At 42.0% G+C, this 576,716-nt stretch overlaps 2 protein-coding genes and 1 pseudogene across 3 annotated transcripts in view; all 3 read left to right on the plus strand.

Annotated features, from left to right (window-relative positions):
• The window catches only part of USP26 (ubiquitin specific peptidase 26), a 2,676-nt gene extending 841 nt beyond the window's left edge, over positions 1-1,835 (plus strand). The window contains exon 1 of the mRNA XM_055437663.2: positions 1-1,835. This exon is cut by the window's left edge and continues 841 nt beyond it. Within this exon, the coding sequence (XP_055293638.2) occupies positions 1-1,835 (1,835 nt within the window).
• Positions 1,836-16,332: 14,497 nt separating this feature from the next.
• LOC148773452 (U2 spliceosomal RNA) lies at positions 16,333-16,430 on the plus strand (annotated as a pseudogene).
• A 68,375-nt stretch (positions 16,431-84,805) lies between these two features.
• On the plus strand, positions 84,806-436,716 carry HS6ST2 (heparan sulfate 6-O-sulfotransferase 2). 2 transcript variants are annotated; one of them, XM_055438291.2, is made up of 4 exons: positions 84,806-85,425; positions 86,252-86,770; positions 345,264-345,296; positions 433,615-436,716. In XM_055438291.2, exons 1-4 carry the CDS (start codon positions 84,998-85,000, stop codon positions 434,498-434,500), a joined length of 1,866 nt encoding a protein of 621 aa, XP_055294266.1. In that variant the 5' UTR covers positions 84,806-84,997; the 3' UTR covers positions 434,501-436,716. The 2 variants fall into 2 exon arrangements, with proteins under 2 accessions (XP_055294266.1, XP_055294267.1); XM_055438292.2 differs by lacking the exon at positions 345,264-345,296.
• The last annotated feature ends 140,000 nt before the right edge of the window (positions 436,717-576,716 follow it).

Below are 576,716 nucleotides of genomic sequence, written 5' to 3' on the forward strand. Positions count from 1 at the left end.
TCCCCAATTTGGGAAACACCTGTTACATGAATGCAGTTCTACAGTCTTTATTTTTTATTCCATCATTTGCTGATGATTTACTCAATCGAAGTTTCCCATGGTGTAAAATTACCCCTGATGCACTTAGCATGTGCTTGGCACAGATGTTTGTCTTGAAAGATATTTATAACATAAATATCAAGAAGAGGTTACTTGTGAATATTAAACAAACCATTTCAGCAGTTGCAGGGATATTCTCTGACAACACGCAGAATGATGCCCATGAGTTTTTAGGTCATTATTTAAATCAGATGAAAGAAAACATGGAAAAATTAAACACAGCTGGGAAGACTAAAATTGAATCTGAGAAAGAAAATTTACCTCAACCGGTTTTAGTTGACAGTGCAGCCAGCCAAGCACTCTTGTGTCCTGTCGTCAGTAATTTCGAGTTTGAGTTGCTATGTTCTATTACTTGTAAAGCCTGTGGGCACGTTGTTCTTAAGACAGAAGTGAGTAATTACCTCTCCATCAATCTTCCCCAAGGACAGCAAGCACTTCCCTTTTCTGTTCAATCTAGTTTTGATTTTTTCTTTGGATCAGAAAATCTTGAGTATATATGTGAGCAGTGTCAACACAGGAAATCTCTTATAAAGTATACATTCAGTAGGCTACCTAGGGTCCTTATTGTTCATCTGAAGCGCTATAGCTTTACTGAGTTTCGGTCCTTAAAGAAGGATGACCAAGAAGTCATTATTTCCAAAAATTTAAAGATATCTTCCCATTGCAATGAAAATACCAGACCACCATTTCCTTTAAACAAGAAAGCACATCTTATGAATCTCAAAGTTTTAAAAATGTTTCGAAACATAAATTCTGAAGCTATCAGTAAGTTGACACCGTCAGCAAAGATGACCTCGGAATTCATGAATTCTTTGCCTTCACACATTATACCAGATGAAGAGTCCGAACCAGAAAAAGATCTTGTTCATCATGAAGGTTCAAAAGAAGAGAAAGAAAAAGACCCCGGAAAATACTCTATACTAAAGATACTAGAGTCCGCATCGGCAAACTCAGAAGATGCAGTAATCATTGCAAGAGAGCTGTTAACAGTGGCCTTAGTGATGAATATGGAAGATGGCTCATTTTCTCTGAGAGAGATAACCATCAGCAACCCAGATATATGTCAGAAAGTAACTGAAAATCCAAAACTAAATGAGGACGAGAGAATCGATATGTTTGTAGATTTTGAGGCTCTGGCTGAGACCACTGAAGATGAAAAAGCCAAAATTTCAGAAGAATTTTCCCCAGTGGCTGAACAGACCCCAGATAAAGAAAGGATGAAAATCTATGAACAAGCCCTTTGGCTGGCACTGCTTCAAAGCTTTCCAAAGCCAACGACTCAAAAGAAAAAGTGCACAGAGAAACTCAAAATACCGAAGGAATCAGGCATCCAGGGAACCGAGGTGAATTCCCCAGGTGCATCGCGTCACAATAAAAAGTCTGGAAAAAAGGGCTCTTTAGGTACAGAGAAGACAGAAGCTGCATCCAAGAAACCAAAAGGAGAAGCTGAGATGGAAGATCATCAGGCCTACCGGCTCATTGGTGTCCTCAGCCATCTGGGGAAGAGCCTAAATTCAGGCCATTATATCACCGATGCCTACGACTTTGCAAAGCAAGAGTGGTTCACTTACAATGATTTGCATGTGTCAAATATCGAAGAGGCCACAATGCAAAAAGCTAGACTTTCCTCTGGGTATGTCTTCTTTTACATGCATAATGAGATCTTTGAAGAGCTGTTGGAAAGGGAGAGTTCCCCACCTCAAAGCACAGAGGCAGGGAAGATCTCTCAAGAGTAGGAAGGAAAACAGACTTAAATTGAACAAATTTGCTTGACTGCCTCTTTGGCTATCACTTTTTTCATGGAAGGAAAATTTTGAACTCTAGCCAAGCACAAAGCAACAACTAGCATCCAGGACCAAAGTTCAAGCAGAAACACTTACTTGAAAATAAATCTTTGTTCTAATCCTGATATAGACACCTTAACCCAAGTTCTGGCTGATAAACATTCATCTCCCCTACTAGACTAGAACTTTGCTTTCCATATTCTACTAATGCAGTGAATTTTGAGTGTGGTTCTCAAACCAATAGTGTAAGGAACATGGAAGGACTTGTGAGAAATGCAGTTTGTTGAGTCCACCATGGACTCACTAATCCCGAAACTGAGGAGAGAGGCAGCAGTTTGATGGCGAGCTTCCAGAAAGTTGGAGAATCACTTCCATAGTGTGCAGAGTATCTTGGTGTATTTTCCTGTTGTATATTTGAATTGTTTATATTTTGTAAAAGAGTTTGATCACATTTTTTCTTTTATTCATTCATACCTTTCCTTTGTAAGTGTATTAATGTTAACATCAAAAGGCACAAAATTACTCTTCTGCCAATCAGATTCAGCAGTTTGATGGGAAAAAGCAGTCTCTGAAGTTCTGGCAAAACAAATGAAAAATCTAGTTGCTGAAGTCCTGGCAATAAAAGAATAGTTGCTAGGGTCCTGGCAATAAATACTAAATGAAGCCTGTAGTTTATCCATCCTCTTGGGAGTACATAGATGAGACTGAACACCATATCAAGTCTACAGATTGTTTGCTTAACTTCTCCTTAATCCCAAAAGGGCTGTATACCATCAAGCTTAAACCCTGAGAATGGAGAAGTTGATCTGCCCTCAATAAATTCAACACGTTTTCCTGTTGGTCTGCTGGCAAAGTGTTCTTCATTATCTAAGACCACCATGCCATTTTCTTCAGAGGGACACTTGCACTGCCTAAAAGGAATATTGATGACCAGAACTTTACCTGAAGTCTTGACCAAGCTTCACTCAATAAGACTAATTCCAGATTTCTTTTACTTACTTAAACCTTATAGTATGGTGGCCTTATTCCTTCAATGTGTAAACCATACATGCTTTAAAGTGTACTTGTAGGATTTCAAAGTCTTGTAACTCATTTGATACAGTGTCAAAAAACCTGTGCCTGGATATGATCTGCTTCTGGGTAAAAGCCTCATGGATCCTGAGGTGGTCATATTCTGTTGAAGTGCCATGTAATTCAGGGATTTAGTAATTCTGATATTAAGTTCGTGCCATCTCTGTAACTTAGCTTTTTGCTGTCTTTGAGGCAGTGAATGTGTAATGCCTTGTACCTTTGCTATTAACAAATGATTTGTACTAAGAGACTTTCTTACATCATATAAAAGGATTGAAATTTTCATTCCCATCTTTTCCAGCATGGGGTCCCCCTTGTGGATGGGATATGGTTCTAGTATGGCTATATTAATCCAAGACTGTGTTGATGCTGTTCATTCTGGAGGTCCTTAAAAGAGATGAATTCATTGGTGAGAGAAAGTTTAAAACTGCCCTCTGAGAGAAAAACCAGATTCTAAAGTTTGGGAAAATAAGTTTGTTCAGAACACAATGTGTCTAAAAAGAGGTCTGAACGGAAGCTAAAGATTGCTGAGGTTGGCAGGGGATGTTTCCTAGGTTGAATTAATTATCTCTGTGTAAGGTGCTGAAGACACAATAATGAGATTTGTTCAACTTGTGTAGCACCTTAGCAGCTGGAGCATTTGAAAGATGAGTTTGGAATTAGATTTAGAGGGAGAGAGTGACGCTCTGTTTTCCCAATTTCAGATTTTTTTGCTTTAAATCTGAACCTATTTTCGTTGGCATCAAAGTAAGAGTTTTGGAAAGAGTGAGGGAAAGTCATTTTCTTTTGAAAGGAGAATGAAAATGCTAGTAGTTTTAAGAGATTAAAATTTTTTGGTGTGGAGTATAGAGTATTGTACATTCTGCATATGCTGCTCTTCAGCTTGTTGCACTTCCAAATGCAGGGCAAATGAAAAGGTGAAGAAGGTTCTGGTATCCATGAGAGGAAGGTTCTGTCCTCTGGGACAGATAGTTTGGGTGGAATTCATTGCTGTTCTGTGAGAAGAAATTCTTGGTGCACAATGAGTGGCTGTATACTCTCTACCTGTTACATGTTATTTCAAATAAAAATTAAAAATTCTTAAGTAGCTCAGTGACCACTTATTATGGATTTTAATTGGTTCTCTATTTTACAGATCAGGTTTCTGGGTAATCTGTGGATATAAAAGCTTTCTTTGACACTCTGTATTCGCTTTCTACTGCTTCTTTAAAAATTTAACCGCAAGGCTTCCCTGGTAGTGCAGTGGTAAGGAATCTGCCTGTCAATGCAAGGGACATGAGTTTGATCCCTGGTCCGGGAAGATCCCACATGCTGTGGAGCAACTAAGCCTGTGTACCATAATTATTGAGCCTGTGTTCTAGAACGCGTGTTCCATAACAACAGAAGAGTAGCTCCTGCTCCCCACAACTAGAGAAAAGTGTGGCAACAAAGACCCAGCACAGCTAAAAATAAATTAAAAATTTTTTTAATTACTACAAAATTGAATGGCTTAAAGCAACACAAATTTATTATCTTAGAATTCTGGCAGTCAGGAGTCCAAGAGAGGCATCACTGGGCTAAAATCAAGGTGTTGGCAGGTCTACAGTCCTTCCAGATCCTCTAAGGGGACAGTTTTTCTTCTTTCTCAGCTTCTGGAGGCTACCCACATTTCTTAGCTCATGGCTTCATTCCTCCACCTTCACAGCCCACAATGCTGCACTGAGTCCTCTCACACTCCCATCTCTGGTTCGCCTGCATTCCTTTACCACTTTTAAGAACCATGGTGAGACTAAGCCAGGATAATTCAAGATCATCTCCCTATCTGAAGGTCAGCTGATTAGCACCCTTAATTACCATTTGTCTCCTAACAGTATTGTCACAGGTTCCAAGCACTAGGATGTGGACATCTTTGGGGGACCCTTACTCTTGCCAGCACACAATAGTAGAAGGTAATGGAAAACAACAACAGAGTAGAATGATTCAGGACACAGACTCCTGGGAGATAGTTTTAGTACCACCACCAGGTCAAGAAGCGAAAGCATCTGAGGTTTTAACCAAGGATGAAGTAAAATTGTAATCAGTAATTAAGCAAAAATCTTGAGACCAGTTACAGAAACAAGGTCTATAGTAGCTTTGCATATTTTCTCTATTATATGAGTGTGTCTGTTTGTATATACTCAACCATTTTCTTTTTCTCTGTCCTGCTTCCTATTTCTAATTTTATATACAAGTTATTGGAAGTTAATTTTACAACTTAGTTTTTAAAGGTAACAACAGAATATTCAATGACTGCCTGACTGAATTGGAGGGATAATTAACAGATCCCATGATGGATGCAATGACTTGGGACTGAGTCATCTAATTGGGGGCAATGGTGTACACATAAAAGGATGGATATATCTATTAGGTAGAAACATGGGATCATTCTGCTGCTGTAAAAAGTTCAAATGTACGTAGGGGTACATAGGGAAGCTGAGTAACCAAAGACATGGGCGGTGCCGGTTAACAACGCACTGCCTCAGCCCAATTCACCCTTCAGTACCTGATCTGTGACAGCGGGCAGAACTCCTTTAGGCATTTCTCCTTTACAGGAAACACAGGCTGAGCTTTCTCAGGAGAGGGTGCATGAGGTACACAGCAAGTGAAAGGGGTTCTCTTGCCATTTCCAATTGTTGATGGGGGTTAGCACTGTGAGCTGTGATGTGAGAGAATCTAGGAGGTTCACAAACCCAGCCATGGAACCAGAATGTAAAGTCCCTGAGACTTCCTAGTTCTGGCCTGGCCTACCCTGGAGATGACTAGCTGCTGTCCCCACCTGGATACCATGTGCCCTGACTCCCTTTGATCACGTGCTTTTCCCAGGTTTGGATTCCACAGGCCTGATGCCCAGTCTCCCGACACAAAGCCACACACTACTGGCCTCCTGCTTCTCCAGCAGCCTCTATCCCTCTACAGGACTGAGTTGCTGGCCATTGGCGTTAGCCCTCCTTGTGAGTGACTAACACTTCCACTTTAGTTTCACATGTACTGCAAAGTGGTGCACATATGTATATATATATATACATATATATATATATATATGTAGACAGTCATACTTTTTAGGTCCTTTTCTCATATGGGTTATCACAATATTGAGCATAGTACCCTGTGCTATACAGTAGGTCCCTGTTGGTTTATCTATCTTCTAGGTAGTAGCGTGTGTATGTTCATCCCAAGTTCCTGATTTATCCCTCCCCTCCCCCTACCACATTTCCCCTTTGGTACCCATAAGTTTGTTAAATTGCTTTTGCAGCATAAAACTTACTGCATAAAATGAGCAGGTTTCCAAGAATGGAATCTGATAGCTACTCCTATTTCCCTGTTCTAATTCTACGTCTAGAGGTCACCAACCCCTGAAGCTTCTGGAAGGCATCTCTGGCATGGTAGCACTCATAACATTCACAACCAAGATTCTCAGTGGAAAGGCATACTTCCTTGCCTCTTCCTTGCAATTTTCCTTGCACATCACAAAATTTCCTGTCATAGAAATGGAAGATAGATGAACAGATGGGTTGATAGATAAGTAGATGAATAGATAGATGAAATGGCCACTGATTTTGTGTTAGATTTCAGGAACAGTGGAATGTCATAAAGTACGACTATAGACCAGAGTTCTGTAGACCATAGTCTGTGGGCTAAACATGGATTGCTATCTATTTTTGTAAATAAAACATTATTGGGATACAAGTCCTGATGATTCACATATTTCTAACTAGAGCAGCCCAGTGCAGTAGTTGTGAAAAGGACTGTAAAGCCTAAAATATTCACTATCTTGCCCTTAAAAAAATGCCTTCCTTTAGGCTTCCACTCTGATGCTGCTTGAAATCCCCCATTAGGAAGGCATCATTTGGGGATGTTCCTATTGCTATTGGAACAAGGCAAGATACAATACTCCACTGTTCATGGGGCCAGATGCCTTTCTCTCCCAAATTTTAGCCTAGGGCAGAAATGAACACAGGCGTAGCAGAGGGGAGAGAGGAAGCTGGGGTATGGAGAGGTGCTGCAGGACAGAGGGTGTGGATGTGAACACAATTTATTCACAGAGGATAAAGATAGAGAATAGGGACCACGACATGACGGACTTGCATGGATCCCATTCCTTGCAATATCTGTCAGGGACAAGCCCAAACATAGAAATATGGCACTACACTGAGACTTTGAACAAATATCAAAAGGATACAGAAAAGGTTCCAATTGAAGTGAATTCGGTTAGCCTCAACGAGGATTAACTGAATATTTCTATACTAGCCAGCAAAAGGTGGATAATCTACCTCAGAAGAAAGGACTTGATTTATTTCTGTCATTGAGGCTACCAACCTTGAAATAGTAGCATCAGCCTTCTCCCTCAACCACCACATATTCAACCAATCCTGTCTCTTCCTCTTCATTCATTCCCAGTGATATCAATCTAGACCAGACTGTAATCAACCAACTCAGTCAACTCATAATCCTTTGAATCTGGGATGTATATATGAACAGGTAACTGATAAAACCCACAGCACAAAAAAAGAACAACTAGACTTTGAGAGGGAAAGAATTTCAGAGAAACTGGATTCCTGTTGTCTGGGCTGATTAGAGAAAATTTAAAGATACACATGGCAGTTGAGCTGAGCCTTGAAAGTTGCACAAAATTCAATTATGTGGAGAAAGGGGCATCTCAAGTGAAGAAATGGGAGTAGCAACGGCATAACATATGGATTGTCTCATTCGTATATGACAACACACAGTGGCCCTAAAAAAGAATCTAAAACTCTGCTCCCTAAGGATGAGGCGGGTCATGAAGAACAGCGACCAAAGCCTTACCCAAGCTATGTGATCACTAAACAGCTGGATAAGCTGATTAATGGTCTCTTGTATCCAGAGAGACTTTTCCTTATGCCAAAGATAACACAATAATGGGGAGGAGGGAAGTAAGTGACTCCCATACACACACCTTGCAAAATGGCATTCGACTGAAACAAAACATAAAGAATTCAAGGTGGCCATATTGAGACTGCATCAAAAGATTTTACAGGGACTTCCCTGGTGGTCCAGTGATTAATACTCCATTTCTTATAACATGCCAAAGAACCTCCCCACATCATACAATGGTCTCACAAAGTATATACACTTCCAGTTTTAAGCGCAATGAGTTCTGGGATCTAACATACAGCATGGTGATTATAGCTAATAATACCAATAGAATTGTGTTAGCATAATACTGTATCAACTTGAAATGTGCTGAGAGCAGATCTTAAATGTTCTCACTGTAAAAAAGAAACGGTAGGGGCTTCCTCGGTGGTTTGGGGTTAAGAATCCACCTTGCAATGCAGGAGACACTGGTTAGATCCCTGGTCTGGGAAGATCCCACATGCCTTCGAGTAACAAAGCTCGGGAGCCGAAACTACTCAGCCCATTCACTGAAAATACTGAAGCCCACGTGCCTAGAGCCTGTGCTCTGCAACAAGAGAAGTAACTGCAGTGAGAAGCCCATGCACCACAATGAAGAGTAGCCCCTGGTTCACCGAAACTAGAGAAAGCCCACATGTACCAATGAAGACCCACCACAGCCAAATAAATCTAAAAAAAGAGAGAATTGGTAATTATGTGACAGGATAGAGGAGTTGGCTAAAGCTGTGGTGTCATCATTTTGCAATATATAGGAGTACCAAATCAAAATGTTGTAAACTTTATAAACTTATTCAATGTTTAATGTCAATTATATTTCAATAAAGCTGGAAAAAAAAAAGAAATCCCCCAACTTTTTTGTGTTCCAGGAAATGGCTTATTGTAAAGAATGTCTATTCCCATGGGATGTAGGTAAGACCTAGGCTGGCCGCCTTCTTTACCTATGACAAGGCCAGACTCAGACCCTCCCAATTCCCGTTCTCTGTCTCATCAATTGAACTGAACTATTGGTTCAGTTTCCATGGGCTTCCCAGGTGGCACTAGTGGTAAAGATCCTGCCTGCAAATGCAAATGTAACAGATGTGGGTTCGATCCCTCAGTCAGGAAGATGTCCTAGAGGAGGCCATGGCAACCCACTCCGCTATTCATGCCTGGAGAATCCCTGGCAGGCTACAGTCCTTAGGGTCACACAAAGTCGTACACCACTGAAGCAACTTAGCACGCACACACACGCATATGCACATTTATTTCCATTAGCCAATCTGGACATAATATTGGCTAGTTTGGCTTGACCAGACATTAGTCAAGCTTCTGTCCTCCACACAGATCCCTGAACTTCGACTTGGTTTCAGCCTCAGAATGCGGAACGGCCCCTACTTAACAAGCCCTCCTGAGAATCGGCTGACCAGCAAGAAAATATTCCTTGATTAACTGCCTGATTATGCCACAGGCTCATCCCATTCCCCCACATCGGTTCTTTCTAGCCAGAGTTTCTTGTTTCTATAAAAGAAAACACTTTCTGCCTGCCCTTTGAGGCACTTGCATATCTCCTATTCCTATTGCAGTAGCCTCCTCCTTACCTCCGTCTCTTCTGACCTCAGTCAGGTGTTTTACTTTTTTTTTATTTGACACAGTCTTCCTTTCCTCCATGATGTAGCAGCAAACTGATTTCTCCTTGGTAATCAAGATCAACCACCCCAGTTAGTAGACAAACCCCTCTTTACACCAGTTTGTTCAGTGACACAAGATCAAAATGGTCAGTTGGCACTTCCCACCTCCGGTTCCCTGAAGCCATTTGTGTGGCTCCAGGAGGAAGCATGCTTTCCTTGGGAACTAATATCTCCAAGACAGAAGAGCTCAAAATTCCTAGCATGGAAAACAAAAATGCGGGAAGTGTGGTATTGGGTGTAATAGTAACAGGCAATAGTAACATTGCCTCTCCCACTCCTTAATTCCTGGATTTATGTGTTCTGGGTATGGCGGACACATGACGATCTGTGATTTCAAACATAAACTGCATCCTGGAAGGCTGAATCCCGTCCTAGCAAGGTGTTTTCTCCCAGTTGACACTGTGAGTCTTCAGTAAGCCATTTCACCTCTCAATCATGCCAGGTTCTTGTAGGGTAATGGAGGGTGTCATAAGGCCAGTTATTTCCATGGATACAAGATCATGGCTGCACTTCCTTGCTGGGAGACGAGTTCCCTGATGAGATGCAAGGTTGGATTGCCATATGTCAGATAAGGCTTTCTGTGAATCCAGGGATGGTGGTGCTGGCAGAGATGACAAACCCATTTCCAGAATATATGTCTACTTCAGTGTGGACAAATGTTTATTCCCTCTATGGGAAAAGAAGGGTTTTCCAGGTGGCTCTGTGGTAAAGAATCTACCTGCCAATGCAGGAGACGCTCATTCAATCCCTGCTGCTGCTGCTGCTAAGTCACTTAAGTCATGTCCGACTCTGTGCGACCCCATAGACGGCAGCCCACCAGGCTCCCCGTCCCTGGGATTCTTCAGGCAAGAACAATGGAGTGGGTTGCCATTTCCTTCTCCAATGCATGAAAGTGAAAAGTGAAAGTGAAGTCGCTCAGTCGTGTCCGACTCTTAGCGACCCCATGGACTGCAGCCTACCAGGCTTCTCTGTCCATGGGATTTTCCAGGCAAGAGTACTGGAGTGGGGTGCCATTGCCTTCTTCCATTCAGTCCCTGGGTTGGAAAAATCCCCTGGAGGAGGAAATGGCAACCCACTCCAGTATTCTTGCCTGGAGAATCCCATGGACAGAGGAGCCTGGCGGGCTATAGTCCATGGGGTCACAAAGAGTCGGACATGACTTAGCAATTCAAACAACAGTGGGAGCAGAGGTCCAGGGTAATCCATATGCCCACAGGCGGGTGGCTGGTCCCGCCAAGGAATGGTGCCATACCCCAGGCTCAGCATGGATCTTTGTCATCAGCAGGTTACACACTCAGCAGTAGCTGTAGCCGGGCAGCCTTCCTGAGGGCAAGTCTGTGTTGTCCTGCCCACGCACAGCCTCCATCACTGCCACCATGGCATCTTTCTGTCCACCTGCTATCTTCACATCCCGTGCCCATTCAGAGTCACCGATCCACATGCCTCTCCCTTAGACATCCTCGCGTCTACACCGCTGTACCCACGGTACACCACACTCCTGACAGCTGCCGGAAGCAGCCGCGAACTAACTCCTTTTCTCTTGCAATATCCCTCCGACGCCCTCTACTGGCAAAGCCCATCATCGTGCTCATTGAAAACTAGGGATGTTAAGTGAATTCTGTCCACTATCGCATAGAGGTATGGACCTGGGAATTTGGAGCTAAGATACAATACGTTGCTAACTGGCATAGATTCTTCACTCCAGTGCCATCAGGCCTCTGATTTACTTGGATTAGAATCCTATGTGACTGTTGAGGTAGTAAATTCCTGAGCCTCAGTTTTCTAACCCTTGGAACATAGCTCAATGTTCAGGGCTTAATACTTTATGTTTTCAGCAACATATTTCCCAAATACTGGAAAGTAAGTATATCCCTTTGGAATCTTGCCTAAAATCCTTGATCCTTCCTTTTTGTACCCCACAAAACCCTTGCTTCACTTAAAATTTTCAAAACAAGTTATACATTCATTCTACAGTTCAGATACCCCCAGAAAGGCAGTTGTGGTAACTCATCTGCAAACTTGTGGCTTTAAGTGTCTACTGAAGCAAGGAAGACTTTGGGAGGCTTTATACTAACACACCAGTCCACTTTGCTTCCAGTTGTTCTGGTGCAGAGAACGTTGACTGATTTGTATTATGAAAGACTAGTTGGTGGTGATGGAAGTCCCAGAAGCTGGCCTGATGCAGCAATTATTTTCTATACCTATTACAGTGTCTCGGGCATTGTGGGACTCAGCAGTGTCCTCTAGTACAGAGTGTACATTCTTGCGCATGATGAGTGTCCTTTTATCAGGGTCTAACCAGAGGGCTGAGGGTGGCAACAAACTGTCCACAGAATTGTCCCCAATTCACACAAGTCTCTGTCTGATTTTGAGCGAGATTGTTTTCCACTTTGCTACATCAAACACGCAAACCATCAGCCTCTCTGGATGCAACAGCTTGGTTCATGGGTACTGTTACATTAAACCATTTTGCTTTGGATAAATTCCTTTCATCTTTCATAACCTACCTTTATGTCAGCTTTCACCTTGTTCCATCTCCGAATCCTCTGCATTTATTAATATTAGCAACCTTCATTCAGTATTGCCCCCAAGACTGCCTTTCCCCATCGCTCCACATTCTACTCACCTCTTACTCTTGCTTCTCTCTCCCTCTCATAACCTGTCTTTAAAGCCCGTGAAAACTTTCCTTTTCTCAGTAGGCCGGTCTCCCCAACATTTGATAGTAATTGCACTATCAAGGTGAATCTTTATTTACTGAAGCTATACTTCCATCTCATTGGTGGCATTTGGGGTCTTGTGATGAAGAGACAAGAACTGGATTCTGAAATCAGTCCTGACTCTGGTAGGTATAAGGCATATTTCATTTATTCATATTTGGATTTTGTTCTAATGGCTGTAATTTTTTTCCCATCTGGGATCACATTCACAATTCTGAGGGAGAAGTTGGAGTTCAGCAAAGAGAAGCACAAGTAGGAAATGAAAGTTTTGCTGAGCAGAAACTATCCTTTAGCAATAGTTATATCCATTATTGAAATGATTATCTCCTCTATAGGATTTTCGGTTTCCTCTTCTAGAAGCTTCTGATTTTCTTTTTACCCTTTTCATTTTACAAGCAATTATCTATAAGTGCAACTGAAGTGCCAACGATCTGAACTGTTACTAAAATTGAAAACTACGTGGTCTGAGGAATAAATGTTAAAATTGATAATACCTTTTATACACAGTCTCTGTGGGTTTTGTTCTTGTGTTAGAGGCACGATTTCCGTAAAGAAGAAAAACAAGCTACTGTGTTTGTATTCGTTATAAACCACCATACTAAGCATTCTCTTCATAAATTGGAATCCAATGGTCACTAAAAGAAACCTTCCCTGTGTCTGCAATTCTGCCCCACACTGGCTTGGGTTCTAGTCAGAAGTGTCATCACAAATGTTTACTTCCATAAGAGGTGAACTGTGAAGCTGCCTTATCTTGAATACATTATTTTATGACTGTACCTGTTGGAGAAGTTTGAACTGTGGTGCTGGAGAAGACTCTTGAGAGTCCCTTGGACTGCAAGGAGATCCAACCAGTCCATCCTAAAGGAAATCAGTCCTGAATATTCATTGGAAGGACACATGCTGAAGCTGAAGCGCCAATACTTTGTCCACCTGATGCAAAGAACTGACTCATTTGAAAAGACCCTGATGCTGGGAAAGACTGAAGGAGGAGAAGAAGACCGAGGATGAGGTGGTTGGATGGCATCACCGACTCGATGGACATGAGTTTGAGCAAGCTCCAGGAGTTGGTGATGGACAGGGAAGCCTGGTGTGCTGCAGTCCAGGGGATTGCAAAGAGTCAGACACAACTGAGAGACTGAAATGAACCGTGCCTCAGTTTCCTGATCGGTAAAAAGTACAAAAATTAATTTCTTTATCTATGAATGATTGTGGGGATGAAAAGAAATATCTTGTGTGAAAATACCATGCATAGGCTTAAGGGTTAAATAAGTAGTAAACACAGAGGTCCCTGCAGTTTCAGTTCAGTTCAGTTCAGTTCAGTCGTTCAGTCGTGTCCGACTCTGCTACCCCATGAATCACAGCATGCCAGGCCTCCCTGTCCATCTCCAACTCCCGGAGTACACTCAAACTCATGTCCACAGAGTCGGTGATGCCATCCAGCCATCTCATTCTATGTCGTCCCCTTCTCCTCCTGCCCCCAATCCCTCCCAGCATCAGAGTCTTTTCCAGTGAGTCAACTCTTCACATGAGGTGGCCAAAGTATTGGAGTTTCAGCTTTAGCATCAAGCCTTCCAATGAACACCCAGGATTGATCTCCTCTAGAATGGACTGGTTGGATCTCCTTGCAGTCCAAGGGACTCTCAAGAGTCTTCTCCAGCACCACAGTTCAAAAGCATCAATTTTTTGGCGCTCAGCTTTCGTTATAGTCCAACTCTCACATCCATACATGACCACGGGAAAAACCATAGCCTTGACTAGACAGACCTTGGTTGGCAAAGTAATGTCTCTGCTTTTTAATATACTATCTAGGTTGGTCATAAATTTCCTTCCAAGGAGTAAGCGTCTTTTAATTTCATGGCTGCAATCAGCATCTGCAGTGATTTTGGAGCCCAAAGAAATAAAGTCTGACACTGTTTCCACTGTTTCCCCATCTATTTCCCATGAAGTGATGGGACCAGATGCCATGATCTTTGTTTTCTGAATGTTGAGCTTCAAGCCAACCTTTTCACTCTCCTCTTTCACTTTCATCAAGAGGCCCTTGAGTTCCTCTTCACTTTCTGCCATAAGGGTAGTGTCATCTGCATATCTGAGGTGATTGATATTTCTCCCGGCAATCTTGATTCCAGCTTGTGCTTCTTCCATCCCAGCATTCCTCATGATGTACTCTGCATAGAAGTTAAATAAGCAGGGTGACAATATACAGCCTTGATGTACTCCTTTTCCTATTTGGAACCAGTCTGTTGTTTCATGTCCAGTTCTAACTGTTGCTTCCTGACCTGCATACAGGTTTCTCAAGAGGCAGGTCAGGTGGTCTGGGATTCCCATCTCTTTGAGAATGTTCCACAGTTTATTGTGATCCACACAGTCAAAGGCTTTGGCATAGTCAATGAAGCAGAAATCGATGTTTTTCTGGAACTCTCTTGCTTTCTCCATGATCCAGCGGATGTTGGCAATTTGATCTCTGGTGCCTCTGCCTTTTCTAAAACCTGCTTGAACATCTTGAAGTTCACAGTTCACATATTGCCGAAGCCTGACTTGGAGAATTTTGAGCATGACTTTACTAGCGTGTGAGATGAGTGCAGTTGTGCGGTAGTTTGAGCATTCTTTGGCATTGACTTTCTTTGGGATTGTAATGAAGACTGACTGTTTCCAGTCCTGTGGCCACTGCTGAGTTTTCCATATTTGCTGGCATATTGAGTTCAGCACTTTCACAGCATCATCTTTCAGGATTTGAAATAGCTCAACTGGAATTCCATCACCTCCACTAGCTTTGTTCCACCTCATTAGAACTGACTCAAATGCATTCTTTCTTATAGCTGAGTAATATTCCATTGTGTATATGTACCACAGCTTTCTTATCCATTCATCTGCTGTTGGACATCTAGGTTGCTTCCATGACCTGGCTATCGTAAACAGTGCTGCAATGAACATTGGAGTACACGTGTCTCTTTCAATTCTGGTTTCCTTGGTGTGTATGCCCAGCAGTGGGACTGCTGGGTCATATGGCAGTTTTATTTCCTGTTTTTTAAGGAATTGCCACACTGTTCTCCATATTGGTTTTACTAGTGTTCATTCCCAGCAACAGTGTAAGAGGGTTCCCTTTTCTCCAAAACCTCACCTCTGTAGAATTTATTATTTGTAGACTTTTTGAGAGCAGTCATTTTGAATGGCGTGAGATGGTACCTCATTGTGATTTTGATTTGCATTTCTCTGATTATGAGGGATGTTGAGCATCTTTTCATATGTTTGTTAGCCATCTGTATGTCTTTTTTTGAGAAATGTCTGTTTAGTTCTTTGGCCCATTTTTTGATTGAGTCATTTATTTTTCTGGTATCGAGCTGCATGAGATGCTTGTATATTGTTGAGATTAATTCTTTGCTAGTTGTTTTTTTTTTTGCTGTTATTTTCTCCCATTCTGAGGGCCACCTTTTCACCTTGCTTATAGTTTCCTTTGCTGTGCAGAAGCTTTTAATTTTAATTAAGTCCCACTTGTTTATTTTTGTTGTTATTTCCATTACTCTGAGAGGTGGGTCATAGAGGATCTTGCTATGATTTATGTCAGAGAGTGTTCTGCCTATGTTTTCCTCTAGGAGCTTTATAGTTTTGGGTCTTACATTTAGATCTTTAATCCATTTTGAGTTTATTTTTGTGGATGGTGTTAAAAAGTGTTCTAGTTTCATTCTTCTACAGGTGGTTGACCAGTTTTCCCAGCACCACTTATTAAAGAGATTGTCTTTTCTCCATTGTATATTTTTGCCTCCTTTGTCAAAGATAAGGCATCCATAGGTGCATGGATCCATCTCTAGCCTTTCTATTTTCTTCCATTGAGCTATATTTATGTCTTTGTGCCAGTACCATACTGTCTTGATGACTGTAGCTTTGTAGTATGGTCTGAAGTCAGACAGGTTGATTTCTCCAGTTCCATTCTTCTTTCTCAAGATTGCTTTGGCTGTTCGAGGTTTTTTTGTGTTTCCATACAAATTGTGAAATTATTTGTTCTAGTTCTGTAAAAAATACCGTTGGTAGCTTGATAGGGATTGCATTGAATCTATAGATTGCTTAGGGTAGTATACTCGTTTTCACTATATTGCTTCTTGGCCTTTTGGATAAGATCAAGTGTAGTATCTCTCTTCAGGTTGACTTCTGTTTGACCCAGCAGGAAAAAACTTCTTCTCTGAGCCCCTGTCTCTGGTGGGTATCCTCTGAATGATAGCCTGAGGCAAGGATCTGGTGTCTCCTGATGGATTGGTAGGGTATGGGAGGGAAGGCAGGAAGTCACAGGGTTGGGATCTCAGGGCAGGTCCACCAAGGAGGGTGGCTCAATTACCTCCCATGGGGCACTCCTAAGAGTTGGCCTTTCCTTGGCAGAGAGGTTGGCAGGGCGTGGTGAGGGACATAAAATCCATGCATTTTTGGATCTCTGGGTGTGCATTCACAGAGGTGGATGGAAGGGGAACATAAAATGGGTGGGACAAGGCTACTGTCTGCTGAAGCTGTCTCTGCAGGTGCCACAGAAAATGTTTTATCCATCTCTGTACCTGGTGTGGCTCATAGTAGGAATTCAATATACATTTGTTGGATGGAAGAAATTGCTATTCTATTTTCCGCAGACAACACAGCAAGTGGAGTCGATTCTGCTCCTGTAAAGGGGTGGTGTTAAGATTTTCCTCCTTACTGCTTTCGGAGACTATCAGACACACTGCTTCCCACCATTGATTTCTATTCAACTGAGATTTGTGCAAAGCCAAAGAAGGAGGAGCTACTTTTATTATTTGTTTGCAGCACATTCCAGTGAATGCTTTTGATATTCAAAATCCACTGTCCTTTTGCCTCATTTATTTATAAAAGAGAAGTCAGGAGATATTCTTTGCCCTTTAAGTAATGGACATGGGAAGTCAACAAAAATACATTTAAAAACACATGCATTCACTTTTCATTTGTCTGAGTTCAAAATTAGATGTTTCTCCTCCATTATCTCATAAAAGTGTGTGATTTATGAAAGAAACTGAAGTGAGTGTCATTAAAACTGATTACCGTAAGTGAATAGTGATGTATTTGTGGGTATGCAATGTGATTATGACGTTGGTGAGAGTAATCTAATGATCAGTGGGATAATGTGATTTTGTGGTGTTGATAAAAGACTAAAAACAGAAGCCCTTGGTGAAATCGCACCTCTGATCTGAAACAAGCCCCAAATGATGACCAAAAGGACATTTGTTTTGACTCCACCCATGGATCTAGTGCCCAGGAAGACAGTGCCCTCAGACTGCCCCAGCTGCTGACAGTCCAGTCTCCTGCAGATCTTGGAAACTGGGAGAGAGAAGGGAGCACACAGCAGGAAGGGGAAAGAATTTTCTTTGAGAGTGGCCCTCTGCACAGGTGCTCCCAGCCCCACCAGGAGTCACCACCTGCTCCTTCTTAGGTGCCTGGCATTCTCCATCCCTCTGCAACCCCTTTGTTCTGGGTCTCACCGCATCAGTGATCCTCCTCCTCCTCCTTGTGCATCATCACTTTCTCACTCAGCCGTGGATCCTCCACCTCTCAGCATTTCTCAGCTTTGAAAATGATACCGTCCTTCCTCCCTCCTTACATCCCCCACCAAACGGGTAGGACATGCACCCTGACCTTATTCCCTCTCCTGCCTTGCTGGCCCCTGCCTCCTAATTCCTCCGAATATGGAGCTGATCCTCCTATTGTACTGGCCTGAACTGATATGACACAAATTATTAAATGCCACTGCTTCTTGTTTCTCCATCATATCTAAGCTCTCAGAGCATTTGATGACTTCTTGAAATTCTCTCTGCATATACATCCCCAATATTTCCCTCTCCTGGCCTTTGCTTACTCTCTAACAACCCCCTTCTCCACCTCCTACTGCCTATGTGTGGGCTGACTGAAGAATTTGGCCTTCCCCTTGTCTTCCTTAGAGATGCCTTTTTTCCCACACGACTTAGATGACCACCGCTCTGCAGCTACCTCTGAAATCTAGGACTCCAACCAATCAAGTTGCTCCTGGCTTCCATTCCCATCGGCACACATATATAATTCCCTCTTTGCTCTTTGTCCTCTGCCTCTGTGGCATGGTTCACTGCAGTGCTAAGAGTTTTTCCATGACATCCAAAGTGAGAAGAGCCAGATAAAACCAAGCTCAACATTTAACTCTGCCACACACTTCCTGTCTGACCTGGATAAGTTTCCTATACAGTCTGAACTCCCATTTACAGAACCAAAAATAATAACTCATTGTTGCCTTGCATGGTTGTTGTGAAAATTAAAAGCATTCATGGTCATCAGTTCAGTTCAGTTCAGTCGCTCAGTCGTGTCCGACTCTCCGTGACCCCATGAATCACAGCACGCCAGGCCTCCCTGTCCATCACCAACTCCCGGAGTTCACTCAAACTCATGTCCACAGAGTCAGTGATGCCATCCAGCCATCTCATTCTCGGTCGTCCCCTTCTCCTCCCGCCCCCAACCTTTCCCAGCATCAGAGTCTTTTCCAGTGAGTCAACTCATCACATGAGGTAGCCAAAGTATTTCAGTTTCAGCTTTAGCATCAGTCCTTCCAATGAACACCCAGGATCGATCTCCCTTAGAATGGACTGGTTGGATCTCCTTGCGGTACAAGGGACTCTTGGCCCATAATAATTATATCTTATGTTTTAGCTGTTATTATTAATGTACCCAGTAAATGTTTTATTCCCTGGCTTTGTTCCCTGGTGGCTCAGTGTTAAAGAAACCACCTGCCAATGCAGGGGACGCGGGTTCGACACATAGGTCAGGAACATCCCCTGGAGGAGGAAATGGCAACCCACTCCAGTATTCTTGCCTGGAGAATCCCATGGACAGAGGAGCCTGGTGGGCTATAGTCCATGGAGTCACAAAGAGTTGGACATGACTGAGCAACTAATTAACAACAATATCAACAAAATATTTATCGAATGAAGGGAATGCTTCAGGTACTGTTGCAGGAAGGTGAGATGGGGACAGGAGGTCTGAAGACTTCTCACATCCTACAATATCGAGCACAGGAACCTCCTCCACAGGGACCAATGCAGCACAATGAAGATGACCAACCTTCACAAAATATTACTTTTTTTCTTTAATGTTTGTTACTACAGAAAGCATCCAGTTTAATCCCATTACTGTATATAAACTACTGTATACAACCCCATTTTTAAGTTATTCCAGTTTTTGTTGACTACTTAAATAGAAAACAATTACTTCAGTGAAAACTGCACAGACAGAATGTGCTCTTAGAGAAGGAAATCATTATTTGATTCTCCTGAAATTAAAGCACACTTTTCTCCCCAACTCAGTCAGGTTACCTGCTGGGAGATAACAGGCTTTTTCTCCTAAGTAACTTTCTCACACAAATCAAGCAGTCAGCTTCGAAAAGGATTTTCCACCAGTGGGAGTGGGAATCAGTACTCTGATTAGCAATTTGTCTTTGCTTCATTGACTGCTCTGGTTTGTTGTCACCTAAGCTCATTTTTTAAACAAATCTTTTCTTTTGTGATAGTTTTATATTTACAGAGAAGTTGCAGAGTTCCTGTACACCCGTCATTCAGTTCTGCCTAATGTTAGCATCTTACATAACAATGGTACATTTGTCAAAGCTAAGAAATTAATGTTGATGAATTAGTATTCATTAAACTACAGACTTTATTCAGATCTCCCTAGTTTTTCCACTAGTGTCTCTTTTTTATTTTAGGATCCAATTCAGGATACCATATTGCATTCAGTCACTATGTCATTTTAATAAATATTCCACTGATATTGCATAAAGTCAGATAATTACTCTCAAAAGGTTCTGTGCCCCAGAACAGTATAAAAAACCTGGGAGAGTCAGTGTAGAGTGGAGAAAACTGATGAAACTGGAATTTAGGCCCATCATCCAAATAAGCAAAATTAGTTAGAAAAAAATTTTCTCAGAAAGTGCCAAAGTGAAAGGTTAAACATTTGGTTTCTTCCTTCTCCTCCCAGCCCAGAACTTTCTCTAGTTTTGCCTCCCCTGGGAGGTTGAGCTCTTGTTGTGTTTCAGGGAGGAAGCCAATTCTGACTCCATGTTGGAACTGTTTCTTTGACTTGCTTTTCATTGCTTTTGTTATTATAATCATACAGAATGGTTTGCCTCAGGGAATCATGCCCCTCTGCTTGACTGGTAAACTAAAGTTCCTTTGTTCAGAACCCTACCCACCTGTGGATGGCAGGAAGGAAGAAATTAACACATCCCCTGCCCGAGGCTTGCCACTCTAGGAGATATTTGCAAGATTAATAGCCTTTTTTCTTTGTTTCCTTACCTCCCCCCAGCTCTGATCTATACAAGAACCTGGCATCCAGACCCCAATAAAATGGTTATTCTGAGGCACTAGCTTGCCATCTTCTCAGTCTCCTGGCTCCCCAATTAAAGTCTCTTCCTTGCCTCAACATCTTGTCTCTTGGATTCATTGGTCTATCATGTGGCGAGCAGAGCGAACTTGGACTCGGTAACAGTTGCACCTCCCCGTTTCAGTTTTGACTGTTAAGCAGTTACCTGATTCACCTTCAAATTGGGAGAAACAAAGAATCATGTTCACCTTTTTATGAAACTCATCTGTGTGACCTTGAGCAAGTCCATTTAGCCTTTCTTGGCCTCAGTCCCCCAGCTGCACAAACTGAGGTTTGTCAGTGGTTGACAAGGGCTGCTCTGTGGATCTGTCATATCAGAATCAGCTGGAAAGTTTGTTGCAATGCTGATTTGCAGATCCTGCCCAACTTATGAATATCTGGGCAGTTGGACCTGAGGCTCTGTATTTTCACATATACACACACACACAGTTACCACAGGTGATGTGGGTGCACAGCAGGCTCTGGGGCACATGGGGTTAAATAAGCTGCATGCTTGCATGGGTTTGTTAGGTAGTTAGAGCAGGAAAAAGGAGTCCAAAATGGTGGTGGCTAAAATACAAAGAAAGGGAAAAGCCTGTGAAAACAGAATAAAAGAAAATCCACGGACTGGAGTGAGAATTTCAGGTAAAACAAACATGCCCCCTTCTTGGCCAGCCCAATTTGCATAGGGTAGGCTCAAGGAAGGGAGGAGACAAACATATAAGAAGAGGAAACCAAGATGGATTGAGGCCTCTCCTTGGGGGTTGGCCTGCTCTCATGCCTCAAGGGTGTACTATGCTTTGCTTGCCAAATAAAACTGAACTATAACAGAGCTGTAACACTGGTCCACCATTTCAAATCTTTGCTGCAGCAAGACAGAACTGAGGAAATTATACACTCCCCCAACATATCTCGTGCCATGACTCGGATTTAACCTGGCTGAAACAACCTCAGCTCAGCCCCAGCAAGGCAGAAACCAAGCACAGCAGAAGCCCAACTTGGCGAAAGCTCATGTGGTGGAAGCTGAACACAAAGGAAAGCCAGCGCAGTGGAAGTGACAAGAAGCCCAGCATGCTGGAAATTGGGACAGCAAAAACAAACTCGGCAGAAAGCTCAAATGGCTCAATTTCAGATTCCAGAAGATCTCCAGTTAAGGTAGGAGGTCCTTACCCTTATGGCTGGAAGGACATATGGCTAACAAAATCTTAATTCCTTTACAGTCTCTCATTTCTTATTTCCATGAACCCCCTGTGAACAGGCAGTGGCATGCAATTGAGTGACTCTAGCAGGGGCTACTCCCCAGTGTGTCCCGAAGGCTCCACTATCTGCTGTGCTCTAGTAGCTGTTGCCCAAGTGCATGATGGTTCTTCTGTCCTTAACCTCCTTTGTGCCAAGGATCAGGCCAATGAAAATGGTGGGTGCAGGTCAGGCATTTAGCAGTTTTTCTGAAAAGTTATGAAAGGGGTTCCTCAGCACGTTTTTCCCACTGCTTTTTCCTCCCGTCCTTCAGCTCCTCTCTCCACTGTTTGATTGGGCAGATCATCATCTTTCCATTTCTGAAAATTGTGTTTGACACCATTTACCTAAGATTGGGACTCGAACCCACGTGGCAGGGACTTTGTGCTATGCTTAGTCACTCAGTCGTGTCCAACCAGGACTTGAGCCTGGCCAAAGCCCATGGTGCCTGGTTTCAGGACCTAATGAAGCTCAGGTTCTTGATGTCTCATTGCAAAAAGAACTTAGTGAGACACAGTGATAGGTAAGAGGTAGATTTTTTTGGATTTAGAGAGAAGTACAGTCCACAGTGTGTGTGCCATTGCAGAGGGTGTATATTGTGGCCATGAAATGCGTGGTTAGTTTTTGCAAGCTGGGTGAATTCATATGTTAATGAGTGGGAGGATCATTCCAACAACTGGGGAACCACCCACTTCTTGGTCTTTTGATAGTGCCTTGGAAATGTCATGGCACCTCTGGGTGTGTCATTTAGCTTGCAGAGTGAGGATCAAGGCTTAGTTGAATTTGACTTGTCTGCCATCTTGGACCCACTTGATTTTAATGGGTTTATGTTATGACCTTGGGCTATGTCATTTTTTCAAAAGTCGTGCCCTGCTCCCTTCCCTCCTGTTTCATGCTCTTTTCCTGGGCCCTATCTGGGCCCACAACATTGCCTCTACAATCTTCTGGTGGGATAACCAGAAAATAGCTGACCCTTAGGAGGAAAATTCAATCCCTTTAGAGATTCAGGACTTCATCTTCCATGTCTCCCACAACGTGTATAACGACAGCATCTCTCAGTGAACCCGGTAGAGCAGGTGACAGGCACACAATGCCTGCTAGAAGTCCATCTGTTGGTGCCATCCCTTCAAGGGCAATTGGGCTTCCAGGAACAACGTTTGCCACTTTGGGAGTTAGCCCTGAAGGCCGTTTGGACCCAAACCCTTACCACCCTTCTCCTAAAGTTACAAACATTTCCCCAGATCAAATCTCCATTCCACTTTTATGGAACATCTGGTCTTCTGCCTCTTATCAATTTGTTCTTAAGCCACTTACTAATTTCTACAACTAGGACCCTGCCCCCTTGTAGGCAACATCACTCCACCCAGCTTATTAATAAAATACTCTTAAAGTCCCTAATAGTACCAGATAACTCACTCCTTTGTCATTACTTCTATTATTCTATGACAATGAAATGTTTATCATGGGAAACACCCTAAACTGCTCTTATGGAGGACTAAGGGAAGAAATCAGTGAGTTACATTCCTTCAGAGCAATAAGAGGATAATGCCTATGGTTATTTTGCCAGGTTTCCAGTCTCAGGGCATAGGCTTGAATTGCTTTACATCATGGTATCTATTCCCATCTCAGTGGACAAACTGGCAATGAGTTAAGATTACAACCCCTTAATCCTACCCAGCGCTAGTCACACTGGAGACCTTGGGGATGCCCAACTCCAGCCTGGGGTCCCAGGAGGTTGACCTGCCTAGACCTGCCTAAGGATTTGGTCCCTGGGAGGTTGTCATGCCTCAGCTTGCTCAGGGATCCACTCGGCCTGGGTCCCAGGAGGTCGACCTGCCTCGGCCTGCCTAGGGATCTGGTCTCTGGGAGGTTGTCATGCCTCAATATGCTCAGGGATCTGCCAGTCCAAGGGTCCCAGGAGGTCGACACACCTTGACCTGCCAAGGGACCCAATTCTTGGGAGGTCGACATGCCTTTGCCTGCCCAGGTATTCGATCTCCAGGAGGTTGTCATGCCTCAACCTGCCTGGGGATCTGCACCCTGACCCAGGGACACCCAGCTCTCAGGTTGCAACAATACTGGGTAGAATAAGCTTCAGAAAGACTCACACCTAAGGAAGTCCACCCATGGAAATAGAAGGAAGCCTATGACTTGTGGGACTGTGCCCAGTCTCAGCAATAACTCAAGAGCCCAATGAGAACCCTGTTGCCTTTATGGAAAATCTGAGGCCCTCCAAAAGTTTACCAATCTGGACTTAGACTCTTATGAGGGACATGTGATTTTAAAGACAAATTCCTGTCCCAGTGTGCTTCAAAGATCAGGATAAAGTTACAACAGCTACAGCAACAAGACCCTGCTGCCTCTTTAGATGAAATGGTCCAGATAGCCACCAATACCTTTTATAACAGAGAATGGAAGAGGGAGGCCAAGACTCAGGAAAGGGAGAGAAGGAAAGAGACAAGGCATGCCCAGATGCTGGCTGCCCTTCAGGGAAGCCCTATGGAAAACCCCGAGTCTTGATGGACAAGGGACAAGGCAAATGCCTAATCTATACACAGGCAGGACATTAGGCCAAAGAGTGTCCAAACTGTGGCAAGTCTCCTAAAATGACTTGCTACAAATGCCATCAGTTGGGACATTGGGCTGCCCTTTGCCCTGGGGACCCAACAGCCTCAGGGTCAAGTGCCAAGACTTCCCTCAGGATGGTTCAACAGGACTGAAGCAGCCCCCTCCAGCCAACCCACCTGTCTTAGATAACCATCATGGGACTGAAGCCAAGGGTGAAACTGGATGTGGTAGGTAGGTCCCAGAATTTCTTGGTTGATATAGGGGCTACCTACTCTGTCCTGACCCTGGAGTCTTCTCCTTTCAAACTTGTACCATTTTGAGTGCTCCAGGAAAAACAATTATGAAAAGATTCACCCAAGCACTTCTTTGTTGCTGGGATGGACAAATATTTTTCCACCAGTTTCTGATGGTCCCTGAGTGTCCTACTCCCTTTTTGAGATGAGATCTTTCCTTGCCTTCAAAATCTTGCAACTATTGCAGTCCTGATAGAAGATGCTTTAAAACTCTCTCTTGGGGACAAACTATTTTTACCAGTCACGAAGTTAAACAACTCCTGAATGGGAGAGGCCATTTATGGATGTCTGATCAAAGAATCCTCAGATAGTAAGTAGTGCAGATGGAAAATCCAGGCCTGACTATATCTTTTTGTGAGGTTCTTAACCCAGCTACCCTCCTGCCTACCCCTGAGGGTTCTCTCCCTTTTCACTCCTACCTAGAAACTTTGGACCAAAGGACAAAGCCCTGAGAGGGATTGTCAGAAGATCCTCTGACCAATTTTGAGGAAATCTGGTATACTGGTGGAAGCAGCTTTGTCTTGGATGGGAAAAGGAGAGCCAGATATGCAGTAGTCTCCAGTTTTGAGACCATAGAGGCTAAACCTTTGCTACCAGGTACTTCAGCCCAACTGACTGAGCTCGTAGCCCTAACTTGAATTTTAGAGCTGGGAAAATAAGAGAGAGTAGCCATTTACACTGACTCCAAGTATGCTTTTCTGGTGCTACATGCACATGCTGCTATTTGGAAAGGAAGAGGCTACTTGACCACCCGAGGGTCCTCAATCAAATATGATGATCAAATCTTTAGGCTCTTGGAGGCAGTCCATCTGCCCACTGAGGTTTCAGTTTCACCTTATAAAGGACACCAAAAAGGGAGCACAGAAGTGGCACGAGGGAACCAAGCAACTGATCAGGCAGCTAAGAAAGCAGCGTTACAGAACAATGACCCAATAGGGGTTGCCACCTTAGTTCCACAGACTAATTTGCCAGAAACTCCTTCATATACTGAAGGTGAGACTCTTAAATCTTAGAGTGAGGGCTTTCAAGAAGATCGTATGGGGTGGTTCCAAAAGGAGGAACTCCTTTTTCTGCCTGGGAATCTCCAATGGAAGTTGGTTAACTCCTTATATGCCATCACTCATTTAGGGGAGAAGGCCCTCCAAAGATTACTAGAAAGGTCCTTGAGAGGAATGGGCCTCCAAACAACTATAAGGCAAGTGGTCTCCTCTTGTCCCACTTGCCAATTAAACAACCCCCAAGGAGCTCAAAGACCCCAGCTGGCCCAACTCATCCAATGGTGTGGGACCTACCGAGGAGAGGACTGGCAGATGGACTTCACCCAGATGTTTCTCAAGGGTATAAATACCTACTAGTCATGATAGAAGGCAATGGCAAGCCACTCCAGTACTCTTGCCTAGAAAATCCCATGGATGGAGGAGCCTGGTAGGCTGCGGTCCGTGGGGTCGCTAAGGGTCGGACACGACTGAGCGACTTCACTTTCACTTTTCACTTTCACACATTGGAGAAGGAAATGGCAACCCACTCCAGTGTTCTTGCCTGGGGAATCCCAGGGACGGGGGAGCCTGGTGGGCTTCCGTCTATGGGGTCACACAGAGTCGGACACGACTGAAGTGACTTAGCAGCAGCAGCAGTCATGATAGATACATTAACAGGATGGATTGAAGGCTTTCCCACCTGAGAAGGCTGAGGAGGTAGTAAAAAACTGCTCCATGAAATCATTCTGAGATTTGGTCTGCCAAGGTCATTACAAAGTGACGATGGGACATCATTTACTTCTAAGGTCACCCAAGGGGTCTCTAAAGCATTGGGCATTACTTATTATCTCCATTGTACCTGGAGGCCTCAGTCCAGGAAAAGTAGAAAGAGCCAACCAATTCTTAAAATCAGCAATAAAAAAGATAACCCAGGAGAACTCCCTGGGATGGAAGGAGGCTTTACCAATAGCTCTCTTCTGCACCTGTATTGCCCCTAAGGAACAGGTTGGTCTTAGTCATTATGAGATGCTATATGGGAGACCTTTCATTTATGTCAATGACTTCTTCCTAGATCCAGAGGCTCAGACCCTCTGGTCTTATACCATGACCATTGGGCAATTCCAAAATGATATATGCTTGTGGGGTGTTAACCAGGACCCAAAAGATTCTAAAGAGCCACCACTATATGCTCCAGTGTCTCAAGTCCTAATTAAAGTCTGGAAATATGGGTCCCCAAAGGCTCAACTCCAGCCCACATGGAAGGGCCCCTACCCTGTAATACTTTCTACCACCCCAGCAGTCAAGGTACGAGGACATGACTCCTGGATTCACTACTACAAGTCAAGCCATGGAAGAAAACAGAAGAGGACACTCAATACACCTGTGAGCCCATGGGAGATCTCAGATACGTATTCAGGACTACAAATGAGTGCCATTCTAATGAACACTCCTGAAATTAAGTTTCTGGAGATAAGATTTCTCAGGATAGCTCTAAAGAGCCAACACAGCTTGGCAGGGGTTGTACTCCAAATAGACAGGAGATAGATCCCCTGATCCCTGAACAAGGAGGGACTTGAGCCATCTTGAATGAGACATGTTGTTTCTGGGTAAACACCTCCAACCAAGTTAAAGAAAGCCTCACAGTCCTCAAGGAAAATATTCAGATCCTGCAGGATTTCAAAGAATGAGCTGGAGAGTTCTTGCGGTGGCTACAATCTATCTTGGAGGATCCTTCTCCTGCAGAGGGGGAATTGGAGTTGGCTAATATCCCTACTGATCCCTGTTATCACCATATTGATGCTGCTTATGATCGTTCCATATATTATCAATTGTCTAACCCATTTTGTCTCTTCCCAGGTCAACAAGTTACAACATGTAGTACCAGTTCAACAATGATATACAAAACTACACCTGACCCTGGAAAATATCACTCACCCTTAGATGGACACTGCCATAAAGACTCTGAGGCTTGAGACTAGCAGGAGTGGTAGGCCCAATGCCCCTCGCCATCCCAGCTCAGCAGGAAGTAGCCAAAGAGACCTCGATATCACTACTGCCAAAGAATTGGGCCTCCCATTTCTTGAGGAGGGAATGTTAGGTAGTTAGAATAGGATAAAGAAGTCCAAAATGGCAGTGGCTAAAATACAAAGAAAGGAAAAAGCCCACGAAAATTTAACAAAAGAAAATCTGAGGACCAGAGTGAGAACCTCAGGTGAAACAAACAGCCCTCCTGGCTAGCCCAATTTACATAGGGCAGGATCAGGGTGAGGAGACAAACAGATAAGAGGAGGAAGCCAAGACCCTTGAGGCCTCTCTTTTTGGGTCGGCCTGCCTTTGCACCTTGAAGGTGTAGTATCCTTTGCTTGCCAAATAAAACTGAGCTGTAACAAAGCTGTCATACTGGTCCACCATTTCAAATCTTTGCTGTGGTGAGACAAAACTGAGGAAATGACACACTCCCCCGACATATCCAGAGGCAAAAGGACTTTAGGAAGTGACCTTTAACAGGTCAAGGAAAGGGATCAGCCTCCTTGTGGGAGCAGGTCTGGTGCTTCCTGGGACTCACAAAGCTATCTTGTTAAGAGACAGCTCCCCACTGCCAAAGCTCTGATTGCATTCCACCTAGGCATTTGGTGGGTAATGCATATTTAACCTACAGAGTCAGAGTTCTGATTTTCTGTACATTCAATTCAAATCGATTTGGGGGAAATTACCTAAAGACACAGAATACCTGTACAAAAAAGATCTTCATGACCCCAAAAATCATGATGGTGTGATCACTCACCTAGAGCCAGACATCCTGGAATGTGAAGCCAAGTGGGCCTTAGGAAGCATCACTACAAACAAAGCTAGTGGAGGTGATGGAATTCCAGTTGAGCTATTTCAAATCCTAAAAGATGATACTGTGAAAGTGCTGCACTCAATATGCCAACAAATTTAGAAAACTCAGCAGCGGCCACACGACTGGAAAAGGTCAGTATTCATTCCAATCCCAAAGAAAGGCAATGCCAAAGAATGCTCAAACTACTGCACAATTGAAACTCATCTCACACGCTAGTAAAGTAATGCTTAAAATTCTCCAAGCCAGGCTTCAACAATACATGAACCGTGAACTTCCAGATGTTCAAGCTGGTTTTAGAAAAGGCAGAGAAATCAGAGATCAAATTGCCAACATCCGCTGGATCATGGAGAAAGCAAGAGAGTTCCAGAAAAACATCTATTTCTGCTTCATTGACTATGCCAAAGCCTTTGACTGTGTGGATCACAACAAACTGTGGAAAATTCTGAGAGATGTGAATACCAGACCACCTGACCTGCCTCTTGAGAAACCTGTATGCAGGTCAGGAAGCAACAGTTAGAACTGAACATGGAACAACAGACTGGTTCCAAATTGGGAAAGGAGTACGTCAAGGCTGTATATTGTCACCCTGCTTATTTAACTTACGTGCAGAGTACATCATGAGGAACGCTGGGCTGGAAGAAGCACAAGCTGGAATCAAAATTTCCAGGAGAAATAGCAATAACCTCAGATATGCAGATGACACCAAACTTATGGCAGAAAGTGAAGAAGAACTAAATAGCCTCTTGATAAAAGTGAAAGAGGATAGCGAAAAAGTTGGCTTAAAGCTCAACGTTCAGAAAACGAAGATCATGGCATCTGGTCCCATCATTTCATGGGAAATAGATGGGGAAACAGTGGAAACAGTGACAGACTTTGTTTTTTGGGGGCTCCAAAATCACTGTGGATGCTGATTGCAGCCATGAAATTTAAAGACGCTTACTCCTTGGAAGGAAAGTTATGACGAACCTAGACAGCATGTTAAAAAGCAGAGACATTACGTTGCCAACCAAGGTCCGTCTAGTCAAGGCTTTGGTTTTTCCCGTGGTCATGTATGGATGTGAGAGCTGGAAGGTGAAGAAAGCTGATCGCCAAAGAATTGATGCTTTTGAACTGTGGTGATGGAGAAGACTCTTGAGAGTCCCTTGGACTGCAAGGAGATCCAACCAGTCCATTCTAAAGGAGATCGATCCTGGGCATTCATTGGAAGGACTGATGCTAAAGCTGAAACTCCAATACTTTGGCCACCTCATGCGACGAGTTGACTCACTGGAAAAGACTCTGATGCTGCGAGGGATTGGGGGCATGAGAAGGGGACAACAGAGGATGAGATGGCTGGATTGCATCACAGACTCAACGGACATGAGTTTGAGTGAACTCCGGGAGTTGTTCATGGACAGGGAGGTCTAGCGTACTGCAGTCCACTGGGTCAGAAAGAGTTGGACAAGACTGAGCAACTGAACTGAACAGAACTGAACCTAAAGACAGGGGCTTCCCTGGTAGCTCAGTCAGTAAATAACCTGCCTGCTAATGCAGGAGATGCAAGAGATGCAGGTTCGATCCCTTAGTCGGGAAGATCCCTTAGTCGGGAAGAGAATGGCAACCCACTCCAGTATTCCTGCCTGGAGAATCCCATGGACAGAGGAGCATGGCAGGTTACAGTCCATGGGCCCTCAGAAAATCAGACATGACTAAGAAAATCAGACATCACACACACACACACACACACACACACACACACACACACAGAGAGAGAGAGAGAGAGAGAGAGAGAGAGAGAGAGAGCTAAAGACAAGATAGAGAAAAGTTTTACAAAGACATTGGAATTTTAGTAAATGACAACTTGTTGCTAAGTTGTGTCTGACTCTTTTGTGGCCCAATAGTCTGTAGCCTGCCAGGGTCCTCTGTCCATGGGGCTTCACAAGCAAGAATACTGGAGCGGGTTGTATTTCCTTCTATAGAGTTTCTTCCAGACCTAGAGATCAAACCCATTTCTCCTATTTGGAAGACAGATTCTTTACCACTGAGCTAACTGGCACTAAATGACAACTTAGTTATATTGGAAGCTTCTGTGTTGATTAGTTCTCATTCCTTACTTGGGAGTGCAGAAAAAAGAAAGTGAACTCATTTTACATGATACTGTAATTTAATCTATTTGTTTCACCTGTACTCTGCCTTTTAACAAATCCTTTTATATGTATTCTGATAGCCAAACATGATAAGGATATATTAGTAAGTGGATTTTGTCTGTGATTGCTGCAAATTTTTCCATTTTAGTTCATAGAACCTGAGAGCTTAAAAAGCTCAGTGATCATATAATCAGAACAGATTATAGATCAAATAATTTTATCAAATGGGGGAACTGAAAAATTCAGAATGCAGACAAAGAGCAATGACACATTCATTTTGACTGAACTGATAATTAGTCAATTCACATCACAACCTTTTGAGGCCCCATTATTTCTATATTCTGCAGATGAAGAAACTGAGGCTCCAATGTGCAAGGTTTGCTGGTAAGTGAAAGAGGAATTCAACCCAGGTCTGGCGCCTTAATACCCTGGTCTGGAGATGTTCATGGAAGCCTTATTTGTAATAAGAATGGATCAAAAATAGTAAACTGTGCAGTAATTAAAATGGACAGACATTTTATCTTGCAGATGAGAGAATAAATTGATACAACATTCATGAAAGCAATTGACAATATGAATAGAGTGCTTCTGTAAAGTTTATACTCTTTGAACAGCAATTCATTGACTAGGATCTTATCCTAAGGTATTAATCAGAAATTTTGAAATGGCTATTTGAAGAAATACTTATTGAGATAGTATCTAAAAATTAGTTTTGAGGGTGGCGGGAAGATGGCGGAGGAATAGGACAGGGCGGCCACGTTCTCCCCCACAAAATCAACAAAAGAACATTTGAACGCTGAGTAAATCCCACAAAAAAACTTCTGAATACCGGCAGAGGACATCAGGCACTCAGAAAAGCAGCCCATAGTCAACGAAAGGAGGTAGGAAATAGATAAAAAGATAAAAAGAGGGACAAAAGAGGGAGGGACAGAGCTCCGTCCTGGGAAGGGAGGCTTAAAAAAAAAAAGAGAAGTTTCCAAACACCTGGAAACACTGGTGAGTGGAACCTCAGAGGGCCGCATAACTGGGAGACAAAAGACATAAATAATTAAAACTCACAGACTAAGTGCCCAGAGGAAACTCTCAGCTGAGAAGCGGCGCAGATGCCCACGCCCCTCACTAGCAGGCGGGGGCTGGGCAGGGAGGCGCCGGCAGTGGCGCTCAGAGGGAGAACCGGCGGCTGCGCTTAGAGGGAGAACCGGTGGCAGCGCTTAGAGGGAGAACCGGGCTTGAATGCCCCAGGGCAAACTGAGGGCTCGAACTTAAGATACCAGAGCAGAGGGTGCAGCGGAAGGGTGAGAGGGCTGGAAAAAGCCTGCGAAAAGCCCCAAGTCAGCCCCGCCCATAGAACCGGGTGCTGAGCCGAGCGAGCCGGCAGCGGGTGGCCCAGCCCCCAGCCCCCCGAGATGCGGGCGGGGAGGGCAGCCAGCGCCGGGTCGGGGGCAGCCACGGCCCCAGAGAGGCTTCCCATGCCAAGCTGCAGGCAGGCTTCCTTGCTGGCCAGGACTTCTTGGGTTCGGGCCGGTCGATATCCGCCTGAGGAAGCGCGCCGGTTGTACTCCCAGAAAACCGAGCGGCAGGAACCGGGAAGGAGATAAGTCGCAGCGACTGCGCTCGCCAAACGCCTGGTCACCTGAGCTGCTAGGACCGGGGAAGGCACAAAACGCAAGCCCAGCCAAGTCTGCGCCTTTGTCGAGTACCCGAGGACCTGAACCTGAGCTGCTCAGACCTGGGAAGTGCATGCAACCCAGCGCCAGCCGCGGAAAGCTCCCAGCAGAGCAAACTAAAGCCTAAGCAGCATAAACAGGGAAAGCACACACGCCTCGAGCGGGAGCATTCCCAGTGTAGCCGAGACACCGTGAGCACTCCCCACAGACGCCAGGGATATTTGTTAGCTGTTCCTCCCTCCCCATAGCACGACTGAATAGGTGAGCTGGGGGCGGGGGGGAGTGTCCACCACTGCACCCTGGAGTCAGGACAGGAATTAGACATTGAGGAGACCAGAAAACAGAAGAGCTTTTTCAACAGAAGGAACTGCCTTGGAAGTAACAGAGGGAGAAGCCTTGAGCCTCCTGCAAGAATAAGACTGAAAACCAGAGGCAGAGGCTTAAGGCCAAATCCTGAGAACACCAGAGATCTCCTGTTCCAGAGAACATTAATTGATAGGTACTCATCAAATGCCTCCATACATACACTGAAACCAGGCACCACCCAAGGGTCAACAAGTTTCAGTGAAAGACATACTACGCAAGGTATCCAGCAACACAGGAGAATAGCACTGAGCTTCAATATACAGGCTGCCCAAACCCACTGACATCTCAAACTCATTACTGGACACTTCATTGCACTCCAGAGAGAAGAAATCCAGCTCCACCCACCAGAACATCGACTCAAGCTTCCCTAACCAGGGAACCTTGACAGGTCACCCATTCAACCCCACACACAACGAGGTAACTACATAATAAAGAGAACTCCACAAACTGTCAGAAGACGGAAAGGCCACCCCGAACGCAGCAATATAAGCAAGATGAAGAGGCAGAGAAATACCCAACAAGTAAAGGAACAGGATAAATGCCCACCAACACAAACAAAAGAGGAAGATATAGGGAACCTACCCGATAAAGAATTTCGAATTTTAATTGTGAAAATGATTCAAAATCTGGAAAGCAAAATGGAGTTACATATAAATAAATTGGAGAAAAGGATTGAGAAGGTGGAAGAAAGGTTCAATAAGGAATTAGAGGAAATAAAAAAGGGTCAATATATAATGAATAATACAATAGATGAGATCAGAAACACTCTCGAGGGCACAAACAGTAGAATAACGGAAGCAGAAGACAGGATAAGCGAGCTAAAAGATAGAATTGTAGAAACAAATGAAACAGAGATGGAAAAAGAAAAAAGAATAAAAAAAATGAGGACAATATTAGAGACATATGGGACAATATTAAATGCCCCAACATTCGAATCATAGGAGTCCCAGAAGAAGAAGACAAAAAGAAAGACCATGAGAGAATACTTGAGGAGATAATAGTTGAAAATTTCCCTAAAATGGGGAAGGAAATAATCACCCAAGTCCAAGAAACACAGAGAGTCCCTAACAGGATAAACCCATGGCGAAATACCACAAGGCACATATTAATCAAATTAACAAAGATCAAACACAAAGAAAAAATATTAAAAGCAGCAAGGGAAAAACAACAAATAACACACAAGGGGATCCCCAAAAGGATAACAGCTGATCTTTCAGCAGAAACTCTACAGGCCAGGAGGGAATGGCAAGACATACTTAAAGTGATGAAAGAAAATAACCTACAGCCCAGATTACTGTACCCAGCAAGGATCTCATTCAAATATGAAGGAGAAATCAAAAGCTTTACAGACAAGCAAAAGCTGAGAGAATTCAGCATCACCAAACCAGCTCTCCAACAAATACTAAAGGATCTTCTCTAGACTGGAAACACAGAAAGGGTATATAAACTCGAACCCAAAACAATAAAGAAAATGGCAACGGGATCATAGTTATCAATAATCACCTTAAACATAAATGGGTTGAATGCCCCAACCAAAAGACAAAGGCTGGCTGAATGAATACAAAAACAAGACCCCCATATATGTTGTCTACAAGAGACCCACCTCAAATCAAGGGACACATACAGACTGAAAGTGAAGGGCTGGAAAAAGATATTCCATGCAAATAGAGACCAAAAGAAAGCAGGAGTAGCAATACTCATATCAGATAAAATAGACTTTAAAACAAAGGCTGTGAAAAGAGACAAAGAAGGAAACTACATAATGATCAAAGGATCAATCCAAGAAGAAGATATAACAATTATAAATATTTATGCACCCAACATAGGAGCACCGCAATATGTAAGACAATTACTAACAAGTATGAAAGGGGAAATTAACAATAACACAATAATAGTGGGAGACTTTAATACCCCACTTACATCTATGGATAGATCAACTAAACAGAAAATTAACAAGGAAACACAAACTTTAAATGATACAATAGACCAGTTAGACCTAATAGATATCTATAGGACATTTCACCCCAAAACAGTGAATTTCACCTTTTTCTCAAGCGCACACGGAACCTTTTCCAGGATAGATCACATCCTGGGCCATAAATCTAGCCTTGGTAAATTCAAAAAAATTGAAATCATTCCAAGCATCTTTTCTGACCACAATGCAGTAAGATTAGATCTCAATTACAGGAGAAAACCTATTAAAAATGCCAACATACGGAGGCTGAACAACACGCTGCTGAATAATGAACAAATCATAGAAGAAATCAAAAGAAAAATCAAAATATGCATAGAAATGAATGAAAATGAAAACACAACAACCCAAAACCTCTGGGACACTGTAAAAGCAGTGCTAAGGGGGAAGTTCATAGCAATACAGGCACACCTCAAGAAACAAGAAAAGAAATCGTAAAAATTAGGGCAGAGATAAATGCAAAAGAAACAAAAGAGACCATAGCAAAAATCAACAAAGCCAAAAGCTGGTTCTTTGAGAAGGTAAATAAAATTGACAAACCACTAGCCAGACTCATCAAGAAAGAAAGGGAGAAGAACCAAATCAATAAAATTAGAAATGAAAATGGAGAGATCACAACTGACAACACAGAAATACAAAGGATTATTAGAGAATACTATCAGCAATTATACGGCAATAAAATGAATAACCTGGAAGAAATGGACAAATTCTTAGAAAAGTACACCTTGCCAAAACTGAACCAGGAAGAAATAGAAAATCTGAACAGACCCATCACAAGCACGGAAATAGAGGAAGTAATCGGAAATCTTCCAGCAAACAAAAGCCCAGGTCCAGACGGCTTCACAGCTGAATTCTACCAAAAATTTAGTGAAGAGCTAACACCTATGCTACTCAAACTCTTCCAGAAAACTGCTGAGGAAGGAAAACTTCCAAACTCATTCTATGAGGCCACTATCACCCTAATCCCAAAACCTGGTAAAGATCCCACAAAAAAAGAAAACTACAGGCCAATATCACTGATGAACATAGATGCAAAAATCCTTAACAAAATTCTAGCAATCAGAATCCAACAACACATTAAGAAGATCATACATCATGACCAAGTGGGCTTTATCCCAGGGATGAAAGGATTCTTCAATATCCTCAAATCAATCAACGTAATACACCACATTAACAAACTGAAAAATAAAAATCATATGATTATCTCAATAGATGCAGAGAAAGCCTTTGACAAAATAAAACATACATTTATGATAAAAACTCTCCAGAAAGTGGGAATAAAAGGGACATATCTCAACATAATAAAAGCTATATATGACAGACCCACAGCAAACATTATCCTCAATGGTGAAAAACTGAAAGCATTTCCCCTAAAGTCAGGAACAAGACAAGGGTGCCCACTCTCACCACTACTATTCAACATAGTTCTGGAAGTTTTGGCTACAGCAATCAGAGCAGGAAAAGACATAAAAGGAATACAAATTGGAAAGGAAGAAGTAAAACTTTCACTGTTCGCTGATGACATGATCCTCTACACAGAAAACCCTAAAGACTCTACCGGAAAACTACTAGAGCTAATCAATGAATACAGTAAAGTTGCAGGATATAAAATCAACACACAGAAATCCCTTGCATTCCTATACACTAATAATGAGAAAATAGAGAAATTAAGGAAACTATTCCATTCACTGTTGCAACGAAAAGAATTAAATACTTAGGAATATATCTACCTAAGGAAACAAAAGACTTGTACATAGAAAACTATAAAACACTAGTGAAAATAATCAAAGAGGACACTAATAGATGGAGAAATATACCGTGTTTGTGGATTGGAATAATAAATATTGTGAAAATGAGTATACTACCCAAAGTAATTTATACATTCAATGCAATCCCTATCAAGCTACCAACGATATTTTTCACAGAACTAGAACAAATAATCTCACAATTTGTATGGAAATAGAGAAAACCTCGAATAGCCAAAGCAATCTTGAAGAAGAAGAATGGAACTGGAGGAATTAACTTGCCAGACTTCATGCTCTACTACAAAGCCACAGTCATCAAGACAGTATGGTAGTGGCATAAAGACAGAAATATAGATCAATGGAACAAAATAGAAAGCCCAGAGATAAACCCACGCACCTATGGACACCTTATCTTCAACAAAGGAGGCAAGAATATAAAATGGACAAAAGACAGTCTCTTTAACAAGTGGTGCTGGGAAAACTGGTCAGCCACTTGTAAAAGAATGAAACTAGAACACTTCCTAACACCATACACCAAAATAAACTCAAAATGGATTAGAGAGCTAAATGTAAGACCAGAAACTATAAAACTCCTAGAGGAGAACGTAGGCAAAACACTCTCCGACATAAATCACAGCAGGATCCTCCAAGACCCACCTCCCAGAATATTGGAAATAAAAGCAAAAATAAACAAATGGGACCTAATTAAAATCAAAAGCTTCTGCACAGCAAAGGAAACTCTAAGCAAGGTGAAAAGACAGCCTTCAGAATGGGAGAAAATAATAGCAAATGAAGCAACTGATAAAGGATTAATCTCCAAAATATACAAGTAGCTCCTGCAGCTCAATTCCAGAAAAATAAGTGACCCAATCAAAAAATGGGCCAAAGAAATAAACAGACATTTCTCCAAAGAAGACATAAAGATGGCTAACAAACACATGAAAAAATGCTCAACATCCCTCATAATCAGAGAAATGCAAATCAAAACCACAATGTGATACCATTTCACACCAGTCAGAATGGCTGCTATCCAAAAGTCTACATGCAATAAATGCTGGAGAGGGTGTGGAGAGAAGGGAACCCTCTTACACTGTTGGTGGGAATGCAAACTAGTATAGCCACTATGGAGAACAGTGTGCAGATTCCTCAAAAAACTGGAAATAGAACTGCCATATGATCCAGCAATCGCACTCCTGGGCGTACACACCGAGGAAACCAGAATTGAAAGAGACACATGTACTCCAATGTTCATTGCAGCACTGTTTATAATAGCTAGGACATGGAAGCAACCTAGATGTCCATCTGCAGATGAATGGATAAGAAAGCTTTGGTACATATACACAATGGAGTATTTTTCAGCCATCAAAAAGAATGCATTTGAATCAGTTTTAATGAGGTAGATGAAATTGGAGCCAATTATACAGAGTGAAGTAAGCCAGAAAGAAAAACATCAATACAGTATACTAATGCATATATATGGAGTTTAGAAGATGGTAACCTGAACCCTGTATACGAGACTGCAAAAGAGACATAGGTATATAGAACAGTCTTTGGGACTCTGTGGGAGAGGGTGAAGGTGGGATGATTGGGGAGAACGGCATTGTAGCATGTATATTATCATAAGTGACCAGTCCAGGTTCGACGCATGATACAGGATGCTTGGGGCTGGTGCACGGGGATGACCTGGAGGGAGGATATAGGGAAGAGGGAGGTGGGAGGGGGGTTCAAGAAAGGAAACACATTTACACCCGGGGCAGATTCATGTCAATGTATGGCAAAACCAACCAATATATTAATGTAAGGTAATTTGCCTCCAATAAAATAAATTTTAAAAAAATAAAATAAAAATTATTTTTAACTGGAAAGACACGAAAGATTCACAATTAGATAATGAATTTAATAAATCAACAGTTCTTTATGTGCTATACTGTCACACAAGCATTTTAAATGGCATTTTAATGACATATGAAACTGTTTATAATATTTTAAGTAAAAAAAGCATGATCAAATTATTATTTTTTTTTGCATGATCAAATTATTGCATGCACATTGTGATCCCAGTTTTTTTGAAAGAAAAGTATGTGGATATATTTTAAAAAAGCAAGACTGAAAGGAAATAAATCCAAATATTTAATTGTCTTAAAAATGAAAAAGCATTAAAATGTTTCTCTCTGCATGGTGAAATTAGAGCTCATTCCTTATTATCTTCTTTGTGCCTTTCTGACTTTTGAATTCTCTTTAGTGAGGAACAAACCACTTTTATAAGCAGAAAGAATACAATGCTATTATTTAAGAAAAAATTCAGATTACAAAAATAAATACCATAGAGAACACTATGATGCATTGAGTACAAATATAGAAAACTGTGTACACAGTAGAGTGTATGAAAATATACACATAAATAATTATAACTGCAAGTAAAGGACTGTACGAAAATACTGTGTGCATGTGTTAGTCACTCAGTCATGTCCAACTATTTTGCAACTGCATGGACTTTAGCCCACCAGTCTCTTCAGTCCATGGAATTCTCTAGGCAAGAATACTGGAGTGGGTTGCCTTTCCCTTCTCCATTGGATTTTAGTGACCCAGGGATGGAACCCAGGTCTCCTGCATTGCAGGCAGATTCTTTACAGTCTGAGCCACCTGGGAAGTCCATAAGAACATACTACAAAATACTAAAAGTTTAGGGGTTTAGATGGCAAAAATAAAGTGAATTTCTTCTATCCCTTTTTATTTTCTACAGTCTCATTAATTAACAAGGTTTTTAAAATAATATTTTAAAACTCTTCCACTCCACCCTCAAAGTCCCATGACTATGTAGATGTGCTGTAGGTAAGAGCACATGAGCTATATAAACACATGCTGTCAAATCTCTACTCTGAAATTATGAGCCGTGTGTGTCCCTAGGCCATTAGTTTAACTTCTCTGTGAAATAACATAGCACATAGCTCTTCAGATTACCAGGAGTGTGAAAGAAGGTGATGGATACTAACTGTTTATCATAGAGTCTATCAGAGTGACTAAAAGGGTTTACGGCCATTGGAGAAGGTAACGTGATGAGTTTCTGAATTTACTAGTGTGTCTTCAGTTTCATTGTTGGTCTCGCTTCACCAGGCCTCAGAAAGGTGGGGGTAAAGTTGATAGGTCTTCTAGACCCTGTGTGTAGCATGAGGAAAATACTCAACAGTGTGGATGAGAGGAGCCTGAAGGAAATGTGTTTTTCCCCATCCTGCTGATGATCTGATCCACACTGGAGGTCTCTGTAGTTGGTAGCTCTCCTGCCAGTGAATTCTCACTTTGGCTCAATCTCCAGTGATTATACTTGAACTCCAAGATGTGTTTGTTTATAATTAATGTCTGCCCCTCTTCTGTGTAAACATGCCTTTAAGGAATACTGAGGGCTATGCAGGCAGGTTGTGAAGGCACCCACGTAGACACACAACAGGGATGCACTCCAGTATCTTCCTGTCAGTCCTCCCTGCTCCTGTAGATCTATCATTAAATTCAGTCCTTCAGGTCAATTTCACAGTTTCCTAAACTGGAGTATTTATTATTACACTCAATCACATGTCAATATCATTAATTTGGTAGGGACTTCCTCTAATCTTCCCTTGTGGTTCAGCTGGTAAAGAATCTGCCTGCAATGTGGGAGACCTGGGTTTGATCCCTGGGTCAGGAAGATCCCCTGGAGAAGGCAACCCACTCCAGTACTCTTGCCTGGAGAATTCCACGGACAGAGGAGCGGGACAGGCTGTAGTCCATGGAATCACAAAGAGTCAGACACGACTGTGTGACTAACTTTCAGTTTCTTTCACTTTCCTCTAATCGAATACCTTGGAAGAAGGTCTGGGGTAAAGTAAATTTTGAAGACAAAAGATAATTTCTAAATTAGTGACACTTGGCCCTGGGGGCTCAGATGGTAAAGAATCTGCCTATGATGTAGGAGACCTGGGTTCGATCCCTGGGTTATGAAGATCCACTGGAGGAGGGCATGGCAACCAACTCCAGTATTCTTGCCTGGACAATTTCCCGTGAACAAAGGAACCTGGCGGACTGCAGTCCAGGGGTCGCAAAGAGTCGGACATGACTGAGGACTGAGCAAGTGAGAAGACTGAGTGTAGCCTAAGTATAGAGTCAAAGGTAGGGAGGTGAGGCACTCAAAGAGACTGCCCAGCTCAGTGGTGGTGCAGAGCAACGGACCTTGGGATTCATTACCTTCATTTGTAAATTGGTCCAGAGGACCAGGCCTTCTCTACCTTCTGAAACCTTCATCTCATTTTTAAAATCAGCAGAAATTAGTGGTTCAGGGCCTGGGGCCTGGGTAAGACACATAGATTCCCAGTCAGAATTCACATCTTACCTGTAAATATTACTTGAGATGATGATATCTTCTACCAAGAGGGCATGTAATGAATACTACATGAGATGCTACAAAGAGTGACACAGAACTTGGCACCAAAATAAAATAAAATAAAGCCTTCAATAAATGAGAACAATTATTACTCTACTCCTTGAGATCACTCATATTCCTAAAGACTTCCCCAGTTTCAAATTTCCTTGCTTTCATGGAAACAAAGACACAAACTTCTCCTTGATCTGTGGCAGTTAACCGTGTATAGAAATACAATAGCGGCAATTCCCTCCTTGATGTGCCCCACGCTTTCTCAGGCCAGGGTTACCTTAACTCACAAAACTGTCAGAGTGAGGCCAAGGGCAGACACCAAATGCTTGGGTAGCTTCCTCCCACCTCCGCTGACACTTCCTCATCACTGGCGTCCACTGGATATGGGCAGTGCAAGTTGTATCTGAATGGGACAAAATTCATTACCGGACTCTCACTATATATAAGCTCTGCAAGCTCAAGAAGGTGTTCTGAAATGGAGTCAGGTTAATAGCAATACCCCAAATGTCACCAGCCATTTGCTCACCTAACCCTTCGGTCCCTTAGAAAATTCCCCCTCAGAACAACATTTCAGAGACTTTCTGGGGAGAGGGGCACACATTATGGGGATGCTATGCTAATGGATGGCCCACTGCTTAACATAGATTGGGTAATAAATAATAAGGAGATAAGTCCCAGCTGCTCTGAAAGACCAGGGGATGCTCTGCTTGGGGCCTCTAGACTAAATAGCTGGAATGGAGTTGCTGACACCTGCAACTCCAAATCATCAGGAAATCCTAGGAAGTGACCCATGCCCACCCACCCAGCAGGCACAGCTGCAGCCAAGACAGACTGGCACAGTCTTGCTCTCCTCTCCTGTGGAGAAAGAGTTTCCTGACCACAGTGATAAAGCTATTTGATGAACGTTGAAACCATGGCAAGCTGTACAGACAAAGATGTACAATTTTAGTTAACAGGAAATTTTATACAAGCAGTATAAAGAATATTAAATTTTATGAACAAACAACACCAAAAACAACTTCTTACTAACTTACCTCTTTGGATTCTGTACCCTTACTATGACTTTATAAGACCAGGTAGTGTGGTGTAATGATAAACACCCCAGACTCTAGGGACCAGAGTTTGACTGCAGGCTTGACCAGGGGTTAACTTTGCACCCTTGCTTCCAGTCCATGCTCTCCTGACTCCTGGGCTGGTGATCTACAGGGCTCTGGGAGTCTGCCATTCCTCTAGCAGGGGTAGAAGATGTCCCTTCCACCCCCACAATGCCCAAATATTTATTTGTGGCCTTCAAGAAGTGGCCAAAGGGACCACTTCTCATAGGAAGGTATTAGATTACCTACTAACATTTTTACCTTCATAAAGGAGATAACTTCAATCCTGACCTGGAAAGTCCACACCTTGCCACCAAATCTCTCAATCCATTAGGTTCTGTAACTCAGAGCTCTGCCTTGAAACATTGTATAATGTACTCGGCAGACCACAAGCTTTTTTTTTTTATCACGTTTATAGTCATTGTGAATAATAAAAATCTACAGGTGGGAGCTTACAACAACAACATATCACAGGGAAAACATAAGCATTTTATAAACTACAAAAAAAAAAAGCAGAAAACCGCTTCACAGGCACAGAAACAAGGAGAGCTCAGGAGAAATCAACAATAAGTCTTCAAAATAGTGTTCTCTGTAATAAAAGAGCATTAATGAGATTTAGCAGGCTATCATTCAGTCTTGTGGACTAGTCCCAAATTCCAAATTTGACAGCACATATGTTGAGATTGGTTCAACGAGGGAAAGCTGACAAATAATCAAACAAAGTAGCTATGTCCAGGGACTTAGTGACACAGAAAACGAAGGTCGCAGGAAGTTATCACAAAAAAGGTCCCACTGGGGAGACCAATCAGCCTGAGACACTGCCTTGCACTATGTGGGCTACAAATACAGTATATACATACTCTGATATCTCCCCATACTTAAGATTCCAAGATTGTTTGCATAAGCACAAGTGTTAAGCAATGAAAACAACCCCATGCTCAAACCAAGTCCAAAGTCTGGGACCTCAAGTCGTGGGACTTCTTTGGGTTGAAGCCGTCAGGGTGAAGTTCATGACTTCTGCAGAGCTGCTGTGATTCTTTGAGATTCAGAAATCTACAGACTAAAGGTTAACCTTAAATACCACCAAGGCAAAATACAACATACAAATTAAAGAATCAAGGTCAAACAATTATACAGAAGCTGTAGATGGCACTTCCCATTTCCTTCCTGTAGTAGAAATGTTCTTCCCCTTGAGTTCTGTAATCTACAAACATCTGGGATAACCTCTCATCTGGAATCATGCGAGATTTCATTTTTACCTCTAACTCCAGGTTCCCAAAGCCATCTATTCTGGGTCCTAGGGGAGAAAAGCATAATCTGGTTCCTGGCTGAAAGCCTCCTTCCCGGTTATATTCCCAGATGTATTCTATATCCTTGAAGCTTGGCACCCTGACTATACAACCTATAGTCCCCAAGATGATACTAGAACAGAGTCTACAGTGGGCCTTTCTATCATCCTGTAAGGCTGCTGTGTTTGACTGATGGGAGAGACTGAGAAAAATCAGTGAATCCTATGGGCTTCAGTTCAGTTCAGTTCAGTTCAGTTCAGTTCAGTCACTCAGTCGTGTTCGACTCTTTGCGACCCCATGAACCACAGCACACCAGGCCTCCCTGTCCATCACCAACTCCCAGCGTTCACTCAGACTCATGTCCATCGAGTCGGTGATGCCATCCAGCCATCTCATTCTCTGTCGTCCCTGTCTCCTCCTAACCCCAATCCCTCCCAGCATCAGACTCTTTTTCCAGTGAGTCAACTCGCTGCATGAGGTGGCCAAAGTATTGGAGTTTCAGCTTTAGCATAAGTCCTTCCAATGAACACCCAGGATTGATCTCCTTTAGAATGGACTGGTTGGATCTCCTTGCAGTCCAAGGGACTCTCAAGAGTCTTGTCCAACACCACAGTTTAAAAGCATCAATTCTTTGGCGATCAGCTTTCTTCACAGTCCAACTCTCATATCCATACATGACCACGGGAAAAACCATAGCCTTGACTAGACGGACCTTGGTTGGCAAAGTAATGTCTCTGCTTTTTAATATGCTATCTAGGTTGGTCATAACTTTCCTTCCAAGGAGTAAGCGTCTTTTAATTTCCTGGCTGCAATCAGCATCTGCAGTGATTTTGGAGCCCAAAAAAATAAAGTCTGACACTGTTTCCACTGTTTCCCCATCTATTTCCCATGAAATGATGGGACCAGGATGCCATGATCTTCGTTTTCTGAATGTTGAGCTTCAAGCCAACCTTTTCACTCTCCTCTTTCACTTTCATCAAGAGGCCCTTGAGTTCCTCTTCACTTTCTGCCATAAGGGTAGTGTCATCTGCATATCTGAGGTTACTGATATTTCTCCCGGCAATCTTGATTCCAGCTTGTGCTTCTTCCAGCCCAGCGTTCCTCATGATGTACTCTGCATAGAAATTAAATAAGCAGGGTGACAATATACAACCTTGACGTACTCCTTTTCCTATTTGGAACCAGTCTGTTGTTCCATGTACAGTTTAACTGTTGCTTCCTGACCTGCATACAGGTTTCTCAAGAGGCAGGTCAGGTGGTCTGGTATTCCCATCTCTTTCAGAATTTTCCACAGTTTATTGTGATCGACACAGTCAAAGGCTTTGGCATAGTCAATGAAGCAGAAATAGATGTTTTTCTGGAACTCTCTTGCTTTCTCCATGATCCAGCGGATGTTGGCAATTTGATCTCTGGTGCCTCTGTTTCAAGCCACTTCTATTCTTTAGTCAAGTTGATTGAAGCACTGTAAGTTTCATCAACTTTTGAAGTTGAATAAGAAGCAGCAAGTTGACAAGAAATGAACACGAATATGAAGAAAGAAACAATAGAAGCTCAGAAATACAACCCAAATCCAAACTATTACATGGCCTGCCTGGTAGCAGTCAGTAATTCCTATACTCTGATATTGGAGTTAGCACAGTGGGTTGAGAGGACAAACCCAAATCCAAAGGTTTCAAAGGTGATTATTCTAATTGCCATTACAGGTCACATGCATGTGTATAGGTCACATAAAAGAAAAGCAATTAGATTACCTCCACATCAATCATGCTACAGTTGACTAACAGCTTCAGTGATGTTTAAATTAGTTCATAAGCCAATAAAATGCACAAATACAACAAATCCTTCTAGTGATCTCACCCATGAGTTTAACCCAAAGTCATCTCATCAGTCAACTCAGGTCTCAAGGTAAAATTGAAGTAGTTCATGAGTTCATAAGAGTGCATGGAAATAAACAAATAACAAATCAGAATCATGGGGGATTTCACTTATAATTTCTTTTTAACTACTGACACGAGCAAAACTCAATGTCCAAAAAACTAAGATCATGGCATCTGGTCCCATCACTTCATGGCAAATAGATGGGGAAACAATGGAAACAGTGACAGACTTTATTTTCTTGGGCTCCAAACTCACTGCAGCCATGAAATTAAAAGATGTTTTCTCCTTGGAAAAAAAGGTATGACAAAGCTAGAGAGCATATTAAAAAGCAGAGATATTATTTTACTGACAAAGGTCCACATAGTCAAAGCTATGGTTTTTCAAGTAGTCATGTACGGATCTGAGAGTTGGACCATAAAGAAAGGTGAGTGCCGAAGAACTGATGTTTTTGAACTGTGATGTTGGAGAAGACTCTTGAGAGTCCCTTGGACAGCAAGATCAAACCAGTCAATCCTAAAGGAAATCAGTCCTGAATATTCATTGGAAGGACTGATGCTGAAGGTGAAGCTCCAATACTGTGGCCACTTGATGCGAAGAGCCGACTCACTGGAAAAGACCCTGATGCTGGGAAAGATTGAGGGCAGGAGGATAAGGGGATGACAGAGGATGAGATGGTTGGATGGCATCACTGACTTGATGGACGTGTTTGAGCAAGCTCCAGGTGTTGGTGATGGACAGGGAAGCTTGGTGTGCTGCAGTCCATGGGGTCACAAAGAGTCGGACATGACTGAATGACTGAACTGACTGACGAGCACCTTGGCTCAGGAATGTAGAGATATCCGGGTTTTCCCCACTGGCACCCCACCTGCACAGGTGGTCCTACAGGGAAGAAAATTGCCTCCTCTAAGAAGAGTCATCAAAGTAGAAAACCAACACAAAGCACCATAACAGTCACACTGCCCACTTTAGATGCAGGACCTGTTCCTGCATTTAAGAGGCAGAAGAGCTCCCATGGCTGCTACTTGACCTTCTTACCATGGTAGTGTTTGTTCATGGATCAGAAAGTCAGGGTAAATTTTAATGCTTCATATGCAGCCACTTTTTTGTTTCAGACTGTATCAATGAACAATAGAGTACAGCATGTATGAAAAAGATTTGGAGGAACTTCAAACTCCCTCCAGGTAAGTGATTCTAAATGTGCTTTGGGTCTTGTATTTCATGACAGCCAGATATTTGTGAAAAGAACTTGAGCCCATAAAACTCTACAAATATAAACAACAGCATATAGTGTATAAAACTCCAGAATAAAAGCCCAAGGTCTAGAGATTTCTATATCCTTCAATACCATACATTTTAGGAACTATGTGTAATGTCCTCATCCTTGCCAAAAAAAGGAGAGAAAGAAAACAAAAAAAAAAGTGATTATTTTTTAAACTCTTTCAATACGGTTGTATGCATGTTGTCCAAATTCTTTGCATGGATTAAATATTGTATACCAACTTCCCAAATTTTGCATTCCATGTTTCTGCAAACTCTCACCACAGAGAAGAAGAAAATCTTCCTAGTTGCTGATAAAAAGTAAAGCCCTCGGTCTGAATCAAAGTGACCAATGTAAATTTTTTCACATATAAATTGAGATCATCAAAAACACATATGCACAATTTAAGAAATGTGGGCTTCCCTGGTGGCGCCTGCCAGTGGAGGAGATGTGGGTTCAATCCCTGAGCCAGGAAGATCTCCTGGAGGAGGGCATGGCAGCCCACTAAACTATTCTAGCCTGGAGAACCCCATGGACAGAGGTGTCTGATGGGCTATGGTCCGTAGGGTCACACAGAGTTGGACATGACTGAAGTGACTTAGCACACACACACATATTTGAACAGTTTATGCCTTGCATTTCATATTCCCTCCCACAAAATGATTCTTAGACTAGATCATAAAAACTTCAGCTGAGGACTTCCCTGGTGGCCCAGGGTTAAAACTCTGCCCTTCCAATGCAAGGGATGTGGGTTTGATCCCTGGTCAGGGAACTAAGATCCCACATACCATGTGGTGCAGCCAAAAAAAGAAAGACAACTTCAGTCAAGTTAAAAAGAAAGAAATAAAGAAAATAAACTATTGTATAGCTCCTGTTCAATATTTAAATTTTTTTTAAATTTGGAGTTTTTTTGATACTTTTAAATATTAAGGATCTTCAATATAGCCAAATTGATGTCCAAATATACTAATATGATTTCAGTTTGGTTCGGTTCAGTTCAGTCACTCAGTCGTGTCCGACTCTCCGCGACCCCATGAATCACAGCACGCCAGGCCTCCCTGTCCATCACCAACTCCCGGAGTTCACTCAAACTCATGTCCACAGAGTCATGTTATCCCAAAATGAAGAAAGCTGAAAGTAAAAGTCTCCCAGAAATGACTACAGTTGTTATGTTGCTGTATTCTTTCCATATTATTCTCTATACATTTACTGGCTTTTTATGAAAATGGAATCGGACTATGCTAGCTGTTCTACAACTTCCTGTCTTCATTTGATATTTCGTAAACATTTTTCAGGAACTTTAGATGCAGATTTGTCCCAATCTTAACTGCAAAGTACTTTTCCATTTTCTGGCCATACTGAAAGTTATTTAGGCATACCTATTAAAGGGTGGCTGAAGGCAGCTAGAGGCTGAGAAGTGCCAATGTCTACTCTTCATAATGCAACAAGTTTGCCATTTCAGAAGCTAAGTCATTCTGCTGTTGAAGGCAATCAAAGTATTTTTGAAATATCTTCCAAATATCCAGTCTTTGAAAATATCTTCAGTCTCTCTCCAGGCCCTGGCCACCACCTTCTCTTTCCTGCCTTTCAGATATTTTTGCAACCTTAATTATTTTGTTCCTATCATCTACTCCTCCACTCCCCTTTTCCCCATAAATTTCAATTATTCTCTTACTCTAAAGTGCTTTTACTGTACATGCCAAACACTCTGGATTGAATGGGACATGGCCAATTTATTCTAAAAGAGCATCAGAATTTTTTTAAAAAATTCTCCCCTTCTAAACTGTTAGGAGGGAGGATGTTTCTTCTTAACCTTAGTGCTTCTATATACATCATCCTGGTTCCCCCCATCTCTCCAGGAAGAGAGGTTGGAAAACACTTAAATGTACTGATGGTTGCAAAAATGCCACCAAGTGCACACTTTCAACACAGTTAGACCCAGTATTCCATTTGCCTTATCTATTCAAAGCAATTTGACTTTTTTTTTTTTTTTTTTTGGCTGCTTGGCATGTGAGATCCTAGTTCTCTGACCAGGGATAGAACTTGTACCCCCTGCAGTGGGAGCCTGGCTTTTTAACCACTGGACCACCAGGGAAGTTCTGACAGATATTTCACAATAGATGCCTGAGCCAGCCAAGTGCCTCTAACACATGCTGCTCCACCCACAGATCAAACTGATTCCTGTTGCAATGATTTGGCTATCAGTTCCAGATTTTAATTACCTGAATTCTGTACTTTGGACGGGTCCCTTCATGTTTCTATCATGGATGCAATATCTATCTACCTGGCTTCAGATTTGGATTTGTGGTTGAGGCAGTGCCAATGGGCTTATTCTCCTCTCTACACATTAAACAGATGGGTTTCAGTGCCTCATCTCAGGTACCAACACTAAAGCCCTCAAACCTCAACCTAGAGCAGTGTGGACTGGAAGACTGGCTTTCTTTCAAGGACAACTGGTATGCCATTTACTGTGTATAAAAACTATTCTAGTCCCATCTGATAATCCATTCAGTCTCTGCTTTGAAGAGTCGACTATTGAATGAAATCAAACTGTAAAGTGTATTACAGCTCTAATCATAATACAGATAAGAATGCATTTAGGATTTTCTCTATTGTCTTAGATATGTCTATGCAATCCTTGTCTCAGTCATTAATAATGGTCAAAGACATTATTAAGCTCCTCTCTTGACTGGACTTTTCTAGTTTTATCAATTATCTCTGAGAAAGGTAGTGACTATTCTTCATACTCCTAGAGAGGAAAGGTCCACAGGTGGTTTCGTTTTCAGTGAACACACGCCCTTTTCTTTTCTTCACTTGCTTCAATCAAGTGGTGCTGCCAATGAAATAATGTTTGTGAACAGCTTGCAAAGCCATGAACAGCCAATTCCTGGTAACCTAGGTGGCCACCTAATCAGCTTTCAACTGGAAAGTTGGAGTAAGACTTTAAAATGGACCTGGGTAAAGCTCCAGTGAAGATCTTTTTTGTACAGTTCTTCTGTGTATTCTTGCCACCTCTTCTTAATATCTTCTGCTTCTGTTAGGTCCATACCATTTCTGTCCTTTATCAAGCCCATCTTTGCATCAAATGTTCCCTTGATATCTTTAATTTTCTTAAAAAGATCTCTTGTTTTTCCTATTCTGTTGTTTTCCTCTTTTTCTTTGCATTGATCACCGAGGAAGGCTTTCTTATCTCTCCTTGCTATTCTTTGGAATTCTGCATTCAGATGCTTATATCTTTCTTTTTCTCCTTTGCTTTTCGCTTCTCTTCTTTTCACAGCTATTTGTAAGGCCTCCTCAGACAGCCATTTGGCTTTTTTGCATTTCTTTTCCATGGGGATGGTCTTGGTCCCTGTCTCCTGTACAATGTCACGAACCTCCATCCAGAGTTCATCAGGCACTCTATCTATCAGATCTTGTCCCTTAAATCTATTTCTTACTTCCACTATATAATCATAAGGGATTTGATTTAGGTCATATTTGAATGGCCTAGTGGTTTTCCATACTTTCTTCAATTTAAGTCTGAATTTGGCAATAAGGAGTTCATGATCTGAGCCACAGTCAGCTCCTGGTCTTGTTTTTGCTAACTGTATAGAGCTTCTCCATCTTTGGCTGCAAAGAATATAATCAACCTGATTTCGGTGTTGACCATCTGGTGATGTCCATGTGTAGAGTCTTCTCTTGTGTTGTTGGAAGAGGGTGTTTGCTATGACCAGTATGTTCTCTTGGCAGAACTCTGTTAGCCTTTGCCCTGCTTCATTCTGTGCTCCGAGGCCAAATTTTCCTATTACTCCAGGTGTTTCTTGACTTCCTACTTTTGCATTCCAGTCCCCTATGATGAAAAGGACATCTTTTTTGGGTGTTAGTTCCAAAAGGTCTTGTAGGACTTCATAGAACTGTTCAACTTCGGCTTCTTCAGCATTACTGGTTGGGGCATAGACTTGGATTACTGTAATATTGAATGGTTTGCCTTGGAAATGAACAGAGATCATTCTGTTGTTTTTGAGATTGCATCCAAGTACTGCATTTCGGACTCTTTTGTTGACCATGATGGCTACTCCATTTCTTCTAAGGGATTCCTGCCCACAGTAGTAGATATAATGGTCATCGGAGTTAAATTCACCCATTCCAGTCCATTTTAGTTCACTGATTCCTAGAATGTTGACGTTGACTCTTGTCATCTCCTGTTTGACCACTTCCAATTTGCCTTGATTCATGGACCTAACATGATGAAGATAATCACGATGGTGTGATCACTCAACTGGAGCCAGACATCTTGGAATGTGAAGTCAAGTGGGCCTTAGAGAGCATCACTACGAACAAAGCTAGTGGAGGTGATGGAATTCCAATTGAGCTATTTGAAATCCTGAAAGATGATGCTGTGAAAGTGCTGCACTCAATATGCCAGCAAATTTGGAAAACTCAGCAGTGGCCACAGGACTGGAAAAGGTCAGTCTTCATTCCAATCCCAAAGAAAGGCAATGCCAAAGAATGCTCAAACTACAGCACAATTGCACTCATCTCACACGCTAGTAAAGTCATGCTCAAAATTCTCCAAGCCAGGCTTCAGCAATATGTGAACTGTGAAATTCCAGATGTTCAAGCTGGTTTTAGAAAAGGCAGAGGCACCAGAGATCAAATTGCCAACATCCGCTGGATCATGGAGAAAGCAAGAGAGTTCCAGAAAAACATCGATTTCTGCTTCATTGACTATGCCAAAGCCTTTGACTGTGTGGATCACAATAAACTGTGGAACATTCTGAAAGAGATGGGAATCCTAGACCACCTGACCTGCCTCTTGAGAAACCTGTATCCGGGTCAGGAAGCAACAGTTAGAACTGGTCATGGAACAACAGACTGGTTCCAAATAGGAAAAGGAGTACGTCAATGTTGTATATTGTCACCCTGCTTATTTAACTTATATGCAGAGTACATCATGAGGAACGCTGGGCTGGAAGAAGCACAAGCTGGAATCAAGATTGCTGGGAGAAATATCAATAACCTCAGATATGCAGATGACACCACCCTTATGGGAGAAAGTGAAGAGGAAATAAAAAACCTCTTGACAAAAGTGAAAGAGAAGAGTGAAAAGTTTGGCTTGAAGCTCAACATTCAGAAAACGAAGATCATGGCATCTGGTCTCATCACTTCATGGGAAATAGATGGGGAAACAGTGGAAACAGTGTCAGACTTTATTTTTTGGGGCTTCAAAATCACTGTGGATGCTGATTGCAGCCAGGTAATTAAAAGACGCTTACTCCTTGGAAGGAAAGTTATGACCAACCTAGATAGCATATTAAAAAGCAGAGACATTACTTTGCCAACCAAGGTCTGTCTAGTCAAGGCTATGGTTTTTCCCGTGGTCGTGTATGGATGTGAGAGTTGGACTGTGAAGAAAGATGAGCGCCGAAGAATTGATGCTTTTGAACTGTGGTGCTGGAGAAGACTCTTGAGAGAGTCCCTTGGACTGCAAGGAGATCCAACCAGTCCATTCTAAAGGAGATCAATCCTGGGTGTTCATTGGAAGAACTGATGCTAAAGCTGAAACTCCTATACTTTGACCACCTCATGCGACGAGTTGACTCACTGGAAAAGAGTCTGATGCTAGGAGAGATTTGGGGTTGGAGCAGACGGGGATGACAGAGAATGAGATGGCTGGATGGCATCACGGACTCGATGGACATGAGTTTGAGTGAACTCCGGGAGTTGGTGATGGACAGGGAGGCCTGGCGTGCTGTGATTCATGGGGTCGCAAAGAGTTGGACACGACTGAGCAACTAAACTGAACTGAAAGCTCCAGTAGCCAGGTTATTAGAAGAGAAATAGGGGAGAGCTGCGAAACATGGAGAAGATCTCAATATATCTGTTGTTTGCGTCAAGGTTGTATATTGTCACCTTGCTTATTTAACTTATATGCAGAGTACATCATGAGGAACGCTGGGCTGGAAGAAGCACAAGCTGGAATCAAGATTGCTGGGAGAAATATCAATAACCTCAGATATGCAGATGACACTACCCTTATGGCAGAAAGTGAAGAGGAACTCAAAAGCCTCTTGATGAAATTGAAAGAGGAGAGTGAAAAGGTTGGCTTGAAGCTCAACATTCAGAAAACAAAGATCATGGCATCTGGTCCCATCACTTCATGGGAAATAGATGGGGAAACAGTGGAAACAGTGTCAGACTTTGTTTTTTTGGGCTCCAAAATCACTGCAGATGCTGATTGCAGCCATGAAATTAAAAGACGCTTGCTCCTTGGAAGGAAAGTTATGACCAACCTTGATAGTATATTAAAAAGCAGAGACATTACTTTGCCGACCAAGGTCCGTCTAGTCAAGGCAATGGTTTTTCCCGTGGTCATGTATGGATGTGAGAGTTGGACTGTGAAGAAGGCTGATCGCCGAAGAATCGATGCTTTTGAACTGTGGTGTTGGAGAAGACTCTTGAGAGTCCCTTATACTGCAAGGAGATCCAACCAGTCCATTCTAAAGGAGATCAATCCTGGATGTTCATTGGAGGGACTGATGCTAAAGCTGAAACTTCAATACTTTGGCCACCTCATGAGACGAGTTGACTCACTGGAAAAGACTCTGATGCTGGGAAAGGTTGGGGGCGGGAGGAGAAGGGGACGACGGAGAATGAGATGGCTGGATGGCATCACCGACTCTGTGGACATAAGTTTGAGTGAACTCCGGGAGTTGGTGATGGACAGGGAGGCCTGGCGTGCTGTGATTCATGGGGTCGCGGAGAGTCGGACACGACTGAGCGACTGAACTGAACTGAACTGAAGGCACTTGGATCTAAGTTTGGCATGTACATGTCTTGAGCAAATGTCAGATACACAAAGGTGAATGATTTTCTGGGAGAGAAATGGGGGAAAAAAAAAAGGAAGAAATAGGTTCCAGTGCCATTCTCTGAGATAAGATCCTTTTCCTGCATTTTGCCAATAAACCATGTTTGTCACTAGCTGGTATGTTAACATCTATTTCCTCTTAGAATAGAGCTGAAAATATTGTAAAAAACATTAGCGTCAATCTAGCTCATCACCCTTACTTGACACAGGAAGAAACAAGTCCAGAGGGTTCAGGTGACTTGGCAAAGGAACCACTTGTGGGCTCGTCAGTATCAGAACTGGATCTGAGTACAGTTCAGTCTCTTGACATCTAATTCAGTGCACTTTCTCTTAAAATTCACCTCTCAAAAAATCATATGGCTCATGATCTCTAGTATCATTAGAAAGTGAAAGTGACTCAGTCATGTCTGATTGTTTGCGACCCCATGGACTATACTGTCCATGGAATTCTCCAGGCCAGAATACTGGAGTGGGTAGCTGTTCCCTTCTCCAGGGGATCTTCCCAACCCAGGGATCAAACCCAGGCCTTCCACATTGCAGATGGATTCTTTACCAGCTGAGCTACCAGAGAATCCCTGTATTATTAGAAAAACATTTCAATTCAAAGATTTTTTTCTTTTGAGACTCTACTGGCAGCAAATCTTGTACCTCTTGAAACTAACTAGTCTAACTTAAATTTAACTGAGGCCAAATCACCAGAGAATTCATCTCTGCATATGCATATTATATTTACAATGGAAATAGATTTCCGTCTTCCTTGTTTTAGTTTCATGTTTCAGTTTGGCTATACTTATCGATAAGCACCAGGTAGCAGGAAGCGCTGGACTGATGGCATAAGCCATGCACTACAAGTAGTCTGGAGCCATGGCAACCTAAGTCTTGTGGAGATGGCATGTAATGGTACCAAGCAAAAAGAGGCTCTGAATAAAACTCTATTTCCCATTCATGATCACCTTGGCAGCCACAGCAGACAGAAGCCGTCCTTTCTTACTTAGGTCACCAAATCACTTCAAGGCTGTTTTGTTCTAGAAACTTCTCTGGAAGAGAATGTGATGAAGTATCAGCATAAGTAGCTCAACACAAAGAAAAACGGAGCTACTCCAAAACATAACCATCACAAGCATGCATGTGGGCAGTCTCTATGTGTAAAGGAATTCAAGATTCATTTAATAATCCAAATCACAGAAGCCATGATAGACCTTAACTGAAGTGTGAGCCACATGGCATCAGGTGAACTTATCTGAGTGCAGAAGCCCCAGGTACACAATGTTTGTGGAAACAGAAATTCTCTGTTGAACAGCAGTAAGAATATAATCACTGGCCCTCGCTGCCCTCATTCTTAACTTTCATACCTGTGGTCCCAGGGACCTCTGTACACACAGGAAAATGGAATTATTTCCCACTCTCTGGGGGAGCTACATCCCCCCTTCCCAAGGGCCGTGTAGGCTGGCCATTTTGAATACTGGGTGTTTGTATGTCAGCAAGTACCTGTATTCATTTCAGCTTCCTGAAGCATTTATGAACATAGGTTAGTCATATTTCAGCCACAATATGGGAGATAAGACAGCCAGGAGATCTCATAGGTAGGTTGCAAGGAATAAATAATGAAAAAGCACTTTGCAAAATATGAAGTATGATCCTAATGCTCAATAGCATAAGATACTTTACTTGACCATTAGCCTACTTCATCACCAGCTGCCTGAAAGGAAGGCGAATGCCAGGCTTCATCAGCACAGCCTCCAGTTATGGATTGGATCATAGAGAACAAAGTAACTTAGAGGGGAGCTGTTTCATCTCAAATGAAACCAGGTCATTAAATTTTTCCAGAAGACGCCCAGTTCTTGGGATCTTATGACCCCCATTAACTGTTCAAAAATAAACTTTGTAATAAGGTAAAAGCTGATTTAATCTGTTCATTTCATCTGGAAAAACACCACTAACAATGTATTGATTTTTTTCTTCATAAAGAAGGCAACTTATTACCAGATACTCGAGCCTAAGATGGTCTAATAAAGTGGCAGAACACAGAGGTAGAATTGTAAATAAGGGCCCCATACCAGCACTTAATTTTCTAATGCTGGAGCCCAGGAACTAACACCATTTTGAAACACTGATATGTAATAGATGATTGAGACTAAACTATGTAGATGAGGCTGACACCATAGAAAAACTGAATAAACAAAAATGACACAGGTCTGGAATTTCTGAAAAACAACCAAACCTTGCAAAGCTGATGATACAATGTGAATAAGATAAGCATTCTCTCCTTAACTAACTTATAACCAAGATGAGATGACAAATATATATGATGTAAAGAAGGACAAAGCTTTCTATAAAATATTAGAGGAAGGACTTTTCACCATTCTTCTTTCTGTATCTCCACTTAACTACCCCTACAAAGAAGGACAATATCTCTGTTTTAGGCAGCTACTCACTGAAAATTGCATCTTCAATAGAAGTCATTCATAAAGGTTTCTGTTCCTTCTTTTATAAAGCAAGCTCCTGTACATATTCACCCATGTTCAAGTAAAATATTATGACGTCTGGACGTTTCTTCAAAATAATCCCATGGTGGTAGGAAGGGAGAAGGGGCAGAGATCAAACTTGATTGACCATCAGTTGATAATTATGGGTCGATGATGGGAACACAAAGTTTCTGTGCACTACTTTTCAACTTTTCAAATGTTCAATGTTTGAACATTTACATAATAAGTTTATAAATCACCATCTATCTTGGAGAGCAAGCTCAAACACTGGTCATCATTAACAGTAAGTATTTTCTCATAGTAACTTTCCTCTAAATGGCTGACTGAGGAGGCCTTACAAATAGCTGTGAAAAGAAGAGAAGCGAAAAGCAAAGGAGAAAAGGAAAGATATAAGCATCTGAATGCAGAGTTCCAAAGAATAGCAAGGAGAGATAAGAAAGCCTTCCTCAGCGATCAATGCAAAGAAATAGAGGAAAACAACAGAATAGGAAAGACAAGAGATCTCTTCAAGAAAATTAGAGCTAACAAGGGAAGATTTCATGCAAAGATGGGCTCAATAAAGGACAGAAATGGTATGGACCTAACAGAAGCAGAAGATATTAAGAAGAGGTGGCAAGAACACACAGAACTGTACAAAAAAGATCTTCACGACCAAGATAATCATGATGGTGTGATCACTCACCTAGAGCCAGACATCATGGAATGTGAAGTCAAGTGGGCCTTAGAAAGCATCACTACGAACAAAGCTAGTGGAGGTGATGGAATTCCAGTTGAGCTATTTCAAATCCTGAAAGATGATGCTGTGAAAGTGCTGCACTCAATATGCCAGCAAAATGGGAAAACTCAGCAGTGGCCACAGGACTGGAAAAGGTCAGTCTTCATTCCAATCCCAAAGAAAGGCAATGCCAAAGAATGCTGAAACTACCGCACAATTGCACTCATCTCGCACGCTAGTAAAGTCATGCTTAAAATTCTCCAAGTCAGGCTTCAGCAATACATGAACCGTGAACCTCCAGATGTTCAAGCTGGTTTTAGAAAAGGCAGAGGCACCAGATACCAAATTGCCAACATCCGCTGGATCATCGATAAAGCAAGAGAGTTCCAGAAAAACATCGATTTCTGCTTCATTGACTATGCCAAAGCCTTTGACTGTGTGGATCACAATAAACTGTGGAAAATTCTTCAGTTCAGTTCAATTCAGTCGCTCAGTCATGTCCGACTCTCCGCGACCCCACGAATCACAGCACGCCAGGCCTTCCTGTCTATCACCAACTCCCGGAGTACACTCAAACTCATGTCCACAGAGTCGGTGATGCCATCCAGCCATCTCATTCTCCGTCGTCCCCTTCTCCTCCCGCCCCCAACCTTTCCCAGCATCAGAGTCTTTTCCAGTGAGTCAACTCGCCGCATGAGGTGGCCAAAGTATTGCAGTTTCAGCTTTAGCATCAGTCCCTCCAATGAACACCCAGGATTGATCTCCTTTAGAATGGACTGGTTGGATCTCCTTGCAGTATAAGGGACTCTCAAGAGTCTTCTCCAACACCACAGGAAAATTCTTAAAGAGATGGAAATACCAGGCCATCTGACTTGCCTCTTGAGAAACCTGTATGCTGGTCAGGAAGTAACAGTTAGAACTGGACATGGAACAACAGACTGGTTCCAAATAGGAAAAGGAGTATGTCAAGGCTGTATATTGTCACCCTGCTTATTTAACTTATATGCAGAGTACATCATGAGGAACGCTGGGCTGGAAGACGCAAAAGCTGGAATCAAGATTGCTGGGAGAAATATCAATAACCTCAGATATGCAGATGACACTACCCTTATGGCAGAAAGTGAAGAGGAACTAAAAAACCTCTTGATGAAAGTGAAAGAGGAGAGCGAAAAGTTGGCTTGAAGCTCAACATTCAGAAAACAAAGATCATGGCATCTGGTCCCATCACTTCATGGGAAATAGATGGGGAAACAGTGGAAACAGTGTCAGATTTTATTTTTTGGGGCTCCAAAATCACTGCGGATGCTGATTGCAACCATGAAATTAAAAGACGCTTACTCCTTGGAAGGAAAGTTATGACGAAGCTAGATAGCATATTAAAAAGCAGAGACATTACTTTGCCAACAAAGATCCGTCTGGTCAAGGCTATGGTTTTTCCCGTGGTCATGTATGGATGTGAGAGTTGGACTGTGAAGAAAGCTGATCACCGAAGAACTGATGCTTTTGAACTGTGGTGTTGGATAAGACTCTTGAGAGTCCCTTGGATTGCAAGGAGATCCAACCAGTCCATTCTAAAGGAGGTCAGTCCTGGGTGTTCATTGGAAGGACTGATGCTAAAGCTGAAACTCCAATACTTTGGCCACCTCATGCGAAGAGTTGACTCACTGGAAAAGACTCTGATGCTGGGAAGGATTGGGGGCAGGAGGAGACGGGGACGACCGAGAATGAGATGGCTGGATGGCATCACCGACTCGATGGACACGAATTTGAGTGAACTCCGGGAGTTGGTGATGGACAGGGAGGCCTGGTGTGCTGCGGTTCATGGGGTCTCAAAGAGTCGGACACGACTGAGCGACTGAACTGAACTGAACTGAATGAGGTGGATGAAACTGGAGCCTGTTATACAGAATGAAGTAAGTCAGAAAGAAAAACACCAACACAGTATATTAACGCACATATATGGAATTTAGAAAAATGGTAACGATGACCCTATACGTGAGACAGCAGGAGAGGCACAGATGTAAGGAGCAGACTTTTGGACTCTGTGGGAGAAGGTGAGGGTGGGATGATTTGAGAAATTAGCATTGAAATATATATATTACCTTATGTGAAATAGATGCATTTCACAATCCAAGTTCGATGCATGAAACAGGGCACTCAAAGCTGGTGCATTGGGACAACCCAGAGGGATGAGATGGGGAGGGAGGTGGGAGAGGGGTTCGGGACAGGGTTCTAGTACTTATGGCTGATTCATGTCAATGTATGGCAAAACCACCACAATATAGTAAAGTAATTAGCCTCCAATTAAAATAAGTAAATAAATAAAAAAGAAATCACCCTGAAGAAAGCATATTTAAATAAAAAAGAAATTAACCTGAGGAAACCATGTTTAAAGAGAAGTGGGTGCATCCAGTATCTGGAATGATGGTGCTTAAACAAACCAACCAACCAAAAAAATAAAAATAAAAAGAAAACAACACCCTGCATTTTCTCCTCTTGATCAGGTGGCATGTTCTAGTTGAAGAAGCAGACATAATATATAAGTTCATTCACTAAATCCTGCTAGGTGCCAGGATGAAAGCAATTAAGAGGCGAAATGGGAGCAGTGAGGAGGAAGTATTCTCTGTGGCGTGTGCGTAGATGTGTGTGTGTATGTGTGTAGTGGTGCGATTGGTCAGAGAGTCTCAGAGACATTGTGCAGTGCTGTTGTTTGAGCTAATCTGTATTGATGAATTGGGATCCCAGGGAGAGAAGAGGAAGAAGGACATCCTGGAACCTGTTCTCGCTCCCTCCTATTGCAGTCGGGGCATCAATAAAACCTTGCCTGAATTTGTCTGGCCTCTAGTCAATTTCTATTGATTAAGGAGTCCAAGAACCCTGGTCGGTAACTTACATATCCACTCACTTCCACCTATAGAAATGTTGAACCCTTTTGTTTTCAGACTTCCAATGCCAACCACTGTGGGAAAACGGAGTACTGAGGTATGATGAAATTTTCCTCTGGTCTCATCACAGGTAGGCAGACTAGAATTTTCTGTTAAGATTACCCCAAATCTAAACCCTCTACATTGTTGACCACTTTATCAAAATTGCCTTTGGATAATTAAGAGAAAAGTTCGCCCTCATTACAAAAATCTTTTAAAAGCTTATGCCTTTCAATCTCAAATCTTGCCCATGAAACCCTTCCTGAGTGAATACAAACCTTTCGACTAAGACCTGTTTGTTGCCCCATCCACTTCAGCCTTTATTTGAGGTGCCTCATTATGTCTTCCTCCACAGCATTATGCCTTGGCTGAATCAGAATTATAGCAAAATAAATTAATTATTATGGAGTTGATATAATGGGCCTAGAAGAAGGAGGCTGGAACGAAGCCTTTTGAAGGACTATTATTCCCTATTGTAACAGGTTTTATTGCTATTAAGAATTAGCACACAATGGTTTCTACAACTGGATGAATTACATAAATGCTAATGTCAACATCAGACATCATTTAGAAGAGATATAGAGAAGCATTTTCTGTTTGTAAATGTCAAAACCATTTCTCACCCATCAGGTAATAATTTTTCAATTTTCTTTTCACAAATATGGTACATTGTCAGTGCTACTGAAGTCATAATTAATTTCACAGCTATGAAACCATGGGAAGCCAAAGGACCTTCATTATAAGATAGAACTTGAAAATCTGAATAAGATACCATTTCCCTCAAGAACCACAAGATCAATACACGACTGCAGCAGACGGAGCTGAATCTTGCATTTACTACATAATCTTGGCTTTGGAAGAGTGCCAGATGGCAGTGAAGTAGGTCTTAAGTGACCATCAAGGGCTCAAATGGGTTGCTTAGTAAAAAAAAAACAAAAACATGGGCTTTCAATTAAATGTCAAAGACAATTACATGGGAACCATCAAAGAACTTCAGAAGTAAGACAGAAAGATTACATTTCACTAACCTAACATTTGGGGGCAGGAGGAGAAGGGGACGACAGAGAATGAGATGGCTGGATGGCATCACCGACTCGACGGATGTGAGTTTGAGTGAACTCCGGGAGTTGGTGATGGACAGGGAGGCCTGGCGTGCTGTGATTCATGGGGTCGCAAAGAGTCAGACATGACTGAGCAACTGAACTGAACTGAACTGAACTGAACCTAACACTCCCATTACCAAACTTCCCATCTTTTGGCATTTTGGCAGAAACTTAGTTGCTCCAGGAAAACAAGACCTTCTACATTCACGGAAAGGCACAATCAAAGGGTTTTGGAGTAAATGTCAGTTTCCAAATAATATGTGGGTGATTTAAGGTCATGGAAGTGTGAAATGGCAAGACTCTTCTTTTGATCTCTCAGCCAACACCTAGAACTTTTAAAATTCTTGAACCTGGCCATCATTCTTATGGTAAAAATAAAATATACCAACAACTATGTCCCTTTACTGCAGAACTGATGAATCTTTTCTAGTGTTTTCACTGGCTCTGTTTTTACCCTTTCCCCCAGTCCCACCAATTATCAATTATTGGTGAAATGCCTCGAAGTTATGACAAACTCAGGCTTCAGTCTTCAGCCATCAGGCTGGGGTCTCCTGGTAGTTTGGAGGACCCAGCTGTTAGCTCTCTGAATTCATTCTAGAAGTATTGGACTACAGCCAACATAACTTGTATTTATAGCTAGACCAGCTAAGGAGATTTTATGTGCAGCCCAGAGTTGGTCCACCACCTTCAGAGAAACTAAGAAGTGGGTTCCTACCATGACCAGTCCAGGACAAACTTAAGAAGAAAGGCAAGACTGTGTTTCGTATTCCTTTGTCCATCCTTTAGGGACTCCCATCTTTTCTGTATCCTAGGCCTAGTTACCTGCTGCTGAAGCTGTTGCTAAGTTGCTTCAGTCATGTCCGACTCTGTGTGACCCCACAGATGGCAGCCCACCAGGCTCCCCCGTCCCTGGGATTCTCCAGGCAAGAACACTGGAGTGGGCTGCCATTTCCTTCTCCAATGCAGGAAAGTGAAAAGTGAAAGTGAAGTAGCTCAGTCATGTCCGACTCTTAACCACCCCATGGACTGCAGCCTACCAGGCTCCTCCATCCATGGGATTTTCCAGGCAAGAGTACTGGAGTGGGGTGCCATTGCCTTCTCCATAGTTACCTGAGGAAGCATCTTAGATGATTAAGCCATAGTTCCCAAACTTCCTCAAGGGAATGCTAGATCAATGAGATATTAATAGGCATTTGTGAACAACACACTCACTGACAAGAATGTTTGGGAAATTATAATGTGCTATATCCCTCCATGGGAGATGTGTACAATGCCAATTAGCACTAAACACTTGAAAAAGCCTTGCCATTACAAGTGTCTATTTATTTTATTTAACTCAGCTTTTCCTGCCTTTATTTGACCATGGAACACTTCCTTTCATGTCATAGCAGATAATGTATTGTGAACCTACAATTCCCTAGAGTTCAGCTATAGATTAAGAGGAACCTCCCAAAGGTCATGCAAGCATTTTGGTATCACTTGGAAATTTTGTGGGAGTAAGGCCTTTCAAGCAGATTTATGATTTCATGTAACTCATTTGTGCAGAATTGTAACTTTCTTTATGTCTCTGTAACTGTGGAACATTCTGAAAGACATGGGAATACCAGACCACCTGACCTGCCTCTTGAGAAACCTGTATGCAGGTCAGGAAGCAACAGTTAGAACTGGTCATGGAACAATAGACTGGTTCCAAATAGGAAAAGGAGTACGTCAAGGTTGTATATTGTCACCCTGCTTATTTAACTTATATGCAGAGTATATCATGAGGAGCGCTGGGCTGGAAGAAGCACAAGCTGGAATCAAGATTGCCGGGAGAAATATCAATAACCGCAGATGACACTACCCTTATGGCAGAAAGTGAAGAGGAACTCAAAAGCCTCTTGATGAAAGTGAAAGAGGAGAGTGAAAAGGTTGGCTTGAAGCTCAACATTCAGAAAACGAAGATCATGGCATCTGGTCCCATCACTTCATGTGAAACAGATGGGGAAACAGTGGAAACAGTGTCAGACTTTATTTTTTTGGGCTCCAAAATCACTGCAGATGCTGATTGCAGCCAGGAAATTAAAAGACGCTTACTCCTTGGAAGGAAAGTTATGACCAACCTAGATAGCATATTAAAAAGCAGAGACATTACTTTGCCAACCAAGGTCCATCTAGTCGAGGCTATGGTTTTTCCCGTGGTCATGTATGGATGTGAGAGTTTGACTGTGAAGAAAGCTGATCGCCGAAGAATTGATGCTTTTGAACTGTGGTGCTGGAGAAGACTCTTGAGAGTCCTTTGGGCTGCAAGGAGATCCAACCAGTCCATTCTAGAGGAGATAAATCCTGGGTGTTCATTGGAAGGACTTATGCTAAAGCTGAAACTCCTATACTTTGGCCACCTCATGCGACGAGTTGACTCACTGGAAAAGAGTCTGATGCTGGGAGGGTTTGGGGGCGGGAGGAGACGGGGACGACAGAGAATGAGGTGGCTGGATGGCATCACCGAGTCGATGGCCATGAGTTTGAGTGAACTCCGGGAGTTGGTGATGGACAGGGAGGCCTGGCGTGCTGTGATTCATGGGGTTGCAAGGATTCGGACACGACTGTGCGACTGAACTGAACTGAACAGAGGTCAACCTGCTTGTTAGTCGTCATTTCCACTGAGGAGCAAATTACTAAACCTTGCCCCCTTAAGATGACTCAGCATCTTCTGGTTGAAAACTTCATCTCTTGTGGGTAATTAATGACTCATTTGCTTTTGCATTTCAACTCAGTCCATTAAAAGTTCAATACCAGGGCTTTCCTCCACTCTGAAGAATTTTCTCCTGCATCCCTCATCATCATCTCTTCCCTGCTTCTCTTCCATTTCTCTTGCTCGTCTTCCACCTCCTCTTGAGGACTCTGCTGTTTTGCCAGAAGAAACCTCTTTCTACAGATAAATTCTTTACCTGTATTGAATATTGTATGAGCAGAGTATGTCACTGTGAGCCCACCATACCCTTCAGAAGCAAGTGGAGAAATCATGTTAATTAAAATTTCTTTTCCTCCTGGAAAAAGAAAAACAGAACTAAAATAGCAAAGAGTGGTTGGCTGGACACTCTCATTAATCCAGGTAGCTGAAAGAAGTAAATAAACATCTTTTCCAAATGTGCTTTAATATGGGAAATGGAGCAAAACTCAGCACATTGAATATTTTCATGGCTATCAGCCATAATGCCATACCATTGCAGGGGGGTTGAGAAAAACATCATTTTTAATTATTTTTCATTTTCTCATAGGAGGCTTTGATCCAATTTATTTATAAAGCTGGTGAAAAGCTCCATACGTCTAAGATGACTGCAGATTGAACTGTGGAAGGTAGCTGTGATTTTGCTATAAAGACACGTTAAATTAACCCACAGGAATCTGTTATTTATATGATGCTCTGACTTCATTATACTCTAAAATGCCTGTTCTTTGTGATCACATCTATTTTATGTTCCATGTGGTTGTTCACAAAGTTAACAAATGTGACTTTTTAAAAAAAAAAAAAACTAAGGGAACTGATTTTTTTTTTTTTACAGGCCAACTATCCCAGCAGGCATGGAACCTATGTCTCACCCCTACCTTTCTCATAATCAGGGGAGCGAGCCAAACCTCCATCCTCAAGTAGGGAGGAAGCAGCCGGCGCAGTTGGATGCTCTTTTTTTTTTTTTCTAAAACATATTCCTTCTTTCAACAGATATATTTTATCAAGTAAAATCTAAGAGAACATAATAAAAAGGAATTATTAATAAACAACTTCTATCTACAAAATTCCACAGGCTGTATGCATTTCTGGAGCAGGAATGGTTTTGCCTCGGCAAAGCTGTGCAGTTATGGGAGGATGTCCAGTGTTTGAAGCAGCACATGAACTGTGGGTGTCAAGAAAGTGAGCAGCACAGGGCCTCCCATTCCCCCCTCCCTGGGTGGGTGTCTCACCTGCTTAACCACATATTGGACAAGGATCCCAGAGACTGGGACCTTCACTATCCATCAGAAAAACAAAGTCTCAAAACCGACCTCTGAACAAGGTTCCTCCCTAGAAGAGTGTAGAAATGTTCTTCTAGAAACTCTGAAGCCTGAGCTGGGTCTGGTCAGCAGCATGGTTAATGACCCAGACTTCGGGCTCAGAGTGTGCTAGATGGATGCCCATCCCAGCTCTAGGACTGGCTGCCTGTGTGAACCTGGGTGAGTGATCTCACCTCACTTTATTTCACTGTAAAGTGAAGATGAGAAGAGTTCATTGATTTGAGGCCATATTTAGGTAAGAAATACAAAGTCTTTGGCACTTAGGAATATTTCAACGTGTTAGCTAGTGGATGGAGGTAGAGAGTAGCAAAGAAACCCTCAAATCTTATATATGAATCCTTAATAAACTCGAGTCCAAGGCTGCTTTGGGATTGTTTAGAACTAATAGAAATGCTAGTACCTCTGAAGACAGGCCTGGACCCCTTCCTGACTGAGTGGGCAGCCCAGACTTACACATCCGAGAGGATAAAGAACCCAAGTGACCAAGTAGCCTTGCTTTTACTGTCTCTGCTGCTGCTGCTGCGTCACTTCAGTCATGTCCGACTCTGTGTGACCCCATAGACAGAAGCCCACCAGGGTCCCCCGTCCCTGGGATTCTCCAGGCAAGAACACTGGAGTGGGTTGCCATTTCCTTCTCCAATGTGTGAAAGTGAAAAGTGAAAGTGAAGTCGCTCAGTCGTGTCCGACCCTTAGCGACCCCACGGACTGCAGTCTACCAGGCTCCTCCATACATAGGATTTTCCAGGCAAGAGTACTGGAGTGGCTCGCCATTGCCTTCTCCGTTTACTGTCTCAGAGCATCTATATTCATTTTGGACCTGCAGTTCATGCATGGGTTTGTTCAGGAAGCTTAACACTTCTTGAGTTTGATTATAAAATCCATGTTGACTTTTCTCAAGCAAAGGCCTTTACAGTTCATCATGTTTCTCAACCCACAAAGGGTTAAGAAGGGCTGCTCTAATCTCTTGAAGAATCTTTTGCTTCCTCCCTAGAGACTTTCTTTTGGGCTTCCCTGATAGCTCAGTTGGTATAGAATGCGCCTGCAATGCAGGAGACCCTGGTTTGATTCCTGGGTTGGGAAGATCTGCCGCGAAGGGATACACTACCCACTCCAGTATTCTTGGGCTTCCCTTATGACTCAGCTGGTAAAGAAATCCGCCTGCAATGTGGGACACCTGGGTTCCATCCCTGGGTTGGGAATGGCCCCTGGAGAAGGGAAAGGCTACCCACTCCAGTATTCTGGCCTGGAGAATTCCACGGACCATGGGGTCGCAGTGTCGGACAAGACTGAACAACTTTCACTTTCACTCCAGAGACTTTCTTTGGAGATTCAGATACCTTCATTATTCTCTAGTTCCAACCATAATGGTGTCTGTTGAAGCCTAGATCTCTTCCCCCTCCTTCCCCGTACTGTTTGTTCTCTTGACATCAACCTCACTCCCATTTCCAACCTGCCTCTTCACAAATCTCTCTCTAAGGCAGCATTTTATCCAACGCTTACTCTGCTCCTGGGGCTCTGACCAACTGCTCTCTGCTGCCCCCTCTTGTTCAAACTTAATAGGATTCCTTTCCGGCGGATCATGACGGGCAATCTCCACTGGGAAAATAGCTGGCCCTTTTGCGGTTCAAGAAGGCCTTGTGGAAGCAACCTAGATGTCCACTGCAGATGAATGGATAAGAAAGTTTTGGTATATATACACACTGGAGTATTTTTCAGCCATCAAAAAGAATGCATTTGAATCAGTTTTAATGAGGTGGATGAAATTGGAGCCTATTATACAGAGTGAAGTAAGCCAGAAAGAAAAACATCATTACAGTATACTAACACATATATATGGAATTTAGAAAGATGGTAACCTTAACCCTGTATACGAGACTGCAAAAGAGACATAGGCATATAGAACAGTCTTTGGGACTCTGTGGGAGAGGGTGAAGGTGGGATGATTGGGGAGAATGACATTGTAGCATGTATATTATCATATGTGAAATGAATCACCAGTCCAGGTTCGATGCATGATACAGGATGCTTGGGGCTGGTGCACGGGGATGACCTGGAGGGAGGATATGGGGAAGAGGGAGGTGGGAGGGGGGTTCAAGAAAGGGAACACATGTACACCCGGGGAGGATTCGTGTCAATGTATGGCAAAACTAACCAATATATTAATGTAAGGTAATTTGCCTCCAATAAAATAAATTAAAAAAAAAAAGAAGGCCTTGTGGTGTTGACTTACCCCTGTGGGCATGTAATTGCATGGCCTTATTTCCAGAACTCCAGAAAAGTCTTTTGAAATAGAGGATATTCTCTCACAGCTTCATGCCTAAGATTTTGTATTCAGAACAATCCATTTTAACTGGAGATTCTGATCCGCATGGAAATATACGTGGAACAAGGAGAGTTCTCACTCACCCACACTGTAGTTTAATGAAGGGCCTGAGGGTGGGTTTGGGGAGGATATTGAGCCCACAAATAGGGAAGTAGATGGATCCTCAGGGTTGTAGGGATGGGGAGTAGGAGGAGGCAACTGAAGAGAAACTTCTGCTCTTCTACTTATTCACAGGGTCCATTTAGGCCTTGTTATCCTCATAAGCATGTTGTCATCATGAGTGCTTCCTGCTTTGTCCCTTCAATTTATTTCTGGCAATGAAGGGTAGGGGGAGATCAAGGGGTATCTGATGAACATGCAGCACTAGCTGCTTGGCTGAGAATGTGGGAAAGGAGGGGGGATGAATTCATGCCCAGTGAGCACTTGCTATCTACCAGTTACCAAGAATGTCCACATCATATCAGCATTGGTTGTTGGAGAGGGACAGAAATAAGCCACTGAACAGAGCCATGGTATCTGTCAGAAGAAGCGAGTCAGAACCAGCCAGAAGTCAAAAAGCAAGCTCACTCAGCCATTCTGTCCTCTTCACTGGTGTCTCCCTTTTGACAGATGAAGAAGCTGAGAATCAGGGTAAATGACTCCCCCAAGATCACACAGCTAGTTTATGGTAGAGCTGAGTTTGGGTTCTCTTTTGTCTGAGAGAAGTCACACACCCTTCTTGTGCCAGCACGGCAGATGTCTGACTTCACTTGGGTACATCTATGAGGTGGGTGTCAGGTGTTAAGCTAACTATACATATATTTCCAGAAGAACTCAAATAAGAAATTTGGGACATACACAATGGGATAATGATTCTTCTTTAGAAGCTGCCAATATAGGGGAAAAAAAGGAAAAGAAAAAATCAGAAAAGAAAAAGAAAGAAACCAAGGTAGCTGAAAGACATATTTTCTGGAGAACTCAAAAGATAATGATATTCTAGCTCGAAATTTATCTTAATGAGGAAGACTCAATCAATGGAAACAGACAGATGGGATAATTTAAAGTTCAACTTTCCTCCTTCTGTTTCTTTGTATAAAAGAGAACCAACTTTTTGATCATTTTTTGCTCAGCTGTAATATTCTGCTGCATAAAGAAGATTGAACACCAAATACCACATTAATATGTTATTGGCATCTTTTTTCATATCTTACATGTTGATTGTAAAACCATCCAGAGAGACTGATAGCTGTAATATATTAGTTTCTCAACCTCAAATTAATTTCATAACATCACAGTAGAGCCAAATATCCTCTGCTCCAAGAAGTAGCTCAAAGTAGGTAATATTCTTTGCTCTTTTAAAACCCTAGTTACGGTTATTTTCTTAACTGGGTGACGTATCTAGACTTTACTTCCTTATGATCCATTACCTGCTTCAGTAATTAGTACCTCCTTTGAAGTGCCCAATCTTTCAGCAGATGGACTGGACTGAGTGCCTCTGCCAGTGCCCCCAGGGTGAGCTGCACAAAGCATAGTGTGACCAGGGGAACTGTGTGTGAGCTGTGAAATCCATGTCTCCAAATGGCCATTTCACATTCAGAGTTCCAGCTTGAGTCACTGGGCCTGTGTAGACACAACCTAAGCCAGTGAACACATGAAGGAACAACTTAAGATGATGTTCAATGACTACAAGAGCATGAATCCTTCTGTCCCCCTGCCCAAGCTCTTCTATCTGAGGAGAGAAGGTGAGAGTACTCTGTTGCTTCTTCTCCATCACTTGGGGGAAGGGGTTGTGAACAAAGGGACCCAGCACCTTTTTCTCTCATCTTTGAGTCTCAGGATCCCTTTGACTGCCATAATCAAAGGATCAAAAATGGATTCCATTCTTTCATTTCTTTCCTCTAGGGCTGTACTGTCCAATATGATAGCCACTACTCACCTGTGGTCATTTAAATTACTTAAGATTAAAGTGAATAAAAATGCCTTATTATTAAGTTTGATTACAAATTAATTCCTCAGTCACAGTAGCCACATTTCAAGGGTTCGGAAGCCACAGCTATGATTTGGGGGAGGGCAGATTAATAATATCTCCATCGTTGCAGAAAGTTCTTTTTGACAGCTCTGCTCTGCTGTGGACCCTCACTGATTCCAATCTTGAAGGAAAAGCAACATACTGATCAGTTGCAGTGAGAAGCGAAGATATTTCAGGATAGAATTCACAGGGACAAATATTTATTGTTTTGGTATGGTAGAATGCTCTAGGAAGAGAGGATCTGGTTTTCTTTAGCAGTCTCAATTTTATAAGCATAATCAGAAAAAATTTAGGATATTCTAAAAAATTTCTCAACAACTGTGTAAAGTAAAATTAAAAAATGAGGTAGAAGTACAAAGTAGATTCAATGGCTACAAATGCATAGTTAAATCGTTTCCCACATTTCAATGTGGAAAATACTTTCTTAAAGCAGTGACCTAATTGATTTAGAAAATATGATGACTATTACTGTAAAATAACCTATAATTATGGATAATAATAACCTCAAGTTCATATCTTGAGTTAATACTTATATGTTCATTTAACCAATATTTTTAAGCACCTGCTATGTGTCAGGGTATTTTCTAGGCCTCTGGGATCTAACAACAACCTAACAGAGATTTCACCCCCATGCAGAAGCTCATATCCTAGTGAGTACAAATAGAAAGCAAACAATAAACATCCTAAATTAGTAAATAGATGGAATATTTGGGAGTGATAAATTCCATGAAAAAACAAAAACCAAAACAGAGCACAGTAAGGGACATGCACAGTCCCTGGTGGTGATGTTAGTGGTTCAGACAGGCGGGGGGTTAGGCTTGTGCTCTTGGATCCTTAGGGTAAAATCCTTATTTTATAGGCATACAAAATAAAGCTCAGATTGGTCACAATTCACCTACTCACATAGGCTTCTATCATAACATTTGTCAGTAAGGATGTGGCAAGATGCTCTTGTACAATATCCAGGGTGTTGCCTTATTGGAGGGCAATATGGCAGCATCTATCACCCGCCTCTGTCCATGGAATTCTCCAGGCAAGAATAATGGAGTGGGTATCCATTCCCTTCTCCAGGGGATCTTCCGGACCCCGGGATCGAACCTGGGTCTCCTACATTGCAGGTGAATTCTATACTGTCTGAGCCACCAGGGAAGCTCTATCACCTTGGTCATAGCAATTCCACTTTCAGATTACTGTGTCAGTTAGGATAGGCTGGATTATTTTGTGGTTACAAAAAATCCAAAACTTTACTGTCTTATAGCAGAAAATGTTTAGTTCTGTATGTACACATGTTCACCAAAAGATCCGATCCTCACAATATGGATGAACCTTACAAACATAATGTTGAGTGAAAGCAGCCTGACATCAAAGAGGACATAGTGCACATGGTGGGCAGCATGTCCTCTAAGATGCCCGGAGCCCAGTGGGCACACATATGTCTCTAGTTACTCAAATACTCATCTAGGTACTACTGTAAAGAAATTTTGCAGATTTACAGTGACCCTTAAGATAGGGAGATTGTCCAGGTGAGGCCCGACCTGGTCAAATGAGTTCTTCCAAAGCAGAGGATGTTTTTTAACTGCTGGCAGAAGAGGAAGTCAGACTTAAAGGACACGGGGGACTGACATGAAAGAAGTTCTCTGTTGCTGGCTTAAAGCTGGAAGAAGCCTTGTGACAAGGAATGTGAGTGGCTTCTAGTTGCTGAGAATGACCCCCAATCAAGAACCATCAGGAAAATGAGGACTTCAGTCCTGCGACCACAAGAAAATCAATTCTACCAACAGTTGGTAAACTTGGAAGACGAACCCAGCAGCAGAGGAGACCCAAGTCCTGGTGGACACTTTGATTTCATCCCTGGGAGGCCCTGAGCAGAGAACCCAGCCACACTGTGCCTGGATGTTTGACCTAGAGAAGCTGTGAGATGATAGTTTTGTGTTGTTTTAAGCTGTGGAATTTGTGGTCATTTGTGACAGCAGCAACACAAAACTAATACACTGTATGCTTCAATTTATATAAAGTACAAAAAGCAGGCAAAACTCATATACACTGATATAAGTCATAATAGTTGCCATTTTGGGGAGTTTATTGACTAGAAAAGGGCACAAAAGAGGATTCTGGGGCAATGATAATGTTTTTCAGTATGAATGCTGATTATATGTGTGTTCAGTTTGTGAAAATTCAAGCTATGCACTTAGCCTATGTTCCCTTTTCTTTTTGCATATCATACTTCAATATTGAAACATGCATACAAAACACACATTTTGGTTTTTTACAAAAAATTCACATAAAACAGCACTATGTATTCGTTATATGTTTATTCTTATATCACTTGCATACCAAAAAGTCCCTTAACCTACAAAACAAACTGAAACCAGCGATTTCCCTGAGGGAAGGCGGTGGGATTGTATGCGAGTCAAGAGAATTGTTTTTTCTACAATATTTGAACTTTCATAGAGTTTGCAGTCATGAATGACTTGGATCATTAAAAACACAAAGGTGAAAGAAAGAGTATGGGCTTCCAAGGTGGCCCAGTGGTAAAGAATCTGCCTGCAAAGGCAGGAGACAAGAGTTTGATCCTTGGGTGGGGAAGGTCCCCGTAGAAGGGAATGGCAACCCACTCCAGTATTTTTGCCTGGGAAATCCCATGGACAGAGGAGCCTAGCAGGCTACAGTCTATAGTGTTGCAAAGAGTCAGACACGACGCAGTTGGGCTTCCCTGATAGCTCAGTTGGTAAAGAATGTGCCTGCAATGCAGGAGACCCCAGTTCAATTCCTGGTTTGGGAACATCCACTGAAGAGATAGGCTATGCACTCCAGGATTCTTGGGCTTCCCTGGTGGCTCAGCTGGTAAAGAATCTGTCTGCAATGTGGTACACCTGGGTTCAATCCCTGGGTTGGGAAGAGCCCCTGGAGCAGGGAAAGGCTACCCACTCCAGTACTCTGACCTGGAGAATTCCATGGACCGTATAGTCCATGGGGTCGCAGAGTTGGACACAACTGAGTGACTTTCACTTTCACTAGTGACTAAACAACAACAACAAAAGAAAGAGTAAAGCATATGTAGTGATCCAGTGTCTTATCTGAGGAGAGTACTTCTTGTCCATAGTGGAGGCAGACATTCGCGCATGACTGGATGACACTAAGACACACCTAGTCATCTCTCTGGCCTCTTCCATAACAGTAGCTGCCATTTGTTGGGTATTTATTCTCTGCCAGGTCCTGTAAAAGGTGCTTTATATACATTTTTTCTCTCTTTTCTCATGCATACTTTACAAGATAGCTGATTAGAATTATCCCCACTGTATTGACGGGAAAAGTGAGACCCTCCTTGCCTGAGGCCACACAGCTAGTAAGGAGCCAGATGGAGATCCAAATCCTGGTCTGAATCCAGAAAGTGTATTCCTTCCACTGTAGTTGCCAGCTCCTCCAATGGCCTATTGATTCTTCAGCTGGGATACATCACTGTATTATGACTCATTTATTCATTTAAAACTCTGATTCCTTAATGCCTCAGTGGAGGTAACACCTCAGATGTTCCCCAAATTATGTTTTTCCTCCTTATGTGTTGAAATGCACCTCCAGGCATGGGTGGGATGTCTGGGAGAGTGGGGCTGATATAGAAGGAAAGAAGCAGTGTCCTAGACAGGATCGACTTGAACTGGATTTTGAACTCTCAAAACTCCCAAGGGTGGCTGGATGCCTAGGGTGACTCAGTCTCCTCCTGGGGGGCTCGGCTTAGTCTAGCTTCAAGCCACAGACTTTATGATGTGGATTTGATCCCCCCGTATAGACTTATATTAATAATCTTGGTGCAAGTGCTATAGACATGGAAAGTGAAATCCTATCCCTGTCCAGGAGATTCCAATCCTCAAGGCATAAGGGCCAAGCCATCCACTGAATTGCAAAAGACTTACAATGAAGGCAGCTGACTCGAGCCTGGACTTGACTCGGAATTCACTGAATGCCATGCGGAGAGGGAGCCTGCTCTGCAGAGGCGCTCAGGTTACGGAGATAAAAGAGCAGCCTGCAGCACTGACCAGAGAGCCTTTGCAGCAGACTTTTGAGAAGGAAGGGCAGGAAAAGGACCTGCCCAAACCACTTTGCCTTTGGGAGACTTTTTACATTCTTTGACATGAAGAGTGGTCTGTAAATACTCCAAGAGTGACTTCCTTATCATTTCAGATCCGTTTCAGGGGTCTTACAAGGAGGTACAGTTCAGCCTGAATCTCTGACTCTACATTTTTTTTAATCTAAGTATTAGGCTACAGACTCTATTGTATACTAGAGCTCAAAGAAGGTTCAGATAATAAAGAAATGCCTTTAGAGTGAATAGCTTATATTATACTCATTCTCCTTCAGTTGATGAAATCTGGCTATATCAGCTACACAGGTTTTGATGAAATTAGTGTTGAATAAAAGCTTTCCCAGTTGATATCCAACATAAAATGTCTATTTAGTATGTCATGGTGGAGCATCTAATGCAGATGATAAATCACATCTAGCCATACTTCCAGATGCATTCCACAGAGAAAACAGCCTCTCCTGCATTCTGGGTTTGCATCATCCTGGCAAACTGTTGTTGTCGTTGTCTTTGTTGTTAGCGTGCTACTGCCACAGCATCTTGCATCTCAGCTGGCAGAAGATTTGTCCTTGATTAGAGAGCCAGGAACTGTTCATCGAGCAATTCCTTATATGGCTGTCTTCCAGAAGACTCTGGAATACCAAAAGTCAGTTTCTGCTTTGACTTGCTAACAAACTGCTGGCAAGATCTGGAACTTTAGAAACGTTTAGGGTGAAACGTTTAGAGTGTGTTTTATTTCACTCCAACTGTGTCTTGTCCTGCTCACTCTTCTCCCTGAAAAAGGCACACTACAGTTTGTTTCAACATCTACAGCCCCATTAGGACAAATAGTTTATTTTTTAGACCAAGGCAAAAAGCTGCTTTTTGCAAGAGGGAGAAGGACAGACACAGCTCGAGTGAAATAAAACATACCCGCTTGTTGACTTGGTCTAAAAAATCAACTATTTGTCCTAAAGGGGCTGTAGATGTTGATACAAACTGTAGTGTGCTTGTGCAACCACATACTGCTCACAGTGTCACACTCGTGGTGCCACAGATGGAGGGTGGCATTCGTAATTGGGCAGAGCTAGGATAACTCCAGTGTTCTTGCCTGGAGAATCCCAAGGATGGGGGAGCCTGGTGGGCTTCCGTCTATGGGATCACACAGAGTCGGACATGACTGAAGTGACTTAGCAGCAGCAGCAGCAGGACAGTTTAAAATGTTTTTAATTCTATTGAAGCATAGTTGATTTACAATGTTGTGCTAGTTTTTGGTGTACACTAAAGTGATTCAGTTACTGATCTGCCTATCTATAATAGTTTGCATTTGTTAATCCCAAACTCCCAATCCATCCTTCCCCCATTCCCATCCCCACCTTGGCAACCACAAGTCTGTTCTCTATGTCTGTGCATCTCTGTTTCATAGATATGTTCATTCGTGTCATATTTCAGATCCCATATAAGTGATATCATATGGTATTTGTCTGTCCCCACCTGGCTTACCTCACAGTGTATGACAATCTCTAGGTCCACCCATGTTGCTACAGATGGCATTATTTCATTCTTTATTTTATGACTGAGTGGCATTCCACTGTATACATGTACCACATCTTCTGGAGCTAGGACACTTTTTGTACAAGCTCATTGACAAGGAAGGGACTGGGTCACTGGGCACACACACAGGCTGTATTTCCTTACATCAATGGTAAGCTCTCTGAGAATGTAGACTGGTGTCTGTTGAATATATTGGGGTACCAGGTAGGATATAGTGCAAAGAAAACATTTTAAAATCATATATTGTCAAGGAAGGGGACAACTGACATCTCTTGAGCGTCTACTCTATGGCCTTGTGATTATCTTGTGTTGGCTTGTGTGCTTGGGGGTATCAAGGGAGTGGTCAGCTGTGATAACTCCACATCAGCTGTGTGCCCTTGACCAAGGTCCTTTGGCCCTACAAAATACCATTTCCCCACAGATAAAGTGAGGGCAAGAACAGCTGCCTTGTTATTTTGAAGGTCGAGTCAGTGTCCATGAAAATATTTGGTAAACCAAGAAGCCTTAGACCAAATATTATTGTTATTGGGCTCTGAGGAGAAGTTTTAAAAATGAAGAAGCCAAGGTCCCAGCCTTCCAGAAGGTTATAGCATAGCGGAGTGGACAAAGTTGCTTAAGACACTTCTAAAAAAAAATTACCGTATCAGATAGTGTGGGTGATGTCCCAAGGTTGTGTGTGCATTGAGTTAGCCAGTTTGCAGTGTCTGCATCTATGCTTCCCTCTTACTGTTAACAAAGTTCAGGCACCGAGCCCCTAACCTCGATTTCCTTCAGTGTCCTCAGAGCATGTGCCCCCCACACACACACCATGATCTCTCTCTGTCTAAGATGAGGACCATCTAAGTTTCTTGATATTCCATTTGTGGACAGGATGACTCACTCTCCAGCTCATGCCCAGACGTCTTGGAGCTGGATAAGCATCACTGGGACACTGGACTCACTGTGGAGATTAACAGATTTGGGTTCAAGTCTCAGCTTCACTGGGTTTCCCAGGTGGTGCTAGTGGTGAAGAACCTGCCTGCCAATGCAGGAGATGTAAGAGACACAGGTTCGATACCTGGGTCGTGAAGATCCCATGGAGGAGGGCATGGCAACCCCACTCCAGTATTCTTGCCTAGAGAATCCCATGGATGGAGGAGCCTGGCGGGATACAATCTATGGGGTCGCAAAGAGTCGGACATTACTGAGCACAACAACACAGCACAGTTCCACTACTTCCAAGCTGGGTGGCTCTAATCCTGAACCCCATTTTATTCATCTATAAAATAAGTACAACAAAAGTAACCACCTCACTGGGCTGCCAAACATGTTTGTTTGTTTGTTTAACCTATTTGGCCATGCCAGGACTTAGTTGCAGCATGCACAATCTTTTAGTTGTGGCACATGAACTCTCAGTTGCAGCATGTGGAATCTAGCTCCCTGACCTGAGATGGAACCCGGAGCCCCCTGGACTGCACAGTCTTAGCCACTGGGCCATAAGGGAAGTCCCTTGCTGAGCATGTTAATCGAGAGAGGGCAATGGCCAGCCATCCCTGACCATGGTGCAGAGCACTGGAGCTTGGCTTCCATCACAATTCTAACCCTTTATTCACTCGTGTCAACTCTTCTGACTGGGGACTGGAATACTGTCTTCTGTGTCAGCTAAATATTTCACAAGATGGTACCAACTAAGGCAGCTTTTCAGTGTGGATGAATGTTCACCGTGTCTTTCACTAAGTTCATTTCCCTCTGCTGCTCTAAGCTTGTAGCTTTCTGCATTCTCATGCCTCTTAGTGAAATCTGGATTTTGAAAATACGTACATAAAAAAGTAAGTCCTTTTCTAGGTTTTGCTCTCAAGCCCAGTTAAGTCTAATCTGGCTCCGATTAAAAATTAATTTTCACTTAGGCGGTGACATGTATGATTTCTCTAAACTAATTTTTCTCTTTTCCTGGGTTGTTCTTATAAAACCTCCCTCTTCAAGCCCATTTGGGTGACAAAGAAGAGATCCTTTTCCTGGGAGCCACTTTGCCCTCAGAAGCTAGCTTCCTCTAAATCCTCCAGATTGCTCTGAGATATAATTTTCAGTTTTTGTATCTTATTATTCAAAACTAGAACTCCCACAGAGACCAGCCAGGAGACCAGCAGTAGGCGTGCTCCTCTCTTGCAAAGATCCCACAGTAAGCAAACAAGTGGGAGGCTGTGGGCCAGGCAGGGCCATTCTTGCTTTTATTATTATCATTATTAGAACCTACCTAGGGCTTTTGTGTTAGTGGGAGGTCAGTTCTCAACACTTTTCCCCAATCCTTCAGTTTTGACTTTACTTTCCAAGTCAGCAGAAGCCTGGAAGGTTTATTTTCAAGTTTCTCTTACCCACGTGATCTAAGAAAGTTGCCTCCTCTAAGTCCTCCTTTGGCTTTTCTGACTCAGCCACAAGCTTGAGGTCATTTTCGGTAGAGCATTTTTGCCTGCACAAAGGCTACAGAGAGTGCGGTCCTTCCTCAGCTCTGCTTGGTAGCTGGCATAACTTAGATCACAGCAAGTTCCTGCTGGGACCGGTCTTTGGAATATCTGATATAGCCCCTCCATTTACCAAGGTCAGGAACTAAATCCCAGAGAGGTCAAGAGACTAGCCCAGGGTCACACAGTGAGCTGGAGGCAGAACTAAGACTCAAACATTGTTTTCTTCGTCTCCAGCTTGGCGCTCTTTCTACTCAGCCACCGGGAAAGGGTATTGCTGGCCCAGCTCTGGCTCACACCGGATGAACACAAAACTGACCGTGTTTTTCATGACCACTGTGGTTTGCCTATCTGATCAAGTCGAAACTGCTCTGGCCAAATTGACCATTAACTTTTGAAGTTAACAGAGTTGAAAATTACTGTCAATAATTTAGAGTGGGGCTGGCCCTGTAAGTTCTTCACATACTTAAAACCCTCCAGCTCAGCTTCCCAAGCATCTCCTCCACTGCCATTATGCCTGTTTCATGGTGTCCCCTGGTGGGGATCATTTTTCTTCCTCTTTTGTAGATGTCTCCTGCCAGGGTTCACGTGGACATGTCTCATTCCTCAGTGTAATTAAATGGATCATTTTATCCTTTTGTCACCCAGGGGACACCAGGTCCAGAAAGCACTGGAGAGATGTGAAGGGAGGGTGAGACAAGAAGGCAGGCAAAGAAAATAGGGTGGTGGCAGAGCCAGCCCCGCCCCGATCATTAAATATGTGTATGTTACTGTTGTGGGAAATATAAACCAAGAGTTCAAACCAAAGATATTCAGAGTTGAAAGCGAAGAGAAATGGACATTTACACAAGGTGTACTCTTTCCAGGAACTCAGCTGAGTACCTCCCACAGACTGTTTTAGTGAACTCATATTACAACCGAGTGAGGTTGTTATAGCCCCATTTTCATGGATGAGAAAACTGAGGCTCTGAGACAGCTCAGAGAGCCCTGATGAAACCCCAGGGCAAGCTGCTCTCCAAACCTGTGCCCTCTCCTTTTTCAAAATAAACTCATTTGAGATTGGCTTCCTCTTTATTCTACCCCAAGCCAGTAATGCTGAAGAAGCCAAAGTTGAATGGTTCTATGAAGACCTACAAGACCTTTTAGAACTAACACCCAAAAAAGATTTCCTTTTCATTATAGGGGACTGGAATGCAAAAGTAGGAAGTCAAGAAACACCGGGAGTAATAGGAAAATTTGGCCTCGGAGCACAGAATGAAGCAGGGCAAAGGCTAACAGAGTTCTGCCAAGAGAACGCACTGGTCATAGCAAATACCCTCTTCCAACAACACAAGAGAAGACTCTACACATGGACATCACCAGATGGTCAACACCGAAATCAGATTGATTATATTCTTTGCAGCCAAAGATGGAGAAGCTCTATACACTTAGCAAAAACAAGACCAGGAGCTGACTGTGGCTCAGATCATGAAATCCTTATTGCCAAATTCAGACTTAAATTGAAGAAAGTAGGGAAAACCACTAGACCATTCAGATACGACCTAAATCAAATCCCTTATGATTATACAGTGGAAGTGAGAAATAGATTTAAGGGTCTAGTTCTGATAGATAGAGTGCCTGATGAACTCTGGACGGAGGTTCGTGACATTGTACAGGAGACAGGGACCAAGACCATCCCCATGGAAAAGAAATGCAAAAAAGCAAAATGGCTGTCTGAGGAGGCCTTACAAATAGCTGTGAAAAGAAGAGAAGCGAAAAGCAAAGGAGAAAACAAAAGATATAAGCATCTGCATGCAGAGTTCCAAAGAATAGCAAGGAGAGATAAGAGAGCCTTCCTCGGTGATCAGTGCAAAGAAATAGAGGAAAACAACAGAATAGGAAAAACAAGACATTTTTTCAAGAAAATTAGAGATATCAAGGGAACATTTCATGCAAAGATGGGCTCGATAAAGGACAGAAATGGTATGGACCTAACAGAAGCAGAAGATATTAAGAAGAGGTGGCAAGAATAAACAGAAGAACTGTACAAAAAAGATCTTCACAACGAAGATAATCACGATGGCGTGATCACTCGCCTGGAGCCAGAGATCTTGGAATGTGAAGTCAAGTGGGCCTTAGAGAACATCACTATGAACAAAGCTAGTGGAGGGGATGGAATTCCAATTGAGCTATTTCAAATCCTGAAAGATGATGCTGTGAAAGTGCTGCACTCAATATGCCAACAAATTTGGAAAACTCAGCAGTGGCCACAGGCCTGGAAAAGGTCAGTCTTCATTCCAATCACAAAGAAAGGCAATGCCAAAAAATGCTCAAACTACCGCACAATTGCACTCATCTCACAGGCTAGTAAAGTCATGCTCAAAATTCTCCAAGCCAGGCTTCAGCAATATGTGAACCGTGAACTTCCAGATGTTCAAGCAGGTTTTAGAAAAGGCAGAGGCACCAGAGATCAAATTGCCAACATCTGCTGGATCATGGAGAAAGCAAGGGAGTTCCAGAAAAACATCTATTTCTGCTTCATTGACTATGCCAAAGCCTTTGACTGTGTGGATCACAATAAGCTGTGGAACATTCTCAAAGAGATGGGAATCCCAGACCACCTGACCTGCCTCTTGAGAAACCTGTATGCAGGTCAGGTAGCAACCGTCAGAACTGTACATGAAACAACAGACTGGTTCCAAATAGGAAAAAGAGTGCGTCAAGGTTGTATATTGTCACTCTGCTTATTTAACTTATATGCAGAGTACATCATGAGGAACGCTGGGCTGGAGGAAGCACAAGCTGGAATCAAGATTGCCAGGAGAAATAGCAATAACCTCAGATATGCAGATGACACCACCCTTATGGGAGAAAGTGAAGAGGAACTCAAAAGCCTCTTGATGAAAGTGAAAGAGGAGAGTGAAAAGGTTGGCTTGAAGTTCAACATTCAGAAAACGAAGATCATGGCATCTGGTCCCATCACTTCATGGGAAATAGATGGGGAAACAGTGGAAACAGTGTCAGACTTTATTTTTTGGGGCTCCAAAATCACTGCAGATGCTGATTGCAGCCAGGAACTTAAAAGACGCTTACTCCTTGGAAGGAAAGTTATGACCAACCTAGATAGCATATTAAAAAGCAGAGACATTACTTTGCCAACCAAGGTCCGTCTAGTCAAGGCTATGGTTTTTCCCATGGTCATGTATGGATGTGAGAGTTGGACTGTGAAGAAAGCTGATTGCCGAAGAATTGATGCTTTTGAACTGTGGTGCTGGAGAAGACTCTTGAGAGTACCTTGGACTGCAAGGAGATCCAACCAGTCCATTCTAAAGAAGATCAATCCTGGGTGTTCATTGGAAGGACTGATGCTAAAGCTGAAACTCCAATACTTTGGCCACCTCATGCGACAAGTTCACTCACTGGAAAAGGGTCTGATCCTAGGAAGGATTGGGGGTGGGAGGAGAAGGGGACGACAGAGAATGAGATGGCTGGATGGCATCACCGACTCGATGGACATGAGTTTGAGTGAACTCTGGGAGTTGATGATGGACAGGGAGGCCTGGCGTGCTGTGATTCTTGGGGTCACAAAGAGTTGGACATGACTGAGCGACTGAAATGAACTGAACTGAACTGAACTGAAGCCAGCTTTTGGAAGGTACCTGGTCATGCTATTTTATGAGTGGAGACTGAGGCCCAAAGAAGCAACACGATTGTATCAGGTGTGGAGTCTGACCTGCTGCCCCTGGTGGTTGCCAGGCCTTGGCTCACCATGGCTTTCAAAATCCTGCCTGAACAGACTCCTCCAAAGGCTGTCGGTGAGAAATGGGGGTGTCACTGTTGGGGAAATCGTGGGCAGCTCTCATCAGGAGAAGGGCAGCCAGGGCTCTGATGTTCAGAGTTGACCATGAACCCTGGTCCAGGGCTTCTTTCTCTTGCCTTTGCAGCACACGTTCATTCCACATACACATTACCCCTACCTCCTCCTCCTCTTTTAATTCCTTTAACCCCATGTGTTTTCTTAAAGGCTAAACAAATAAATTCATTGCTTCATGGGAGAAAAATAGACAACCATTGAGAGTGCTGTCTATAACACACCGAACCTGTTTAGAATATTAAAGTAAAATTTCGGAGCAGTGCTTTCATGAGGCAATGTTGTTCATTCAGTTTGGAGAGATGCAGAAAAACAGCAACGAAGTGACAATAGTTTGCATGTCTTCAATCTTGGTGACAAAAATCACCTATAATTGAGAGTATGAGCTTTTTTTTTTTTAATTAGCGACAGCTGGAAAGACAGCTTTGAGGCAATGCTCAGGGGAAGGGGAAAGCATATTTTCTTAGTGTTTTATATTCTATAAAGAATGCCAGCACTTTTAAAAATAAATTTATGTACTTCAGTTATTTGCCAGCACTTTATTTGACATTAAGTTTCCACTGTTTCTGTTTCAGTTTGAACAGGGGACCCTGCTGTTACCCCTGTCACATAGACTCAGGACAAGCCCAGCTGCTGATGGCCTAATGGGTCCCTGCCATGTGACTGTTACAGAAAGCAGGGAGGACTGGGCTCTGCCCTGCGACGAGGCACTGAGGGTTTGGCAGCACTCTGGCCCTTGAAGACAAGAAAAGCAAGTGACTTACCATATCAGAGCAGGACAATGCCCTCAGGGCACAGCACCGACTGTGACTTCTAACGATAGGGCAACTGAGCCCAAGAGTAAACAGATGTCTTCCTCATGGTCATACAGGGTCCTGTTCTCGACTACCCAAGTCTCTGGACTCCCAGGCCACGGCTCTCTGAACCACCTCCTGCTCTCCTCTCAGACACCAGCAGCCAAATGCGTATTTGGGAGCACACTGCTTAGTATGCAAGCCAGCCTGACCTTTATGCTTCCAGAATCGGCAACCTTTTGTGGAAACCATGGGAGGACAAGGTTCTGGATAAATAATGAAACGAATGGCACACTGTGGAGACAACCAGAAGCCCTGCTCAGACTGCAGAGTCCTCCTCATGTTCCAAGTCCTGAATCCCAAATATATACACAGACGACCACTCAGGCTGCCCTGATGAAGAAGATGCAAAACCATAGACCTATCCCTCACCCCAATCTCCAAAAGAGGGCCTGATTTCAGAGTATGAGCATGCGTGCTAAATTGCTTCAGTTGTGTCTGACTCTTTGCAACCCCATGGACTGTAGCCCACCAGGCTCCTCTGTCCATGGGATTCTCCAGGCAAGAATACTGGAGTGGGTTGCCATTCCTGACCCAGGGATAGAACCTGCAACTCTTATGTCTCCTGCATTGCAGGTAGATTCTTTACCACTAGCACCATCTGGGAAGCCCTTCTAGAGTATCAGGATCTTTGTTACTCAATTCCTGAGGGGAACCAGTTCCTGGAAGATGGGCCCAGCCTAGCATTGCAAGAGGTCTTGGAACATCCTACGAAGGCCCAGGCATGGCCTCAGGAGAACGTGGCTCTCAGGACACACATGGGAAGAATTCCCTCTTGTTAGCAGGGCGCCTCTTCACCCGAGGAACAGTCCTCTGAGACTTGTTCCCTACTCCCCCACAGACAGTTTCTTCCCTCTTTCAGGAACCCAGATATATGAAATCCACCATGAGAGAGTAATTTCTTTATTTTTCTTACAGGATAAGGGTAGAGGAATGTCATAGAAATGCAAATACCCTCCAGTGAACTGCTGTATATAGTCACACTAGAATACACTCAGGTTGCTCAGTGGTAAAGAATCTGCCTGCCAATGCAGGACACTCAGGAGACGTCAGTTTGACCCCTGGTCTGGAAGATCCCCTGCAGGAGGAAATGGCAACCCCCTCCAGTATTCTTGCCTGGAGAATTCCATGGACGGAGGAGCCTGGCGGGCTACAGTCCGTGGGGTTGCAGAGTCAGACACGACTAAGTGAATGAGCGCACACATCCGATCTCAGAAGCTGGACTTCACAGCCTCATCCTGTTCTTTGTGCAGAGTAAAACTACCAACTGACTGCCCCTTCCCCTGAGAATCAGATTGACTGTGTGCATGTGTCCCTCTTTATGACCTAAATGAGTAAATCCTGACTGTTTCCTATACTGGTTAACCAGTCCCCCACCCCCATCCAAGGAACCTTCCCATGTTCCAGTCCCACTGATCTATCTTAGAGCAGGAACTCCAGAGTTCTTAAGAGTCACTGGGGGCATGAATGTGTGACCCACTGTGTTCTAGAAGTGTTTCTCTGGGGACCCATTGAATGTATTGGTGGGTAGGAGGTGGTCCTCATATGGCACCATGAAGAGAGCCACCTACTGAAGAGACCAAAGGAGTCGAATGGGTAGCCTGGGAGCAGGTAGGGACAACTGGCAGGTTGACCTCCTCAGCGATCCTCATGGCTCCCCTAGTTCTCCCCTCACCTGCCCTTGCAGATGCGTCCCACAAGCCTGGGGGCATCTGGGGAGCTCTCTGGGAGGCCAAGAGGTCTGCCTTGAAAGTTGCTGCATCTGACTCCTTAGTCTGACTCCTTCATCCATCAGCTGATCCCCCCCATCCCTCCCCGGGATTCCCAGGTAGGTGAAATGCCTGAAATGCAGGATTCTCAAGAATCCCTCATGCTTGCCACCAGACAAAGGGACTCTCACTGTCCCTAGTAGCTTGGGGGCCACATGGAAGTCCAACCAGGATTGGGGATGTCTGGGGAGGAGGTAAGGGCAAGGGGGACAGCTGTGAAATTGCCTGAGAAGGGCCTCTGCCTTCACTAGACCATGACTCAGCTGGCACATCTGAGCTTAGAGCAGGGGATAAACATTGCCTCATATTTGGAATTGCCCAAACCCATCCCTGGGAAGCCCTGGTGGCTTAGCAGTAAAGAATCCACCTGCAATGGAGGAGATGTAAGATATCGGGGTTCAATCTCTGGGTCGGGAAGATCCCCTGGAGGAGGAAATGGCAACCTACTCCAGTATTCTTGCCTGGAGAAATCCCATGGACAGAAGAGTCTGGTGGGCTACAGCCCATGGGGTCGCAAAGAGTCGGATGTAGAGACTAAACATCAACATCAAAGGCCATCCTCACAGTGACCCAGATGGTCAGAAAGGAATTAGTCCTATTTTACAGCAGAGGAAACTGAGGCTCATGAGGGGCAAGTCATAATCCCAAGGCTGCCCAGCAAGCAAATGACAGAATCTCAGGTCTGGAGAGGAGTGCCCACTGCTTTACTGCACAGAGAGAATAGATGAGGGATGAACAGAGCTCAGCAAGGGATCAAATGTTCTAAGGGAGATCCTGGGAGTGCCTGTCTCTGGAGGGACTTACTGCCACCCCCAGGACTCAGCTCACGGGCCCCACCTCCCCAACAACACTATTCTGAGACACCACTGCAAGCTCGAGCTCCTTCTGCAGAGGTGGGACTGGACACCAGTGGACACTCATTCACAGAAATACCAGTTCCCAATACCTGATCAGTCAGATGGGAATAGTCAGAGTCCTGAGTCCTGGGACCTTGTTCCAAAAGGACATTCCTTCTTTCCTTGCCAATCCTCACAGTGCTGGTCCTGCAGCCGAATAGAACCTTTCTGGACACTTGGCTTGAGGGCGCTCTGAACCTGTTTATTAAAAGAGGTGGTGTTAGGAAATGGATGGCTTCCTGGGTTCAAACCCTCAGGCTCTGCTGTGTGACCTTGGGCACATTCCTTTCCCTCTCTGGGCCTGCTTCCTCATTTGTCACACCACCTTGGATTAGATGCCCCCCTCCCCATGTAGTATTTAATCATGTGCCTTTCTTTTAACGAATCTTATGAGTGAAGCCTTCCTGTAGGCACGGGGCTTGATGCTGGGGATTGAGAAAGAATAAAGAAGTAAGGACCAGTACCTGCTCTAAAAAAAGCTCAAATTCTCTTTCTGAAACGTTTTTTTATTTTTGGTCATGCTTTTTCCTTCATGCTGACTTACCTTTTCAGAAAATGCCCCCGCTTCCGTTGGAGAATGGAAATTGGCAAGGAGAGAGGGAAAAGGTCCAATTTGCGCCTTTGCTATTTTAGGGGAGGCTGAAATTACGAGCCAAAGTGTAGTGATGTGCTCACTAGAGTGACCTCCGTCCCCCCAAACAGGAGAAAACCCAGGTCTTTTGCTTAAGTGGTTTGAGCTCTTAGGCGTGAGGCATTATTACATAAATTCAAGCTCGCTCCTGATCCTTAGTACCCTGAGCTGCCTGAAGGGGGGAATGGCACTGCCTGCGTGTGCAGCCCGGGCGCTCGGGCCGCCGTTGCAACCGGAGCGAGGAGCGCCCGCCCGCACCACCTGTCCCCGCCGGCATTCCAGAGTAGAGGCCGAATTGGCAGCAAGCCGGCCCGGATCAGTCGCCGCCTCAGTCCGCGCGGGCCCTCCTAGGGGTGTGTCTCGCGGATTCAACTCGCAGCCGCTCCTGGACGAGCCCCTAAAGGCTGCTTCTTCTCTGGTGGGAGCCGCGCGCGCCCCTCTCTTCGCGCTACTGCTCCGAGGCCGCCGCAGGCGGATGCACGACCTCAGGAGACGCTGGGACCTGGGCTCCCTCTGCCGGGCCCTGCTCACCCGGGGCCTGGCCGCCCTGGGCCACTCTCTGAAGCACGTGCTCGGCGCGATATTCTCCAAGATTTTCGGTCCCCTAGCCAGGTACGTTTTAGGCGAAAGCGGGACTCGCGCTTCCGGGCCAGGGCGCGCGGGAGCGGTGCGGGAAGGGAAAGGCACCGCGAGAAGAGCAAAGGGCGCAAAGTTGCGGCTGGCCCGCGGCGGCCGGGCTCGGGGCTCTGGAGGGGAGCGGCGTGCGTTTGGCTGCGCTGCGGCTCCTTCCCCGCGCTTCCGCGGGCACCCTTAGCGCAGCGTCTCAGCTAGCAAGTCGGGTTGCTCGCGGACCCTCTTCCCCCAGGGGAACTCCGAACGCCGGGCTCTGAGCTCCCTCGAGGCGGCCCCCAAGGTGGGCAGCCTAGTGCGGGCAAGAGCAGGGCTTCGGGGGCGCACGGTGAAGGAGCCCGAGATTGGGCGGCGGCGTGCGCGCCAAGGGGACTGGGGGCAGAAGCCCCGGGGAGAGTCCGTTGGGCGAAGCGGGATGGGGATGGGAACCACCGAGAGTGGAAAGAGATGCGCCGAGGCTCGGCCCCGTGGTATGAGTTGGGGAGTGGGGCAACCGGGGCAGGCGGGGTCCCACGGGTACGAAACCCCGCGAAGCCGCTCCACAGAGCTCTTGCGCGGGGAGAGGGCAGGCGGCCAGCGGTAAAGAGTCGCGGGGGGGAGGAGGGGTGTGCGGCAGAAGCCACAGCGCTGAGCCTGCCGGGAAGGAAGGAAGCGGGGAAGGGCGCCGCCGCCGCCGCGGTGGAGTACTCGGTGCCGAAGGGAGGGGGAAAGGGGAGCAACCGCGGCGCCAGGGGAGGGGGCGGTGCGGGCGCGCGGCGAGCGCGGGCTGATCTGCGGGATTGACGTAAGGAGCTTGGGTTTCCCCCAGCGTCGGGAACATGGATGAGAAATCCAACAAGCTGCTGCTGGCTTTGGTGATGCTCTTCCTATTTGCGGTGATCGTCCTCCAATACGTGTGCCCCGGCACAGAATGCCAGCTCCTCCGTCTGCAGGCGTTCAGCTCCCCGCTGCCGGACCCGTACCGCTCGGAGGATGAGAGCTCTGCCAGGTTCGTGCCCCGTTACAATTTCAGCCGCGGCGACCTTCTGCGCAAGGTAGACTTCGACATCAAGGGCGATGACCTGATCGTGTTCCTGCACATCCAAAAGACCGGAGGCACCACGTTCGGCCGCCACCTGGTGCGCAACATCCAGCTGGAGCAGCCGTGTGAGTGCCGCGTGGGTCAGAAGAAATGTACTTGCCACCGGCCGGGTAAGCGGGAGACCTGGCTCTTCTCCAGGTTCTCCACGGGCTGGAGCTGCGGACTGCACGCCGACTGGACCGAGCTCACCAGCTGCGTGCCCGCCGTGGTGGACGGCAAGCGCGACGCCAGGCTGAGACCGTCCAGGTGAGTGCGCGCCCACGCCCGAGCGGGGCCCCCGGAGCCGAGCCGGGGAGCTGACCCGGCCCGGCGGTCGGGCAGAGGATCGGAAGGCGCGGCTGATCGGTGCGGGTGACCCAGGGAGCACCTCGGCGTCCCTGCAGTGGCGCCCGGACTGGGCTGGGCAGGCGCCTGGCGCCCTGGCGCGTGGGAGCACTGCGCTGTGGCGGCCGCAGGAAGCTTGTCCATTCCTATCCGGGACGGCTCCTGTGTCTGCACACGGGTTGGCCTGGTTGGTTGGCGGCTCGGAGTGCGAGGGGGGAAGCGGCCGGGAGGCCCGCGACGAGCACCCCTCGCCCCCGGCAGCCGCCGGGACAGGGTACAGAATGTAGATTCCGCACTGGAGCGCCGGAAAGAGCCGCGCTATTCGTGTAGCGTGCCTGAGCCCCTCCAGCCTCTCTCTTTTCTCTGCGCCCAGGTTCCCAAGCCGCCTTTCTCTTCTTTGACGATCCCGCATTCTTCCCCCTCCTCCCCGGCCTTTCCCCTCGCTTCGTCTATTCGCCTCTGTTTCTCCTGCTTGGGATCTTGTTAGCTCCTGGCCGCTTGCTCTTTCCTTCTCCCTCCGTTTTCCTTTCTCATTTTGCTTCCCGTCCTTTCCTTAACCTTTTCTTTTCTGTGGCCTTTTTTTTTCTTACCCTTTTCCTTCCATACTTTTGTCGCCTTGCTCCTCCTTTCTTTCCGCTGGCTCTACTCTCTTTGGACGAATGAATGTCCCTCTGCGGTTGTTTGCGGACACCCAGAGAGAGCTCGTGGTACCCAGCTTGCGCCCCTGGCTACTGGCTAAACGCGGGGCATCCTCCGCTTTGCGAGTGCAAGGGGCACCTCTCGGGCCGAAGGGCGGGTTGGGACGCCGCTGCGGATCCCGTGTGGGGCTCAGTCTTGAGAAACCTCTCTTGATTTACAAATTCCTGAGCCCTAGAGCAGGGCGCTGCCAGTCCACTTGCTAGGAACCTAGGGCTGATGCTGAAAGAGCTGTTTTATGAAAAGCCAGTCACTTTTGAAGCGAGGGCATTTTCCTCCAGCCAGCTGCAATGCCTGGTTGCTGGAGGTCAGGGAGTGCCATAAAGCGGGGAGTAGAAAGGACTCTTTGGGGTGCAATTGCCCTAGTCAGGGCTCCCGTTCTGCTGCTCTCTATAAAACAGAGAGGGCTGCTGCAGGGGATGTTGGGAATGGATAAGGTGAGTTTAGTTGACATGGCCATGCTCTCTGTCTCTCCACCGAGCTGACCACAGGAGGTTGCTGCTGCTACAGAGGCTGCTTCTCTGGACAGATTCCCCATTCCCTTCTCAGGGTGAGGGCTGGTCTGCTCCAGACACTGTCACCTTTTGTGGGTACCTCTCGGAATGCAACAGCCAATGTGGGTTTTTCTGTCCAGCCCCAGACTAATGGAGCCCTCCAACTTTCTGGTCATCATTGAGATTTAGAGGAAACCTCACCCCCTACTCACTTTCCCATCCCTCAGTTTACAGTGTCCTTCCTGAATGCTGGAATTCTGGGAGAATCTGTTGAACTTTCATTTCCCTTCGAGCACTAACTTCCCCTGTTCCCAACCTCCTAAGAGAACCTTGACCCCAGGAAGTTTGCCACCTCAATCCATTGTGAGAATTGTGTAAGCCGTTGTCACCACAAGACTTTAGGGTTTAAGATGTTCACAAACAGTTTGGCAATATTGAAAATAATTCCTTTTGCTAATGGAGCCTGTAGGTGTAGTGAGAGGTGCTGATATAAAAAAACCTCTTGAGGGCAAAAATCGAATTCCACAGCCATGGCTGTGGCAGAGGAGGAAAAATGAAGTCTTGGCTGCTATGGACTCCCCGGCCCTCTGGAGTTCCACAAAGCACATGTGCCTTTTAAAATCCCTTTGGACAGGTAGTGTGTAAACACACATTATCATCATTGTGATCTTGTGTATTTGATGGCCACTGTCCTCTGGCAGATTCTTTCAGAAAATTTCCATAGGATAATGAGGACCCCTCAAGGGGAGGGCTTAGCCTCTTGGACAGTCCCCAGTGGAAGCAAAATTATTTGACACGAAATACGATTTCCTTGGTCATCAAAAGGGTGATACCACAGTGCCATCTAGTCTAATAGAGGAAGAATCACTTTCTAAATAGTCGGAGTTACTTGGATCTTCTGATATTCACCAAAATGAGGTAAAATTTGCTAGAGAAACACGTGGCTACCCGAAGGGCACTTTATTTCCTTAATTCCTACCCACCTCCAGAAATCGTCATCTTAAAGAGTAGTCATAGCTGGAGGGTTCCAGAATTTCCCAGGATGCTGACTGCTTACAGAACTAGTTCTGTGAATTCTGATAATCTGTGTGAGAGAAGGTGTGCACGAGTGTGTGACAGTGAGAGTGTGTGTGTATGTTGAAAATTTAGAGACAGAAGCATCTGTGCTGGCGGTGATGCGTGAGGCCAAGGAGCTGGTCTCAGGAGATAGAAAGTCAGCTGCGGGGAGTTCCTGTGTGGAGCAGCCTTCCATGCCAGCTGCTGGTGGGCTGTGTGGTCCACTGAGCTGAGTGGAACAGCAGCTCCGTCTGTTTGGCCTGGGAGATCTGACGCCTGGGCCTCAGTTCCAGGCCCGCCGTAAACCAGCTGCATGACCTTGGACCCGAGCCTGTCCCAGCCTTGTCTGTGTGGAGGGTGCATGCTGGTTCCTGATGAGCTTTGCTATCCCTTATCTCTGTTATGTCTCTGTAAAGTTGCGCTGTCGGTAGCAAGAAGGCAGAGTGGGCAGAAGTCTCCCTATTTATCAGATGAGACAGAAGCCCAAAGGGGTTGAAGGACTTTCTCAAGGTCATTGGACTCTTTAGTGACACAGCAGGGATCTTGCTCCAGCTTGGACTGATTCCACAGCCATGACTCTGTCGACTGCAACTCCATGAGCAAGGTTTTCTTTTTTTTTTTTTTTTGCGAAAGCACAGTGAGGTATTTCATGTGAGTCATTACCACAAAGTGAACACTCCATGGATGCTCACTGGTGTTATTATCACCTACATCATCTCCGTTTCCAGTCGTTTTTACACATGTGTTTGAATGAGTGATTGGACCAGGGTTGCCATTGGGAGAGAAATAGAATTCTACCTCCCTGAAGCTTTATGCTCACCGGGAGGTCTGGTGGCTGGGTGGCAAAGGGGTGTCTCATTGCCAAGGCAGGAATCACTGCAAAGCTGAGCAGGGTGGGAGTACACTGGGAGCCTGGTGAGTAAGTCTCAGGAGGAGCCGTCAGCGGCAGCAAGTCTCACTACAGCCGTCCATGCTGGGGTGAGAGGCCATCGAGACTGCAAGCCAAGACCTGAATTGTGCTCCCACTGCTACATTCTAGAAGTGCTCGGGTGATATATAATTGCTAAGTGCAAACGGCTGCCATCACGCTGCCTGGAGAGGACAAAGAGAGAGTGCTTGGCTGGCAAAACGTACCAGTTTATTAAGACTCATATTTGTTTTTTAAAAAAAAAACCTAGAAATTGCATTTCATGCCTCTGTGTGCGAATATGTTGTTTAGGGGCCAGAGCGAAATCCTGCTCATGGAGAATTCCCAAGACTGTTTTTGATAATGTATCAAAACATAGTTGCTGATCAGTTCTTCTCACTCCCAGATTCGGCAGGCTTTTTCTCAGGCCAAATTCCCTCTGTTTGTAGCCAACTCTGGTGCATCCCTGAGTCTGTGGGAGGACCTCAGAATTGGACATTGAGAAACTGCACCAGGCTCATTCTTCCCCCGAACAATGTGCTGGCTGGCACACTAGGGTGGCAGCTGGCGGCGGGAGAAGATGGTGCATCTTAGACATTTAGCATCACCTAGAATTCACTAGGTTATCACTTACAGGAAAGGACTATATGGCATTTCTATGGAGCATAGTTTTCTCTCTATTTTGTCTTCTTTGTGGTCACTCCTTTTTAATACTTGTAGTAACGGCTTCCTTTTCTTTTCCTTTTATTTAAAGGTGGCTTTATTTATTTTTGGCTGCGTGGCTTGTGAGATCCTAGTTCCCCAGCCAGGGATCGAACCTGGGCCTCATCAGTGTAAGCACCAAGTCCTAACCACCGGAGTGCCAGGGAATTCCCAAGGTGGCTCTGTTTTGACACAGCCATGTCTTGGTAAGAAGTCCATAGTGCGTGAGCCTGCTCATGGCTCGGGTGCCCATGCTGCACTCCTTCCCTCATGCAGTGAAGCAGGACGACGATACTGGCATGTGGTACAGGGCGAGGCAGCGAGTGAATGGATCAGTTTAGGCAGTGGTGCAGTCCTTCTGGTCCCTCAAGCTGTAGGCCACTGGGTTCTCACAGGCGTAGCTTCAATTAGCCGAGGATGCTAAGAGCTGTTATTGCCTCCTGCCCTGCACACATGTATTTCCCAGGAGAGGGGGAGAAATTCACCATGATAAATTAACATCTTTGCCCGGATGGCAAATACATTGCTGGCATCCCAGCCAAGCTCAAAGTTCTCAAGGTGGTATAAAAAGCTATTTGGAATTAGATTTTCTTAATAGTAATTTTAGATTAGTGCTGTTACGTGGCAATAAGAATGTTAGAGCTTGTCTTTTCTAGATATCTGTCATCAACTTAAGTATTATGAAATGACATTAAAGAATAGTCACCTCTTCTATCTGTCATTTGTGAAACGAAATTTTGCGAAGCTGCCCATTATATTCCAGAAGAGATGTGTCATCTTTGCTCTCACAGAACTTACAGTAGAACAGAATAATTTGGTGTTTTAGATATTTAATAAAGAAGATGGATTTTGTTTGAAAATGATTTGAATATTATAATATCTTTAAAATGTCATACCTTTATTGGAATACATTTTAAAAATAGAGAAAAGTTCATCTGTTTATGTAACAGTTTAGGTCTAATCAGCAAACTTTGTGGAGTAAGTATTATGACCTCTGCCTAGTGCTGGCAGTTGGAGGAGGTTAGAGCCCAGATAAATCCCCAAAAGCCGAGGTCACCATCTTCAGCCTCAAGTTCATGATGGTAAAAGTGCAGAACTACGTAGTATAGACAGGTGGGGAGTGGGGAGGAATCAGTGATTTGGCAAGTCCATCCCTCTCTGTAAAATGGGAGACTTAAACAGGTTGCTTTCTAAGGCCCTTTTCTTTCTAAAGGATGAGGAGCAGGCCAGAAAAAGGAGAGGTCTGTTCGGAAAGGCTTCTGGAAATAGGTGGCTTGTTCTTGGGAAGAAACTGGCTTCTCAGAAAACGCGGGCTTCATCCCTGGGTGGGGAAGATCCCCTGGAGGAGGAAATGGCAGCCCACTCCAGTATTTTTGCCTGGGAAATCCCACGGACAGGGGAGCCTTGTGGGCTACGGTTCATGGGGCCCAAAGAGTCAGACATAACTTAGGGACTAAACAGTGAACAAACAACAAAATTTAGAAGAAAGGAGGCATTGTCGGTGGATGTGGCATCCTCATGGCATCTCAAGGTCAAGTCCCCAAGAAGGTTCATGCCTGGGGGAGAGTTAGGGAGCCTGCTTGTAGAGGTCCTGGAATGGCAACCAGAAGATTGAACTCCAGAGGTATGAGAAACTCTTGCCTGGCAGGAATGTAAGAAGCACAAAAGTCAATGAAGGCTGTAGTCAAGTTCAAGGTAGAGCTCTGATTTCCAGTCTGGAGTCAAGATGGTACCACTGACAAAACAGAGAGGCTGAGAAGGGGATCTAATGAGTGCTGGGAGGGTACTGAGAATTGTGACCAGTCTAACTTGCCTAGGTTTCTACTGGCCAACGCTTGCAAAGAAGTGAGAACTGGAGTTCTGAACAGGTTAGGGCTTAGTTGTATACATAGGAGTCTGTGAACCCAGTTAATCTGAATTCACAGTTGGCAGTATTATTTAAATGATCGCTGCAGTTTTCACGTGGGAATCTTAGTCAAGGAAAAGACTGTTTGAATAGAGGAAAAGATCGACAGTTATGATTACATAAAAATGAGAAATGTTTATCTGTCCAAAAATAACCAGAATGAAAAGGAATGTGTCAAACTAATGAAAATATGCACAACAAATAAAACAGACAAAAGGCTGACATCTTTCCTGGAAAAAGAACTCCAACGAATTGAGCAGAAAAACAAAGGCTATGACCAGAAAATTTGCAACATGGAACAAAGCTAGTTTACAGAAAGGGAAAAGATTAGTTTTTAGTTTCTAAACTAAAGAAAAAAGTTTAGTTTCACTAGTACTAAAGAAATGCAGATTTCAATTGTACATAGGAAAAGCTTTTTGCTTCTCTAATTAATTAATTTCTCAGATTGGAAAAAAACAACTTGGTAGACATCACCACCACCGCCAAACAAAAAAGGATAGTAGTCAGTGTTGACAAAGGTGTGGTAAACACCATCATTCATATACATTGTTGATGCAAATGTAAATTGAAATGATTCTTTTGGAAATAGATAAACAGAGAACATTGATAGTATTTCTTTGACCCACGATTTCTTTTCTGGGATTTTACTGAAAAACAGTCCTGTACGTGTCTTTCTATCACTCACTCATTTATTTATTCATTTATTTACAAATACTTATTGAATATCTCATCAATATGCTATGTGCTGGAGGCACTGTGAGGAACCAAGTGGACATGGCTCCTGGCTTCATAGAGTGGGAAAGGTAGACATGAAACAAATAATTCATTATTGAAAATTGTGAGAGGTGGTATGAGGAAAAAGCAGAGGGTGACGTGACAATGGTATCCTAGGAGGCTACCATTATTTGTAAGTTATTTGGAGTTATTTGTAAGTGTAACAAATTGGAAAAATCTGATCAACGTATAGCAAATGGTGCAAGAAATCTCAGTACATCCACTTGAGGGATTATTTCAAAACCATTTAAACGTCCTCTTTAGAGTATGGAAAATTGGTAGTGATTTAATGCTAAGAGGAAAAGAGATAGACAGTTATGGGCCCAGTTTGACAACAATTATGTGAGAGAGAGAGCAAAGGGGCGGGGGTGGAAGGAGAGAGGCAAATCATCTTTCCATCCCTCTCAAATCTAAGCATAAAAGGCAAAGGATGGAAGAAAAATACCAAAATATCAATAGCTCAATTAGTGACTTATTTTCTTTCTCTGTTTCTTTGAAGGATTTTAATTTTCTTTACGAGTATGCATTGCTTTCATAATAAAAATAAGTATTAACAGTTTTTAAAATGATGCTTTATTATGGCTTTGATAAATTACACACATCTGCTTTTTGGTTTCTAAAGACTATTGGCTGGTTATTTCATTAGCCTCTTGATATTCTGGGAGTCCTTAATGAGGAAAGCAGCCTTAGCTAAATAAACTCTGAGACTGAAAGGCAGAGGTGATAAGTCAGACATCGATTGTTGATTTTTCTGATGATTGGCTGTTATCACATTCCAAAGAATCCATGGAACTCTTACACTAGTACAGTACAGAGATATTTGAGTGGATTGCCATTGCTTGTTCTCTGTTTAAAAATTAAATGAAACAGGAAATTAATAATGGCACACAGAAATAAAAGGTTTACTCTCTTCAGCCAGAGCCACCCAAGATAGCCTGGACTTTGAATACTCATGAGCCTCTTTTCAAGTGAGCTGATACGAGAGCTAATGGTCTGATTAGAAGAGTGAAGTCTTGGGGGTGGAGAAGGACTGTAGGTTCTAAACGTCCACGACTGAGGGCTTAGATTAGTTAGCGCATGTGCTGCCCTCATCCCGGAGAGAAGTGGAGTCCAGTCTGCTGCAGCAGCCTCCCACTAGAGCAGTTTCACTTCATAAGAGCATTGCCCCCGGTTAACTGTAAATTAAGTTGACTAGACCAACGGTCGCCAACTTCTTTGGCACTAGGGACCAGTTTCATGAAAGACAATTTTCTCATGGACTGGGGATGGTGTGGGGTTGATTCAGGTGCATTACATTCATTGTGCACTTTATGTCTATTATTATTAGCTCCTCCTCAGATCATCAGGCATTTGATCCCAGAGGTTGGGGACCCCTGTACTAGAAAACTGCATTCCTCCACTGCTCTGGGTATCAGAGGGGCCACTAAATACAGTGAGATTCAGAATCTTATTGTTGAAATTCCACAAAGACTACATTCTAGGGACAAGCTATTCTGACAGTGTAAATAACGTGCTTTGCAGTTGGGAAGCTAATATCAACATTCTGTGCCAAATAAGATGAGATATTTAGTCACTGAGATTAGGGAAAAAAAAGTATAGATAGGACTATTCAGTCTTCCATTAAAGTGTAATGAAGAATCCAATTAATGGTATACGTCTTCTAATACAATGTCATTGTAAGCTTAGAGAAATATTTGTCTAAACTTTTGGTAAAATATTTATTGGCAGAAAAGCTTTCCTAGCTTTGCTAGGTATTGGACTTCGCAGATTATTCAGTTGGTCTTATTGCATCCCATTTGTTATTTCTGCCATTTTGCCTCTAAGAACAGTGTTGAAGACTTTGACACATTTCAGAGCATTACACTAAATAAATCTGTCTTGCACATTCCACTGTGCTTTTTCTGGAATATTATAAATATTCAAATGTAGGCACACATGCAAATTCAAAATAAAATTCAATAATGCAAATTTGGCATAAATTCCATATTTATAACTTAGCAATAGTTTTGAACTTGTTATCCCATGATATAAATGTATCAGATATGAGCTCATGGGAATTACCAATATATTTTTCTGATTAAACTGTGGGTTCTTTTTTAGTCACAATTTAAGCTTCAATTCTGGTATATAAGAGAATAATTTGCACTTCATTTACTCTGAATTGTCAAGAATCATGTTCTTTCTCCATGTAAATGTCTGCAAAGAGGGCTTCTTACTTAGTTTGATTTGTTTTTGAATTTTGCCAGTGGAGATGCCCTAGTGAGCCTAAGAGAATTGGTCTGTTTCTGTGAAGAGTATAGTTCTAATGAATCTCTTACATGCACATTTCTGAAGGAATACAGAGCAACTGAAAGTGTGCAATGCATTGGTTTACGTCAAATGGATTAGGCTTGTGTGCACTGTTCCTTACATTAATCGACCATAACTGTATAGTATCAGCTCAGAGTCACTCATGGAGATCATTGGACTTTTGCTAACTTCATACAAGAGTGAATGCAAGCAGAGTGTTTAGAAATTGACTAGAGTTACCAGATTACAGCTAGGATAAAAGGAGGTACTTTTTTAAAAGTCCTTTTGATCTTGGCAGCCAACTCCTCAGTTACTACAATAAATACAAGTTGACTAAACTCACCAATTAAAAGGCATAGATTATTTCAACTGATTAAAGTACAAAATCTAGCTATATTCTGTGTATGAGAGACAAAGCTAAAACATTAGGACGCTGATAGGATTGGAATAGATATTCTATGCAAATACTAACCAGAGGGAAGCCGATGTAGCTAAATTAACTAAGGCAAAACCTTTTGGGGGGATAAACAGGATCACTGGATAATGATAAAATGTTCAGTTGTTCAGATAATAATTCTAGACCTAACACTTAATACCATACTTTTGAAATATGTAAAGTGAAAATGGATAGAGCTATTAGGAGAAATTGTAAAATCTACGAACCTCTTTCAGAAACTGCAAAATGAAATGAACAAAAAATGAGTAAGGATACAGAAGATTTGAGCAGCATGCTTAACAAACTCAATATAGGAGACCAGCATCCAATTAGAAAAATACACTTTCTTCTCAAACACGTACAGAACATTTTTGAAAACAGACCACATACTAACCCATAAAGTTGGCCTGGAAAAGTTCCAGTAGGTAAATAACTTACAGCCCATTCTGACTATGCAGTACTTAGGAAGGAACAAGAGATCAGGCCATATCTGAGTGCATGGGAAGGAGTATTAATAGTGTGATGTATTTGGAAGTGGGCTTCCCTTGTGGCTCAGCTGATGAAGAATCCGCCTGCAATGTGGGAGACCTGGGTTCGATCTCTGAGTTGGGAAGATCCCCTGGAAAAGAAAGGCTACCCACTCCAGTATTTCGGCCTGGAGAATTCCGTGGACTGTATAGCCCATGGAGTCACAAAGAGTCGGACACGATTGAGCAACTTTCACTTATTGTCAGTCTTTCACTGACCACATCAAGCTTCTTAATTCACATGCAAGAGTAAAGAACTCCATGTTAGCATCTATATAATGTATATCAAAGATTCAGCACCTAGCATATGATATGTGCTTAAGAATTATGGCTGTGATTATTACTCATGGGCTTCCCTGGTAGCTCAACTGGTAAAGAATCTGCCTGCAACGTAGGAAACTGCTTCAAAAATTCTTGGGTCGGGAAGATCCACTGGAGAAGGGAGAGGCTACCCACTCCAGTATTCCGGCCTGGAGAATTCCATGGACTGTATATATATATATATATATAGTCTATGAAGTCGCAGAGTCAGACACGACTGAGCGACTTTCACTTTCACTTATTACTCATGTTTTGTTATCTTTACCCATGTAGGGAACCCATGTGGAGTCCTCTTCAGAGGGCTATACAAATATTTGCATTTGACAGATTATGTAACAGTGATGGAAGAACTTGTCCTTTATGAAAAAAATCTCCTTTATGTATAAAATATTCAGACACGTTTCTCCAAAGTTCTTTTGGGTGAACATTCACAAGGCCCTTTCACACAAACATGCAGATAGCCAACACGCTCATAAATATACGCCAAATCTAATTTTAGAAAAATAATATCTAATCTATACATTTGCACACACATACACAGTATTTGTAGCATCTGCATTAGACATATTATCTGTACTACGATTTGCAAATTTTGGGTCAAATCTTGTCTCCACCTGTTTTTGTAAGTAAAGTTTTATTGGAATACAATCGAAGAAAAAGTGGGAAACTTCAAGACTCAGGCAAAGAGAAGTGCTGTAAGCTGATGGTTTGACCCAGGTAGCTAGGCCTGGCTTTCTGTGAAGATGTATTAGTGTTTTGGGCTACCTACTGAGCCAAGCCCTATGCCAAAGATATAACATATTTTTCTCATTTAATCCTCAAAACAACCCTCTGACATAGGTGTGTAAAAAACGCATTTGAAGACAGGAAAACAGATAATTGGATGAGATGTATAACCCGCCTAAATTTACATCCTAGTCAGTATTGGAGTTGGCATTTAAAACCAGCTGAGACACATAGCCTGTCTGATATGTTTTAATGTTCATTAAATTCTCAGACAAACCTCAATAAGCCCTTGCCATCCTTTTTTATTTATTATTTTTATTGATGTATAGTTGATTTACAATATGTTAGTTTCTGGTGTACAACAAAGTGATTCAGTTATATATATATATGTTAAATACATGTGTAATATATAATATATATACATGTATAATATATAACATATATATATTATTTTTCAGATTCTTTTCCATTATAGTTTATTGTAAGACATTGAATATAGTTCCCTGTGTTGTATAGTAGGTCCTTGCTGTTTATCTATTTTATATGTAGTAGTGTGTATCTGTTCATATCTAAACTCCTAATTCACCCCTCACCCATTTCCCCTTTGGCAACCATAAATTTGTTTTCTCTGTCTACAAGTCTGTTTCTTTCTTGTAAATAAGTTCATTTGTATTATTTTTTAAGGTTCCACATATAAGTGCTATCATATGATTTTATTCTTAGACTTACTTCACTTAGTATTATAACCTCTAGGTCCATCCATGTTGCTGCAAATGGCATTATTTCATTATTTTTATGGCTGAGTAGTATTACACTATATATATAGCACATCTTTATCCATTCATCTGCTGATAGACATTTAGGTTGCTTCCTTGTCTTGGCTATTGTGAATAGTGATGCTATGAACATAGGGGTGCATGTGTCTTTTCAAATTAGAATTTTCTCTGGATATATGCCCAGGAATGGGGTTGCAGAATTGTATGATAACTCTTTTAGTTTTTTAAAGAGCCTCCCTACTGTTCTCCATAGGGCTTCCCTGGTGGCTCAGCAGTAAAGAATCTGCTTGCAGTGCAGGAGGTGCAGGAGACACGGGTTCGATCCCTGGGTCAGGAACATCCCCTGGAAGAGGGCATGGCAACCCACTCCAGTATTCTTGCTGGAAAAATCTCATGACAGAGGAGCCGGGTGGGCTACAGTCCATCAGGTCCCAAATAGTTGGACATGACTGAGCACGCACTTTTCTCCATAGTAAAAGCCTGTACCCTCTTTTTGGCTATGTGTCTATACAAAATAAGTGGAATGGAAACCTGAGGTGACTATCTGCAAATAACAGGTTCCAACATGTTTCGGCACCTTTAACAATGTTTAATAAAAATCACTCTCTAAAGGTAAATTTTGCAGCTCTTCTTTTCCCCTCTTAAATAAGGATTTAGATATCCAAGATATTGTAAATGCTTTCAACAATGATTTACACAAAAGAATTATGGTTTTTTTTTTGTGGGGGGGTGGGGAGAAAGGATTTAGGTTGGAGGAAAGATTTTTTTTCCAGATAAGGAAAATGAAGACCTTAACGTATTTTAAATTACACTCCATGTGGACTTAAATTATGGTGCATCCACTTCATGAGATTTGTAAGAGGCCAAGGCATTTTACTTCTTGAATGTTGGCAGTTGCCTGATTAGCTATGTCAGTTGCACTGCTCTGTCCATGGCCTGTTTCTATGAATGACCATTGTTTCTTTCTTTCTTTCTTTCTTTTTTTTGCTCATTTTGGTCTGAGTAGACACAGCCCTTAGAGGGTAGTGTGAATGAGTTCAGCCAGGGCAGTTCATACAGTCTTGGATCATGAGGAGCCAGTGAAATAAAGCTTTTTCTCAGCTTCAAGTGAGGGATCCCAGAGAAAATGAATCTTGAAACCAGCGCTTATCCCAGGGACTCATCATGTAGATAATAACAGTGTGTTTTATTACTGAAATAACCAAGTGAGGGTAGCACTTCCCATAGGAGTGACCATTCTCTCTTCTTTGGAGGAGGCAGCTTTAGAAAAGAGTCATTTGAGAGAATATGCAAATAAGCATGGGCCTGCCAGGCTGGCAGACAGTTCAAGCAGCAAAGAAATTAGGTTGAAGGCTTGGAAGGATGGTAAAAAGATGCCCAGTACAACCGGAGGAGAGTTTGACCTTGGGATGATGGCCAACTCTGCAAAAGCCTCATGGCTGAGACTTTGCTATGTAGAAGATTAACTGGCACAACATCTTGAAGGTTGAAAAACCGTTTGAGCCTATTTGCCATGTACACTAGAGGCAAACGTATTTTTCTGTGATTGGTTTTGCTGAAAGTGGTAAAGTGAGTGTAATACACCAACTAAAACTCATTAAAAAGTGAAAAAAGTGAAAGTGTTAGTTGCTCAGTCGTGTCCAACTCTTTGTGCCCCTATGGATTGTAGCCCACCAGGGTCCTCTGTCCATGAGATTCTCCAGGCAAGAAAGAATAACTGAAGTGGGTACTTCTACAGGGGATGTTCCTTACCCAGGGGTCGAACTCCCGTCTGCTGTGTCTCCTGCATTGCAGGTGGATGCTTTACCATCTGAGCCGCCAGGGAAGCCCAAAATTAATGAAAGCCGTGCTGAAATGAAGCTTATTGGGGTGAATAATGCATAGTAGGCTATTTATGAAAAATTTCTTCAATGGACATGAGTCTGAGCAAACTCCAGGAGATAGTGGAGGATGGGAAGAGTCTGGCGTGCTGTGGTCCATGGGGTCTCAGAGTCGGACATGACTTAGCGACTGAACAACTTCTTAAATAAAAAGTTTAATGGACATGTAGAAATCATTTTATGCATAAACTCACTGTAAGATTAATGAAAGATAATTAGACAAATAGAATACAGAGTTGAAGATGGGTATTAAAAAATACTTTGCATTTCTGGACAAAAAGGTCTGTGCGTATGTCTGTCCCCTTTTAGTTGAGGATCTATGCTTTGCATCTCTACTCTCAATTTGTTCTTTGTGACTTGGAAGCAAAGTGAAAGAAAAAAATGGTTTCACTTTAGCATTAGTATAGCATTTTTCAGTCTGGCAGCTTTTGTATTTATTGCCATATGGATGTACATTAAATCTGCATCTCCCTCTCATTTATATGTTTATGAAGTTATAAAGATATACACATGCGCACACAAAATAATTAAGCAAGTGATATGTGTTTGACAATGTTTGGTGACTTAATGCCAATTAGAGAGGTGTTTTTTTTTTTTTAAAAAAAGCATCTTGCTTTTCTAATCCAATTGCTTGTATGCTTTTTTGGTTTATGCATTTAAGGACAAAATCCATTAAAAATACCACAATTTTCATACATGCAGCTTTCAGTGGGACTTCTATTTATTCCAGATGGCCTTGAAAATTATTATTGAGAGGTTTAGAGACATAGATGTCACAAGATCCATCAGAATGAGACTAAAATCACACTTTTTGGTTTCCAGCTGTTTTTCCTGTTCAGGAATGGGGTATATTTTTGACTTGGGGGAAGCTGAAGGTATGTGACTTGGCTAGACCATTGAATGCAGCCAAATTGGCTCAGCTTATTTCTCAGGGAGGGAGTCCTGTATTGCAGGCACCTTGCCTAACTCTGTTGTAGGGAAGCAGCTCATCATATTCCAGAGTTCAGCTGAATGCTCTGTTAAAGGCTGCATACAGGATTTGTGTGCATGGAAGTGAGCAGTTACACTGACAATCTCTCTCCTTTGAAAAAATATGGTTGGATTGGAATGAACAAGATTGTAATGCTCTTCATTGAATGTCATATTTGTTTTTCTTTTAAACCATAGTGATTAAACAATTATTCATTGTAGAAAGGTTCTGGTTCCAGTATCAGAGAACTGGGTGTGGGGTCTCGGTTGTGACCTTTGGCTGGGAACATCTCTAGAGAATGTCACAGAAGTCAGATTTACATTGACACAGCAAAGAAGCCAGGGACCACAAACATCCTGCTTTTCTGGTTTGCTGAGGTCTGACTCCAGGATGCAGCATTTTCTGGTTAACAGAGAGGAGCTCTTGTATGCAAGGAGTCTGCTAAGATGGAGATATCCAAGTTCCAGAAAGCCTGAAGTCTGCACAGCTATATCGTTTGGTTTTCGATTACATACTTTGGTGGTCTCTGAATTTCTTAGCTTAGTGCAAGAAAGTTGAAGGAAGAAAACTGTTCTCCTAGAACTTTGAGCAGGTAGAAATAGTGAAGAAATAGTAGGAGTTTTGATTGAAATGTCAGAAGCTAAAGTTGGGTCTGAGAAATAGAAATACCTCTGGGAAATGAATTGCTGTAATTAAATGACAGATTGCCTCTTAGTGACTCTGACCTTGCCCTCCTAGAAAGAGCTTTGGGGACAGTGTATCCACATCTGCTTCAGGGCCCTAGAGGAAGGCAATGGTCTTGTGCAAACTGGCAGCTTTAATGGTGAGCACCTTAGGTGTCTGGGCTTAGGTGTTTTTCAGTTTGTAATTCTGGGACACCATGGTTCTGCTGGATTAGGAGTGAGAGCTAGTTTGGGGTACCTCTTATGATTCACATAATTCATCAAGATTCATCCAAGCTGTTGCTTGTAGCAATAGTTAATTCTTTCTTTTTTTTTTTTAATTGCTACAGTAATCCATGGTAAGTATGTACCACCGTTTGTTTCACCGTTCCGCTGCTGAAGGACATCTGGGCTGATTCTAGTTTTGGGCTCTTATGAATAAAGCTGCTATGAGCATTCATGTATAGGCTTTTGTGGGATGCTAAGTGTTCATTTCTCTAGGATAAATGCTCAGGAATGCAATTGCTGGGACGTTTGGTAAGTGCATATTTAGTTTTGTAAGAAACTGTTGAATAGTTTTCCAGAATTACTGTATGTCATTTCACATTCCTACCAGCAATGTATGAGTGATCCAGTTTCTCCTCATCCTTTCCAGCATGTAGTGTTGTTGTTATTTTTACATTTTAGCCATTCTGATAGATTTGTAGTCATATCTCATTGTGATTTTAATATCCCTTTGCCTGATGGCTAATAATGTTCAACATCTTTTCACATGCTTATTAGCCATCTGTGGGTTCTCTGTGGTAGAATGTCATTTGCCTGCTTTCTGATGGGATTCTTTGTTTTTTTAACTGTTGAGCTTTGGGAGTTACATATTCTTTAATATTACTCTCTGTTAGATATGTTGCTTGCAGTATTTCCTCTTGGCTCATTGCCTGTCTTTTCAACTTTTTCCCATGGTATTTTGACAGAGCAAAATTTCTAATTTTGATGAGGTCGAATCTGTCAGTTTTTCCTCTCATGGATCATGATTTACTGTCAAGAATTAATTGTCTAATATGAAAAGATGCTCCACAATGCTAATTATTCAGTTCAGTCACTCAGTCGTGTCCGACTCTTTGCGACCTCATGAACTAAAGCACAGCGGGCCTCCCTGTCCATCACCAACTCCTGGAGCTTGCTCAAAGTCATGTCCATCGAGCTGGTGATGCCATCCATCCATCTCATCCTCTGTTATCCCCTTCTCCTCCTGTCGTTAATCTTGCCCAGCATCAGGGTCTTTTCAAATGAGTCAGTTCTTTGCATCAGGTGGCCAAAGTATTGGAGCTTCAGCATCAGTCCTTCCAATGAATATTCAGAACTGGTTTCCCTTAGGATTGACTGGTTTGATCTCCTTGCAGTCCAAGTGGCTCTCAAGCATCTTCTCTAACAGTACAGTTCAAAAGCATCAATTCTTCAGCACTCAGCTTTCTTTATGGTAATGTTCTCTCATAATGGAGAACATTATGGAGGTTCCTTAAAAAACTGAAAATAGAGTTGTCATTTGATCCAGCAATCCCTGAGCATAAATCTGGGGAGAACTCTTAATTTGAAAAGATACATGCACCCTTATATTCATAGCAGCATTATTTACACTTGCCAAGACATGGAAGTAGCCTAAATATCCATCCACAGAGGAATAATCCACAAAGGAAAAAGATGTGGTACATATATACAATGGAATATAACTCAGAGATCAAAAGAATGAAATAATGCCATTTGCAGCAACATGGATGGACCTAGAGATTGTCATAGTAAGTGAAATAAGCCAGAAAGAGAAAGACAAATATCATACGATATAACTTATATGTGGAATAAAAAATATACAAATGATTTTATTTACAGAAGAGAAACAGACTCACAGGCATAGAAAACAAACATGGTTACTAAAGGGGAAAATGGGTAAGGGAGGGATAAATTAGGAGTTTGGGATTAGCTAGTCAAGGCTATGATTTTTCCCGTGGTCATGTATGGATGTGAGAGTTGGACTGTGAAGAAAGCTGATTGCCGAAGAATTGATGCTTTTGAACTGTGGTGTTGGAGAAGACTCTTGAGAGTCCCTTGTACTGCAAGGAGATCCAACCAGTCCATTCTAAAGGAGATCAATCCTGGGTGTTCATTGGAAGGACTGATGCTAAAGCTGAAACTGCAATACTTTGGCCACCTCATGCGACGAGTTGACTCACTGGAAAAGACTCTGATGCTGGGAAAGGTTGGGGGCGGGAGAAGAAGGGGACAACAGAGAATGAGATGGCTGGATGGCATCACCGACTCTGTGGACATGAGTTTGAGTGAACTCTGGGAGTTGGTGATGGACAGGGAGGCCTGGCGTGCTGTGATTCATGGGTTCGAGGAGAGTCGGACATGACTGAGCAACTGAACTGAACTGAATACAAACTATTATATATATTAATAAAATAGATAAACAACGAGGTCCTGCTGTAGAGCACTGCTGCTGCTAAGTTGCTTCAGTCGTGTCCAACTCTGTGCGACCCCACAGATGGCAGCCCACCAGGCTCCCCCGTCCCTGGGATTCTCCATGCAAGAACACTGGAGTGGGTTGCCCTTTCCTGGTCCAGTGCATGTAAGTGAAAAGTGAAAGTGAAGTCGCTCAGTCGTGTCCGACTCCTAGCGACCCCATGGACTGTAGCCCACCAGGCTCCTCCATCCATGGGATTTTCCAGGCAAGAGTACTGGAGCGGGGTGCCATTTCCTTCTCCACTGTATAGCAGAGGGAACTGTATTCAGTATCTTGTAATAAAGCATCAGTTCAGTTCAGTTCAGTTCAGTCGCTCCGTCGTGTCCGACTCTCCGCGACCCCATGAATCACAGCACGCCAGGCCTCCCTGTCCGTCACCAACTCCCGGAGTACACTCAAACTCATGTCCACAGAGTCGGTGATGCCATCCAACCATCTCATTCTCCGTCGTCCCCTTCTCCTCCCGCCCCCAACCTTTCCCAGCATCAGAGTCTTTTCCAGTGAGTCAACTCATCGCATGAAGTGGCCAAAGTATTGCAGTTTCAGCTTTAGCATCAGTCCTTCCAATGAACATCCAGGATTGATCTCCTTTAGAATGGACTGGTTGGATCTCCTTGCAGTATAAGGGACTCTCAAGAGTCTTCTCCAACACCACAGTTCAAAAGCATCGATTCTTCGGCGATCAGCCTTCTTCACAGTCCAACTCTCACATCCATACATGACCACGGGAAAAACCATTGCCTTGACTAGACGGACCTTGGTTGGCAAAGGAATGTCTCTGCTTTTTAATATACTATCAAGGTTGGTCATAACTTTCCTTCCAAGGAGCAAGCGTCTTTTAATTTCATGGCTGCAATCAGCATCTGCAGTGATTTTGGAGCCCAAAAAAACAAAGTCTGACACTGTTTCCACTGTTTCCCCATCTATTTCCCATGAAGTGATGGGACCAGATGCCATGATCTTTGTTTTCTGAATGTTGAGCTTCAAGCCAACCTTTTCACTCTCCTCTTTCAATTTCATCAAGAGGCTTTTGAGTTCCTCTTCACTTTCTGCCATAAGGGTAGTGTCATCTGCATATCTGAGGTGATTGATATTTCTCCCAGCAATCTTGATTCCAGCTTGTGCTTCTTCCAGCCCAGCGTTCCTCATGATGTACTCTGCATATAAGTTAAATAAGCAAGGTGACAATATACAACCTTGACGTACACCTTTTCCTATTTGGAACCAGTCTGTTGTTCCATGTCCAGTTCTAACTGTTGCTTCCTGACCTGCATACAGGTTTCGCAAGAGGCAGGTCAGGTGGTCTGGGATTCCCATCTCTTTCAGAATGTTCCATAGTTTATTGTGATCGACACAGTCAAAGGCTTTGGCATAGTCAATGAAGCAGAAATAGATGTTTTTCTGAAACTCTCTTGCTTTCTCCATGATCCAGCGGATGTTGGCAATTTGATCTCTGGTTCCTCTGCCTTTTCTAAAACCTGCTTGAACATCTGGGAGTTCACAGTTTACATACTGCTGAAGCCTGGCTTGGAGAATTTTGAGCATGACCTTACCAGCGTGTGAGATGAGTGCAATTGTGTGGTAGTTTGAGCATTCTTTGGCATTGCCTTTCTTTGGGATTGGAATGAAGACTGACCTCTTCCAGTCCTGTGGCCACTGCTGAGTTTTCCAAATCTGCTGGCATATTGAGTGCAGCACTTTCACAGCATCATCTTTCAAGACTTGAAATAGCTCAACTGGAATTCCATCACCTCCACTAGCTTTGTTAGTAGTGATGCTTTCTAAGGCCCACTTGACTTCACATTCCAGGATGTCTGGCTCTAGGTCAGGGATCACGTTATCGTGACTATCTTGGTCGTGAAGATCTTTTTTGTACAGTTCTTCTGTGTATTCCTGCCACCTCTTCTTAATATCTTCTGCTTCTGTTAGGTCCATACCATTTCTGTCCTTTATCGAGCCCATCTTTGCATGAAATGTTCCCTTGGAATCTCTAATTTTCTTGAAGAGGTCTCTTGTTTTTCCTATTCTGTTGTTTTCCTCTATTTCTTTGCATTGATCACTGAGGAAGTCTTTCTTATCTCTCCTTGCTATTCTTTGGAACTCTGCATTCAGATGCTTATATCTTTCCTTTTCTCCTTTGCTTTTTGCCTCTCTTCTTTTCACAGCTATTTGTAAGGCCTCCTCAGACAGCCATTTCGCTCTTTTGCATTTCTTTTCCATGGGGATGGTCTTGGTCCCTGTCTCCTGTACAATGTCACGAACCTCCGTCCAGAGTTCATCAGGCACTCTATCAATCAGATCTAGTCCCTTAAATCTATTTCTCACTTCCACTGTATAATCATAAGGGATTTGATTGAGGTCATATCTGAATGGTCTAGTGGTTTTCCCTACTTTCTTCAATTTAAGTCTGAACTTCGCAATAAAGCATAACAGAAAAAAATGTGAAAAGCACTTATGTGTGTGTGTGTATATATATATATATTTATTTATTTAACTGAATAACTTTGCTGTACACCAGAAGTTAGCACAATAGTATAAATCAATTGCACTTTAATTTTAAAAAGGAATTAATTGAGTAGACCTTGTTGTTGTTCAGTTGCTAAGTTGTGTCTGACTCTTTGTGACCCCATGAACTGCAGCACAGCTGGCTTCCCTCTCCTTCAGTATCTCCCTGAGTTTGCTCAAACTCATGTCCATTGACTCAGTGATGCCATCCAACCATCTCATCTACTGTCCCCGCCTTTCCTCTTGCCCTCAATCTTTCCCAGCATCAGTATGAAAAGGTAAAAAGATATGACACTGAGTAGCCCTAGATCTTGGAATTTTTCTTCTATGTTTTTTCTAAAAGTTTTACAGTTTTAACTTTTATTAAGTCTGTGATACATTTTGGGCTTCCTCAGCGGCTCAGTGGGTAAAGAATCTGTCTGCAATGCAGGAGCACAGGAGACGCAGATTCAATCCCTGAGTCACAAAGATCCCCCGTAGGAGGAAGATGATAACTCACTCCAGTATTCTTGCCTGGGAAATCCCATGGACAGAAGAGCCTGATGGGCTACAGTTCACAGGGTCGCATAGTGTTGAACATGACTGAGTGCAACACAGGGTTGCCCAACTGAATGTGAATTCAGATCCTTTGCCATTTTTAATTATTATTTTCTTTTTAGTTTTAAGTGTTCTGTGTACATTCTAGATACGAGTCCTTTATTGTACCTATGCTTTGCAAATACTTTTCTCCCATTCAATGGGTTTCCTCTTCACTTTCTTCATGATGTTCGTTGAAGCATTGAAGTTTTACATTTTCATGAAATCCAGCTTAACTAATGTTTTCTTTTGTCTCTCATAAATGTTTTGTGTAACCTAAGATCACAAAGAATCACTCCTCTATCTTCCTCTAAGAGTTTTATGCTTTTATATCTTACATTAAGATTATGATTTATTTTGAGTTATTTTTTGTGTATATTGTAAGAAAGGGGTCCAACTTCATTCTTTTTCACGTGGCTGTTGGTTGTCCCAGAATCATTTGTTAAAAGACTTTTTCCTTTATTTATGCTTGTTTCTGGATCCTTAATTCTATTTTATTAATCTAGATAGCTATCTTTATGAAACACCACATGGTCTTTGACTGCTGTTGCTTTGTAGTTAGTTTTGAAATCAGAAAGTGTGAATCTTCAGTTTTTTTCCTTCTTTCCCTAGAATGTTTTGGCTTTTCTGGGTACCTAGACTTTCAGTGTGAATTTCAAAAGTAGCTTATCAATATCTCCAAAGAAACCAGCTAAGATTTTGTTAGGGATAATGTTGAATCTGTAGATTAGTTTGGGAGAATATTACCATCTGAACAATATTAAGTTTTTAAATCCATGAACTTGGGCTGTCTTTCCATTCATTTGGATTTTCTTTAATTTCTTTCAATAATGTTTTGTCAGTTTTTGCATTATAAGTTTTATACTACTTTAAAAAATTTATTCATAATGTTTTACTCTTTTTGATATTGTAAATATAATTGTTTTTTAATTTTATTTTTGGATTGTCCTTTGTTACTTATAGAAAGACTGTTGAATTTTTAAATATTGATCTTTTATACTGTGTTCTTACTGAACTCATTTTTTAAAAAATTGTTACAAATTTTTAGTGGATTCCTTAAGATTTTCTGTATACAAGATTATATCATCTGTAAATAAGTGCTTTTACTTCTTCCTATCCAATGTGGATGTATTTTATTTATTTATGCCTAAATTCCCTGGGAAGAATCTCCAGTACTATGCAACTGAAGCAACTAGAATGGACTTCCTTGTTTCCAACCTTGTGGGGGAAAGCATTCAGCCTTTCATCATTAAACATGTTATGTCTGTGATTTTTCCTAGATGCCTTTTATCAGATTGAAGATGTTCACTCTCATTCCCAGCTTGATTAAGTGTTTATTATTATCTTTGTATCAATGAATGGGTGATAGATTTTGTCAAGTGATTTTTCTCTCTCTATTGTGATAATCATGTATTTTCCCCTTTTATTTTTTGGTATGGTGTTTTATATTAACTAACTCTTGGATGTTAAGCCAACTTTACATTCTGGGGACAAATCCCATTTTGTCATGGTGTACAGTCCTTTTTATATATTTCTGGATTGGATTTTCTAGTGTTTCCTTGAGAATTTTTGCATCTCTACTTCTTAAGGATATTATCGGTTTATAGTTTTCTTTTCTTATGATGTCTTTGTTTGGTTTTAGTATCAGGGTAATACTTACCTCTAACCATCTCATCCTTTGCCTCCCCCTTCTCCTTTTGCCTTCAGTCTTTCCCAGCATCAGAGCCTTTTCCAATGAGTTGGCTCTTGGATAAGATGGTTAGATAGCATCAACTGTCTCAATGAATATGAGTTTGAGCAAACTCTGGGAGATAGTGGAGGACAAGGAAGCCTGGTGTGCTGCAGTTCATGGGGTCACAGAGTCAGATATGGCTTAGTGACTGAACAACAACAGCAGCAATACCTCATAGGATGTTAAATGTTCTTATCTCTTCTGTTCTTTGAGTTTGTGAAACTTGGTATTAATATTTTGGTAGAATTCACTAGAGAAACCCTTTTGGCCTGGGATTTTCTTTGTGGTAAGTTGTTAAATTATTTATTCAATGAGTTTACTTTTTTGTGTAGTTGGATTTAGATATTCTTTTTCTTTTTGAGTAATTTTAACAGTTTGTGTCTTTCTAGGAATTTGTCAGTTTTGTCTAAATTATTCAGTTTGTTGATGTACTGTTGTTCATGGTATTCCATTATAATCTATTTTATTTTTAAAAGATGGTATTACTGTCCATTCATTCTTTTTTTAAAAAAATAATTTATTTTTTATTGAAGGATAATTGCTTTACAAAATTTTGCTGTTTTCCCTCAAACCTCTACATGAATCAGCCATAGGTATACATATTTCCCCTCCCTTTTGAAACTCCCTCCCATCTCCCTTCCTACCCCACACATCTAGGTTGATACACAGCCCCTGTTTGAATTTCCTGAGCCATACAGCAAATTCTTGTTGGCTAACTATTTTACATATGGTAATGTAAGTTTCCATGTTGCTCTTTCCATACATCTCACCTTTTCCTCCCCTCTCCCCATGTCCATAAGTCTGTTCTCTATGTCTGTTTCTCCACTGCTGCCCTGTAAATGAATTCTTCACTACCATTTTTCTAGATTCTGTGTATATGATTTAGAATATGATATTTATCTTTCTCTTTCTGACTTACTTCACTCTGTATAATAGGTTCTAGGTTCATCCACCACATTAGAACCAACTCAAATGCGTTCCTTTTTATGGCTGTGTAATATTCCATTGTGTAGATGTACCACAACATTTTAATCCATTCTTGTGTCATTGGACATCTCGGTTGCTTCCATGTTCTAACTGTTGTAAATAGTGCTGCAGTGAACAATGGGATACATGTGTCTCTTTCAATTTTGGTTTCCTCAGGGTATATGCCTAGGAGTGGGATTGCTGGGTCATATGGTGCTTTTATTCCTAGGTTTTTAAGGAATCTCCATACTGTCTTCCATAATGGCTGTATCAATTTTCATTCTGACCAACAGTGCAGGAGCTTTCCCTTTTCTCCACACCCTCTCCAGCATTTATTGTTTGCAGACTTTCATATTGGCCATTATGACTGGTACGAAGTGATATCTCATTGTGGTTTTGATTTGTATTTCTCTAATAATGAGTGATATGAAGATGACACCACCCTTATGGCAGAAAGTGAAGAGGAACTCAAAAGCCTCTTGATGAAAGTGAAAGAGGAGAGTGAAATGTTTGGCTTGAAGCTCAACATTCATAAAACGAAGATCATGGCATCTGGTCCCATCACTTCATGGGAAATAGATGGGGAAACAGTGGAAACAGTGTCAGACTTTGTTTTTTTGGGCTCCAAAATCACTGCAGATGCTGATTGCAGCCAGGAAATTAAAAGACGCTTACTCCTTGGAAGGAAAGTTATGACCAACCTAGATAGCATGTTAAAAAGCAGAAACATTACTTTGCCAACCAAGGTCCGCCTAGTCAAGGCTATGGTTTTTCCCGTGGTCATGTATGGATGTGAGAGTTGGTCTGTGAAGAAAGCTGATCGCTGAAGAATTGATGCTTTTGAACTGTGGTGCTGGAGAAGACTCTTGAGAGTCCCTTGGACTTCAAGGAGATCCAACCAGTCCATTCTAAAGGAGATCAATCCTGGGTGTTCATTGGAAGGACTGATGCTAAAGCTGAAACTGCAATACTTTGGCCACCTCATGTGACGAGTTGACTCACTGGAAAAGACTCTGATGCTGGGAGGGATTGTGGGCAGGAGGAGAAGGGGACGACAGAGAATGAGATGGCTGGATGGCATCACCGACTCGATGGACATGAATTTGAGTGAACTCCGGGAGTTGGTGAGGGACAAGGAGGCCTGTGCTGTGATTCATGGGGTCGCAGAGTCGGACATGACTGAGCGATTGAATTGAACTGAACTGAATAATGAGTGATGTTGAGCATCTTTTCAGGTGTTTGTTAGCCGTCTATATGTCTTCTTTGGAGAAATGTCAGTTTAGGTCTTTTTCCCATTATTGATTGGGTTGTTTTTCTGATATTGAGTTGTATCAGCTGCTTGCATATTTTGGAAATTAATCCTTTGTCAGTTGTTTCATTTGCTATTATTTTCTCCCATTCTGAGGCTTGTCTTTTCACCTTGCTTATAGTTTCCTTTGCTGTGCAAAAGATTCTAAGTTTAAACAGGTCCCACTTGCTTTACTTTGACTTTTGTTTCCATTACTCTAGGAAGTGGGTCATAGATGATCTTGCTTTGATTTATGTCATCAAGTGTTCTGCCTATGTTTTCTTCTAAGAGTTTTATAGTTTCTGGTCTTACATTTATGTCTTTAATCCATTTTGAGTTTATCTTTATGTATGGTGTTAGGAAGTGTTCTAATTTCATTCTTTTACATGTAGCTGTCCAGTTTATCCAGCACCATTTATTGAAGAGGCTGTCTTTGTCCCATTGTATATTCTTGCCTCCTTTGTCAAAAATAAGGTGCCTATAGGTGCATGGGTTTATTTCTGGGCTTTCTATCTTGTTCCTTTGGTCTGTATTTCTGGGTTTTTTTTTGTGCCAGTACCATTCTGTCTTGATGATTGTACGTTTGTAGTATTATCTGAAGTCAGGAAGGTTGATTCCTCCAGTTCCATTGTTCTTTCTCAAGACTGCTTTGGCTATCCGGGGTCTTTTGTGTTTCCATATGAATTGTGGAAATTTTTGTTCTAGTTCTGTGAAAAATGCCATTGGTGATTTGATAGGTATTGCACTGTGTCTGTAGATTACGTAGGATAGTCATTTTCACAATATTGATTCTTCCAACCCAGGAACATGGAATATCTCTCCATCTGTTTATGTCAATTTTTGTTTCTTTCATTAGTGGCTTATAATTTTCTGTGTACAGTTCTTTCATCTCCTTAAGTAAGTTTATTCCTGGATATTTAATTCTTTTCATTGCAGTGGTGAATGGGATTGATTCCTTAAATGCTGTCTCTGGTTTTTCATTGTTAGTATATAGAAATGCAAGTGATTTCTGTGTATTGATTTTGTATCCTGCAACTTTGCTAAATTCACTGATTAGCTCCAGTGATTTTCTGATAGTATCTTTAGGGTGTTCTATGTACAGTATCATGTCATCTGCAAACAGTGAGAACTTTACTTCTTTTCCGACCAGGATTCCTTTTATTTCTGTTTCTTCTCTGATTGCTGTAACTAGGACTTCCAGAACTATTTTGAATAATAGTAGTGAAAGTGGACACCCTTGTCTTGTTCCTGATCTTAGTGGGGATGCTTTCCGTTTTTCACCATTGAGAATAATGTTTGCTATAGGCTTATCATGTATGGCCTTTACTATGTTGAGGTAGGTTCCTTCTATGCCCATTTTTTGAAGAGTTTTAATCATAAATAGGTGCTGAATTTTGTCAAAGGCTTTTTCTGCATCAATTGAGATTATCATATGGTTTTAATCTTTCAATTTGTTAATATGATATATCACATTGATTGATTTCCATATGTTGAAGAATCCTTGCATCCCTGGATTAAACCCACCTTGATCATGGTGTATGAGCTTTTTGATGTGTTGCTGAATTCTGTTTGCTAAAATTTTGTTGAGGATTTTTGCATCTATGTTCATCAGTGATATTGGCCTGTAGTTTTCTTTTTTTGTGTGTTGTCTTTGTCTGGTTTTGGTGTCAGGGTGATGGTGGCCTCATAGAATGAGTTTGGAATTGTTCCTTCTTCTGCAATTTTTTGAAAGAGTTTTAGAAGGATATGCTTTAGCTCTTTAAATGTTTGATAGAATTCTCCTGTGAAGCCATCTGGTCCTGGGCTTTGTTTTTTGGGAGATTTTTGATCACAAGCTTCAACTTCAGTGGTTGTAATTGAGTTGTTCATAATTTCTTTCTTCCTCGTTCAGTCTTGGAAGATTGAACTTTTCTAAGAATCTGTCCAGTTCTTCCAGGTTATCTATTTTATTGCCATATAATTCATAGTAGTCTCTTATAATCCTTTGAATTTCTGCATTGTCTGTTATAACCTCTCCTTTTTGATTTCTAATTTTGTTGATTTGATTCTTCTCTCTCTTTTTTTTCTTTGATGAGTCTGGCTAAGGGTTTGTCAATTTTGTTTATGTTCTCAAAGAAGCAACTTTTAGTTTTATTAAACTTTACTATTGTTTCTTTCATTTCTTTTTCATTTATTTCTGCCCAGATCTTTATGATTTCTTTCCTTCTAATAATTTTGGGGTTTTTTTCTTCTTTTTCAAGCTGTTTTAAGTGTAAAGTTAGGTTGTTTTCTTGTTTCTTGAGGTAGGATTGTATTGCTGTAAACTTCCCTCTTAGAACTGCTTTAGCTGCATCCCATAGGTTTTTGAGTTGTCGTGTTTTCATTGTCATTTGTTTATAGAAAATTTTTGATTTCCCTTTTGATTTCTTCAGTAACCTGTTGGTTATTTAGAAACGTGTTGTTTAATCTCCATGTGTTTGTGTTTCTTGCAGTTTTTTTCTTGTAATTGATATCTAGTCTCATAGCGTTGTTGGAGAAGATGCTTGATACAATTTCAATTTTTTTAAGTTTACTGAGGTTTGATTTGTGACCCAAAATGTGGTCTATCCTGGAGAATGTTCCATGTGCACTTGAAAAGAAAGTGTATGCTTCTGAATTTGGATGAAATGTCCTGAAGATATCAATGAGATCCATCTCATCTACTGTATCATTTAAGACTTATGTTTCCTTATTAATTTTCTGTTTTCATGATCTGTCCATTGGTGTGAGTGGGGTGTTAAAATCTCCTACTATTATTTTATTACTGTCAATTTCTCCTTTTGTGTCTGTTAGTGTTTGTCTCATGTATTGAGGTGCTTCTGTGTTGGGTGCGTAGATATTTACAATTGTTATGTCTTCCTCTTGGATTAATCCTTTGATCATTATGTAGTGTCCTTCCTTATCTTTTGGAATCTTCTTTATTTTAAGGTCTATTTTGTCTGATATGAGGATTGCTACCCGAGCTTTCTTTTGCTTCCCATTTGCAGGGAATACATTTTTCCCTCCTCTCACTTTCAGTCTATATGTGTCTTTAGGTCTGAAGTGGGTTTCTTGTAGACAGCATATGTATGGGTCTTGTTTTTGTATCCATTCACCCAGTCTGTGTCTTTTGGTTGGAGCATTTAATCCATTTACATTTAAAGTAATTATTGATATATATGTTCCTATGGCCATTTTCTAATTGTTTGGGGTTGATTTTGTAGATCTTTTTCTTCTCATGTATTTCTTGACTATAAAGTCCCTTTAACATTTGTTGTAAAACTGGTTTGGTGGTACTGAATTCTCTTAACTTTTGCTTGTCTGAAAAGCTTTTTATTTCTCCATCAATTTTGAATGAGATCCTTGCTGGGTACAGTAATCTTGGTTGTAGATTTTTCCCTTTCAGTACTTTAAATATATCCTGCCATTCCCTTCTGGCCTGCAGAGTTTCTGCTGAAAGATTAGCTGTTAAGCATATGGGGTTTTGCTTGTATGTTACTTGTTGCTTTTCCCTTGCTGCTTTTAATATTCTTTTGTTTATTTGTGTTTAGTCTTTGTTAGTGTTTCATTTATTTGTGTTAGTCTTTGTTAGTTGAAATAGTATGTGTCTTGGTGTTTTTCTCCTTGAGTTTATCCAGTATGGAAATCTTTGTGCCTCTTGGACTTGATTGGCTATTTCCTTTTCCATGTTGGGGAAATTTTCGCCTATAATCTCTTCAAAAATTTTCTCATACCTTTTCTTTTTCTGGAACCCCTATAATTTTAATGTTGGTGTGTTTAATATGGTCCCAGAGGTCTCTGAGACTGTCCTCAGTTCTTTTTGTTCTTTTTACTTTATTCTGCTCTTCAGAAGTTATTTCCACCATTTGATCTTCCAGTTCACTGATTTGTTCTTCTGCTTCGGATATTCTGCTATTGATTCCTTGTAGAGTAATTTCAGTAATTGTCTTGTTTGCCTTTGTATGCTTATTATTTAATTCTTCTAGGTCTTACTTAGTTGATTCTTGCATTTTCTTCATTTTGTTTTCAAGGTTTTTGTTCATCTTTACTATCATTATTGTGAATTCTTTTTCAGGTAACTTTCCTCTTTCCTCTTCATTTATTTGGGCTTCTGTGTTCCTAGTGTGTTCCTTCATTTGTGCAGTATTTCTCTGCCTTTTCATTTTTTTTTTTTAAAGTTATTGTGTTTGAGGTGTCCTTTTCCCAGGCTTCAAGGAAGGTTGAATTTTTTCATTGAAAAAGGTTGAATTCTTCCTTCTGTTTGGTTTCTGCCCTCCTAAGGTTGGTCCAGTGGTTTGTGTGAGCTTCGTATCAGGTGAGATTTCTGCTGAAGTTTTGTTTGTTTTTCCTTTGATGGGCAAGGCTGAGTGAGGTGGTACTCCTGTTTGCTGATGATTGGGTTTGTATTTTTGTTTTATTTGTTGTTTGGATGAGGCGTCCTGCACTGGTGGTTGGGTGATGCCAGATCTTGTATTAAAGTGGCTTCCTTTGTGTGAGTTCTCACTATTTGATACTCCCTAAGGTTAGTTCTCTGGTAGCCTAGGGTCTTGGAATCAGTGCTCCCACTCCAAAGGCTCAGGGTTTGATCTCAAGTTTTGTGTGGTTCTTTATATATTCTTTTCCACTGGTCAGGTCCTCCTGTCTGCTCTCAGCTGGTGTTCCACATGCATTTTTGTTTCTGAAGGTGTATTCCTGATGTATCCGTGGAGAGAGATGTACTCCACGTCCACCTACTCCTCCACCATCTTGTTCTCCTTCCCAGTTATCCCTTCATTCTTTTTTTTTTTATTTTAGTAATTGAGTCTTCTATTTTGTTTGTCAGTTTAGGTTAGTGTTTGTCATTTTTGTTTAATCTTTATAGAGAACCAACTTTGGTTTCACTGATTTTTGTTTTTTCTTAACTCTCAATTCCCACTGTAGTCTGTAATATTTCTTTTCTCCTGCTTGCTTGAGGTTTAATGTGTTCTTTATTTTTAAGTGTTTTGTAGTAGACAGGTTACTGAATTGAGATCTTTCTCTTTTTTAAAAATATAAGCATTTGCAGCTCTATAATTTCCTCTAAGCATTGTTTAATTTCCACATATTTTTGGATTTCCAAATTTTCTTCTTTACATTGTTTATAATTTTATTCCATTGTAGTCAGAGAACATATGTTGTATGATTCATTCCTTTTAAATATATTGAGAAGTATTCCATATCCTAATATGTGGTCTGTCCTGGAGAATGTTCTATGTGGATTTGAGAAGATTATATTCTGCTGCTGATGGTGAAGTGTTCTGTAGATAACTGCTAAGTTTTGATGATTTATTGTAGTGTTTAAGTCTTCTATTTCTTCCTGATCCTTTTCTGGTTGTTCTATCTATTATTGAAATGGGATACTGATGTCTCCAACAATTATTATTGAGTTTTGTATTTCTCCCTTTAAGTCTGGCAGTTTCTGCTTTATGTGTTTTTGGGCTCTGTTGTTAGCTGCATTTCCATTTGTGATTAGTATATTTTCCTAATGCATTATGCCCTTTGTCATTATGAAAGGTCCCTTTTTATCTCTAGTAACATTTATTAAAGTCTGTTTTCTCTGATATTGGCATAGTCAACCCATACTTCTTATGGTTTTTATTTCCATGATATATCTTTTCTCCTTTTTTACTCAGATTATTTCTATCTTTAAATGTAACATGTATTTCCTGTGGATAACTATATTTGGACCTTGTTTTTTCTAAAAAAAAAATCCATCTGACAGTCTGTGTCTTTTTGATTGGAATATTTCACCAGTTCATATTATTAATAGCTTGATTCAAGTCTGTAGCATGACTTATTTTGACTTAGTTGAAATCTTTCCCATTAACTAATTCATTCAGTATGTACTGAGTACTTTTCTATATAGCAGGCACTGTGTCAGGTCCTGGAATTACAGAGCTGGCAGTACCATAGCCACTCACTTTAGAGAGTACTCAGACTAGTGAGGGGAGATAAATATTAATAAACAAATAGAGTGATCAGTGCTATAATAAAGGGGAACACGGGTTTCTGTGATGATAGAAGGGTATCTCAAATCATGAAAGACTCTGCTGAGGGAGGTGACCCTTGAGCTGTCTCCAAGGATCTCCAGACAAGTGACAGGGTAGAACCTCAGGAAACAGCATGAGTAAAGGCACAGCTCCATGAGGGAGTAGGGCTTGTACTTAGGGGCTGGGGTGAGATCTGTGATCTCAGAACCAGATAGAAGCCAGGCCATATAGAGTCTTGCAGGGTATGAGCCTATTTGGACTTGATCCTGAGAGCAAAGAGAAAGCATTGGGACATTTTAAGCAGGGGAGTAACATGCTTTGATTTTAACTAATTCACTTTGGCTGCTGTGTAGAGAAAGGACTGGGAAGAAGTAAGAACACTCAACAGGGAGGCCAGGTGGAAGGCTGTGGAATTGTGCTGGGAAGAGGGCTTGGTAGCTTGGCTTGAAAGAGTGGCTGTGGGTGTGTAGTGAAGTCAGTCAAAGTTGCTCAGTCGTGTCTGACTCTTTTCGACCCGATTATAGTCCATGGAATTCTCCAGGCCAGAATACTGGAGTGGGTAGCCTTTCTCCTCTCCAGGGAATCTTCCCAACCCAGGGATCAAACCCAGGTCTCCCACGTTGCAGGCAGATTCTTTACCAACTGAACTATCATGGGCGTGTAGAGGTGAGAAGATTCAGGAGATATTTAGGAGGAAGACTAAATGAATGTGGTGACTGAAGGCTATGGATAGTGGGGATGAGAGCTGGGGCGAGGAATTTCCTTCAAGGTTTCTGGCTTGGACAGACTGGAGGAGGAGCTGTGATGGGCAGGGGGATGGGGGATGAGGCCAGTATAATACACATGGAATTTGAGGAGAATATGAAGTTTCAGTGTTGGATGCCCAGAGGCAGTAGATTTGTGGCTTGAGAGCTCAGGGCTGCAGATACAGGCTCAGAGTCACAAGGTGCTTATCTCATTAGCTCATTTAAAGTTATTTCTAAATATGTAAAAAGGTAAATTTTATTTGCAATATATAGACAAATTGTTCTTATTAGTTGCTGAGGGTAAAATCAGGGAAACTGATTTTACCTAAATGATAGTAGAAAGAATGAGACAAGACTGTTTGGAACGGATTGACAAGAGGAAACCATGCAGAATGGTGTGAAGGCCTTGCTGGCCTCCGTCTAGCAGCAGGACTGTGAGTGAGGGAGAGCCAGGGCACCTATCATCCTTGCCATTTGGATGCCCATTGTTTCCCATGGCATGTACATTCATTGGGGAACAAATGCAAATTTTTGCCATGAAGTACGTGCACTGAAGAATAAATACCTGTCTTTATTTTTTCTTCTCTTTCTCTACGACTCTGCAAAAGCTTTGATTTCTCTAGATCACATTTGTACAAGGAGAAGTAAGAGTGAAAGTTTTAGGGTAAGATAAATAACATTATGGGCATTGTCTGTAAGTGGTCAGATTATTAATGGAGACTTTTATTCTCAGGAATCTAGAGTCAGCTATTCCATCTTTTTGAAAAAGGGGCTTTATTGAGGTATAATTGATATATAAGAATCTGCACACATTTAATGGATACAATTTGATGATGAGTTTGCACATAAGATTAAGGTTCTCATTTCTGTGACATCATTGCCACAGTCAAGTTAACAGTTAAATTCATCAACTCCGAAACTTTCCTTGGGTCCCCCTTCTTATGTGTGTGGTATGGTAAGGACATTTACCATGAGCTCAGCTATGTCATCTTTACCCTAGGATTTGGAGTCATACAGACTTGAGCTAGGTGATGGCTGTTTCACTTACCACTTGTGAGACTTTGGGCAAATCACTAAATCTAGTTCTGATCTTTGATTCCCTCATTTGTAAAATTTGTAAAAACTTCATGGGATTGTTCTGAGGCACAAATGCTATAAGGTAAGTGAAGGGCTTTATAAAGTATAAATTGCTATTTTGGTATTATTTATCATTTAGCTTTCTGATTTCATTGTAAAATGTCAAAATGTTATCAGAAAGATGGAGTGTTGTTAATATCACAATGTATTGCTTTATTTAAAAGCTACTCATTTAGTCCATTTTTTTCTAGTAACAAAGAATATCAATAAGTGGTTATCAGTTATCTATGTCTATGGTCCAAATCTCAGATTAACCAAGGATTGATTATATCTAGTTTTTCCTCCATTCTCGGAGGAACATATATGAGGGTATCTATTTATCACTCATTTGCCATTTCAAGTATTCTTATATAAAAACCTAAAATGGCCTTAGAGAGCGTCACTACAAACAAAGCTAGTGGAGGTGATGGAATTCCAATTGAGCTATTTCAAATCCTGAAAGATGATGCTGTGAAAGTGCTGCACTCAATATGCCAGCAAATTTGGAAAACTCAGCAGTGGCCACAGGACTGGAAAAGGTCAGTCTTCATTCCAATCCCAAAGAAAGGCAATGCCAAAGAATGCTCAAACTACCGCACAATTGCACTCATCTCACACGCTAGTAAAGTCATGCTCAAAATTCTCCAAGCCAGGCTTCAGCAATATGTGAACTGTGAACTTCCAGATGTTCAAGCAGGTTTTAGAAAAGGCAGAGGAACCAGAGATCAAATTGCCAACATCCGCTGGATCATGGAGAAAGCAAGAGAGTTCCAGGAAAACATCTCTTTCTGCTTCATTGACTATGCCAAAGCCTTTGACTGTGTGGATCACAATAAACTGTGGAACATTCTGAAAGAGATGGGAATACCAGACCACCTGACCTGCCTCTTGAGAAACCTGTATGCAGGTCAGGAAGCAACAGTTAGAACTGGACATGGAACAACAGACTGGTTCCAAATAGGAAAAGGAGTACATCAAGGTTGTATATTGTCACCTTGCTTATTTAACTTATATGCAGAGTACATCATGAGGAACGCTGGGCTGGAGGAAGCACAAGCTGTAATCAAGATTTCCGGGAGAAATATCAATAATCTCAGATATGCAGATGACACCACCCTTATGGCAGAAAGTGAAGAGGAACTCAAAGGCCTCTTGATGAAAGTGAAAGAGGAGAGTGAAAAGTTTGTCTTGAAGCTCAACATTCAGAAAACGAAGATCATGGCATCTGAAATAGATGGGGAAACAGTGGAAACAGTGTCAGACTTTATTTTTTGGGGCTCCAAAATCACTGCAGATGCTGATTGCAGCCAGGAAATTAAAAGACACTTACTCCTTGGAAGGAAAGTTATGACCAACCTAGATAGCATATTAAAAAGCAGAAACATTACTTTGCCAACCAAGGTCTGTCTAGTCAAGGCTATGGTTTTTCCCGTGGTCATGTATGGATGTGAGAGTTGGACTGTGAAGAAAGCTGATCGCCGAAGAATTGATGCTCTTGAACTGTGGTGCTGGAGAAGACTCTTGAGAGTCCCCTGGACTGCAAGGAGATCCAACCAGTCCATTCTAAAGGAGATCAATCCTGGGTGTTCATTGGAAGGACTGATGCTAAAGCTGAAACTCCAATACTTTGGCCACCTCATGCGACGAGTTGACTCACTGGAAAAGAGTCTGATGCTGGGAGGGATTGGGGGTGGGAGGAGACGGGGACGACAGAGAATGAGATGGCTGGATGGCATCACCGACTCGATGGACATGAGTTTGAGTGAACTCCGGGAGTTGGTGATGGACAGGGAGGCCTGGCGTGCTGTGATTCATGGGGTCGCAAAGAGTTGGACACGACTGAGCGACTGAACTGAACTGAACTGAAAATGTTTCAACTTCCATGACTTCGTAGCTATCATTACTCTTCCTTTTAGCTTGAAATGCTTTCAGTTCAGTTGCTCAGTTGTGTCCGACTCTTTGCGACCCCATGAATCACAGCAGGCCAGGCCTCCCTGTCCATCACCAACTCCCCCAAACATTTAGATTATCTGGTTTTTGCATATATTAGATGAAGCTTGGAATCATTAGTGTTTTCAGTGTGCTTTATGAATATTCCTGGTTTCCAGCCTGAGCTGGAGATATTAAGAAGAGATGAAATTCAGCTCAAGTGCATATCCAAAGGATTTTGAGATATTTTAGTTTACCTTTGATGATGTGGGACAGGTGAAGAACAAGACTTTACCAAATGATAATTTTTTTAAAAATTGGGGAATAGTTACTGTAAGGAGTCATGTCATCTTTGCAAGATATTCAATCCATTGTTGGATTCTAGAGGGGAAAATAACATTTTTTCAGAAATCTGGGCACTGCAGAAATTTTATGGAGCTCTGTAGACATTTTCTGATGCCTTGATATCTGTTTTTTTATTGTACATCTGAGTAATCTATTTACAAATGCTGTTACGTACGGGGAGGGGCTGTGGTAGATGGTCCTATCCCTTGGAGTGTGGATTCCCAGGTTCCATTCCCAGCTCAGCACAGTAACTCTGGACAAAGCCCCTAAAGTGTTCTCTGCTTCTGTCTCCTTAATGGCAAAGTAGAAATAAATACTTACTATCACTGAACTCATGAAGATGCTAAATTGATAATCTGATCATGCCTTAAAACCACTTTGAGTTCTACTGAGAAATATTTTGTTCTCAAAATCAGTTGAGTCTCTGGTTTTCTAAGTTTAAATATATTGTCAAGAAATGAATCCCTGCGGGAGCAAAACACATAAACCATAGTGACATTAGCAAACAGAGATGGAAAAGATGGCATTGAAGAAAGCGAAGAGGACTTTCTAGTCAGGAGGGAACCATTGAAGTGCTGCTCAGGTTTAGATAAGGACCATGGCCTGGTTGCTTGATGGCTTTTGCTTTCTTGTTAGTGATGAATTTGAAGGGATGAGATAAACGGAAGCAACCACTGGTTGAGCCAAAGTGATACGCTCGCTATCTGCCTAGTAAGTTTCTGAAAAAGTATTTAATTGTTCACATGCTATTGCTGCTTTAATGTCTCTTTGACTTTATGCCTTTCAAAGATGTGACCTGTAAGGCAGCAGATAGAAATGATAGCTCATCAGCATCTAACGAGCTAATGATGTACCCTGTCATATATTCTCCTAATTCCTCCTTCCAACTACACAATTTGAAAGAAAGAAGCCCTGGGGTCCTGACTAAGTCATCGGTATGTCTGCTTGAAGGATGATGTGGGCTTCTCATTGGCTGAGCAGTTTGAAGAAAGGCCTTCTGCATTCAGCCTGAGCCTGTTCAAGCAGGACCCTGGCTGGCTCTTGACTCTAGTATGAAAGTAGGAAGATGAACTTGTAGCATGTGAATATATCAGACATGGCATTTGCCACACCACTGCCTTGAAAAAAAATTTTTTTGTAATACCAGATGTGAGCTCTCTAAGGTCAGGGACTGTCTTTCTTGTCTGTCTTCCGGAGCCTTTGTCTATAGCAGTCAATTAATGTTTGTTGAATAAATAGAATAACTTTCAAACACCGTAACTCTAACCTGTCAAACCCAGTTTTGTCTTTCAGTGGTTGGCCAGCTTTCATATGAACCTGAGTGCTCTCTGAACAGCATTTCCCAACTTAATTCTGTGGACATGAATCAACTAAAATGGTTAAAAATGCAGATTCTGAATCAGTAGGTCTGAGGTGGAGCCTGAGATTCTGCATTTTTAGCAAGCCTCCCAGGTGATGCAGATGCTGTTGGTCTGTATACTGTACTTCAAGTATCAAATGTCTAGACCCGGTCTCTGCCTCATCTGCAAAACTTAATCTATCATCAAGCCTTGTTGAGATTATCTCTTCTGTCCCAATTCTGACCATTAATCTCTGTTTCTGTTGCCACCAATTTATCTGAAGCCTTCATATTATTTTGCAGGGATTCATGTCATAGCTTTCATCTAATCTCCCTGGCTTTTTCCCCTCCACAGCATTCTCCACACTGCAGCCAAGGTGATATTTCTCAAATACGTTTCTGATCATGCTTACCTTTGTGACCTGTGCAGGGTAAAACAGCAACCCCTCTATTGCTACACTGTATTAGGTGGGAGCAGGGGCAGGAGCAAAAAATGTGAGGTTTGAGGAGCCAAGGGCTTATAGTGATGGTGGACCAGTATAAGGGGCCAATTCATGTGTACAGGACTGCCTTCAGGTACTCTTCCATCCATCCATTTAGCCATCCATCCCGTTATGCTGTCTGTATGCTTAGTCGCTCAGTCATGTCCAAGTCCTTGCCACCCCATGGACTGTAGCCCATCCATTTATCCAGCCAATCAGTTATGCAGCCAACCAGTTGACCATCCATCCATCTATCCATCTGTCTACCCGTCTGTCCATCCATTCATCCATCCATCTGTCCATTCAGTCAGTTAGGCAGCTGGGCAGGAACCCAACATGTTAGGACCATTGGCTTTTGGACCAGAATAGTCAAATAAGTGTTTGCATGTCATTTATGGTAAAACCACAGTAACTTGATACCCATTGTTTCAGATTCTTTAGCAGATGAAAGTTTTTTTGAGATGAAAGGCACCTCAAAGTTTTCCAGTCCAAATATCTGTTATTCTGGGCCCATCAATCCAAAATCCCTTGCTCCCATTCTTTTTTCACTTGAATTACTGAGAATTTTAGTGTACACTGAATAGCAATTTGTTACAAATCCCATACTGTAAAGATTATTTGCCATTTCCTTTCCAATTTCTTTTGCTGTGCTTTGATCCAGCGTTTGGTAGATGGTAAGTGTGTGCAGATTCTCAGTGAGGTGTGGGCTTTGTTGACACTGAACCCATCTCAGCCGTGGGATGTCACAGTGCCAGGGTGGCTGTGGCTACAGTAGAATGTCACATTTCCAGGATTAGGGCTTTTTGTTTTGGCCTTAACAAAGGAGCCCACCTGTGTTTGCTGATTTTAGAAGATGGGGAGAGGAGGAAGGAATCCTCTTATTTTTTTTTTTCGGTGGGTGGATGGGCAGGAGGAATCTATCACAGGAATTATTAGGTCATGGTTGCTTTTCAAGTCTTCAGCCAGCACCCTCTCCGTCCCCACTCTGGCTCCCATCTCAGGAGAGAATGCTGAGCTCTGTTGACATTGGGTAGCCTTTGTTTTTTAACCACTTTAATTTAGCAACTCATCACAGGGGTTGTTCTTTTTTCATCTTTCCTGGGTTTTTTGGTACACTGACTAATGCTTACAACTTGCCTATTCAAGAGAGAGAAATGCAGGGAAGATCAATCAAATGCGATCTTAAAGGGTAAATCAGTTTTTCAAATGTGTTCAGGCAGCTTCTGTTCACTTCAGTGAGAAGAAGTGCTTCCAAGGACAGAAATTTACCCAGTGAAGTGCCTCCCAAATGCAGCAGAGCAATCATGCTTCAGATGCCTATTTTGCAGCCTGAGCGTCCGGTTCTGCTTAGATTTCAAATGACCATTTAAAACTCCAGCGTGAGGGGGGAAATGAAGTGCATTTGACTTGAAGGAATTTGCTAATGGAAGATCAAAGTTTTAAAAAGTGTACCTTCGCATGCATTATTGGAGGGTTGTGAGGGGAGAGTGGCAAAGGGAAACCTTAAGAATACCTTTTTTCAATCATTTCACATTTTCTTTAGTTTTTCAAGAAGACTCAGGAAATATATAAAATCTACACTGTATTTCAGGAAGAAAAAAAGGAGAACTTGTTGCTTGGGCTTTAGAACTCAGTGCTGCAGTCCCATGTGTTCACAGAGGTCCCAAGGGAAAATTTTTATCATCAAAATTGACTGATTCAGAACAGAGTGTTTGTGACTACCTGGTAGCAAATTTGAAAACCACATCTCATCTTTTATCCTTTAAATGGCATCAAAGTATGGTTGTGCCTACAGAATAAAATGAACATTCTGGCCACTTGCATTAAGACATCAGCCTGTTTTTACATAGTGACCTTTGATGATAGGTCCTTGCAGAGATATAATCTGCTAGCTGTTAACTATGGGGCTTGATCTGAAGATTTCCCTCCTCCACACCCATTACACACACTCTTGAAGAAGAGTCCCTGCCACTGCCAAACCTGGAAAAGCAAGCTATTCCCATGAGCCCTTACACACTAAGTTACTTCAGTCATGTCCAACTCTTTGTGACCCTATGGACCATAGCCTACCAGGCTCCTGTGTCCTTGGAATTCTCCAGGCAAGAGTACTGGAGTGGGTTGCCATTCCCATCTCCAGGGGATCTTCCTGACCCAGGGATCAAACCCGTGTCTACTTGCATCTCTTGCATCAACAGGCAGGTTCTTTATCACTAGCGCCACCTGAGAAGCCCATATAAGCCCTTAAAGAAAACATAATTAGGCAGATGACTTTTTGAAACACCAACCGACTTAGCCCACCAGCCAGTAGGAATAATTCCTTCATCATATGCTTTTCTAGACAGGTCTTGTTCCCCTCAGTTAGCAGGGAAATTCAGGACTGACTCCCTAAAGAAGCAGCATGGGTTTACGGTCAGCCCAAAGGTGTGATCAGAAGAGTTAACAAGGCTTTCTTGCCTTCCGCAGGTCATTTGTTCTGAGCTGTGGTCATCATTTGCTTCCAGCACAGGAGTGTTAAGCTGAGGGGGACTGTTTGGCTGGCTGCCAACAGGAGGTAGGGCTTTATTTTGTTTTTTCAGAGTAAACAGAGCAGTGCAGGGCTTCACTGAAGACCACCCAGTAAAGGAGGCCATGCCTCACCTGAGCACATTCCCAGGAAGCAGCAGATGTGCTTCTGTGGAAATTTACTTCTGAAGGCTTTCTTGAGGGGAAGAGGTGAGAGAAATGCCTCCTGTCTTGAAAATGTTGGCTGTCCGTGTGTTTTTTGTGTCGGGTCACACCCACAGTTTCATGGGACAGAAGATTTCTGCTCCTATGAAGCTGGAAAATTGACCTAATGCAGCCTGTTTCTTCTGCCACGATCCAGAGAGAAGGTCATGCAGTTAGTTATCAGGGGCTTGGGACTAGCACTTGGGCTTCTCCACTACCTATCAGGTGCTATTCACCGTACTATAATGTTTCTTCTCTATGGTTGTATTTCATCTCCAGTGATTTTCCTCTGCCCTTACTTGCTTTGAACACTCTTGTTGTAAACTCTTATTAGAAGTTAGCAGCAAGAGTGACATTCTATGTTATAATAGCTATTTGCCTTTTAACCATAGCGTGTGGGTATGGCCAGGGGGATATCATTCATTGTCTTTATCATCATTGTCATTATTATTAATACTGTCATCTTCATTCCATCGGAGAAGGCAATGGCAACCCACTCCAGTACTCTTGCCTGGAAAATCCCATGGGTGGAGGAGCCTGGTAGGCTGCAGTCCATGGGGTCGCTAAGAGTCGGGCATGACAGCGATTTCACTTTCACCTTTCACTTTCATGCATTGGAGAGGGAAATGGCAACCCACTCCAGTATTCTTGCTTGGAGAATCCCAGGGACAGAGGATCATAGTGGGCTGCCGTCTATGGGGTTGCACCAAGTCTGACATGACTGACATGACTTAGCAGCAGCAGCAGCTTCATTCCATGGGCTTCCCTTGTGGCTCAGCTGGTAAAGAATCCACCTGTAATGCAGGAGACCTGGGTTCAGTCCCTGGGTTGGGAAGATCCCCTGGAGAAGGGAAAGGCTACCCACTCCAGTATTCTGGCCTGGAGAATTCCATGGACTATATAGTCCATGGAGTCGCAAAGAGTCAGACATGACTGAGCGACTTTTACTTCATTCCATGGATGAGGAAACTGGGGCTCAGGAAGGATAAGCAGATGGCTCAGGTTCATACAGGTGGTGACAGAGCTGAGATGACCGTCCCTGACTTCTGACTTCCTCAATGCCATATTATTACACATCAGCGTGTGCGCGTGCTCAGTCATGTCCCACTCTTTTCATGACCCCATAGACTGTAGCTTGCCAGGCTCCTCTGTCCGTGGGATTCTCCCAGCAAAAATACTGGAAGGGGTTGCCACTTCTTCCTCCAGGGGATCTTCCTGACCCAGGCATCCAACCTGCATCTCCTGCAGCTCCTGCATTGGCAGTGGATTCTTTACTACTGAGCCCCATGGGAAGCCCTGTTACACATCAAAGCAAAATGTGAATCTAAAGGTAAATCTTGAGAAAAACGACATATACTAGATGCTTGCAGGAACATCATTTCACTGCTGGATGCCATTCGCTATATGAGGGAGACTGAGTATCCTAGAAACCCCAAGTCCCTGGATGATTTTACCTACAAGTGTTTGCTGTAGCCCAAGCCTTTTGGATGGCATTGTACTGAGCCTTGGTTATAGTAACAGAGGTAGTTAAGGTTCAACAATGGGCTGATGGCCAATAGCAATGCTTTCTGCATGACCAGTGAGAGGACCCAACCAAGGAGGAGCTGAGACTGGCCCCAAAGGGTAAGTCTGACAAAGGTCCAGTAGCTAATGTGGGGATTAGCTGTTGCTCCGGGTAATGTGTGTCCGGTTCAGGCTGGTTACAGGGGAGCCTCAAAGACTCATTTTACTTGTCCCCTCCGTGGTCTGCTGCAATTTTCTCCTTTTTCAGCACATCTCTCCTTTTAAAAATTTAATGAGAAATTGTCATTTTTGGAAAGCTGATGATTTTTACCCTGGCATAGAATTGTTTCTAAATGTTAATACTTAAAAAAAATGTAATGGAAAAGAAGAAAAGCCCTGCCACTTGTGTGGTCCCTTTCATGAGTCCGTGCCAACTCTGTGTCTAGGGGTGTGAGCTCAACTTAGCAGGCCTTTTGGATGTCCACTGAGGTTCAGAAGACAAAGATTTGGTGACACCAAGAAATTGAATCTTCTTGGCATTAACTCTGAGCCCTTCAGGTCAGGGCTAGCGTTGTTGGTTAGTTGGCTGCCTGGAAAATGGTCCTGCCATTCCTTTGAGTTTCCCTTTGTGGATGAATAGAAAGTTTCCATCTACAAAGCTTTATGATGTTAATTTCACATAGTTCATGTGGAAAAAAAGCGAAACACGCAATTATATGTAAACCACCCTGCAAGCAAACATTAACCACCATCAATAACATTTGGCAGTTTGGCTGAAATTTTGCAGACTGTGGTTTTCCTCAGTTTTGACCATGGAGCCTTCAGATCCAGACATGAGTTAACGTGAGTTGGTGCTTGTCAGACGAGGGCCCTTATTCACCTTGCTTGGGTGGTTGATGAGAGTAGTAATGTGTCAGTGGATTCCACAACTCCCTGGTCAATTTCAGCATCTATGTGTGGGTTGTTAAGCTGACGATATCACACAGAAAGTACACTCTCAGGGATGTAATTGTTAGCAACATGATGGCACCTTATAATGTTTCCTCCCTGTGGGAGAGCAGAATAAGGTAAACTTAAGAGTCTGTTTTTATTATTATTCTTTAATTTTGTAATTAAAAATTTTAAATTGGAATATAATTGCTTTACAATGTTGTGTTTGTTTCTGCCATACAAAAACGTGAATCAACCATAACTATGTATCTATCCCCGAACTCTAGAGCCTCCCTCCCGCTCCCCCATCCCACCCCTCTAGGTCCTCAGAGAGCACCAAGCTGAGTTCCCAGTGCTACACGGCAAGTTGCCAGTAGCTAGCTATTCTACACATGATAGTGTATATATCGATGCTACTTTCTCCATTTGTCCCACCCTGTCCTTACCCCCATGTCCGAAAGTCTGTTCTCTGCATCTCTATTTCTATTCCTTCCCTGAAAATAGATTTATCAGTACCATATTTCGAGATTCCAAATATATGCATTAATATGTGATATTTGTTTTTCTCTTTCTGCCTTACTTTGTTGCAGGAAAGGGGACCCCTTCAAGGGCTCTTGTCTAACACTCGGAAATGAATTGTCCGAGGAGACACATCTGCTGACAAAGCAAGAGATTTTATTGGGAAAGGGCACCCAGGTGGAGAGCAGTAGGGTAAGGGAACCCAGGAGAACAGCTCTGTCACATGGCTTGCAGTCTCGGGTTTTATGGTGATAGGATTAGTTTCTGGGTTGTCTTTAGCCAATCATTCTGACTCAGAGTCCTTCCTGGTGGTGCACGCCTTGTTCAGCAAAGATAGATGCCAGAGAGAAGGATTCTGGGAGGTGGTTGGACAGGTGGTATCTTCTTTTGACCTTTCCCGAACTCTTCTGGTTGGTGGAGGCTTATTAGTTCCTTGTTCCTTACCAGGACCTCCTGTCATAAAACAACTCATGCAAATGATTACTATGGTGCCTGGCCAGGGTGGATGTTTTCAATCAGTGTGCTTCCCCTAACAACTTTGTATAATAGGCTCTAGGTTCATCCACCTTAGTTCAATTGCCTCAAGTCCATTCCTTTTTATGACTGAGTAATATTCCATTGTATATGTATGCACCACAACTTCTTTATCCACTTAGATGTCAGTGGACATCTAAGTTGCTTCCATGTCCTGACTATTGTAAATAGTGTTGCAGTGAACACTGAGGTACATGTGTCTTTTCAATTATGGTTTTCTCAGGGTACATGCAAGGTAGTGGGGTACCGGGATTGTTGGGTCATATGGAGTTTTATTTTTGGTGTTGATTTTATTATTGAAGCAAAATGTTCACATTCTAAGGTGAGATGTTTAGTCAACGAGTTTTATTTCGTTTAACTGAGATAATCCCACAATGACTTAATAAGTCTTCATGGATGGGTAAAAGGATAGTATTTCAGAGCAGGCAGTAAGAAGCCTGAGAGAGGGGGAGAGGCAGCAGATAGTGAAAGGTTGCCACTAGGAGCCGTGAATGACCTGGGATTCTTGGCTTTCAAAGGAGAAGAATTTGATCTGGGGCCAGTGATGAGGCTTGATTGCTCAGAGTTTTTTGTAATAAAGTTTTATTAAACTATAAAAGAGATAGAGAAAGTTTCTGACATAGATATCAGAAGGGGACAGAAAGAGTGTCCCTTTGCTAGTTTGTTGCAAGAAGTTATATACCTATTCAGTTCAGTTTAGTTGCTGAGTCATGTCCAACTCTTTGCAACCCCATGGACTGCAGCATGCCAGGCTTCCCTGTCCATCACCAACTCCTGGAGCTTGGTCAAACTCTTGTCCATCAAGTTGGTGATGCCATCCAACCATCTCATCCTCTGTCGTTCCCTTCTCCTCCCACCTTCAATCTTTCCCAGCATCAGGGTCTTTTCCAATGAGTCAGTTCTTTGCATCAGGTGGCAAAAGTGTTGAAGTTTTAGCTTCAACATCAATATTTCCAGTGAACACCCAGGACTGATCTCCTTTAGGATGGACCGGTTTGATTGCCTTGCAGTCCAAGGGACTCTCAAGAGTCTTCTCCAGCCCCACAGTTCAAAAGCATCAATTCTTCTGCGCTCAGCTTTCTTTATCGTGCAACTCTCACATCCATACATGACTACTGGAAAAACCATAGCTTTGACTAGATGAACCTTTGTTGGCAAAGTAATATCTCTGTTTTTTAATATGCTATATAGGTTTAATATATGTATTAGCAGACTGCTAATTAGAGAAAGGAAATGTCTCAAAACTCAGAGAGTGGCACTAGGCCCCTCACCCACAACATTCATTTTGAGATAGCAGTGGCACAAGGTGAGTCATTTCGGGCCATAAAACAATTGACATGAATCTTGAAGAAAGGCAGATTTCCAAGCAAATACATAGTTTCATTAACATAGCTTAAGATAACATTTCCATCGGTAAAACATAATGGTTTGTTGAGTGATTATTGGTTCTGAGTCTTAGGCAGAACTGACTTGAAGAAAGACAGATTCTAAGGTAAATGCATAGTTCATTAACGTAGCTTAAGAAAACCACTTCCATAAAAAAAACGCATTGGTTAGCTCATGGTTTGAGAAAAGTTCAGGTGGAACCAGGTGTGGCAACACAGAATTTTAAAAGAAACCTCGTTTTAATGATTTGGGAGAATGGCGTTGAAACATGTATATTATCATATATGAAACGAATTGCCAGTCCAGGTTTGATGCATGAGACAGGATGCTTGGGGCTGGTGCACTGGGATGACCCAGAGGGATGGGATGGGGAGGGAGTTGGGAGGGGAGTTCAAGATGGGGAACACATGTACACCCGGGGCAGATTCATGTCGATGTATGGCAAAACCAATACAATAATGTAAAGTTATTAGCCTCCAATTAAAATAAATAAATAAAATAAAAATAAATAATAGAAACCTCCTTTTAATTTTGTATAGAGAAGGGAAAAAACCGTCTGACATTTGTAGTTTGTTACCTCCTGCTGCTTAAGAGAGGAAAAATAAGGACTGACACTTGCAGTCTATTTCTTCTGCTTGGGGACCCCTAGCCTTCCTGCCTGTTAACCTCTCAACAGTATACAATCATATTTGACTTGGTGGAGCAGACTTTTTATGGGTAATATTTTTCTCAATCCCAAGTCAAGGAATGCTAGGTCATTTCAATTGTTATATCCTCATACAGGACGTCGCATTGGGTTAGGGCTCATAAATTGACTAAGTGTGGAGGACTGAGTTTTGGAGGATTCCACCTAAGGGTCGTAGGGTCTGGTGATTCACCAAGATGGGCGGGACACAGAAGCAAGAGGAGAAGCCATGGGTTGAGAGTTTCCATAATGGGTCAGTGGAAGGAACAAAGTTCAACATTTGGATTTGACAAGAAGGTTCCCAGAGAATTTTGCAGGTTAAGAGGGTTAAATTCTGAGCCACAAACCACAGATGATCCTGACTTCTTTGTTGGTTGTAAACACCTTTCCAACCCCATACAGAGTGGAGTGCAGTGGCCTGCATAGATTAAGCTATGTATTATATATTGAGTTGACTTGAATGGCATCTGGGAGAGGGAGGGGATGGCTCATGTGCCTCTAGAAATCCTAACATGGGCCTAACATCTGGGCAACTGGGAATCTGGGATGGGTGTGTGAACATGTAGGCTGTCTAGATGTAGAACAGCTGACTCCCAGAGTGGGAAGGTCCTGTAGATCTCACTGGGACCAATCCCTTCAAGGAACAGATGAGGGAACAGAGACCCCAAAAGGGGAAATGACTGACCAAGGTAATCTACCAGGTTAGTTGCACAGTCGGCACTAAAAGGGAAGCCCTCTAATTTTCAATCTAGAACTTGTTTCCCCTTTCCAGTTCATCGTGACTTTACAATGGAGATCACCCTGATGAGGGTCAGGAGACTCAAAGAATTAAAGTGTCTTGCCCATGGTGATACTAGTGACTGGCAGAAGCCAGAGTCTGTCTGATTGTAGTCTGTGGGCATCACTCGAGGAGCATGTGATAGAAGGGGTCAGAATTCCTTCAGAGAGATGGTTAGCAAAGGCTGCTCTAAGGAGGTTGCATGTGAGCCAAAAGCATAGAGAATATAGGGAGGAACTAGCCAGGGAAAAGCTGGAGGAAGTCTAGGCTGAAGGAATGGCAGTTGCAAAGACTCTGGTTGATTCGCTCTAAGAACCATGAATGAGATCTTGGATGAAGCCCTTTATGGGGGTTATTCTTTGAGACTCAGTGCTGCTGCTAGTTGCTTCAGTCGTGTCCGACTCCGTGCGGCCCCATAGACGGCAGCCCACAGGCTCCCCCGTCCCCGGGATTCTCCAGGCAAGAACACTGGAGTGGGTTGCCATTTCCTTCTCCAATGCATGCATGCATGCTAAGTTGCCTCAGTCGTGTCTGACTCTGTGCGACGCTATGGCCAACAGCCCACCAGGCTCCTCCAGCCACAGGATTCTCCAGGCAAAAATACTGGATCGGGCTGCCATTTCCTTCTCCATTGAGACCCACTAGGCAAGTCTTTGCTGGTATATATAACTCAAGAATTGGCCTCAGAAGTTCAATATCACAAAATGTCCTTTAAAACTTGTCTGTTATCTGCTGAGTTTCTGGTAAGAGCAGGATGAATCAATGGAGTATAATAGGGGGCCAGGAGCAGTAGTTAAGAATGGCCTATTAAATGCCTGTAGGACCAGGTTATTGGTAAAATACTGACAAATGTTTCACCTCTAAGACTCTCAGTATACGTCATGGCGACTTAGCAGCAGCAGCAGCAGGATTCCTAGAAGTATTTTTTCCACTGTTCATCAGAGGCTCATATTTACAGAGGCAAATTGATCAAAACAAGGCATTCCTGGCTGCTAGAAACATGAAACCATCCCTGTGTGGGCTGGGCCCTGGAATGAAGCAATATAAGACCAGGATGTTACTTCCTGCTCTGGAACTGACTTGCCTTTGAATTTGCAAGTTTTAATTTTCTGTTTTCTGTGTGATACACAGAAAGTGTCCAATCTTTTCTTTTTCTTTTTTTAAACACAATTGTGTAACTTCATTGATGTGATTCATGAAAGTATTAACAAAATCCAAATTCTCCATAGTGTGGATTATCAGAGTGTTCTTTGGTAGTAATTTAAGGGAAAGTGTGTTCTTTGAAAGACTGTGTATAAGTTGCCTTGCACTTTGCCTAGGGATGAAAGATAATGGAACCCAAATCTTGGCTCCTTATTCCCCCCTCCTTTCTTTTTCTCCCATGGTGATAATGCTTTTCAAGGCAACATTCTTTGATATTCAGTGTCTGCCACATACAACTGGTGAACGAGAATTAGTTCTGAGATGATTTGCCCCAGCTCCAAAACAGAAAATATTTTACTAAAATAGGATCCTTAGGGACTTACCTGGTGGTCCTGTGGTTAAGACTTCCCTTTTAGTGCAGGGGGTTCGGGTTTGATCCCTGCACAGGGAGCTATGATCCCACATACCAGGTGGTCAAAAAAACCAAAACATAAAACAGAAGCAATATCGTAACAAATTCAATAAAGACTTTAAACATGGTCCACATCATAAAGATTTTAAAAATTAAAAAACAAAAAATAAATAAAATAGAATCCTTAGATTTGTTTGGATCTGCTGTTTATTCCTAACTGAAATTCCAAGAACTCTTAGTGACAGTCAAGATTCATAGCAACCAGTTTTCCCAAGAGTTAGGGAAAAGAATAAAATTCTTATATTATAAGGCTTAGGTCCAAAGTTGAAGGCTTTCTGGGTCCTGGGATGGCAAATAGTAGAGTGACTGTGAATATATTAGGAACTCCGGTTCAGATCATCATCATCTAGCCCCTGAAGAGTGGAGCTGAGGTGGGATGGGTGGGTGTTTCTCATGTCCTCATCTACTAACACCTCTGTAGCTATTTAAGTGGTGGTGAAATTATGTTGCGTGAAATACAACTGCACAGAGGATCTCACTACAGGCCAGCGGTGGTCACAAGAAATCATTGCTGCTGCTGTCATGCTCCATATACCAAGACTAAACCACAAAATGAAGTCATGTCCATTTTTGCCTTTAAAAGGTGGTTGGAGCGAAACCAGAATATGAACTATCGCCAAGTGAAATATAATGCCACAGGGGAAAAAAGAGAAAATACTGTAAACATAAAATGATGACAAAACTGACCATCTGGGTTACATATTAAACCACAGCTCTCCATTTGTTATGGTTTGAGGAATGACTTCACAATGTGTGCCCCCTCCCCTTCCTCAGCCTCAGGAAAGGGGTTTTGTTTTCATAAATGTGAGCGAAAATTTTGCCTTAACTTCAGAAGTTTTTTTTTTTTTTTCCCTAAGTTCAAATCAGTAGTTTTTAGTAAAAGACCCCATGTTTACTTACCCTTTACATTTAGCCCTACTGTATGGTCTTGCATTGCTAATTTCATCTTTAGCTGTGGGAAATACACCACTGTGTAGCCACTGGGCCATGAGAGAAATCAAATCAATGCCGAGTTGACAGCTGAAAAACCTCTCTGCCTGGGTTCAGGAAACAAAAGCCTGTTCAACTCACTTTGGAAAATCCCCAGGCATCAAAGTCCTGGCATTTTCCTATTTTGAGACCACTGAGTAGTAGCCCTGTTTTGATAATCATTTAAAAGTGTTTTACTTAATTAGAGCAGGTTTGCTCAGGCAGAAAATCATATTTATATGTTAACCTGGCTTTAATACCTCATAGCTATCCATTGTCTCTAATCAGAAAAGACAGGCTGGTGATTGGCTTCATTCTGGTTGGGGTCCAGCACGCTGCAGGCTTTGGAAGTACCTCATCCCAAACCAGGAGTTCCAGTGGAGTTCTTCTGTGGGCATGGCTTTGAAACGTTTCCACTCTTTCTAATTTAGGAAAGCAATAACACAAACAACCCATGGACAACTCAGCTCCTTTGATGAGAGGTACTCACAAGCCCTCTCCTAGTTTTTTTTTTTTCCTTCTCTCTTTTCTTTTTAACTTTCTGGGATATGTAATTTACATACCGGGCTTCCCACGTGGGGCAGTGGTAAAGAATATGCCTGCCAATGCAGGAGGCACAGGAAACATGGGTTCAATCCCTGGATCGAGAAGATCCCCTGGAGAAGGAAATGGCAACCCACTCTAGTATTCTTGCCTGGAGAATCCCATGAACAGAGGAGCCTGGTGGGCTATAGTCCACGGTGTCGCAAAGAGTCAGACACAACTGAGCTTACATGCAATGAAAAAGAAGAAATTCACATACCATAAAATTCACCCATTTAAAGGGTGCAATTCAATAGTTTTACCTTCACAAAGTTGTACATCCAAAAACACAGTAAATTTTAGAATGTTTTTATTACCCTCCAAACAAACCCCATACTTCTTAGCCTTCACCCCCAGTCTTCCCTTTTCTTACAGCCCTGACATCCACTAATCAACCTACTTTCTGTCTCTGTAGGTTTTATATGAATGTGATAATAAAATATGTGGGTTTTTTGTGACTAGTTTATTGGTTCATCTATGTTGTAGCATCAATCACTACTTCATTTCATTTTATTGCTGAATAATATTCCATTTTATGGATGTACCACATATTATTTATCCATTCATCAGTTGATGGACATTTGGATTGTTTCTGCTTTTTGACTTTTGTGAATAGTGCTAACACGAACATTTGTGTGCAACTATTTTTTGTGGGCCTATGCCTTCATTTCTTTTGAATATATACCTTGGAGTGGATTTGATGGGTCATATGATAACTCTGTGTTTATTCCTTTGTGGGAAGTCTAGGCCATTTTTCCAAGTGGCTGCACCATTTTGTATTCCCACCAGCAGTGTATGGGGACTCCAATTTCTTAACTTCCTTGCCAACACTTGTTATTATTGATCTTTTTCATAACCATTCTAGTGAATGTGTAATAGTACTTCATAGTAATTTTGACTTGTATTTCGTAATAACTAATTCTGTTGATCATCTTTTCTTCTGCTTATTAGCCATTTGTATATTTTTCTCAGATAGTCTATTCAGAATCTTTGCTCATTTAAAACTTGGATTATACAACTTTTTAGTAATGAATTGTAAAACTTTTTTCTGTATTCTAGATATACATCTCTTCTCAGTAATGGGATTTGCAGAACTTTTCTCCCATTCTGTTAGTTGTCTTTTCACTTTCTTTATGGTATTCATGGCAGCACAAAAGTTTTTAACTTTGATGATGTTCAGTTTATTTTTTCTTTGGTTGTTTGTGTGTTTGGTGTCATATCTAAGAATTCATTGCCTATCCAAGGTCCAAAAATTTACAACTACCTTGTCTTCTGAGTTTTATAGTTTTCAGTTCAGTTCAGTCTCTCAGTCGTGTCCAACTCTCCGCGACCCCGTGAATCACAGCACACCAGGCCTCCCTGTCCATCACCAACTCCCGGAGTTCACTCAAACTCATGTCCATCGAGTCGGTGATGCCATCCAGCCATCTCATTCTCTGTCGTCCCCATCTCCTCCCACCCCCAATCCTTTCTAGCATCAGACTCTTTTCCAGTGAGTCAACTCGTCGCATGAGGTGGCCAAAGTACTGGAGTTTCAGCTTTAGCATCAGTCCTTCCAATGAACACCCAGGATTGATCTCCTTTAGAATGGACTGGTTGGATCTCCTTGCAGTCCAAGGGACTCTCAAGAGTCTTCTCCAGCACCACACTTACATTTCTGACTCTGATCCATTTTGAGTTAAGTTTCGTATATGATGTGAGGTAGGAACCCAGGTTCATTGTTTCACATGTGGATATTGACTTGACTCAAAACTATTTGCTGAAAAGTCTGTTGGCATTTTCTTATCCCATCCCACAGTGGCCTCAGTCTGGTGACTTCTAGCAGAACAGACATGAGGTGAGATGTTTTTGGTGGCATCAGCACCATAACCACTCTCTTAAGTTTTTACCTGTGATGTCCTATTTAGTTTCAATGACATTAACTTGGATCCACTTAGAGAAACTTATGGGATTCCTTAGCCAGAGTAGCACTTGATTGTTGCAGGGATAGGTGGCAGAACATTAACAGGTCACATTATGGGTAAAGCAGAAGACTCAGTATCTAGTGAAAAATGGTATGGGTATGTCACAGCTCTGCCTATAGCCCCTGAATTTTGATCCCTTGTTTTGGTTGCTAAACTTGTGGGGTTATTACAGTAGATTTCAGAAAGGGACAAGACAAGAATGTCTAAATTCTTTTTCAGTATTTCACGGGAAATCCTAGACAGCACAGTAAAGCAAGAAAAATAAAAAGATATGAGAATTGAGGCGAAACAGAATCGCTATTTTGCACAGATGTGATTGTACAAATAGGTAATCCACAAGAATCTTCACCTGAATGCTTAGAATTAATAAAAGTTAAGCAAAGTTGCTGAATATAAAGTTAGCATAAAAATCAGTTGCATTTCTACATGTAAACAATACAATTTAGAAAAATATGCCATTTGGCATGGTATCAAAAACACTAAATGCTTAGGAAAAGTAACAAAAGCTGTGCAAGACTTCTGTGAAGATTATAGAAATTTATTGACAAATATTGGTGGCTCAATGGGTAAAGAATCCGCCTGCATTGCAGGAGACACCAGAGACGCAGGTTCGATCCTTGGATCAGGAAGATCCCGTGGAGGAGGGCTTGGGAGCCTGTTTCAGTATTCTTGCCTAGAGAATCCCATGGACAGAGGAGCCTGGCAGGCTACAGGCCATAAGGTCACAAAGAGTAAGACGTGACTGAGCACACCCGATATTGAAAAATATTAAAGATGACCTGCTCAAGTAGAGAGATAAACTTCTCACATGAATTAGAGAACTAGAGACTATAATACTTAATTCTCCCCAAATTGATCCACAGATCCAATGTAATTGCAATCAAAATCCCAATTATTTTTGTGGCACTTAAGTTGATTTTTAAACACAAGGAAATGTAAAGAGCCAAAAAGAGACAAGACATTGAACAACCACAAAATGGCCTGACTTGCCCTCCAGATGTCACGCTCTAATAAATCAGACTGTGTATTAATATTGCAGTAGTTGTGTACACCAGTGGAACAGAATTTGAGAAACAAATCCAGAAATGCATGGACTTTGACATACCTTAGAGGAGGCATGGCGAATCAGTGGGAAATGGATAGACTTTTCACAAAAGGAGTGGGGCAGTTGGATATCCATAGGAAAAGTGTTTCCCAGATTACTATCTAATCATACAAACAAAAAAATCAATTCTAGATTTATTAAAATCTTAGATGTGAAAAGCAAAGTTAAAGAAAAAAACCCTTTGAAGATAATATAAGAGAGTGTCTCTATGACCTCAGGGTAGAAAAGAACTTATTAAACAAGTCATTAAAAAGTGCTAACTGTAAAGGAAGGGTTTTATATTCAGCTTCATTGAAGTAACTTTCTTCATCAAAAGATACCATAAAGATAATAATAAGACAAGTCACAAATTGGAAAAAAAATATTTGCAAAAAACATTACACATGGTTGACTATCCAGAATACACAAAGAACTACAGCTGGAAAAAAAACTAAAAAAATAAGTGAAAGACCCATAAAGTGAAGTGAAGTTGCTCAGTCATGTCTGACTCTTTGCGACCCCATGAACTGTAGCCTACAGGCTCCTCTGTCCATGGGATTTTCCAGGCAAGAATACTGGAGTGAGTTGCCATTTCCTTCTCCAGGAGATCTTCCCGACCCAGGGATTGAACCTGGGTCTCCCGCATCGTAGGCAGATGAAAGACCCATAAGTACTGTACAAAAGGAGAAACTAAATGGCCAATAAATATTTATTTGGCTTCGTTAGTAATCAGAAATACAGATTAAAATCATATTCAGTTCAGTTCAGTCGCTCAGTCGTATATTAAGACATCATTACACCATAAAATTAGCAAAAATTAAAGTGTCTCATAAACTATGGTACTATGTATATCAGTTCAGTTCAGTTCAGTTCAGTCGCTCAGTCGTGTCTGACTCTCCGCGACCCCATGAATCACAGCACGCCAGGCCTCCCTGTCCATCACCAACTCCCGGAGTTCACTCAAACTCATGTCCACAGAGTCGGTGATGCCATCCAGCCATCTCATTCTCGGTCGTCCCCTTCTCTTCCCGCCCCCAACCTTTCCCAGCATCAGAGTCTTCTCCAGTGAGTCAACTCGTCGCATACTTGATATATATTTGTATTTACTCCAATATACTTGGTACTACAGCAGTGGAGTCTGACCCACTTCTGTGGGGTGTAAGGTCATATAAGTAGATTTGACAGCATCTACTAAAATTCAGATTACTATATGCATGCCCCTGTGACTCAGCAATGACACTCCTAACTATGGACCTTAGATATTGCATCATGAGACACACAACAAAAATATTCATGGCAGTATAGTTTGTAAATGTTTATCAATAGGGTCAGAAATGTTGATCAGTAGTACCATGGACAACTAGTGGTATATTCATACAATGGAATAGGAAACAACAGTGACAACGAATAAGCTCAGCTACACATGAGGCTGACTCACACAGTACTGACCGAAAGAGGCAAATGACAAGAGATCATGTGAAGTGTGATTCCATTTATACATAGTTCATAAACAGGAGAAATCAAAGGAGAATAGATGGTAAATCTGTAGCAAGAAGTAAAGAGATAATGACCATGAGGGTCAGGATGTGGAGACCTCTGGGTGTGCAAGGGATGTTACTTGCTGGAAAGATCCTAGGACTTCAGGGCTGTGATCAGTGTCCTGTAGCTAAACTTCATGACCACATGAAGCCTTTCCTTCACCATCTTTAACTTTTACTATGGGTTAAAACATTGTATGCTGTGATTAATTTGTAAATGGACATATCAATTACTATGACATAAAATATTAATACACAGTAATGTTTTTAAGCCAAGAAGCAGAATGGTGGTAAAAATGCTTTTTATAAGTTTATTTTTAAGAAAACATATAGATTTTGAAATATTAACATGTAAACAGTTTCATCTTTTTGTACTGAGAAATAATTGTCATAAATCTTATGTAATAAAAATTGATATTATGGTGTAAGAAAAGCAGTTGTTTTCCCACTAAATTGTTTCTCCACTGGCTTAGCACCCTTGTTGAAAATCATTTGACCATAAATGTGAGAGTTTATTTCTGGCTTCTCAATTCTGTTCCATTGATCTATAGGTCTATTCTTATGCCAGTTTCTCACTGTCTTGTTTAATGTTCTGAAATAGGGAAATAGAAGTCTTTCAACTTTGTTCTTTTTCATGATTGTTTTGGAAATTCTGGTTCTCTTCTATTTACATGTGAATTTTATGATCAGCTTGTCTATTTATGTAGAGAAAGCTAGGATTTTAGTAGATATTGCACTGAATCTGTAGGTTAGTTTGGAGAGTATTGTTATCCTAACTGTATCAAGTCTTCTGATTCATGAATATGGGATGTCTTCTTATTTATTTTGATCCTTTTTATTTCTTTCTACAATGTATATTAGTTTTTAGAGTATATGTTTTGTATTTCTTAAATGTATTCCTATGTACTTTGTTATAAAGATGTTATTATAAATGGAATGGTTTTCTTAATTTCATTTTCAGTTTGTTCATTGCTAGTGTGGTGGTGGTGGTTTAGTCGCTAAATCTTGTCAAACTCTTGCGAACCCATGGACTGTAGCCTGCCAGTCTCCTCTGTCCATGGGATTCTCCAGGCAAGAATACTGGAGTGGGTTGCCATTTCCTTCTCCAGGGGATCGTTCCGACACAATTACTAAACCTGGGTCTCTTGCATTGCAGGCAGATTCTTTATCGACTGAGCTATGAGGGAAGCCCTCTTTGCTGCTGTACAGATATATAACTGATTTTTAAATGTTGATTGTGTATCCTGCAATCTTCTTGAACTTGTTCGTTTTACTAGATTTTTAGTGCATTCCATAGAATTTTCTATATATGAGATCATGATATCTGCAAATAGAGATAGTTTTACTTCTTCCTTCCAGTCAGGGTGCCTTTTATTTCATTGTCTTGCTTAATTGCCCTGCTTGAAAATTCCAGTACAGTGTTGGAAAAATGTGGCTAAGACAGACATCCTTGCTTTGTTTCTGATCTCAGGGAGAAAGCATTCAGTCTTTCATCATTTAGCATGACTTTGTGGTTTTTTCCTGGGTGCCCTTTGTTGCTGCTACTGTTGCTGCTAAGTCGCTTCCGTCGTGTCCGACTCTGTGCAACCCCATAGATGGCAGCCCACAAGGCTCCCCTGTCCCTGGGATTCTCCAGGCAAGAACAGTGGAGTGGGTTGCCATTTCCTTCTCCAATGTATGAAAGTGAAGTGAAAGTGAAGTCGCTCAGTCCTGTCTGACTCTTCGCAACCCCATGGACTGCAGCCTAGGCTCCTCCATCCATGGGATTCTCCAGGCAAGAGTACTGGAGTAGGGCGCCTTTGTTAGGTGGAGGAAATTAATTTTCCCACCCCGCCCTTTTAACCCATGGATTACCACCAGGGTGGATTTAGGATGTCCTGCTACTTGAGAAATTGCAGCCTTATTCTTAAAGCTTGCTCCATTCTACCCCTCTAAGGGATGCATGATTTTGAAAAGACCACACACTTCCTAGTTCGAAGAGGACCCTCCTTGCTCTTCACTCTACATATAATTCACCTCCATGCTGGATGGCAAAATAAGCTCTTTGGATCCTTCATTCCCTACAGACCAGACTGCTTAAATCATTATGCTACATGTGACAAGCACATTTCATTTCCTGGATCATTCTGATGTTTTAGGAGTAGCTTCCTGAAGCAAAGGGATCTGAGGCTGTGTAGTCTCAGTGCTGTTGTTAATTAGTGATGTCTTGTAGTACAGAAATGTGCAAATAGATACAGTCCCGGAGTAGGCTCTGCCAGTGCCTCAGTCCATTCCAGTATCTCTTTTTCAATCTTTGTCCTCCTTGCTCCTTCTTCATAATTTGATCTTGTAGCCCCATGCTCCTTTATGCAGCCTTCTCTTGCTTGGTTCTCTGTTACACAGCAGTATTCCAGGTCTCCTATAAACTCTGCCCTTCCCTCCTCTGACTCCTCTGTCAACATATCCCTCTCGCTTTCTAAATTGAGCCTTGGTTCCTTTTCTGTATCTTCCATGTTTATACTTAGCATGTCCCATCTTTCCTCTAGCTTTCTCATCAAAAGGAGTATATTTGTAATGGCTATTTAATGTTCTTTTATGCTAATTTTGGGCTTCCCTGGTGGCTCAGTTTATAAACAATCTGCCGGCAATGCGGGAGACCTGGGTTCTATCCCTGGATCAAGAAGATCTCTTGGAGAAGGGAATGGCAACCCACTCTAGTAATCTTGCCTGGAGAATCCCATGGACAGAGGACCCTGATGGGCTACTGTCCGTGAGATGGCAGAGAGTCGGACATGACAGAGTGACTAACATTTATGCTAATTTTATTATTTCTGTCATGTCTGAGTCTCTTTCTGTTGCTTTTTCCTCCTTTCTTGAGTTCTGTCTTACTGCTTCTTTGCATGTCCAATCACTTTTATTAGATGTTTCATATTACCCATTTTATATTGCTGGGTGCTGGATTTCATTGTATTCCTTTAAATATTATTGAACTTTGAACTGGGATGCAGTCACTTGGAATAGGTTTGATCCTTTTGAAGCTTGCTTTATGCTTTATTAGGAGAGTATCAGTGCAGCTTTTAGCCTAGGGCTACTTATCCCGTTACTGAGGCAATACACTAATGAGGGCACTAATTAATGCCCCATGTATTACAAGATCTTTCCTCTCTGCTGCTGTCCATTTGTGTGCTTCTGACAATAGTTATTCCTACTTTGTTTTCCAGTGATTCTTTCCTTGGTCTTGGGTAGTTTCTTCCCCATATATGAGCACATCAATACCCAGATGAGGACATGACAGGACACTTCTGAAGACTTCTGGAGCTCTCTCCTGTGCAATGGTAGTGGTAATTTTTTCTCAATAAGTTTTAACTACTTCGATCTCCCTACACTATGATCTCTGGTTCTTCAATACACAGAGATTACTGGGCTCTGTTTGTATTCTCCTTCCTTGCACTGTAGCGGAGAGATTCTCTCCAGGCAGTAAGCTCAGGTAGTTGTCATGTTTGCCTTATTTGTTCTGCTTCTCTCAGGGGTCACAGTCCTGCACTGCCTGCTGTCCAGTGTCTGCAAACTATTTTTTAATATATTTTGTGCAGTTTTCTAGTGGTTTCATTTTGATTCCTTTTACTCCATCATGGTTGGAAGCAGAAGTTGTTAATACATAGTTGAGTTGTCAGATTGCATTTACAGTGGCCCCTCAAGTGTTGGTGTTTCACCTAATTAAAATGCAGGGTAGCTTATATATATTTTCCTGAAGCCAGTAAAGAGAGGTGTGTATAAAGGATACCTTTTTGAATCTAGTAGTAGAGGTATCTAGAAGATAAAACATTTTATTTTCTAAACTCCTGGAAGATGTAAAGCCATTTGGAGAGCACTGACTCACTCAAACAAAGAGCATCCTGTTTAAGGTGATATTTAGCAGCAGAAGTGACTCATCAGAGACTATGCAAGGTATCCAATTACTCCAGGTCCCAAATGGTAGGAATTGAAACGCATCTGTCACTAGCGTTGTAAATGGAAGAGGTAGAGTGTAGGTTGAGGGTCCTCACATCCCTGATTTCTTGTATGTCCCCCATTCCTGGACTTATCTTCTTTTTCCCTTTCTGCATGTTTAGAGACCCGGATGGCCTCAGTGATCTCTGATAATAAGAGCTCAGTGAAACTCACCAGTGGCCACAGGACTGGAAAAGGTCAGTCTTCATTCCAATCCCAAAGAAAGGCAATGCCTAAGAATGCTCAAACTACCACACAATTGCACTTATCTCACACGCTAGTAAAGTCATGCTCAAAATTCTCCAAGCCAGGCTTTAGCAATATGTGAACCGTGAACTCCCAGATGTTCAAGCAGGTTTTAGAAAAGGCAGAGGCACCAGAGATCAAATTGCCAACATCCGCTGGATCATGGAGAAAGCAAGAGAGTTCCAGAAAAACATCTATTTCTGCTTCATTGACTATGCCAAAGCCTTTGACTGTGTGGATCACAATAAACTGTGGAACATTCTGAAAGAGATGGGAATACCAGACCACCTGACCTGCCTCTTGAGAAACCTGTATGCAGGTCAGGAAGCAACAGTTAGAACTGGACATGGAACAACAGACTGGTTCCAAATAGGAAAAGGAGTACGTCAAGGCTGTATATTGTCATCTTGCTTATTTAACTTATATGCAGAGTACATCATGAGGAATGCTGGGCTGGAGGAAGCACAAGCTGGAATCAAGATTGCTGGGAGAAATATCAATCACCTCAGATATGCAGATGACACTACCTTTATGGCAGAAAGTGAAGAGGAACTCAAAAGCCTCTTGATGAAAGTGAAAGAGGAGAGTGAAAAGGTTGGCTTGAAGCTCAACATTCAGAAAACGAAGATCATGGCATCTGGTCCCATCACTTCATGGGAAATAGATGGAAAAACAGTGGAAACAGTGTCAGACTTTATTTTTTGGGGCTCCAAAATCACTGCAGATGCTGATTGCAGCCAGGAAATTAAAAGACGCTTACTCCTTGGAAGGAAAGTTATGACCAACCTTGATAGTATATTAAAAAGCAGAGACATTACTTTGCCAACCAAGGTCCGTCTAGTCAAGGCTATGGTTTTTCCCGTGGTCATGTATGGATGTGAGAGTTGGACTGTGAAGAAAGCTGGTCGCCGAAGAATTGATGTTTTTGAACTGTGGTGCTGGAGAAGACTCTTGAGAGTCCCTTGGACTGCAAGGAGATCCAACCAGTCCATTCTAAAGGAGATCAATCCTGGGTGTTCATTGGAAGGACTGATGCTAAAGCTGAAACTCCAATACTTTGGCCACCTCATGCGACAAGTTGACTCACTGGAAAAGACTCTGATGCTAGGAAAGGTTGGGAGCGGAAGGAGAAGGGGACGACAGAGAATGAGATGGCTGGATGGCATCACCGACTCTGTGGACATGAGTTTGGGTGAACTCCGGGAGTTGGTGATGGACAGGGAGGCCTGGCATGCTGTGATTCATGGGGTCGCGGAGAGTCGAACACGACTGAGTGACTGAACTGAACTGAACTGATCTCTAATAATAAGAGCTGCCGTTTATCCAGTACTTATTACGCACTTTGCATTGTAATAAGTACTTTATATATTCTTCTTCACTGAATCTTCACATTATGCTATCACTATTACCATTTTAGAGGTGAAGCAACTCAGATACAGAGAGGTTTAATTATGTACTTAAAGACCATAGAGCTAGTAGTTGGCTGAGTAGGACTAGAACCCATACCTTTTCGATGCTATAATCTGTACTTTTGCCTTCATGTCTCTATCTGAATTGTTAAGAAAGCTAGGGCTTTCCTGCTTTTCCATATTAATTTCTGCATCATCTGGCACTCTTTCTACCAGCACTCCCCCATATCTCTTTTAGGCTACGCCTGGCCCAGGAAGAGCAAGGATGTTATTCAATAACAGGTATTGCTCAATCTCTAAAACATTCCACATTTTGATTGAGTTCCATCTTGCAGTTCGAGGTGATGGACTTCCTTATTGTGTTCTGCTCAGAACCCGCTCATTTCTGCTTATAAATCTCGTATTCTTTCAAAACTCAAGACTTGGCTTTTCCATGTCATCTTTCTTGATGGATATGCTACAGTTAGCAGCACTTGCTTTGGATTTGGTTACATTGGTCTTTCTGACTTTCTCATGTGGTACACTGACTTGGCTGTTTATGACATGTTACCCCTATGTTTATATTATAACCTGCTTCAAATTCCCAGTCATACTCATTGAATTCTTAATATGAGCAAACAATGAATTTAAGATTACCCTTAATAAGATAGGCATTCTTTCCACTTTTAATGTTTGTTATTCCTCCAATTACTTAGTATGAGGATCTGCCAGGTGACAAAATAAGAATGATGCTCCTAGAGAAGCAAAAGAGGCACCTGAATTGGGTAAATAGTTTTTGTCAAACTCATGCATTGCACATTGTAGGCATGCAGAATCACTCAGTCCATTGCTAAACCCTAAGGCAACCACAGGCCTATGTCCCTAGGCAGAAAGGACAGTTGATAGCAGCAAGAGGAAACAGGTTAATCTAACAAGTACAACCAGTTGCTAGATAGTTGTTTCCATGTCAGTATCACCCTTGAGAATCATGTTACAACTTGGTATGGTAATAGATATTCCTAAAGTCCCCAACAGCTTACCTGGTGGCTCAGATGGTAAAAAATCTGCCTGCAATGCAGGAGACCTTGGTTTGATCCCTAGGTTGGGAAGATGTCCTGGAGGAGGGCCTGGTAACACATTTCAGTATTCTTGGGTGGATAATCCCCATGGACAGAGGAATCTGGCAGGCTACAGTCCATGGGGTCACAAAGAGTCAGACATGACTGAGTGACTAAGCACAAAGTCCCCAAGACAGATGTATATAAAGTCTTCATCAAATGCCTGACACATATAAAACACTGAATAAAGTGCACATACACATATTTAAATGAAAAAAACTATTATAATAATTATATTATATATATCATCACATACATCATACTTTAAAGAAGTCAGAAGTATAAAAAAGACATTTTATCATAATTTCCATGCAAGTCATTAGAATTTAAAAATTATTTTAGTTCATTGAGAAATACCTTCAGTTATTACAATGAATACTACTTTCTCCAAGGAGGTTAGAAAAATTAGGAGCCATTGTATTTAACAAAATAAGAATTTCTTCTCTCTGCACGGTCAGATTAATGAACACACTTAAAATAAAATAATGCAACTGCTACCTTCTTGTTGGCAGCATGCTCTCTGCACTAAGTTTAAGTGACAATAAAAGGTAATGAGTTAAGGAGAAAATTTTTAGTTTCTTAGTTTATTGGAGTGGTGAAACTCAAAGGATCAGGGTTGGAATTTGAATTGAGTGACAAGAAGGAAGAGGTTTTGGTTTTATAGGTAAAATAAAATTGGCTGCACTTGAAGTGAAATTTGAGAAGATATTTTCACTTAGTTTTCTTGGCAGTATTCTGCTTCTCACATTAAACTGGACTTCCAGCTCTTCGGCCCTTGTTATCCATTTGAAACCTGTATCATCTTTTAAAATGTGATATGTCTTTCCTATTCATCTTTTTCATTACAAAAATAGGTCTATTTTTTTCTTGGTAATTCGAAAGCTTCTGTGATTGTGTTGTGATGGATTTCACAAATGTCACCTGTCATTCCCTCGGAAGCACCCCAGCATTGACGTGCTGGGTGCTAAAGTGACTTGGAATGTCGCCACGTTAGGCAAAGCCCCAAACACATCACTGGTGAGTTGTGGATGAAGCTCCTGCAGTGAGGTGGAAGGAGGACTGGATGTGAAGTCTAAAGGCTTAGTTTCTGGACCTGGCTCTGTTTCTGACCATTGAGAAATTAGTCTCAAGGTGCGTATTTAGGAAACACAGCAACTCATATACCTCTAGTAAATGGACATCCTCTTTGGTGGCATCTGTTAGACGCCAACACCATCTTCATTCTTCTCTACTCTTGTCCTTCTCGACTTAAGTCAGACCCTCTTGGGGCCGTGCCCCCTCCACCTTCCCCACTGCCGCTCATGACTGGGAAGAACTCTGTTGGATTTCATGGACAATGCTATCTGTCTGGCACTGGAACTTACACTGAGCCTTTGCTTCAGTCCTCCCTATTATTGTGACTTCCCGGGAGTCTCTCATCTGAGAAATGGTCAGTAGCACCTCAGATCCCAAATTTTGCATGTGTAAGCCCCGGGAGCCATCTGGTCTACTCATCCTACTTAGAGCAATTGCACAACGCTCCCTCGCATTTCCTTTCATTTACATCTACACAGAGGTTTTTTAGTTTACTAAGCACTGATGTATGACAGTTGTTGCTGCTGCTGCTGCTAAGTCACGTCATTCGTGTCCGACTCTGTGCGACCCCACAGACGGCAGCTCACCAGGCTCCCCTGTCCCTGGGATTCTCCAGGCAAGAAAACTGGAGTGGGTTGCCATTTCCTTCTCTAGTGCATGAAAGTGAAAAGTGAAAGTGAAGTCGCTCAGTCGTGTCCAACTCTTCGTGACGCCATGGACTGTAGCCTACCAGGCTCCTCCGTCCATGGGATTTCCCAGGCAAGAGTACTGGAGTGGGGTGCCATTGCCAATGTTATAAAAATCTTAAGAGTAAGACCATTAAGTACCGTTTGTCAAGTGATTACTATGAGTCAGGCACGAAACTCTTTGATACATAGATAGACTTGAGGAAGCATCCTCAGAGAAGTTGAGAAATTTGCCCACAGTCACAGGCTAACAAACAGCAGAGCTTGGTTTCAGAGCCTGGTCCTCATTGTACCACATCTCACTGCTTCTTTAGGCGCTGATGTCTCTAACTGTGCCCATCAATGCTTCTCCAATGGCATGTGTATATGCATCACCTGAGAATCTTTTTATAACATTTATGTATTTGACTGCACCAGGTCTTGGTTGCAGCACATGGGATCTTTGATCTTCATTGTGGCATGCAGAATATTTAGTTATAGTGTGTGGGATCTAGTACCCTGACTAGGGATTGAATCCGGGCCCCCTGCACTGGGAGCATGGAATCCTCGCCACTGGAACGCCAGGGAAGTCCCTCATCTGGGAATCTTGTAAGATGCAGATCCTGATCCAGTATCTTTGGGATGAAACCTGGGGTTCTGTGTTTCTACCAACTTTCCAGGTGATGCCAATGCTGCTGATTCAGGGACCATATTTTGATTAGCAAGTGGCCACTAATTCTAAGAGGATTCCAGAATATTATAACATGATTGCGCATTTTAAACAAAAATACTGTTGACGTGATATTACAGGATAAAATGTGCTTTTTGCTTCTAAAGATTGTATCGAATGTGATGTTCATGTCTATTGACAAGATGTTCTGTTCCTTCAATTAACAGATGTTTTGTTCCTTCAATTAACAAAATCTTTGCAACAATTTCGGTGAGGGAATGCACCATGTTATAATGCTTTCTCTGTACTTATGACTTCAGCAGGACATGGTGACATTCTAAGCAGGGGTCTTTGAATGTGCTTCAGGAAGTTTCTACACTCTCTCTGCCAAAGATTATATACAAAATCATCCATGTATGTGTATATGTGCATTTTCTGACAAAGACTCTGGAACTGTTCACCACACTCTTCTTGGACCTGTGAAGTCAAAGGAAGTGAAGAACCCCTACTCCAGCAGAAATGTGCACTCCTTTAAATGGTTCTGGAACTTCCCTGTTACCAAAGCCTTGACCAGGAAGGGTGCATTAATAATATATGCAATTTATTTGTATCAGATGTCGTGACTCTGCTGACTACATAATTGAAGCCCTTTGAAAATGCCAGTTGATAGCTGTAATTAGGTAAAAATAAAGGCACTAGACCCTTTAGATAACTTTCCTAATGACTGTCGGCCAAAGCCCAGGCAGAAGTACTCCCCGAGTTCCCTAGAGTTGAAAGCCAGTGACCTTTAGCATCTACTGCCTTTGTGATTGTCATTAGAGCTGGACATGTGACAGCTTCAACTGGCAGCGTGGTAGGACGGAGGTCAGTCTGTACTTATCCAGCTTTCTGCACTTTCCACACCTGTAACTACAAAATGAACATGATCCATATTGGATTGTTAGTCACCAAGATGTACAGAATTAAAAATAAAAAAACAGTATAGGCACATGGGCTTGTGGCAGTCTAAGTGCACCAAGCCATTCTGATAGTTAAAACTGGAAACAGGTCTGATCCTGATAATGGCCATCAAAGCCTCTTCTTCAAACTAGTCATGTATGCGTGCATGCACACTCAGTCACATCAGTCGTGTCTGACTCTGTGAACCCGTGGACTGTAGCCCACCAGCCTCCTCTGTCCATGGGGATTCTCCAGGCAAGAATACTGCAGTGGATTGCCACTTCCTCCTCCAGGGGATCTTCCCCACCCAGGGATCAAACCCGCATCTCTTGTGTCTCCTGCATTAGCAGGCAGGTTCTTTACCACTGAGCCATCTGGGAAGACACTAGTCATGTATACATTTCCATAATTTTCATAGAGGTTGAGTTCTTGGGAGCTATGGCCCTTGAGTCAGACTGCATGGATTCAGGTCTGAAATCTTTCACTTAATAACTGTGTGACCTTGGAAATGGTACTTGCCCTCTCTAAGTCTGTTTCTTCTTCTTGCATCATGAGCATAATGGTAGTAATAACAATATCCTGACCTCATAGGTTTGTTTTGATGATAGTTTTTTTTTTTTAAGAATGTGCTCTTTTAAAAATTTTTCTTTACGTTTGGCTGCACTGGGTGTTTGTTGCTGTACATGGGCTTTCTCTAGGTGAACTGGGGCTACTCTCTCATTGCGGGGTGGGGGCTTCTCATTGCAGTGGCTTCTCTTGTTATGGCTCATGGGCTCTAGAGCATGAGCTTAGTTGTTGTGGCGCATGGGCTTTAGTTGCCCAGCAGCATGTGGAATCTTCCAGGACCAGGGATCGAACCCGTGTCCCCTGCATTGGCAGCCAGATTCTTAACCACTGGACTACCAGGAAGTCCCTGTTTTGAAGATTAAATGAAATAATTTTTATAAAGCACACAGCCCAGTGCCTGATACATAGTAAATTATTATTCTCTAAGTCAAAACTCATGGATCCTTTTTCACAGGAGCATTGGGTATGAGGAGTTAGTGTTGCTTATAAAACCTGAACTCTTGAAGTTAGCAGGGGAGAAATTAGAAATCTTTGTGTTGGGACTTCTCTGGTGGCCCAGCAGTTAAGACTCTACTTCCAAGCCAGGAGGCATGAGTTAGATCCCTGGTCGAGGTAATAAGATCCTACATGCTGCAGCAGCGCAGCCAAAAAAAAAAAAAAACACACACACAAAATAAATAAATAAATATAATCTAACTATTAAAAAAAGAAATCTTTGTGCTACCTATTGTAATCTTTCTTTCCACCCATCACCTACTTCTTCACTGATGACTGTTCTAATGCATCACTGTTTCTCCACTCTTCTAGCTTTCATGATACATGTTTCAGCTTCATTTCCTCCACTCATGTAGCACAGTCAAACATTTGATCTTTTTATCTTTATTTTTCCAGATATATTTAGATAGAATTGGCATAATTGACACTGTGTAAGGTTAAGGTATACAATGTGATACTTTTATATTCATATATATTGCACAGTGATGATCTTAATAAGGTTAGTTGACACATCCATCACCTCGTAGAGGTTTCTTTTTTGTGTGTGGTGAGAACATTTAAGATCTTATCTCTAAGCAACTTTCAAAGACAGTTGACCCTTGAACAACACAGGTTTGAACTGAAAATGTCCACTTATAGGAATTATTTTTCATTAAATATTATTAGAGTATTTTCACTAAATTGTACATAAACTGATAGATTGAATCCGTGGATTCAGAGCATGCATATTGAGGAACCATGGATACATAGGGCTGACTATAAAGTTATATGTGGATTTTCAACTTCATGGAAGGTCAGGGCTGGAGTTGTTCCAGGGTCAACTGTACACAATACAGTATTGTTAACTACAGTCACCATGATGTACACACCTTTGATTGTGTACTTCTTGTGTGTGTCTCCACTCAGAAGACTTCAACCTTTGACACATTCATTTCTGACCATATCCATATCTTCTGTTCTCCCCTCCTGATTCTGCTTTTGGTACCCTCAAGACTTGGGGGTCTTCATGCCCTTCCTTTTTGACTCAGTATAGAAGTTTCTCCCTGCTTTTAGTTGCCCCCTCATTATGGGTTAAGCACTCAAAAAATTGATGAAATAAACCCTACCTAATTGTGAGTCCTTTGGACTGCAAGGAGATCCAACCAGTCCATTCTAAAGGAGATCAGTCCTGGGTGTTCATTGGAAGGACTGATGCTAAAGCTGAAACTGCAATACTTTGGCCACCTCATGCGACGAGTTGACTCACTGGAAAAGACTCTGATGCTGGGAAAGGTTGGGGGCGGGAGAAGAAGGGGACAACAGAGAATGAGATGGCTGGATGGCATCACTGACTCGATGGACATGAGTTTGAGCAAACTCCAAGAGTTGGTGATGGACAGGAAGGCCTGGTGTGCTGTGATTCATGGGGTTGCAAAGAGTTGGACATGACTGAGTGACTGAACTGAACTGAATTCCAACACATCTTCACAGATAAGATTCTTCTAAGCTTCTTTGGTGGTTTAGTCGCTAAGTCATGTCTGACTCTTGTGACCCTATGGACTGTAGCCCACCAGGCTCCTCTGTCCATGGGATTTCCCAGGGAAGAATACTGGAGTGGGTTGCCATTTCCTTCTCCAGGGGATTTTCGTGACCCAGGGATCTAACCTGGGTCTCCTGCATTGCAGGCCGATTCTTTACCCACTGAGCCACCAGTTCAGTTCAGTTCAGTTCAGTCGCTCAGTCGTGTCCGACTCTCTGCGACCCCATGAATCACAGCACGCCAGGCCTCCCTGTCCATCACCAACTCCCGGAGTTCACTCAAACTCATGTCCATAGAGTCGGTGATGCCATCAGGGAAGCCCCTAAACTTCTTTACTGCCTTTATTTTAATTTTGAGGTAGAGGGAGGTGGTGCTATAACACAGAAAGTGAGTCTTTTTTTAAATCTTTTGTTTTGAAATTGAGATATAATTAATATTTAACATTTATTAGTTTAAAGTATATAGTACAATGAGTTAATATTTGTCTATATTGCAAAATGATCATCACAGTATGTGTGGGTTTTCTACTTGAATTTCTAGTGCCCAGAACAGAGGCTTGCACCAATGATGTGTTCGATTGATGTATAATGAATAAAAGTAAATTGAACTGATGATTGAACTGGACTCAAAAACTAAGGTTCCCTCCACCCTGAACGCTAGATGGGATTCCTCTGGTTTCAAGCAGGACAGGTCTGGCTAAGTCTCCTGGAGGGAAAATCCTCTTGTTTTAACCACCTTTTTGTGGTTGAGCAGTATAGGTTTTCAGTCAAGTCCTGGGAGGGTGTCAATTTTCTGTTGTACTTACCAGGATGTTATAGGATTTCAAATAAGCTCCAAACAGTATGTCTCCAGGAGTTGAGGTATATTCACACTTCCTATATATACTGTGGTCTAAACACCTGTTACTTTTTAAAATAGGGATTCTTCTTTTTGATGCATAGGATTTCTTCACAGGGTGGCTACTAGGCATTGAGAGGGGAGCATGTCAAACCTCAGCTTGCCTTAGAAGTACTCGAGTTACAAGGTGAAATTCCTCAAGAGGTTAGCCCTTGCACTGTCAGTACAGACTCTACCTGTGTTTGAAGACAAAACTATAGAACTCACTGTTCTCCTGATTAGGGAGAAGAGATTGAAAGCCCCAGAAACTGGGTTTTGCATTCCAGTTTGCTAATTAAATGTAGACGTTAATTCCTTAAATGCTTGCAAATTAGTAATTCTGGTGATTTGCATTGGTTTTTGTCAAGCAATATGTTTGGGGAGCTTGAAGCAACTGGGGCATTGCTGGCTCTGGTGAAGTTTATTTAATTTCTTTTTATGAGATTCTTCATCTTGGAAATGGGGTTTTCAAACATTACTTTCCCAGGCATCATTACTGATTTTCTGGGTTTTATTTCAGGAATGGGACTGGTTCAGGGTGCCAGGGAAGCATTTTGTGGTGTTCTGTATTAAAGTTGTAATATCCAAAAAAATTGGCTGATTGTATGTGGTGTCTGAGATGTGGTACCTTATTGAAAATGTTCCAGATTTTGACAACATGAAGGGTTTATGATCCTTGATTTATATTTCAAATGATCTTATTTTCTTTAAATTAATATTTCATGCAATCTTTGAGATTCTATTTTGCTTTCTAGTGTCATTTCGATGCATTTCATTGGCATTTGCTATCATTCACCATCTTTGCGAGCATTAAAAAAAAGAAAATACATTCTTTGTAGCCTGGAATCTCTCTTCATTTTAAAATTCACATTGAACATGAGCCTTGGTTGCAGCAGTTATTTTACAGCTGCTTATTACTTGGAGGAATATATCATGCTAGTGGGTTTTTGAAAAAAATCCTATCCTCCCAAATGACTCTTTCCCGCCATCTTTTAAAAAATATTTTTAATCCTGTGGTTTCATTCTCTTGGAATGTTATTCAGTTCCATCTTCTGCTTGATCTTCAAGGCCACGCCCTCTAAGAAGCCTCTCTGACCTTTCCTCCCTCCATATTTGAAATGGATGACTTTGTCACTACATATGGGTACCATGGGGCTTCCTCACGGCCTCTCTTACCATCCTTGCCAAGGTGCCAGTGAGCTCCTGGACATCATTGCCATCAGACTGGTGGGGACTTGAGAAAAGCCAGTTATGTGGATTATATCTGATCCCAGCAGTGACTTGCACAGTGCCCCGCACATGAATGTTTATTGCATGAACAACCTTTATTATATCGAGCTGATCCTTTTGGAAATAAGATCTGACCATCAGTAGACAGAGCTAAAGGGTTAGAATTGGAGGACTTAATTTTAGCCTCAGACATGGTACTGATTAATACTGTGACCTTCAGTTATTTCACTTTCCTGAGTCAGTTTCATCATTTTGTGCATTATATGTATTAATAATACTCAGTGTAGATAATTTGAAAGGTTGCTGTGAGGATTAAAAGTTCAGTTCAGTTGCTCAGTTGTGTCCGACTCTGTGACCCCATGAACCACAGCACGCCAGGCCTTCCTGTCCATCACCAACTCCTGGAGTTTACACAAACTCATGTCCATTGAGTCGGTGATACCATCTAACCATCTCATCCTCTGTCGTCCCCTTCTCCTTCTGCCTGCAAGCTTTCCCAACATCAGGGTCTTTTCAAATGAGTCAGCTCTTTACGTCAGGTGGCCAAAATATTGGAGTTTCAGCTTCAACATCAGTCCATCCAATGAATATTCAGGACTGATCTCCTTTAGGATGGACTGGTTGGATCTCCTTGCAGTCCAAAGGACTCTCAAGAGTCTTCTCCAACACCACAGTTCAAAAGTATCAATTCTTTGGCACTCAGCTTTCTTTATGGTCTGCATATTTCATGGCTGCAATCACCATCAGCAGTGATTTTGGAGCCCCCCCCCCAAAGAAAAGAGGATTAAAAGAGTGAATGTGTAAAAACCTTTTAGAAACTGGAAGTGTATATACACGTAGTAAATCTCCATTTTGAGAGCCTCATTTTTCTTCATCTGTAAAAGATGTTACTATCTACCATTCTTATTGGGTTATTGTGAGGATTAAGTAAGATAACATGAGATAACATGTATGGAAGTGCTTACCAAATAGTAGGTGTTTAATCAGTGTTGCCTGGATGTGAATTCTCTTCTGTGGACAGTCCTGATGTGGGGCTTTCTCAGGTCTTGTAGAATGTGTGTGGAAGTCAGCCTGCTTGTGTCTTGAATTAGACAACTTTTTTTTCAGCCCTGCTAGCTCCAACTTCCTACTTGAAACGGATGCATTTTATAAAACACAAAGTAGTTAAATTTGCTAGCAAATGTTTCCAGGTCTTTGAATGGCAGCCAATAAGAGAGGCTAAATGTTATTTTTTTTTCAGAATTCATGTCCTTGATGTGGAGGAAATATCATATTTACTTGCACATATTCCCACCTCAGATTTTGAGTAGAAAACGAAGAAAACTGTTTTCCCCTCGGAATTTCCCCATGGAAGGTGTTATTTTCTATTGAAACAATGAGGGCAGCTGCCAGCAAAGGAGGGTGATTTTCCTTTGCTGAGGTAAACCAAGGGTTAAAATGACAGTGTGGAATAGTCAGGCCTTGGGCTGGAACTTGAGCAGATTCCTTGCAATCACTCACTGCTCTGCCCCCTCCAGCTGTCTCTCACCTCTCCCCCACCATAAAAGGGTTCCTGACCATAAAAGGGTTCCTTCAGGACGATTCACTGCTTCTCGCCTTCTGTCCTTGTGTTTTCCACCCACATTTACTTCCAAGAACCTCTCCACCTTATGGTTGATGTTTCTGTCCGGAGACCAAAGGCAATCAAATCTTAAAACTAAAATTCAGTGGATAAACAACAAGGTCCTACTGTATAGCACAAGAAACTAAACTCCATATCCTGTGATATGCCATAATGGAAAAGAATATGGAAAAGAATGTATGTGTGTGTGTGTGTGTGTGTATTACTAAATCACTTTGCTGTGTAGCAGAAATTAACACAACATTGTAAATCAACTACTGCAATAAAAAAAGAAATTCACAGGGAAAGCAACCCTAAATGTAACCCCCTCCATGCTGATTATTTGAAAAATAAGCTGTTATTCTGTCTTCAGATCACAAATGACCTCATTTAATGGTTTGCCACTAAAAGAACTATTAAAAGAGAAAGGAAGGCCTGGAGATCCAGATTCCAGTGAACAGAGCACCTGATGCTTGTGGCACTCTGGATGGGTCTCAGTTCTTCAGTAAATGGGGCCTGGTATCTCAAAGGTTAATGAAGTTTGCCTTAGGTCTTCCACTCTCACATCAATTACCCATCCTCCAAGCCTCTTTGTCCCTTGACATTTTCACCACAAAGGAGCTAGGGGTGCTCAGAGGATTACCTAAACAAGCCCATATTTATCACAGGATGGGATTATTTGCCTGCATTTTGGGAAGGAGGTATTTCAGGATTTTCTCATTACTGAAGCCCCTTATTGTGGGGACTGTGGTGATTTTTAAATCCCCTGTATGGAAATGATCAACTAGTAAAACTTTCAGTTATAGCATGTTTTCTGAAGAAGTTGAAAGTTTTCTTTTAATGACTCTATCTTTGAATTTTTAACTTCACATCCTTTTGGAGACCCCGAGGCACTACTTTTGTAGGCCAACAGAATAGAGTGTTGGTGTAAAACCAAATGCCCCTTGCTCATGTTCTGTCCACCCACCACCCCCACTGACTTTTGTGATCTTAAAAGTGTGTTGAATGTTGAAATAAAACATCCACTTCTCATCTAAGCCTTGGACTGTAGACTTTGGCCTTAAGGGTGTTTTTGTACAGATATATTACAGCCTCATTCCTATCAGCCAAAGAAAATGAATCCATTCAAGGTCTCTTCTGCCATCCATCAGGGACCTCCAAGAGGAGCTTTCCAGAAAGATCTGTGTTAATTGCAAGCTAACCAGTTACCTAGTCCTTTATAAAATGCTCACACATCTTGGATGCTGCTGACACAAATGGAGAGAGAGGAAGCAGGTGGCTGGGTTCCTTACTTTTTTCACATACCAGCCTGCTACCCTGTGCAGATGGGGGACTTTGGGACTGCTCATGACCTCTCAAATAGGGCTGGGCAAGTGGACACCAGGGCTCCATGCCAGAGAGCTAATCTCTAACTCAGGATCCTCGGACCCATTAAATCATGAACTTGAACTTTGAACTGAAGGGAGCTTGAAATACAAACTCCATGCTTAAAATCAGTTGAACTTTTCCTCCACTCTCTACTTCTCTTAGGGACACATTATCAACCTGTAGTCCTGATATTACTGACAAGATGACAATGTAAGGTCAAAACGACCCCGTAATGTTAGGAAAAAAACGACTCAGGCACCAGGAAGACAGGCTTTTAATGGGAAGCGCTCTTGGGCGGGGTTCCTGGACCCAAGCAAGTGAAGTGGAGGAAGTCCGTGCCGAACAAAGGCAAGAGGCAACTTATATAGTTTTAGGCAAGATTTGGAGTGGTGGTCCCTCATAGGTCAGTTAGCCGGGAGGGGAGGGAGGTGGCGCAAGACTGGGTTGGTTGCCCGATCTGCTCAAGGTTGTGCGAAGGGTGTGCGCAGAATAGTTCTTACTGTTTCTGGGCAGAATGCTGTTTCTGGACAGGAGGTTAGGAAGGGGAGGTTAGGAGAGGGCTGATTTCTACCAGGAACCGATACATCAAGGACACTCCAGCAGTGGGGTAGGGAATGAGAAAATAGAGCACAATAGTCAGAGTCCGGCGGGGGGCTTTTTCCCACCGGCGGGAAAGGAAGAGGAGAAGGAGAAGCCAAGATGGCCACTGGGGTCTGGCCTTACAGGCAACACATGCCGCCCACTGGGACCATATTCTACAACCTGGACTCCCCACACCCAACACCTGTCCTCTGCCCCAGGCTTTGGCACTCTGTGAAGTTTCATGGCTTTGCTTGTGAATCATGCTTCTTGTTAAAGAGTAGCCAACAGCTTTCTTGTTGCTAAGAAGTGGATTTCATTTCCTCTCCTCCTGCACTTCCACTTTGTGAATTATGGCCCTCTCAGAGGTGGCAGAGGTGCAGACAATGTTCCTGATTCTCTATTGCCCACCTTCTGCCATGGGTGTTTCCTTTCTGTAAGAGGTGGGGGTGGGAGACCCTCTCCCACATGGTGAACAGCCAGCCAAGTCCAGGGAGGCCTTTGGTGGTCACCATGGCCCAGATGTTGTGCTGGACGAAGACTGAGTGGGGATTTGGGTTTTCCATTCTCACAAGGCCAGTTTGAGGGGGTGGAAGTGTTGCAGGAAAAGGGGACCCCTTCCAGGACCTAAAACTGGGCTCTTGTCTAACATTCGGAGAAGAATTGTCCGAGGAGACATGTGCTGACAAAGCAAGAGATTTTATTGGGAAGGGCACCCAGGTGGAGAGCAGTAGGGTAAGGGAACCCAGGAGAACAGCTCTGCCGCGTGGCTTGCAGTTTCGTATTTTATGGTGATGGGATTAGTTTCCGGGTGGTCTTTGGCCAATCATTCTAATTCAGAGTCTTTCCTGGTGGAACACGCATTGCTCAGCCACGATGGATGCTAGCGAGAGGGATTCTGGGAAGTGGATGGACACCCGGTGTCTCCTTTCGACCTTTCCCGAACTCTTTCAGTAGGTGGTGGCTTATTAGTTCTGTATTCCTTATCAGGATCTCCTGTCATAAAGCAACTCATGCAGATGGTTACTATGTTGCCTGGGCAGGGTGGGTGGTTTCAATCAGTGTGCTTCCCCTAACAGAAGCACAAGGGGTTGCAAAGAATTGGACGGGACTGGGCGACTTTCACTCACTCCCACTATAAGCATGGGTGGGGTTCCCAGGACTCCTGAGTGGAGCAGTTGTCATTTCTTCAGTAGCACTGGGGAGAGGGTTTGCTCTGAACCTTGAGAGAGTTCCCATCAGCACATCCAGGAGGATCTGGCATCCCTGGCAGTGTGTGTGTGGAGGTTTTTTACCATGACCTGTCTCTTTGTCTTCTCTTACACCTTAAGGAAGGTGTTTCACAATTGGAATAAAGTTGTATTGATGGTCCTGCTCATCGATTCAGATTTTTCCTCTTTTGCAGCAGCTCTAGGATAAATTCTTCCTGCCAGTTTTTATGGATCACTTGTTTGTCTAAAAGTTCACATGGAAAATTCCCAAGATCCAAGCAAGAATTCTGGGCAAGTGCCTTCTTGGATTTAGGGCAGTTCTGCAGCTTCAGGGTTATTGATAAACCAGGTAGAGGGCAGTGTGCAAAGCCTATGGCTGCTTGGGGGAGAAACCTGGTGTGCAGGAGCTACCCTTAGGGAGTAGGAGGGAGCTGTAGAAAGCTGTCGAGTGCATAAAGATGATGTCTCATCACTCTGGTGGACAGTTTGCTATTAGGTCAGTGAAGCTGTGGATTCATGTTGTGGGAGCCTGAACTGAAGGCTACTCATAATTTTACCCTTGATCCAGGTCAGTTTTTTCCTCTGAGTTCCATAACCAAATTCGTATTCTTGATTATTAAGCAGACTGACATTTCTGTTCTTAACCAGTTCATATGTTTGCTTAACCAATGGCTGCTCACTGTCATTAAAGCTATTCTTTCATTCTGTCACTCTTGTTCAATCAACAAGTGTGTTTCAAAATCATGTCTGTGCTGGGCCTATAGTCTCCATAAGTACGAATGGATGCTCCAGGCAAATGCAGTTTAATGAAGTTTGCCACTAAGGTTTCTGTTTCTCTAGTATTTTAATATCTTTTCATAACCAGAGGTCTGATGGCAAGGAGAAATTAATGGGAATGAGAGCTTTGGAATAACACAATATTTAAATGCATGAGTGAGGACCCAGAATCTCTTATTATTGTTACCCGTGGAATAACTTAGTTTCTTGTCTTCCCTGGGGGAAATTTAAGAGGATAAGCAGGGATAGAAAGGGCAGCAAGCTTATGTCATCAATACCATAGAAAGAGTAATCTGGAGCATCCTGCTCTGGTCATGTGGTTTTGTGGTAGCAGCAAGACAGCAAAACAGAGGCATTGGTGCCTTATATAGGCTGGTCCCTGAATACCTGATCACAAAATGGCCATGTTACACGTTTCACTGCTTACCAGCTTCTGCTTCCTATTTTTTTTTTCATCCCCGAGATGCCTTCATGCAGTTTGAGGAGATTGCAGGAGGTGATACGCTAGGTTCGAAAGTGGCTTGCTGTTCACATGACTCAGCTGTGAACTCAGTTGTGCATGGCCTTTACTCCTGAGGACTCAGTGAAGGAAGTGCTGGGCCTCTGCAGAACTTTGATCAGCTTGTCCAGAAAGAGAGCATTTTATTGTTTCATGGCTATCTTTTTTTTTTTAATTGTTCAAAGTATCTGTGTTGTTAAGTGTCTTTATGTAATGTAATTCTGGAATGATCTCAGAATGATTTTTTTTTTCCCTTACTTTCAAAAACACAGCCATCTTGGTAGCTTCTGTCTTGGTCCATTCGGGCTGCTATAGCAAAACACTAGAGACATTCATTTATCACAGTTCTGGAGGCTAGGGAGTGTTAACTTGTGTGTGTGTGTGTGCACATGCACACACGTACACATGCTCAGTCATGTCTGACTATTTGAGATCACATGGACCCATCAGGTTTCCGCTGTCCATGGGATTCTCCAGTCAAGAATATTGGAGTGGCTTGCCATGCCCTCCTCCAGGGGATCTTCCCAACCCAGGGTTTGAAATCGCCTATCCTGCATCTTCTGCTTTGGGTACTGGTAAATTAGGTGTGTGGTAAGACTTGCTTTTTGGATCATAGATTGCCATATTCTCTTTGTGTTCTTCATACCAAAGGGGTCTCTCTGAGGTTTATACAAGGGCACTAATCCCAATTTGAAGGCTCCATCCTCATGAGCTAATCACCTCCCAAGGGTGTCACCTCCAAATACCATCATGTTGGGAGTTCAGTTCAGTTCAGTTCAGTCACTCAGTCGTGTCCGACTCTTTGCGACCCCATGAATCACAACACGCCAGGCCTCCCTGTCCATCACCAACTCCCGGAGTTCACTCAAACTCATGTCCATCGAGTCGGTGATGCCATCCAGCCATCTCATTCTCTGTCGTCCCCTTCTCCTCCCACCCCCAATCCTTCCCAGCATCAGAGTCTTTTCCAGTGAGTCAACTCGTCTCATGAGGTGGCCAAAGTATTGCAGTTTCAGCTTTAGCATCAGTCCTTCCAATGAACACCAGGACTGATCTCCTTTAGAATGGACTGGTTGGATCTCCTTGCAGTCCAAGGGACTCTCAAGAGTCTTCTCCAGCACCACAGTTCAAAAGCATCAATTCTTCGGCCATCAGCTTTCTTCACAGTCCAACTCTCACATCCATACATGACCATGGGAAAAACCATAGCCTTGACTAGACGGACCTTTGTTGGCAAAGTAATGTCTCTGCTTTTTAATATGCTATCAAGGTTGGTCATAACTTTCCTTCCAAGGAGTAAGCGTCTTTTAATTTCATGGTTGCAATCAGCATCCGCAGTGGTTTTGGAGCCCCCCAAAATAAAGTCTGACACTGTTTCCACTGTTTTTCCATCTATTTCCCATGAAGTGATGGGACCAGATGCCATGATCTTCGTTTTCTGAATGTTGAGCTTCAAGCCAACCTTTTCACTCTCCTCTTTCACTTTCATCAAGAGGCTTTTGAGTTCCTCTTCACTTTCTGCCATAAGGGTGGTGTCATCTGCATATCTGAGGTTATTGATATTTCTCCCGGCAATCTTGATTCCAGCTTGTGCTTCCTCCAGCCCAGCATTCCTCATGATGTACTCTGCATATAAGTTAAATAAGCAGGGTGACAATGTACAACCTTGACGTACTCCTTTTCCTATTTGGAACCAGTCTGTTGTTCCATGTACAGTTCTGACTGTTGCTTCCTGACCTGCATACAGGTTCCCCAAGAGGCAGGTTAGGTGGTCTGGTATTCCCATCTCCTTCAGAATTTTCCACAGTTTATTGTGATCCACACAGTCAAAGGCTTTGGCATAGTCAATGAAGCAGAAAGAGATGTTTTCCTGGAACTCTCTTGCTTTCTCCATGATCCAGCGGATGTTGGCATTTTGATCTCTGGTGCCTCTGCCTTTTCTAAAACCTGCTTGAACATCTGGGAGTTCACAGTTCACATATTGCTGAAGCCTGGCTTGGAGGATTTTGAGCATGACTTTACTAGCGTGTGAGATGAGTGCAATTGTGCGGTAGTTTGAGCATTCTTTGGCATTGCCTTTCTTTGGGATTGGAATGAAGACTGACCTTTTCCAGTCCTGTGGCCACTGCTGAGTTTTCCAAATCTGCTGGCATATTGAGTGCAGCACTTTCACAGCATCATCTTTCAAGATTTGAAATAACTCAACTGGAATTCCATCACCTCCACTAGCTTTGTTCGTAGTGATGCTCTCTAAGGCCCACTTGACTTCACATTCCAAGATGTCTGGCTCTAGGTCAGTGATCACACCATCATGATTATCTTGGTCATGAAGACCTTTTTTGTACAGTTCTTCTATGTATTCTTGCCACTTCTTATTAATATCTTCTGCTTCTGTTAGGTCCATACAGTTTCTGTCCTTTATCGAGCCCATCTTTGCATGAAGTGTTCCCTTGGAATCTCTAATTTTCTTGAAGAGATCTCTTGTTTTTCCTGTTCTTTTGTTTTCCTCTATTTCTTTGCATTGATCGCTGAGGAAGGCTTTCTTATCTCTCCTTGCTATTCTTTGGAACTCTGCATTCAGATGCTTATATCTTTCCTTTTCTCCTTTGCTTTTCGCTTCTCTTCTTTTCACAGCTATTTGTAAGGCCTCCTAAGACAGCCATTTTGCTTTTTTGCATTTCTTTTCCATGGGGATGGTCTTGGTCCCTGTCTCCTGTACAGTGTCACGAACCTCCGTCCATTGATGCTCTATGAAGACCTACAATACCTTTTAGAACTAACACCCAAAAAAGATGTCCTTTTCATTATAGGGGACTGGAATGCAAAAGTAGGAAGTCAAGAAATACCTGGAGTAACAGGCAAATTTGGCCTTAGAGCATGAAATGAAGCAGGGAAAAGGCTAATAGAGTTTTGTCAAGAGAATGCACTGGTCATAGCAAACACCCTCTTCCAACAACACAAGAGAAGACTCTACACATGGACATCACCAGATGGTCAACACCGAAATCATGATTATATTCTTTGCAGCCAAAGATGGAGAAGCTCTATACAGTTAGCAAAAACAAGACCAGGGGCTGACTGTGGCTCCGATCATGCCAAATTCAGACTGAAATTGAAGAAAGTAGGGAAAACCACTAGACCATTCAGATATGACCTAAATCAAATCCCTTATGATTATACAGTGAACGTGAGAAATAGATTTAAGGGACTAGACCTGATAGATAGAGTGCCTGATGAACTCTGGACGGAGGTTCGTGACGTTGGGAGTTAGGATGTCACATATGAATTTGTGGGGGGAGAGGACATAGACATTCAGTCTTTAGCAGGTTCTTGTGAACTTTTTGTGGTCATGAACATTCAACTATTTTAAATAATAAAATCTACAGAGTTCATATGATCATATTAAGGGATTCTGTTCAATTACAAGATTTGTTATGTTTTCAAGATATTAATACCATTGAGGCACTTGATTTCTTTTAGTACTACCAAAGCCCATGGGTTTTCTAATTCTGCCACTAATTAGCTGAGATCTTGGGTAAGTCACTTCCCCTCTCTTCCCACTCAGTGTCCTGATCTGTAAAAGTGAAGGATTTCTTAGTCTCCTCTAAGTCCCTCACCAGCTTTAACATTTTAAGTTTAAAAAGCCCATAGAAGACAGCCTAGTCTTTGGAATCTTTTCCACATTGGCAGTTAAAACAAATGGAGAGGTAGCTGAAAGACTGACTTTAATATCTAGTACAAGGACTTTACCTTTATGAGATTTTAAGCTGATTTCTTGATTAAGACTATGATCTATTCCTCGTTCTCTGTGCCAGTAAAGGACAACTAACTGATATGGGTCATTTGAAGGTCTTTCCCACCTCCACTCCCACCTCCAATAGTTGTAGGCTTTGTGACTCAGAGTGATATTGGAATGTATTCGTGTCTTTGCATAAAAAACTAATCATGGTGAGAGGTGCCCCCTAGAAAGGTGATGGGAGGCAAGGGAAGAGAGAGTGGCTGGAGTGGAAGGGGCATCTTCACGCTTTTGGCAACTTAAGTAATATTAAGTTCCCCAATAAGACACTGCTCTACAACTATAAAGTGACTTTTCATTCGCTAATTATATTGTCAACAATTGATTTCTGAGATCCTTAAGATGGCATCCTTTAGTGGGGATTCCACTCAAGACTCCAGGTTCTAGACTAGTGAATGCTCCATGGATAATTTTGCCATGAATATGATCTCTTTTCTAGTAGAGATTGTTCTCCTGAGATGCCAGATCTCAATCCTGAAGAATCAGAGCACCTTTTGGAGTTATATTGCAGGGCTGAGGACATGCTTGTGTACGTTGATTAAACTGATGTATTTCTTCTGCTTCCTAAGTGACTGGTTTATAAATGGCACGTGGGATCTTAGTTCCCTGACCAAGGATTGAACCCACATCCTCTGCATTGGAAGATGGATTCTTAACCACTGGACCACCCTCCATTTTCCCACTAGAAACTTTAATATTTTTTGAAAACACTTGTAGATCACACTTTTATTACTACAACTACAGTTACCAGAAGTACTTATTGAATGCATGGTAAACTGAACATCATAAAAGAATAAGAAAGGGAAAAGCTACTTAACTGATGGTTTGGAGAAAACTGGTCATCAAATAAATAAACACAGGCTCCTCACCTGATATATTATATGAAAACAGATTCCAAATGGCATGTGATTCAATTATTAAAGAATAACTTATTTAAAAAAATCAAATCACAGGGGAGAAAAACAGCTGAAAATGTGCCAGGTTGTGTTCTAACACGAAGTGGCTTCCTTAGTCACCACATCAAACCTATGCAAATCTGTCCAAGAGGAATTTTTGCAGTGATGGAAATGTTCTACAATAACTCCAGGAGCCACTATCACATGTGAATATTAAGCACTTGAAATATTTTCTAGTGCAACCAAAAAGCTAATGTTTTAATTCTGTTTGTGATTCATTAAAATGTCAGTAGCTAGGTATGGGTGTTTTTATTATTCTCACTTTACATATAAAGAAGCTATGGATCGCAGAGGCTAAATAATTTTCTCAAGATCATAGAGCTGGCAGATTACAGAGCAGAGATTTGCTTCTGAGGCCAGTAGTCTTATCTCTTTGCTATTCTATGGCTATCACTTAGAGGGTACCCCTCCAGTTGTGTCCCAATTTGTGAAGAAACACCTCCAGTACACTTGCAGTTAACCAGGCAAAGAAAGAAAGTGATAAGTGCACGATAAAGGACAATAGTCGTTAAGACAGCATGAACCTGGTCCCCAAATAGTATTATGGCTCATGGAATAGAAGAAAATGTATATAGATATGAAAATAGATAAAACTGAATCATGTAATTGAAATTTGCTAAGTGAGCAGAACTTGTGTTCTCACCAAAAAAGAAAAAGAGAAAAATATGTGAGGTGGTGGATGTGCTAATTAACTAGGAGAGAGGATTCTTCTTATATACATATACCAAATCCTCATGATATAAACATTAAATATCTTACAGTATTGTCAGTTAACTCTCAATAAATCTCAAAAGAATTTAAAAATGGAAAAAAGAAAACAAATGTTTGTGTTTTATATTTATATTCATATGTGTATATAAATTGAATGCATGGTAAACTGGATATCATAAAAGAATAAGGAAGGGAAAAGCTACTTAACTAATGGTTTGGGGGAAACTGGTTATCAAATAAATAAACACAGGCTCCTAACCTGATATATTATATGAAAACAGATTCCAAATGGCATGTGATTCAATTATTAAAGAATAACTTAGTTAAAAAAATCAAATCACAGGGAAAAAAACAGCTGAAAATTCATTTAAGAAACCATCTGTTATGTGGTAAGTTCTGAAAAAACCATGAAGGAAAAAAAATACAGAAAGGCTTATGAACAATAAAAATAGAATAAAAAGGAAAACACATTTAGGGAATATATGCAACAAATAAGACAGAAAAAGATACTAATTAGATTTTCAGTAATAAAAACTTTAAGATACTCAGGTAAGTTAATGGAAAAGAATATGAACAGACAATCGACACATCAAGGAATGCAACTAGTGAATAAAACTTATGGGGAGCAGTTGAAATGGGGCTTTTCAAAGAGGTATTAGTTAAGTGATGACAAGGCAGCATCTTATATCTTTTGAAACTGCAAAAATTTAAGAAAATAATTCTCTGTGTTGGAGAGAAGAAGGTGGTAAAACTGATGTATTTATGATGTTACTTGTGATAGTTCAAGTTATTCTGATTTAGAAAGCAAATTTGATAAAATAATAATCATCAAAATGTTTATTATCTTTGACTTAATGATGCCCTCCTGAAAATTTATCTGAAGAAAAAATCCCTAAGGAAAAATTTACCTACTTCCACCACTAAATCTTTAAAGTGAAAATAAAGTCTACATATTAAATTTGTGAAGATTAAAAATTACAGCATTAGTCCAAATAAGGAAAGAAAGGGAAGCAATAGAAAATATACAGTCATTAGTGGAGTTGGTTTAGTAAATTATAATACATATACTCTATGGAATATTATGATATTCCATATGCTTTAAAAATTATAATTGTGGCCACTATGTAGCAATATGGAAAATGGTCACAGTGGCAAGTGAAAAACAGTTGGATGCAGGGCTTCCCTGGTGGCTCAGACGGTAAAGAATCTGGCTGCAATGCAAGACACCTGGTTCAATCCCTGAGTCAGGAAGATCCCCTGGAGGAGCAAATGGCAATCCACTCCAGTATTCTTGCCTGGAGAATCCCATGGACAGAGGAGCCTGGCAGGTTACAGTCCATGGGGTCGCAAAGAGTTGGACATGACTGAGTGACTAACACTTTCACTTTCTTAAGTAATATTTCACCTGTGTCCAAAGATATATATGCATATGGACCTGGACTACAAAGGAACTCAGGGAAATGAAAACAATCACTCAGTCATGTTTGATTCCTTGTGATGCCATGGACTGTAACCCGCCAGGCTCCTCTGTCCTCCACTATGTCCTGAAGTTTGCTCAAATTCATGTCCATCGAGCCGGCGATGCCATCCAACCATCTCATCCTCTGACGGCCCATTCTCCTCCTGCCCTCAATCTTTCCCAGCATCAGGGTCTTTTCCAACGAGTCAGCTCTTTGCATCAGGTGGCCAAAGTATTGGAGTTTCAGCTACAGCATCAGTCCTTCCAATGAATATTCAGGATTGATTTCCTTTAGGATTGACTGATTTGATCTCTTTACAGCTGAAGGGACTCTCAAGAATCATCTCCAATACCACAGCTCGAAAGCATCAATACTTCAGCCTTCTTTATGGTCCAGCTCTCAGATCCATACATGACTATTGGTAAAACCATAGTTTTGGACCTTTTTCAACACATGTCCTAGTTAGCAATGAATAAAAATGTAGAAATGAAAACACGAAAGACAGTTGCAGACATGAATTACATTCGTCAAGCACTGATGCTAATTGGAAGCTGCCCCTCTCCCCTCTTTGCCCTCAGACTCCTTGTTCAGATGAGCAGCGAGTGATTGGAATCATCCGACCTTCATTGGAACACAGTCAGTAGAAGAAAATACTGCTTTATGCAAAGAGATTTATTCTGTGATGGTTGGCAGGAGAAAGGATGTACAAAGACTGTGTGGGCAGACTCAGCAGAGGTAGTGGGAATGAAAGAGGAGGCCATCTGGTAGAATGTGCTGTGGCAAATTAAACTGCAGATTATGAACATGAAATACAAGAAGAAAACCCAAATGCAGTAGACTTGGAAAAAGCCCAGCTGAAGCACTATAAAACAAATCAACTACAGACTGACAATATGCCGTTCATAAGCTCAGATATGCCCATTACAAAGGAGAACATCATTCAAGCCAGATTTTGCAGACCACATTCTATGTGGATTTCCCTTATGGGAAAAAAAAAACAGTCAACAAACTCTCCTCTGCTGTACACACAAAGATGCCTTACACAGCTACTGTTTCAATGAATATGGTAAATACAGAATTAATAGGAATGCTTTGGGTTTGATTTGTGAGTCGCCTTCATTGGTGAACTCTTGACACCCAGGCCAGACAACCAGACATGTATGTGGTTTCCTTCCTACCCTCCCTCCATCCCTTCCATCCTCCCTTCCTTCTCTCCTGTGACCCTCACCTTTTCTGTCCTTTTCCTAAGCAGTTCTAGTCCCTGCCCTTTAGTGTGTACTTGGTGACTTCTGCTTTTTCCCACCTTTCGTACTTTGACTGCTTCCTTTAGAGAACTGATAAATTTGTCATGATTCTTGTCTGTATCGAGTTCTTGCTGGTATTTCAAACCTCTTTATAGCAGTTCTGTGTGCTTTCAAAGACATCATGATTCTGCTGTGGCTTTGGAGCTGGTTTGGTTTTCTTTCCAGGGCAATAGCTCCAGGTGATGGCTTGATTGAGGAGGAGCACAAAACCAGTGGATGTGTTTGAAAGGCTGTCATTGGGAAGAGGGACTTGGATATTTTCCCATATGGCTAGAAATAACACAACAAACCCCTATGGGAGGTGGATTTCAGTTCTGTAAAAGGAAGCACCTTCTTATAAAGCAGGTCAGAGACAGTATGGGTTATTTCCCAGGCTGACATGTCTGGGTGTAGAATTTGTTCATCGTACAAAGGCACCTGACTGAGGAAGTGAGTGACAGATGACATGCAGCCCGTGCTTTGCTCACTGAGCTCTGGGTTTTGGAATGGGGCCACGTGAGCTGGGAGAAAGCGATGCCTGGAAAGGGCATCTAGCTCTCAGGGTAGAGCATTTGGTAGTTTAGTCATCCTTTAGTGTGTACATTTTGCTTTCCCCCAATAGACCACAAACTCCTGGCGCCAGGTGCCATGCCATATACTCTCTTGGAATTCCCAGTAGGGCATCATATTATGCATCCTTTGTGAGCTGAACCGAATTCATTCTTTCTATTTACTTCTCTCCCTCGGAGAAGGCAATGGCAAGCCACTCCAGTACTCTTGCCTAGAAAATCCCATGGATGGAGGAGCCTGGTAGGCTGCAGTCCGTGGGGTCACTAAGGGTCGGACATGACTGAGTGACTTTGCTTTCACTTTTCACTTTCACACATTGGAGAAGGAGATGGCAACCCACTCCAGTGTTCTTGCCTGGAGAATCCCAGGGACGGGGGAGCCTGGTGGGCTTCTGTCTATGGGGTCACACAGAGTCGGACACCACTGAAGTGACTTAGCAGCAGCAGCAGCTCCCTTCAAGAAATATTTTTGATCAACTGTACCCCAATCCAAAATAAAAAGTTTTAAAATATAAAATAATCAAATATTTAGGAATTTAATAAAAGAAATATTTTTGATATTTCTATGGGGTATCAGTATCTATGGGGTTTCAGTCATCATTGCTTTGAACAAAACAGACAAGTCCCTACCTTCATGGAGCTTTCTATTCTTGTCCAGATCTGCCTTTTACTAGCTGTGTGTGGCCTCAACCAAACCGCTTATGTCTTTGGGACTGTGTACCCTCCTGTGTACACTAAAGGTTTCTGTCTTTCCTTCCTGTTGTTTTTCCTTCAGCTGTCTTCTCCAGCTTTACTTGCTCTCTTGGTCAGGTCTTTATTTTCCCACAATTCAAAATCTTGAGTAATGGAAGGAAAATAGCAAAGATGCCCTTTTTAAAATGACTCATCTTGGAGTATTTCTATAGCTCAATTTGCCTAGATCATTCTTTTCGTTTTTTCTGTTGTAGATTTTTTTAGCCCAAAGATAGTCCCTAATTTATTTCTACCTTTAGTGCCCAGCTCACAATGCACTTTTACTTCGTTTTTCATATATTACTTTGGATGTTCTCCCATTACAGCATCAACCTTCTTTTGTTCATTTCCTTTAGTCTTCTGTCCTGAGAGCAGCTCCCAGAATTATAGCCTTGGATTCCTGAGCTGTAGGAGATTGCTTGTTTAACCAAGATCAATCCTCAGGAGAAAACTGGGTCTTTTTTCTCATATAATTTTATTTGTTTAAATCTTGACTGCTTATAGTAAATATCCTCTCAAAGATAATTTCATTTCCAAATAATTTGGTATCTGATTTGATGCAGCTTGAGTGTTTATTTTGGGGATATCGTTTTTCTTTTATAATGAGTTTCCCCCAATAGCTTTGTGTAATGTTGTCACATCTTTTTGCCTGGCTACTGGCAGATTGTGGTTAGCTTTTCTGGAGTAATATTAGTTTGCTAATAGTAATTAGCTCTCAAGAAACTTCTTTGTTGGTTTTCACTAAAAGAAAAATCTAAAATTTGATTTATTTTAAAAAGTCTTAAGGAAATAAGATACATTTACTCTTATATGATTTTTATAGTGTTTGCAATCCAGTGATCATTTTCATATTATTTAAGCTTCAGTTTCAAGATCCTAAGGTAGATTTATATTAGCATATTGTCTAAGTCAGGCAACTAAATGTATTCTTTTAGGAATGTATACTAATTCAGGTTTATTTTTTTTAATGGGGTTGGTCTAGGGAGATGAAGGTTTTATATTTGATTCATAATTTCACACATGTCAAGTTTGAATTTACAGGAGAACTCTAATAATGGCCTGTCTTTGGTTGTTGTTTCCAAGACATGATGAGCATTGTAATTAGCGATAAGGAAAGCACTGACCAGCTTAGGGAACCACATAGTAGTTGCTGGCATGAAAAGGAAATACTTCATTTCAGAAAGTCACTTTTCTTCTTAAGCAAGGAATAGTAAAAGTCACTTTAAACTGCTTCAAATGAATACCATATGGCAACTGGGATGAGTTTCAACATTTGGACCATGTAAATTTGAGGCACCTGGGAGAAGAGAGTTGATACCAGTCCAACAACTTCACAAATTTCTATTTAATAAATCACTGGGAACTGCTTGTTATTATTATTATTATTGTTATTAAAATCAATTGTTTCATTTCAGTACATCAATAGAAGGTCACCTTCCTCTGTGTCTTCATAGGGTTAAAAGGGGTGAGAGAGCTCTCTGGGGTCTTTTTTGAGGGCACTAATCCTACTGATGTGGGTTCCACCCTCATGATCTCATCACATCCCAAAGGCCCCACCTCTGTATACCATCACATGGGTGATTGCATTTCAATAGGAGTCTGGAGGGGACAAAAACATTCAGTCTGTGGCAGTTTTACTTCCAGAGTCATGGGTCTGGAAATGTTAGAAACACGTTAATGCTTTTGCACTGATCTCATTTTATTTTGCCTACTGGAGCAGGGATTCTCAATTTCATAGGTGAAGATATGGATTTACTCAAGAGTCCACTGTTTGTTAAGAGACAGAAACTGGGACTGGAAGCCCAGATTTTCTTTTTCCACAGCACTTGGCCATTGCAACCACTTTTTGCTGTTTCACTCACATTGACATTAATAGGTTAGCACCAAAATCCTTTAAGACTGATGAGAAGTAATTAAGTTTGAGTCTCCTCAGACAAGATATCCATCTAAAAAGATAGATGTTAGGATAATGGCAGTCTTAAAATGAATCTCAGTAAAGAATAGTGTTGTGACTAGCGATGGAATGAAAGCTGTGAGAATTGCACAGATTCCAAAATGCTGTTGAACCAGGCTGCTGGCCCTCTTTCCACAAGTGGAGTGTAGTTGTGTGGTTTGTGGGTATTTGTCCCTCAGTAGCTCTTGAGCCTCTCAAGTTTCAAGCTTGTTTCAAGCCTCTCAGGGTCCCAGTCCAAGGCTCACAATGCCTTACCCCTAGGGCACAATTCACAATCACAATGTAACACTTTAGAAGACTTGGTGTTTGGGGGAAACAGTGGGTGTTCAGTTCAGTTCAGTCGCTCAGTCGTGTCCGACTCTCCGCGACCCCATGAATCACAGCACGCCAGGCCTCCCTGTCCATCACCAACTCCCGGAGTTCACTCAAACTCATGTCCACAGAGTCGGTGATGCCATCCAGACATCTCATTCTCTGTCGTCCCCTTCTCCTCCCGCTCCCAACCTTTACTAGCATCAGAGTCTTTTCCAGTGAGTCAACTTGTTGCATGAGGTAGCCAAAGTATTGCAGTTTCAGCTTTAGCATCAGTACTTCCAATGAACATCCAGGATTGATCTCCTTTAGAATGGACTGGTTGGATCTCCTTGCAGTCCAAGGGACTCTCAAGAGTCTTCTCCAACACCACAGTTCAAAAGCATCAATTCTTCGGCGATCAGCTTTCTTCACAGTCCAACTCTCACATCCATACATGACCATGGGAAAAACCATAGCCTTGACTAGACGGACCTTTGTTGGCAAAGTGATGTCTCTGCTTTTTAATATACTGTCAAGGTTGGTCATAACTTTCCTTCCAAGGAGTAAGCGTCTTTTAATTTCCTGGCTGCAGTCAGCATCTGCAGTGATTTTGAAGCCCAAAAAAATAAAGTCTGACACTGTTTCCACTGTTTTTCCATCTATTTCCCATGAAGTGATGGGACCAGATGCCATGATCTTTGTTTTCTGAGTGTTGAGCTTCAAGCCAACCTTTTCACTCTCCTCTTTCACTTTCATCAAGAGGCTTTTGAGTTCCTCTTCACTTTCTGCCATAAGGGTAGTGTCATCTGCATATCTGAGGTTATTGATATTTCTCCCAGCAATCTTGATTCCAGCTTGTGCTTCTTCCAGCCCAGCGTTCCTCATGATGTACTCTGCATAGAAGTTAAATAAGCAAGGTGACAATATACAGCCTTGACGTACTCCTTTTCCTATCTGGAACCAGTCTGTTGTTCCAGGTACAGTTCTGACTGTTGCTTCCTGACCTGCATACAGGTTTCTCAAGAGGCAGGTTAGGTGGTCTGGTATTCCCATCTCTTTCAGAATGTTCCACAGTTTATTGTGATCCACACAGTCAAAGGCTTTGGCATAGTCAATGAAGCAGAAATAGATGTTTTTTCTGGAACTCTCTTGCTTTCTCCATGATCCAGCGGAACAGTGGGTTAGTTCTTGATTATTTACAGTCTGATTAACCTTGTTGGGGAATATTCTGCCTCATTTTGTTTCCTGCTGTCTGCATGCCTACCTTTTCTCTGTATAAGCTCCAGGTTCAGTCTGTAGGATTGCAGAAGGGAGGACGGATGGAAACAGTTTTGTTTTGTATCTTATAGCTCTTGCAGTAGATAAAGTGAAATAGTTAAAGGAGGAAAGAGCTGACAGTCTTGGCTATGGTGTGTTGGGAGATTGTGGATTTCAATTACCTGTGCTCATGCTGTCACCCAGGACTACAAATTATTGGCAGCTGGCTCTAAATGAAAGGCTAAATAAATCTTGATTTGAAGTTACCTAGTGTCTTCAGGGTGGCAGGGAAGATCTCTAACAGTTGGGAGAGCCTGGGGCTCTCGGCTGTGTGTTGACCTCCCATTTGGAATCCCTTGCCCACTTTCAACAGAACCCTGACACATGAAGGATTAACTGGTCATAACTTCCATTTATACATTTTATAGAATGGCTCTGGGTAAGTACAGGGCCATAATCTGAGTCCTGTACTGGGATGGGTCCCTAGGCTCATTAATTGATGACAGAATAGGAAGAGACTTTGACACTTGACACTTGCAGATTCATTAGCGGTAGCTGGATGGATTTATGGTAAGGAGGTCAGCCTTGGAAATATGAATTTCTGTGGGTGGATAGCAGTGCAGATAGGCACGAATGATGCTTTAGATTGAATTTGCATCTGCTCCAAGAATGTTTTGCTGTCGTGCTGCCTACCCCAAATCTTAACTGAAGAGGAAAGTGAATAACATATTGATATTGTTTTTCTGAAATGGATTAGAAATAGGGCTGGAAATTTGAAGCTGGGAAGAGGGATATACAAAGATTTATAAAGGTGGACCATAATAAATGGAGTGTATTGTGATTTACATTAATAGCAGGCCATGTCCTATGTGATTCTACACAATGTTAAAGCCCCTCTTTGGTTACTTCTACCCCTTGCTGACACAACTGCAGTTTGGGAATCTGCTGGTGAAGGGAAATAGTATGCAAATTTCTCAGAGTGTATCTTTTCAATAATGCAAAAGACATAGATTAGTGTTTCTCAACCTTGTTTTCATGATTGTCCTTGTAAGGGGGGAGTTAAATTCAATTTAACTGATCTCTAACAATAGAAATTAAATACTAAGGAGTAAGAGTTTGGCTAGGAGGAGGGCAGGATTGGATCATGAAGGGCCACAGAGCACTGTAATATCTGCAATTTTTATTCACCCTCCCTAAGAATCAATTTTCTTCCCCTTGTGGGCCATAGTGCCCTTGTAGAAAATTCATGGTATAGATCTGTGAAACCAGACAATTTATGAAGCAATATTTAATTGTCCCTGGTTATGGATATTGTTTCCATCACCCCCATTAGTCATCTCCAACAGGAGGGCAGTAACATCGGTTAAGTTCTTACTGTGTATTCAATACTTCCCAGGCAATGTTTCATTTAATTCTCACAACAACTCTGAAGTTGAGAGGTTAAGTGATGTTCCTAAACTCACACAGTGGCTTGAACCCAGGTCTTTCCAATGACAGAGATGGTGATCTTTCTAACACTGACTTTAAAATTAATTTTTAATTTTTTAAAATTTATTTTTAATTGAAGGGCAATTGCTTTATGGTGTTGCTAACTTTTTTTTTTTTAAACAGGACATTGCAAGGTGTGTCTGTAGAGAAAAGATATCAAGGAGGGTGTTTATTTCTAACATTGATTTTGGAGTCTCTGGATTGCATTTTTGAAATACTTGCATAGAGTCAAAAGTGAGAAATTTGATTAGAACAAAATTTTGTCTCTCTTCTCCCATCCCTATGGTTTGAAATATGCTCCTTAGTATCATGGAAATAACCTTAGTTTCTGGATATGAGTGGAGATCTTAGCACTTCCATGAATTGCATACATTGGAAATGGTTAATATAACAAAGATTTGATAGCTCTTATACTAGCCTCTCCATAGATTCTTGGCTCATTTTACCAAAAATTGATGCCCAATTGTGGAGTTGGAAGAGGACAATAGATGGCAAAGAATGTCACACTGGTAGCAGAGCTATAATCATATGCACTGAATTGGTTTTTTTAAAAAGAAAAACGGAGGGGGACATAAACCAATTTTCAACATGCAGTTCCTGAGAATTAGTTGTACACATACAACTGAGCCAGCATCCTTTCGGGAGAGATTGCGTCAGGTGTATTCCATTTACATGCTGGTGTGTGTGATGTGGAAGTGTGTGTGTAGATGGAGAAACTTAGCCGTTTCTTGTTTGGACGTTTTTAGACTTTATATTTAAAGCACATTATGCCCATACATATGTATGCGTAGATTTCCACCTGTTCTCTCGCAGACTTTCTCTAACACACCCACCCCGCAACCCTTTCTTTCTCCCCACTTGGCAGTCTTGCAAGTAAGCCAAATAAGAAATACTGGGTCCTGCAGTACTTAGGAACTGGTTGATAGGTGCTCTCCTTCATTTTAGATGTAGAGAAATTGAAGTCTTCAGATGCCACATGAAGTGGAATTCAGATTGCCTGACTTGAACGGGCATATTGCATTGTTTGTCTGCCATTGTTGTTCCCAACTCTTTGCTTCCTAGAAAAAGAAATGTAAAAATACATTGGAAGCTTCATCTGGTGGCCAGAGAACAATTCTGGCCAGAAGAAAGTTTTAAAAGAGAATAAAAAGTGGGGAAAATTGACTCACCAGAGTATGTCATTTCTAACTTAATAATACATTGATTAGAAAATAGACTTCAAGAAGATGAAGATTTGTCTTACAAAAAAATTTAAAATATATTAAATTTGAGAGAATATTATAAAATCATATACCATATCTTTCCTCAAACACAAAACTCCACTGAAATTTGACTTTTGGTTTCAGGAAGAGCACCTTCTCTTCTGTGAGGAGGTGGTTGACCTGGGTCCTAACTTGTTTCTCCATGGACATGCTTTGTAATCTTGATCAGGTGAAATCACCTCTCTGGACTTTGATATCTTTTTCTGTAAATTAAGAGGGTCGAACTAAATTATTTCTAAAGCACCTTCTGGTTCTATAAAGTCTCTGCAAAGGGGAAGACAAATGGTCTGTAATATTCAGATGGTTTAACACTGCTATTTCCTAGCTTCTGTGTATTACTGAAAGTTTTCTGATTTGTGATAAGTAGTTGTGTATACAAAGTTCATTTGCTAGATAATAAAATATCCTTGGTTGACAGGAGGTAGGTACAATAAATATGGATCAAACCTTATTATTTATGTATTAGATAAAGTAGAGCTGTTGACATTTATAGTGCCACCAAGTGAGTAATTTATAAAGGCAGTGTGCCCCCTTGGAACATTTCTACCTTTTCCAGATATTTTATTTTATTGAATACTTGGGTTCTTCTTCGGGTGAATTCCAGAAAGTATTGCTTTTGCAGTGCTAATATTTGCAGTACAGTGTTTCCTATAGGTGGATATGATTGTCTGACCGTGTGATCTAATGTGGGCTTCTGTGATTATAATGATTTTGATTTTAAAAGACAGTTGTATTGGGCTGGAAACCTCCCACCTTGATTTTTTTCCATATACAGTTCTTTGTCTGGCTTCTTGGAAGCCTTGCTGTACAGTATGTGTAGTTGGAATACCTGCTTCTTGCATCCTGATTTTTGAGTGTGTCTTTGCATTGTCAGTGGGAGGGCTGGAGAGTTAATATGCTGTATTGCCTGAAGGCATAAAGGCACAAATTATTTCTGCAATCAGAAGTCACCAGGAGGAATTTATTACAAATTATAAAGGAGAGAAAAGCAGACAGTAAAAGGAGATTTTTATCTTTGTTTGCGTTTTATTTGAATGGCTTCCTGAGCTTTATCAGTCTTTAATGAAGAAGGAAAAATAAGACCTCTTGAAACCAGTGCCTTTGAATTTTATCTAGTTACCAGGATTCCCCCTCCCATGGACACTTTTTTTTCTTTTTTTGGTGTGACTAGCAAGGACAAGGATATTTCTTTTTTCCCCTCTTTAAGGTAAGCTATAAGGGAACCTGAGCACATTTGAGAGTGTGAAATTCAGCTACATACATCTGTATTATTTAGAAAGAACAGAGGACTCTGTAAGCATGCATCTTTCTCATTACAGTTGGCCGTTCTGTTTCCTTGTGACTGACCTTTGCAGTTACTGGGATGTTGGTATTTAAGAAGGTGCTGTTTCCAGAGTTGGAAACCTCCATTCTCCCACCACTTTCGGGCTTCATACCTGAATGCTGTTGGCTTTCAGTTACAGGTTTCAATAAGGAGGCTTCTGGGGTTGGCATAGAATTTTCTTGATGGTCCCTATTGAGTGGTTACAAGCTATATATCCTGGACTTCGTACCTGTGTTTCAGAGGTAAAGAGCCTGCCCACTTTCCATTCCCAAAAGTCCATTGCAGAACTCTGCTCAATGTTATGTGGCAGCCTGGATCGGAGGGGAATTTGGGGGAGAATGGATACATATATGTGTATGGCCAAGTCCCTTTGCTGTTCACCTGAAACTATCACAACATTGTTAATGAATATACCCCATTACAAAAAAAAAAGTTTGTGGCACATGTCCATGAAAATGGCCCAGTGACTGCCAGGTGAATGTATACCAAGCATCATGGAAACCACGTGCCAGGGAAGTAGAAGCCCCCACCCTGTGGAAGAGGGCCAGGCATGCTAAAGGGCATTCCTCCTTGGAACAGAAAGGATCTGGAAAACTATTTTCTTTGTATTTCCATTTGAGCAGGTGTTGGACATGTGCTGATGCCAAACAGCATCCTATGACAGGCTCGCAGCCAAGGCAGCTACCCCAGAGGGACACATCTCCAGGCATCAAGGCGGTGCTGAGGGAGACAGATTGGAGGCCCCGATCATTGGTGCTTCATTTTTGGATTATCAGACAGATCACATTCCTTAAAGGTAGCAAGAGCAGATGATCTTTTTGAACCCATGTTAAGCCAGGTAATGGGTAAGGAAGGCATATTCAGTATGTATTCTTCAGAGAGCCTGCTCTGAAAAGAGCACACTGTTGGCAGCATTCTGTTCACATGCTTGTGAGAATCTCAGGGCTGGAAGAGCTCTTAAAAGTCATCTACTTCACCCACCCACCCCCATCTGATGCACCAGCTGCTTCTACAACCAAGTTGTCATCTTTGCCTATGCATGATGCTTTCAGAGACAGGGCCCTCAGAACCCATTCCATGCATCAACTTGAAATGTTCTTCCCAATTGCTCTTGTCTAGTGGACTTCTTAGCACAGCACACACAGCTTCTTGGAACCACACAGAAATTGAATTGTTCTGCGTTAGGCCAGCCTTTCAGAGCCTTGTGTGTGACACCCCATTGCCACCCTTTCTAGTCTGGTTTGGCTTCTTTCAAGTGGTCTCTAATGCAGTAGAGATGAAAGAGAGAGAAATGAAAGGATGCCTTTGAGTTAACAGGGGAGGGATGTTCCCTTCTCTCTCAGTCACGCTGTGGTCGGTTCACTTGGATAAGAGAAGGGCTTAGGATGAAGCGTGGCACAACCATTCCTCTGATAAGACAGCTTTGATTCTTCTCTCCCTTTCAGTCCCTCTGATAAAAATATGCTCCTGTATTTCTGTATCCCTCCTAATCACCTTCAGATACACTCTCCGTGTGCTGATATCTCCTTTCTCTCTCTCCTCTACCTTAATTCAATAATGCAGCCCCAAATCCTGTTAGTTCTATTGATGGCATTCTTGTGCCATGTGTCCATATTCCTTCTGTGTACTTGTGAAGGTAGATTTGTCAACACACCTCAAAACCTTGCATTTATTCCTATTTAATTTCATCTGGTGAGAAATGACATCGCTTTAGTTTTTTTGAGATCTTTTGGACCGGCCGGATTGACACACACCATCAGCCAGCCCATTCTCAGTACTTCTAGCTTCACGAATGAACCTCTGTTGCTTCTAATGGACGGTTATTCCCCAATTCAGAGACCTTTCCCCTTACCTGATGTAAATTGTTTTCCTTTCCCATGACAGGTAGGCTGGTGATCATTAGGAAGGGCTAGGCTTAATTTATTTTTCTTTTTTTTTTTTTTTACTTTTTTCGTACTCTCAGACTCCCCTAATAAAGAACTGGTGTGATCTAGAAAGACATTTGTATCCGGCCCCAGATTAGCAAGAGTTTAGCTAAGCACCACTGCTCTGCAAATGGAATCTTCAAATGCCACATCAGCAGAAAGAAAAGTATTGACCTCTGTAGTGCCCGGGGGAAAACAAACCAAGGGTGACTAGATCATTACTTGGCAAAATCCATTCATTCCAAACACTATTCCAGGGCTAGTGGTTCTCCTTGCCTAGACAGAGATGGAGAGAATCACTGCTAATAGTGGATACATCCTGCTGTCTCCACTGGGATCTGTTTGAAGGAAAACTTTCTTGCCTCTCTTCTGATTGCTGCATCAGACTGGGCTCCAGTTGTGTCAGTTGCTAGGTTAATGACAAAAGTTGCCTCCACTGTTGGTTAAGATCATGACTCTCATTTCAGATTTCAAGTATATTATATCCCTCAAACAAATCACGCAAGATGAACTTGGTATAAGAATCCTACTAAGGCAGTTCTGATGTTATTTATTGGGCATCTCTAGAGAATGAGCTATTCCACTTGAGTGAAATGAACAGATAATGGAAATGTTTCGCTTCCAAGAGCCAAAAGTGCAATTTTCAACCTTAAGTTGTAGAGCAGAGGTCAGCAAGCTATAGCTGGCAAGCCACATCCGGCCTGTTTCCTGTCTTTCTGGGACACTCAAGGTAAAACCTGGTTTTACATTTTTATATACTTGAATAAAGTCAAATCAAGCCTGTTTTGTGACATGTGAAAATTTTATGAAATTCACATTTCAGTGTCCATATATAAAGGATGGGCTTCCCTGGTGGTTCAGATGGTAAAGAATCCGCTTGCAGTATGGGAGACCTGAGTTCGATCCTTGGGTTGGGAAGATCTCCTGGAGGAGGGCATGGCAACCCACTCCAGTATTCTTGCCTGGAGACTCCCCATGGACAGAGGAACCCGGCCGGCTACAGTCCATGGGGTCACAAAGAGTCAGACATGACTGAGTGACTAAGCACAGCACACAGCACATATAAAGGATTATCAGAACACAAGCCACACTTGTTTACATGTTGCCTATACTGCTTTCTTGAAATAAAAACAGAGTTGAGTATCGAGAATAGACTGTATGGCCCACAAAGCCTAAATTATTTACTGTGTGGCTTTTTATAGGAAAAACTTGCCAACCCCTGGTCTAGAACAAAATTTTTGTAAAGGACTCTGCATTGTCTGACTTCTAATCTGTTGAGGACTGGGAAAATACACTTCTTATGAATAACATTTAATGGGAGTCTTTTGATATCTGAGTGTGGACTCAAGGACGGAATTGTGGAGAGTTATGAGACTGCTAAGACATCTATTTCTGTATATAAAATCACAGTCTTGGAGCTCGAAGGAATATTTCAAGAAGCTCACTGAAGTTGCTGGGTTGGGTGTTCCTAGATTCTTTATAGGGAGATCTAATAGCCTCTCAATCTAGGGTTTTACAGTAACCTCTAAAGTTCATAAGTATTTTAAAGGATTGCCTCTTTTCTCTGAATAGATCTGAAGGTTGTTCAATTTGTCATGTTCCTTCAACAGAATTCTTGTACATTTCCTGTGTGCCCTTCAGTAAGTGTAGAGACCTTTCTCTGACATTTTCCCACATGTGGAATTTTAGGGGACTTCTTCCTCAATTTTTTTTTTTATAGTTAACCTGGTGTTAAACTATTTTTTTCTTTTTGCTCATGGCCTCTTGTCTCCTTTATGTACACAAAAATGTTAACCAACTTTGAAATTTCAGCTGCTTGTTTTATATATATGCATTGAATTGTCTTCTTTCAATTATGAAAAAGTCCTTGAGATTTCTTTATCTATATAATTTTATCATGAGAATTAATCAATGATTGAAACTCAGCCTCTAAATCAATACCACATATATATATAAGCAATTATATATGTATAAAATTAAATATTATAATTATTTACATATATGTCTCTGGACTTCCCTGGTGCTCAGATGGTAAAGAATCTGCCTGCAATGCAGGAGACATGGGTTTGATCCCTGGGTCAGAAAGACCCCCTGGAGAAGGAAATGGCAGCCTCCAGTATTCTTGCTTGGAGAATTCCATGGACAGAGGAGCCTGGCAGGGTTGCAGAGTCGGACATGACTGAGAGACTTTCTCACACACACACACACAAACATATATATGTAATTAATATTTATTTTCCCCCAGAACCTTGAGCTTAAACTCTAGAGAGATTATTAGAACACCCAGAACATTGTATTTTAGTAGTTCATTTTGGTTTGGACGTCAGGACTATAGTTTATTTTCCTTTGTATCCCAAGCATTCAAGGACTGTGCTTCGCCCATGGTAGATACTTGTTAAATGTTTACTGAATTGAATGAAATTGACTTTCATTAAGACAATATCCTTGAGATTTCTTCATCCATATAATTTTTGTCTTTAGTATTTATCAGTGATTGAGACTCATCCTCTAAATATCTTTAGCACCTCAGCAGTACTGTCAAGGGTGTGATTATGCTAGATCTGCATTAGGCCAATAGGGTTTGATCCCATATTTGAGGTCCCTGTGGTGTCAGGAAGGGACCAGGGGAATAAAAATGTGGTGGGCTGATAGCCACCCTGGCTGGACACCCCCTCTGGGAATGGAGTGGAAGGCAGGCTCAGTAGTGGTACTGAGAGAAGAAGAGAAAGGGAATAATCAGCTAAAGAAGGCAGACCTTTTATACAATTTAGATCCAGAGCTTGGGATTCAAAACTTGCCTACCCAGTTAGATGAGAAACATCATTATTTGTACCTGCAGATCAAGACTCAGAGTATGGGAGGGTCTAGGATGAAAGAGACCTTGGAGACCCAGATTTCCAGTGCTAGAACAGCAGTTCTTAATCTGACTGGCCCATGGGTTTTCTGAAGAGGCTAGATGTCTAGACATCTTTCTGGAGAGGGGATTCAGAGCTTTCATTATTTTCTAGGAGGTCCAGGACACCCTCCCGCCCTCCAAAAAAAGAAAGGGTTCAAAACCAGCTCTCTAGATGTGTGGACCCTCAAAGGGACTCATTAATAGTGGTTGAACGGTCTCAAATAAACCCTTCAGACACAGTGAAGGTCTGACTTCGTGAGCCTACACAGCTGGAATTGTTAGGAAATTCTTTCTAAGGCAAATTTAGTGGCAATTTATGTGTGTGTGCTGCTGCTGCTGCTAAGTCACTTCAGTCGTGTCCGACTCTGTGTGACCCCATAGATGGCAGCCCACCAGGCTCCCCCGTCCCTGGGATTCTCCAGGCAGGAACACTGGAGTGGGTTGCCATTTCCTTCTCCAATGTGTGAAAGTGAAAAGTGAAAGTGAAGTCGCTCAGTCATGTCCTACTCGTAGCGACCCCATGGACTGCAGCCTACCAGGCTGCTCCATCCATGGGATTTTCTAGGCAAGAATACTGGAGTGGCTTGCCATTGCCTTCTCCGCATGTGTGTGTAACCTTACCCAAATTCTTCCTATTAGTTTGGTTTCTCTCCAAGGGAACAGAAAATAAGCTCTGCTCCACTTCCATGCTGCATTTGGCATGAAAAACACTTTTTAGGTCTTCTTCAGGGTGACTCCTCCACGCCAAAGAGCCTTTCCAAACCTCATACACCTGTGGCTTCCAAACTCTTCCCTGTGTGGGGGCAGTTTGTCTAGTTTCATAAAGTCATGGCAGCTAGAATTGAAGATAGCATTTCATGAATGTTCTTTTTTTTAAGATTTTTTTTTTTTTGATGTGGGCCATTTTTGAAGTCTGTTGAATTTGCTTTAGCATTGTTTCTGTTTTATGTTTTGGTGTTTTGGCCTCAAGGCAATGTGGGATCTTATCTCCCCAAACAGGGATTGAATCTGCATTCCCTGCTTTGGGAGGCAAAGTCTTAACCACTGGACCTCCAGGGAAGTCCCCTTCATGGGTGTTCTGACCAGCACAAATCAGAATATAATTATCACCCCATTATTCTAGATAAAATATTTCTATTGAATGCCTGATTTGTTTTTGTGCTAGCCAGTTCACGCTGCTACTGATTCATGATGTGCTGACTCTTGATTTGCCATCATGTCCTTTGATGTGTTTGTAGGTTTGGTTCATGGATCTATTTATACCCATTATTCTCGTTTTTTTTTAAGGCATCACATGGATGCCCAGATTGATGCAGTTGTGCACGTGTATGTAGATGAGTACATTTCCCTTCAGAATTTAAAAAAAAATACTCATTTTACCGTTATTATTCTTGTTACTAAATAAATCCTGGCATTTTTCAGAGCAAACAATAAAACTCAGGTGAGTGATACAGTATTCAGTAAGAATGTTCAGATTTGAAAATAAATAATTTATTATAGGGTCAATTATTTGTTTTTGAAGGAATTTGGGGGATTTTTGTTTGAAAGTCCTGGGGATATAGTGGTAAACATCAGTTCAGGTAGCATTCAGGACTTTAAATGGATATACTAATTATGAAGAATTTATTTTCAGTAAAGGAAATGGTCACTTGTCATTTATAAGCTGAGGAGAACCGTGTGAGCCAAGTAGGAGGTGGACGTACCTCCTCTCTAGAGATGTATCAAATAGGGTGACTACTGCTAGGGGCTGTCTGGAGTGGAACAGAGCCAAGAAGCCCACAGAATGGCATGTGGAGCCAAAGAGCTGTAAGTAAAAGGCAGAAGTGTCCTTGTGTCAGTGTGTGGTGGCTCTGCTCCTTAGAGAAAGAGAATGGTTTCTTAATCTCATTTTCTTATAAGTGCCTTGCTGTTAAATCATTAGCTGTGGATCCAAATACTTGTCATGGAGCTAGAGATCTCCCTCTGGTCCCAAGTATACTAAACTGCAGGCAAGGACCAGGCAGATATAATAGGTGTAATCATTCCAGGTGTGACAGGACCCTCACTTGGGAGTGGAGTCATCAGGATTTGAATCCTGCAGCAGCTTCTTTCCATTGGATGCACTGATTATCAATGAGGGGATTCTATGTGTGTCCATACAGGAAAGCTGCCATGTGCATTTTCAAAGTCATTGTTACTAGTGTGGGGAGTGGGGGTAGGAGGCGGGGAGAGAGTGGAGAGCTGGACAGCCTCGAAGTGCTGTTTTCTCTCTGTCTTCTTCTCTCCAGATTTTCTGGAAATAAAAACGAAAAGATTTTTCTGATAGTTTGGCAAAACATTTAATTAGAGGTGGTAATGAAAAGTCATCATAGTAGCACAGTGCATTTGTATGATGAGTTAGATTTAACATGTTTAAGGGTACTTTCCCACAAGCTGTGTGGTGATTAGAGAACAATCTACTGAATGTGGAAAACAAATAAATAAGCATGATCATTCTGTGAAAAATGAATATGCTTAAATTAGCTTGCATATAATTGCTACAAAACCAAAACTGAACATACATGGTCCCCACAGAGAGGCGGAAAATCTTGTTAGGGAGGGTTTGCCAGCCTGAGCTGCCATTTTTGGCTCTCCATGGAATGGCTTATTAGAGCTCGGCTTGGCTGCTGGCAAGCAGTAGGGTGAGTTGATCTGTTCAGTCAAAACTGGTGATGTAGTGACTGAATTTCTCATGTTTTTATTTTCCCCTTTCATACAGACAGACGTCTAAATTCATTGGGTTGAATTTTTCTAACCTTTAATCATTTGTGTTTGATATCATGCCTTCATAGCCAACTTCCTACTTGCTCAGTTTCTTCCATCTTCAATCTTCTTAGACTTTAAGAGATACAGTTACTTCATCTTTCCTTTGATCTTTACCTGATGGGTGTGTCAGCTGTGTCCATCAATTTCACCAACCTGTTTCTCTGAAAACAATAGATAAAATGTTGAACCTATTACTGTAGGTCTATGGGTTATAAAAACAACAGGCTGATTAGTTTTTTTACAATGTGCTTTGTGAAAAAAATCAGTAAGGCTGCGTTTTTGTCTTAGTAAAACCTGACACTTGGTTGCTTGCCTCTTTTTTTTTTTAAGTTTCAATTGGTTTTACAAGTATCAAGTTAAACTGAAGCCTACTTTTGAAAATCTTCAACATAAGGGCTTCTCATTTTATATGGTAGATCGCCAAGCTGACTGTGGTAGCCAGCACCACTTAAGTTTGCTTCATTTCATTGAGAGCCTCATAGCCAGTAAGAAGATTCATTGTCTAGTCTGATAATGAGCTTCATTGCCAGCAGTACCTCTGTGCCCTTGAACTCCATCATCAGTGTCATGCTCCCTATGGAAGAATCAAGTGGTTTCTCTGCTGCCCAGTTTGATATCCAGTAAGGATAGCCACAAGATATAAAAGGTCTTCCGCAGAGGAGGTGCTGGAGAAGTATTTGTGGAATATATGAAGGTTCAAGGATAGAGCAACTGAGCTATATTTATGCTGATTATAGATAATTTCTTGATTTGGGAAAAAGTCAAACTCCAGATAGGAACAGTCTCATTGGAGACCTTTGAAGAAATGAGCAGGTTTCTTTGGAATTCTCCTAAAACTGGTAAGGTAAAAGTTTCTACTTCTTAGGTGGCTCTACCTAAGACTTGTTTAGTCACGAAGTCGTGTCCAACTCTTTTGTGACCCCCTGGACTATAGACCACCAGGCTTCTCTGTCCGTGTGATCTAGTTCATTATTTCTATTAAAAAATAACTTAGAGACTGAATTTCTTTCAAAGTGTGAAATTTGATGAGTGTGTGAGATCATGTGATTTTATTTCTCCCGTTTGGGCTTTCTCATCATTTATGACTAGAACTAAGAGCAACGAAAATGAAGCTCTATAAGTCTATAACTTCCTACTGACCCACTGCAGTTTTCAAATTGCCTTGGGATTTTTATGAACCATCCCTGTGAAGTTCATAAAAAGCAAACACAGTTGACATATGTGAGAGAGAAATATAAAATGTTCAATATAACCATTTTATTATTAAAAACAGGGAGTCAACAGCTTGATTTAACAATAAGTCCTAAGGGATTTCCTGGTGGTTCAGTGGTTGCGACTCCTTGCTTTCATTGCTGAGGGCCCAGGAAACTAGGATCTCACAGGCCACATCTAATATTTATGAGTGTTTGTGCTTCTACGCACGTATTAGAATTGGTGTCAGTTCCCAGTCATGGCCAGGTAAGGGCATAATGGTTATAAAAGAGCAAAGTAGAAAGAGTGGGGGCAGGAGAGAGGAGGGATTGGAAAGAGAAACAGAGTAAAATTAATATTTCATGGACACCCCAAATGTGTCAGGCACTGTACTAGGCATTTTCATATACAATTTCATTTAATCCTTGAAGTATCCTTGCAGTGCACACACTTTCTAAATTCTAATAACACGGATAAAAAATTTGGCAAGTACTTTTTTACAGAGAGGAGAGGAGGAGAAAGAGGAAGAGGAGGAGGAGGAAAGGAGGGTGAAAGGAAGGAAAGGGGGAAAAGAAAGAAGGAGGGAAGGAGTGTTAGGGAGGAGGGAGACATCAAGCTTGCCTCATCTGAAAAACTTTGAATTTTTGGGACCCTGCATTATTTACCTCATTATTTTGAGCCTTCCCCTGCACCCCACCCAACTAAATCCAGTTGTTAAACTAATTGGGTCATGTGGATATAATATGGATAACTAAGACTTGTTTCACACTCTGGAGGAATGAGATTAGGCCCAGTTCACAGCTCTTCAACTGCTCTTATTGACCTTGCAGGGATCTTTTCTAAAGAGGATACCCCACTTCCATGGGATCTATATCCTCCAGTTCTGCTTCCAGAACATTATTATTTTGAACAATTCTTGCAAATCTAGAGGCAACAGATTTTGATGGTAGTAGGAAGTGGCATGCTCCTTAGTCTTGTCACTTACAACTGCATTTTGTAGTGAATAGTCTAGAAATCTAGAACCACTTTTTCCAAGCTCAAGTGTGACCCAGAAAAAAGAAAACCTTCTTGCATTCTTTTCAGAGTAATATATGTGATTTTGGAATTTCTGTATTAAGTCCTTTCTTTGTAGGCAAAAATAAAATCTACCTTAAAATGATAAAATATTCAATCCAGTTTTGCCAAGTGGAGTCTAATTTCAATTCACATATTATAATTTATAATTCTGAGTCCTAGGAGCCAAAGCCCCCTTAGACCACCCCTTCTTTCCATCCAGGCTTATGATTTGGAGATCTCATAGCTTCCTTGTCTGTAAACATCTGGTGAAAGTGAGAACACTGCTAATGACCTACATGCTTTTGGGTACACAGAGACCAGGGGCTAGTTGTTAGTATCTCATTGGGTGAGTGGCATCTTTGAGAACAGAGCTGATGATGCTCCCTGGCAGGAAAAGGGTGAGAGGGCAGGAGGGGTAGGTACAGGGGAGAGAGGGAAAGTGTGTCCTACAGCCCCAGCATCTGGTGAAATGTGGGGTGGGGGCGGAGAAGGCAATGGCAACCCGCTCCAGTGTTCTTGCCTGGAGAATCCCAGGGACGGGGGAGCCTGGTGGGCTGCCATCTATGGGGTCGCACAGAGTCGGACACGACTGAAGTGACTTGGCAGTGGCAGTAGTGGCAGTGGTGTGGGGGAGGGGAGAAAACCATTACTCACAGAAGAATTAGATGGTTAAAGAATCCGTAATAGGGACTTCCCTGCTGGACCAGTGGTTAAGACTGTGCTTCCACTGCCAGGGATGAGAGCTCCATCCCTGGTCAGGGAACTTAAGCTCCTGCATGCTGCACAGTGCAGCCAAAAGAGGAAAAGAAAAGAACTCATGATAATTAAAAGGATGTTTTTGTGTTAGAGAGGAAGAATACAGCCATAAAAACATAATTACTGCAAAATATGCTGCACTCGACCAAATAGCCACTTGATGACTACGACTGTGCCTCTGCTAGAAAGAAACCAGCTCTTTCGTGAGAGGAAAAACATGGATATTATGTCTATTTGCATGCTCATGTTAATGGTTCACAGTCAAGCCATTAATTAAACAATAAATCCTTACAAGATAGGACTGGATCAAATAATGCACAGAGTCTGGCAAGTAGTTTATGAGAGGATGATTCTGGAAATAGGGTCAAGCCTGGGACTCTCTGGACGCCCACCAAGCATCTGCAGTCACAGGTCTAGAAGAGTATAGACCAGTTTCAATGAGATCTATCTGTTTGAGGGGTTTTCTTTTCCCAAATGCTACTTTGTAAAGGGTGGTTTGCCTGGACTTATGAGAGAAGAGATAATGATAGAGAACAGCAGGACCATTCCAGGTGAGCCTGCTGTAAAGGGTTCCTGTTTGAGTTAGGGATTCAGCTGACACAGTCTGCAAGGCTTGTAGTGATGCCAGGCTTTTTGGTAACTTTCCTGCAGTCTGTGGCCAGTGGGGCAGTTTCAGCCTGTCCAAGAAGTTGAGGAGTCTTTTTTTTTTTTCCCCCAGTTTGAGACATAATGGAGCAGACCCAGGTAGGCATGCGAACAGCATCTATTTACACACAGGCAGGGCTATACTGTTTTCCTGGACAATCATTTTTTCCGCATTTCCTGGAGGAAGTCTTGGAATCACAAATCACAATTTGTGGCTCGCTCTGAGTAATGAGTCGTTGGATGGAATTTCATTTGGTAGATTTAAAGAGAGTTAGTGTTGATCTATGAAGCCAGATGATTTAAGAAATTGAAGCAGTAACAAGTAAATTGCTTTTCTCTTGTACTGCAAAATGCTTTCTAGGCATTTTCAGCTTTTCTTTTTAAAATGGATTTATAATACTGTTTCTCGCCACCTCAAGGCTCAAGTTTTGAGCTTTGCTCTGTTGAATCCTAAATGGTTCCTCATTTCCCACGAACAGATTGTCCAATGGAGTTTTGAATATCTCGTTTTAGACCATGGGAGCTAGAGTTTTTTTTAATTCTCCTGGAAACACAAATGAATATACATTTCCTTTTAGAGGTTTTATGTCTTCTGACTGATCTCATGAAAAAAAAAAAACTTCGCACATCCAATTTCAAATTATTTAGTTTTATAATCAAGACGTGCCATTGACCAACCCACCCTCACTTGGCTTTGTTTATCTGTTTATCTGGGAGGGGAGAGGAGGTGGATGCTAGTAGGGACAAAGAAAAGAACAAGCCTGGCTGCTTCCTTCAGGCCACTCACTGGCCTCTGAGCAGGAGAGATACACGAGTGAACTTCCTGTAACTGTTTGCAAAGTGCTGGGGTGTGGTGGTGGGGGGGGCAGGCAGCTGCCTCTCAGAGCAAACAGGGTACCTCCAGGAAGGCTGGAAAGGAGAATCTCTCTGCTCGAGAAGTGGAAAGACCAGAGAGGCTCCCAGTGGGCCTTTTCTGTCTTTCTAAGTTCTCCTGCCATCCCTCCCCTTGTGGACACATGCCCCGCCCCCAGCAACCTCAAGGCACTATGTTGCCAGGACCCTTGTGAGTCAGTCATGGTGAGAGACAAATTGCAAGTGACACATGAAAAAAGATCCCTGTATTAATTGCCTGCACATCACAGAAATTCCACAGATCCTCACTGAGGGAAGGTACGGTGTGACTCAAGGTTTGTAATCCCAGAGCCCAGCTGACAGTGTTGCCAATGGTTGCTGCTCAATAAGTGTTTCAAGCTGCCGAGAAAAATAAAGTACCACAGGAGTCTGGAGGAGGGGACAGCTGACCCACAAACGGGGTTCTGGAACCGTGCTGAAGAATGTGTTGAGATGAATAAGATCTAGAATTTGAAAGAGGACTTGGGACAGGTTAGGGCTTTCACTACCAGAATAGGTTTGAAATAGGAAAGTGAAATCAATATAGCAGATTTTTCATCAGTCTGGTTCTCTAAACCACAGGGACTGCACGGTGAGCCTGGAGTTTGGTGGCTTCAAGGAGACATATAAATGTACAAGAATTCAATTCATACAGCTACAGTTAGATGAGGACTTCCCGGAAGATGCTAGAAGGAGGCGAGGCATAATCATGGGATATTGTTGAAGTGAGCAGCTGTCTTACAGGGTTGCTGTCAGAGATGGGGGCGGGGGACTCTGTAGGTCCGTTTGCTGGAAATGGTCCTCCGTCCTGCTTCTCCTGTTACACTCCTCATCCATACAGCTTTACCTCTTGTATGTATTTTCCACTGTGGTGGCCTTTGTAAGACATAAGGTGAACAAACTGCTTATTAAGGTAAGACAATGGAAGCCCCATTTTAAAAAGGTTAAGATGTACTCGAAAGTGTCAGAGCATCCCAGGAATCATTAACAGTGTACGGAATGCACAACCTGGTATTTTCCAAAGGCCACACTAACCTTTTCAAGCATAGAACAGGCTAAAAGGAATAGATTTCCTCACCATTTGATGAGCGAAGAAATCTTTTAAATGCTTATTTTTATTTACTCGCAGAAAATCATCTCTGTGGAACTCAACACAGGAAAATGAATCCTGAACATTTTAGCAACTCACTTAAAATATCATTAGAGAGTACTTGGCTTATTAAAAGCTGAAAACAAAAGACCAGGAGACCTCTGGAACTAATAACACCTAGAGAATAAGCCAGAGCCACCTATGCCCTTGTGTTTGCCAAAAATGTCTTTGAGTTTAAACTCCTCATTGTTAAGGAGGGAAGCTTAAGTTTTGTCAAACCTCTTTTTCCCTTTAAGTACACCCACTTTTCTATGTAATTGGCTCAACACTGCTATTTGCATAATTGTCATATTTTTCTGCTTCCCAAGAGGTCTGTTAAGTGGAAAGGTGAACTACAAAGCTTTGCCGAAGTGCACATTTGTGTGTGATGTGCAGTTCTCAAATCACGAAGAAAATTATATCGTTTCCATTGAGTTTATCTTACATTTCGAAACTGAGGATTCAAAACTTACTGACCCCTGAGCTACGTTTAACCTGCTTTCCTAAAATGCTGCCAAAGAACAATTTCCTGAGCCTTGACTCTTCGAATAATGTTGTTGCCATCAGCCCTGAGTTTATCGATGACCTAACCTAAGGCATTTTTCTTTCAGCTTTGGTTTAACGATAAGATTTTTCGGTTGGAATCAAGGATTTCCTCACAGCGGGGCCATGGGTTAGCTAGGAGGTTAACTATCAGATGAATCCTTTATCCCCCCAAGTCTCAGTTTGTTGAACTGTGAAATGAGAGGTATATTTAATTCCAAGCGTATTGGGCATTTGTGTGTGAGGATGTATGCTACCCAGGTCATGATATGTAGTAGGTATTTAAGAAATATGTGGTATTATCTCTTTTTCTTTTCTTTTGGAACAAGAGGACAGATACACGAGTATCTGCCCTAGATTTTATTTATTTTTAAATTTATTACTTTTATTTGGCTGAGTGAGGTCTTGGTTGTGTCATGTGGGATTTTTCTTTGTGGCGCTCATGCTTAAGTTTAGTTGCCCCATGGCATGTGGGATCTTAGTTCCCCGACCAGGGATGGAACCCACATCCCCTACATTGCAAGGTGGATTCTTAACCGCTGGACCACCAAGAAGTCCTGAGGATGACATTTAAATGAATCAGAGGGCTTGAACTTTGGCATGAGGAAGACCTAGATTTGAATTCTGCCTCCACTGCTTTTTGTGGCCAGAGAAGGGACAGGGGGCTGTGTGATCTTGAGCAGATAACTGAGCATGGGAGCCTCGGCTTTTTTATTTGCCGTGTGGTCATAGGTAATAGAAATATGCATCTCCAAGTTTGTGTTGTGAGGATTAAGTGAGATAGTGCATATAAAAGCATATAAGTGCTCACTGAGTGTTTGCTGTGGTTGGTATTGTTATGTCCTTCACAGGGGTCATGATCAGTTTGGGGTTACTGCTGATGGTGTCCTGAAAACATATTTCCTCCAGGTTTGCTGGGTTTTGTCTTATGACTTCTCGTATTCAGAGACAGTGAAATGTGCAGCTTCCTTTCCTGTGAATGCCCTTGGAAGCCTCTTGTCCACTTCCTTCCTGAGTATGGGGGGGTGGGGGCTAGGTCCGTGCAGGTTTCCTGATTGCTGTGTGCTTCTGGCTGCAGCCCGAGGGCATCAGATTGCAGTGTGGAATGGAGGAATGGTATTCTGTGTGTGATAGTGATCAGATCAGGAAGATAACAGGACACTTGGCATCCGGCATCTGACAACTTGTCACACAGGTCACTTTTGAGTCCTAGTTTCCCCTTGACAAGGTTAGCCACTCATGCCAACGGTTTCATGGCCAGAATTCTGGCTGAGCAATAAACCCTGACAGAGAGGGAAAATGTAGGCTCGCAGGAAGGCTGGCATGGCCCTCAGGGTCACAGGCTGGGACTTGCATTCACATGAATGAATCACTCATCAATTGGTTTTGCTCAGGGACCAATGGAACATAAACTGATCAGAATAAAGGGGAGTGGAAAGTATTTAAATTTCTAATAACAAGGAGTTAAATGTGTTATCATAAATCTACTCTCTGGATAGATTGTGCAATTATTTTTAAAGGAAAACTTGGTAATTAACATTAGAAAAACCTTATAATGTTAGCGGAAACAAAACATACACACATAAATATATTTTATGCTATATAAGTTTAGTGTAATTAGAAACTTAAAACAAGAACAGTAGGCAAATCTACAAAGACAAACAGTAGATTAGTGGTTGCCTAGGGTTGGGGGATGATGGCTAAGGGGTGTGGGGTTTCTTTGGGGACTGATGAAAAATATTCTAGTATTGATTGTGGTTAGGGTTGTACATATCTGTGAATGTACTAAGGAACATTGAATGGTACATTTTAAATGTGTAAGATACATGTTATGTGATTATATCTGGATAAAGCTGTTAACAAAAATCAACAGCAACAAACCTTATATATTATTTGCTTACAGCTTATTAACTAAATGAGAATTATGTAACCATATATTAATATCATCAGTGTTCTTGGTTTTGCTTTATTAGATTTACATAGTTTGTTTCTGAATACGTCTCCATCCAATTATTGAAAATGTATCAAGAGCATATTTTGCTTTAAATATAAAACTCATACAACCTGAGTCAATATTGTCCTTTGGAAGATTCAACAAATTTCAGGATTTGATTGGTGAAAAATGTTAAAACTTAGACGTCTGCTGTTGTTAACACCCTTGCTAGAAATTCATTCCTCCTGTGTTACAGCCTCCTTTGCCTTTACTTTGAGCACAACTAAAATCTCCCTCTTACAGTGTTTCTGTGCGTAAGTGAGTATATGTGTGAATGCAGTATGCATGTGTGAGTGACTCTGTGTGTGCATGCATCTGTGTGTATGTGTGTGTGCACATACTGTATGTGTGTATGCGATGTTAATGTTTTACTTTTTATGTGCATGGAGGCCTACATAGAAAAGAAATAAAGAGCCAAAGAAGTAGTTTAATACTGGGGGCTTAGATACTATTTTAGCAGAGGGCGATGTATTTGTGGAGAAGTTGAAAGGGCTTCCCTCGTGGCTCAGAGGTAAAGAATCTGCCCACAATGCTGGAAATCTTGGTTCGATGCCTGAATTGGGAAGATCCCCTGGAGATGGAAATGGTAACCCAGTATTCTTGCCTGGAGAAGTCCATGGACAGAGGAGCCTGATGGACTACAGTTCATGGGGTCACAAAGAGTCAGACACAACTGAGTGACTAACACTTTATTTTACTTAACAAGGCAAAGGAGAAGGGGTTTGGGCTTCTAGGAGTGGAGAATTGCGGGAAGGTAACTGTATGGGGAAAACTAATGGCGGAGAAGATTATTTTGGTAAGGCTTGTTTGTGCAGACCCATCTCCATGTTGATTTTCTGTCTCCAGTGATATCTCTTGTCTCTTCCTGGTTCAGGAGACTGGTCAGAGGCTGTTTTCACAGGGAGAAATTTATACCCTGCTTTTTGGCTGAAAGGGGAAGGGCAGAAAATTCCTCTGTGTCTCCTGTTTCTCAATTGCCTTCAGCTCAGTATAACTCAGTGGTAAACAATCCTCCTGTCAATGCAGGAGATGCAGGAGACACATGTTCGATCCCTGGGTTGGGAAGATCCCCTGGAGGAGGAAATGGCCACCCACTCCAGTATTCTTGCCTGAAAAATCCCATGAACAGAGGAGCCTGGAGAGCTACAGTCCGTGGGGTTGCAACGAGTTGGACATGACTGAGTATGCATGCTCTCTCTCAGTATAATTCTTATTCCGAAGAGGCATCATTTGGGGCGGTGTATTCTGGTCCTCTTCATAATCATAGTGCAGCTCAAATTTACAAGTCCTGATCTTAAATCCAATTCAAAAATTCAAACAAGAATTAGCTTTTATTAAAACGTTCAGAGAAGTGAGCTTCAAACCATGAATACTGAAGAACTGGTGGGAAGATGAATTTTTTCAAGTGAATAATTTTTTAAAATTAATTTATTTTAATTGGTGGCTAATTCCTTTGCAATATTGTTGTGTTTTTTGCCATACATTGACATGAATCAGCCATGGGTGTACATGTGTTTCTTATTCTGAACACCCCTTCCACCTCCCTCCCCATCTCATCCCTCAGGGTCATCTCGGTGCACCGGTCCTGAGCGCCCTGTCTCATGCATCGAACCTGGACTGGCGATCTGTTTCATATATGATAATATATATGTTTCAATGCTGTTCTCTCAAATAATCCTACCCTAGCCTTCTCCCATAGAGTCCTAAAGACTGTTCTTTACATCTGTGTCTCTTTTATTGTCTCTCATATAGGGTCATCGTTACCATCTTTCTAAATGCCATATATATGCGTTAATATACTGTATTGGTGCTTTTCTTTCTGACTTACTTCACTCTGTATAATAGGCTCCAGTTTCATCCACCTCATTAGGACTGATTTAAATGCATTCTTCTTGGTGGCTGAGTAATTTTCCATTGTGTATATGTCCCACCACTTTCTTATCCATTCATCTGTTGATGGACATCTAGGTTGCTTCCATGTCCTCGCTATTATAAACAGTGCTGCGATGAACATTGGGGTACACGTGTCTCTTTCAATTCTGGTTTCCTCGGTGTGTATGACCAGCAGTGGGATTGATGGGTCGTATGGCAGTTCTGTTTCCAGTTTTTTAAGGAATTTCCACACTGTTCTCCATAGTGGCTGTACTAGTTTGCATTCCCACCAACAGTGTAAGAGGGTTCCTTTTTCTCCGCACCCTCTCCAGCCTTTATTGTTTGTAGACTTTTGGATAGCAGCCATTCTGACGGCCGTGAGATGGTACCTCATTGTGGTTTTGATTTGCATTTCTCTGATAATGAGCGATGTTGAGCATCTTTTCATGTGTTTGTTAGCCATCTGTATGTCTTCTTTGGAGAAATGTCTGTTTAGTTCTTTGGCCCTTTTTTTTATTGGGTCATTTATTTTTCTGGAATTGAGCTGCAGGAGCTCCTTGTATATTTTTGAGATTAATTCTTTGTCAGTTGCTTTTTTGCTATTATTTTCTCCCATTCTGAAGGCTGTCTTTTCACCTTGCTTCTAGTTTCCTTTGTTGTGCAAAAGCTTTTAAGTTTATTTAGGTCCCATTTGTTTATTTTTGCTTTTATTTCCAATAATCTGGGAGGTGGGTCTTAGAGGATACTGCTGTGATGTATGTCAGAGAGTGTTTTGCCTATGTTTTCCTCTAGGAGTTTCATAGTTTCTGTTCTTCGGTTTAGATCTTTAATCCATTTTGAGTTTATTTTGTGTATGGTGTTAGAAAGTGTTTCTAGTTTCATTCTTTTACAAGTGGTTGACCAGTTTTCCCAGCACCACTCAAGTGAATAATTTGATAAAAGCTAGTCTCTCCATTGAAGTTTAATTCTGAAGGTCAGTGACTCCCTAGTTATCCCTCCCCTCCCCATGGTCACATGTTATTATCTTTTGTCTCCTATGATTTGTCTTCTTCAGCCTCCCCATCCATAAAACTCTTGGTTGTCCTCCAGTTTCTTCTGTTAAATAACATAGTCCTAAAAACTGCAGAGAGAAGAGAATGTTCAGAGTGGTCTTATTTATACACCAGCAGCCCCTTTTCCACATTACTGCCATGCTTTTTATACTGAAAGGCAAGGAACAGCTGTTTCTCTTGGCTTTAGTGTCCAGCTCAGCTGTTTCATATTCATCCTGTTGCCTTAAGCATCTGTTGACAGGTGGGAAAGCTCACTGTGAAGAGAAGCATTGTTGCCTTGGGTGGCTTCGGCCAAAGACAGGCCTGACCCCTTTGTCTGGCCCTGGAGCAGAACGTGTGTGTTCCTCCCGGTCCTCATTAAGTACAGCTGTTGGGTACATTTTAGTAGATGAGAACCATTTCCGCAGCATCTCTGTTCTGAAAAGCGAGCAGCAGTGTCCAGAATGTAACTGGTCGAGGCCTGTGTGCAATGGAATGTCTGTAAGTGGCTAGGCCTCACTGTGGAGAAGCCAGCCTGTAATTAGTCCTCCTTGTCTCAGAAATAGAGCTTTTCGCTCAAATCCCCTCCTAGGCGCTCATTTTGGACCGGAGAACCTGGCAACTGAGAGGCTCTTTGGTCGCAACCCTTCATTTTACAGACGAGACGGATGTCCCTGTTAACAAAGTGCTTTGCCTTTTAATAAAGCCAGTTAGTGGCGTTTTGAACTCCAGGAGTTGGTGATGGACAGGGAGGCCTGGCGTGCTGTGATTCATGGGGTTGCAAAGAGTCGGACACAACTGAGCGACTGAACTGAACTGAATAATACCACAGTATTTCAGAGCTGTTTCCTGGCCTCTTTTGGTCACGTTTCTGGAAAACCTCTTTCTCTTCATGTTTATGATTTGGGCTTTAATCCAGGATATTGAAATGGTAGATTGCTCACAGGATTTATAGTTAGCTTTCAGAGATACCTTAAAAGGAAGAAAAGTTCTAGAAAAATGAAAGCCCTGAAACAGCTTCTTGAGAACTGTTCTTGTTTGAAATTTGAAAAGCAAAACAAGCCCCAGCATCCCTCTGCCCCCCACTACCTTCTGTTGTATTCTATGGATGTAACCATTGCCACACGCAGTGGTGGAAAAGTATGTGTGATGAGTGGAATTTATGTATTCACCCTGAGACTTTCCACATTGGGTGTAAAAGCTTGGGCCTGGGAACCTCACTAATGACTTTTTAAGAGCAGTTCTTTACAGAGCCTAAGTCTTCAATCTTGTAACTGGACCATCAACCCCAGTGACAGCCACTTTGAAGGAGGCCTCATAAAGACAAGGTACAGGCTCTTTCTAATGGCTTTAGCTAATGGAAAACCTGGAAGGGGAAAGTGAAGTTGTCCTCAGATTTCACAGGTAAAAGGAGAAAATCTCTAGAAATTTTGAGAAGTGACAAGAATTTTAAAATTTGGGTTTGAAATGCAAGAAGTAGCAGGGGATGATGAAAAACACTTAAAAGTATTTGCTTTTGTTATTGGCAGTGATAAAAATGTCTCAACTTGCTTGCCTCTGGATCACTCACCTAACAGAGTAAATCAAGGGTGATCAGAATTTCTTAGGAAAAGGCAAGAATCTGAAGGACAAAGCAGGTCACCTAAAGGCTTTACCTCTGTGGTCATTTCCCCATTTGGGGCACTGGGTTCCTGATCCATCCTAGCGAGGCCTGTGTGTTCTGCAGGATCCACAGGCCCCTTTACATTTGCATTTTTATTATAGGCTGTTTCTCTAAATTTGATGCATTCATGTAAAAGTGTTCTATGTAAAGCTTGGTTCTCATATAAGAGAGTCAGTGTAGGTTCTGGTATTATCTTGAGAAGTATGATATTGTTAAGCCAATGTTCATCTTTCTGGCTTGATACCAAAGACCCTGGTGCGATATTTAAGAGCAGGACCATCCTGATACCCTTAGGTTCCCTATTGTTTGATTTTATAAAAGTGACATAATTATATTTCATAGGAAACACAAACAGTGGATATGTTGTCCACAGACACAAAGTGATTCTAAGGCAACTTTAGGACAGAGACTCAAAAGAAACCACCTAAAATTCCATCATCACGTCATTATAATTGTAAGGGAGTGGTTTTTGTCTTTTTCATTCTCTATGTTTCTTTTGTCAGGACAAGTTATAATGTACATACAAAGTTTGGTTTTGTTTGATTTTTTTAATAGTATAAGTATACAAGTAATGTTTATACTTCTGTTTGTGCTCATCTGTATTTTCTCCATTTTCAATAATGAAAATTCACTACAAAATTTATACCAAAATTGTTACACAAGAAGAAAGTATCCACTTCCTATGCACAATATAATTTTAATATCTTAATTGAGGCCTCTTCAGATCCATATTATCTACTAGTTTAACAGCTCAGATATTAATATTACTCAAACAGAAAGTACACATAAGGGTTTTGTACCCTTTTGACCAACCTTGATAGTATATTAAAAAGCAGAGACATTACTTTGCCAACAAAGGTCCGTCTAGTCAAGGCTATGGTTTTTCCCGTGGTCATGGATGGATGTGAGAGTTGGACTGCGAAGAAAGCTGATTGCCGAAGAATTGATGCTTTTGAACTGTGGTGTTGGAGAAGACTCTTGAGAGTCCCTTGTACTGCAAGGAGATCCAACCAGTCCATTCTAAAGGAGATCAATCCTGGGTATTCATTGGAAGGACTGATGCTAAAGCTGAAACTGCAATACTTTGGCCACCTCATGCGAAGAGTTGACTCACTGGAAAAGACTCTGATGGTAGGAAAGATTGGGGGTGGGAGGAGAAGGGGATGACAGAGAATGAGATGGCTGGATGGCATCACCGACTCTGTGGACATGAGTTTGAGTGAACTCCGGGAGTTGGTGACGGATACGGAGGCCTGGCGTGCTGTGATTCATGGGGTCGCAAAGAGTCGGACACGACTGAGCGACTGAACTGAACTGAACTGAACTGAACCCTTTTTAAACCTGATGTTCACAGAATAAAACCTAGTCACTGACAAACGAGTACATCTTCTTGACAGTTATTTGGCCCATCGTCCTATACATAGATTTTCTCACGTTTCACATTATCTCCTTAGGAGTGACACCCAGAAACGGAATTACTGAGTCAAAGGTTCTGAATCTATTTTAAGGTTCTTGATACATGATGGCAAATTGCTTTCCAAAGGGGAAACTGTACTAGTTGACGTGGCTCACAACAGCAAGGCTGGAGTCTTCCTTCAGGCCCACACATGAGTGAGTTAATCATTTAAAAAAGTACTTAAGATTTTTTTTGAAGTTGATTTACAATGTCATGTTAGTTTCAGGTGTACAGCAAAGTGATTCAGTTACACACACACACACACACACAACTTTCTTTTACAGATTCTTTTCCCTTATAGGTTATCACAGAATACTGAGTTTCCTGTGCTATGCAGTAGGCCCTTCTTGTTTATCTGTTTTATATATAGCAGTGTGTATCTGTTAATCCCAAACTCCTAATTTATCTTTCCCCGACTTTCCCCTTTGGTAACCATAAGTTTGTTTTCTATGTCTGTGAGTCCATTTCTGTTTTGTAGATAAATTTATCTGTATCATTTTTTTGATTCCACATGTTAGCAATAGCATATAATATTTGTCTTTCTCTTTTTAAATGAGATATAACTTGCATACAGTAAAATGCAGAAATCCTCAGTGCATTTGCTTAATGAATTTTTATTGGGTTGGCCAAAAACTTTGTTCGAGTTTTCCCATAAGAAAAACCCAAACGAACTTTTTGGCCAACCCAATACATAGGTCCATCTGTGAAAATACTATGCAGATCAAAATTATACACTGGGGTATTTATATTTTCATCATCCCCAGAAGGTTCCTTCATACCCTAGTCAGTATCTATTCCCTATCAGAGGTACATTATTCTGAAAGGCCCTCATTATCCTCAGGAAAGTTTCTTCTCTCTTTGGAAGTAATTTGACAGGTGATCTCTCAGAGGAGATCTCCATGTTCCTGGACCCACGCAGACTTCTCCCACCTCATGTCTGCAGGCCAGAGCAGAGGTGCACCATCTTTATCTCATTTCTGCCCAGTTGCCTGTACAGAACTTAGCTTATTATGTGCTCTGGTTGTCTTAGGATAACTTGTGACTGTACCCAGCATACCCACTAGTTTTTGTCTTTACTCCAGGAATTAATAAGACCAATTGCCATCTGTTCCAAACCACATGAGGTAGCAGGTAGGGGTGATGAAAGTGTGTTTCAGAAATAAAGCAGAAGCAATGCTGCCTTTAAAAGATACTCCCCTTCCCCCCACATGCCCCCTGGCTGTCTTCTTTCTATAGATGAATTGAAACAGAGGGTGTGTGAAGTGTGTGGTTTGCAGATCTTGCAATACTTTGCCAAAATGGAATTGCACTTTGTACTGAAGTCCTTAGAAGTATGAAAATAGAGTTTCATAGGGTGAGTAGGACTGGTTGAGGATATGTTATGCTTGTGTTGGTGCATCTAGTTTGAAGTGTAGGATCAGAGAGTCAATATTCACTTGCTCAGACTAATGGCTCATTTTGCTGTTGATTTTGATGAAAATCATGGCTCCTAATTTTCCATGAAAGCTTTATCCAGCTGCCTTCATCTTTACTGAGATGGACTGTTTCTTCAGAGGTAAAAAATATACCTTAAATCAGCTCTAGTAACCAGATAGAGATCAACATCAGGGTTAAGATCCTCATAGGCAAGAACTTAGGAGCCAGCAGCAGTTGCAGGTATACATCAGGTGTCCAGATCAGAAACTGAGACATCTAGTCCTAAATGAAAGATGAGGGAGCCACTCTTCAATGATGGAATGTGTGCTTTCATGTGCTGTTAGTCATTAGATTTCACAATAAGATAGGAAATATATTATTCCCCTTTGATGATGAGGAGAATGAAACATGTTCAAAGTCTCACAGTTAAATTTCTTCTTTGCCATCCCCTCTTTGCCTTCTATTGATACATTTCAAGATGTGTATCTTCCTCCTGCTTTCCTTCTCCTTTTCATCCTTTTGTTCTTTGCTGTGACAGACTGTACCATAACAAATGGTCTCTGATCCAAGGCGGTATGCCCTGCAAGGTCACCTCCAATCTTGATTCCTTTGTGAAGTCTTCCCTGGCACTGTGGACCACAGTAAGTCTTGAAGCTCTAGCTGATATCTTTGGCAGCCCCACAACAGCTATAGAAGTTGCATGCACACAGCACTCAGTGGTTCCTAGGCTTGAATAATGCTATGAGAAAGATGGGGTTCTGATTCAGAAGATAGGTTTTGTAGCCACAGTCAGTGTAAAAGTACAAATGGTCTCTGAATGTTCCAAGGGCTCCTGAGTGATTTCTGATCAATGGAAGCTCTTTAGTTCCCCAACTACTGCCTTAAAATCAATGTCATCATCCAACACTGATCATTCAGTTTATTCTTTTGCCACCCTCCCCACTTGAAGGCATAAACCACTTGACTGTATTTTATTTTAGTGTTTCACCAGGGAGCTTTCAAGCTTCTTAAGTAATAACAAAATCATATTAAGCTGGACAGAATGGCCTGACCATAGTATATTCTTTTACTGAGTATCTGCAGTCTGGTCCCCCTCTGGCCTAGGCTTTTGGAGCTCCCATTCTCTCCAATGACCTGTGAGCAGTTCACACCTACAGTACTAGATCAGAGCAGACATGAAATTCCAACACCAGCAGGTTGTTATAGGTATTCTCTGAAAAGAACAGTGGTAACGTATTTAGTGCATCTAATTATCAGTGTGTTCACACACTTTACATTTTCAAAGGACCACAGAAGTGCTGTGCAGTAAAAATATAATGTGTGTCACATATATAATTTAAAATTTCCTAGTAGTCATGTTAAAAATGTCAAAAGAAACATGAAATTAATTTTAAAACATTTTATTTAGCTTAATACATTAAAAATATCATTTCAACGTGGAAGTACTATAAAAGAGATTTTACATTCTCTTTTGGTACAAAGTCTTGGAAAATCAGGTGTGTAATATATGTACACACCATATTTCATTTTGGACTGGCCACATTTCAAGTGTTTAAGAGCCATATGTGGCTACTGGCTACCATATCGGATAGCCCAGGTCCATAGGAACTTGTAGCGCAACTTGTCTTATAAAGATGGACCTAGGTTTGTTCATTTTTCCAGTAGTCATGTATGAATGTGAGAGTTGGACTATAAAGAAAGCTGAGTGCCGAAGAATTGATGCTTTTGAACTGTGGTGTTAGAGAAGACTCTTAAGAGTCACTTCGACTGCAAGGAGATCCAACCAGCCCATCCTAAAGGAAATCAGTCCTGGGTGTTCATTGGAAGGACTGATGTTGAAGCTGAAACTGCAATACTTTGGCCACCTGATGCGAAGAACTGACTCACTGGAAAAGACTCTGATGCTGGGAAGGATTGAAGGCGGGAGGAGAAGGGGACGACAGAGAATGAGATGGTTGGATGGCATCACTAACTCAATGGACAGGAGTTTGGGTAAACTCTGGGAGTTGGTGATGGACAGGGAGCCCTGGCGTGCTGCAGTCCATGGGGTCACAAAGAGTCAGACACGACTGAGCGACTGAACTGAACTGAAGGTTTGTTCATGGGTTAATTAAAAAAAAAAGGTTGATCGAACCTCGACTCTATGCTCGGCACTGAAGGGGGAAACGAAAGAGTGCAGTACAATGTCTGCCATCAAAGCAGTCACATGTAAGAAGTGAAGTTATTCTGGCTATAAGTTATAATGTCTCCAACTACAAGGCAGATTTTGTGATGAATTCTCGAGCAGTGATTTACATAGTAAAATACTGTCTTTAGAGGAAATAGTAATCCTTGGCAGTTGAAGTAGTTAGGGATGTTTCATGGAGGACAAGGGAATAGGACAAATAGAATATTTATCAAAGGTGGAGAAAGGGGAGAGTCAACAGGTAAGGCAGTGGGTAGAGCTCAAGCAAAGATACTGGTTAAGTATCAGAGGCATTGTAAGAGAGTGCGTAGATTAGCTTGGCTGTACCTGCGAATTCACATAAAGGGAATTGTAGAAAGAGAGATGGAGTTTCTTTTGGCTGTAATATAGAGAGGTGAAATGTTTAGAGAGGTGGCTAAGGTGCTTCTGTTAATAACTGCAATGAATATAATAATAGCAGCCGCCATTTGAGTGATTAGAGATCAGTCCCTCTGCTGCTGCTGCTGCTGCTAAGTCACTTCAGTCGTGTCCGACTCTGTGTGACCCCATAGACGGAAGCCCACCAGGCTCCCCCGTCCCTGGGATTCTCCAGGCAAGAACACTGGAGTGGGTTGCCATTTCCTTCTCCAATGTGTGAAAGTGGAAAGTGAAAAGTGAAAGTGAAGTCGCTCAGTCGTGTCCGACCCTTAGCGACCCCACGGACTGCAGCCTACCAGGCTCTTCCATCCATGGGATTTTCTAGGCAGTCCCTCTACTAAGCACTTTATATGTATTATGTCGCTGAATCTTCCAAATGAGAAAGCTGAGTCTCTACAGAAGTTGGACAACTTGCCTAAGGTCACACATTTAGAAAGTCAGCAGAGCAAAAGTTTGAATCTGAATGTATCTGAGTTCAGAGCATTCAGCTTAACCATTAGAAGTGATGCTGGGGGCTGTGATCTGTGTGCTTTGTGTCGCAGAAGGCCCTTACCTCTATTGGCAGAGGTACTACAGGGGTGCTGAGGTATCATGTCAGCATATGGTAGAGAATCTCCAGCCATGGATTCTCAGCAATTTGTTTCTTCTGAAGAGATCCAAATGGGCCCAGTTTGTATGATACCTGTATACTGGGTCTGTACAACTCAGTGTCCCATTACTTGGTTTCTTCTTTTCTCTTTCCTCAGTATCCTAAAGTCATACTAGAATGCCAGAACCTTCATAGACTACTTAGTTCAATACTCTGATCTTGTTTGCTGTTGTTCAGTCACTAAGTTGTGTCCGACTACTCATGACCCCATGGACTGCAGCATGCCAGGCTTCCCTGTTCTTCACTATCTCCTGGAGTTTGCTCAAACTCATGTCCATTGAGTCAGTGATGCCGTCCAGCCACCTCATCCTCTTTCATCCCCTTCTCATCCTGCCTTCAATCTTTCTCAGTATAAGGGTCTTTTCTAATGAGTTGGCTCTTCATCTCAGGTGGCCAAAGTATTGGAGCCTCAGCTTCAACATCAGTCCTTCCAATCAATTCAGGGTTGATTTCCTTTAGGATTGACTGGTTTGATCTCCTTGATGTCCAAGAGACTCTCAAGAGTCTTCTGTAGCACCACAGTTTGAAAGCATCAGTTATTCAGTGCTCAACCTTCTTTATGGTCCAACTCTCACACCTGTACATGACTACTGGAAAAACCAAAGCTTTGACTATATGGACCTTTGTTGGCAAAGTGGTATCTCTGCTTTTATTATTCTGTTTAGGTTTGTCATAGGTTTTCTTCCAAGGAGCAAGCGTCTTTTAATTTCATAGCTACAGTCACCATCCAGTGTGACTTTGGAGCCCAAGAAAATAAAATCTGTCACTGCTTCCACTTCTCATTCTTCTGTTTGATCTTCTGTATCCATTTGATCTTTTTCCCCTTTCTATTTCATCTTCCATATCTGATCTTATAGGAAGAAAAAACTTCCTGTGGCCCAGAGAGGAAAGGACTTGCTCAAAGTCGTGGGGTTGTATAAGTGGCAGATCTGTGTCCCCATCAGTCTTCTTTCCACTCAGAGAACTATGCTAACGTTTTCAAAAGACCTTCTCAATAGAAAGCAACATATTCAGAATAAGAAGTGCATTTCAATGACTTGGAGTAATTGTTTTAGCTGTCTAAGGCTCTTTAACAATTGAAAAACTTTATCATAGATGATAGGTATCCCTGAATTAAGAAATGGATTTCAGCAATGACTGCTTGGAAATGAGTTTCTGTTATGACTCGGTAGTCTTATGAACTTTGATAAAACCAGATGTCCTTCAAATGGAAAAAATACTGATCCTGCTGAATAGAATAAAATTGTGCTTATGAATGCAACAAATCTCTAAAACTCACATTTAAAAAAAAAGCACATGCTTTTAAAATTAAAACCTTACTCTGAATACGGTTCCAGTTGGAGAACAAATAATAAAAAAAAGTAGTACTTACAGTTAAAAAGCGTACTCAGATAATCACAGAGTGGAGGCCAGTTATTCTGGCAGGTGTTTGAGCTAACTTCCTTATCTGACAAACCGCTCACTACTCAATGCTTAGAGGCCCTCAAAGGTACCACCACTTTTAATATTTTTGCCCTTTTTCTTCTGACCTCTAACATCATTTAACTTTACAGACTCCTTTGCCCAATAATACACTGTTTGTTTTTCTACGTTCCTTGGAAGAAATAACAGTCTAGAAGCTGAAGGCCTGAAATAACTGGTTGCTACTTAATTTTTGCTTTTTCTTGTGTCTGCTGGGACCGAGTGTTTGTCATGCTCTTAAGCAGGGCCATGAGGGACCAAAAGAGGCAAAGGTTGTCCCTGCCATAGTGAAGCATAGTCATTTCAGAGAACAGAACAAAAATCACAAAACAATTAGCAAATTAAAATAATACAAGATAACAAGGACCTACTGTATAGCACAAGGAACTATGTTTAATATCTTATAATAACCTATAATGAACTTGAAAAAGAATATATATATATATATCTGAATCACTTTGCTGTACACAAGAAACATTGTAAGTCAACTGTGTTGTTGTTCAGTCACTAAGTCGTATCTCACTCTTTGCTCCTTGGAAGGAAAGTTATGACCAACCTAGATAGTATATTAAAAAGCAGAGACATTACTTTGCCAACCAAGGTCTGTCTAGTCAAGGCTATGGTTTTTCCAGTGGTCATGTATGGATGTGAGAGTTGGACTGTGAAGAGAGCTGATCGCCGAAGAATTGATGCTTTTGAACTGTGGTGCTGGAGAAGACTCTTGAGGGTCCCTTGGACTGCAAGGACATCCAACCAGTCCATTCTAAAGGAAATCAGTACTGAATATTCATTGAAGGACTGATGCTGAAGCTGAACCTCCAATACTTTGGCCACCTCATGCGACGAGTTGACTCACTGGATAAGACTCTGATGCTGGGAGGGATTGGGGGCAGGAGGAGACGGGGACGACAGAGAATGAGATGGCTGGATGGCATCACCAACTCGATGGACATGAGTTTGTGTGAACTCCGGGAGCTGGTGATGGACAGGGAGGCCTGGCATGCTGTGATTCACGGGGTCGCAAAGAGTTGGACATGACTGAGCGACTGAACTAACTAACTAACACTCTTTGCATCTCCGTGGACTGCAGCACACCAGGCTTCTCTATCCTACTCTGTCTACCTGAGCTTGCTCAAACTCATGTTCATTGAGTGGATGATGCCATCCAAACACCTCATCCTCTGCTGCCCCCTTGTCCTCCTGCCCTCATCTTTCTCAGCATCAGGGTCTTTTCAAATGAGTTGGCTATTCTCATCAGGTGGCCAAATATTGGAGGTGGAGCTTCAGCTTCAGCATCAGTCCTTCCAGTGAATATTCAGGGTTGATTTCCTTTATGACTGACTGGTTTGATCTCCTTGATGTACAAGGGACTCTCAAGAGTCTTCTGCACCACCACACTTTGAAAGCATCAATTCTTTAGGCTAGGCTTTCTTTATGGTCCAATTCTCATACCCATACATGACTACTTGGAAAACCGTAGCTTTGACTATACAGACCTTTGTCAGCAGAGTAATGTTTCTGCTTTTTAACATGCTGTCTAGGTTTGTCACAGCTTTTATTCCAAAGAGCAAGCATATTTTAATTTTGTGGCTGCAGTAACTGTTCTGCAGTGATTTTGGAGCCCAGGAAGAGAAACGCTGCTACTGTTTCCACTTTTTCCACACCTATTTGCCATGAGATGATGGGACTGGATGCCATGATCTTCGTTTTTTGAGTGTTGAGTTTTAAGGTAGTTTTTTTCACTCTCTCGTATCACTTTCATGAAGAGGCTCTTTGGTTCCTTTTCACTTTATGCCAATAGAGTGGTATCATCTACTTATTAGAGGATTTGATATTTCTCCCAGCAGTCTTGATTCCAGCTTATGATTCATGCAGCCCAGCATGTTGCATGATGAAATATGCATATAAGTTAAATAAGCAGGGGGTCTACATACATCCTTGATGTACTCTTTTCCAATTTGGAACCAATCCGTTGTTCCATGTCTGATTCTAACTGTTGCTTCTTGACCTGAATATAGGTTTCTCAAGGAGCAGGTAAGATGGTCTGGTACACCTATCTCTTTAATAATTTTCCACATTTGTTGTGATCCACACAGTAAAAGGCTTTAGCTTAGTCAATGAAGCAGAAGTAGATGTTTTCCGGGAATGCACTTGCTTTTTCTATGAACCAATGGATGTTGGCAATTTGATACCTGGTTCTTTTGCTTTTTCTGATTCCAGCTTGTACATCTGAAGCTCTTGGTCCACGTACTGCTGAAGCCTCGCTTGAAGGAGTTTGAGCATTACTTTGCTAGCATGTGAAATGAGCTCAATTGTATGATAGTTTCAAAATTCTTAGTAGTTGGAATGAAAACTGACCTTTTCCAGTCCTGTGGCCACTGCTGAGTTTTCCAAATTTGCGGGCATACTGAGTGTAGCACTTTCACAGCATCATCTTTTAGGATTTGAAATAGCTCAGCTGGGATTCCATCACCTCCACTAGCTTTGTTTGTAGTGACACTTCCTGAGGCTCACTTGAGTTTGGGTTCTAGGATGTCTGGCTCTAGGTCAGGGATCACACCATCATGGTTATCTGGGTCATGAAGATCTTTTTTGTATAGTTCTTCTGTGTGTTCTTGCCACCTCTTCTTAGTATCTTCCACTTCTCTTAGGTCCATACCATTTCTGTCCTTTCTTGAGCCCATCTTTTCATGTAATGTTCCCTTGGTATCTCAGATTTTCTTGAAGAGATCTTTAGTCTTTCCCATTCTACTGTTTTCCTCTATTTCTTTGCATTGATCACTTAGGAAGGCTTTCTTGTCTCTCCTTGCTATTCTTTGTGCTCTGAATTCAGATGAGTATTTCTTTCCTTTTCTCCCTTGACTTTGGCTTCTCTTCTTTTCTCAGCTATTTGTAAGGCCTTCTCAGACAACCAGTTTGCCTTTTTTCATTTCTTTTTCTTGGCGATGGTCTTGATCACCACCTCCTGTACAATGTGACAAACCTCTGTCCGTGGTTCTTCAGACACTCTTTCTATCAGGTCTAATCCCTTGAATCTATTAGTCACTTCCACTGTATCATCGTAAGGGATTTGATTTAGGTAATATCTGATCGGCCTAGTGGTTTTCCCTACTTTTTTCAATTTAAGTCTGAATTTTGCAATAAGGAGTTCATGATCTGAGCTACTGTCAGACCGGGAACTGATTGTTTACCATCATATGGAAAACCAGTTAAGCATGTTATGTTTGCAGGTAAGGAAGAAATATGGGTTGCTGTTCATTTAGAACCCATGTAAGAGGTTGGAGAAAAGGGAGTAGGTATGCCAGAAATGATTCATTAAGTAGATAGAGAAGGTTAGAGATCAGATTACTAAAAAGATCATTGTTTCACCACTGATTTGAAAATTCAGCTTTCATGTAAAATAAACATACCAAAGTCTCTATTTGAATTCTCAGATATACCAGAGAGATCTATTTTCTCTGATAGCAGATAAACTTATACTACTACAATTGAATACAGGAAGATCCCATGTAAACTTCTCAACCTATCCTAGTCTGATGTATTTATTATTTCAGATGAACTTAATGTTTAGCTTATCAATTTTTCATTGGCTATTTTAAGATACTCAAAGAATTTTAAAAATTTGAAAACTCTTGGTCTAAAATAGCAAGTGAAAAATAGTTAAAATACTGTCTTCATCTATGTAGCATTTATTTAGAGACATTTACAGGAAAATAGTTGTAAAAAATGTTCATATCACAGGGTGTATTCAGTTTTTACTGCTTAAGGTTCTTTTTTTTAATGTTCATCCTTGTACTTTGAGTCTTTAACAATAAAAATGGTAAATGATTTTAAGCTTAACATTTTCTAAAGCAAACATGATAAAGCAGGGGACATGATCTAGTGTATGCAGAATGATTTGAGCATTCACTCTTCCAGGAGTTCATCAATCGTGCCTTGAGCAGTGACCATAATATTGTTTCTCATGTGTTCAGGTTTGGGATTCCAGAGATGAATGAAATATGCTTGTCCTTGTTGTATATTGTATATTGGGGAAGATGAATTAGGTACATGAAAATTTCTAATACAAATTAGCAATTGCTTTAATATAAGTATCTGTAGGAGCAAAGGAGCAATGGACTCTGCTGGCATTGGTGGCAGAGAGGCTTCACAGCAGAAGCACCATGTGAGTTTAGCCTTAGAGAATGAGGACACTTTCATCACTCATCTGCTCTAGGTGCAGAAGGGAAAGCAATTGCTTCAAAGGAGAAGGAAACATCTAGTCCGATTTCATTATGTGGAGAAGCCACTAAACAGCTTCTTACTTGCAGTCTTAAATGACGCTAATGTGGAAGGATAGGCAAATATCAGAGACCAAAATGAGAAAGTGGAAGCATCAAGGGAACAAGGGACTTTGAAAGAGTCTTGATCAGGAAGTAGTAAAATGAGAACCTGCTTTGAAAAATGCAAGCACATATTTGTGAGGAAAGAACATCTCAAAGCTTCATTTAGTGGAAGGAAGAAAGTGTGAAAGCAATCTGACTAAGCTCAGCATGTTTTATTTGCAGGTAAGAAAGAAATATGAGTTGGTGTTCATTTAGGACCCATGGAACAGGTTGGAGCAAAGGGGGTAGGTATTCCAGCAATCATTCATTAGGTAGAAAGAGAAGGTTAGAGATCAGATATTACTCCTACTTAAATTAATCATAAGCCATAGACAGACACTTATTATCTAAATCAGAATGCCTAACCACTGAGAGAAGGCGCACCCAAGTACTGTGTCATCAAGGGAAAAACAACGGCTCATTACTCATTGCTTAATAGCAGCTGACAGAGGACATCTTAGGTTTGTGTGGGTGGTAGGGCAGAAAGAAGCAAGAAGTGTGTATGTACATATGTATGTATGTACATATTTATATTATCTATAAAAGGAGAAGCCATTTATTTGTATGCATATTAGTGTTCTAATATTATATCAGGTGTTTTATATAAATTGTTACATTCAATCCCAGAATGACTAAGATATAGATTCATGCTAGCAGGACAGGGAGACCTGGCGTGCTGTGATTCATGGGGTTGCAAAGAGTCGGACACAACTGAGCGACTGAACTGAACTGAACTGAAGCATCATTCCAATTTTACAGATGAGAAAACTAAGTGGTAACAAAGTTAAGAAACTTACCCAATGTCAGGTAGCTTTTAGGTGGAGAAGCTATAAGTTGAGATTGCACTTGAAATCCTCTGGTCCCAACTGCTCATCTAGATGATGTTATATGCCCTCTGCTGCGACCCTCATCTCAGTCATCATCAGGTCATCCCTGTGCAGTACCAAGAGACTGAGAGTCCTCTGTTTCTGCAGAGGTCACAACATTCAGTGAACTTTCTAAGAAAGAAATCAGACCGTATCACTTTCTTTATCAAACGATCTTGGAGCCCTCCACTGCACAGAAGATAACAATCCAGGTTCTTACCGCACAAGTCCCTACAAGACCTCCTCTCTGCCTCTCCAGCCTCAGTCTTCTCTCTCTGCTCTGCTCCTCTCTGACTGATCTCCAGTTACACTCATCCTTTTCCAGTTCCTCAGCACGCTGTTCTTGCCTCATGACATGGCTACTTGCTATTCTACCTATAACGCTGTTCTTCAAACTCTTCACACAACTGACTGTATCTCATTCTTCAAATCTTGACTCAGGTATCAACTCCTCAGAGAAGGTTTCCCCACACCCTTTAGCTGAAAGCTGTCCTCTGCCCCACGCCAATACCATGAACCACCTCCTTTGCCCATGAAAATAGAAATTACTTGATGCCAGGAACTATTGACTTTGTGTCCTTCACTGTAAGTCCAGAAGCAAAAACCATATCTGACACATCCGAGGCACTCAAGACATATTTGTTTCCTGAAATACTGGTATCTTTCTTAAAGTGCCGTACTCATGTATACACACACACACACACACATGCTTTTGTGAAATATGGGAGCTTGATGTCATCTCACAGAAGTGTAATGTACACCGCCCCCCTTCCCCAAATTTCATCTGGATGTCAAGGCTAATGATGCCACACATACATCAAAAAAATATGAAAATGATTGTTACTCACATAGTGAGTCGATGCATCGAAAATAGAATTAGGTCCAAAAAGGGAAACAGTTGTAACTGTGCAGTGATGCGTCGCTAGATGATTGTGATTCTTTCATTCTATAGATGTAGGTAGGGATGTACATGCAATCAAAACATCCAGTTCTGCCCCTTAAACATATGCAATGTTTATTTGTCCATTTTAGCTCAATATAATCAATAAACAATGGGATCAATCTCTATTACAATTTACCCATGATATTTGTTTGATAACTAAAGAATTCCACGTTTCATTTAATTTTTACTTGTTTATGGAAGCCACTGTGGCCCCTGCGTCGTGAGAGCAGTAAAGGTGGTGAGTGTTCCGTTGAATATCTTGTTCAGGAGATAGTATTTTGTGTTCTGAAAAGCAAAATGAGTCTCTGGGTTTCTCTTATTGTGTAGAACTCCAAAGAGGATAAGGAGTGTCATGGTGAGACTTTGTACTGTGGCTTTAATATGTGTAGAGAATGTGTGACCTTGATTTACATTTTGGGCATAATTTATCGGGAGGCAAGAGACTGCGTGAGTTCTTAACCCTAAATGAGACAACCTTGGAGAGGAATTGTTTGACTTGGCCAGAATAGACAGTCAGCCCATTGGCAGTGGCTCAAAGATCTATAAAGGTATGAAGATGAGGCCAGTTGTTGGCCCAGACATTGTGTACTAAGGTAGATGCCTCATAATGGCCCTTTGAGCTGACCTTTGCGTCCTGTCCTTTATCAGGAACATACTGATGAAGAGATGACAAGTAGCAGCTCTCAAGCAAGCTCCGTCAAGAGTGATAGTGAGGATGGCATTGGTTAAGTGAATGACCTCCCTTTGGTTTTCACTGTGTTGATGCAAAAGGGCTCCCCGGGTGTCCAAGAGTTCTAAGAGATGAACTTGTAGCAGTATGGCATCTAACACGGGACTGAGCACAGGGAAGTTACCCTCTCCTGAAGATAGGGTACGCAGAGGGCCCAGGTTCAGCTCCATCCTGCAGCAAGGAGGCCTCACTAGCCATGCTGAGCTGGCAGAGTGCTACTTCCATAATCAAAGGCCAAATGGGCAGCTGGCTATGGAGGGTCATAGGTTCAAGACCTGACATAGTCGATATTTCCAGGCAGGTCCAGCGTAGACCCAAAAGTGCTACACTAAGGTCATAGAGCACTGGGCCAAGGTGGGCAGTTCCTTGTATCAGAAGCCCATGAGACTAAAGGTCATCATTGATGAACGGAAACTCCAAGATACATGAGAGAAGGCTGCTAAAGTTTGCGCAGTGACGGATTCTCAGGGGGCACTAGTAGGAGTGCCCGGTCTATGGTAATTTAGGCCGATTCTAGAATCTTTTGACACAGGGCGTCTCATTCAAGGCAGGCCTATTTGGAAGTTACCGACCGACAATACTGTGTATATGAGGAAATGTTTCCTCCGGAATCTATAAATGTCTAAAACATGCTGGGCTTGTTTTAACAGTATGGGTACTAAGAAGCCTAAAAGCTGTTTCTCAACACTGGGACGACTGGAGCAGTCCAGCACTTACCATAGAGTTTTCAGCAGCTTAACTGAAGTGGGGGCGGGGGGGACCGTGTAGTATGTGTGTCATAGGAATCTCCTCAAAGGAGGATGTCATCAGTGTGAGGTCCTAATTATGTACCTGAGAAAACCTAGAGCTGGTGAAAGTATTGCCTTCAAAGACTATGTGAGATGGCAGGTATGGACACAGGCCCCATTGAGTAGACAGGTAAAGGTGTATCATTTCCCTTTGAAGGTGAAGGTTAAGTGTAGCCGAGAAGTTGTTGAAATAGGCAGTGAATACAGCATGATAGCCAAATGCTTTGCTATGACTAAAAAGTATTTACCAGGTATTCAGTGGAAGCAATATATTCAATAATATAAATGGACATCTAGTGAGTGGGGCCGTGACACCAAGGGTACGAGTTCACACTGAGAACCTGTTCTTGTTTTACAGCTTTAAGATCAAGTAAAATTTGTTAAGTGCAGCAGGAGTGGGGATAACCACACCCTCTCTAAATAGGTCTGCTATAATGGGTTTCAGTCTGCGAAGACCCTGCTTTCATTGAGATTGACTCTTTTTAAAAACAACTGAGGTGAAAAGTGTGATTGTAACGAAGGGGACAGGTCCATCGGGTCTCATATTTTGAAGGCTGACTATAGGGGCCAAAGATTTAATTTTATTACTCGTTGGGTCAGAGTATCCATGCGCACTAGAGGCTGTTTGGGGCTGATGGATGTTTGGCCAATGGGAAGTATAGCAAGGCAGTGATTCCAATGGTTAACGTTAGGTATATCTGTTTCTATTTCATGTTCCTTTATTCACTTATTCCCTGACTCTTTTTATCAGCTTGCCCAGATGCGGGCCAGAAGAGGAACAGAAATTGATGAGGGGTAAAAACTCAATTGTCAAACATCTAAAGTGGAATCTGGTTATTACACAGAGCCACCACCCCTGCATCACCCCTCTCTCCAGATGGACCCCCAAAACAAACAGAAATACCATGTCCTTTTCCTCCTCATCAGTGGGGTGAAGTGTTCAGGAAGAAATCCTCAGTGTTTAGAAATCTTCAGTCTGCAGTTCTCAGTCTTCACCCAGACCTCATTCCCGGTGTCTGAGTAAGTATGGACTGGCTGGTCTGGGCCCGAAACTGAAAGGACGCCACCTCCCTCCCTCTCACACACCTGACCCTTCCCTTTCTCCCCTCGCCACCATCAAAAAAAACAGATACACACACATCTTTTTACTGCTCGTTGATACTTTAATCATGAACATGTGAGTACTTTGATCTGTACATAGGGGGCCATCGTTGTATGTTTGATCCCTGCACAAATGACTATTCTGCCATTGCTTTTCCTGGAGCTACAGCAGATTACTCAGCGTCTTGGGCTCCAGGTGGGCACAGGGGCTTACTTGGAGAATTGTCAGGAGAAGTGTTGGAAGAATCCTCCGGGGTTTCTTCGTCTGCCATCAGCTGATTTTCATTCTTCTTTTTATTCTGCGGGTGGTAGTAGAAGACCAGTATTGTCGACTTCCTGCCTTTCATATTCCTGTCCGGATCCTGCTGAAGGGTTGATTTTACCTTCCTCACGAGTTTTTGTATCTGTTAAGAAAACAAAGTCATCCAGAAAGACATTAGTGAAGGGGGTTGGGAAGGAGAACTTTGAGAGAATGGGTGTGCATTGAGGAGGGATTTGTGCCAGGGAAGGGCAGGGTGAGTCTTGGGTGGGGGATGAAGAGGAAGAACATGAGTAGGGTAATCTGACCTTCTCACGGTCCAAGCCTTTGGACTGCTCAGAATCATTTCTCTTACTTCCTTTGGCGATTGAGGCTTCTTCAGCCAAATTGACCTTGTGTATCTGAATCTCCTCCTCCTCCTCCTCCTCCTCCTTGACTTCCTCAATTAGGTCTGCCATGTTGTAGCAACAGTGGCCTACACCAAGGTGCTTGGCGTCTCTATATATACCTTCGTGGGACAATGAAGAGTCACACCTGTCAGTTTGATTGGTCAGCAGGAAATTTCTCCAGCCAATGGTAGCCCTGACATGGTTGACATCACAAAGCACCACTTATGAACGTGCGTGGGGGAGGGGAGGCTGCAATGGAGTCCAGGTGCTCTGGTTTGAGAAAGGGAGTGCTTCCTCAGCACCCGTTGAAGAGCCTTCCCAGTTTGAGTTTCCATGTTTCCTCATCTTGTCTGGCTCAATTCTTGTGGTGTAGAAGTTAGAGGGCCAGTGTTTCTTCCAAACCATTCCCCATGGCCACCCCCGTTCAGTGGTTGTTTCTATCATCTTCCAGATCGCATCACCTAGTATTTTGTGTTGTTTTTATTAAAAAAAAAAAAAAACACCACTTTTCTTGCTTTAGATGTTTTAGATTTCCAGAGTAATCGTGAAGAGTGTAATCATACACTCCATAACAAACTCCACTTACTAACATTGTGCCTTACTGTGGAACATTTGTTCAACTTAGTGAAAGAACACTAAGGGTATTATTATTAACTGTAGTCTGGACTTTATCAGATTTCCTTGGTGTTTACCTAATGTTCTTTTGCTGTCCCAGTATCCCATCCAGCAATCTACACTAAATTTAGTCATTCCATGTTATGCCTTGTTAGGTTCCTCTTTGCTGTGACAGGTTTCTAGATTTCTTGTTTCTGAGTTCAGTTCAGTTCAGTCCCTCAGTCTTTTTTGTTTTGGACCACATGGTCTGCAGGATGCCAGGCTTCGTTGTCCATCACCAACTCCCAGAGCTTGCCCAAACTCGAAGTCGGTGATACCATCCAACCATCTCCTCCTCTTTCGTCCCCTTATCCTCCTGCATTCAATCTTTCCCAGCACCAGAGTCTTTTCAAATGAGTCAGTTCTTCGCATCAGGTGGTTGAAATATTGGAATTTCAGCTTCAGTATCAGTTCTTTAGTGAATATTCAGGGCTTATTTCCTTTAGGAATGACTGGTTGGGTCTCCTTGTACTCCAAGGGAGTCTCAAGAATCTTCTCCAACACCACAGTTCAAAAGCATCAATTCTTCAGCGCTCACCTTTCTTTATAGTCCAACTCTCACATCCATACAATGGCAGTCCACTCCAGTAGTCTTGCCTGGAGAATCCCAGGGATGGGGGAGCCTGGTGGGCTGCCATCTATGGGGTCGCACAGAGTCGGCCACAACTGAAGCGACTTAGTAGCAGCAGCAGCAGTAGCAGCGCATCCATACATGACCACTGGAAAAACCATAGCTTTGACTAGATGAACGTTTGTTGGCAAAGTAATGTCTCTGCTTTTTAACATGCTATGTAAGTTGGTCATAACTTTCCTTCCAAGGAGTAAGCGTCTTTTAATTTCATGGCTGCAGTCACCATATGCAGTGATTTTTGATCCCCCCAAATAAAGTCTCTCACTGTTTCCATTGTTTCCCCGTCTATTTTCCATAAAGTGCTGGGACCGGATGCCATGGTCTTCATTTTCTGAATGTTGAGTTTTAAGTCAAATTTTCACTCTCCTCTTTCAGTTTCATCACGAGGCTCTTTAGTTCTTCTTCGCTTTTTGCCCTAAGGGTGGTGTCATCTGCATATCTGAGGTTATTGATATTTCTCCCGGAAATCTTGATTCCTGCTTGTGCTTCTTCCAGCCTGGCATTTTGCATGATGTACTCTGCATATATGTTAAATAAACAGGTCGACAATATACAGCCTTGACGCACTCCTTTCCCGATTTGGAACCAGTCTGTGTTCCACGTCCAGATCTAATGTGCCTTCTTGAGCTGCATACAGATTTCTCAGGAGGCAGATAATGTGGTCCTGTATTCCCTGCTGTTTAAGAATTTTCCACAGTTTATTGTGATCCACACAGTCAAAGGCTTTGGCTTAGTCAATAAAGCAGAAATGGATGTTTTTGTGGAACTCTCTTGCTTTTCTATGATCGAACGGATGTTGGTGATTTTTATCTCTGGTTCCTCTGCCTTTTCTAAATTCAGCTTGAACATCTGGAAGTTGACTGTTCATGTACTGTTGAAGGCTGGCTTGGAGAATTTTGAGCATTACTTTGTTAGCATGTGAGATGATTGCAATTGTGCGGTAGTTTGAACATTCTTTGGGATTGCTTTTCGTGGGGATTGGAATAAAAACTGAGCTTTTTCAGTCCTGTGGCCACTGATGAGTTTTCCAAATTTGCTGTCATATTTAGTGCAGCGCTTTAACAGCATCAGCTTTTAGGATTTGAAATAGTTCAACTGGAATTCCATCACCTTGACTAACTTTGTTCATAGTGATGCTTTCTATGGCCTCTTGACTTCACATTGTCTTGTTTCTGAGGACTTTGACAATGTGGAGTTTTGCATGTTTTTTTTTTTTTTTTATATTAGATCCTGAGATGTTGACCTTATTGTGAAAAGTTTTTGCAAGTTTCTTCTTTCAGAGAACCTCAAATGAAGTTAGTACTATCAGTGTTGTGGACTTCCCCATGGCAATGGTTGAATGAATCTCTTGGTTTAGTCACAGAGGTGACACACAGGTCCGTCTCTAGAGCGCAGAGGATCGAGGTCATTTGTAATGACGAGGCCAAGGTGGCAGTAGCAGGAGTGTTTTCTAAAGTACTAGTGAATCCAGCTGCCACTGTAGCAGATGCAGGAGATGCGGGTTGGATGCCCTGGAGGAGGCAGTGGCAACCCTGTCCATTATTCTTGCCTGGGAAATCCCATGAACAGAGGAAGGCTCCAGTTCGTGGCTGGCTACAGTTCCTGGGGTCACAAAGATTCAGAGATGACTGACCTTCACACACACACACACACACACACACACACACACACACACACACACAGTGAGTCATTTACTTTAGGAAGTGTGACTTCAGCATCCCACGTAGTAACTTCTTTTCCTCCATATGGGAAGCCATCCTGTCTTATTTGCCAGCCTATCAGTTTTTCTGCTGAGTTCTATATAGAAAAGGGGCCAAGATATGGTAGAGACACAACCAGTGTTCACAAGGTAAGCATCATTTCTTTGAGGTTAGTATCAGCCACGGGTTAGTTTGGAATCGGTACACAGGATTCAACCTGAGACTCACACGTAAGTCCACGTTGAGATAGAGAATTCAGAACTGCCTTAAGGAGGGTCCTAATGTAATAATCCTTTCAATATATGCCAGCTGGCTAAACTGATTTATGTTGGTCAAAGCTTTAGCAGGCGCTCACAAATGCAGCCCAAAGAAGCCAGGTGAAAGCACAAGGTAGCCGGACGGCAGTAGCTCAAAGTGCATGTTCTCCAGCATACAGCAGAGCCAGTTCGAAAGCCAAAGAAGAGAGAATGGACCCTATCACCAACTCCCGGAGCCTGCTCAAAGTCATGTTCATCGAGTCAGTGATGCCATCCAAGCATCTCATATGACCTCTGTCATCCCCTTCTCTTCCTGCCTTCCATCTTTCCCATATTAGGGTGTTTTCCAGGGAGTCAGTTCTTTGCATCAGGTGGCCACGGTTTTAGAGCTTCAGCTTCAGCATCAGTCCTTCCAATGTATATTTAGGACTGGTTTCTTTTACAGTTGACTGGTTTGGTATCCTTTCAGTCCAGCGGACTCTCAAGAGTCTTCTCTAGCACCACAGTTCAAAAGCATCTGTTCTTCGGTGATCAACTTTCTTGATGGTCCAACTCTCATATCCATCCATGGCTTATGAAAAAACCATAGCTTTGAATACACGGACCTTTGTCGGCAAATTGATGTCTCAGCTTTTTCCTATGCTGTCTAGGTTATTCATAGATTTTCTTCCAAGGCGGAAACGTCTTTTAATTTCATGGCTGCAGTCACCATCTGCAATGATTATGGAGCCCAAGAAAATAAAGTCTGTCACTGTTTCCATTGTTTCCCCATCTACTTGGCGTGAAGTGATGGGACTGGATACCATGATCTTTGTTTTTTAAATCTTGACTTTTAAGCCAGCTTTATCACTCCCCTCTTTCATTTTCATCAGAAGACCCTTTAGTTCCTCTACGCTTTCTGCCTTAAGGGCGGCGTCATCGGCATATCTGAGGTTATTGATATTTCTCCCAGCAGTCTTGATTCCCGCTTGTGCTTCTTCCAGCCCGGCATTTCACATATTGTACTCTGTATACAAGTTATATAAGCAGGGTGACAATATACAATCTTGGCGTACTCCTTTCCCAATTGGATTGGATCCAATCCTTTGTTCCAAATCTGATTTTAGCTGTTGCTTCTTGACATGCATACAGATTTCTTAGGCAGGTAAGGTGGTATGGTATTCCCATCTGCTTAAAAGTTTTCCACAGCTTGTTATGATCCACACAGTCAAAGGCTTCGTTTTAGCCAGTAAAGCAGATGTATATGTTTTGTGGAATTCTCTTCCTTTTCGTATGATCCAGCAGATGTTGGCAATATGATGTTTGATTCCTGTGCCTTTTCTAAATACAGCTTAAACATCTGGAAGTTGTCGGTTCATGTACTGCTGAAGCCTCGCTTGGTGATTTTGAGCATTACTTTGCCAGCCAGTGAGATGAGTGCAGTTGTGTGGTAGTTTGAGCATTCTTTGGCATTGCCTTTCTTTGGGATTGGAATGAAAACTGATGTTTTCCAGCCCTGTGGCCACCGGTGAGTTTTCCAAATTTGCTGGCATATTGACTGCAGAACTTTCATAGCATTATCTTTCGGATTTGAAGTAGCTCCCCTAGAATTCCATCCCCTCCGCTGGCTTTGTTCGTAGTGATGCTTGTGAGGCCCACTGGACTTTGTGTTCTAGGATGTCTGGCTCTAGGTCAGGGGTCACACCATCATGGTTATCTCGGTCATTAAGATCTTTTTGTATAGTTCTTCTGTGTGTTTTGCCACCTCTTCTTAGTATCTTCCACTTCTCTTAGGTCCATACCGTTTCTGTCCTTTATTGAGGCCATCTTTGCTTGAAATGTTACCTTTGTATCTAAGATTTTCTTGAAGAGATCTTTCGTCTTTCCCATTCTATTGGTTTTCTCTATTTCTTTGCATTGATCACTTAGGAAGGCTTTCTTATCTCTTCTTGCTGTTCTTTGGAACTCTGCATTCAAATGGGTATGTCTTTCCTTTTCCCCTTTGCCTTTAGCTGCTCTTCTTTTCTCAGCTATTGGAAGCCCTCCTCAGACAGCCCTTTAGCCTTTTTGCATTTCTCTTTCTTGGCGATGGTCTTGATCACCACCTCCTGTACAATGTTACAAACCTCCATCCATAGTTCTTCCGGCACTCTTCAGATCTAGTCCTTTGCATCTATTTGTCACTTCCACTGTATCATTGTAAGGGATTTGATTTAGGTCATACCCGAATGGCCTAGTCATTTTCCCTGCTTTCTTCAACTGGAGTCTGAATTTTGCAACGAGGAGTTCATGATCTGAGCCACAGTCAGACCGGGAGCTGACTGTTTACCATCATATGGAAAACCAGTTACCCCAGTGCAGGCTACTAAACAGATCATTGTTTCACCACTGATTTAAAAATTCATCTTTCATGTAAACTAAACATACCATCTATTTGAATTCTCAGATATACCATTGAGATGTATTTTCTCTGATAGCAGATAATCTACTACTACTGTAACTGGATACAAGAAAATCCCATGTAAACTTCTCAGCCTATCCTAGTCTAATGCATTTATAACTTTAAATGAACATAATGTTTAGTTTATCAATTTTTATTGGCTGTGCTAAACTATTCAAAGAATTTTAAAGCTATGAAAAGTAGTGGTCTAAATTAGCAAATGGAAAATATTTTAAATGCTGTGTTTATCTATTTAGCATCTATTTAGAGCCATGTACAGAAAGATAGTTGTAAAAAGTGTGCATATCACAGGGTGTTTTCAGGTTTTAGTGCTTAGGGTGTTTCTTTTTAAAAAGTTCATTCCTGTTCTTTTAGTTTTTAACCATAAAAATGGTAAATGATTTTAAGCTTAACATTTTCTAAAGCAAACATGATAAAGCAGGGGACATGATCTAGTGTATGCAGAATGATTTGAGCATTCACTCTTCCAGGAGTTCATCAGTCGTGCCTTGAGCAGTGACCATAATATTGTTTCTCATGTGTTCAGGTTTGGGATTCCAGAGATGAATGAAATATGCTTGTCCTTGTTGTATATTGTATATTGGAGAAGACGAATAGGTACCTGAAAATTTCTTTTTTTTTTTTCTTGACTTTATTTATTTTTAATTTATTTTAATTGGAGGCTAATTACTGTACATTATTGTTTTGGTTTTGCCATACATTGACATGAATCTGCCCCGGGTGTACATGTGTTCCCCATCTTGAACCCCCCTCCCACCTCCCTCCCCATCCCATCCCTCTAGTTCATCCCAGTACACCAGCCCCGAGCATCCTGTCTCATGCATCGAACCTGGACTGGCGATTCATTTCACATATGATAATATACATGTTTCAATGCCATTCTCCCAAATCATCCCACCCTCGCCCTCTCCCACAGAGTCCAAAAGACTGTTCTATACATCTGTGTCTCTTTTGCTGTCTCGTATACAGGGTTATCATTATCATCTTTCTAAATTCCATATATATGCGTTAGTATACTGTATTGGTGTTTTTCTTTCTGGCTTACTTCACTCTGTATAATAGGCTCCAGTTTCATCCTCCTCATTAGAACTGATTCAAATGCATTCTTTTTAATGGCTGAGTAAAACTCCATTGTGTATATGTACCACAGCTTTCTTATCCATTCGTCTGCAGATGGACATCTAGGTTGCTTCCATGTCCTGGCTGTTATAAACAGTGCTGCGATGAACATTGGAGCACACGTGTCTCTTTCAGTTCTGGTTTCCTCGGTGTGTATGCCCAGGAGTGCGATTGCTGAAAATTTCTAATACAGATTGGCAATTGCTTTTATATAAGTATCTGTAAGAGCACAGGAGCAATGGACTCTGCTGGCATTGGTGACAGAGAGGCTTCAGAGCAGAAGCACTGTTTGAGTTTAGCCTTAAAGAATGAGGACACCTTCATCACTCATCTGCTCTAGGTGTGGAAGGGAAAGCAGTTGCTTCAAAGGGGAAGGAAACATCTAGTCCGATTTCATTATGTGGAGAAGCCGCTAAACAGCTTCTTACTTGTAGTCTTAAATGATGCTAATGTGGAAGGGTGGGCAAATATCAGCGACCAAAAAGAGAAAGTAAAAGGATCGAGGGAGGGAACAAGGGACTTTGGAAGAGTCCTGATCAGGAAGTAGTAAAATGAGGACCTGCTTTGAAAAATGCAAGGTTTTTTTGAGGAAAGAAGAACTCAAAGCTGCATTTGGAAGGAAGCAACTGTGAAAACAGTCTAACTAAGCTCAGCATGTTATGTTTGCAGGTAAGGAAGAAATATGGTTTGCTTTTCTTTTAAGATCCATGGAAGAGGTTGGAGAAGAGGGCATAGGTATTCCAGCAATGATTTATTAGGTAGAAATCAGATACTACTATATTCATTAAATAAATTAATTATAAGCCATAGACAGACACTTGTTATCTAGAGGTACCAGAATGCCTAACCACCGAGAAAAAGTTCCCCCAAGTACTGTGTCTTCAAGGATGAAAGAAGGGCTGATTCCTCAATTACTCATTACTTAACAGCAGCTAACACAGGACATTCTAGGTTTAGAGGTGGAGGGTAGGGGAGAAGGAAGCAAGAAGTATGTATTTAAATATGTATGTATGTATTTATATTATCGATAGAAGCCATTTAATCATACGCTTAGTATTGTTCTAATATAACGTCAGGTGTTTTACATAAATTGTTCCATTCAATCCGAGAATGATTCTAAGATACAGATACATGCGATCATCATTCCCATTTTACAGATGAGAAAACTAAGTGTTATCCAAGTTTAGAAACTTACTCAAGGTCATATACCTTTTAGGTGGTGAGATTGGACTTGAAATCCTGTGGTCCCAACTGTTCAACTAGATACCGTTATATTCCCTCTGCTGCAAGCCTAGCCTCAGTCATCATTATATCATTTGATCATACTTCTGTAGTGTTAAGAGGCTGAGACGCCTCTGATTCTACACAGTTCACAACATTCAGTGAACTTTGTAAATCGGAAATCAGACTGTTTCACTTCCTTTATCAAACTATCAAACAGCCCTCCACTGCACAGAAGACAAAGTCTAGATTCTTACCGCACAAGTCCCTACAAGACCTCCTCTCTGCCTCTCCAGCCTCAGTCTTCTCTCTCTGCTCTGCTCCTCTCTGACTGATCTCCAGTTACACTCATCCTTTTCCAGTTCCTCAGCACGCTGTTCTTGCCTCATGACATGGCTACTTGCTATTCTACCTATAACGCTGTTCTTCAAACTCTTCACACAACTGACTGTATCTCATTCTTCAAATCTTGACTCAGGTATCAACTCCTCAGAGAAGGTTTCCCCACACCCTTTAGCTGAAAGCTGTCCTCTGCCCCACGCCAATACCATGAACCACCTCCTTTGCCCATGAAAATAGAAATTACTTGATGCCAGGAACTATTGACTTTGTGTCCTTCACTGTAAGTCCAGAAGCAAAAACCATATCTGACACATCCGAGGCACTCAAGACATATTTGTTTCCTGAAATACTGGTATCTTTCTTAAAGTGCCGTACTCATGTATACACACACACACACACACATGCTTTTGTGAAATATGGGAGCTTGATGTCATCTCACAGAAGTGTAATGTACACCGCCCCCCTTCCCCAAATTTCATCTGGATGTCAAGGCTAATGATGCCACACATACATCAAAAAAATATGAAAATGATTGTTACTCACATAGTGAGTCGATGCATCGAAAATAGAATTAGGTCCAAAAAGGGAAACAGTTGTAACTGTGCAGTGATGCGTCGCTAGATGATTGTGATTCTTTCATTCTATAGATGTAGGTAGGGATGTACATGCAATCAAAACATCCAGTTCTGCCCCTTAAACATATGCAATGTTTATTTGTCCATTTTAGCTCAATATAATCAATAAACAATGGGATCAATCTCTATTACAATTTACCCATGATATTTGTTTGATAACTAAAGAATTCCACGTTTCATTTAATTTTTACTTGTTTATGGAAGCCACTGTGGCCCCTGCGTCGTGAGAGCAGTAAAGGTGGTGAGTGTTCCGTTGAATATCTTGTTCAGGAGATAGTATTTTGTGTTCTGAAAAGCAAAATGAGTCTCTGGGTTTCTCTTATTGTGTAGAACTCCAAAGAGGATAAGGAGTGTCATGGTGAGACTTTGTACTGTGGCTTTAATATGTGTAGAGAATGTGTGACCTTGATTTACATTTTGGGCATAATTTATCGGGAGGCAAGAGACTGCGTGAGTTCTTAACCCTAAATGAGACAACCTTGGAGAGGAATTGTTTGACTTGGCCAGAATAGACAGTCAGCCCATTGGCAGTGGCTCAAAGATCTATAAAGGTATGAAGATGAGGCCAGTTGTTGGCCCAGACATTGTGTACTAAGGTAGATGCCTCATAATGGCCCTTTGAGCTGACCTTTGCGTCCTGTCCTTTATCAGGAACATACTGATGAAGAGATGACAAGTAGCAGCTCTCAAGCAAGCTCCGTCAAGAGTGATAGTGAGGATGGCATTGGTTAAGTGAATGACCTCCCTTTGGTTTTCACTGTGTTGATGCAAAAGGGCTCCCCGGGTGTCCAAGAGTTCTAAGAGATGAACTTGTAGCAGTATGGCATCTAACACGGGACTGAGCACAGGGAAGTTACCCTCTCCTGAAGATAGGGTACGCAGAGGGCCCAGGTTCAGCTCCATCCTGCAGCAAGGAGGCCTCACTAGCCATGCTGAGCTGGCAGAGTGCTACTTCCATAATCAAAGGCCAAATGGGCAGCTGGCTATGGAGGGTCATAGGTTCAAGACCTGACATAGTCGATATTTCCAGGCAGGTCCAGCGTAGACCCAAAAGTGCTACACTAAGGTCATAGAGCACTGGGCCAAGGTGGGCAGTTCCTTGTATCAGAAGCCCATGAGACTAAAGGTCATCATTGATGAACGGAAACTCCAAGATACATGAGAGAAGGCTGCTAAAGTTTGCGCAGTGACGGATTCTCAGGGGGCACTAGTAGGAGTGCCCGGTCTATGGTAATTTAGGCCGATTCTAGAATCTTTTGACACAGGGCGTCTCATTCAAGGCAGGCCTATTTGGAAGTTACCGACCGACAATACTGTGTATATGAGGAAATGTTTCCTCCGGAATCTATAAATGTCTAAAACATGCTGGGCTTGTTTTAACAGTATGGGTACTAAGAAGCCTAAAAGCTGTTTCTCAACACTGGGACGACTGGAGCAGTCCAGCACTTACCATAGAGTTTTCAGCAGCTTAACTGAAGTGGGGGCGGGGGGGACCGTGTAGTATGTGTGTCATAGGAATCTCCTCAAAGGAGGATGTCATCAGTGTGAGGTCCTAATTATGTACCTGAGAAAACCTAGAGCTGGTGAAAGTATTGCCTTCAAAGACTATGTGAGATGGCAGGTATGGACACAGGCCCCATTGAGTAGACAGGTAAAGGTGTATCATTTCCCTTTGAAGGTGAAGGTTAAGTGTAGCCGAGAAGTTGTTGAAATAGGCAGTGAATACAGCATGATAGCCAAATGCTTTGCTATGACTAAAAAGTATTTACCAGGTATTCAGTGGAAGCAATATATTCAATAATATAAATGGACATCTAGTGAGTGGGGCCGTGACACCAAGGGTACGAGTTCACACTGAGAACCTGTTCTTGTTTTACAGCTTTAAGATCAAGTAAAATTTGTTAAGTGCAGCAGGAGTGGGGATAACCACACCCTCTCTAAATAGGTCTGCTATAATGGGTTTCAGTCTGCGAAGACCCTGCTTTCATTGAGATTGACTCTTTTTAAAAACAACTGAGGTGAAAAGTGTGATTGTAACGAAGGGGACAGGTCCATCGGGTCTCATATTTTGAAGGCTGACTATAGGGGCCAAAGATTTAATTTTATTACTCGTTGGGTCAGAGTATCCATGCGCACTAGAGGCTGTTTGGGGCTGATGGATGTTTGGCCAATGGGAAGTATAGCAAGGCAGTGATTCCAATGGTTAACGTTAGGTATATCTGTTTCTATTTCATGTTCCTTTATTCACTTATTCCCTGACTCTTTTTATCAGCTTGCCCAGATGCGGGCCAGAAGAGGAACAGAAATTGATGAGGGGTAAAAACTCAATTGTCAAACATCTAAAGTGGAATCTGGTTATTACACAGAGCCACCACCCCTGCATCACCCCTCTCTCCAGATGGACCCCCAAAACAAACAGAAATACCATGTCCTTTTCCTCCTCATCAGTGGGGTGAAGTGTTCAGGAAGAAATCCTCAGTGTTTAGAAATCTTCAGTCTGCAGTTCTCAGTCTTCACCCAGACCTCATTCCCGGTGTCTGAGTAAGTATGGACTGGCTGGTCTGGGCCCGAAACTGAAAGGACGCCACCTCCCTCCCTCTCACACACCTGACCCTTCCCTTTCTCCCCTCGCCACCATCAAAAAAAACAGATACACACACATCTTTTTACTGCTCGTTGATACTTTAATCATGAACATGTGAGTACTTTGATCTGTACATAGGGGGCCATCGTTGTATGTTTGATCCCTGCACAAATGACTATTCTGCCATTGCTTTTCCTGGAGCTACAGCAGATTACTCAGCGTCTTGGGCTCCAGGTGGGCACAGGGGCTTACTTGGAGAATTGTCAGGAGAAGTGTTGGAAGAATCCTCCGGGGTTTCTTCGTCTGCCATCAGCTGATTTTCATTCTTCTTTTTATTCTGCGGGTGGTAGTAGAAGACCAGTATTGTCGACTTCCTGCCTTTCATATTCCTGTCCGGATCCTGCTGAAGGGTTGATTTTACCTTCCTCACGAGTTTTTGTATCTGTTAAGAAAACAAAGTCATCCAGAAAGACATTAGTGAAGGGGGTTGGGAAGGAGAACTTTGAGAGAATGGGTGTGCATTGAGGAGGGATTTGTGCCAGGGAAGGGCAGGGTGAGTCTTGGGTGGGGGATGAAGAGGAAGAACATGAGTAGGGTAATCTGACCTTCTCACGGTCCAAGCCTTTGGACTGCTCAGAATCATTTCTCTTACTTCCTTTGGCGATTGAGGCTTCTTCAGCCAAATTGACCTTGTGTATCTGAATCTCCTCCTCCTCCTCCTCCTCCTCCTTGACTTCCTCAATTAGGTCTGCCATGTTGTAGCAACAGTGGCCTACACCAAGGTGCTTGGCGTCTCTATATATACCTTCGTGGGACAATGAAGAGTCACACCTGTCAGTTTGATTGGTCAGCAGGAAATTTCTCCAGCCAATGGTAGCCCTGACATGGTTGACATCACAAAGCACCACTTATGAACGTGCGTGGGGGAGGGGAGGCTGCAATGGAGTCCAGGTGCTCTGGTTTGAGAAAGGGAGTGCTTCCTCAGCACCCGTTGAAGAGCCTTCCCAGTTTGAGTTTCCATGTTTCCTCATCTTGTCTGGCTCAATTCTTGTGGTGTAGAAGTTAGAGGGCCAGTGTTTCTTCCAAACCATTCCCCATGGCCACCCCCGTTCAGTGGTTGTTTCTATCATCTTCCAGATCGCATCACCTAGTATTTTGTGTTGTTTTTATTAAAAAAAAAAAAAAACACCACTTTTCTTGCTTTAGATGTTTTAGATTTCCAGAGTAATCGTGAAGAGTGTAATCATACACTCCATAACAAACTCCACTTACTAACATTGTGCCTTACTGTGGAACATTTGTTCAACTTAGTGAAAGAACACTAAGGGTATTATTATTAACTGTAGTCTGGACTTTATCAGATTTCCTTGGTGTTTACCTAATGTTCTTTTGCTGTCCCAGTATCCCATCCAGCAATCTACACTAAATTTAGTCATTCCATGTTATGCCTTGTTAGGTTCCTCTTTGCTGTGACAGGTTTCTAGATTTCTTGTTTCTGAGTTCAGTTCAGTTCAGTCCCTCAGTCTTTTTTGTTTTGGACCACATGGTCTGCAGGATGCCAGGCTTCGTTGTCCATCACCAACTCCCAGAGCTTGCCCAAACTCGAAGTCGGTGATACCATCCAACCATCTCCTCCTCTTTCGTCCCCTTATCCTCCTGCATTCAATCTTTCCCAGCACCAGAGTCTTTTCAAATGAGTCAGTTCTTCGCATCAGGTGGTTGAAATATTGGAATTTCAGCTTCAGTATCAGTTCTTTAGTGAATATTCAGGGCTTATTTCCTTTAGGAATGACTGGTTGGGTCTCCTTGTACTCCAAGGGAGTCTCAAGAATCTTCTCCAACACCACAGTTCAAAAGCATCAATTCTTCAGCGCTCACCTTTCTTTATAGTCCAACTCTCACATCCATACAATGGCAGTCCACTCCAGTAGTCTTGCCTGGAGAATCCCAGGGATGGGGGAGCCTGGTGGGCTGCCATCTATGGGGTCGCACAGAGTCGGCCACAACTGAAGCGACTTAGTAGCAGCAGCAGCAGTAGCAGCGCATCCATACATGACCACTGGAAAAACCATAGCTTTGACTAGATGAACGTTTGTTGGCAAAGTAATGTCTCTGCTTTTTAACATGCTATGTAAGTTGGTCATAACTTTCCTTCCAAGGAGTAAGCGTCTTTTAATTTCATGGCTGCAGTCACCATATGCAGTGATTTTTGATCCCCCCAAATAAAGTCTCTCACTGTTTCCATTGTTTCCCCGTCTATTTTCCATAAAGTGCTGGGACCGGATGCCATGGTCTTCATTTTCTGAATGTTGAGTTTTAAGTCAAATTTTCACTCTCCTCTTTCAGTTTCATCACGAGGCTCTTTAGTTCTTCTTCGCTTTTTGCCCTAAGGGTGGTGTCATCTGCATATCTGAGGTTATTGATATTTCTCCCGGAAATCTTGATTCCTGCTTGTGCTTCTTCCAGCCTGGCATTTTGCATGATGTACTCTGCATATATGTTAAATAAACAGGTCGACAATATACAGCCTTGACGCACTCCTTTCCCGATTTGGAACCAGTCTGTGTTCCACGTCCAGATCTAATGTGCCTTCTTGAGCTGCATACAGATTTCTCAGGAGGCAGATAATGTGGTCCTGTATTCCCTGCTGTTTAAGAATTTTCCACAGTTTATTGTGATCCACACAGTCAAAGGCTTTGGCTTAGTCAATAAAGCAGAAATGGATGTTTTTGTGGAACTCTCTTGCTTTTCTATGATCGAACGGATGTTGGTGATTTTTATCTCTGGTTCCTCTGCCTTTTCTAAATTCAGCTTGAACATCTGGAAGTTGACTGTTCATGTACTGTTGAAGGCTGGCTTGGAGAATTTTGAGCATTACTTTGTTAGCATGTGAGATGATTGCAATTGTGCGGTAGTTTGAACATTCTTTGGGATTGCTTTTCGTGGGGATTGGAATAAAAACTGAGCTTTTTCAGTCCTGTGGCCACTGATGAGTTTTCCAAATTTGCTGTCATATTTAGTGCAGCGCTTTAACAGCATCAGCTTTTAGGATTTGAAATAGTTCAACTGGAATTCCATCACCTTGACTAACTTTGTTCATAGTGATGCTTTCTATGGCCTCTTGACTTCACATTGTCTTGTTTCTGAGGACTTTGACAATGTGGAGTTTTGCATGTTTTTTTTTTTTTTATATTAGATCCTGAGATGTTGACCTTATTGTGAAAAGTTTTTGCAAGTTTCTTCTTTCAGAGAACCTCAAATGAAGTTAGTACTATCAGTGTTGTGGACTTCCCCATGGCAATGGTTGAATGAATCTCTTGGTTTAGTCACAGAGGTGACACACAGGTCCGTCTCTAGAGCGCAGAGGATCGAGGTCATTTGTAATGACGAGGCCAAGGTGGCAGTAGCAGGAGTGTTTTCTAAAGTACTAGTGAATCCAGCTGCCACTGTAGCAGATGCAGGAGATGCGGGTTGGATGCCCTGGAGGAGGCAATGGCAACCCTGTCCATTATTCTTGCCTGGGAAATCCCATGAACAGAGGAAGGCTCCAGTTCGTGGCTGGCTACAGTTCCTGGGGTCACAAAGATTCAGAGATGACTGACCTTCACACACACACACACACACACACACAGAGTGAGTCATTTACTTTAGGAAGTGTGACTTCAGCATCCCACGTAGTAACTTCTTTTCCTCCATATGGGAAGCCATCCTGTCTTATTTGCCAGCCTATCAGTTTTTCTGCTGAGTTCTATATAGAAAAGGGGCCAAGATATGGTAGAGACACAACCAGTGTTCACAAGGTAAGCATCATTTCTTTGAGGTTAGTATCAGCCACGGGTTAGTTTGGAATCGGTACACAGGATTCAACCTGAGACTCACACGTAAGTCCACGTTGAGATAGAGAATTCAGAACTGCCTTAAGGAGGGTCCTAATGTAATAATCCTTTCAATATATGCCAGCTGGCTAAACTGATTTATGTTGGTCAAAGCTTTAGCAGGCGCTCACAAATGCAGCCCAAAGAAGCCAGGTGAAAGCACAAGGTAGCCGGACGGCAGTAGCTCAAAGTGCATGTTCTCCAGCATACAGCAGAGCCAGTTCGAAAGCCAAATTATAGGGAAAGTACCCTAGGCGGCAATGCACAGCATCTCAGTGTTCTGTTCTTGAGGCCAATTGCTGCCATCACTCCACAGAGACAGGCTGGATCCTTCAATGGCAATTCGGTTTGGATATGGAAACCAACTGATGACACATACCCCCAGAGAGTATGAAAAAATTCATCACTCACATAATGAATTTCTCTGGGGAGAGCAGAGGAAGTTCTCAAGAAGGTTGGAGAATAGCTGAATAGAACAGAGGAGAGAGACTGGCTTGGCTTTCGTGCTGGTAAAAGGGAATAAAGCTGGAGAGTTCCGCATATAGGTCCGGGCTTGGATGATCTGAACTTCCTTGTCGCCCAGAGAAGAGAATACTTGGGCTTTCTTATCAGATATAGGTAGGTAGGGGAAGAGGTGTGATTCAGTTCAGTTCAGTTGCTCAGTCATGTCTGACTCTTTGCGACCCCATGAACTGCAGCACACCAGGGCTCCCTGTCCATCACCAACTTCAGGAGTTTACCCAAACTCATGTCCACTTTGTCGGTGATGCCATCTAACGATCTCATCCTCTGTCGTCTCCTTCTCCTCCCGCCTTCAGTCTTTCCCAACATCAGAGTCTTTTCAAATTCGTCAGCTCTTCACATCAGGTGGCCAAAATATTGGAGTTTCAGCTTCAACATCAGTCCTTCCAATGAACACCCAGGAATGATCTCCTTTAGGATGGACTGGTTGGATCTCCTCGCAGTCCAAGGGACTCTCAAGAGTCTTCTCCAACAGATTCCATGATCATAATTTTTTGAATGTTGAGTTTTAAGCCAGCTTTTTCACTCTCTTCTTTCACGCTCTTTAATTCCTCTTTGCTCTTTGCCATAGGGTGATTCCATCTACATCAATTCAGTTGCTCAGTCATGCCTAACTCTTTGCCACCTCATGGACTTCAGGAAGTCAGACTTCCCTGTCCATTACGAACTCCTGGAGCTTGTTGAAACTCATGTTCATTGAGTCAGTGATGCCATCCAACCATTTCATCCTGTGTTGTCCCCTTCTCCTGCCTTCAATCTTTCCCAGTTTCAGGGTTTTTTTCTGTAAATCAGTTCTTTGTATCAAATGACGAAAGTATTGGAGCTTCAGCTTCAGCATCAGTCCTTCCAGTGAATATTCAGGACTGATTTCCTTTACAACTGACTGGTTTGATCTTCTTGCAGTCCTAGGGACTCTCAAAAGTCTTCTCCAACTCCACAGTTCAAAACCATGAATTCTTTGGCTCTCAGCTTTCTTCATGGTCCAATTCTCACATTCATACATGACTATTGGAGAAACCATAGCTTTGATAGACAGACCTTGTTTTGCAAAGTATTGTCTCTGCTTTTTAGTATGCTGTTTTGGTTGGTTATAGGTTTTCTTCCAAGGAAGAAGGGTCTTTTAATATCATTGCTGTAGTTACCATCTTCAGCGATCTTGGAGCTCGAGAAAATAAAGTCTGTCACTGTTTCCATTTTTTCCCCATGTATATTCCATGAAGTGATGGGAGTGGATGACATGATTTCGTTTCCTGAAGGTTGAGTTTTAAGCTGGCTTTTTCACTGTCCTCTTTCATCAAGGGGCTCTTTAGTTCCTCTTCGCTTTCTGACATAAGGTTTTGTCATCTGTATATCTGAGGCTACTATTATTTCTCCCAGCCATCTTGATTCCAGCTTGTGCTTCATCCTGCCCAACATTTTGCATGATGTACTCTGCTTATAAATTAAATAAGCAGGGTGATAATATAGTGCCTTGACATGCTTCCTTCCCAATTTAGAACCAGTCTGTTATTCCATGTCCGGTTCTAACTCTTGCTTCTTCACCTACATACAGATTTCTCAGGAGGCAACTAAGGTGGTCTGGTATTCTCATCTGTTTAAGAATTTTCCGCAGTGTGTTGTGATGCACATAGTCAAGGCTTTGACGTAGTCAATAAAGCAGAAGTAGATGTTTTTCTGGCACTCTCTTGCTTTTCCTGTGATCCAACGGATGTTGGCAATTTGGTCTCTGTTTCATCTGCCTTTTCTAAATCTAGCTTGAACATCTGAAATTTTTCAGTTCACGTACTGCTGTAGCCTAGCTTGGAGAATTTTGAGCATTACTTTCCTAGCGTGTGACAATTGTGTGATAGTTTGGACATTCTTTGGCATTGCCTTACTTTGGAATTGAAATGAAAGCTGACCTTTTCCAGCCCAGTGGCCACTGCTGAGTTTTCCAAATTTGCTGGCATATTCAGTGCAGGACTTCCACAGCATCATCTTTTAGAATTTGAAATAGCTCAACTGGAATTCCATCGCCTGTATTAGCTTTGTTTTTAGTAATGCCTCCTAAGGCTCAGTGGAGTTCAACTATACTTCAGTTGAAAAACTATTACAAGGGAGTGTTGAATGTTGCTCTGCACATCTTGGGTGGCATTTGAGTAGATTGCTTCTGTGCTACATAGACAGATTGGTCCATGTTGAAGATTCCATTTCTGAATTTCTCCCAGAGGGACAAGATGGCAGAATTTTGCCTCCCCTTCCGCATTCCCAGCCCCGATTTACCAGCTGTAAGGTCTCTTGAACCATGTGGAATACTTCTCCTTAGAGGAATGTTCTTGAAGTGTATTCTCATCCAATGTGTTTTGGGCCTAAAAGGAGTCTCTAGTCAAAAAATTAATTAAATCCCCTCCTTTTGGAAATCGAAGAGATATGTTGGTATATTAAAGGATTTTAGAAGTCTTGCAGCCTTGAATTGAACCCAGTATTAAACAAACTAATCTGCCTACAGAACCTTAATTTCATGACTCATATCCCGTGGACCTGGTTCAGCAGAAGACACTGAGTGTCACCTCCCCCCTTACTGGCTAAATGCCTGATTCAGTTACAGCTCTTTCAGCCCCTGGCCCTTCCAGATGGAAGTCTTGAGCAGGAAGTAAGAAAGAGAAGTGAGCCCAAGCTAATTTCACAACAGGCTTCTGACTGAAACAACCTCCCCGTGTGTGGTTGATAAACATTTCACCTCTCTTAAGGGAAAATCATGCACAGAAACAAGCACATATAAATAATTTACCAAGCTGTAATATGCTATAAATAACAAGCCTACTAAATAATGAATTAACCCAACTGCTGATTCATAGGTAAATGTCTCTTGTAAAGCAGCATTTTTATGGAGTTTACAGCTTTGTTAATATCCACTCATATTTCATTAGGACGGTTCAGGTGAAGTATTGGGGCAATAATCTGGATATATTTGAAAGTGATATAGTGCATATGAGGAGCCCAGGCAGGGCTCAAGGAGCTGTCAAGATCCCATCCCTTTAGTGAGAGCCTGAGGGGCGCTGGTACTGGGCCTTGCCATTTTCTTTCCTTCATGGCCTTAGTTTGCCTAGCTCCTCCATGCAAGCCTGAGATGCTGTCCTCTGTGAAACCATGGGCAGGAATGGAGATCACAGTAGCTGTGGACCAGTGGAGGAAAGAGAGGGAGAAATCACTTCGGCCTACTCTTGAGAGCCAGCTCATCTGGAAACCCTGACAGAAGAAGATGAACTCTGTGGTCGCACCCTTGGTACTTTGATCTTTATCACTTATTAACTTTGAGACCTTGGGCAAGTCCCTGAAACTCTCTGTGGCTCAGTTTTTTTGTCTGTAAAACAGGGACAATTAATAGTACCTACTTTCTCGGGTTCTGCTGAAGGTTAAATGAGTTTGTATCATTAGGTGTTTTGTAGGTTTAACTGTTTGCTGTTCTATTCATTGGAAAATGACTGATTTAGGCTCTTTATTTTGGCTTTCTTCAGCCTCAGTGTTGGCCTCTGACAACTCAATTCCTGAGGGATTGGAGGGTCTGGGTCAGGGGGCCACTCAGATACCTCCTCTTGCCTCTAGAATATAGGAATGGGAATCAGGAACTATGATTTCATGAGAGTTGGGGGAAACTGCTTTTGACTAGCTTTCAGTTATTAAAAGTAAGAAATATTTCTTTATTTTAAAAGAGTTTTTAGAATATTTTTATCAGTGAGTTTTTTTTTTTTTGAGAGAGAGAGAGGAGGCAAGAATGATCTTTCAAGTCACTTTGAAAAGGAGGAGATCTGATTTTCACAATCAAACCTTGATTGGTTCATTGGAACAGATGTCAGAATAGGAAGGCTGCTGTTCCTACTCGTGGTGACACCAAGTGCCCTGGGATGGGGAGCACAGAAACTGAGCGTCCTGTTGTTCTAGTTCTCCTCGGGCATAGCTTGGGAGTAAGTGTTCTCGCAGTCTACTCTATGCCCTCACACCATACCACAAACCCAACCCCCACCTCCAGCTGTGGCTCTTGCTCCAACCTGTGGCTGATTACAGCCAGTGATGAGACCTCCTTGGCCCAAGTCTTCCTGTCAGTGATCAGAGCAGGCATTCCTGCTTAGGCCACACTGTAGATTCAGCTGATCACAGCGATTCTTGATAGCAACCATTTGAAGCTCCCTTAGCTCTCTCCTCCCTGCCATTTCTCTAAATGGTGCTGCTGCTGCTGCTAAGTCGCTTCAGTCATGTCCAACTCTGTGCGACCCCATAGACGGCAGCCCAACATGCTTCCCCGTCCCTGGGATTCTCCAGGCAAGAACACTGGAGTGGGGTGCCATTTCCTGCTCCAATGCAAGAAAGTGAAAAGTGAAAGTGAAGGCGCTCAGTCATGTCTGACTCTTAGCGACCCCATGGACTGCAGCCTACCAGGCTCCTCTGTCCAAGGGATTCTCCAGGCAAGAGTACTGGAGTGGGGTGCCATCGCCTTCTCTGTCTCTAAATGCTAGTCGTGTGGTTTGGTCTTCAGCTTGCTCTCTGTTCCCTTTTGCCATGTTGTTAACATGAACTTTGATTCTATGATGAAGGCCATTTGCCTATTCTTCTTTGCATATCTCCTGGGTTCAGAAATCTATGGGGGTTTCCCTGGTCATCCAGTGTTTAGGACTCTATCTTCCAGTGCAGGGTGTGTGTGTTCAATCCCAGGTCAGGGAGCTAAGTTCCCACATGCCTTGCAGCCAAAACACCAAAACATAAACAGAAGCAATATTGTAACAAATTCAATATTGACTTTAAAAATGGTCCACATCAAAAAAATCTTAAGAAGAAATCTATGGGAATCATTCCTGGTCTTCTGGTGGCCCCTACCCCATCCCAACTTTAAGCCCCATGGCAGTGCACAGCTTTCTGCCCTTTAAGGTAAGGGGATCACCTCGACTTCGGCCCTGACTCTTAAACTTTTTCATGTGTCTTTTAGAAAGACAGAAAAACAGTATCTTTTAGAGACAGGGTTGGACTCTCTCAGATGTTTTCTTAAATGCCTGGCAGTAAGAGGTATAGCCACTCACCTGTAGTAGACCTCAGGTTGGGGAGGCCCAAGGTGCTTTCTAGAAGGGCCAGTCAGCACAGTACCTTCTAAAAGAAGAGAAGACCCACCCCCGACCCCTGCTGCCTTCCAGCCTTAGCCCTTGGAATGAAAAGCTTCACAGCCTGCATTACAATTTCACCAAGCCCCCACCTCACCCCTACCCCCGTGAAGTGGAAAGAAACACGCTGCCGTGACATTCATTTTGACAAAGCTCTTTTTCTTTGCTTTGCTGCTGCTGCTGCTAAGTCACTTCAGTCGTGTCCGACTCTGTGTGACCCCATAGACGGAAGCCCACCAGGTTCCCCCGTCCCTGGGATTCTCCAGGCAAGAAAACTGGAGTGGGTTGCCATTTCCTTCTCCAATGTGTGAAAGTGAAAAGTGAAAGTGAAGTCAGTCAGTCGTGACCTGTAAAAAAGAAAAAAGCCAAACGAAATAAAAACAGTTGCTAAGCTACAGGGTGCGCCCCATCAGTGGGTTTTGTTGCCATCCAAGCTTTAAGGACTCGTATTATCATATATTCAGCAGCTTAAACTAAAGAAGGGGAAAATGGGGGTTGTTGGGAAGGGCTCCTTTGTCATTTCCCTTGTCAGGTCAAGTGCTGCTTGGCTCTGGGAAAGCAGGTGACCTGGAGCGTGTCAACTAGCATGTCTGTCTCCAGGTGGGAAAAGGCAGGGGGGTTCTTCCCAATTCTCAAACTGGTCTAGAAGAAGCTACTCTTTGGAGGCCTGTCTTTCTTTTCTATTTGTCTCAGAAAGATGAGCTCTCAAGGAAACCTGGCTCACGTTCTTAGTTCTCTAAGTGTTGCATTTTGCACACATCACATGCAATTGATGCTACTATGGGTCCTGGGCTCCAATTGGCCCTAGTGAGCTCCTAGTTCAATGTTCCAGAAAGCTTACAATACCTTCCAGACCTTCCATACCTTTACCCAGATCTTTGTATTGTTTTCCATTGTTTTGTGACTACTGAATTTTCTTTGCAAAGCTGGGTCAATCCCAGGTTAGGCAAATCTTCATTTACCATGTTCAGTTGACCTCTAAATCCCGCATGTTTAGAACTCGTTATTGTCTACAGATGCTAGGGTACTGAGGTACTGAGGATCACTTCCCTACTCCTAGTCCAAGGGCCTTAACCCCGAGAATCACAGGGGTGGCTTTCCTGACACCCCTTCACAGCATTGTCTCAGTGATTCACACTGCCCTCGTCTACCCATCGCGTGTTGGTTCTCAGTGTGGGGACAAGGGAGCCTTACTGACTTTAGGCTTGTTTTCATCAACTAGCTCATTCTGTGTAAAGTTAGGTTTAGAAAAAAAATCTTATAAAAAGTAATGCAGCCTGGGGCACCCTTTGTGGAGGCTACATTGAAAATACATCTTAAATGAAAACCCAGGAAATTGTCCCTTCTGTCTTTCAACTGTCAGAAGCAGCAATAGAATTCTATAGCCCATTCAGTGGCATATTTAATTACGCAACCTATCGCTGAATGTGCTGGGGGTTGGCTGACAGTGCTTTTCATTGCTGATTTGGATGACAAAGTATGTGATGAGATATTCAACAGTCTGGTGGAATGGAAAGAAACTCCCAATTGGTCACACCTACCTATTTCTCTTGGCCTGCTGCACTCACTGTGATAATACAGGAAATAGACTGTCTTTGATTTCTTGAGAAAGTCATTGGACACCAATCTCTTGCCTTTGCTCTTCTACAGTGAGCCCTGACTGAATTTTGTACACACTCCCATTAGAGATGAATAGATATTTCGTTGCAGGTGGGAAATTTTAGCTTGTCATTTGCAAAAGAAAAGACTTAGGTGCTCATTTTAATCCTAGTACTGAACCATTCCTGATGATCGTTCTTTGTTTTGGTGGGAGTTATTGCCTATCCCTAGTGTATGACAGTACTAGTGACAATTAATGGAGTGTTTGCCAGACATGGGCCAATGTATTCCATGCATTTTTCTAATGTTAGCTTGTGGAGTAGATACTCTTATTCTCATTTGCAAATGAGGAATTCGGGGCTCAGAAAACTTAAGTAACTTGCCTCTAGTTAAACAATTAGTAAGTGAGAGAGGAAACTCCAGGAGATACTGGAGGACAGAGAAGCCTGGCATGCTGCAATCCGTGGGGTCGCAAAGAGTTGGACAAGACTTAGCGACTGAGCAACAACAAAGTGATAGAGTGAGGCTTTGGACCTAGAGCTTCTCTACCCTGCAGCCCGTGTCCTTAACCTCTACTCTGCTTTGTCACTGTAGGAACCAAAATGGTCTGTCATCTCAATACAACTATTAATATTGTTCAAGGTTGGGGTTCCCAAGTCTATTAGAATTACAAATTTTGGGGCTCCATCTTATGAAATCAGGTCTGTGATGCCTTGGGGGATCCACAGGGCCCTTAAAATTAGATGCAAATGTATATGTATGTACTCTGGAGTATAAACCAGTTTTCATCAGCTTCTTGAAGAAGTTCATGACACAAAGATGGTTAATAACTTCCATGTATACCTAAAGCACATATAACACTTGCTGTGTGCCATAGTTTCTATACACAGTGCTTTATATACATGAATATAAGCAAACTCATTTCATTATCTCTACAGCCAGAGGAGGTTTGATTATCATGCCCATTTTACAGAGGGGAAAACTGAGACTAAGAGAGGTCAGTTGTCTAAGGCTACAAAGCTGTAAAGTGTTGGCACCATGAGGTGAAGTCAAGCAATCTGGCTACTGAATCTGCTTTGAATCACTTTTGACTACAAGTTCCTTTCTATTCACTTGCATACCCTCTAGCACAGTGCCCGCACATAGTAAGTTTTATTGATATTTGTTGAATTGATTGTGTATTGCTGACCCTGTGTAGATTTTTGTCTGAAGAGTCATATTCTAAAGTCTGAGGCTCCATAAGTCTTGACTAGATGAATGAAGAGAATCCACACGATCAAAAGATATTATCAGAGTTTTTCGAGACAAGTGGCTTGGCCAAGTGTCACCACTTTGCTTTCAGTCAGGACTACTCCCCAGGTGACTGTTGTACTTCATCCCCAAGCCCATTCTTCTAGATTGCTCTAAATGGTTATAAGGTACACCTGTGAATATGGTCTAGGTAGCTTTGATGGTTCCATGAATGTATGTGGTTTTTGTGTCCCATAACTTTCCCTGCCTTTTACTTCCAAGTGATCAAGAAGACACCCAAACCCTTTGCATGTTGACATGAATCAAGTCTAGGTCTCTACATGGTATTCAGGGGCGAGGGGAGGGACACACAAATCCTATTCAACTGCCCCAATGCAAGTTCCTCTGTAGTTGAGTTTCTAGGTTGGAGCATTCTGAAAAATCAGAACAATTGGCTGTGATTGTGGAGTGTGCAGGGTGAGCTGGAGAGCTGGTGTGTCGTGCAGTGGAACAGCTTGAGTTTTTCATCACCTTGATTACATGTTCCAAGCTTTAACTTTGTGGCCTCCACTGTTCCCCTCATTTTGCCTACTGCAGTCTCATTTTACTTTTTCATTTTATTCTCTGATCACTGCCGATTAGACCTGATTCCATGCTGTTTCTGTTGCCTGCCTCCTGGTCTGATGGGCCTCTTTGTACTGAGGCAGCTGGCGGCTAGACTTCCCAGAGCCCGGAAGCTTCATTACTCTTTGTTGGCAGTGAACTCCAAAGTTACTGGCTTTGGAGCTGGGTTTTCTCAAGCATGGTAGCTTAACATTTGTTCTCAAAGTTGAAGATTTTGTTTCCCTTAAATTAATCAGATGCATGAGCTAATTATAAACCAGCAAATATTTTAAGAAAACTGCCCTCCAGTAGAGACCCTTGCATGAACTGCAGACTCTTTTATTTATTTATTTATTTTTCTTAAAAATAATGAAACTTTATTTATTTTTTTAAAAATAGTGCTGTGGTACATTTTATTTTTTACTTTTCTTTTTTTATTTATTTTTATTGGAGGCTAATTATTTTACAATATTATATTGGTGGGTTTTGCCATACATTGACATGAATCCGCCCCAGGTGTACATGAGTTCCCCTTCCTGAACCCCCCTCCCACCTCCCTCCTCCCCTTATCCTCCCTCTGGGTCATCCCCGCACACCAGCCCCGAGTACCCTGTAACATGCATCGACCCTAAATTGGCGATTCGTTTCACATATGATAAAATACATGTTTCAATGCCATTCTCCCAAATCATCCCACCCTCACCCTCTCCCACAGAGTCCCAAAGACTGTTCTATACATCTGTGTCTCTTTTGCTGTCTCGTATACAGGGTTATCATTTGCATCTTTCTAAATTCCATATATATGCGTTAGTATATTGTATTGGTGTTTTTCTTTCTGACTTACTTCACTCTGTATAATAGGCTCTAGTTTCATCCACCTCATTAGAACTGATTCAAATGCATTCTTTTTAATGGCTGAGTAATACTCCGTTGTGTATATGTACCAAAGCTTTCTTATCCATTCGTCTGCAGATGGATATCTAGGTTGCTTCCATGTCCTGCGATGAACATTGGAGTACATGTGTCTCTTTCAATTCTGGTTTCCTCGGTGTGTGTGCCCAGGAGTGCGATTGCTGGATCATATGGCAGTTCTATTTCCAGTTTTTTGAGGAATCTCCACACTGTTCTCCATAGTGGCTGTACTAGTTTGCATTCCCACCAACAGTGTAAGAGGGTTCCCTTTTCTCCACACCCTCTCCAGCATTTATTGCATGTAGACTTTTGGATAGCAGCCATTCTGACTGGTGTGAAATGGTATCTCATTGTGGTTTTGATTTGCATTTCTCTGATTATGAATATGCTTCCTTTATTTCTTTTGAGGTGGAAAACAGTTGTTGACAAGGGCTTCCTACTCATTTGGTTCAAGTAACTAATTTTATACCTGAAGGATTAATTACAGTAGCAACACCATCTTTTACTATTACGTCTCTCCCTTGAAGAACTCAAAGCCATTTATAACAGTTGGATCTTGGGGGCTAGCTTAATCCTTCCATGAGCAGTATAATGGTGAACACTGAGATAAGAAATATAGCTAACATTTTTAATTGAGCCCTTGCACATTCAAAAGGTAATAATTCAGACAAAGAGAAGAGACAATACATCTATGACAAGAAGAAAGTAAGTTGGCAAAGGGGTTATTTAACTGCCAAGTAGAACCCACTTTTACAAGTGCCAATTCGTATGAGAAGAACTGGTAAGTAGGTACAAGACATTCCATTAGTAGACTCAGAATCTGAAGGTTAAAAGCCATATAGTACAGCTGTTCAATACTCAGAAAACATTTGTTGAGCAAAGCAATGTGCTGGACCCTGAAAATACAATTATTCTGGTAACAGCTTTATTGTGATATAATATAAAAAAGAACATATAATTCACCCATTTAAAACGTTCAGTTCAGTGGTTTTTAGTATATTCAGAGTTCTGCAATCAGCTCTATAGTCAATAGTAGAGCATTTTCAACATCCTGGAAAGAATTCTCATATCGTAGTACTCTCCCCAGTCCCCCCATCTACCTCAGCCCTAGGCAACCACCATGGGGATACAAATTCGATTAAAACACGGATCTGCCTTTGAGAAGTTTGCAAGCTATTGAAAGAGATATCAAGCAGGTAAAATGTACCCGCCATAGCATCCTAGAATGTTGATGCTGAGAGAGGCAAAGTAGATTATGGGATATAATCTTCTCATTTGACGTATGAGGAAACTGAGGTTCAGAGAAGAGAAACTGATTCACCCAAGGATACACAGATAGCAGAGCCAAGATGAAGACTCACGTATGCTGCCATCATAACACACTGCGACACTAAATTCAACATCCACTTTTGCAGCACAGTGGCAGTTAGGAGCATAGACTCGAGAGCCAGATTGTCTGGATCTGACTCTCAGCTCCTCCTTTTATAGGCTGTGTAGCCTCGGGCAAGTCGTTTAATCTCTCTGAACCTCAGTTTCCTCTATTGTTGAATCGAATTTATAATTGTACCTACCCTACAGGTCTGTTGTGAACATTAAATGAGTTAATACATGTTGCTGCTGCTAAGTCACTTCAGTCGTGTCTGACTCTGTGCGACCCCATAGACGGAAGCCCACCAGGCTCCGCTGTCCCTGGGATTCTCCAGGCAAGAAGTGCTTAGAAATAGTGTTTGCAACAGAAGAATTACATAAGTGTGTTTTTTTCATTTCAAAAATTTTTATTGGAGTATGAAAGTGAAAGTTAGTCACTCAGTCATGTCCAACTCTTTGTGACCCCATGGACTGTAGCCCACCAGGCTTCTCTGTCCATGGAATTCTCCAGGCAAGGATACTGGAGTGGGTTGCGATTTCCTTCTTGAGGGGATCTTCCTGACCCAAGGATCGAACCCAGGTCTCCCGCATTGCAAGCAGACTTCACCGACTAAGCCACCAGTTGATTTGTCATGTTAGTTTCTGCTGTACCACAAAGTAATTCAGTTATATATATACATATATCCACTTTTTAAAAGATTTTTTTCCATATAGGTTATTACAGATTTTTGAATAGAGTTACTTGTGCTATACAGTAGGTCCTTATTAGTAATCTATTTTATATATAGTAGTGTGTATATGTCAATATGGGCTTCCCTGGTGGCTCATAGGTTAAAGCGTCTGCTTGCAATGCAGGAGACCTGGGTTCAATCCCTGGGTCGGAAAGTTCCCCTGGAGAAGGAAATGCAACCCACTCCATTATTCTTGCCTGGAGAATCCCATGGATGGAGGAGCCTGGTGGGCTACAATCCACAGGGTTGCAAAGAGTCGGACACGACTGAGTGACTTCACTTCACTTCACTTCATATGTCAATATAAATCTCTCAATTTATCCCCTCTCTTTCCACCCTGGTAACCATAAATTTGTTTTCTACATCTGTGACTCTATTTCTTTTTTGTAAATAAGTTTAGTTGTACCCGTTTTTAAGACTTCACATATAAGCAATATCATAAGATATTTGTTATAAGTGGTTGTTATAATGCTATTACCTAGTCCTTGAATATGAAAACACATATTATATTAGATCCTAAAACAGGCTTTACATATTTGTTCTTCAGCTTTTAAATCCTGACTTCCTTCATGGATAGTTTCTGTTCACTTTGCTCCAACATATACTTTTGAATGGGCTTCCCTTGTAGCTCAGTCGGTAAAGAATCTGCCTGCAATGCAGGAGACCCAGGTTTGATCCCTGGGTTGGGAAGATCCCCTGGAGAAGGAAATGGCAACCCACTTCAGTATCCTTACCTAGAAAATCTCATGGACAGAGGAGCCTAGTGGGCTGCAGTCCATGGGGTCACAAAGAGTCGGGCACAACTGAGCGACTAACACTTACTTACTTACTTATACTTTTGAATGTTAGGTGCTGGATATAAAAAAGATGTTTAAGAAATAGTCCATAATGTATGGCAAAGCCAACCAATATAATATTGTAAAATAATTAGCCTCCAGTAATTAAAAAAAAATAAAAATTAAAAAATTAAATTAAAATAAAATAAAGTTGCAATCTTAAAAAAAGAAAAAGAAATAGTCCATAGACTTAAGGAATTCAGACTCAAGTGAACAGATAGAGCAGATGAAAAGCTGTAGATGAAGCTACAGGAACTGCCCCCAGGTGAAGTGCACACAAAGTATAGCGGGTATTGGAAAGGCTTCATGAAGGCAGTGGTCTTTGATTTGAGTTTTGAAATCTGAGTTGGATTTAATCCAGCTAAAAGGTATGAGAGAAGTCATTCTAGGTTAGCGCAACTGCAGAAGCACAGGAAAGCAAATATTTGCCATGGTAAGAGAAAGGCTAAGTGTTCTTTGTGCCCAGAGCGTAGCAAGTGAGTCTGAAAATATAGATTGGGACTGTACTTGATAGAAAAAGAGATGAGAATTGATAATTATGGGCACTGACTAAACAACAGGCTCTGGAAAGTACAAGTACTGAATATGTATAAGGTAACTCATTTGATTCTGACCATCATTCCAAGGAAGCAGATGCAGAGCGGTGGCGTAAACCGATCAATATCACACCCAGCAAATCGCAGAGTCTAGATTCAGACTCAGTTCTCCCTCTGACCCTACTGCTCATGCTCCTTCCACATACCACAGCAGCCCCTGGACTTGCATGCCAGTTTGGACATTATGAAAAATGGGAGCTTTGGAATATGGAGCAAACATATATTCATTGTAGTTTATTTTTTTCTTCTTTTTTAAAAAAATTATTAATTTTAATTGGAGGCTAATTACTTTACATTATTGTATTGGTTTTGCCATACATTGACATGAATCCGCCCCGGGTGTACATGTGTTCCCCATCTTGAACCCCCTCACACCTCCCTCCCCATCCCATCCCTCTGGATCATCCCAGTGCGCCAGCCCCCAGCATCCTGTATCATGCATCGAACCTGGACTGGCTATTCATTTCACATATGATAATATACTTATGTATTCATTCATTTATCTGCTTTCTCTGGCAGTAGGGTAGAGGAAGGTTTAAATGAAGGAGAGATCAGAGACCCAAAGTAATCCATTGTGAAGCTTTTACAGTATGTAAAAGGTCATGAGGACATAGACTAAGGTCATGGCAATGGAGAAGAAGAGACACAAATAAGAGAGAGACTGGCTGGATGGGACACAGGGCCAGTCTGACGTGTTCAGGGCAGAGGTGAATGAGAGTCAGCCTGGTTGAGAGACCCTGGTTTTCCAGCTTGTAAGATGTGGATCACAGTGCTACGCAGTGAAATAGGGAGCCTGGGCAGAGGCATGGATTTGGAGAGGGAAGGAAAGTGAGTTCAGTTTGGTTGCAGTTAGACTTTCTCTGAGACTTCCAAGTGTAAGTGTCCAATAAGCAGATGGATATATTGATCTGAAGCTTGAGGGACAACAAGGACAGAATCTGGGCAGAAGAAATGTAGCAAACAACCAAAACCAAGAGGGAACAGTTGAAGAGGACCCAGAGTGAGGGAGAGAGAGCACCAAATTCATGGGACAAGGGAATTTCAGTAAGGAAGATGCGGTCAGTATTTTCAAGTACTACAGAGTGGCCAAGTCAGATAGACTGAAAAATGACCCTTTGATTTAGTAATTAAAGAGGCTGTTGAGGAATAGGAAGCAGATCAATCTCTGTTAGGGGTGGAAATCATGTGACAGTGGTTTAAATATGAATGTGAAATGGATATCTGGAGACACTGAGTATAGACTACTCTTTCTAGAAACTTGTCTAGTAAGGTGTGTAGAGTGATGGCAGAACCTTGAAGGCAAAGCAGATTTCAGAGAAATTATCTTTAGGATGGGGAAATCCAATCACATATTTTGATAGAAATGAGTCAGTCAACAGGCACCTAATAAATGGGGAGAAATAAGATAATTGATAAACATCTTGGGAGAAGCAGGAGAACACGGCTACTGGACCACAGAGAGATGATTAGCTGTGGACTTGAGCCTCTCCTTGAGCCCCTTCTCTGAGGTAACGTTATGAAGAAAAGATGCACAGGGTACAGATAAACTAAGAACTTTTTTTCCAACAGAGGCTGAGGCATTCATGATTTGTTCCTTCTTTAATTTAGAATTCTCTACCTGTCTAAGAAACCTTGTTCCATTTATACCATGTAAAATACTTATGGAGACAACAATAACAAAAACAAACAACTCGATTGGGCAAAGGACTTGAGTAGATATTTCTCTCCTGAAAGATATACAGACAGCCAATAAGCACATGAAAAGATGCTCAACATCATTCATTATTAGAAAAAGGCAAATCCAAACCACATGTCATCTCCATTCAGATGGTTATGAAATACCCCTCAAAACAAAAATAACAAGAGTTGCTGAGGATGTCAATACTTTGGCACCCTTGTGCATTGCTGGTGGGAAAGTTGGTTGGATAGTTTAGCTGATCAGGGCCAGACTTGGCCGGGCAGAGCTGAACTCAGTTGCAGTTAGCAGGTGTGTCAGCTAGGGGTTGGCTTTTCTAGGATGGCCTCAGCTGCGATGACTTATATCTCCTCTACAGGGCCTCTCATCCTTGCAAAAATTAGCCAGGAATTGTTCTCAAACTACTGCACAGATCTATCTTACAAGAGAGCAAGTGGTAATGCACACAAGCTTTTCATGTCTCTGACTGTATCTCCTTTGCTATTACCCCATTGGACAAAGCGAGTCACATGGCTGAGTTCAGATTCAGAGTGCTGCTAAGTCACTTCAGTCATGTCCGACTCTGTGCGACCCCATAGACAGAAGCCCACCAGGCTCCCCCGTCCCTGGGATTCTCCAGGCAAGAACACTGGAGTGGGTTGCCATTTCCTTTTCCAATGTGTGCAAGTGGAAAGTGAAAAGTGAAAGTGAAGTCGCTCAGTCATGTCCGACCCTTAGCGACCCCACGGACTGCAGCCTACCAGGCTCCTCCATCCATGGGATTTTCTAGGCAAGAGTACTGGAGTGGCTTGCCATTGCCTTCTCCGCAGATTCAGAGTGAGAGGGGTCTAAAAAGTTACAGGGCAAAGGGCAAGGTTATAGAAAGGCTATTAACTGGGAGCACTAATGCAGTTAATCTGCTGTAGAATGTTAAAGAAAGTCTTGAAATCTGCATATTTATTGAGTGAGCATCCTTAAGTGATTCTTATGCAGGTGATTCATGATCAACATTTTCAGAAATACTAGTCTGGTATCTCTTGGCATCAGGATTAGAACTGTGATCATGCAAGGTTCAGAAATCTAGGCATTGTGAGTCAGGGAGCAAATATCCTTTTCCTCAGTTCTAGCAAGTGAATCAGGTCGCTTGGTCTCTTGAAGGCAGAGGCTTAAACTCAAGTTTTATCTGTGTTTCAGACAATCTGATATAGTTCTTTAGTTTTTACAAAGAATGATGCAGTTGGAGTTAACCTGATAAGGTATTATTGTTCGATGCAGGTCAGGAAGTCATTGTTGGTTTGTTTTGTGTTGCTCATTCTGTATTTCTGTCCCGGGAAGCTCATAGTAATGGAAATGAAGCATCATCGGGGTGGTTTACGGGGCATGTGATAGGATCGTAAAGTGGAGACTGTTGCTTGGACAAGACCTTTCTCAGAATAGTAATACATGCAAGGAGAAAATAAGCAGGAAAGGAAAGAATCAGGAAGAAACTCCACAGTGAATTCCCTGGTGGTCCAGTGGTTAGGACTCGGTGCTTTCACTGCTGAGGGCTGTGTTCAATCCCTGGTTGGGGAGCTAAGATCCCACAAGCCGAGTGGCCAAAAAAAAGAAAGAAAGAAAGAAAAGAAAACTCCACTTATTTAGGTGGTCATGTGAGGATTTTGTTCCTCAGACCTTTAGTCAAAATATGGGATTAGACACGTGCTTTAAGATGTTTGTTCCCCATGCAGGTCGTGTGTGAGTATAGTAAAGGCAGGAGCCATGATACTGTGGGATCTGACATCTGTAGTGCTTCCCAGAGAATCAGTACTGAAAATACTTATGTGGAATGAATCTCTGCAGACTGCTTAGATCCACTCCTCTCAGAAATTCTGATTGAGTAGGGTAAAGTGTTCCTTCCAGTGTGGTCCTGAAGCCACGTGGATCAGAATCACCTATCTAAGTGTTAGTTGCTCAGTTGTGCCTCACTCTTTGCATCCGCATGGACTGTAGCCCACCAAGCTTCTCTGTCCATGAATCCAGAATTTGTTTAAAATCTGATGCCTGGGTCCCACCTTCCACTTCCTGCATTTCGTGCCTGAGAAACCCTCCTTTACACATTTGCGGAATCCATGAATCCACGTCACTGTCACTCAAGCAGTCTTGTATGGAGACAGTGCGGCAGCTCATTGTCTACTCAGGCCCTGCTGAGAGAGTCGCTCAAGGGAAGGCTGTGATCCAGCGCACTGATCTGATGACCACCATGCACCAGCGCTGTTCACATAACTGAGGGCTCTCATTTAGCATCTCTTAGCCACTCAGCTTCAATTTCCTTATGTTTGTCACTTTTTGGACTCTTCCCCTGGGGAGCCAGAGTTTAAATTGTCATCATCCTTATTCTGAGGCATGGGCATTGGCTGTTCACCCCCATAGGGTCCTGGAATTCTGAGCTGCCAAGTACCAGTTGCTTCCAAAAGACTTTCTTTCCCCAGTGTCTTAGACGATGTTGATTTTCCAGTTGCTGGGATTGGTGGGGTACGGCGTCAAGCAGTGAGCCCTGGGCACTGCAGAGTTTCAAAATAAAATCTCCTTTGCCCCATAGCCTTTAGTTACAGGAATCACTTATATTACAGGCACACTTAAAAATGACAAAACAAATGGGATACATTTTTCCCCAGTCTGAAAGAAAGGTATGTTAATTTAAGTGTGGAGCATGACATTTGGAAATGTGAAAGAGGTTTTTGGGGAGTCATTGGGGGGATGAGTGGACTAGCTCCCTTTTTTGTCTCTCTCTCTCTTTTTTTTTTTTTGGTTCACTCTTTGTCTTATTCAGATAATAATTTTAATGTACCCATCTGATTTTCCGGGGCAGAGATTTAGGGAAAGCCATTTTCTGAGCAGCTCCCCAGTGTAAGATTTGCAGATGGGCGAGAAAAGGCTGTGGGGACACTTTTAGACAGCAAGTGAATGCACCAAGTCAGCCAAGCTTGAAGTATCTTACGGGCTGGGCATCCTCAAGTGCAGTTGCATAAGAGGTTTCAGGAACTTTCCTACTGGGAGCAAATATCCAGACACGGATGCTCAGTTTCTCCCAGGCCTCTGGAGTGAGTGCAAACAGAAGCCCTCTGTCACATTACCTTCGAAGCTGTGAGCCTTTTAGCGCTCGTGCTGTTTTGCTCTGATGCCCAGAACACTGTGCCTTCAGTTACTTTCTTAGTGTCCTTTTGTCTTACTTGTATTAATATTTCAGCCAAAAATCGTGCCTCATAACTTTTCTATTTCCAATGCACTGGCTTCTCACCGCAAAGAATCTATCAGCTGTTTCTTGAATTGTTTTGAGTCTTTGTAGGTGTTAACATTTTCCATTTTGCCACATTCAGCAACTTTGCCTGCTGTGACATAAGCTCCATAAAGAGCTGCAGAAACTGAGTCAAGAGAGAAGCCAGTCTCTATATGGATGGGCCCTGACACTGTCTATTCCCTCCTCCCATCGCCCACCCCTTCAGGACTCACCTCCATCCAAGTCTGCCCATCTGACCTCTTTTCTTTGTAGGTTACCTTTATTGTTTTATCTCAATCAACTATGAAAAAAATCAAGCATTTTATTTATTTTTTTAATAAAATCAAGCATTTTAAATGCTTGAGAACTCAAGGAAAACCAAGTCTCAGTGCCTTAGACTTTACCTGTATCGTGGCTGCCTAAGGTCTTCTAGTTCATGTACCTGATGGCATTTTCATTGCAACAGTTGCAATATGTCTTCCTGAGAGAGGATTTCATACTATAGGGGTAGTCCAATTAGAGTGGGTCTAGCAGTCCTGTTCCGTCTAGTCAAGGCAATGGTTTTTCCAGTGGTCATGTATGGATGTGAGAGTTGGACTGTGAAGAAAGCTGATCACCGAAGAATCGATGCTTTTGAACTGTGGTGCTGGAGAAGACTCTTGAGAGTCCCTTGGACTGCAAGGAGATCCAACCAGTCCATTCTAGAGATCAATCCTGGCTGTTCATTGGAGGGACTGATGCTAAAGCTGAAGCTGCAATACTTTGGCCACCTCATGCGACGAGTTGACTCACTGGAAAAGACTCTGATGCTGGGAAAGGTTGGGGGCGGGAGGAGAAGGGGACGACAGAGATTGAGATGGCTGGATGGCATCACCAACTCTGTGGACATGAGTTTGAGTGAACTCCGGGAGTTGGTGATGGACAGGGAGGCCTGGCGTGCTGTGATTCATGGGGTCGCGGAGAGTCGGACACGACTGAGTGACTGAACTGAACTGAACTGAGCAGTCCTGTTCTGTATAAAGTGTGGTAGCGATAAGGAGTAGGGGGAGTCTTGGAGTCAGTGTGATGTGTTTCCAATCCTGGCTCTTCTACGTAGTAACCCCATCCTTGGGCAAGTCATTTCACCTTCCTTATGTCTCAGTTTTCTCACTTGTAAAATGAGGAGAACACTAGCTGCCACCTCACAGGTTGGTTGTAAGGATTACACGAGGGACTTTAAATAGCCTAGCACAGTCCTTGGCACCTATCATGGACTCAGATGTCATCATAATTATTGTTACTGCCTTACCCCCTCAGGTAGGAATAACACAAGGTGCTATACATTGTTCCCCAAGGACAGGGGTTAGCAAACTATGACCCAAAGGCCAAATCCAGTGTGCCTGGGAACTAACAATAATTTTCACATTTGTAGTCAGTTGTAAAAAAGTTAAAAGAAGAATGCTGTTTGTGGTATGGGGAAATGACATGGAATTCAGATTTCAGTGTTCATAAATAAAGTTTAATTTGAACACAGCCATGCTCATGCATTTATGTATTGTCTCTGGCTACTTTTGCTTTTCAATGGCAGAGTTCAGTAGTTGCACCAGAGATCATATAGCCTGGAAACTGTAAATATTTCCTATCATGCCAGTCCCCACTCTGGGGCGTTTAGTTGTCTGGAAGATCACAGTGATGGATAGTTTGGGAATTACTTGCAGACTATCACCACTTATATCCTTAAACTCTTGTCTCTGTGAGTCTGTGTTGTGCTGAGTGATTTATAATGGAAGCAATTTTATAAGTTCATGTAGGACAAATGAGACGGAGAAGGCAATGGCAAGCCACTCCAGTACTATTGCCTAGAAAATCCCATGGATGGAGGAGCCTGGTAGGCTGCAGTCCGTGGGGTCGCTAAGGGTCAGACATGACTGAGCGACTTCACTTTCACTTTTCACTTTCACACATTGGAAAAGGAAATGGCAACCCATTCCAGTGTTCTTGCCTGGAGAATCCCAGGGACAGGGGAGCCTGGTGGGCTTCCGTCTATGGGGTCACACAGAGTCGGACATGACTGAAGTGACTGAGCAGCAGCAGGACAAATGAGATGAGGTTTTTGTGGCATTTTTAGCTAAGGGTTTACTTTGTGCCTTGAAGGGATTAGGAAGAATTTAAGAGTCGTGGCAGCATTGGTTAGATGGATATACAGCCTCTTTTGTTTTTCTTTCCCCCATCAGAATCTTCTCTTCAAGGAGGAGAGAATGTATGATTAGCTTCTCTTTGTAAAATGGATGGAATTGCTCTTATTTAGGTGTACCATCATTCTGAGCAGTTGGTTCTGAACGTAACACACCGAGGCCAAGTCTCATGTCAGCAAATATCAATCACCTTAGCACCCTGTTCTCCTTTAAAAGGCAGTTTCTGCAGAGAAATGCAAAATCTTAGAATATCCAAGTTGGAAGGAGCCTTGGAGATCTACCGGGATGATATTCATATTAATATTGCTTTGCTGATAGAGATACAATATCCTGTTGGAAGGCAAAATATTGTATAATGAACAACTCCTAGTCCATTCAGTCTGTTCAAACAGGAAGGCCTTTAATGGGTGTTTGTGTACTGGAATTAATTTGAATACCTGTAAGATATTAAATTTAATATGCTTTACAAAATGTGAAATTGTTGAGATACACAATACCCAGTTTTGAATGAAAGGGGGGAGGATAGGAATGTTTACCATTCAGGAGCTGGAAACTCTGAGCTCTGGTCTGCAGGTCCACCTTCTGGCCGGCCATAATGAAATGCCTTTTTAGGAGGGATGAGGTTTGCAGGGGCCGGGGAAGAGGTGGATGAGATCTGGAGGGCTGGTCTCTGAAGGAAAAGGTTGTTTTAGCTGCGCTGTGCAGACGTAGCAATCTGGGTCTCTGTGTCAGCGAGGGGTCCTAGGCTGTGAAGCTACAGACGGGAGACTGACCTGCTGCAAGGGGAAGGAGGAAGGCAGGGAGGCTGGAGAGGAGCTTTTAGACCAGATCTTGCTGAGAAGATCTCGGAACCTCCAACTCCTCCCCTGCTCTTGTGTCCTTCACACTTATAAGACTGGTGTTAGGGGAGATATATTTTTTAATATCCAGCTCTCCCTTGGTTTGCCCCCATGCTTCTGTGTACAACCAACAGGCCAAGCTGACAAAGACCAGCAAAGGCCAGAGGTGGCCCCATGTAGATAGAGCTGACACTGCAAGTTCATCAGACACGTAATCTACCAAACAATCTTACCTTACATCCTGAGCTTTCCTATCACAGTCTTCTTTATGGGGTGGGGCCTGGCCTCTTTTTCCCTGTAGCCCTCCTTCCTTTCATATTGTACCCAGAGAACCACACTGAACATCTGTGGACAGTGACAATCGGTGGCTATTAACATATCCATCAGAATGTCCTCTTTGTACACTGTACTGGTGTCAACTTCCATCTTGATGGGTTTGGACATGTGGTGGCAATCTGGCTATTTCAATAAGCTGCTTTAAAGAGGAATCAATTTGAAAGCTCAAACTACCACTCCAGTGGAACAGTAGAGCCAATGACTCTGTCTTGTGACTGGATTAAGCAGGAGAAGAACAGTGAACGTTGCTAGAGATGTTAGCACCCTGCAGTCTAAAGAATGTGGGCTTCAACCTCTTCCCCTCAGATAAGGCCAAGAAGAACTTTTTGGCTTCCAGCCTCTGGTGCGTGTATTTTCTTGTATCTGTGCCTCTTCTAAGTGGTGGCTGGTGTGACGGACGTGACCGACATGGGGCAAAGGTGACACTGTGGCTGCACAGGGATATTGGTAACTCCCACAGGATCATTCAGCCTCCTAAACTCAGGGAAGAAGCCTGAGTAAGAAAATCATATGTCAACAGTCCTTCTGCATGTTTCTTCCCTGGAATCACACTTTTAGAACAGGCATAGGCTTAAAGGTATAAATAAAGCCAATTATTTGAGTTTGCCATTGACTTTCATGTATAAATTATCAATATAGTTTTGATTCAACAATAGAAATAACAGTCTGGGAGTTTTAAGCCCTGTCATGGTAGTGAAGCAGTTGATAGCAAGAGCCTTCTGGTCTGGTGCTGTCTCTTTGTACAGGGAATCGGGTGTTAACGTTATGCCTGCTGCTTAAGAAAAGCTACTTAAAAAAAAATATTTAACATATGCCAGGCATCTTCAAAGGGCCTACAAATGTTATTTTATTTAATACCACCAATTATTCTAGGAGGTAGGTTACTATTTTTATACACGTTACAAATAGGGAAACTGAGGCTCCACGAGTCACTTGTCCAGAATTCTTGAAATTCTAAGGCAAATCAGCCTGACTTCCGGTCCTAATTCTTTGCACCATGTTGGTGAATTTCTGCAGGGTGAAGGGGAGGTGCCTTCCTGGAGCCCCACTCCCTTGGCCTTGAGTGAGTTTTCACATATTATCAACTGTCCTTGGATAGATTAGTTAGCTTCCTAGAGGTTGAGCAAGAAGTCGTCTTCTAGAGGGAACAGTTGGTCTGCTCTGTTTTTCAAATCTCCAAGTTGATTTTGGAATGGAGGCTTGTTTTCCCAGGAAAGTGTTACTATTTTTCCATCTCTCTCTCTTCTGTGAAATCCGAGAGATAGCAGGCAGCCTTGCCTCAGGAGCAGACCACAAACCATGAGGATGGAGAAAAGAGGCGTCTGGCTTTTCTTCCAGATCAAAGCTAACTACAAAGTTAGTATGACACACACCTATTGAAATGTGTTACCATCACTGAGCTGCTGGGCCTTTAGGCCAAAGCAGTAAGCAGAGTACATAAATGACTGTCATTATTTTTATGTGTCTGGGGTTTTGTTTCTCTCCTGGGTTAGGTCTTCACTAGCTATAGTAACACTATGATAGCTTTCTTTAGTACCGTTTATGGCCTTACTTGTTCTTATCTCCAGCCTTTCACACACACCTCCATTAAAGAGTAGATTTATCTAATTGCATGTTATGCAGGTATTTTGCATTATAAACAATGTTTAAATGTATTCATTTGAAACAGGTCACAATTAAAATCTACAAACGCTGTAAGCCTCTATAAAAACTCCACCATCCACCTTACAGCTTAGCATTAGTATTTCCTCTAGAAAGGAAAAACATCTCATCCTGTATTTCTCTGATGTACCACTTTTTTGTTATCAATAAAAACAAGACATATGTTTAATTGGATCCCTTAGGTATCGATTAAAAATGATTTGGATTCCTGCTTGCCAGGATGGTTCCATAGAGCATCCTAGAACTATCCTTTTTCTCAAATCCTTTGAGGATGCACCCATTTTAATATTTTCCTTCCAACTACCAGGGTAAATGCTACCCACTTAAGTTCAGGCAGCAGAAGTTCTCCAGGAACATCCTAGGGACCCAAGATAAGGCCACCTTACATTTTATTCCCATGTTGGACCAAGCGAGGAAGGAAACAGCAGTCACTTGGCACTGAAATCCTGCTGATCTGGGTGTCCAAGGTGTTGGAAGTTAACTGTGTAATCCATTGGAGGACAACCCTAACGAGTCTCCTTTCCAAATCAAGACAGTTAATATTTCTTTCCATACTTTATCTCATAATCAATATTCAATTTTCAAGGTAGTGAAACTAATCAAATCATATAAAATGAATCTTGCACAAGAGGAGGGAGGTAGAATGAGTAAGCTGCAAAGGGGGCTGACTGAGAAGATAGGAGAATGTTTGTAACCATATGATGTATTTTCTGTGGGTTAATGTCTACTGAAAGCCTGAGCTAACCTCTGTGATATGGGGCTGCTCATTTGTCCTTTGAAACACCATAATCAGGAGGCAGGAAAATACTCAGAAACCAGTCATGTTCTTGTGACCATTCTCTGTGGTATTTTACTGTTCCTAGTGATAAAATTGGGCATGTGGTATGACGAGGTTCTCCTGACTCCAGGGCAGGCTATGGGCCTGTGATAGGCACATGGGGCAGCAGTCAGCATAGGGGATGGTGGGAATGAGATGCTCTGGACCACTCTTAAGAATTGGTTATCTCTCACACTCCGCCTTACCTTATCTTTACTGTGCCCTTTCCCTACAACCTTTGCCAACAAGTAAGGAGAAAAGCCTGTGCTGTAAGGTCTTTCCAAGAGAAGGAGAACAATAGTTTAGGTTTACTGATAACTTTTGAAATACACTAGGCATCTCACACGAAGTGTTTCATTCAGTCCTTTCCACAATCCTGTGTTACCCTCACATTACAGATTAAGGAAGTGAGGCTTGTGGAGAGGTTATCCTGGCATTCATACTGATCATAAAACCAGCCACTGGAAGAAGCAGATTCAGCAGCTCAAAAATGAAAGTGGGCACAGTACTTCACATGGGGATTGACACTGGCCATGTTGGGGATGAAATACAGTGGCCCAGGTATCAGTGTTTAAGGGCTTACATGGGATAGCACTGTCCTACTCTAGTACTTCACCTTTCTCATTTGTGTCTAATTAGAAATAGTTTCAATCAGATACACATTTCCAGAAGCATTTGTAATTATCCCAAGTCCTATCCACCAGTTTCTCTGAAGAGGCTTCCATGGCCTAGAAACTTGCCTCTTACTAATGCTGCTGCTCTGTCTTAAAAGTTCTTCCCTTGGGTATAGTTGACCTTTCACCACAAAGAACCAAGATGGCATCTTACTTTTCTGATGGGCCACTAGAAATTGTCAAAAGATCATTAGGCTTGAGGGCATAAGTTGCTCATAATCCAGTGTCCGGGGAAAGGGCATACAATAACTTCATAAAGTGGATTGATATTATTCTAGTAATTTATTTAAGAAGCATCTACTGAACACGTACTCCGGGTCAGGCCCCTTGCTGGATCTGAGGACACAAAGAGGAAGGAATTTCCATCCTTGAGGGGATCACAGTCAGGTAGGGGAGAAAAGAGGTAAACAGATGATTATAGCACTTGGCAGAGTGCTATTGTGAAGGTACACAACTCTGTGTGCTGAGTGCTTTGGGAGCGTGGGCACTTGGGACTTTATGGCTGGATAGTGGCAGCTCAATGAGAAGATCTGGAGGCCTGTCTAGACTCGGCATCAGCCTCAAGCCAAACACTTGTCTTCTCAAAATGATTTTATTTAAAAAAAATCACTTTTTTACTATGCTAACTCAAACGATGTACTCTGTAGAGGTTTACTGGACCATTTTTCCCTTTAAAATAACTAACAACTGTATGGTTGGACACGCTTTGGGGCATATTTTTATAAAGTGGCACAGATAGGACAGTGCTGGAATGCATCGGTGTGCTGTGAAGCCTGAACTACAGTAACACACGAACAAATGCACCTTAAAAAGCATAAAGAAAAGCAAAATGCTTAAATTCATTAAGCACAAAGAGGCAGCGTGGCATGGGGAATGATGATTTACAAACAGGAAGACGAGGGTCCCTGCTGGCTCTTCCGTGGGGTGTCCCTAGGAGGTCCCTGTGCCTCTCTGTACCTCAGTTTCCTGGTGGGTAGAATGGGTGGTGGATGAGAATCTCAATCTCAAGCCCTCCATTCCTTTACGAGTTGCTGAAATCCTGGACTTCTCTGACAGCTGTGTGATTGCGCAGTTCTGCACCGCAGCACGCAGTAGACACCCCATTTTGCTTCCTTCCTTGCATGGGTCCCTTCTTCTCCTAATGCATATACATGCGTTACCTAAGTGCCTAGGCACATGCATGTGTACACACTCCACCACCTTGCCCGAGAGAAAGAACTGGATCCAAAGTCGTATTTTCACTCAAGAGTCTCAAAATGACAGCTGTACTTTTACACAGTTCAGTATTAAATGGAATCCTATTTTCCTTGTCAAGTTCCAGACAAGAGAAAGAGCCCAGAATTCCAATCTTGATGGGGTTCTTGGCAAGCAGATTTTACAGGGTGGTAAGGTAATCAACGGAGAAGGCAATGGCAAGCCACTCCAGTACTCTTGCCTAGAAAATCCCATGGATGGAGGAGCCTGGTAGGCTGCAGTCCGTGGGGTCGCTACGAACACGACTGAGCGACTTCGCTTTCACTTTTCACTTTCACACATTGGAGAAGGAAATGGCAACCCATTCCAGTGTTCTTGCCTGGAGAATCCCAGGGACAGGGGAGCCTGGTGGGCTTCCGTCTATGGGGTCACACAGAGTCGGACACGACTGAAGTGACTTAGCAGCAGCAAGGTAATCAATCTGCAGTTCGACAGTCCGAAGGCCTCAGCACTCATCTGACTTGGAAAATACCAGGAGCTTGGGATTACGGCTTCCAACCACATGGTTTTGCTTTGAGGTTAACACACTTTTTTCCAACAATTACGTAGCACTCTTCATCCACCAAGTACCCACTGCAATCAAGGATAAAGGACATGACAGATTAAATGAATCTTTGTGTGTTTTTAGCTACAGACTTCTTGGAATTGAAGTTACTTCGATTTTTTTTAATTCAACCTAATAGCCTCCATCAGAATGCTTTTGCCTTCCCAGAATCCATTTGTGAAGGACCAGCAGATGGGCTAATCAAGGAGTACTAAAGTTTTCTGGCTCAAAGAACATAATGCAGTTTATTTACAAATCTCACCATTCACCTCTGCCCTATGTTTTCCTTTCCTTTCTATGATTTTAGCACTTGGGGTTTATAGTAAGCTCTCAGTTCCATAACGTAGGCTGAAAAATAATGTCAGTATGGCAGAGATTCAGCCCTCACTGAAAACATAGGAGGTAACCAAATACAAAGCCTCCTTGCCTCCCTTGTCCCTTCCAGGGACTTCGAATAGCCCTGTTGCCTTGGTTCCATGGATTGGGCTGTATCTATAGATTTATTTCAAAGCCACACTGCTGTTCAGACTTGAGCATTGCGTTTTATGGGATGGGCACTGGAAGGACAATGAAAGTCCTTCAGAAATAGCTCCCCTTAAATTTACCAACCCACGTGTGATTGCCACTTTTAACACAAATCACGGTTCTATTGAAAACATATGGTGAGTATTTAGAGCTAACCCTAGTCCAGACCGAGTCATGGTGGCATCGAGCAGAGTCAGAATTGAAAAGTGGAAAATGGTATCCAGGTGGCAGAAGGAATTCAATAGGGGGGGTGGGAAATATTTATTGTTAACGAGCTTTCATAAGGAGAACAGAAATGTTAGATGTGATTTGCAGGTCTGTAGGAAGGCAATCGGAGAAGGCAATGGCAAGCCACTCCAGTACTCTTGCCTAGAAAATCGCGTGGACAGAGGAGCCTGGTGGGCTGCAGTCCATGGGGTCGCTACTAGTCAGACACAACTGAGCGACTTCACTTTCAGTTTTCACTTTCACACATTGGAGAAGGAAATGGCAACCCACTCCAGTGTTCTTGCCTGGAGAATCCCAGGGACGGCGAGCCTGGTCGGCTGCCATCTATGGGGTCGCACAGAGTCAGACACGACTGAAGCGACTTAGCAGCAGCAGCAGCAGCAGGAAGGCAATATCTGCCTCGAAAGTAGAAATTCTGGGAGGATTCTCACTACGTATGTGCCTCACCCTTGACCCAAACAATCCTTCTGCCCTCTTCCCCTGAACATGCTTAATAAATATGATTATGCTTTGAGAATTTATTCAAAATAATATCTGCAAGTGATCAGTAAGTGCTACATGCCAGGCACCTTGGTAAAAGTTTGATTAACATTCTCTCGTGTCATACTAGCAAGGATCTTGTAAAAGGGAGGTCATTAGCTCCATGTTGCATGTGTGTGCTAAGTTGTTTCAGTCGTGTCCAGCTCTTTGTGATCCTGTGGATTGTAGCCTACCAGAATCCTCTGTCCATGGGATTCTCCAGGCAACTGGAATGTGTTGCCATCCCCCTCCAGGGGATCTTCCCAACCCAGGGACCAAACCCAAGTCTGTTTTGTCTCCTGTGCTGGCAGGCGTGTTCTTTACCGCTAGCGCAACCTGGGAAGCTCTGTGTTACAGATGAGAAAACTGAGGCTCAGACATTAAACCAGCCAGATCTGCCTAAGTAGTTCTGGGAATGGGAGCACCTGGATCTCTCTCCCAGGGAGGTTTCCAGACAACTCCATGTTACTTCAGCCCCCAGGATCACAGTCAAGCAGAGGGAGGAAGAAGGCAAGCGATGGCTTTGAAACACTTGCCGAATGGCTTCATTACCATTCCCTTCCCTCCCAGTGTCAGTGAAGTAGAGGGAAGGTGTGGTCCCAGCCAGGCAGAGAGGGGAGGGAAAAAGCTGAAAACAGATGTATATATATCCCAGTTGAACTGTCTTTTCCTTTGTCCCCCTAGGAATTCTGCCATCTGTAGGTTTTCAGGGACCATGAAACTGAGACTGCAGTCCTGGGCAGTGGGAGGGGGTTAGAGGTCAGAAGATATGACACCAAGGCTAGCTTTACCAATAATGAGATGTGTGACTGTGGGCAAATCACTTAACTATTACTACTAATACAACTTCCGCATCTGTACAGTGAACATCACCATCCCTTCCCACTGTGTATTCCTCAATCACGGTAAAGATTAAAATGAGGAGATTATGTGAAAGTATTCTAGAAATCAGAAGCTCCACATAAATATAAGCGACTATGAGAAGTGTACGAGAGGGTAGTCATGTAACTGACATCAGCCATTAGATGAGAGTAAATTGGTACTATCCACCCCCTCGGTGGACAAGCTTTCTTGTCCTTAAAGGCCATTTCCAGAGCAGAAGGAAACATTCATCTAAGCTTCAGCACCACATTTCTGTATAAGAGCTAGTTTGAGATTTAAATGAACCCTGTCTCTCAAGACACCGCCTTGCATCTATTCTGTATTCAAATTTATTTATCTAGAGACAAAATTGTGCTTTCTTGAATTCTACTCACAGCATATGCAAGCAGATCAAATGAGGTGTTGATCCAGCAAAATGGCAAGTAGCCTTTTGCTTCCTTGAAATTGCTAATTTTACAAATGGCAGACTGTTCAAACATGGCATGGAATATCTATTTTACTAGAATCTGGCAACATGGGCACATATGGTCTTGTCAAGAATGAATCACACACAATTTCAGGTTTATAATTAAGCAGTGGAAATTCTGAAAGGAATAACAGTATGAACAAAGTCAGATTTAGATTGCTATTTGTCAGCTTTCCCTTAGGCTCCTTCCTTGGCACATTATTGGCAACCTAGCTACTTTGGTTTTTTTGCTCTGAGAAAATGTTTAATTGGAAAACACCAAACATCTTTGCTTTGAGTCTAATTGTACTTGATTTAACATCTGTATACCGTGCTTAGAGTATCATAAAGAATAGAAGAAGAACGAACATATAGGTCAAGCCAAATGTTCTTATATAAATATTTAGGTTAATACCTTCTCCCACCAAATTTGAGCTTCTGATCAACTCCCCGGCAGGCCAGCCAAGATTAATAAGGAAGATAGGGACCATTTTTAGAAAGAGTGTCTCTCTCTCTCTCAGTCTCAATCTCTCTCTCTGAATGCTCTTTCTACCTGAAGGAAGGGACCATGTCCTATTCTTGTCTGTAAGCCCAGCATCTAGCATAATGCCCGACATGGTTGTTTTGGAGATTTGCATCATGTCTTTAGGAAACATTCTCAGGGAGTCCCTTGGAGTTACTATGGACCTGATTTTGAGCCCCAAATAGGGGCTTAACATCTGTACCTTAAACCACATGTCAGCCAAAAGGTGGAAATAGCTCAAATGTCCATCAGCTGATGAATAAACAAAATAAGATCTTTCCACACAATGGGATATCATTCAGCCACAAAAAAAAAGAATTAAGTACTGATACATGCTACTACATATGCTGCTGCTGCTAAGTCACTTCAGTCGTATCCGACTCTGTGTGACCCCATAGACGGAAGCCCACCAGGCTCCCCTGTCCCTGGGATTCTCCAGGCAAGAACACTGGATTGGGTTGCCATTTCCTTCTCCAATATGTGAAAGTGAAAAGTGAAAGTGAAGTCGCTCAGTCGTGTCCGACCCTTAGCCACCCCATGGACTGCAGCCTACCAGGCTCCTCCGTCCATGGGATTTTTCTAGGCAAGAGTACTGGAGTGGCTTGCCATTGCCTTCTCCAGCTACTACATATATGAACCTTGAAAACATTATGCTAAGTGAACGAAGCCAGTCACAAAAGATTACCTATCGTATGACTTCATTTATATGGAATATCCAATACAGGCACATTTATGGAGACAGAAAACAGATCAGTGGTTGCCAGGTGATACGGGAAAGGGGAAGGTTGGGAGATGATACCTAAAGAATATGAAATTTCTTTTTAGGGTGTTGAACATATTCTTAAATTGATGGTGGTAATGGTTGTACAACTTTGTGAATACACTAAGAGCACTGAGTAGTACACTTCAAATGGGTGAATGGTCTGGTATAGCGATGGCATCTCAATAAGAATGTTATGTTAAAAAAAGTTTATCCCAAATGATTTTGATGCTGCACTGCCAGTTCGGAAGCCTGGACTAGCCTAATAGGTCCCTATCCCAGTTTTGATTCCTAACCCTTTTTTTCTTCCTGGCTCTTAGGACCTATAGCTTCCCTGCAGCCCACATGGCTGCCCCCTGGCTTTGGTTCTATTATCCAGAATAAAGAATGCCCTGGAAGAGAGCTGATGCCTTGGTGGAAGAGGGGAAACAAAGACTTTCAGTTTCAAGCTGTGTCTACCCCTAGCCATCACTCCCACTTGGATAGCTGCTCTACCATGAAGATTGGCACCCTGTTCTTCCCCACTTATGTTTTCCCAGGGCCTTGAAGAACCCAAATCCGGTTACTCCACTGTGAGATTGAAATAGCCTGGATGTTTTTCTTCACAAGAGTGCAGTGATTCTATTAAGAAAAGCAGCTGCCACAAAACAGTTTTTTCATGTTCCATATAGGAAATGGAAACTTTCAAGAAAAAAAGGAGTCAATTTTAAAACTTACAGCACTGAGTTCTCCCTTTCACTCATCATCTTTTTTTCTGCTTATTTAGAGACAGGAAAAGGAAAACTTTCTTGCTTGTTCAATCCCCAAGCTACTTCCAGTTTTTTACTTTAAAGGGAACCAGTGCAAAGTAAGGAAATATTATTTGGACACCCGAAAAAGAAAATGTTTTTTAACAAACTGGATGGTGATTTCTAACCACCATGGATGAGTATAAGTACTTTCTGTTAACATCTCATCAGTGAGTGAGAAAGTACTATTTCTAGGAATAGTACTTTGCAATAGAAGTTATAAAGGGATGCTACTAACTCATCCTGTAATTTGACTACAAAATATTTATGAAAGATTAACTGTGGTATTAAGTATTTAAAATATTGGTAAAAATGAAAGCTTTTGTCACAATAGACCATGTAAAAATGAAAGCTTTTGTCACAATAGACCATGGTCTGTCTACTGATAATCACTTTTCTGTAGGGTGGTTCCCTGAGTGTATTAAAAATAATACTTATATAATGAGAAGTGATTGTCACCATTCCATATCCTTGAATTTGAACATATCTTGACACAAAACTTTCTTTGAAGAGGATTTTTAAAAAGTCTTTTAACCAAAAAAAAAAAAATCCAACATACATCTTAACACTGATTGTCAGCCCCTCAGAAAATGTCCTCAGGAACCCAGAACAGTGATAGTTTTAGAGAGATATATTTCCTTTCTTAGTTCATTTTTGGCTGCAAAGAAAGATTCTGCAAACTGTGAAAAAGAGCCAAATACTGAGACTTCAAGGATTATTCAAAAAACCCTGTAATTAGTTTCATGACCAAAAAGAAAGGAATGGCTTGGGTGATTGAAAGGATGGAGGAATGAATGCATTCATTCAAAGATACTTCTGAGTACATAATTTCAGTGGTGGTGAGTGCTATACAAGGCAAAGAACCAGGTGCTGCGAGAGTATATTTGAGGGGCCTCTGACCTAGTGTGGGAAGCCATGTTTAAGCTGAGACTTGAAGGTGAGTAGCAGCTAGGAGAGTAAAACTGGGAGAAGGTCCAGAAAATACATGAGTGGCTCAGATGGTAAAGAAGCTGCCTGCAATGCAGAAGACCTGGGTTCAATCCCTGGGTCAGGAAGATCCCTGGAGAAGGGCATGGCAACCCACTGTAGTATTTTTGCCTGGGAAGTTCTGTGGACAAAGGAGCCTGATGGATTACAGTCCATGGGGTCGCAGGGAGTCGGACATGACTGAGTGACTAACACTTTCAAAGAGGGAGGACAAAGGGAGGAAGAAAGTAATAGAAATAAAGACAGGAAGCAGAGAGAGTGAAGAGAATGACAAGGCTTAAAGATGCAGCTGTGAGGGTGCTGGGGGACAGCTGGTGACTCCAAGGGAAAATTATGAAACCTTTGTAATCTGGAAAACTCAGTTAACCAGAATGACTCATTTCTCAGTTATGCCACAAATCCAGGATTTTACTGGAAAGCAAGCAGACTGGTGCTGGACATTCTCAGCAGATGCTACTCTTTCTACTTCAGCATCTGACAGGGTGCCAGATGATAGAGAAGCAACACAGTCATGGACCTGGAAGAGTTAATTAGTACAGCTTTCATTTTTACAGCTAAAAGCAGAGTGTTCTTGTTAAAGTTTTTTTTTTTTTTAATGTGGACTATTTTTAAAGTCTTTATTAGGTTTGTCACCATATCTCTTCTGTTATGTAGGTTCTTGGTTTTTGGCCATGAGGGATATATTGTCTTAGCTGTTTAAGTAGGGATTGAACCCACACCCCCTGCAATGGAAGGTGAAATCTTAACCACTGGACCACCAGGGAAGTTCCAAAAAGCAGAGTGTTGATAACTAATCGTTACAAAGCAATGCCCACATGCCAGTCACCATTCTAGTGTTTATATGAACTCATTTAATCCTTGGAACTGTGCTATGAGGGAGAAACCAGTACAATTCCCATTTTATAGATGAAGGGCTGACAGAGGCACAGAGAGGTTAAGGAACTTGCCTGTGGTCACATAGCTCACATGTCGTGCCATAGATCTGGGCATATTCAACTAATCTGTATCTTTCAAAATTATATAGCTATTTAGTGGCAGATCTGAGAATGGAGGCCAGGTTTTCTGACTCCAGTGCAGCATCTCTCAGCTGGGCACAAATTCGTGAAATAACTTTATAATACCCCAGTAACTGCAAGTATGCGAGCAAAGTCATTAGTCCCCCATCTCCACTTTGTTGAATGGTTCTACCTCTGGAGGGAGTGAACCCAGTCCACCTCTAGGAATAGGCTGCCCAGAATTTTGCCTTCGTCTTGACATTGCCACTTTAACAGTGAGTGTTTTGGAGCTGGCAGAAAGTATTTTTGTGCCTCAGTTCAATTCAGCAGTTGTGTTAGAAAACATCCTCCAAATGTCCAACGATGTTAATGTGTTTCTTTGTGAATGATCTAAAGGTAAATGTGCTTCATTACAGGGTGATGGGCTGAACAGGAGACTACGGTATGAAAAACAATGCTAGAGAATAGATTTCCAGGGCTGTGAGTAAGCTTGCTGTCAGGATTTGCAGAGAAGATTTGATTGGGAAGAAAAATGCATCTTTGCTTCACCATTTCAAAGCAATTTCATGGTTCAGTTGTCCACATTTCTGTCTTCTGAACACTTCCGAGGGCCACACTTGGGCCTCGGCAGCAGCCTGAAGTCTCGTGTGATGGAGTCTCCATGCGAGGGCTCTGTGGGAGTGATGTAGAAAGCGACATGGCAACGCTTGATTTTGATAGAACAATTTAATCATACTCTTTTGCCTCGATTAAGTTGAAAAGACTCAAATGCAGCTGAAAATTGAAAAGTGTAACAGAATGAGAAGGTTTATATCAAATATTGAAAAGGCTGAGAGAGAGAGCTAACAGATGTTTTGGCTGTGACTGTTAAAACTGGGGCCTGCAATCTGGAGCCGCTCAGGGGTCCATTCAGTTCACTTTTTTGAACTGAACCAGTGAATAGGGGGTGCATGAGTGGTGCCCAGTGGCTGCATGAGTCTATCAAGTAAAGATTTCATATACTGTTTGGTCTCTTCTTTAGGACTTTTTTTGAAGGTCTGTGAGGTTGTTTTTCCCCCCAGGTTTCTGGAGATATAATTGACATATTGTGTAAGTTTAAGGCACACAGTGTCATGATTTGGTACTCATATATATTGTGAATGATTACCACGATCAGATTAGTTAGCACATCTGTCATATTGTATAATTACAGTTTGTGTGAGTGTCTGTATGCGTGCTGAGAACATTTAAGATGTACTCTCTTAGTGACTGTCAAGTACACAAAAGAGTATCATTAACTACAGTCATCTTGCTATACATTCCATGCCCAGCATTCATTCATCCTATAACTGGAAGTTTCTACCCTTTGACCAACATCTCCCCATTTGCCCCACCCCCGGGCAACCACTTCCTGTTTCTGTGAGCTCTGGTTTCTTAGAGTCACATCGAAGTTGGATCGTACAGTATTTGTCTTTCTCTGTCTGCCTTATCTCACTCAGCATAATGCCCACAAGGTCCATCAATGTTCCCACAAACGGCAGGACTTTGTGGGATTGCTTCTAGGTGCTGGTCCAGTCACATTTGGCCTCTTTCAGTGGTGTGTTGGAACCCCCCTCCTTCAGGAGGGTTCTCATGTGCCCACCCACAATGTGTGCTGGGCACTGGACCTGGGAGTTTTGCATGTGGTGTACTAGAACAGTGCTCTCAAGTTTGGCTGCACAACTGAATCACCTGGGAAGCTTTTCAAACACATAGAGGCTCAGGCCCCCCATCTCCTAAGACGCAGGCTAATTTGGTCTTCGGCATTTGGGAATTTTTAAAATTTCTACCAAGATGATGTTTTAGGAATAATAATTGTGTACATGTGTTTGAAACTGTTGAAATGCCACGTTTTCAGTACAAGTGTTTTTGTAATGAAACGTTTATATTATCTTTGTTTTTTTAGAAGTTGACATGGGCATTTGTAATTATAAAAACTCCTCAGGGGGTTCAGTGTACAGCCAGTGTTGGAGAACCATGGACTTTGAGAGCAACTCATTGCACAGAGAGCAGACTTGTGGTTGCTAAGAGGGAGGGGGTTGGAGTGGATGAATTGGGAGTTTGGGATTAGCAGATGCAGACTGGTATATATAAGATGGATGAACAAGGAAGTCTTACTGTGTAGCACAAGGAACTATATTCAATATCCTGTGGTAAACCATAGTGGAAAACAACATGAGAAAGAACGTATATGTATGTATAACTGGATCACTTTGCTGTAGAGCAGAAATTATCGCAGCATTATAAATCAGCTATATTTCAATAAAAAAGGAGTGTATTATTCAATTTGGAGGACACTTCCTGGCTTTGCTCACTCATCCACTTGCAACTTAGGGATCGAGTCACATACTTCATTGTGACAAGAGTGACAAGTATCTCTGGTGGCCTCGGTGCTCAGAACTCACATGCCAAGTTCCTTCAGCACCTTACATTACTGGTTTGCTTTGGACTGCCTCCATTTCGTGCCTCTGCTTCCAAGTTAATATTTCTAGTTTTTCAAATAACCATTTTGATGACCCTGCTTTCATTGTGTATGTCTGTGTGTGCTTAGTTACTCAGTGGTGTCCTACTCTTTGCGACCCCATGGACTGTAGCCCACTAGGTTCCTCTGTCCGTGGGGATTCTCCAGGCAAGAATACTGGAGTGGGCTGTCATATCCTTCTCCGCAGCATCTTCCCAACCCAGGGATTGCACCCACCCAAACCCAGGGTCTCCCACATTGCAGGCAGATTATTAACTATCTGAGCCCCCAAGGAAGCCCAAGAATACTGGAGTGGGTAAACTATCCCTTCTCCAGGGGATCTTCCTGACCCAGGAATCGAACTGGGGTCTCCTGGATTGCAGGCAGACTCTTTACCAGCTGAGCTACCAGGGAAGCCTTTAGAGAAATTGCTTGCCTTCATTACTTTGTAACTCCTCACTGTGGAGAAGGAAGTTGTGGAGAGGAGACTTTTTGGAGGCCCCAGAAGAAGAAGGCCTCATCTTCCTTGCATTCCAGGCTTCCTTACCAGTACACTCCCAAGAACACAGACCTTCTGCTCACTCTGGCTAGCCTTCCTGAAGAGGAGAGGATTTCTGAAGGCAGAGCTATTGGAGCCTAAGTACAGGGTTCCCAGAGAGCAGTGATTCCAGCCTGGAAGCCCCTGGCTCAATGTGTCCCTCAGGATGCCAAGACATGCACCTGGTGAAGGAAAGCTATTGTCAAGCAACTGTGCTCTGCCAGGGACCCCAGCACCCAGTTTAGGTGTATGTGGGTAGAGATGAAGGGGAGACCATCTCCAGCTGCTTCTGATCATGATGATTGACTTTAGAAAACAATGTGTGGAGCTTGTGAAAGAGACATTACATGTCTGTGCAGGTGTCAGGTTCCTGACAAAATGAAAATTTCAACAGAGATTTACAGAGACCCTCCCCATCCATCACATACATCTGTGTCAAGATTTAGAGTTTGCAAAGGAACACTGGCATTATTTCCTTGTTGCTGGGATATACAGAATGAGGCTGAACTGTTATGGAGCACCTACCATGTGCGAAGCAACGGGATTTGTATAGTCACCCATATGTCACCCTAGTAAAGAATCCTCACAGAACTCCATGGAGTGCCTATGGTTACTATCATTTTGTGGATTTAGAAACCAGAGGTCAGCTCACTGATGTCATTTACTCCAGGTCACACAACCTGAGCAGGAACCTGAGTCAGTCTAACATGTAATTGAAATCAGTCCCCTCTGGGGAAACGCAGAATAACTCTCATGCCTCTTTGATAGCACTTGTCATGACCCTCCTCGCCATGTCTTCTTTGTAGGATAGACGCCTCCTGTTCCTTGATTGTATTTCCAAATGGGTTCTACATTTGACTTTTCCAGAGCCTTGCTTTCTAATTTTCCCTGCTTCCTTGAAATCTGGCTTTTATTACAACATTTCCAATCAAACTTTTCTTCCCTAGGTCATTGATGACTAAAACGTCAAGCTTAACCCTAATAATCAACCCATATACAACCTCTCTTCATAGTATTTATCACTAATGTGGACCACTCTCTCTCTTCAGTTGGGCAATCTCATCCATTCCCGTGGATGTACCACCTCAATGCTGTGTGTGTGTGTGTGTGTGTTAGTCGCTCAGTCGTTTCTGACTTTACACGGCCCCATGGACTGCAGCCCACCAGTCTCCTCTGTCCTTGGGATTCTTCAGGCAAGAATACTGGAGAGGGTAGCCATTCCCTTCTCCAGGGGATCTTCCTGACCCAAGCATTGAACCCAGGTCTCCTGTATCTCCTGCACCGCAGGCAGATTCTTTACTGTCTGAGCCACCAGGTAAGCCCACCATCTCAATGCTGGCAACTCCCAAATCGACCTCTGGAGACTTGACCTCTCTCCTGAGCTTCAGTCTCCCCCATCCCACTGCCTGCTGGGCTTCCCCGGTTGGGATAGCCCACAGGTACTTAAGACCCCTGCACCCCAGAAAGAAATCTAGCATTTCCCCTAACCACAACTCCACCTCGGTCCTTCTGTGTATTTCTTATACTTCATTAGTGGAATCTCCCTCCACATGATCTACCAAGCCAAGAACTCAGGTGTATCTGTTCCCTCATCCACTCATCCAAATCAGTCTTTCAAATCCTGTGGATTCTACTCCACGAATATTTCTCAACGTTGACCTCTCTTCTCTCCCTTGCTTAGAGTAGTTCTAGAGTTTTGTAATATATCTCTCAGATTCTACTTCATATCACAAGTCTGTTTTCTGCACTGCTGACAGGTATTTCAAAGCCCTATTCAAGCTGTTCAGTGGCTCTGTGAACCTACATTTCCCAAAGCATATTGGTTGCACCCTAGTCTTACAGGATGTGAAAAATGGGACTGTGGTCTCAAGTTGCTTCCGGAAAACCTGTATACTATACTTCTGTCCTCTTAGAGGTTCAGATTCTTGTTAAATGTCCTGAGAAGTCCTTCAGTGACAACCATGTTTAACTTTGTATATTTCAGCATCTCAAATGGATTTCATCATGGAATCAGCCCTTTTCCCCATGCTCACATATTTCAGCATAGGGACTGCCAGCAACCTTCTGCAGAACACCATTGAAAACACAGGGTGAATGCTCTGCTTCTTGGCGTGGTATCCAAGGCTCTTCTTCATGTGACCTTTGCTAACCTCTCTAGCACACCCTCTCCCTTACAAGTCTCACTGCTCTCACCATTCTTGAGACTACCCTACTTCTTCACACACCTCTGTGTTTTCATGCCTTTCCTTTCCTGGAAAGCCTTTCCTCTCCCCTCACCACCTTTCAGTTCAGTTCAGTTCAGTCGCTCAGTCGTGTCCGACTCTCCGCGACCCCATGAATCACAGCACGCCAGGCCTCCCTGTCCATCACCAACTCCCGGAGTACACGCAAACTCATGTCCACAGAGTCGGTGATGCCATCCAGCCATCTCATTCTCCGTCGTCCCCTTCTCCTCCCGCCCCCAACCTTTCCCAGCATCAGACTCTTTTCCAGTGAGTCAACTCGTCGCATGAGGTGGCCAAAGTATTGGAGTTTCAGCTTTAGCATAAGTCCCTCCAATGAACATCCAGGATTGATCTCCCTTAGAATGGACTGGTTGGATCTCCTTGCAGTATAAGGGACTCTAAAGAGTCTTCTCCAACACCACAGTTCAAAAGCATCAATTCTTCAGCGATCAGCCTTCTTCACAGTCCAACTCTCACATCCATACATGACCACGGGAAAAACCATTGTCTTGACTAGACGGACCTTGGTTGGCAAAGTAATGTCTCTGCTTTTTAATATACTATCCAGGTTGGTCATAACTTTCCTTCCAAGGAGCAACCGTCTTTTAATTTCATGGCTGCAATCAGCATCTGCAGTGATTTTGGAGCCCAAAACCTACCTTCAATTCATCACTGGAGACTCAACTTGACTGTCTTCCATGTATTTTGTATATATATTGAATATTAGATTTACCAGGTATGAAATTAATTTATTTCTAAGTAATCTCTTAGCATTTCAAACTAGTTGGATTATTTCTATATCTTTTCATTTTAACACCACCATTAAAATTTTTTTTATTGAAGTATAGTTGATTTACAATGTTGTGTTAATTTCTGGTGTATAGCAAATTGATTCACTTATGTATACACACATGTATATTCTTTTTCATAATCTTTTACATTATGGTTTATTAAGAATAGTGAATATACTTCCCCATGCTATACAGTAGGACACTGTTGTTTATCTGTCCTATAGATACTAGTTTGCCTCTGCTAATACCAAACTCCAGTTCTTTCCCTCCACTACCCCACCTCCTTGGTAACCACAAGTCTGTTCTGTTAACACCATTATTTTGGATTCATCACTGACCCAACAGGAAAACAATCCCGTCCTTTGTAGCTTCTAGTAAAGCAGTGGATGTGAGAAACCTTATAGCTAGGTATGCGCTAGAGCACATCTTGATCAGGGAAACCCAAAGCCACCTGAGCTCCTGCTCCTAGACAAGGTCAAGGCCCAGCTCCCGCGAGTTCTGGATCTTTCTTCAGTCCTCTTGGGGCCGGAGGCCTGTGAATCATGACCCACTCCATGAAGCCTTTTCCTTAGCAAGGGAAGGAAATTATTCATTGGTGAGCACTTCCTTTGTGTAGGCATGCTGCTAAGGTTTTCTATGCATTATGTCATTTCATCCTCACAGCAGCCTCAAAGGTAGGAACTCTTATTTCATTCCTCTTATAGAGGAGGACATTGAGGGTCAGGAAAGTGAAATGACCTGGTCAAGGTGGCTCCAGGCCCCAATCCTGCCGGCAGCACTTCTTTGCTGTGTTATGTTGGGAAAATCAGTTAATCTAGCTGAGTCTCAAATTTCTCCCTTGCACAATAGGAATAATGCTACTGCTTACCTTGTGGAATGATCCTAAGGTTTCAGTGATGTATGCAGAGTGCCTGGCACATGGTTAAGCACTCTATAAATGGTCGCTATTGTGGGCTGAGGTCAGACATTGTTTTCAGCCAAGATGAAGCGGAAACAAGAGGACAGTTCTGTATTAAAGGAGAGTTTGGGTCCAGAAACTCTTTGGACTGTGTAAAGGCCACACTTCTCAGATATCCAAAGGAGGCTCCCTTCTCCAAATGGATGATGGTGACACTTCTCAAGGAGCCAAAGGAGGCTCCATTTTAAGGGCACTCGGGAAGATGGCAGTCACTACAGGAGCTCGTGATGGGAGAAGGGTTGGCCACTGGAGACTGAAAACGATCTGTAAAGCTCGACTCTGACATAGGCCAGGGATGGGCTCAGCATGAAGTCCGTGCAGCTGACCTGGCATGTGCATGGAGGTTTCTCGTGTCTTCCTGTGGGGGTAGCTGCATCCACTCCTGTAAAAACTCAGCTGATGATGGTGGAAGACCATCTGGGGAAGGGATGCAAGTGAAAGTGGGCGACTGATGGAGAGTAGAGCCAGAACAGTAGACTCAGAAGTCAGACTGTGTGGGTTGGAATGGTGACTGTGCCCCTGGCTGGCTGTGTGATTTTGGTTCTGCACTACCTCTCCGGGCCTCAATTTCCTCCTATCTCCGTAAACTGGAGATAGTAAGAGGACCTACCTCCTAGGGTCATTGGGAGAATAAGGAAATTTATCCATGTGTTTAGCACAGGTCGGGCACATGGTAAAAGTCTGAAGAAAATACCAGTTATTGTCATCCTTGTTGTGTGTGCTGAACATGGCAAGGGGGAGACGGGGAGGGAACCTTGGGGAGGCTTATAGGATTTGCTGTAACAATCCCAAATGAATCATCCCCAAATCGACTTCTGCAAATATTGCAATTTGCCTCCATTAATTAAAAGAAGCTTTGCATTCTTTTCTTTCAAGTTTATTTTGTGGCTCAGATCTTAATGAGCTTTTTAAAGACTATTGAGATTTTGATCCAATTAAAAACTACCCTCTAAGATATCAGCATCTGACAGTTACAGTGTACTCTTTCTGGCATTTTCCTTGAAATGATTTTAACGTGATGGTTATATCTGGTGAAAATTATGAGTTTTCAGTAATTCTTAGATTAGATGAGGTTTAATGGCTAGGATGCAGCCTGCACATTTAATCTGCTTTCAGAGCAGCTTCATTTATTAGATGGTCCTCGTGGGTTTGGGGAAAGAATATAAAGTTTCTTCAATGAGGTGTGAAGCAGGTTTTAAAGGATAGAGTCTGTTGTTTTCAGAATGGATTAAACTGCCACAAAATCACAGCCACTACCCAGCTGCACACAGCACTTATCCCAACCCAAGCTCCAATAGACTTTTTGCTTTTTGACTTGATCCAGCCCTCCTTTTCATGCTGGCAGTTTCTGTGCCCCTTTCCTTCACCCTATGCTGCTGGGCTAGGTGGCTGCTGCCTAATTTAAAACCCACGAATCAATTCTCTCTGCATTTGTTTCTCCATTCTGGAATACTGTCTTCTTGTTTTTACAATTAAAAAAAAAAGAAACTGTTTGGAAGCACTTTTTTAAAAAGTAGCACTGATGATCAGCTAAATTTTTTTTAGACAGGTCAGAAACTTCATCCTTTTTTAAAAATGTATTTATTTATTTATTTTTGGCTGTTCTGGGTCTTTGTTGCTATGCAGGCTTTTCTCTAGTTGCGGCGAGTTGGGGCTACTCTCTAGTTGTGGTGCGTGGGCTTCTCATTTTGGTGACTTCTCTTGTTGTGGAGGTGTGCAGGATTGCAGCACGTGGGCTCAGTAGTTGCAGCTCCCTGACTCTAGAGCGCAGGCTCAATAGTTCTGGTGCACAGGCTTAGTTGCTCTGAGGCATGTGGGATCTTCCTGAATCAGAGATCAAACCCGTGTCTCCTGCATTGGCATGCATGTTCTTTACCACTGAACCATCAGGGAAGCCTATGATCAGCTGAAGGTTTTGATGTAGCTTTTCTGCAAGGGTGAAACATTGTGAGAGCTCCCAAGTATTAAGAAGACTCTGGAGATAAAGAAAAGGCCAACTCCAGCTTCCTTAAGACAACTTCTTAAAAAGATCTAGGGCTTTCCATTCAGCTTCACACACCACTCCATTAGTCCTTCCAAATCAGTAGAAGGCAAATCCATTTATGACTCATCGCAGTACTTGATATCCATTTTATAGCTACTATATTAGGTTTTGAGTTGGCTTTATAATTCAGTGGAGTTGTGTTTTGTGTGTTGAATATACACATCATGTATTTAGACCATTATTTCTTTAAAGAACTTAAAGAGCAATATTCTTTTTGAATTTCTTAGAGAATCAGTATTATGATGTAGTTATGATTGGTTTAGGCTTTATGCATGGTCATATCTGTGATATACTTGACGTCTATCCTCTGGTCAAGATTGCAGCATTGCTTCAATGGGAAAATGTATTCTATGACAGGGATTCGGCTCCTAGCAATGAATGCATCAAATCAAAACTCGAAAATGGAGCCTAGCCCAGAGTTGACCACACAGTTGCAGCTCATTAGATGTCTATTGAATGGCTGAATTAATTGCTTCTCATCCGTCCAGCCACAACTGAGTGGAAAATGAAAGTTTAAGACTTCTATTCTCTTTAGTTCCAGCACAATAAACAATTTGAGACACTCCATTGCTATTTGCTATTCCCATTTCCTTACTGAGAGTCATCCATCTCATAAAAGGCTTAAGAAGAAAGGACACTGATCATAATTCTAAAGTGATATTCTTTAAGAGTAGTATTTAAAGTCCATTAGATAAAAATAAGATAGAACCAAACCCATCATTTTAGATGAACTTTTCTTCTCTTTTACTCAACCGGATAGATGATGACATATACTCAACACACACATTTATCAAGGAATGCTGCCTTGTATACTCAGCACTGGGCTTGATGCTGGGAATGGCAATGTTCCTGGTCAGAGAGCTTCCAGTCCAGTTGAGAAGACAGCACTTACATATGTGTAAATCAGGGTTTCTCAGCCTCGGCACCAGTGACCTTCTGGGTGGTCTCTTTGTTGTGGGTTGTTGTTCTGTGGAAATTGTAGGATGTCCATGTTGTAGGGTGTTTAGCAGAATCCCTGACTTTAACCCACTGGATGTCAGTAGCAGCCCCCTCCAGTTAGGCCTGGCAAAATATGTTTCTAGACGTTGCCACACTTTCATTTTCCCTGAGATGCAAAACCGCCTCTCTTTGAAAAATCCCTGGTGTTATGCCATTCATCATGCAAATTAGCATGTGACTGTCAAATGAAGAACTAAGAGGGAGGGGGCATTCAGTGGAGTGTATGGGCCCAAGTGGTCAGTCTTAAACTGGATTTTAAAAAATAGGGATGGGGTTTTGATAAGCAGAGAGGTCATTACAGATGCGGCAAAAAAGGCATAAGTTTTGCTTCCAGAGTGAAGTGCATTTGGTGGGTTTGCAACGGGAGCTGGGGGTGGGGGTGGCTGGTGAAAAGATGGCCCTGGCTTGAATGGAGGAGGAAGCAAATAGTGGAAGACTAGACTGATAAGGTTGGTTGGTGGCTGTGAATCCTGGCTAATGGGTGGGAACCACTATATATCTGAGTGTAACAGGATGCAAAAGCTATATAGGTAGTGAGTTTGACTGTACTTCATAGGATGGGATCGAGTGAGGAAGCACAGGACCAAGGCCATAACCCCTTCATCCTTTGTTTTACAAAGAGAGAAGGTAAAATCAAGTTGAAGGCAATGCACAGAGTCCTCCTGCAGCAGTGGCATCTCTTAGTGGTATGTGCACTAGACAGCTGATCACTCACGTAGGACGAGCTTTGCAGATTAGTTCTTCTTTCTTTTCTTTGCCTGAGTTTCAGATACCAGAAGATGTAGATGTTGCTGATTTGTCTCTGAAAGTATTTGTCACGTTCGTCACATTAATGTACTCCATTAGGTCTTTTAGATTAGCTCCTGGGGCTAAAATCCATAGTCTTCAGACAGTTCTCTTTTCAGCTATGTTGTACCTCCCTGACCTTTCAAAATTTTCTCAATTTTGCCTGCACGATCGAATGATATGGTACACATTATCTGATGAACCGCTCACCCCTCATGATCGTACCATTGTTAAACACATCTGAAGAAAACCATTCTCTCATGGTTATTTTTGTCAAAATGTATAATATACACATTGATGAGATTCATAACCTTCTGGTGTGTAGGGTGTTCATAAAACCCATCACACGTGCTTTTCTATTTTAGTGACTTAGGGGTTAGTCTAGCAGACCACCTATACAGTATATGTCTGCATCTGCGTGTGTCCTCAGTCATGTTTGACTTTTTGCAACCCCATGGACTTTAGCCTGCCACGCTCTTCTGTCCATGGAACTCTCCAGGCAAGAATACTGGAGTGGGCTGCCATTTCTTCCTCCCGACTCAGGGATCAAACTCCCATCTCTTGCATCTCCTGCATTAGCAGGCAGATTCTTTGCCACTTATCCATCTGGGAAGCCCATACAGTATATAACCAGCAACTAAATGTGCATATATGAAAGTTTATAGTAGTAGCATATTCCCAGGACTTTTTATTTCAAGACTTGAGACAAATGAAAATGATTGCGGAACAGTGAGCCCTGTACTATGACTGGTGTCACTGAAGTACATACTAGCTGAGAGAGAAACATTCACTTGGTTTCTTAGAGAAAAAAGAGAGAGAGAAGAGAGATAATTTCTATCACAACTAACCTCAAAGTTATTAAAATTGAAAAGTGGCATGAGAACAGTGTAGAGCCCATGGTTTGGTACTGTGACCTGAGCCCAATCAGCCTGCCGTTTATATAACTGGATGATGTAGTCTTGGCAGATGGTGAATTAGTGAAGGTCTCAGCATTATTCAAGCTCAATTTACTTAGGAAAGAAGAGGAAGCTTGACTTCCATTTTCTTTTATTGTATCCTATAGGAAAGCTTTTTCATCATTTCACATAGGAAAGGAGATCCCCAATGTGACTTTTCGTTTATCTGAGGTAGAATAAGCTTGCAGAACTAGTGCTAGCCTTGAACCTTTGGGCTGCCTACCATTGTGCTAGGGGAGGTAGAGGAAGAGAGGCAAACCATGTGATCCCTGTCTTCTACTGTTGAGTGGAGATCATTGAGTAGGTATTCATCAATTTCGCCTGTACTCTCCTCCAATGATATGGTACACAGTATCTGATTCTCTGTGGCACAGACCGAGGCCATTATGGGCTGGAGAGTTGTGGAAAGTTTCCTGGAGGAGGATAAACTCATGCTGGGCCTTGAGATGTAACATGGAGAGAAAGATGTGGGCATTTAGAGTAACATGAGAAGAGAACTAACCTGTTGTATGTAGGGAAAGACTGGACCCCCTGCCCAGCACAAGCAGATAAGCGGTATATAGAGGGAAAAATGGGACCTGAGGCTGCATGGACAGGATGCCCCTGGTTCTGAAGGTAGGACTTTGAAAACCTACTCTGTGTTGTCATCAGTGGTAATCACTCTAGTCCATGGAGCAGAGATGGACCAGGAAGAAAATGGTAATTTGTAGAAGAGAAATCCTTTTGAACAGGAACAGTCCTAGGGAGGTCTATGACCTAAGTTAAGCAAAACCAATTGTGGTGATTTCCATAGCTATGATTCATGCTGTTGAGTTCATTGAAGGTACTTTAAACCAACTTCAAGTTCCATTGTCCATTCCTTTCATGACTCATCCTATGACTTTCCCCATACAGATAAGGTGTCCTCACATGAGGAGCCAGAATTCAGCTTCAGAGCAGTTTTGATCTACTGTCTGTAGGAGCTATTTTTCTAGAATCAGAACTATTTGTAGTTGAAACTAAAAATAATTGTATTGGGTAGAAATCGGAAAAGAGCCAAGAGTACTGTTTTTCTAAAAGAGCAAGGAAGTTCATGAGCTTTTCTCCCAGCCCCAAAAATCTTCTCCTTGGGAGTTCCTCCAAACCTAAGGTCACACCCATCTGCCAGAATGTATAAAGCTGGGTCATTAGACCATCCCCTTAGTGAGGTCAGGGACTTTGCTATGTTCATTTCCATATTCCCAGCACCAAGAGCAGTGTTTCCCCCTTTGAATAATGTGCTTTTGAATGAATGAATTTTCAACTTTGACACATGTTATCTGAAAATTATTGTTATTTTCAGCTTGCCCATTTGATAATTGAGTTTAAAAAAATAACAGCTTTATTGAGATGTAATCCATTGGAGTCCAATACTTATTACATCTCAATAAAGCTGTTATTTTTTTAAACTCAATTATCAAATGGGCAAGCTGAAAATAACAATAATTTTCAGATAACATGTGTCAAAGTTGAAAATTCATTCATTCAAACATAGAATTCACAATTCCAATGTAGACTGTGTTTTAGTATAGTCACAGAGTTGTGCCACAATCACTAAACCAGAACATTTTTAACACCCCACCCTCAAAAGAAATTCTGTCCCCATTATCAGGCTTTCCACATTCACCCCTCCCCCAGTCCCTGGCAATCACTGATCTGTTTTCTGTGTCTATGGATTTGCTTCTGTTGAACATTTCTAGAGAAGGAAATGGCAACCCACTCCAGTATTCTTGCCTGGAGAATCCCCTGGACAGAGGAGCCTGAGGGGGCTATAGTCCATGGGGTTGAAAAGAGTTGGCACGACTGAGCAACTAACACACACACATTGAACATGTCATATAAGTAGACTGGTACTATACGTGGTCTTTTGTGGTTGGCTTTTTAAATTTAATTAAATGATATCAAGGTTCAACTTCGATGGCAGTATCAGTCCTTCATTCCTTTTTGTGGCTGAATAATATTCCATTGTGCAGATACACCACTTTTTGTTTATCCATTCATCCACTGATGGGCATTTGGGCTGTCTTCACTTTATGGCTATTGTACACAATTCTGCTGTGAGCATTAATGTATAAGCTTTTTTTTGATCACCTGTTTTCTGTTCTCCTAGGTATATACCTAGGAGTGAAACTACTGGGTTATATGGTAATTTTATGTTGAACTTTTTGAGGCTCTGCCAGACTGTTTTCCAAAGTGCCTGCACCATTGTACATTCCCATCAGCTGTCCTCAAGTGTTCCAATTTCTTTATATTTTTGCCAATATTTGTTATTGCCTGTCTCTTTAGGACAGCCATCCTAGTGGATTATAGTTTACTTTTGAATTATAAATGTATGGTATAATTATACCTATGGAGTACAAGTGTGAAAAGTTTAAACTCTTGTTCCTTTGCATCAGAAATAGCGACAGAAATGTGCCAGTGCAATATTTTTCATCTTGCATCTTTACTTTGAGGTGATGTTGTTTTGTTACCTCACAGGGTTAATGAAAAAGAGAGATTGGGGATCGCTAAACCAGATTTTAGCACTTTTCTGGTTCAGAGTGTGGCTGTCATAAGAAAACACGCTCTGGGCCTTGAAATAGCATGGAAAATTCTAGAAATATGTCATTTCACAACGTCTGTGCAGAAACCGCTTCTGTGCCAGTGTGTTACATTTGAAACCACATTTTGTATGTGCTCAACTTTTGCACAGATCTTGAGAAAATGAAATTGAATTTTATGCCTCTTTAATTTGATTTGAGACCATGACTGTGCCATTTCTTTATAATAATTGCAAGAATGTATCTAATATATGACTTTCATCTTATAGTAATTACAACCATTTACCCTTTATAGAGGCACATAGTTTAGGACACCATAAGTCACATTTCACGCTAATCGCTTTTCTAAAAATAAAAGGTTCTGTTGTACAAATCCAAGAACAGTGATAGGGGAAAAGAAAATCAATTGATATATCACATCAAAGAAGAAATCAAAATGAAGACATCAGATATATACCAAAGGCTCTCATAAATTACAAATTGTGAACTCACCCCAAACTTTTATTTTTAGGCAAATAAAATAGGTTGAAGTCTCATTGTAAAACCCACTTCAAAGATGATTTGGGGACGGTATTTTCCCCAAGGCTTTGCCAGTTTTACATGCCAGAGCCTTCCAGTGTGAGCAGGGTTCCACAGGATCCAAACCCAAGCAGTCAGCTTAGACTCTGAGATCTGGTCCTTCATTTAAGGACAAGAAGCCCATTTTTTTTTTTAGTAATCTGCTTTACATTTGCTTCTTTGGGACTAACTGAAGAATTAAAAGTTGTCTTCTTTTCTAGAGTTATATGTAAAGCACAAAGAAGAGGTTTCAACAGCTGATTCTCATCTTTCTATGGAAAAAATTTCTGATGTGAAAAATACCCCTAGGTCCTCCAGATAGTTCTTAGATTTCTTACTTGTCTTTCCCTTCACACGAAGAGGTTTGGCTCCTACCCATTCTTTATATAGGTGATATCTCTTCAGAAATATATATGTTTCAGATATTAGAAGTCACATACTAGAAAACAAAATTCAAAACCCAGAAAATATATAGAAAGAAAATTAAACATCACTGGCCGACTCATGAACCAGAGAGCACCACTTTGAGCTACTTTATACTCTTTGTTTACTTGTGTTCATTCATTCAATCATTCTTTCTCTCTACAGATATTTACGGAACACTTACTATATGTCATGCACTGTGTTAGGAGATATGCTGTACATACACATGTTCCTAATTTGCTTCATAATATGTTTCATAATACTTATGGGCTTCCCTGGTGGCTCAGACAGTAAAGAATCCGCCTGCAATTCGTGAGACCTGGGTTCGATCCCTGGGTTGGGAAGATCACCTGGAGAAGGGAACAGCTAGTAGCCACTACTCCAGTATTTTTGCCTGGAGAATTCCACAGACAGTGGAGCCTGGCAGGCTACAGTCCATGGGGTCACAGGGTCGGACACAACTTAGCAACTTTCACTGTGTTTATAGTTATTGGTATGTTATCTGTCTCCCTTCCTAGACTCTAAATTCCAGAACCATCTTATTCACTAAACATCATATTGTGACCACTTGCCACTCATTATATATTCTTGGAACATGATATTTTTAATGGCCGCATAATATGTCTACCATAATTTACTGTTGCCCTGTTGTTGGTCATGTAAGAAATTTTCATGTCTTGCTTTCATAATTAAAACAGTTTGGAACATTATGTCAAAAGGTATACACATTTCTATGGCTTTTGTTATATTAACCACACAGCCCTCTAGAAAAAGCTCTATCAATTTAAGTATGAGTGTTTCTCAAGTGCAGTTAAAGGGAATATCAAAATGACAGACTCAAGGAAGTGAAAGACTTAACAATCCATCCCTCTATCTGCAAGGAGAGTCAGAATAACCACGCCTATGTGGGGGAAAGGCAGTTAGTTCTGGAGAATTGAATAACACTTGGGAGAACTCTCAGCTTAGTACTGTTGGCCAAAAAGTGCATTTGGCTTTTCCTGTACCATCTGTGGAAAAACTCGAATGCACTTTTTGGCCAACCCAACAGCATTCTGATTTGGGGCCAAGAAGAAGCAGTGATGTAGGTTGTTTATTTATATGAGTTCTGAATTATCTTTACAGATCTAAGAGTGAGCTGGAGAAATGGTCTTGACATAAATCCAGAGAGGCAATCCAAATACTGATTGATTTTCAGTTATGTGTGAGAGCCCCAGCGACGTGCTATGAGTGATATGGAGTGACACCGTTCTAGCCCTCAAAAAGACTAAAATCCAGTACCAGGGAAAAGTGTGGATACCTGAATATGAAAGACCCGGGTTTTAGTTCTGATTCTGCTGCTTGTATTAGCGGTGACGTTGAAAGTGAAAGTTGCTCAGTCATGTCCGACTCTTTGCAACCCCATGGACTGTCCATGGAATTTTCCAAAATACTGGTGTGGGTGGCTATTCCCTTCTCCAGGGGATCTTCCCAACCCAGGGATCAAACCCAGGTCTCCCACATTACAGGCAGATTCTTTACCAGCTGAGCCACAAGAGAAGCCCAAGAATATTGGAGTGGGTAGTCTATCCCTTCTGCAGCAAATCTTTCTCCTTTATACTCACCTTGTTCAGGGCACCTGGAGGGTATTTTGTGGAATCATGAGTGTGTGCTTATGGCTGGCCTGGAATTGTCTACCAGGGGCAAGGCTTTTTAGGAGCAGGTGGTATTTTTCTCTTGTGCCATCACTATAGAATAGCTTTTGTAGCTTGAAAAGAAACAAAGTATTCAAGAGCTCTAAGTGTCTGGTGAAAGAAGTCAGCATCTGGACCAGCCACACTGGATGTTTTCCAAATGCAATTGATGAACAAACTTCTCCCCCTGAGCCACTTTCCTGTTAAGGGGTGGAAGCTGGTCTATTTCAGTGATGTGTGCTGCCATCTCACCTCCTGAAACCCATGTATTCAGTGCCCCAGGTTGAAAAAGAATGAGGACAAATTAACTGTTGTTCTGAAGTACTAATGCTTCAGGCCTTTGTGAAATAAAACCTTTGCTGAATGGAAAATGTGATTGTTGTCTTCCCACTTTCAAAAGTTACTTGTTTACCTGTTGCTCATAAAGCTCAGGGTAATTTGCGCTTGGGAAAAGATATTCTTTTGTCTGATGGGTTTCATTTCAGCACCATAGACTTCCCTGAAGATTGCAAAGCTGTTCTGTTGTTACACATTTATAGAGCTCACCCCGAGGAGGGAGAATTAGTGTCTCGTAATACCTTACTGCCTGCCAATTTTACCTCACTGATTGTACCTTTGGAACTGATTTAATCAATGGATCGGCACATTATTCAAAGGGGGAATGCTATTACATAAAAGCTTTCAGGAGGGCTGATGATTCATACAGACACTATTCAGGACTTTTAATCAAATCACATAAAAGAAGCAAATTTGAATGTTGCTTATGCTTAGAATTTTGATGAAAAATAAAATATTAAGCAATGCTTAGGAGAAGCGCAAGGCTTAGATTTATGTGTGCAGGCATTTCTTCTGAGAAAGAAAACTTAGAATGGTCTAGAGAAAAGATCGATGAAAACTGAGGTCACACCAATGGACAAGCCTTATGAAAGGGGAAGAAATGAGAGGTTGAATGTGATCATGAAGCTAAAGTGCTGGGCCTTTGTGTCCAATCGCCAGTGTACTCCAGTGGGAGGAATGCCAGCTTGGTGGCAGAGTGCTGGGTATGCATAGCTCAGCTCAGTTGTCGGGCAAGTGAACTGCTCTAGTCCTCATTTGCCTCATCTGTCAAATGGGGTTAGTAATACTTACTTCCCAAGATGTTTGGTGAGGATTAGATTAGTAAGGATTTAGTTTTTATTTTCCTTATAGAACTTATTATTTCATGTTCTTTATATTTGAAAACTTATTCATGTCCTCAAACTAGAATCTAAGTTCATGAGTATGGTAGGTCAGATAAAATATTTGGCATCTCTTTTACCGGGCAGGTCCCAGTCACCTTGAGGGTTGAGCCTGTGGAGCCCACTTGCAGACATGGATGCCGTGGGTCATTACTAAAGCCTTCTGGATAAGGAGGTTGATATTTCACCTTCAGGATAGCCTGGCTGGGTCCTAAGTCAGTTAAGTGGAAACCCCATAACATCATGTATTTTTTTTAAAGGCTTTGTGTTCAGTCAGGAGTAGTGTTAAATTCCAGTTCTTCTGCTTAATTAGCTATAGAATTTTGGGCAAGTTGCTTAACCTCTCTTTTTTTTTTTGGATCATTTGAAATGTGAGACTAAAGAGATCAATGAACATGAAGTGAAATTAGGTGTGCAAAGCACAGAGCACCATACCTGACATGGAAGCTCATTAAAAGGCAGTTGGGAAGAGTAGCATCTGCCAAGAGCAGTAGCAGAATTGCCCATTGACAACACAAATTGTCAGCCATCTTGAAGTCTCCTGGAACAATTAGTGCTATTGGAGCTCTCTTTGAGGGATGCCACATTCCTAGTCCCTGGCCTTTTCTACCTACCTAGAACCTGCTGGTCTTGCCCTGACTTCTGTAGAAGGTGTTTGTAATCAGGCCGTTGAATTTGGAGTTCCATTCCTGGCTCTATCATTCTCTAGTTGTGTAACTCTGGGCAAGTTAACTTACTTAACTTCTCAGAGCATCATTGTTCTCAGCCATAAATTGAGAAACAGTTATTTACTGCATAGTGTTATTGAAAGAATGAAATATAATAATCCATGTGAAAGCACTTCACCCAGTCAGTGGAACATGACAAGTGCCAAATAAAGGTGTTTTCTGAAGTATGGAAGCAAGACTTAATTACGTGCAATATCGTTTGAGAACTGAGGACATCTCATTTTATTAAATTTATGTGAGAATTGGTAATAAAGACCTGGCAACCACAATACCACAGAGTGTTTTCTGGCTCATTTTCCTGCCATTATGGACAAAGAGATGTTTCTATAGTCCATTAAGGTCAAAGTTTTCATGATAGAATGGGTAGACCCATACTACTCAAAGTATGGCTTATTGATCAACCATACAGGCATCATGTGAGACCTTGTGAGAAATGCAGAGTCCAAGGCCCTACTCCAGTCCTACTGAATCAAATCAGCACCCCAGGTGATCAGCTTCTAATCCTAGGGTATCATTGCCACAGTGTTCATTGGCACTTGCTCTGTGACTATTATTTGATTGGTAACAGTGCTCTAGTTTCCTGGGCTATATATATATATTGGCCATGCCATGCAGTTTGCAGGATCTTAGTTCCTTGACTAGGTATTGAATTCGCTCCCTTGGCACTGAAAGTGCCAACTCCTAACCACTGGACCTCTAGGGAATTACCCCATGTGGTTTTAAGGTTTGTAGACCATACTTTTAGAAAACTGCTTGGTGTTAGACTGCCTGGCTTCAAATCCACCCTGTGCCACTGACTGACTGGAAGTCCTTGGTACTTGATTTTGACTTTAAAAAGGAAATGACAGGACTTCCCAGGTGGTGCAGTGGTAAAGAATCCGCCTGCCAATGCAGGAGATACAAGGAGGTACAAGTTTGATCACTGAGTCAGGAAGATCTCCTGGAGGCGGAAATGGCAACCCACTCAAGTATTCTTGCCTGGAAAATCCTATGGACGAAAACGAGCCTGCAGGGCTTTAGTCCATGGGGTCACAAAGAGTCAGACACAACTGAGCACTCACACACAGGGCACAGGCATGCCTTGCAGCCAAAAAAAAAAAATTAACAACGACAGCAGGGAATGACAATACCTACTAGTCAACCTAATGTTGCTGTGATGATTACATGAGATGATGGGAAACTGCGTAGTGTGGAACCCATATTTAGCACTAAGAAATGTTGTTCAGTCACTAAGTTGTGTCTGACTCTTTGTGACTCCATGGACTGCTGCACACCAGACTTCCCTGTCCTTGACCTCCAGAGTTTGCTCAAGTTCATGTCCATTGAATCAATGATGCCATCTAACCATCACTGAGGATGACCTCTGTCATCCCCTTCTCCTCCTGCCCTCAGTCTTTCCCAGCATCAGGGTCTTTTCCAATGAGTTGGCTTTTCGCATCAGATGACCAAAGTATTAGAGATTCAGCATCAGTCCTTCCCATGAATATTCAGGGTTGATTTCCTTTAGAATTGACTGGGTTGATCTCCTTGAAGTTCATGGAACTCTCAAGAGTCTTCTCCAGCATCACAATTTGAAAGCATCTGTTCTTTGGTGCTCAGCCTTCTTTATGTTCCAACTCTCACATCCATACATGACTACTGGAAAAACCATAGCTTTGACTATACGGACCTTTGTCAGCAAAGTGATGTTAGATCATATTATTTTAAAATCTAGGATGTGGTTTTCCACTTATTAGATGGTAACTTGTGTTAAAGGAAGATTGTCCCTGTGTTAACACATATAACTCCAAGTAAACTGAATTATCCTGTAAAGCTTAGTGATGACAATCTCTTGTCCTTCAAGTGTTTCTGAACTTCCCCCCAACTGGAATAATTGTTCCTTTTTTAATCTCTTCCAGTTGTGTCTACCATAGAAGACATTTACAAACATAAGAAGTTTGCACCTCTCTCTCCCTAGTCTGCATCCTCCTTCAGGACAGAGGAGGTGTACCACACTGCACCCCCACTTGTACTTCATGCAGCCACAACTCTTATACACAGTGCTTGATACTCAGCAAAACTCAGAAAAATATTTGTGATATTGAACTGAAGCTCTTCAAGAGAGAAAACCCGGAATTGAAATATACCAGATTAGAATCTTTTTACTCTCCCAGGTCTGTGCAAGTGAAAGGTGGCATAATGAAACTGGGAGATGGTGGGTCTTGTCAGGCATGTTTCTTCTGAAGCATGATTGGATGGAAATGTCCACAGGAAATGCAGCTGGACCATCTCGAAAAACACCCAACAACCACAGTCCTTTAAAAAAAGTTGTAGTCAGATGGAGAAAATTTCCTGAAATTCCACTATTGGTTCTTTTTTTTTAATTTAATTTTTTATTGAAATATAGTTGACTTACACTGTTATGTTAATTTCTGCTGTATAGCAAAGTGACTCAGTTATACACATATATACATTGTTTTTCATATTAATTTCCATTATGGTATATCAGTTCAGTTCAGTCGCTCAGTCATGTCCAGCTCTTTGCAACCCCATGAACCGCAGCACTCCAGGCCTCCCTCTTCATCATCAACTCCCGGAGTCTACCCAAACCCATGTCCATTGTCTCAATGATGCCATCCAACCATCTCACCCTCTGTCGTCCCCTTCTCCTCCTACCCTCAATCTTTCCCAGCATCAGGGTCTTTTCAAATGAGTCAGCTCTTTGCATCAGGTGGCCAAAATATTGGAGTTTCAGCTTTAGCATCAGTCCTTCCAATGAACACCCAGAATTGATCTCCTTTAGAATGGACTGGTTGGATCTCCTTGCAGTCCAAGGGACTCTCAAGAGTCTTCTCCAACACCACAGTTTAAAAGCATCAAGTCTTCTGCACTCAGCTTTCTTTATAGTCCAGCTCTCACATCCATACATGACTACTGGAAAAACCTTGAATAGACGGACTTTTGTTGGCAAAATAATGTCTCTGCTTTTTAATATGCTGTCTAGGTTGCTTATAACTTTCCTTCCAAAGAGCAAGTGTCTTTTAATTTCATGGCTGCAGTCACCATTTTCAGTGATTTTGGAGCCCAGAAAAATAAATTCTGATACTGTTTCCACTGTTTCCCCATCTATTTGCCATGAACTGATGGCACCGAGTTCTATGATCTTAGCTTTCTGAATGTTGAGCTTTAAGCCAACTTTTTGCTCTCTTCTTTCACTTTCATCAAGAGGCGCTTTAGTTCTTCTTCACTTTCTGCCATAAGGGTGGTGTCATCTGCATATCTGAGGTTATTGATATTTCTCCCAGCAGTCTCAATTCCAGCTTGTTTTCCGCCAGCCCAGCGTTTCTCATGATGTACTCTGCATATAAGTTAAATAAGCAGGGTGACAATATACAGCCTTGACATACTCCTTTTCCTATTTGGAACCAGTCTGTTGTTCCATGTCCAGTTCTAACTGTTGCTTCCTGACCTGCATACAGGTTTCTCAAGAGGCAGGTCAGGTGGTCTGGTAGTTCCATCTCTTTCCGAATGTTCCACAGTTTATTGTGATCCACATAGTCAAAGGCTTTGGCATAGTCAATGAAGCAGAAATAGATGTTTTTCTGGAACTCTCTTGCTTTTTCCATGATCCAGCGGATGTTGGCAATTTGATCTCTGGTTCCTCTGCCTTTTCTAAAACCTGCTTGAACATCTGGAAGTTCACAGTTCACGTATTGCTGAAGCCTGGCTTGGAGAATTTTGAGCATTATTTTACTAGGGTGTGAGAGGAGTGCAATTGTACGGTAGTTTGAGCATTCTTTGGCATTACCTTTCTTAGGGATTGGAATGAAATCTGACCTTTTCCAATCCTGTGGCCAATGCTGAGTTTTCCAAATGTGCTGGCATATTGATTGCAGTACTTTCACAGCACCATCTTTTAGGAGTTGAAGTAGCTCAACTGGAATTCCATCACCTCTACTAGCTTTGTTCGTAGTGATGCTTCCTAAGGCCCACCTGATCTCACATTCCAGGATGTCTGGCTCTAGGTGAGTGTGAGTGATCACACCTTCGTGATTATCTGGGTCGTGAAGATCTTTTTTGTACAGTTCTTCTGTGTATTCTTGCCACCTCTTCTTAATATCTTCTGCTTCTGTTAGGTCCATACCGTTTCTATCCTTTATTGAGCCCATCTTTGCATGAAATGTTCCCTTGCTATCTCTAATTTTCTTGAAGAGATTGCTAGTGTTTCCCATTCTATTGTTTTCCTCTATTTCCTTTAAACTGATCGCTGAGGAAGGCTTTCTTATCTCTCCTTGCTATTCTTTGGAACTCTGCATTCAAATAGGTATATCTTTCCTTTTCTCCTTTGCTTTTCACTTCTCTTTTTTTCACAGCTATTTGTAAGGCCTCCTCAGACAACCATTTTGCTTTTTTGCATCTCTTTTTCTTGGGGATGGTTTTGATCCCTGGCTCCTGTACAATGTCATGAACCTCCGTCCATAGTTCATCAGGCAGTCTGTCTATCAGATCTAGTCCCTTAAATCTATTTCTCACTTCCACTGTATAGTCATAAGGGATTTAATTTAGATCATACCTGAATGGTCCAGTGGTTTTCTCCACTTTCTTCATTTTAAGTCTGAATTTGGCAATAAGGTGTTCATGATCTCAGCCACAGTCTGCTCCGTCTTATTTTTGCTGACTTATAGTGCTTCTCCATCTTTGGCTGCAAAGGATATAATCAATCTGATTTCAGTGTTGACCATCTGGTGATGTCCATGTGTAGAGTCTTCTTTTGTGTTGTTGGAAGAGGGTGTTTGCTATGACCAGTGCATTCTCTTGGCAGAACTCTGTTGGCCTTTTCCCTGCTTCATTCCATGCTTCAAGGCCAAATTTGCCTGTTACTCCAGGTGTTTCTTGACTTCCTACTTTTGCATTCCAGTCCCCTATAATGAAAAGGACATCTTTTTTGGGTGTTAGTTCTAGCAGGTCTTGTAGGTCTTCATAGAACCGTTAAACTTCAGCTTCTTCAGCATTACCAGTCAGGACATAGACTTGGATTACTGTGATATTGTATGGTTTGCCTTGGAAATGAACAGAGATTAGTCTGTCGTTTTTGAGATTGAATCCAAATACTGCATTTCGGACTCTTTTGTTGACTATGACGGCTATTCCATTTCTTCTAAGGGATTCCTGCCCACAGTAGTAGATATAATGGTCATCTGAGTTAAATTCACCCATTCTAGTCCATCTTAGTTCGCTGATTCCTAGAATATCAGTGTTCCCTCTTGCCATCTCCTGTTTGACCACTTCCAATTTGCCTTGATTCATGGACCTACCATTCCAGGATCCTGTGCAATATTGCTCTTTACAGCATCGGACCTTGCTTCTATCACCAGTCCCATCCACAACTGGATGTTGTTTTTGCTTTGGCTCCATCCCTTCATTCTTTCTGGAGTTATTTCTCCACTGATCTCCAGTAGCATATGGTATATCACAGGATATTGAATGGAGTCACCTTTGGTTCTTAAAGGAAGGGAAAGCCCATCAATGTAAGTGAGTGTCTGTCAACTTGGTGGGCAGAGGAGACTCAGTTTGGCTTGTGGGGAATTTCTGCATGGGCACCCAATAGACAGATAAGGAGGGATGTTTCCTTTCCGGGCTCATAAAACAGGGGACTGCCAGTGCAAATGTCACATCATAGACTCTTGGACCTCCAGTGCTGGAGGGATTTCAGCCATCATCTAGATTATGAAGCAGAGAGAACACAGACCATTGTTCCTTCACTGTTTCTCCAAGAGTATCAGTGATTGTTTAAGTGCCTGTCATGGTTGGTTTCCAGCATTATGTCCCATTCCCAAATGGTTAGTATTTCTTTGGTTCAAATTCCAGCTCACCTCTGTGTTGATGGGCTGTGTGACCTTGGGCATATCACTTTCCCTCTTTTGGCCTGAATTCCTTTTGGAAAATTCTTTCCTCATATTGAAATGCTAGCAGTCAGGTAACCATGCCCTAAGAATTGTCTTCAGAGTCTAGAAGGAGGTAGGAAGCATGGATATATTCTGAAGAATGTTTCTCTCATTAGATCTATTTTGGTATTCTGAGTGACATGTGTTCCTGCACCGCTGACACTGCATACCAACATGCTGTCTGGCAGGGCACACATTGATTAAGACCTGTTCCGAGAAAACATATTCTATCTGATTGAAATCCAAACGCATTGATTGATTTATTTTTATCAGAAGCAATTGCTCTCTCTTTGGTGATGGAGGACAACTCTCCACATCACTTCATCTGCCAACTGGACAGCGGGTGACATAGTAAGCTTCCAAGTCTTGTGGGCTGAGCCATTAGCTGTGACAGTCAGCTTCAAACCCTCAGTCACACTGTCATGTCCCTCGCATGGCCATAGTGAGCAAGATTAGATATGTGTCACAGCTGAAAGATGATTCCTAAACCAAGGCCTTGGTGGCAAGAACCTTGAACAGTGGCAGGCCCATCTAAAAGCTTCTGTACGGGTGTGGGGAGGGGAGAACCTGGAGAGATTTGAGAGTAGACACAGCTCCTTAGAGGGAAAATATCTGGGATCTGAACTGTGTGCTGCTTCTCTACACCCCAGCATGATAGCAGGAAAGCCCCAGAAGGGTTAAATCTCAAGTCACTATCAGCTAAATATAATGCTTCCTTCTCCACTTGCATTTGCACAGAATGCTTTCAATTTCACCAAGTCATTTCACATGCAATTAGCTCACTGGATTCTTAAAATTTTATTCATGGGAAATACATAGAATCTATGCTTTTACCACGTTAAATATGAGGAATTAGCCATGCCCTTTAATCTCTGACCTTTAGCCCCACAACCCTTGTTTCAAGACTTGAATCCCTGGCTCCTAGTTCAGGGTTCTTTCTACTGTCCCGAGCTGTTAGGTTATCCAACCCTAGAGGAAATGTCTACAGGTCAAGTAATCATAACAGCTCACATTTATTGAGCTCTTGCAGTGGTTCAGGGACTCTATATAATTCTCATGTAGTCTTCACAACAACCTAATGAGAACAGTATTATTATTGTCATCTTTATTTCACAGAAGAGGATAATGAAGCTCAGAGAGGTTAAGAAACTTGCTCAGGGTTACATGAGCATAAGTGACAGAGCTAAGACTCAAACCAGTGTCTGGCTTCAGAATCTATGTTCTTAACCATGATGTTCTGCTGCTGGCAACTCCTTGTCACCTACCTTTTCCAAAAAATGTTAAGACTGGGAAGAAGACGAGTGTGTTTTATTAATATTTCCTGGACTATGATAGCAGTAGAGACCCAAGGGGACATGCTATTTTAAGTCAGTCTTCTGGCGAGAGCTGCTATGAGCTGACATGATGCCAGTACAGATCAATATGCCCACAGGTCCATTTCTGGGTTCCTCCTGGCCTCTGCCACTTGAGCTCCTCTCCCTGACCTCATAGTTCTGTCCCTCTGGATTCATAGCAACATTGTCACTCCTATTCAGACGCCCTTTTAGGTGATATGTGTAGAGTAATTGTAGAGAAACAGTTCAGATTTAGTAATATTTATTCCCCACTTCCCTGGTGGCTCAGACGGAAAAGAATCCGCCTGCAATGCAGGAGACATGGATTTGATTCCTGAGTTGGGAAGATCACCTAGAGAAGGGAATGACTACCCACTCCAGTATTCTTGACTGAAAAATTCCATGGACAGTAGAGCCTGGTGGGCAGCAGCCCATGGGGTCGCAAAGAGTCAGACACGACTGAGCGACTAACTCTTTTCTTTCATTCCCCACTTATTTCTAAAAAGGACCCAAAGGGACTCCCAATAAGAACTACCTATTAAATAATTGAAACTTTAGAAAGAGAGATGAAACTTTGTAGAAGACAGGCAGGGAGGGACTTCCCTGGCTGTCCAGTGGTTAAGACTCTGTGCTTCCACTGCAGGGAGCATGGGTTCAGTCCTTGGTTGGGGAACTAAGATCCTGCATGCCCCATGGCACAGCCACAAAGAGAGAGAGAGAGAGAGAAAAGGAGGTAAAAATTGTTTCCATTAAGAACTTGGGATGGAAATCATTTCCAACATTTATTAAACCCCATGTACTGGGTCCTGGGACTGCCACTAAAAGTGCAGAGCTGAGCCAAACACAGCCCCTGTCCTCAAGGAGCTCAAAATCTAGTGGCATTAGAATGATCTGTGAACTTGAGCATTCAGTTTGGCTTTGAATTCTAGCAAAGACAGTAGGTGGAATGTGATCGGTTGTCTAGTACTCATCCAATAAATGGAGTTCTGTCTGTTCTTCAGAAGAGACAAGCTTCTTCAAAATACTGAAGCATAATAATTATCATTTTATATCAATAGTAGTTCATATTCCTTGAGAGCTCACCATGTGCCAGTCACTGGACTAAGCACAATCCATTCATTATCCCATTGAGCCCTCATGAATATCCCCATGATGTATGTATAACGACCCCCCCCATTGTACAAATGGGAAAATTAAGGTGAGGTGAGATTACCATGTGTACTCCTAGGTCCTTCAGTTTTTTTTTAATTGAAGTAGAGTTGTCTTTGGTGGAGTTTTTACAGATTCAGACACGCCTTTCATAAAGCAAATGCACTCATCCGTCTGCCATTTCTGTCTTCCCTGTCATGCTGTAGGAAGTGGCTATGAATACACTGTCTCCAAAGGCAGTGACTGTGGGCACTGTGCTTTGGTATTGCCATTTGGAACCTACTGGTTCGGAAGATGCAATAAGTCTCCTCACATGGACCAATTACAAAAAAAAAAAAGTCCCTTTGTAAAGCAGCAGCATGAGATAGAACAGGCACTTTATTATCTGCCTCTGCCCATGGGGAAGTGGAGATGCTGGGGAGAGGATGATTGGCCTGGGAAACGGGAGGGCTTGGGATCTACACTTTCAGGGTCAAAGAACTTCATGCCCACTCTCAGGATTGGCTTCCCAGGATGCTCTGGCCCTGGCTCCCCCCTATGCAGGGGTAGGCTCCTGGGGTTGGTCTCTCAGTAGGATCCCATTGGCAGCCTCTCCCCTCCCACCACAGCCGCAGGCCTATTGACTTCTGGGCACTCATTTCCCAGGGCCCTTTTCAGTCCCTGAGAACCACAAGTTCTTTTCACTTGGGAGTTTACAGACGGGGCCGCACCAAGGAGAACAGATGTACTTTCCCTGTGGAGCGCTTTAATCTAGTGAATTGCACTCAGACAGGTAAAGGGTAATTTTCCTTCTATTCCTGAATCTTTCTGAAAGTTTCTAGGGTCAATTAAATTAGGACTCTGCAGGCTTCTCAGCTCCAAAGCAGAGGCAAAAGTCATTTCTTTCTTTATTCTTTGCATAAGTTGGAAGATTCTCAGATAAAAAGTGATTTTTTCTCATATCTCATCCCAAGAAACAATGCTCTCTTTTTCGTTAAGCTGAATTGAATACAAATCACATCACACCAAATGGAGTCATTACAAGTCGTTAGTAATCGGAGTATTATTCTTTTATTTTTATTGGCTACATGTGGAACATCTTGTTAAAAAGCCAGTGTCTTCTGCCTGGGCCTCAAATTCCCTTTTCCCTCAGATAAGCACACTTACAAGTGAGGGCTGCCCAGCTTTCAAGAATGAGTGAGTTATGTGTGTTGAGAGCAGAGTGGGAAGGTGGGCATTTATCAAGCCTGTTCCCCTCTATTAAATCAAATAGCTCTCATTCTCTGTCATACGCCTAGTCTCTTTCCACACAGGTACACACATGCGCACGTGCACACTCACACAGGATGCTTTTTCCTTTCTGAAACCTGTCTTCACTCTGAGTACACACTCACCTTCCTTCCTCACCCCATCCTACCCCACCTCACCCCACATTACTGCTCCTCTGGTCACCAGTGCTCCTGGCCATCCCACTCTGCCATTTCAAGGTTTTTGTGTAAAGAAACTGAGCTTTTATGGGTCACATATTCCCTCAGAAGATGTCAGCAGTGAACAGCATGTGCTCTGGAGCCAGATAGCTATGAGTTGGAGCCAAGTATTTACTTATTAACTATATGATCTTGAGCATGACATTGAACTCCCCTGAGCCTCAATGTCCTCAGTGAATCCTAAATACAATAGAACCATGTCTTGCCTATTGTAAACAATGCTGCAATGAACATTGGGGGTGCATGAATCCTTTTAGATCATGGTTTCTCTGGGTACATGCCCAGGTGTGGGATTGCAGGGTCATATGGTAGTGTTTTTGTAGGCACCTCCATACTGCTCTCCATAGTGACTTTACCAGTTTACATTCCCACCAACAGTGTAGGAGAGTTCCCTTCTCCCCACAGTCTCTCCAGCATTTACTGTTTGTAAATTTTTTGATGATGGCCATTCTGGGGGGCCATTCTCCATTCACTGTTCACCTGAAACTGTCACAACATTGTTAATCAGCTATACTCCAATACAAAATGAAAAGTTAAAAAAACATGCAATAGACTGTGTCCCATAGGATTGTGTGAAGATTTGATGATACCTTACTGTAGTATTGATTTGCATTTCTCTAATAATTAGTGATGTTGAACATGTTTTCATGTGTCTGTTGGCGATCTGTATATCTTCTTTGGAGAAATATCTGTTTAGGTCTTCTGCCCATTTTTTGAGTGGGTTGTTTGTTTTGATGCTATTAAGCATCATGAGCTGAATATCTGCCAATAGAGGAATTGGATAAAGAAGATGTGGTGTATATATATACAATGGAATATTCAGTTCAGTTCAGTTCAGTCGCTCAGTCGTGGCCGACTCTTTGCGACCCCATGAATCACAGCACGCCAGGCCTCCCTGTCCATCACCAACTCCCGGAGTTCACTCAAACTCATGGCCATCGAGTCGGTGATGCCATCCAGCCATCTCATTCTCTGTCGTCCCCTTCTCCTCCCGCCCCCAATCCCTCCCAGCATCAGAGTCTTTTCCCCGTCTCCTCCCGCCCCCAATCCCTCCCAGCATCAGTCTTTTCCAGTGAGTCAACTCTTTGCATGAGGTGGCCAAAGAATTGGAGTTTCAGCTTTAGCATCAGTCCTTCCAATGAACACCCAGGATCGATCTCCTTTAGGATGGACTGGTTGGATTATTACTCAGCCATTAAAAAGAATGAGATAATGCCATTTGCAACAACATGAATGGACCTATAGATTGTCATACTGAGTGAAGAAAGTCAGAGAAGGAAAAATATCTTATTACATCTCATATGTGGAGTCTAAAAAGAAATGATACAAATGAACTTACTTACAAAACAGAAAGAGACACACCGACTTAGAGGACAAACTTATGGTTTGAAGGGGGGAGATGGGGGGAAAGATAGGGAGTTTGGGATCAACATGCACACACTGCTATATTTAGTATGGATAATCAACATGAACCTACTGTATAGCACATGGAACTCTGCCTAGTGTTATGTGGCAGCCTGGATGTGAGGGGAGTTTTGGGGAGAATGGATACCTGTATATGTATGGCTGAGTCCCTTCACAGTTCACCTGAAACTGTCACAATGTTGTTTGTTAATCAGCTATACCCCAACACAAAAAGTTAAAAAAAATATACAATAGACCCTGCCCCATAGGATTGTTGTGTGAAGATTCAGTAAAGGCATATATTGATTATTGGCATAAGGCTCAGCTCATGCTGCTGAGTCACTTCAGTCGTGTCCGACTCTGTGTGACCCCACAGACGGAAGCCCACCAGGCTCCCCGTCCCTGGGATTCTCCAGGCAAGAACACTGGAGTGGGTTGCCATTACTATGGCTCAGCTCATAGTAATCAATAAATCCTGGCTATTATCACCAAGTATATTGTGGTCTTAGCTGTTTTTGTTGTGCAGGATTTTGCATCATCCTGATTCTGTTTGTTTGAGTCTCAGGACTCAGAATAAATTTCTACATCACCAATTTATTTGCTCTTTGTTTTTAATTTATTTATTTTAATTGGAGGCTAATTACTTTACATTATTGTATTGGTTTTGCCATATATTGAGATGAATCTGCCCCGGGTGTACATGTGTTCCGCATCTTGAACCCCCTCCCACCTCCCTCCCCATTCCATCCCTCTGGTTCATCCCAGTACACTAGCCCCAAGCATCCTGTATCATGCATCGAACCTGGACTGGCGATTCGTTTCACAAATGATTGGTTAAATGCCCCAACCAAAAGACAAAGACTGGCTGAATGGATATTTGCTCTTTAAAATTGAGGTGTTCTAGTGTGCTTCTTCAGCTGCATTTAGTACACTCACAACATTGTCTAGTTCAAACTATTTGTATCACCCCAAAAGGAAACCCTGTACCCACTAAGCAATCATTCCCCCTCCCCCACCTCCACCAGCCAAATTATTTGCTTTTAAATAGATTTCTTTTGGATTTTAAGCTGTTCCAGAAATCTGAGGAGTTCAGGAAGGTGTGTTCTAGATAGTTAAGTGTTTTCCAAAAGTCAACCTGAAATGCATTGCTAAATAGAAGAAAGAGACTGATAGCCTAGGACTGGCTTATCAGTGAGCAGAATGGACAATCAGAAGAGATAGACTCTCACTCTGGCCACTCTCTTTTATGCTTGTCTGTCCTACCTCACATGACTGTCTTTGTCTTGTGGCTGAAAGATAAAATGCCCTTGAAACTTTGAGTGAGGGAAGGGTTGGATTTTTAACCTCCTTGTCAACAAATTATGGGAAAGCCCAATGAAGGAGGTGAGCAGGTCAGCCTCCTTGCATTGACTTTCCATCATGCCACATTCCAAGGGAGGAATTTTAGTCTTGAGAGGCATGTTCCAGATAACCCTTAGGGGAAATGCAATCCTTTGAAGTCTCCACTTGTTTCTGCAGCTGCTGATTTCTTCCCGCCCTCCAAGTTGGAGGGGCCCAGGTCATCAGCACTCAGGTGCAGCCTAACTACTTGTGTGGGGTTCAGGACTTCTAGTTAGGCCTTTTTGGTTGCGCTATAATTTTTAAAAATCTTTTTAAAAGGTTTTATTGAGATACAGTTGACATCTAACATTGTATACATTTAAGGTGTACAGCATAATGATTTGCTATATGTTTATATAGCAAAATGATCACCATAATAAGTTTAGTTAACAAACATCACCTCACATAGTCACAGTTTTTTCTCTTGGGATAAGAAATTTTTAAGACCTACTCTCTCAGCAAGTTTCAAATATGCATACAACATACTATTGTTAATTATAGTTATCATGCTGTATATTACATCCCAGAACTTATTATCTTGTAACAATTTATTCAAGTGTAGTTGACTTACAATATTATATTCCTTTCAGTTGTACAACATAGTGATTTGATATTTTTATAGATTACACACCATACAAAATTGTTATAAGATATTGACTAATATCCCTTTGCTGTACATGACATCGCTGTGAGTTATTTATTTTATAACTGGTAGTTTGTACCTCTTAATCCTCCTCACCTATTTCATTCATCCCCACCACCCCTAGAACTTATTTATAACTGGAATTTTTTACCTTTTGACCAGCTTGACCCGTTCCCCACCTCTCCTCTACACTCTGCCTCTGTGCTATGTTGTGTGCTGCACTTAGTCAGTCGTGTCTGTCTCTTTGCAACCCCATGAACTATAGCCTGCCAGGCTCCTCTGTCCATGTGGATTCTCCAAGCAAGAGTCCTGGAGTGGGTAGCCGTTCCCTTCTGCAGGGGATCTTCCCAACCCAGGGATCAAATCCAGGTCTCCCGAATTGCAGGCAGATTCTTTACCATCTGAGCCACCAAGGAAGCCCACGCTCTGCCTCTGGCAACCACAAATCTGATCTCTATTTCTATGAGCTTGTTTTATTTTAGATTGCACATGTCAGTGAGATTACACAGTATTTGTCTTTCTCTGTCTGACTTAGTTCACCTAGCATAATACTGTCAATGTCCATCCATATTGTCACAAATGGTAGGGTTTCCTTCTTTGCAGCTGAATAGTATTCCATTGTGTATATATACCACATCTTCTTTATTCATTTATTCCATTCATCCCTGGACAAGCAACTACCCATCTTTTATAAGACCAAGCTCTTCCTAGGAAACCATCTCCCATCTTGGGCAACTTTGCCGTAGTTTGTAAGACCAGAAAGGGAATAAGGAAGACTAATGCATGTTGGCAACCTTGCTTCTATGGGTGGTCAAGGGGGTTTCTCCTATTAATTCTAAAATCAGATAGACACATAAGGGAGGTCTATAATTTATCTTCCCTGATGGCTCAGATAGTAAAGCGTCTGTCTGCAATGCAGGAGACCCGGGTTTGATCCCTGGGTTGGGAAGATCTCCTGGAGAAGGAAATGGCACCCCACTCCAGTACTCTTGCCTGGAAAATCCCATGGACAGAGGAGCCTGGTAGGCTACAGTCCGTGGGGTCACTAGGAGTCGGACACGACTGAGTGACTTCACTTTCATAATTTAAATGTGCTTCCTCTAATGGGTCTTGCCCTACAGAGGCAAGTGTGCCTTGCCCTACTCAAGAGTGTAAGTAATCCTCACACTTTAGCCTGCATTGGAATCACCCAGGCTGTCCATTCAAAATTCAGATTCCTGGGCCCCACTCGTGCAGAATCAGAATCATGGTGACGCCAGAGAAACAACTCTTGGGCAAGTAAATCCAAGTGATTCAGATGTGATTGGCCTTTGGACTGAACTTATTGAAACACTGCTCTCAGGAGTCTTGTGGAGGGGGAGTCAGAGTACTATTATAATAATAATCAGATTAGTCACAGAAGTTATATCAGAGTGTTACACTGAAAAGGAACAACCCCAAAGGAGAACTTCTCATTCATTTCTGTTTATGGCTGGTTCCTATTTTATTAATAGTTAGAGAGTTAGTTAAGTAGCCATATTTAATTAATAGTAAGTAGCCATATTTTTAATTGAAAATACATCAAGTGAAATTGTAGGACTAGTTGTTAACAGTTTGTTTTAACCTCAGCCATGAGATGAAATTTGAAAAGTATTGTTGAAGACCTATCTCTGCATTTTAATAAATAGAAATTTCTGAAGTTTTCATGCTCAAGGGTATTTTGTTTTCTCATGTTTGTTCATTTTGGGGAAGAATCAGTGACTTTCACTGACTTAGTCCTTTCTCTTCCTTGAGGAAAGAGCTTAATAAATATCAGATTGCATTCTGGAAATTGAATGATTTTTTTTTAATGTTGCTACAGTTAGATGGATTTCTATAAATGAGCCCCAAACAAAACTGTTAAATCTCTTTTAAAAGGCAAATATTTCAAACAAAAGGAAAAATATTTTTGAGCAGCCCATGTTTTATTTTGGCCCCTGGCATGTGTTTGTCTCAAAAAGACTTTTGGAAGTATTGTAAAAACACCAGCACATTGCCTAAATCACCTCTTCCTAAAACTGCGCCTTCAGCTAACGTTTACTTACGCAGGGGAGAAGGGATGAGGGAGAGGCAGACAGAGACGGACACAGAGACAGAAAGACACAAAGATACACACAGAGAGAGTCTCCAGTGGACTAGCCTCAACCTGGGGCCCCCTCCACCCCGATTCTGTTGTCTGATCGCATCCATACACGACCCAGCATCTGCCCAAGTGCCACAAACCATGCGCCCCTGCTCTGTGGCAAAGAGTGGCCCAGAGATAAGTTTCCAGAGGTGATTAAGTGATCCTCCCAGCCTGTCTTGGTGCCAGAAATCAAAGTGACTCCATCCTTGAAGCTTGTTTCTGAAATCCTCTAGCAACTCTCCAGAAAGCTCACCTCTCTGCTGGCTGCTTCTCAGAGATGCTGGCTTTATACTGTGGGAAGTTCTTTGGCTGGTAACACATTTGAGGTGAGTTAAAACAACTTCCTCCCTCAGCCTCAGCTTCCTGTTCCTAAGGGCAAGTTAGACAATTAGTCTCAAATAGCCCCAGCTGTTAGGGCTTCCCTCCCTGTGAAGTGGTTTTCCCCTTTGGTAATTTTGATTGCTTCTAATGAGGCCACCTGCTTTATCTTTAATAGACAATGCTAGATTGCACATCTATAACCTGACAGTACCTTTAGCCCCAAGGATTTAAAGAATTTTCTGAGATCCCTCTTGAGAGTCTTGGACCCAATGGCATTTTCCTCTTTGTGGTTGAAAAATTTTTTTCCTGTTTTCCCCATAGAGCTGGCCTAGTTCTTCTGCTCTGGGGTACTCCATGTGTTTAGGGAAATGACTCTGGCTTTCAAAAGACACACACACACACACACACAAGGAATGGGGAAGCAAGAGGGAGAGGAAGAAAGAGAGTGAGAAAGCAAGCAAGATCATAATCATGTGTGAGAAAAAGGTTGTGAAAGCTGTGGGGGAGGAAGACAGATGGATAGAGGAAGCTTAGGCAGGAGAACAGCCAGGAGTGTGAGCAATCTTAAGACAAGAGTGCCCGCAGAGTGAGGAGGATGAGATGGGCCAGAAGCCACAGACCCAGTAAGATGAAGAGTGGGCAGAACCCAAGAGAGAGGCCAAAGGGAGGAAAGAGATGGGGAGCATGCACTCCAGGGTAAAATGAATCAGCAAGAGAGGTTAGCCTGTGGCTGATTAATAGCAAGTCCAAAGTGAGTAGCCACTGCCCCCAACTTGGTCAGTAAGTGAGAGTGAAAGAGAAAATACTCAGGGCCCAGATGCTGTCCTGCTCCTCTGGACCCAAAGTGGAACTTTTGGGTCCTCCAGACATACATGCTTGGGATCAACCTTATGCAACTACTTTAAAGACCTGGATCTCAGTTGGAGCCACACATACACTGCTGTCCCTCAATTAATATTATTTGAAATTATAAAACAAATGTCATCATTAAACACAAAGGAGAGCATGTAAACTTTCGAGTATACTTTTTTAATGCCACCTTTCCATCCACATGAACGTGAAAGTTGCTCAGTCGTGTCCGACTCTGTGACCTCATGAACTATACAGTCCATGGTATTTTGCAGGCCAGAATACTGGAGTGGGTAGCCTTTTCCTTCTCCAGGGGATCTTCCCAACCCAGGGTTCGAACCCAGGTCTCCCGCATTGCAGGCAGATTCTTTACCAGCTGTGCCACAAGGGAAGCCCTTCCCATCCACAGACCTGTAGTAATGGCTTAACTTAGTGATTCCCAAACATGAGACCCGGGATCACACTGGATAGTTGTCATGGATTCCTTCATGTTAAAATAGCAGGTTCCTCCATGTTGATTGCATAATTATTTACAATAACTAATATATGAAAGCAACCTAAATATCCATCAATAGATGAATGGATAAAGATATGGTACACACACACACACACACGTCTATACACACAATGGAATACTACTCAGCCATAAAAAAGAATGAAATTTTGCCATTTGCAGCAACATAAATGGACCTGGAGGGCATTATGCTAAGTGAATTAAGTCAGGCAGAGAAAGACAAATACTGCATGAGAAAACTTTTATGGGGAATCTAAAAAATAAAACAAGCTAGTGAATAAAACAAAAAGGAAGTATACTTACAGATATAGAGAACACACAGGTGGTTACTTGTGGGGAGAAGGAAGTGGGAGGTGCAATATGAGGGTAGGGGAAAAAAGATTTATTATGAGATTATATGAAATCATGTGTGTGAAACTTTTGAAAACTGTAAAGCAGTATAGAATTTAAAAAATAAAATACTGTAAATGTTGAAAAATAAATAAAATGGCAGATTCCTGAACCCTCTCCCAAAATGTATAGTTTAAGAGGGCTGGGCTGAGGTTGGGTGATCTGTTGTTTTAATACACAACTCTGCTGAAGATGCCGATGCCCAGCCAGAGGCGAGCCTTAAGCGGTACCCTTTCACTGGAAGAAGTCACAAATTCAGTCGTTGACCTTAAGCCCGACTGCTGACTACTTCCTATTAGGGCCCAAAGCAAGGTGAGGTGAGCGAGATACTCAGCTTGGGTACAAAACTTAAAGGGGGTGCCAAAAATCTCAGTAATCAGAATAAAAAATATTTTGATGATACGTGTTAAAGAGTCAAAATGAATGCGGAGAAATTCAGGATGGACCAAACATGAAATTTGTGCAAAAGACAGTCTACAACTCTGCCCTTAAACATGCCTGCCTCTCTTGCCTGCCCCCAATACTTATATCCCTTGTTCCAATTAAACTTTATTTACAAAAAACAGATAGACTGTAGGTGAGAGTTTGCAGATTTGATTTTTTAGAATATTGCAATAAAAGATGATTTATTCAACTAGCACTCATTTCTTGGTTACTAATACCATTCTCTAGTAAGAGTAACTGACGCTTTTTGGAGAAATGACCGATTCTAGGAAGAAATATACAATATGGGGCAAGAAATATACAAGATGAGCCTGGAGTATCTTGTAGTGCCAGAAAGTAAAGAAGTGCTAAAAAATAAACAAATCCCCAAAGCAAAACATTGATGGGGGTATGGCACAGGAGTCAGCTGAAAGAGCTACCAATGACCAAAGCTGGAAAACTTTTTCAAAAATTATTTTATTAATTTGTTAATTTTTGGCTGTGCTGAATCTTCATTGCTTCAAGGGCTTTTCTCTAGTTGCAGCGAGTGTGGGCTACTCTCTAGTTGCAGCGAGTGTGGGCTACTCTCTAGTTGCAGTGTGATGGCTTCTTATTGTGGTGGCTTCTCTTGTTGTGGTGGAGAAGGCAATGGCACCCCACTCTAGTACTCTTGCCTGGAAAATCCCATGGACGGAGGAGCCTGGTAGGCTGCAGTCCATGGGGTCGTGAAGAGTCGGACACGACTGAAGCAACTTAGCAGCAGCAGCAGCTCTTGTGGAGCACAGCCTCTAGGTTTGCGAAGGCTCAGTAGTTGCAGCACATGGATTCACTAGTTGCGGCTCCCGGGCTCTAGAGCGCAGGCTCAGTAATTGTGGTGCACAGGCTTAGTTGCTCTGTGGCATGTGGGCACTTCCTGGATCAGGGATTGAACCAGTGTCTCCTGCACTGGCAGGTGGATTGTTAACCGCTGAGCTACCAGGGATGCCCCCAAAGCTGGAAAAGTTTGAGAAACAAAATAAATAAGATAGTATAGGGAATTCTCTGGCCGTCCAGTGGTTAGGACTCCGTGGTTTCACTGCTTAGGTCACGGCTTTAATCCCTGGTCAGGAAATTAAGATCCGGCAGGCCATGTGGTGCAGCAAGAGAAAGCAACTTAAAAAAAAAAAAAGTAGTGTTGGAGTATGTATAACACAAAGTATATTATACATATCAGAGTCCATATTGATACAAACAAATTATTAAATATGTGGGTGGGTGCATCCGTGCGTGCTCAGTAGCTTCAGTCATGTCTGACTCCGTGCGACCCCATAGACGGCAGCCCACTGGGCTACCTTGTCCCTGGCATTCTGCAGGCAAGAACACTGGAGTGGGTTCCCATGCCCTTCTCTAGGGGATCTTCCTGACACAGGGATTGAACCCTCATCTCCTGAGTCTGAAGAAACAAATCTCCCATGCAGTTCAGTTCAGTTCAGTTCAGTCGCTCAGTCGTGTCCGACTCTTTGTGACCCCATGAATCACAGCACGCCAGGCCTCCCTGTCCATCACCAACTGCCGGAGTTCACTCAAACTCATGTCCATCAAGTCGGTGATGCCATCCAGCCATCTCATTCTCTGTTGTCCCCGTCTCCTCCTGCCCCCAATCCCTCCCAGCATCAGACTCTTTTCCAGTGAGTCAACTCATCGCATGAGGTGGCCAAAGTATTGGAGTTTCAGCTTTAGCATCAGTCCTTCCAATGAACACCCAGGATTGATCTCCTTTAGAATGGACTGGTTGGATCTCCTTGCAGTCTAAGGGACTCTCAAGAGTCTTCTCCAGCACCACAGTTCAAAAGCATCATTCCAAATAATTTGTTTAAGTATGTTGCAGGAAGGGGGACCCTTTCCAGGGCCCGAAAGGAGGCTCGTCTAATGCTGAGAAATGAATTGTCTGAGGAGACACAAAAGCTGACAAAGCAAGAGATTTTCTTGGGAAGGGGTGCCTGGGAGGAGAGCAGGAGGGTAAGGGAACCCAGGAGAACTACTCTGCCATGTGGCTAGCTGTGTTGGGTTTTATGGTGATGAGATTAGTTTCTGTGTTGTCTCTGGCCAATCATTCTGACTCAGGTCCTTCCTGGTGGCACATACATCCCTCAGCCAAGATGAATTTCAGTGAGAAGGATTCTGGGAAGTTGTTAGAACTTATGGAGTGGTGTCTCCTTTTGACCTTTCGTGAATTCTTGAGGTTGGTGGTGGCTTATTAGTTCCGTGTTCCTTACCTAGACTTCCTGTTGTAAAATAACTCACATGAATCATTACTATGGTGCCTGGCCAGGCTGGGCTGTTTCAGTCAATGTTTCACCTAAAAAATACACTGCCCTTAACTCTTGTTTCCTTTAGTCAGTCAGTCAGTTCAGTCGCTCAGTTGTGTCCGACTCTTTGCGACCCCATGAATCACAGCACGCCAGGCCTCCCTGTCCATCACCAACTCCCGGAGTTCACTCAAACTCATGTCCATCGAGTCGGTGATGCCATCCAGCCATCTCATTCTCCGTCGTCCCCTTCTCCTCCCGCCCCCAATCCTTCCCAGTATCAGAGTCTTTTCCAGTGAGTCAACTCGATGCATGAGGTGGCCAAAGTATTGGAGTTTCAGCTTTAGCATCAGTCCTTCCGATGAACACCCAGGACTGATCTCCTTTAGAATGGACTGGTTGGATCTCCTTGCAGTATAAGGGACTCTCAAGAGTCTTCTCCAACACCACAATTCAAAAGCATCAATTCTTCAGCGATCAGCTTTCTTCACAGTCCAACTCTCCTTAAGTGTGAGCTATGAAATGTTACTTCCATCTGAAGAACACACTGTGGAAAGGGAAAGGAGAGTAACCTTCCAGTGAAGGAAGTTTGCAAACCCTACCTCAGCTAGGTGAGGAAGGCCAGTGCATATAGTCATAAATCATGTGGATAGTACATATGGTACATACCCTTGCTATGGTGTGATGACAGTGACACTTTACCTCTGTGGTCTTCCTCCCATTAATCCATAGCCCTGGTCTGGGCATGAGAAAAACATCAAGAAAAGTCCAGTAGGATGGTATCCCATAAAATACCTGATCAGTACTCTTCAAATTTTTTAAGGTCATCAAACACTAGGAAAGGCCGAGAAACTGTCATTGCCAAGAGCATGGACAACTAAATGTAATGTGGTATGCTGGAACAGAAAAGAAGTGAAAGTTAAGGAAATCTGAATAAAGGAGAGACTTTAGTTCATAATAGCATTAATTCTGACAAAGGTACTTTAATAATCCAAAGCATTAATAATGGGGAAACTGAGTGTGGGGGAACTCTCTATACTGTCTTCACAATTTTCCTGGAAATATGAAACTGTTCTAAAATACAAACATGTGTTCTAAAAAGTATCATGAGTACTGAGTGTTTTGACACCACCTTACATTTTACACCCAAGGTAAGTACTGCACTTGCCTCACCTTGTCCTGCCCTGCTGCCTGAATTCGAAATACCTTCCTAGCACTAGTTTCCTGGGACAGAACCATACACACTGTTCTCTTGGCCTACACTCTCTTTATTTGTATATAAATGAAACCGTAGTACTCTTCCCTTCTCTGCTTCCCCCGCCCCCCCCCACCCCCGCTGCCAAGCTTCTCGTGAGAGTAACCTGCATTCCACTCCTTGACTTCTGACAAGGAATATCTTTAGAAAAGCTTAGTGGGCACTTTCGAAAGTTGCAGCTTTCCAGCCCTGTGAGGAGGCCAGGCAGTGGTTGGAAGCCAAAGCCACAGAAACAGGGTGTCATCCAAGAGAGGTCGCCCTTCTGTGCCCAGCCAGCCAGAGCTTTCCCTGCAGCTGCTTTATTTCTGCAGAGAAACACTGTTCTCCTAGAACAGAGAGAGGCCATGTTTGCTGCGTGCGTCCACCCCTCAGCCAGAACTCTGGAAACCTGGCCCTTTGTTCCTGAAGGTGACAAGACCAGAGTAGATTTCATTCTTCCTGTTACTTCCTCTCGTTCCTCTTTTCCCTCTTTTCACATCAGTACTGACAAGAGAAGACAAATATCTATTTAAGGCATAATGTCACAGGCACAGACCTCTCCTCTACCCTGCCTTCTCCCCCCATTCTGACCTCCACCCTGGTTTGAGGTAGATAAATTGCTTTCACTTTATTCCCTCAGGTGAAACCGCATCAATGAAAGTACAGTGTTGAGCCAACTCAAGCTCTTCTGGTTTCTGACTTGACTCTGGTGGAAAGATTTGTTTTGAGGGGAATTGGGATCTGGGAGGAGGTGGCACTGACACTAGCCTCAGAGTGTACCATCTCATCTCTGACGGGCATCTCTGTAAGAAGATCCTTCAAAGTCAGGCGGTGTGATTCCCATTGGAATAAGTGACTGAATCTGGTGTCTGTTCTTTAACAGCCCTGCCACTTGGGGGTTTGCAGGAGGAAGTGCTAGAAAATGAATGCCAGAGACTCCATCCGGTTTCATGTATACGAGCATTGGCTCGGGCTTCAAACAGACTTGGGTATGAATCTGAGTGCGAGAATTTCTTCTCTGTGTGATCTGGGCAAGTTACCTAACCCCACAGAACCTGCGTTTCTTCCTGTGGGAATTGCTGGAGAGTTGCTATGAGATTGGGACGGGTGTGGGGTCACTTCCACTAGAGTGCAGACCCTGGAATTCCTCTGGAGACGTGCTGCAGGAGGCCTGCCAGTTCTGCAGGGGTGTTTCCTTCTTGCTGATTGATTAATCAGTGAGAAATGGTTTAGTAACCAAAGATTCTCCCTTCGGAGAATCCCGGAGGAGACAGCATGGAAAATAATGGTATCCCTAGGTGGGCTCCCACGGGACCCAGCTTTTCAGTTCTTCCTTTCTAGGCCGGCAAGAAGGAGGAGGGGTTTCTAGCAGAGAGCAGCTGGAGAGGGGGCTTACCCCTCCTTCCTCCCATTTTTTGTCAGTGCTGCATTTTGAATTCCTTGCATTTGAAATGTGTGATGACCCCTGTCTGAAGTTTGCACTCAGGTCCCTGGGAGCCAGGAGCAGCCCTGAGAGTGGGCAGCATCAGGCATCTGCCTTCCCAGGTGCGGTCCTGAGAATGTGCTGATGGAGTTTAGTTTTACTAACAATCACAAGTCTGGAGGCCTATTCCTTACTTATTTTTGATTGTGCAGCTGAAGAGTAGATGACCTGATTGAAAAGCAGAGGATGCAGAGTGCAGGGGGATGGGGAAGTGGGAGGCAGCGGGGGAATAGAAGCAGCTGTTGCCACAGGAAACACTCCCCACCTTGTGGGGCACACTGCTCCTCAGAGTTCTTTGGGGGAGGAGTGGATCCAGAATGGCAGCTGTCCTCTCCCCAGATCTGTCTTTGCGTACCCACAGGTTGGGCTGAGCTGTGGGTGACTAGACTGTGGATTAAGAAACCATGTAGAGCATTTCCAAAACAAATCCTTGGCCTGTAAAATCTCCATCTGGCTTGCTCTACAAGGACCCAAGGACCTGCGATTTGGTGTTTGTGGCTTATTATTAATATATACGCTCAGCTTTCATTGAATCAAAATTCACGAGATAGGTATTCAGAGCTCAAGCCCATGGGTGAACACTTAAACCAAAGCCTTGATTGGTGAATGGTGTAATTTTAGATTCCAGCTGCAGGTTGGGATGGGAAGGGGGTGAGAAGCTGGGGAATTTTCCTGGATACTTGTTAAATCCCAGCATTTTGAGAGGAGCTTTCCCTTCTGCAGACAATGTTATGCCTGTTTGTGCAACTACACCTCTACATCCAAGTTGTTCTACCCCAATTCTCAGACCCTTGTCCCATCACACCATAGAAATCAAGTACTGGAGTCAAAGAAACTCCAAACAGATGTCTGTAGATAAAAACAAAGCTAGCAGCACTACTGTTCAGCCCACATATTGTTGTAGTTTTAAAAATAGGTAGTTGTGGCTTTTGGTTTACTTGCTCACTCTTTACCCCGATTCCTGTTGGTTTGATACTGATCGGGCAAGGTGGCTTGCAGGCTTTCCTTGGCTCTTTTATGGTGATTGGCACCTTTCCTTTCTGAAAAACAAAACAGAACACCTCCTCCAGAAATTCAAGTCCATCCACATCTATTGATCACGTGTGGGTTCAAAAGAGGATGTGACGAGTGCACACGCACAGATTGGACCTTGTGCAGTCTGGAGCTAAGGCCCGGGCCCCGCAGATTGTGGTGGAAGGCTGGCTGGGAGGAGGCTGTTGGCGCCTGGTGTTTCACAGGAAAGTTCAAGAAGGGAGCTGGGAAGTGTGCCCTCCGAAGTCCCCCACCCTGGTTAATTGGCTCTGTTTCTGAAACACACTGACCGGTATCCGAATGGGCCCAGCTCGTGTTCAGGGCTGCGTGTTGAAACTTCATTAGCTCTTTTCAAAGCCCTTTTCCTGTTTTTATAGAGGTTCCTCTTCACACTGCCAGTTTACTTGAAAGGTTTGTCAGCTGCTGCTGATAGAATCACTTCAAATTAAAATGCTTCGTTCCAGGGGATATTTTATTTACAGCCAAGCAACTGTAACTAGTGGCACTCCTCCCACTAGGCTGCAGTGACTATAGATCTTTGATACTGCTGGACGGCTCTGCCAAGGGTTCCAATTTGCTTTTATACAAGTGAATCGCCCAATTCAAAATAAATGTACCAGGCTGCCTTGCTCTTTTCCCCATCCCCCGACCCTCCCCCCACCATGCAATTCCCCACAGGCATGTAGCCCACAGTTCAGAGCCGTTCATCAGCTGTCTGCCTCACACACACATGTCTTGTGGGCCCCCCTGAACTAAATAGTGCTTGAGCTTGATTGCAAAACATCTGGTGAGTTAAGTTACAGAAACAGTTATTTCTCTACCAGTCTCATGTGGCTAGAAGATGTACCTTACCAAACCCTAAAATCAAGCGTGTCTGTAGTGCCACGTTTCATTTGGAGACCCATCACATTTTGTTGCTGTAAAGGACCACTTTATGACGTCACCGCTGAAGGCTACGTTTACCAACCCCCACCCCAATTTGGTTCAAGTTCTGAAACTTTTCCTGGGCTGAGCTCAGGGTTAAGTGAAGCTCACCGTCTCTCAGGAGCGACAGGCAGGTCACCAGCTGGCTCTCACGTCATAGAATAAGTACTCCGATAGAGGCAAGAACATGATGCGCCAAGAGAATCCACAGGAAGGAAGGATTACTTCTTCCCGGGAGGGGACAGAGTCAGCAGAGGCTGCTCGGAGGAGGTGATATTTGAGCTGGCTCAGTTGGGGAAGCTATTCCAAGCAGGGAGAAGTGTGTGATTAAAGGCATGTACACATTTGGTGTACTGGGGGCAACTTAGTTTAGGACGAGAGGCTTCCCACGGTCGGTGGTTTTCCAGGGAATGGACTCAGTCGAGAGCTCCTGGCTGTAGAAGACTTCTTCCCTTAGGACTGTGATCTCTTAGGACTCATCCCCATTCTGGTCAGCGTTTGTAGATGCTCAAGTGTGTATAACTGTGAATGGCTCCATCTAGATTGCCTAAGATTGATGTGTAGCCATCTTCCTCCCCTTAAATGGTGCCAAGGAGGGCAGCTTTGTGAGAGAGAAGTTCAGTCTGAGATTTATTTTGGTCCCATTACCAGCAGTCCTTTCCTGAGTGAGGCTTAACAGGAGGCCAACCCCTAACAAACTCCTGAGTATCACCGAAGTGTTCAGGGTTGGCATGAAAAGCCAAAGAAGATGAAAAGAAAGGAAAGAATCAAAGGATCCTTCAGAAGAAAAGAGGCAGACAGTAATGGCTATAGGATTTGGCATCACTTTTCTCTGATTGGCAGGTGGGAGTTGCAGCTTAGCTATTGTGCCGGGTAGTTCCCTTTTAATGCTATTATTGATATGAGGCTCCCGGTTCTGTCCGATACCTGGGTATGCTGACTGCCCATACACTGTGGCAGAGAAGCAGCACCTTTATTTTGAAAAAAAAAAAAAAGTCAACCTTTTTGTTTTCAACAGGAGAAACATAAGGTAGGGCTTTTGTCACTAATGGCTAGCCTTTCCTGTGGTTTTATTTTCTGAATCTTACAAGCCTACTGTTGCCTTCCAAAGAGATGACAGAAGCCACTGCGCTGACTGGGTTGTTCTTTTTGCCCCAAGTCTGTCTAACCTTGGACAAGCAGAGAATCAGAAAGTATGAGAACTGGAAAGGGCTTGGAGAGCACTGAGCCCAACCCCTCTTGTACCAAGAGAAAAATTAAAGCCCAGAGGCAGGAAGGGACTAGCTTGTAGTCACGTGGCTCACAGAGGCACAGCTGGGGTAGAACTCAGGCTTCTTTCTCTAGTCCTCTTTGCATCAACCACAGACTGCAATGCCTCTCCCAGAAGCAGGCAAGAGCAGCAGATTATTCTCAGGGAGGGGCCAGGGGAGGGTTTGAATTGCTGCCAATAGAGAAAGGGAAGGAGAAGAAAGAGGAACAGGCCTACTTGCTACTCCCCTCCCCCAGATAAGTGAACTTTCGTGAAAGTGTTAGTCGCTCAGTCATATCTGACTCTTTGCAAACCCGCCAGGATCCTCTGTCCATGGGATTCTGCAGGCAAGAATACTGGAGTGGGTTGCCATTCCCTTTGCCAGGAGAACTTCCTGACCCAGGAATGGAACCTGGGTCTCCTGCAATGTGAGCCATCAGGGAAGTCCTGTTTCTTTCTAGTCACATTTCCCTACCAGCAAGATCCCTACCTACTTCATATGCCTTGAGAATAAATGAACTTTCTCAGCTTCAGAGGAGATTTATGTGGGCAATATCTTATCATTGACCGAAGCCCCCTTTTGGCAGAGGTTTTACCCTCCAGTGGCCACAGAGGAAGGAAAGGGTCTGTCTAGTTTACACATCACCTCCTCCAGGAAGCATTCCCTGATTTCCCAAACTGAGCTGCACAACCCCTTCCCACCTTCACTCTTTTCACACCAAATATATGTGTTTGATTACATTTTGTCTTTGATCCACCTCCCTGGCTGGACTTCGAGCTCCTTGGGGACAGGGACCATGTCCTCTCCATTTCCTGGGCACAGGGTCTGGCCCAAAGTGGACAATAAATGTTTCTTGAACAACTGAGGACTCAAATGTAACAAAGGTTGACTCTTGTTTCCTCAGCAAATTAAAAAAAAAACCACTCCACGGGGGAGAGAATGAGAAATCCAAATGAGTTCTTTGTTCCTTGTTGGGCGTGATAATTCCTGGGACTCTGCAAGCCCCAGGCCTGCATAGCCCTTCTCTGTGGTGTGTCTGCCAGGCACACACCAGTACGATCCTCCGGTGTGTTTCATTTCAGTTGCCTGTTATTTTATTTTTTCAGGATGGAGGTTGTTGAATAGATTTTGGTTATGAAGAAGGCATGGTTGAATTTTATCATCCTTCATGAAACATCACAGGGGAGAGGCATCTTCCAAAGCAGGGGTGGGTGGAGCATGAGGAGGCTAGAGCTTCAGGTCAAAATATTTTTTGCCTCTTAACTAAATGGTTTGGTGTTGGTTCTCTGACCTTCTAGTGAGTTCTACAGATTTGCATTCAGTGGTATTCCTGTTCCTAAAAGCCACACACCTGCAGAATCCTGGGTCATGGAGGCAGTGTTTTTCGCTTAGATGCATTTGTTCCAGGAAAAAGGGTCAAGCCTCTTCTTTTTGCACCATGGCCAAAGCTGGAGCAGGATAGGCAGCCGATGATGAACCACAAGAGACAGACTCTTCGTGGTCTGTGTCTGTCGTTCTCAACATTTATTGTACATTCAAAACCTTTTATCAAAAATTCAAAATTAATGTTAAGACTCTAGGGAAGAAAAACCGATACCAGATTAATAGGAAAAAATATCCTCAGGCTCCCCACCCACCCAAGACCAGTTGCATGAGAAGGTCATGAGTCAGGCTTGGGCATCAGTATTTGACAAACTCTCCAAATGATTCTGATGTGCAACCAGATTTGAAAACCACTGGCCTAAGTAGAAGGTGGTCATGTGTTCACTCCTTCTTATTTACTTTCTGCATGTGTGTGTGCATAGTGGCTTCAGTCGTGTCTGACTCCAGTTACTTTCTAGGGAGTTCTAAAAAGAGGCAGCCCTTTAAATCCTCTCAGGATTTCCCCATCCAAGTCTGTGAAGGTCTGAGAGACTGGAGAGCACTAATTCTGCTCTCACCCGAGCTGTGTCTGAGTGGACATAAACACGTGGGTGAGGGTTCAGAGTATCTGAGTGACACAGTTCTCTTCTTGCCTTGGCTTATAAGGCCATGAGGCACTGATGATTTTGCCTTTGACATCACTGGTTCATCATAGCACCTGAATCTGCCTTACAGATGACAGAATTTCACATGGACTTTAAAGTATTGCTTCCAAAGTACACTTGAGGTAAATTCTAAGTCATTTTCAAGTGTAAATTTGTATTTGTTGCCTGTGTTCCATTCCGTCCTGTCTTTCATCTGAAATTGTGGTGGGCACATGTAGAAGCAGATCTCTGACTTTGGGGTTTTTGAGGTTTGGGGTTCACAGAGAGAGAGCTTTTGGTGGGGGGCTGTTTTGACATAGCCCTGAAGCAGCTTGTCAGTGTATTCTGTGCAAACAGGTCAATGGAGTGAAAAACCAATCCAGCCAACTGAGTGGCGGACTCATAGATTATTTGATTGACTGGGTTGGTCGAGTCACTCAGGAAGGCTGTACCACAGCACTGTAGCCTGAGAGGCCAGACAACCTGCCAATGCTGAGAACATCTGCTTAGCACACACTGGAGCCCACTTGGCTCAAGCCATTAAAACCAGAAAGGAGTAAAGACATCAAGTGCCCTGAGGCACTATGAGGACTGATGGATCTTTTCCCTCTTAGCTGTGTGACATTGAACGAGTGACTTGACCTATCTGTGCCTCACTTGCCTTGTTTATCCATATTACATACTTCATGGGGTTGTTGGGAGGGTACTATGTAACTAGGCATGAAAATCCTTAGAAGAATTCTTGCTGCGTATACATAATAAACATTGAATATAATAGCTCTGATGATTCTTAGGATAAATAATGCTGTAATGAGTAGAGTGGATAGGACACAGGCTTTGGTGTCAGATGGCCTGGGTTTGAATTCTGGCTATACCCTTTCCTGACCCAGTGGCTTGAGCAAGTAGGTTACTTGAGCAAGCAGGTTAAAATCTGTGGGTGTGCACCACTTTCCTCATCCTCTGTTACCGCTGAAGAGTGACTTGATGTAAGCATGTAGCACTGTGCCTGGGGTATGAGTGGTCCATAAATGATGGCTATTATGAATATAAGTCACCATCATCATCCTGATGGTTGCTAGGAAATTGCCCTAGTTTCTCAGCCCCTCCTCAGCATGACACCTTCTCTTTACACTTGGCCGTTCCCATCCCTTTCATTCAGTCATGATTCAGCTCATCATTTTCTCCCACAAGGAGTGAGGGATACAAGATGGACCCCCGCTTTTTGCTGCTATGGAGCATGCTGCTCCATGCCTCCCTCTCTTTGCCTATCAGTGACCATCCTGAGATCCTGTTTTAGGGATTGTATGAAACCAGGTCTCCCCAACTTCTGCCTTACTGATGTTCTAAACCTCGACCTGCAGCTTTACCTCAATCTTTGTCCAGTAGTACGTGGGGTTTGGCCCATGAGTCCAGACAGTCACCAGCTCTTGGTCATCTACTTTCTTGATTATTTTGTTGGGTATTTTTGGAGGCGTTGTGTGCTGATATTTATTTGGGCAGGTTTGGGTCTGGCAGAGGCCAACTGTGGTGCTACTCACATCACCATCTTCCCCGTTCTCTTTATGCTTCTGTAAATCTTGAATTGACACACCTACTTTGTGCTTGGCTTTGCTGAGAACCCTGACTGCCGCATCTGCACACTCAAACAGGCATCTATCTGAAATATTTCTCTTGTGCCTAGACAGGCCTTTAAGGGCTCACCTTGTACCCTTAAGTCTTCTAAGTGGTGAGGAACATGAGGAATGTGTATAACTTTAAATATTGACCTGGGCTCCATAAAATCAGGAAAATTATTTAGTGCCATGGAAAACCAGATGTTCATGCATGACTTTTGAATAACCATGTAATCGTTTCCTTAAGTTGATGTGTAAAAAAAGTGAGGGTCAAGCTTTAGATGAACGGAATTGCAAACAAAACCCGTATTTGCACCTGTTGTTGGGAGAAACTTTCGCGGATTACTTTAGGCTAGCTGATGATACTCCACAGTGGCTTACCCAGATTTGGAGGAATCCTTGTTTGGACTTCACGCCATGGGCTCTATGAAGGACCAGCCATGTGGGAGCCTGCCTAGTGGGCAGGACATAGTGAGAGGAAGCCTTCTTGATAGCCTTGGAATCTGGACCCTATTTCCTTCTATGCAACTGTGGACAAGCCATTGCCTGTCTCTCGGTCTGTTTCCAGGGAGGTTTGGCTTCAGATTTGACCTTTGACTATTTTTGTGACTTCGAGAGAAACAGCTGAATCCATGCATGAACTTCTGTCTCAACATTACATCTTAAAAAAAAAAACCCAAACTACCTTGTAAGCAAATGCACATGATTTGAAACGGGGGATTGCATGTGTGGACTGTGTCCTGTGCTTGCTTTTCCTGACATCTGCCTGGTTCCACGTGCTGGTTGACCACACAAGACCATTCCATTTTCGTACCGGATGCACAAGTCCTTTCTCTTGGCTGTGCTCTCTGAAGACTGGTGAAAACTTTCCTATAATAAACACTACCACCACGGATAGCACCTACCAAAGACTGTGTACTGTATGCCAGGCCCTTTGCTGTGTACCTTGTGTACACTTCCTCTGTTAATATTTATAACATCCTATGGAATAGGTCTTATAGTATTATCCTCATTTACCAAGATGGGACTTATGGAAGGTAAAACATAGCTGGTAAGTTTTAGGCCCACATTGGACCTAGGACTGTCTGATCCAAATCTGAGGGTCTTAGTAACTGTTGTTATCTCCTGCTTTTTTGCATCCCTGGGTGGAACAGTTACATCATCATCATTATCATGATCACAGTAGCAGTTTGCCTTGGATGCTATGAAGTAGATACGGTTATCCTGCATTTTCTAACAGAAGACACATAGGCTCAGAGAGATGTGGTCACTTGTTCAAGATCTCATGTCTGTAAGCTTTCAAGCTGACATGATTGCGAGGATGATCTGTCTCTGGGGTTAGAACAAGCCTTGAAGGACCTTATGAGTTTGCTTTTCATTCTCTGCTTTCAGGAACTTTGCCCTCAGCTTTCCCGAACAGTCTCATCAGCACTGCCAACCAGGCTGGGGCAATTCTGAGTCCCTACAACCTCGCTAGAGCCTCTGAGAAACCTGTGGTCCTTACTGACAAAGTAGGTAATTTTGCCTTTTCAGCACAAAGACGTAAATCAAATGACACAGGAAATACAGCAGCGGAAAAGAAGGAACGAACAAAGTAGGAGGAAGCACATTCCCTCTTCTCTGCCCCTCCAGCCAGTGTCCACGAAGTCATATTGTCTGTCAAAGCAAAACCCTTGCTTTCCATCCCCTTGCACACCAGAGAGCCGTGTTCCCAGCAGTGTTTAAAGGCTGCCTGTATTTAACTGTCAGCTGCCTTGATGTGCCTGATTCTCAGTTTCAGCAGCTGCTTCCTCAGTTTCCCTAACCTTGGGAACCCTTATTTTTTTGCCTAACCAGTGGAGGATTGCCATCAAGTGGGCATACTGGGAACTGCAACAGCTTAAAAAAAAAAGTCTTGTATTTTTTTTCCCCCTTCTAAAGGCAAACTCCATCCATTCCTCAATCCTAGTTAAGGGATTCGGAGAAGGCAATGGCAAGCCACTCCAGTACTCTTGCCTAGAAAATCCCATGGATGGAGGAGCCTGGTAGGCTGCAGTCTGTGGGGTCGCTAAGGGTCAGACACGACTGAGCGACTTCACTTTCACTTTTCACTTTCACACATTGGAGAAGGAAATGGCAACCCACTCCAGTGTTCTTGCCTGGAGAATCCCAGGGACGGGGGAGCCTGGTGGGCTTCCGTCTATGGGGTCACACAGAGTCGGACACGACTGAAGTGACAGCAGCAGCAGCAGTTAAGGGATTAGCCATGCCCTTTCTTCTTCTTTTTTTTTTTTTCTTAGACTTTTGTCAGTCTCGCTGCTCATTAGCTCTTATACAAGAAGCAGAGCGGGAGAAGTAAACGCAGGGAGACACAAATCACTGACGGATTTCAGTATACCGCCTCCCTCTCTACCCCCTACCACCAGCCCCCACGCCACCTCCTCTACTGTGAGTGGTTTGTTGGGAGAGTACCTCTAGGAGTTTTTGATGGGGTTGGGCTCATTCAAAACACCCCTGTTCTCCTTTCCTATTGATGACTCAGAACTGATTACATCTGCAGAGCAGTGTGAATTGTAGGTTCTACAGGGAGCTAATACAAAAGACAACTCACAACGGATTATCTACAAATAGCTAATAAACAAAAGACAAAAAGTCAACTTCTCTAGTAACCAGTGAACTGTAAATTAAAACTAAGAATGGAAATTATTTGTACATATAAAATAGCTGAGAAGTGTTAAAATCAAAATTCCCAGGATTGGAGACGATGCAGTGGAATGGTTGTTTTGATACAGTGCTGGCAAAGAGTCATAAATTACTCACAGCCTTTCTGGAGAACACGTTGGCAGTGTGATCAAGAGAATTAAAAATGTGTATATACTTTGACTCTACAGCTTTGCTACTAGAAATTTCACTGAAAGAAATAATCAGATACAAATGTTTATGTATAAGGATCTTTACTGAAGCATTACCTAGAAAGAAAACTGCAGGACTCTGAATGTCTAAAATGTCTTAGTTAAATGTAAGGTATCATCATAGACTAGAATATAACTTAGCTATTTGTCAAAAACCATGTTCTTAAGGAATAGTCAAGGATTTAAGGTAAAGGAAATTGTTTATGGTATAAAAGTATATTTTAAATAAATCCTTTCAAAATACAAAACTCGTATAATCATATCCCATTCTGTAAAATGTCCCGATTTTGAGAAACAGTAAAATGCATAGAAAAATTACTGGATGTAAATATGCCATGTAAATAGCGATCATCTCTAAGACGGGATTATTGGTGTTTTTTTCCTTTTTCATACTTTTCTTCATTATCCAAGTTTTCTGTAAAGAGTATTATTGATTTTATAATCAGAAAAAAGCTAGTAAAAAAACTTAAAAAAATAAAGAAGCTTGGAGAATGACAGTTCAACTCAAATACATGGTCACTGAAAAGAAAATTATGAAAAGTCTGTATATTCCCAACTCACAGAATTAGTGCTTGAAAGGATCTTTGATATATCTAGTGTCAACCCCATGAATGCCGCTGCAATCAGTCCCTTCTGTGATTTCCTGGCACCTGAGTCAGGCAGCCTATCCTTAAACACTGTGCTTAAGGAACTCACTAACTGCCTCTGGCAGCTGCCTCTTCAAAGTATAATAATAGCGATAATCCCATCACGCATCTAGTGATTTACAGTCTATAAAGCTTTTAAAAGTACCATTTTGTCTAACAACCCAGGGAGGCAGGAAGGGCAAGTGCAATTATCAGCACTTTCCAGATGAGCATCCGGAGTTGAAGTGACTTCTGATGGTAAAGTGACTTGTTGTATCGCTGGTTAATAGCAAAGCCAAGACTAAAATCCAGGTGTCCAGACTCCAAGTCCGAGGCTCCTTCCATCCCTCCCCAGTATCCAGTGTTCAGTTTCATAAAAGTATCTTTTTTGCTTGAGCTTATGTTGGCCTTCAATTTAGTTCAGTCGCTCAGTCATGTCCGACTCTTTGAGACCCCATGAATCGCAGCACATCAGGCCTCCCTGTCCATCACCAACTCCTGGAGTTCACTCAAACTCATGGCCATCGAGTCGGTGATGCCATCCAGCCATCTCATTCTCTGTTGTCCCCTTCTCCTCCTGCCCCCAATCCCTCCCAGCATCAGAATCTTTTCCAGTGAGTCAACTCTTCGCATGAGGTGGCCAAAGTATTGCAGTTTCAGCTTTAGCATCAGTCCTTCCAATGAACACCCAGGACTGATCTCCTTTACAATGGACTGGTCGGATCTCCCTGCAGTCCAAGGGACTCTCAAGAGTCTTCTCCAGCACCACAGTTCAAAAGCATCAATTCTTCAGCGATCAGCTTTCTTCACAGTCCAACTCTCACATCCATACATGACCACTGGAAAAACCATAGCTTTGACTAGACGGACTTTGGTTGGCAAAGTAATGTCTCTGCTTTTTAATATGCTATCTAGGCTGGTCATAACTTTCCTTCCAAGGACTAAGCGTCTTTTAATTTCCTGGCTGCAATCAGCATCCACAGTGATTTTGGAGCCCAAAAAAATAAAGTCTGACACTGTTTCCACTGTTTCCCCATCTATTTCCCATGAAGTGATGGGACCAGATGCCATGATCTTAGTTTTCTGAATGTTGAGCTTTAAGCCAACTTTTTCACTGTCCTCTTTCACTTTCATCAAGAGGCTTTTTAGTTCCTCGTCACTTTCTGCCATAAGGGTGGTATCATCTGCATATCTGAGGTTATTGATATTTCTCCCGGCAATCTTGATTCCAGCTTGTGCTTCCTCCAGCCCAGCATTCCTCATGATGTACTCTGCATATAAGTTAAATAAGCAGGGTGACAATATACAGCCTTGATGTACTCCTTTTCCTATTTGGAACCAGTCTGTTGCTCCATGTCCAGTTATAAATGTTGCTTCCTGACCTGCAAACAGGTTTCTCAAGAGGCAGGTTAGGTGGTCTGGTATTCCCGTCCCTTTCAGAATGTTCCACAGTTTGTTGTGATCCACACAGTCAAAGGCTTTGGCATAGTCAATGAAGCAGAAATAGATGTTTTTCTGGAACTCTCTTGCTTTTTCCATGATCCAGCAGTTGTTGGCAATTTGATCTCTGGTTCCTCTGCCTTTTCTAAAACCAGCTTGAACATCTGGAAGTTCACGGTTCACATATTGCTGAAGCCTGCCTTGGAGAACTTTGAGCATGACTTTACTAGCATGTGAGATGAGTGCAATTGTGCGGTAGTTTGAGCATTCTTTGGCATTGCCTTCCTTTGGGATTGGAATGAACACTGACCTTTTCCAGTCCTGTGGCCACTGCTGAGTTTTCCAAATCTGCTGGCATATTGAGTGCAGCACTTTCACAGCATCATCTTTCAAGATTTGAAATAGCTCAACTGGAATTCCATCATCCCCACTAGCTTTGTTCGTCATGATGCTCTCTAAGGCCCACTTGACTTCACATTCCTGGATGTCTGGCTCTAGGTGAGTGATCACACCATCGTGATTATCTGGGTCCTGAAGATCTTTTCTGTGTAGTTCTTCTGTGTATTCTTGCCACCTCTTCTTAATATCTTCTGCTTCTGTTAGGTCCATACCATTTCTTTCCTTTATCGAGCCCATCTTTGCATGAAATGTTCCCTTGGAATCTCTAATCTTCTTGAAGAGATCTCTAGTCTTTCCTATTCTATTGCTTTCCTCTATTTCTTTGCATTGATCGTTGAGGAAGGCTTTCTTATCTCTCCTTGCTATTCTTTGGAACTCTGCATTCAGATGCTTATATCTTTCCTTTTTTCCTTTGCTTTTTGCTTCTCTTCTTTTCACAGCTATTTGTGAGGCCTCCCCAGACAGTCATTTTGCTTTTCTGCATTTGTTTTCCATGGGGATGGTCTTGATCCCGGTCTCCTGTACAATGTCACGAACCTCCCTCCAGAGTTCATCAGGCACTCTATCTATCAGATCTAGTCCCTTAAATCTATTTCTCACTTCCACTGTGTAATCATAAGGGATTTGATTTAGGTCATATCTGAATGGCCTAGTGATTTTCCCTACTTTCTTCAATTTCAGTCTAAATTTGGCAATAAGGAGTTCATGATCGGAGCCACAGTCAGCTCCTGGTCTTGTTTTTGCTAACTGTATACAGCTTTTCCATCTTTGGCTGCAAAGAATATAATCAATCTGATTTCGGTGTTGACCATCTGGTGATGTCCATGTGTAGAGTCTTCTCTTGTGTTGTTGGAAGAGGGTGTTTGCTATGACCAGTGCGTTCTCTTGGCAAAACTCTATTAGCCTTTGCCCTGCTTCATTCCGTGCTCCAAGGCCAAATTTGCCTGTTACTCTAGGTGTTTCTTGACTTCCTACTTTTGCATTCCAGTCCCCTATAATGAAAAGGACATCTTTTTTGGGTGTTAGTTCTAGCAGGTCTTGTAGGTCTTCATAGAAGCGTTCAACTTCGGCTTCTTCAGCGTTACTGATTGGCGCATAGGCTTGGATTACTCTAATATGGAATGGTTTGCCTTGGAAACGAACAGAAATCATTCTATCATTTTTGAGATTGCGTCCAAAAACTGAATTTCGGACTCTTTTGTTGACCATGATGGCTACTCCATTTCTTCTAAGGGATTCCTGCCCACAGTAGTAGATATAATGGTCATCTGAGTTAAATTCACCCATTCCAGTCCATTTTAGTTCACTGATTCCTAGAATGTCGACGTTCACTCTTGCCATCTCCTGTTTGACCACTTCCAATTTGCCTTGATTCATGGACCTAATATTCCAGGTTCCTATGCAATATTTCTCTTTACAGCACCGGACCTTGCTTCTATCACCAGTCACATCCACAACTGGGTATTCATTCTTTCTGGATTTATTTCTCCACTGATCTCCGGTAGCATATTGGGCACATACCGACCTGGGGAGTTCCTCATTCAGTATCCTATCATTTTGCCTTTTCATACTGTTTATGGGGTATGAAAGGTTCATTTTGGCCTTACCAGAGCTCAAACTTTTCCACAGTACCTTGTATATAGGGTCCTGGATTCCAGAAGACATGCCTGGGTGTGAAGCTATGTGTGAACGAAGACCCAAAGCAGGGCAAACAGCCAAAGAGCTCAGGGGAGAATGAGGAATCAAATGATTCTCTATTGCTGCAAATCCTGACCGTCTCCACTCAAGAACCTGCGACCATATTTATGATGCGTTGTTTTCATAAACTGCTGGTTGTTCAATAAGGCATAAAATGCCAGTATATGATAGTTATTTGCTCTACAAAATCACTTTTGCAACACAGCTTTAATGTCGTAGCAGTTACTGCATTTCGTTTAGTTTCCTAAGAGATGTGCCACAGTACATTAACTGTTGATACCAAAGCACAGAGGTTTCCTTCTTGCTGTCAGCAGTCTTGTTCCATTCTTTCCCCAGAGCTTTGCATCCCCCTTTGGGAAAGCTTTGTATACTTCCACTGCAAGGTCTGGTCACAGACCCATCTGAATTTGTCAACGTAAGGAGAAAGCAACAGGCAGAAAGACAACTTTCTTTGACCTGAAGAGGGTGTCTCTGAGTTAGGCAAAGCAAACCAATATTCAGTCCATGATAGGTGAGCCCATCGTACACTGATGGTTCCCATCCCCTTCCCAGGGTTATCAGGAAGGGTGAACAAGACACACGGGAGGGGGACTGCCCGTGTTCAGTGGTTACGAATCCTCCTTCCAATGCCCGGGATGTGGGTTCCATCTTTGGTTTGGAACTAAGATCCCACATACTATTGGGCAACTAAGCCTGCACTGTCTAGAGCCCGTGCTCTGCAACAAGAGAAGCCTGCGCACTGCAGCGAAGACCCAGAACCAAGAAACACACAGGAGTTATCACTCTAACTGGGGAGGTAAGAGAAATGAGAAGGGAAGAAGCAGCCAGAAAAGGCAGTGTACACTGACTCTTCAGCGTGCAATGAGATTTCCCAGAGGGAGGTGACTCCCTGAGGGTCGCTTCTTCCTGTCAGAGCTAGATCAGAAAACCTGCTGTGGCCTCAGCCCAAGGGTTATTGAAGAACAGACTCAGCTCGGTGGGTGGGAGCCGACAGGAAGCTGGCCAGCCCTTCCCATGCCTAATCTGGTGACCGCCACAGCTGTCACTTCCCCGGCCCAGGGCGGGGCCTTCCCTCTACCCTAGGGCGACAGGGCTTGTTCCAGCCGGAGAAATGCCCCAACAGCTGTGCTGGCTGCTTCCGCTGCCACCGCGACAGTTTTCCTAGAATTGACCTGAGGGATTCAGTGAAATGATTCGGAGAAACAATGATTTGATTCAATTAGAAAGTTAGTCAAACTGGTGTTTAGGCTGAACTTATGGTGGAAGATAGGCTCGCAGGACCAAGTCCAGGCCAGAATTCCTGACCATCTCTCCCTCCCTGATGCTAAAGGTGGCAGGAGCTTTGAGTGAAAGGGTGAGCCTGTCAGAAAAATGGCAAAAAGAAAAAAAAGAGCTACATGCATGTTTGGGCACCGCCCAGTTGCTGACTGCTGTCTCATTCCTCTATCCAGTAAGTTGTCATGACAGCAGTGCCTGTCTGGAGAACACCAGACTCCATTCTCTAGCAGATATTAGGATGTATGAGGGGCCATGTGATTTACAAAGAAACAACTCTCAGGCCCACACATGGATATAGAAAATTAGTTCTGGAGCTATATTTGACTGTTTTCCTTAGTTTGTCCAACTTCCTGAAGCCCAGGTTATCTTCAGTCTAAGGAGTCATAAAAAAAAAAACACCTGAATTATGCATGCATGCAAGCCAAGTTACATCAATCGTGTCTGACTCTTTGCAGCCCTGAGTACCATAGCCCACCAGGCTCCTCTGTCCATGGGATTCTCCAGGCAAGAATACTGGAGTGGGTTGCCATGCCCTCCTCTGGGGGGTCTTCCTGACCCAGGAATGGAACCTGTGTTTCCTGCATTGGCAGGCAGGTTCTCTACCACTAGTGTCACCTGGAAAGCCTTAGATGAGTTACAGTATAATATATGTTACAGGTGTACAATATAGTAATTCAAAATTTTTAAGGATTATACTTCAAAATACTGGCTGTATTCCCTGTGCTGTACAATATCTCCTTGTAGCTTATTTATTTTGTATGGAGTAGTTTGCACCTCTTAGTCCCCTATCTTGTCCCTCCCCCCTTCCCTCTCCCCACAGGTAACCACTAGTTTATTCTTTGTATCTGTGGGTTTGCTTTTTGTTGTCATTGTTATATTAACTAGTTTATTCTATTTGTTGGATTCCATGTATAAGTGAGATCATACTGTATTTCTCTTTCTCTGTTTGACTTATTTCACTTAACATGCCCTCCAAGTCTATGTTGCTTCAAATGGCAAAATTTCATTCTGTTTAATGGCTAAGTAGTGTTTCATTCTATTTTTATGACTAATATTCCACTGCATCTTCTTATTCATTCATCTGTTGATGGACACTTGGGTTGCTTCCATACCTTGGCAATTGCAAATAATGCTGCTCTGAGCACTGGGGTGCATGTATCTTTTCAAGTTAGTGTTTTTGGTTTTTTTGGATATATACCCAGGAGTGGAATTCCTGGGTCATATGGTAGTTCTGTTTGTTTGTTTTTTTTTATGAACTTCCGTACTGTTTTCCACAGTGGCTGCACCAGTTTGCATTCCCACCCACAGTGTACAAGGGTTCCCTTTTCTCCACACCCTCTCCAGCATTTGTCAGTTGGCAGTTGTTTTATTGTGATATCCCCAAGAGTCTTGTCTCCTACTCTTATTCTTATAAACTCAGCTCTTTCCATCTTCTTTGTCCTCTACCAATCTGGGTTCTCTTTGTTCCTTTCACAAAGAGGGAGTCTTCCTCTTTGAGGGAAGCCTTTCTTGGGCTTCCCTGGTAGCTCAGATGGTAAACTGTCGGCCTGTAATGCAGGAGACCCGGGTTCGATCCCTGAGTTTGGAAGATCCCCTGGAGAAGGAACTGGCAACCCACTCCAGTATTCTTGCTTGGAAAATCCCATGGACAGAGGAGCCTGGCAGGCTAGAGTCAATGGGATTGCAAAGAGTCAGACACCACTGAGCAACACTTTAAAGAGGAGCAGAGACATCCTTGGTGGTTCAGTGGTTAAGACTGTGCTTCCACTGCAGGGGGCACATGTTCAATCCCTAGTCAGGGAACTAAATTCCCACATGCTTCTCAATGCAGCCTAAAAATAAAAAGAAATTTTTTAAAAAGAAGAGCAAGGAGGTCTCTATGTTTATCTAAGATACTCTGACCCATTACCTGATCTCACTCTTCCATCTTAAGTGTGATCATTTTCATTTATATACTCAAGAATTCATTCTCTCACTGAGCGTTACAGTGTGCTTACTTTGTGCCTAGGGTTAGGCTGGACTGGGCAGTGTGGATGTGTAAGAACACATAACACCATCAGTTTGGAAAGACGTGAGTTGCTTTGTGATGAACCCTGCTGGAGTCAGCGCTACTGCATCGCCACCCCTGTTGAGAAACTGGGCAACTTACAGGATATCATTGGGACTACAATAAGCTACCTGTATCCAACATTATTGCAGAAGACTGGATTATAGACTAAGCAAAGAAGAATGGAGATGACGCCAAGGGTGTTTCACCTAAAAAATACAGGTTCAGTCTTTTTCACTCTTCTCTTTCACTTTCATCAAGAGGCTCTTTAGTACCTCTTTGCTTTCTGCCATAGGGTGGTAGAAAGTATCTACCGTATCTACCATATCTTTGTATCTGCATATCTGAGGTTATTGATATTTCTCTCAGCAATCCTGATTCCAGCTTGTGCTTCATCCAGACCAGCATTTCTCATGATATCCTCTGCATATAAGTTAAATAAACAGGGTGACAATATACAGCCTTGACGTAATCCTTTCCCAGTTTGGAACCAGTCTGTTGTTCCATGTCTGGTTCTAACTATTGCTTCAAATAAGCTAACAGAAGCTCTGTGCATGTATTTTCATTCCCATGATGAAATATTATACAGTGGATCTCACTTAGAAGACTTGGAATGTCAGGACTAATATTAACAGGGTTATTCTTAGGTCTTTGGATTAAATAGGGCAAACTTAGAGTCAGACTCTTGTCAATGATATTCCCATCGAATTCCCATCCCTTTACCCACTTTACAGAAAGTCAGACTGACACCATATATGACCTTTACTATGGTCTCTGCTTGCTCAGAACAGAGCAGAAGTGCTGCAGAACCCTCCTTTTAAGTGAATAGTGCTCAATCCTGAATTATCAGGAAAATCTGTGGAGCTGTTATTCTGCAGCTCCAACTGTTCTGTCTCTGTGTGTCCTCAGGCAAAGGCCAGCTGTACTCCACCTCCACTTAGAGCTCTAGAGAAATCGTAAACGAAGGCAGCCTTGGGAATAAGCTTCCTATCTCAACTCTGATGACTGGTGCCAAGAACTCCCCTCACACACTTTTGTTCCAGATTGCTTGTGTGCTGAAACCGTTACAACTCATCTGCCCCTGAAGGCGTGATTAATTGCCTGAATTCCTTGCTGCAGACTGGATTCTGCCACTTCACTGGTATCTTGCACATCTTTTCCTTTGGAACTTTCTGGATTCTTTACATGTTCTTGACACCGGCTTTGACCTTCTAGGTCCTTGACCTGTTCCCCAAGAGGCTGCCTAGTCGGTGTCTTGCTTATGGAGCCCACCTCCTGCCCTGCGTTACTTCTGCTGCCCTGCTATCATCCCCCTTCAGTGAGACTATGACCATTCTGGGCACGTACAAGCCTCCCTCCTGGAAAGCCGGAGCAACAAATGACAGCTGTGTATGAGGAGTGGCTCAGTTGACAGCTGATTCCAGACACTGACAAGATCTCATTATTTTTTGCTCTTGTGTTTACATCTTTCAAGTGTGTTTGAAAAATCAAGGAAACAAAACAATTTAGTTTCCCAAATTGAAATGATAATGAAATTGCCTTTTTATTTATTTAGTTTTTGTCGTTCTCATCTTTTCTCAGGCCTCTTCACACACACCCCACTATTTTCCCACCCCATCTCCCCACCAGCTTTCTCTCCAGAAAAGTTCTACTCCATGGTAGCTGTGCCGATCACTGCTCACATGCTGTATCTTTCCAGGGCTTTCTATCACTATCCTTTCTGTTTTTATTCATAGATGACACAGCTAATGATGGTATCCAGGCCTATGTAGGTTTGGTTGAAAGGGCCAACGTGGCTTATTGTTTTCATAAATATCAAGCTTTGGTTTGCAGTTACTTTTGCCCCATTCCTATGCTTTTTAGGCATCCTGTTTCCTTTGGTTATGAAGAAACAGCATGAGTCTGTGCAGCGTGATTTAGTCTAGTGGAAGAACACTGAGTGCCTACTATGTCTGGGGCATCCTTGGAAGAGTGGAGCTTCACTCTTACCCTGGGAGCCCATGTGGGGAAAGACATGTCCTAAGAGAGGGGAAAGGGCTGTGAAAGTTCACAGACTTGTGACTTGTTTTCCCCACCTGTGACCATCTCACTTCTGTTCCCATTTTAAAGTCCTGACTCCTTAGGCTTGATTGTGAAAGTTGCTCAGTCATGTCCGACTCTTTGCGACCCCATAGGCTATACAGTCCATGAAATTCTCCAGGCTAGAATAATGGAGTAGATAGCTGTTCCCTTCTCCAGGGTATCTTCCCACCCCAGGGATCGAACCCAGGTCTCGCCTGCATTGCAGTCAGACTATTTACCAGCTGAGCTACTGGGGAAACTGATTTTGTGCTATTTTCTCTGTTTTTATTTCTTTGTTGCCGGTACCAACAATACTGCTGCTGCTGCTGCTAAGTCACTTCAGTCGTGTCCAACTCTGTGTGACCCCATAGACGGAAGCCCACCAGGCTCCCCCATCCCGGGGATTCTCCAGGCAAGAACACTGGAGTGGGTTGCCATTTCCTTCTCCAATGTGTGAAAGTGAAAAGTGAAAGTGCAGTCGCTCAGTCGTGTCCGACCCTTAGCGACCCCATGGACTGCAGCCTACCAGGCTCCTCCATCCATGGGATTTTCTAGGCAAGAGTACTGGAGTGGCTTGCCATTGCCTTCTCCGACCAACAATACTATAGATACTAAAATACTTTAGACTCAAAAGTCTGTTCCTGCTCTGAATTCTATTACCCTAACCTTTTAAGGAATTCAAATCAAACCATAATTTCAACACATTTTGAAAAAGAGAGTTTCTGTAAATGTTAATACCTCGGATTAGAACAAAGAAAGGTAAAACAGAACCCATTAGTAAGTACTTATAGGGTAACTTTCAAAATGATCCTTTGTTAAGTTTGAGAGAGAAGTGAAAAATATCTAGACTTAGGTCATATTGGAAAGAGTTGGCTGATTGGTTTACTTGTGGGGATGGGGGCCATAGGATCATACTATATATCCTAGTTAACGTGTTTATATTTTCATTTAATAAAATACCTTGATCATATATTGTCAATGAGAAATATCCCTTTTGACTCTGGTATATGTGTAGACTTGTTGTTTAGTCACTAAGTTGTGTCCAACTTTTTTGTGACCCCACGGACAGTAGCCCACCAGACTCCTCTGTCCATGGGATTTTCCAGGCAAGTAAACTGGAGTGGGTTGACATTTCCTTCTCCAGGGGATCCTTTTTTGGCTTCCCAGGTGGCTCAGTGGCAAAGAATTCACCTTTCAAAGCAGGAGACACAGGAGATGTGGGTTCAATCCCTGGATCAGGAAGATCCCATGGAGGAGGAAATGGTAACCCACTTCAGTGTTCTTGCCTGGAAGATTCCCTGGACAGAGGAGCCTGGTGGGCTACACTAAAGAGTCAGGCAAGACTGAGCAACTGAACACATATGTGTAGATTTACTAGAGAAACCCTAAGAGACTGGAGAATGCAGGGTGAGAATAGAGTTCAAGAATTAGTGGAGTGTCTAAAGGAGTGGGAATAATCTTGGACCCTCTGAGAAATGGCTGGAACAGCTGACATCTTTTTGCATGTGGAGAGGACAGAGGGAGGAAAGCCAGAGGGAGAAACTTGGCTAAGAACCCATGGGTCTAATTTCCCTGCTGATTGCCTAACCTGAAAAACTTCAAACCTCAGAAACTGCTTTCTAAAACAGTATCTTTTAAAATCACCTCCAGGGACAGCCCTTCTATGTCTAGTTACCTTCTATTGTTAGAGACCAAAGAACTTTAGAGATATCTGTATACAGATGAAGAAACTGAGGCCCACAGCACAGAGGGAGTTACTCAGTGTCCCTCCAATTGTTCAGTCCGTCATGGAACATGCTAATGTGTGTGCCAAATCGATTTAGTTGTGTCTGACCCCGTGGACTGTAGCCCACCAGGCTCCTCTGTTCATGGGGATTCTCCAGGCAAGAATACTGGAGTGGGTTGCCATTCCCTCCCCCAGGGGAACATCCCGACACAGGGATCGAACCCAGGTCTCTTATGTCTCCTGCATTGCAGGCAGGTTCTTTACCACTCGAGCCACCTGGGAAGCCCTTATCGTCATCATGGGACAGTGAGCATGGTTTACCTGGCTTTTGTATGCAGAGGGCACAGATGAATCATTCATACTATCATACGCATACCTAAAGAAATTAAGACATATGTGCCATTAAGACAGAGAACCAAAAGCTTGATTTTTTTCTTCTTTAAAAGGTGGGAGTTGCAGGCCTACTTTGCTTGACCTTTTTAGCTTTGATAAAGGCAACCTTGATTCATGATGCATGAGCCTGGGTCTTTGAAACCATTAAGAAATGGTTTGTTCATTGAACATGCAAACAAATTACTTTCCAAGGGCTGAAATTTAAACTGACATTAAGCTCTGAGAACATCTGTATTTAATTATACATAAAGGCTAGAAAAGAATTTAGAACCTTAAAATAGTAAAATTAAAAGAGAAGCCCCACCTATGCAAATAATTTATTTCATTGCAACGCTCCCCTTTAGTTTTGCCATCATTTGTCTGTATTAGCTGTGCTGGCTTTACCAGTATTTCCGGAGCGGCCCTGGAGTATCAGCTTAGATTGGAGTCCAGCAGTTAGAGCAGCTCTCAGGGCAGGCTGATGCCAGGGAGCCAGGCAGTGTGTTGGCTTCTAACAAAGTTTCCCCTTGGTGGGAAGAATACTAATGAAATATTGTGTTGGCCAAAATGTTCATTCAAGTTTTTTGTAAGGTGTTATGGAAAAATGCAGACGAACGTTTTGACCAACCGGATACAATCTGTAATAATATTTCTCTCAGGGTGGGACTTCAGGGTCAAAATGTAGTGGAAGGAACACAGGCAAGAAAGCACAGAGATTTGGATCCTAAATCTCACGCAGGGCAGAATCTGACCCTTCTCCACTCTTGGCCCCAGCTTCCTTATCTAAAAGTGAAAGACTTGAACCAGGGGGATGGGATGGGGAGGGAGGTGGGAGAGGGGCTCAGGATGGGGAACACATGTCCACCCAGGGCAGATTCATGTCAATGTATGGCAAAACCAATACAATAATGTAAAGCAATTAGCCTCCAATTAAAATAAATAAATTATAAAAAATAAATAAAAATGAAAGACTTGGATCCAGTGATCAAGTTGGAAGAAAAGGGGGAGAATGTGAAATGAAAAGCATGAATCAAATATAAATGGCTTGATTATCTCTAAATGCCCCTGACCGCTCCCCCTCCACACACGCATACTAGTGTGCCCACACTAGTTTTCCCCTCAGCTGAGCAGAGCCTGGAATTGTGAATAGCACAGAGGGCTCAGTATCCAGTGCTCATCCCAGCTGTAACTCTTTCCCTCTCTGTCCTTCAGTTTCCCCATCTGTAAGTGAGGGAGTCGGCTTCTCATTGGCTCCTCATCTGGAGTGGACATTAGCCATCCAACCCTGACTGATGAAAGCAGAATTTCCCCTGCCTCAGGGCCCCGCAGTCCTGGGTGTTTTAAATGGCTTCCCAGGTGATTCTGAGGTGGACTTCTACCTTGGCGTCCTGCCTAGCCAGTCCCGGTAGGCCCTCTCTGTCATTTTGGGAGATGAGTGAGAATTTTACCCAGATCCTTTTCAGGCACTGTGTGCCCCATGGCTGCCACTCTTGTAGTACAAGGATTAGCCTAACACTATATCCAGTTCGCTCCTTCCCAGCAGTCTTTTCAAAGGAATGGAGGTGTGCCTTGGGCAGAGGGGCAGGAGGCACAAAGGCACCCTCTGTGGAGTCACCGCATGGCCAACTGCCAAGACCCTGCTCTTAAGTCCCCAGTTGTTGCCCGTGTGGGGCTTTCTTGAGCCACACAGGAACCAGATTAAATTGATTCCTAGCTTAAAAAAAAAATCCCTTCTCTGGTGGGATGCATGCTGCTTATCAAGATGTGCTCAGGAAGCCGGTGCCAGCTTGAATTCTTTGTATTGAGAAGGCCAGGGCTGGCTTGATTCAGAGGTGAATATGGTGGTGGTGGGGAGGAGGCGGCGGCGGACAGCCCATTGCCTGCTTTTCTTTCCATGTGGTACACTTTAGCAAACATGGAGCATTCTGGGTCAAATGTGCTTGCCCAGTGGGAACAAGAAGGCACTGGGGGGTGGCTCAAGCCGGATATTACAGACTACCTAGCGTAGTGCCGACACAGAAAGTTCAACCAGTGAGTGCTGCTGTGGTTATTTTCGTAGCAGCTCAGGCAGGGGAGAGAACCTGAATCCAGAACCAAGGGCAGAAGACCAGGGTGTAACCCCAGCTGTTCTTGCCTTCCAAATCCATAACCCTTGCCTTCCCTCGTTTCCTGGTTTTTAAAGCAAGAGGGCCGGACTAATCAATTATTTTGAAACTTGGACCCTTGGGGTTCTGAAGACATATCCAGAGGGCTTCCTCAAGGGGCATGGAAGGTGGGGAGGAGGCTGAGCATGCAGAACTCAGACCCTCCAGCCCACCCCCTAGAGCCCCCAGGCTTTGCACAACTCTCATTCACAGCATAGTGCATGTCAACAGTTCTCAGACTTTTCCATATCAGGACTTTTTTACACTCAGTTACTGAGGCTCAAAGGAGGTTTTATTTATATGGCATATATCCATTGATATTGACTGTATTTGAACTTAAAACTGAGCAATTTTCAAAAACATGTATTAACTCTAGTTCAGTTCAGTCACTCATTCATGTCCGACTATTTGTGACCCCATGGACTGAAGCATGCCAGGCCTCCCTGTCCATCACCAGCTCCCAGAGTTTACTGAAACTCATGACCATTGAGTCAGTGATGCCATCTAACCATCTCATCCTCTGTTGTCCCCTTCTGCTCCTGCCTTCAATCTTTCCCAGCATCAGGGTCTTTTCAAATGAGTCAGTTCTTCGCATCAATTGCCAAAGTATTGGAGTTTCAGCTTCAGCATAAGTCCTTCCAATGAACACCCAGGACTGATTTCCTTTAGGATGGACTGGTTAGATCTCCTTGCAGTCCAAGGTACTCTGAAGAATCTTCTCCAACACCAATTCAAAAGGATCAATTCTTCGGCGCTCAGCTTTCTTTATAGTCCAACTCTCACATCCATACATGACTACTGGAAAAACCATAGCTTTGACTAGACGGGCCTTTGTTGGCAAGGTAATGTCTCTACTTTTTGATATGCTGTCTAGGTTGGTCATAACTTTTCTTCCAAAGAATAAATGTCTTTTAATTCATGGCTACAGTCACCATCTGCAGTGATTTTAGTATTATCTCTAAAAATACGTCTATTACATATTAACATAAAATTTTTATGAAAGTAAACTGACTTCCAAAGCAGAGAAAAATAATGACAATGTTTTATATTTTGTAAATCTCTTTGATATCTGGCTTTATAGAAGACTGATAGAATCTCATATCAGCTTCTGCATTCCATTTCTCATAATATGTTACTTTGGTCAAAGGATATGAAGAAAATGTAGCCTCATACAGCCATATATTTGTTAAAGGGGGACCTCAGGGACCCCAGAATGGGTCTTGAGGACTACCAGTGTCATCCTGCCACACGGAGAACTGGTGCTCTACATGAATGGCGTTCTGTGGAGGTGTACGCTGCCCATCCTGGGGTCAGTAAATGGCAGCTCTGCTCTCATCCCCTTTCCCTCCACCCCACCCCCTCTTCAAATCAAAGCAGCTCAGTTTTTGTGTGTTTTATATACTGGAATCATTGGGAGATTTCTGTTTGAAAAGAAGGCTGTATTTGAAATCAACCCACTTAAAATCTTAGGTTACTGAAGATCCAAGGATCTGATAGGTGACGGGGATCATTGAGATGCTTTCCCCAGGCTTCCTCTCCCCCAAGAGAGCCTCTTGGGCTTTGAAGAGGGGCATTTGGGCTCGTGTCTCAGCTCTTTGGGGACGGTGGCACGTCATCTTGGCAAGTGACAGTCCCAGCTCAGGAAAATGACATTGTGTAGCTTGAAAGATTTAAGGCTGCTTCAGAGTGGAGCTCACCTGCCCAGGGAGTGATATAGGCTGGAGGAGGAGGGGATTCAACGTTGGTCGAACTGTCTTGTTACTGCAGGGAAGAGACAAGCCATAAGGGTAGGTTTCCATGACATACTTATATGCCATCATCTTTAGAGCTCAACATTCATCATTATTATTTATTTCCTAGGAATCTGTCAGATCTTTATTCCAAGGGACAGAAGCTGGTGCCAAATACCATGGGATCTAAGTGCCCTCACAACCCATTGACGCTTCTTCCAATTTCTTGCCTAATAGAGAAGGCCGTGCTGTTCTTTCCATGACTGTCAGAGTCATTATTGATTTCATGTCATTTCTTTCATAAAATCACCTCCTGGGTTTTGCAAGGTTTGGCTTTTATAGCTGAGAATGCACTCCTCCCACTTCTCTGGTGGGCAGGATGCTGTGAATTCTATTGATGTGGGTCAGGTGAATGGTTTCACAGCCTACCTGCATGCTTTCCCCTCTAGGTTGTGAGCATGTGCAGAGGCACTCCCAGAGCTGTGGTAGGACTCTCCTCTTTGTCCTCATTTGCTTTGTTTCTGCCACCAGCCTAAGCATTAATTGAGGGGCCCAGCGCCTAATGCCCAGCAATAGGGTCAATCATTTGGGCTAATTGGTTGTCTCCAATTTAATGGAACTCTTCTCTTGGAGTAAGAAATAAAATTGAATCTCTGGGAGAAATTGGAACCCTTGTAATTTGCTGGTGGGAATGTAAAATGGTGCAGCTGCTGTGGAAAAATGGTTTGGCAGTTCCTCAAAAAGTTAAACATAGAATTACCATATGACCCAGCAATTCCACTACCAGGTATATACCCAAGAGAAATGAAAACATACATTGGCACATTGAAGAACTTGTACATGAATGTTGATGGCAGCATTAATCATGATAGTAGAAAAGGTTGGGGGAGAATGAATATGTATATATATGGCTGAATCCCTTCACTGTTCACCTGAAACTATCACAACATTGCTAGTCAGCTGTACCCCAACACAAAATGTTTTTGGTGTTAAAAAAAGATTCAGATTGTGGTCTCTCAAAATTTTCCAAAAACAATTAAGAAGTTAAGGCAACCCAAATACTCATCAAAGGATGAATGAATAAACAAAATGTGATGCATCTATACAATGGAATATTGTTCAGCCGCAAAAAGGAATGAAGTGCTGATGCATGCTGTACCATGAGTGAACCTCAAAAACATTATGCTAAGTGAAAGAAACCAGACTAAAAGGGCCATGTATTGTATGATTCCACTCATATGAATTATCCAGAATAGGCAGTTCCCTAGGGACAAAAAGCATGTTGGTGATTGCCAAGAGCTGAGAGGAGCAGGGGGAAGAAAGAATGACTACTGAATGGGTACAGGGTTTCCTTTGGGAACTAGAGACAGGTGGCGGTTGCACAAGTGAATGTACTAAATTCTCCTGAATTGTACACTTCAAAATGGTTAATTTCATGTTTTGTGAATTTCATCTCAACTAAAAAATATGCCAAACAAATAAAATACCCGAATCCCTGGCTGCTGCCCTCTCTTGGGCTAGTTTGAATATTTGTGGACTCAAGAGCCTCATCCTCCAGCAGGATTCCTCCCCAGTGGAAAATGAGCTTACCATAGCCTGATGGTGCTTTTAGTATTTATGTCTGTTCAGCTACTACAGCTACTATTTATGATGCATGGCTTTTCTCACTACTGTCCTCACCATTTGCGCATGGAAGTCAGAGACAGTGTCTTGCTCATCTTTGTATTCCCAGTGTCTCAGCACATTCCTGGCACATAGGAGACACTCAGTAGATGTTTGTTGGGTGAATAATTGGTCGTTTTGTTGTATCTTCTTATTAATTTCCATGATGTACCCCCATGGTGCTAGTCATAAATGTACCATAGCAGGTGGCAGGTGCTTGGGACAGACTGTGGGTTTGTCTAGTGGGTAGGGATGATGTTGTTTAGATACATTTAATTTATGTATTTACTTTGGATGGCCATACACTGGAATATTATTTGGCCATGTAAAGGAATGCAGTACTGTTACATATTATAACATGGATGAACCTTGAAAACATTATGCTGAGTCAAAGGAGCCAGTGACAAAAGGCAATGCGTTGGATGATTCCATTTACTTGAAATGTCCAAAATAAGAAAATCCATAGAGACAGAGGGGGCTTCCCTGGTGGCTCAGTCAGTAAAGAATCTGCCTGCAATGCAATAGCCCGCCTGCAACGCAGGAGACCTGGGTTTGATCCCTGGGTCAGGAAGATCCCCTGGAGAAGAAAATGGCAACCCACTCCAGTATTCTTGCCTGGGAAATCCCATGGTCAGAGGAGACTGGCGGGCTACATACAGTCCATGAGGTTGCAAGAGTTGGACACAACTTAGCGACTAAACCACCAACCACAGAGACAGAAATCAGATCAGTGGTGGTCAGAGCATGGTAAGGGTAGGGGGACATGGGGTAATAGCTACCATTTTTGAGGTAATGGAAAAGTTAAAACTGAGTGTGGTGATGACTCCACATATCCGTGACTATACTAACAACCACTAATTTGTACCTTTTAAAATAGGTGAATTATATGGTATGTGAGTTATATCTCAATAAATCTGTTAAAATCTAGATATAGGTCAGAAGAGTAAAGAATAACGTTTGCATCAAAGGCAAATATTCTCTTGTTTTGGGAAAGATCTCCTTCTGAAACCTAAAATAACTTCTTTGATATATATTCAAAGAGTTTCTCAGAGAAAGATTTCTTTACACTGGGCTTCCCTTCCAGCAGCAGCTCATGTGGGTTTCAAGATCTTTACCTACCTGATGAGGGGCTGAGCCCAGAGTAACTCAAAGCCAGAATGTAAAAGGCAACTGCCAATGGCTGGGCAGTTGGAGACTGGTCAGAATGTGTACACTGGGAAACCACGATTCTGTTTCCACAAACCCAGCTGCCTGGTGATTTTTCCACTGCCTTCAGGATACCCACTGCCCACCTCCCTAACCCACATCGATCAGGACGAATGAACAAGTAGCCTGATGATGTGCCAGTTGGGCAGTTAGCGATTCAGCAAGTCCAGCTTCAAATGAGCATTTCCAAATTCTTCCTCTGACTCTTGGGGACTGCCCACCTCAGAATAGACACTGATCTACTGACGTGGGGCTACCATTGTAGGGCTGAAGTGGGACTCCTTGAGGGTAGCTGTGCATATGGAGATGAGCACTGCCTAGGGCTGTATGCAGACTTCAGCTGGATTCCTTGTGTTCAGACACCAAGAAATCACAGCACCCACAGCATCATCCCACTTAGCTGACAGCTCATACGCCCTTAGTTCCCAGATGGGCATATATATATATATATATATATAACATATTGATATACACGATTTAAATGAATTTTGCTAAAGAAGGGCTTCCCTGGTGGCTCAGAGGTTAACGCGTCTGCCTCCAATGCGGGAGACCCGGGTTCGATCCCTGGGTCGGGAAGATCCCCTGGAGAAGGAAATGGTAACCCACTCCAGTATTCTTGCCTGGAGAATCCCATGGATGGAGAAGCCTGGTAGGCTACAGTCCACGGGGTCGCAAAGAGTCGGACACGACTGAGCGACTGAACAGAACAGAACAGAAGGAAATAGAGGTATAATAGCAGGAAGAAGCCCCTCACCTCCACTCTGCTGTGAGGGAGGAGAGAGAGACACAGAGAGCACTGACCTGCCTGCCAACCTCTTTTGCTCACAGGCCACTGGCCCAGCCACTGCCACATGATTTATGCCCTAGGGGAGCAGCATAGCTGTGGTAAAGGTTTACACTAGGTTTCCATCTTCAAATGAGCCACAACCTCTCTTCCTTGTGTATTCAAGTGCTTGGCACTCACAGCCTGCAAATTTATTCTGAAATTCAAAATGAAAAATGGTCCCTTGAGAAGCTTGAAGAGCAACACACAACACATCATTTCCGAGCATGCAGCCAGTTTGTACAGAAACCAGAGGGCAGCCTCCGCTCCCAGTGCTGGCCTGCTGTGCCCCTAGAGATCACACACTCTTTCCGTGAGTGCACCCCATGGAGGTGTGGGGCACCGTGCGGTAGGGAAGGCATAGGAGTTGGAGTTAGGGCAAGGGGTTAATTTTCAAAGTGTACAACAACACGCCTAACTCAGTATCAAAAACAATCTGATAAAAAAATGGGCAGAAGACCTCAACAGACATTTCTTCAAAGAACACACAGATGGTCAACAGGCACGTGAAAAGATGCTCCACATCACTAATTATTAGAGAATTGCACATCAAAACTACAGTGAGCTATCACCTCATACTGATCATCATCAGTGTGGCCATCAGAATGGCCATCATCAAACAGTCTACAGATAACAAATGCTGGAGAGGGTGTGAAGAAAAGGGAACCTTACTATCCTTGGTATGGAAATGTAAATTGGTACAGCCACTATGGAGAACAGTATGGAGGTTCCTTAAAAAAATATATAGTTTCCATGTGATCCAGCAGTCCCACTCTTAGGCATATATCCAGAAAAGACAAAAACTTTTATTTGAAAAACACATGCACCCCAGTATTCATAGCAGCACTATTTACAACAGCCAAGACATGGAAGGAACCTAAATATACATCAGCAGATGAATGGATAAAGAAGATGTGGTATAGATACATATAGGAATATTACTCTGCCACAAAAAGAATGAAATATTGCTTTTTTCAGCAACATGAATGGACCTAGAGATTATCATTCTAAAGTGAAGTAAGTCAGACAGAGAAGGACAAATATTATATGCCATCACATAATTATATGTGAAATCTAGAAAATAATATGAATGAATCTATATGCAAAACAGAAACATACTCACAGACATAGAAAACAAACTTATGGTTACCATAGGGGAAGGTGGGGAGGGATAAACTAGGAGTATGAGATTAAGAGATACAAACTGCTATATATAAAATAGATAAACCATAGGGATTTACTATATAACACAGTGAACTATATTCAGCATCTTGTAATAAACTATATGGAATATAATCTGAAATATATTATAAATCAATTATACTTCAAAAAAAGATTAGGAGTCAGGGCATATTGAATATTCTCAGCGCCTTCTCTTATTAGATATGTGACTTTGAGCAAGTAATTGTTTGAGCTTCACCTAATTTACCTATAAAAAGATAAGAATGATGCCTGCCTCATAGGTACAGTACAGCTTAGTGGCCAATGAGCTTGGGTGCTGGCATCCCACAACTCTGGATTTGAGTGATTAGTTGTGCAGGTCCCTCTGGGGCTCAGTTTTATCATCTGTACAATGAGTATAGACTTCTGCTTGGGATGAAATGAGACAATTCCTGTAAACTGCATGGTGCCTGGCATGTAGGACGTACTCATTATTTAATAGCTAATAGTATGATTGTTATTGCTTGTCATTTAGGTATAATTTCCAAGATTTCTAGAAAAGATAACTCTGTGTACTCTCCCACATGTTCTGGCGCACTTGTCCCATATTTTGGATTTGTGGGGGCAGAAACACTCACATTGTTTTTGTTACCTGGTTTTGAAACTTCAGGTAAGACATGAAAGTGAGAATCCTGCTATAAAAGGAAATCAGCTTCCTCATGAAGACAGGCTTTGTCCTAACAATGGTGCTACATCTTCACATTTGGAAAGGTGTCCAAAGTCCACAAAAATGTCAAACTGATCATGAATTTTCAAGAAAGTGGTTCATACATCAATAGCACTAAGCCAAATCCATTCATAGGATAGCCCTGGACCTTTTGATTTGTCACATTGATAGAGACTAGCAAGGTCTGTGTGGGCAAGAGCAGCAGTGGCTTAAAGTCTTTAACAGAGGTTTTTTTCCCTTGAGAATCCAGTTTACTTTACATGTTGTGGACAGATCCAGTCAGTCAACACAGATGTATACCAATGGAGTCCATTAGTCCGATGTTTCTCTTACTTCGTCCCAAACATCTGGACAGTGAGGGGTATTTTTCATTTATTTAAAAATCAAAATGGTTGGTTTTAGTAAATTCAGCAAGTTTTATCGAGCACCTGGTTTGTGTCGTCTGTCAGGTATTATTGGAGATCCCAAGGAGGTCACAATTTTGAGAAAAGTGAGACTGACGGGTTTGAAGCAACCAAAGACATTTGGAGGGTTGAGATTCGAACACAGTTCTGTCAGCTCCCAAGCCTGTGCTGGCTCCGGTACCCTCTTTGTCTGGGACTGGATTGAGGACAGTTTCAGACCCAAGCCAGTGGCTCCTACCACACTTTGATGTTGGCAGAGCTGGAAGCTCCTTGCTGAAAGCAAGTGACATATGTCCAGGATGGAACATTCCACGTGTCACTACTGTCTGATCCTCTTAATGACTTGGCTGAATATTTCCTGAGAATGATCTCGATTCTTAGTTTAGCACTTGCCAAATCCTTGCTCGTTAGGGACTTTGTCATGCTCTGTGTTTTAAACATGTGAAAATGTGAATGAAGCAGTTCTGTGTCACCTTGGCAGCTTGCCATTCTTTGTCTGTGTCAGCATCCAGTATTTGGGATTCAATAGAGTAGCAGTCTCTTGTGAAGCAGAATGTAAAGGGCACAGTGGAAATCTTCCCTGAGGATTTGAACTAGTCTGAGATAGCATTCGTTGTGGATCTTCCAGACCCCCAAATCTGAAATACAGAGACAAATGAGATAAAATAAACTGTAGAAATACACACATGCATGCAGATTTATGTTTATGTTCTAAGTGAAATTTTGCAGGCTCTTATTATCAGAAAGCAAGCCCTGTTATACCCAGAATGTTTCTAAGGGATTCTTAATGGTCTGTGCTTCCTTGGAAGCAAAAGTATATGTATGATCAAATTAAAGAAACACATTACTGAAATCTAAAGTACTCTTGCCTGGAAAATCCCATGGGTGGAGGAGCCTGGTGGGCTGCCGTCTATGGGGTCGCACAGAATCGGACATGACTGAAGCGACTTACCAGCAGCAGCAGCAGCAACATACAAATACAGATGTTTGCATCTGAGGAACTCAAAAACACATTCAAAAATCACTGTCAGCTTTTTAAAGAAGCAGACTCACAGATAGAGAGAACAAACTAGTGATTACCAGTGGGGAGTGGAGGGAGGGGCAAGATAAGGGAGAGGGAGAAGATAGGCTGCACAATTTATTGTACGACATGGGGGAATATAGCCAACATTTTGTAATAACTGTAAATGGAAAGTAACCTTTAAAAGTATATACATTAAAAAAAACTTTTAAGAAATACTGTCAACTTTCAGTTGATGGAGTCAGTCTGCGTCTGTGCACCTCCTTTTATAATTCAAACAGTGCCCCCACATCATGAGTCAGAATGCATCTCAGGAGGAAAGACAAGCCAGGTTTTCTTTATTGACCTCTCTCTCTCTTTTTTTCTTCTTTCGGTTTTTGGTTTGTTTCAATGGCAAACTGTCCCTTTCACTCCTTTGTGAACGATTGCATTGTCAAGTAGGTGCTTTAGAGATGCTTCAGAAAGAATGTGTCTTGGCACAGCCAAGGACAAGGTACCGCCAGACCCATTTCCCATGAAAACAAGAATCCCTCGGCCTCCAGGTTCTTTTTAGATCAGCGCTAGAGGGCACTCTTATGATGCCAAAATGGGAGGATTTTACTAAAAACTGATGGACAGGGGTCGGGGTGAGTGGACAGAGCTGTTGCTGTAAGGACAGCTGACAACAAACAGCTTAGGGAAGACCTCTGCGACTGAGAATTGCCTGACTCGCCAACAGATAAGAAAACACTGAAAAAGACTGTAGTCATCTTCCTCTTCAGATCCACTTTGTGCTTGGTGTTTGGCAATACGTAGCCCAGATATTAGGTATTATTTCTCACAAGAGAAAGGACAGAAGAATCGCTGATTGTTACCATGTGATGTAGTCAACGTGCGTGTAGGCAGAAAACAGCCTGAGAGAGCAGCTTAGGAAAATGCGTTTACAATTTCATAGCTACTAGAAAGGAAGAATTGAAACTCTTGGGGGTCTGTTAGGGCTATTTTCCCAGTCTTTTGCAGCCCTTGCTCTTTGACTTGCTCCGAAGGGCTATATGGCTGTATGTGGAGACACGGACGCCTGCTTGCCTGATGGTGGATGCGGGGTGGGTAGTACACCAGCAGGGAAGGGGACCTAGATCTGGGTCCTGGTCTTAGCCCTGCCACTAAGGTGTTCTGTGATCTGCAGTAAGTCCTCAGAGACTCAGGGGTCAAGAAGGTTGTGCAGCAGCATTAACTGCAACACTAATGATCTCTAAAAGATCATCCAAAAAACTGACTAAATAAAAGATCATCCAAAGACTAAATAAAAGATCACCCCTCAGAGACTGTGATTGATTGATCGATGGTGGTAGAAAGACGTTTGAAAGCACTTGTTTATAACAGCCACCTGAGTTCTGAATCCCACCTTGGATTAGAGAATGACTCCATGCTGTTGATAGAGATGGTACTAGAAGGATCTGACAGCCCAGAGCAGCTGATATGCCCATATTGGTCACTCCTTGAGGTGTGACCACCCCGTCCAAATACAACCTCAGAGAGTGACTGCAATTCAGCCATCAGTAGTTCCCCCCAAACTGACTTATTACATTCAATTTAAAAATAAAGTCATTCAGTCGTGTCCGACTCTGCAACTCCATGTACTATACAGCCCATGGAATTTCTATTATGGTTTATCCCAGGCCAGAATACTGGAGTGGGTAGCCTTTCCCTTCTCCAGGGGATCTTCCCAACCAAGGGATTGAACTCAGGTCTCCCGCATTGCAGGCAAATTCTTTACCAGCTGAGCCACAAGGAAAGCCCAGTCACATCTAATTTACATGCTGGGCACTGGCCAGAAGGCCACAATCATGTGCAAGTGCAGTTCCCTGAGGACCAAAGGGAGGTCTGGAAACATAATGGAAAGAGTGGGCCACTGAAGACAAACTTGTCCGCTCAGCCTTTGACCCCCAAGGTCTCTTAGAGCAATGAAGAGTGTTTCTTTCAGCCTCAGTTGGTTCAGAACCCAGGCTCTATTCATAGGTTCCGGACTGAGTCAGATTCATTATAAAGTCTTAAAATGTTCTAATGAACAACGGCCTTTGGGAAAGCACCTAATCCAACATCCTCACTGAAGATAGGGAACCCAAAAGCCATCTTCCCCTCTGGAGAGTGGGCCTAAACGGGTCACAGAGCAGAGCTGCCATTTATACACACATATGTATATGTATAACTAAATCACTTTGTGGCATACCTGAAACTAATACAATATTGTAAATCTATATTTCAATACAATTTTAAAATACCTAATGATAATTATCAATAAAATATAAAATTTGAAAACAAAATAAAAAATGAGTCGTTCATCTGGGACTTTCTGTGCATGGGACACCTTCCCATTTAGGGAACTTTTTCACTAGGATGTACTGTAGTTGGCCTTCAGAGATCAAATGAGGATGTGGCCAGAGATACAATAATGAGTTGCCCGGTAACTGAGCAGCAGTGTATTAGGTCAGACCAAGACAAGAGTAGAAGGACATCCTACATGGTGAGAAGGTGGGGGTGTCAGGGGCGTAGCAGCTGCGGGTGTGGGAGCAAGGCAATCCAATGTCACAAATCAGAGAGCCTGAATGTGCTGTTGGCTTGGCAGCTCTAGAACCAACAGTAGTCAGTAATTGGTTACCACGAGGTATTGTCTGCCACAGATTAGCAATCAGACCAGGACAGTTTTGGTAGGTTTTTTTGTTTGGTTTTAACCACTCTTTGCAAATCTGAGCATTCATGAAAGCCTTTATCTGAGAGTGTGTGGCTGTGGTGGTCCCTGTTGATTGACAGCAATCAGCAACATCCTAGGCTCCTGGCAGATGGAGCAGCTGCATGAGCAGAAAGAGAAAAGGGAAGGGGGAATCGGTTGTTTATCAGTTAGATCTTCCCTGTTATTCTCAATTAAGTTCACTTGTGTAACTTTTCCATCCTAGAGAACCAGCCATTCTCTGTTTCAAATCAACAGAGCTGCTTTCCTGGATAGAGTGGTGATCAGCTGCATTCCAGCTTGGCTGTTGTTTCGGCGGTGCTTTCCTGTACTCATAAGCTCAGGCTGCAGGGCTCCAGGCTTTCTGAACTGCTCATGGCGTGTTGCACAGAGAAAATGACTAGAGAGTGCTGTTCTTCTAACTAACTTGGCACCAAAATAAAAGGCAAACCTATTAAAGAATTACAAAAATACTGCAACTGGAGGATTTTTACAAACCACCTTGTGAAAATCCTTCTTTTCGTGTGACTCCCTGAGACTGGAGAAGAGAATTTGCCCAAGATCAAATGAGTCATTGGTAAAACTGGATTAGAAACCAGGAATACCGATTTTTAGGCAAAGGGTCTTGGAGTTTTACATCATCCTGTTTCTCCTACGTCTTAATTTGGATCCTTAATATCAAAGTGAATAGATAGTTTCACTTTTTAAAATTGAACTATAGTTGGTTTACAATGTTGTGTTAATTTCTGATGTATAGCAAAGTGATTCAGTTATACATATATATGCATTCTTTTAAATATTCTTTTCTATTATGGTTTATCCCAGGATATTGGATATAGTTCCCTGTGCTTAGATAGCTTCACTTTTTGTTCTGAATGTAAATCCCAGGGGGTAGGTGTTATCATTTGAGGTTTCTTGTTAGCAAAAATCCCCATCTAGAGTTTGGGGCTCCTGTGTCAACCCCTCAATTCTCATTTTCCATTAATACATATCAATATGTGTTCCCTTCATTTTCATCTTTTCCTTTCCCTGCTAATTTGACTTTTGGGTAGTAGCTGTCACTGAGAGGTGTTTACTTCCATCTTGAACCTTGGCCCAGAGGAGGGTTACTCTTACTGCTTCTTCTCCAGCCAGTGTCTGGGCCATGGACATGAGCCCTACAGGCCCTTTTGTCACTATTTCCTGTTGCTTTCCCAGGAGGTGGCTTGCTGAAGGGTGCTGAGTCCAGCCTCAGAGTGTTACAGAACACTATAGCATCCAATGAAAAAAAACTCTGCCAGGATGCGGTACCACAGTATTACAAAGCTGCCCTCTAGAGACTTCCTGTTTTCATAGTATTTCAAGGTACACACCCTTGGAGTTCTGTGAACAGCAAATGCCCTCATTGAAAAGAAACTTGACTTAACAGCCTTGGGGAGGGACTTTGCACACAGAGAACTTGTGAAAAGCAATCACGTCTCTTCCAATCAGAAAGAGAAGCCTTTCCAATCCAGATGTGGAATCAGATGCCAGTGGTTGTGTTCTTCATACATAAAGACATAAATAAAATGAGAAGAGATGTTTTCTTAGAGTTAGTAACAGACAATATATTTCTGTGGGAACTCTTCTCCAAACAAATGGTGTAAGGAAAAATCTTTCACAAGACTATAAACTCTGTGAAGGCAGAGATTTCTGTCTGTTTTACTCACTGCTGCATCCTTAAATGCCTTTAACAATGCCTGTTACATAATAAATGATAGATATTTTGTGGGGGTGCTTTTTAACTGAATATATTTGACATATAACACTGTGTAAATTTATGGTGTACAATGTGTTAATTTGATACACTTGTATATTGTAATAGGATTGCTGTTGTAGTGATAATTAGTACCACTATCACATTACATGGGGCTTCCCTGGTGGCTCAGTGATAAAGAATTTGCCTGCCAATGCAAGAAATGCAAGAAACACAGGTTTGATCCCTCGGATGGGAAATCCCCTGGAGAAGGAAATGGCAACCCATTCCAGTATTCTTGCCTGGAGAATTCCATGGACAGAGGAGCCTGGTGGGCTATAGTCTATAGGGTCACAAAGAGTCAGATTTGACCGAGTGGCTACACAACAGCAACAACAATGTCACATTACATAATTATCCTTTCACTTTATTAAAAGGTCTTTTAAAAAGGATTCCATGTAAGAACCTTCCCAAAGAGTGTGTGTTTGTGTGTGTGTGTGTGTGTGTGTGTGTGTGTAAAATGGATTCCTCATGTTAATTTATTTTTTCTAATCAATATGCCTCTCCTTTTTATCTTTCTCCCCTGGCTTTTGATTCGCTTCTGTTGACTGTCCACCCTTTTGATTGGTACATCTATAACATCTTCCTGAATCACCACTGAATAATCTACCTCTGGCAACCTGGACTCCCAGGTAAGACAATGCGCTTCCAAAAGTCTTCTCAGTGTAATCCTTGGGCAAATTTTAATAGACAGTTGAGAAGCTTACAAAGACATTTTTTAAAATATCTCAAGAAGCAGTAGTTCCCCTTGTTAAAGTTAAATTTGATCTGGTCCCCATAATATTAATTATGTACATACTTATATTATTTGAGGATTTCTATTAATGCTGCAAAAATAGAATTAGAGTTTTGGAAAGTGCTACGTATTTGACTTCAGAACTTTCTAGCACGAAGATTCAATATATAACTTTATGTTTTCATGTTGTTATTATTATTTTTATTTTTCACCCAAAGTTGTATTTTTTGTTCATGAGGCTGAGTGCAGTAGAAGAGATACTAGCCTTTCTTTACTGTGTAGGGAAATTAAGTCTTGTGGTAGGCCAGAACATTCTAGATTACTTCTTTCTTGTGGCTGGAATGGAAGAGGATCACACTGGGCCCTGGATGGTAAGTCAGCTAATGCAGGTATATTGTCTAACAGATCTGATGTCACTAACTACATTACTTTTATTTTCATCACATTTGCTTCTCCACCAGGCTTCACAACTCACAGAACCAGGGAAGGGGGCCTTAGCCATGCCAAGAGTTCATGATAAAAGAGCCATATGTTGCTCCTCAATGATGCAAGGCCTATTGCTATGTCTGCTAGCCGTGCTATGAAAATCTCGCTTAACTCACCTCTAAAACCTCAAGACATATTTAATGTAAAGCAATACTCCTCCAAAGAAAATGTCCAGGCTATCTAACTCACTATGGGCACAAAAGTATTAGCATATTATAATATCCTTTGCTTAATATAAAACAAAAGCTATCTGAGCCCATTTGAACTCTCAGGTTAGCAATTGTCCCTTGCACAACTTCCCAATCCTGCCAATATCAGAAATCCACATAGTAGAATTAGTATTTTGTGACTCAAGATATCATATGAAGGCAACTGAGTATTTTTTTAAATGGAGAGACATTGCTTACATTGATGGATGTCTTGCATTTGGGTGGAAGAAACTAGTGATGATTTATGTATCATTTTCTGTGTGCTTTGAATTTTCATCAGTTGGAAGAACATCCACAAGTCTAATCATTCTTTCTTTTCTTTTTGTTATTTATGTTTCATATATCCTTGATAATATGAAAAATCCCTGTAAATTCCCCCTAGGTCCTTTCAATGAGGCATTTCTGTTTTAGTGATGCCACAGTGCTGGGTTTGGTATGGTCTTGGTTTTGGTTTATTGACTTTGGTTTTTTGCTTAAATTGCCATTGCCTGTGTGACGGGGAGTGGAATTAGTTATGACTGAATGAAGGATCTTTCATTCTCAGCCCATAGCCCTTCAGAGGTTTGACTTTCAGAGCTGCCCTGTCCCTTTTAGCCCTCTGATTCATAATCTCCTCACTACATGAGAGGAGCTAGTGGGGAATAGAATTAGGGAGCCATTGCCTTGAGGTTTGGAAAGCTGAAAGAAAAAAATGTGATCAAAGCAAGATGGAAAACTTTTATTGTTTTAATTCCTCTCTTACCAAACTCTTGCTAGCACCTGGTTTTACTGTTCCTTTAACAGGTGGAGGATTTTTCAGATTCTAGATGCAGCAAGGTAAGTGACAATGGATTTTGAGTTTAACTGAACCCAAGTGAACTAGAATACATAGACTCTGCATTGCCCATCAGTTTAATTTACATACAATAAATAGTTAGGTTTCCACTTGGATAGATTCTTTCCAGGTTTCTTTTTCAGTTTAAAACAGCTGAAATGACCCAGGCATGTAGTTTCAGGTCTGAAAGCTGACCTAGTTCAGAAGTGGGGCGACAGTTAAGGGCCAGCATCCCAGTCGGGCAGTAGGTCACTAGCTTCTTTTCCTTTTGCTGAAATCGGAAGACACTGTGGAGTGTTCCGTTATGAAGACCCCACCCCACCATCAACAAAGCGTTCTCCACAGCTCTTCAGGTGCACCTGCCTGTCACTCAGCTGGATGGTGGTTTAGGAAACAACTAGGTCAGCATTTTACCGAAGGGAGATGAATTATTTGAAAGTATCAGGGCTTGTAAAGTATGTACATATGTAGACTTGCAAGGTAGCATAACCCCATAGGATAGGGACCTTTGTGACATGAATTCTTCAAGTCTAATCAAACACAGGAAAGTTTCTAACTCCGGGGTGGGGGGCTGGGGTGGGGCTGTTGAGAATGCGACAGAACAGTGTCTTTCCAGCCAATGACTGTTCCCTCGAGCTGTGCCGTCATAATGCCATCAGTGCTGAGGAGGCTGGGAGAATTGTCAGCCATTTTGTAAATGTGGCTCTCCTTGCTTGGCACATGGTTTTCTAAGATCATACTGCTCACCAGTACTGTATTTGGCCTATTCTAGTCTTATTGGCTCCAGAAAGATTTACCAGTGTCTCTACTTTCTCTTCCTACCCATCTATATCATTTGTTCCCTAGCCAGATAAGTTAGGAAGAGCAAAGGTTATAGCCTTTGGATTCCTCTACTAGAGAAGACTCTCACTGAAATAGAGTAGATTGACCATATCTTAGATACCCAGTTTGGCTTTCAGTAGCTGGGTTTCCATATTCCCATTAGGGTCTTGATGGATTTATTTGACATCTGAGAAGCATAAATTCAGGGTTTAATTCCATAGTCAGGTTATAATTCATTGAGATAAATGGTATAGACACCTAATCACACAATATTAGTACAGGAGGGCATTTGAGCATCATGGATTGGGTGTATCATGGTGTCAAGAGTACTACATTTCACTGCTAACTAGTGGAGTGACTTTGCTCAATTCCTATGTCTGCTGTGAGCCTTGACTTCCTCATCTGTCAAATAAAACAGAGTAGGTGACCATTAAGATAATAGCCAATTAACCTAAAGACTATTATCCCTATAATTGCTTTCACAGGGAAAATGTTGCAAATTTTGTTTTATTTTTGTTTTAAATTTTGCTCCATGATAGAATCATCTCTGTCCTAATAGGCTTGCTATATAACAAAACAAGTCATGACTTATTCTTTATTTTTATTATGGGGCTGAGTAGTTTGACCAGAAACTATTGTCAGAATAATTTACCTACTTTTAGTTTGTGAGAAAGCAAGAGAAGAACACAGATGGTGATATGGAAGAGAATCAGCTTTGGTAAACGTCCATGGGAGCCATTTTTAATTCTGGTGAACTGAATGATACATGAAAACTATTTGCAAAGCTAGCATGTTTTTCTACCACTAGTAAAATAAAGCAGCAATTCATTTGGTAATCCCCATTGTACATTTAGTTTTATAAATATACAAGATTATGATTATCTCTTCTAATAATTAACAATTTGCATAAATGCTTCCTATTATTTAGTTGTCTGAATGGATTTTCTAACCCAGAAAAAGAAGGGAACAATCAGTGGGAGCCATCCCAAATGCCTTGCATTATTGCTACACACATGCACAATTAACAGCAAGGCTAATTGTTTCAGCCCAGAACCTCATTTGTGTTTCTATAGACAGCAAAAACATTAACTGCCAGAGTGTTTGCAACTCTCTCTCTGTCTCTCTCTCTTTTTCCTATAGCCAGCTGTATTATAAGGTCTGCAGTTGGCTGCAAGAAAATTATTTGCCTGGATTTTCAGGGTATCATTTTGTGATGGAGTTTCCAAGCTTCTACTTAAGTTCACAATCAATGCCTTGAACAACCAAAGACTGATTTTTTAAATAATATTTTAACAGTATGCCTCTATAAATTTAAGGAATAAAAGGATGCTGACACATAAACCAGTTCTGCTGCTGCTTTTCCATTCTGCTTCGTATTTTGTACCTTTAAAATTATTGGCATTAGAATCATAAAAAGTCAAGACTGGAGGAGGCCTTTAAAATTACCCTATCAAATTCCCTCACTTTTCAGATGAGTATGATAGACAGTGATTTGAATATCAATAACAACCACCAAATCAATGATGCCACGCTTTTTAAAAAAAACTTTCAAACCCTTGGGAGCTATTGTAGTAAATACATTTGAATGATAACCGGTTGTTTTGAAATTATACAACTTCGGCTTCTTTTCCAAAAAGTGAATCCTATTTCTTTAAATGTTCCTTCATAAAGTTAACCTAAACATAGCCATGATGTTGATGGTATTTGGGTGAAAGGAGATGTTCTGTCAAAGCACTTTTGTCAATAGGAGATGCTCAGCTGATGTACCAGCTCTCTTCCCCTTGTACACGGATGATGTCGCTAATGTCAGCATATGGAAGTGTTTCTTCAGTGACTGGGAGTATGGGCTTTTAGAGTCAAACTGTCCTTGGGTCCAATCCTGGTGCTGCCTGTCACTTTCTAGCACTGTGACCTTGAGTCATTTTTTTAAGCCTCTGCGGACTTTGTATCTTCACGTGTAAACACCTTACAGGGTTGTTGCGAGGATTAAATTGAGATCATGCATATCAAGTGCTTAGCACTGTTCCCGGCATATAGTAAACAGTATAAGTGGTAATGGTTATTACCACGATTGTCTCGCACACCTAGTACCAGTCTCATACAACACTTATATTTCATCTTATGATGGTTTGGAGCACACGCATATACACCTGTATACATCAGCATATGGTCACGCAGAGTTCACAAGGATGGCACTCAGAAGACTGCTTTCCAAGATTATCTGTGACATGTTTAAAAATCCAGTGGCTCCTCCAGCTTTAGTGTTCTTGAACTCTTTGGTGATTTTGGAACTTTTACACATCTTCTCGTTTGAAAGCATTCCTAATTTATCTTGGTTCACCTCCTGTCTTCTTCTCAACACTTCTTAAGTTTCCTTTGTTGGATCTCTTTTACACACACATATGAGTGTGTGCACACACATGCATGCACACACACACACAGCCTCTCCTCGCTCCTTTCAATGGAGTAATTCCCAAGGTCCTGTCATTGATCTGCTTCTCTTCTCTTGCTGTGTGCTCATTCTGGGTAATTTCATCTCCTGACATAGCTTCACCTTTCACCTCTACACTAATGATTCCCAAATTGACCTCTCCTTAACTTATTCCGGAGCTCCAGGCTAGCTCCAATTTCCAATTGCTTGCTGAGCATCTCCAGGGCAGGATATCCTAGGAGGCTGAAGTGTAGTCTGGCTTTTGTCATCCTGCCTCAGGAATGCAGATGGGGGAATCTAGCTTTGAGAAGTATTAAGGGTCGAAAACAAGGAAGACGTCCTGAGCATTCATCTGAGCAGAAGTAAAAGTAGTCTAAGTTAGGAAAGTGGTTCACACTGAGTTTCCAGGGAAAGCATGACAAGTCAATTGTGAATTTCTGATTATGAACTGGAGATATAAATTGGCAATTGAAACTTTCAAAGGTATATATTTTCCAGGGAGAAGAAACAGTTTTCCTAAGTGAAAATTGAGATCAATTTTTAAGTGTTGGTAGTTTGGTATGTTTGAGGAAAGATTAATTAAAATGATCTTTCTTGGGACAGTCTGTATGGGGAATCTTGCTGCAGTGTTTTGTTATACAAACATACGTGCCCAGAGGAAGGATAATGCCTTCATCCCGAAGGATGAACATGTGGGAATTTTGAGAGCACTGTGTGTAGCTGGGTCAGACATGCCTGACATTTTGAATGTGTGAAAATAATTCTTTCACATGTAGATCGATTTTTTTTTCTTTTATTTATTGTGCAAATATTTACTAGACACCTTCCAGATGCCATGCTGTCTGGAACAATGGGCTGTCAATACAGAATGTGTAGTGTCTTCGTCCTTAAGTGTCTAATACAGTTTTCTTTAGTTATATGCAAGTGCATTGAGAGTTTAATTTGGTCTTGAAATATCTGTAGCGTATGACAAGTTATTCAAAGACTGTAACCTTGATGAAAATCATAATGACAAAAGAGGAACTTAAGGGAAATAAAGCCACTGCTAAAGTGAGAAAAGAATATGCATAAATTCAAATTTATTTTGCTTTTACTTCAATTTTATTTTACTTCCTTTAAATTTAGTAAATACTGATACTTTGGTTTTTTACATTTCAAGTTGGCTCTCAGTGTTTTAGGCCAGAGTAAGAATAATTATGTCTGACCTAAAACTTAATTAGAGCAGAGAGATAAACAAATCTTGGTTAATAGTATTGTTGCATAGTATTGTTAGAATAATTCTTTGTAAATGAGCTATTCTTACAGAAATTACAGAGCTAGCTTATAACTTTAGCATTGGGAACAATATTCCTTATGAAGGAAGGTGACTTCATTCCCTGATTTGCCAAATTAAGTACAGTCCCCCCAGTTGAATTACTACCTATGGAACATGCAGAGGTCATCAGACCCTCTAAAATGTAATGGTCTAGAAAACTGGGTGAGTTCCCTGCCTTCCTGGGTGCACACCAGCTTCTTCTTTAGAAATCTGGCATGGCCCTTTGTTCGCAAGTCTTGTATCAAGTATTGTCAGTCCCAGCGGTTAATCTCAAAGTCCACTTCAAGGTTACTGTCAAGTCCCAAAGATCCCTCATTGCATTTGTAATCTTGAAAACCAAACTTGAGGTCCCAAAAATCCTCCTATGGATATGCAGACAGCACTATTCCCCTTTTATTGTGCCAGCACCCCCTTTATGACCTCCAGGGCACAAAAGCTCTCATAATAATGGTGCATGTATTGATCAAAATTCCTATTTCTCGTGCCCTAAATGAGCTAGAGATGTTGCTGTACTTCTCTTATTCTGACTGCAGGTAAGAATCATCAAAACATCCTTGAATTTATAATCTTGGATGTCTTTATTCTCACAGCTTTCATCAGTTGTAGTCTAACTTCTATTTAGTCATTCAGAATGTATCTGCTGAGCACTTACTATGCCCCACGCACCGCTCTAGGCACTGGGGACAATAAAATATGCGAGGTTTCTCCTCTTGTGTTTCTTAAGGGATGTGAGTGTACACGAACAGGTGTGTGCGCATGTATTAGAGGGAAATAGAAAATAAACAGTATACAAGTAAATGAACACACTAATCTCAGAGAGTGATAAATGTCATGAAAAAAATAAAAGTGGACAGAGAATGATTGGATGGATGGGGAGTGATCACGTTGACTTTGCTCTTTGCTTTTATAGGTTTCATACAGATTTCGCTAACACTTTGCCTGGGCCCTTTGGTTTCCTCTATTTCATACTTTCCTGGTTTCAGTACCAATTCTCATTTTTCTGCTTCTCGCTGCTCTATGGTTAGGACCACCTCCCCTTAGCTCGTCCTGAAGTATAACCCAGAGTGTGCTCCTTATTCAACTTCTGTTCCATACTTTTCTTATCTTCTTCAGCATTAGAATTTGACAGATTCGCCTACTTCCTGTCATAGAATGTGAATAGGTCTACTAACCCTGAGGGATATTTCTCTTGATTACTCACAGCATTTTTGTTACTCAAGACAAACTACCTTTTGAAAGAAAAACACGGGTATGAAAGGTTAGTAGTTGTGGTGGCATTTGGTTTTGCCCATTTCTGTAGTGGCAAGAGCCCTGGATTGAGAATTGGAAGACCAATGTCTCACTGCTATAGGACCTTAGCCATGGCGCTTCCTTTCTCTGAGCCTGTATCTTCATGTATAAAAGCAGTGTTCAAAGTAGATGATCCCTGGGTTCTTTTAGCTCTAAAGTGGTACAATTAGTTGTTTTCAGAGACGTGGTCTAAGATCTCTTTCCAACATTCTGTTTAATTTTGTAAAGTGGATGTGTAGGAACATTTTCCAGTGTATCAGAACTGCTCAGATTAAGCATAAGTTTTACAGCAAAAGCCAGCTTTACAATTCTTGTAAATGTCACAAGAAGTTAAAACATTGCTTCTTGTTTTAACCTCCACCAGCCAGGGCAACAGTTCAACACCACAAATGCAACTGTCAACTTCTTATGAGAATATCTGAAAATTCACTGTCTTTTCAGATTGCCCACAGGAAATCTTCAAGAAGAACCAAATACTACTAAGAAGGAAGGCATTCTAAGTTGGCTTCACAATGACATGGCGTAGGTGTTGCCCTCTAGTGTGTCAGGTGCCAAGAAAAGCATCTTAACTCTCAGAAGGCCACTCAGGATTCTTGCAGCCATGGCAGTGCTATCTGCCTCAGCACCTCGCCAAAACCCAGTTAGGATCCAAAGTTGAAGTTGGAAAGTTAGCCTTCCCTAACTTCCTCACACCTTCCCTACATCTGCTGCACCGGGCTTTGTGGGAGAAGATGGGGAAGCAGGAAAGGTGGGCTTGGACAACTAGAAGAGGAAGAGCCAGAAAGTCACCAACATCTGAAATACCCTTGCTGTGCCCTTCTATGGTACCACTGTTTCATAATTTCAGATACCTGCCATGTTCTAAACACAAGAATCAGGGACTTCCCTGGTGGTGTAGTGGTTAAGGCTTCTAGTGTCAGGGCTGTGGGTTTGATCCCTGGTCGGGGAGCTAACATCCCACATGCCTCTCTGTGAAGAAACCAAAACATAAAACAAAAGCAATGTCTTTACAAATTTAATAAAGACTTTAGAAATAGTCCACATCAAAAACATCTTTTAGAAAGTGAAATAAATATAAGAATCAGCTCCATAAAATCTAATCAGATTTTAGGAATTCACTCTTTTCTAGAGAAAAGCCGGCCATGATTTTGTGGTCAGAGAGTCTGAAGAAGAAGATCCAAGAGGGTTTAGAAACTCCAAAGAAGTGCATCTCTGATCTACTCCCATAGGATATTGACATTGAAGAAGAATTGGGCTTAAGGAAAGAGATGAGGGAGACAGTACAGGGAGCTCCTGTATGGCTCTCATTTAAAAGCCAGTGAGATTGTGCTGGTGAGGAAATAGATCCCCATCAAGACAATGACCTATGTAAGCACACCCAGCTAGTTTGTGGCAGACTCAGGACTATAATTCAGGTCAATTGCATCCCCTCCGGTGCCTTGATTTGAATTACCTATGCTACCTGGGAATTAGGCTTGTTTGTCTGCTTGGTTTTGCTATTTAATTCTTGGTGCTACTTTTGTTCACAGCATTTGTAATTCATTATTCTCAAAGAATTTTATCAATGAAAGTAGGCAAAATCCCTTAGCAATAGGTAAAATGCATATATTTTGGAGGCTTTGGGGCAGCTGATAGTCCAAGGTCACCAAGAGGAGAGAGTAGCTGGATTGGAAATACAGCCTGCAATGCAAGATTCAGTTTATTTTTTTTTTAATTTTTTAAAATTTTTTATTTAATAAATGGTACAAAGCACAATGCCATAAACATTAACAGTTAAAATTTCACCAAATAAAAAAATACTATAGAATATACAGTTGCAAAAAGCTACATTAAGTTATTTTACAACTGCCTCAAGCTGCAAAAAGAAAAAAAAACCCAATGCCATACCTAAGTTATCTCTATCTCAAAATAATGCCATTTATGTTATAAACCACAAGCTCCCCATCAAAAGACGGGAACTGCTTTTGTTAATATATATATATATGACTGTATCACTTTGCTATACACCTGAAACAAATACAACACTGTAAATAAAATATAGTACAATATAAAATAAAAATAAGTAACAGATCTTTGGGGCTTTACACAGAGTTAGAGTTCCTATCAGACAGATAACAGCACCACAGCCGCACTGAATCCTCATAAAGGAGGCACACAAATGACTGGGTTACAAGAGTTACAGGAATGAGAGCTGCTCATCCACACTTGGATGAGTGGAGCAGTCTTTTGGACTCTGTGGGAGAGGGCGAGGGTGGGATAATTTGGGAGAATGGATTGAAACATGTAGATTATCATATGTGAAACGAATCTGACATGGTTGGGGGCTCCCCACCTCAACACTCTGTGGATTTAAGAGGCCGTTCCTTCCGAAGTGTATAAATTAGCCTGGGATAGAAACTGCACGCTGAATTTACTAATTAAGAAATGAGAAACCAGAACTATAAAGGTGGCATAGAAATACAAGAAACTATTCTTAAGTAATCTTTTAAAACTTTGAACAGAGTTACAGATTTTGCCATTTGTTATAAACTGGTATATGTAATTTAACCAGAACCATGGGAAAGTTGGTATTGTGTGAATTCTGAGGCACTTTCGACATGTTGTAGGAGTGATACGGACTTTCTTGAGTTTTACACGTTCATAAGTGAATGGTCTGTATCTCGTGCCTTTGTTGGTTTTCTGTGAGGTGTTTAGTTCAGTTCAGTTTAGTCGCTCAGTCGTGTCCGACTCTCCACGACCCCATGAATCACAGCACGCCAGGCCTCCCTGTCCATCACCAACTCCCGGAGTTCACTCAAACTCATGTCCACAGAGTCGGTGATGCCATCCAGCCATCTCATGCTCTGTCGTCCCCTTCTCCTCCCGCCTCCAACCTTTCCCAGCATCAGAGTCTTTTCCAGTGAGTCAACTCGTCACATTGCAGTTTCAGCTTTAGCATCAGTCCTTCCAATGAACACCCAGGAGAGGTGTAGTTTCTGGGAAATGAGCAGCTCTCATTTCTTTTTTTATATATTATTTCTTTAATGCTCATTCTTAATTATAGCTCTAGCCTTTTCTCCATCAGAAGAGTTAAATGTCTTTTAATTTAGGTTCTCAGTACTTTGAATCCTTTCCAGGTGTGTTTGCCGCCCCTGCCTTATCTTTCTGTTTCACTCTTCTAGGTGGGCTACTTTTTTGCGTGCACTATTTTCCATTAGTTTGGTCTCGCTGCCTTGTCCAGAGCATTTGTAGCTCAGCTATATATCATAGGAGATCTTATGAGCACATAAGATGGAGAACACTATTTCACACGGTAGGAATTACTAGATTATTTCTGTTCCCCTTCCAGAGTTGAAGTATTTCCTATTTGGCAAATAGCCTTTCTTCGAAATCCTAAAATTGCACGTAGGAAAAAAATGACTGTCGCCGTGGCACCATGGGGCTTCCTGTCCCTTCACTTTCATTGGCTCAGCATCCAATTTACTGCACTGATTTTTCTGGACAGTTCAGCATCCCCTTGTCAGCCAGACACTGGAATTATAAAGGGGCTTTATCAAGGCCTGATACAGTTTGAAAACTTTTCAACTTTCAGAATTTTGGCCTGGGTATGCCAGACAGCATGTGTGAATGGCATTTGGTAGCACGTTGGTCTTTTTCTCATGGCTTTTACAATTTTCAACTTGATTTTTGTTCACCATGGGGCACCGTTTACCTTCTCTTCTCTGGGAGCTCTTGTTCATTTGTCAGGAGCCCTAAGAGAAGGCTGCTCGTGTACAGCTATGGAATGTCAGAGTCATTCTAAATGGGCATAAATGAGCCTTTAAATGGCCTTTACTGATTGTTCCTATATTAAAATGTAAATGTACATAAGACTTTATGAGGAGCCTGTACATAGTCTTTCTCCAATTTTTTCATATGAATTGATTTGACAATGTCAGAGATGATGCATGAGGGAAAACAAAGAGTTTCTTAAGCCCATTACAGCTTGTTTGCATGAAAAGGAGTAAAAGCTACAGGGAAGAAATTAACAGTAAGTGATGTTTTTGGCTGGAGTCATTTTCTGACTCCCAAACACCTTTTAGACAATAACCTACCTTCTGAACCTGTGCAGGGGAAAGTGATCACTTGGATGTTCTTTTGCTCAAATAACCTTTCTTGAATAATTAAAGGGAATTAATTTCTGGTTATGCAGGAAACACTGAGGGATTTCTGAAATTCATAAGAGTGAAATTAACTCAGAAGACCTAAAAATTAATTAGTTATAAGTGGTGGTATGTTTTATGAGAAAATGAAATAAGATGGGAGGATAGGAGCTTTGAATGAAGATTCCCTGAAAACCATACAATGTTATATCATTGAAGAAGCATGTGGTTTAATACTTGGAGATCATAAAACCTCATGTTAACCCTTTCACAAGGAAAGTTCCATAAGACTCATCTATTCCTTTCTGTATGACGCCTTCAGTGTCAATTTTACAATGCTACTGAAATATATGTATATGTATAAGTGAAAGTCGCTCAATCATGTCTGACTCTTTGCGACCCCATGGACTATACAGTCCATGGAGTTCTCCAGGCTAGAATACTGGGGTGGGTAGCCTTTCCCTTCTCCAGGGGATCTTCCAAACCCAGGGATCGAACCCAGGTCTCTCGCATTACAGGCAGATTCTTCACCAGCTGAGCCACAAGGGAAGCCCATGTACATGTATAATTGAATCAGTTTGCTGTACACCTGAAACTAACACAACATGGCAAGTCAACTATACTTCAATTTAAAAATCTATTTGCCAGTTTTTAAAGGCAGGTAGATTTTTGCTTTTATTTCCAATATTCTGGGAGGTGGGTCATGGAGGATCCTGCTGTGATTTATGTCGGAGAGTGTTTTGCCTATGTTCTCCTCTAGGAGTTTTAGTTTCTGGCCTTACATTTAGGTCTTTAATCCATTTTGAGTTTATTTTTGTGTATGGTGTTAGGGAGTGTTCTAGTTTCATTCTTTTACAAGTGGGAGAGGGAGGTGGGAGGGGGGTTCAAAATGGGGAACACATGTACACCTGGGGCAGATTCATGTCAATGTATGGCAAAACCAATACAATAAAGTAATTAGCCTCCAATTAAAATAAATAAAATTAAAAAAAAAATAAAGGCAGGTAGAATGGTGAATGGAGAAGGAAATGGCAACCCACTCCAGTACCCTTGCCTGGAAAATCCCATGGACAAAGGAGCCTGATAGGCTACAGTCCATGAGGTCGCCAAGAGTCGGACACAACTGAGCGACTTTAATTTCACTTTCAGAATGGTGAAATCTAGCTTCAAAATAAGTAGAGTTTATAAAGAATATTCTAGGAGAACCTTAAATGCAAGACCAGTCTAAGTCAGAATAGTCATCAACTGACCTGTTGTAAGAAGCTAGCCTTGATTATTTTTTTCCTTTTTGCAACACCAGCTCCACTTCTAGCAGCATCTGCAACTGAGCCAAAAGCAGAGTCATCGCTTGTTTATATCAGACACTAAATAGCCACTGAGCAGAGGATTAAGCTAGCCCTGTCTTCTGGGAGCTTATAATCTAAACCAGACAACAAACTGGAAACCATATCCATCACACCTTATATGCTCATTTCCTTTCTCATATTAATTCAAAGAAAACAGAAAGTGGCAAGTCACATTCTCCAAGGTTTGTGAAACCTCTGGAGAGTATTCTTTCTCTGTTTTTGTTACTTTTCAAGTTGGAAGCTATTTTGAATGTAGTATGCTATAGATTGTAGTATTATTTTTAAAACTGGGGATGAGAAAGCCAGCAATATTCTTTCTTTTTATTTTTTTACTGTCAACAAGTTGTATTGCAAAAGTAGGGATCAAATTAAAAGTGGAGTCTTGATTTTCCACGGGGAAATATGCACAGTATTTCAAATACTGTAAGGTCAGGGTCAACTTGGGATAGAAGAGGTATCATAAAAAATTAATTTAGGATACTTGCCTTGAGATATTTCTGAGTTATAATAATCCCACAGATGAAAGCAAATCTATGGAATAGTTAAGGTGCTTGGTTTGACCTTTTTCACAAAAGGAGATATACCAAGACATGACCAAAGCTTGGAGCTGAGGCACTGCGGTTAATTAATGGGGGCTGACAAGTTATCATGTTATAGGGATGTGAGCCTTTGTGAGAACATGTAAAAGTAAGGCATGTGCCAAGCCAACATCAGTTTCCCAAGGATTATGTATAGCAGACAATGACAGAGAGAAAAGCAGAAATGCAGAGATATGCTACTGTATATGAAATGGATACTAATGAGAACCTACTTCCCTGTATACCCCAGATAACTCTACTCAGTGCTCTGTGATAACCTAAATGGGAAGGAAATCCAGAAAAGAGGGGATATATATGAATATATAACTAATTCACTTTGTTATACCATAGAAACTAACATAACTTTGTAAATGAACTATACTCAAATAAAAACTCATTAAAAAAGAAATGCAGAGATAAAGCACATTTTTAATTATAGTTTTATTTTTTATGTTTTTTTCTATTATAGTTTATCATAGGATATATTAAAATGTGTGTATATATATATATATTTAACTGGATCACTTTGCCGTGATTAATACAACATTGTAAATCAACTATACTTCAGTATTTAAAAATAAAAACAAAGGAAGACAAACAAGGTAGCAAGATGCTGAGTCAAGGTACGTCCCTGGTGGTCCAGTGGTTAAGGATCTGCCCTGCAATGCAGGGGTCGCAGATTTGGTCTCTGGTCCATGAACTAAGATCCCACATACTGCAGGACAGCTAATTCCAGGCTCCTCAATGAAAGATCATACAAGATGCAATTAAGACATGACACAGTCAAATAAATGAATAAGTATTCTTTTAAAAAGAAGCTGAGTCATAGATGGACAAAGACCAAGAATTGAAAATCAGCCAACCTAGAATTAAAATTCCAATTCTACTCTTAAATTCACTCTGCGACTTTGGTTAACTCACTTCTCCTTGGGCCTCAGTTTCTCCATTATAAGATGAAGGAGTGTGCTAGAAGGTGACTCCATAGAACTTCAGTTCAGTTCAGTTCAGTTGCTCAGTCGTGTCCGAATCTCCGCGACCCCATGAATCACAGCACACCAGGCCTCCCTGTCCACCACCAACTCCCGGAGTACACTCAAACTCATGTCCACAGAGTCGGTGATGCCATCCAGCCATCTCATGCTCTGTCGTCCCCTTCTCCTCCCGCCCCCAATCTTTCCTACCATCAGAGTCTTTTCCAGTGAGTCAACTCGTCGCATGAGGTGGCCAAAGTATTGCAGTTTCAGCTTTAGCATCAGTCCTTCCAATGAACACACAGGATTGATCTCCTTTAGAATGGACTGGTTGGATCTCCTTGCGGTACAAGGGACTCTCAAGAGTCTTCTCCAACACCACAGTTCAAAAGCATCAATTCTTCGGCGATCAGCTTTCTTCACAGTCCAACTCTCACATCCGTACATGACCACGGGAAAAACCATAGCCTTGACTAGACGGACCTTGGTTGGCAAAGTAATGTCTCTGCTTTTTAATATACTATCAAGGTTGGTCATAACTTTCCTTCCAAGGAGTAAGCGTCTTTTAATTTCATGGCTGCAATCAGCATCTGCAGTGATTTTGGAGCCCCCCAAAATAAAGTCTGACACTGTTTCCACTGTTTTTCCATCTATTTCCCATGAAGTGATGGGACCAGATGCCATGATCTTTGTTTTCTGAATGTTGAGCTTCAAGCCAACCTTTTCACTCTCGTCTTTCACTTTCATCAAGAGGCTTTTGAGTTCCTCTTCACTTTCTGCCATAAGGGTGGTGTCATCTGCATATCTGAGGTTGTTGATATTTCTCCCAGCAATCTTGATTCCAGCTTGTGCTTCTTCCAGCCCAGCGTTCCTCATGATGTACTCTGCATATAATTTAAATAAGCAGGGTGACAATATACAGCCTTGACGTACTCCTTTTCCTATTTGGAACCAGTCTGTTGTTCCATGTCCAGTTCTAACTGTTGCTTCCTGACCTGCATACAGGTTTCTCAAGAGGCAGGTCAGGTGGTCTGGTGTTCCCATCTCTTTGAGAATGTTCCACAGTTTATTGTGATCCACACAGTCAAAGGCTTTGGCATAGTCAATGAAGCAGAAATAGATGTTTTTCTGGAACTCTCTTGCTTTCTCCATGATCCAGTGGATGTTGGCAATTTGATCTCTGGTTCCTCTGCCTTTTCTAAAACCTGCTTGAACATCTGGGAGTTCACGGTTCACATATTGCTGAGGCCTGGCTTGGAGAATTTTGAGCATGACTTTACTAGCGTGTGAGATGAGTGCAATTGTGCGGTAGTTTGAGCATTCTTTGGCATTCCCTTTCTTTGGGATTGGGATGAAAACTGACCTTTTCCAGTCCTGTGGCCACTGCTGAGTTTTCCAAATTTGCTGGCATTTTGAGTGCAGCACTTTCACAGCATCATCTTTCAAGATTTGAAATAGCTCAACTGGAATTCCATCACCTCCACTAGCTTTGTTCATAGTGATGCTTTCTAAGGCCCACTTGACTTCACATTCCAAGATGTCTGGCTCTAGGTCAGGGATCACATTATCGTGACTATCTTGGTCGTGAAGATCTTTTTTGTACAGTTCTTCTGTGTATTCCTGCCACCTCTTCTTAATATCTTCTGCTTCTGTTAGGTCCATACCATTTCTGTCCTTTATCGAGCCCATCTTTGCATGAAATGTTCCCTTGGAATCTCTAATTTTCTTGAAGAGATCTCTTGTTTTTCCTATTCTGTTGTTTTCCTCTATTTCTTTGCATTGATCACTGAGGAAGGCTTTCTTATCTCTCCTTGCTATTCTTTGAAACTCTGCATTCAGATGCTTATATCTTTCCTTTTCTCCTTTGCTTTTCACGTCTCTTCTTTTCACAGCTATTTGTAAGGCCTCCTCAGACAGCCATTTTGCTTTTTTGCATTTCTTTTCCATGGGGATGGTCTTGGTCCCTGTCTCCTGTACAATGTCACGAACCTCCGTCCATAGTTCATCAGGCACTCTATGTATCAGATCTAGTCCATAGAACTTACCAGCTCTTTAATTCTGCTTTTGGGTTCTAAGGAAATGAACAGGCCAGGCAGGTGAGTGGGTAGAAAACACACACAGGCAGGCATGCAAACGAACAGACAGACTGATGGCAAACACACCTCTGCTAGCTTCACAAAAATAGGACAGTATTCTACTGGGCCAATGGACATTGAATCACCAAGCATACCAGCCAGATCCACAGACATGTGTCCTTACTTTTGATACTGCCATGATGATCTGAGGAATTGGCAGGTTTCCTCTGCCTGGCCCTGAGCGAGCTTCCTGCAGTCAGGTTGAGTCATTTTCTGACTCAAAATGGCTGTCTTTCTTTCCTCTACAGGCTCAGAAGAGTAGCTAGCTGTGTGAAGATCTGTAAATGAGCTCTCATACCCAAGTGGAAGGAGAACGCAGATGTCAGGCTTTGTATGTCTCACCATTACTTCAGCTCCCCCAGCAGAACCTTCTTTGCGGGTAGGGCATGTAGGGAGTGGCTAGTGCCACTTGCGGATGAGGAAACTCAAATACCCTACCATGGATCTTCTTGCCGAACTCTGTCTGCATACCTGCCTCTTTCTAAAGCTCAGTGGATAGTTTGGAACAAACTGTGTTCTCCAGGCTTTCAAATTTTACCACTTTTAAACTTCTGTGAATCTAGTTTGTGGGGTTGGGGAACTGATGAGAATAATTAGTACTTGTCAAGCTCCCAGCAGCTAGCAAATGACTTTAGTAAGGAGAGAACCAGGTACCTGGAAGACAAAGTGAATGCAGCCAAAAATGACACTCCAGACAGGTTGTAGTATGTGGTTGATTTCCCTTTCATTGGTTTTTGCAAGAAACAAAATACTGTGATTTTCTTGGGCTTACAATTTACCAATTCCCCCTAAAATAATACCCCAAAAGCTTAGTTTGAGGGTGAATGGCCTGATGGTAGGTCCCCCTCCAAATGAATTTGATTGAATGCTGGTCTCTCTGTGGCATCTAAGATTCCATTTTGAGTTCATCCAGATCTTCATATTCTGATGCTTATACATGTTGGAAGAAAAGAAACTTAATCAAAAATGTATTTCTTCAGTGAAAGATAGCTTATCAGGAAAACATAATCTAGGCTGCACCCATCAATATTATATATATATATATATATATATATATATATATATATATATATATATATTTTTTTTTGGCCATGCCACATGGCTTCTGGGATCTTAGTTCCCCAACCAGGGATGGAACCTGCACATGGAGTCTTCATCAATGGACCACAGTGAAAGTCCCAATATTGTACTTTCTTAAGCAGCTTTTGTCATCACTACAACTTCCACTTTATCAGGCCAAACAAGTCTTGAGAATGAAGGCCAGGATGAGCACCATGTGAGAAAGAAGGTGAGGAGGCCAAACTGGCTTTAGGCAAGGATTATTCTTACACTAAGTGGCTGATGATGTCAACTGAAACACATGGACCCTGCTTGGAGAGGATGCTGAAAGGCTGCGGGCAGGCCTGGCTTCCATGTGCTTCGCCAGTCTGAACTCTCCCCTGATCTCCAGACTCATATAACCAACTTCTCAGCCCAGATTTCCTCTGAAGCTTAACGGTATCTCAAACTTGACCTGCCCCAAAACAAACTCCTGACTTTCCCCCCAAACTTGTCCCTCTCAGAATCTTTTCCACCTCAGTAAATGGCAATTCTGCTCCCCCATATCCTCAGTATATTTTTCATGTGTCTTTTTCTCTCCCAGGTTACATCTAATCCATTAGCCTCCATACTGTATTGGTAATCTGACCATCCTCATCATCATCTCCTCTGCCATCCCACTCTAAGCTACCATCGTTGCTTTTTATGTATTTATACTAAAGTATAATTGATTTGCAATGTTGTATTAGTTTCAGGTGTACAGCAAAGTGATTTAATTATATATGCTGTGCTGTGCTTTAGTCACTCAGCCGTGTCTGACGCTTTGTGATCCCATGGATTGCAGCACTCCAGGCTTCCCTGTCCATCACCAACTCCAAGAGCTTGCCCAAACTCATGTTCATCAAGTCAGTGATGCCATCCAACCATCTCATCCTCTGTTGTCCCTTCTCCTCCCGCCTTCAATCTTTCCCAGCATCAGGGTCTTTTCAAATGCGTCAGTTCTTGGCCTCAGGTGGCCAAAGTATTGGAGTTTCAGCTTCAGCATCAGTCCTTCCAATGAATATTCAGGACTGATTTCCTTTAGGATGGACTGGTTGGATCTCCTTGCAGTCCTAGGGACTCTCAAGAGTCTTCTTCAACAGCACAGTTCAAAAGCATCAATTCTTCGGCGCTCTCTTTTCGCTCGCAGGTCATGTCTAATCCATGAGCCTTCATAATGTATCAGTAATCTTACCACCCTCATCACAATCTCCTCTACCATCGCCCTCTAAAGCACCATCATTTCTCTTTATTTATTTATCAGTTCAGTTCAGTTCAGTCGCTTAGTCGTGTCTGACTCTTTGCGACCCCATGAACCACAGCACACCAGGCCTCCCTGCCCATACCAACTCCCGGAGTTCACTCAAACTCATGTCCATCGAGTCAGTGATGCCATCCAGCCATCTCATTCTCTGTCGGGATACTGAAGCATAATTGATTTACAATATTGTATTAGTTTCAGGTGTTCAGCAAAATGATTTAGCTATATATGCTGTGCTCTGCTTAGTCGCTCAGTCGTGTCCAACTCTGTGCAACCCCATCGATTATAGCCTGCCAGTCTCCTCTGTCCATGGGGATTCTCCAGGCAAGAATAATGGAGTGGGTTGCCATGCCATCCTCCAGGGGATCTTCCCAACCCAGGGATAGAACCCAGGTCTCCCGTATTGCAGGCAGATTCTTTACTGTCTGAACTAACAGGGAAGCCCTTAGTTATATATCCATACATATATATCTATTCTTTGTCCGAGGTTTTTACAAGATATTGGATGTTGTTCCTTGTGCTATACAGTAGGACCTTGTTTATTTATTTTATATAGAAACCTTCCTCAGTGATCAGTGCAATAGAGGAAAACAATAGAATGGGAAAGACTAGAGATCTCTTCAAGAAAATTAGAGATACCAGGGGAAAATTTCATGCAAAGATGGGCTCAATAAAGGACAGATATGGTATGGACCTAACAGAAGCAGAAGATATGAAGAAAAGATGGCAAGAATACACAGAAGAACTGTACAAAAAAGATCTTCACAACCCAGGTAATCATGATGGTGTGATCACTCACCTAGAGCCAAACATCCTGGAATGTGAAGTCAAGTGGACCTTAGGAAGCGTCACTACAAACAAAGCTAGTGGAGGTGATGGAATTCCAGTTGAGCTATTTCAGTTCCTAAAAGATGATGCTGTGAAAGTGCTGCACTCAATATGCCAGCAATTTGGAAAACTCAGCAGTGGCCACAGGACTGGAAAAGGTCAGTCTTCATTCCAGTCCTTAAGAAAAGCAGTGCCAAAGAATGCTCAAACTACCACACAATTGCACTCATCTCACACACTAGTAACGTAATGCTCAAAATTCTCCAAGCCAGGCTTCAGCAATATGTGAACCGTGAACTTCCAGATGTTCAAGCTGGTTTTAGAAAAGGCAGAGGAACCAGAGATCAAATTGCCAACATCTGCTGCATCATCAAAAAAGCACGAGAGTTCCAGGAAAACATCTATTTCTGCCCTATTGACTACACCAAAGCCTTTGACTGTTTGGATCACAATAAACTGTGGAAAATTCTTTAAGAGATGGGAATACCAGACTACCTGACCTGCCTCTTGAGAAACCTGTATGCAGGTCAGGAAGCAACAGTTAGACCTGGACATGGACCAAAAGACTTGTTCCAAATAGGAAAAGGAGTATGTCAAGGCTATATGTTGTCACCGTGCTTATTTAACTTATATGCAGAGTACATCATGAGGAACGCTGGGAAGGAGGAAGCACAAGCTGGAATCAAGATTGCTGGGAGAAATATCAATAACCTCAGATATGCAGATGACACCACCCTTATGGCAGAAAGTGAAGAAGAATTAAAGAGCCTCTTGATGAAAGTGAAAGGAGTGAAAAAGTTGTTTTAAAGCTCAACATTCAGAAAACAAAGATCATGGCATTCGGTCCCATCACTTCATGGCAAATAGATGGAGAAACAGTGGAAACAGTGTCAGACTTTACTTATGGGGGCTCCAAAATCATTGCAGATGGTGACTTCAGCCATTAAAAGACGCTTACTCCTTGGAAGGAAAGTTATGACCAACCTAGACAGCATATTAAAAAGCAGAGACATTACTTTGTCAACAAAGGTCCATGTAGTCAAGGCTATGGTTTTTCCAGTGGTCGTGTATGGTTGTGAGAGTTGGACCATAAAGAAAGCTGAGCACTGAAGAATTGATGCTTTTGAACTGTGGTGTTGGAGAGGACTCTTGAGAGTCCCTTGGACTGCAAGGAGTTATAACCAATCCATCCTAAGGGAAATCAGTCCTGAATGTTCATTGGAAGGACTGATGTTGAAGCTGAAACTCCAATACTTTGGCCACCTGATGCGAAGAGCTGACTCATTTGAAAAGACCCTTGATACTGGGAAAGATTGAAGGCAGGAGGAGAAGGGGATGACAGAGGATGAGATGGTTGGATGGCATCACCCACTCAATAGACATGAATTTGAGTAAATTCCGGGAGTTGGTGATGGACAGGGAGGCCTGGCATGCTGCAGTGCACAGGGTCGCAAAGAGTTGGACACAACTGAGCGACTGAACTGACTGATGTGAGTGTGTATCTATCAATCCCAAACCCCTAATTTATCCTTCCTGAGCTCCCTTTCCTTTTTGGTATCCATAAGTTTGTTTTCTGTGTCTGTGAATCTATTTCTACTTTATAAATAAGTTCATTTGTATCACTTTTTTAAATTCCATATGTGAGTGATATCATGTGGTATTTGTCTTTCTGTGTCTGACCTACTTCACGCAGTACCACAATCTCTAGGTCCATCCATGTTGCTGCATTATTTTGTTCTTTTTTATGGTTGAGTAATATTCCATTGTGTATATATGTATCATATCTTCTTTATCCATTTCTCTGTTGATGGACATTTAGGTTGCTTACATTTCTTGGCTACTTTAAATAGTGCTGCTGTGAATATTGGGGTGCATGTAACTTTTCAAATTATTTTTTGTCTTTTCCAGTCATAGGCCCAGGAGTAGGATTGCTGGATCAACTAGTAGTTCTATTTTCACTTTTTAAAGGAACTTCCAGACTGTTTTCCATAACAAGCCACCATCATTTCTTCCATGGATCACTGTAAAAAGCTGGTTCCCTTGCTTCCACCATGGTCCCCTACAGCCTGTTTTCCATGCAGCAACCAACCTGATGATCCTTTTAAAATGTTAATTCACATTTTGTCAGTGCTTTGTTCAAAATCTGATAGTGGCACTCCATCTGACAAATGATACAAGAATGAAGCCTTTCCATGGCCTGCAAGGCTTGCATCGCCTAGTTCTTGTTTTCTCTCTGACTTCATATTTTATTGCTCTGGCCTGTGACCTTCCTTCTCTAACCACACCTTTCTCCTTGCTTCACTCTATACCAGGTCTGCTGCTAGCTCAGGGCCTTTGCACTTGCTCCTGCCTTGGCCTGGAAAGCTCTTCCTCTAGATATTTGCAGGGCTTGGTGGTTAAATTTAATCATGTCTCTTCTCAGATGTCACAGGAGTGAGATTGCCAAGAAGTCTGATTTTTAAAAAGAGGTCACTAGACTTGGTTGGCAGGCTATCACTGATGATCTCTTAAGAAAGCAACTGCAGTCAAATGGTGGAAGAGGAGACGTGTTATTTTCTAACCATCTGCATCCCTACCTAGATGTGGCCTGTGGACTTCAGCGCTACTGTCTCGTTGATCCTTGTGTCTCCAGTGTCCAGCCTAATACCTGACACCCAGTAGGTTTTCAGTCAGTGTATGTGGAATGAAGGCAGGAGTCTTGTTTTTAAACAATCGCATTAAAATACATTAAATTACTGAATGTTGTGATGGCTGCCTCAGTTTTCTTCAGGGAACATGGTTGTAAAATAAGACGTGTACATTCATTGCAGACCCAGTCCTTGAGTACCTACACGTGACATGGTATTAAACACGTGACTTAGAGGTTTTCAGTGCACACAGAGTTCAGTACTGGAGGCTGAGACCATCTTAGGTCTCTTAGGGAGGTGAGACAGTCTGCTTGTGTACTAAGTAGCTCACTTCCCTTTTTAAAAAATATCTTTCAGTTTTAAATTTTTGGCCACACCCTGCAGCATCTGGTACCTTAGTTCCCTCACCAGGAATTAAACCCCATGCCTTCTGCATTGGAAGGCAGAGTCTTAACCACTGGACCACCAGGGCAGCCCCTCATTTTCTTTTAAAATTGCTTTTTTAGAGAGACTGGAAGTGTTATTTAAATTCAAAAGCTATCATAGGAGTTAAACAAAATCTTACTGATTCTAAGAGTGTTCATATAGTTTACAATCAGCTGGTGGTTAAAAAATACATGTAGATTCCCCCCAATGATTTTAATTGGGTTCAGCCTTCACCTCCTTTATCTCCCTCCTTTATTTAAGCATGGCCTTCCTGATTACACACTGCTGTTCTTTTCAAGCTCTGTCCTCCAAGATCCTTCCCTGAATGCCAGTTAGAGCACCTTGGCCTTCCCTGAAACCCTTTATTCCTAGAGCTTGTTGACACCAGCGGTGAGGGCCGTCCTCCTTTGCTATCAGGACTGTGTGAAGGTCACTTCTGCGGTATGGGCTTATAGGAACCTCTAAGCCGATGGCTAGGAAGTCTTGTCAGGGAATCGCTTCCATTTCTACCATTGCCCTGAAGCCAGGTCAGCCTGCAAATATCTGAGTTCCTGCAAGTGACTGTGACTTCTAACCTATTCCTGGGGTCAGTCCCTAGGGGGTACCATGGTGTCTGCCATGTTTGTCATGTAAGACATTTACCTGTATGGGAAGAAAGACAGTGTCCCAAGTATGCTGAGGACCAGTCAGCTTGTATGTAAAGGAGGTGAGGGAAATATGCTGAGATTAAACACAGTCTACTTACCTTCGAAAAAGCTCGCAATCCACAAAAGGTGGACATAAAAGTGTAGAGAAATCTTATGATTCAATGAAATATAATCAGATCTGAACAAAATGGAGCCAAGAGGAAGGCATGGATGTTGCCCAGGGCCATGGAGAAGAATTCACCAAGGAAAAGGCAGCCACTGTAGGTTTTTTAAGAAAAGCAGGAGCTTGCCAGGAGGAAGAAATGAAGAAGGGCAGTTCAGGCAGAGAAAGCAGCCTTGGGAATGCCCAGAAGCAAAGACAAGCCTAGAGGGCCTGGGGAGGGCAGTGGTGTGGCATTTAGATGTATGAGGCTGGGTTTCTTCCGGGAGGGTCTTGGAAGCCAGGCTGCTATGCAGACCTGGATTGGTCGACAATAAGGCGATGTAGCAAGGGACTTGGTGAAATAGCTGTTTTGTCCAAAGATAGTAATAGCTCAAGAGTCGGAGGAGGTGGGTCTATGCTGTGATAGTTACCCCAGTACTCCCACCGTACTGCGTGACCACACTGAGACAAATGTTCGTGGGAAAGAAGGCACAGTTCTAGTCCAAAGGCCTGTCCTGCCTGGGCAGAAGAGCTGCAGTGCTGTTCTGATCCGTGTTACGCTGAGCGTGGGATGATAGCTCCTTGTTCCAAGACAAAAGCCCTCAGTAGGAGACTGTTTGTAATCATGCCTAAAATGACTTCATTATTGAAACCCGTGTTTGATCTGTGATTAGGAAATGGATTAAGAAATCAAGTAATCAACCATTGAAATTGTAACCATAAATTGTTCTATAAACAGCCAGCTTCCCCTGCTCCCTCCAGACCAAGGAACAAACCTGGAAACAGATGCTTCTAGTGTTTATCCTGCCATCGGTTTGAGCCAGTGCTTTTGAGCCACGCACAAGTCAGCAACTGATGCCTGCCAGCCACAGTGCTCCTTATGCCCCACATGCAGAACGCTCCTGCTGTACCTTGTCAGACTAAGAGCCCAGGAAGTATGGAACCATTCAAAATACATAACTTATTGAGATTTGCCTTGTGAAGGGAAAGAGGTTTACTTTTAACAGAACTGAGAAGTCACTGCCTACAGTTCAAGATGAAGAAAAGTTAAAGAGAAAAACCCTCAGAGACTGTTGCTGTTCGAGTGATTTGTTGGAAGTGGTTTTTATCCTGAAGGGTTTTATTCTAGGCCAAAGGCATTCCAGTACTACAGCCCATCGAGATATGTATTTCCATAAAACAACCTGAGGGCTTATTGACTTTTTCTTGTCTGGGACTGCACTGCACTTAACCTTCCAGACATGTAATAAATAGTCATAAATTATAAGTCAGATCTCAATTTTGTTTCATAAAGAGTGGCAGCAACCAGACAATCATGGCAACTGACTATGTAAGAAAAGTGCCTCCTCTGTTCCCATTATGCCCAGCGATAGCCAGACAGGAGCAGCCAGAGGTATTCATTGGTTTGATCACTTTTCTGACATTAAGAGGTAGCAAGCTTCACTTTTGTCTTTTGTCACCATTTCCAACTCAAATGGTTATAAATCATAACCAGGAAGAGTATTTCAGGATCTTTCCAAACCCTTCCATTTTACAGAATGAGGAGGAAAGCTCTCAGAAGTTAGTGAACCTTTGTCAGTATTCAGCAGAAACAGAGCTAGAATTGGGTCTATAACCCAGCTGTTTCACTTTATTAGATGAGTGCAGGCTTTCATCTGTCCCTTGGGAGCAATTCCAGTAACCCAGTAATAATGCTGGCTCTTTCACAAAAATTCATGTCAACAAGTTTGCATCCTTGATACTTGGCATAATAATACCACCAGCTATCTCTAACACGTCCATGTATTAATATCACTTTGCAGTGTGCACAGTGCTTTTCACCATAGCATTTGACTGTAACTGCCAGTTTTGTCAATGGCTTTACCAGTGGTGTTTTAAATGATAGTGTGTTGCAGATAACATCTCTTTTCTGAATAGGAGGTTGAATGATTTTTGGGGGGAGGGAGGGGAATACAGAGGACTGAGAAATGCTTTACTTTATGTTCTTGTCATTTCTAAAAAGATTTGTGAATAAAAACATCAAAATGTTCTGTGTATAAGTGCCACAGAATTGGAATGGGCTTAATATACAGGTGGGCAATTCTGGGAGACACGTCAGTGGAAGATTATAGGTTAGCAACAGATACTGATAATGGATTTATAAATACCTCTCCTGGATTCTAAGAGCACACTGAAAAGGAACTGTGGTCACTGGAGGAAAGAAAGAAGGTGAAGATAAGAGGCTGAGAATGGGAGAAGGCAAGAAGTGAGGAGAAACCTCTGTATGGGATGAGAACTTACAAAAACTGTGTCCCTTTTCCCCAGACTCATATATTCACTGGGGTGAACTTCTGCTATTTGAACATAAAGCACCTGAATCTCTCAGAGGTTTCTACTTAAAAATTAGTACCTTTGGAAATGGAAGAGGTTGCTGATGTGGGTTTACATCAGAGGTCAGCCATTTGAGTCATTTGAGTCCATTCTTGTTTTCTATGGCCTGTGAGCTTACTTCAGTTTTTATTTCAAATGGCTTTTTCATAATTAAGAAAACTATTTTTGACACTTCACAATGACATGAAATATACACATTTGTTTACGTGTTGCCTGTGTCTACTTTTTTGCTGCAGCACCAAAGTCTGCAAACCCAAAAATATTTATAGAAAACGTTTTGTCAACTCCTGCTTTAAATAAAAGTAGCTTCCTGATCTGAAAAAATTAAATAAGTCTCTCTGGGCCCCGGCTCTTAACCAGAGGGGAGTTTAGACACTGGAACACTCTGTTTAATATAACTGAATTCAATAATGTACACTATTAACCACCATACTTTTAGAATCAAGTTCAAAAACTGGAACCTTGTGCTGTGCTGAGTCTATCAATTCTTTTCTATAGAGGTGCATAAGATGTTTATACTTTCTAAAATACAATGTTAAGTTTCCTAATAATCCCAAATTACATTAAGAGGAAATTTTATCATTTGTCCTTTGTAATGACCTGTTTCATATAACCAGCAGCAAGCAATTTGGTGTCTACAGGCCATTCGAGGCCACATTTTGTATTGATTAGCTGTAGCTTAAGCCTGAATGGTTAAGTCAGCAATTTGACTTTTGAAAAAGTGTGGATTCTGATACCTGTAATAGCGCCGGCTTTTCTGTTGGGTATGCTGTGGGGACAGGCAGTTATTTGTACCAATTTCTGGCTAATTAGCCATCTCCTCACTGTGGCATCTCCCACCAAAATGCCATACAAAGCTGGGCTTTCCAAGGGCATTTTTGAATAATGGAATCCCAGCAGGAATTTAAATACTCACCTACAGCTTCTTCCTAGATCTCATCACTCAGAATGAGAGAAGATTGATGCTGGCTTAGGACAGAGGCTCAGGAGATAAATGAAGCAGCCGAGGATCGGCCCTGGAAGGTTAGGAAGGCACATTTTACACATTGGGGCATTCAACCCATGAATCATTTCTCATGCAGTTTAAAGACATATTTTGCACCGATTAACTGTTCTTTACTCCTTTCCCGATTGGGAACCAGCCTGTTGTTCTATGTCCAGTTCTAACTGTTGCTTCCTGACCTGCATACAGATTTCTCAGGAGATAGGTTAGGTGGTCTAATATTCCCATCTCTTTAAGAATTTTCCAATTTGTTGTGATCCACACAGTCAAAAGCTTTGGCGTAGTCAAGGAAGCAAGAAGTCAATGAAGCAATGAAGAACTAAAGAGCCTCTTGATGAAAGTGAAAGAGGAGAGTGAAAAAGCTGGCTTAAAACTCAACATTCAAAAAACGAAGATCATGGCATCTGGTCCCATCGCTTCATGGCAGATAAATGAGGAAACAATGGAAATAGTGACAGACTTTATTTTCTTGGGCTCCAAAATCACTGCAGATGGTGACTGCAGCCATGAACTTAAAAGATGCTTGCTCCTTGGAAGGAAAGCTATGATCAACCTAGACAGCATATTAAAAAGCAGAGACATTACTTTGCCAACAAAGATCCGTCTAGTCAAAGCTACGGTTTTTCTAGTAGTCATGTATGGGTGTGAGAGTTGAACTATAAAGAAAGCTGAGCACTGAAGAATTGATGCTTTTGATCTGTGGTGTTGGAGAAGATTCTTGAGAATCCCTTGGACTGCAAGGAGATCCCACCAGTCCATCCTAAGGGAAATCAGTCCTGAATGTTCATTGGAAAGACGGATGTTGAAGCTGAAACTCCAATACTTTGGCCACCTGATGCGAAGAACTGACTCACTAGAAAAGACCCTGATGCTGGGAAAGATTGAAGGCAGGAGGAGAAGGGGACGACAGAGGATGAGATGGTTGGATAGCATCACTGACCCGATGGACGTGAGTTTGAGTAAGCTCTGGGAGTTGGTGATGGACAGGGAGGCCTGGCGTGCTGCAGTCCATGGGGTTGCAAAGAGTCGGACACAACTGAGTGACTGAACTGAACTGTTCTTTAAGCCCACACTGTTAAGGCAGTTTTCTGCTTTTTCCCTCTTTTCCAAGCACCTGTATTAGTGCAGCTTAAATCTAAGAAAAGGATGGATTCTGTGCCTAGTTGAGATTTATTCTCCCAGCTAAGAGGGTCAGTGGCCTTTCAGCTTCACATTTCCATCACTGCCTCTTTGGACCAGACTATTTTGAGTACTGTACTTTGTAATTTCCCCATTAGTTTCTTATGTTTCTATTCAATCAGTTCAGTTCAGTTCAGTCGCTCATTCGTGTCCGACTCCATCTAATCAATAGTTTCATATAATTGTGATCTTACATTTCCAATTACATTTTGTTTTGGAGATCTTGCATTTTCATGGGTTTCTGTAACTCTCTTGCTTTTGGCTCTTGTGAAGTCTAAGAGAAGGGGTCCTTGCCCCCAGCTCTGCCCCATCCTGGCTTTTATACTCTGCTAAAGTCATCCAAAGCAGCTGAAATTTGTATTTCAGAAGGATTCTCTGAAATCGAAACAAAGCTTTCCACTGATGGGTCTAATTACTCAACTGAAGATTTGTATGAAGATTCTCGGAAATGTCAACTTATGGGTGTCTTCTGTCTGCTCAGGTTACAAGCAATTTCATTGTGGTTTCTTGTATGATCACCAGTTTGCATTCCAAATGTTGCACTTGAATACTCTCAATACTGTTGTTTAGTTGATAACCTTGATTGATTTCCAGTCAGCCGTTCCTTATCCCAAAGGGGTATCGCTTACGATGAAATTCATTCAGAGAATTATTGATCCCTCAGCCCTCACTCGCCACTGATTCTCCCCCTCCCCCAGCAGAAGAGTGCCCTTCACAGGCTCAGAATGCTCATATTGCCTCTAGGTATGATTGTTTATTCAGCAAGGGCCTTCATTAAGCCAAGCAACACTATGAGGTAATGAGGCTTGCTTTAACAAACATAGCAGAAATAGCCATCCAAATGAGCCCTGGCTCCCTGGCTCTCCTCATCATCCAGCTTCTCCCAGGAGAAGGTAGTACCTTGGAGTGTTCATCCAAACCCCTCCTCCCCTCCCCTACTGCTGAGATCCCCAAGGGACCTGTCCTTGACTTCTATTTCAGAAGACCCACAAGGAGACCTGACATGTGGATTGAGGGCATCCAGGCAGCAAGGCAAAGAAACCCACAACTGGTAGAGAAGGGAAAAGCGTGAATACAGTGGGCACAGTAGAGGACTTCTACTGGTGTATAAAGGATCACAAAGCCAGACTACTGTGAACTGATTATTCCTTTAGTGCTCCTAAATGTACCACGACTGAGCTGCACAGGGCAAGGAAGAGGGCTCATTTGAGTGTCCTAGAATTTAACATTACAACTCAGTAATCTCTTTGAGAGTCAAGAGCACGTAATATTTTTGCAACACTCGAGCTTTGCCTGTAGCAGATGGTAAGTGCATTGTTGTTGAAATAATAGTAAATGAGAGCTGTGAACTTGTGCAATAAGGCCTTGACTGCTATAACGAGTGTAAAAACAGAATCATCACCCATGTATTAATTATAAAATAATTTTATCACCTGACATTTCCTATTTATCACCATCATTATTCTGTGAAGTCAGGTAGTGTGACTGCCTTGTTTTACCCCATTTTTCATTTGTGTGAACCAAGGTGTACCAATCAATTGAGGGACTGGTGTGATGGCTTAGAATAAAGACCCGGATTCTGCAACTGTCCACATAGTGCTTTTCTCAACAGTCTGGGTGAAATCAGGAGCTAGCATCCTTCATGGTCGCTATTTACAAAAGTCTAATTAATACCTCTCCCTCCCTAATGAGATACCTCTGTTGACTCCGGAGACAAGTGGAGCCAAGCAAGTGACGTCAGAATGCCAGAGTGAATTATTGGGCTTGTGTCAACCCAGGCAAGGATGAAAAATCACCCCAGTGAACTTAATCCAGGAGAAATCAAAGGGCCAAAGTTTTAATTAGTGAGAGTTGTGATTTACATTCTCATTCGGTATCCTGAAACTCTGTATTAGTCTTCAAACTCCTGTGCTTCCCTGGTGTTGTTTGACACTGGTTAGGATAGTTAATGTGCTTTTAAATAATGTTATGTTTAATGAACCTTTGAAGGCACTGACTTATGAATCTATTTCCTTATGCATCAGCAGAAGTATTTCCATTAGAGAAGTCAGTGAAACATCACATGTTGGGAGGAGCTAAAAGGTGAGGGGTGAATTTCAGCTTGGTACCTGGGTTTTTCATCCTTACCTACTAAGAATACTCTCAAAGAATTATCTAGGACTACTGGTATTAGGATTTATTTCTAATCAAAAGGAGAATGAAGCCAAAGCACTACCATGAATAAGAGGACAGAACAGATTTATTTTTTAACAAACATAGCAGAATTAATAGATGAAAAAGGGTGCAGATTTCTTCAACAAAATCAAGCTTTCCATGTAGCTGCATTGGTTACCACATTGTAGCATGTTCTCATTGTAGCTTTCTGAAGGAGACATCTTTGTCCTTTTAGCGTGCATTAGGTTATGTTATGTTCAGTCGCTAAGTCTTGTCTGACTCTTTGCAACCCCATGGACTGCCAAACTTCCCTGTCCTTTGCTATTTCCTGGAGTTTACTCAAACTCATATTCATTGAGTCAGTGATGCCATCCAACCATCTATTGGTTGGATAAATGGATAGGGTAAGGAAATAGTTATCTTTTGTCCCCTGTCCCCTCTGTTGTCCCCTTCTCCTCCTGCCTTCTATCTTTCCCAGCATCAGGGTCTTTCCCAGTGTGTCGGCTCTTTGTATCAGGTGGCCAAAGTATTGGAACTTCAGCTTTAGCATCAGTCCTTCCAATGAATATTCAGGATTGGTTTCCTTTAGGATTGGCTGGTCTGATCTCCTTGCAGTCCAAGGGACTCTCAAGAGTCTTCTCCAGCACCACAGTTCTAACATATTGATTTTTCGACACTCAGCCTTCTTTGTGGTCCAACTTTCACATCCATACGTGACTACTGGAAAAAGTATAGCTTTGACTAGACAGATCAGTAAAATGTCATCATAAGGTAATTATGATGTACTAATTGGATGATCAAACTTGGTTCTATGGTTGGGACCCAAAGTGAGGTGTGGCTTCACAATCATGAATGGTATTTCTCACATATTTCATAATTGTCTGTGAAGATAGATCCAGAGAAGAGCCTATAGAAACATTGTGAATGCTGGCAATATCCTTGGAATCTGTATACAGCCTCTCCAGGTGACACCTTTAAGAGGACCAGCGTGCATTGGATATAATATAGGCCCCAGTGGTCCTGCTAAAGATCAGTTTCAAGACTTTGTCACACTGCCTATACTGACTCCTCATTTGCCAAGTAACTCTGAGCCTGGTTCTCTTTCCAACAATCTAGATGGAACTAGCATCTTTCGTGAGTGTAAATTTACCAAAATCTAATTAATACCTATTACTTGCTAATGAGTTACTTCTTTTGACTTCATAGACAAGCAGGGCCAAATATGTGATGTCAGAATTCCCTAAGTGAATTATTGAGCTTGTGAAAACCTGGGCCGGAATGAAAAATCACCTCAGTATATTTAATCCAGGAACAATTAAAAGGCCAGAGAATTAATTAATGTGGGTTTTAATTTGTTAAGGTCTGGAAAGAGGGAGCCTTTTTGTTTGCCCTGGTGCCTTTTTGTGTCTTCTTTGATTAAATGGGAGTATGCCTTTGGGGAAAGATATCTGCTTCCTTACTCTGTTCCGTGGTAAGCTATGAGCAAGAAAGAAAAAAGTGGTCTCTGAACCTGCAAAGTGCATCAAATCATTAGATTTGCAGTTCAGGTGATGAGCCAGTGCCCTGCCCTGAGGAACTGATAGGAGGCATAGGATGAGAATCGCCGATAGAAGGAGGAGGTAAGGATGAAAGAGAACGGGTGATAGAGTTTGACAGGAGAGCAATGCCTTAGGCATCTTGAACAAAGAAAGAAGCCCAAGGGAAACTGGAAGAAGGGCTTCTCTGCAGATTTTGGCCGTCTCCCTGGCTCCGAAAAGGATGTCGACAGCAGATACAACTGCCGAGATGGAGGTAGGATCCAGGCAGTTGAGCTCTACTAGGGAAGCGTGACACAGATGACTCAATGGGATCCATCTTTTCTGCAGTCCAGTAAGCAGGTGGTTTGGGTAACCACTGGTCTAGGGTCCATGTTCAAATGCTTGCCTCTCCGTTTTCCTCCCTCTGCCCCAGTATCTGGTTAGGTCAACAGGAAGGTAAGCCAGTGGCAGCTACCTACAGGCAGCTAAGCTAATGTGGTGTGGCTGCCACTGGCCGGCCTTCTAACATGATATCCTCAGCTGCTAAACATGGATGAATTTTACAGTCTGGAAATTATATTCCTCTCAACTTGACTTTTAAAAAGGTCAAAGGACTTCTAGACACTGTCCTCTAGAAACACTTCTGTATTTCCTAAGAAATTTGTGCTTCTAAGACTCAACACCAGGAGTAAGTTTGACTCCCCTGACAAAATGTTGCCCTTCCTTTTTATCACAAGTTGAGAATGCTGTTATCCAACTTGTTTCCCTTATGACCTTGGTTGCTAGGAAACTCAGAACTGATCCTCTAAGTTTCCTCCTGAAACTCAATTTCAAAAATCATCCTGTCCAAGATTTTGAGAATGAGTCTCTCTCCCTTTTTAAACTATATTTCTTGATCTTGTTTTTTTCCCAGGATCATATTATGGTGTACCTTAGGAGAAGCTAGTTTTAATTTAGGATAGTGGTTGGTTATAAACGACAAAAAAATTTTGTTGTGGCCTAGCCTGTGATGGTCTAACACCAACCTGCAATCTCCCTGGCCCATGCTGCTAACTCTGACCTTGGGCTTCTTGGAATAAACTGTGTTTCTGTTAGTCACAGCCCTTATTTCCACCCTAGCTTTGATGCTTTTCCCTTATATAAATCTTTCATCATAATTCTAGATGCTTGCAAATATCAGAAAAAGTGGCAAGGGTACATAGAGCAGTGTTCACTTCCCTGTTTTTTTTCTTATCTCTGCAGCCAGTTGTATAAAACTGCCAAGAAGGAAATTTCCACTTAAACCAGAACCTTTCAGCATGGGCATCGCTGCCCTGTGGCAATTACTGATGCTAGGATTGCTGTTGTTGGTGCTCTCCTTGACTTTCAGTTTATGACCATCAATTGACAGAATTAAAAATTGACTCCGGTCTATCTGCTCATTTATTGAAAGGGACAGTCTGTTCCAGAAAAGCTGTTGTCCAGGAAAACAGACTTTATACCGTGCCTGGAAACCAAATTTGGATGGATCAGGGCCCAGGCCTGCAAGCTATTGGGTCCCTGGAGTTCATGGTCTCACATGGGCCATGGATAACCTTGCTCTGGAACCATAGACAGTTGGACAATGTGAGTTGACAAGGTCTGGCTCAGTTTTGACATTCTGGCAAGCCCGCGGTAAAGGCTGCTGCTACTAAGTCACTTCAGTCGTGTCCGACTCTGTGTGACCCCATAGATGGAAGCCCACCAGGCTCCCCCTTCCCTGGGATTCTCCAGGCAAGAACACTGGAGTGGGTTGCCATTTCCTTCTCCATAGCGGTAAAGGCTATGTCCCCTTAATTTAAACAGCAGTCCTAGCCAGGCCTATAAGAAATGTGTAGAACAAGAGCTCCTGAGGGAGATTTCAAAGAAAGAAAGAACAGCAAAACTTTTTGAGAGTAAGAGGGTCACACTTGGCTTCTGGGGTTTCAGCTCCCTCTTGAGTTTCTGTCACTTTCATGCTGTCTGAGAATATCAAAGGTAACATTAATAAATCACACTGAGAAAAATAAAAGGAAAACACAATTAGCATAGAGCAGACAAGGTCACAAAATCCGTAATTTTAAGAGTCCCAGGAGAAGCATGGAACGGCTTTAGAAAACACATTTCTTTTGCCCCTAAACCACAAAGGATCATTCGTATCCCTTTTATGCATCTATCTGGGTGCCTCTCCTCCCCATTGTGGGCTTCCCTGAGAGAAATACCATCTTGTTTCCCTTTAAGTGTCAAGTCTGTTTTCCCTTTTTGGAATCTACTATGCTACTTTCAGGGTCCCCCCTACCCCTTCCAGATGCAATCTGAAGAACTGGTCTATTTCCCAAGAGCATGGTGATTAACTGACATTCTTGAACTCCAAGGAAGGTTCTGGCCCTTCAGAGCATATCTGGAGTCATTCTTTACAACCCATTGCTGGGATGTTCTGACCCATCTATTCCCCATTGAGGGATCTGGAAGTGGCTTAATATGGTTTAACATTCTTGGCATCCCTTCATAGACAGCATCAATAACAGAGTGAAGGCAGTCATTTTCTCACAAGGTTGAGGGAAGTAAGGAAGAGGGCAGGCTCTTCCCATAGCAGGATTTGTTCCTGGCAAGTATGGAGGACGTTTTTCACAAGGACTTTGTTCTTTGCTTCATTTATTTGTTTATTTATTATTGAATATACTTGCTTTACAGTGTTGTTACCTTCTGCTGTACAGCAAAGTAAATCAGCTATACGTATACATATATTCCCTCTTTTTTGGATTTCCTTTGCGTTTAGGTCACCACTGGGCTTTCCTGGTGGCTCACACGGTAAAGAATCCTCCTGCAATATGGGAGACCTGGGTTCAATCCCTAGGTTGGGAAGATCCCCTGGAGGAGGGCATGGCAACCCACTCCAGTATTCTTGCCTGGAGAATCCCCACGGACAGAGGAGCCTGGCGAGCTCCAGTCCATGGGGTCGCAAATAGTCAGACACAACTGAGCGACAAAGCACAGCACAGCACAGTAGGTCACGACAGAACACTGAGTAAAGTTTCATGTGGTATATAATAGGTTCTCACTAGTTATCTGTTTTATACATAGCACTGTATGGATGTTAATCCCAATCTCCCAATTCATCCCACCCTACCTTCCCCGCCTTGGAATCCTTACATTTGTCTATACATCTGTGTCTCTATTTCTACTTTGCAAATAAGTTCATCTGTATCAGTTTTCTAGATTCCACATATATGCATTAATATATGATATTTTTCTCTTTCTGACTTCACTCTGTATGACAGGCTTTAGGTCCATCCACATCAATACAAATGACCCAATTTCATTCTCTTTTATGAGTCAGTAATATTCCGTTGTATCCATTCCTCCATTGACAGACATTTAGGTTGCTTCCATGTCCAGGCTACTATAAATATTGCTGTTATGAACATTGGCTTAGACTTTTACAGTAATAAGCTTCATTTGTGCCTTTCATGTTTTTATCACTGTCATTTTCTGCCTCTCCGTGTCTCCATTTTCCCTAAGCCTCCAGACAGTGAGATCTTCTGTTGTGATTTCAGTGTTTGCTGTGGAGAAATATATTAATGCCCAGTTTGTATAGGTTTAAAGAATTTGTTAATAGGAAATTGACTGTTCAGTTGCTGTCTTGAACTAGAGTGCCATTATTTCAAAGCCCAGAACTTATGTTACAAAGAGGTGACTGAGATGCTCTCAGGACTCCCAGGAAGTCCAGGCTTCCCAAGTGTAAAACATGTGGGCCTTGCCATATGGTTGACTTGAATTCTGATTATTCCAGAGTCAAGATTTCCTTTTAAAGCCAAGCGGGGAGCACTAAGGCCCATTTCTGATTTTGTACATAATAGAGGACGCAAACAACAGGAACAATAATGAAAAGCAGACTAGTGCTCTTTGGGAGATTATAACTATATTTGCACAAACTTTCATATAGTTGCTTCATCTAGGTTAGGCACTAAAACAGTTTCTGTTTTTATTGACTTTTGTTTCGATAAGTGAAGACAGACTGAAAAAATATATCTAAAGCTGAAAATTATGGATTTGTTTGGCACAAGATGCTTCTTTCAGCATACTTCGCATCATCTTTTCCAGGAATTGATGAGAACAGTTTGCATGTGATCAAGAAGGCTTCTCCTCTATCAAATACTCTTGGCATTTATAAAGGAGCATAACCGATGCAATACCACAGCTAATTAGAAAAGTGCGCTAGGAGAAAGCAACATGGAGCAGTTGGAAACCCAAAAGACAAGACTGTCTTACAATCAGCAAATGCGTCTCTTACGATTGCAACATCCATGCTTCCAGATCCGGTTTCTTCTTTGGTTTGCATGAGCCTACTTTCCCCATTCTAGATTGTTCTTCTTAATCTTCTTCTCAGGCTCTTCTTTTCTCATTCTACATACTCTTGCTGTATAACCTCTTCTACTTTAAGATTTTCAAATACCACCAGTATGCTGAAGACTCCAAAATCTCTGGAGACCATTCTTCAGCTGAGGTATATGTAACTAAGCTTTGCAACCATAGATCCAGTTGTCAGTTTGTGTCCCACAGGCACATAAATCTCAACATAACCCAAAATTGAAACTCTCATCTCCTTCCACATACTCTTCCCACTCCCAAAGATTTCTTCCCCACCCTGCTTCTTGTACTACTTATTTTGGCAAATAGAGCCACAGTTCATTCATGTTTACCTCTTCTTTGGTCCCAAGCCTTCCTTCCTTGATCTGTATTCTGTAGGGGCGCTGGCCCAGTTTGCCAGATGTCAGCCAAATTCTGTCATTAACTCAATGTGCATCCTTGGATATCTTCCTTGGATCCACCCATTCTCCTCTCTGAATACTTTCTTCTCTCTGAGGACTCTTCTAGCTCCATATTTCTGAGTCTTTCCCTTGCCTGGAGTGGGATATATTCAATAAAGAGCCTTCATCTTAATCTTTGGCTTAGCTAAGTGTTCTGTGTCAGACTAGACTGCTATTAAACACTCATATTCATGGAAAGAAGTATATTATTATAAATTATGCAAGACCTAGCATTTAACAGTGATTAATGAGTGATGGAAAACAAGATTTGTTTCCATGAATTTTTAGTGTTTTAATCGTCCATAAAGATACACAGTAGAATAATGCTCAGATTTCCAAATTGGAACACAACAGAAAGAAGCTGATTATTGGATTTCACTCAGAAAAGCAAGTTAGAAGTTGCCTATATGCATCGTAGAACAGATAACATTGGTAAAAGAGCCCCTACGTAGAAACAGCATGTGTTCACACAGATATGTGATCCCTGAATGGGTGATGCTTGAGAAGTTTGAAAATGGAAATATTTTTTAGTCTTAAACTGTCCTTCTCAATATGAATGAAGAGAAATGTGTGAAAACCTTTGGTTTACAGATACAGTGCTATAAAGAGACATTCTAGAGCAGAGTTGAAAGAACTCTTCTTTCCTAACTACTCCAGAAAACACTTTCAACACCTTGTGGACATGGCCCTTCCACTTTATTTCTAAGGAGCTAGCTGCAATTTTTCATGTTGAATACAATCAGCGCCTTGTGTGTGCTGTGTGCCAAGTTGCTTCAGTTGTGTCCGACTCTTTGCTCCTCTGTCCATGGGATTCTCCAGGCAAGAATACTGGAGTGGGTTGCCATGCCATTTTCCCAGGGATCTTCCCAACCTGTGTCTCTTAAATCTTCTGCATTGGCAGGTGGGTTCTTTACCACTAGCACCACCTGGGAAGCCAGCTGCACTTTTAAATCTTGAATACAATCACCCCTTTAGAAAGCTCTTAAGATGTGGAGTTCAGCTGCAAAAGTATATTTGAATGCTCCTGGCTTTGAATTCCAACACATAGATAGAGAATTGGTACCCTGAATCCCCAGTGTTAAGATCAGAGGCCTTGGTTAGGCAGGAGCAACCCTGCCTCCGTCATCCAACCTGTCCAAGATCCTCCAGCTATTACAGAGACAGAAGGTGACCCCACATCTGCCTGATCCAGCACCCATGCTTGTCCCACAGCTTCAGAGTTGCCTTCAGTTCATTTGGCAATGCCATTCTCCAAAGTGCTGACTCCTGCTGGTTTTAGTCTGCTTAAGTTCGTATCTGTGGGCACTGGAGCCGAGAAATGGCACTGCAATAGTCTTACCATGTTTGTAAGCCTACAGTGCAGTCTAATATAGTCATTTGAACAAAAAATGAAAGGCACATGAGTCTGTTACCCAACCTCTAACTTCATATGGGTTATGATCATATGGGTTGTTTTATTCAACAAACATATGTCAGAAGCCATGTGTATCAGGATGCTTAGCAGTCAGCATGTATTGAAAACCTTCTTTATGATAGATATCTAAAGAAATTAACTTTATGAACAGACAGGAACACAATTTACCTCCATTGTCCTCAAACAATTTAATATATAGCATGCAGGCAGAGTGGGCATTCTTGAAAATACCGTAAGAACAGAGTTAGTAGAAAGTCAAAACAAAGTAATTGTTCACCAATGAAAAGGAAATGAGTAAATGATCAGTTCCTGCCTGCCCCACTGGCAACAGCCTTGGTTCATGTCATTCTGAAGTATAAAGTCAGAATCACACTTCCGAGGAAATGAATGGACTTCTCTTTTTTCTCTGTGTGCTAATTCCTGCCACGGTAATTGGCCTCTTTGGCTTTTCCTGAAAGTTCACTGAGACTTTTCTGGCCTCCTCTTAGGGACTCCCTAATGTATAATGCTCACCAGCTAGACTCCAGTTGTGAATTTTTAATTGCGCCAGATCATTTTCAGTAAATAAAACTTCAAGCTCAATTAATGCTGTCAGATCCAATTTTTCTCTCACCTGCTCTGAGCTCCACTCTGTGGTGTTTGCAGTAATTGCCACTTTCTCAGGAAAGACGAGCTTCTCCAGGGCTGGACGTCAGCAGCCCTTTGTGTCTGCCTCTTTCCTGACTCAGGAGCAGCACAGTCCAATCGTGCTGCCTGGAAAACAGGGCCAATGCATATGGCGGATTGTAACCCCTCGGTGGCTGCTGAGTGTGGCTTCCTCATGTGTCTTGTGAGGCAGTGGTTCTGCCTACCTGATCTTAGCCAAAAGACTAGGAAGCCATGAGGTACTGGTGCTCAAAATGTGCTCCATAGGCCAGCTATGTCAGCATCACCTGGGAACTTCCTCAACCTGCTGAATCAGAGACTGGGGGTCAGACCCAGCCATCTGGGTTTTACAAGTTCTCCAGGTACTGCTGACATCTAAGTCTCGGAGCCACTGTTGGAAGGTAGGTTAAGACAAATAAAAAATCATCATTTTTGTCTTAGTAATTCAGCTTTGCTTTTGCCTTCGCTGGTTCTCCTAAGCATAGGTGGCTACTGTCTGGTTTATTTCCCTTGTATTGGGTTGGCCCAAAATTTCTTTTAGGTTTTTCCATAAGATGGTACAGAAAATCCCAAACAAACCTTTTGGCCAACTCAGTATTTTTTTCACACTTGCTTTGTCCCATCTGGTATGTGGTGTTGTTTCGTAACAGTTAACACGCTAACCTCCTGCACTGGCCTCTGGGCTGCCTGAGGGCAGGAACTGATCCCACTCATCAATATATCCCCAAGGCCCAGCACGATGAAGGGCACATGGAAAACACACAGTAAATGTTTTTGAGCAAATACATTATTTAAGGTTTTATAGTTTGCAAAACTATGCTGTGGCCTTAAGAAGTAGGACTTGCAGACAAGGAGACTGAGACCCAGAGAAGTTTGGTGATTCAGTGGGTAGGTTGCAGACCAAGAGCTCCAGGCCAAGGCTTGCCTCGATGTGGGAAAGGTCATGGCCACAGTTCCTTAAAGAGTGCCCTCCAGAACTCAGCTCAACTCACGTGGTCTATTGTACTTCAGCTCTGCAAGGGCAAAGCTCTTGACTTGCTCCCAGGCAGGTTGCCCCCACCCCCAGCTGGGGTGATGTTACTAGTTGTGTCATCTTTGTACCATTAAGGATGCTGAGAAAGGGTGACTAAGGGTGCCAGTTAGTGGGGCACAGTGCAAAGGATAAGAACAGGAAAAGGGAAGGGAATCACAGTGAAAAATAGGAGAGAATTTTAGCATGATCGATGGGAGGTATAGTCCCTGCCACGTGGTTAGGCCTTGGAAGAGGGGAGCAAAGAGGAAGAGATGTGAGCTGCAAGTGAAGCCAAAGTTTAAAGCTGCATTTTGCTTCTCTGCCAGGCTGCCCTCCTTATACCAAGGTGACAGCAGCCTGGGAGGTACTTTGTCAGTTGTTGTTATGGGAATGGATTGACAGTGATGCCATCCACCTCTCCCCTTGTGACCTGTAAGCAGTCTGGCTGTGCTAAGAGGATGGGGACAAGCAGCCTATGGGTGCAGGATGAAGAAAATCAGTGGCCTGCAGAAGGCTCAAGGGCTGCAGTTTCTCATTAACTTTAGCATTGAGCTCTATTCAACTAAGTGAACTGGCACAGTTCACTTATATCTCCTGGGATATAAGACTTTGTAACCCACTTGTGCTGCTGCTGCTGCTAAGTCGCTTCAGTCGTGTCCAACTCTGTGCGACCTCATAGATGGCAGCCCACCAGGCTCACCTGTCCCTGGGATTCTCCAGGCAAGAATGCTGGAGTGGGTTGCCATTTCCTTTTCCAATGCGTGAAAGTGAAAAGTGTCCGACTGAGTGACGCCATGGACTGCAGCCTACCAGGCTCCTCCATCCATGGGATTTTCCAGGCAAGAGTACTGGAGTGGCTTGCCATTGCCTTCTCCGGTAACCCACTTGTAAATCATCACAAACTGGGGTGGAAGAAAGCAGATTGTGGTCCAGGCTGTCCCTCATCCCAAACATCCACTCATTAATCACAATGTATCGCTGTCCCATCACCACCTTGACTCTCACATGGGAGAGATGACTGCACATCTGACCCTGTCTTTATTCTTGAGCTGCAGTGCCATCTCTCTAATTGCCTGCTAGACACTGTCCATCAAAACCCCAACTCAATAGGCTCCCAACCAAATCCATCATCTTCCTCTCTGGCCCAAATGCCCCTCCCAGCTAATCTGTCTCTTTCACTGGCACCTCCATCTTTCCAGGCATTCAGCTTCCAACCTTCTCATCAGCTTTCTTGAAGACTTTATTCTCATTCTCCAGATGGTGGCACTTCTCAAGTTCAGCCATTTCCTTTTGCTATGCTGTGCAGGGTTTCCTTCTTTCCATCCCCAGAATGATCATTCTGGTCCAAACTCCTGTCATATTTCAGGTCTCAATAACCCTAAACCATCCAATACCAGAACTATGATTTTTTTTTTTGGCTTCTCAATCCCCTGTCTGATGGAGTAGCCCAGGACTAGATGTGAATTCCGTAGAGTTAGGACACAGTTCCAGTGGCCTCTCTGACAGTCTGTAGCCAATATCCAAGCTCTTGGTAAAGTCTTAGGTGAATAGCCAGCCGAGATGAAGAGACAGTATAATTAGGAAGTGACTAATATTCTTTCTTGATCCCAGTGAGGCATTCAGGGATGCAACCACCTTCCCTGGGCAGAAACAGCAGGTGTCAAGAGGTGAAGAGAGCAAAACAGCAACGATAATCTATAAGCTTCCTGCTCCTGTCCCCAGTACCCCTGTGGTGAGTTGTAAGAGTGAGAAGTTCATGGGAGGGGAGAGGGCAAGATAATGCAAGTGTCCCAGATGCCTTTGCCAAGAGCTCTGCAATTGCAAAGTAAAGTAATTGTGAACTTCTGTGTGACTGGTTTACCTGATCAGCTGAATGCCCCCCGCTTTAGAGATGATGATCCTAAGATACAAGGAAGTCATATGCCTTCCTGGCAGCCAGGATTAGAATGCAAGATTTCTGAGTAAATGCTTTGAATGCCTGATGTTGCTTCTGAGAGATCACACCCACACCGGGCTTCACAGCAATAAAGATGAGCTTTTCTCTTGTCTCAAGAACCTCAGTCATTCCCCATAGTTAAGCAAAGGGAACCTAGGGGAGGAAGCTAAAGGAAAGCACAGCTTAGAGAACTGAATTTTCTTTGCTTGATGATTAACAGAAACCATAGATCATGAGAAAAGGATGCTTTAAAGAAGTATGGACTCTCCTTTAGACATTTCAGGTAGAAGAAAATTAAAAAGTTCGGAGCCAAGAAAGAAAAGCACTCAGGACATAACCTAGAAAGACAAAAAAATGAAATGAAGAAGCCTCATCAGCTGTAATTAAAGGAAATCAATATTTGAAGAGCCGTCTTGCTCAGTAACAGGACAAGGGCAAAAATACTTCAGCAATGTGAGCCTCTTAGAAAATAGAAAAGCAAGCTTTCATGGGGAAGCAATCATGATTTAAAGGGCTGCAAATGACAACCACGTGGTGGGGTGATAGGCTGTAGAGGGGACTCAAGCACCTTTTGGAAAGAATATTAGATGAGAGCTTCTATCCTTGGTAGAGTCTGTATTTTTTAAGCACATCTCCTTTTCCTGGGAGTTCTAAGGAGGGTCATTTCTAGGGAGCAAAAGTAGCTACCAAGAGAGACCTGAAGAACAGCTTAGGTTTCATTGCTTTTACCACTTATAAGAACACACACTGGAAAAACACTGAAAGCCATACAAATGCAACGGATTTTTTTTGCTTGAGCATCCTTTCTAAGCTTACCTGTCTTTGTGATTCACGTGATGATCAACCATCAGAAACTGGAATCCAGTTTTCCCAGACCATTCTTCTTTAGGGATGGAACATATGGGATTGGTATGTCACCACTTCCTTCTCTCACACTGGTGCCAGACATCAATAATCAATCACAGAACTCTTCCACTGAGCCAAAATGCAGCCTTCTCATTTATTTGTTTAACAAACGTTTTTGAAGCGTCCTCTTAAGAGCTAGTTGCAGAGACAGAAAAACAGTAAAATATAAACAACACTGTAGGTTTGCAGGTACCACATGCTAAGTGCCAAATAAAAGATAGGACAATGAGTATTATAGCCCAACTCCCCTTCTGAAATTGTATTTCAATTTCCTAGGACCCTGAAATTTCATTTTTAAAATTTCACTGTTGTTGTACTTAGAGCAACACAACTATTTCTCATGGATCTGAGATGAATTAATTTCAAAAACAGCTTACAAAGTACTACAAGAAATGCAGAAGTTGCTGTATGCCACCCACCAAGAAAGTGAAGCAAGGATGTTTGAACTGCTAGGTTCTTCTCCCTCAAATACCTCTCTGACATACAAAAAAATCCAGATTGGAGTGGATTTGATTGCCATTTTGGGTGAAGTACACTGGATGCCATTTCAGCATCAAATTATTCAATCAGAAACACTTTGAAAATGCTGAAGAGTTGGGTTAGTCATAGTTTTCCCACCTGAATACAATGTGCATAATACTGCAGGCTTTTTTCCCCACTTTTCTGGTGGTGGAGACATTTGTGGAGCCTGTGGAAAATGATTTACTTGATACTTGATGGACAGCCAACCAAACAGACACAGAGAGTTCTGGCATTCATTACATTTTCCTACCAGGAGCTCACCTGGAATTGTGTTCATACATCTTTGAGGAGGCTGGATTGGGAGGGAGAGAGGAAAGAATCTTACCCTCTGAAGAAGATAGCTTCATCCTGAGGAGTGGGAGAAGCCTGGATCCATGCCCTCTGAGATTTCGGGCCATAGCTTTTAAGATCTAAAGAAGAGATGAAAGTCAAAAGGGCTGACAAGTGGTCTAGAGACAGACAAAATAATGATGGCTGGGGTGCTCTTGTTCCAGAAATGTAAACTGGAAACTGGCTATAATCTCAGGCAGCCCTCTAGAACCTCATATACCCAAAATTATCACCCATATAGCCTAAAAGCAGGCAGGACTTATTCCTGTAAGTGCTTGGGATTACCAGATATTTCCTTCCGTGGTCAGTATCCTTGGTAGCATCTTCATCTTTGGGTTGTCCACCCATGTTTTTCCAGATCTCTGAGGCTCTCAGTTTGCAGTTGCAGGATTTTGTCTTTCTCTTTCTTAGATCACTTCTGGAAAACTCAGGGTCTTTCTTTCTCGAAGTTTCAAAATCATAGCATCTTGTCCAGACTTACCTACCTAGCTTGGAACTTTGAGGAAGAGCAGTGGCTCTTTCCCCTCAATGTTCGGCCAGCCTTTCTACATAACAGTTCTTAGTATTGATACATCTACAAAATTAAACTCCAAGGATCCAATCCCGCCACTGTTCTGCCCATCCCTCCCCAGCTTTCAGGTTCATTTTGCCACTGTTGGGCTTCCCTGGTGGCTCAGCTAGTAAAGAATCCTCCTGCAATGCAGGAGACCTGGGTTTGATCCCTGGGTCAGGAAGGTCCCCTGAAGAAGGGAACGGCTACCCACTCCAGTATTCTTGCCTGGAGAAGCCCATGGACAGAGGAACCTGGTGGGTGGCAGAGCATGGGGTCATAGTCACACACCACCAAGTGACTTTCACTTTCCCTTTCACTTTTGCCCCTGTCAGTGGATCTCTGCTGCTGGCATGAAACAAATATTTTGAATTTTTGATTACTTTCACCCCTAGTCTTGGTGCCTTGCCTTCCATCTGCAATTTTTCTGAGAAAGTATTTGTGTTTATTCCCCCTCCAGTCTACACTTGTAGGATTTGGCAGTAGGTCAGAGGAGTCCTTATTTCCATCACTTAAAGGACAACTGCTCCAGGACCACCACCCCCACCTCCAAAGCAGCAGTTAAGAATAATAAGGCAGCTGACAGCTTTTCCTGATGTCCTGTGGTGCCCTGCATTGACCTTAAACATGGTCACTTGTCATGATTTTAAAGGATCCTTGGCTCCCAATGCATAGGTTTGGGAATTTGTTGTCGTTGTTCAGTCGCTAAGTCCTGTCCAACTCTTTGCGACCCCTTGGACCGCAACACTCCAGGCCTTCATGTTCCTCACTATCTCCCAAAGTTTGCTCAAGTTCATGTCCATTGAAGCAGTGATGCTATCCAACCATCTTATCCTCTGCTGCCTTCTTCTTGTGCCTTCAATCTTTACCAGCATTCTAGTACTCTTGACGCGAGAACCCCATGAACAGTATAAAAAGGCAAAAAGATTTGGGACTACAGCAGTGGGGATGGGTGTCTTTCATTCAAAAGAACAAGAATGCATGAACTTAGTGACCTAGGGGAACAGGGTATTAAATGACCACCTCCTCTGAGCCTAGCAGCCTGCAAGATCAAAAGGGTCTTTGTTTCCAAAGGTTTTTAGCAAAGTTTCCCACTGCCTTCTGTTTGAGTGAGAGGCTGGGAGGAGGAAGACTCAGTGGCCAATGAGCAGAGTGTAGAATTGCTACCTGCTTGAATTTTGCAACACACAGCATATTTCATCCCTCACATGACACAGCAGCAGCCTTCTGGAAGAGACAGTTTAGAATTCTTCTGAGTTCGAATCTTTTGTCCAGTTGTTTGGTGTTATTACTTCGTTTCTGAGCGAGGTTCTGAATGTCAATGGTAGCTGGTATGGTCCAGGGATGGTTAAGAAGTTCTTTGCCAAGAAGTCAGCATGGATAGGCAGGAGCAGCGCTGCATCAGTTCTTTAGCACTGTCTCAGTGGACTTCTGACACCTCCTCTGAGACAGACTATGTGGCCACTGTCCAGAGCCACTCACTCCAGAAGAAGGATTGGAACTCACCTTGGTGACTCCCACTTCAAAGAACTGTTTTGAGACCGTCCTGGACACAATCCTACCTGCTGGAACTTTTGCTATCTGTCTTATTAGCCCTGTGCCCACACACATCTGGATCACCTTGGCAGTTACTGGGAGTATTAGTTGTTAAGTCATGTCTGACTCGTTCTGATCCTATGAACTGTAGCCCGCCAGGCTCCCCTGTGTATGGGATTCTCCAGGCAAGAATATTGGAGTGGTAACCATGCCCTCCTCCAACAGCTCTTCTGCATCCAGGGATTGAACCCAGGTCTCCTGCATGGCAGGCAGTTTCTATCACTGGGAACCCATGGTTATCTCTTGTTCCAATCATGTCCATGGAGTCACTTAAAGCTGATGGATGCGAGGCAGAATATCTTTTGTGACCCCCCAACCCCACCTCACCCCACATTTAAATACAGCTCTTTGTAGAGACCTATTTCTGATGTACTTAGAAGATTCATAAATATCTGGAAAGCTCTTTGACATTCTCTCAGCAATATTCTGTGCCTTTGGAAAGCTCTATTACACTCACTGAAAGCCAAGCTATGTATTTTTCTTTTTTACCTTCACTTTTCATAAAAGGTTACGCTGACGTAGATCTTACTAACAAAAAAAAAATCTTTCTGATGAAATCAGGATAAATAATTCCACACATCATCAAGTGGGGAAAAGGGCTTTGAATTGGTTTCCATGGAAATCTGAAGATGAAGTAAAGTAATAATTTCAAGGCAGAGCAGCTGAATTGAAGATAATGGTAAAAATAGTTTGATAAAGAAAATAGAATAAAGTAATCAAGAAGCCTCCAATCAATTATTCCTTTTTGTTTACCTTCCAGTGATTAATTTGTCCGAGTTTATTAACCCGATGAGATTAAGCAGACCTTCCTAGTGATTTATTTCGTAATTGTTTCCAAGGTTTGACATAAGCTGTGGAGTTATTGAAGGTGGAGATTTAAATTCAATTACTCATGAAGCAGGTGGTGCCTCTCCTGAAAGAATATCTGGATTCACGGCCTTCCTATGCTAACATTATGAGTGAGAATTATTAATTCATCTGATAGTATCTCCCAAAGACTTTTAGAAGTCATTTGGCATTCACATACTTCACAACAAGTCAGCAGCTTCAGAACTGAACTCAAAGTACAGAGAACCCAGAGACAAATAAACAATTTTATGTTAAAGACTATTTTTTTTTTTTTTTTTTTGGCCAGAGCCTCCCTGGGGCCCTGGGCTGTGGTGCTATCATGAATGGCATCCACCAACTGAAGCTTTGAATGTCAGGAGAATAGCATTCTTTGAATTTGACCAATGGTCCCCACTCTCTTTACCTTTGAAGGGCAGCTCTGGATAAGATCATGCTTTATTTTGCCAGACGAGAGAGACAGAGAGACACACACACACATAGATCGAGAGATCAAGAGAGGCACCTTGAAAGTCTTTAAATGAAATGAGTGAAATGAAATGACTAATTCATGTTTGTCTCTGTGGTCATGGTTGTATATCTTTTTCTATTCTTTCTGTGGGTATAGTAAGGATAAACAGGATTCTCCAAACACTACTCCAGGCGCCAACTCTCCATCATCTGCAAAGGCCCGGAACACATCTAAGAATGGGAAGTAAGTGAAAAGTGCCCCCATGCATCGGACATAGCTGTCACAAAGCCATGTGCTGTCCTCATTTTGTCATTCATTCATATTCATTCAGAGATTTGCGGAATGCCTTCTGTGGGCTTCACTTTGTGTTAGTCACTGGGGAATTTAAATGAGTGAGGCAGGTGTCAGGATTATCGGGTGCCCGAAGGACTAAAGAAGGCAGAGGAGAGAGAGGGGAGAGTCAGGAGATGACTTTGGAAAGAGAGCTTTTAGGGCTGATTGTGATGACAGCCAGGGACTTATAGCAATGCAAGATTTGAACTGTACTTCTCAAAAATTGAAGGAGAAGCAGCGGCACTGATCAATCATTTTATGATTGGTAAAATCCATGAAAATCTGTCTGATCCATACACTAAGATTTGGGGTGGATTTAGAAGAATCTGGAAAGCCATTCCATAACTGGCCTGGTTTCAGTGCGTGTACATTGTAACCATACCACTCATGTACATGATATGTGTATTCTTTTCCTGTGGACTGACCAGTACTGTGACCTACCTGAAACTGTCTTGCCAAAAACTTGGATTGGCTGAATATTTGGGATGTTAGATTTGCTCTCTGGGTTGATTCCATGAAAGTGTTGGCTGACCTCTCTCTTTGGCTTTAGCAGAGCACGGCAATCGGAGAGAGTGTGATCTCTTGCAGATAAGATATCTCCAAGTAGGTGCTTCCTTTTCAAAGTGGCTGCAGCCCTTTGGTGAATGACTCGGGTCCTCTTCTTATAAGCCCTCTGTCTCAGCACTGTCGGGCATTCTGACAGGCAGAAATACAGCCCCAAAGGAGCACCCAACCCACATCCAGGAGAAGATGAAAGATGCCTTCATCATGCTAAAAGCTCTAATCTAGCAATAAGCTATGTCACTACAAGAGCACAGCTTTGCTACGAAAGGTGAATTTGTAATGGTCACATATCTTATGTATTCAGCATTGGGCCATAAATGCTGCAGTTTGAATATGATCTTATTTTCAATTCCCAAAGTGAAAGATCTATTGACTGCCTTTTTCCCCCTCTTCTTCTCCTGAATACCATTTCAGGTTTGCATATAAAGTTGAATGTGCGCTATCCTGGAGAATATCAAAAGCAGTGGTGAAGACATAAGACGGCCTCTCAGAGCAGTTAGAACTCGTTTCAGTTATTTATTGCTGAACACCACAATCAAATTGCTGTATAAATTATGAAGGAAGGGAATTGATGCACACACTCTCCAGCAGCTGACTGTTTCCAAATTAGTCCCAATTCATCGTCAGCATGCGCCCACGGTTAACAGAGATGTTATTGGAGAATCACTTTGAACTCCATGCTTGCGGAAACGGCAGGCCCTGTCTGGGTATCTTGTACACACCTGTCCTGCTGACAACTGCAGGGCACGGCCTCCATTTATTAGACCCTGATGTATAATTAGGGATACTTGTGATTGCTGTTGTGCTTTGAAAGGAGCCTTGTTTTATGTCTTTTGGCTTTATGGGAACCCAGGCTCTTACCTTGTGAGTGAAGAGTCTCAGTGAGCCACAAAAGAGCAGTTGGTAGAATTGGAGTTCAGATGACATAGGGAGCGCATACCTAATCCCATTCCCTAGTTGTTAACATAGGAGGCCAGCATAAATACATTCTTAAGTAGATAAACACGATCTTCTAGCCCACTTGCTGGGTCTGGACAGCTCCCGAGCTTCTGCCATGGTGAGGGCCTCCCTTCCCGCACATTCTGAGCTAGGTGTCTTTTGTCTCTCATGTATGTGACCCACAGATTGTGCTTGTTCCTTTCAATTCTTCATACTTTGGGGGGGTGTTATTGATGAAGAATAAAAAGTTCTCCAATAGACAGTATTCTCTTCAAGGATATGTTTCAGGTTCTCTTTCTCTTATCTCCCATCAGTTGGCAGGAAATTTTTTTTAAAACTCTTTCTCTGTACATTTTCTCCTTCTCAGAAAATTTCTGTCAATAGCAGCAGTACTGACCTTCCATAAATATGGTGAGACTATCTTGGGGGGTCATTTTCCTGCACTTTCTAGAACAGAACAGTGTCTGTCAATGTTTAGGAACACATGTTATTATTGGTCAGAAAGAGTGGTTATTTCCTGGATTTGGGGGAGTGTGGTGGGGAAGGAGGGAGCTAGGTGGGTTTCTGCCCCACCCCCGGGATTTTCCCCATGGTGCCTTTTCACAACAGTCAGCATCTGGGGTGGGTGTTGTTCTACTGGCTTTTCTCATGTTATTTGACGTAATGACAGGGAGACATGGGGCAGTTTTTAAGAGTTCCTCTGTTATTTTGAGGCCAGATACAGTCTGGGAGATAGAAGGTTCTTCTCTGAAAAGTAATTGGCCTTCTCTCTTTTGAAGACAAGTTAAGCTGCCTCAAATATACCTCACAATCCCAAATAATAACGACCAGTATGTGTTGAGTGGGTGATATGGGCCAACCTCTGTCCCCCATCACTTGATACATTTTGTCTCATTAATTCTCACCTACCAGAAGCTCATGAAGTAGGCACTATTATTATTTCCATTTGATATATGAGGAAATGGAGGCTTGGAGAGGATATTGTGTGCTTATATGGGGTCTTCCAGTGAACAATTTCCGCATAACCCTTCCTTAGCACCAATAATAGTAATAATCCTCACTAAAATCTATCAAACTTTGACACTGTGCCCTTGTACTAGACCCTGGGCCACAGAGACAAATATAAGATACAATAGATGCCCTCAAGGAACTCACAGTCTTTGTAGAGGACAGAGGATGGCAACGTGGTATTCACAGAGAGGCAGTCACAGAGGCTCCATTGGTGGACCCAAAAGAGTCACCCCAACCAATGCCGAGGTCCAGGTGGAGAAGATATCATGTGGGGATATCAATGAAGGCTTCTGAGAAGTGACCCTTGAATCCTTTAATTGTCTCCATTTATCTCCCATGTGGCAAGGAAAGGTCAGAAGAGGAAAATGCAAAGTAATCAGTAAGATGGACAGAATCCTCTCATGTTGATGAAGACAAGTGAGAGTTGTGGATGAAATCAAAGCTAAAACTGAACGACCAATTGTGCCTTTTTTCCCAACCTCAATTCATTTGGGCCCGACCGACATGCCGTATAGCAGGCTTAGTAAGTTAAGAAACATACAACTTAAAAGTTGTGTCATTCTGCTTGCTCAATTTTATTGCCTGCAACTGAAGTTGGGTAGCCAACCCTCTGTCTCAGGGAGGAACAGATGGAATGGGATATGTCTGAGCAGCAGAGCCAGACTACCCTGGCAATGACTTTCAGAGAAGTATATGCAGTTTATTCTATGCTAACAGTGAGCCAAAATGACAGAACAGGAAAATAAAAAGCAGTGCAGAGCCATACCACAGAGATCAGGAAGCATAGGTTTGGCAGAGGTTGATCAGAGACCGAACAGACCAGGCTGCCATATTTTAGTTCCCTCTGCTACTGTGAGTCTGTTATTCTGTCCAGTGCATCAGGCTACAGACAATTGCTGATCCATTGGGTTATTCCCAACAAGCACTTAAACCATCAAGGCTGAGCATGCATGAAACCACAGGAACTGTTACAGATTTTCTGTTTGTATCAGAACATGTTCACATGTCACATGAAACCAACTCTTTTGTTGACCAGATAAGGACTCAAGAAGGGTCAGTCACTTTCCCAGAGTCACGCATCTAATTAGTCACAGATATCAGCCTAGAATCCTAGTATTGTAATACTTGTCCTGTGCTCGTTCTACTTCAGCGTATGCTGCAGTTCTCCCAGATAGCAAGACACTTTGGTTAATCACACCCTCAAGGCCTGGAGCCTGGTCTCAAGATGTCCAGCTGAGTGCTGTGCCCTTCATACACCACCACACCCATGTTTGTGGGTTGTGTCAGCCTCCATGAAAATGAAGACCTTGGGGAGAAATTGAAATCATTCCATTAAAAGAAAAATGTAGCAGTAGTGATGACGAAAGGAAATAGCATGCACTTTTCAAATACTTCACTATTTCTCCAAAGCACCACATTCTAGTTGTGTTTGGACAGTTACCCTTTCTCAGTATTACTGTTGAGCTATCTTGAGCCTTTAACACACCCCTTCATCAAGAAAGCAATAAAGAGAACTCGTAGATTTCTATTACTGTTTTTCCTCAAGTCAGTCAACCAAGGCTGAGGATGTGTGTGTGTGTGTGTGTAATATTCAGAGGCATCAATTTAAAAATTAGATTGTAGGCAGTTGCAGACGATGCTGAAAATCAGTCAGTCCTCTTAGCCTGAGATGTTTTTCACATAGACTCAGGGTATGGAAAGACAAGGACCAAGTTCAATTTGCAAATACTAGTGGAGGACATGAATATTACAGGACCAGGCACAGCACCCAAGCACAGTGCCTGGTTAAAGATACCATAAATGTTGGATTCAGTTCCATAAATGTCAACTTAAATGAATTAAACTGGAGAGGGAAGGAAGGATGCTAAAATGGAGGAAAGGGAGGACAGAAGGGGAATCCGAGATGGTTAAGTCAAACCTTGCTCACTTGACACATCTATCCAGAGCCAATCCGGGGAGCAGATACCACAGGAAGAGTGACTCCAACCTGTTTTTGCCAAACTGTCTCATAACGAACAGGGTCTTTCAGCAGTCTCTAGATGAGCACAGTCAGGAGCACATAGCTTCATAAATAAACACACCAGTCCTTTGGTTTTAGTTGGCAGGACCCAAATGGAAAACTTTCCTGCTTTAGAATGAAGAGGCGAAGTCTTGGCTCTTCTGTGTGGATTCAGTGTGGTGCAGTTTTATGTTCAGATTGAGTTGTTTACAGGTGGATTACTAGCGTCCAAGTCCTATGTACTATGATCTCATGATTATGTCATTTCCTCTCATTGAGAGCCATGTATTTCTTCTATAACAGTAGGCTGTGACTACTGCCAAAACCCGTAGTTTTGCCTCTCTGTATGAAAGTGTGTGTGTGTATAGTTTCACTTCAAAATTGTGGCATGCTGTATGAGTACAGCAATCAAATGGCCAAGTATTCAACGTTTCCCAAATCATCGCTGTAGTTCAATGTAATGATGATGTCAGTAATGCCTTAGTTTAGCTATTAGGCTAAGTCTAATATCACAAAGGTTTGTAAAAAACCAAAGCCCCAAACTCACTCACTCTCTCTTTTTCTCTTCACCTACCCTCCCTGCCCCTCCCTCTCTGCTATTGCTCCTTTGTAGAAAAAGACAAATGACAGAGACATAAGCTGATGTCAGAATGTATTTCTAAGAACAACATGGAGTGGAGTGTGCCTGAGAATCAGGACATTTGTAGCCTAATTGCCTTTTTCCTCCAATATTCCACATCCAGGATAGTGCAAGACCTTTGGTCACAACAAAAAGGTCAAATATATCCAAGAAGGTACACTTATTAATAGGGCAGGAAGCTAATATAAAACATTTGAAAAGGACTTTTAATAACAAGGGGTCAGTAGCACATAGGTTTGGCATGCTTTGAGCTTTCACCTAGTGCCAACCAGCTGTAGATGAGGCTGTTCAAAGAACTCCTTAAATAAAGCAATCACGCAGTCTTGTGTGTATTTGAAAGGACATAAACTATGGAGTCAGATGCACCTGGATGTGAATCCTGGCTCTATCACTGACTAACTTTGTACCTACCTCACTGGGCTATTGTGAGGATAAAATTATCATAATCTAAGTAAGGCTCTTCTAGTGCTTGGCACATGGCAACTGCTTAATAAATGTCGACTAGTGATTATGCTTGCTTCAGCTGCCAAAGTACTGCAGCTGGGGACAATGTGACCTGGCCAGTATGATGCTGAGCAAATCAGAGCTCTGGTTATCTGCTTTGCCAGCTCCAGAAATGGGGAAGCAGAAGCCTCAGCACCACTGGCAATACATACATCATGCCCATAGATTGAGACAAGAAAGTCCTGGACCATCCAGGAAGAAACAGTCCAGTCATGGAAATAGTTCCTAGTAGGTACACCACCGCATCTCTGTGATGGTTAGTATACTAACTGCTAAGTCGCTAAGTCACTTCAGTCGTGTCCGACTCTGTGCGACCCCATAGACGGCAGTCCACCAGGCTCCCCCATCCCTGGGATTCTCCAGGCAAGAACACTGGAGTGGGTTGCCATTTCCTTCTCCAGTGCATGAAAGTGAAAAGTGAAAGTGAAGTCGCTCAGTCATGTCTGACTCTAAGTGACCCCATGGACTGCAGTCCACCAGGCTCCTCCTTCCATGGGATTTTCTAGGCAAGAGTACTGGAGTGGGGTGCCATCGCCTTCACCGAGTATACTAACTACCATCATGTTAATAAAACCCCCCTAAGGATCTGACTGCCCATGCTGCTCCTGATTCTCCAGCTTAGTCAAGAAGAGGGTTCTGCTCATGAGCCTTTAGAAGGGAGGAGTCATTTTTTCCCCTTCTCACCTGCCACACAAAATCATGGACTCTGCATGCTGCTCTCTAGAACAGGGGTCCTCAATAACTCTTCTTTTTCCTCTGTGTCATACCTGGTTGAGAACTCTCATTGGCACTGCTCTGGTGGAGCTCAGGTTACGTCCACTTTCCAGGTGCCGGCTGGAATTCCATTCTTCTGTCTCACTTGAGAAGGCCTAGGAATGCAAGGAAGGGTGATGTTCAACAGGACTCCTCCATTTTCCTCCAAGTAACAAATCTCTGTCTCTCCATCACAGTCCCTGTCTCTCTCTCTCTGGAATTCTTTCTCCCTCCCTCCGTCCCTTCCTCCCTCCTCCCCCACCCGTCTATCTGTCAGTACTCCATCTTGCCCTTATACCTCAATATTTTTTACTTTCAGCTCAGTTCTTTCCGACCTCAAGGAATTACAGAGCCTAAATCAATGGCATCTTCTAATGCCTCTACGCCAAATCTGTTGTTTTTCACACAAATAACCAATCAAGCATGGCCCACTATGGTTTGCAGTAGAAGAGCTGCAAACTCTAAGAGAGTATCGAAACACAGTGCTAGCCAAATAATTACTGTGAATCCAACACTGACTAAAAATCTGGAGTGTAGAAGCACTTAAAGGTAGAGAAGAAATTTTTACTTTGTTGAAATGCAATTTTCATTTTTTTTCTTTTCTGGATTATGATTTTGGTAGCGTATTTAAGAAATATTTGCCAGACCCAAAAATGCAAAGTTGTTTTCCTTTTTTTTAAACTATGACCTGCCTTCCAGGGAGAAAGCAAGTGTATTTATTTATTATTATTTTAATATCTATTTGTATTTATTTATTTGGCTGCACTGGGTCTTGGTTGCAGCATATGGGATCTTTGATCTTCCTTGAGACATTATGGGTTCTTTAGTTGCTGCTTGCAAACTATTAGTTGTGGCACGTGGGATCTAGTTCCCTGACCAGGGTTTGAATCCGGGCCCCCTGCACTGGGAGCATGAAGTCTTAGCCACTGGACCCCCAGAGAAGTCCCACAGAAGTTTTCATCTATGTTTTCCTTCTAGATGTTTTATGATTTTGATTTTACATTTAGCGCAATTATGTAATTTAAGTTTTGGATATGGTGCAGGGTAAAGATCAAAGTTTCATTTTTACATGTGGATGTCTAGTTGTTCTGGTGCCATCGTTGAAGAAGAATAGCCTTTCTCCATTGGCACTTTTGTTGAAATCAAAACTCAATTATATATATGTATATAATATATATTTATCTTTTCCAGATTCTTAATTGATCAATATTTTTTCTCTATGTCAGTTCCACACAGTCTTGATTACCCTAGCTTTATAAGTTTTGAGATCAGATGGTGTGAATCTTTATTCTTCCTTTTTGAAGTTGTTTTGGATATTCTGGGTCCTGTGCATTTCCATATGCATTTTATTTTGTTTTTTTTGCCATTAAGTATTTTTTTAAAATTTTTATTGGAGGCTAATTATTTTACAATATTATATTGGTTGGTTTTGCCATACATTGACATGAATCCGCCCCGGGTGTACATGAGTTCCCTCTTCCGAACCCCCCTCCCACCTCCCTCCTCCCCTTATCCTCCCTGTGGGTCATATGCATTTTAGAATCAGCCTGTAAATTTCCAGAAAAAGAAAAAAGACCTGCTGAGATTTTGGCAGGGATTGTGTTTGATCTGTGTATCAAATATGGGAAAAACTGAAATCTTAATGATGTTGAGTCTTAAAAGCTATGAACACAGCATATCTCTCCATTTGTTGAAATTGTCTTTAATTTCATTCAGCAATGTTTTGTAGTTTTCAGTGTACATATTTTTCCTGTCTTTTGTCAGATGTATCCCTAAGTTTTTCATACTTTGGATGGCATGGCAAATAGTATTCTATTATTTTAACGTCCAATTGTTTTTCTCCAAGTTTCCTTTTTTAAAAAAAAATTTTTTATATTGGGCTATAGTTGATTCACAATGTTGTGTTAGTTTCAGCGGTACAGCAAAGTGATTCAGTTGTACATGTACATGTGTCTATTCTTTTTCAGATTCTTCCCCTATAGGTCATCACAGAATATTGAGCAGAATTTCCTGTGGTATACACTAGGTCCTTGTTGATTATCTATTTTATATATAGTAGTATGTATTTGTCAATCCCACACTTCCAATTTATCCTTCCTCAACATCTTTCCCCTTTGATAACCATGTTTATTTTCTAAGTCTGTGAGTCTGCTTCTGTTTTATAAATAAGTTCATTTGTATCCTTTTTTTACATTCCACATATAAGGAGAATGATATATTTGCCCTTCTTTGACTTATTTTACTTGGTATGATAGCTAGGATATAGAAGTACAGTTGGTATTTGTATACCAATCTTATATTTTACTAACTTGCTAAGTTCACATATTAATTCCATGAGCTTTTTTGAAGATTCCATTAGATTTTCTACACAGACAAATGTCATCTGTGAATAAAGATAGTTTTATTCTTCTTTTCCAGTATGGATGGATTTTTTTCCTTGCCTTATTGAATAGGTTCAAACCTCTAGTACAGTGTTGAATAGTTATGAATTATCTAATGTGTAAATAATTCCTACCCATTTAGCTTCATTCAAAAGACACATAAAAGCAATGGAGCGATAGTTGGACGATGCAAGTGTCCTCTAAAGATGATATTTTGGGGACAAATGATTGATCACTGCTTTTATCAGAAGGTCAAAGCTAGATTTCCAAAGTCTTGCACAGAAGTTTCATCGACAAAAAAAAAAGTAGATACTCTCATGGGGAGGAGGAGTATAACAAAACGCGAAAAGCAAAATGAAAAATAAACTCTAAATTTCATAGGCTCGCATACACTCTTTTCCATTGTTCTCATTCTCTCATTCGTGTTTTCTCCCTCTTTTTCTCTCCTTTCTCCCCTCACCCCACTGCTCATTCTCTCCCTCCATGAGCTCTTTAAAAGAAACAGTATAGTGCTATGGTTAAGATGACAAATCTTGGAGGCCAGTCACTGCTTTAAAATCCCAGCACTTCCTTGGTAAGTTTCTAAATCTCTCTGTGCATCAGTTTCTTCACTTGTGAAAGGGACATACTAACGGTGTCTGCTTAATGGATTTTCTTGAGGATTAAATTCTTCATTCATTCAAAACTTTTATTGATTGCTTGTGAGATATCAGGTACTATTGTAGGTTCTGAACAAAGAAGGAAACAAACCAAATTCCCTACCCTCATACCCATTCTAGTGGAGGGATACTGTCATTAAACAAGAAAACAATTTATTAAGTAAGTGTTTTAGAAATTAGTTTTAAGGAGGGGGTTGAGAAAGGGCAGGGCAGAGGGATAAGGAGTGATACAGACAGAAAATTTGTCAACTTAAATAAGGTGGTTGGAGAAGACCCACTGAAACATGACATTTGAGAAAAAATTTATTTAAATAGAGTAATACATTGAAAAAGTTTGAACCATTCCTCACATATAGCAAATATATAATGATGCTTTTGGGGCTTCCCAGGTGGCTCAGTGGTAAAGAATCTGCCTTCCACTGCAGAAGGCGCAAGAGACCCAGGTTCAGTCTCTGGGTTGGGAAGATTCCCTGGAGAAGGAAATGGCAATCCACTCCAGTATTCTTGCCAGGAGAATCCCATGTACAGAGGAGCCTGGTGGGCTACAGTCCATGGGGCCTCAAAGAGTCGGGCATGACTGAATAACTAAACCACCACTACTATAATGATGCTTTTACTAACTACAATTTATTGAGTGCTTTCTGTATGTCGGTATTGTGCAAAGTGCTTTACGTAATGTTATCTTGTTTAGTCATTACAACAGGTCTATAAAGAAAAAGTTATTATTAGCTCTTTTTACTGACAAGAAATCTGAGATGACATTGACCTGTTCCAAGTCACGTAGGTAACAGATGATGGTGCCAAGACTCCAACCATGTCTAGGCTGTGTCAGGTCTTAGTTGCAGCGTCAGGGTTTAGTTGCCCCACGGCATGGAGGATCTTAGTTCCCCGAACAGAGAGCGAACCTACGTGCACTGCATTGGAAGGCGGATTCTTAACCACTGGACCACCAGAGAAGTCCCAAGGACCAGGAATTTTTAAATAGGAAGTAATATTTATTAAGTGCTCCCTATTCACCAAGCCCTATTCTTTTTTTATAGTCAAATAATTTTATTTTAAGGAAAACAATTTTGTACCCTAACACCAGCTTAAAGATTTTTTAAGAAAATTGAAGATACTTTTACGAAATTCTGAACATAGTTTTGAATTTTGAAGTGAAGTGAAGTCCCTCAGTCATGTCCGACTCTTTGCGACCCCATGGACTGTAGCGTACCAGGCTCCTCGGTCCATGTAATTTTCCAGGCAAGAATACTGGAGTCAGTTGCCCTTAGAGAGAAAAAAAATGACTACATTTATCATGTTTGTAAATAATGATAAGTGCTCTGTAAATTCATTGGGATGGTCATCAATGGGCTGGTAATTAGTCAGCAAGAGTAGGAACTGAGTAATCTCATCAGAGAAGCACCAGACCCTATTCTAAGTGCTTTAAATGCATACATTTTCTCATTTAATCTGAAAACTACCCCCTGACATTGGTTCAAAGAGAGCTCATCGCTTGCTTTGGTGGCATGGATCATATGCGATCCAGAGAGTCCCCTTCAGGGTGGCTGTCCAGGCACCTCAGCAGAGACAAGCTCTGAGTATGGCTGGCTATGGACCCGAGCCAGGAGCACTGATTCTCCTTTTTTGAAGTCACAGAGCATAATGACAGAAGAGTGCTGGGGTTGCTTCCAAGGGGTCCTCAACAGTGTCTTGCTTTCTCATGATTGAGGAAGAGATGTGTTCTCCATGGGCTTTCATGAGATGCTCTGTACTCAGCCTCTGCCTGTTTACCTTCACTTCTCCCATTCGTGCCTGTGGAACCTTGAAGGGTGATCAGGCTGTTCTGTGCCTTCACAGTAGTTACAAGGACACCTGCTTCCACTGTGATCTTGATCAGAAAATAGTTTGCTGATTCTACCCACCCACATCTGTTTCCCAGGACTGCTCCTCCTTCTATGAAATGTAGATAAGCCGACTTTGCCCTTATAAACACATTCATTTTGGAGGCTGTGGGGTTTTTTCTGAATTCAGTCTGGGTCTCTGTCACCCACTTGGTGGCAAGGAAGAAACAAAGGCATGATATTGTGGATGGCTGCTAGGTTTTTTTAATTTCTTTTATTTTATTGTTTATTTTTTTTAAATGTTATTGGAGGCTAATTATTTTACAATATTATATTGGTTGGTTTTGCCATACATTGACATGAATCCGCCCCGGGTGTACATGAGTTCTCCCTCCCGAACCCCCCTCCCACTTCCCTCCTCCCTTTATCCTCCCTCTGGGTCATCCCCGCATACCAGCCCCAAGCATCCTGTAACACGCATCGACCCTGAACTGGCGGTTCTTTTCACATATGATAATATACATGTTTCAATGCCATTCTCCCAAACCATCCCACCCTCACCCTCTCGCACAGAGTCCCAAAGACTGTTCTATACATCTGTGTCTCTTTTGCTGTATCGTATACAGGGTTATCATTTGCATCTTTCTAAATTCCATATATATGCGTTAGTATATCGTATTGGTGTTTTACTTTCTGGCTTCATCTTTTAAAGTGGGAGTCATGGTTCCCATTCATTACCTAATGCTTACAATGGACAAGGCATTTTGTGCTAAGCTATAGGAGGACCAAGAAAAAGGGTTATTCTCCCTCCCACATACTCCCTGCTCTGCAAATGTCTGTCTCCCGGCGAGGAATCTGCCTGTCCATTCAGTCACCATTCTGCATTCCTAGTTTGGCTTCTAACAGATGGAAAAAGGGCTAAAAGAAGACTAAAGAAGCTATCCGGGCTCAGGGAGCCATCAGCCATCACTGATCTAGACATCCTTCCCTTGTCTAGATCAGTGGTTTTCAGTCTATGTTCTGAATAACCCTTGGGTGCAGAAGCAGTACCTCAGAGACTGCTGAGAATGAGGGTAACTCCATTTTAATCTGTTATCTATACTGAGGTCTGACTACATTTCATTTTTTAAAGAATGCTTAGAATGAGTTTAATAACCCTTGGTACAGCCCCAGCCTGAGGATATAGAGGAAGCGTAGTATGGGATTACAGCCTTTCTCTGCTGCGCCACTTCCGCAAGCTCTTAAAATCAGGGAGTTCCCTGGTGGTCCAGTGGGTAAGACTGCACTTTCCCAATGCAGAGCCCTGGGTTCAACCCCTGGTCAGGGAAGTGGATCCTACGTGCCACAATAAGATTGAATATCCCATGTGCTGCAGCTAAGACCTGGTGCAGCCAAATGAATAAATAAATATTTTAAAAAGCAAAAACAGTTAAAAAAAAAAAAAGAAGAGGAAGAAGTAAATAAAAGAGATGCCTCCATTCTTATGGCCAGATTGCTCTGAAGAGATGAAAGGAAGCTGACTGACCGGTGATTGTTCCCTGAGATCTCATCCCTAAACCCAAGCTGAACCTGAAATACTTGGAGGATAAAAAAAAATGCCACAGATTTTGAGTAATGCTTCTCAATTGGCTTCTGGTCTGAAGACTAGATGAACACACACAATTTCCGCTCCATTTCCTTAAACTGGCATCTGTGCTAGGCTGTAATGAAACCTGGAGGGGAGGAAAAGACCATTAGCTTGCAGAGAGGATTATTTTAGTTGCTTAAGCCATCCTCTCCCCGAAAATAGTCAGGTGGGTATTAGGCCAAAGTCTGTAACTTTTTGTTAATTTTTTACCGCATCATGTGGGATCTTAGTTTCCTGACCAGGGATCAAACCTAAACCCCTGCATTGGAAGTACTGAGTCTTAACCATTGGACCACCAGGGAAGTGCCCTGTATTGTTATTTTGAATACCATTAGAAGGCCCATGAGCTTTTCTAATATATTTCTTCATTGTAAGTATTCTATGTAATCCTATACAGAATTTTATTATAATTTTTAAGCTCTCTCCCCAGTGTTTTATGTTCACTGACTAATTCAGCTTTCTCACAAGTGTCTCGTGTCATCATTGCCCCAGCCCACCCCTTGGTTATACTGGTCTCCTTGTCTGCCACATTCCGATTTTTTTTTTTACACCATGGCACCTATCTTGAGTGGCCTCCGTCCTTCAGCTACACCTGTCTAAATCGTAGTTTGTTGGAAAGAGCCTGCTCTTTCAATTAGATAGGAATAGGTTCATTCCCAGCTCTGCATCTTGGACAAGTTACTTAACATCTTTGGGCCTCAGTTTCCTCATCCATAAAATGGGAGTAATAATTGGAGCTGTCTCTACTAGAATTCCTTTGAGGATTCACTGAGATAACTTATGCAAATATTCCAGTCCACAAGCGTGTGTGTGTGCTAAGTCACTTCAGTCATGTCTGACTCTTTGTGACCCTATAGACTGTAGCCCACTGTCTCTTCTGTCCATGGGATTCTCCAGGCAAGAATACTGGAGTAGTTTGCCATTCCCTCCTCCAGGGAATCTTCCTGACTCAGGGATCCAACCCACATCTCTCATGTCTCCTGCATTGGCAAGCAGGTTCTTTACCACTAGTGTCACCTGGGAAGCCCCTGGTCCACATGAGTGCTCACTAAATGGAGTTATTGTTACTACTTACATTGCAGAACACAGTTAATATGCCACTTCGTCCTTCATGTCTCTCCTGATGCAGCCTGAGAGCATCCCTTCGTCCTCTTGAACAATATCCGTTCAGCACTTAACCAGGAACTAGTGTCTGCATTAAGTCAATCGGTAAATATTGTACTCTGGTGTGTGACGGGCACAATACCAGATGCAGGGGTGGATGGGAGTAGAAAGGTGGATGTAAGAGAAGGAGGGGAGGAGGTGGAGAAACAGAAAGAGATTCAGTCGCTGCTCTTAAGCATCTTGTTTTCTTTTTCCTTTTTTTTTTTTGGCTGTACCACGAGGCATGTGGGACCTTAGTTCCCCATCCAGGGATAGAACCCATGCCCTTGCATTGGAAGCACAAAGTCTTAACCACTGGACCACCAGGAAGGTCCTGAGCATCTTATTTTCGAGCAGAGAAGATGCTCATAGACACAGATACCTAGGATCCAAAGAGTGGTGTGCTCTGTAAAGAAGGTGCAACCAGAGGTGCAACTGGAGGAATGTGGATACTGGGTAATAAAAGACAAAACTGTGGCAGTAACAGTTCTCATTCTTATTATTAACTTTCTACCTCTTTGCTGCTCTCTCCAGCTAATGCAGGGCTATGAATCCTTATGGAAGAATATGTGGAAATTTTTTTTCTTCCACAGTATACCCAAACACATCATGCTCTTAGTATATGCACTGATACGAGACACTTCTGTAAATTGTCTGTAGGGAACAGAATAAAGTGTCTTCAACACACTCTGGGAAAGACTACTTATTCTCTTGTTTCATTTTATTGCAAGAGTATAAAGTGAATGCCTTGTAACTCAATATGTGAAAGCGGTTAAATGACTTAGCACTATGTTTTCAATGAACAGATGAATAAATAAATGACTCCTTCTCCTGGGTCTTTGAGATTATTTTAAACAGAGAATTATGTTGGGGAGTTGGGTATGGAACCAAGTGTAGGACTCATGGCTTTCCCCTGAGATTAGCAACAGGTGCAGGGAAGCATGCTAGGATGCTTTTACCCAACAGGTCCCTTCACTTTAACCCATCACTTGTCCCTGCCTTTCCGAACTAGCATCTGGGAAACAGCGCCTGATGGTGCTTTTGGTGCACGTTGGAATAGCATACCAGGCCTGTTGGAAGTCAGATCTCCCACCCCATCTCAGCACAGTATCTGCCTCTCCTCTTCATCCTCTGCTGTGTCCCCACCATAGTCCTTATTTCCATTAACTGACTCGCTTATTCTATAGTGTATCATCCTTTGAAGGCAGATTCCAATGACTTGAAACTTGTCCTAATTGAGACTGGGCTGGGCCCAAGCATCAATGGGTAAAACACAAAAAACCCTGAAAGTTGAAAGACTGGGGCTCTAGCCCAGGACCTGATCCTTATTCACTCTTCCACCTTAAAAATAGTCACTTAGCCTCTCTGAATCTCCATTTTCTCTGTGATTAAATGTAGGGACTGGCTTTGCTGACTAAAGTAGAAACAAATAGCTAGACCAACCCTCATCACCACTATTCACACAAATAATGGAACTAGAAACCCGAGATCCTTTCCAGGTAATTTACTACTGCTGCATTTTAAGGCTGGTGGGCTGGGAAGATGGGTTTTAAAGCGGGGTGGGGGATAAGGAGGAGTAATTCACATCTCCCAAGCTAGTGTTCATAATGGTCTATTAAGAACACATTTAAAAGAAATGGCCTATTTCTGTAGTCTCCTACCCAGGACAACAGTCTGGTTCACTCAAAGTGGTTTTTGAATAGGGCTATAAGCAAACCTCTTTCCATGGAACAGGGAGCTGCTTTGCAGAAAGCAGAAAAGTGGAGTCCTCCCCTAATACATTTAAAAATGGTCACTTCACCATTGCCAAACTTCATTACCACTCCCAAGAGCTAAAGCTTTGAGATTAATGTTCCTCATCCCAAAGAGAAGGCAGTGAATGTTAAAATTAAAAAAAAAAAATCAGCAACACATGCTCTTTCCTATCCTGCATTCTTTGAGAATTAATGTCAATAATACTGTTGCAGCATTTTTTAAAAATAAAGAATGGAGTTTTCTAATTGTCAGTTTAAAAAAAATAAGGTCCAGGACTGAATCCCCAGAGAAAAAACCTCAGTTTAAATCATTAACACCACAAATCTCTGATAATTGTGGAGTGTTTGCAAGTGCCTTAATCAGGATGGTATGTCTGAGTGGCCTGTTTTAATTTGATCACACTGATTAAGTTTCTATAAGCTAATATATGTTGCATTTCCAATTCAATTAAATGAGAATCTCCTGCCATTACTAGATATTACCAAAATGCCCTGATGGGCGCAGACTAGGCTTGGTATCCTCAATTGCTACTGACTTCCTGATTATATAATCTTTGTATTAAATGAAATCAATGAAAGTGCAAATTAAATTCAGCAAACTTTACAGAGTAAATATGTTTTCCCCATACTTTTGTTATATTCACCCTCGAGGCGGAGAGCGGATTAGTTGAAAACTCATTGATTGCCTTTAGTGATAAATTTTACAGGGCTCTCTCCCTTCATATACCAGTTTCTAGAACAGTCTATCCTGTAGGAAGGCACAGTAAATGTGGGTGATAAATAGGCACTCTCCTTATTATATATGTATTATACTTGTGCCTCTTTGGGCTCTTGATAAGAGCTATCTTATGTAAATGCAATTGCTTTGTAAATGTAAATGCCAAGTGGGTCATCGATCCAGCTGGTGGAAACAGAACAGTAGGGGGAGGTGTAAGAGAAATTGTCCAAGGACAGAAATTAAGAAAATTGCTAAGTGGGTAAGGGATTGAATTCTGAAGCTAGAGAACTTGGTGAAAGGGGCTAGGACAAATCTGTGGTTACCAAGGGAGAAGGGGAGGAGGATAACAGGAGTTTGGGATTACAAGACACACACCACTATATATATTATAAAATAAGTAAACTGCAAAGTCCTACTGTATAACACAACTGCTACTGCTAAGTCGCTTCAGTCGTGTCCGACTCTGTGTGACCCCATAGACGGCAGCCCACCTGGCTCCCCCGTCCCTGGGATTCTCCAGGCAAGAGGACTAGAGTGGGTTGCCATTTCCTTCTCCAATGCATGAAAGTAAAAAGTGAAAGTGAAGTCGCTCAGTCGTGTCTGACTCTTAGCGACGCCATGGACTGCAGCCCACCAGGCTGCTCTGTCCATGGGATTCTCCAGGCAAGAGTATTGGAGTGGGTTGCCATTGCCTTCTCCGTTATAACACAGAGAACTTGACAATATCTTGTAATGACATATAATGGAAAAGACTCTAAAAAAGAATGAATATGTATATATGTATGAGTGTGTGTGCGCGCGCATGTGTCTGTGCTAAGTCACTTCAGTCGTGTCTGACTCTGTGTGACCCTATGGACTGTAGCCCGCCAGGCTCCTCTGCCCATGGGGTTCTCCAGGCAAGAATACTGGAGTGGGTCTCCATGCCCTCCTCCAGGGGATCTTCCGGACCCAGAGATCAAAGCCAACATCTTCTGTGTCTGCTGCAGTTGGCATATATATGTATATATAGGTTTTCCAGGTGGCGCCAGTGGTAAAGAACCCACGTGCTAATGCAGCGAACACAGGAACTATCTGGGTGAGGTGCCCCTGGAATTTTCTCAAAATATGTTAGGTCCTTTTCCTGGATTCTGGCTTTCAATAAGCTGCTATTAGCCAAATGTGTGACTCACATGCTGCTAAGTCACTTCAGTCGTGTCCGACTCTGTGTGACCCCATAGACGGAAGCCCACCAGGCTCCCCCTTCCCTGGGATTCTCCAGGCAAGAACACTGGAGTGGGTTGCCATTTCCTTCTCCAATGTGTGAAAGTGAAAAGTGAAAGTGAAGTCGCTCAGTCGTGTCTGACCCTTAGCAACCCCACGGACTGCAGCCCACCAAGCTCCTCCATCCATGGGGTTTTCTAGGCAAGAGTACTGGAGTGGCTTGCCAGTGCCTTCTCAGCACAGAGTAATACAGCCCTCTAAATCAATTCGTAAGGCATCTTGGAAATAAACAAGGAGGAAAGTTTTCTATTTTTGCCCCATTTTTTAAAAATATCCCGCCTACTTTCAAGAAGGATTTGAAGTGACTTCCAAAAAGCTTTCTTACTCACGCCCAGGAGTATTTAAGAACTATTTCTTAAAGTCACGTGTATCATATACATAGAGAAGAATGATTATATATAGACTTGACTGTATCAGGGATCTCTGGGTTTATACAGCAGATAAACTCTTGGGGAACTGTTAAGTGAATGAGTTATGTGGGGCACTTACAACCATTCTTCCCTTGGGTGTCCTTTTGGTCCCTTCCCCCAGCATCTGCCATCTCCAAATAGTGTTTTCCCTCCCAAGAAAAACTCTGTCTCGCGTCCCATATTTACAAGGATATTTATTTCCTTTCTAATAAAGTACGTGCTAATAAATATGAGCTAATGATTATAAGAGACCTAAATATGTCAGTCACCCTAATGCTCAAAGAATTTCCTATAATGGTTAGAGAATTAGGGGTGGAATTAATGCTGTAAGAGTTGATCCCAAACCCTGAAGAATATCCTAAAAAAAAGCTAGCATGTGAACTGCGAGTTTGGGATTAGCAGGTGCAAACTAGTATATCTAGAATGGATAAACAACGAGGTCCTACTGTATAGCACAGGGGACTGTATTCCATATCCTGTGACAAACCATCATGGAAAAGAATATGAAAAAAATACATATATGTGTATGACTGAGCCACTTTGCTGTGCAGCAGCACTTATTACAATGTTGTAAATCAAATAAACCTGGATAAAATAAATTTTAAAAGATAGCATTGTAAAAATTCAAGGAAAAGAGTCAAGTACAGACTCTTAAGTGCACTCTTTGCTCAGAGAAGGATAAGAGCAAGGTCATAGGGATGGATCCTGGAGCAAGGGAAGAGCCTTGCACCCAAGGATGGCTAGTGAAGAAGAGAGCTAGTGTGGACTGGCTTAGGGTCACAGGAAGCAGGAGGAAGAGCACCCCCACCTGCCTTTCCCCTCAGTCTCCTCCCGTTTTAGCCACCTGCACCTTGTGCCACCTTTGTAGCCTACTTTCTCCTCCCACTCTGCTTTTTTCTCTGTTCTCCCTCCACCCTTTCCTTTCCATACTGACAGTGCTCTCTTCCTCTCCCTCTTCTCCTCTCCTCTAACTTCTGAAATTGAAAGTCACTCAGTCGTATCTGACTCTGAGCCCCATGGACTATACAGTCCATGGAATTCTCTAGGCCAGAATACTGGAGTGGGTAGCCATTCCCTTCTCCAGGGGATCCTTCCAACCCAGGGATCGAACCCAGGTCTCCCGTGTTGCAGGAGGATTCTTTACCAGCTGAGCCACCAGGGAAGCCCTACCTCCCCTTATTCTAGACTTCTGATGAGTCCTTTTTGTTCCTCTCTCTTTCAGCCTCCCTCAGTTAGCTGCCAAATCAGTTTAAATAAGGCCTAGAGGGGAACAGTGGGATTCAGGAGCCCTGAACATGGGTACTCCTCCAAAGCTTAAGCCCGGTGAGGGGCTAATGGACCCTCCACACCCTTTTGTTGTTGTTCAGTCACTCAGTCCTGTCCGACTCTTTTTGGACATGGACTGTAGCATGCCAGGCTTCCCTGTTCTTCACCATCTCCTAGAGCGTGCTCAAACTCACATCCATTGCATCAGTGATGTCATCCACCCATCTCATCCTCTGCTGTTCTTCTCCTCCCGCCTTCAATCTTTCCCAGCATCAGGGTCTTTTCCAATGAGTCAGCTCTTTGCATCAGGTGGCCAAATCATTTTTCCTCAGATTTCCCCACTGGAGGGTCCAAATGCTCCTAGGTAGCCGTGTTCTTTGCTTGACTGTGTCTCTCCTCCTTGCGTCCCCTTTGGCCCTTCTAACATCTGTGCAACCACTCTTGGGAAAGGAATGAAGCTAAGTGGTTAGCTGCAAGAAGCTTAATGTGGAGCAGGAGGAGAATGCTTTGTCAGTATGAAAAAAGTGGGGGAGAGTAACCAAAAGCTTCAGGAGGACAAGAGAAGGCTTTTCCCTCAAAACATTTAAGCAAGGCAGTACAGCACAGAGGTCAAAAGCATGAGCTCTACAGTCCCCCTGTTGGAGGCTTGAATGCCAGCTCTGCCTCTTATAACTGTGTGACTTTGAAGGAGTTGCTCAATGTTTCTGTGCGTCAGTGTCTTCGTCCATAAAGAGGATGAGTACTCTCACCTGCCTCAGAGATACTGAGAATAATTAAATGAATTACTCCATGTTAATCACTCAGACTCGTGTCTAGTAAAGGGTCCATGAACACTTGCATAAGTGTGTGCAGGACTTCTCTGAGGTCTTTAAAGACTGCTTGGTCTACCACGCAGACTTGTATGTTTTGTGCAGAAGGCTTTTCTCAGTGCCTAAAGAAGTCGACCTTGGGATGGACAGGGAATTACTCAAATCTCTTTGCCAGAACCACACCATTTGCATGTGTACTTCCCACAGGTCTCAGTGGATGAGGACCAGTTAAAAGCTGCCTGTAACCTAACCAAATGTGAATGGACAGCTCCATCAATAGGGCCATAAAGATCATGCACATTCCTTAGCTAAATTGTATTCATCATTCCAAAATGAAAAGTTGAACAGGTGGATAATTCTAGAGCCTCGGGTTTCTGATGCCATTTAACACTAAAAATTACACCCAAAAAGAGACAAAGAAATGCTTGGATGTAAAAATATAGAGAGCAAATTTAAAATGTAAGCAGATGTAGAACAGTCTGAATTCTCTTTTGTAAGCCTTCAACTTCTAGTTCTACCTAATATATACCTGGGCCTTTTGTGGCTGACTAACAATTCCTCAGTGGGGGTGGAATATTTTAAACTCATTTTCCTTGGTTTTCTTTCATGTCTTTACCGTGGTAGCATGAGAAAATGTGCCTCCAGCCTCCAGCCAAGGCCAAGTCAGAAGACATGTTAGGCCGTTGCTTTCTCTGAGGACCCGGGTTTCAGTTTGGTCAATGGAGATACCCCTTTTGAATGGTGAACAGCTAACTGGCACAGCCATTACAGTCTCAGAGCCTTGGGAGGGGTTCTCAGAGCTAACAAATGTTTCCTTAAAAGATCCTGAAACGTGTGTGGGGTAACACATATTTTATCATAGTTATTCTGGCTCTGCGAGTGCAATGAAAATGTTAGCCTTGGCATATCAATCGTGTTTTACAGATGACTGTAATTTCCTGAATGTCAAAACTCCAAATTTTTCTACTAAGCAAACTTTTCAGTGGCAAAACAGATTGCTTCCATAATGTATCACTGTGGGCAGGAAAAATGAAATCTTTATGCATTGTATTATGAATCAATGAGGCATTGAGATTCTTGGAAGGGTGAGTGGACTCTGGAAAATGAAAAACTGCCGCTATTCCATCTCTACAAACCACCGCTCAGGGAGTGGAGGCTTCGGCAGCATCCAGTGTGTGGGCTCCAGAAATAGTGGATTCAGGTTGAAACCAGTTCCTGTCTTCCCCTGCATTTTGATGGGGGTAAATGTTGCTGTAATTAGAGTGTGAGTCAGGGCATTGAACAAACCCTTCTAACATGATCCCCTTTGTTTCTGGGATGATGTCTCTGTTGGGTGATTGATAAAGGGAGCCTGAGAGGACTGTACATTTCATTGTGAGAAAAACAGTATGAATAGAAATCACTGCGGAACACGCACTAGGTGACCTGCATTGTGCTAAGCATTTAACATGGGTTATCTCACTGAAGAATCACAACACCGTGAAATGGGTGCCTAGAGATGAGGAAACCAAGACCAACAGGTTAAGTAATTTGCACATGGTTGCATAGTTGGAGCTTGCTTCCAGAACTTTCTGACCCCAGAGATGGAGCTCTTAAGTACAAAGCTTTTATCAATGAGTGCGTCTCTAGACTCAGGGTCAGCTACCTCCATAGGAAGAGAGGGAAAGAGACATAAAAAGGGCCCAGTCTTGCCCTCTTTCCACAGTGCTTACAGCCTTGGAAGAAAAGGGGACTTGGGCATGAACACCAACATCAAAAGGTCAGATGAACAGAGTTCCTGGAAAGAAGTCAAGATTACCCTTTCTAGAGGCTCCCAAGGAAGGCATGGGTGCTTCAGCTATGGATATCAGAAGGAAGGAAGGCTTGAGAAGACAGTCCTGTTCGAAGAGACAGGTAGAGAGAAGCCAGCGGTGTTGTGCCTGGGAGACTGGCAGAAGCAGAGGTGTGAGGCACAGGGAGGAAGAGTTTGATTGGCTTCCCTCGTAGGAGTCTGTGTGCTGGGATATCCCTGTGTGCAGGCATAGGATGGAAGATACATTTGGACCAGTAACTCAGAGATAAATCATGGGCATTACTCAATGAAAAATCAGTCTGCTCATTTCCCTTGTGAAGCCTTGTGCTTTACCCTTATATCTTTGCTTTCACACTTACTTTTAAACCAGAGATTCTTGATGGGCCCTTAGTCCTAGAAAAAGTCTAAGACAGCCATGTTTACCTTTGGAGTCCTCAGTTTTCCTTCTTAGTTTCCTGTTCCTTCCTTAAAACTTGATGCCCATCTTTCTCTATGCCCTGAACACCCCTTTCCCCCTCCCCAACATGAGCTGATTATTAAACTTATAGGAAGGATATCTTAGAAGTCATGGAGACCCTATGCCATCTAAATGACTGATAAGTCTTATTGACTTCATGACCATCTACCCTATATTGCCTGCTCTTCACCCCCTGTGCCACCACACACACACACACACAGAAGGCAGATCCTTAAATGAAAGGAATAAACCTAACATTGTGGTTTCCTGGTCAACTGTAGGAGAGGGAGCTGTGCTTTCCAGCATCCCTGAAAATTCTGCCACCCCATGAGGCTGGCCGTGGTTGCATATCCTATTAGGGTGTTGCAAAAAGGTCTGTACTGCTTCCTGGAAAATTCCTTTCATTCTCAAATAAATGAGCACAATGGCATGGGGTAGCAACATGAGTCTGGATGTCTAGACGTGGGTTTCAGACATAGGTGACTTAATCCCTTACTAGCTGTGTGACCTTCCACCTCTGTGCACTAATACCTCTGTGAAATGGACTGGCCTTATCTATTTCATAGGTGTATTGTAAGGATCTAATGAGAAAGAAAGAAAATGTGCTTTGCTAAAAAATATATATATATTTTTGCCATAGAGAACTTTTCAGAAGAAAAGGACAAAGAGTGTTATGCCTTCAAAAATGTTTGAAATAATAGCTCTTTAATCCTTGGAAATGACTTGAGAAATAGAAGGTGAAGGTTGCTGGGCATTTCTGTCTAGTAACACCTTGACTCCTGAGTGTTCAATGGGAAGAAGGTAGAGCAGGGAAACAAGAGGACTTCAAAAATAGCCCCAGGGAAATCAAATCCTGTTTTAACTTGGTGTGTTCATGACTGATTCATGATTCTGGAAAGGAAAAGATATCTGATCAAAACCGTCACCAAATGGCCTCATTTTAAATTCCTGTGCTTTCTTTGAGCAGAAGAGATCAGGCATCCTGACTGGGACTATCGAAGCAGCCTTTCACCGGCATGTAGTAGCCAGTTACCTACAGGATGTGATTTCCATACTCTACCAGCTGCTGCTGCAGGAAGTGAAGAGGGTACCGCATGACTACTCAGGGAATGCCCCCTCCAGAATGGAAATCCTTCTGGTGGTGCCAAGTACATGACACCTTGATGAATGGAGTTTCTCTTAGCACTTTCTTTCCAGATGTAAGGTTTCCAGCAGCCTAAGCCGGAAGAGTCCAGCAGGAAAAAGAGGGAGGAAGAAGGATGGGGATGATGAAGACTGGAGGGCAGCAGCTTCTAGCCACCATGAAGAACAAAGTAAATTCTAGCTAAGGGTGGGATTTCAGGCCTTAGTGCAGTAATGTTTGAGAGGAAGGGGGCCTTCTTCATTCTTTCAGCTGGTATTGCATGTGCAACAGTCTCTCCTGGCTAGGGAATGCCAACACTTGGGCCTGAGTAGTGGCAGCAAGCCAGAGGCAGGTTAGTGTTTGGAATAAGAGGCCTATGTGGCTTGAGGAATAATGCACTTGGACTTTGTTTAGTGGTGAATGATCTGAGAGAAGGAGCTGATGCACAGAGAGGTGGAAGAAGGCAAAAAAGAATATCAAGGCCAATTCCAAGGCTTGATGGGAGATGTTCCATCAAGTGATCCACCAATCTGCATCCCATAAGATGCTGGGCCCAGTGCTGACAGACAACAGAAATGTCACGTAGTCTTTCTTTTAATCTTAAATAATACTGTGCATACTATTTTATTACCAGGTTTTTTGTTTGTTTGTTTGTTTTTGCCTCACTGCTTAGCTTGCAGGATCTTAATTCCCCAGCCACAGCAGTGAAAGCACCAAGTCCTAACCACTGGACCACCAGGGAATTCCCCCAAGTGGTCTTAACCTTTAAGGAATGTGCAGCCTGGTTGGAAACACAAAACAAGAGAAACAGACTGTCTAGATATCCATTAGGGGCTTATTATGCAATAGAGAATGGTGGGGAAACAGATAATTGGGAGTTAGGGGACTTGGGTTCTACACCCACTGCTCATGGGTTGTGTATCCTTGGGTAAGTCACTTCTTTTGTTTGAATTTCAAACTTCATCTGGAAAATGGTAGTTCTATACTTTGTCCTGTGTGAGGAATGAATGATATAAGAGCAGTGAGTCATCCATCATTTCATATGAAACTTCTGACTGTTATTGACCAGCCTTCCCTTCTTCCCTCCCTTCTTCTCTTCCTCCCTCTTTCCCTTTATCCTTCCTTCTCCCAGGGTATCAGTGGACTTTTTTCAGATGACCTTTCTGAAAACCATAGTGGGAAGGGAGATGTCATTTAGAGTAATCATGCGGGGTCTTCAGTCCAACTTACTGTGGGTCACTATCTCTGAGAATTAACCTCAATTCCAGGGAGAAAAGCCAAGCCCAGGGAGTGGGAAGGGGGAAGCTCTGTCAGTGGCTCCTGCAGCATGTAAATGAATCTGACTTCCCACTGACATGTCTTTCTAGCGTATGATTAATGGAAGATAGATTCTGAGGGTGTTGCTCCCTCAAGCATTTGCCTTCAGTTGGAAAATCAGAGTCAGACATCTTTCTTAGTCTGAGCATTGACTTTTAGTCCTTCTTTATGTCTTTCAAATCTTGTGGTGGAGGATAAATGAGCTTCTAACAAACAGAGGGGCAGCCTTTTCCTGAAGCTGGTTCCTGTTTGTCAGTCACCTTGAGCATGATATTCTGAAATTTGAGGAAGGAGTCAGAGACTTGGTTTCAGGTCAGAGCTCTGCCACAGACAACACATGTGACCTGGGGCAAGTCCCTATCATTCATCTCTGGTCTTTGGTGTTCTTGTTGGTAAAGTGACTGGACCAGATGACCTCTGAGGGGCCGGCCTGCCCTGCTACTCTGCAAAATATGGATCTGTTACCTTCATCTGTGGGTACTCCCATCAGTCCCTTCACAAGGGCTTTGCTTTCAGCAGGCAGGTGGATTTACACACATGGAATGTGGTTTTCAGCCATCTGGAGAATATGTGTGGAGGGGGCTACAGAGCACTACCCAGGCTCAGGCTCCCTTCTCTGTGAGAAGATAGCCCTACCTCTTCTCAAAAAACTAAGGCCCCAGCTGGCCCCAGATGGTGCTTGGAAAGTGCCATGTAAAAGGGTTTCTAGGAAATTCCGTGGCAGGCCAGTGGTTAGGACTCTGTACTTTCACTGCCATGGCCCGGGTTCAATCCCTGGTCAGAGAACTAAGACCCTGCAAGCTGTGTTGCAAGGCAAAAAATAAATAAATAAATAATGAGAGCTTCTACATTGTCAAAGATTGTAGGCTACTTGTCCTTTCACCAACCAAAACGGACCCAGGAATTCTATTTCACAACATTATCATTGTCTGATTTCACACACTGTAAGTTTTGCCACTCAGGCACATGTTGGATAGGAACAAAGATCTCTTTTCTCCAGGACTCAGCTCATCCTAGTGTGATACTCAGTTGTAACTGGGAGGAGCGCTTGGCCCCTGGCTCCGCAGCACTACACCACTCCCTTTTTGCCTTAGAGGGGAAATGCAATGGTCCAGAGTCTCTTATCTATACCATGAAAAATGACCCTTTGATGCATAGTACCTCTAGAGATCTTGTGAGCTTTTAACACTTCAGAACCTTCAAAATCAGTCCTTCTGTTCCAGCATGATTTTTGTGTCTCTGGTGCCCCTTCTTGTACTCACTCCAGCATCCCGTGGGATTCTTTCTTGAGCTAGAGAGGTTGGTGGGGGATTCAGTTCAGTTGCTCAGTCATGTCCGACTCTTTGCAACCCCATGAACCACAGCACGCCAGACCTCCCTGTCCATCACCAACTCCCGGAGTTCACCCAAACCCATGTCCATTGAGTCGGGGATGCCATTCAACCATCTCTTCCTCTGTCGTCCCCTTCTCCTCCTGCCTTCAATCTTTCAGGGTCTTTTCAAATGAGTCAGCTCTTCACATCAGGTGGCCAAAGTATTGGAGTTTCAGCTTCAGCATCAGTCCTACCAATGAAAACCCAGGACTGATCTCCTTTAGGATGGATTGGTTGGATCTCCTTGCAGTCCAAGGGACCCTCAGGAGTCTTCTCCAACACCACAGTTCAAAAGCATCAATTCTTCAGCGCTCAGTTTTCCTTATAGTCCAACTCTCATAACCATACATGACTACTGGAAAAACCATAGCCTTGACTAGACGGACCTTTGTTGGCAAAGTAATGTCTCTGCTTTTTAATATGCTGTCTAGGTTGGTCATAACTTTCCTTCCAAGGAGTAAGCGTCTTTTATTTTAATGGCTGCAGTCACCATCTGCAATGATTTTGGAGCCCCCCAAAATAAAGTCTGCCACTGTTTCCACTGTTTCTCCATCTATTTCCCATGAAGTGATGGGACTGAATGCCATGATCTTAGTTTTCTGAATGTTGAGCTTTAAGCCAACATTTTCACTGTCCTCTTTCACTTTCATCAAGAGGCTCTTTAGTTCCTCTTCACTTTCTGCCATAAGGGTGGTGTCATATGCATATCTGAGGTTATTGATACTTCTCCCAGCAATCTTGATTCCAACTTGTGCTTCTTCCAGCCCAGCGTTTCTCATGATGTATTCTGCATATAAGTTAAATAAGCACGGTGACAATATACAGCCTTAACGTTCTCCTTTTCCTATTTGGAATCAGTCTGTTGTTCCTTGTCCAATTCTAACTGTTGCTTCCTGACCTGCATACAGGTTTCTCAAGAGGTAGGTCAGGTGGTCTGGTATTCCCATCTCTTTCAGAATTTTCCACAGTTTATTGTGATCCACACAGTCAAAGGCTTTGGCATAGTCAATGAAGCAGAAATAGATGTTTTTCTGGAACTCTCTTGCTTTTTCCATGATCCAGCGGATGTTGGGAATTTGATTTCCGGTTCCTCTGCCTTTTCTAAAACCAGCTTGAACATCTGGAAGTTCACGGTTCATGTATTGTTGAAGCCCGGCTTTGAGAATTTTGAGCATGACTTTACTAGCGTGTGAGATGAGTGCAATTGTGCGGTAGTTTGAGCACTCTTTGGCATTGCCTTTCTTTGGGATTGGAATGAAAACTGACTTTTTCCAGTCCTGTGGCCTCTGCTGAGTTTTCCCAATTTGCTGACATATTGAGTGCAACACTTTCATAGCATCATCTTTCAGGATTTGAAGTAGCTCCACCGGAATTCCATCACCTCCACTAGCTTTGTTCATAGTGATGCTTCCTAAGGCCCACTTGACTTCACATTCCAGGATGTCTGGCTCTAGGTGAGTGATCACACCATCGTGATTATCTGGGTCATGAAGATCTTTTTTATGCAGTTCTTCTGTGTATTCTATATCTTCTGCTTCTGTTAGGTCCATACAATTTCTGTCCTTTATTGAGCCTATCTTTGCATGAAATGTTCCCTTGGTATCTCTAATTTTCTTGAAGAGATCTCTAGTCTTTCCCATTCTATTGTTTTCCTCTATTTCTTTGCATTGATTGCTGAGGAAGGCTTTCTTATCTCTCCTTGCTGTTCTTTGGAACTCTGCATTCAGATGCTTATATCTATCCTTTTCTCCTTTGCTTTTCACTTCTCTTCTTTTCACAGCTATTTGTAAGGCCTCCTCAGACAGCCATTTTGCCTTTTTGCATTTCTTTGCAATGGGGATGGTCTTGATCCCTGTCTCCTGCACAACAATGTCACGAAACTCCGTCCATAGTTGATCAGGCACTCTATCAGATCTAGTCCCTTAAATCTATTTCTCACTTCCACTGTATAATCATAGGAGATTTGATTTAGGTCATACCTGAATGGTCCAGTGGTTTTCCCCACTTTCTTCAATTTAAGTCTGAATTTGGCAATAAGGAGTTCATGATCTGAGCCACAGTCCACTCCCAGTCTTGTTTTTGCTGACCGTATAGAGTTTCTCCATCTTTGGCTGCAAAGAATATAATCAATCTGATTTCAGTGTTGGCCATCTGGGCATGTCCATATGTGGAGTCTTCTTTTGTGTTGTTGGAAGAGGGTGTTTGCTATGACCAGTGCATTCTCTTGGCAAAACTCAATTAGCCTTTGCCCTGCTTCATTCTGTACTCCAAGGCCAAATTTGCCTGTCACTCCAGGTGTTTCTTGACTTCCTACTTTTGCATTCCAGTCCCCTATAATGAGAAGGACATCTTTTTTGGGTGTTAGTTCTAAAAGGTCTTGTAGGTCTTCATAGAACCATTCAACTTTAGCTTCTTCAGTGTTACTGGTAGGGGCATAGACTTGGATTACTGTGATATTGAATGGCTTGCCTTGGAAATGAACAGAGTGGGGGATTAGCGAGTTCTTTTTCCATTTTCTGTGTTATCATTGTGGGGAAACCAGGCTGTGCCCGGTGCTATATACGATGATCATTTCCACACACATACAGCCCAGCCTTGTTATCCAGTAATTGTGACTTTTGCAGCATGAATACCTGCAGGAAAAAAAAAATGCTCCCGGGGGAATGGAGGCACGACTCAGCCAGCCCTGGAAATTCTGAATGGCTCCCATTCTTCACAGTTTAAATGGTAAACGAGGTCTGTTTCCCCCACAAAAGCCAGGGTTTGCACTTCGTTCTCTCAGCACCTTACAACAATATTAGAGCTCATTAAAATCAACCCAGGTCTCGAGAAGGGGCAGCCTTCATGGAGGGGAAAACTTTTCCCTTGTGCTGTTCTGGAAAATACCACCATGCTGAGAGCAGACATTTATCTCGACTAGTTTTCCTCTAACAATTTCCCCCACGTGCACCCAAGGTGCCTGCCTCCTAGACAGCACATGGCCAACGGCCCAGGTGAACCAGTGCAGCTGCCTGCAGCCTGCTTAGAAGAACCTTAAATGCCATTTATTGGCTGCCTGCCATCTGCAGAAGGCCTGTTACTTGGTTCCCTGTCTTTGGGGGAGTCCCTGAAGAAAGGATCCCATGGGCCTCCAGATTTCCCACAATCTGGAGAAGGCAAGGGAGCCAGCTCCCTGGTTTCCTCATCTGTGTAATGGGAGGTGGGGGCGAGAATGGTGGCCCGCTACATCCCACCCTTGGCCCCCACCTTGCCATGCTCAGATCCCTGTCCTAAGGCTCTATCAGGGGCCCACAAAAACCTCAGAAGCAGTCCTTCCTTTCACATCCTGGCATATCCAACTCCCTCCTCCTGAGACTTCCTACTCTGGCCAGGCCCCTTGTGCCCTTGGCCTGTAGCTCCTCAGGCTGTGCTCAGTGCCCAGGTCTAAGTAGGGGTGTATGACCCAGTGAGAACACACAGCTGCAGGCTCAGACATGCTTGGCAAAGACCAAATAGGGCACCACCAGCCAGGGCAGTGGGCAAGCATCTGAGCTCAGGAATCACACAGACCCGACAGACAGTCATTAGCTAGCTTTGTGATTTTTAGGAAGGTTGAATAACATCTTTTAGCGAATACCCATGTCTGTAGAGCAATATCAGTAACAATAATAGGAACTAACATTTGTTAACTGCTGGGTTCCAAGCTCAGTTCCAAGAACTTTATATCTAACAGTCATGTTACCTTCATTGAGACCCACGGCAAGAGATACAAAGGATGCTTATCTGGAGAGCAAGACCTTAACTATGGTGGTCCCAGTGGTAGCAGTTAGACATTTCCGCCGGCTTCCTTCTGTCTGTCTCCTGGGGGGTGAAGGTTACCCTTTTAGACCTCTGCCCGCTCTCTTCGGAGAAAAGAAGAAAACCAACTCTTCTCCCTGGCTGCCCCAGATGCCACCCCTTGGGGGATGACAATTTGCCAGAAGATGCCACATGGAAATACTCCAGAAGCTGAGAAGTACCATGTGGAGAGGGAGGAGTCCCTGGAAGGGACGGCAGGAAGCATGAGTTGATTAATCAGTGGCAGAACTAGTCTCTATGGGACATAGATGGATCATGCATGCCCTTCAAGAGGCCCCCGCTACTTCATCTCCACACTGGAAGGGGTTTTCTCTAAAAGTTCTTTCCACCTCAGAACCACACTGAGTACTGATGATCCGAGACTCACGGAGTAATTTTAGAACACACAAAAAATTTTCACGCTGCCAAGCAGTCGAGTGGACTCTGGGTGAAGGCTGGTAACTACGGGTCATAAAGCTTGGAATTTCACATCTTGTTAAAAATCTCAGCTTTCTCACTGTTTATAAAAGTCCTTAGATTTATGTACTTTGGAGCCTACTGGGCTTTGGGAAGGAGAGGAACTAGATTTCCTTTAAAAAGAAGTAAACATCACCAGGACTGTGGTGATGAGTTCTGTGTGAAGTACTGTGTGAAATACTGTGAAGAGTTCCATGTTGGGTCCGAATTTGCAGACATTAGAAATCTTCTTTTCTTCCCTTTCACCAAATAAGAAACCATCATTTTCCTGCCTTGTAAAAGACAGGAAAGAATGGCATTGAAAAACATCTTTCTTTTTAAGGAAAATCTATTTATGCTTTGTTGAATGTTTCCCCACAGTACACACAGACTAACTTTTGGTTAACCAGGGGTGGGGGAGCATCAATTAATTAAGGCATTGATTAAGGTATTACTTTACACACACAGAACTACTCCTTCCTTCAGGTGAGGTGTGAAGAACAGCAGAAAGCCCCTTGCCAGGAGAACTGGATGGCTTATTTGGAGGGGTGCAAGACCTTCAGCCTTTACTAAATTAGCTTTGTGTCCAGGAGATACTTTTCCTGGAGTGCTTGTATACTGCTAAGTACTCTTAAGTCAAGCCATTCAAGGAGCCAGTGAAAGAGCTCCCAAAAATGGGTCCTGTTTTCCACCTCTCTTGCATTGCCCAGCATCAACTGGTCACAGTATCAGCTTAAAGGAGAAAAAGGAGAGACATTCAGCATCCAGTGTGGTAAAGACAATCAAGTGATTGGAAGTAATCCACTTTATGTGACTATAAAGGCTCACATTTCTCACTAGACCAAACATGACTGCTGAGCCACAAGAATGGTTTGATAAATGCACCAAAGACAACACATCTAAATGAGCATCCACCCACTTCAAAGTTGTCCCCTCTTCAAGTCCCACACTTCTTACATGAGTCTGCTGCCACGGCTGCTCATAGCATTTAAGGAACTCCTCTTTGGGGACTGCTGGTATATGAGTCACTCAAGAAAAGCAGTTAAAATGGCAATCCTAGGGCTTGGGGAATCCAATCCCATCGGAGGGATTGCCTTTGAATCAATTAACTATACTTGTGTTTCATCTACACTCACATATTAATGTCGTTTGATCTGTAAGCCATCCTCCTTGCCTTGACCTAGTCATTTACATGCAATGGGAGGTTCCGTGCAGTTGGTTTCAACATCATCAACCAAGGAAGGAGACCAGACCTTCAGCATTAATGACTCAATGTCATGTAGAGCCCCACTCTGAAGTCTACTTAGGACCACCAACCACAGTTCTTATTTCTGTATCACTAATCATTACTCCATGAACAAGATGTGCAAAAGCTGAACTTTAAAATACAGAACTAAGCTACAGGTATAACAGAATGTTCAGTCCTATTGATTTGGGCTAAGAATTTGTTTCCTTTCTTAAATTAACTTTTTATTGATCGCTCCTATGACCTTAACTCCTTGGAAGGAAAGTTATGACCAACCTAGACAGCATATTAAAAAGCAGAGACATTATTTTGCCAACAGAGGTCCATTTAGTCAAGGCTATGGTTTTTCCAGCGGTCATGTATGGATGTGAGAGTTGGTCTATAAAGAAAGCTGAGCGCCGAAGAATTGATCCTTTTGAACTGTGGTGTTGGAGAAGACTCTTGAGAGTTCCTTGGACTGCAAGGAGATCCAACCAATCCATCCTAAAGGAGATCAGTCCTGAGTGTTCATTGGAAGGACTGATGCTGAAGCTGAAACTCCAATACTTTGGCCACCTTATACGAAGAGTTGACTCATTAGAAAAGACTCTGATGCTTGGAGGAATTGGGGGCAGGAGGAGAAGGGGACGACAGAGGATGAGATGGCTGAATGGCATCACCGATTCGATGCATATGAGTTTGGGTGAACTCCGGGCGTTGGTGATGGACAGGGAGGCCTGGTGTGCTGCGACTCATGGGGTCGCAAAGAGTCGGACACGACTGAGCAACTGAACTGATGACCTTAACTTGTACAATTTTAGTGGTCTCCTTCCGTAAAAAAAAAATGGCTTTTATATTTATTTCCCCTTTGAGTGATGCAAGAAGAAACTTATTGTGGCCTTTCGTGAACCAGTGGCCTTAAAGGAAAGTTCAATGTTTACAGCATAATCTTCATAACTTTGCTCAGTCTAAGTTCTCTGGGCTTTCCCTGGACAGCAGTGGGCTTCCTTAGGCTTGTTTTGTCATGCTTTTGTCTCTTGGGGTCACTTATCCACACTCTGGGGACCCCCGGGGTCTCTGAGGGACTTTTGATGTCTGAAGCCACATGCCTAGGACAGTGGTTCTCAAGCACATACATGCATCAGAATTTCCCACACAGTATCCGACTCTTTGAGACCTCATGGACTATACAGTCTGTGGAATTCACCAGGACAAAATACTGGAGTGGGTAGCCTTTCCCTCCTCCAGGGCATCTTCCTGACCCAGGGATCGAACCCAGGTCTCCCACATTGCAGGCAGATTCTTTACCAGCTGAGCCACAAGGGAAGCCCAAGAATACTGGAGTGGGTAGACTATCACTTTTCCAGCGGATCTTCCCAACCCAGGGAATCGAACTGGGGTCTCCTATGTTGCAGGTGGATTCTTTACCAATTGAGCTATCAGAGAAGCCCAGGAAGCTAACAGGGAATTTCCCAGAGAGCTTGTTAAAATGGATTGCTGGGCTCCAGTCTCCGCGTTTCTGCTTCAGTGGTTTGACCCAAGAATGTGCATTTCTAACAATTTATGAAGTGATACTGCTGATTCCGGGCCATGATGTGAGAACCACATCCTTAGCTTGTTCATAGAAGTCCTGGGTTTGTGTCCCAGCAGTAGGATAGGGAGAATACATGTTCTACAGTCAAAGAGAAACTGGTTCATATCTGAGCAATCCTATTTAACTGATGCTGAAGCTTCAATACTTTGGCCACCTGATGCAAAGAGCCAACTCATTAGAAAAGACCTTGATGCTGGGAAAGATTGAGGGCAGAAGTAGAAGGAGGTGACAGAGGATGAGATGGTTGGATGTCATCACTGACTCAATGGACATGAGTTTGAGCAAACTCCAGGAGATAGTGGAGGACAGGGAAGCCTGGTGTGTTGCCGTCCATGGGGTCGCAAAGGGTCGGACATGACTCAGCGACTGAACAAGAACAGCAACTTAACTTGTGGCGAGGCACTGGGTCAAATCACATTCTCTGTTAGTCTCACCTTCTTCATCATCAGAATGGGAATAACAATATCTGACGCACAGTATTGTTGGGAGTTGATGTGTAAGTAAGTTAATGTGTAAGTGTGAAAGTGAAAATGTAAGTCCTCAGTCATGTCCAACTTTTTGCAGCCCCCTGGACTGTACCCCACCAGACTCCTCTGTCCATGGGATTCTCCAAGCAAGAATACCAGAGTGGGTTGCCACGCCCTCCTCCAGGGGATCTTCCTAACCCAGGGATTGAACCTGGGCCTCCTGTATTGCAGGCAGATTCTTTACTATCTGAACCACAGGTTTGAGTGCCAGACACCAATGCCCCCAGCTCCTTGCTGTGCAACTAGTTGGCGTAAGGAAATGCCGTCTCTTTGCAGCCAAAAGCTTTCCCTTTTTAAGGATTACTGGTCTGTTATGGGCATGGTTTATTATACCATCCTAGGTAATCAACAGACACAAAGACAGGAACTACTAAAAATATATGCCTTCAGCCCAGGAATATTCCTTGCAATTAGACTGATTCCCAAGAACCACTGGCCATTGGTGACTTGTGGGCAAATCTTTGCTGCAGAAGCTTTGAATTCTTTACCTCTAAAATGAAGACATTGATTTAGATGATTTGACATCTCAAAATTTTCTTCTTGGTCTGCCAAGTCTCAAACTCTGTGACTTAGAACTCGGGTACTTATTTCAGGATCATCTGTTTCAATTAACATGAAAACTGTATGGTTCTCATTTTATCCATTTCAGTTCAGTTGCTCAGTCGTGTCCAACTCTTTGGGACACCATGGACTGCAGCATGCCAGGCCTCCCTGTCCATCACTAACTCTCAGAGCCTATTCAAACTCGTGTCCATCAGTGATGCCATCCAACCATCTCATCCTCTGTCGTCCCCTTCTCCTCCCGCCTTCAGTCTTTCCCAGCATCAGGGTCTTTTCCAATGACTCAGTTATTTGCATCAGGTGGCCAAAGTATTGGGGTTTCAGCTTCAGCATCAGTCCTTCCAATGAACACTCAGGACTGATTTCCCTTAGGATGGACTGGTGGGATCTCCTTGCAGTTCAAGGGACTCTCAAGAGTCTTCTCCAGCACCACAGTTCAAAAGCATCAATTCTTTGGTGCTCAGCTTTCTTTATAGTCCAACTCTCACATCCACACATGACTACTGGAAAAACCATAGCCTTGACTAGACGGACCTTTGTTGACAAAGTAATGTCTCTGCTTTTTGATATACTGTCTAGGTTGGTCATAACTTTTCTTCCAAGGAGCAAGCGTCTTTTAATTTCATGGCTGCAGTCACATCTGCAGTGATTTGGGAGCCCAAGAAAATAAAGTCTGTCACTGTATCCATTTACATACTCTTAATATCCTTAAACTTCCCACCCTTTTTTAAAATTGGACTACTACACAGAAAGTCAGGGACAAGTGCTAAATGTAACTAGATACCCTTCATAGCTGCTGCTGCTAAGTCGCTTCAGTCGTGTCCAACTCTGTGCGACCCCATAGACGGCAGCCCACCAGGCTCCCCGTCCCTGGGATTCTCCAGGCAAGAACACTGGAGTGGGTTGCCATTTCCTTCTCCAATGTGTGAAAGTGAAAGGTGAAAATGAAGTCACTCAGTCGTGTCCAACTCTTCGCAACACCATGGACTGCAGCCTACCAGGCTCCTCGTCCATGGGATTTTCCAGGCAAGAGTACTGGAGTGGGTTGCCATTGCCTTCTCCACCCTTCATAGCTAGAGCCCCTTAAAATGTTGCTGCACAGGTGTAAAATGGTAGTTCTGTTATTTAATACTGACATCTAGTGGCTTTTCTGTATCAAAGACAATGATAGGCATTTCCTGTGAGCTCACTGTAAGCTCTGCTGTTTCTGCTACAGACATCCAATTAACAATCTTTTACTAATCACTTATTTTTATGTCAAGCATTGTTTCAGGCCTGGCGAGGGGGGGGGCTTATGTTCTTAAATGCTACATGGTCCCTACTCTTCCAGAGCTCATAGTCCAATGGGGGAAGCAGACAAATCACTAGACAATCACAGCCCACTGTGCTGAATGTTACAATGGGAGAATACCACCAGCACAGTTGAAAGAGAGGAATACCAGGGTAGGTAACTCTGCCCCAGAAGGTCAAGGAAATGTTCATGGAGGAGGCAATCTTTGAGTTGAGTCTTGGAGGTTTCCAGGTGATCTACAAAAGACAGATTGGAGCCATTCCAAACAGTAGGCACTCCATATACAAAGGGAAAGGACCTGTAGGATCTTTGCCTGGAACCAATGTAGAATATTAAAATTACTTTTGCATACTTGGGACATAGAATATAGATCAGGGTTTGTCAGCCTTGGCACTGCTAATAATTAGTCACCAGCCTGCATTGTAGGATGTTTAGAAGCATTTCTAGACTCAACTCACTAGATGTCGGTAGCACCTGCTCCCCAGTTGTGGCAACTGAAATGTGTCCAGGTATTTCCAAATGTCCTAGGGTCAGGAAATGGAAGTGGGGAGGGTTCAAAAAAGACTCGTGTCGAGAAAGACTCATGTCGAGGGAGCTTAATAGATATCAGACTGAAGAGAAAGAAAGGTGGTTGTCAGGTGCCAGCCACAAGGCTGTGGGTAACATGTGGAAAGCTTGCACTTCTTGTCACAATCGATAGGGAGCTGTTAAGAGGTCTTAACTAGGGAGTGGTAGGTCAGATGTGTGTCACATGAGTGTGGAATGGATGTCAGTCCGGGGACAGGGAGGTGGGCCAGGATGCTGATGCAGTGATCAGGTAGAAAAGTGATGAGGGCCTGACCCCAGGCAGTGGTAGAAAGGATGGATTTGGGAGCTAATAAGAGCTAGAGACTGTTACACAGAGAGAACTGAGTTCATAAAGAGAAAGACAAATATCATGTATTAACCCATATATGTGGAATCTAGGAAACTGGCATAGATGAAGTTATTTGCAAAGCAGAAATAGATACGCAGTTGTAGAGAACAAATGTATGGATACCAAGCGGGGAAGGGCGGGTGGGATGAACTGGGAGATTGGGATTGGCACACATACACTACCATGTACAAAACAGATAACTAAAAAGAACCTACTGTATAGCACAGGGGACTCTACTCAGTGCTCTGTGATAACCTAAATAGGAAGGAAATGTAAAAAAAAGGTGGGGGATATGTGTATACATATGGCTGATTCACTTTACTGTACAGCAGAAACTAACACAACATTGTAAAGCAACTACACTGTAATAAGTTTTGATGCATGATACAGGATGCTCGGGGCTGGTGCATTGGGATGACCCAGAGGGATGGGATGGGGAGGAAGGTGGGAGGGGGGTTCAAGATGGGGAACACATGTACACCCGGGGCGGATTCATGTCAATGTATGGCAAAACCAATACAATAATATGAAGTAATTAGCCTCCAATTAAAATAAATAAATTTTTTAAAAAAGAACTAGAATCAGCAGGATTCGGGGGAAATTCAGACATTAAAGATAAGCGAGAGAGAGGAGTCAAAGATGGCCCCCGGATTTCTTGCCTGGGACACTCTTTCTTTGGTTGCTGTTGTTTCTACATTTATTTACCCATGACAAGCAAAAGTTGACCTGGACTTGCAGAGGATGGCAGATGTTTCACTGTGTCCTGCCTGTCAAGGCACCATGGTCGCATAGGGGCACCAAACAAGGGTCTTTAAATCAACATGGACAACTGAGGGGGAATCACAACTCTAAAGATGTGACACCCGGTCATCCTAATGAAGTGACATGTTTGGTCACAAGATATTTCTGTCCAATCCCTACTAACTGAAACAGGCTGAGTGTGATTTTTCTGTGGCCGAGATTGGCTCACTCGTTTAAAATTAAATCACAACATTCAGCAGCACCTTTTGGGTTTGTCAACCTGAAGGGGAGATTTCCAGCAGCTACCAGAAACCTGCTCTCGCCTGCATCTTGTTCTGTTTTGATCAATGCCTGGATGCAGGCATTGCCAGAAGACAAAAAGAAGATATGGCGAAGATATCAGGGGATATAATCAAAATCCAGATGCGTTTTGACAGCCTTAGACTTCCTCTACCAAGAAGAAATTAAACAGGGCCACAGACAAACTGCATCTGTTCAGGACAAAGTAGGTTGGGATTTCAAATGACCTGCGTGTGAAGCAATGAAAGAAGGTAGCTGATGGTGTGTCAGAGGTGTGCTGCATCTGCCAAAAAGGTTGATGTGATATGAGGCCACATTAAGAGAAACGGTGTGGAGAATGAGGGTGGTGATAGACTGCCCTACTTGCTCCTTGTCAGACTGTGCCTAGAGGGCACATTCCAATCAACTGGAATGTGTTCAGAGGCAAAAAAAAAAAAAAAAGCATAGTGAGGGGACCTGAAGCAGTGGAGAGAATAGTTGAAAACTATATTTAACATAAAGAAGAGAAGCCACGGGGTTTCTGAAATGCTGTCTTCCAATACCTGAAGCCACACATGTGGAATAAACAAATGCTCCCAAAGTAAGTCCTCAAGGTCTGCAGCTCTCCTGTTTTGCTGACAATTCCACATCTTAAGCGCAGATCACTCTCTGAGGCTCTATCTGTCCGTTCAATCAGAGACCTGGGAGGCCTCCTTACCCCTCTTCCCCTGTCTCCCCTACATTCATTTTGTCCCTAAGTCTTGTTACTTCAACCCCACCTCCAAATGCCTCCCTAGTCTGCCCTCTTTTCTTCTGTCTCATTTTCTACAGTAACGTCAACTCACTTCCCCATTTCCACCATACACCATACACAGTGATCTTTTTAAAAAACAGGCTCCATCGTGTCACTCCCCTGCCTAAAACCCTCTAAAGGCCTCTCTGTTGCCTTCATAAATCTAAATTCTTTTTTTCTTTTTTCTGGCTGTACCTAACAAATTGAGGGATCTTAGTTCCCTGACCAGGGATTGAACCCAGGTCCTAGGCAGTGAAAGTGCTGAGTCCTAACCACTGGACTGCCAGGAAATCCCAGAAGTCTCAATTCTTTAATGTGGCATCTGAGGCCTTCCATGACCCTGTCCATGGTTACCTCTCCATCCTTCATTACTGCCACTGGCCAGTAACTCCCAGTAAGAGGTTTCCTGTGCTCTTCCTCTGTACATAGCAGGCTAGTTCATGCCTCTGTGCCTTTGCTCATTCTAACCTTTCCGTGTCATACTCCATTTCACTCTTCTTGCTTCATCTAATTCTTCCTTGTTTTTCAAAATAAAGCTACAGAAACCCTTCTATTATTAGGCTTGGCTGAGAATCACTGCAAGGTGCTTTCATGGTGCCTTGTGCCTGCTTCAGTCATGAGCATGAGATAGGGATGCTCCCGTCTGGGCCCTGTGACTTATCTGTGGGCATCTCCAGGGCCTCTTCATGAATCAACCCTGAATATTCACTGGAAGGACTGATGCTGAAGCTGAAGCTCCAATACTTTGGCCACAAAGACTAATCCAAGTGTGTCACTGGTCTTCATAAATTTCTTTTTTTTCCAAATAATCAGACTAATTGCCATGAAGCTGTGGCCTCAGGCCTAGGCTTAAGATTTGATGCAAAGAGTTGACTCATTAGAAAAGACCCTGATGCTGGGAAAGATTGAAGGCAGGAGTAGAAGGGGACGACAGAGGATGAGATGGTTGGATGGCATCATCGACTCAATGCACATGAGTTTGAGCAGGCTCCAGGAGATGGTGAGGGACAGGGAAGCCTAGCGTGCTACAGTCCATGGGGTCTCAAAGAGTCAGACACGACTTAGAAACTGAACACCAACAATCAGGCCCTTTTCCAGTGCCAGTCACACAGATGCTTGAGCGAACTTGAGCATAGGAAGAGTGCCACCTATGTTTCAGCGTTCCTTTGCCTCTCCACTCACTGTGCCATTGGCTTGGGCTTTCACATCCTCAGTTGCTCTGGGTGTGGCGGGGTCTTCTCTGACATTTCCCTGACAACCCCTCACTTAGAATAATGAGCATCCTCAATCCTTAGCCCTGTGAAATCTTCCAGGTGTTATCTGCACCTGCATTTCCACCTCCAACACACTATGCCATTTGGAAGGCCACTGGACATTCCTGGAGACCCACCTTTAGCTGATCTTCCTTTTCACCCAAGGATCATTTTCCAAGCAGCGTCAAGTGTTTCTAGTTGAGGCAGTCTGGCACCCTGGACCTATTTTCCCTGGAAGAAGAGGGCTGCTGGCAATCCCTGACTCTCCAGAGCTATTGGCATCTGAGTGAATGGTAGCTGTCATTACCAGCATATGGATATGCACACGTGTAGATGCCTCTAATTTCTCTGCTGCTGTGGTAATCCCACAGTGCAGAGACCTCGAGGCTGCCCACCTTGGACGGCCCACGTTTCATACAGGCATAAGGAGAGACCTTCAGCTTGGAGGAGGGACACACCCGTAGCATGAGAGGCTCTGTCAGTATCTGCCTTTGCATTCCTGGTCTGCCTCCTCTCTCTCCACGTGAGGATGGTGCTTACAAAACACTGGTTCAGACACTAACCCTGATGGTTATGATCTATCTGCTCTGAAGGACAAGGGAGAGTTTTTAGGGAGCAGAGCCACAGGCATGCACAAGGGGTGCACTCTAGAATTTACCAGAAGATGTCACTGTTGTCTTAAATCAGTAAAACAAATGTGGGCTGGAGGACTGTCAGCTGAGCATGAAGGTGACTCCATCATGGGATTTTAAACACCCATTTATAATGCATGCCTGGAAAAGCTGGTTGAAAGACTAATCCAAGTGTGTCACTGGTCTTCATAAATTTCTTTTTTTTCCCAAATAATCAGGCTAATTGCCATGAAGTTGTGGCCTCAGGCCTAGCATGAAGGCTTAATAAATCTGTACGAAAGGAGTGAATGAATGAATACCAAAGCAAGGAATAGGAGTTTGGAGCCCATGGGAACAGCAGTCACCTTTGTTGGTCAAGGCTATTGGGGAAGAAAAGCTGCTAGTTGTTAGCAGTGGGTCTTTACAGAACTGAATTTGCGTGGCCGCAGCCAGGCAAAGGAGTGAGGCCAGCCAACGTGGGTTTGCCACCCCTCCAGCCTCACTCCAGGATGCTTCTCTTGTGTCCCATGATTGTTTACTCCACAGTATCATAGAAGGTGATATTTTTAATTGTTTATGGCTTTTGCCAGTCACTTAGATTTTCCAGAGTTTTTAATATGATGAGGCATGACCTTCCCAGTTCCCAACTCTCTCCTTCTTCTTCCCCGGGATAGTTCATTAAAGAAGTAATTAAAGGAGTTAACTGGGATTCTGCTTTGTGTCTGGTACAACATTGAAAAGGATGAGATGAGAGTTAAAGAAGAATATGTCGAGTTCTTGTCGCAGAAAACCTACTTTAAACAGAAATACAAACAAAAATTTGTGATTCAGCATCAAAAAGAGTTTAGCAAAGGTTAACTGTGGAAGTGTCACTGAAGAAGAGCTGGCAACTGGCAGCAGCAGTGGGGTAAAATGTTCTCAGAGGAGAGGTCATACTTGCACTGGACATTGCAGGATGCCTAGAATTTTCCAGTTAAAGAAGAAGGTTCCACCAGGCAGAGGGAATACCATGAATAGAAGAGAAGCACACAGGATAGATCCCAGGGTGCCTGCATTGCTCAGAGCCCAGGACTTGGGAGGAATGTTTGTTCAGAGGACATCAGCCAGCAGACCCAGCCAGTCGGGGGCTTGACTTGGTTCTCTCTGGCTCCTCACTCCTGGGTGCAAAAGCAGCATCCCTCAGGTGGGAAAAGAATAAACTTCAGAAAAGCTACAAGCCATTCCCCAGGTTTCCTTTAAGAAATTAATGTTAATATTCAGTGTTTATTGTCATCTTCCTTCCACAGTAGGCCCATCCATGACCTCGTCCTTCATCCACTGAACCTGAGGGGAAGCTCATTTCTTAATTAAAGTATAGCTGCAAAGTTGTTTTTCCCTTGATCACATCATAAGCCAGGATGCTTCTGCTGTGTGTGTGTGTGTGTGTAAGTGAGTGTGAGTGCACCTGCTCTGTATGGGTGTGTGTGGGTGTGCAGTTTAAATGTTTACTAATCTGCTATGTGAGCAAAGAACTCTTATCAGTTTGCAACTTTAAAGTGAAGACAGTAACACAGCAAAGCCTCCGTACATGCTGACATATGGGTGTCCTTTCAGTGGGTAAAGAAAAAGGGTATTTTGGAACTGATAGAGTTAACTGGCCTCTGCTGGGAATATTACCACGTGAGTGAAGGCTGAAACCGAGGTAGTAACTTATATATACCCCATTGGCAGCTACCATGTCTATTTCAGTCAGTAACTAACCACAATGTTTATTTCTGGAGGCTCGGAGCTGCACTGCATATCTTCACATTCCACTGCCATCACGTAGGAGCCATGATGTTATGACAGCAGCCAGAATCAAAAGCATCATATCAGACACTCTTTCAACAAGGTTTTGTTAATAAGATATCCTAATTAGACTAGCTATTAGAAGAATGCTTTTGTGTATTTAGTGAGAAAGATTAGAACTTGAGTACCTGTCAACCTCTTATCACTTCAGTAAAATCATTCGTTTCCATTGAGTCTCCATTTCATGATCAGTTAACGGGAGTTTGGGAGTGGGGAGTATGAAATAAATGAGGTCATTTGGAGAACTTTGTCACTAGTTAGAGAGAAACAGAGGAGGAAGGAGGAAGCGGGAGTGGCCTTTCCACCGGATGTATATGCTTTAAAAAGGAGCTCTCTGGACAGGCTAGTGGGACTCAGAGAGGGGACAATAGCAGTCCACAGGACAGCTGCCACCAGATTGCCGTCATTTTACTTTGGCCTCCCTTCCAGACCAGTGAACGTCACATATGCCATGCCCCTCCCTGACTCTACCTATGTCAGCCACAGCCCTGACCATTGGTTTTTGTGCTTTGTCCATAGGAACTTCCACTACATCACCATCCTCCGTGACCCAGTGTCCCGGTACCTGAGTGAGTGGAGGCATGTCCAGAGAGGGGCAACATGGAAAGCGTCCCTCCACGTCTGTGACGGCAGGCCCCCAACTTCTGAAGAGCTGCCCAGCTGCTACACTGGAGACGACTGGTCTGGCTGCCCCTTGAAAGAGTTCATGGACTGTCCCTATAACCTAGCCAACAACCGCCAGGTGCGCATGCTCTCCGACCTCACACTCGTTGGCTGCTACAACCTGTCGGTCATGCCTGAAAAGCAGAGGAACAAGGTCCTCCTGGAAAGTGCCAAATCGAATCTGAAGCACATGGCATTCTTCGGCCTCACTGAGTTTCAGCGGAAGACCCAGTATCTGTTTGAGAAAACCTTCAACATGAACTTTATTTCTCCCTTTACCCAGTATAACACCACTAGGGCCTCTAGCGTAGAAATCAGTGAGGAACTCCAAAAACGTATTGAGGGACTGAATTTTCTGGATATGGAGTTGTACAGCTATGCAAAAGATCTCTTTTTGCAAAGGTATCAGTTTATGAGGCAGAAGGAGCATCAGGAAGCTAGACGGAAGCGTCAGGAACAACGCAAATTTCTGAAGGGAAGGTTCCTTCAGACCCATTACCAGACCCAGAGTCAGAGCCAGAACCCGAATCCGAGTCAGAACCCAAACCTGAATGCTAGTCAGAGTGGGACTCAGAGTCTGTTTCAGAATCTGATTCAGAATCTGACTCAGAGCTCGGGTCAGAATCTAAGTCCAAAGGAGAACCAGGAAAGCCAGAAGCAGAATCCAGGCCAAGAGCAGAGCGATGGTAACACCAGCAATGGCACCCATGACTATATAGGCAGCGTAGAGAAATGGCGCTAAGTGGCTCCCAAAGGCTTTCACACACTTCTCCCAAAGCGCCAGTCAAAATAGGGCAAATCCTCAAACATGAGAGTGTCCAAACACATCCTGCTTCCTAAAGTTTGGAAGTTCAAAAAAGTTAAGATGTCGCCTTTACAGTTGCCTTTCAATTCAGTGTTCTACTGTGCGTGGGTAAAACAAATTTCAATATGTAATTAATTGCCTTTTTTTTTGGTTTGTTGGAGTATTTATAAAATCCAAAAACCAAACCAGACTCACCAGAAATTGCTGTTTAGATATTTTAAGAAGTTCTTAAATTAGTCATAGGGACAAAATGGAAACATAAAATGTGGCCATTTAACTTATGCCTAAGAAATGGACTTAACATTATTCATGATACACTGTCGAAACAAAATCTTGGAAGCAAACATTTTTTCCACGGGTAAGCATGAATATAACATAAAACAAACTAAACATGAAACTTCATTTTCTTCTGATTATAGCCAAGAATCTATTTAAATAAAATAAGAATTGATGGTAGAGTTTACCAAACTGTAGAAAATGGAAAACTTCTCTACCAAACATGGGTAGTTTTATGTACAAATATTGGCTTTTGAGTAGAAAGGGACTTATCTTGTTATTTGAGATGTTTAAAATTTTAAACTTTTTCTACCTTCTGCTATTTAAAGGTTTTAAACAGGGTGTATCTCATATTAAACCAAACACTTTTTCCAAATGGAGTACCAATGTAAAGATCTAATTTCCAGACGATTTCTGGGCACTGTAATTTCAACAATTCTGGAATCTTTTTGGCGCTGCTTCTCGTTCATTTTAAAGCTTCTCCGAGTTGTGCTCATTCCAAACTAACCTGTTTTAGAATCTTCCTTCATCATCTAAATGGTGTGTTGCTGAATTTATTGTGATATATAATCCTGGATTAAAGTCAGGACTTTCTTTCTATAGAGTTGTCTTATCAATGTTTGTGTAGTGAGATCCTTGTCAAGAAACTCTTGAACAGGATAGCGTGTCTTAAAATATTGCTGAAGTTAGTATTCTATTCTTGATCAGATAGAATTGAACTTGAATGTGAATCAATCGTTATTTACTTTTTGTACATTTTTATTGTAATGTTTCCAGTTGGGCTGGCTCTTTCTAGCCCATTAGTTCTTTTTCATGTTGACAGAGTGTAGACAATTACAAGAGAAAAACAAGGTTGGAATAAGCACTAGGATAGCCAACATTATTCAGTAACACCAAAAGCTTTATCTCGATACTTTGGGTGAGCCGTGTACCATGTTTAGTTTTGAGAAAACAAAAGGCAAGAGTATTCTGCAGTGAGGTTAAACATCAGAATCATATGGGTTGGAGAAAGTGATTTGGTATTGGAAGTCTGTGCAAAAATACTTTCATGGTATCAAGTTTGAATTGCACAGAGCAAAAAGAAGTGTATAACTCACTGTGCTAGCAAGCATCCTGATTCTGGGCAGCTTCCATATTATGGGTTTTGCTGTCCTTTCGTAAGAACTTACACTAAGCCTCTGGCTGTAAATCAGAAAGGCAACTGAAAGTGGCATTTATGTTTTCATGAGGGACATGCTTAGAAATGTGACCATAAAGTCACGTCTTGCACAATCTGCTCATTTGCATGATCTAGTTTCATCTGTAATAATAAGGCCAGAAACTGGACAAGAAGCTGAGTACTTGGGTTAAAAAATGTTTTTGACTCTGCGCTTGTATCAGTAGATCTAAATTTTGTTTTGCCTGACAGTATCGCAGTCCTGGGAATCTGAGAACTGGAAAACTGAAAGGGAAAAAATTTTCAAAACCCAGAATACCTTAAAGTCAAACTGTTTTAGAGTGAAACTATTTTGTGTACTTTGTGTTTTTAAACTAATGATTCTGTAGATCACTGTGGTATTTCAATTTCGTTTTGTTTTAATGGATGATGTTTGCTCTTAAAGCTGATAGGTAATGTTGGAAAGCAGGATGAAGCCCGAGCCAATGGAAAAGCTTGTTACAGAAAAAAATATTTTGTTTTATTGCTGTGGTGTGCATGGTTTGCAGAGATTAAGTGCATTTTCTCTGTCTATACTGATTTATTGTATATAGGGGATGTTATAAATATACATTTTGGTCATCATCATGTAAATCCCATGACTTCAACTGTAAACATCTGTCCAATGATGTAGCTTTACAAACCATTTACTGATTTTGTGTAATTTAACAATAGATGTGAAATAAAGTTTAAATTACAGACGCTGAGTTATTTCATGATTTCCAAGTTTGCAGCCACTCGATATCATGACATTACAGAGAGAATTCTGTTTTCTCAAGGAGTTTCTTATTTTCCTATTGGCCGCCAGATATGGAGATGAGATGAGCCACTCTAGTGTAGCATGTGCCAATGACCTTAACCTTGGGTGCTTCCCTCTGAGGGTCCCGAGTGTGTTCTCTTTTGAATAAAACAAAGTTATCCATGAAAGACAAAGTTGGCTATGTGTTTCAGTCAGCTCTGGTTGCTATACCAAAATACCGTAAACTGTGTGGCTTGTCAACAATGGAAACTTATTTTCTACAGTTCTGGAAGCCAAAAGTCTGAGATCAGGTGGCCAGTATGGCTGGGTTCTGATGAGAGCTCTCTTCCCAGTTTCAGAAGTCTGTCTTCTTGCTGTGTCCTCATATCACAGGAAGTAGCTAGCTAATTCTCTGGGTTTTTCTTATAAGGGCACTAGTCCCATTCATGAGGGCTCCCATGGATCACCTCCCAAAGGCCACAACTCTTAATACCATCACAGTGGGATTAGAGTTTCAACACATGAATTTGGTGGGGACATTCCATCCCTTATGCTATGCAAATGAAATATGTGAGTGTTTTAATTTAAAAATTATTCAACGAATACTTGCACATTTAAGAGCATGTGGGAAAGAAAAATAATACCTTTTTATTTTTTATCTATCCCCTCTGTCTGGGATATAGGTTAAAGGTGAGCATTAAAGTATTGGCTTTGAAAGTTATGAAGAAAATGTCTTCTAGTTATATTCAATGTACATATTTTTCCAAAAAACATTATGGTTATGACTATGGGTGGGGATGATTTGTTCTTGTCTTTTTCAAAAGGGAATTTAGATGCCAGATCATGGGATTAGAGGGAAGAAAGCTATAGAATTTGAGGAGTTTAACTATACTCAGCCTACCAACTATTCATACTTACAAAATTCTGCCCATCAAGTGTTCACTGAGCAATAATTAGGTGGTCAAAGTTCCTGATTGTCAGAAGGCCCCATGGTCTCCTCTTGGGAGGAACTGTGAACAGGAATATAGAGCTCAAGTATTAGTTGCTCAGTAGTGTCTGACTCTTCAACCCCATGAACTCTAGCCCTCCAGACTCAAGAAATTGAAATATTTAGGAAATAAAGATTATTTCTTTTTACCCTCCAGGAGGATGTTCTTGGAGAGTACTTGCTGAAATGGGGAAAATATTGAAAACCTGAACTCTGCTTCTGGGCACAGAGACTGAGGAAAGGGGCTAGTCAGTAGCCCAGAGAGGAGCTCTAATGAAGAAATAACTAACCGGCCCAGTTTCTAAGGACTTAGGATTCTCAATAGGAGTTATAACAAAGTAAAAGCAAGGCTGTCTTTAAGAGGTGGGAGATCTAAAGAACTGTTACACTGGCACGGATGATTTTGTTTCATGGGGTGGGGAATTGGAAGTGGAAAGAAGTCTAAAAGACTCACAGGCCAGGCTTTAGACAACCCCACTCTCCCCATGCCTGAGACACGGAAGAGACCAACAGACTCGGCTAGGCTGGTGATCTGCAACTCCAGGCTTTATTGTCTTGTTCTGAGGACTGCTTCTCTCTTGTCTTTACTAGGAATCAAAACAAGCAAACAGACAAAACCCGGGCTGGGGGGGGCGGGTTGTAAAGAGTCTAACAAGATACAGTGTATGCTGACTCCAAATATAATCCCGCGAGACTGTGGAATAGGGCAATCCTAATCTCTCGAATAGAGTGAGATGAGCTGATGGTCTTAAACATCGGAGAAACTTGATCAAGACCTCAAAAATTCTAAAGTAAATTTATAACACATCAATCAGACCTTCAGAACGAGGGCTTCCCTGGTGGCTCAGATGGTAAAGAATCTGCCTGCAATGCAGGAGACCCGGGTTCAATTCTTGGGTCGGGAAGATCCCCTGGAGAAGGGAATGGCAACTTACTCCAGTATTCTCGTCCGGAGAATTCCAAGGACAGAGGAGCCTGATGGGCTACAGTCCATGGGGCTGCAGAGTCAGACCCGATTGAGCGACTAACACTTAGAACTGCAGGAGAAACCTATCTTAAGAAAAGCAAATCAGCTATTTCTCAGTGTAAATAACACTGTTCTGAGCATCTAGACCAGTGGTCCAAACAATGACAGACCTGGGGCCAAGTCTCTTCACCTGCTTTTGTAAATAGCAGTGTATTGGAACATGGCCACGCCCATATTTTTGCATATTCCCTCTGGCTACTCTCACAACTCCAGAGGCAGGAACAGCTGAAACACTGATGGCCCAAAAAGCTAAAATATTTATTTTCTTCCCCCTGAAAGAAAAAAATTGGTCAACCTCTGAGCTAGAGAGAAAAATCCAAATTTCCCAAATAGTAAAATCTCAGCAGAGTCTGCACTGATTCCGGGGTCAGAGGATATAAGACATACTCCTATCAACATACTTTTCAGTCAACAACACCACACTAATATTTATGGGGTGTGTGCTTAGTTGTGTCCAACTCTTTGCAACCCCATCGACTGTAGCCCGCCAGGCTCCTCTTTCCATGGGGATTCTGAGTGGGTTGCCATGTCCTCCTCCAAGGCATCTTCCCAACCCAAGGATGGAACCCAGGTCTCCTGCATTGCAGGCTGATTCTTTGCTGTCTGAGCCACCAGGAAAGCCCACATTTATGGGGTACCTACTATTATATGCAAATCACTTCATGAAGCCTGAGAACAGGGAAGAATCTGATCTTTCCCCAAAGAATTATGGAAATCTAAACCAAATGTGCAGGAGGAGAAGGGGACGACAGAGAATGAGATGGCTCGATGGCATCACCGACTCTGTGGACATGAGTTTGAGTGACCTCCGGGAGTTGGTGATGGACAGGGAGGCCTGGCGTGCTGTGATTCATGGGGTCGCAAAGAGTCGGACACGACTGAGCGACTGAACTGAACTGAACTGAACTGAAACCAAATGCTGTGTCAGAGGGTATAGTTAAAAGCTTAATTAGTTCTTCAATGTGTGTGTGTGTTTTATTACATGCTTGTAAAAGCTGCAAACGATATGGAAGCATGTAAATAAAAAGTGAAATGAACAATTACCTACACAATTCTCACTCTTCCAAAATAACTAGTGGAATTAATATGATTTCTTCCAGACTGCCTTGTCCTTCTCACATTCAAATCTAACATCTCTCTCTCTTCCCTCACTCTTTATCTCCCTCCCCCAACACACAACACAAAAATGAAACCATACCATATAGTTTTCAATTTCCTTTTTTAAAGTTCAGCAATGTATGCTGGTTTTCCTTCCAAAACGAGAATATAGTGAGTGGTTGACCCTAAGCCCCTAAGCCCCCAAATAGATTACTGCTGATATTATAGATTGAGAATGTAGGCTCTGGATCCATACTGCCTGGGTTTGAATCTCAGTCCCACCATTTACCATTTCTGTGACCTTGGAGAAGTCACTAGCTTCTCCATGCCCCAGTTTCCTCCCCTATCAGTTCAGTTCAGTTCATTCGCTCAGTCGTGTCCGACTCTCCATGACCCCATGAATCACAACACGCCAGGCCTCCCTGTCCATCACCAACTCCCGGAGTTCACTCAAACTCATGTCCACAGAGTGGGTGATGCCATCCAGCCATCTCATTCTCTGTCGTCCCCTTCTCCTCCCACCCCCAACCTTTCCCAGCATCAGAGTCTTTTCCAGTGAGTCAACTCGTCGCATGAGGTGGCCAAAGTATTGCAGTTTCAGCTTTAGCATCAGTCCTTCCAATGAACACCCAGGACTGATCTCCCTTAGAATGGACTGGTTGGATCTCCTTGCAGTCCAAGGGACTCTCAAGAGTCTTCTCCAACACCACAGTTCAAAAGCATCAATTCTTCGGCGATCAGCTTTCTTCACAGTCCAACTCTCACATCCATACATGACCATTGGAAAAACCATAGCCTTGACTAGACGGACCTTTGTTGGCAAAGTAATGTCGCTGCTTTTTAATATACTATCAAGGTTGGTCATAACTTTCCTTCCAAGGAGTAAGCATCTTTTAATTTCATGGCTGCAATCAGCATCTGCAGTGATTTTGGAGCCCCCCAAAATAAAGTCTGACACTGTTTCCACTGTTTTTCCATCTATTTCCCATGAAGTGATGGGACCAGATGCCATGATCTTTGTTTTCTGAATGTTGAGCTTCAAGCCAACCTTTTCACTCTCCTCTTTCACTTTCATCAAGAGGGTTTTTAGTTCATCTTCACTTTCTGCCATAAGGGTGGTGTCATATGCATATCTGAGGTTATTGATATTTCTCCCGGCAATCTTGATTCCAGCTTGTGCTTCTTCCAGCCCAGCGTTCCTCATGATGTACTCTGCATAGAAGTTAAATAAGCAAGGTGACAATATACAGCCTTGACGTACTCCTTTTCCTATTTGGAACCAGTCTGTTGTTCCATGTCCAGTTATAAATGTTGCTTCCTGACCTGCATACAGGTTTCTCAAGAGGCAGGTCAGGTGGTCTGTTATTTCCATCTCCTTCAGAATGTTCCACAGTTTATTGTGATCCACACAGTCAAAGGCTTTGGCATAGTCAATGAAGCAGAAATAGATGGTTTTCTGGAACTCTCTTGCTTTCTCCATGATCCAGCGGATGTTGGCAATTTGATCTCTGGTGCCTCTGCCTTTTCTAAAACCTGCTTGAACATCTGGGAGTTCACAGTTCACATATTGCTGAAGCCTGGCTTGGAGAACTTTGAGCATGACTTTACTAGCGTGTGAGATGAGTGCAATTGTGTGGTAGTTTGAGCATTCTTTGGCATTCCCTTTCTTTGGGATTGGAATGAAGACTGACCTTTTCCAGTCCTGTGGCCACTGCTGAGTTTTCCAAATTTGTTGGCATATTGAGTGCAGCACTTTCACAACATCATAAAATTACAGCTCCAACTTCAAATGGTTATTGTGAGAAATAAAAGAGTTCATATTTGTAAAGGACTCAGAACAGAGTCTGAACCAAAATAAACTTAATATGTGCTTGATAGTATTGTCATTATTATTGTTCCTAATATGAAAACTAGCTGTCTGGTGAATGCCTATCTCTTAGCTAAAGGCTGACTCTGAGATGAAGAATTGAAAAATATATATATATATATACAACAGATTTTTTACATAATTAAATTTATAAAGACCTACCCTAAGGTTTACTTCTGAGCTTTGAATGTAGCCAGTGACAGATCTCCTGAAAGATCTAATCAATGAAATGCCAACTGAGTCACAGATACTCTCTCCAGCAGTGAAAATGCATTATCTGACGGGGGACCTACTTTAGTGCACTTAGCCAAGGATGACTCACCACCAGGCCCCTTCCTTTCCCACCCACCTCCCCACCCTATATTGTCAGAGTATGGGCCTGTCTGCACCCTGAGATCCCAGAGGGTTCCAGAGATCCAGCTACCTCCCACACCGACCCTGGTGGGTGCTTGGAATTTCCACACTCCAAGTCTCTACTCTGTGCAGGAGACCCTATTAAAATGCATCTATGCCCCCTAGGAGGGAGGAGGGCCAGTAATCCTTTAAAAGCATCTCCTAGTTTATCATATTAGCAGTCACGAAGGGCCCTCAGGGAAGGCGACACTTAAGTCATGTAAATTGAGGTATAGCTCACTTCACTTTAAAAAAAAGAAATAGAATATTTTGCCTCCCTGTCATTTGACTTTTAAATTTTTGACCTTGTTTGCCTGAAGGGCAAGATAAGGTTCAATAATCCTCATTAAGTCTCATTAAATTGTATACATGTCTCAGTGTGCTTGGCTTAAATCTTGTGACTTCACGATGCTCACTAAGATTTACTGATGCCTAACTGGGCCTAAGAAAAGTTTAACAGTTTTTGTGACTTTAAAATGCTCCACTGGATTTCATGTGACTTCAGAGGACCTGAAAGGAATTGTTAAGTTTTAGAAGAGAGGGCTTTACCATAGTTCGATGGGCCCTAATAGGCCAGCTGGAACCCAACCTTACCAGCTTTCTCAAGGATTAATTCAAACACATGACTGTTTTTTTTCCTATCAGGTTGGAAAAAGGTCTTCTGCCCCTGAAACTAGCTAGAGCAGGACCATGCTCCCAACAAGGTCCTTGGGATTCTGTTGCAAAGACTTTGTGAATTTGACCCAAGAGGCAGATATAGGCTTTGCAAGGGTAAACAACTAGGAAGGAAGGTTAAGTAAGGAGCCTCAGCACTGTCTAGCCAAGATGAACAGGATTTATCAAGAAGGAACTTGACCTAACAGTCATCAGTAGTTTCCCAGTGCTCCCCAATGTCCATCGTCACTGGAAGCATGCTTTATTCAGACACCAGGGAACTTGACAGGGAGGTCATTGTTTTGATCGCCCGGCACTCCCATGCAAGGTCAGGTTTCTATGTAGCCCACCTGGATGGTCAAAGTAACTCCTTAATTATTCTCCTGTTCTCAGCCTCTTTCTTGACCACCACACTCATCTTCCTCAAACTGCATCTCAAAACCTAAACCATGGACCTGAGGCCTCAGAAACCTCGCTGACATGTTTGTTTAAAGATGCAAATACCCTGGGCCCCACTGCAGAGGTTCTGAATCAAAATTTCAGGTGCAAAGTGAGAGATCTTGCCTTTTTGGGTGAGATTCTAAGGAGATTCCAAGATGCCCAGGTACCGTGGAGAGCTAGTGTCCTAAATCATAGGTCTGATCCTGCACTGCCCTTCTCAGAAAGTGCCGGGAGCTCTGCACTGTCTACAGATGGAAGTCCACACTCGTCAACTAAATGCCCAAAGTGCTCCGCTCTGCCAAGACTCACCATTGAAAGCCACCCTCCTTGAAACTGACTCTTGACTACTTGAACCTTACTTCTTGCCTTAGGCATTGGCCTTCCAAAATGATTTTAAATAGGAGTTTTTGAGGTATCATTGATTCTAACAGACTCTATAATATCTTACTTAGGCTGATTGCCATCTTAACAGAGTTTTAATGAACTCTAATAAGCCTTGGCTTATTAGCTATGTGACCCAGACTTCATTTTTCTGAGCCTTTCCTTATTTCCCAGATTGAAATTATAATAGTATTTACTCCATAGGTTTGTGGTAATGATTAAATGAGTTAAAACATGCAAAGTACTTTAGAACAGCGTTCTGGTACTTTGCAATTAGATTGGATTAATATAGGTAAACATTTCTAGCATTGAAGCAATTTATTATTTTGGACTCATATGTTTTATTCATACAGAAACTTTTAATGGAACACCTACACTGTTTTTCTTGGTAATGTTTTACAGTCTTCCCCCACCTCAGCCATTCATTGAACTCTAAGTTACTCAGTAATTGAATTCATTATCATTAAAAGGAAATATTTACCAAAATCCCTGCAGAAACTAGATTTCTATCTTTTTTTTCTATTTTTCTCTTACTCTCCCCTCAGGGGTCCAGTACTGTATTTTACATATACTTGGCATTTTATTTGACACAGTTCAGTTCAGTTCAGTTCAGTCGCTCAGTCGTGTCCGACTCTCCGCGACCCCATGAATCACAGCACGCCAGGCCTCCCTGTCCATCACCAACTCCCGGAGTACACTCAAACTCATGTCCACAGAGTCGGTGATGCCATCCAGCCATCTCATTCTCCGTCGTCCCCTTCTCCTCCCGCCCCCAACCTTTCCCAGCATCAGAGTCTTTTCCAGTGAGTCAACTCGTCTCATGAGGTGGCCAAAGTATTGGAGTTTCAGCTTTAGCATCAGTCCCTCCAATGAACATCCAGGATTGATCTCCTTTAGAATGGACTGGTTGGATCTCCTTGCAGTATAAGGGACTCTCAAGAGTCTTCTCCAACACCACAGTTCAAAAGCATCGATTCTTCGGCGATCAGCTTTCTTCACAGTCCAACTCTCACATCCATACATGACCACGGGAAAAACCATTGCCTTGACTAGACGGACCTTGGTCGGCAAAGTAATGTCTCTGCTTTTTAATATACTATCAAGGTTGGTCATAACTTTCCTTCCAAGGAGCAAGCGTCTTTTAATTTCATGGCTGCAATCAGCATCTGCAGTGATTTTGGAGCCCAAAAAAACAAAGTCTGACACTGTTTCCACTGTTTTTCCATCTATTTCCCATGAAGTGATGGGACCAGATGCCATGATCTTTGTTTTCTGAATGTTGAGCTTCAAGCCAACCTTTTCACTCTCCTCTTTCACTTTCATCAAGAGGCTTTTGAGTTCCTCTTCACTTTCTGCCATAAGGGTAGTGTCATCTGCATATCTGAGGTTATTGATATTTCTCCCAGCAATCTTGATTCCAGCTTGTGCTTCTTCCAGCCCAGCGTTCCTCATGATGTACTCTGCATATAAGTTAAATAAGCAAGGTGACAATATACAACCTTGACGCACTCCTTTTCCTATTTGGAACCAGTCTGTTGTTCCATGACCGGTTTGACACAGTACTATCTGTCTAAAGTTCCCTTTTTTGATGGAAAAGAACAGTGGCTATTCTCAGTAACACTGGCAGTTACTATTATATTTAGCAGATGCACAAGGTGTACTCAGTTTTGTACTCAGAATTTCCTGTGTGTTGATTTCAGTACTCAGCCATGGACCCTGCATTTTCCATGATAATCATGGCTTCTATTATTCTAATCCAAGATCAGTCCACAAGTTTCAGTTTTTGTTCTGAAAACTATGGCTATCTTTAGTATCAGCACTAAATTTTAGCATCATTTCATGCATTTAATTTTAATCCCTGGTGGCATATAACCAACAAAATGATATGTTTGTAAATAAAGCACACTCAATGACTATCTTGAAGTGTCACTCCAAAGTCTGGCATTCAAGACCTCTCAGAATGTGTCACTTGTTTGTGTTCTCTCTCAACACTTGCCCCTCACACCCCAGGCGCCAGCTGAGAGGAGCTAGTAGAGGTATCCCATTGTTTCTTTTTCCACCTCGAGGCATTTTACACATTCTGTTCTCTCCACCTTCAGTGCTATTCCATATCCGCCTCTCTCTTGCCTTCCATATCAGCATTGCTTGTTCCTCCACCTAAAAACCACACACATAAAGGCACCCTCTTCGCATAAGTAATCCCTGCTCTCCTTTCAGACTCTGCTTTGACATCACCGCTTTTGACAAGTCTTCCCTGATCCCTTCCAAACTGGATTTAGTCCTTTCTTCCCTGTGTTCCCCCCCAACCTCTGGGTCAACCCTCATCCCAGCACTCATCCTGGCATAGCAAATAGTCTTTTGCATGACCTTGTCCTCTTTGATTTATATACACTTTAAAAACTTGATAGGTCTGTGTCTCTAGTTCTGCTTTGCAAATAGCATCTATGCCATTTTTTCTAGATTCCACATATATGCATTAATATATGATATTTGTTTTTCTCTTTCTGACTTCACTCTGTATGACAGTGCCTAGGTCCATCTACGTCTCTATAAATGAGTCAGCTTTATCCCTTTTAATGGCTGAGTAAATACCCCATTGTATATATGCACCACATATTCCTTATCCATCCACCTGTTGATGGACACAGACATAGAGAACAAATGTGTGAATACCAAGGGGGAAATTGGGGGTGGGATGAATTGGGAGATCGGGATTGACATATATACATTATTGATACTATATATAAGATAGATAACTAATGAGAACCTATTGTATAACATAGGAAAGTATACTCAGTGCTCTGTGGTGACCTAAATGAGAAAGAAATCCAAAAGAGAGGAGATATATGTATACATATAGCTGATTCACTTTGCTGTACAGTAGAAATTAACACAACATTGTAAAGCAAATATACTCCAATAAAGGTTAACTTTAAAAAGCTTGCTGGAGTAGGAGTGTCTTTAAGAGGTGATGAATTAAGCTCTTTGAGGGCTCTTCTACCAATCATTCTGCTTTCCTATTTCCCTCCTCTGATGGACTGTGAGCCCCAGGAAAGCATGGATTTGGCCTGTCCCATTCATCTTTATAGTTCCAGTGTCCTGGTAGTACAGTTCAGTCACTCAGTCATGTCCGACTCTTTGCAACCCTATGGACTGAAACAATCCAGACCTCCCTGTCCATTACCAACTCCTGGAGCTTGCTCAAACTCACGTCCATTGAGTCACTGATGCCATCCAACCATCTCATCCTCTGTCGTCCCCTTCTCCTCCTGCCTTCAATCTTTCCCAGCATCAGGGTCTTTTCAAATGAATCAGTTCTTCTCATCAGGTGGCCAAAGTATTGAAGCTTCAGCTTCAGCATCAGTCCTTCCAATGAATATTCAGGACTGATTTCCTTTAGGACTGACTGGTTGGATCTCCTTGCAGTCCAAGGGACTCTCAAGAGTCTTCTCCAACACCACAGTTCAAAAGCATCAATTCTTTGGCTCTCAGTTATCTTTGTGGTCAAACTCTCACATCCATCCATGACTACTGGAAACACCATAGCTTTGACTAGACGGATCTTTGTCTGCAAAGTAATGTCTCTGCTTTTTAATATGCTGTCTAGGTTGGTCATAGCTTTTCTTCCAAGGAGCAAGTGTCTTTTAATTTCATGGCTGCCGTCACCATTTGCAGTGATTTTGGAGCCCAAGAAAATAAAGTCTGTCACTATTTCCATTGTTTCCCCATTTATTTGCCATAAAGTGATGGGACTGGATGCCGTGATCTTATATTTTGAATGTTGAATTTTAAGCCAGCTTTTTCACTCTCCTCTTTCATTTTCATCAAGATACTCTTTTAGTTCCTCTTCGCTTTCTGCCATAAGGGTGGTGTCATCTGCATATTGAGGTTATTGATATATCTCCCGGCAATCTTGATTCCAGCTTGTACTTCATCCAGCCTGGCATTCTGCATGATGTACTCTGCATATAAGTTAAATAAGCAGGGTGACAATATACAGCCTTGTTGTACTCCTTTCCCGATTTGGAACCAGTCCGTTGTTCCATGTCCAGTTCTAACTGTTGCTTCTTGACCTGCATGCAGATTTCTCAGGAGGCAGGTAAGGTGGTCTGGTATTCCCATCTCTTGAAGAATTTTCCACAGTTTGTTGTGATCCACACAGTCAAAGGCTTTAGTGTAGTCAATGAAGCAAAAGTAAATATTTTTCTGGAATCCTCCTGCTTTTTCTATGGTGCAAGCGATGTTGGCAATTTTATATCTGATTCCTCTCCCTTTTCTAAATCCAGGTGGAACATCTGAAAGTTCTTAGTTCACATAGTCCTGCTAGTCATTCACTCAACAAATATTTAACTTACTGTGTGACTGGGTGTGCGCTCATCTTGGATATTCAGATATAAATAGAAGAGACATGATACCCCCTCTTGTGAAGCTTACAGTTTGGCATTCAAGACTATTAGTCAAAACAGATTACAAGTCAATTATTATGCCAGACTATGCTAAATGCCATGAAGGAAATGTATAGATGAAAGTGATAAAGGGTAACAAAGAGGCAGTGCATCAGAGGAGAGAAGAAGCACATTTCAGGTACTCAATACATATTTGCTGATGAATTAGTTAATGACTGAGGGATATTGAAATGAATTCCTATGTAAAGGCTTTTATCACGTACAGTCACTCGTAATGGAAAGAGTCACTCTGATCTCTAAGTTCACTATCTTGGATTTTCTTCTCTGAACAGCCTTGGACCATCAGCAGTCTAACATCAGTCCTTGAACTGCGAGTCCTTTAGATTTACAGCAGCTGCTTATAGCAGGAGGTGCCCCAACTCAGCCATTCGCTCAGTTCTTAACAGGCCCCAATGCATATGACCCAGCATCCTGCTCGTTGGCCTTGGGCAGCCTCCCAACCTGGCAACTCCTCTCTATGAGCTCTTTTCCAGTGATAAATAAGCCTTTATGTAACTTGTTAGGATGTTGTACTCTTTGATTTATATACCCTTTGAAAAACTTGAGAGCTGTAGGCATATCCTTAGATGTGATGAACTAGGATGTTTGTGGTCATTTCTGTATAGCGTTTGATAGTGGATCCTTGGTCAGCAAGATAATCTGACAATTCTTTGAACCTCTCTTCCAAAGCTTATCACATATTGCCTTGAATTTTATTTTGTGTCTATGTGTCTTTCTTATCTCCCTTACTGAGCTATAAATATATTTTTTAGGGTAAAAGTATGCTTTTTGGACATCTTCTCTCTCCCTTTATTAACTTGCTCATTGTGCTTGGATTAAATTTTTCCTGGGAGGATGTTTTGGGACTTTCTTCGTTGAGTTATATTCTTGGAAAAGTTTCACTTAAGTTCAAGGGCAGTTCATGGTGTAGTGGTTTTTGTGTGTGTGTGGTCCATCCATAATGTGGTTGTATTAGTTAGAAGTTAAATCAGGGAGGAGAACCATGGGTATATATCTATCTATGAAGAGATTTGTTTTAGGAATTTGACATCACACAATCATGGGAGCTCATTAAATCATTGCTGTAAAGTGGTTATCTTTGTCTGATGCTGGGGTTTTAAGTCCACAGGGCAGGCAGTTGGGAAGGAAAGATGGATGTAAAGCGGAGGAAAGCAAGAACATGGTGGAACTCATGAGGATGGATTGAAATCCACGGCAGTACTTGTTGCCTTGACCTTGATGTCATGGCTGTCCCACAGAGGCCAGGACACTTTGTCACAAAGCTAAACACATGTGCACCTGGTCCAGAAGTTGGAGAAGCCGAAGGAGGATACAGGGAAAGATGGAACAGTCATAGGCCCAGTCACATCCTCACACCTGCAAGGTAAGCCAGCAGATACACAACAAGGTGTGCAACATGGTTGCTGCTTCCTTTCTTCCCTCCACATCTCCCACAAGAATCTCTCTTGTGGACCACTCTAACTGAAACATCCAGGAAAGGGAATACTGGGAAATGTAGTTTGATCTAGGCAAGTGGATTGATTACAAAGCCAACCCAGTGACTTTGACTCAGCGTTCACTCCTTGGAACCTGTAAGCTATCAAATGCTCCTTACTCGCTCACAGTAGAAAAATCTAACCTGTTTCTTTCAACCCTGCTTGAGTGGGTCTGAATTCCCTGGGTTGATTGACTCAGCCTCATTGTACTCAGCCTCCAAACATTGTTACTCCCTTAAATATGTCATATTGTCACAGCCCTCAGAGAGATGCCCTTATAGATCTGATAAGGTGATTTTCTTCTGCAGTGTTTAAACTGATTGTTTAAATTTGTTGCTGCTGTTTTTAATGAGGGCCCTTCCATGGATTCTTCTGCCTCTTAGTAGTTCTTCAAGGGCTAGACAGTATCATAAGGGAGTTGTTCAAAAACCAAACATAGACCTGCTATGTCTATGGGTAGATAATATTGTGAAAGAAATAGTACTTTTGTAAAGAATTTATTCTGGAAGTCACTTTCCTGACTTTCAGGATTTCTGATTGAGTCTTTAGAGCCAATAGAGGCATTGAGGCAGTCCAGACAGGAGAGAGAAAAAAGAAGCGAGAAAAACAGAAGGAAGGAAACACAGTGGGTAAGCCTTGCTAGCATAGCGTTTCCCTTCCAGTTTGGTGGCTGGAAAGAGAAAAAAGGAAGACAAGATGGTGATGGATGCTTTGCAAGGTTTTAGCAGAGAGGATCTTGGCAAGTTGCCTACTAGCAGAGAATGTGCAGTTCATAGATATGGCCACAAGATGGTGGAGTAACCATGTACATTGTGTACCCTGGAGGGAGGGGATCAAGGCCCTCTAAATATTCAGCTTTGTTGTTTGTCCATATGGGGCCTAAGCATTGGGAAGACAGCAAATGTGGAAGGCAGCCAGGGAATTTGAATGTTTTACCAAATATTATCTGCCGTGTTTGAAAATGAAGAAAACCTATTTACAGCCATGCTTGGCTCTGAAATCGTAGTGACGAGTAGTGGGTGTGCAGTCTGTAAATCTGTCAGCTAATTATGAGTGCTTCACTTTTGTCAGTTACACGGCAAGCTAATAAACTGTGACATAAACTGGCACGTTTTATACAACAGATTCTGTTGCCATTGGGCTTATTTGATGTGCTATGAGGCGGAATGGGACACATAGACTTTTCTCTTGAGGCCTGGATGATGAGTTTCATTGTATCCTCCTTAAATCCTGTACAGGACATTGAAATAATAGTGGTTTAGGGTGACTTAAGAGTCTCAATGCAAGTAAGTGTTGCCGTCTCATCTGCTTGGGGTTCAACGAAGGTAGATTGGTTCATAGAACCCATTAGCAGCATAATTCCTAAACGGAGGCATATGATGTGGAGGGCCTGGCTAAAATGTCATGAAATATAGGATTCTGAAGTGAGTGTAAACTATCTTTAAGTGCTTTAGAAAAGAATGCATAACTCAACAGGTAAAACCTGGCTCAGCTTTAATTTATATACTGGTCAGAGAGATTTGTGTGTGTGTGTGTGTGTGTGCGCGTGCGCGCGTGCGTTAGTTGCTCAGTCTCAGTTGTGTTTGACTCTTTGCAATCCCGTGGACTACAGCCCTCCAGGCTCCAATGTCCATGGAAGTCTCCAGGCAAGAATACTGGAGTGGATTGCCATTCCCTTCTCCAGGGCATCTTCCCAACCCAGGGATCCAGCCTGGGTCTCCTGCATTGCAGGCAGATTCTTTACTAACATCTGAGCCGCCAGGGAAGCCGGTTCAGAGACATTATTTTGATGTATATAACAGAGAACGAAATTGAAACTAACTTTATTCTATTCAAAAATAAAACAATTTAAAACTGGAATTTAAAAAATTGTTGGGTTTCTACACAGAAAATCCTATAGGAAGATAATTTTAAGATGTTACAAAAGATAAAGACACGTGACAATTTAGAAGAAAATAACTATACCACACGTAACAATCCATAATTGCAAAGAACTAATGTAAAACCAATAAGGAAAAGATAAACAAGCCAACAGCCAAATGAATAAAGGTCTTTGAACAAGAAATTCACAGAAGAAATACAAATGCCTAATAACATATGAACAAGTGCTCAATCTCACTGCATAATGCAGAAGAGTCCTTAAGTACTGGTAATATGGAAATGAAAATCTAAACAAAAAACAGAATTTTTTTTGACCTCTTAGATATGGGGAAAAAAAGATAATATCCAGGGTTGTTAAGGCTATATCAGAAGAGATACTCTCATATACTCTTGAGAGTAAATTGTAACAGGAATTTCTGGATGACAATTTAACAGCTTCTATCAAAACTTAATGTGTATGCCAAGAAATTCCACTTTAAAAATTTTTTTATTGTGGTAAAGTAACATAATATAAAACATACTATTTTAACCACATTTAACTGTACATTTCAGTGACACTAATTACATTCACACTGTTCTGCAACCCTCGCCATCATCCATTTCCTGAATTTTTCACCCTCCTAAGCTGAATCTCTGTCCCCATTAAACACTAACTGCCCATTCCCCCTCCCCTGCTCCCTGGCATCTACAAAATACTAAGAATTTCCACTCTTTGGAATGTCTCCTATCCTATAGAAATACTCAATATGTGCCCACATTTGTGCATATAAAGATGGTCATCACGGCATTGTTTATGCTAGAAAAGATAGAAAACAATCTAATTGTCTGTCAATTAGGCTTCTGGTTAAAGAAACTGGCATGTCAACACTATGAAATATGCAGTTGTTAAAAGGATTAAGACAGAACTGTATGTACTGACATGAGCCAATCGCAGTCTATATCGTTAAAAAGGGTGTGTGTGTGTGTGTGTGTAAATATACAGAAACAGATCTAATAATGCTGATGAGTTCTAGCTCTGTGGAGGGGATTTGGATTGGGAATGTGAAGGAACGCTCTCACATTTTGCTTTATATCCTTCTTTCTATATGTTTAATAAGCAGGTATTAGCATATTGTTTAGTTGCTAAATTGTGGCCGACAATTTGCAACCCCATGGATTGTAGCCTGCCAGGTTCCTATGTCCACAGTATTTCCCAGGCAAGAATACTGGAGTGGGTTGCCATTTCCTTTCCCAATCAATGAATCATGAAATTTAAAAACATGTTTATTTTAAAAGATATTATGAGAATTAAAAAGTTACAGCCTCAAAGTTTCACAGGTACCCAAATAATCCTCAATAACAAATGAAAAAGTAAAGACTTACATAAGACAGAGATTGACAACTGTGTGCTCCTAATGCCTCTTATTTTTGTTCCTTTCAGGTCCGCAGAATTTGCTTTTATTACAAGTTCTTCCTGACTGTCATCTGGCAGTGACCCTCCAAGGGACAATGGGAGGGACTGGGATGAAGACCAAGAGGATTGATTAAAAAAGCACGTTTTTCTCTCCTTCATTTTTCCTGTTGCCTTAACTCATTGAAGAATGTTTTCCTCCTTACTCTTTGTGTCTTTTCTTATTTTAGCGCTTTCCGAATCGTGCTTCTACACAGTCATGCAGGTTTTTGTACTCATCGTTAGAATTCCATGATCTGGTTAGATCTGGACTTTTGTAAAAGTATTCCAATGTGCCTTCCAGTGTTCTGGGGAATTGTCACTTCAGCCAACTCTATTTCTTGCTCTCCCACCTCTTCTTTCTTCCCTACAAAAAAAATGACATAATCCATTCTGGGATCCATGGAATTGCTCCACACTTTCCTCATGATCACCTGGGGCCTTCTATCATGGTTTTTGATTTGTTAAAAAAAAATTGTGTTTTTTTTTTTTTTGCCTTCTTCGACTGCATTTTGTTGAGTGTTCTTGAATTCTGAGTATATGCTTTTGCACCAGGTAGCATCCATCAAGGCTCCATCTGCAATCAACTACTTAACTATTTACCCTCAGAGGAAAATTTGCTATGATGAATGCTGTCCATTTTAGCGATTAGTTCACCTTCTTTGCTGAGTGGTTGCGTTAAATACACTCCTGAGGCATATTTCGCAATTTGTGCCCTGGTGCAATTTTTTCCAACAGGTATATAGATTGCTGGTCACACATCACCATCAGATTTTGACCTGCAGTTATATTTGTAAATGACTTTTCAGCCTTTTCCACTACTTCCCTTGATCTGTATATCTATAAAGAACTCCTTTTCTGAGATCCGTATCATTTATGTATGTTCCACTTTAACTCTCTATGATCTCCTCTTCGCTTTTATTCTAGAAGATAATACGTGTCAAAAACTAGTATCCTCCTCTGTCCATTTTTCATATACTCTTCCAGATCTATTTTATTTTGTTGGAGGAGGTTAAAAATAGCTACCATTTATTATGTAATCTCTGGGATGAAAATCTTCATTACTGAATTTTTCTGTAATGAGCAGGCTTATTTGTCTTCTACCCAGTAAGTATTGATGAAAATATTAAATAGCATCGGCATTAGGTCAGTTCCTTGAGAAACACAATACAGTGTGCTTCCTTGCCTCTGGTTCTTTTTGAACTATCAAAAAGTAGTTTGTCAATATCATCCTTTAGTGCCAATTGTATATGGTCTGAACCATATTTTTCAAGCTAGTTAATAAGTAGGTCATGGCCAGGAGCAGAAACAAAAACCTTTCTAAGGTCAATACATATTGTGTTGTTTGCTACCCAAAATCCATTAGGCTTGTCATCCGTTACCAACAAAAATTATGTTGTTCAGCAGGGTTTTTTTTCCTTTCATAATGTAGTATCGATAGTTATTCAGCTCCCTTTGCTCTTCCTACCTTTCTTTTAACTTTTATTGTGAATTTATTTTTTAAATGTTGTCCTGTGAGTAAGATTAGGTTTATCTTTCATGTCTATGTTGACTGTACCCTTTCTTGGAAGGTAGGTGGTGTCTTTGTCTTTGTTATGATCTCCAGGAAACTTCCAAGAATTTCCAAACATGGTACAGTAGTTCATCAAAAATCTAGATGATTCATTAAACATTTTAGGATGAAAATTCTAAGATACTGTTCTGAATTCTCAATCTCAACTACAATTGTTCAAAATCAAATCATAGAGATTCAAGCAGCCCATGTTGCCTGCTGTGACTTTGTGTGTGTGTGTGTACACTAAAGTTTCCTTTGACTTTAGTGTCATGTTTTCAGTTACCTCCCTACACACTCAAAGAACCACACTACTTCCTTTTCCTTTTGTACAATATGCATTATTTTCCTGTGCATCAGTGACTAGCAGGATCTTATTCCTTGCTTTCACTCTCCCCATTTTATCTTCACATGTCGCTGTTTCAAGTCTTTTATGGACTGGAGAATCTACTTCCTCAATGTCCTCACAGATAGTTTTGTTCAAATCTGATTATGCCAAGGACTGCAATTGTTATCTCCTGGAAATAGCACTGGGGATGGGGCTAATGCTTGAGAAAGCCTCTTCTGATCCTATAGTGGGGTTTAGCACCCAGACTTTAAATGTGTAATCTCTAGTTATGTAGACCCCAAGCCTTCTCTCTATATAGTACAATGTCTTTTATTTATCTTTTTAAAATAAATATAATAGGAACCTGTTCTCTGCTGCTTAGATTCCCCCCAACTTGGTATCATGATTCTTTTTTCATTAACATAAGTGTACAAATTAGACAAGTAACTTTGTGCATGCAGGCAGAGCATCAAACCCATCTTCATATTATGCTGGATAAAAAAAGAAAAAAAAAAGAAAAACCATGTTTCTTGCTGGAAATTTTCTCTTCTCATTTTTGCTTCCTATCGGCTTTGGTGGGAAAAGTACAGCAATACTATTATAATCAATATTAGCTAACTTTTACTAAGTGTGTACTATGAGCATGCCTTTGAGTTGTTTTAACCAGTTAACCCCTACATTATATCTGGAGTAAATGGAAGTTCAGAGAAGTTAAGTGATTGACCCAAAGTCGTACAGGTAAAGAGGAACATGGTTAGTCACTCTCTAGCACGCCCTTTTTTTTATATTTAAGTATACTTGATTTAAGATGACTCATGTATAGAGCAAAGTGATTCAGTTATACACACACACATATATAGTATTCATTGTCAGATTCTTTCGCATTTTAGGGTATTACAAGATACTGAGTATAGTACCCTGTGCTATACAGTAGGACCTTGTTTTTTTTTTTTAAATCTATTTTATATATATAGTAGTGTGCATCTGTTGATCCCAAACTCATAATATACCTCTTCCTCCCCATCTCCGTTAACCCCTTTGGTAACCATAACTTTGTCTTCTGTGTCTGTGAGGTAGGCCACTGTTTACTAGACTGGAGTTGGGTAGTCTGAAGGTCTGAGATAAGATTTTTGACATTTTATTGTCCAATAAATTAGCATCCATATTATAATTTGTGCCATATTAAATTCTGTCAAGCAGAATATTTTAAATAAAAGTATTGTTTTATTATAAAAATTATATGTTCATATTGGAAAATTCAGGAAAAAATTCGTACCTGAATCCCACCATTTTACTATATTACCTTTCAATCTTTCTTTTATGCAGACTTTTTCTTATGATTTGTTTGCGAGTTATTTTGCCATTTTCTTTTTCTTTTTAGTTTTTGGTTTTCATTTCTAATTGGAGGATAATTGCTGTCCAATATTGTGTTCAGTTCAGTTCAGTTGCTCAGTCGTGTCCGACTCTCCACGACCCCATGTGTTACTTTCTGCCACATATCAACATGTTTGTTTTCATGATTGTGAAAATACTGTACAGGTAATTTTGCATAGTTTTAAAAAAATTATCTTTAGAGCATAAACATTTTCCCCATTGTGTTCTTTTTTAAAGGCTATTTAGCAATTGAATGGCTGCAATCTGTAACTTACTTAGGCTTTTCCATATAATTTAGTATGTAGGCTGTTTCTTCTTTCATTATTATAAATAGTGCTGTAATTAAGGTCTTCATTGATAAAGCTCTGGTGTGTATTTGGAATGATTTCACAGAAATAAAATTATTGCATCAAAGAATGTGAACCTTTTTAAAGTTTTGGATGAATGTCCAAACTGATTTCTGAGCTGGTTGTATCAATCAACAGTCTCAGAGCTTTAGAGACAGATACTGTGCATAAAATATTTCCTGAAGGTAGGCCTGAATTTTTCACTATTTCATTAATCTGTAGAATCATAGAAGGTTCAAGTCATGAACCTGGGATGCCGGGAATTATATATGGTAATATTTATTTATACAGACAGAAACACAGAGAGATTGTGATTCATGAAAATTCTATGTGGAGTTAGAAGAAGAGCCAGGATTGGAATAAGGACATTTGACTTCAGTTACATTTTTTCCCACTACTGTTTCACCTATTCCCATTTTGAATCTTGTTGCATTTTCCATCTTATAAAGATCACATGAGTATTTACACTTTTAGAAAGGGTTATAGAAACAGCGTACGTGTGTGTTCAGTCATCTCATTCATGTCTGACTCTTTGCGACCCCATGTGGTTGTAGCCCACCAGGCTCCTGTGTCCATGGGATTTACCAAGCAAGAATACTAGAGTGAGTTGCCACGCCCTCCTCCAGGGGATCTTCCTGACCCAGGAATCAAACCTGTATCTTCCACATCTTCTGCAATGGTAGATGGGTTCTTTACCCCTAGCGCCACCTGGGAAGCCTTATAGAAAGAGGAAGGAGCCTAAATCACAGACATGGATTAGTGATAGTGGAGCACCTGGCCCCCGGTGAAGGAAATATTTTGGACAAGGAGGTTTTCTTGGTCATGTCCAGTTGCACCCTGTCAAGTGCCACCACCTCTGTTGACACACAAGACTAACTATATTCAGAAATGGTCCAGAGAGAAGCTCCACCCTGCTCTTCCAACATCAGGCAGTCATTCAGTCATTTTCCTGGGCTTGCTCTGGGGCATCTCAGAAATAGAAAACACAGTTCTGCCCTCAGAGATCTAACAGTGGAATGGAGAAGGCAAGAACTGTGTTCATCAGAAAATGAAAGAGATGTTAGATTCTGTGGTATGTATAACTGGCTTCAAGGAAATTTTAGGATGGGGGTATGTGGAGAAGGTTCTGCATAGGAGTTGAGGAGAGCAAGTCTTTAACATATGGGCAATGTGGATGAGCTGTCAGGGAGAAGTCGTTCTTTAATTAGCTAAGAGGGTATGGGTGGCCTGCAGTGAGGATCTAGCCATGGTCAGGAGGAGGCTTAGGTTAGCGGGAAAGAGGATCCAAGAATACTTGAGAACATCTGGTCCATCTACCTCATTGGCTAGATAATAACCACAGAAAATCTTTATATCACTCTTACCAAGTACTGTCCTAAGTCCTTTACAGATACTGAATCATTTAACCTTTATTAAAGCTTATAATCATTATCCCATTCTACAGATGGGAAAACTCAGACATGGAGAGATTCATTAACTAGAACAGGGTCACAGAGCTAATAAGTGATGTTGCAGTATTTGAACCCAAGCAGTTTGGCAACAGAATCCATGTTCTTAATGCCAACATTGTTCTGCCTTACATGCAGGAAAGAAAACTGAGGCTCAGAGAAGGAAAATGGTCCACCTTCCTGAGAACAGTCTTTAAAGGTGTGTGAGACTTGCACCCTGCTTCTTCCTGGAGCCTAGTGTCTCTCACTCCCCAGCCATACCTCCACCACAATGAATAGTCCCCAGACTCACCGTGGCTTTCATGTCTCAAAGGAGGGCCTCAATAGAGCAGAAGGAGTCTGGGCTTTGGAGTCAGCATGCCCGGGCTTTTCAGTTCCAGCTTTACTATGTACACAACTCTACAGAACCTATGACGTCTCAGTTTGCTCACCTGTAAAATGTGCATAATGATGTCTACTTTACAGACTGGTGTGGAGATTTGAAATAACACATAAAAAGTACATAGAATGGTACCTACAGCATAGCAGGTGTCAAAGATAGGTGCAATGACAAAGATGGTGTTGATGTCATATTTTACTCTGGAGGCTTTATGCATGCTGTTCCCTCTATGCGGCCGGCTCTAACTCCCATCTCAGTCAATTCTATCCACCCTTCACAATTCAATGTAATCATCACCTCTTCCAAGGAGTTTTCTTAGTTTCTTCCTCTATGGGAGTTCCTTTGTGCTTCCATAGCACCCTAGGTGGACCTCAGAGATGGTACATTTCCTATCAAGGTGTTAATCATGTAGTTTCTTCACTGTCTGCATTTTCAGTGCCCAAACTCTGGAGGCCACTGCTCTCAGAAAATTCACTCTGAACACAATCTTTTTCTTTTTTCATTTCCAAAAAATGAACATTTAATAGTGTTCATATTTGAGCCCCTTCTTTTCCAATAACTGAAGTTGACTATTTCCATTTCTTCTTTACTTTCCCCTTCAATGAGTGCCATCCATGTATTGGGAATTAGCATTAGATGTCATCCATATGTCATTCTGTGCGGTCTTTTTAAGGACTCTGCCAAGGTACATTAGTTCTCTTTATAGATGGGGAAAGCAAGGCTCCGAGGATTTAAAGGAATTTGTCCAAAGTCACAGCTGGATGCTTCATGAGATGTCTTGTTGCATATGGATCTTTCCCACTGCTGGCTAGGCCAGTGGCAGTTGATGAGGGTATCCATTTGGAGGCAGAATCAAGAAGCATCAGGCAATAAATCAACCTGCCAGGCAAAGGTAGGAAAATATCATGACCCTGTCACTCACTGACTGTAAACTTTGCCCATTTAATACACCTCTGTTTTCTCATTTCCTCATCTGTAAATTGTGGGTAATAATAGCTTCAATCTCATATAGTTACATAGAGGATGAAATCAGTCAATAGATTAAAAATACTTAGCACAGTACCTGGCACATGGTAAGCACTCAATAAATGTTGCCCATTGTTTTTAGGAAACAGAGGTTAGGCCAAATTATTAATAATATTACTGGTGTGCGTGCATGCTCAGTCACTTCAATCATGTCTGAGTCTTTGTGACCCTATGGACTGTAGCCTACCAGGTACCTCTGTCCATGGGATTTTCCAGGCAAGAATACTGGAGTGGGTTGCCTTCTCCTCCAAAGGATCTTCCCAACCCAGGGACTGAACCTGTGTCTCCTGTAGCTCCTGCATTGCAGGCAGATTCTTTTTGGCTGAGCCACTAGTGCTGTGCTGTGCTTAGTCACTTTAGTTGTGTCTGACTGTTTGCAACCTATGGACTGTAGCCCACCAGGCTCGTCTGTCCATGTGGATTCTCCAGGCATGAATACTGAAGTGGGTTGCCATTCTCTTCTCCAGGGGATCTTCCCAACCCAGGGATTGAACCCAGGTCTCCCGCATTGCAGGAGGATTCTTTACCAGATGAGCCACCAGGGAAGCCCAAGAATACTGGAGTGGGTAGCCTATCCCTTCTCCTAACTCAGGATCTTCCCAACTCAGGAACTGAACCTGAGTCCCCTGCATTGCAGGTGGATTCTTTACCAACTGAGCTACTAGGGAAGCCCAATAATATTACTACTGCTAATAAAGCCAATAGGGCATAAACCTGTAGCAGTTTCAAGCTATGTCAGGTAAGGAGTTTGGACACCAGGAGGGCATCCGACCTAGACAGGGTGTCAGCAGCTCTCAATGGTCAGAATCAAGTACAGAGTCAAAAAGACAAGAAGTTAGTCGAAATGGTGACAAGTCTTGAAATAAACCACTCTGTCATTTCATCCTTTCACAGAGAGGCCAAGCCAGTCAGGAGTACTCCCCAGCCTTTGCAAGGTTCACTGGAATAAGTTCTGGGGATTTTGAAAGAGACAATAGCTCCAAAGCATTGGGAATGTTTCAGAAGTAACACACGTTCACTGTGGAAAAGCAGAAACCACGGAGACACAAAAAATTAAAAATAAATATAGCCACTATTAATATGTCTATGTTTAGCCCTTTCTATAGTTTTCCTCTGCAGATGTAATTTTTAACAAAATGGAAATCATCCTGTGAATACAATTTTTTTAAGCTAAAAGTACATCTTGAATATCTTTTCATGTCATCAAGTACTCCTCCACAAGATAATTTCTTAAATCTGTCAAAATGTCATTCTGATCATACAGCCACAGATGATCAAAATGAGAAAGAACAGACAGAGAATCCAAGAGACTGGTGCATCCTTGTGAGAAGCTCGTGGATATGCTCAGCCTTGAAAAAGGATGAGTTCAATACCTGGCAAGACAGGATTCTGAGCACTGCGTCTTGGTGGCATCTGCAAATCTGATCAAGGTATCTTTTCGATATTTTCTCATTCACTGATTGTGGCAGCCACAATAATGTGCATTGCCAACCTCAGCTCTAGAGAATGTGATTGACCAAGGGCCCCAGAGCTGCTGTGCTCTGAGAGCCTCGCCGAATTTGACTTCTATCCTTTGCTCCATGGGGTCAGACCGACATTGCAATGTGAGGCCATTTGCAGCCACTCCAGCTCTTGCCCCGCCCCCATTTTCTCAAATGGGGTGTTTCCTCAGATCAAATTTTTGCACACTGAATCCTGTCTTGATCTTGGTGTCTTTCAGGACCCGATCTAGCAAATCAATTAACGGGAACAGATGAGAGCTGTCATCAGCGCCCACTGTACATGTGAGTGTCTCACTGCAGTTACCACTGAGCCAGCAGAAACTGCTGTGGCCCTGCGATGATCCTGAAACACTGGGTGCTGATCCACCTACACCTGGTCAGAGCCATTTGGCTCAGCTAAATTCCTGGGGCTGCCAGGAACCAAATCTACTTCTTGGATACTGACTGACAACTGAGGCTTTGTGGAAAATATTTCTCTGTTTAAAAATTGCAGCTGTCCTCAGTGTTCATTGCAGCACTATTCGTAATGGCCAAGACATAGAAGCAACCTAAATGTCCATTGACAGAGCAATGGATAAAGGAGATGTAGTGTGGATATACAATGGAATGTCATTCAGCCATAAAAAGAATGAAATAATGCCATTTGTGGCAATATGGATGGGCTAGAGATTGTCATACTGAGTGGAGTAAATCAGCCAGAGAAAGACAAATATCATATTGCTGATTAGGAGACAGTTGTGTCCGATTCCTATTGAACCCTTGGACTGTAGCCCTCCAGACTCCTCTGTCCATGGGATTCTCCAGGCAAGAACACTGGAGTGGGTTGCCACTTCCAATGATATCACTTATATGTGGAATCTAAAAAGATGATACAAAAAACATTTCAAAAACAGAAACAGACTCACAGATTTCGAAAACAAATTTATGGTTACCAAAGGGGAAAGGTGGCGGAGGGTGGTGGTGTGGTTTAGTGGTTTAGTTCAACTCTTGGGACCCCATGGACTATAGCCTGCCAGGCTTCTCTGTCCACGGGATTTCTCAGGCAAGAATACTGGAACGGGTTGCCATTTCCTTCTCCAGGGTATCATCCTGACCCAGGGATCAAACCAGGGTCTCCTGCATTGCAGGTGGATTCTTTACTGACTGAGTCCCCACAGAAGCCCCAAAGGTAGGGGAGAGAGGGATAACTTAGGAGGTTGGAATTAATATGTACACACTACTATAAATAAAATAGATAATTAACAATGACCTACTGAATAGCATAGGTATATTCTACTTAATATTCTGCTCAGGGCTGGCGTGCGGGGATGACCCAGAGGGAGGATAAAGGGAGGAGGGAGGTGGGAGGGGGGTTCAGGAGGGGGAACTTATGTAAACCCGGGGCGAATTCATGTCAATATATGGCAAAACCAACCAATATAATATTGTAAAATAGTTTGCCTCCAATAAAAAATAAATTAATTACTTAAAAAAATATTCTGTAATAACATATGGAGAAGAATCTGAAAAAGAATGGATATACGTACATGTATATAAGTGTACCATTTTACTATACACCTGAAACTAATGCAGCATTATTAATCAACTATAATATAAAATAAAAATAATCAAATTCATGAAAAATTGCAGGTGTCCTAGCTCACTTATGGTCTATGAAACTAGCCAATTCTCCTCAAAGGCAAGCCTGATTGAGCAGCTACAACTTGACCCAGATGACATGGCGTCCACGCATTCAGCTCTTTGGTTAAAGCCATTGCTCTCAGTATCACTGCTGCACTTGCCAATAATTACAAGAGCTTACATTTATTGAACACTTAATCTGTGTCAGGCATCATGCCAAACATCATGCATGCAATATCTTATTTGATTCTCATAACTACTCTGTAAGGTAGGTCCTGTTTTTCCCCCAAAGAAGTTAAGTGTTCTCCAAAAGACACATAACTAATAAATGGGAACATTTAAAGTCAGGTTGATCTCATTTCACAGTCCATGCTCTTAACTACTAGAATGAGCACACCTGGAACACATTATGAAAGCTTTTCTTGCCAGTAATAAGTCCAGGTCAGGACTCAGGCTTCACTCACTCAACGTTATTCCTTGATAGCAACCTTCTCCAGGCCCCAATTCCGCTCTGAGATGGAAAGAGGTGCTGGATGGGGTGGACTTGGATAAGAAGTTGGGTCTAGTTTGTCATGCAGGGAAGTATGTAGGTGAGGAGACAGCAGGTGGATTCTAATCCCAACGAGCCAGCTATCAGAGGGGCTAGGATTAGAGAAAAGACTGTCCATTTCACACTTCACATTTAGGGACATCATGCTCGAGCAATCATAGGCTACAAGCACCGAAGTAAACAGAAATTATTTAGGCAGGGCTTTTCTCCCCAAGGTCCAGAGTGATTTTACCCAGAGTCCTTATTTGTTCTATTAATACTGGCATCGTGACAGCCTTAACTACTGCCATTCCTCCCTCGTCAGATGACTGTGATGCATAGCACTGCCTCCACCCCCGTGATGGCTCAACTAGCACCCAGGCACATGCTGACCATCATTGGAGTCCATTAGGAAACTACTGAGTATCAGCCACTCGGCCCACACTGATGCTGGGCGCATGATAGTTGAGTATTGGCACCATGGCTGTGATCACTGGCAGTGTCAGGTCACTAGCTGCTCCCATTCTTACTGCTTTCTTCCTTTCTGCCTTCTACATTTCAGCAGTGTGATAACATAGCTGGTTGTGCTTCAGTGAAGTCCATCTTGTGACACTGAAGTCAAGGTGGGCTTAGTAGCTGTGTCTCCATGCCACTGGCAAATAAGCAAGAGGAATTGAGACTGTGGCTGTCTAGGATGTGGGAATATTTAGGCAGTTCAGTAAGTCTTTCAGTCAGTCAGTTCAGTCGCTCATGTCCGACTCTTTGCCACCCCCAAAATCACAGCACACCAGGCCTCCCTGTCCATCACTACTCCCGGAGTTAACTCAAACTCATGTTCATCGAGTCGGTGATGCCATCCAGCCATCTCATTCTCTGTCATCCCCTTCTACTCCTGCCCCCAATCCCTCCCAGCATCAGAGTCTTTTCCAGTGAGTCAACTCGTCGCATGAGGTGGCCAAAGTACTGCAGTTTCAGCTTTAGCATCAGTCCTTCCAGTGAACACCCAGGACTGATCTCCTTTAGAATAGACTGGTTGGATCTCCTTGCAGTCCAAGGGACTCTCAAGAGTCTTCTCCAACACCACAGTTCAAAAGCATCAATTCTTCGGCGATCAGCTTTCTTCACAGTCCAACTCTCACATCCATACATGACCACTGGAAAAACCATAGCCTTGACTAGACGGAACTTTGTTGGCAAAGTAATGTTTCTGCTTTTAATATGCTGTCCAGGTTGGTCATAACTTTCCTTACAAGGAGTAAGCGTCATTTAATTTCATGGCTGCAATCAGCATCCGCAGTGATTTTGGAGTCCCAAAAAATAAAGTCTGACACTGTTTCCACTGTTTTCCCATCTATTTCCCATGAAGTGATGGGACCAGATGCCATGATCTTTGTTTTCTGAATGTTGAGCTTCAAGCCAACTTTGTCACTCTCCTCTTTCACTTTCATCAAGAGGCTTTTTAGTTCCTCTTCACTTTCTGCCACAAGGGTGGTGTCATCTGCATATCTAAGGTTATTGATATTTCTCCTGGCAATCTTGATTCCAGCTTGTGCTTCTTCCAGCCCAGCATTGCTCATGATGTACTCTGCATATAAGTTAAATAAGCCGGGTGACAAGATGCAACCTTGACGTACTCCTTTTCCTATTTCGAACCAGTCTGTTGTTCCATGTCCAGTTCTAACTGTTGCTTCCTGACCTGCATACAGGTTTCTCAAGAGGCAGATCAGGTGGTCTGGTATTCCCATCTCTTTCAGAATGTTCCACAGTTTATTGTGATCCACACAGTCAAAGGCTTTGGCATAGTCAATGAAGCAGAAATAGATGTTTTTCTGGAACTCTCTTGCTTTTTCCATGATCCAGCGGATGTTGGAAATTTGATCTCTGGTTCCTCTGCTTTTTCTAAAACCAGCTTGAACATCTGGAAGTTCACAGTTCACGTATTGCTGAAGTCTGGCTTTGAGAATTTTGAGCATGACTTTACTAGCGTGTGAGATGAGTGCAATTGTGCGGTAGTTTGAGCACTCTTTGGCATTGCCTTTCTTTGCGATTGGGATGAAGACTGACCTTTTCCAGTCCTGTGGCCACTGCTGAGTTTTCCAAATTTGCTGGCAGCACTTTCACAGCATTATCTTTTAGGATTTGAAATAGCTCAACTGGAATTCCATCACCTCCACTAGCTTTGTTCATAGTGATGCTTTCTAAGGCCCACTTGACTTCACATTCCAAGATGTCTGGCTCTAGGTGAGTGATCACACCATCGTGATTATCTTGGTCATGAAGATCTTTTCTGTACAGTTCTTCTGTACACCTCTTCTTAATATCTTCTGCTTCTGTTAGGTCCACACCATTTCTGTCCTTTATTGTGCCCATCTTTGCATGAAATGTTCCCTTGGTATCTCTAATTTTCTTGAAGAGATCTCTTGTCTTTCCTATTCTGTTGTTTTCCTCTATTTCTTTGCATTGATCGCTGAGAAAGGCTTTCTTATCTCTCCTTGCTATTCTTTGGAACTCTGCCTTCAGATGCTTATATCTTTCCTTTTCTCCTTTGCTTTTCGCTTCTCTTCTTTTCACAGCTATTTGTAAGGACTCCTCAGACAGCAATTTTGCTTTCTTGCATTTTCCCTGAGAATGGTCTTGGTCCCTGTCTCCTAAACAATGTCACAAACCTCCGTCCAGAGTTCATCAGGCACTCTATCTATCAGATCTAGTCCCTTAAATCTATTTCTCACTTCCACTGTATAATCATAAGGGATTTGATTTAGGTCATATCTGAATGGTCTAGTGGTTTTCCCCACTTTCTTCAATTTAAGTCTGAATTTGGCAATAAGAAGTTCATGATCTGAGCCACAGTCAGCTCCTGGCCTTATTTTTGCTAACTGTATAGAGCTTCTCCATCTTTGGCTGCAAAGAATATAATCAATCTGATTTTGGTGTTGACCATCTGGTGATGTCCATGTGTAGAGTCTTCTCTTGTGTTGTTGGAAGAGGGTGTTTGCTATGACCAGTGCGTTCTCTTGGCAAAACTCTATTAGCCTTTTCCCTGCTTCATTCCGTGCTCCAAGGCCAAATTTGCCTGTCACTCCAGGTGTTTCTTGACTTCCTACTTTTGCATTCCAGTCCCCTATAATGAAAAGGACATCTTTTTTGGGTGTTAGTTCTAAAAGGTCTTATAGGTCTTCATAGAAGCGTTCAGCTTCGGCTTCTTCAGCATTAGTGGTTGGGGCATGGGCTTGGATTACTGTAAGTCTTTATCAGGCCCTTATTATGTACCTCTAACTGGGTTAAGTGCTGAAGGGAGGGGGTGGAGAAAGAGAAAATCTTCTCCATGATCCTCTTCCTCCTCCTCATCATCATCACTACAGTTTATCAAGTACCTTCCACATGGTACTGGCATACATTATTTCAGCATTCTGAGCAGCCTTATGAGAAGCACTGCACCCATATTACAGATCAGGAAACTGACTCACAGAGCAGTCAGTTGAATCATTTCTCCAGCTCATATATAACTAGTATAGGACACAAACCAATGCCTACCCACAGGTGAATCATGTTCTAATAGTTTTAGTTAACATTATGAAAGAGTATATGGCAAACTAACAAGTGTAATAAAATCCAGAGCTACAAGACATATTGTTGATAAATGTCATGGGCGGGTAGGGGATGGGAAGGAAGAAATTAAGGAGTAGCAACTATGTCATGGAAGACTCCTGAAGAACATGGAGTTTCAGGGACTTCCCTGGTGTTCCAGTGGTTAAGACACTGTCTTTTTGATGCCATAAGCCCAGGTTCAGTCCCTGGTCAGGGAAGTAAGATCTCACAAATTGTATGGCAGGGCCAAAAGCAGCAACAACAAACAAACAGCATGGAGTTTCAACAGCTCCTGGAAGGATGTATAGGACCTGAATCAGTTCAGTTCAGTCGCTCAGTCATGTCTGACTCTGTGACCCCATGGACTGCAGCATGTCAGGCCTCCCTGTCCATCACCAACTCCCAGAGCTTACTCAAGCTCATGTCCATAGAGTCGGTGATGCCATTCAACGATCTCATCCTCTGTCGTCCCCTTCTTGTTCTGCCTTCAATCTTTCCCACCATCAGGGTCTTTTCCAATGACTCAGTTCTTCTCATCAGGTGGCCAAAGTATTGGAGTTTCAGCTTCAACATCAGTCCTTCCAGTGAACATTCAGGACAGATTTCCCTTAGGATGGAGTGGTGGGATCTCCTTGCAGTTCAAGGGACTCTCAAGAGCCTTCTCCAACACCACAGTTCAAAAGCAGCAATTCTTTGGCGCTCAGCTTTCTTTGTGGTCCAAATCTCACATCCATCCATGACTACTAGAAAAACCATAGCTTTGACTAGATGGACATTTGTTGTCAAATTAATGTCTCTGCTTTTTAATATGCTGTCTAGGTTGGTCATAGTTTTTCTTCCAAGGAGCAAGTGTCTTTTAATTTCATGGCTGCAGTCACCATCTGCAGTGATTTTGGAGCCCAAGAAAATAAAGTCTGTCACTGTTTCCACATTTACTTGCCATGAAGTGATGGAACCAGATGCCATGATCTTTGTTTTTTGAATGCTGAGTTTTCAGCCAGCTTTTTCACTCTCCTCTTTCACTGTCATCAAGAGACTCTTCAGTTCCTCTTGCTTTCTGTCATAAGGGTGGTGTCATCTGCATATCTTAGGTTATTGATATTTCTCCCACAATCTTGATTCCAGCTTGTGCTTCATCCAGTCCGACATTTTGCATGATGTTCTCTGCATAGAAGTTAAATAAGCAGGGCGACAATATATAGCCTTGCTGTACTCCTTTCCCAATTTGGACCCAGTCTGTTGTTCCATGTCTAGTTCTACCTGTTGCATCTTGACGTGCATACAGATTTCTCAGGAGGCAGGTAAGGTGGTCTGGTATTCCCATCTCTTGAAGAATTTTCCAGTTTATTGTGAGCCACACAGTCAAAGCTTTGGTGTAGTCAGTAAAGCAGAAATAGACGTTTTTGAAGAACTCTCTTGCTTTTTCTATGATCCAACAGATGTAGGACCTGGATGATAGAGCGGAAAATGGAGAAGGTTCCAGGTAGAAAACATCACATAGACAAAGGCGTATGACTGACAAAGAACCCAAGGAAGGCAGTGCTAGGCACTGGACTAGGTGTGTGGGATACTGTAGTGAGCAAAACAGATAAAAAGAACTCTGTTTTCTCGAGACCTGTGGTTGCCAAGGAGGATGAGAGGGGATGAGGGATATAGTAGGAGTCTGGGTTTAGTATATGCAAACTATTATATATTGAATGCATAAGCAACAAGATCCTACTGTATAGCACAGAGAACTATATTCAATACCCTGTGATAAACCATAATGGAAAAGAATATGTGTGTATATATATACATATACATATATATACATATACATATATATATGTAACTGAATCACTTTGCTGTACAGCAGAATTTAACACATCATTGTAAATTAAGTATACTTCAATTAAAAGATGTTAAAAATCCCTGTTTTCTTGGAGATTTTGTTATTGTAAGAGCACTTATCCCTATTTCTAATGAACTGGTTTATTTGTTTACTTATACCCTACCCCTCCCAAGAATGTAAGCTTCATGGCAGCAGACAATGATACTAGTTGCCTTTCTAGCTTTCATTTTCATTTCTCCAGACAACAGCCCCTGACAATTTGGGAAATTCCCCAAATATGATTTTTCAGCCGTGTGCTTGGAGTTCATCTGTTGGCCCTATTATCTACTCCAAACCCAGTGGCATGATTTATGCCCCCTCCTGAAATTTTTCTGATTGTGTCAGAGATAGGAATATATAGCCCAGGCTTAAGCTGATCCGATTAAGGTAAACCTCAGGACACTTGCTCTTCCATGGGTGTGAAAATGTGGGGCTCCCACCACTGATGGCCATGAGGGGAACAGGATGCTGCTGAGAAGATCACTATGTGAAACCTGAGGGTAAAGCTGACACTTCAGAGGAGAGCACAGAGGGACACAAAGAACCTCAGTGACATTATTGAGTTGCTAGGTCAAGTCTCATTGGATTCTAAATCTGCCTCTAGACATTTCAGTTAGGTGAGCCAGTTTGAGTTAGATTTTCTGTCATTTGAAACAAAAAGTTTTGAGAAAGGGACTTTATTTTCCTTGTTGCTGTGTCTTCTCTAGAACAGTACCTGGCACCTAGCAGGAACTCAATATTTTAGTGAGTGAAAAGGGGGGTCAAGGGGGAAGTGACCCCATCTTTTTTCGATGTATTTAAAAATTGATATATTGCTTTAGGTTTAATTTTTGTGAAGCACATCACACATACAGAAGTGCTTGTCCAACATAGGTATATTTTAAAGACTAATACTAAAGAGAGCATTTGTGTAACTTTCACCTCAGTTAAAAATAGAGCAGTGCAATTTCATGGTGGGGAAGGGGGCTGGCAGGGTCTTCTCTGGTGGCTCAGCAGTAAAAAAATTCACCTGCAGTGCAGGAGATGCAGGAGACTAGGGTTCGATCCCTGGGTTGGGAAGACCCCTTGGAGGAGGGAATGACAACTCACTCAAATATTCTTTTTTTCTAATTAATTAATTTATTTCTTTTAATTGGAGGATAATTACTTTACAATATTGTGGTGAGTTTTGCCATACATCGACATGAATCTGCCACGGGTGTACGTGTGTACCCTCTTCCCACCAATATTCTTATCTAAAAAACCCCATGGACCTAGAAGCCTGGCAGGCTGTAGTCCATGACTGAGCAACTAAGCACACAGCACACATTTCATATGGAGAGATTAGATAATGGATGAACCACAAACATACTGAAGCAATTTTAACACATTATAGCAGAACTTGGCATATGCATTGCAGGTTTTAGATGAATTTCTTCCCAATAAAACTCATTGTAAATTGAAAAAAAAAAGAACAGTGCCAGCATCTTGGAAGGTCCCTTTGCTTCTTCCTCACTTTCTTCCTCTTCTTCACAGAGCAAATCACAGTGCTGACCTTGCATTAGTTATTCCCTTGCTTATCTTTCCGTTACCTACAATACCCTGTAGTACTCCCTGAGCATGCATCTCTATAGTTTGCCTGCTTAATAAATAAACTTTATGTAAATTGTGGAATTATACAGTAGGCTGTTATGAATGGCATGGTTCACTCTTTGTATTTGTGAAATTGATCCTTGTTGTTGTATGAACTGGTAGTTCATTCATTTATTTGCTGTGCAGCATTACCTTGAATAAAAATCTTCTAGTCTTAAAAAGAAAAAAAATATTTCACCATGTATTCATTTACATTATTATTATCATCTACGTTATTATCAGTGTTGTTGTTACTAACACTTGGGCTGCTTCCAGTTTGAACCTATTACAAACAACAATACTGTGGACATTCCTGTGCTCATCTCCTGGGACACAGGTGCCCGAGTCTCTCGGTCATACACCTAGGAATGGCATCACTGAGTCAAAAAGTAAGCGTATGTTCATGAAGGTAACTGTTTTTAGACTGTTATACCAGTTTGAAGTTTATTTATTTTATTTTTAAATTTTTAACGGAGTATAGTTGCTTTGCAGTCTTGTGTTAGTTTCTGCTGTACAGAAAAATGAATCAGCCAAACGTATACATATATCCCCTCTTTTTAAAATTTCCTTTCCTACATTCTCCTCTAGGAGTTTTATAGTTTCTGGTCTTACATTTAGCTCTCTAATCCATTTTGAGTTTATTTTGGTGTATGGTGTTAGGAAGTGTTCTAGTTTCATTCTTTTACAAGTGGCTGACCAGTTTTCCCAGCACCACTTGTTAAAGAGACTGTCTTTTCTCCATTTTATATTCTTGCCTCCTTTGTCAAAGATGAGGTGTCCATAGATGCGTGGATTTATCTCTGGGCTTTCTATTTTGTTCCATTGATCTATATTTCTGTCTTTATGCCAGTACCATACTGTCTTGATGACTGTGGCTTTGTAGTAGAGCCTGAAGTCCGGCAGGTTACGTAGGCAAAACACTCTCCGACATAAATCACAGCAGGATCCTCCATGACCCACCTCCCAGAATATTGGAAATAAAAGCAAAAAGAAACAAATTGGACCTAATTAAAATCAAAAGCTTCTGCACAGCAAAGGAAACTATAAGTAAGGTGAAAAGACAGCCTTCAGAATGGGAGAAAATAATAGCAAATGAAGCAACTGATAAAGGATTAATCTCCAAATTATACAAGCACCTCCTACAGCTCAATTCCAGAAAAATAAATGACCCAATCAAAAAATGGGCCAAAGAACTAAACAGACATTTCTCCAAAGAAGACATAAAGATGGCTAACAAACACATGAAAAAATGCTCAACATCCCTCATAATCAGAGAGATGCAAATCAAAACCACAATGAGATACCATTTCACACCAGTCAGAATGGCTGCTATCCAAAAGTCTACATGCAATAAATGCTGGAGAGGATGTGGAGAGAAAGGAACCCTCTTACACTGTTGGTGGGAATGCAAACTAGTACAGCCACTATGGAGAACAGTGTGGAGATTCCTCAAAAAATTGGAAATAGAACTGCCATATGATCCAGCGATCGCACTCCTGGGCATACACACCGAGGAAACCAGAATTGAAAGAGACACATGTACTCCAATGTTCATTGCAGCACTGTTTATAATAGCCAGGACATGGAAGCAACCTAGATGTCCATCTGCAGACGAATGGATAAGAAAGCTTTGGTACATATACACAATGGAGTATTATTCAGCCATTAAAAAGAATACATTTGAATCAGTTCTAATGAGGTGGATGAAACTGGAGCCTATTATACAGAGTGAAGTAAGCCAGAAAGAAAAACACCAATATAGTATACTAACGCATATATATGGAATTTAGAAAGATGCAAATAATAACCCTGTATACGAGACAGCAAAAGAGACACAGATGTATAGAACAGTCTTTGGGACTCTATGGGAGAGGGTGAGGGTGGGATGATTTGGGAGAATGGCATTGAAACACGTATGTTGTCATATGTGAAACGAATCACTAGTTCAGTGTCAATGCATGTTATAGGATGCTCGGGGCTGGCATGCGGGGATGACCCAGAGGGAGGATAAAGGGAGGAGGGAGGTGGGAGGGCGGTTCAGGAGGGGGAACTTATGTAAACCCGGGGCAAATTCATATCAATGTATGGCAAAACCAACCAATATAATATTGTAAAATAATTTGCCTCCAATAAAAAATAAATTAATTACCTAAAAAAAAAAGAAATAGCGACAAAAAAATAAATAAATAAATAAAATTTCCTTTCCATTTAGGGCACCATGGAGCAGTGAGTTCCCTGAGTAGGTTCTCATTAGTCTTCTATTTTAACGTGCGTGCGTGTGTGTGTGCACGAACTCAGTCGTGTCTGCCACCCCATGGACTGTAACCCACCAGGCTCCTCTGTCTATGGAATTTTCCAGACAAGAAAACTGGAGTGGGTTGCTATTTCCTTCTCCAAGGGATCTTCCCAACCCAGGGATTGAACCCATGTCTCTTACATCTCCTGCATTGGCAGGCAGGTTCCTTACCAGTTGAGCCATTGGGGAAGCCCATTTTATACATAGTAGTGTATAGAGAGGGCTTCCCTGGTGGCTCAGAGGTTAAAGCGTCTGCCTCCAATGCGGGAGACCTGGGTTCGATCCCTGGGTCGGGAAGATCCCCTGGAGAAGGAAATGGTAACCCACTCCAGTATTCTTGCCTGGAGAATCCCATGGATGGAGAAGCCTGGTAGGCTACAGTCCACGGGGTCGCATAGAGTCGGACACGACTGAGCGACGGAACGGACGGACGGACGGAGTGTATAGAGAAGGAAATGGCAACCCACTCCAGTGTTCTTGCCTGGAGAATCCCAGGGACGGGGGAGCCTGGTGGGCTTCCGTCTATGGGGTCACACAGAGTCGGACACGACTGAAGTGACTTAGCAGCAGCAGCAGCAGTGTATATATGTCAGTGCCAATCTCCCAGTTCACCCCATCCCTCCCAAACTCCCCTTGGTGTCCATACATTTGTTCTCTAACTCTGTGCCAATTTGCAATCTAAGCAACAATGTGGGAGAGTTCCCATTGCTCCACAGGCTCATCAACAGTTTGTATTTTTAGATTATTTCTTTCTTAACAATCTCTTGGGTCTCTCCTTGAGGTTTTCATTATCCTTCAGTTCAAATTAATTTCTGACTTTCAGTATAATTTATTTTACTCATTTAAAATGTTTCTTAATTTACAAATGATTTTCTAGCTATCTTTGTGGTTATTGATTTCTAGCTTTATTGCATTGTTGTAAGCTAAAGTAAATTGTGTGGTTTTGAAGACTGAAAATTTTTTGAAGCTCTAATTTTATAAAGATGTTCTATGAATGCTTGGGGAAAATGCATATTTAGTAGTTTTGTCATGTTAAGTTCGCTATTTGTCCCTTGTGTATTATATGTATTATTTAGATCTTTCCCCTCCTTTTCCCCCTGCTTGTTCTATGAATGACTGAGAAAGGTGTGTTTGAAATCTCCAATTACTTTTTTTTTATAGGCCTTTTATATTTTTGAGGCTATGGCATCAGGAGTTACAAAGTTAAAATGGTCATATTCTTATGAATTAAGTTTATTGCCATTACAAAGAGATCTTCTTCATCTTTAGAAATAATCATACTTTGTGCCTCAAAGTCTATTTTAAACAGATATCCCTTGCTACACTATATTCCTTTTTTAGCATGTTCATGGCCTACCTTCATTCCATGTTTTGCTTCCAACCTTTCTATATCTTCAGTGTTCCACTGGGTCTCTTGTAAACAACATTTAGTTGATCTTTTTATTAATTCAGCCTGAACGTCTTTCTTATTACCTAGAGCTTTTAGTCCACTTACATTTGATTTAATTAATTATGTCTTTGGGTTTATATCTACCACATTATTTTTGTGCTTTCTAATTGCCTCGGCTCTTCCATTTCTTTTGTACCCTTGTTATCTATTTCTTTCTCCATTATTTTAGATGGATTTAGTATATTTTGTCATTCCACTTTCTCTTCTACTAATTTGGACGTTATAGACTCTGTTTTATGCTGTTAATGGTTGTGTTTGAAATGGTAAAGTGCATACTTAACTTACCAAAAATATTTTGCTCATATCCTTACTCTCCTGGACAATTATTAGACCTCATAACACTACCTACATTTATCCTTCTCCTGATAGAAAGATATTTGCTGTATATATTTCAGTTCGGTTGCTTTGACCCCACAAGGCATGATAATTATATAATCAGGTTTTTTTTAATTGCAATGTAGCTGATTTACAACATTGCGTTATTTTCAGGTGTTCAACATAGTGATTCAGTGTTTTTGTAGATTATGCTCCATTATAGGTTATTACAAGATAATGGATATAATTCCCTTGTTATACAGTAGATCTATGTTCCAGGTCTATTTTATATCAGTATCAGATATAATACTGAGTGGCTCTGGACTTAACCTTTTGTCACCCACACCTCAGGAGGCTGTGACAATTTAAATTGAGATGCTCCAGGTTTAGTAAACGCCTTTATTTCAGAAGTATTTATGCTCAGCTACCAGCCTTCACTTATGCTTTGGCTCAGTAACTACTAACCTTTTCTCCAGCTCCTCAATGCTTTAAAATGTCTGGGATATTTCATTCAAAATTTTTAGTTTTGTGTGTGTGTGTGTGTGTGCTTGCCTGTTTGTTTAAGGCAGGAGCATCAGTCAAGACACTTATTCTGTGAAAGCACAGGAAATAAGCTTGGTCTTGCCTCTTTCTATATAATTTCATTTCAGTCTCTTTTGTAAATTTTGGGCTTTAACCATCTTTTAGTTATTTCTTTATTTCTCAACTCAGAGTTTACCTCAGGAAAGTTTTGGTTTTCTATTTATCCTTGTCTCTTTCTATATTTATTTCATTTGAGTGTCAAAAAGAAAATAAATAATGACTCTAATCAGGTGTAAAATGCATAAGAGTAATGATAGTGATGTACTTGAATCAAGAAGAAATTCATAAATTATTATATAAAATTATACAAAGAACCAGTGCCCTACACTGGAAAAGTCCTTGAAACTGTCAAAGACCCCTTCAAAATGTCAACAAAAGTACCTGCCTACCTTTCTCATCTTCCTCTAATTAAACCTGCTTTTCCTTAATTACCACCACCATTCAAGAGAAGTTAAAAAATCTATTTTTTCGGTTTTATTCCAACAATGTAGTTTTATACTGCTTTTAAGTAGAAAACTCAGAGTCTTTGAATTATATTTTGGTTATCTTCAGGAGAATGTTTTAAAAATATTTGAGCTTTCCCACCACCACCATGTATAATATTTTGGTGTACCAAACATACGACTTAAAAATGAATCCTAGGATCATAATCTGGTTTTAAGATGTGCTATTTGTGCTTAGTCGTTCTCTTTGCGACCCCATGGACTGTAGCCCACCAGGCTCTTCTGTCCACGGAGATTCTCTAGTCAAGAATACTGGATTGGGTTGCCATGCCCTCCTCCAGGGGATCTTCCCCACCCAGGGATCAAAGCCAGGTCTCCCGCATTGCAGGCAGATTCTTTACCATCTGAGCCACCAATTTTTAAGATAAGGTCCACTTATAACTTAGTTTTTTTAAAAAAAGTGTTAAAATAATGCTATAATCATATTAAAGGGTATTTAAAAGAAAATGTTTTCAACCTCTACAAACTAAATTTAACTATTTTCATCTCCCCTCATTCCCTTCCAAAATTTGTGTGTGTGTGTGTGTGTGTCTGTGTCTGTGTGTGTGTGTTCAGTCATGTCCGACTCTTTGCAACTCCATGGACTGTAGCCTTCCAGGCTCCTCTGTCAGTGGACTCTTCTGGGGAGGAATAATGAAGTGGGTTGCCATTTCCTACTCCAGGGGATCTTCTTGACCCAAGAATCAAACCCATGGCTTTTTGCACCTCCTGCTTTAGCAGACAAATTCTTTACCACTAGCACTACCTAGGAAGCCCTGAATGTACAATGCTGCATTCTCCTTTTGAAACCTTTTAGTGTTTCATAAATACTCCTTTCTGTTGCTAAATAATTTCTTGTCCATCATTATCAATGGCAGTCTACTATTCCACCAAGCTGATAAATTTGCTTTTCCTACTGTTGAACTTTTAACATATTTCAGCGTTCTTCCCATTATACTTTTGTATGTGTTTGTGCATGTATTCATTTACTTCTTTTGACTTGTTGTTTAGGATTTTCTAGACTTGAATTTACTAGGTTTGAGACTGGTAACATTTTATGGCCTTTGATAGAGATTGGGCCCTAAAAATATTGTACCAGTATATCCTGGCACCACGAGGTGATGTATGGTATGCTGGCAGAAATGACAGAAAAGAGAAATCTAAAAATTATTTTTCTTTTTCTTTGTTAGTTGAATAATGTGTATAAGTGGTGCATGTATTCAGCATGTCTGTTGAACTCATACTGAGGTGGGCATTGTGCCAGGTACTAGGGAATCTGTATGCAGGTCAAGAAGCAACAGTTAGAACCAGACATGGAACAATAGACTGGTTCCAAATCGGGAAAGGAGTACGTCAAGGCTGTATATCGTCACCCTGCTTATTTAACTTATATGCAGAGTACATCATGAGGAATGCTTGGATGGAAGAAGCACAAGCTGGAATCAAGATTGCTGGGAGAAATATCAATAACCTCAGATATGCAGATGACACCACCCTTATGGCAGAAAGTGACGAGGAACTAAAAAGCCTCAGGATGAAAGTGAAAGAGGAGAGTGAAAAAGTTGGCTTAAAACTCAACATTCAGAAAACTAAGATCATGGCATCCAGTCCCATCACTTTGTGGCAAATAGGTGGAGAAACAATGGAAACAGTGGCTGACTTTATTTTGTTTGGCTCCAAAATCACTGCAGATGGTGATGGCAGCCATGAAATTAAAAGACGCTTGCTCCTTGGAAGAAAAGCTATGACCAACCTAGACAGCATATTAAAAAGCAGAGACATTACTTTGCCAACAAAGGTCCGTCTAGTCAAAGCTATGGTTTTTCTAGTTGTCATGGATGGATGTGAGAATTGAACCAAAAAGAAAGCTGAGCGCCAAAGAATTGATACTTTTGAACTGTGGTATTGGAGAAGACTCTTGAGAGTCCCCTGGACTGCAAGGAGATCCCACCAGTCCATCCTAAGGGAAATCAGTCCTGAATGTTCATTGGAACGACTGATGTTGAAGCTGAAACTCCAATACTTTGGCCACCTGATGAGAAGAACTGAGTCATTGGAAAAGACCCTGATGGTAAGAAAGATTGAAGGCAGGAGGAGAAGGGGACGACAGAGGACGAGATGGTTGGATGGCATCACTGCCTCTATGGACATGAGTTTGAGTAAGCTCTGGGAGTTGGTAACGGACAGGAAAGCCTGGCGTGCTGCAGTCCATGGGGTTACAAAGAGTCAGACATGACTGAGCGAGTGAACTGATCTGAACTGAGGGACACTGAGGTGAATAAAGTTTGGGCACCGCCTAGAAGGAATTCACAATCTAGTGGGACAGATAAGAGAGTGTGGTATAACAGAGGCCCGTCTGTATTTCCACAGGAATGCAAATGAGAGGGGAGATTAATGTTTACCTTTGTTTTTCTGGAACATAGGCAGACTTACCCTGAAAGTGGATTCCTGCAGAATGTGTTGGAGTTTTCCAAACGGACAAGGCAAACCTCATTTTAGTTTTTGTTTTCATCTGTATTCCCTTATTTATTACATTCGCTCTCAATGTGTTTGCTTTCTGTAGTTTCTCTTGCATGGATTACCTGTTTATTTATTTATTTTTTTATTTTTCAATTTTATTAATAGTATTATTTGTATAAACTTAGTATCATAACAGGAGAAGGCAATGGCACCCCACTCCAGTACTCTTGCCTGGGAAAACCCACGGACGGAGGAGCCTGGTAGGCTACAGTCTATGGGGTGGCGAAGAGTCGGACTCGACTGAGTGACTTCACTTTCACTTTTCACTTTCATGCATTCGAGAAGGAAATGGCAACCCACTCCAGTGTTCTTGCCTGGAGAATCCCAGGGACGGGGGAGCCTGGTGGGCTGCCGTCTATGGTGTTGCACAGAGTCGGACACGACTGAAGTGACTTAGCAGCAGCAGCAGCAGTATCATAACAAAGCAAAGCTAACAAGGATAATAATGTCACAACAACCATTTGCTGGAAGGAAAAGAGAAAGGATCATAATGTTGAGCTGAGATGTAGGAGAGCATGAATACCTACCTCAGAAAGAAAAATGATGTGCCTAAATTCATTCCCAAGACCAGATAATGACTTTCAAAAAAAGACGTGTCTACTTCATTTTAGAAATCATTTTAAAGTTTATTTGTCTTTGAATCATGGCAGAGTAGTTTCCAAGTACTGGGCCAGCCTTATGAGCTGGTTCACCATATGATAAGCAATAGAATGTCATACAAAGAGCATGGATTTTGGAGGGGAGACAACCTGGGTTTAAGTCCTGGGTTGACCACATACAAGGTGTATTGGTTTTCTCCTGTTTCTAACTTCTCGGCCTATTTTCGCATCTCTTAAGTTAGAGGGTCAATCATATCTACCCTCTAATGAAAGTATTAGTGTTAAATTAGGTAATAGGTAGAAAGCAGTTGAAGAAGGAAATGGCAACCGACTCCAACATTCTTGCCTGGAGAATCCCATGGACAGAGGAGCCTGGCAGGCTACAGTCCAAGAGTCACAGGAGTCAGACACAACTTGGCCACTACACTGCCACCACCATAAAGTAGTTAGTATATCACATGACACATGGTATCCATTCAATAAACCCTAGTCTTGTTCATTGTTCCTGGGTAGGGAAGAGAAGATGCAATTCTAGGAAGGACTTATTCTCTTCCATCTTGCTGACAGCACAAATTAACTGAAGAATCTGAACAAGGAGACTCCTCGTACCACCAAGATGGGGAAAGTCATGTTATGAAGACATAAACAATCTGATAAGACAACAAAGAGGTTCAGTTCAGTCGCTCAGTCGTGTCCGACTCTTTGTGACCCCATGAACCACAGCATGCCAGGCCTCCCTGTCCATCACCAACTCCCGGAGTTCACTCAAACTCATGTCCATCGAGTCGGTGATGCCATCCAATATCTCATCCTCTGTCGAACCCTTCTCCTCCCGCCCCCAATCCCTCCCAGCATCAGGGTCTTTTCAAATGAGTCAGCTCTTCACATTGTGGCCAAAGTATTGGAGCTTCAGCTTCAACATCAGTCCTACCAATGAACACCCAGGACTGATCTTTAGAATGGACTGGTTGGATCTCCTTGCAGTCCAAGGGACTCTCAACAGTCTTCTCTAACACCACAGTTCAAAAGCATCAATTTTTTGGCGATTAGCTTTCTTCACAGTCCAACTCTCACATCCATACATGACCATGGGAAAAACCATAGCCTTGACTAGACAGATCTTGGTTGACAAAGTAATGTCTCTGCTTTTCAATATGCTGTCTAGGTTGGTCATAACTTTCCTTCCAAGAAGTAAGCGTCTTTTAATTTCATGGCTGCAGTCACCATCTACAGTTATTTTGGAGCCCCCAAAAATAAAGTCAGCCACTGTTTCCACTGTTTCCCCATCTATTTCCCATGAAGTGATGGGACCAGATGCCATGATCTTAGTTTTCTGAATGTTGAGCCGATTTTTTCACTCTCCTCTTTCACTTTCATCAAGAGGCTTTTTAGTTCCTCCTCACTTTCTGCCTTAAGGGTGGTGTCATCTGCATATCTGAGGTTATTGATATTTCTCCCAGCAATCTTGATGCCAGCTTGTGCTTCTTCCAGTTCAGCGTTTCTCATGATGTACTCTGCATATAAGTTAAATAAGCAGGGTAACGATATACAGCCTTGACGTACTCCTTTTCCTATTTGGAAGAGTCTGTTGTTCCATGTCCAGTTCTAACTGTTGCTTCCTGACCTGCATACAGGTTTTTCAAGAGGCAGGTCAGGTGGTCTGGTATTCCCATCTCTTTCAGAATGTTCCACACAGTCAAAGGCTTTGGCATAGTCAATAAAGCAGAAATGGATGTTTTTCTGGAACTCTCTTGCTTTTTCAATGATCCAGTGGATGTTGGCAATTTGATCTCTGGTTCCTCTGCCTTTTCTAAAACCAGCTTGAATTCTGGAAGTTCACGGTTCACATATTGTTGAAGCCTGGCTTGGAAAATTTTAAGCATCACTTTACTAGCTTGTGAGATCAGTGCAATTGTGCAGTAGTTTGAGCATTCTTTGGCATTGCCTTTCTTTGCAATTGGAATGAACGCTGACCTTTTCCAGTCCTGTGGCCACTGCTGAGTTTTCCAAGTTTGCTGGCATATTGAGTGCAGCACTTTCACAGCATCATCTTTCAGGATTTGAAATAGCTCAACTGGAATTCTATCACCTCCACTAGCTTTGTTCATAGTGATACTTTCTAAGGCCCACTTGACTTCACATTCCAAGATGTCTGGCTCTAGGTGAGTGATCACACCATCGTGATTATCTGGGTAGTGAAGATGTTTTTTGTACAGTTCTTCTTTGTATTCTTGCCACCTCTTCTTAATATCTTCTGCTTCTGTTAGGTCCATACTATTTCTGTCCTTTATCAAGCCCATCTTTGCATGAAATGTTCCCTTGGTATCTCTAATTTTCTTGAAGAGATCTCTAGTCTTTCCCATTCTGTTGTTTTCCTCTGTTTCTTTGAAATGATTGCCAAGGCAGGCTTTTTAAATCTCTCCTTGCTATTCTTTGAAACTCTGCATTCAGATGCTTATATCTTTCCTTTTCTCCTTTGCTTTTCACTTCCCTTCTTTTCACAGCTATTTGTAAGGCCTCCTCAGACAGCCATTTTGCTTTTATACATTTCTTTTTCTTGGGGATGGTCTTGATTCCTGTCTCCTGTACAATGTCACGAACCTCCATCCATAGTTGATCAGGCACTCTGTCTATCAGATCTAGTCCCTTAAATCTATTTCTCACTTCCACTGTATTATCATAAGGGATTTGATTTAGGTCATACCTGAATGGTCTAGTGGTTTTCTTCACTTTCTTCAATTTAAGTCTGAATTTGGTAATAAGGGGTTCATGATCTGAGCCACAGTCAGCTCCAGTCTTGTTTTTCCTGACTGACTGTATAGAACTTCTCCATCTTTGGCTGCAAAGAATATAATCAATCTGATTTCGGTGTCGACCATCTGGTGATGTCCATGTGTAGAGTCTTCTCTTGTGTTGTTGGAAGAGGGTGTTTGCTATGACAGCTCTCTAATACTTTTGGAGCAGAAAGTGGGCTAGGGTGCTACCCTCTGGCCTGCCGAATACATGCAGAAGTCAGCCAGCCTGCGAAGCATTTTTTTTGTTTGTTTTTTGCTTCAATCAACCAATCAATTTCTTGTTTCAAGTGTATGCTTCAATAATCCCATCTTGCCATTTAGAAGTGCAACAGAAGCTGAGGAACACTGAAAACCAGATTCACAAGGACAGGCCTTTAAGGCCCTTGAGCGCAAGCCTCATTTTCTAGATGAAGATACAGATGTTCTCATGTGCCACTTAGTGGAGATTTAATTCAGAGAGGGAAAATAATTAGACTTTCTTACTTTCTGGTTTGTTTCCATTAGATCAATAGTCTCCACCTTTAGAACCACAAAGAGGTTGAGAGTGGATTGGAAGCACCATGGAGCACGAGGAAAATGGGCTGAAAGCAATTTCTGGGTGCATTGTATAGTGGTTGTTACCAGGTGGGCCTGAGTCCTTTTTGTTTAGTGTCTCTCAAGTATGTGTGCCCCGTCAAAAGCCAGCACTAAAAGGAACGTACATGTGAAGAGGCCACTTAGCATCACTCTTCTTGCTGCAGTGAGACAGCCATTATTTTTCATTAAATAAGTCATATTCGGAGCAAACCTCTTACTCATTATTAAGTGCCATTAGTTGCTACTCTTTGTCACACATAAATCCTAATGGAGTTCTATCAAGAGTTTTACTAAAGAGTTGCTAATTTTCAAAGTGAAAATTAGTCATGCTGGAAGCAGAATTGCAATTTACCTCTAATTCTCTTCTAAATATCCTCCCCTTTCCCCTCTACCCTGGAAAACAAAGCCACTCCACTCTCATTATGGTGAAGTTCCAGCTGGAAGCACCTCTGTTCTGAGTCTCCTCCTTGGTGGCAGCTCTTCAGGCTTTGGTCACAGGGGAGCACTATGATGTCTCCACTGAAAGCTCACAGAACACTTGCCTACTTCTCTGGTCATTCTGGACCTCAGTCTGTCCAGGTCATTTGGTGCAGCCAGCAGGCCACAAAGGAATTCTTTTTTGAGTGGATGCCAACTCTTGTCTGTCACAATAGTTCAATAGGAGATCTCTACCTAGGCTAATTTGAAAATGCAACAGTAGAATGAATGGATTTGGGTTAGCCATAACAAAAAGTTGTTTTTATTTCCTTGTGGCAAATCTGCTTAGTGGGACAAGAGAAGTCTTAATTAACAGACAAGACAGAAAAGGTAGCCTACCTACATGATGTCATTTAAGATCTGGGAGAGTCCTCTCCCCATCTCCACTTTGTCCTCACTCATCTTATCTTTGATCCATCCCATTGGTTTCATTAGTGTCCTCTTCCAAATGAAAATTTCCCTAGATTTTTGAAAACATGGTGTGCATTGTTTGAGTCATCATTCTGAAAGTTCTAGCATGGGCATTGGTACTATTTCTTGACTAGATATTCAGAGATGAGTCAGAAGAAGGAGTCAGAAAACCAGAGAAAATTAGGGGCAGAAATGCTTAAATGTTATATTCATGAATAAACTCATAGATAAGCAAAACTTGATTTCCTTTCCCATCTGGTGGTTCATGAATTTAGTTTTTACATAATAAATAACAGGCCCATGGGTGACTTTGGATATCTTGTTTCCTTTTCTGGGTTCAGGATTAGGAGATAATCCTGAGACTGTTTCATTGTGTATTCTCAACACATGTAGGCATTAAACCCATCAGGAGGTTGGGTACTTTGTGTTTGCCAGAAGACCATTCCAGTTGAAAATGCTTTTTAATTAGCAGGGGCTTTGCATCAGCTTTCCTATCTACCCAGCTAGAGTTCCCAAGTCTGGGCAGGTGCATCCTGTTGTATATTGCAGAACAACAAAGGGGAGTACAAGGGCATGGACACTTCAGACAATCATGATCTAATGTGTGCTTGCTTCCTTGCTCTCTGTCTCCAGGTGATTCTGTTGCTCCTTCTGCCAAATTCCCCAAAGAAGTTTTCTTTAAGCAAACTATGGCTCTGGTTGCTTCATTCATTCACTCATTTATTTAAACATACATCAAACAAACTATCTACTGAAAATCTTCTCTGTGTTATGGGCTGGGGTAGGCCCTGGGCATATAGTGTTGAACAAGGACAGGTTACTATCTAAGACTGAAAACAGTTATTCATGAAATCATAAAGATTGATACTTTAGTGCCAAAAGTCTTGGGAAATTTTCCCACGTGGATTTATACCCTTTCCTCCCAATAGTGCTTCTTTTTCTGCCTTTAAAGGCCTGTCTCTCTGATGAAAATGGAATACCCCACTCAACGATTCCATGGAATCCTAGGAAAGATGTCACTGACCCACTGCCCTGTAATTTGAGGTGGCAAGGAGTGCTCCCAAAGCCAAGAGCTGGTAGGATCATAGAACTGAGAGTCAGGACTACTGACACACATTTGATATACAGCACACAAGCAACTGGACTTGGCATATGGGGCCAGATGTGGCAGTGGTCTTCCTGAGTGCATGCGTACTGTCTCTTCAGTTGTGTCTGACTCTTTGTGACCCCATGGACTATGGCCCACCATGCTCCTCTGTCCATGGGATTCTCCAGGCAAGAATACTGGAGTGGATTGCCATGTCCTTCTCCAGGAGATCTTCCCTACCTAGGGATTGAATCCACGTCTCCTTTGGCTCCTGTATTGCAGGGAGATTCTTTACCACTGAGCCACCAGGGAAGCCCAATGATCTTCCTAGTTCCCCATTTTACCCACCTGCCCAAACCAGCAGAGTCACTGAAGGCTGATATCTACGGCCAATCCTGACCCACAGTGGGGAGAGACAGGGGTGAGAAGAGAGTGGTAATTACACATAAGGATCATAGAATTTTGGAGTTGGTGTGGTCTTCTATACACTTCATAGCATAGAATGGTCCATAGACCAGCAGCATAAACACCACCTGGGAGCTTGTTGGAAAGGCGGAACATCAGGCTCCATCCCAGACCTACTGAATCTGGATCTGCCTTTGTATGATATCTCCAGGTAATTTGTAAGCATATTAAATTTTTATAAAGATACTTATATAAATTTATTTTTATTTATTTATATTTTGGCCATGCCACTCAGCATGTGGGATCTTAGTGCAATGGAAGTGTGGATTGCTTAAGTTGTAGGGGGCAAGGGTTCAATCCCTTGTCAGGGAACTAAGATCAGACCCTGACCATCCTCTCTCTCTGTCTTTTAAAGGATATACAAGCCTCAGTGATAAGAAGAAGGAAATCTAGAAAGCAAAAATGAATCTTCAAATTACCAAAGGGTTGGGAGAAGTTAAAAAGAATAGCTTTCATTTTCCAAAGATGAAAATAAGAGCACCTCTTTTATGTGTTTAGAGTATAATTCAGGACAACTCAAACTGATTTAGATTCCCCAAAGGGCAACATTTTTAAATGGGCAGATGGTAGGTTGATAGCATCTTACTTTTAATGCAATTTATTGCCTCAAATTTTTATATCTTTGCTATTAATAAGTAATGTGTCCCTGAATACAGTCCTAAGAAACATGATGAAGTCTCTGAACCATCTCACCTGCACTTGGGGACCAAGGCTTGCTCCAGGTAGCATGGGAAAAGAGTGAAGCTGACCTGGAACATTCTTCTTCCATTGTCACTTCTTTTGGAGCTGGCTCTTGCCCCTTTAGGTAATGCTCCATTTTTATTTGGTCCCTAATGCTCTCTCCCTGCCTGTTCTCTCCCCTAGCAAAGAAGAGGCCACTTTCTAAAAATATCCAGTCATGTAACACGTTACTAGAGTGTCTGAACATGAAAAAGAAAAGAAAGAAACCCATGGAGAGGAGAAAACTTAGCCCAAAAGAATGGCTGCTCAACCTGGAGCTCAAGCTATGAATGTGGATGAAGGTATAATGCAGTGGGGCCTTCAGATCCCATCCATTGCTGCTTGTTTGCTTTTCCCATAGAAAAGGTCAGATCTGAGAATGACACCTGCCCCTGTCTGGCTTTGTAAGGGAATTAGTAAGGAAAAACTAGGTCAGAGATGTGAAAGTGCTTTTGACACAAATCAAATCAGGGTTTTGATTTTTCCCAATCTAATATCTCCCTGCCTTAGGGTCAGTTTCTGCCCCAATCTCTCCGCCTTTCCAAATGAGAATACTATATACTCTTGCATTTCTTTGCAAAGCTGCTGGGTTAAAAGGAAGCAATTGTGTTGATTGCAATGCCCATTGGATCAAAAATGTGTGAGACAATTGTTTTAACTGGACCAATGGCATCACAGAAGAACAGTGGTTGTTTTCAGTCTGCATTTCAAATTGGTCTGGAGTTAAGCAAGGCTCAGGCTGGTGAAAATTTGGCACCTTGGAACCACACACCAGAGGAATGAACACTCCTGCTGTGTTTGATGGCTGGAGGACAGAAATAGTTTCACTTCATTTTAAGAACTAACCCCATGCCATTTACTTGTTGTTTTCTCTTGAAGTTAACCCAGATGCCTTTGGGGGACAAAGGGTACTTCTGAAGGTGTGGTCTTTGGACCCACTGCATCAGAATTCTGTGCTTACTACAAATGTAAATTCTTGGCCCAAGCATCTTGCCAAACCCACTGATTCAAGATCTCTTGGGGTGGGACCAAGAATGCTATACAGTAAACAAAAGGATGATTCTCTGACAGACTAATGTATGTGACCCACAATCACCACTGAATTGAATTCTTAAAATATTGCTGTCAGGAAGTGGTTCTCCACTCTGGCCATACACAAGAATCACCTGGAGAACTAGTAGATAAAACACCCATGACCCACCCATCCTGGACTGATTAAATGAGATTTTCTAGGGCTAAGGCCCTAGTATCTGCATTTTTTAAAAGCTCCTCTAGTGACTTGAATTGAAGAAAGTAGGGAAAACCACTAAACCATTCAGATATGACCTAAATCAAATCCCTTATGATTATACAGTGGAAGTGAGAAATAGATTTAAGGGACTAGATCTGATAGATACAGTGCCTGATGAACTATGGACGGAGGTTCGTGACATTGTACAGGAGACCGGGATCAAGACCATCCCCATGGAAAAGAAATGCAAAAGCAAAATGGCTGTCTGAGGAGGCCTTACAAATAGCTGTGAAAAGAAAAGAAGTGAAAAGCAAAGGAGAAAAGGAAAGATATAAGCATCTGAATTCAGAGTTCCAAAGAACATCAAGGAGAGATAAGAAAGCCTTCCTCAGCAATCAGTGCAAAGAAATAGAGGAAAACAACAGAATAGGAAAGACTAGGAAATGGCAACCCACTCCAGTGTTCTTGCCTGGAGAATCCCAGGGACGGGGGAGCCTGGTAGGCTGCCGTCTATGGGGTTGCATAGAGTCGGACACGACTGAAGTGACTTAGCAGCAGCAGCAGAGATCTCTTCAAGAAAATTAGAGATACTAAGGGAACATTTCATGCAAAGATGGGCTTGATAAAGGACAGAAATGGTATAGACCTAACAGAAGCAGAAGATTAAGAAGAGGTGGCAAGAATACACAGAAGAACTGTACAAAAAAGATCTTCACGACCCAGATAATCATGATGGTGTGATCACTGACCTAGAGCCAGACATCCTGGAATGTGAAGTCAAGTGGGCCTTAGGAAGCATCACCACGAACAAAGCTAGTGGAGGTGATGGAATTCCAGTTGAGCTCTTTCAAATCCTGAAAGATAATGCTGTGAAAGTGCTGCACTCAATATGCCAGCAAATTTGGAAAACTCAGCAGTGCCACAGGACTGGAAAAGGTCAGTTTTCATTCCAATTGCAAAGAAAGGCAATGCCAAAGAGTGCTCAAACTACCGCACAATTGCACTCATCTCACACGCTAGTAAAGTCATGCTCAAAATTCTCAAAGCCAGGCTTCAGCAATATATGAACCATGAACTTCCAGATGTTCAAGCAGGTTTTAGAAAAGGAAGAGGAACCAGAGATCAAATTGCCAGCATCCACTGGATCATGGAAAAAGCAAGAGAATTCCCCAAAAACATCTATTTCTGCTTCATTGACTATGCCAAAGCCTTTGACTGTGTGGATCACAATAAACTGTGGAACATTCTGAAAGAGATGGGAATACCAGACCATCTGATCTGCCTCTTGAGAAACCTGTATGCAGGTCAGGAAGCAACAGTTAGAACTGGGCATAGAACAGACTGGTTCGAAATAGGAAAAGGAGTACGTCAAGGTTGTATATTGTCACCTTGCTTATTTACCTTATATGCAGAGTACATCATGAGGAACGCTGGGCTGGAAGAAGCACAAGCTGGAATAAGATTGCTGGGAGAAATATCAATCACCTCAGATATGCAGATGACACCACCCTTATGGCAGAAAGTGAAGAGGAACTAAAAAGCCTCTTGATGAAAGTGAAAGAGGAGAGTGAAAAGGTTGGCTTGAAGCTCAACATTCAGAAAACAAAGATCATGGCATCTGGTCTCATCACTTCATGGGAAATAGATGGGAAAACAGTGGAAACAGTGTCAGACTTTATTTTGGGGGGCTCCAAAATCACTGCAGATGCTGATTGCAGCCATGAAATTAAATGACGCTTACTCCTTGGAAGGAAAGTTATGACCAACCTAGACAGCATATTAAAAAGCAGAGACATTACTTTGCCAACAAAGTTCTGTCTAGTCAAGGCTATGGTTTTTCCAGTGGTCATGTATGGATGTGAGAGTTGGACTGTGAAGAAAGCTGATCGCCGAAGAATTGATGCTTTTGAACTGTGGTGCTGGAGAAAACTCTTGAGAGTCCCTTGGACTGGAAGGAGATCCAACCAGTCCATTCTAAAGGAGATCAGTCCTGGGTGTTCATTGGAAGGACTGATGCTAAAGCTGAAACTGCAATACTTTGGCCACCTCATGCGACGAGTTGACTCACTGGAAAAGACTCTGGTGCTGGGAAGGATTGGAGGCAGGAGGAGAAGGGGACGACAGATAATGAGATGGCTGGATGGCATCATCAACTTGATGGATGAGAGTTTAGGTGAACTCCTGGAGTTGGTGATGGACAGGGAGGCCTGGCGTGCTGTGATTCATGGGGTCGCAAAGAGTCAGACACGACTGAGCGACTGAACTGAACTGAACTGGTGATTTTAGGTGTTCAGTCAGGGCTGGGGACAACCTTTAGTACCATTGTTGGAATCCCTCCCCAACTCCCCCCTACTCAAGTGCGCTCCCAGTTCAGGTACACTGTCTCCCAGCCCTTCTCAAGCTACTTTTCTGCACACTTGTTAAGGGTCAGCAGACCCCCAAGAGCACATACCATGTGCTTCATACTGAGGAAGTCAATGATCAACCAAAGAGGAATAGATTTTGTTAAGGAGCTCAGTCCAGCAGGAAAGACAGTCCCAATCACAAAAGGCAGATAGAAGCCATCTCTCTAGTTGTCCCCTGTTGATCCTCTGGGTTCTTGAAATAAGGCCCTTGGTCTACCACCCACCAGAGAATTACTTGCTTATGAAGATCCCTTGCTTTACCCTTCTCTTATCTCCTTGTTCAAAGCATCTTTTAAAAGATCTGATTTTGAAAGTCCCTGGAAGGCATAGAGGTCCTCAAATTATTTGGGCCTATGTGACTTTCTACCTAGATTCTGATGATTCTGTCAGGTATGAGTTACAAATTGCTTGATCTCAGCCCTGGGACACTGGCTGGGTTAGCACTTGAATGTAGCAGAGCAGAGGCAGGGTGACAAGTCCTGACTCACAGGGCATGAGAAGGGGCTGCTCTCTTCTCTTCCAAAAACTAGACCTTTATGTTCAAATTCAGTGTCTGTGAAAAACCCTTAAACTCAACTCATTGGATTCTCCCTGGAGATGACAAGGTTTTAGGCAGCAATTCCTTTCAGGCTAATGTATGGAGTAATTTATAATCTACTTCCCCTCCTATAAAAGGACTTAATTAAGGTTAGAATTTTACTCTTTAATCATCTAATGCAGAACACAAGGCATGGACATCAGACAGCTCTAAGAGTCAAAATGAGTCATCCTTATTTTTAAAAAATTTTATTATTTTTTAAAAGTCTTTATTGAATTTGTTACACTAGTGCTTCTATTTTCTGTTTTGTTGTGGTTTTTTTTGCCGTGAGGCATGTGGGCTCTTAGCTCCCTGACCAGGGAGCGAACCTGCACCCCCTGCACTGGAAGGAGAAATCTTAACCCATTAGACCACCAGGGAAGTCCCATGGGTCATCTTTAGGCTGGTTGCCTGGTTTTTCAAATGTTAGTTTTTGCTTCTTCCCCTTCCTGTAATAAGTTACTTTTTATAATCTATCAGCTAAGAAATTATTTAGGCACTGTTAAGTCATCTCCTACCTAACACCAAAATATATTCTTTTCAAAAAAAGGGAGAAGAAAGTTTTTGGTGACCATGACCTTGTTTACTTTGACATTTGAAGGAGCCACAAAGGAACCTTTCTCATGTCATTTTATGGAATTCATGTTCTCACTCCTACTGTGATCTAGTATACCTTTCAGAAATCTAGCTTTGTGAGAAAAATTCTGCTTATATTTTAACTTGGAAATGATGAGTGCTTGCCTGGAACAGATAATTTAGGCTCCCAGCTTCTCATTTAACGTTAAAGTTTGTCTCTTTTATTTATACCCATTTAAGGAATGGTTTGGGTGAGTGAAAAGTTTGGCTTCAAGCTCAACATTCAGAAAACGAAGATCATGGCATCTGGTCCCATCACTTCATGGGAAATAGATGGGGAAACAGTGGAATCAGTGTCAGACTTTATTTTTTGGGCTCCAAAATCACTGCAGATGCTGATTGCACCCAGGAAATTAAAAGACGCCTACTCCTTGGAAGGAAAGTTATGACCAAACTAGATAGCATATTGAAAAGCAGAGACATTACTTTGCCAACAAAGGTCCATCTAGTCAGGGCTATGGTTTTTCCCGTGGTCATGTATGGATGTGAGAGTTAGACTGTGAAGAAAGCTGATCGCCGAAGAATTGATGCTTTTGAACTGTGGTGCTGGAGAAAACTCTTGAGAGTCCCTTGTACTGCAAGGAGATCCAACCAGACCATTCTAAAGATCAGTCCTGGGTGTTCATTGGAAGGACTGATGCTAAAGCTGAAACTCCAATATTTTGGCCACCTCATGCGATGAGTTGACTCACTGGAAAAGACTCTGATGCTGGGAGGGATTGGGGGTGGGAGGAGACGGGGATGACAGAGAATGAGATGGCTGGATGGCATCACCGACTCGATGGAGATGAGTTTGAGTGAACTCCGGGAGTTGGTGATGGACAGGGAGGTCTGGCGAGCTGTGATTCATGGGGTCGCAAAGAGTCAGACATGACTGAGCGACTGAACTGAACTGAACTGAATTTGGGTGAACTCTGGGAGTTGGTGATGGACAGGGAGGCCTGGCATGCTGAGATTCATGCGGTTGCAAAGAGTCGGACACGACTGAGCGACTGAACTGAACTGAACTGACAGAATGGTTAGAGTTTTGATTAGCAACCATTTAAAATACCTCAGCTGCTCAATGGAGGAAAAGTGACATTAATGGCCAATTGCAGAGTACTGGGAGGCTGTGGCAAAAGACCTATGCATAATTATCAACTGAGCAGAAGGGCACATGGAGTGAGCTAGCACTCAGGAATATGTAGGAAATTAACTAAACTAGCTAAGGATCAATAGTAAGTCCTTTAAACATCAGGCAAAGGGATTACTTTTATAACTTACAAATATGTTATTTAATAATGATTAGCCTTTCTGCTTCCATTGACTTGATTAGTTCTATTACAATACATGATAAGCAGCAGTGGTAGAGAAGGGAGTTGTTCAGGAGCAAAATAAACATTCTGAATCCCAGGAGAGTCAATTATGAACATGGGATGTAGCAGTGGGATGTTTTAACAGCTGTATGGAATATGGTTAATTCTATGTACATAGAATACAGTTCACCCACTGAAAGTGTACAGTTCAGTTGTTCTTGTTGTAATCATCACCACTACCTAACTTTAGGACATTTTTATCACTCCAAAAATAAACCCCATATCTACTAAGCAGTATCTTCCCTGTCTTCTCTCTCCTCAGCCCCTGGCAACCGTTAATTTACTTCCTGTTCCTGTAGATTTACTTACTGTGAATATTTCAGATAAATGGAATCATACAATATGTGATCTCTTACATCTGGTTTCTTTCACTTGGCATAATATCTTCAAGGTTCATCCATGTTGCATCAGCCACAGAACTTTTTAAAATTTTTAATTTATTTATTTTAATTTGAGGCTAATTACTTTACAATATTGTAGTGGTTTTGCCATACATTGACATGAATCAGCCATGGGTGTACATGAGTTCCCCACCCCGAACCCCTTTCCCACCTCCCTTCCCATCCTATCCCTCCGGGTCATCCCAATGCACTGGCCCTGAGAGCCCTGTCTCATGCATTGAACCTGCAGTGGCGATCTGTTTCACATATGATAATATACATGTTTCAATGCCATTCTCCCAAATCATCCCACCCTTGCCCTCTCCCACAGGGTCCAAAAGACTGCTCTATACATCTGTCTCTTTTGCTGTCTCGTATACAGGGTTATTGTTACCATCCTTCTAAATTCCATATATATGCATTAGTATACTATATTGGTGTTTTTCTTTTTGACTTACTTCACTCTGTATGATAGGCACCAGTTTCATCCACCTCATTAGAACTGATTCAAATGTATTCTTTTTAATGGCTGAGTAATACTCCATTGTGTAGACTCACTGGAAAAGACTCTGATGCTGGGAAAGGTTGGGGGTGGGAGGAGAAGGGGACAACAGAGAATGAGATGGCTGGATGGCATCACCGACTCTGTGGACATGAGTTTGAGTGTACTCCGGGAGTTGGTGATGGACAGGGAGGCCTGGCGTGCTGTGATTCATGGGGTCGCGGAGAGTCGGACACCACTGAGCGACTGAACTGAACTGAACTCCTTGGAAGGAAAGTTATGATCAACCTAGATAGCATATTAAAAAGCAGAGACATTACTTTGCCAACAAAGGTCCGTCTAGTCAAGGCTATGGTTTTTCCAGTGGTCATGTACGGATGTGAGAGTTGGACTGTGAAGAAAGATGAGCGCCGAAGAATTGATACTTTTGAACTGTGGTGCTGGAGAAGACTCTTGAGAGTCCCTTGGACTGCAAGGAGATCCAACCAGTCCATTCTAAAGGAGATCAGTCCTGGGTGTTCATTGGAAGGACTGATGCTAAAGCTGAAACTCCAATATTTTGGCCACCTCATGTGAAGAGTTGACTCACTGGAAAAGACTCTGATGCTGGGAAGGATTGGGGGCGGGAGGAGAAGGGGACGACATAGAATGAGATGGCTGGATGGCATCACCGACTCGATGGACATGAGTTTGAGTGAACTCCGGGAGTTGGTGATGGACAGGGAGGCCTGGCGTGCTGTGATTCATGGGGTTGCAGAGTCAGTCACGACTGAGCGACTGAACTGAACTGAACTGAACTGATGGCAGTTCTATTTGCAGTTTTTTAAGGAATCTCCACACTGTTCTCCATAATCAGCCACAGATTTTTAACATACTTTTCTTTTTTTAAAAAAAGTTCATAACTAAAATGTTTAATTTTAACATGCTTTTCTAAGTTTAATTGCATTTAAAGGGATTGTAAATGAATACAATTCATAGGTTTGAGTCTAATTTTTTTCTTGTTACCATATGTGAAGTTGTATTTAAAACTCAAATTAAGCTCACACAAAAACATGAATCCTTCAATTTGCTTCCTAATTAGATGATTAGTCACATCTGTACATTTTAATATCTTATGCACATACTATGTTTGTGAAAGAAGACAATTATAGAGTAATAATGCATGAACTAATTTTGACAGTTCCCTGGATGTTCCTTCCTTAAAATGAATTTGCTTAAAAAAGAAGGAAGAAAAATAGCTTTTCCAATTTGATAGGTAAGTGGTCTGCTATGTTCCTAGTTGTTATGACCACAGGTGTGACAATATCAGAGCTTGAGGGCCCTCCTAAGATATAGTCAAGACAGGCTGAAATGGAATGAAGTCCAAGCAATAGTGGTAAGGAGAGTTTGGGAAAATAGGGCCAACTTTGCAGCTCATTAATTTTAACATGCTTTTCTAAGTTTAATTGAATTTAGAGGGATTGTAAATGAATCCCTTTGGTGGACGGTACTCAGACGACAGCAATATCACATTTGCGTAGCGCCTTTGCATAGCCTGGCAGTGTGCGAAGTGCTTTACATGCGTCCTTTCATTAAACCCATTTTACAGCTGGGGAAACTAAGGCCCAGAGGGTTAAGTAACTCAAGGTAACACTTATTTAGCAAATACTTATTATATTATAATACATATTACATATAATATAATATTTACTTATAATAAGTAAATATTTGTTTTTTTTTCAGTCGCTAAGTCGTGTCTGATTGTTTGCGACACTATGGACTTCAGCACTCCAGACTTCCCTGTCTTTCACTATCTCCTGGAGTTTTCTCAAACTCATGTCCATTGAGTCGGTGATGCCATCCAACCATCTCATCCTCTGTCATCCCCTTCTCCTCCTGCCCTCAATTTTTCCCAGCATCAGGGTCTTTTCCAATGAGTCGGCTCTTTGCATCAGGTGGTCAAACTATTTTGGCTTCAGCTTCAACATCACTCCTTCCAGTGAGTATTCAGGGTTGATTTCCTTTAGGATTGACTGGATTGATCTTCTTACTGTCCAAGGGACTCTCAAGAGTCTTCTCCAGCACTACAGTTCAAAAGCATCAATTCTTCAGTGCTCAGCCTTCTTTCTGGTCCAACTCTCATATCCGTACATGACTACTGGAAAAACCATAGTCTTGACTAAACAGACCTTTGTCGGCAAAATTATGTCTTTTTTTGTTTTTTTAGTATGCTGTTTGACATAGCTTTTCTTCCAAGGAGCAAGCATCTTTTAATTTCATGAATGCAGTCACCATCTGCAGTGATTTTGGAGCCCAAGAAAATAAAAGCTGCCACTGTTTTCACTTTTCCCCATCTATTTGCCATGAAGTGGTATTATAAATAAGTAAATATTTACTTATTATAAGTGTATAAGTGTAAATAAGTAAATAATAAGTGTAAATAAGTAGAATTCAAAACCCAGGTCTGTCTGAATCTAGAGGTCAAACTCTTGAAACTTTTTTTAAAAAATTGAACTATAGGGACTTCCTTGGCAGTCCAGTTGTTAAGAATCTGGGCTTCCACTGCAGGGGGTGTGGCTTCTATCCCTGGTCAGGGAACTGAGATCCTGCATGCTGCACCATGAGACCCAAAAAATAAATACATAAAATAAAAATTGAAGTAGAGTTGGTTTTAAATGTGTCAGTTTCTGGTGTACAGCAAAGTGATTCAGTCTCTCTCTCCATATATATATATATGGAGAGATGACACAACTGAGTGACTAAGCATAGCATATTTGTGACCCTATGGTCTGGCCCACCAGGCTCCTCTGTCCATGGGGATTCTCCAGGCAAGAATACTGAAGTGGGTTGCCATGCCCTCCTCCAGGGCATCTTCCCAACCCAAGGCATCGAACCCAGGTCTCCTGTATTGCAGGCAGGTTCTCTACCATCTGAGACACCAGGGAAGCCTGTATATATTTATATTCTTTTTCATATTCTTTTCCATTATGGTTTATTACAGGACATTGAATTCTGTTCCCTGTGCTATACAGTAGGACCTTGTTTATCTACTTTGTATATAGTAGTTTGCATCTGTTAATCCCAAACTCTTAATTTATCCCTCCCTCACCCCGTTTCTTCTTTGGTAACCATAAATATGTTTTCTGTGAGTCTTTCTATTTCTTCAGTTCAGTTCAGTTCAGTCCCTCAGTCGTGTCCGACTCTACGCGACCCCACAGACAGCGGCCCACCAGGCTCCCCCGTCCCTGGGATTCTCCAGGCAAGAACACTGGAGTGGGTTGCCATTTCCTTCTCCAAAGCATGAAAGTGAAAGTGAAGTCGCTCAGTTGTGTCCGACTCTTCGCGACCCCTGGACTGCAGCCTACCAGGCTCCTCTACCCATGCGATTTTCCAGGCAAGAGTACTGGAGTGGGTTGCCATTGCCTTCTCTATTTCTTAGATAAGTTCATTTGTGGTATATTTTAATTTTCACATATAAGTGATCTTACATGGTATTTGTCTTTCTCTGTCTGACTGACTTCACTCAGTATGATACTCTTTAGGTATCCATCCATGTTGCTGCAAATGGCATTATTTCATTCTGTTTTATTTAAAGCCCACCCTCTTAACTACCTAAGCTCTACTGCAAGGACAGTCTAACTTCACAACTTTGTACTAAGTCTTCTTGCCCTACCCAAGAACTTTAGAGAATTGTTTTCTCTTCCATACATTCTGGTTACCAAGTGGCAGTGAAGGTACATGGTTTCAAAATGGCCCTTTTGTTTCCAGATATACCATACAAATAGCCTAGAAAGGAATAGGAACCTGCTCCTCTGTCTCTAACTACAGTAACTACATGTTCTGGATTTTCCAAGAAGGAAAAGAGGGGAAGAGGAAAAGAGGAGGGACTTGCAATACTTTTCCTGCTCACATCTCCATTCTCACCTCCAGCAACTTGCCCTCATATATTATGCTTCTCTCATACTCAAGACCCAAATGATCATAGTGTCTTGCACACATGATGTTCCTCACCTTTTTCACCTCTGGCCTTTGCTCAGATTGCTCCTATTGTGTGGAATGCCCCTCTACTCCCCTCCACCTGAAAAAGCCCCCGATTAATTGTTAAGGTTCATCACCTACTTCAGAAAGCCTTCCTTAACCCCTCCTTCTGTTTCTTCATGATAGCCTATGCATAGCTTTATAGTGTCAGATTTTCCATACAGTATCTTGTAGGTTCTGAGTTTTTAGGTCTTAATTGTGACCTCCTTTGGGCTTCCTTGATGACTCAGATGGTAAAGAATCTGCCTGCAATGCAGGAGACCTGGGTTCAATCCCTGGGTTGGGAAGATCCTCTGGAGAAAGGAATAGGTACACACTCCAGTATTCTTGCCTGGAGTTCCATGGACAGAGGAGCCTGGTGGGCTATAGTTCATGGGGTCACAAAGAGTTGGACACAACTGAGTGACTAACACTTTCACCTTCTAAGAGTGAACACTCTATTCTATTTATTTTGGTAGTCCCAGCACCTAGCATGATGACTGCTATACAGAGCAAGTGTTCGATAAATGTTTGTTGAAATAATAAATGAACTGTTATTTGTGGAGCACCTATTATACAGGCCAGGTCTTTTAAAAATACCAAGTCATTGAGCCCCCAGAATAAACCTGGAAAGAACGTACCAATATGTCAGTGTTGAAAGGTGACGGAATTAAAGTACAGATTTACTCAGTTATTAAGTGGTGGTGCTGCAGTTCAGACCCAGGCCTCAATGACTCAAAAGCCTGGCACTGTCCATGTACCCTTACTGTCTCCTACCATAGAAAACTGACTTTGGATTTAAAATATCTGTTCTGTGTGGCCACATACCATGGAAATGGTCCCTAAGTTCAAACATTTCCACATACAAGTTGAATTCAGTCTCTCAGTCGTGTCCAACTCTTTGTGACCCCATGGACTACAGCACGCCAGGTCTCCCTGTCCATCACCAACTCCCAGAACTCAAACATTTCCACATACAAGTTAGTCTCTCAAATATTCTCTCACTTAGAAGCAGCTCACAAATCCTCTGTCATACAGTATACCTTGATTTTTATTTGACAGTTTTGTGAATAGAGTCATAGAAGTTTGGCTGGAATTCAATACCAGCTTTTTCATGAAGCTCTATCATTGAGTATTTTCAGTCAAGAGTGATCACCCCACTGTGTTTGTCAAAGGAAAGCAGAGATGATTTTCTGCTACTTATAAGCATGGAAAATAAAAACCAAGCAATAGAAATTCAAGAGTGATATATACCATTTACTGCCAACATTTTTGTAAGATTAGTTTTGGTTAAAGAATTTAATATTTTAAAATTCACACAGCATCTAATCAATTCATTCAGATGGTGGGCAAGGGCTCCTTTAAAGGCTCAGAGGCTTTTAGAAGTCTTTGTTTACATTTAGATATAAGATCTTTTACACCTTCCCACTGATATCATCACCTGATTTTATCAGGCAGTAATGGAGCTGGTTTATGATCTCTGAAGCGTTGCTAGAACCATCAGATTTGTTATAAATATCTTGCTTTGATATAGATCATTGCCCTCACTTAGTACAGACCTCTTTCTTTTTCTGTCTATCATAAACCAGAAATAATCTCAGGCCATCTCCATTGTTATAAGCTGTGAAACTGTGTTCTAAGTTATTAAGAGGCACTCTTTCTTTTCACAGCTGGCGCAGTGGTAAAAAATTCACCTGCCAATGCAGGAGATGCAAGAGACAACAGTTCAATCCCTGGATCAAGAGGATCCTTTGGAGTAGGAAATGGCAATCCATTCCAGTATTCTTGACTAGAAAATTCCATGGACAGATGAGTCTGGAGGGCTGGAGTCCATGGGTTCACAAAGAGTCGGACATGACTGAGCACCTGAGCATGCTCTTCCTTTTTCCTCCTCAAACTGTGTTCAAAGTAAAAAAAATAAGTGGCAGAGCCAGAATTTAATGCCTCATCGGACCCCAAGGCCCATGTCTTTCCCACTACATTAAGTTGCCTCCCAAGTTAAAATCTGTTGTTGTTCTTCCAAGTCAGTGGAACCGTTCCCCAAATTCTAACATTTCAGTGTCCAAATCACCTCTTCCTTGTGGCTCTTTCATTCCATTAAACAACAGAAAATATCCTCTATACTTTCTTTAACAAGAAGATTTTATGTTATTCAGAATAAGGTTCATTCTGCTAACCACAGCAATAAGAGATTTATAAGAATCACTTTCCTTGAGGACACTTCTAGGAGAATTGCATGGGATATTCATTTAACTTGTCAGTCATTATGTAGAAGCCTTCCAGCCCAAAGGTCAATATACCTTTAGTCAAAGATGGGAACGAAAACTCCAAATTACCTTCTTCAAACAGCTGTGACTGTGCTATCATTCCTAATCCTCTGGTCTTATTCATCTTTGGCTGTATTTTCCCAAACTGGAACAAAGAGTTTGATTTCTTTGATATTTAATCTGTATGTGTTCCTCAACACACTACCTAGAATCAGAATGTCTGTTTGCAAATGAAGAGCTTGAAGTTACAAATGTAGATTGGAGACGATTGTTGAGGACAAGAGAAGTGGAATTTCAACATCTTGATCTCCCAAGTGATGGGTAAAATGATCTGATGCATGGAAGCTTCAGAAAACTGTCAAAAGTACATGAAACCAGCTATGTAATGTGTGATACATTAATTTTTTAAACAAATATTTATTGAGTGCCTGTTGTGTGTCAAGCCCTACTTTAGATGCTGGGAATACATCACCAGAAAAAATGACAAGAGATTTCTGCTCCCAAGGAGCTTGTATTCCAGCAGGGAAGGAGAGACAATAAACAGCATGCATACACATGACTAAATTATATAGCATGTTTATAAACAGCATGCATACACATGACTAAATTATATTGTATGTTTATATAAAGAATCTGCCTGCCGAATTGCAGGCAGATTCTTTACCAGCTGAGCCACAAGGAAAACCCATATAGTATGTTCCGTTCCGTTCCGTTCTGTCGCTCAGTCGTGTCCGACTCTATGCGACCCCATGGATTGTAGCCTACCAGGCTTCTCCGTCCATGGGATTCTCCAGGCAAGAATACTGGAGTGGGTTACCGTTTCCTTCTCCAGGATGTTCAGTTCAGTTCAGTCGCTCAGTCGTGTCTGACTCTCCGCGACCCCGTGAATCACAGCACGCCAGGCCTCCCTGTCCATCACCAACTCCCGGAGTTCACTCAAACTCATGTCCACAGAGTCGGAGATGCCATCCAGCCATCTCATTCTCTGTCATCCCCTTCTCCTCCCGCCCCCAACCTTTCCCAGCATCAGAGTCTTTTCCAGTGAGTCAACTCATCGCATGAGGTGGCCAAAGTATTGCAGTTTCAGCTTTAGCATCAGTCCTTCCAATGAACACCCAGGACTGATCTCCTTTAGAATGGACTGGTTGGATCTCCTTGCAGTCCAAGGGACTCTCAAGAGTCTTCTCCAACACCACAGTTCAAAAGCATCAATTCTGCGGCGATCAGCTTTCTCCACAGTCTAACTCTCACATCCATACATGACCACGGGAAAAACCATAGCCTTGACTAGACGGACCTTTGTTGGCAAAGTGATGTCTCTGCTTTTTAATATACTATCAAGGTTGGTCATAACTTTCCTTCCAAGGAGTAAGCGTCTTTTAATTTCATGGCTGCAATCAGCATCTGCAGTGATTTTGGAGCCCAAAAAAATAAAGTCTGACACTGTTTCCACTGTTTTTCCATCTATTTCCCATGAAGTGATGGGACCAGATGCCATGATCTTTGTTTTCTGAATGTTGAGCTTCAAGCCAACCTTTTCACTCTCCTCTTTCACTTTCATCAAGAGGCTTTTGAGTTCCTCTTCACTTTCTGCCATAAGGGTGGTGTCATCTGCATATCTGAGGTTATTGATATTTCTCCCAGCAATCTTGATTCCAGCTTGTGCTTCTTCCAGCCCAGCGTTCCTCATGATGTACTCTGCATATAAGTTAAATAAGCAAGGTGACAATATACAGCCTTGACGTACTCCTTTTCCTATTTGGAACCAGTCTGTTGTTCCATGTACAGTTCTGACTGTTGCTTCCTGACCTGCATACAGGCTTCTCAAGAGGCAGGTCAGGTGGTCTGGTATTCCCATCTCTTTCAGAATTTTCCACAGTTTATTGTGATCCACACAGTCAAAGGCTTTGGTATATTCAATGAAGCAGAAATAGATGTTTTTCTGGAACTCTCTTGCTTTCTCCATGATCCAGCGGATGTTGGCAATTTGATCTCTGGTGCCTCTGCCTTTTCTAAAACCTGCTTGAACATCTGGGAGTTCACGGTTCACATATTGCTGAAGCCTGACTTGGAGAATTTTGAGCATGACTTTACTAGCGTGTGAGATGAGTGCAATTGTGCGGTAGTTTGAGCATTCTTTGGCATTGCCTTTCTTTGGGACTGGAATGAAGACTGACCTTTTCCAGTTCTGTGGCCACTGCTGAGTTTTCCAAACTTGCTGGCATATTGAGTGATGTTAGAAGGTTGTAAATGCTATGGGATATTTAACAAGAAGGCAGAGCAGAGTGAAGGGGATCGGTAGCACAGGGTGGATTGGATGGGTTGCTCTATAGAATAGGATGATTGGGATAGATGATACTGAGAAGGTGACACTAGAACAAATACCTGAAACAAGGATGAGAGTTAGCCATCCAAAGACCTAGAGAAAGAATATTCCAGGCAGAAGGAAGAGCCAGGAACAGTGCAAAATATATCAAATTTGCATCAAGAGAGAATAACCTACTCCTACTACATCAAAGTAATCAGTACCTTTGTCCCTATTTTGCATATATTTAGTTGCATTATGTCTATATTTCTAATTACAAAAATCTCTGTTTCTGAAGCTTCTATCTAAAAGGCAATCTCCTTTATGGACTATGTTATCTTAAAATGACTTCTAGGTAGAAAGAAATATATGTTTTATGATTTATTTTTTATTGAGGTAACTGGTTTATAACATTATAAGTCTCATGTGTGCAATGTTATATTTCTAATGCTGGCGTGCTCACCACTAACAATTTTATTTCCATATGTCACAATATAATTGATCCTCTTTACCTATTTTGCCTTCCCCAACCCCGCTACCCCTTCCCCTCTGGTAACCACTGTTCTGTTCCCTGTAGCTATGTTTTTCTGTGGTTTGCTTTTATAATTTATTTTGATTACTGTTTTTTATTCCACATATGAGTGAAATCATATGATATTTATCTTCCTCCATCTGACTCATTTCACTTAGCATGATACCCTCTAGGTTTACCCACATTGTCCCAAATGGCAAGATTTCTTTTTATGGCTGAGTATTATTCCACTCTACCTATATGCCATATCTTCTTTAGCCATTCATCCCCTGATGGGCACTTAGGTTGTTTCCATGTCTTGACTGTTGTAAATAATGCTGCAATTGAACATAGGGGTACATATCTTTTTGGATTAGTATTTTCATATTCTTTGAATAAATACCAGAAGTGGCATAGCTGGGATATATAGTAGTTCTATTCTTAATTTTTTGAGGAATCACCACACTGTCTTCCATAGTGGCTGCACCAATTTACATTCCCACCAGCAGTGTATGAAGGTTTCCTTTTCTCTATGTCTTCATCAATATCTGTTATTTCTTGCCTTTTTGATAATAGCCATTTTAACAGGTGTGAGTTGACTTGTTATTGTGGTTTTGATTAGCATTTTCTTAATAATTAGTGATGTTGAGGATCTTTTCATTTGCCTGTTGGCTGTCTGTAGGTCTTCTTTGTAAAAATGTCTTTTTATCACATTCCCTGATTACAAACTATATTACAAAACCATAGTGACCTAAATAGCATGGTATTGGCAGAGAAACAGATACCTAAATCTATGGAACAAAACTGAAAACACAGAAATAAACCAATGCACATACAGAAAATTAATTTACAACAAAGGAGCAAGAACATACAATGGAGAAAGGAAAGTCTCTTCAGTAAATAGTGCTGGGAAAACTGGATAGCCACATGCAAGGAAAAGAAGAAAAAGAAAGAAAGAAACTATACCACACACAAAAATCAATACAAAATGGATTAGAGACTTTAATATGAGACCTGAAACTATAAATCTCCTAGAAGAAAACATAGATGGTACACTTGCTCTTTGACCCTGGTCTTTTTTCTTTCTTTAGACCTTTTTTTCTTTTTAAAAAGCATTTCCCCATTCTCAAGTTGACCCAATAAAGATTACATGGAAACTGGCACACCTATCAGCTGAAACACAGAGGTACTAAATGAGGATTTAAGAACTTTCGGAGTAGAAAGTAGAACAGAAAGAAAAACTAATCTTCTAGCATTTTCCTCAAAGATTTCACTCTCCTGCCACACACACTCTCCAGATCCAACTCTGCAAGAGAAGACAGAGCAATGATACTGGTCTTAGAAATATCTTTCTAGATATACTTCCTCGGGCAAGAAAAATGAAAGCAAAAGTAAACAAATGAGACATCAAAAGAAAATGTGTTTTTGACGCAGAAGTGCCCATAGCCAAGGGTGTCAACTGAGTAAACTCTTATTGTAGCTGATGAGGGAATTGCTTTAAACTAGATTTTTCAGACCAGTAGGATCTTTCCTATCTCTGTCATGACTGAACTTCTCAAATTCTTGAACATTTAATCACATTTTTTAATCTCACACTGTGAAGAAGATATAGCAAGCCCAGAGATGGCTACAAGGAATCTGAACCGATGCGGAATTCAGAAGCTACCCTTCTTTGCACTGTGTCATACTTTCTGTGCAGTTTTCCTTGGGCTAATTTATCTGCCTCTGTGATTTATCACACCATCCCTTCAGCTTTCAGAGCAGTAATTACGGTCTTCTACTTGCCTCTGGGTAGGGGGAGTGGCGTGCTACCTTTTCCTCCCCTGCCTCCGGCCCACGTTCTCAGTCTACTTCCTCTGAACTCTGGTTCTCTTAGCTTCAATCACGCGCCTCCTTGGCAACAACTCATCTCTGCTTTCCATGAACCTAATCTGCCCACTTAACCCAGAGTGCCTCTTTAAACCCACATCCCCACCTGTTGTCCCCCACTTTCCATAAAGGAGTCTTTCTAGTAGTGTAGCTCGTAGCTCTCTGGGCTTTGTGAGAGTCCTTCTCCACAGTGCTAACTCCCTTTCCATCACCAATATTTTACTCTCCTGTTCCCTTTACTGGTTTGTCCTTAACAGAAACTTGTCTCTCCTCAGACCCAGAGACCTCTCTCAGACCATTTATCTAACATAGTCATTCTGCCATTTTTTTTGACTACATATCCATTTTTAAACCAAATGTGTGTGTGTGTGTATGTGTTCACACAGAGGTTTTGGATTACCTCTGATTCTCTTTTGAATTCAGATATTATTTATGTGCAGTTCAGTTCAGTCGCTCAGTCGTGTCCGACTCTCCGCGACCCCATGAATCATAGCACGCCAGGCCTCCCTGTCCATCACCAACTCCCGGAGTTCACTCAAACTCATGTCCACAGAGTCCGTGATGCTATCCAGCCATCTCATTCTCCGTCGTCCCCTTCTCCTCCCGCCCCCAACCTTTCCCAGCATCAGAGTCTTTTCCAGTGAGTCAACTCGTCGCATGAGGTGGCCAAAGTATTGCAGTTTCAGCTTTAGCATCAGTCCCTCCAATGAACATCCAGGATTGATCTCCTTTAGAATGGACTGGTTACTTGTTTTTATTTTTACCCAGATCTAATTTATATATTATAAAATTCACAGTTTTAGTATATTCACAAAGTGTGCAACCATCACTATGATCTAATTTCAGAATATTTTCATCACCTCAAAAGGACACCCCATGCCCACTAAGCAGTTACTCTCTATTCCCCTCTCAGAACCTTGGCAACAACTGTATAATCTTCTTTATATATAGATTTATCTATTCTGGATCTTTCTTGTAAATGAAACCATGCAATTTGTGGTATTTCTTGGGTGGCTTTTTTCACTAGCATAATATTTTCAAGATTCATCCATATTACATCATAAAAATCCATTCCTTTTATTGATGAATAATATTCCATTGTATGAATACACCACTTTTTATTCACACATTCATCAGTTGTTGAACATTTGGGTTGTTTCTACTTTCTGGCTATTGTGAATAATGCTGGTATCAACATTCATGTACAAGCATTTTTTGAATACTTGTTTTCAATTCTTTTGGATATATACCTGGGAGTGGAATTTCTGGGTCATATGATAATTATAAAAAGGAGAGCCATCACTTTGCCAACAAACTCCGTATAATTAAGGCTATGGTTTTCCCAGTAGTCATGTACAGATATGAGAGTTGGACCATAAAGAAGGCTGAGTGTAGAAGAATAGATGCTTTTGAACTGTGGCGTTAGAGAAGACTCTTGAGAGTCCCTTGGACAGCAAGGAGATCAAATCAGTTCAGTTCAGTTCAGTTCAGTCGCTCAGTCGTGTCTGACTCTCCGCGACCCCATGAATCACAGCATGCCAGGCCTCCCTGTCCATCACCAACTCCCGGAGTTCACTCAAACTCATGTCCACAGAGTCGGTGATGCCATCCAGCCATCTCATTCTATGTCGTCCCCTTCTCCTCCTGCCCCCAACCTTTCCCAGCATCAGAGTCTTTTCCAGTGAGTCAACTCATCGCATGAGGTGGCCAAAGTATTGCAGTTTCAACTTTAGCATCAGTCCTTCCAATGAACACCCAGGACTGATCTCCTTTAGAATGGACTGGTTGGATCTCCTTGCAGTCCAAGGGACTCTCAAGAGTCGTCTCCAACACCACAGTTTAAAAGCATCAATTCTTCAGCGATCAGCTTTCTTCACAGTCCAACTCTCACATCCATACATGACCACGGGAAAAACCATAGCCTTGACTAGACGGACCTTTGTTGGCAAAGTAATGTCTCTGCTTTTTAATATACTATCAAGGTTGGTCATAACTTTCCTTCCAAGAAGCAAGCGTCTTTTAATTTCATGGCTGCAATCAACATCTGCAGTGATTTTGGAGCCCAAAAAAATAAAGTCTGACACTGTTTCCACTGTTTTTCCATCTATTTCCCATGAAGTGATGGGACCAGATGCCATGATCTTTGTTTTCTGAATGTTGAGCTTCAAGCCAACCTTTTCACTCTCCTCTTTCACTTTCATCAAGAGGCTTTTGAGTTCCTCTTCACTTTCTGCCATAAGGGTAGTGTCATCTGGATATCTGAGGTTATTGATATTTCTCCCAGCAATCTTGATTCCAGCTTGTGCTTCTTCCAGCCCAGCGTTCCTCATGATGTACTCTGCATAAAAGTTAAATAAGCAAGGTGACAATATACAGCCTTGACGTACTCCTTTTCCTATTTGGAACCAGTCTGTTGTTCCATGTACAGTTCTGACTGTTGCTTCCTGACCTGAATACAGGTTTCTCAAGAGGCAGGTCAGGTGGTCTGGTATTCCCATCTCTTTCAGAATTTTTCACAGTTTATTGTGATCCACACAGTCAAAGGCTTATTTAGATCTTCTTTAATTTCCTTTAATAATGTTTTATAGTTTTCAGTACACATGTCTTTCACTTCCTTTGTCATATTGGATGCAAATATTTTATTTCTTTGACACTACTGTAAATGGAATTTTTTCTTAATTTCATTTTATGTTATTGATAGACACTATATAGAAATGCAATAGGTTTTGTATATCAATCATGTTTCTTACAAACTTTGAGCTCCTTCATTAGCTCTAATAGTATTTTTATTGAAATCTTTTAAGATTTTTTTATATGTAAGACCATATTATCTATGAATAGAGATTGCTTAGCTGCTTCCTTTCCCATCTGCATACATTTTATTTCATTTTCTTGCCTAACTGCCCTGGCTAGGACCTCCAATAAAATGTTGAATAGAAGTGGCCAAGTAGTGTGTATATGTCAATCCCAATCTTCCAATTTATCCCCACCTTACACCCTAGTAACCATGTTTGTTTTCTACATCTGTAATTCTATTTCTGTTTTGTAGATAAATTCATTTGCATCCTTTTTTAGATTCTACATATATTTGATATCACATATGACAATCTCTAGGTCCATCCATGTTGTTGCATATGGCATTATTTCATTCTTTTTTATGGCCAAGTAATATTCCATTGTATTGGGTTGGCCAATATATAAGTACTACATCTTCTTTATCCATTCTTCTGTCGATGGACATTTAGGTTGTTTCCATGTCCTGGCTATTGTGAACTGTGCTTCAATGAACATTGGTGTGCATGTATCTTTTTGGATCATGTTTTTCTCCAAATATATGCCAGGAGTGTGATTACAGGGTCATATAGTAGGTCTATTTTTAGTCTTTTAAGGAACCTTCATAGTGTTCTCCATGGTGGCTGTACCAATTTACATTTCCACCAGCAATGAAGGAGGATTATCTTTTTTCTACACTCTCACTGCTGCTGCTGCTAAGTCGCTTCAGTAGTGTCCGACTCTGTGTGACCCCACAGATAGCAGCCGATCAGGCTCCTCCATCCCTGGGATTCTCCAGGCATGTATACTGGTGTGGGTTGCCATTTCCTTCTCCAGTGCATGTATGCATGCCAAGTCGCTTCAGTCGTGTCCGACTGTGTGACCCCCATGGACAGCAGCCCACCAGCCTCCTCAGTCCACTCTAGGCAAGAATGCAGGAGTGGGTTGCCATGTCCCTCTCCACCACACTCTCACTAGCATTTATTATTTGTAGATTGTTTGATGATGGATTGTTTGATGATGGCCTTTCTCACTGGTGTGAGGTGACACCTCATTGTAGTTTTGATCTGCCTTTCTTTAATAATTAGTGATGTTGAGCATTTTTTAGAAGATAATTTATTTATTTAATAATTTTATTTTTTAACATTTTTGGCTGTGCTGGATCTTCATTGCTGTGCAAGATTTTCTCTCAATTTTTATTGGAGTATAGTTGATTTACAATGTTGTTCTAGTTTCAGGCATATAACAAAGTGAATTAGTTATACACAAACATATATTCATTCTTCTCTAGATTCTTTTCCCATATAGCCATTACAGAGAACTGAGTAGAGTTCCGTATGATTGAAGTAGGTTTTTATTAGTTATCTATTTTATATGCATGTGTGTGAGGCGGGGACTACACTCCAGTGGTGGTGGACTTGCTTCTCATTGCAGTGGCTTCTCTTGTTGCAGAGCACAGGCTCTAGGGCATGCAGGCCTCAGTAGTTGTAGTACATGGGCTCAGTAGTTGTGGTTCCTGGCCTCTAGAGAACAAGCTCAATAGTTGTGCTGCACGGGCTTAGTTGCTCCGTGGCATGGTGGTATCTTCCCAGATCAGAGATTAAACACACATCTCTTGCGTAGGCAGGTGGATTCTTTTCCAGTAAGCCACCAGGAAAACCTGAGCATATTTTCATGTGTTTTTTTCAATGGCTGCCCCAACCAGTAATGCTGAAGAAGCTGAAGTTAATCAGTTCTATGAAGACCTACAAGACCTTTTAGAACTAACACCCAAAAAAGATGTCCTTTTCATTCTAGGGGACTGGAATGCAAAAGTAGGAAGTCAGGAAACACCTGGAGTAACAGGCAAATTTGGCCTTGGAGCACGGAATGAAGCAGGGCAAAGGCTAATAGAGTTTTGTCAAGAGAATGCACTGGTCATAGCAAACACCCTCTTCCAACAACACAAGAGAAGACTCTACACATGGACATCACCAGATGGTCAACACCGAAATCAGATTGATTATATTCTTTGCAACCAAAGATGGAGAAGCTGTATACAGTTAGCAAAAACAAGACCAGGAGCTGACTGTGGCTCAGATCATGAACTCCTTATTGTGAAATTCAGACTTAAATTGAAGAAAGTAGGGAAAACCACTAGACCATTCAGATATGACCTCAATCAAATCCCTTATGATTATACAGTGGAAGTGAGAAATAGATTAAAGGGACTAGATCTGATTGATAGAGTGCCTGATGAACTCTGGAGGGAGGTTCGTGACATTGTACAGGAGACATGGACCAAGACCATCCCCATGGAAAAGAAATGCAAAAGAGCAAAATGGCTGTCTGAGGAGGCCTTACAAATAGCTGTGAAAAGAAGAGAGGCGAAAAGCAAAGGAGAAAAGGAAAGATATAAGCATCTGAATGAAGAGTTCCAAAGAATAGCAAGGAGAGATAAGAAAGACTTCCTCAGTGATCAATGCAAAGAAATAGAGAAAAACAACAGAATAGGAAAAACAAGAGATCTCTTCAAGAAAATTAGAGATTCCAAGGGAACATTTCATGCAAAGATGGGCTCGATAAAGGACAGAAATGGTATGGACCTAACAGAAGCAGAAGATATTAAGAAGAGGTGGCAGGAATACACAGAAGAACTGTACAAAAAAGATCTTCACGACCAAGATAGTCACGATAACGTGATCACTGATCTAGAGCCAGACATCTTGGAATGTGAAGTCAAGTGGGCCTTAGAAAGCATCACTACTAACAAAGCTAGTGGAGGTGATGGAATTCCAGTTGAGCTATTTCAAGTCTTGAAAGATGATGCTGTGAAAGTGCTGCACTCAATATGCCAGCAGATTTGGAAAACTCAGCAGTGGCCACAGGACTGGAAGAGGTCAGTCTTCATTCCAATCCCAAAGAAAGGCAATGCCAAAGAATGCTCAAACTACCGCACAATTGCACTCATCTCCCACGCTAGTAAAGTCATGCTCAAAATTCTCCAAGCCAGGCTTCAGCAGTATGTAAACCGTGAACTCCCAGATGTTCAAGCAGGTTTTAGAAAAGGCAGAGGATCAAATTGCCAACATCCGCTGGATCATGGAGAAAGCAAGAGAGTTTCAGAAAAACAATTATTTCTGTTTCATTGACTATGCCAAAGCCTTTGACTGTGTCGATCACAATAAACTGTGAAAAATTCTGAAAGAAATGGGAATACCAGACCACCTGACCTGCCTCTTGAGAAACCTGTATGCAGGTCAGGAAGCAACAGACTGGTTCCAAATAGGAAAAGGAGTACGTCAAGGCTGTATATTGTCACCTTGCTTATTTAACTTTTATGCAGAGTACATCATGAGGAACGCTGGGCTGGAAGAAGCACAAGCTGGAATCAAGATTGCTGGGAGAAATATCAATAACCTCAGATATGCAGATGACACTACCCTTATGGCAGAAAGTGAAGAGGAACTCAAAAGCCTCTTGATGAAAGTGAAAGAGGAGAGTGAAAAGGTTGGCTTGAAGCTCAACATTCAGAAAACAAAGATCATGGCATCTGGTCCCATCACTTCATGGGAAATAGATGGAAAAACAGTGGAAACAGTGTCAGACTTTATTTTGGGGGGCTCCAAAATCACTGCAGATGTTGATTGTAGCCATGAAATTAAAAGACGCTTGCTTCTTGGAAGGAAAGTTATGACCAACCTTGATAGTATATTAAAAAGCAGAGACATTACTTTGCCAACAAAGGTCCATCTAGTCAAGGCTATGGTTTTTCCCGTGGTCATGTATGGATGTGAGAGTTGGACTGTGAAGAAGGCTGATCGCCGAAGAATCGATGCTTTTGAACTGTGGTGTTGGAGAAGACTCTTGAGAGTCCCTTGGACTGCAAGGAGATCCAACCAGTCCATTCTAAAGGAGATCAGTCCTGGGTGTTCATTGGAAGGACTGATGCTAAAGCTGAAACTGCAATACTTTGGCCACCTCATGCGACGAGCTGACTCACTGGAAAAGACTCTGATGCTGGGAAAGGTTGGGGGCGGGAGGAGAAGGGGACGACGGAGAATGAGATGGCTGGATGGCATCACCGACTCTGTGGACATGAGTTTGAGTGAGCTCCGGGAGTTGGTGATGGACAGGGAGGCCTGGCGTGCTGTGATTCATGGGGTCGCGGAGAGTCGGACACGACTGAGCGACTGAACTGAACTGAACTGAATTTTACTCTGCATGCAACTCATGCCTCACATGTTCTCCTGTCCACCCAGCTCTCTGCTTCACTTGACAACCTGTGTTCTGAAGAAGATAAGTAATATAGTATGAGTTTTCAAAGTATCATCTCTCTCTGTCCATCCTCTGAGGCCTTCCCTTAAATCTCAAGGATATTGATGCTGCTCCCCTAATCGAGTATTACATTGTCTTCAGCTCATGGCCAAAACCATAGATTGACTGATTGGCAAATGCTCCATTATAGAGTGATACTTCCACCAGACTGACTGAAGGTTGGTGAAAAGGTTCATTTGACAAAAGGTCTCTATCTCTGCTGCCTTTACTTGTCACCATCTATTCTCTCTTTTTTTAAATTAATCAACTAATTTTAATTAGAGGCTAATTCAGTTCAGTTCAGTTCAGTTCAGTCGCTCAGTCGTGTCCGACTCTCCGCGACCCCATGAACCACAGCAAGGTTCAGGATGGGGGTCACGTGTACACCTATGGCTGGTTCTTGTCAATATATGGCAAAAACCACTATAATATTGTAAAGTAAATAGTGGTTTTTGCCATATATTGACAAGAACCAGCCATAGGTGTACACGTGTCCCCCATCCTGAACCCCACTCCCTCCTCCCTCCCCATCCTGCTGGAGAAGGTGTGGAGAAAAGGGAACCCTCTTACACTGTTGGTGGGAATGCAAACTAGTACAGCCACTATGGAGAACAGTGTGGAGATTCCTTAAAATACTGGAAATAGAACTATTCTCTCTTGAATCCATACACCTTGGCTTCCTCCTGCAACAAACATTTTTTTTCAAAGATACCCAGTGATATGTAAAATTGTGAACCATAGCCTTTTCTTCTAATTCCATCCTTCTTTGTGACTTCCCTGATGGGTCAGATGGTAAAGAATCCACCTGCAATGCAGGAAACCTGGGTTCAGTTCCTGCATTGGGAAGATTCCCTGGAGGAGGGCATGGCAACCCACTCTAGTATTCTTGCCTGGAGAATTCCATGGACAGAGGAGCCTGGCGTACTAGGGGTCGCAAAGAGTCTGACATGACTGAGCAACTAAGCACAAGCACTGTGCTTCACTATGAGGTTAACATGGAAAAGTCTTCCCTTTCTGCTTTGTGGGAAAATATATGTGGAATTTTCCTCTACTCTTCCCTATCTTCTATTACTCTTACCCAAGAAACATCAGCATTTCTCAGATTTCTGTCCTAAAGTCTCTTCATTTTTCTCTTGTTCCTCTCACTTTCTCAAAGTACATATTCCTACCACAACTGTCTTGCAGTTGTGGAACACTTATAACTCTTCCTTCTTACACCTCCTTTCTTTGCTCAAGCCTATGTCCATCTTTGTCCTGAAGATTTCCACTGAAATGCTCAATTGCTGCCCCAAACACACATGTTGAAAACACACCACAGCCTCTTTCCTTCAAAATATTCTCCTGTCATAAAGTTTCCATTCCTATTAATGGCACCACCACACTGTCAGTTACATAGACACAAAACCATTCTTACCTTGTGCTTCCAAACCGGTCGGCCACCAAGCCCTGTTGATTTCAATTCTTCCATTGAAATAACAGATACCTCTATATGTTCTTTTATTTCAGTTACTACCATCACTATTTTATTTTTTACATTTATGTTAATTGGAGGGTACTGCTTTACCATGTTGTGTTGATTTCTGCCATATAACAATGTGAATCAGCCTTAAGTGTACATATGTCCCCTCCATCTTGAAGTTCCCTCCCCTCCCCTACCTCATCCTTCCCATTCTAGGTGGTCATGGAGCACAAGGTTGAACTCCCTGTGTTATACAACTTCCTGCTAGCTATCTACTTTATATATGGTAGTGTATGTTTCAGTGCTATTCTCTCAATTCATCCCATCCTCTCCTTACCCTGCTGAGTGCATGTCTGTTCTCTGTGTCTGTGTCTCTATCCCTGCCCTGTAAATAGGTTCATCAGTACCATTTTCAGATTTCATAAATATGTGTTTATATATATTTGTTTTCCTCTTTATGACTTACTTCACTCTGTATAGTAGGCTCTAGGTTCATCCACCTCACTAGAACTGACTCAAGTTTGTTCTTTTTTATGGGTGAGTAATATTCCAGTGTGTGTGTACCACATCTTCTTTATCCACTTATCTGTTGATGGACTTCTAGGTTGTTTCCATGTCTTAGCTATCATAAATAGTGCTGCAATGAGTATTGGGGTACATGTGGCTTTTTGAATTATGGTTTTCTCAGTGCATATGCCCAGTTGTGGGATTTCTGGGTCATATGACTACCATTACTATTTTAATGGTATTAAAATACCATTACTGTGTTTGAGTGTCTCCTGTGGAGGCACAGGTCAGCAGTGGACTGCTGCAGGAGCAGGGGCTCAGGGTGCAGCAGACCTGGGTATGGCATAAGCCCTCTTGGAGGAGGTCGCCATTAACCCCATCATAGAGTCACCAGACCTTATTACAGGACTGGAGAAACAGACTCTTAGAGGGAACAACCAAAAGCTTGTACACACCAGGATCCAGGAGAAAGGATAAGTGACCACGCAAGAGACTGACCCAGACTTGCCTGTGAGTGTCCAGGAGTCTCTGGCAGAGGCATGGGTCGGCAATGGCCTGCGGCAGGGTTGGGGGCACTGATTGCAGCAGTGCATGCATGGGGCCTTTTGAAGGAGGTCATCATTATCTTCATTACCTCCACCATAGTTTGGCCTCAGGTCAAACAACAGGGAGGGAACATAGCCCCGCCCATCAACAGAAAATTGGATTAAAGATTTACTGAGCATGGCCCCGCCCATCAGAACAAGACCCAGTTTCCCACTCAGTCAGTCTTTCCCACCAGGAAGCTTCCATAAGCCTCTTACCCTTCTCCATCAGAGGGCAGACAGAATGAAAACCACAATCACAGAAAACCAAACAATCTGATCACATAGACCACAGCCTTGTCTAACTCAATTAAACTATGAGATATGCCCTGTAGGGCCACCCAAGACGGATGGGTCATGGTGGAGAGTTCTGACAAAACATGGTCCACTAGAGAAGGAAATGGGAAACCACTTAAGTATTCTTGCCTTGAGAACACCATGAACAGTATGAAAGGGTAAAAAGATAAGACACTGAAAGATGAATATCCCAGGTCAGTAGGTGCCCAGTATGCTACTGGAGATCAGTGGTGAAATAACTCCAGAAAAAATGAAGAGACAGAGCCAAAGCAAAAACAATACCCAGTTGTGGATGTGACTGCTGATGAAAGTAAAGTCCAATGCTGTAAGAGCAATATTGCATAGAGATCTGGAATGTTATCCATGTATCAAGGCAAATTGGAAGTGGTCAAACAGGAGATAGTAAGAGTGAGCATGGCCATTTTAGGAATCAGCGAACTAAATTGGACTGAAATGGGTGGATTTAACTCAGATGACCATTATATCTACTACTGTGGTCAAGAATCCCTTAGAAGAAATGGAGTAGCCAACAAAGTCAACAAAAGAGTCTGAAATGCAGTACTTGGATGCAATCTCAAAAAAGACAGAATGATCTCTGTTCGTTTCCAAGGCAAACCATTCAATATCACAGTAATCCAAGTCTATGACCCGACCAGTAATGCTGAAGAAGTTGAAGTTGAATGGTTCTGTGAAAACCTACAAGACCTTCTAGAACTAACACCCAAAAAAGATGTCCTTTTCATTATAGGGGACTGGAATGCAAAAGTAGGAAGTCAAGAAACACCTGGAGTAACATGTAAATTTGGCCTTGGAGCACGGAACGAAGCAGGTCAAAGGCTAAAAGAGTTTTACCAAGAGAACACACTGGTCATAGCAAACACCCTCTTCCAACAACACAAGAGAAGACTCTGCACATGCACATCACCAGATGGTCGATACTGAAATCAGACTGATTATATTCTTTGCAGCCAAAGATGGAGAAGCTCTATACAGTCAGCAAGAACAAGACCAGGAACTGACTGTGGCTCAGATCATGAACTCTTTATTGCCAAATTCAGACTTAAATTGAAGAAAGTAGGGAAAACCACTAGACCATTCAGATATGACCTCAATCAAATCCCTTATGATTATACGGTGGAAGTGACAAAGAGATTCAAGGATTTAGATCTGATAGAGTGCCTGAAGAACTATGGATGGAGGTTCATGACACTGTACAGGAGGCAGGGATCAAGACCATCCCCAAGAAAAAGAAATGCAAAAAGGCAAAATGGTTGTCTGAGGAGGCCTTAAAAATAGCTCAGAAAAGAAGTGCAGCTAAAGGCAAAGGAGAAAAGGAAAGATATACCCATTTGAATGCAGATTTCCAAAGAATAGCAAGGAGAGATAAGAAAGCCTTCCTCAGTGATCAGTGCTAAGAAATAGAGGGAAACAATAGATGGGAAAGACTAGAGATCTCTTCAAGAAAATTAGAGCTATCAAGGGAACTCTTCATGAGCCAGATAACCATGATGGTGTGATCACTCACCTAGAGCCAGACATCCTGGAATGCAAAGTCAAGTGGACCTTAGGAAGCATCACTACGAACAAAGCTAGTGGAGGTGATGGAATTCCAGTTGAGCTCTTTCAAATCCTGAAAGATGATGCTGTGAAAGTGCTGCACTAAATTTGCCAGAAAATTTGGAAAACTCAGTAGTGACCACAGGACTGGAAAAGGTCAGTTTTCATACCAATACCAAAGAAAGTCAATGACAAAGAATGCTCATACTACTGCACAATTGCACTCACCTCGAAAGCTAGCAAAGTAATGCTCAAAATTCTCCAAGCCAGGCTTCAACAATACATGAACCGTGAACTTCCCGATGTTCAAGCTGGATTTAGAAAAGGCAGAGGAATCGGAGATCAAGTTGCCAACATTTGTTGGATCATTGAACAAGCAAGAGAGTTCCAGAAAAACACCTATTTCGGCTTTATTCTTTATGCCAAAGCCTTTGACTGTGTGGATCACAACAAACTGTGGAAAATTCTGAAAGAGATGGGAATACCAGACCACCTGATCTGCCTCCTGAGAAATCTGTATGCAGGTCAAGAAGCAACAGTCAGAACTGGACATAGGACAACAGACTGGTTCCAAATCAGGAAAGGAGGACTTCACGGCTGTATATTGTCACCCTGCTTATTTAACTTATATGCAGAGTACATCATGAGAAATGCTGGGCTGCGTGTAGGACAAGCTGGAATCAAAATTGCTGGGAGAAATATCAATAACCTCAGATATGCAGATAACACCACCCTTATGGCACAAAGGGAAGAAGAACTAAAGAACCCTTGATGAAAGTGAAAGAGGAGAGTGAAAATGTTGGCTTAAAGCTCAACATTCAGAAAATTAAGATCATGGCATTCGGTCCCATCACTTCATGGGAAATAGATGGAGAAACAGTGGAAACAGTGGCAGACTTTATTTTTGGGGGCTCCAAAATCATTGCAGATGGTGACTGCAGCCATTAAAATAAAAGATTAATTAATTAAAAAGCAGAGACATTACTTTGTTAACAAAGGTCTGTCTAGTCAAGGCTATGGTTTTTCCAGTAGTCATGTATGGATGTGAGAGTTGGACTGTGAAGAAAGCTGAGTGCAATGCTTTTGAACTGTGGTGTTGGAGAAGACTCTTGGACTGCAAGGAGATCCAACCAGTCCATCCTGAATTAAATCAGTCTTGATTATTCATTGGAAGAACTGATGCTGAAGTTAAAACTCCAATACTTTGGCCACCTGATGCAAAGAACTGACTCATTTGAGAAGACCCTGATGCTGGGAAAGATTGAAGGCAAGAGGAGAAGGGGACAACGGAGGATGAGATGGTTGGATGGCATCACCGACTCAATGGACATGAGTTTGAGTAAGCTCCGGGAGTTGGTGATGGACAGGGAAGCCTGAAGTCCATGGGGTCACAAAAAGTCAGATACGACTGAGCGACTGAACTGATTATTTTAATTCAGATTGACTATGCCAAAGCCTTTGACTGTGTGGATCACAACAAACTGTGGAAAATTCTTAAAGAGATGGGAATACCAGACCACCTGACCTGCCTCCTGAGAAATCTGTTTGCAGGTCAAGAAGCAACAGTCAGAACTGGACATAGGACAACAGACTGGTTCCAAATCAGGAATTTGTCAGAATTAATTAGATAGTCTATTTTCTTTCCTGTAATTTCTCCCATATCCTTATCCTTACTACACAAAGGCACCAGACTTTTTATATTAAACATTTATTTGTCCATGTCGTTTCCCTGCTCACCAAGCATCAAGGACTCTCTACTGGACAAAGTACAAATTCTTTGTGATATAGTTAAGTCTCTGTATTTTCTGGCACCACGACAGCATTTTGTTCATGTCTATTAAAATTCTAATTCCATTGTTGGATAATTACTCAATAATGTGCCTATCACTGTCACCAAACTATGAGTTCCTAGAGGCCAGGAACTGCTGTATTCATCTTTGTAGCTCTAGGCCTGGCCTTCATTGCATGTTCAATACCCATAAGTTAGCCTGAATAACACCCTTGTAATTTTAGATCTCAGAAATCACCTGAGAGTGAAGTAGATGGGTGGGTGGTCCAGTATGTTACTTGTCCTTTGCATGCTGCTGCTGCTGCTAAGTCACTTCAGTCGTGTCCGACTCTGTGTGAACCCATAGACAGAAGCCCACCAGGCTCCCCTGTCCCTGGGATTCTCCAGGCAAGAACACTAGGAACTCTTTTTTTTCACTTTTCCTCCTCCTCTGCTTTCTCAAATAGAAAACTGCCCTTCAGATTTCAGGACTGCAGTTGGTGGCTATAGATTTTATTACCCTGTTTCCTCTGGCGCATGCACACCCAATTGCTCCCCTTTGACACCGTAAATGTTCTCTCACCGCACAAGACTGCCAAAGAGTGGTCAGTGTTTCCTGACCAAAGGCCTGCAGGTCCACTCTGATTGCCCACATCCATGAATGGCTCCCAGGAAGCCAATCACTTTCATGTTCTGCCTTTCATCAGACATTAGCCAATGTGACCATCTGCAACTCTTAGAATACTAATGACACCACAGCCTGGATGTTATTATAGATGTTGAGACATCTAGCTAATTTTTAAGGGTTCAATCATAATGAGCTAAATTTGTAAGTGCTATTAGAAAAGTGAAAGAGAAAGTTTCTACGAAAAAATTAAGAATTGAGAATATTCAATAACTTTGCAATTGTATGCTGTGCTGCTGTGCTTAGCCACTCAGCCATGGACTATACACTTCAGGCTCCTCTGTCCATGGGGATTCTCCAGGAAAGAATACAGGAGTGGGTTGCCATACCCTCTTCCAGGGGATCTTCCCAACCCAGGTATCGAACCCAGGTCTCCCACATTGCATTACCGTCTGAGAAATGTATTTATATTAATTAGTTTAAACATCCATTTTACCACAAAGTCATCTGAAAGTTATAATAAAAACGTGGCATCAATAATACTATTGCTTGTATACTTTAACAATGGTTGTAAATGTAACCATTATTAGATGTGGGCCCTGACTTTAGAAAATCTGTTGTAATAAAATTTGAACTTATGAAACTGATAAATCAGAATAGGCCATTATTTATACTAAAGAAAGATTCTTCATTTGTACCAAAGGGTTGCTGAACTAATGCTTCTCTAGTTTTGCTAGTTTATTTAGCTCTATTGTTTAAATAACTTGTATCCTTCAAAATCCATCCAGTCCCATCACTTCATGGCAAATAGATGGGGAAACAATGGAAACAGGGACAGACTTTATTTTCTTGGGCTCAAAAATCATTGCAGATAGTGACTGAAGCCATGAAATTAAAAGATGCTTGCTCCTTGGAAGAAAAGCTATGACCAACCTAGACAGCATATTAAAAAGCAGAGACATTACTTTGCCAACAAAGGTCTGTCTAGTCAAAGCTATGGTTTCTCCTGTAGTCATGGATGCATGTGGGAACTGGACCATAAAGATAGCTGAGAACCAAAGAATTGATGCTTTTGAACTGTGGTGTTGGAGAAGACTCTTGAGAGTCCCTTGGACAGCAAGGAGATCCAACCAGTCAGTCCTAAAGGAAATCAGTCCTGAATATTCATTGGAAGGACTGATGCTGAAGCTGAAGCTCCAATACTTTGGCCACCTGATGCGAAGAACTGACTCACTGGAAAAGACCCTGATGCTGGGAAAGATTGAAGGCAGTAAGAGAAGGGGACAACAGAGGATGAGATGGTTGGATGGCATCACCGACTCAATGGACATGAGTTTGAGCAAGCTCTGGGTGTTGGTGATGGACAGAGAAGCCTGGTGTGCTGCAGTCCACAAGGTCGCTAAGAGTCGGACACGACTGAGTGACTGAACTGAACTGAACTGATCCTCCAAAATATTAATTAAGTTTGATACAGGATAAAATCTATTATTCTTGTGTGTCTTAGTCAATAGCTAACACTTTGTGTTAGCTCAAGGTTATATGAAAGATTTTGCTATTAATATGTAATGTTTCACTGAATAATCTTAAAAAATAAACAGAAATCTGCATTTGCTTTCTTCATTCCCAGAATAAATCTATAGGTAAAATGATTCTGTCTTTTTATTTGACTGTGATGTGTTATGTCATGAGCTTTCTTTTTGCTTGTGTTTATTTCTTTAGTTCTAACAACAACATGGAAGTAGACGTCACTGTTTTTATTTCAATAGAGACTAAGAAAATGAGGCTGGAAAAGGTGAGCAATGTAATTTACATAAGTACACAAATGAATTACTAGTACAGCAGGGGAACAAATCCAGGTCTATCTGACTCTAATTATCCAGTTTTTCCTCCTACTTCCCTGGATAGTCTTGTACTATGACGGCCCCTTTGCCTCTACCTACCTCTTATGCAATAGTATTCTTGCTGTTTCTATCCTGCGTTCTTGTCTCTCTGCACTCTGTATACTCTCCCCTAGGACACGTCATGGCTCCCGTCACTGGCTGTACGCTGAGGACTCTAATCTCAATGCCTCCAGCTCAGAGCTCCTACCTGAATCTAAACCCATGTTGCCAACTGCTTACAACCTATTGGATCTTCCCTTGAAAGTTCTGTTGACACCTCACCACAAGCTACAATTTCAAAATTGATCTCATTGGAACTTCTCTTGTGGTCCAGTGGCTAAGAGTCTGCACTCCAGGGCTAAGATTCAATCACTCGTCAGGGAACTGGATCCCACAAGCTGCAAGAGTTTGCACGCCACAACTAAAGATCCTGCATGCAACAACAAAGATCCAAGGTCCCAAGTACCACAACTAAGACCGGGCACAGCCCAATAAATAAATAGAGTTTTTTTAAAACTGACTTTATCATCTTTCCCCAAAGCAAACCTGTTCTTCTTCCTGTCTATATTTTCTGGCTCCATGAACAGTGTCACCATCCACCCAGTTGCCCCAGCCAGAAATCAAAGAGTCTTACTGAACATCTCTCCTTGTCCTCCTTTACACCTCCCATATCCAGTTAATCACCAAATCCTTTTGGGTTTCTCTCATAATATCTTGTTCAACTCTTCACTTAATCTCCATCTTTCACTCCATCTTATCTCACCCAAACCACTGTACCACCCTGTAATTGGTTCTCCTGCATTTCCTCTTGCCATCCTTCCTGCTGCTGCTGCTGCTGCTAAGTCACTTCAGTCGTGTCCGACTCTGTGTGACCCCATAGACGGAAGCCCACCAGGCTCCCCCGTCCCTGGGATTCTCCAGGCAAGAACACTGGAGTGGGTTGCCATTTCCTTCTCCAATGTGTGAAAGTGAAAAGGGAAAGTGAAGTCGCTCAGTCGTGTCCAACCCTTAGCGAAACCACGGACTGCAGCCCACCAGGCTCCTCCATCCATGGGATTTTCTAGGCAAGAGTACTGGAGTGGCTTGCCAGTGCCTTCTCCGTGCCATCCTTCCTATTCCCCACCAATTTCTTTGGCACACAGCCAGAGTGATCTCATTATTTCATTTCCCATCTTAAACTCTTGAATAGTGTCCTATCACCCTAAAACTGAGGCTCAACTTTATGGCCTGGAAGGCTTTCCGGGACCCCTCAGGGCAAGCCTTGGTTGTGCCCTCTCTGGCTGCTTCCCCAGTACCCTATGATCAGTTACGCTCTTGGAACATTCTCAGTTTAGGTTGAAACTTGCCAGTTTTTGTCTCTCTGTGACTATGCTGAAGACTTTTGGAGGGCGGGGACTATGCTCACCTTGTATCTCTAGGGCCCATGGTGTGTGCTCAGTCCATGCTCAATCCTGACTAACTCTTTGCGACCCATGGACTATAGCCCACCAGACTCCTCTGAGCATGGGATTTCCCAGGCAAGAATACTAGAGTGGGTTGCCATTTCCTTCTCCAGGGGATCTTCCTGTCCCAGGGATCGAACTCGCATCTCCTGCATTGGCAGGTGGATTCTTTACCACTGAGCCATCTGCGAAACCCCCTCCAGGGCCCATGCTGTCCCACAAAATGTTTGTTGACTAAAATAATTCCTAAGGTAGTCTGTACTTCCATGTTTCTGTTTGTGATACTGGCTTGGTCTCAACAGTCTTTAGGTATCCACTAGTGGCAAAGTCTGAGGGTGCAAATAGTTGATCCTTTTGAACTACTCAAAGTTAGTAGTGATTGGGCAGGGAATCAGAAAAAGGATGCTTTGCTTTCAAGAGCAGAGGGACTAACTAGTGGGTCCCTACTGCTAGTTCAGTAGATTTAGTTAATGTGAGGAGCTGAATATTTGGTGCTGTATGGAATCTTTTGAGCTCAGTATGAACATAGTACATCAATACATATATCAATACTTTCTTATTGAATTAGCAGAAATGAGCAGTGAAAATCTCCCCTGGACCTTTTCTTTCTAACAGAAGTTTTCCAGTTCCTCCAGAAAAATGTCAGATATACAAAAAAAGAAAAGTAAGAAATCATTTTGCAAAAAACAAAAACAGGAAAATTCAAACAGATCTGAGTCTGCATCACAAATATAAGAATTCTCCATACCTTACCTCCTAAACCAATATCCAGTTAGACAATTCAAGTTGTTGAAAATTGAAACTAGAGCTGTATTACAATCATGCCAATGGGATCTTGGTCAAGATATGCCAATGTGAGGAAATGAAAAGTGCCAAATTGTGTTAGTTGCAGTAATGAAGGCTGTATTAGCTTGTCACTAAATAGAAAGCTACAAGGTAGAGTGTATGTGAGTGTATTTTCACACACACAACTAAATGAAAATTAAATCAATTATCAGAATAATTCAAGCCCCAATTCCCCAAGGTTGGCTTCAATTAGATAATTGATGCAATTAGGTGAAAGGTTTTGGGGTGGATTTTTCTGGTCTGAATTATCTCAAATTACTTTCATTCTCCACTTCACTTTGATTATGTAGACCCAGCTCATGTTTGAGTGTGAGTGAATTTAGCAGATAATTTCTTGCATCGATTTTTTTCTCCCATAAAATGTGCATGACATAGTATGCTTACAAGCTAATTTTAGTGACAAAATCATCACTTCATAGAATAAAAGTGTAGGACTTTCTGGTTAATGCATAATGAAAAACAATTACTGAGGAGAAAAAGTTAAATGAAACCTGGTTAAGAGTGGACATTTCTGCCTCTAATATTTTATTCCTTTTGTTGGAGAGGCTAGACTGGGGGACAAAGTTGAGCCAGGATAAATAATATCAACTTATGCAGTCTTGGCCTTAACTGAAAATATTTTACAATGGTAAGAACTTACTGCCTTGATGGAAACACCTTGATTATCTTCAAATCAGTTCTTTCCAATCTCAACAACTGTATAAAGATGTCAACTGGGAAGTCAGTGTCAAAGGATTCTGAGAAGCAATATGTGACACTGGAGTGAAAGTGGCTTCAGGTCAGTCTAATGACTTAGAATTGGATACAAATCGTGGCTTAATAAGCTTAATTATTGGTTTTTTCCTCAGTTCTTATTAAATTAGTGATGTGGGAAGAAGAGCAGATGGAGGAAGAGAAGAGAGGGATGTTATATCCCACACGCTAGGATATGATAATGTAAGGAAGATAGGAGAATTGGGGGCCTGTTTAGAGTGGGAGTGAAGAGTCCAGAAAAACTCACCATGACTTGAATCTTCATTTAAAAAGTAATATTGATTAAACTGTATTGAGCATAGTCTTTTTAAGAAATCAGGAGGCTAAATGGTACATTTTAAGGACATATTTTAGACCAAGTAGCCAAAAATTATTGGGTATCAAAACAGGTATGCACCAGATATTTCCAAGGAACTATGAATTCCTCGATAGTAGCATTTAAATGATGTCATCAGATCTCTAAAGTAGATTTTTAGAGCTGTCTGCCACTAATCTTGCCTCAAAAGTAGACTAAGCAAAATGTAAAATGCACATGTCCTTTGACTCCTCAATCCTCAGTCCAGGAATTTACCCCAGGAGATTTATACCCAAAGGCAAAAGACACATAAATTTCATTGATCTCTTTTTTCCTTATAATGAAAAATTTGAAACACCACCAGTGTACAACCATAGGTAATTGGTTATGAAAATTATAATTGATCCATACAGCAGATACTAAGGGGCCATTAAACAAGATGTTATAGAAGAATGTTTAGTGAAATTTGAAAAGATATTTTTAAGTAAAAATTTCAAAACATACTGTGAAATAACATGTAAAGTATGACCTCACTCTTGTAAATGCCTATTTGTATGTGTGTACATCTAGAAAGATGAATAGAAACAGGACTCCAATATGTTTAAAATATGGTGGTTTCAAATGTTCAGTCAACATAGTAGCTATTTGACAGTTCATGGCATTATTTTTTTCAAACTTTTTGTATGTTTGAAAAAAATCTAACAACAAAAAATTGAAAGAAAAAAGACCACTAGGATTTGGCCTGGGCTATGTGTCATATCACAGGGTTTTCTGATTTATGAGGAGATTGATCACATTCCAACTGTATTTAAGTATCAAGTGTTAGTTGTAGAACCATTAACATCAGTCTATTCAAATACTATTGGAAGAAATTTCACAGTTCCATATCTGATTTCCATTCCCCCAAAAGCATATCACTCCATAGGTATGCAAGAGCTTATGCCAACTGAAGGTCCAGACAGAAGACATCTCCTACTCAGCTCTAAATGATATAACAGTATTCAGAGGAGATGGAGAAATTGCCTGGTCAAGTAATCACAGCCTTTAATTTGTGAAACACCCAACAATGGGCTTCAGTGAATCTGGTAACTTGCTATTTATGGGAAATAAAATGACAATGATGACATCTATGCCAAAAGAATCCATATATTATACTTTTCTTTTTCCAAACAAGTGTTTCAAATAAAAACAAACTAAAATTGCTATGTGATATTTTTTCCAAGTCCATCATTACTAGTGAGGCTGATTGTCTTTCCATTGTATGAGATGGATATTTACATATCTTCTTTTCTGAATTGCTATTTACATCGTTTCCCTATTTTCTCTTGGGATATTCATTTGTCATTTATTTGTCAGAGCTCTTTGTTTATTAGATCTAATAATCCTTTGTTATATGGGACAGTTATCCCCCCCCCTCCAAGCTTGTTATTTACCTTGACTATGCTGTTCTTGCCTGGAAAATCTCACGGACAGAGGAGCCTGGCCCACTACAGTCCATAAGTCACAAAGAGTCGGACACAACTCTGTGACTTCATTTCACTTGATGCTGTTCTTACTATATATAACTGTTTTTCATTCATGTATATTTACATCTATCCATCTTTAATGGCTTTTGCCTTTTATGACATCTTTGGAAAAGCATTTTCCACTACAAAATTATAAACATATTCATCTATAGGTCCTTGAGGGCTTCCCTGGTGGCTCAGTTGGTAAAGAATCCGCCTTCAATGCAGGAGACCTGGATACAATCCCTGGGTCGGGAAGATCCCCTAGAGAAGGGCATGGCAACCCACTTCAGCATTCTTGCCTGAAGAATCACCGTGGACAGAGGAGCCTGGCAAGCTACAGTCCATGGAGCTGCAAAGAGTCGGACTTGACTGAGAGACTAAGCACAGCATGGCATAGGTCCTTAAATACTTTTTATATTTCTTTTACTTTAGTATTATTTTTTTACATTTAAATCTTTAAGTTATATGGAAATCATTTTGATTTAAGGCATCAGATAGGACTTGATTCCTCTCCCCAAATGACTAGCCATTTGTTCCAGTATCATTTATTAAAAAAGTCTTCCTTTTCCTCTACCTTCATCTTACATTTTCTGTATGCTGATCAAAAGGAAAAGATTACTTAAAAAAAAAAAAAAGGATACCAGCATTCTGATGTGCATGGACTATAATTCGGCCCTTATGTATAATTTCTGTACCAAATAAAAATAAGCTTTGTAATTTACATGCAATATCTGGTTCCTCTCCTAACATTGCTACATATACAAATGGAAATCTAACCTTTTGTGTAGAAGTTCAGGTTCAGATTAGATCATACCTATATTAAAATTGTTTTTTAAAAGTCACTTCAATGTTATTGAAAATTCTATTTGCAGACAGACATGTGAATATTATAGCAACTCAGATTCTGTGTGTAATGATTTTTCATATTACTTCAAGATTTTTTCACCAACCCACAGGCTACCATATCATCAGGTATAGAATATGACATATAATTAACCTGATAATATATAAACCAATGTATAATTTTTGATGTGCCCAAAGTCCATGAAACCTCATTCTGGGAAAATAGCCAGCAATGTGGCTTTATCATATTTCTCAGTAGCAATATAGGTCAGCAAGTTGCAGATCATTTGGCCACGTAATTTTTATTATTTTTCAAGGTTTATTTTTTTCTTTACCTAGTAATCAAGAAAATTAGACTAAAAACTCAGTGACTGATTAGAAAAATGTAGTCTAGCATGTTATTTGATTCAGAAAACTCACCTAAACCTGAGAGTAAAAACCAAACCAGTTAGCCCTTATAGGAAAACTATCAGAAGGAATTGGTCCAGTGGTTTGGACTCTGTGCTTTCACTTCTGGGGACCCAGGTTCAATCCCTGGTAGGGGAACCAAGAGCCCACATACTGAGTGGCAAGGTAAAAAAAAAAACTATCAAGGACATTTTCCCTCCATCCTTTAGTTCCTTATTGACACTTTTGAGGCTTTCTTTTTTGGCAAAAATGCCACACAATGTTAATACTTTTTATTTCTATGGAATAATAATATATCTGTGGTATGTTAAGGGATATAAAACTTTGTTGCCTTTTTTTGACTTTTCAAATTGTGTCATGACCTCCATTCTTGAAGCCTAAAACAAGAATGAGCACTAAGCTGGGAGAACACCTGACTAGTCTTGGCTCTACTTCTCTCTAGCTGTTCTGTATCCTTAGGCAAGTCAGTCCCATCTTTAGGCCTTAATTTTTTTTCCATCTGCGAAATGAAGCTTATGCTTACATGAACTGAAGATTTCTTTCGGTTAGAAAAGTCCACATCTTAAGTTCACTGACACAGTTGCAAGTGTTTATTTCTTTGCAGAAACTGCCTGTGGGTAGAATCTAGCAGGTTTTGCCAGGCATGTTAAATGGAGCAAGTAAACCTAGATACAGATTATGTACTATCGTGCCCTAATGTGACCTTATGTGTGGTACACAATGTTCCCTATCAATGAAAGAATGATTGATTGATCGTTAGAGTTTGACAGCCCCAGGGAAAGCAAGCCAAGAAAATCCCCAAAGGCTTGGCTCTCCTTTTGCTTTAAAAGTGCATGAAGTACAGGTTGCACCCTATGCCACCGGGCATATGTCCAACTGCCTTATGAAAAGCCATAATGTGAGTTTTAGAGAGAATCTAAACAGAAACATCAGATCAGACAAACCCAAAACTTACAAAAATCCTTAATTTTTTTCATACTTAATTTCAAGACACTAAAATTTTTTAACAGATGAACTATGTTTAGTATATGAGTCTGGGAATCTATGGTTTCTATGAAAATTACAAAAAATAGGATAAAAAGATTGACTCACTTGCCTATTTGCTTCATGTGGAAAAGAATATGGGATGATAGACTTGAGGAATGACTGGGGACCAAACAGAGCTACAAAAGTTAAATTGCACATCTTCATCTCTATTACTTTTCCAGTTTCTCCATATTGTTCTTCCTGCTTTGCACAGTATCCCAAGATGAGATGTCCGTAATGAAGTTACAAAGCAAAGGGCAATTCTAGGGTATTATTGTTACTGCTGCTAAGTCACTTCAGTTGTGTCCGACTCTGTGCGACCCCATAGACGGCAGCCCACCAGGCTCCTCTGTCCCTGGGATTCTCCAGGCAAGAATAATGGAGTGGGTTGCCATTTCCTTCTCCAGGGTATTATTGGGTTAGTCCAAAAGTTCATTTGGGTTTTTCTGTAATATTGTATGAAAAACCCGAATGAATTTTTTTGCCAATCCAATACAAATAGTATTCAATCACTGGCTTTATAATGTTGAAGTCTTACATAGTAAACTCTAATTAAATCCTTCTTTATAAAACAAAGTAGCTGTTTGGTGACTCCAGAGTATGTGGCCTTCATCAAAAGAATTCCTCTAAAATAACTCTGGGCTATAGAACTTGAGTCAGATGTTATTTTCGTGTCTGCTCCTATCCGGTACATTGAGAACATTGCCTTTTTTCTGAGGCCAAACATAGGGCAATGAGGTTGTTTCTAGCCAAGCCTGGGTATTGCTGGATCTGCAGAGGAGAAAGAGAGAACTATAACCATTTGCCAGCTACATCAAGCCAAAATGAACCCATCCCTAACTGTGCAGAAATGGAAAGTAAAATGGATTTGATTTGGATATTTCACAAAGCTCAGCAAACCTCCATGCTTCTTGATTCCTTAATATTCACTAATACAGTTGGTGACAGGTTAGGCCTGCACATTTCACCATTTTCCCTATGATATTTAGAGCTTTGATCAGGTTTACTCTCTCTAGTCTTCACAGCAGCTCTACTAGGTATGTATTAGTATTCTTATTTTACAGATAAAAAAAAAACAACAACTGAGGTTCAGCCCATTGGATAGCTTGCCTACAATTAATCAACTAAGAAGTAAGACAGAATTTGTAACCCAGGTATGTTTAACTCCTGACCTCTGTTGCAGGATTTGATACTTAGCTATAATAGAAACTTTAAAATGTGCTTTTTATAGAGATTTGCAGAGTCTGTTGTCTGATGGGAAGAAAACTGATGTATCAATGCAATCATATTACAATACTCAGTATTATGGGCTGAGAAGGCGAAGAGGTAGCTCAGACACATGGGAACACTCACCATCTTAAACAAAGTTCTATGAAACAACAATACCTTATCATTTTTTTAAAAAAGGAAAGAAAGAAAGTGAAGTCGCTCAGTCGTGTCCTGCTCTTTGCAACCCTATGAACTGTAGCCCACCAGGCTCCTCCGTCCTTGGGATTCTCCAGTCAAGAATACTGGAGTGGGTTGCCATTTTCTTCTCCAGGGGATCTTCCCGACCCAGGGATCGAACTCAGGTCTCCCTTATTCCAGGCAGACTCTTTACTCTCTGAGCCACCAGGGAATCCCTTTTAGGCAGGAATCTTGCCGTTAAAAAATTTTTATTTGGCTGCACTGGGTCTTTTGTTGTAGCATGTGGGATCTAGTTCCCTGACCAGGAATTGAACTTGGGCCCCCTGCAGTGGGAACACAGAGTTTTAGCCACTGGACCACCGGGGAAGTCCCTGCCTTATCACTTTGATTTAATCATCTGCCCATGATTTTTCACATACTAAGTGCACAATTAATATTTCACCAACAAATAAAATGCACTTACTTCAAAAGGCTTTTTCAGTCTTATAAGACCTAGAACATTCAGCCACAGATGATAATAATGACTGAGATTTATTGAGTACTTGCTCTGTGCCAGGCACTATTTTGAGCATATATTCCTGAATCATTTCATTTAATTTTCATAATCACCATGGACAGTCAATACAATTATTGCACTCATTTCACAGATAAGACAACTAAGACTTCCTACTATAATCAATTCTGATCATGTTTCTGCCTGGCTTAAAATCCATCACAAACAATGCTCTTTTTTGTGAACAGCAGCTTTCAAAGGATTGTTGGTGGACCCCTGGGCATCCCTAAGACCCTTTCATGGATTGAGAAGGTCAAATCTATATTCATAGTAATACTAAGAGATGACTTGCCTTTTTCACTTGATGACAATTTCACAGATGGGGCAAAGCAACAGACATTATAACTGCTGGTGTCCTGGTGTAAATCAAGGCACTGGCACCAAAATGTACTTGTTAGGAATTGTATTCTTTACCACCACACACAGTTTAAAAAAAAACACAAAGCCAATTTCATATAATAGTGTCCTTCATAAATGAGTAAATATTTTTACTTTTTATTAAGTATTGACCCTTGAGTATATTGGAGAAGGAATTAGTAACCCACTCCAGTACCCTTGACTGAAAAATTCCTGGGACGGAGGAACCTGGTAGGCTACACAGTCCATGCAATCGCAAAGAGTCGAAGAAGACTGAGTGACCTCACTTTCTTTCTTTCTTGAGTATATATTTTTTAATGTTCAGTGTTATAAAATTTAAAAAGTACATAGTGCATTTCTGTTGTAGATTGAAGTATGATGGTTGCCTTGAGGAAAAGCACCTGTGTAATTGTTTGAATGGTGAGCTGAACTAGCCACTTTCCCCCATGGAACACCACTTTTACATGAAAGAACTACTGGCAAACAAATAAACTATGGTTAAACAGGCTTGGGTATTTTGCAGGTATTTTCTTAAAAATGAAATAAATGAGCCTGTCACATCAAGGAAAAGACAGTATTTTTTGGCCATGATGAAATTCCCACTTTCAAGTGAAAATTAGAATTTTGGAAGACTTACATCTGCAACTGTGAACATGAAAGATTCCCAATATATGATTTTTCTGATGAGACTGGTAATGAGCTCAATGAATGTGATTTGTTATATTGGATGTCAACATTTGGAAGTTCTGAATAAATCACTCAACCGATATTGTTGAAACTACCAAAGCAATGTGCTGTAAAATTATGAGTGGGTAGAAGACTCATTCAAAGGGTATACCAACACATACTTTTCAAAATGAGTACACGAATTTTGTTGATATGGTTTCAAATTTCACATTGAAGTTAACATTTTAGAAGCTGCTATTCACTGAGTTTTGGTCTAGTATCAAAAATGAATATCCAGATGAACCTAGTAGAGAACAGACTTGTGGATGCAGCGGGAGAGGGGAGGGTGGGATGAGCTGAGAGAGTCGCATTGACATACATACACTATCATATGTAAAACGGATAGTTACTGGGAAGTTGCTAAATAACACAGGGAGCCCAGTCTGGCACTCTGCTTTGACCTAGAGGGTGGGATGGGGGAGGGAAGAGAGACTCGGGAAGGAGTATATATATATATATACATACATACATACATATATAGGCTTCCTAGGTGGTGCTAGTGGTAAAGAACCTGTCTGCCAATACAGGGGACAAAATAGATGCAGATTTGATCTCTGGGTTGGGAAGATCCCCTGGAGGAGAGCATGGCAACCCACTCCAGTAATCTTGCCTGGAGAATCCCCATAGACAGAGGAGCCTGGTGGGCTACAGTCCATAGGGTCACAAAGAGTCGGACAGGACTGAAGCGACTTACCATGCACGCATGTATATACATACAATTATTACTGATTCATGCTGCTGTAAGCAGGAACCAACAGAAAACTGTATCATATGTGAAACGAATCGCCAGTCCAGGTTCGATGCATGATACAGGATGTTCGGGGCTGGTACACTGGGATGACTTAGAGGGATGGGATGGGGAGGGAGGTGGGAGGGGGGTTCAAGATGGGCAACACATGTATACTCAGGGCAGATTCATGTCAATGTATGGCAAAACCAATACAATATTGTAAAGTAATTAGCCTCCAATTAAAAATAAAATAAATTAAGAAAAAAAGAGAAAGAAAGTAATATCCACAGTTTTCTGAGATGGCTATTTAAATATCCCTTTCCAACTTAATACCCTTTAATATTTCCAGCTTAATACCCTTTAATATTTCCAACTTAAATACCCTTTCCAACTATATATCTTGGTGAAGCCAAATTTTCTTAAAATAATTCAACCAAAACAACATGGCACAATACACTGAATGCAGGAAAATAGATGAGAACCAAGCTTTTTTTTTTTTTTTTTTCAGTTCAATTCAGTTGCTCAGTTGCATCCGACTCTTTGCGACCCCATGTACTGTAGCACTCCAGGCCTCCCTGTCCATCACCAACTCCCGGAGTTTACTCAAACTCATGTCCATTGACTTAGTGATGCCATTGAACCATCTCATCCTCTGTCATCCCCTTCTCTTCTCGCCTTCAATCTTTCCCAGCATCAGGGTCTTCTCAAATGAGTCAGTTCTTCACATCAGGTGGGCAAAGTATTGGAGTTTCAGCTTCAACATCAGTCCTTTATTTGTTTAACCAGAATTAAAGATGTGCAAAAATGTTAAACAATGCCACTCTTCTTTCTGGTTTGTTTTGGAAAATACAGCTAACTTTCATTTTAAAATGTTAATGGGTTTATTTGTCTTAAAATGAATAAATATTTTTAAACATTTCCCTGCTTTCAATTCTAATGGAGTAACTATCTAGAAATGTAACTCATAATAACAAAAACCTTTGGTGGTAGTTGGTGAGGGTTCTCCATAATTTTTAAGAGCATGAAAGGGCTCTAAGGCCAAAATTTTGAGAATAACCACTGTTTTAGAAGAACAAACTTTTTACCTTGGCCCACAAAGGTACATTGGTCTCCTGATGATCTGACTCCTGCCTTTCTCTCCAAACTCGAGTTGGGCTGGTGTCTCTCTCTAAGAGCCAGTCATACTGGTTTTCTTTCGACCCTCACCCTTCCATCCTTCCTCCTGCCCAGGACCACACATGTTACCCTGTCTGTTTATAAGTCTGTCTCCTCCACCCCTCTACCCTTCACCCAACTGAAGCCTAGTCAGTCCTCAGATTTCAAATCTGCAGCTAGTTTTCTACTGCTGTGTAACAAATTGCCAACACATAGTAGTTGAAAGCAATCTATTATTTCACGCTTATAAAATCAGAAATCCAGATGGGCTTAACACAATTTTTTGCTCCAGGCTTTACAAGACCTAAATCAAGGTGTCAACAGAGCTGTGCTTTTTTTCTGGAGGTTCTGGGGAGAATCCATTTCTAGGCTCATTCAGGTTGCTGGCAGAATTCATTTCCAAGTGGTCACAGAAGTCAGGTCTCTATTTCCTTGCTGGCTACTGGCCAGAAGTCATCAGTTTCCAGAAACCACACACATTTCTTGCTTTGTGGTCCCCTCCATCTTTACACCAGCTGCTGCTGCTGCTGCTAAGTCACTTCAGTCGTGTCCGACTCTGTGTGACCCCATAGACGGAAGCCCACCAGGCTCCCCCATCCCTGGGATTCTCCAGGCAAGAACACTGGAGTGGGTTGCCATTTCCTTCTCCAATGTGTGAAAGTGAAAAGTGAAAGTGAAGTCGCTCAGTCGCGTCCGACCCATAGCGACCCCATGGACTGCAGCCTACCAGGCTCCTCCATCCATGGGATTTTCTAGGCAAGAGTACTGGAGTGGCTTGCCATTGCCTTCTCCGTTACACCAGCTAAGCCTATGCATAACATCTATCTCTGCAGCAGTGGCCAATTTGATCATAAGCACAGTGGCTATGATGGGGATGGCTATGGAAAGAAGCTAATTGGTGTTTACTTGGTAATTAAAATCCTCCTCTCCTGAAGTCACCCTTTGGTGAGCATTCACAAGGGACACAAAGTACCAACAAGTGTTTTGACCATTCAGAGAGGTCTATCCACGTACTTTTCCCCAAAATTTGTTTGTCACCAATTTCTCAACTGTGACCCTTTCAAGTATTTGAACAACCAGTCCAACCACTGGACACAGCCCATGAATAAGATATACAGTTGCACATCTGGCTATTTCTCCTTCCAAGCAAAGTGAACACACTGGTACACCTTTTGGAGTTCTGCCCACTGGAAGGATGTTCTTCCACCACTGTCCTTCAGAGATGTCCTAGAAAGAGGTTGCAATGCTACAGCTGTCCACTTTGGGATAGTGCCTGCTTATCGTGCAGAACCATCCCTAAACCAGGTCCGAGTCTTCTCTTTCTCTGTCAGCTGATTGTGCCATAGGTGTGCCTATGTTGTGCCATAGGTGTGGCTGAGAAAGAGAAGGCCATGTAGCAGGAGTAAGGACAATGAGCATTTGAGCCACTTTTTCAAGTAACTCACTTGTGCCTTCAGGGCCTGCTCCTGTCTGATCACGTTTACACCACTTCCATTTGATGCCAGATGCTGCTCTACTTGCCCAGCATTATGGCTTGGTGGGTCAGATCACACCCAGTTCATGATGGGCAGCTCAGGCCATATGGTAACTTAGTGGCTCATAGGTTAGCATTCAGTCCCTGCTAATATGCAAAGGGCTTCCCTGGTGGCTCAGCTGGTAAAGAATCTGATTGCAATGAGGGAGACCTGGGTTCGATCCCTGGGTTGGGAAGATCCCCTGGAGAAGAGAAAAACTACCCACTCCAGTATTCTGGCCTGGAGAATTCCATGGACTGTATAGTCTATGGGGTTGCAAAGAGTCAGACATGACTGAGCAACTTTCACTTTCAATGTGCAAAGAGCTATTTTTCAAAGGCCTTTCCTTGTGGCTTAGTTGGCAAAGAACCCACGTGCAATGCGGGAGACCTGGGTTCAGTCCCTGGGTTTGGAAGATTCCCTGGAGGAGGGCATGGCAACCTACTCCAGTATTCTTGCCTGGAGAATTCCATGGACAGAGGAGCCTGATGGGCTGCAGTCCATGGGGTCGCAGAGAGTCAGACACGACTGAGCGACTAAGCACACATGAATGTTTTTCAAAAGGAGAGTAATTATGCGTGGACAATGGTAGATCCTTGCTTCAAAATCCTAAAGACCTGCATGGCAATTCACCTGTGGTGCTCTACCAAAGGCTCCAAACATCATCCCTTATCTGCACTAATGCTTCAAGCACCTTTGCATCTGCTGGGTCCTCTAGCCCACGTGGCAGAGCAACTTGCACAGCAGCCTTGACCTGGTGCAGAGCCTTTGGTTATAAGCTCCATTCAAAACTTTTTGAGTTATTTGGTAAACAGGCTGGAGTAATACATCCAAATAAAGAATATGTTGCCTCCAAACTCTGCCTGGCGCCCTGGGATCCAAGTACTCCAACTGCATTTAGGTTTCTCAATTCAGTGACTGTGGTTCGCACTGTAAGGTCTGGCTTACAGAAGAGTGATCACGGAGCTCTTCAACGATGCCTGAGTTCCCTTCACAAATGAATTCCTCACAGTACTGGTGAAAAGTATGTCTTCTGGAAACTCCCAATACATATGAGCACGTTTTAAATGACAATCCACTCTAACATTCCCATCTTCCTAAACCAACGGATGTAGAAGATTTCCAGCGCACCCCACAATGGGCCACCTTTTAGTCCATGATCAAGTCTACCAACCAACCAGACTGTAAGAGCCCTTTTCTTTCACCACTTTGTCAGGGACATTAGGATCAACCAACCAACAGCATTATACTTGTTAGTGTTCCAAAATGTTCAAAAGTATTATATAGAAAGTCATCTAGCTCTCTGCTTCTCCTAAGCAGTCGATTAGGAGTATCCAGTGATGAAAGTGTTAGTCACTCAGTTGTGTCCAACTCTGTGACCCCATGGACTGTAGCCCACCAGGCTCCTCTGTCCACGAAATTCTCCAGGTAAGAATGCTGGAGTGGGTTGCCATTTCCTTCTCCAGGGGATCTTCCTGACCCAGGGATCAAACTCAGGTCTCCTGCACTGCAGGCAGATTCTTTACTAGGTCTGAGCCACCAAGGGAATATCTCTGTTGCCAGATCACACTGTGGACAATCAGTGTTTTTGCTATTAATGGAAACACTGTAGAGTCATTAGTGTCTTTGAATCTAAACAGATTAAAGAATCAATTCCAGGAATCTTAGAAGCAATTCAAAAGCTCATCCTTAATATTTTGTTTCTCTAGAACCACTCCAGACCAAAACTAGTCTAAGACCAATTTAACAATATAGCTCTGTGATAGTTTCATTAATGCTAATTTTGAAAAATATGATTTTTATCACTTTCCTTGTTCCTATGGTATGCTTTACCAACTGTTGCTCTTTTTCTCTATCCCTTTTTTATTTAAAAAAAAAAATTAAAACAATTTTATATTCCAAATGAATTATTTCTTATTTTTCTCTGTTCTAAAAATAAGAATGCCAATGTGTACTTCAAATACCGAATATTTTCCTATTGGAATCATCCTCCTTTTTATCTGTACCAGATACTCTTCTTGATGTAAAGAATTTTGATGCTATTAGTCACAGTCGTGATCTTGTCTTTTTTCCCTTAAGGTAATCGGTCCAATGATTTAATGGAATAATTAACTGTTCCAAGATAATTGCTGTCATTTTTTAATTCTAAAAGGAATACCATTCAAGAATGTTTACAAACTATTTCTCCCAACACAACACCATGAAACTAGCACAGCCTTCACAAAGTCCTGGAACATCTGTTCAATTTAAAGGCGAATAAAAACAAAGAAAGAGCGAGAAGGGAGAGGGAGGGGAGCAAGGACGGTGGAAGGAAGGAAAGAAACAAAACTTAAAGAATACATAACTCATATTTCCCCAAACCTCAATATCTTCTACTTCAGTTACCAGAGAAAATGGGAGCTACTGTTAGATCTGATTCATGGTTATCTATTTATTTCAGTTACCTTGGGACGATACCAGAAATTCACCTGGTGCTAGGGTATGTTCAATTCTTTCCTTCCTTCATTCCTTCTTTCATTTATTCTATAACTACTTTCTGTTGTTTTCTTTATGCATAACACTATGCAAGATGCTATATAAGATATAACAAAATTTAATGTAAAGCTAATTCCTATCAATGTTCTAAAAAACATTAAATACCCTTGTGAAAACAAGAGACACACAAATTTAATTAAAGTTTGTCAGGCTTAGGGTGATTCATGCTTCAGAAGACCTAGTTCTCTGAAGTCCAGATTATGTGTGATACTTTTATGAAGCATCAGTTGCTGAGATACCAAAAAGAAAAAAAAAGCCTTTGTGAATGTCAGATGAATACAAAATGGTACTTGCAGAATTCACTGTATCACTGCCCCTCAAAACTCATCACTTGGAATTTGAAGGACATACTCTGGCAACCTAACAAATATTTGAATTATTTTTATGTCACTTAAATTTTCAAAGAACACACTGTGTTACTTATTCTTCAATTAAACAAGTTTTTATTGAGTGCTACCATGTGCCTCACACTGTCCTGGTCTTGAGGATACAGCAGAGAACAAAAGTGACAAAAATTCCTGTTCTTCTGGAGCTTACCTTGCAGCAGACAGAGACAAACGAGAAATCAAATAGAGACACGAAACAGGAAAATCTCATATAGGGATGTGATATGCAGTTATAAGAAGAATTGGCATGCTCCTTCTCAAATATTAGCTATTTTTTGTCCCATCGCAAATGGAACTAACAGTGGTTTCCTGTTTCTCACTTTGCTCTTCATTTGTACTGTTAACAGGCTGTATCTGCACTATCTAACCATCTTGTTTGAGGGATACTTTCATAGATTCAAAGATTCATTGAAATAGAGTCTATTTTCCCCAGATTCCACTGACCAGATTGTACTAAGATTGTGGCAAAAGTATCAAAATTTTGCCCACTCTTCAGATCCCACTTATTTGATCAATATCACCTTCGACAGATACCCCAAATTTTTCTGAGAATTCCCATGAGTGCTGTCAGTTGATGACAAATTAGTCCTGGTTATCACTTACCACATCATAAAGAGCTTAGAATCCACAGATGCAGACCCCAAATAATATCCACTACAGTCTTCTCTGAGACTGGAACTCTGTTTTAATCACCATGATCACTACCCTCCCCGTAGATACTGGTGAGACTGGAAATCTATTAATACTATGCTTGACGTTGGTGATGTGGCATCCTGATGCTGAACATCCATCTCACAGTTCTTACAAAGTTAAAATACTCTCCTTTCTCCATTATTTTTTAAATTAAAAAATGTTTAGTTTATTGGCTATGCTGGGTCCTCGTTGCTGCACACGCTTTTCTGCATTTGTGGCGAGTGGAGGACTACTCTCTAGTTGCAGTGTGCGGGCTTCTCATTGCAGTGGTTTCTCTTGTTGCAGAGCATGGGCTCTAGGGCGCATGGATTTCAGTAGTTGCAGCACGTGGGCTCAGTAGTTGTGGCAAAGGGGCTTAGTTGCTCCGCAGCAAGTGGGAGTTTCCTGGATCAAGGATCGAACTCCTGTCTCTTTGGCAGGAAGATTCTTTACCACTGAGCCACCAGGGAAGGCCTCCTTTCTCCATTATTAATTGCAGTTAGAGAGGCTGCCCACAGAAAAGTTATAGTCCCCTGGGGCACACATATTCTGTCAGGGTGGTATACTGAATCACCCCTCTTCTCTAAAGGCAAGCCCTTGGGGAGATCTGCTTGTCATTATAGACTCCTTATTCTTTCATTTAAAAACCTCTCTTGAAATCTGTTTTGTTTCTCTGTGCAATATGAGTTCAGTTATGGTCATTGTAGCCCATGAGACCCAGAAGGTGGACACAAGTTAAATTCTTTTCCTCCAGTAGGTTCTTCAATGTCTATAATGAAAAGTACAATGTTGGATTTTGGCTACCTAGCATCTTGATTTTCTCACAGAGAATGAACTCTTTCTTATGATATGCTGTCCTGATGTACCTTTGCCCATGGGGTAGGCACATAATCCAAGCTAAGCCATTGGACTTTCCCAAAATATTAATCTCGAGAAGAACTACCTAAGGGTAGAAAAATGGCTAAAATTTGGTTATTTCAGTGTGCTCTCCCTAGCAAGACTAGTGAGTAGTTCCTGATTGCTACCCCTGGAACTGCTTATTTATTCTTAAAAAAATAAACAACTTGGTTCCCCATTTTACTATAAGCTATTTTATTTATTTTATTATGAGTCATTTTATATTACTTCATTTTCTACTTAATTAGCCAGAATTGGTTTCTGCTGCTTCCAGCCAAAATTTAAAATAGAGTCTGAATATAAAATAGTTAATGTAAGCAAATATGAGGCAGAACAGTTATCTCCTAATTCCACTCACCAGAAGCATTTGAGCCCCAATGCCTTCCCAGTCTAAACACCTTATTACTGAGGCACGGGAAGATGGCGGAGGAATAGGATGGGGCGGCCACTTTCTCCCCCAGAAAATCAACAAAAGAACATTTGAACGCGAGTAAATCCCACAAAAAAACTTCTGAATACTGGCAGAGGACATCAGTCACTCAGAAAAGCAGCCCATAGTCGACGAAAGGAGGTAGGAAATAGATAAAAAGAGAGACAGGGAGGGATGGAGCTCCGTCCCGGGAAGGGAGGCTTAAAAAAAAAGAGAGAAGTTTCCAAACACCTGGAAACACTGGCGAGTGGAACCTCAGAGGGCCACATAACTGGGAGACAAAAGACATAAATAATTAAAACTCACAGACTAAGTGCCCAGAGGAAACTCTCAGCGGAGAAGCGGCGCAGACGCCCGTGCCCCTCACTAGCAGGCGGGGGCTGGGCAGGAGGTGCCAGCAGCAGCGCTTAGAGGGAGAACCGGGCTTGAACGCCCCAGGGCAAACTGAGGGCTCGAACTTAAGATACCAGAGCAGAGGTTGCAGCTGAAGGGGACGAGAGGGCTGGAAAAAGCCTGTGAAAATCCCCAAGCCAGCCCCGCCCACAGAACCGGGCACTGAGCGGAGCGCGGGGGCGGCCCAGCCCCCAGCCCCCACCGACGCGGTCGGGGAGGGCAGCCAGTGCCGGGGCGGGGGCAGCCGCGGCCCCAGAGAGGCTTCCCGTGCCAAGCTGCAGGCAGGCTTCCTTGCTGGTCAGGACTTCTTGGGTTCGGGCCGGTCGATATCCGCCTGAGAAAGCGCGCCGGTTGTACTCCCAGAAAACCCAGCGGCAGGGACCGGGAAGGTGATAAGTCGCAGCGACCGCGCTCGCCAAACGCCTGGTCACCTGAGCTGCTAGGACCAGGGAAGGCACAAAACGCAGGCCCAGCCAAGTCTGCACCTTTGTCGAGTACCCGAGGACCTGAACCTGAGCCGCTCAGACCTGGGAAGTGCATGCAACCCAGCGCCAGCCGCGGAAAGCTCCCAGCAGAGCAAACTAAAGCCTAAGCAGCATAAACAGGGAAAGCACACACGCCTCGAGCGGGAGCATTCCCAGTGTAGCCGAGACACCGCGAGCACTCCCCACAGACGCCAGGGATATTTGTTAGCTGTTCCTCCCTCCCTATAGCAGGACTGAATAGGAGAGCCGGGGGGGAAAAAAAAAGTGTCCACCACCGCACCCTGGTGTCAGGACGGGAATTAGACACTGAGGAGACCAGAAAACAGAAGAGGGAGAAGCCTTGAGCCTCCTGCAAGAATAAGACTGAAAACCAGAGGCAGAGGCTTAAGGCCAAATCCTGAGAACACCAGAGATCTCCGGTTCCAGAGAACATTAATTGATAGGTACTCATCAAAGGCCTCCATACATACACTGAAACCAGGCACCACCCAAGGGTCAACAAGTTTCAGTGAAAGACATACTACGCAAGGTATCCAGCAACACAGGAGAATAGCACTGAGCTTCAATATACAGGCTGCCCAAAGCCACCCCAAACCCACTGACATCTCAAACACATTACTGGACACTTCACTGCACTCCAGAGAGAAGAAATCCGGCTCCAACCACCAGAACATCTACTCAGGCTTCCCTAACCAGGGAACCTTGACAAGTCACACATCCAACCCCACACACAATGAGGTAACTACATAATAAAGAGAACTCCACAAACTGTCAGAAGACGGAAAGGCCACCCCGAACACAGCAATATAAGCAAGATGAAGAGGCAGAGAAATACCCAACAAGTAAAGGAACAGGATAAATGCCCACCAACACAAACAAAAGAGGAAGATATAGGGAACCTACCCGATAAAGAATTTCGAATTTTAATTGTGAAAATGATTCAAAATCTGGAAAGCAAAATGGAGTTACAGATAAATAAACTGGAGAAAAGGATTGAGAAGATGGAAGAAATGTTCAATAAGGAATTAGAGGAAATAAAAAAGTGTCAATATACAATGAATAATACAATAGATGAGATCAGAAACACTCTCGAGGGCACAAACAATAGAATAACGGAGGCAGAAGACAGGATAAGCGAGCTAGAAGATGGAATTGTAGAAATAAATGAAACAGAGACGGAAAAAGAAAAAAGAATAAAAAAAATGAGGACAACATTAGAGACATATGGGACAATATTAAACGCCCCAACATTCAAATCATAGGAGTCCCAGAAGAAGAAGACAAAAAGAAAGACCATGAGAGAATACTTGAGGAGATAATAGTTGAAAATTTCCCTAAAATGGGGAAGGAAATAATCACCCAAGTCCAAGAAACAGAGAGTCCCTAACAGGATAAACCCAAGGTGAAATACCCCAAGGCACATATTAATCAAATTAACAAAGATCAAACACAAAGAAAAAATATTAAAAGCAGCAAAGGAAAAACAACAAATAACACACAACGGGATCCCCATAAGGATAACAGCTGATCTTTCAGCAGAAACTCTACAGGCCAGGAGGGACTGGCAAGACATACTTAAAGTGATGAAAGAAAATAACCTACAGCCCAGATTACTGTACCCAGCAAGGATCTCATTCAAATATGAAGGAGAAATCAAAAGCTTTATAGACAAGCAAAAGCTGAGAGAATTCAGCATCACCAAACCAGCTCTCCAACAAATACTAAAGGATCTTCTCTAGACTGGAAACACAGAAAGGGTATATAAACTCGAACCCAAAACAATAAAGAAAATGGCAACGGGATCATACTTATCAATAATCACCTTAAACGTAAATGGGTTGAATGCTCCAACCGAAAGACAAAGACTGGCTGAATGGATACAAAAACAAGACCCCCATATATGTTGTCTGCAAGAGACCCACCTCAAATCGAGGGACACATACAGACTGAAAGTGAAGGGCTGGAAAAAGATATTCCACGCAAATAGAGACCAAAAGAAAGCAGGAGTAGCAATACGCATATCAGATAAAATAGACTTTAAAACAAAGGCTGTGAAAAGAGACAAAGTAGGAAACTACATAATGATCAAAGGATCAATCCAAGAAGAAGATATAACAATTATAAATATTTATGCACCCAACATAGGAGCACTGCAATATGTAAGACAATTACTAACAAGTATGAAAGGAGAAATTAACAATAACACAATAATAGTGGGAGACTTTAATACCCTACTTACATCTATGGATAGATCAACTAAACAGAAAATTAACAAGGAAACACAAACTTTAAATGATACAATAGACCAGTTAGACCTAATAGATATCTATAGGACATTTCACCCCAAAACAATGAATTTCACCTTTTTCTCAAGCGCACACGGAACCTTTTCCAGGATAGATCACATCCTGGGCCATAAATCTAGCCTTGGTAAATTCAAAAAAATTGAAATCATTCCAAGCACCTTTTCTGACCACAATGCAGTAAGATTAGATCTCAATTATGGGAGAAAAACTATTAAAAATGCCAACATATGGAGGCTGAACAACACACTGATGAATAATGAACAAATCATAGAAGAAATCAAAAGAGAAATTAAAATATGCATAGAAATGAATGAAAATGAAAACACAACAACCCAAAACCTCTGGGACACTGTAAAAGCAGTGCTAAGGGGGAAGTTCATAGCAATACAGGCACACCTCAAGAAACAAGAAAAAGTCAACTAAATAACCTAACTCTACATCTAAAGAAACTAGAAGAGGAAGAAATGAAGAACCCCAGGGTTAGCAGAAGGAAAGAAATCGTAAAAATTAGGGCAGAGATAAATGCAAAAGAAACAAAAGAGACCATAGCAAAAATCAACAAAGCCAAAAGCTGGTTCTTTGAGAAGGTAAATAAAATTGACAAACCACTAGCCAGACTCATCAAGAAAGAAAGGGAGAAGAACCAAATCAATAAAATTAGAAATGAAAATGGAGAGATCACAACTGACAACACAGAAATACAAAGGATTATTAGAGAATACTATCAGCAATTATACGGCAATAAAATGAATAACCTGGAAGAAATGGACAAATTCCTAGAAAAGTACACCTTGCCAAAACTGAACCAGGAAGAAATAGAAAATCTGAACAGACCCATCACAAGCACGGAAATAGAGGAAGTAATCGGAAAGCTTCCAGCAAACAAAAGCCCAGGTCCAGACGGCTTCACAGCTGAATTCTACCAAAAATTTAGTGAAGAGCTAACACCTATGCTACTCAAACTCTTCCAGAAAATTGCTGAGGAAGGAAAACTTCCAAACTCATTCTATGAGGCCACTATCACCCTAATCCCAAAACCTGGTAAAGATCCCACAAAAAAAGAAAACTACAGGCCAATATCACTGATGAACATAGATGCAAAAATCCTTAACAAAATTCTAGCAATCAGAATCCAACAACACATTAAGTAGATCATACATGATGACCAAGTGGGCTTTATCCCAGGAATGCAAGGATTCTTCAATATCTGCAAATCAATCAACGTAATACACCACATTAACACACTGAAAAATAAAAATCATATGATTATCTCAATAGATGCAGAGAAAGCCTTTGACAAAATACAACATCCATTTATGATAAAAACTCTCCAGAAAGTGGGAATAGAAGGGACATATCTCAACATAATTAAAGCTATATACGACAAACCCACAGCAAACATTATCCTCAATGGTGAAAAACTGAAAGCATTTCCCCTAAAGTCAGGAACAAGACAAGGGTGCCCACTCTCACCACTACTATTCAACATAGTTTTGGAAGTTTTGGCTACAGCAATCAGAGCAGAAAAAGACATAAAAGGAATACAAATTGGAAAAGAAGAAGTAAAACTTTCACTGTTCGCTGATGACATGATCCTCTACACAGAAAACCCTAAAGACTCTACCAGAAAACTACTAGAGCTAATCAATGATTACAGTAACGTTGCAGGATATAAAATCAACACACAGAAATCCCTTGCATTCCTATACACTAATAATGAGAAAATAGAAAGAGAAATTAAGGAAACTATTCTATTCACTGTTGCAACGAAAAGAATTAAATACTTAGGAATATATCTACCTAAGGAAACAAAAGACTTGTACATAGAAAACTATAAAACACTAGTGAAAGTAATCAAAGAGGACACTAATAGATGGAGAAATATACCGTGTTTGTGGATTGGAATAATAAATATTGTGAAAATGAGTATACTACCCAAAGTAATTTATACATTCAATGCAATCCCTATCAAGCTACCAACGATATTTTTCACAGAACTAGAGCAAATAATCTCACAATTTGTATGGAAATACAAAAAACCTTGAATAGCCAAAGCAATCTTGAAGAAGAAAAATGGAACTGGAGGAATTAATCTGCCAGACTTCAGGCTCTACTACAAAGCCACAGTCATCAAGACAGTATGGTAGTGGCATAAAGACAGAAATATAGGTCAATGGAACAAAATAGAAAGCCCAGAGATAAACCCACGCACCTATGGACACCTTATCTTCGACAAAGGAGGCAAGAATATAAAATGGACAAAAGACAGTCTCTTTAACAAGTGGTGCTGGGAAAACTGGTCAGCCACTTGTAAAAGAATGAAACTAGAACACTTCCTAACACCATACACCAAAATAAACTCAAAATGGACTAGAGAGCTAAATGTAAGACCAGATACTATAAAACTCCTAGAGGAGAACGTAGGCAAAACACTCTCTGACATAAATCACAGCAGGATCCTCCAAGACCCACCTCCCAGAATATTGGAAATAAAAGCAAAAATAAACAAATGGGACCTAATTAAAATCAAAAGCTTCTGCACAGCAAAGGAAACTCTAAGCAAGGTGAAAAGACAGCCTTCAGAATGGGAGAAAATAATATCAAATGAAGCAACTGATAAAGGATTAATCTCCAAAATATACAAGCAGCTCCTGCAGCTCAATTCCAGAAAAATAAGTGACCCAATCAAAAAATGGGCCAAAGAACTAAACAGACATTTCTCCAAAGAAGACATAAAGATGGCTAACAAACACATGAAAAAATGCTCAACATCCCTCATCATCAGAGAAATGCAAATCAAAACCACAATGAGATACCATTTCACACCAGTCAGAATGGCTGCTATCCAAAAGTCTACATTCAATAAATGCTGGAGAGGGTGTGGAGAGAAGGGAACCCTCTTACACTGTTGGTGGGAATGCAAACTAGTACAGCCACTATGGAGAACAGTGTGGAGATTCCTCAAAAAACTGGAAATAGAACTGCCATATGATCCAGCAATTGCACTCCTGGGCATACACACCGAGGAAACCAGAATTGAAAGAGACACATGTACTCCAATGTTCACTGCAGCACTGTTTATAATAGCCAGGACATGGAAGCAACCTAGATGTCCATCTGCAGATGAATGAATAAGAAAGCTTTGGTACATATACACAATGGAGTATTTCTCAGCCATCAAAAAGAATGCATTTGAATCAGTTTTAATGAGGTGGATGAAATTGGAGCCAATTATACAGAGTGAAGTAAGCCAGAAAGAAAAACATCAATACAGTATACTAACGCATATATATGGAATTTAGAAAGATGGTAACCTGAACCCTGTATACGAGACAGCAAAAGAGACATAGGTATATAGAACAGTCTTTGGGACTCTGTGGGAGAGGGTGAAGGTGGGATGATTGGGGAGAACGGCATTGTAGCATGTATATTATCATAAGTGACCAGTCCAGGTTCGACGCATGATACAGGATGCTTGGGGCTGGTGCACGGGGATGACATGGAGGGAGGATATGGGGAAGAGGGAGGTGGGAGGGGGGTTCAAGAAAGACAACACATGTACACCCGGGGCGGATTCATGTCAATGTATGGCAAAACCAACCAATATATTAATGTAAGGTAATTTGCCTCCAATAAAATAAAAAAAAATAAACACCTTATTACTAAAAATCAGACTGTACATCTTTTAAAGACATTATAATCCACATCTCACATCTCAAAGGTAAGCTAAAGCCTAGAGAAAGGAAGAGGCTTACCAAAAGGTGGCCATGCAAACTATAAGCATGAAGTGTCTGTTGAGCACAGGCTTTCCTTTAAGTACTGAGGGCATGAACGTTAAAACTTCAGACATAGCCCATGGGCAGATAAATGGATAAACAAAATGTGATACACACACACACATGCACAATGAAATATTATTCAGTGTTAAAAATGAATGAAATTGTGGCACATGCTATAACATGGATGAACCTTGTAGATGTTATATTAAATGAAATAAGCCAGATACAAAAACACAATTACTGTATGATTTCACTTATATGAGTCCTTAGAATCATTAAATTCACAGATTGAGAGGAGAATGGTGGTTTCTAAGGGCTGAGAAGGGAGAAATTGGCAATTATTGTTTAATGAGTACAGAGTTTCAGTTCGGGACAATGACAAATTTCTGGAGATAAAGAGATGTGATGGTTGCATAACAATGCAAATATACTGAATCCCACTGAACTCTACACTTCAATGCTTAAAATGGTACCACAGTTAAAAAAATAGAAAGAAAAGAAAAATCAGACACAAATAAAGTCCTTAGAGAGTTCAAAGTCTTCCATGGCATATACCTCAAGTTTGTAAATAAATGAAACCTCATGGTGGAAAGTGTTAAGTACCAGTGCAGAGGCATTGATACAGTGCTCTGGGATGGGAAAATTCTAGTTTGATGTGTCAGTTGAGCTAGTTGCAGAAGGACAAGTTGCTAATGGAAGGAAGAATAATCCAGGCAAAAAGTATAAACAAAATAATATGTCCTACATAGGGATGGGGCAAGGTTTGTGGGGGAGAAGGACGAGTAATCCCATTAGGTTGTCATCAAAGGCCCATAAAGCAGAGTAATAGGACATGTAGTTGGAAAACTAGATTTATGTCAAATAATAGAAGGTGTTAAAAGCCTAAGTAGTATGATGAATGAAGAAAATCAATTGTCATGAAAGGTTTGGAAACACAGGAATGAACTAGAACAGTGAAATCGCAAATACAAAGGAATCAATACCAGAGATCTGAGAAGGTAGAATTGAGAAGCCTCGAATGTAAAAGTCAAGGCAGATGGAGGACTGAATACTTTCTAGGGAGAAGATTTTGAATGAATTTGGTGATGTTCCACATGTAGGGTACCGTTGAGGCATCCAGAAACGATGGGTAGGCCATGGGGAAAGGATAGCAGTAAAGATTTGGGAACCATCCTTAGGCAAATAATATATGAAGGCATAAGCTTGGGTAGCTCATCCACAGACAAGAGAAAGGCTGCAAGCAGAGACTCTCAGAATCCATTTGTCTGGGAAGGGGAGGGAAGGAAAGAGAAACAGAAGGGCACACAGCTGTAAGTGACAAAGTGCAGACTTTGGGTTTGTGTTGTTCTCTCCATACAGCTGCCAGAGCCGTTTTTCCCAAGGTACAAATATAATCATACCATTGCCCTACTTAAAATATTTTAATGCAATCTCTGTAAAGATGTCATCTGTAGAGAACTTTTCCTGGTTACCTTATCAGCCCCCCTTTTTTCTTTTTTCATTTCTTTATTTGCTTTTTCTTCCCCTAGTTGACAGTCACAGAGAAACAGTATGACACAAAGCATCAGGTGTTGTTTAAAAAGGCAGATTTCCAGGCCTGTCCTACAGGTTGTGAATTATATTCTTGAGGAAACTTTATTTTTCAGAAAGTGTAAGAAAAAGTTTTATAAAGAAGACTGAGGAAGGAGAGTAAGAGAGGAGAACTAGGAGTGCAGTATCAAGGGACAGCTGTTTCTCAAAGTTTGGGCTAACTTTATCAGGACCACCTGAAGGATGAGTTAAAATGCAGATTTCTGAGCTTTGAGCCTATCAACTCACGGTTGGTCTCTGGAGGTGGGGTCTAGGAAACACGGATTTTAAATGGTGATTTCCTTTGAGAGCCACTGGTCTTGGCACTTCAGGCAGCCTCAGGAGCAGAAGGGTCTGTACCACACAGCAGTAAATGGGTTGTACATGTGGTCCATAGTCTAAGATGGCAAATTGGAAAGGGACCCTATTCAGAGGTGACTAGGAGAGGCTGAGATACAAAATGAGGAGACCTCCGCCCCTCCCCCAACAACATAAAAATCATAGCTAAGGATCAGAAACTAGTAGAAAGAGCAGAGGCATCTTTCAGTCAACAGCCAGATTCAACAGGCTGCTTTATGGTTGTTGCTCTGAGGCCTCTTAAAAACATTGCCCAGCAGCCAAAATAAGGCTTCCTGTAACCTCAAGATTCTCTGATGATTGAACCACCAGGTTTCCATTGTATGTATGCGTGCTAAGTCCTTCAGGCATATCTGACTCTTTGCAACACTATGGACTGTAGCCTGCCAGGCTCCTCTGTCCATGGGATTCTCCAGGCAAGAATACTGGAGCGGGTTGCCATGCCCTCCTCCAGGGGATCTTCCAGACTCAGGATCGAGCCTGTATGTCTTATGTCTCCTGCATTGGCAGGTGGGTTCTTTACCATGAGTGCCACCTGGGAAGCCCTGGTTTCCACTGAGAATAATGCTTTCTTATTGTGGTCACATCATCTGATGAGCACTGAAAGTGTTAAAAGAGTAGTATGGGGGTGATGGTTATGTTCTAAGTTTAGAAAGTATAAGATAATTCTCAGAGCATTCACATCAAAGTAGTGAGTCAGCCTCCAGGATAACATCTTATGAGAGAAAGGAAGCTGGGGTGCAAGGGGAGTGTGAGGCCAGGCATCCATAGAAAGAAAGAAATACAGTAAATATAGAATGTTGTTTGTAAAGTTCAGTTTCAACTGGGCAACTCCTGATTACAAAGCCCTGTGCGACACTTCCTTCAAAGCCTAAACAAGCACATGGAGGACAAACACATATTTCAGTCAATGTTAGTGTCCCAGGGCCTGTGGAATTGTTGGCAACAGAGCAACAGGATGTGGGGGAGCCAGAGGATTAGGTGGGTGGGAGACCGGGAAAACAACGGCAGGGGTAGCAAGAGTTGCCGGATAGGAAATTCCACAGCCAGTCCCATAAAGCTTTTTATTTTTTTGACAGGGAAAGGCTCTGTCTTCCTATATCTCCAAAGCATTATATATTGCTAGTCAGGAGAGCCCAAATCTCTCCACCCAGAGAAGCAGGGACCAAATTCCATGGCTTGGGCGGCAGAGCAATCGCAAGGACATTTTCTTCCATTGCTCAGGAAGCATGTTGAAAGCAAGAGTTTAATAATGAAACAACTTTCACAACAGTTTTCCTGGACTTCTGCTTGTCACTGCCCAGTGCTGGCTACATAAATCAAGGGTGTGGAAACTTTTTCTTCTGACCCTTGGCCCTCAGGGGGAAAAAAGTCAAGGTCATATAAGTAAAAAAGTAACCTTGTTCTCCCCCTAAGAGGAACAAATATAGGGTTTTCTCTTTGTCTTGTTTTTAAAATTAAAAGTTACATTACACTGGTAAATTATCTTTTTTTGGACTCTTGTTCTATGTTATAGCCAATTAGTGGAGGGTGGTCAAAGATGGATGGAGGGAACAGGGAAGATGATACCAGAACAAGGATTGGATGAGGAAGAAAAAAATGATATTCACCTATTGACAGAGGCATGAGGTGAAAAGATACAGGTGGATACTCCTGAGGAAGATGGCAGCCGGACACCCTGAGGACCTTGTGTGGACACTGGCCTTTGAAAAGTTGGTGAACCTTTTAGCAGTTTAAAAGCATTTAGCAAATTTCAGCTGTATTTTCTGCTTTATAAGATCACATTTCTGCTTTTATTGTCAAATTTCAAAATTGATTTCTCAAAGAAACCTTTATTTTCTCATAGAATCTGAAAGGCTTTGCATGTTTGAAAAAGAAGGTGCTCATCCCAGTGCACCAGCCCCGAGCATCCTGTATCATGCATCGAACCTGGACTAGTGATTCATTTCACGTATAATAATATACATGTTTCAATGTCATTCTCCCAAATCATCCCACCCTCGCCCTCTCCCACAGAGTCCAAAAGACTGTTCTATATATCTGTGTCTCTTTTGCTGTCTCATATACAGGGTTATCGTTATTATCTTTCTAAATTCCATATATATGTGGGATGAACCAGAGGGATGGGATGGGGAGGGAGGTGGGAGGGGGATTCAAGATGGGGAACACATGTACACCCAGGACAGATTCATGTCAATGTATGGCAAAACCAATACAATAATGTAAAGTAATTAGCCTCCAATTAAAATAAATTTAAAAATTTTAAAAATGAGGAAAAAGAAGGTGTTCTTTTGGAATCCTGGAGATGTTTTAAATTTACTAGCTAGACCTCCAAAGTCTTGATATAAGGAAAACAAATTGCCTGGTGATCTTATTAGCCCCCCTTTTCTTTTTTCATTTCTTTAATTTGCTTGTTTTGTTTTCTTTCTAGTTGACGGTCACGGAGAAACAGTGTGACCCAAGCTGAACTAAAAGTTAGTGTAATTACACTTACAATCAAGTAGGCATTTTTCATAACTGGATTTCATAAATTAAAAATCTTTCTGATAAGGCCTTACTGGATCAGTTGACATTTATGAAACACTCAATTATCTAGAGATGGGTTAGAGTTTCCTTGGTATCGAATCTGTCATTTAGGTCACTGCCCTGTTAGTGGCACTTGTCAGTGTAGTATAGATCTCTGTAGTTCAGCTTTCTCCAGGGTTACATCACTGACAAATTTTAAAAGATGCAATACAATCAAATGTTGCTCCTTTCTTTTCCTTTAAGAGATGAATAAAAATAAAAATAAATTTTAAGATATGAAATATGCAGGTAAAATGGATACCTTTTCTGCAGTCTCAAATTTTTCTGTTGTTTTCTTTTTATTGAGTCTCAAATATTGAACTAATTCTACATGGGTTTCCCTTCCCTGGCTGAGCCCCCTTACATTCACCTTGTTCTTAAACTCAATAGAGTCTCATAATCCTGCTGGTGTTTATCCAAACTCTTGTGTTGCTATTTACACAGAGAAACAAACTTGTCTGCTTGTGGAGCGTCAAAACCTTGTAAATGCCTACTTTTTCTCACTTATCATGTCTTATATTGCCAGCTTTTTTTTATTCCTTCTATGGGTCTGCCGTGGACTCATTTAGGACCCTCTGATTTTCAGTTCAGTTCAGTTCAGTTGCTCAGTCGTGTCTGACTCTTTGTGACCCCATGAACTGCAATACGCCAGGCTTCCCTGTCTATCACCAACACCTGGAGTTTACTCAAACTCATGTCTATTGAGTTGGTGATGCCATCCAACCATCTCATCCTCTCGTCCCCTTCTCCTCCTGCCCTCAATCATTCACAGCATCAGGGTCTTTTCAAATGAGTCAGCTCTTCACATGAGGTGGCCAAAGTATTGGAGTTTCAGCTTCAACATCAGTCCTACCATGAACACCCAGGACTGATCTCCTTTAGGATGGACTGGTTGGATCTCCTTGCAGTCCAAGGGGCTCTCAAGAGTCTTCTCCAACACCACACTTCAAAAGCATCAATTCTTCGGCGATCAGCTTTCTTTATAGTCCAACTCTCACATCCTTACATGACCACTGGAAAAACCATAGCCTTGACTAGATGGACCTTTGTTGACAAAGTGATGTCTCTTCTTTTTAATATGCTGTCTAGGTTGGTCATAACTTTCCTTCCAAGGAGTAAGTGTCTTTTAATTTCACGGCTGTAATCACCATCTGCAGTGATTTTAGAGCCCATAAAAATAAAGTCAGCCACTGTTTCCACTGTTTCCCTATCTATTTGCCATGAAGTGATGGGACCAGATGCCATGATCTTAGTTTTCTGAATGTTGAGCTTTAAGCCAACTTTTTCACACTCCTCTTCCACTTTCATCAAGAGGCTCTTTAGTTCTTCTTCACTTTCTGCCATAAGGGTGGTGTCATCTGCATATCTGAGGCTATTGATATTTCTCCCAGCAATCTTGATTCCAGCTTGTGCTTCATCCAGTCAGCATTTGTCATGATGTACTCTTCATCTAGGTTAAATAAGCAGGGTGACAAAATACAGCCTTGATGTTCTCCTTTTTCTATATGGAGCCAGTCTGTTGTTCCTTGTCCAATTCTAACTGTTGCTTCCTGACCTGCATACAGGTTTCTCAAGAGGCAGGTCAGGTGGTCTGGTATTCCCATCTCTTTCAGAATGTTCCACAGTTTATTGTGATCCACACAGTCAAAGGCTTTGGCATAGTCAATAAAGCAGAAATCGATGTTTTTCTGGAACTCACTTGCTTTTTCCATGATCCAGCAGATGTTGGCAATTTGGTCTCTGGTTCCTCTGCCTTTGCTAAAGCCAGCTTGAGCATCTGGAAGTTCACAATTCACATATTGTTGATGCCTGACTTGCAGAATTTTGAGCATTACTTTACTAGTGTGTAAGATGAATGCAATTGTGTGGTAGTTTGAACATTCTTTGGCATTGCCTTTCTTTGGGATTGGAATGAAAACTGACCTTTTCCAGTCCTGTGGCCACTGCTGAGTTTTCCAAATTTGCTGGCATATTGAGTGCAGCAGTTTCACAGCATCATCTTTCAGGATTTGAAATAGCTCAACTGGAATTCCATCACCTCTACTAACTCTGTTCATAGTGATGCTTCCTAAGGCTCACTTGACTTCACATTCCAGGATATCTGGCTCTAGCTGAGTGATCACACCATCCTGACTATATGATTTTAGGCTGCCATAATATTCCATCTTAACCCCATTCAATATCCAAAGAGTTACAGGGAGTTTTAGGCTTGGTTTACTGGGCTGCACTACATTAAAAATTTTAAGCTTATCACTTTTACCAGAAAGCATCTAAGTCATAAAAGAGTTTATCCTTTTAATTTTATTTTCAAAACGTTTAAATTATTGGACTACACTAAAATATTTAAACCATAGTTTCTAGTTAATATCTTCACAATGAACTTATATCATTCTGCCTATTGGTACTTGCCCCAGTGGGCTTCCCTGGTGGCTCAGAGGTTAAAGCATCTGCCTCCAATGCGGGAGACCCGGGTTCGATCGGGTCGGGAAGATCCCCTGGAGAAGGAAACGGTAACCCACTCCAGTATTCTTGCTTGGAGAATCCCATGGACAGAGAAGCCTGGTAGGCTACAGTCCACGGGGTTGCAAAGAGTCGGACACGACTGAGCGACGGAACTGAACGAACGGAAGTTAAAACTTGGATTTAATGTTTCTCTTGCAAGTTTTTGCTCATTTGGCTTTCAATCCTTAACCTTTATTCTGCTGCTTGTTAATATACACTTCTAGGACAACTTCGGTGACTCATCTAAGGGGTTACAATAAATATTGACAATAATCTATGTCTGGATCCTCTCAAGGGTACCTGATGAACCCGTGCAGAGAGGAACTGTTCCTCAGTACTAATGTCAGTTTCTACTCAGAAGAGAGCCAACATTTGCAGAGAATAAATATTTTATTTGCGGCTTCCTCAGTGGTAAAGAATCCACCTGCCAATGCAGGAGACCCGGTTTCGATCCCTGTGTTGGGAAGATCCCCTGGAGGAGGAAATGGCCACCCACTCCAGTATTCTTGCCTGGAAAATCCCAAAGACGTAGGGGCTAGATGGGCTACACTCCATGGGATTGGAAGAGTTGGACATGACTGAGCGACTAAACAACATATATTTTACTTAGCCTAAAACCTAATGTGAGCATCATAAATGCCTTTGCCTTAAAGATAATTTCTAAGTCTTAGAGAAAGGACATTATTTTCATTTCAAATCAAAACATGAAGAGGAACCCCTTTCTTTTTAAAAATCTTTATTGAAATATAGCTGATTTACAATGTTGTGTTAGTTTCAGGTGCACGACAAAGTGATTCAGCTATATATGTATTTTTAAAAATATTCTCTTCCACTATAGGAGGAATCCTTTTCTGATCTCTACCTCAAAGCCCTGCTACCCAACACCACTTCATTCTTCAAGTAAGAGTATATCCCCAGAGGAAGGATAAAATAATTTTATGCTGCCCTAAATCTCCATCTTTGTGAAGAAGAACGGGAAACAATTAGCCCTTTTCAATTTATTGTTGTTGTCAGTGGACATGGAGCTGCCTGTATTCCCATACATTTTTGAGCTGCAGGTGCTCTGATATGAAATCGGATTATTATTATTTTTTTTGCCCATAAATTAACCTGGAAAGTTCTATCCCAAGGTAGTGGCTGTTGTTTATATTAAATCTTTGCAAAACCTAGTTGTCAAAAGAAGGAGAAGGAGAAGAAGGAGGAAGAGGAGGAGGAGAGAGATGGAACAGGAGAGGGAATCTATCATTTATCTACCTTAGAATATAGGAAAACAAACAATTGACAGCCCCCTTTTTGTGAACAGAATGAATTAATCCTCAGCTCTTGTGTATGTTTTTGTTCTTGTCTTTAAATTTCTGAAAAAACAACAACAACAACAACAACAGTGTAACCAGTATTAGTATTTTTGCCACTACTAAGTAGATAGGACGGAGAAGGCAATGGCAAGCCACTCCAGTACTCTTGCCTAGAGAATCCCATGGGCAGAGGAGCCTGGTAGGCTGCAGTCCATGGGGTCGCTATGGGTCGGACATGACTGAGCGAGTTCACTTTCACTTTTCACTTTCACACATTGGAGAAGGAAATGGCAACCCACTCCAGTGTTCTTGCCTGGAGAATCCCAGGGACGGGGGAGCCTGGTGGGCCTCCGTCTACGGGGTCACACAGAGTTGGACACGACTGAAGTGACTTAGCAGCAGCAGCAGCAAGTAGATAGGAAAGAATGGGGAGTAGTAGTTAGTAGAGGAAATAGATGAGAACATAAACGTAGTAAATGCCAGTCATGTACCAGTCACTCTGCTAGCCACTTTTAAAAAATATTTTATAGCTGTGCGGCTTTTTATTTTATTTTTTGGCTGCACTATGCAGCACATGGGATCTTATTTCCCTAACTAGGGGTTGAACCTTTTTCCCCGGCGTCATAAGTGCAGAGTCTAAACCACTGGATCACCAAGGAAGTCCGTAGCCACTTAAAAAAAATTTTATAGAGATATAATTGACACACAATAAACAGGTCATAATTAATGTGTCCATTTTGATAAATTTTGGCATCTTTACACACTCATGAAACCATCACCACAATCAAGATAATATTCATTACCATTCAGTCCCCAAAGTTTCTTCATGAACCTTTGACTCTGTCCCCCTCCTCCCTCCCCTCTTCTTCTCCTGCTCCAGGCAATCATTCTTCTGCTTTGTGTCACTACTGATTAGTTTCTGTTTTCTAGAATTTTCTATAAATAGAATCATGCAGTATGTGTTTTCATTTGTCTGGTTTCTTTCACTCAGTATAAATATTTAGAGATTATCTAACTTGTTGTATGTATCAATAGTTAATTCATTTTTAGTGCTAAGTAGTTTCCCATCACATTTTGTTTACCTATTCACCTGGTGATGGGTATTTGAACAGTTTCCAAGTATTGGCTATACAAATAAAGCTGCCATGAACATTTTTATACAGGCTTTTGTGTAGAAATATGCTTTAACTTCTCTTGGGTTAAAGCAGTGAAGTGGCTAGATCGTAAGTTCGAGTTTGATTTTTTAAACAAATCATAAAATATTTCCCAAAGTCGTTGCACTGTTTTTTAAATTCCCACTAAAATTGTAAAATAAAATTGCAATTTTAGTGAGTGTGAAGAAGTAAATGGTAGTTTTCATTTACCTTTATCTAATGACCAATGAGATTTGTCACCTTTCCGTGTGCTTGTTTGCTGTGGGTATATCCTCTTTGATGATGTGTCTGTTCAAATATTTTTACCATTTTCATTAGTTTTTTGTTTGTTTTGTTTTATTATTTGGTGCTGAGAGTTCTTTTCTGTACTTCTAGCATTCTGTATTTTCTGACATTCTCTGCATTGCCTTAGTTCCTTTATGTAGAGAATGGTGTTAGAGACCAAGGTCCAGGTTCAACTTTTTAAAAATTTCCAGTGTTTACCATCTTGCAAATTATTATGGATTTTGAACCGAGTCTTTTATTTGGATACAAGTCTTTCATATGTTTTACAACTCTTTTCTCCTAATACATGCCTTGTCTTTTCATTCTCTTCACATTGTCTTTCAAAAGCAGAAGTTTTTATGTTTGATGAAGTTCAATTTATCAATATTTTTATAGGTGTGTTTTGGGGATTTTATCTAAGAAAAGTTTTACCACTAAAAGTTTTTGTTTTCTCTTTTCACTTAGAAAAAAATTTAAACATACAAAAATGTTGCAAAAGTCAGATATCATACAGTATACATGTATAACCTTTATCTAGCTTCACCTCTTTGTAACATTTTATCTCATTTGCTTTATCATGTACTTGTCCCTCCTTCTCTCTCTCCTGCTCCTTCCCTCCCTCCTCTCTCTATTTCTGTCTCTGTCTGTCTCTCTCTTCCTATCCACTCTTTTCCTAAACCCCTTGAAGGTAACTTACATACATCATGTCTCTTTACCACTAAATACTTCAGTGTATGACTCTATAGGGAAGTCACCAACTTCATAAATTTCCATTGATATGCTACTTTTATCTAATCTAACATCCATATATCCATTTTGCACTATTTTTGGCTTACCTTATAACACACTTTATAGTATTTCCCTTCCTCCAGGGCAGAATTTAGTCTAGGATCAGGTATTGTATATGGTTGTCATGATTTTTAGCCTCTTTTAATCTGGAACATTCCATAGGCTGTCCAGATTTTATATGACATTGACATTTTCAGCATTTCTTTCTGGGGGAGATTTTGTCTGATCCATAATTAGATTCATGCTGTGCATGCTAGGCTTGAATACTACATCAGTGTTGTAATCTTCTCAGGGCATCACATTGAAGGTACACAATGTTCATCTGTCCATCAATAGTGAAGTTAATGTTCATCACCTGACCAAATAGTTGTCCAGTTTCCTCACTATATAATTAATACTTTCCCCCTTGTAACCAGTAAGCAGTCTGTACGAAGACACTCTAATTCCATGCAAATATCCTGCTCCTCACCAAAATTTCCACCTAGATTTACCATCCATTGATTTTCATTTTATCCAATATTCATTATGATGCTGACAAAATACTAACTTTTTAACTCCAGCACCTTGTCCACATTTACCAGATAGCATTTAGTATTCGACTCTTGGCAACAGCTATCCCTTCTCCCTGGTTATTTATTACTGATAAGACCTCATCATTTCCTACTTTTTCCACAATGGTTTATAATTATTACTTAATTATCATTATGCTCAGATTGTCCCAGATTTGGCCAGTGGGAGCTCATCCAAGTCAGCTTCTGCGTCCTTGTGACACGTTCCCTTTATTTTTTGAGCACTTCATTGCTTTCTGTTGTGACAAAATGTCCCAGGCTCTTCTTGTACCTTCTCTGTCCTCACCCCACAATCAGTCATTTCTCTCTGTTGTCTTAATTCCAATAGGTGGAGATTGATGTTAGAGACCAAGGTCTTGGCTCAGATTTCCAGTATTTATTACCTTGCAAATCATTAGTTTATAAGTGTAAGTCTACATAGTGAAACAGTGCTAAACAGCTGTTTGGAGAATTACTGGCCTAATATGATTGTATGACTTTTACTCCAAATTATATCTTAAACATTTGTTTTCTAAGGTAATGCCATTAGTCTGTTGACTGCAATGCAAATCTGAGCACAGAATTTGAGAAAGCAGAGCTGCAAGAGCCCTTGGTGATCAGCTATTCCATCATCTCATTTTAAAAATGAAGAAACTGGCTCCGGCGGCGCAGGCGCAGACGCGGGAGACGCCCGGCTCCGGCGCAACTGACCACGTGCAGAATCGTGGCTGAGATGAGCTACCCCGCGCCCAGGGTTAGGGCGGTGGCCGAGAGGAGCTGTACCACGTTCAGGAGGCGGTGGCTGCTTGGGCACCGGAGGGCCGAGAGGAGCTGATCTACATTCAAAGCAGGAGGCGCGGCCTTGAGGAGATACCCCTCGTCCAAGGGGTACAGCGGCTGCGCCTTGCTGGAGCATCTGGGAAGAGATACTCCACGACCAAGTGGAATATAAGAATCCAGTGTTCTGGGGAGGAAGGAACAAGATGGCGGAGGGATAAGATGGCAAGACCACTTTCTCCCCCACAAATTCATCAAAAGAACATTTGAACGCGGAGTAAAGTCCACAAAACAACTTCTGAATACTGGCAGAGGACATCAGGCTCCCAGAAAAGCAGCCCATTGTCTTCTAAAGGAGAGAGAAGAAATCCAGCTCCACCCACCAGAACACCGACACATGCTTCCCTAACCAGGGAACCCGGACAAGTCATCCGTCCAACCCCACACACAGCAAAGATACTACGTAATAAAGAGAACTCCACAAACTGCAAGAAGAGGGAAAGGCCACCCCAAGCAAAGCAATATAAGCAAGATGAAGAGGCAGAGAAATACCCAGCAAGTAAAGGAACAAGATAATTGCCCACCAACACAAACAAAAGAACAAGATATAGGGAATTTACCTGATAAAGAATTTCAAATTTTGATGGTGAAAATGATTCAAAATCTTGAAAGCAAAATGGAGTTACAGATAAATAACCTGGAGAAAAGGATTGAGAAGATGGAAGAAAGATTTAATAAGGACTTAGAAGAAATAAAAAAGAGTCAATATACAATGAATAATGCAATAGATGAGATCAGAAACACTCTGGAGGGAACAAACAATAGAATAATGGAGGCAGAAGACAGGATAAGCGAACTAGAAGATAGAATTGTAGAAATAAATGAAACAGAGAGGAAAAAAGAAAAACGAATTAAAAGAAATGAGGACAATATTAGAGACCTCTGGGACAATGTTCAACGCTCCAACATTTGACTCATAGGAGTCCCAGAAGAAGAAGACAAAAAGAAAGACCATGAGAGAATACTTGAGGAGATAATAGTTGAAAACTTCCCTAAAATGGGGAAAGAAATAATCACCCAAGTCCAAGAAACCCAGAGAGTCCCCAATAGGATAAACCCAAGGCGAAATACTCCAAGACACATATTAATCAAATTAACAAAGATCAAACGCAAAGAACAAATATTAAAAGCAGCAAGGGAAAAGCAGCAAATAACACATAAGGGGATTCCCATAAGGATAACAGCTGATCTTTCAACAGAAACTCTTCAGGCCAGAAGGGAGTGGCAAGACATACTTAAAGTGATGAAAGAAAATACCCTACAGCCCAGATTACTATACCCAGCAAGGATCTCATTCAAATATGAAGGAGAAATCAAAAGCTTTACAGACAAGCAGAAGCTGAGGGAATTCAGCATCACCAAACCAGCTCTCCAACAAATGCTAAAGGATCTTCTATAGACAGGATACACAGAAAGAGTGTATAAACTTGAACCCAAAGCAATAAAGAAAATGGCTACAGGATCGTACTTATCAATAATTACCTTAAACGTAAATGGGTTGAAATTTTCAAAAAGGCTAGGAAACAATTCTCATAGCCATCAATAATTCAGTGTTGAGTTCATGAATAGTTTTTAAAGTTTGGGACAAACTGTAGTATTTGCTATTTGAAGTACTATTTGTAATTGGCATATTACGATGTAACATTGGTCTTCATTTCCATCTTAAAACGCCTAAAAATGCCTAACAGGTTTTTAGATTTGTGAATTTTAGTTGAAATGTATTTTATGATGTTACTAAACCTGCAGAAATATTGAAATATTTCAGAGAACTTATTCACTGTACATTTAATTTATTTTATTTATAAAAGTTATGAACTGTAGAAAGTTTTACTTGTTGGGTCAAATGCTTGTTGCTTCAAATGCTTGTTGCATTTGAAGTGCTAGTTACAAGAAAATCAAATACCTTCAATGTATAAATGCTATTAAGTTTTTAAAGGACTCTGGAGTATAAGTAAGTTTGTTTAAAGAAATTTAGTCTGTTCAACTTGAAAAAAATAAAATTGGAAAAAAAATAAAAATAAAAAATAAAAAAATAAAAAAAATAAAAATGAAGAAACTGAGTCTCAGACAAGATAAGAGTGTTATCTAAGGTCATAAAATCAGCCAATAGAAGCTATCATCTGATTTTTATCCAGTGCTATTTTCATGACACTACATTTACAGCTACGTTTTCTTTCACCAAAAAGTTAAGAAATGGTAATCATACAATATTTTTAAACCAAAATACTTGAATAAAGGAAATTCTTGTGAATTCTAAGGTTCTACAAGGACTCTAAGAATCAGTTCAGTTCAGTTCAGTCGCTCAGTCGTGTCCGACTACTACTTTGGTTCTAGTCTGTGTGAAACTCTCCACCCCAGGGTCAGCATTAAGCACAATTTCTTTAACAACTTTACTAATGATTTCAAAGAGGAGGGCAGCTATTCATCAGCTTTGCAGCTTTTAGAAAACGTAAGCCCAGAGCTAGAATCTTAATTATCTAAGCCCCATACTGGCCTGTCCATTGCTTTTGCCTCCATTTACCAGACAAAGGTATTGAAACTCAGGGAGCTTGAGTAACTTGTCTAAGATCAATGCATGCAATGACAATAAACAGCATTCAGTTCAGTTCAGTTCAGTTCAGTCGCTCAGTCGTGTCCGACTCTCCGCGACCCCATGAATCACAGCACGCCAGGCCTCCCTGTCCATCACCAACTCCCGGAGTACACTCAAACTCATGTCCACAGAGTCGGTGATGCCATCCAGCCATCTCATTCTCTGTCGTCCCCTTCTCCTCCCGCCCCCAACCTTTCCCAGCATCAGAGTCTTTTCCAGTGAGTCAACTCGTCGCATGAGGTGGCCAAAGTATTTTTTTTCTTTTTTAAAAAAAATTTATTTATTTTAATTGGAGGCTAATTACTTTACATTATTGTATTGGTTTTGCCATACATTGACATGAATCTGCCCCGGATGTACATGTGTTCCCCATCTTGAACCCCCCTTCTACCTCCCTCCCCATCCCATCCCTCTGGTTCATCCCAGTATACCAGCCCCGAGTTTTTTTTTAATCAAAGTAGAGTTGATCTACAATATTATGTTAGTTTCAGGTGTACAACAAAGTCATTAAGTTATATATATAAATATATATGCATATTCTTTTTTGAGTCTTTTTCATTATAGTTTATTACAAGATGTTGAATACAGTCCCCTGTGCTGTGCAGTAAATCCTTGTTCATGTTTATACAGTGGTGTGTATCTTTTAATCCCACACTCCCAGTTTATCTCCCCCTCCTTCCTCCTTGGTAACCATAAGTTTGTTTTCTGTGTCTGTGCTTCTGTTTTGTACATAGCAAATTCATTTGTACTATTTTTTAGATTCCACATATAAGTAATATTGTATAATATTTGTCTTTCTCTGCCTCACTTACTTCACTTACTGTGATAATCTCTAGGCCCATCCATGTTCCTTCAAATGGCATTATTTCATTCTCTTTTATGGTGTAGTAGTATTCCACTCTATGTAAGTGTCACATCTTCTTTATTCCTTCATCTGCTGATGGACATTTAGGTTGCTTCCATGTCTTGGTTATGGTAAAGAGTGCTGCAGTGAACACTGGGTGCATGTATCTTAGATGAATTATCTTTCATCTTCTGCAGATATAGCATTTGATGTGACACCTGGTGTCTCTAAATCCTTATCCCTATAACTGGTGCCCTGTTGTTCACCTCTGCAACATGAGGGTAGGGCATATAGGCCATCACCAGAAATGACTGAATATATCAGCTCAGCGAGAAACAGAAGCTTGGAAAAATGAAAAACTGCCCTGAGTTTCACTGACACAGATGTCTGAGGCTGGCAGGGAGCCTAAAACAGAGGAGTTATTGAGTGTTGCTATATTAGCTTGTGGAATGAGAAGTGCAAGCCAGTGGAATCCCTTTGCTGGCGGTGTTCTAGGATAGATTATGTAACCTTCTCTCTAGAGTGACTTAAGTAATATGTACCTAGAGAGACTGGTTTGTACTATGGTTCTCCTAGACATTGGATCACAGAGCTCTTGGACGGTAATGAGTGGGATGGTGCTGGAGAAGTTGCCTAGAGTTATATGCCCAATAATTGTTATAGAGATTGAATAAATGATAAACCTTTCACATACATATCTTCTTATTCTTCAAATGTATCTAGATGCTATTAAAAGATAAGACAATTGTACTGAATTCATAGGGGATTTTTTTGGTCACTATGCATTTTCTCATTCAACAGATAGCAATAGTCCACAACTTTTCTAATGCTCATATTCTAAAACACAAAGCCTTTAGACTATACAATTATCAAAATTTCCTTATGCAAAAGAAAAATTTCTCACTCAGAAATGAATTTCTGTATACTTTTACATAACCCACTTTCATCCCTGAAATAGCAAAGACATTATTCAGGGATCTTCAGGTCCAAGAAATGCAGAACAAATTGGAGAGAGTTCTGAAAAGTGCAGTGCCATGATTAAATAAAAGATCGATTACAGAGACTTCTTATAAAAAATAATTGAAGTGGACATGAGTTTGAATAACCAACAGCAGGGAGGTAAACAGTGAGGAGGTGAGAGCATCATGATTACCTGGGAGATGTAAGTGCCAAGAATATAGAAGTGTTATTTTGCTGCATAGGAGCTAAAGTAGGCTATCTGGGATTAAAGTAAGGAAGAACAGGAAGTTTGCATTTCCCACTGGTACTTCCTGTTTCACAGTGATCATGACATAGTGAAATTCAGAATAGAAAAGTTAAGAAATATATCCATTGTGCATTCAATATCTTAAAAGGGGAACCATAGAAAAGCTGTGGATTTCAAGGAGAAAACTGAAGAGTTTATACGTTCAATAACTTACAAGATGTCGAAAGACTATTTTAAAACAACTTGTTGGAAGACAAAGGTATGCCAGAGTTCAAAAATTATCACGTGCTTGGAAAAAAAAAGTCCTGTATGGCTTGCTGGGCTGTGAGAAACTGCCGATGTTATTTTTTTTATTGTGTTTTAACCACATAACATACTATTTACCAACTTAACCAGTTTTAAGTGTACAGTTCCCTAGTGTTAAGCATATTCATGTGGTTGTGAAACAGATCTCCCAAAAGTTTTTCATCTTGCAAATCTGAAACTCTATACCTATTAAACAATAACTCCCCATTTCCCCCTCCCCCCAGCTCTTGGCAACTACTGTTATACTTTCTGTTTCTATTAACTTGACTACTTTTAGATACTTCATATAAGTGGAGTCAAACCATATTTGTCTTTCTGTAACTGCTTTATTTTGGTTAGGATGATGCCCTCAAGTTTTGCCCACGTTGTAGCATGTGTCAGGATCTCCTTTCATTTTGAGGCCACATACTGTTTCATTGTGGGGGCTTCTCAGGTGGCTTAGTGGTAAAGAATCTGCCTGCTAATGCAGGAGATGTGGGTTCAATCTCTGGTCTGAGAAGATCCCCTGGAGGAGGAAATGGCAACGCACTCCAGTATTTTTGCCTGGAGAATCCCATGGACAGAGGCACATGATGGACACAACTGAGCACACACACATGCATGCAATGTTCCACTGTACGCACATACCATGTTTTGTTTATCAGTTCATCCACAGATGAACACGTGGACTGCTTCCACCTCTTAGTTATTGTGAATAGAGCCTGCCAATATTTTTTACTTGTATTTGTCATCTGAGGTTTAATCCATTTATATGAACACATATGCGTGTGTGTGCTTTATTCCTGTCATGTCCGACTCTTTGCAACCCCATGGACTGTAGCCCATCAGGCTCCTCTGTCCACGGAATTTTCCAGGAAAGAATACTGGAGTGTGTTTAATAAGTGGGTGCTTATTAAACTATACTGTCTTAAAGTTACACTATGTCTTGAAAATAGAAGGGAATTTTATGCTCAAATATCACAGATTTACAAATAGAAATTATCTGCAAATTCTTTGTTTATTATATAACTCTTTAGGAAAAAACAGTTGGATAATATAGCCTAGATAGAATTCAGGTCGTTTTTGCATTTACTTTATTCTAAAACAGTGGTTTTAGAAGGCAAAGAGGCAGACACCACTGAGCGACTGAACTGAACTGAAAAGATAGGATACTGAAAGAGGAACTCCCCAGGTTGGTAGGTGTCCAATATGCTACTGGAGATCAGTGGAGAAATAACTCCAGAAAGAATGAACGGATGGAGACAAAGCAAAAACAATACCCAGTTGTGGATGGGACTGGTGATAGAAGCAAGGTCTGATGCTGTAAAGGGCAATATTGCATAGGAACCTGGAATGTTAGGTCCATGAATCAAGGCAAATTGGAAGTGGTCAAACAGGAGATGGCAAGAGTGAACGTCGACATTCTAGGAATCAGTGAACTAAGATGGACTGGAATGGGTGAATTTAACTCAGATGACCATTATATCTACTACTGTAGGCAGGAATCCCCTAGAAGAAATGGAGTAGCCATCATGGTCAACAAAAGAGTCCGAAATGCAGTACTTGGATGCAATCTCAAAAACGACAGAATGATCTCTGTTTGTTTCCAAGGCAAACCATTCAATATCAAGGTAATCCAAGCCTATGCCCTAACCAGTAATGCTGAAGAAGCTGAAGCTGAATGGTTCCATGAAGACCTACAAGACCTTTTAGAACTAACATCCAAAAAATATGTCCTTTTCATTATAGGGGACTGGAATGCAAAAGTAGGAAATCAAGAAACATCTGGAGTAACAGGCAAATTTGGCCTTGGAGTAAGGAATGAAGCAGGGCAAAGGCTAATAGAGTTTTGCCAAGAGAACACACTGGTCATAGCAAACACCCTCTTCCAACAACACCTGAGAAGACTCTATGGACATCACCAGATGGTCAACACTAAAATCAGATTGATTATATTCTTTGCAGCCAAAGATGGAGACGCTCTATACAGTCAGCAAAAACAAGACTGGGAGCTGACTGCAGCTCAGATCATGAACTCCTTATTGCCAAATTCAGATTGAAATTGAAGAAAGTAGGGAAAACCACTAGACCATTCAGGTATGACTTAAATCCCTTATGATTATACAGTGGAAGTGAGAAATAGATTTAAGGAACTAGATCTGATAGAGTGCCTGATGAATTATGGATGGAGGTTCGTGACATTGTACAGGAGACAGGGATCAAGACCATCCCCATGGAAAAGAAATGCAAAAAAGCAAAATGGCTATCTGAGGAGGGCTTACAAATAGCTGTGATAAGAAAAGAAGCGAAAAACAAAGGAGAAAAGGAAAGGATATACCCATTTGAATGCAGAGTTCCAAAGAATAACAAAGAGAGATAAGAAAGCCTTCCTCAGCGATCAATGCAAAGAAACAGAGGAAAACAACAAAATGGGAAAGACTAGAGATCTCTTCAAGAAAATTAGAGATACTAAGGGAACATTGGGACTGAGTGACTGAACTGAACTGAAGGGAACATTTCATTCAAAGATGGGCTCGATAAAGAACAGAAATGGTATAGACCTAACAGAAGCAGAAGATATTAAGAAGAGGTGGCAAGAATACACAGAAGAACTGTACAAAAAAAGATCTTCACGACCCAGATAATCACAATGGTATGATCACTCACCTAGAGCCAGACATCCTGGAATGTGAAGTCAAGTAGGCTTTAGAAAGTATCACTACGAACAAAGCTAGTGGAGGTGATGGAATTCCAGTTGAGCTATTTCAAATCCTGAAAGATGATGCTGTGAAAGTGCTGCACTCAATATGCCAGCAAATTTGGAAAACGCAGCAGTGGCCACAGGACTAGAAAAGCTCAGTTTTCATTCCAATCACAAAGAAAGGCCAAAGAATGCTCAAACTACTGCACAATTGCACTCATCTCACACGCTAGTAAAGTCATGCTCAAAATTCTCCAAGCCAGGCTTCAGCAATACGTGAACCAAAAACTTCCAGATGTTCAAGCTGGTTTTGGAAAAGGCAGAGGCACCAGAGATCAAATTGCCAACATCTGCTGGATCATGGAAATAGCAAGAGAGTTCCAGAAAAACATCTATTTCTGCTTTACTGACTATGTCAAAGCTTTTGACTGTGTGGATCACAATAAACTGTGGAAAATTCTGAAAGAGATGGGAATACCAGACCACCTGACCTGCCTCTTGAGAAACCTATATGCAGGTCAGGAAGCAACAGTTAGAACTGGACAAGGAACAATAGACTGGTTCCAAATAGGAAAAGTAGTACATCAAGGCTGTATTTTGTCACTTGGCTTACTTAACTTATATGTAGGGTACATCATGCGAAATGCTGGCTGGAAGAAGCACAAGCTGGAATCAAGATTGCCGGGAGAAATATCAATAACCTCAAACATGCAGCTGACACTATCCTTATGGCAGAAAGTGAAGAGGAACTCAAAAGCCTCTTGATGAAAGTGAAAGAGGAGAGTCAAAAACTTGGCTTAAAACTCAACATTCAGAAAACTAAGATCACGGCATCCGGTCCCATCACTTCATGGGAAATAGATGGGGAAACAGTGGAAACAGTGTTAGACTTTATTTTTTGGGCTCCAAAATCACTGCAGATGGTGATTGCAGCCTTGAAATTAAAAGATGCTTACTCCTTGGAAGGAAAGTTATGACCAACCTAGACAGCATATTAAAAAGCAGAGACATTACTTTGCCAACCAAGGTCCATCTAGTCAAGCCTATGGTTTTTCCAGTGGTCATGTATGGATGTGAGAGTTGGACTGTGAAGAAAGCTGAGCGCTGAAGAATTGGTGCTTTTGAACTGTGGTGCTGGAGAAGACTCTTGAGAGTCCCTTGGATTGCAAGGAGATCCAACCAGTCCATTCTAAAGGAGATCAGTCCTGGGTGTTCATTGGAAGGACTGATGCTAAAGCTGAAACTGCAATACTTTGGCCACCTCATGCGACGAGTTGACTCACTGGAAAAGACTCTGATGCTGGGAAATGTTGGGGGCAGGAGGAGAAGGGGACGGCAGAGGATGAGATGGCTGGATGGTATCACATGAGTTTGAGTGAACTCCAGGAGTTGGTGATGGACAGGGAGGCCTGGTGTGCTGTGATTCATGGGGTCGCAAAGAGTTAGACATGACTTAGCAACTGAACTGAACTGAAAACAGTAGTTGTCAATCCTGGCTATGTATCAGAATCTCCTGAAGACCTTAAAAGTCTTTTTACTTGATTTCCATTCATAGTTACTAAATAAAAGACTCAGGTTGAGAGCCAATGCTTTAGTTTGATCCACAGACTCTGACTAGAATGGATCATACGGTCACCAAGTCATCCTCGTTTGTTATCATGGAATCTAAATCCCTTTCAAGAAGCCTCTAGTTTCACAGAGAACTCTGCTCAGTACTCTGCAATAACCTAAATAGGAAAATAATTTGAAAAAGAATAGATACATGTGTATGTATACCTGAATCACTTTGCTGTACACTTGAAACTAACACAACGACAACCAAAAAAAAAAGAAAAGGAGAAGATGAAGCCTCTGGCTTCTTCTTTATCAGAGGCTTCTTTTTCATTAGGAATGAATATGGCCATTTTATTTCTCTGTGGCTCTAAATGATTTCAGTGGTGTCTACCCTGTCAGCACTCTATCATTATGGGCATCCACTTCCATGCCCAATGGCCATTGCTCTACATAACCACCCTTGATTTTTCACGTTACTACCCCCAATACAATGTCCTTTGTTCCCATCTCTGGATCAGAACCTCTGTGATTTCCAAAGTGACATTTAGTCAAACTGTTAAATTATTCATTGAGAGGTACCAATAGGTTGCTCTGCTGTTCCCAAGTGATGTTCCCTTTGTAGAGGCTTCCAATGACTATGCCTTTTACTTTACAGGTTATCTTTCTCTCTCTCTCAAAGCCAGTACTGTTTTTGTTGCCTCATCTGGGAAATATATATTTTAGAAGAGATGGGAAAGGGAGGGAAAGAAAGATTTAATATCTTTCTCATTATGCTTGAAATAATCAAATCCCTGGTCTATGCTCACCCATACCCAGCTACAGATGTTTTCCAAATTGTCACAAGTTTGTCATTTTTCCCCCTCCCTTAAATGTTCCCAAACAAACAGGACATTAAATGAGAAAATGCCTCTCCATAAAATTTGCTTATTTTACTATTTGTCTCCCTCAACATAGCATCCTTCTCATCATTTGTAATGTGCAATCAATCGCATACCCCTGGGAAGGTTGTTCATTGGTCATTTACATGATTAAAGAATGGAGAAAATGAGACACTTCAAAGAATAGAGGTGTTTTAATAACCTCCAATTTGAATCTCTTCTTACTATCTACCCCCTGCTGACATAATATAACAAATATCACTACCTTCACTCTCTCTCTGAAAGGTTGGTTCAGATTTCCCCCTGTGTGATGCAGTATTTTATTTACTAAGGATGCTAGAAATATGTTAGGCCATTAAGCCCTATGGGAATCCCTATTCTGGTTGAAACGAGAAGATTACCATGGATACATCTCTGCTCCACCGGATGATCAGTAACAGCTGTTGAGCCAAGCTTGGGAGCCCTCTCAGACTGTTTATCACACAAATTGCATTAGGTAAAACCATAAATGCCTCATCTCACTTAGTGTCAGAGGAATTAGACATCTTACAGTAGCTTTGCCTGAAAGCAGAGTAGTCCCAGAATTTCCCAAACCTATTTGCAATTCCCTGACTTTCAGTGACTGCCCTTGCTATCCAATGAGATGGATGGAATTCCTCTGTAATTGATCTCCACCCAAAGTCCACCCCAAGCCATGAGGTTAGCAGGTGGGGGAGAGCAAGACAGTGGGGGAAACCACCTTCAGAGGGCAGCTTCAAGTCCTTTTTTTATATTATATAACACAAATATAGGGCTTCTGCCAAATATACTTTGAGCCTTTTAAGAGTGTCAGACTTGTAACTACCATATGTCATGATCAACTCGCTTTATGAAAGTATGGCAAACCTTGGAGAATCTGAGCTGAATTGACAGCCAGCAAAGAAGTAAAAGACCCTGCGTGTCCTGTAAGAGTATGATAAGCAAATAATATGGCTACATATCATTCACAGGGAGCCCAAAACCCAGGTTAATTTATTTGTGAACCTCACCACTTCTACTGTGCTTCATATTCCACACTTGTGACCAGCAACCTGCGCTCTACCACAAGTGAGTTTCTCCTGTTGGTAAGGGGGAAAGTGGTGCTGGGGAAGTGAAAGTGATGGAGCTCATGTCAAAAATACTGATGATGAGTTAGTTAGATTCTACTTCAGAGTATGATGAACTCTTCACTACCTACAAAATCTGGTCTCAGACTTACAGCAAAGGTGGAGTCTGGGTTCTTTGATATAAAGTTAAAGAAGGACAAGAAAAGTCATTTTTTCTCATCAGTAGTGTCCCCATGGAAGGTCTTTCTTGACAGCATCACTGCATTTAACACACCTTAAAAGAATTCTTCCAAGATAACTCTCTACAGGTGTCATTTTGTACTAGGCAAAACAAGACTTACTTTTTAAAAAAAAGCTTCAGGGGTATTGAGATACATGGTAGGGCAGGGTTTGTGGAGATAGTGAAAGTACATAAAAGTAATAAATAAAATGAAGTTCTAAACAAAACAGTTCTATAAAAGAAAAGGCCAATGAAGAAAGCACACTACCAGAGATATCAAGAATTCTCCTATTTTCTCTTTGAACAATGCAGTCAGTCTCCAAATGTATATATCAATGCTGACAAACCTGCATTAAGAGCTCCTAATGACCGCATTAACACAACCTGGAAAAGACATTTAACTAAGCCAATCTGTTATATGAAAAGTTTAGCATTAATTCTATGAAAATTAATCAAATTAATGAATATTGATGAAAATCAGAGCTTTGAGCTGTAAGAACTCAAGCAAATAAAGCTATGTGTAGAGACAGGATCAGCATCAAAAAGGAAGCTCCTGGATTAAAAGCGAGAGAAGTAGCTCTAAATTCAAGTTGAAAAACTCACAATCACAAATGAAGGAAGAGCTGTGTATGTTTCTCAATTAGAAAAACAAATAGAAACGAAAAGCATGCGTGCACTCTCCAACATCAAATTGGTTAGCACAAACCTTCCAACTAGAAGGAAGAGAAATCCCAATGACAGTAAACACTTAATGAGTGGGGGCTTTATCATCAAAGTTCGGTGCACAACCAAGGATTTTGCAAGATTTTTAAACACAAGGATCAAAGACAAAAATCTGAAAGGAAGCAAAGCATAGAAAATTCTTACAATACCAAAATAAACACATTGCTCTATTTCAAGATATAGCATAAGAAACATTAAGAAAAGGACAGGAGATAAAGTGATAATAGAAGTCCTAGTCATTGCAGAATGTTGAAGCTCATTGGACTGTTAACTCACTTTAAACATGACATTTTTCTGTAAAGATTCCTGGACTGGGATTCCAAAAAGCTAGGAACACAGCTGGCTTTATGAGTGTGTGACTTGTGCAGTCACACAGGGTTTCACACTTTGAAAGGCCCTGCACTTGGTTTAATACTCTCCTGTTGCCATCTTGAAACTCTTAATATTTTTTGAACAAGGGACCTCACATCTTCAATTTGCACCCAGCCCCACAATTTATGTAGCTGACAAGCTCATAATGGAGGAATTTTTGAAGATGGGAAAAAACTCAAAGGGGAAAAACATGGCCTACTTAAAACAAAAGTATTAGAAAGTGGTCATTATTTTTATGTTCCAGTTTCTGTAACAGTTCTTGAAGCTACTGGTTCATCTATCAGAAAAGTTACCCCAGATTAAAGATCTTATCCTGAGATCTCCCCATTCCCTTACTGTTAGTTTTTTTTTTTTTTAAGATGAATATGCTGTATATTTATGGTTCCTACCACTAAGTTCAGTTTCTAATATTTTTGGTACTCAAAATGGATTTTTAACCAAAGATGTTATCAATCCTTTCATGAAGTAATATTGAGGATTTAGAATCCATACCTGAAGTGGAAATTGTTGAAGTCTTCCTAGCACAATTAAAAAGTTTCTAAAGAAAAACAACCCATGTGGTTGTATTACAAGAAATGCATGACAAATTGTCCTCTCAGTCACTACTGAATTATAAATACTTTAAACATCAGCTTATTGCTTCAGGGATCTCAAAAGCAAGAGGTGATGCCTTCTAATTGCTTTAAAAATCCCCATTTGATGTTCAAGGGTTTGAAGCAGAGCCTGATGGGTAATTGTATCTTAGCTAAAGGCAATCAGCTAAACAAATCATTAACAACATGCTCACTTTAAGCGCCATGTGCCCACAAAAGGCATTTTATAGCTCAATCCTTTGAAAAATACATAAAATTTGGTGATGGGCGATGGATAACTAGCAGACTCTTTAATGTCATACTAAATGCAAAGATAGATCCATCCTCTTTTCCTGTCACTAATTTGGAAGCAAGGCACTGGGGAGTCTCACATTGTAATCTCAGCTGTCCAGTGGACAGACCATCTATAGGAGAATATTTTTTATTCAACCATCAAAAAATTACTCCATATTGGAATATATTCTAACGTTTTCAATTTGAGCATGCCTGTGTCAGCTGAAAAATAACATTGGCCAACATTGCCTGAGTCTCTTACAAGCTTTCTGAAAATAGAAACATTAAAAAAGGGTTTAGAATGCAAACATTGCAATTCCATTTTGTGAAGTGACAAAGTAGTAGTCAAGCTTTATCAACAGTTGCTTTTTATCTTCATCCTAATTATACATGTGGGGTATCATGTGATATGCTTAAGATGCATTTAGTCTAATGGTTAAAAGGATCTGTGCTATTGCCATCTTAAAAAGTGTGAAACTCCGAGATAAGAAAATTGTTGCTTCTAGCTGAGAAGTAGGTGCTCTCACCAGGAGGACTTCCCCATAATTCGCCATAATAACACTAACGGTGGCCAATTTGTATTTTATGCTTAATCTGTGTCAAGTACTTTGTACACGTTATCTCCCGAATCCCAACCTGACTTTAAAGATGAAGAAATGAAAACTCACTAAGACACCTGATGAGTGAAAGGCAGAGCCAGATATGGAAGAAAGGAAGTCTATCTGACTCTCAAGCCCCTGTTTTTGACCAGTCCATTCCACTGGCTCTCAGCACATGGCTAGAGGTGCTATGAGCAAAAAGAAAGAGGTATAGTACCCATGAGGCAGGTAGGCTCTAAGATATTTAAGTTTGAAACATCCACTTAACCTATGGCTTTTGTCTCTTCTCTGCTCAAAAACTTTTGTCTGGCATAACGGATTTCTTACCTGGAATTCCAAGTTCTCTGTGATCTGACCCCACCCACATTTCCACACTTATTTCTTCCTACTTTTTTTCACGTATTTTCTGACTCAATCATTAACTGAAATAAAGAAAAAAAAAAGGCAGTAGGGGCCCCTGAGCTAGTTCCTAAACTGTTGTAAATGAAATACTCCCCTTCCTCCTTTCTCAATCACTAGTGACTTTAAGCATTTTGGGGGTCATCAACTATTTGCCTCCTCAGACTTGGCCACTAAGAGTCTTTGAGGACTATTCCAACCAACTGGTATCACAGAGAGAAACATGTAAGTACATACACCTGAAGGAATTATTTCATTTAGCAAACATGTAGTGGGACTGGACTGGGTCCTAGGGGCCAAAGCAAACACAGTCCCTGCCTTCCAGGAGTCTTCAGTCTAGAATCTCATGATCTTTTCCAACTGCTGCCCTAATCTTTTCACCTCTGTAGTTACACTTCTTGAAAAGTCTGTATTCATTGCACACACTGCCTTATCTCCAATTTTCTCCATAAACCACTGCAGTATACCTTTTTACTCATAGTGAAATCCTTTTTGGCAAACCATTAACTACTTCTTCCACCTTTTGAGTATAAACTAAACAGAACTGGTTAGTCTTATTTCTTAACATCTCTGGAGTATTTGGCATTATTGACCTCATCTGCCTACTTGAAATTTCCTTTCCCACCCGTTTTAATGGCATAATGCTCTTCTGGTTTTCCTATCTTTCCCTACTGGATCACTCATACAGGTTCCTCTTAAATGGTGGTATGTGTCAAGGTTCTGCTCTTATCTCCCTTCTATGCTCACTCTACATCATTATTTTTTAGTGTGATTCTGAGATCACTTGGGTCATCATGCCCTAAGGTGCTCAGTACAAATGCAAATTTAATTAATCGCCCCTTATGACTTCCCTGGTGACTCAAATGATAAAGAATCTACCTGTAATGCAGGACACCCGGGTTCAATCCCTGGGTTGGGAAGATCTCCTGGGGAAGGAAATGGCAACCCACTCCAGTATTCTTGCCTGGAGAATCCCATGGACAGAGGGGCCTGGCAGGATATAGTCCATATAGTCCATGGTGTTGCAAAGAGTTGGACATAAATAAGAAACTAACACTTATCATTTCAGAATCTTACAACATCCCAACATGTACATTTTAATTCAGCATCCTAAGTGATCCAGATTATACCTTAAATACTGAAAATCAATGTGCTATGTACACACTGTCTCCTAGACAATGTTAATCTTTCTCATGGCTTCAGTTACCAGCTATATACTGGATGTGGAGAATGGTAAGTTAGTGGCTGGAAGACAAGGAAATGAGAAGTTTTCCTTGAGATGGCTTCTGGTATCTCTGTGAAGCAGGAGTTGAAATTATATTCTGAAAATGAGAGCATAGGTTGGGGATGGGAAAAAGCAGCAGACCAGGGAAATACAGAAATCCAGCGAGTAATGTGGAAGACCCAGTTGAGACAGCAAGCAAATTAGGAAGGTATCATGAAATTCTCTGTATATTGCAGAATTTGTTTCCCCAGCAACCTTCGTATTGATGTAGAGAAAGCAAATTGATTGATTGATCCAGAAGTTGAATTTTTGCCAGGAGGTATGAATACAAAATTATGTTTCAAGTAAGGGAAGATACCAATAAGAATATGGATGTTACAGACCATAGGACCCAGGCTACATAGAAAAGGGAGTAATGAGAGGGGACCGATGGAGGTCTTGGTACCATCAAAGTACAGGTGTAATAAGAGTTACAGAATGAAAAAACTGGAAAAATGAGTGTCTATTGATAGAGCGGGAAATAGTAATTTAAGATGTCAAATATGAAGCAGTTTTTGGTAATGACAAAGTACAGAATGCTGCCATGGAAGTGGGGAATTAACAAAGATAAAGGAATAGTGGTGTTGGAGAAGACTCTTGCGAGTCCCTTGGACTGCAAGGAGATCCAACCAGCCCATCCTAAAGGAAATCAGTCCTGGGTGTTCATTGGAAGGACTGATGCTGAAGCTGAAATTCCAATACTTTGGCCACCTGATGCGAAGAACTAACTCATTGGAAAAGACCCTGATGCTGGGAAGGATTGAAGGTGGGAGAAGAAGGGGACGACAGAGGATGAGATGGCTGGATGCCATCACTGACTCAATGGACACGAGTTTGGGTAAACTCCGGGAGTTGGTGATGGACAGGGAGGCCTGGCGTGCTGCAGTCCATGGGGTCGCAAAGAGTCGGACACAACTGATGACTGAACTGAAACTGGAAGGAATAGAGGCCAGTGTATTAGAAAGATTGTCCATTTTGGACATTGGTGTAACCAGGGATGAAGGTGGCGGGTCTGAAATGGCAAAGGCTGTGAGTCAAAGTCCCTAGTAAATGAGGGAACGTGGTCAATGGCAGCAGAAGGGACTGAGTATCTTGTGTACTGGAAAACATTAATTTATTTGTCAGATTTTCTATCACAATATCCAAGATTTTTCATAGTCGATACCAACCTAAATTTCTAGCCTGATGACAACGTATTCATCTTTGCACAACCTTCGTTTCAGCTTTAATGGCTGTTGCCATTCCACGAACCAATGGCATATGGTGCATTATGCATTTCTTTATTCCTTCTCTGAACTTCAGCAGTACTTGACTGGAGCCACACCTACAATTAAGTGCTTTTATTACAGTTATTTGCATACATGCTTTCTAACCTACTAGTATCTTTGATTCCAGGAATGATGTCATATGCACCATTGTAACACCATTTTAGCACCTAGTACAGGGCTTTTCACACAGTAAGTAATTGAGAAATATTCAAATATTTGTTGAATATTGATAAGGTAGTAAAATTATGAATGGAATATGTCTCAGCTAATTACAGAACAGATAAGTTAGTTAAGCAAAGATATATGTTTATTCATTCTCATTAAAGAAGTAATTTACTTTTTATAGCTGGAAAGCTCCACAAATTAAACACTGGCAGAAGAAGAATCTGCACAGAGTCTGGCTCAATAAGATATAGAGTTTTTGATAAGAGGTGAACAGTCATAAGAGATTAAAACATTCTTGTAACTCCAAGCACAATATTGATTTCCTAGGATGTTGGTGTCTCTTTAGAAAATGTCATTGATAAGAAGGTTTGAAGGTAATCTATAGCCTATGATCACATCAAAGAATAATGTAAATAGGATGAGATGACATAAAATAAAATGAGACATAAGTGTCCTTATTATGTTCACTGCACATTGTGTGCCTGATGCCTAATATTAAGGTATGTTATGCAACCTGATTTTATGTTTCAGTTTCTAATAAGTTAATGTTAATCTAATATCTATATGCATAGTTGTTACATAGACTATAGATATAGGTGGCTCAGGCGGTAAAGAGTCTGCCTGCAATGTCGGAGACCCAGGTTCAATCCCTGATTTGGAAAGATCCCTGGGAGAAGGAAATGGCAACCCACTCCAGTATTCTTGCCTGGAGAATTCCATGGACAGAAGAGCCTGGTGAGCTACAGTCCATGGGATCGCAAAGAGTCAGACACGACTGAGCTACTAGTGCACACACATTATATACAGTATATATGTTATATATGCACGTATTTTTAAGTAGTATATATACATATTTTCGGAGAAGGCAATGGCAAGCCACTCCAGTACTCTTGCCTAGAGAATCCCATGGGCAGAGGAGCCTGGTGGGTTGAAGTCCATGGGGTCGCTAAGGGTCGGATGTGACTGAGCGACTTCACTTTCACTTTTCACTTTCACACATTGGAGAAGGAAATGGCAACCCACTCCAGTGTTCTTGCCTGGAGAATCTCAGGGACGGGAGAGCCTTGTGGGCTTCCGTCTATGGGGTCACACAGAGTCGGACACGACTGAAGTGACTTACCAGCAGCAGCATATATACATATTTTTAACTTAAAATAACATTCCTTGATATTTTCAGTATAAAATTACTCATTTAAAATCTAAATTTGTGAGATAAAATAGATATATCTCCTTTAAGATTTTTCTTTTAATTATAGAGAAATATAATAATCTATTCAGGAACACTCTCTTTTCTCTCAGAGCAATCCTGAAAACACATAGGTCAAAATCAGTAATAATGAAATCAGAGGGTCAAGTCCTTTTATTGTCCACTGTTGCTTGGAATAAGTAAGCTATAAACTGCACGTTTTTTCTTTAAAAATTGCTTTGTTAAGATATGATTGACAAATAAAAAGCTTGCATATGTAATGTATATAACTTTATGAGTTTTGAGGTAAGTGTACATTCATTGAAACCATCACCACAATCAACACCTCAAACCTACTTATTATCTCCAAAAGTTCTCTCCCACCTTATTTGTTTGTTTAATATGATAAGGACACCTAATATAAAGTTCACCCTTTTTGGCAATTTTTAATTACTATTAGCTATCTAAAACAATCAAACTTATAGAAACAGAAATTAAAATGTTGGTTGCCAGGGGATCTGGAAAGAAGAGATGGAGAGCTATTAGTCAAAGTGTACAAGTTTCAGTTATACAAGATGGGTAAGTCCTAGAAATCTAATTGCAGCATATACATAAAAACCAGAGCTTTGAAAATTTTTGTTACAGGGATTTTGTTACAGAGGTGGCAATTTGCTAGAGATGTACTTTTGCTTTTAGCATAAGGGTTAGCGTTTTCTCCCCGAGAATAAGAGGACCTTGGAACATGAACAAAGAAAAGTGTGGAAGTAGCAGAATTTTAGTTGAGAATTTAAGAGAGACATACAGGTTGCAGGAGTTTACAAGGATAAAGGTGCAGTTATCATTAGGTGAAAAGTATTAAAACTAAGAACTTGTTTATATTTAAAGTTGAAAACTAAATCCCACATGTAGCCCATTCTCAGGAGTTCCTAAAGTATTATGGTACTTTCCATATCTATACTCAGAGACCATTTTACACCTAGAGTTTTGTCTTGGGCATGATATACTCAAAGGAGTCCTGAAACCACCCCACAACTAACGTTTTTGCCAATATCAGAGCTGATACCTGCTCCGAACATGTATTCTTCAGAAGGGCCCACTGAGCTCCCTTAATGTGGAAGAAGCAACTATAGGAAATGGCCACCAACAAGGGCTGAAAAGAGAATTTTTTAAAAAAATAGATAGGGCTGAAAATGTTCACCTTGGTAAGCTAGCTGAAAACTGCACATTATGGGAAGGCGAGATGGAGAAGTAAATTTGATTGAGGTTGGTAGAGGGAAGGTCAGAGAACTTCAATAGGACAGGTCTGGGAACCATGGTGCTGGGAGGTACACAGAGTAAGCCTTGGACAGTCAGGAACAACAGGCTGACAGGGTGGCAGAGGCCCCAAATGGACAGCAGGATCCAAAACCACAACTGTGTGCTTTATAATTTTTCCAATTAGATTTTTGAGAAATAATTTATATAAGGTAAAATTTACTATTTTAAAGTACACATGTACTTTCAGAATGGCTGCTATCCAAAAGTCTACATGCAATAAGTGCTGGAGAGGGTGTGGAGAGAAGGGAACCCTCTTACACTGTTGGTGGGAATGCAAACTAGTACAGCCACTATGGAGAACAGTGTGGAGATTCCTCAGAAAACTGGAAATAGAACTGCCATATGATCCAGCGATCGCACTCCTGGGCATACACACCGAGGAAACCAGAATTGAAAGAGACACATGTACTCCAATGTTCATTGCAGCACTGTTTATAATAGCCAGGACATGGAAGCAACCTAGATGTCCATCTGCAGATGAATGGATAAGAAAGCTTTGGTACATATACACAATGGAGTATTTCTCAGCCATCAAAAAGAATGCATTTGAATCAGTTTTAATGAGGTGGATGAAATTGGAGCCAATTATACAGAGTGAAGTAAGCCAGAAAGAAGAACATCAATACCGTATATTAACTCATATATATGGAATTTAGAAAAATGGTAACCTGAACCCTGTATAAGAGACTGCAAAAGAGACATAGGCATTTAGAACAGTCTTTGGGACTCTGTGGGAGAGGGTGAAGGTGGAATGATTGGAGAGAATGGAATTGTAGTATGTATATTATCATAAGTTACCAGTCCAGGTTCGACGCATAAATTTTCCTCTGTTCATATCTTTGCATTTGTGCTTTTTTAATAAAATTCTTTTTTAGAAATAAAAAAAAATAAATAAATAAAGTACACATGTTAGTGAGTTTTGAGAAGCATAAACAGTCACGTAACTACAATCCTAGTCAAGATCCAAACTATTTTCACCACATTAAAGAGTTCATTTGTACCCCTTTGAAGTCAGTCCCCTCTCACACCCTGATCTGTTTTCTGTCTCTGTGGCTTTGCCTTTTCTAGAATACCATATAAATGGAAACATATAATATGTAGTCTTTTGTATCTGAATTCTGTTAATCATCAGGCTTTTGATACCCTTCAATGTTGTGTTAGTAGTTCATTCTCTTTTTTATTGCTGAGTAGTAGTCCATTGTACAACTGTACCACAATTTATCAGTTCCCAAATGACAGACATTTGATTTGTTCTAAATTTTT

Source organism: Moschus berezovskii, chromosome X, assembly GCF_049115385.1.
Source record: "Moschus berezovskii isolate FMDL1 chromosome X, NW_MosBer_1.0, whole genome shotgun sequence".
Taxonomy (NCBI): domain Eukaryota; kingdom Metazoa; phylum Chordata; class Mammalia; order Artiodactyla; family Moschidae; genus Moschus; species Moschus berezovskii.

Bases quoted from the DNA above. Each gene is read 5' to 3' on its own strand.
- HS6ST2 (XM_055438291.2), top strand. From the start codon at position 84,998: ATGGCACTGCCTGCGTGTGCAGCCCGGGCGCTCGGGCCGCCGTTGCAA. The intron at 85,426-86,251 runs GTACGTTTTAGG...GGTTTCCCCCAG, and splicing joins ATTTTCGGTCCCCTAGCCAG to CGTCGGGAACATGGATGAGA. The intron at 345,297-433,614 runs GTAAGTGACAAT...CTTTGTCCATAG, and splicing joins CAGATTCTAGATGCAGCAAG to GAACTTCCACTACATCACCA.